Source organism: Acinonyx jubatus, chromosome A2 (assembly GCF_027475565.1).
Source record: "Acinonyx jubatus isolate Ajub_Pintada_27869175 chromosome A2, VMU_Ajub_asm_v1.0, whole genome shotgun sequence".
NCBI lineage: Eukaryota > Metazoa > Chordata > Mammalia > Carnivora > Felidae > Acinonyx > Acinonyx jubatus.
The window spans coordinates 151,000,121-151,524,609 of NC_069383.1; the positions used below are offsets into that span (position 1 = coordinate 151,000,121).

Sequence of the window (524,489 nt, forward strand, 5' to 3'; positions counted from 1 at the left end):
TGGGGAGAGTACCATACAAGCTGCCAGGAGGCTGGGCCCTGGCGCCTGCTCTGGAGTCTAGCTTCCTTCTGAAATACCCAGGAAGGTAATAAGGGGATCCCGCGCCCATCCGCGGCTCCTCCTTCAGCTCACACTCAGAGGTGGACTTTGAACCCCATTCCCCAGGCGTGGATGTCCCCCTCCTCTTCTCCCTGACCCTTCCCTTGGTGCCCATTTGCCCAATCTTGCCAGCCCCCCCCCCCCATTTCTCTGGTGCGGTTCTCTGTGCCTCCCCAGATCCCTTCCTTTGGCTGAGGGAGACTTCCAAGGGCAGGGGGTTCCCAGTCGGGATGGACCTGGTCTCCCCTTTTCTCTGTCTCCTACAGTTCTATTTACAGCTTTTTCCCCAGATGTTCTTGGCTCTTCTCCCTAAGATGATCCTACTTTCACCATCTCTTGGCTCACCTCCTCGTGTTCCCTGTACCTTCCGTCTTTCCCGCAACCTTCCGGCTCCTCCTAGCCGTGAACGAGCGGGTTTTGTGTGCCGGCCATTGGGCACAGCTTGTTGTCATCCTTGATGTGTTTAAAACTCACTCTGCAGGGCTGCGAAGGATAAATGGTTCTCCACTTTTGTCTGAATTGTTCAAGGCCACGGAGCAACTCGTTAGAATCGGAGCCACAGTCAGGAGATCCATCTACACCTCAGCTGCTGTATGGGTGAAACCTCTTTTCTTGTCGTCGTCTTGCCTACAGTTCTTTTTCTCTCCTAGGATGGTTGTGGCACCTTGGAGACAGACCCAGGAGCCAAAGTCATAGAACAGGCCAGGGTCTGGCCACCTGTGGACCTCCTGTCCATGCCCATAACCAAAGACCACCAGGAACAAAGTTGGATTTGCTGATTTGTTGCCGACGACGTACGGGTGTAGCCGAGGAGTCCTGGGGCGTCTCAGTACGAAGGTGTCACAAGGGACTTATAACAGAACTTGTGTTAAAAACCGTAGGGGGGGGTGGAGTTTCAAGGAAGCGGGGGTTCATTCTGGACTGCATGCTTTCAGGAAGCACGATCCATTCTGTGATTGAGCATCTCAATTTTCATAGAGAAGCTGAGACAAAGGCAGAGCTAAAACTGCGGTTGGTAACCAGACAGCCATCGCTGGGGGGCGGGGGATGTTGGGTGGTTTTTGTGGTTCGCACAGTGGCCTTCATTTTGTCTGTGCTTGGACACAAGCGTGGAATAGTCCTGTTTGGTCAGGCCTTGTCTGATGGTGGCTATCCAAGAGACTGGCTCTGTTCAGGCCTAGCTGTGAGCACCTGGCTGATCAGAGCTAGCTGCCAGGGACTACTTTTCTCTTTCTCACCGCGAAGGCAAAGCCTTGACCTTCAAGGGCCAGCCTTCTGTCCATCCTAGTCTCATATCTTCATGTTGGGGTAAGGATCATCACACTGGAAAAGGAAGAGGGATGGACAAGAACAGGGAGGGGGAGTTTCCTGGGGGTGGGGGTGAAATAGCAGCCTAGCTTAGGGTGTTCATGGCTCTGTGACTTGAACGGATCCAGGGTTCCCTTCCTCTATTGGAGGAAGCTCTGATAAAGAGGTGGGGGGAGGGCAGTAAATGGCCATTCTTAGTACAGATAATCCTCACTTAGAAACACGATCCATTCTCTTAGGAAACCTAGGTGGAGTGATCATACGTCCCAATTTTCTGGTACATTCCTGCTCTCAAGTGTTACAACTACTCGATTACTGTGGATATAGTTTTGCTACATATTTTATAGAATTCAGATTTTTTAGTGAAGGGAATCCATTACTTGTCTGACCCTATGAGGAGCAGACAGCAAAATGGAATTCGAAGTGCAAGAGATTTATTAGGGGGAACACCTGTGAGGGATCAAGGGTTTGAGGGAGCAGGAGCCGGCAGGGGGAGCCCTCTGCAGTTCGGCGCGGGGTGGGGGGGTGGGGGGGAGGGGACGCTTGTGCGGGCTGACCCGGGAGAGAGGGACTGGGTAGGGAGAACCACGGGCGCAGTGCACTTCTGAGAAAATCTTGGCCAAGCCGCTGGGGACTCCCTATGTTTACCTGCCTCATCAGAGGATTCCCCTTATTTAGCGGGACAGTGTGGCCTCGATGCCCCTGTCCTGCTCAGTCATTGGCCAGAGGCAGCGAGGGAAAGACTGGCCTCCTGTCCCTGGGGGGCAGCAGCCGAGGCTGGGGCTCTCTTGTAGACATCTGGGCCACCCCCCCCCCCCGGGAGGCCATACATTTCTTCAGTGGACAGTTCGCTTATTTTGAGCCATTGAACCAGTTTAAGTGCCCCCAGAAGCGGGCACCAGGATGGGATTAGACATGCAAGAGATTTATTGAGGGGAATGGCCGGCAGGATGAAGGGGGGAAAGAGAAGAGGGAAAAAAACCCACAAAACCCTACACAAATGTGATACAACCTGTGTACTACTGGTGAAGAAATAAATTCACAGAAGAGGGTTGTTTTTTAAGCCTCTGTTAAGTCACGTGTGCTGAACTTTGGCGTGGGAAATACGGTTTCTTCATAAGCCATGGAATCTGATCCCTCAAACAAGGTCTGCCTCAATTATTTTTTGCACGGCTCTTTTTTGTGAGGGCTTCTCAGGTATCTACGGCTCCCCAACTTCTCAGTGGGGGGCAAGGGGTGATTTTTGCCTTCCCCCAGGGGACATGTGGCAATGTCTGCAGACATTTGGGCTGTCACAGTGGAGTGGCTAGTGGGCAGATGTCAGGGAGCTGCTTAAACATCCTGCCGTGTGCACACAGCAGCGCCTGTATGGCAAAGGCTCATCTGGCCTCAAATGTCAGTACCGAAGGTGAAGAACTCTCCCTTGCCGATCCTCTCTACCCTCTCACAAAGAAACTAGCCACGTGGGCCTAGTGGGGAGACCCCCAGAGCCTGGGACCTCCTGGATAGAGATGCAGCCCGAATCAGCTCAGAGCAATGGAGCTGCAGGCAGCAAAAGACCTAACACAAGACCGTGCGAGAGAGACCCAGCATCCTGCAGAAGGCTAGACTGCTTTTCTATTTAAATAGCAACTTTTTGGGGCGCCTGGGTGGCGCAGTCGGTTAAGCGTCCGACTTCAGCCAGGTCACGATCTCGCGGTCCGTGAGTTCGAGCCCCGCGTCGGGCTCTGGGCTGATGGCTCAGAGCCTGGAGCCTGTTTCCGATTCTGTGTCTCCCTCTCTCTCTCTCTGCCCCTCCCCCATTCATGCTCTGTCTCTCTCTGTCCCAAAAATAAAAACGTTGAAGAAAAAAAAAAAATTAAAAAAAAAAAAAATAAAGCTGTTGGCTTGTTAAATAGCAACTTTTTGTTTAATGAATGCCGCAGACCCCCCCAATAGATTTCCAAAGCTGTAACTAAAACGCATGAAATGCCTTATGTAAGTTACAGCAACTCATGTCAGAGAGTAAAACGCTTGCAAACCTGATCCACCACCACCCCCCCCAGCACTATGCTTTATATGCAGTAACCTCTGAGAGCTGTACCCACGCCTGCCTGCCCTGACATTCTGTCAGTTGTATTTAGAAGGTAATTCGAAACTTTCCCAGCCTGTCTCGCTTAACATCTGCGTTTGGGGAACTCTCAACAGAAATGGTTCTTCTAAACACTGGCTGAAAAACACGGACTTTGCTTTTTCTCCTTCCCGTTGACCCTGAGTGTTTTCTGTTTTACGTCCCAGCCAATGTGACCAGCAGCCTCGAGGGAATTCCGGGACACATTGAAAAAAATGGAAACCTGGATTCCAGATCTGTTCACTTCGTCCTTACTGAGGTGGTAGCACTGAGCACCAGAGGTGCAGGTGACTTCCTCCTTGACTGCAGGGCATGGACATAAAAATAACAGCACATGTTCAATGTACTTACGCCCCTGTCCGGGCTCCACCCACCTCTCCCCTGTCCTGTGCCCCGGGAGTCTGACCAGACCGCATTGCCTAGACCCCATACTGTTAGCTGCTTTTCAGTGGGGTTCACCCAGTGAGCAAGAAGCACACTGTCAAGCTGGGAGGGTGGGCACAGGCAGGTGTTTGGCTAGTTCTCCCAGTCCCCCCTCTGTGCTCTGGGCTGCATTTCCTGGCTGTGGTTGTGTCCCCCTGCACAGAGCTCTCTTCCCATGTGCTCCTGCTCAGTGGTTCTCGGGAAGCACTATCTGGCCCCCAAGCCCCCGCTGCTGATCCTTCTGCCCCACAGGGTGCTTCCTGCTGTGGCCAGGGAGCTTACTTGCTGAGAATGCCCGTATCTCTGTAAATACAGGAGTCCTCGCGTCACCCAGTGGTCGTGGGACTGTAAAAATGCCCAAGCAAGCCGCAATTGTGCAAAACAACCTTTGTGATCAATGGAGTGAATTACGATCCACCTATCAAAAAGTTCGTGAACACATTAAAACCCTCTTGCTGCTGGTAAGAGAAAAGGCACAAATATTAAATACAACAGTTTGAATCACCCCCAGCACTGAGTATTTCCTCGGAAAAGTCTTGCCAGGAGGAATTTGAACAGTGCCTTGCATGTTTCTCCCCGCCGGCTAATCTTGCTATAGAGTGGGCATCTTTTCTGTGCCTCGGCAAATTGTCATACTGCTTTCTAAGTTTGGATCAGCTTCCAGCATTTATCTTACAATTTTTTTTTTAATTAAGTTTATTTTGAGAGAGAGAGGGGTGGGGAGGGGCAGAGAGAAAGGAAGACAAAATCCCAAGCAGGCTCCGCACTGTCAGCATGTAACCTGACCCAGGGCTCGACCTCATGAAACCGTGCCATCAAGAGAGTCAGACGCTTAACCAACTGAACCACCCAGGTGCCCCTATCTTTCTTACTGTTTAAAAAAAAATTTTTTTTAAATCAATTTTGAGAGACAGAGCGCAAGCAGGGGTGGAGCAGAGAGAGGGAGACACAGAAACTGAAGCAGGCTCCAGGCTCTGAGCTGTCGGTTCGAACTCAAACGGGTGAGATCATGACCTGAGTTGAAGTTGGACGTCCAACGGACTGAGCCACCCTGGCGTCCCCATCTTGCTTACTATTAAAGTCACAAAATACCTCCAAGCGTTCCCCTCACGTGAACTTTGCTGGCATCTCTTCTTCAGGGACATCATCAGTTCACTTTCTCACTTATGTGTTACAAGTTGACCTTCCCTAAGTTCCTCCAGCCCCATACGGAGTCTCCAAAGGCAGCGGGGTCACTCCTCCATCAGCTGTTTCTTCTCTAACCACGCCCCCTCCCCGGTCTATGTTCAGATTTCTCTGCTGCATTATTAGGGTTCATTGCTGGGCTGCATTTTCATCTTCATTGGCCAGTTCCCTGTTTCAGGTCTCCGTCTTTGTACAATGTCCCCTGGGTTCATCAGTGGGAGACAGGAGGCAACACGACTGAATACTTTGCTGTCTGTCTTGAAAGAGGTGACATGATTGGTCACCGATCACACAGCGTACCTGCTGTTCGCATAGTGATTTCCGGTCTGAAGAGCCAGCAGTCCAACTACACCTTACGTTGAAGCTTGAGACCATTGCTCAGAGGGAATAATACACCAGTGGAATGGAGATTGGAACCTTTTTGCTGTGGGACCGGCGTCATTTAAAATAATTGAAATGATCCATAATTGAAATTCATATCTGTCAGAACGGTGCAAAACGAGGGCCTCCCATAGGCCTTTCGTTACAATCCTTCTTACTGCCTGAATTGGATTCGGCTTCCTGCTGGGACCGTAAGTAATACAGTGTGCAACGAACTCTCCAGGGGAGTGAAAGAGAAAGCTTCACAGACAGAATGCAGCCAGGGTCAGCCAAGGTATGACCTGTGGCTTTTGACCCCAGACGGGCAATCACTGATTCTACCACCCAGGTAAGGGCAGGCAGGAAGCACCTGGGGGTCACACCTTTCTTGGTCTGGGCTCTTCAGGAAGACGGCTGCCCTGGGAGACCACTGACCCCAAACTGAGGCTGAGATGGCTGTGCTTAGGAACTAGGAATTTGTTGAAATTCCTAGGGCTTGACCCAGATGCCCAACTAAAAACAAGTCGGAAGACCCACAGCAGCAAGTTTGGGGGAACAAGATGAACAAATCATTTCTTCTTCAAAATCACTTAATTTGGCCTCCTAGTTTCTAGTTCCCTCCCACGGTCAGGCTTTGGGTCTGCAGTGGCTCCATACTACAACTCCAAACGGCTAGTTACCTACCATTTACCCCTTCTTCCTTAAAGACATTTGATTTTATTTGGAGAGTGAAGGTACCTACCTAAAGGGTTGTACTTTTCCTCTTTTCTTGCAGATAGGCATTTGACAAAGTTCTGGCCTATGCAACATAAGGAAAAGAGAAGACTCCTTAAAGGGAGCTGACTGGAACTCTCTTGCCCATTCTCCATTGTCTTTTACTCGATGCCTGGAATGTGGGTAATAATGGCTGGCACTCCAGCTGCCATCATGGACCATGAGGTGACCCCAAAGACAGAAAGTAGACACTACAATGGTTGAATGGGAAAAATAAAGGGAACCTTGAATACCCTGTGACCTTAGAGATGCCATATCAGCACTGGACGATCTGCCTCCAGATTTCTGTCTTAAGGCCCTGTTATTTGGGATTTTTCATTATATGCAACGAAGTCTAATTCCAACTGGATAACCATGTCTACTTTCTAGTGAAATTAACTTATACTAACTCCTTCAAGTTGAGCCTCTGCATCCTGTCAAAATCAATATAAAACAGTAACCAGACTTCTTTTGGCCAATCCTGATTAGCGTGCATTAGGCTTAGAATGGTAGGAAATTCAGACCGAGGCAGACCAAAGAGGAAGATGTTCTGGGGCTGTTGGGCTTTTTCCAAAATCCTAACCTAATAGGTAGCTGGCTTCCCAAAGTGAGCAGTTCTCAACCGCTATTGTTTGGAATTGCCTGGAAAGCTTCAAATACTCCAGTGCTTAGGGCCCACTCCCCGGAGATTTGGATTTAATTGGTCCGGCGTACAGCCTGGGCAGGTGGTTCTAATGTCTGGCCAGGGTTGAGAGCCACCGACCCGACCAATATTTCAAATTGTCCGTTTGTTTGGCATCCCCAAAGCTTCTTACACACCAGGCAACACAGCATGAGGAAGAGAATAAAGGCTGATTGCACAAGAGGCCTCAATATTAGTTCCAGGAGAATATTAGGACACTTCTTTCCAGGAGAAGGTGAAGTCCTAAACCCCAAATTCCTATCCTTGCTTACATACACCTTGGAAGATTCTCCAAAGTTTGTACCTCTGAGCCGGGGCCAGGACTAGTGAGGTGAGTAAAGCACCGTGTGAAGCAGTCACCCGGGGTACAAAATTTAAGGAAGCACCCAAAACAAAACAAAACAAAACACAAAAACAACCTTAGTAATCATGATAACTCATATTTCAACGTGATATTCAAAATGAGTGCCAAACAGTCCATAACACAACAGTCCAAAAACACAGAGTGCCAAAAATTAAAAACAAGAAAGGGGCGCCTGAGTGGCTCAGTCAGTTACACATCAGACTTCAGCTCAGGTCACCATCTCACCATGTGTGAGTTCGAGCCCCACGTGGCGCAGAGCCGGCCTCAGATCCTCTGTCCCCCTCTCTCTCTGCCCCTCCTCTGCTCGCTCGCTCTCTCTCAAAAACAAAGTAAACTTAAAAAAAACAAGATCCTGGGACAGGTGTACCCCAGTTTGCCATCCACTGGTCTCCGTGTTCCAAATGTAAGAGCATCTGTGGCCCTATTAGCAATGCATAACGATTCTCTTGGCCATACTGCCACCTGCTGCTGGAGGCGGGAAGTGCTGGCTGCCTGCCCAAGAGGCACCCGGGTGACACCTCTCCACTAGGACCCGTGCTCACACGCAGAGGCATGGTGCCCTCTTGCGGGCAGCCACCCGCGTCAGGAACTCTGAAAAAAACCCTGGTCACTTGCATCCTGCAGCTGAGTGGGGTAAAAAGAGCCCAAAACTCAGGGTTGCAAGGCCTAGATTTGTCTCAGCTTTGCATTTGAACAAATGGCATCAGCCTTCTGAGCCTGTCTCTACAACTGGATTGTATTACCTCTTCCCATAATTACTGAATTACACAAGAGGCTTTCCGTGTCAGTGCCCAGCAGATTGCCTGACATGAAGTACGCACACCGATCACTATAAGCTACCTCCCCCAGCCCACCCTCCTGCCATGCAGCAAATCAAACTGTTATCAATTCATTCCTGAAGGCAAGATACACTAAAAAACCGCCAGGGAGAAAAAGGTGGTGTGGACGTCCAGGCTGTGGAATGATACCAGGACTAATGGGACAAGGAAGACTTCCCCTAGGGAGGTGTCCCCTAGGGAGGTCACACCAGGAGCTGGCCAGTAGCCTTTGGGGGGGAGGGGGGGGTCACTGCACCACTTTTCTACTGTTTCATTTCCAGAAGGTTCCAGTACATGGAGCAAACAAACATCACAGCGGGGGTGGAAAGGCCAAGGCCTTTGGAATCAGCCCTGGGTTAAATCCTGGCTCTGCCGTTTACTCGCTGGGTGACCCCAAGGGAAGTCACTTAACTTCCCTGAGCTTCAGCTTCCTTTTCTACAAAATGGGGATAATAGCACATCCTGTCCTGGGGGGATAAGATTAAATAAAGCAACATACTTAAAATTCCTGTACTCGGGTGGGCTCAGCAAGTGGTGGGTGTCATTGCTAGCCTGGAGCTTCCTGGAAGGAGTGGGAAGGAGGAGATACACCAGTCAGGCAGTATTGGCAATTGTCAAATCAGCCCGCAGGGTGTGCTGGGGGAGGACAGGAATGCAAATTATCTTGCGGGGACCCTCCTCTCTCATCCCCCACCCCAACCCCTCAGCCCTCAGCAGGACTCAGATGTGGGGGCATCCCAGAAATGGATCCACAGCGGGAGGGATTGCAGGGGGTGGGGGCCTCCCCTTTTCTGGAGCTGGGGAGGGGATGCTGGATTCCAGCACATGGAAGTGGAGTTTCCAAAAGGAAGCCTGGACATCGGAATCAGGGCAGTAAGCTAGGCAGCAACATTGCGCCAGCGTCAATTTCCCGACTTTGATAACGGTGCTGTGCTTATGCAAGAAAATGCCCTTGTTCTCAGGAAGTAAATACCCGGAAGCATTTAGGGGTCAAGGGGAATCATGTCTGCACTTTACTGCCAAATGGTCCAGAAAAAATAAAAGGATAAAGCAAATATGGGGAAATGTTAATTTTTGGAAGATGTGGAGGAGGGGGACCTGGGAATTCTTGCAACTTTTCACTAAGTAGGAAATCAAACGAGAAAATGTTACGCAAAAGAAAAGAGGCAGTTGGGGGGGATCTAAGTCTCCCCTCATTTTCCATCCTCCTGCAGAGAAACCCTTGGTGGTGTGAACCGTGTGTGTCCAGCTCACCTTCCCTCTCCTCTCCTCTCCCCCTCTGCCCCTCCCCTCTCCCCTCCTCCTTTCTCCTCCCTTCTTTATACTTTCCCCTCCCCCTCCTCCACTTCGTCCCCTTCTCTCCCATCCATCCTCCCGCCTCTGCCTCTCCCCTCTCCCCTCCTCCCTTCTCCTCCCCTCCTTCTACTTTCCCCTCCCCCTCCTCTACTCCCCTCCCATCCTCCCTTCTTCCCCTCGTCCCTCCTCCTTCCTTCCCACCCTCCTCCTCCCCTCCCCCCACCTCTCCGGAGCTCCTAGCCCGGTGGGCCCAACACAGACACAGCCACTCCGGGTCCAGAGGCACCGACTTTATTTGCACCACCGACCGGGGATCCGGGCTGGGCGCCCCGGTCCCCGCACCCCCCCCTCCCTCGCCCGCCGTTGGCTACACGATGGCGAACTGGCAGATGTAGGGCAGCTTGTCCCGGCAGCGCTTGTCGAACCACTTGCCGTTGGCCGCGCCGGACAGGGCGGCGCAGTTCTCGACCTTACCGCCGTCGGGCTGCGCCGTGATCTCCGTCTCCCAGTTCTTGTAGGCGATGTGGCCGCCGGTCATGTCCACCCAGGTGCCCTCGGCCGCCATGTCGTTGAGGCCCAGCCAGATCTCGGCCTCGGCGCCCACGCTCTGGCGCAGGTACTCGTAGAGGGCGTCGTTCTCCGAGCCCGTCTGCGGGGTGCCCAGCGTGCCCCCGCGTGAGATGCAGTCCTCGCTCGCCTCGTGGAAGGTCTTCGCCTGGGTGAAGGCCAGGAAGCACTTCATGTGCACCTTGGTGCCCTTCAGGCAGACTGCAGGGGGCAGAGATGGCCATCACCCAAGGTCTGCAGGTCCCCGAGCCCAAGGCCGACCTCCAGGGCCAGGCCCACTCTCCTGAGGTTCCGGCCCGGCCACCCGCATGGCCCTGGAGAGCCCCCAGGCCAGAAGGGGTGCCGTGATGGACACCGATGCAGAGCCCTCGTCCCCATGCCAGAGGTGGTAAGGCTAGCCCTTCAGCTGCAGACAGCCCCTAGTTCAAGGCCAGGGCCCTTCCTGGGTGCCACCTCCAAGGCCTGGGGCACGCGGGAGTGTAAAGGCGGGGACATCTCTGCCCGAAGCGGGAGAATTCTGGAAGGCCCTGTCAGCTTGGGAGGCCGTGAACCTCCTAGGAATCAGCAGACGTGGGGTGGGGGCGGTGTTTGGACTGCCATATGTCAGAGACTTTGGGCCAGGAGGTCCCCACCACATCCTCACCTCAGGGGGCAAGTGGCACACGGGTTACACGGACTTTGTCCAAGCACAAAGCTTAGACATGAGAGAGAGAGAGACTTAGAGCCTGTTGTGCAATCTGCCCACGCACCTCCCACTGTACAGAGGAGGAATCGGACACCCAGAATGGCACTGTGCTCACTGGGAACATTCCCTCGGTGTTCCCGGATACTGCCACCAACAACGGCTGATCCAACCAACATCGGTTCCCAACTCCTCTCTCTCTTGTCTGCCTCGACTACGGAGGCTGGAAAAGCTTCCTTCTTGTAATGAAGCTACTGGTGGTCCTGCGATAGAGCTCTAAGCAGCAAGATGGGAATAGAAGACCTCCATTCTCCTGGGAAATGGCTGGTCCATTCTTTCTCCATCTTGCCTCAAAATGCACTCACGATGCCTGGAATTGGAGCAGCCATCTTGGGGCCGTGAGGCCAAGCTTCTGAACAAAAACTCAACAGCTACCCTCTTTCAGACTCCCTTTTTGTTTAATCTACTATGAGGTGTTTTATTACTGCAAGCCAAAACATGGTAGACCCTTCCCTTTCTAGAACTCCCTGACCCCAGCTGCTATGTTAAGCTGGTTGAAGAAAATCATTTCTCTTCAGAAATTTAGTGAGTGCTGAGGGCGGGGGTGGCTCAGTCGGTTGGACATCTGACCTTGGCTCAGGTCAGGATCTCACAGTTTGTGGGTTCGAGCCCCGCGTTGGGCTCTGTGCTGACACCTCAGAGCCTGGAGCCTGCTTCAGATTCTGTGTCTCCCTCTCTCCCTGTCCTTCCCCACCCCCTCTCAAAAATAAAGAAACATTAAAAAAAATTTTTTTTAGAAATTTGCTGAGTGCTGATACGTGGCAGGCGCTATGTTGGGCAAGTTGGTGGAAGAGATAAGGTCGTCAAATGCAAACATGGTCCCTGTGTCCCTGGGGCTTATCATCTAGCAAAGGAGGCAGACGTAAATCAACCAATGAATATATCATTACAAACTGCAGTAAATGTGATGAAGGAAAGAACATCATTTTGTGAGGATGATAACCGAGGAGACTGATTGAGACAAGGGACGAGAGAGTCCTGAGACAGTGATGCCAGAAGCACGTATTAGGTGGATCTTGGGAGAGCAATTCAAGCTGCCGGAACAGCATGGACAAAGGCCCTGTGGTAGAAGGAACAGAGCGTGGCACTTCAGAGGGCCAGAAGGATGGCCGGTGTGGAGGCTGAAAAGAAAGATCTTGGTGGGAGGAAGCGTGCGCAAACCACCCAGTGAGAAGGATCTGGAGGTCTCCGAGGACGCAGGAGGGGAGGGGAGATCCAAGGCTCAGGAGCTGGATGCACCTCGGTCACCCTAAGTGAGAGGGTGGCGGTGAGCACAGGGAGGTTGGCAGATTTCCTAAGAAGGGACGAAGGTGATTCCCAGATGAGAACCTGAGAGGCAGCGGAGCAGAGCTAAGAGCGAGACTCTGCTCCTTCTGACAGTTGGCAAGACACTCAGCTTCTTGGTGGAAAATGGAGGCGGGGTCCTAGTCATAAGCCCCGCTACGTGGCTTTTCTGTGGAGAAGGAGTTCACGTACAAAAAGCACTTGGCACAGTGCCAGGCACGCAGCAAACTCACGTTGTAAGCGTAATCTATTACCATTAGCCTGGTTCTCTGGGGCAAGGTCGCAAAGGAGTAGGCGAGTCTGAGCCGCTATGAAAGGAACGTGGTTGAGAGAGAGAGACTAGGTGGCCCAGGTAGAGCTGGGGCAGGTGGCGGAGCCCTGACCTCGCCCCCAGGCTCTGGGGCTGTGTGACGGGGTCCATCCTTGCTTGTGAGTGTGGGCAAGGAACAGGACCTGTATCTGCCTTGGTTTCCCCATATTCATTTTTTTTTTTTTAATTTACTTATTTGGAGAAAGAGAGAGAGAAAGAGAGAGCGCAGGACGAGCAGAGGGAGAGGATCCCAAGCAGCCTCCACACCGTCAGCACGAGGCGGGGCTTGAACCCATGAACCCGGAGGTCATGATCTGACTCGGAATCAAGAGTCAGCTGCTCAACCAACGGAGCCACCCGGCCGCCCCTAGGTTGCCTTAAAATGGCTGTGATAAACCCTGCCTCAGCATCATTACGATGATCAAGAGTGACAGCTTCAGCAAATTTGCTGACACGCAGGGGAGGCAAGCCAACTGCCCCTTAGGGCTGTGGGGGCTGGCTGAGGGGACGGTCCTCTGGGAGCTCTTTAGGAAGGCTGCTGGCTGGCTCCACAGTGCTCCTGGGGCCACGATTCCAGTGGGTGGCAATGCACTTCCTGGGGGAGAGTTTTTGTCCTTTGAGAACATTCCCGTTTGCACACACGTCCGGGGACCTGCCCAAGAGGAAGCGGGCCGAGGAGGGGGTTCCCTGAGCCCCTCGGTTCTTGGCCTACAGCCGGGGCCCCGGTACTGGCCGCAGGCACACTGCTGGCTGCCGTCTGAGCCCTCCTCTGGCCCACACCTGCCCGGAGAGGCTGTCGTCCACACTCACCTGTCTGCAGGGCCTGTTGTTCCTTCAGCAGGGCCACCTCCTGGGCCAGGTTGTCCAGCTGGCTCTTAAGCTCCTCAAACATCTTTGGGCTCACGACATCTAGGATGGAGACAATCACAGATGCGTGAGGAAGGCAGTTAAGGATGCGGGCCGGCAAGGACGGCGTGGGATAAACGCTACCTGTATCCACCACAAGGGGACAAAGGAAAGGACACCCCTAGACCTTGATATCTTGGACTACTTTCTCTCTGTCCCCGTTGGTGGTAGCCTAAGTCACTGTGATTTTCCATCTGCTGGGGGGAGGGGACCCATCCTTCACTTGCTCCTCCTTAAGTGAGACCTGTACATTTGTTTAGGAATATTGCTGGGGTTCAGATGGGGTCAGGGTTGGCAGGGGCTGGGGGTGCACGCCCAACGCTGCTCCCAGCTCCAGAGGAGAACAAAGCATAGGAAGCAGAGCCAGATGCCCTTGAGCCCTGCCAAGTTCACCCCCCTAGGCTGGAGCAACAGGACACGGCCCAGCAGGCCACACGCTCCAGCCTGGGGGCTGAGTGTGACAGCACAGGTGCGTGGGCTCTGAGGTCACAAGGCTGTGAGCGACCTGGGGCGAGTTGCTCAGTCTCTCCGAAGTCAGTTTCCTTATCTGCGAAATGGGATGCTAACGGCCCCCACCTCAGAAGACTCCGAAGAAGACTAGAGCCTAAGAGAAACAAAGGGTGTGAGCAGTGCTTGTCTCTTAAATCAACCCTACTGACCCGGGGTAATGCATCTCTCTTCTATCGCACTGCATCACAAACAGCAAACCGAAGCCAGGAGGAAGCAACTCGCCTAAGATCTCAGAGCCAGCAGCAGGAAGGGCTGGCCCGAACCCAGGTCCACCGGGCTCCAAGCTGGGCCTTCCCCACCCTTGTGACAGCACACGAGCAGGTTCCTGACCTGAGCCATCCTGAGCACAAAGGCCCGTTGGGAGCTGGTTATGCGTGGGCCGGCAGGGGCAGGTGGGAAGTATCTTCCTGTGTGTGTGTGTGTGTGTGTGTGTGTAGGATGAAGGCTCTGTGGGTGGACCCTGGTCTTACTGAAATCCCAGGGGCTTCAGGAAAGGCTGCAGGGCTTGGGGTAGAGGGTGGGGAAGCACTTCCGTGGTCCATTTAGCTGTGCCTGCATAAAGTCCAAGGTCACGAGCGATGAGGTCAGAGCCTTTGTCCACCCATAAGAGGCTTTTGCAGGGGAATCGCAGGAAACAAATGTGAGCAAGAAACATACTTGTATGTGCAGAATTTAGTGATGTAACTTATTAAATATGAGGAAAATAACGCCCAGATGAGCAAGGCAATAAAAGGGAGGGTTTGAGGCCGGCAGACTAGCCTGGTGGGGTTATGTGTACTTCCTGCTGGGCTTCGGCCGGTTCACTCGTTCCTGGGATCCTCAATCCTGGCGGCTCCTTGGAATCACTGGAGATTTGGGGAAGACACAGATGCCTCCCGCCTCCTCCCCTCCCCCCCTGCATCCAGCATTTCCAGGGGTGGGGCCCAGGCTCCTGGACTGTAATGTATTCCCCCGTCCCCAGATGGCGCTGGTGCCCGAGTGAGAACCACCAAGGTTTTTGCTCCGATTTGCACCTTAAGAGCAGGCTGGCGATCCTCTGTCAGGATGCTCAGCACGTGTCTTGGCCCCCGTGGAGAAGCATTCCGGAAGCATTTGCTGTGTATGTGGGCAATCAGTGGAAGGAAGAAAAACCAGGGTGAGTCAGAACACTGAAGCGGGGCTCAGGGAGAGGCCCGGGGCTGTGGTCACTGTCAGCTGTTCTGCAGGCCTCCAGGGTCCAGGGCCTCCAGGGGCCGCCACGGAGACCACCTGGGGCCAGGGTTCGAGTGCGACAGCTGGAGAGGGCCAAGGCATCATCTGGTCTGACCTCCTTTCTCAAATGACAGAACGCATGGTTCACGTGATTAAATAAATACTAAATCTTTGGTGGTTGAGAAATCAGCAACTCTTTCCACATGTAAAAATTCTATAATTTGCCTTTGGAACTGTGTGTCCTTTACAAAAGATCTCTACGTGGCAGTTTTAGCCAAGGCTCATGGACACAACCATGCAGGGTATTGACTCTTCTCTTTTTACTGACAATTTTGTAGCAGGTAATATCTGCATATAACTTTTTAAAAACCCAAACCGTTCAAAATGTCAGTCGCCTTTCCAGCTGAAACTGCTGTCAGCTACCCAGTTTTTCTTCCCAGAGGTAATCACTGTCACTAACTCTTGTGGAGCCTTCCAGAAAAATTCTACCCATATAAAAGTAAATGTGTACGTGTATATAAATCTGCTTTTCAAAATAAATGCCAGCAGGGTACCCATTCTGTTTTGAACTTTTAAAAAATGTCTATTTATTTTGTGAGGCAAAGAGAGAGTGCAGGGAGGGGCAGAGAGAGAGGGAAAGGGAAAATCCCAAGCAGGCTCTGCACTGTCAGCGCAGAGACTGACGCGGGGCTCGAACCCACAAACCGTGAAATCATGACCTGGGCTGAAGTCAAGAGTCAGATGCTTAGGGCGTCTGGATGACTCAGTTGGTTAAGTCTCCAACTTCAGCTCAGGTCATGGTCTCTGGTTCATGAGTTCAAACCCCGAGTTGGGCTCTGTGCTGACAGCTCGGAGCCTGGAGCCTGCTTCGGATCCTGTGTCTCTCCCTCTCTCTCTGCCCCTCCCCCACCCCCCGCTCGCTCTCTCTCTCTCTCTCTCTCTCTCTCTCAAATATAAATAAACGTAAAAAAAAGAGTCGAATGCTTCACCAACTGAGCCACAGCCCTGTGGGTCTCCACTGTCCCGAGGCACCTTTCCACACTCCACCAGTCCCTGGCCAATGGGCAGCTGTCGTTTACAGAGGAGGCTCAGAGAGGGGCCGGAATGTGGCCCACGCCCCCTTGCCTTGCCTTTTCCATGCTCTTGGCTCCAGCCTGTCTGTTTCTCTGCCTAAATCCACAATCTCATCCCCTGGAACTCTCTCTCTCAGAGCCTCTGAGCCCTATGGGGGTGACAGCTCGGTTCATTGCCATGGCATTTCACTAATGTTGTCTCAACACAGCCTGGGGTGACCTCACCACAGGCAGGGCTCCAAGGGCAGGCCATGCAGCAGCCAAGGCGACCCAAAGATACCCCAAACCCAGAGGCAACAGAAGGAACACGAACCCGTTTCTGGTGTCCTCGTTGGGGGTTGCACATTTTTATTTCCTCAAGGCTGTGAGATGCACTATCACACAGAGAATTAACTTGGTCCTTTTATTCCCCCCCTGCACCTAAAGTATATCCCACGCTCCAGGCACTGGGCTCAGCACTTGCATGTTTGGGATCATGAAATCCTAACCAGAAGCCTTTCAGCAAATGCCACGCTCCCCATCTTAGAGCTGAGTGACCGCAGTTTCGGAGATCACAAAGTAGAGCCCACTGGCACTGCCAGACCAAAGGTTTGATTTCTTCAACGAATTTGGGGCGGGGGTGGGGAGTGGGTGTCAGTTTAGGTGATCTGGAAGGTTCTTTCCCAATCTGAGAGTCAACGATGCTTACGATGCTGACAACCGCCCCCGGTATTGGAGAAGTCTCCCCGGGCTCCAAGCGTACCTCACTAAGGTTCCCGGGACTTATGAAGAAGGAAAATGAAGGTGGGGAGGAAAGCAGGAAGAGCAGAAAAGGACAGGGTGACCGGCTCCCTGGAAGATGGGGGAGGCGCCCTGTCCCCCTCCTTACCTTTCCTGACGTTTGCAGCCTTCTTGACCTTGGGGGTTGGCGGCTCGGTGGTGACCTGGGTCAGGAGGGAGAAGAGGCAGAGGAGCAGGTAGGCCCCCCACAGCTCCATGCTGCTGCACTGGCCTGGGTCGGAGAGCAGTGGCGGCCGCGGCCCAGCCTGCACGTCTTAAGGCAGCGGCCACAGGGACTTCTGTCCAGGAAACCCTCCCAGACTTGGCTGCGGGCGTGCCAAGAAAAAAAAAAAAAAGCCTGCAAAAAAGGAAGGCCTGGGAGAGCCACGCTGCCCAGGGAACACCCACCCGGCATCCTGGCCCCGCCTTCTAAAACAGAATCCCTATTTTCTAGGATTCTGAAAAAGACACGATACTTGTCAGAGCTCACATCTGCGGAGCAGTTACCTTGGGCAAGTGCAGGGTCGTGTGTTCCCCTGGCATTAGCTCATGGAGGGCTCGTACCGGCAACACGAGGGAGGTACTGTCATCTCCCCAGTTTCTAGTTGAGGAAACTGAGGCCCAGAGAGGTGAAGGAACCTGCCCCAGCTACGCGGGGGCAGTGCCGGTGTTTGAACCCAAATGGGGGGGGACTCCAAAACTTACCAGTTCTGGAGGCCTCTTTCCAGCGTGGCCTGGGGCTGAGTGCCTGATTGCGTAGAATGTTTGTTATGATCGAGGCGCCTGGACGGCTCAGTCAGTTAAGCATCCGACTCTTGGTGATGGCTCAGGTCACGATCTCGTGGTTCGTGGGACTAAGCCCCGCATCAGGCTCTGCACTGCTGGTGGGGGGCCTGCTTGAGATTCTTTCTCTCCCTCTGTCTCTGCCCCTACCCCACTCGTGTGTTCTCTCTCCCTCAAAATAAATAAATAAACTTAAAAAAAAAAAAAAGCGTTCAACTCTTGATTTCGGCTCAGGTCGTGAGTTCAAGCCCCAAGTCGGGCTCTGGGCTGACAGTGCAGAGCCTGCTTGGGATTCTCTCTCTCTCCCGCTTTCTCTGCCCTTCCCCACCCCCCTTGCAAAATAAAGAAATAAACTTTAAAAAAAAAAAAACAAACAAAAAAGAATGCTTGTTGTGATTATTTTGCAGTTCTGTCCCTAGACGCTTGGTGCGTTTTTGGTTAAGAATATAAGGAAGTCCTCTCCTTTCTTCACATTCTGTTTCTTGACCATCCCGTCCTGAAGCAGAGGTGGCCCCAAGGGGAGAGTGGAAGGTGTGGTGCCCCAGAGAGGGAGCGGGGAGAAAAGAATATCCTGGCCCTGCAGGGTGCAGAGGGGCATGGGGGATGGGAGCAGAGGCCCTGCATGGAGTCCAAGCCAGGGAAGGAGGGGATCCTGCACAGGAGGTGGGGGTGGCAGGGATTGAGAGGTAGGGTACATACAGGGGCACCCATCGAATAAGCACATCTATCAAAGACAACGGGGGGGCGCCTGGGTGGCGCAGTCGGTTAAGCGTCCGACTTCAGCCAGGTCACGATCTCGCGGTCCGTGAGTTCGAGCCCCGCGTCGGGCTCTGGGCTGATGGTTCAGAGCCTGGAGCCTGTTTCCGATTCTGTGTCTCCCTCTCTCTCTGCCCCTCCCCCGTTCATGCTCTGTCTCTCTCTGTCCCAAAAATAAATAAATGTTGAAAAAAAATTTTTTTTTTAAAAAGACAACGGGAACCAGGTTTCTCATGATCAGAGAAGTACAAATATGGAGACAGAGACAACGAGAATGAATTGTATGGTGTAGGATGAAAATCAAAGCTACGGATGTGTCAGGGTGGACTTCAACATATAAAGACGAACCCATACATTTAACAGAAGGGTTTTTTGTTTTTTTTTTAATGTTTATTTATTTTTGATGGAGGGAGAGAGAGAGAGAGACAGAGAGACAGAGCATGAGTGGGGGAGGGGCAGACAGAGAGGGAGACACAGAATCCGAAGCAGGCTCCAGTCTGAGCTGTCAACACAGAGCCCGACATGGGGCTCGGACCCACAAACTGCGAGATCATGACCTGAGCCAAAGTTGGCTGCAGAGCCTACTGGGCTACCCAGGCCCAGGTGCCCCACATTTTCTTAAGATACCTTTCCTTGTTGACGCTGAGGTCTTTAATCCATCTGGGTCTTTAACCAGTACGTTTAGACGGAAATGCGCACATCTGTTCCCTAGCCATCCCTGGAGGGCCGTGGAGCAGGGACCCCTCCTCCAAGGCCTCGAGCCCTCCTAGCCTCCAAGTACTGGCTTCGAAACACAGCCTCCCACGAAAAGCCACCAGAACACCTGGGAGACAGGCCTGATTCCAGGGCTGGGGCAGGGAAAGTCGAAAAGGAGCCCAGAACAACTTGTTTGGCCAGATAGCAGGAAAGTGCTTAAGGAATAATGGGAACGTGCCAGCAGCACAGGGAGCCAGCTCGGGGAAGCTTCCGGGGGGCCGAAAGTCAGCAAAAGAGCGATAGCAACACCACGGAGTAGGAGAGCTGAGCACGCACAGACGTAAATAAGCAAATGAATCCACTGCAAATCTGGTGAAGAACAGGCTCTATTCATAGACTCAAATTACTTGGCCATAAAATACTTACCACTTACCAAGAGAAAAAGAGAAGCTCACGGGGAAGGAGCCTGGCTGCCACCAACCTTCGTCAAGTGAGCAGAGTAAAAGCATCAGGGATCGAGGGACAGACGGAAAGCACGCAGACCCCCACCCCCACCCCCATGTCCAGGAGATTCCTGCCAAAGAAACATCACACGGACCCAGCTGAGCGGCCTTCTGCAAAACTGTGCTCTTTAAAACTGGCCAGACTGTGATTGAGGAACCGTATCGGACTGAAGGAGACTGAAGGCACGGAACAGCAGACGCAGCCTGGGATTCTGGCCCCTTCCGCTCGCAAGGGTGCCACTGAACCAGTCAGAGAAACCCGAGCGGCACGTGGCTGTGACGTGTCCCTGCTGCTGTCCCGAATTGGACGGTGCGCTGTGATTCCGTACGACGGATTCAGTGGCCTTGCCTGGAGGAGACACACACTGTCGGATGAAGCCAGTGATGGGGCGTCGGGCTGACAACTTACAAACGACTAAGGGGGCAAATGGTCTTCATGCTGGAATTGACGATTTTCTGTGAGCTTAAGATTGTTCAAAAAGAAAACACAGTACTATGTAATTTGGGCTTTTCTTCCAGGGAGCCTGCCTTAACCCCATCAGATTTTGGCAGGGACTTGTCTGCGGCAGGGCAGGGCTGGCCCCAGGCACTGTGGTGGCCCAGGGCGGGAGCCGGGGGCAGGCAGCAAGCACTGGGGGACCCTTTGGTGACACCGTGCTCCCCATCTCCTGTGCTCAGGGCGGGAGAGGATTTTAGAGGGGCAGCTGGGCCCTCGGGGAGACAAGTTGGGGCCACGGAGCACCCAGTCCAAAAGGGGGCCTTGCTTCCTGGAACTCTGGGTGGGTAGCACCTGGCAAAAGAAAACGACTGATCTTTTTTTCTCTTACTAACTCCTTTGCTGTCCTGGTTTTCTCACCTTGGTTCTTCGGCAGCAGGGAAATGGAAGGAGTTTGTTCCAAACACGGGGCAGCCAGAGGTACCACGTTCACCATGAGCTTGGCTGTAGAGGCCTTGCCCTAGGTATACTGGGGAGGAGGCCCCAGAAAAGCTCTGCCGTGGCAATTCAGAAAACTGGAGCCCCTTGCTCCGTGTCTTGTCACACAGGAGCCACACAGGAGCCACGCTATGCCAGGACACGGCTGGAACTGTTAGCGTCCCATTAGTCTCTGATTCCCTCCGTGATGTGCCTGGGCATCGGGGGTTCAATATGAGGGGCCCGCTGTGCCATTGGGACTGAGGGACTACGCTGGGGTCTCCCAGGGCACCTAATGGGGTGGGGCGCGGGGGTGGGAAGGAAGGCAGCCCCCAGCTGAGGGGGAGACCACAGAGGGAAGGGGAGGGGACAGGAGGAAGAAATGTGGACAGCGCTCTTGGCGGACAGAACCCTGCACATTCTCCATCCTGAACACTAATGGGGGTGGGGATGGGGAAGAAATAAAGCCACAGATGTAGACAGGGCAAACCTCAAAGCGCTGCTCGAGCCAACCTTAAACTTTGGACACAGACGGGGGCCCGGGGAGGTAGCAGGGACACATTCAGCCTCTGTCCAGCTTTAGCGCCCCCAAGCGAGGCTAATGGGGGAGTGCGACTCTTTCCTACGTAACCTGGCAGGTGAACTCTCTGTTCTCCAGGAAGGAGGCTTCCTTAGAGAGTTTTCTAGTAAGTGGTGAGCAGTGTCTGTTTTTTTTCACCCTGCAGCTTTTCGTCGGTGTGTGTGCATGTGTGTGTGCAATACACGGAGCCCCTCTGCAAGCAACTGGGAGTCAGTGTGCTGTTAAAATGACTTATGGAGGGGCGCCTGGGTGGCTCAGTCGGTTAAGCATCCAACTCTTGGTTTTGGCTCAGGTCACGATCTCACGGTTGGTGAGTTTGAGTCCCGCATCAGGCTCTGCCCTGACAGTGTGGAGCCTGCTGGGGATTCTCTCTCTCCCTCTCTCTCTGCCCCTCCCCTGCTCATTCTCTCTCTCTCTCTCTAAACTTTTAAAAACTTAAATCAAGTAAAATGACTTACATAACATCACGACAGGGAAGGTGTCTTTTGCCTTGGGGTCTCCCCAGGTGTAGGCTTGGCATGTCTCCCAAGGAGGTTCTACGCAGCCCTGGAGATACACCCACAGCCCTAAGAGAAGACAAGTTCATCGCACACTTAAAATTGTTTTTAATGTCTATTTATTTTTGAGAAAGAGAATGGGAGCCGGGTAGGGGCAGAGAGAGAGGGAGACACGGAATCCGAAACAGGCTCTAGGCTCTGAGCTGGTGGCACAGAGCCTGATGGCAGGGCTTGAACTCACAGACCGTGAGATCATGACGTGAGCTGAAATCAGGAGTCGGCTGCTCAACCGTCTGAGCCACCCAGGCACCCCACCAGAATGATGCTTTAAAAGGGAGTCCCGTCTTGTGAACAGCATTTGCTGTGCATGGTTGTGTGTGTTAGAAGGGCGATATCGTTAACGGCAAACATTTAAGATACATCACTATTTTTGTAAACCTGTTTTGGCATTTCATCATTTTTTAATTGCTTTGGTGGGCCTCAGAAAATACAAGCGGCCCACTGTCTCTCAGCCTCTGAGTTAAAAAGGTTGGAAGATGCAGTCTGGTATCTTAATGAGGGATGCCGCTTTCCATTGACCCTCTCAGACTCCCTGGACTCGCTTAAACCCCTCCTGGGACGGGCAGCTCACTACTCTGCAAAGCAGCTGGTCCATCATCAGAGTCTCGGCTTGTTGTGAAGTTCCCCTGCAGTGAGGCAGGGGGGCAATCCCGGAAGAGGCCAGCAAATTCTTAAAACTGGCCATTGTGACCCTTCTCGGTGTTTTTTTTTCCCTTTTGCTCCCATCTTCCTCTACAATATGGTTCCTGGACCTTTTTTAAACTTCTGGAAAATCACCTTTTGACAGGATTCTGCTTGTTACTTGTTTTCATTATGGTTCAGCTCCCAGAACAATACATGTTCTCGAGGGGCCTGCCTGTGGTCAGAATGGTCACTGTTCAAAAAGACACGGACTCATGGGCTCTCTGCAGCAACCGTGCCTCATTTGTTGCCAATGTCAAGCTCACAGCCATTAAAATATCCGGCTCCCCTTGTCCACTGCCCACTGTCCCTGGCCAGTGAGGCCCACCATTGTGGTCACCTGTGATGGACTCACGGACAGCCCTGGTGGAATTGATGGATTCGATTCTCCCAGAATGAAAGACCTCCTCTGCTGGCCCTGGCTGTGAGGCCTCGGCCAGCCAGAAGAGCAAGTCGGGGATGGTTTCAGCCAGGAGAGTCGTGCTAATGTTCATGAGTGACCGCCTCCCTCCCCTGGGACATGTCCATGCACTAACACACGGCCTTCAGGGTCTAATCTTTTCGTGCCAATTTCCCTGAACAAAGAATGATCTTGATAACAAAGCCCAGAGGCAGAAAAACCAGGAGAGCTCTAAAGGGCATATTTTTGTTTTTAAGTAAGGTTTTTTGGTTTTTGGTTTTTTTCCATCTCCAAAGCTGTTGGAAGTCTGAGTTATATAAAACGAACCCTGGCCACCCCACCCATGTCAGCCCAAACACCACGAAAACTTCTGGTCCAACATGGAGCCATCCCCCACCCCCTACCCTCGTCCTGCACAGCTGTTTCCTTTTAGTTTCCCTGGCCCTGTATCAACAGAAATGTGGCCCGCCTGTGGAGGCAGAGAACTTTCCAGACTCTCTTCAAAGGTAAGAGCATGAAGGGTACGCACCTCCAAAAATATCGCAAAGGCAGTCTCGGCCCTTCGTCAAAACCAAAGACAAATGGCGTATAACCTTGGCCTCCAGGACCCTCTCATCAGGACAGTCATTTGTTCCTTTTCAAACCTGGTTGGCCTGGTGCTGTCATGCATTCAACCAGTATTGCCAGGCCCTGAGGCACACAACACTGGGAGAGGCGATACACCACCTAGCCAAGTTCTTGGCTCTTAGGGGGCTCACGTTCCTTGGTTGTCTTGTCTCTAAGGTCAACAATGGCCCAATGAAGAGAGCACTGGCATCCTGGATTTCAAACCCAGCTCAGACATCTGGCACTTGCAACCTTTGGGGCAAGTTATTCAAGACCCAGATTCCTCGTCCATAAAATGGGACAATAATCTCTCTCCCACCTACACATGGGATCCTTGCAAGGACACACGCAGACCCCAGGTGTGAGGCAGGCTGGCGACTTGCAAAGGTGTGGGAAGAGGAGGACTGGTCTGAGAAGGCACATGGTCCTCAGGGCTCAATGGCATCTGTCCCTCCCTTTATTCTGTCCAGTCCAGGGGCAAGACAGTAAATCATCTGATCTGTAAATTTGCGAAGGATCAACTAGGCATGCTCAGCCCAGTTATAATCTTGGCTATGAAAGCATACACAAGAAGAAACAGAAAACCTGATTAGCTCTACAGGATACAACAGATTTCAATCTACCTTACTAAAAGTCCCTGCCTCCCCAGAGAGCCTAAGAATTCAACAAATGTAAACCTGGCTGTGTTATTAGGGATCATGAGGTTTCCAAATCATCACCCTAGCCCTGCATAATCTTGCCAGGTTTTGCTGGTTTCTCCCACCCGCCTCCCATTAGGATCCTTCTATGTGCACCAAATCTGATCCTTAATGCATGGGCAGAACCTGCAAATATCCCCAGGGAAGAAAATGGCTGATGATGGCCTGATCGCTTCTGATCTCTCCCTTCTCTGGAATTAAAAAAAAACCAAACAACTTTTGGTTTCATTGGTTTTCTCTATTGATTTCCTGTTTTCAATTCCACTGATTTCTGCTCTCATTCTTGTTATTTCTCTTCTTCTGCTTACTTTGGGCTTAATCTGCTTTTCTTTTTCTAAGATGGAAGCTTAGCTGACTGATTTTGGATCTTTCTTCTTTTCTAATAATATGCATTCAATTGCTATAACTTTCCCTCTAAGCCCTGCTTTAGCTGCATCCCACAAATTTTGATAAGTTGTGCTTACATCTTCATTTAGTTCAAAATATTTTTTAAATTTCACTTGAGATTTCTTCTTTGGCCCATGTGTTACTTACAAGTGTGTTGTTTAATCCCCGAGTATTTGGGGACTTCCCAGTTATCTTTCTGTAATTGATTTCTCGTTTAATTCCGTTGTGGTCTGACAGCAGAACGTTGTGTGACTTCTATGCTTTTACATTTGTTAAGGTGTGTGTTATGGCCCAGAATGTGGTCTATCTTGGCGAATGTTCCATGCAGGCTTGGGAAAAATGTATATTCAGCTGTTGATGAAGTAGTCTATACAGGTTCTTTATACCCAGTTGACTGAAGGATTTGTGGTTTGGTGTCTACATTAATTTGGGAGAAATTTTCGGTCATTACTGTCTCAAATATTTCTACTGTTCCTTTCCCTCTTTTTCTGGTATTTCCATCATGCCTATGTTACACCTTTTATCATTGTCCTACATCCCTTGATATTCCATTCTGTTTCTCAAGTATTTGTTCTCTTTGCTTTTCATTTTGGGAGGTTTCTATTGATATATCCTCAGGCTCACAGATTCTTTCCTCTACCATGTCCAGCCTGCAGATAAACCTGTAAGGCATTCTTCATTTCTGTTACAGCATTTTTATCCCTAGCAATTCTTTTTGGTTCCTTCTTAGGATTTCCAGCTCTGTGCTTACATTTCCCATCTGTTCTTGCATGCTGTCTACTTTATCCATTAGATCCCTTACATATTAATCATGGTTGTTTTAAATCCCCAGTCTGTTAATTCCAATATCCCTGCCAAGTCTGGTTCTGGTGCCTACTCTTTTTGTCCAAAGTGTGTTTTTTGCTTTTTAGCATGCCTCATACTTTTCACTTCATGGACAAACACAATGTCCTGGGTAAAAAGGAACTGCCAGAAATAGGCTGATGAGGGGAAGTGATCTGTGGTGTGACCAGGTCTCTTAGTGTGCCTCTCCTCCTGGACTGTGAACTTCACGCTGCTTCTCAGCTACCTGACTCCGACTAGCCCCCTCACACACATACACCCCTAGGTGAGACAGGATGGCTAGAGGGGGCTTGAGTGGGGTATTTCCCTTCGTTCAGGTCAGTTAGGCTCTGGTTAAGTAGTTTCTCCTGAGGGCAGGCCTTGTTAAGCACAGAATGTTCCGAGGTGCCTGGGTGGCTCAGTCGGTTGAGCGTCCAACTTCGGCTCAGGTCATGATCTCGTGGTTTGTGGGTCTGAGCCCTGTGTCTGGCTCTGTGCTGACAGCCTGGATCCTGTTTCGGATTCTGTGTCTCCCTCAATCTCTGCCCCTCCCCAGCTCACACTCTGTCTCTCTCTCTCAAAAATAAATAAACATTAAAAAAAAAAAAAAAAAAGAATGGAGTGCTCTGGTATATTTACAAATGGTCCTCCCCTCCCTCTCTCCCTTCCCACCTGCTAAAAGCAGGAGAAAATTTTTCTCTGAAATTCACTGTGAGAAGCAGGTTGAGCTCCTGGAGATAAAATTCACAAAAGTGGAGGGGGTAGGGAGGCTTGATGACTGGGTCCCTCTGGAGTTTTTAACTCTCAGAGCTGTCCACACTGAGCCTCCAGCAATCTACCAGTTATAATGCAGGTTTCCCTCCCCTGGGCCGGTTCCCTTATTGGTTTCCAGGAAGTTGTGGCTCTTTGTTGCTCTCTCCAATTTGGGGAGCAGTGGTTTGCCCTGTGACCTCACCGCTCTTACGCATCCAAGAAGAGTTGTTGCCTTTTCTATGTGTGTTCAGTTCTGGCATCTCCTCCTCATTTACTTCAGGTCCAAACTTCAGGGGGCTACCCCAGCAGGGAACTAGCAACAAGTCAGACCTCCTTACCAGGACATGAAATCTTCTTTTCAGCCATAGCCCTGGTCCAATACCCTCAAGACCCACTCCTATTCCCACCTCCCTGGTACATGCCAAGCCAGGTCTTGCAATTATTTTGGTGGTCACGTGTTTCTTCCAGGAGATGGCTGCTCTCCTTCAGCTAGGGGGCGGGGGCTTCTTCTGTCTGCCCAAAGCATTCAGGGAAATACTGGGGATGAAAATCCTGTCTTTATCCCAGGTCTCAGTCCCTTTCTCTCCTGACAAAAGCCCTGACTTTGGCCAAGGAGGCAGCCTGTCTCCTTCGCAGCTCTGCCAGTCATGCACAAGAACATCCTGGGTCTGAATGTCAATACCTTCTATGTAGAAGCTGCAGATCGGTCTCCTTAAACTATACTATGAACGTCCCGTGGTTTTTATGCCACACCACAAGTTGAGAGTTGGCCGACGAGCCTTTCATTCCTTTTTAAAAGGCTTTTCAGAGTTAATAGAAGCCAGTCAACTAAACAATCCTCATAATTACCACTGACTCCATGCTTCCATGTGGTAGAGCTTTCACATGACCCCACATGACCTCTCCTGGACCTCATCCCAACCCACCACAGGCAAGTTTTGGTAGTGATGACACTGATCACTGACCCACAGGGCCTTTGCTGCTATCTGCCAATGACTGGTTTCGTTTCCAAGACCCATTTGGAGGGTCTGCTTTTTTGAGGCCACGTCTAGTACCAAATGCTTAGTCTGGGTCACTCCCCAAGTCAGAGCCTGAGACAAGGACTCGTGTTTGGTAGTTTATTTGGGAAGTGATCCAACAGGGAGGGACTGGGGAGAATAAACAAGGAAGGAAAGGACTGACCACAGTCATGAGGTCATGAGGTCACGAGGCACGGTCCCACTGGCGTGTTTTGTCAAGAGTACCGAGTTAACTCTCAGAAGCGTCCACCCGAGGATCAGATGGAACAGCATGTCTCCATGGTTCCTGTCCCCGCGTGGTTGTGGGTTGCCTCAGGAAGGGTTAAGTCCCCAGCACTTTTGGGGTGCACATACTTCAAGGCTGAGCGGGCTAATATTCTAAACGGATGTATTTTGTAGGCTTAAATTTACATGCTTTGGGAGACCAAAAAAATCACAGAAACAAGACGACCAACTTAGGGGCTCAGGTCATGATCTCACGGCTTGTGAGTTCGAGCTCTGTGCTGACAGCCTAGAGCCCGGAGCCTGCTTCAGATTCTGTGTCTCCTTCTCTCTCGCCGCCCCCTTCCTCCACCACTTGCACTCTGTCAAAAATGTATAAACGTTAAAAATTTTTTTTAAAAGATCAACTTGAATATTCTAGAACACTGCATTCCCTGATGATTATTTAATGGCTGCTAAGGACAGCTCTCTTTCTGCTGGAGGAAACACTGAGTCTCTCCAGGACACTATTTTTCCAAGTCTTTGCCAGTCTCTGCCATCAGTTTTCTCCTCCTTTATTCTGAAAGCTGCAATAATCACATATTTCCAATATATGAACCTCCTGGACAGACCTTGCTCATTGGGTGTTCCATTTTGTGTGTATGTATACTTTTTAAAAATTTTGTTTTAAACTTATTTATTTTGAGAGAGACAGAGAGTATGTGAGTTGGGGGGAGGGCAGAGAGAGAGGGAGACAGAATCCCAAGCAGGCTCTGTGCAGGCAGCATGCAGAGCCCGACACAGGGCTCGAACCCACGAACTATGAGATCACGACCTGAGCTGAAATCATGAGTTGGACGCTTAACTGACTGAGCCACCCAGGCGCCCCTGTGATATGCACTTCTTACCAGGAGGGGTGGCCTTCAGGAAAGGTGGTGGCAGAGACAGATGGTAACATATTTCTCACCTCCATTTTCACCGCTCAGCCAGTCAGCCCAGTTGGGCAGTGGTCATACCCCCAGCCTGGCAAAGCCTCGTCCGTCTGAGGTCTTTAATCAGCAAGACTGAAGCTTCTAAACTTGATCCAAAGTCTGGCTGCCTCTTGACCACTGTCAATGTTCCATCACGGGCAGTCAGCCAGGAGCAGGGGCAGGAGGAGCAGGCTGATGTGTTGGGAGCACTGTCACAGTGCCTGGAGGAACAATCGCTGAAAAAGCATTTACAAAAAATGAAAACCCAGGTTGTGTTCTCGAGAGGGCGGCAGCCCCAAGTCTAGGCACTGTTTCTCTCTGCTGGACGGACCTGGCCATGCCGGAAGGTGCCATGCCAGGGCCTCTGGGACGAGTCTGCAACGGCTTCAGCTCACATTATGTTCCTTCCATGAGGCATTAAGTTCCTAACTCCTCACCCTATTTGTCTAGCCGAAATGCAGAGGGCAAATGCCATGGCTGAAATACTCGCCCTTGGTGAATCAGCTCCTTCCCCAGAGCTCTGTAAGACTGACCGGGGAGTTTCAGTTTGGAAAAAAACAGAGATTGCTCAACCTGTGAGCAGACTTAATTCTAACACACTGCGCTGTGAGTCAAATACAGGCTATGAGGAGCCTTCTGGGGCCATCAAGAATGGCCTTCCCTCTGTCCCCAGAGTGTGAAGACAGGCTGAGTAATCACATGACAACATCTCTGAAGCAGCCTTCTTCATGCTGATAAAGCAGGGAAATCTTATGAAACACCAGGGAGTGGTTACAAAATGCAGAGCAATTTCAAAACGAGTGATAAGAAAGCTGTGGCTGAGGGGCAAAGAGGCCACTAAGCACCCCGACCCTAGGGAGCTCGGCATGAATTTCTTGGGAGGGCAGGAAGCAAGAACTGGGCTTCCCCGGGACTGAGGAAGGTTCACCAGCCCGGCAGAAGCCACGGGTATGTATCTGGGGCATATGCCTCCCTTCTCTCCCTCAGAAGCACCACATCCACAAGAATGAACCGTGTGTGTGTTTTTCTTGTTTTGAAAGCCCTACAGGGGAAATATTTTTCACAAAATACATTATCATAAGCATTTCCTTTAAACCACTTTTCTGGCAGGCCCTTATTCTCGTGTTTGTGTTGTTGTTTTGAACTCCTGCAGCAGGAGATAAAGGAGTCTCCCTGGAGAGGCACGACCAGAGAATTCCCCCCTCGGACCGCAACCCTGGGCTCAGCTGCCATTGGCTAGACGAGGGCCAGACGTTCCGGGCGGTCACCGAACGGCACCTTGGCTTACAGTTGAAGAACTCTAGCCATACCAAACCGGACTAGAAAACAGACTTTAATTTTACACGTACGAATGTCAGCTCAGGTTTACAGCGGGTAAGAAAAATATATACAAACTGCGGCTTAAAAAAGGAAAAGGAAGAAACACGCAGCCCGTGTTTGCACTGACGTGAGTCATCCCAGGAATCCGACTTTCTGTCTCTTGGGCCCCAGGCTTTCCTCCTTGTGTAGAATGCTCTGCAGGGAGGCGTGCAGCACCTTGCCCACTCGCTTGCCAGTCTGCAGGGCAGAAGAGAGCACACACCCACTTGTGAGGCACACACACCCAGACCAGGAGAGCTTCCCTCGCTGCCTGCCAGCCGTCCAAACTATACCGGCTCCATCTGCCTTAAGGGACTTTTATTTAATTAAACAAGTCAATACAAAAACATCCCCCAAACAACAACAACAACAACAACAACAACAACAACAACAACAACAACAACAGAACAGTTACCTTCTGGAAAAATCTCATACTAAAAACAAAAACAAAGGAGAACACCTACCCCCAGGCCCAGGCGGCCAGCAGGAAGCAGCCAAGGCTGCCTCAGCCATTAGCTCCCGCTTAGCACTCCCGCTGCCATTACAACTAGCAGCAAAACCATCAAGCAGACCTGGTTTTGGTTACTGCCGAGTCCTGCTGCCCGGTGGGGAGAAGGCAGAGGGAGGCCACAGGGAACCGAGAGTGTGTCTAATGAAGGAACAGATGGCTCTGGGGACACGTTTGAACAAGCAGTTTCTCATTCACCTGCCACCAAATCTCTAAGCAGGACTGTTCAGAGGGGACCCAGCTGATACCTGGGTAGGGTCTCCGGTATCGCTGCCATGCAGAGATGCTAAAAGCATGGGATGTCAGGAGCAAGACGCATCAAAAGGTCAGACAACCCGCAGACTTCCTAATTAGCCCCCACACAGGAGACACGAGGGGGCCCCTCAAAAAGAACTCACTAACATACAAAAATCTTTCTTTATGAAACTGTTTTCTGTGTCTGAGCTCATGAATAAATTTTTTTAATGTTTATTTTTGAGGGGGAGACAGAGAGAGAGAGAGAGGGAGAGAGAGAGTGAGCAGGGGAGGCGCAGAGAGAGGGGGACAGAGGATCTAAAGTAGGCTCTGCACTGATAGCACAGAGCCCGACGCGGGGCTTGATCTCATGAACCAGGAGATCATGACCTGAGCTGAAGTCAGACGCTTAACCGACTGAGCCACCCAGGCGCCCTGCTCATGTGTATTTCAAGACTATGATGAACCAACCACAGGTCTCCACGTCGTCAAGTCTTCCACATTCCCATAGAAGGTTTCATTCAGTTGTGCTGCCGGTTCCACTCTCGGCAACGTCAGGGAGAAAGATACCCAGGCCTAGACCCTCGCCTCAACCCTCCCAGTTACGAGGAACTTCTCCCCTGGCCCCTAACTGGAACACAGGATGAGACTCCAAGTATTGCCGGAAATTCATGTGAAAAGGTCTCATTCCCAAAATGGGAAGTGTTCACTTGCATGAGATGCAAAGTCAGGGCTAAGGACCAAAGTGACCAGAAAGGTTTTTTACCGTAACATGAGAGAAGGAGAACATGTCAGAGTCGATCAGAGAGGGGTACTGATTACTCATGTGAATGAAGGTGAGGGACGGGGTAAGAGGGGACGGGACAGACAGGACACTAGGACTTGGGAGGTCTGAATGTGAATGGCAGAGGCCAACCCCCCACCGATGTTTTAAGCTTCACAACAGGCATTTCTGGATTGCTGCTTCCCTGGGTGAGGCCAGAGCAGTCAGACAGGACCACGGGGCTACGGTTCCCCCTGAGCTGGGTCTGCAGACCTCATCTGCCGAGCCCCGGAGGAGGATGTAGCTTGGCTCACCAGACAGAGCTCTGGCTCTCCTACCAGCCACGGCAGGCACAGCCTACCTGGTTTGTAGGGTCAAAAATAGCTCAGTGTGGCTGCAGGGGTGCCAGGGCAGCCCTACAAGTGCACAGTCTGGGTGTGAATCCTACTGCCGGCATGACGAGCTGGGAAACCCACAGGCAACTTACCTATCTGCTACATGTCTCAATGTCCACGTCTGCAAAACCAAGGATAACAACAATGGTTGCCCCACAGGAAGGCTAAGGACTAAATGACAATAGGTTGGGTGCCTAGGTGGCTCAGTCGGGAGGAGGCATCTTGACTTTGGCTCAGGTCATGAACTCGTGGTTTGTGAGCTGGAGCCCCACGTCGGGCTCGCTGCTCTCAGCCTGTCAGCACAGAGCCTGCTTCGGGTCCTCTGTCCCCCTCTCTGCTCCTCCCCCACCTGCGCTTTCCCAAAAGTAAATTAAAAATAAGTAAATAGATAAATGACATAATATGTTTAAAGCACTAAACACAGAGCACCTGACACATAGTGAGTGCCCGATAAATTGTCGTGATTCCTTACTGCTTTTCTTGTTTTACGTACCGGGATTCCCGTAAAATTCTCCTGGAAGAGGTGGGGGAGAAGAGCTCCTTCCAAGACAAGGTTTCAGAGCCACTTGTCTAGAGAGGCAGAACTTATAAAGTATTTGAAGGGTTTTTGTTTTAAAAAAAAAAAAAACTAACCAATTGACCAACCGGCCACGAAGAATCCCCCTGCCGTGCGCGGCGAGAGACACCTGAGCTCCGGGCAGACCCACGCCACGACACTGCCGCACCCCCACGCCCTTGGGGACCGTCATGGGGCCTCACAACACGGCCAGCGGCAGGCACCCTGACCACGTTACGCTCTCCCTGAGATGAGCTGCCTCCCAGCCCGGGGAGTCTGTCTTCACGCCTGAGTTCTCGACACCGTGCACACCGCTCATTTTTGCTTTCAAATAAGACAACAGAAAGAGAAAATGGACTTTAAGTGCTTAGAGCCTTCAGTGCAAAGTCAGTGTTTCCAGGCGTGAAGGAAGAGTGGGCGTGGCAACCTTGCCTGCTAGTCAGCCATGACCTCTGGGCGTTGAGTTGTGACGCAGTACCCAGAGCAAAAAACCTGGGTCTGGCCAACTCTGTTCCCGGCAAGTCAGTCAGTCAGTCGGTCAGTGTCAGAGTCCTCAAAGATTTCTGGAAAGTCAAGGCGGACGTGGGGGAAGGGGAGTCTGGGAAGACACAGGTGGTCCCTGCCACGGGGGCCTTTCAGGCCTGTAAGGGAGACACACGCATCACCCCAATGGTTGGTGCTGCCTGACAGCCTGAGACCCGTGGGGAGTGACCCACCCCGAGGCAGTTGGAAGGATTTCCTGTCTGTCTCCTTTTGAACACTTCTAGAGCCATGAAGACATGGGGAGACGGCATCCTTCAGCCCCCCGGCTCTACCTTTTCTCATTCCCTTCAAAGGACAGGAAGCAGTCAGGCGGGACCCCAGTTCCCTCATCAGATCGCAGAAGCCTGGGGTTTTAGTTACAAGCGATTCCACGTTATCAGTCCAACACACTCATTCGTTTCATCTAGAACCACGGAAATGTGAGATCAGAGAGGGAGAGGACAAGGAACGATCACTGACAGGTTCCTTACCTCCCAGTCCGGAGCCCCCCACGGCGACCACCCTTTGCCATGTCAGTAGAAACCAGCTCACACCAGCTGTTCTCCCAGCTCTAAGTCTGGGGTCAAGGGCGCAAAGGCAGAATTCCCCTGGTGTGACCAAGGGGGTAAGAAGCGGCAGCAAACACTCCCAGACAGTGCCTGCACCTGCTTCAGGGCCAAGCCTCACCTCCATCATCTCGAAGATGCTCTCTGGGTCCAGGCTGCCCTTCCCCACTTTCCTCATGCATGTCACGACTCCCTTGCTGGTCACGGACACCAGCAAGCTGGCCAAGGAGCAGGCCTCCTCCTGGAGAGTAGCATCCACTACATGCCGGTAGCCAATCTGCAAGGTCAGAGTGCACACGCGGGTAACACACATCCCAGATGCCCACCCTGGACAGCCTCGTGGAGGGAATATCTCCACCAGCAAAGAACCTGCACTGCCCGTTCCAGATCTTATTTTAGATTCTGCTCATATGGAAAATGCCTGAAACAATGTTCAGCAATTCTACCACGGGCCACTCTGCCAGCAGAACAACCAAAGCATAAAAAGGAAACGTGGGGTGGGAGTGGGGTTAGAGCCATAATTCAGAGACTATCCAAGTGAGGCCACCAAACGTCTCCAACAGAGGGGCCCAGGGAGAAACTGACATGTGAGGCCACACAGATGTTCCACTGAAGACAAAGATGAATCAAGGGGGTGCCAGCTAAGTCACATGCTCAAAAATGAGTCAAGTGCAGATGGCTTTGGCCAGTCCCCACATTTCACCAAAGCCCCAGGCTCGTGAAGTGACTTCAGTGGAATTAAACCTGACCCATACAGTCCTGTTTTTACATGAATCCTGTGCGGAATCAGGGACAATCTCAGCCAACGCAGGCCTGTCTGCACGGCCTTGGGCAGCGCCAGGTACACAGCAGCATCAGCCAGAGCTTGGGCTCCACGGGCCTCGGTGCTAACGTAAAAGCCACACTTGACACAACAGATGCCCAGATCCTGCTCCAACCCCTCATTTCACAGATATGGACACTACAGCCCACAGAGGGGGCAGTGTTCGCCCTTCAACCTCCCTGCTATTATTCTTCCAGCCTAGACCCCCCAGAATTGAGGGAATTAAGGGAAATGTGCACACAGGGTATTTCAGTGAGATGCCTGGTATGGAGGAGCTTAACAAACTCTGGCTACTATTACTATGAACCCCCTCGTGTCCCCCTGCGACTCCATCATGCCTTCCAATTAAAACAAATAAAATAAAAGGAAAAGCTGCTCATATAGTGGCTTCTAAAATAACCAAATTACTGGATTTGGATTAAAGCTATTTCTATATGATTTGTGAAGCTGTAACTTCTCAATCTACTAAGTAACCTTAATGGGTTGGGGTTGAAGGAGACTCACAAGGAAGTCAAAAGCCGTCAGATACAACCACATACCTTGCACAGGGTGACAATGCAGGGGACATTCTCCACACTTAGCCGGATGCAGTCATAAGGGTCATCCGAGAGTTCAATATCCTTGGACCCTTCTTCATCCTCTAGAACCCGAACTCTTGGTATCCTAGAAACAGAAGCCCAATCAAAATCCCCACTTACTGTGAGGAAGAGAGAGAACTTCTTTTTCTTGAGACTGACAACAGGGGTCAGAATTCCTGCGCCTCACAAGATGAAGTCACACTCTGCTTGTACTTTATCATCCTCGTCCCTACCATCCCTGCCAAGAGTGCACAGGCAACACTGGAGAGCAGTGGAGGAAGGAGGTCTTTTTAAAAATAACACTTGGTCAATCAGATATGCACATGGGGGGGAAAAAAAAGGAATCTTGATCCCCGCCTCATACCATATATAAAAATCCATACCAAATGGACTGTAGAGATAAAGGGGAAAGACAAAACAATAAAGCTTTTAGAAGAAAAACTAAAAACCTAAAACTAATCTTCATCATCTTGGCGTAGACAAAGATTTCTTAAACAGGACACAAAAAGGGCTTACCATAAAGGGAGAAAAAAAAAAACAAACAAAATCCGATAGATTCAATTGTGTTGAGAACTGTGAACTTCTGAAGAATCATAAAACCTAACACACAGATTTCTATATTGTGCTGTTTGTGAACAAGGCAAAGAATCTTAACCTAAGAGTGAATCCCTTCATGCTTAAATTACACAGGGTGTGAGGGACTTGTTAGGGAATGTGATGAGTTATTATGTGATCAGTTATATGAGATTCTTCTTGGTTTTTACCTTGTTACTTTCATGCAAAATTCATTTGTTACTCAGAAACTCTTCTTTGACATTGGAGGCCTTTGTATCCAAGATATTCTGAATATGTAAAATTATGTGTGTCAATGGAATACACTACAATAAAATAATACCATATATCTGGATAATCCTCTAGAGTTTATTGGAATCCTTCCACATTTATTATTTCATTGAAAACAAAAAAGCAATGAAATAGATAAGAGTTGGACATTTTAATTGCCTGTTACTCAGTTATGTTCTTCAAAGACAGAAAAAGACAAATGAAACCATGGTCAATGTTGTCCTCCCCCGCCCCCCCCCCCCCCCATCCTCAGAGTCTAACACACTAACTGCCACAAGGAGGGACTCATTTATTGCCTAAGATTTAATTACTTGTTCAAGGTCACAGGCACTAACAATTGTTGGAGCAAAGACTAAACGCAGGCCTTCGGGCCCCAACAGCAGTGTTTGCTCTGCACCACTGCTAACGTAACAGCATCTGCCTATATAAAGGCAGAGAAACTAGAAAACCAGAGAAGAATAATGTACATGTGTCTGTATTTTCTCTGAAACTGACCAACCTGTCCACTTTTAACATGTTGGCAAGTAAACAGATGACGAAGATAAAGCCTGGGTCACTAAGGACTTAGGCAAGTGCTGAGGAGTCCCTGCCCATAACTACCGTCAATGTGTCCATCTGCTCTATATTTAGAAACACATTTGTCCAAATTAACATATTTAGACCCATGGAAGTGAAGACCATGTTCTGAAAGGTATTAGGAAGTGCTACTAACGCTGATGAGAAAGCCTGGGGGCTAAGAGAGCATCAATAGCTAACATTTCATTATTCTGGAAAGAGCTACTTAAGCTACTAGAGACATTCCCAAAGGGGGGAATGTCTCCAGAGCTGTCTAAAGGGATAAACCCGACCTCTTGATTTCATTGGCCAGGGCCTCTGTACACAAGCTGCATTTATTGCTAATTTTTTATCTTGACTAAATGGATATTAGAAATGAAATGATCTTCCCACATCAGGCTGATGTTCTACTTTCAGAAGAGCATGCATAATCAGCACTAAGCAGAATGAGACATTTTCTCAATGGCCCTCTGTACAATGTTTCAAAATTAATTATTATGTGGATCCTGAGAAACTTAACTGAAGTCCATGGGGGAGGGGAAGGAAAAAAAAAAAGAGATTAGAGAGGGAGCGAGCCAAAGCATAAGAGACTCTTAAAAACTGAAAACAAACTGAGGGTTGATGGGGGGTGGGAGGGAGGGGAGGGTGGGTGATGGGTATTGAGGAGGGCACCTTTTGGGATGAGCACTGGGTGTTGTATGGAAACCAATTTGACAATAAATTTCATATTAAAAAAATTAAAAAAAATATATATATATATATATATATATATATATATGAACTTCTGTTTGTCAAAAGACAGCATTTAGAAGTTAAAAAGAGAATCCAGAATGGAGAAAAATATCTGCAAACATGTGTGTGTGTGCATGTGTACATATAAGCGGACATATTACGTAAAGAATTCCTACCAAACGTAAAAGACAACCTAACAGAAAAATAGGCAAAAACCCTGCAATGGGGACTTCATAAAAGAGGCCACTAAAGTAGTTGATAAACATACAAGATATTCAACTTAAATATTCATCAAGGAAATGCAAATTAAAACAATATGATACCAAGAGACACTCACTAGAATGACGGATATTAAAAAGACAAAAAAAAAAAAAAAAAAAAGCCCACAAGTTGGCAAAGATATGAAGCAACCCAGGACGCTTATACAACACTGGTGGGAGTATCATCCAGTAAAAGCACTTTAGAAAACTGTTTTGCAGTGTATCTACTAAAACCAAACACAGCCATGCCTTATGATCCAAAACTTTCACCCATACCCAACGGAAATGGGTAAATACGTGCAAGAAAAATACAAAAATGTTCGTGTTTGGAATAGCCAAAAAAACTGGAAACTGCCCAGATGCTCATCAACAGCAGAATGGATAAATCAACTATGGCACAGTCACACAATGGAACAGCAGGCCGCGTAGAGCAAACTACGACTCCGGGCCACAATAATACGAGTGTCTCAAAACATCGTGCTCAGTGAATGAAGCAGACACACAAAAACACCACACGGTATGATTTCATTTATATCAAGGACAAAACCATTCTATTGTTACAGGACAACGGTTCTCCTCAGTGGGTGTAGTGACTGCACAGGGGTGGAGGGTGAGAGGGCTTCTGGGGGCCTTAACACGTTTCTTAAGCTGGGTGCTGGAAAATACATTTAACCCACAGAGTTCATTCATCTCTGTCTGGGGTGGGGGAGCCAGGGAGGAAGAGGCGGTCCATTCAGCTACCGTGATAGAAACAGCGTTGGTGCTTTTCCCTGCTCCTCTAACAAAAGCCGTCGATGATTCCAGCCCTGTTGGCTATCCCTACACAAGACAACATCCACAGCAGATAAGCCGCGGCCAGGGAATGTCCACAGGAGCCAAGGAGTCCTGCTAGGGTCTGCCCTGGCTCAAAGTCTCCGTGTCAAGGGTACCCAGAGTGGAAGTACTAAGTAACATCCTATTTGAGCAAGTCAGGTAATCCATTTGAATTTGGGTCAGTTATGTTAACACACACACACACACACACACTCCTTCCTGACACTTTGGCCACAACATAGTTCAGCGGAAAGGCTACAGAAGAGCCTCTGTCCTTCTAAAGGACACGAACTGGACGTATGGTCTTTCCATGTATCAGGGGACCTGATGTCTCACATGGTCCACATCCCTTGCTATTTGCAGGGCTATTCTTGTTCTGGGGACAAGACTCCTGGCTACACCCAGGACAGGTGTCCTCCCCAACTTGAGCAGCTGGGTCTTACCATCCTGGGGCACAGCTTGCCCAACGCTTCCCCCCACAGCCAGACACCCTCGAGCCTTGTCTGGTTCTACTCTCTCTTTTTGCCCTGGTGCCTGTGGAAAACCAGCTGACAGATGGGGAGTGCTTTCCAAAGCTCCAGGTCCAACAGATGGCCACTTCCTTTCTTCTCCGATAGAGCACGAGCACAGGCTGACACAAATGCCCCTGGTACTCGGGCCCCACGGTGGCCACAAGTGCGTGGCCCGCCTCCTGACTGGTCTCAGCCAGGGGTCTAGAGGCACAGCTTGGGGTGGGGGTGGGGGGCTCCACAGCTTTCGTTCTTAGCAGGTACTCCATCCTGCAATGTCTCACCTGATTTTACTTAACTTTGTTTTTGTTTTCTTCTGAATTACCCAGGTAGTCTAAATCCACCATAGAAAACCTCTAAAATACAGATGAATGTTAAGTCGCCTATGATGGGAGCCCTAGAAAAGAATCACAATGACCATCCTGGGACATATCCAGACATATTAAATATACGAGTTACCAAAAGTAAAATTCAAACAAAACAAACAAGATGAGAGGTCTGTGTTTAATGACTGGCTTTCTGTATTAACAAACTTCTAAAGAGGCTGCTGTGCAGGATTTTGATCCCCTATGTTGGGACACTCCGGTTGTTCCCAACTTGTTACCATTACAAAGAGGCTGTGATGAACATTCTAGAATAACACCCTTGCCTACTTATCCAATTAACCCCTTAGATGATAACCCTAGAAGTCTCTAACCCTCATTTTCTAAACCCCACGGTCCTCCACTCCCTCAATGGCTCTCTCGTGGCATGAACGTCACCACCCATGCATTTATTTTTGAATGCTGCAAACCGTCCTCAAAGAAGCTGGCACGTAGAAAGGGAGAAGGCTACAGGATCAAACGGTTAGAGGGAATGCCAACTCCAAGAAGGCTGAGTGCCTCGTCCCTTGCTGCACATCTGGCCGGGGAGCCTAACCACAGTGGCGTAACCACTTCCTGCTCTTAAACCCAAATGCAGGCTGCCGCCCTGCGTTTAGAACATTCTTGTGTCCGATCGGGGAATATGTGAGCACCTACTCTGTGTCAGGCATTGCTAGTGGTGGCAGGGATGTAGCAGACTGCACAACAGGTGCAACCCATGCCCCCAAAGTTCTGTACCCAGTAACAGTATTTGGACAGTCGACCTCTGGGTGGTTTTCACTCCATTTGCTTCTCTGTGGTTTTCTAACATTTTTCTACATGGGACATGGTTACTTACGAAAATAATAACATAAAAAACAAATACAGAAATATATGCATATATTTAGTTTTATCTTGTGAAATCCGGAGCTTACCATTAAAGGCCACCATTTTTCATGCTAAACCCCTTGTCACCTTCCCCTGGAAGCTTTGGTAGAAGTGTCCTGAGTCTTCCATCACAAGTGTCGGCTGGGGTTCTCCGCAGGCCCACGGGGCTGTTTCCAGGAAGACTCACCTTGTATTGAAGAGAGCAGCCTTTACAGCAATGGAGATGGTATCGAACAAATTCCCGCCACATTCCAGCAGCTAAGGGAGGCAGGGAGTGAGGTGGGAAGAAAAAGCAGGGGTCATTTCTTACTCTAAGTATTATCCTAATTAAAGGACACTGGTTCCTAAGAAATACTGACTGAGCATTTACAAAATGAAGAAAAGAACAGGCGGTTGCTCTCCTGGCTGACACTCCAGGCGTCACCCTAATTGCAAGAAGCACCTGGAGGCCGTGCTGGCCTGGGCCCCACGGCTGAGGTCGCCGCTGGCATTGGCTGTGGGGCCACCACTCAGGCCCTGGCTTGCAGTGGATCTCCTCTAACTGGCCCCCCAGCCAGCTGGGTCTGCACTCAAGGAGGAAATGATCACCTGCATTTTGTCCCAAATGGCTCCTGATTGCGGAGCCTGGTGGCTACTTACCAAAGGCAAGTGGGTCCTAAGCCTGGGCCTTCCAAACCCGACTCAGAATCTGGCACATTTCCTTCACTCGCTGCATTTGTGCCCAGGGCAAATCTCTAACTTCCCTTTAAGCTCGAACCTCAAGTGCAGACAGCACCCTTCCCACGATGCTGCATAATTACTGCTTATTAAAATATGACCTCCCCTGACTCCCCACTCCACCCCGCCAGCCCGTACTACTGCCTGGCTTTGTCACAGCAGCCTACTTGCCTAGCATGCAACTAGCCCTTCTCTACGCTGGTTCAGACACACTGCCGCACAGCGGAGAGCTCCAGCTGGACTCCTGAGTCAGACTGTCTGCTAGGATCCCCATGCTCACCGGGCAGCCGGGAGCTACCTCAGCGCTCCGCGCCTCATGAAGGGCAAAAATCACAACTATGTCACAGAGTTGTCACCAAGGCGGAAGGAGCCGGGGCGCCTGGGTGGCTCAGTCGGTTAAGCAGCCGACTCTTGACTTCCGCTCAGGTCATGATCTCACGGTTCATGGGATCGAGTCCTGCGTGGGGCTCCGTGCTGGCCATGTGGAGCCTACTTGGGATTCTCTCTTTCTCTCTCTGCCCCTCCCCAGCTCACGCTCTCTCTCAAAGTGGGTGAACAAACTTAAAAAAAAAGAAAAATGCAAGGTGAGACCCTGGCATGTGTACTCTAGTCTCGAGGTGGCCCTGAGGATCAGCCTGGGCTGAAGGCCACCGTTTCACACGCCACTCTTCCACAGCATCTACTTTATGCAGAGAAAGTGCTCCAGGAGCCACAGGGCCCCCCAGTCGGGAAGGACCCTGGAGAGCCCATCACCCACCCTTACTTGGCAGGTGGGGACACAGAAGCCCTCTCACTCGTGCACAGTGGCCTGATACAGACTCTGATTTTCAACATTCTGGCTTATCGGCAAGAGATGAAATCAAGAGGGCCCCCCAAAGGGCAGGTACCAATCAGCCCGCCCTCCTCCATGGATGCGAGGGATGAGCCCGCTCCAGGCCTCAGGTCCGCCTGCCCAGGCTCCTCAGGCTGTGCCACACGATGGGGTAAGCCAGGTGGGGCGCTGCGAGGCTGACGCTCTTCTCCGCAGCTTGCTGGCCACATACCTTCCGGGATTCAGTTTCCCCGTCAGGAAAGCAAAGCCACGCTTCTCTACTGGGTGACCGTGAGGATTAAATGAGATCACATCTTTACCATTCCTGGCACATAACGGGCTCGAAGGCCCTACCTTCCTCTCTCGGAAGCCAAGCGGCTGCGGCCTAGCAAGAACCTTTCTGCCAAACACAGTGGTACAGCCAGGAGGCAGGGGAGAGTGGGCGCGATATGAAGACCCAAAGCGGCCCGACCCGGTGTCTGAACAGGCCCGGCAAGCTAGGAGAGAACGGGAGGTGTGGGACGTCTAGCGTTACAGAGAGCCTGGGCCGTGGTCCCGGCTCCAGGGCGAAAATCCCTCCTATAACAGAGGTGGGGAAGCAGCAGAAGTGGAGAAGAAGAGGACACACCTGGTCACAAACACACCTTCCCCTGTCAGGTGCACAGGTTCCAGAACACTTCTTTTAGGGGAAGAGCACAACTTATGCTGTTGGCCTTCGGGAATGAGGGGTTTCTTTTTGACGTCTTTTCTTTTTTTAATGTTTATTTATTCATTGTTTAGAGAGAGAGAGAGAGAGAGAGAGAGCGCATGGGAGGGGCAAAGAGAGAGGGAGACAGAATCGGAAGCAGGCTCCAGGCTCTGAGCTGTCAGCACAGAGCCCGACGCGGGGCTTGAACTCATAAAGAGTGAGATCGTGACCTGAGCTGAAATCAGACACTTAACTGTTTGAGCCAGAGGGGTTTCTTTTCACAAGGCAAACCTCCAAAACCGTAATACTGCTAGGACGCACAAGTATAAAACATGTCTCCCCACAAGACACCTGCTCCTCCTGGACTTCCCCTCAACCATCCTCTCAGACCCCCGGGCTCAGCACCTCCCGGCACCACACATAGCCAGCTGCCAGGTGCTGCGGTCGCTCCCCCGCTCCCCCTGCCTTGCCCAGGCCCAGTGCCATGGACCACGTGCCAGCCTCTCATCCCCACTCCCGGGGCTATCACAAGACAGCCTTGTGACGGTCTCCCCACCAAAGGTCGCCTGTATACTGTCAATGTGACAGAGTCCTGATAGTTCTCCCACTCGGAGTCACAAACCAGGCCACTGAAGGAGTGCGAAGCGGAAAGAAGAGGGAAGCGTCCAGGAAGTTACATTTCTAGTCTCATAAAATACCCCAATGGAGGTAAAAAGAATAATACTGGAAGTAGGTGGTTGGTCTGACTGTAATAGGTTCAAGTAAAGGCACCTACACTAAAAGCATAAAAACATGGAAAGTTGCCCAGCGAATATTTGGTTGAAAGATGGGCTCTGCCTGAGGACTATCCAGACGGGTTGGTAAAAATACATCGAGATTCACTCACTTTTGCAATTCCAGTGACAAGACTGGATTCCCACCATCTTGCTTCAAACATGGACTTGATGTATTCCGCGTATTTTTAGATGTAAAAGATAAAACAAAAACCCACGCGTGCCTCGCACGCACGAGGCACATTCCCATCAAGGCTGAAAGCAAACATTTGCTTTCACAGAAGTGGAAGCCTCCACAGATGCGAATTACATGAATGACAAAAACGGATCTACCTCAATAACAGAATTTCAAAAACTGCTTTCCTAATTCATTCAAAACTTTTCTGAGGATGACAACATTTCAAAAGATCATGTCTTATTTCCAAAATAAGACAGAGCCTGGAGAAAAAACAGGAGAGAAGAAATCCAAACGCGAGGAGTCTTAAAAGGAAAGGTCTGCAGGTGACGGGGACACAGTGTGCCACTGAGACACCTGCTAACCATATATTCCCCCCACCCCACCCCCACCCCTGCCCCGTGGAAGAGGGCGCTGGTTCTAAGCTGAGACAACATCCGATATTCATCCATCTTGCACAAGCCTTCACTCAGAGAACAGGTCTCTTGACTAAATCATAAAGTGGATCAGGACCCCTCACCGGGCCAGCCTCCTATAAAAATCACAAGCGCGGACAAATTCTGACGAGGAACAAAAGCAGGATCGCCAACGGACAGGTGCAATGCACCACAACACGCCTGCCTTTAGCTTCTTGGGGAGGAAGGAAAAGAGAGAATGTTCCTCAGACACAGGGTGGAACCTTACAGTTCGTACCATGGGGCTGCACCTCCCCAGGCAGCTATGAAGCCCGCCCCTTATCAGTGAGGACTGGAGGCTGCCGGCTCCCACCTCATCACATCCAGCACCTGCAAAAGTACTTGCTTAGTAGGAATCACACTAAAAGGTACATCCCGCTTATCGGACATGAGGAGAAGCAAACGGACTTGTCATTTCATTATTTTTACCCATTAGTGTCAGCGTCCAGAACACCCCTAACCTGCGGGACAATGGTAACCACTGTTACCTTTTGGCCAGTTGTGCTTCATCCATTATCAAATTAATTTAAAAGTATCCAGAAAGCCGCGCCCTGTTTCATGCAGGGCCAACATTTGGAGACAGCCAGGCTCTTCCTCATCAAGAAGTTCCCTCTCAGTCCACGGAATCTGCTTTATCTCTAGATTCATGAAAGAATCTGTTTGGTTGACGGCCTAGCCTTGTGACCTCAGTCTGAAGGGGAAGATGTAGCCACTCATCTCAAGGTTCATGAAATTTCACTAAAAGGAATAAACAGACCCAATGAGAGCCTGCCTTACACGAATAAGCACGTGGCACAATTAATCACACCGTCCAGGGGCCAAAACCAGGCGAGGAGCATTTGGGAAAACATCAGCAAGGAAATGGGAGATTGGCCTAGAGAGGCTCCTGTAGGAGTAGACTCGGGGGACAAGGCTGCAAGGTCTCAGGGTCCTCCCCTGGGAAGTGAGGAACACACCGAGGGTGGGTTCCATGGTACTTTCAAGGGAGGATGGCTTGGTGAGGTCAACAGCAGGCACAGGCATTAGAGACCCAGCTTTGAGTGCCAACACCACTACTCACGAGCTGAGACCTCTTGCGCTAGGTCACTCTGCCTCCCTGAACCTTCGTTCCCTCACCTGTAAATGGGGCAATAGCGCCCGCTCGCTAAAGAGTCGTAAGGGCTAAATGAAATGCATAGAAAGAGTTCATCCCCATTCCACGTAGAAGAGTACGCCAACTTGTCTAACTTCTGCCTATAACTTCTACCTGATAGCATCTAGAAAGCATCTCTTGTTTTTTATTTCTTCCCTGATGAGCTCGGTGGATAATTTTAGGTGCTACCATGATATGACTATGATTTCACTGTAGGATGGTATTATATATACAATACGTATGTTGTATTTAATTTACAAAACTCAATACAGGGGTGCCTGGGTAGCTCACTCGGTTAAGCGTCCGACTCTTGACCTCGGTTCAAGTCATGGTCTCATGGTTTGGGGGTTTGAGCCCCGTGTCAGGCTCTGTGCTGGCATCACGGAACCCGCTTGAGATTCTCTCTCCCTCTCTCTCTGTCCCTCCCCACTTGCATGCATGTGCACGCTCTCTCTCTCTCTCTCAAAATAAATTAATAAATAAATAATAAAGTTTTACAAAATGACAAAAATAAAACTTTACAGGACATCATTCTTTTTCCATCTAATCTCACCCTGGAAGTTGAAAGCATCCACCTGAAGAGGGCAAAAGCACCAGAAGGAAAGTAGGCCAACCAGTCTCCAGCAAAAGCAGAGAGTGTGGCCGTTGCAGCAACATGATACGTACCAGCACGTCCACATAGAGAATCCAGCAGTGCTCCCGGGGACTGATGCAGAGGGACTTCAGGTCAACGCTGCTCTTATTGTTAAATATCCGGTAGAGGGTGTTAGCAATCTCCGTGCCAAGGTCATCACCTCCCCGGCCTTCAAATTCAGGAGTCGCGTTGGCTGAACTACATAGAAGGGCAAGAGAAAAGCTGCGTGAGTCTTTTCAGAAACAAAGAGCAGAGGCACACGGCTTTGTTCCAGTTTCCTTATGGAATGTTGGACGGGCCAGCGGCTGTACAAGAAAAGTCACTGAAGTGAGGAGAGGGTGGCACCTGCCACTTTTCCAGCCTCCAGACACACGCAATGAGCCAGACTGGCACGGTGCCCTGGATCTGTCAGTGTGTGTGACAGGGGTCCCCCCCCCAACTTTAACAGAAGCCATCTTTATCCAAAGAGACACGAGAGAACAATAGTAAAGTGAACCTTGGCCAGTAATAATTAACTCTCTTATCTTGACAGTAGAATGCTCTTCTCGGACAGGCCCAGGAGGCCAGGAGGCCTAGAGTCAAGCAGTCTGGCCATGGAGGGGTCACATCACATACACCACCCCGAGTTTTCATCTAAAATGCACCACGAGGGGCGCCCGGGTGGCTCAGTCGGTTAAACGTCCAACTGCAGCTCAGGTCATGATCTCACAGCTCGTGGGTTCGAGCCCCGCGTCGGGCTCTGTGCTGACAGCTTGGAGCCTGGAGCCTGCTTTGGATTCTGTGTCTCCCTCTCTCTCTGCCCCTTCCCTGGTCCTGCTCTGACTTTCTCTCTCAAAAATAAACATTAAAGAAAATTTATTTTTCTGTTTTTTAAATGTACCACCAAACTCTCAAAACAAAAACCACAACGTTAAGTACCATGACCTTCCTTGAATGATTTAGAAGATATGTATGATGGCATGCCAATTATATCACAAACTAGATTATCACTGTACTGAAAAGCAGGAAAATGAAATGAGAAAGACTGCCAGCTGATTAAATATTAGAATAGCCCTTTTACTTTATTTGCTATTTTTCAAGAGAAAAAAACTTTTCCATTTTGGCCTCTTGAATCTTACGCCCAATTACCTCAAAAAAGAATAAAAAAGCATCAACATTTGTTGCCCTAAGCATTATTCAAAAGTATTTTGGGGGGCGCCTGGGTGGCTCAGTCGGTTAAGTATCTGACTTCAGCTTAGGTCATGATCTCATGGTTTATGAGTTTGAGCCCTGCGTCAGGCTCTGTGCTATCAGCACAAAGAGCCCTCTTGTTCTCTCTCTCAAAATAAATTAATAAACTTAAAAAAAAAAAAAGTATTTTGAGGGGGAAGGCACCTGGATGGCTCAGACAGTTAAGCATCTGGCTTTTGATTTTCGCTCAGGTCATGATCTCGTGGTTCATGGGATCAAGCCTCATGTCAGGCTCTGTGCTGACAGCTCAGAGCCTGCTTGAGGTCCTCTCTCTACCTCTCTCTTTGTTCCTTCCCCGCTTGCACAAGCATACATGCATTCTCTCTAAATAAACATTTTTTTAAGTTTTTTTTTTTAAGATTTTCTTTTTCAGCAATATCTACACCCAACACAGGGCTCGAACTCACAACACCGAGATCAAGAGTCTCATGCTCCACCAACTGAGCCAGCCAGGCACCCTATTATGCAAAAGTATTTAATGGGAAATTTTTGAGGGTTTTGGCTTAATAAAAAACAAACCCTCAATACATTATATACATCTGTGAGATAAGTAACCATTCCAATAATCATTTTGCTGTAATGAAGAGGGTCCAGAAAAGTAACAAACCAGCTGTTTCAGTCAGTACGGTCTCTACAAAATCATGTATTGAAACTTTCTGGTCCACGCACTCATCCATCTAGAAGGTACCAGCTCTATGCTAGCACTGGAGACGGAGAGACTGAGCAAGGTGGATGCAGGCCCTAAGCTGGCAATTTCACAAAGTCAGGGAGCTTCATGATAGGGAGCAAAGAGCAGGAGTAGGGCTGGGGAGGATGTCAACCAGTGCCGAGGACCTCAACCCAGAAGGTGAGCAAAAGTGGGTCAGGGTACAGACAGGCAGAGGGGTTCCAAGCAAAGCAAAACCCACATGAAGGCTCAGGGCTGTGCCTACCCCATCTGCACAATGCTAAAAATCTCACCTAATGTATTTAAACATCTCTTTTGTCTAGACCATTCTCATATAGGTGTAAGGACGACCCCTAAAACAATCAGAATGTATCACTATATAATAACTCTGTTTCTCTAAATATATAGTCTTCCCTTACCACTATGAGCCAGCAGAGCCCTAATTTAAAATCCCCAAGAGAAACTTCATTACTGCCACAGCAACCTTGCTATTCCCTCACGGCCTCTGCTGGACTCAGGCACTGAGCCACAAAAAGCAGCTCACTTAAGGTGAAATAATCAAGTTACCAAGGACCAACTTAGTAATTTTGCACAGCCAGCACACAAAAGCTGCTTCTAATTTACACACTCATCAATATCAAGATCTATCTTTTAAGTGTGTAAAAACACATCTCTATAGAGCTAAATAGACAAATCTAGTTAGGAGGTGCTTATGCTTAAAATGTGTCCCTTTCCCTGACTGCAGTGGGCACACCCTCCTGGGTATGACTAATTAATTACTTAGGGATTGATGCATTCCCTCTTCTACAGTCCCAAGGGCTGATTTACAAAACCTCCTGGGTCCAACTGGCTAAATTCATCTACCCGTAAGACCACGCCCCACTGTTTTTTTGTGGTTTTTTTGACATTAATTTAAAGTGGGAATTTTTCCTATTTTAAAAGTTGTTGTTTTTTTTTTTTTTTTTTTTTTTAACACATTGTACTTTCAGCATAGCTGGTAGTCAGGCAGAGAGGAAGGTTTAGAGGCTCATGAGACCATGAAAAGCTCCCGCATCTGGATGGTGCCAAGGCCCCCGGAGTGACTCTGGGGAGGAGGCTGGGAAAATGGAAGGGAATCGTCGGTGGCCGGGCGTTGGGGCACAGTAACTTCAGGTAACGCAAGAAGAAAAGCCAAAGACCCCATATTCTAACAAAGGATGAAGGGTAGGGCTGGGGAAGAGAACTGAGGGTCCCCCCTCATCACTAGGGGTGCTCCTAGCACAAGGACACTTCCTAGAAGAGGTGGACGGAGATGCCGGCCATGTCAGAGGACAAGAAACCGAATGCCCGCAGAGGCCAGCCAGGTGACTACGTGCATCTGAACAAAGAGCAACCGGAGATCGGTGATCCGTGAGGGAGGCTGACAAACTGTCCAGCCACTCCAAAGGCATTTTAACTCACCTCTGAAAACAAACTCCATTAGTGAAACAAAAACCTCACAAGTGGGGTCTGACCTACGGGAGAATGTGGTGAGACCTCAGATGGCCCAACCCTCTTGTTATACAAGGTGGAAAACTTTAACAGCTCTTTTGAATGTTTACCATGTGCTAGAAACCACTCTTAGCACGTTAGATGCGCCAGCTCAATCAATTCTCACAACAACCCTACTATTATTTACGACCCCATTTTAGAGAAAACAAAACAGAGTCCCAGAAAGGTTATATAATTTGTCCAAGCTCACACAACTAGGGACGGGCGAGCTAAGACTCCAAGCCAGGCAGCCCAGCCCTCATCTGCAAGGCTGCACCGGACTCTCCCTGAAGGTGGAATTCGGCATGCCTGGCTTGTGGCCTGACATGAGTCAAGCTAATGAATGGATGCTCTGGTCTTGAGATTTATTGTTAGACCACAAATACTGGAGTCAAGGAATGCAGACCAAAGGAGCCCTAAATAAAACGCTTCTCTATTAAGTGCAAAGTTTAAAAAGAGGGAAAGCACAACAGGCAGTAATCCTGGCTCCCTGCTCAGAGGTATCACAATACATTCTTTCAGCAGGGGAGTGTTTGCTCAGGGTTTGGGGCATAAAACCAAGTGCGTTCTCTGTTTACAACTGCCAAAACCAATTCAGATCCTTCCTAAGTATGACCCAGCCCCTCTTCCAGGGCAGTTGGGAAATTGCTTGCTGAGCCAATAAACTAATAAAAATCCTGGGAATGCTGCCCCACCCAGGTCTCCACCCATCCTGACTCATCACCTCTACTGTGCTCCTCCTGCCTGGCACATCCCTGATTTAACTGGGGTAGAGTGAGATCAAGGCCATGTCCACCTGAGACAGGATTTCAGACACTAGCCCATTGTTTCCCTTGTGATCCATCTAGCCTGCAAATCTATGGAGTCTTACAGCCAGGTCAGGCCAGGACCATGACAGAGGACAGTGATTTAGCAGGTTCGTGGGGCAGGGCTAGCTCTGGGCCTCACCCCTCCAGGAGTCAGTCAAGTGGTCCCGGCAGCAGGCCCCAATCCCTCCCATTCCCCTGTGTGCACATGTGCTCATTTCTGAACCTGCAGAAGCTTCCTTATGAGTGGGGATGGGAACAGTAACACATTTTGAACTGTTCATTGTAAGTTTCTGGGGAGAGTTATCAGTTCTTTCTGGAGACTTTCAGAGTACAGCTAGCTTCAAATGAGTTCTGCAGTTTGCCTGTCTGCTTTGTCCCCCGTCCATCAGGCACCAACAGGGACCCCCGCGAGCAGCACTAAGCACTGAGGAACAGAGATCAAGTGGCTCCTTCCACCAATTCAGGGCTTGAAGCTTCCGGTTCAATATTAGTGACAAATACGAGTAACCACATCGAAAAGTAAAGATCCCACCGGGAAGTGGCAAGTGTTGAGCACACCAAAATGTCTATGAATGAAACACGTTCTCCTCAGCTCCCTCAGTGAAAAACTGAAGCCGCTGGGAGAGGCTAAACCACGCTTCCTAACCCCCCATCAACATGTTGTCAGAGCAGAGACTAGATGGACCGCCACCTAGTGGTAGCCCAGACTGACACACCAGCTCACTCAATTCTTACCTTTCCTCCAGGTTTCTGATAGAAACCATCTTTTTCAAAGTTTCAAAGTTCTTACTTAAAACAGCCTGGTCTCGGGTTATGACTAACAAATCGAAGACAGGAGATGGGAGTTAGAAGGTCCCAGATTGCTCCCAGTTTTGATGTGTGTTGCCAGGCATCCCTGGGGCAGTGCTCAGGAACCCCAAGTCTTTACTACTCCACTGGGATGGGGATCAGGGCTGGTACAGCTGAGCAGCCCCCTCCCAAGGGAAACAACCCCTAGGCACAGGGGGAAATGATGGGGGTGGGAGGCCAGGTCTACCTCAGGTTCCATGTATTATTCCAAGCCAACAAAACCAAAGTAGGACGAGTTAGTGGAAAAGCAGTTAGCTCTCTAATCACCAGGAATTGAAATAATTATTAAACCCTGGAAGTTGCTGATGAGTCAAGCTGGGCTCAGACTGACAGCCCCACCCTGCCCCAATTACTGTCCTCCGGCTGGGTAACACTTCGGCTTCAGTCTGTGGATGGGCAGATGCCCTGGGCTCTCCTGCGGAAGGACTTCATGGGTAAAAGCCTTAGAGCTGGGCACATCTACATTCCTAGTCACTGGATGGGAATAAAGGGGTTTGTTTGTTTATGCAATTAAGAGTTACTCTTTAGGGCGCCTGGGTGGCGCAGTGGGTTAAGCGTCCGACTTCGGCTCAGGTCATGATCTTGCAGTTCATGGTTCGAGCCCCGTGTCGGGCTCTGTGCTGACAGCTTGGAGCCTGGAGCCTGCTTCGGATTCTGTCTCCCTCCCTCCCTGCCCCTGCCCGGATCGCACTCCATCTGTCTCTCTCTCAAAAAACAAACATTAAAAATAAAAAAAAGAGTTGCTCTTTGAAGATTCAGATGAGGCTTTGATAAAGGTGGCAGTCAGCAGTGCTTGGTGAATCAACATCTCCTTTCTCTGTAGGAATACGAGGTTTTGTGAATCTCTCATGGTGATTCTATCACAGTAACTGAGCCGCTTAAATAAGACACTAAAATGTGCCACTTGAGACTATCCATCTTGAAAGAGAATCAAGGAGGACTCCCTGGGAACTGGAGCTTCTGGGCCTGTTGAGGGTCTCCTGAGAGAAGAGAGGGGAGAGAAGAGAGGAACGGGCAGCCCAGCTCAGCTGGGAGGGGGAAGCTACTCCTGGGAGCCGGATCTTGGGAAGAGGCAGCTCTCTGCCTCCTCCCACCCTGGAGCCTCCCTTCCTTCACAGCTGGGACAAGAGCAGCAGGCTAACCTGGAGTCGTGTTCAGACACGGAGCCACAGTGAAATGTGTCCCCTATACCTAGCATCTGAAGGCAACACCTTCCCTTTGGTGTGGCTGGGCTGACTGCCTGTGGTCTGCCTAAGATGAAGGAGGTACAAGACAGTGAGGAGGAAGAAAAGAAAAGCAAATTCCAGTTCCCCACACATGGTGTCTGCCCCTCGGTGACCGTTCACTACACTGAATTAGGCAGGTCAAGGCCAGGAGAGACATTTTTCTTCCACCAACAGCAAAGGAATCAGCTGGAGGCCCGAACAGGGTCACCACCATCCACGTCAGCTTAAAGGATGAGCCAGTCCCACTGGACAACCCAGATCGGCGAGGGGAGGCGGGTCCAACCAGAAGAGGAGACGGCTGGCTGGGGGCGGGGGTGGGGGGGCGTCTCGCAGGGCAGGGTGCAGGAATGGGCTGGAAGGAATACTGGCCAGAAAGCTGAACTCGGATACGTTCTCGGAACTCTGAGCACCACACCCCCGGCAAGCTGGCTTCTGTAGGCTGCGCGAAGTAGAACAAGGCAAGACTCAGGGTCGTAGAGGCCCGAGCCAGCATTACTAGCTCTGTGACCCCGGGGGTTTGTTTACCTTCTCTCAACCAAGTTGGTTGTCTCTCTCATAGGAATGTCGTGAGGACAAACTTCTGAGTTTGGAAGAAGATCAGAAGAATATAACTCACCATGTAAATGGGGGTTGGCATCTATGCCAAAAAGGCGGACACAGCGGGCCCAAGGCTGCTATCTTTAGAAGGGCCTGCTTGAAAGGTGGGCCCTCGGCTGGCATCTGGGAACTTGACTCTCAGTGTTCCCAGTCAACAGTGAACTGTGGTCTGCTATGCCTAGACTATTTGTGCAAATAATATGATAAGGGGAGTATCTGCTTTCCTTCTGGGATTTGGAAATTTTGGTATGTGTTAAGCACAGGGTGCCCATGTGACCAGCCCCAGTGAAAATCTCGGGGGCCGAGTCTCTAATGGGCTTTCATGGGCAGAATCATCACACACATTGCCGCATTTCGTGGCTATAATAAATCTCAGCTGCGAGTACAACTATATGCTAAGTCCTGGGGGTCCTTCCAGCAAATCTCCAAATACGGGAGTGGTCTTGGGGACTCCCATACAGAACCAGTATTACATATCTGCACCCAGCATGAGCTAAGAGAGAGCCTCACCCACCTCGAGAAAGCCTGCCGTCACCATCTAGTTAGAAGCAACGTTCTAGACAGAAGAGGGACTGAGCTAGGATCCCAGGTTTAAAAAGCCCAAGGCCAGAGAAAGGGGAGGCAACAGGAGGGAGAAAGAACACTCACGGAAAGCCCACTGGGAGCCAGTCATGGTGCTGGCACTCACTCTGCCTTCCTTATTTCATTCCGTCATCCTCACAAGAGTATTAGTGCCCCGATTTTTTAGATAAAGAAACTTAGGCACAGAGAGACTAGGTAACTAGCCTGAGATCACACAGCTGGCCAGAGAAGGCTGGCTGCTGCAGAAACTGCGGAGTCCTCACTTTTCTAGCAGCCGCGCGGCCTGCCTAGCTGCCACTCCCTCTGTCTGTCAGGCTATTTGGCCAGCCCTCGTCCTTGCTCTGCCAAGCAAGTCATGAAAAGTTTTCTGCAAAACTAGAGCAGGAGGAGAAACAAGACATTTTAGACCAAATGACCCTTATGTATCTATGTTTGATATTCTTCAAAGCACTGTAATACCCACCATTTCACTGGACTCTCATAACAACCATGTGCTGGGCTGCCTGATGCCCTCCTTTCTCCAACAGGGACAAGGCCCAGTGCGGTGACTAGGACAAGGGCAGGACTCGAGCCAAGGCCTTCTTCCACACACCCCAGTGCCTGGCGCATAGGAGGGGTGCAGGAAATACCTGCTGGCTGCAGAGGTGATGACTGAATACAAAATCAAAGTGGGCTCAAAGGAAACCAGAGGTCCAGTCTCCAATCTACTTATTCACTTACTTACTTACTTATGTATTTGAGAGAAGGTGCACCTGCAAGTGGGGGAGTGACAGAGGGAGACAGAGAGAGAATCTTAAGCAGGTTCCACGATCAGGGTGGAGCCTGAGGCGGGGCTTGATCTCATCACCATGAGATCATGTCCTGAACTAAAATCAAGAGCTGGAAACTTAACCGACTGAGCCACCCAGGCACCCCTCTGAATCTTCTTTTAAATCGTTTTTCTTTAAAAACATATGCATGGTACTGACCAGTCAACGAAGAACTCCAAGTACCCTTCATTGGGTTTCTCCAGCTTCGGCGTCCCCATTTCGGCTTTCACTCCCACCAAGATGTCTGTGTGACCCTGCAGACACACGCAAGAAGGGTCCTCACTCAGGGCAGGTAGCCACATACCCAACCGCCTCCTTCCTCTCCCAGACTGTGCCCCCGGGGACTCTCAGGAACTTGTGAAGTGGCCCTTTGGAAAGGTAAAGGGTCCTTCAGATCTAGACAGATACCCGCCCAGAATTTGGCTTGGGTCTTGGGTCCACCCCAGAAATGTATGTGCTCCCAAAGCCCTGAGGGGTCTGCAGCTGGTCCCCTAGGACCTGCCCATCCTCCCCCCGGGCACGGACCGTGGCCACAGTACTCACCAGCTTGACCCTGGCAGACCCACTGGTGTTGGACACCACGTCGGTTTCCACTTCGACACATCGGTAGTCCTCACAGCCACGGCCGTCCACACGGAGGTCTTCCTAAGTGCAACGACCACAATCCTAACACAACCACAACCAAAGCACCAACAGACTCCCCAACTCATCCGTGCCATTTCCCTCCTAGAGAACTAGGCAGTACAACATCCCCTTCCCCCTTAGCGAATCATCCAAAACTCTCCCCTTTTGCTGGTAACAATATTCCTATCTTACATCTGAGGAAACAAAGACTCAGAGAAGTAAAGCGGCTTGACGGATGTGATGCAGCCATGATGCAGCCATGTGGCCGACGTCCCACAGCTGGTGAGAGCACACTGGGTTTCTACCCAGGTACGTCCCAGCGCAAAGTCCACACCACATCCCACTATACCAAACAGACACACGGAACAAACAAAATCATAACAAGAGGCGAAATAAGCTGCCTCTTTCCAAGTCTGCAAGTCCAAAACCGCACCAGGAGGTATTATGCACTGTCGGGGCCACAGAGTCCAACTCTCTCGGCCGCCGGCCTCCCGCACCCTAACCTGAACAAAATCTACTCTGTTAACGGCTAAAAAACCCAGCTATCATCTCTACCCTGGGCATTCTCTAGAACAGGGACGGCACACCTCGGCACGAGAGCCACCTGCTTCTGTAAAACGTCTCGCTGGAGCACGGCCAGGTCCGTTCGCTGAGGTTGTCCATGGCTGCTTCACACTCCAACGGCAGAGCTGCGCGGTTGTGACAGAGATCTTACGAGCCACATGCCCCAAATCTTCACCATCTAGCCCCTTACAGGAAAAGCTTGCCGACCTCTGCTGAGGGAGATGTGTTTCAGGGTGGCCCACGTCCTGCCTGCCCTTTATCCCTGTTTATTTACTCTTACCCACGTATCTCACAGGCACACACTTTATGCTGTGGTTGTGATCCAGTATGACCATTACTTATCCTGCTGCTCAACGTGTTCCAGATTTGGCCACTGGGAGTTCCTTTGGGTTGCTTCCTGCATTCTTTCAACACACTTGCGATCTTTCCCAAGCACACCTTTACTTCTGACAAGACAAGATGTTCCAGCCTCTTGTATTTTTCCCTGCCCTGGCCTTGGGGTCAGCCCTTTCTCTGAGGAGTCCTGGTTCCTTTTATTGAAGAATGGTGCTTTTAAAAACCAGGATCTGGGTGCTAAGCAAGTTCACTACTACTGGGGTGTCATTGCTTCCAGACCTTCTCAGCAGACAGAGCTCGATAACTATGTACGTACTTATACTCACCCACACAGCACTAACCCATACAGCTCTTCTATCCATGCAGCTCTTAAAAGGCCCTGATATGGGGCACTTGGGTGGCTCAGTCGGTTGGGCGTCCGACCTCGGCTCAAGTCATGATCCTGCGGTCTGTGAGTTCGAGTCCCGCATCGGGCTCTGTGCTGACAGCTCGGGGCCTGCAGCCTGCTTCGGATTCTGTGTCTCCCTCTCTCTCTGTGCCCCTTCCCCACTCATGCTCTGTCTATGTCTCTCTCTCAAAAATGAATAAATGTTAAAAAAAAAAAAAAAAAAGGCCCTGATAGCTGGTTCTAACTTTCCTTCGTGTCTTATTCAGAACTTCTTTCTCAGACAGGGAGACACCTGGCTCTCATTATCCACAAGGTATTTATTAAATCTTAGTATACTCATGAAGTACTTTCAGAATTGCTAACCCATACCCCTGCGAGCAACAAATTTACTAGTGGAGGACAGTACTTGCGTGGCGTTCTTTTTGTCTTTAGCCTTACAGTGAGTGCCCACCCCACATCCCATTTTCCATCGTCTCCCCCTCCTTGAGCGTGCCTGTTATTCCCTCCTACCCCTGTGAGGCTCATCGGTACCTGTTTGTGCTCGAGTCTGGGTGCCCCGCATCCTGGCTACTTTTAATTACTCGTTTACATTGTGGGTATGCAGACTAGCACCATGACTCTAGAAGTCAAAGCTATCAGAAAAGGTGTGCTCAGGGAAAGGTGGCTCTGCCCTCAGCCCTATTTTCACACCCCCATCTTTCTGCCTCGTTCCCACCCACCCCGGGCAGGTAACCAGGCTATTTACTATTTAACTGCTGGTTCATAGTTCCTGTATTTCCTTTGCACAAATGAGCAGATCCATGAATATATTTTATCCTTCTTTCTTAAATGAGGAGTGGTACACTACAGATACTTTTTTACACTTTGCTTCTTTTTCTTTCTTCTTTCTTTTTTTTTTTAACACTTAATACATATGTGGGCAATCACTATACATCAGCTCACGAAGACCTTCCTTATTCTTTGTAAACATTTTCTTTCTTTAAGATTTTAAGTAATCTCTACACCCAACACGGAGCTCGAACTCACGACCCTGAGATCAAGAGTTGGATGCTCTTGGGGCGCCTGGGTGGCTTGGTCGGTTAAGCATCCGACTTCGGCTCAGGTCATGATCTCCCGGTCCGTGAGTTCGAGCCCCGCGTCGGGCTCTGTGCTGACCGCTCAGAGCCTGGAACCTGTTTCGGATTCTGTGTCTCCCTCCCTCTCTGCCCCTCCCCTGCTCATGCTCTGTCTCTCTCTGTCTCAAAAATAAATAAAAACGTTAAAAAAAAAAAAAAAGAGTTGGATGCTCTTCTGACTGAGCCAGCCAGGCGCCCCCTTTGTAAACATCTTTTGAAAGCACTTTTTTTTTTCTTTCAGAAAAAGACTCATTAGCTTATGAGATTCTCAAAGGGGCTAATGCTCCTCAAAAAGTTTAAAAACACTGTTCTGAAGTATGTAACTGTCACAAACTTATCTTTAAACAGCCTGGCTAACTGCATATATGACTGACATTTTGATTCTGAGACACTGAAATCCAGCAAAGCCCAACCCCCACCATCTACCCTGTTCGTTTCTACTCTTTTCTTCCCCCAATTCCTGTTAATGAAGAGAAAATAAGCATCACAAGTCAGCTTGAAGTCCCTTTGCCGGCTCATCCACTCCCCAGGCCATTCCCTTGCTGGAGGCAACCCCCATCGTGAGTCTGGGGAGACCTGTACTTGAAAGCAACAGAATTTCAAGTCTAGGAAATGAGTTAGATAAAGTGACCCCTCTTCACTAAAGGATCCCAAAACTATGTAACTGTCTCTTAACAACCCCACAGCACACAGCAGCACAGGAAAGGCTTCCTAGGTCAGTCTCTGATGCTCCACCCCCCCCCCCCCCCCCCCCGCCGACCCCATGCCCTGCTAGGAAAGTGAAAACAGGGCCCAGAAACATCCTTTACAAAAGACTCCTTCTTGAGGTGCAAGTAAAGTGCAAGTGTGATCAATCACTACGAGTATTAGTCATGGGCTCCGGGCCTGGTCCTGCCGTGACTAGCTGCTTGACTTAGGACGAGATGCTCTAGACTAGTTCCCTCCTCTGTTAAAAGAATGGACATTGAATCAGAAGGCCTCAAAGGTGCTGCTCTAATTCTACAGACCTGTAAATTGAAACAGCCACAATCATTTGCAACAATGAACAGTAGCTACTACCTGAGTGCCTTTACCACATAGGAAGTGATGTGCCAGGAAATGCTACACAGTTGACACATTTAATTTTCAAAATAACCCTGTAAGAGAGCTTTTTTTCATTCCATTTTACAAATGAGGAAAGAGGCTGAAAGATGCTAAATGGCCGGCTCAAGGCCACAGCCGATAAGGAGCACCCGAACCCCGCGCCAGACCTCGGAACAAGTCCACGTGGCCTCCTGCGTTCTAAAGGGTCTCTCCACCGTGCAACAGGAGTGAGCACGGCCTCCCTGCGAGGATGCTGGCTATACCAGTTGGTCCTGTTGATGAAGAGGACTCTGCACGCAGGGAGGCCACAAGGTGACAGGTTTCCCCACCATGGCTTTAAAATACCACTTCTCTGGGGAGCGCCTGGGTGGCGGGGTTGGTTAAGCGTCTCACTTTGGCTCAGGCCATGACCTCATGGTTTGTGAGTTCAAGCCCCGCCTCAGGAGCCTGCCTTCTGTCTCTCTCTCTCTCTCTCTCAAAAATAAATAAAACATTAAAAAAATAAAATAAAATACCACTTCTCTGGAAAGACCTAGTCACAACCTTTTGTCGTGACATGCCCCTTGTTCCAGGATGGGACTGGGAGGGGGCCAGAAAACTGGGCCTCACCAGGTATTGCCTTTCCAACCTTTACATCACTCTCTGTCCCCTGGGGAAGGCTCTATGGGAAGGGCTCAGGTGACAAATAAGAGATAAAAAGCTACAAATTTTTCTGTGCAAGCATGCATAGAATTTTTTTTTTTTTTTTTTTTTTTTTGGATAGGAAAAGAGCACTGGGATGCCTGGGTGGCTCTGGTAGTTAGTTGAGCATCCAACTCTTGATTTCAGCTCAGGTCATGATCCCAGGATCATGGGATTGAACACCATGTCAAGCTCTGCACTAAGCATGGAGCCTGCTGAAGAGTCTCTCTCCCTCTGGGGCCCCTGGGTGGTTCAGTCGGTTAAGTAGCCAACTTGGTTTTGCTCGGCTCAGGATGCGATCTCTCGGTTCATGAATTTGAGCCTTGTGTTGGGCTGTGCTGACAGTGTGGAGCCTGCTTAAGATTCTGTGTCTCCCTCTCTCTCTGCTCCTCCCCTGCTCAAGCTTGGGTGCTCTCTCAAAATAAATAAACTAAAAAAAAACCAAAACCAAAAAACCTCTCCCTCTTCCCCTCCCCCACTCACCAGCATATAATAAAAATATATATATATAAAACAAAAACACAAAAAAAACACCTAAGAGAATAAGAGAAAAACAAACCAAAAAACCCAAACAAATTAGTCTATGAATCACTGCACCCACAACTTTTCTTTTTTTTTTTTAATCCAGCATTCCTCATAAAAGGCTTAAAAATCACCCAAACCTGCTTGGCCTGGCTCAGAGCCAGAGGCCCGACCAAAATATTTATTCTCTGGTAGTATTCAGAAGCAAAGGAACTAATCCCTGTGTGAACATTTAAACAGGGGCTGCCCTGAAGTGAAAGCTCATTCAAAAACTCAACAGAGACATCAACATGTGCAGGACGACACCACCAAGTGGGGCCCTGTCCTTCTCTGCCGAGGGGGCGGGGGTGGCTCCCGGGACTTTCCAGTTGTTAACTCGCAGTTGGGTGTGGCGTGGTGGGGTCCCCTCCAGCCTCTATTTAAACCTCTCCTGTCACATACCAGCTTTGCGACCTTACGCAAGTTAGTTCCTCAACAGCTTGGGGTCCGTCCGTCCAGAAAGGGGAACTGACCCCAACCTTACAGAATTAAGGAGAATCCAGAAGCCAGGAGTCATTTCAGGGGACCCTCAGCGCAGTGTAACACGCAGAATGCCCCCTCCACAGTTCCCTTCTCCTGTTCTGGGGCGCGTATCAGCTCACCGAATCCTCAAAAACAACCGTGGAGAGAGGTTACTGACGAGGTCCCTGAGGCACCAGTCTCGCTGTTTGTGACAGACTGGAAGGACAGGTGACTCCACCCAGAGCTGCTTTCCTCACACCCAGACAACCCAGTCCTATGGCTCCCTAACCGAAGCTGAAAGTGGGCTCTGCTAGCCTAATGTGCTTGGGGAGGTTTAGACTGTGTCCTCAGTGATGTTAACCCCCTCCACCTTGCTCTGACATGTCCAACACCTCGGACGTGCTAGCGAACGGTAGCTGGAATGCCACCCCTACTGGAACACGACCCCACTTAGAAGGACCACATCAGATCGAGCTCTGCAGGCCCCACTCAAGTCACCGCAGGCAAAATCAGATGTCGATCTTCATTCCCCCCCCAAGCCTATTTGAGTAGTCCTGCATTTCCTCGCAAGGGTGGGATTCTGTTCACCTTGTAAAGTGCCTGAGCGCGTACTTTCCGTGCCGTGGGCCTGCAAATGGAAAGGGCATGGGGCTCCAGATCAAGAGCCCTGAGGGCTGGCTCCAGTTCTGCATGGCCAGGTTGAGCAGCTGAGTACTGACTGCTCAATCTTACAGCTAAAGACCTGTCTCAGCCCTGCTCCCCCTTCTGTGCTGCTCCTCCAGCGACGCTTACGAAGAAAGCTAGAGCCACAAGAAAAGAAACTGAAACCATCAGCTGAGCTACACCTCCCTTCAACTGCCAAGAAAAATTCCATAACATGGCTTTGCCAAAGCCCCAAGGGGAATGCCTCCTGGTGGGGCTAATCCATTGCTAGGGTGGTCTAAACCTATGGAGTCCAGTTTAATGTCCAGGTCATGGCCAGAGCACCAGTAAACAGACCTCTGGAAAGCCTGTCGTGTCTACTGAGCCCACATGACCGAGTCACCATCCACCCCCAACAGCCCGAGCCAATGGCAGGTGCTCACAACCCAGAGAGCAACCAGCTCCTCTGGCATGAATCATATTCTCTCCTTGGAATGTGATCTCTGACCTGGGAAATACTCAAGAAGAAGGGAGTTAAAGAGGAGCGGACACGTCAGGTGTGGAGGGAGGCTGGAGAGGCCACACAGAAGAAAGGCAGGGGGCGGGGGTTGGGGGAGGGGTCAGATTATACCAAGATGAAGGGAAGCTAGACAGCAAATGGCTGCAGAGAAGGGATACACTTCAGGACAGAGAAGGGTAGGTGTCGCCAGAGACATAAAGACAGGCAGACAGTGCAGACCATGTGATCCACGCTGGAGCCCATGGGATGTGGTCCTTGGAGCTCCCTAGGGACTTCCTAGCCCTTGCCACAAATCCCCTCTTTTTTTTTTTTATTTTTTTTTATAATGTTTTTATTTTTATTTTTGAGAGACAGAGAGAGACAGAGTATGAGCAGGGGAGGGGCAGAGAGAGAAAGAAAGATACAGAATCTGAAGAGGCTCCAGGCTCTGAGCTGTCAGCACAGAGTCCAACACGGGCCTTGAACTCACAAGCCGTGAGATCATGACGTGAGCCGAAGTTGGACGCTTAACCGACTGAGCCACCCAGGTGCCCCAAATCCCCTTTCTCTTGAGATAATTCAATCATCTCTAGCCTTCCACACTGAAAGAGCTTAAATCTCAATAGCCACAGCCTGAACCCCTAATGGGGTCACTGTGAAGCCTGGGGCTACAGTGTGTATGGTTTGGGACAAAGTCATACTTCTGATGGAAAAAACAAACTTGAAAAGGAGCCAACGTTTCTTCAGGGTTGACCACACGCCAGGCGCTGTATATTTTGTCATCTCATCATTCCTCACAACCCCATTCGGCCCCCAGATGGACATGTTCTCATTTTACGTGTATGTGCAGGTGGGGAGGGGGGTTAGCTCCACTACTCAGATAAAATCTCTCTGGCTGTGAATGGCAGAGCTGGGAAAGGAGCCTGCAAACACAGTGGGCGACCACATGACCTCAGGCAGGCGGGAGCAGAGACTCCACGGCAGGCTCTCAGCTGGACCAGGCCAGTGGTCTGCCCAGGGGCCAATGTCTGCTGGCTGCATCAAAATCTCCCAACATTTTATGACAATGTCCATTCCCGAGCTCCAGCCCCAGAGGTTCTGATTCAGAAGGTCTGGGTAAAGCCTGGGAATCTGTACTTTGTGGCTGAGTAAAAGGTACTTCCAGGCGTCAGAATCACTGGGCTGTGACGGAGGTTAGCGATGTCTTCTCATGAAGAAAACACACCTCTAGCCAGTGAAGCAAACTCCAAAGGGGACAAATCCTAGATTCTGCAAATTCTGAAATCTGTCCCCCAGTTCCTGAATATTGTAAACAGGGAAAAAAACAGTTTGAGACACAAGTTAGTAACACAAAAGCTGTACAAGAAAAGGCAAATAGGTTTCTAACGGAACTTATAGCCAATATGGAAAAATACTGCCTGAAAAGATAATAATATATGTCATACACTTTTTAAAGTCTAGAAAAATGGTACAGGGGGGTGGGGGGTGAGTCAGAACTTTCCTTCCTCCTTCCTGTTTGCTCACATGCTTCCAGATGAAAAAAAAAAGAGAAGTAGAAATGGGGATTCTCTCTGGCCTTTGTTTTCAGATCCTTATTTAAGGAAGGGAAGACAATGGCTTTCACTGCAGGAGGAAAGCAGCATGAGGATCTGGTATGGGCTCTGCAATCAGACAGATCTGGATTTCTGTCCTCGCTCCACTACACACTTTCTGTGTCACCGTGAACAAGTGACTTAGCCTGTCTGAGCTCAGTTCTTCATCTACAACATAGAGATAATAATATTCACCTTCAAGCCTGTTTCAAAGATTCAGTGACATAAAAATCATAACATGTACCTAACAGGGGTGCCTGGGTGGCTCAGTCGGTGAAGCATCTGACTTCGGCTCAGGTCATGATCTCGCGGTTCCTGAGTTCGAGCCTCGTGTCGGGCTCTGTGCTGACAGCTCGGAGCCTGGAGCCTGTTTCGGATTCTGTGTCTCCCTCTCTCTCTGCCCCTCCCCTGCTTGCATCTGTGTGTGTGTGTGTGTGTGTGTGTGTGTGTGTGTGTGTGTGTGTGTGTCTCAAAAATAAAGATAACAAAAAATTATAATATGTACCTAACAAAAGTGGGACATCCCAGCCTTCAAGGGTGAGAGGCAACCTAACAGAAACCAGTCCAATCGTATGCTAAGAATATTGATGGATCAACCTTTCCATTTTTCCTGCCCCACTCCCTCAGATCCATTCTCCATCTTTCTCTGCTCTCATCTGTGCACCACGCTGACTCCTTCCAAACTGCATCACCTGGGCTCCCTTTACTGGCTTGTGGCTGGGTTTGGTCAATGAAAGGTCAAAAAGGAGAGGAGACAATGCTCCCCGCTCCCTATCCCCAGCACCCCTAATTGGTACCACATTTCTGACAGCACCTTCATCTACCCAAGCCTACAATTTCTGTTGAGCAGTCATTCCTCCACTGTTCTAATTATCACTAGCATCTGGTAACACAACTGCCTCCTTTGGCCCCCTTCAGCCCAGGGGTAACATCTACTCCCTGGTTGCTCATCTTTGGGCTCCCTGGTCTCTCTTATTGATCCTTAAAACCCCCCCATAGCATTATCAAGAGTGATATCGTGAAAGTCTCCTGAATTATCTGAATGAGGTTCCGTATTCTGCCAGGACCTAATGATTCATCTTGCTTGCTCTCAAACTGCTCTCTCTCAAGGGTGCCTCATCCTCCCAGTGGCCAGCTTGAGCCTGTCTATCCATTCCCTCAGGAAGGGACAGTTTCTTATAGAGAGGAACTGTAATCCCAGGAGCTAAGAGGTAACCGTATTCTTTCTAACACATGGCCTGAGAAACAGAAAGCCACTCTGAAGACAGGTAAGAACAAAGCAAAAGCATAAAAGCAGCAGAGCAAGGAAGAGCCTGAAGATGACTTTGAACTCCTGGAGAAACACTTGTAACCTTCTAATACATACTTTTTTTGCTTGGGCCAGTTAGTTGGTTACCATTACTAGCAACTGAGTCCTCAACACACATTGTCAGGTTAATTTCAACTGCTTCTAACCACCACCAAACCAGGATGAAATACCCCTAAGATAGTAAAGGAATCAAAGGCTGAAAAGAAAGGGATGACAGAGGGGCGCCTGGGTGGCTCCATCAGTTAAGCGTCCGACTTCAGCTCAGGTCACGATCTCGCGGTCCGTGAGTTCGAGCCCCACGTCGGGCTCTGAGCTGATGGCTCAGAGCCTGGAGCCTGCTTCAGATTCTGTGTCTCCCTCTCTCTCTGCCCCTCCCCCATTCATGCTCTGTCTCTCCGTCCCAAAAATAAATAAAAGTTAAAAAAAAACATTTAAGGGGCACCTGGGTGGCTCAGTTGGTTGAGCAGCCGACTTCGGCTCAGGTCACGATCTCGCAGTCCGTGAGTTCGAGCCCCGCATCGGGCTCTGTGCTGACAGCTCGGAGCCTGGAGCCTGTTTCGGATTCTGTGTCTCCCTCTCTCTGACCCTCCCCCGTTCATGCTGTCTCTCTCTGTCTCAAAAATAAATAAACGTTAAAAAAAAAAATTTAAAAAAAAATTTAAGAAAGGGATGAGAGAAACTGAAACTGACCATACTGAACCAAAGGTGAAAAATAAAAAAACGAGTAGATCTATAGGTAAGGGCAAGAACAGGATTCCAGCGAGGCACTACTGGCACTCAAAGACCAACACAGAAGTTGGTCAAAAGACAAAACAAAAGTTAAGGCGATTTAAAAAAAATTAATTCAGTCTTTCTTTTTTTAATGTTTATTTTTTATTTTTATTTTTTAATGTTTATTTTTGAGAGAGAGAGAGTCAGAGTGAGAGGAGAGGGGCAGACAGAGGGAGACACAGAATCAGAAGCAGGTTCGAGGCTATGAGATGTCAGTACAGAGCCCGAAGCAGGGTTCAAACCCAAGAACTGCAAGATCATGACCTGAGGCGAAGTCGGATGTTTAACTGACTAAGACACCCAGGTGCCCCAAAAGTTGAGGCGATTTTAGAACTGAGTCGGTGGAAGCTCAATCACCTGCCTTCTGACCTTTATTCAGATGGTATAAATTCAGTTTCCCTCCTCCATAAATACAGCAATTTTGTGGCCAACGTTAATAGTCCTTACGAAGAGATTTATTTAAAGTCAGTTACTCTGTATGGCTCTACCATACACAGAACAGACATTTAACAATTGTGGCCCTAATATGTTCATGGTACTGGTAAGACAGAGGTTTAATTTTAAAAATGAAAACAATGTCCAACTTACCTCCTTTTTAAGAAATACCCTACTCAACGTCACTGAGTATCTACTAAGTGCTGGACACTGGCGAGGTTTTAAAAGTACCATACAGACAAATCAACAGATTATTACCTCCCAAGATCTATGATGGAATGACTGAGCCTCTAAAACTCCTAGGATCAGGCTTCTAGCCACCTCTGCAACCTAATCTCCCACCACTACCCCCAGCCCACCCCTGTGGCTCCACACTTTCTCCACCTAAAAGCCTGTGGGTGGACTCAGCGTCCCTTCCTCCTGCAAGGCTCAAACCTACTTAATTAATTCTTAAGCGTACTAAGAGCTCAGTTCAAATACTATTTCCTTAGGGAAGCTTCCCCTGACTTCCCAGAGTAGATCAGGTCCCTGATTTTTTTTCCCTTCACAGCTATCAGTACAATTTTACATACAAACACACAAAGAGATCTATAATTTCTGTCTCTTCCTTCTAGCATGGGAGCTATATAAGGGCAGGCTCCTTCCTATCCCTTGAGTCTAGCTCAGTTCTAGGTTGAATGAATGAATACTGAGTCCTGAAAATACACAGGAGGGACACTTGACATAGATTAGGGGAACAATTCCACCTCCTTAGGGAAGCCCTCCGAACATCACAGACCAATATTGTATAGCTCCTTTAATCTCCACAAACTATACCACTCCCTTAGCAAACATCTTATATTCCATTGCCTTTACTTTATTCATCTTTGGAATAATAAAGGAATCAAAGGCTGATGGAAAGGGGACACCAGGAACTAAATTCGATCCTATTGGACCAAAAGTGAAAAGTAAAACACAAAATGATTAGGTCTCTATGGGCAAGAACAGGGCTGTGGTGAGGCTTTGCCCAGACATCTGGGGATGTGTTACAGATAAGATACATCTGGGGAGGTTACAGATAAGGTCACACTTGGCTTTCCCTGGTAGTTCATTAGGCCCAACATTCTCCAACTCTCGCTCTGGAGAGGTCAAGACCTGGGACCGAAGACTAAGCACAGAAGATCTGACTATAGTTACAGCTGCCTCTGGGAATCTCAGACCTCCACGGCAGAACTAAGGCCACCGGCTGTAAATCCGTTTTTTTTGTTTGTTTGTTTGTTTTTTTTTTTTTAAGTAGGCTTCACGCCCAGCGCAGAGCCCAACCCGGGTCTTAAATTCAGGACCCCGAGATCAAGATCCGGGCTGACATCAAGAGTCCGGTGTTTAACGAACTGAGCCTCCCAGGCTCCCCTCCGGTGGGCGATTTGTATTTTCAAAGCGCTTTCACTTCAGTGTCTTCTCTCCCTGTGCTTCCCAACCACGAGGTAAGGAACAGCGGGCCAGAAGCCCACCGCCAACCCCCATTTCCTAGTAGAGAAAAGCGAGGCTCAGCCCAGTGATGCGACGCGCGAGAGCTGAAGAGTCTGTCCCGGGGGTGATGCTCCCTCATTGAGAAAAGGCCTCAGGGACTGCCCACCCCTTCCCATCCAGGTTTGGAACCTTGTACAAGCGGAAGGCTGCAGGTACGCACACAGTCCTAAGTGGACGCTCGTCGTGGGGTCCTGAACACAACCGCATCGCGCGTTTCGGGCGGCACACGCCGGCCTCAGTGCTTTCTAACCACAAGGTAAACCCAGCCCGCCGCCTGGCCGCCGCCTCCCGAGCGAACCGAGGGCGCGCCGAGACGCGCAGGGCCAGGGGCACCCGGGGCCTGACGCCGCGGCGTAGCTACCTGAACGCCGTGCACGATATACACCTTCTCGGCCTCGCTCAGCGCCACGGACGCCATGCTGCCGAGCCGTCCCGTTCGCCACACGTCATCGGCTCGCGTCGCTCCCGCGCCGGCCGCGCCCCCCCCCCCCCAATGCGCTTGTGCGTCATCAGCCGGCGCGGCGGCCGCTCCTGCAGCCACCGCTGCTGCCGCCACCGCCGGCAGCTCGATGGGCTTCTCCTGCGCGCCGCCCCGTGTCTGGAAGAGTCCAGGAAGCCGCGGCGCCTCGTGCCGGGGAGCCATCGCTGCAGCCCGAGGCCGGGTCCCGGGTCGGGGGCTGCAGGGGGAGGCGACGGCGGCGGCGGTGGGAGCCCCACCGGGGGCCTGGGACTGGGGAACTGCCTCCGGCTTCACGGTCAGTGGGGAGGGGGAACTGGGGTTGAGTGAAAAAGGCTGGGGTGAGGCCAGAGGCGTGGGCCGGGGCGGGAGCTTAGGACTTGCAGTGGGAGAGGCGCGCGTCGCAGTTTGCTGGGAGCTGGAGTTGAAGTAGCAGGTCGTGCGTGCGCGCGTGTGTGCGTGTGCGTGTGTGTGTGAGAGAGAGAGCGAGAGGGAGAGAGAGAAGAGAGACCGACCCCGAGTGAGGGGAGGCGGACGTCGTGATTGTCCTGAGGGGCTGTCTCCTTGCTCTCCTCCTCTCTTCCCCCCGCCCTCCCTCCTGCGTTTCCCTAGTCCCTAGAATGTTTGAAAAGAAGAGACGATGAAGCCCTCTTTACTTCCTTCTCGGTGGGAAGGGTCCGAGCCAGAAGTGAGTGCCCATTAGTCCCGAGGCGTCCTACACCCCAAGGATTCCACCTCCCTGCCCGCTCTCTGGGGCTGACCAGACGCACACCCAGAACCTTGCGGGATCCCCCTTGTCCGGGGTGGTCGCTGGAGCATTCTCCCAGAGGAGGGGGCAGAGTCTTGGTAACCGGCGCTGGCGAAGGACACAGTGCCCAGCCATCTCCAGCGATGGCTGGAAGCTCGGCCTAAGGGAGTGATCGCTGGGAGCTGTGGACTGTTGCCCCCTCCCCCCTCCCCCCCCACCCCCCCGCCGAAAAAAAGTCAGACCTGGCGGTAGCGAAGTAAAAGTATGGGCCTTAGATATCCAGAAAGGATACCTGCAAGGTGAATATAGGGTCACTGAAGGAGCCCATTAAGGTGAGGCAGATAGGGTATGTACAGATTTTAAAAAGGTTATGTGGATAAATGGGGGAAAGTTAACCCAAAGTGATTGAAGCAAGGGGATCTGATGACTTTTCCAAATGTCCCTCTTCTAAGGAGCCTGCCTCCCTGTTCTCAAAAGCGAAAGTACAATAACCCTTGACAGCTTAATCATCTAAAGAATGTATTTCTCAGGTAGTAGCTTCAGTACTGTTTCACAGATTACTGAGAACTTACTATGGATGGCCTTTGTGCCAACCTTGGAACACTAAAACAAATAAAACACAACTTCTGCCCAGAGAAGCTCCCCAGGCAGAGGGAAAGGCTCTGGGTCAACCTAACCACAGGACGTGGTTAAGAGCTATGATGGTGGCACCAATGAGCACACTGGGGTTAGGGAGGTGGGTCAGAGGAGGGTACAGGGAAGAAGGACCTGCCCATACTCTTAAGTTCTAAACTGCTGAGTTCCAAAATAAATGATCACTTCTTAGTAGACTGGACATCAGTTCTTTCTTATGTCTCTACATAGTTCTCCGTAGGTGCACTTATAGGGAAGACATCTCACATGGTTGGACTTTGCCCTTCAGGGAAACTGGGAGAGGTGAAGCCGAAAGGGTTTTCTTCTGAATGAAAGCGCAGGTGCCCCACCTGTTGTGGCACATGGGGATCTTTTTGATGAGGTAACAAGGGACTGCTGATGTTAGAAATGATATTTTATTCTAGAAGATTGCTCAGAAAGTAGAGACCCTGGACATGGAATTTTAGTAGCTAGGATATCTAAGAGGATTGAAGGTTTAAAAGGTGGCAGCAAATGGACAGATCAGAAAAGACAGAAGGGGGGCTCAGTCGGGTAAGCGTCCAACTTAGACTCAGGTCATGGTCTTGCGGTTCGGGAGTTGGAGCTCTGCATTGGGCTCTGTGCTGACAGCTCAGAGCCTGGAGCCTGCTTCAGATTCTGTGTCTCCCTCGCTCTCTGCCCCTCCCCCGCTTGGGCTCTGTCTCTTGCTCTCAAAAATAAACATTAAAAAAAATTTTTTTTAAAAGAAGGAAGAGTCTGAGTTGGATACCATGGAATCATCTTTATATAGAAATCTTTCAACAGGTCTTTAAAAATATAGAACATATATTTGAACCACTCCCCTGACAATTGGCTAAAGTTTCCTTGCTGGAGAAGGGTTGGCATAATAATATTATTATGATATTAATATTATGAATGATGTCTGACACTTTAGGCTGACTAGGTCTGAAAGGTGTAAACAGTGGAATGTTTACTTTAAATTCTCTACTGAAACAACGGCACCTTCACTAATCATTCTATTCCAATGCTTCCAAAACATTTTTTTATCACATTGGTTGTGACAATGCATTACACATGTTTAAAACTCACAAACTCAGACTTCTTTTTTGATTTATTGGAGCAATCCAAAGAATGCACGTTAGCCAGAAAACGAAGAAGCCAAGGATAACGCCTTAGTCTGTAAAACCAACATGTTTTCCCATCACTGCCAGATTCCTTGGGGGGCATACTGTTTTGTAGGTCTGTCCATTCTGAATCTCTGTACTCCATTAATTTTATTTAACACTAACTTACATAGTGCCCGTTACGCGCCAAGCACTGTTTTTAACCGATTCGATCCTCGCATGAGCCCTATGAGGCAAGTATTATCCCAGTTTCACATATTGGGAAACTGAGGGGCAGAAGGGTCGATTGTCTTGATCAAGGTCGCAGGTCACATGACTAGAAAATGGCAGGGCCAGGATTTGAGACCAGGCAATCCAGCTCCCATCCTTGCATTCCTAACCATCCCTTTATGCAGTCTTCCCACCAGGCTCCCCTTTGTGTTCCTGGAGTATTTGGTGAAGGAGGCCTGTGTTTGTTATGGAATTGATAACTGCCCTAGAAGCTGTACTTTTTATTCCAAAAACAAAGGAGCTCTTCAAGCATAAGTTCACATCCCTTGAATCCTTTTTCTAAAGGAAATGTAGAAAACTGCATAGAACGTGGTGCTGAGGGGGGCACTCCGATGTCTGTTGCAGTCAACCCTTTTATTATTTTTTTAATGTTTATTTTAATTGTGAGAGAAAGAACGAGAGTGGGGGAGGGGCAGGGAGAGAGGGAGATACAGAATCCAAAGCAGGCTCCAGGCTCTGGGCTGTAGCACGGGGCCCAAGACAGGGCTCGAACCCACGAACTGCGAGCTCGTGACCTGAGCAGAAGTCGGCCGCTTAACCCACTGAGCCATTCAGGCGCCCCTCAGTCGATCCTTTTAGATAAGGGAAAAGGTTACATACAGGCCAAGTACAGCTTAACTCAGAGTAGCTGAGGAGAGCCCTCAACAACAGAGAAGGATGATGGATCTGGGACGGAGGATTGAGATAGGCATGGAGACCCAGATTCTAACCATGTGCCTTCCTCCCAGAATAGACATCCGGAAGCTCTTCAAACAGGAAGTGTTTGTTTGCAGGCCTGGGAGTGTCTAGTGTTCTTGTGGGCCCGAAGAGATGAGACACTGAACACACCTGCCTAAAAGGAGTTTAGGATTTACTCTAGCTGGGGAGCCCAGGCACTTGAACAAGCGCATGAACAAGACCATGAAACAAAGTGCTCAGTTGAGCCCGTGTAGTAATTAGACGTGAGGCCAACCTATAATAAGGCACTAATTGTGCAGGCCAGGCATCAAGGGGGAGAGGTAAAGGCCTGCCGCCAGCCACTCGCAAGCAACAATGACATTACAGAGGTGGAGTAAATCTGTCCCACCTAGCCTTGGTTAATTAAAGCAATAAAAGCCAGTTACAGAAGAGCTTGGGGCAATGCTGAGTCTGTGGGGTCAAAGTTGCAGAGAGCTCTTCAAAGCCCAGCAGGGGAACATCTTCTTTCCAGTCTTTAAGAGAGGTAGCCAAGTTCTAGGCTTTTCTTTACCTTTGCATTTTCACAATCAGCCCAGCACCCCAGAAAAGCAAAAGTGAGCGACCCTGTTTCCCTATAGAACTGTTTCCTTTAAACCCTCTGATTTGTCCTGCCTGTACCTCGTCTGAAAACACACTCGATGTAAATAACCTGTCAGGCCAGCAGGTCTTGCTCTTCTAGAAATTACAACTTGTAATTCCACTGGTAGAAAAATTGATAGGAATACATGGGTGACGCTTATTCTCATTAGAGGAAGGGTCTTCACGTGTGTTTCATTTTGAGAGGGCAGCGGGGCGCTTAAGTCCTTCATTAGGGCACGTGTGGGAAAAAAGGGGTCCCATATTCTGATTAGCCAATCTGGAAATACTTAAGCACACTTACACATGCTGATAGCCACAGAATCCAAACAGAAATGGTGGAGTGAGGTCTGGATATTGACCTGTTGGGGAAAAAAAGGAAGCAAATGCCATGCCTCCAGTTTCTTCCTGGTTTTGCATGTTTTCATCCTTTGCTTTCCTCTTTGAAAGCGGATTTCCAGAAACAACGGCTAGGTCATTCCTGGCTGTGAACTCTGAAGGTAAGAAGGCTCCAGTTCCGTGTCCCACCTAGTTCAGTTATTCTTCCAAGAAATGCAGGGAAATACCAAGAAAACTCCATCTTTTCTCTCCTCCAAACTGGAACCTTCCAGGGATGTAGAAACTTGACATTTGAACCCTGAATTTTCTGGGCCACCCGAGACATGAATTTCTCCTTGTCAGGGTCTGTGGGGATGGAATGCCTTTGGGTGGGATAGATACCTCACCTTAGAAAAATAAACCTAACGGGACAAAGGCAGTTCTGGCCACGGTTCTGTTGCAGTAAGTATTGGCTTTGCTATGTGTGTATTCCTAAACCAAGAAATAGACAATCTAGAAAGGCCAGATGATGAGGAAACTAATGATCTGTGGTGGAAAGACTACTGGGTGTCTACTCCAGTGATCTGGGCTTTGCTGCACATCATTTTTTCTGATTTTGAGTAAGTCAGTTAACCTCTCTAAGCCTCATTTTACCCTAAAATTTGTATCTTTACCAGATGGTAAATAAAGCTCAGAACCGATCATGGTTTTACATATACTTAAACAATGAAAAATGGTCATTAGATTTTAAGGTTTCTCTCTTAAACCTTAAATCAAGCATCCGATTCTTGAATTCGGTTCAGGTCATGATCCCAGGGTCATGGGGTCAAGCCCCACGTCAGGCTCTGAGTGTGGAGCCTGCTTAAGATTCTCCCTCCCCCTCCCCCCAATTTGCACATTCTCTCTCTAAAAAGAATAAAATAAAATCTATTACAAGATTTCTCTCTTTTACCACTTGGATGCATTTTGATAGTGCTTTTTCCACTCTGAAAAAAAAATTAAGTGAATTAACAAAAGGAAATGGTAATTACATGCCATACTTTAAAAAAAGAAATTTTTTTTTAATGTTTTATTTATTTCTGAGACAGAGAGAGACCGAGCATGAGCAGGGGAGGGGCAGAGAGAGAGGGAGACACAGAATCCGAAGCAGGATCCAGGCTCTGAGCCATCAGCCCAGAGCCCGACGCGGGGCTCGAACTCATAGACCGCGAGATCATGACCCGAGCCAAAGTCGGACACTCAACCGACTGAGCCACCCAGGTGCCCCCACATGCCATACTTGATTGAAAACCTGAACACGCTCAGGAAGATTGCTAACAGTTATTGGTGGATTTCTGTTTGAATATTAACAAACAACGAGGAAAGGAAGTTAAGGGATGCTTTTGGTAAAAATATAAACCCAAGAAATTCACAATGAAAATATTGAATTTGTTCACGAGAACAAAGGAATCAGAATCTCAACCCTGAAAGGGATCTTAGCAATCAGCTCAGTCTTCTCTCTTGTTTTGTAGAAGACGACACTGGGGCTCCTGGGTGGCTCAGTTATTTAAGCGTCTGACTTCGACTCAGGTCATGATCTCGTGGTTCGTGGGTTCGAGCCCCACATCGGGCTCTGTGCTAACAGCTCAGAGCCTGGAGCCGGCTTCAGATTCTGTGTCTCCCTCTCTTTCTGGCCCTCCCCCACTCATTCTCTCTCTCTCTCAAAAATAAACATTAAAAAATATATAATTATGGATGAAGACACTGAGGTCCAGGGAGGGGGCAACTGTCTTGCCGGAGATCATGAGATAGGAAGCTGTAGGAGTGGGAATAGAATTCTGGCGTCCTGACTCCAAGCCCAGTATTCATTTAGCAGTAGCATCCATCTGTCTCCAGAGCCCTCAAATAGGTGCCAGAGAGCCTGTTGCCTTGGTAGGCAGGGGCTACGGACTTGGACAGCCTTGTTCCTTGGTCCCGGGCTCCTCCAGGGCTCTGCTCTTGCATGGCACTTACTGATGTCTGGGATAAGTGGTATCGGACATCTGAAAGCTAAATGGCTGCCCTGCTTGTGGCCCAGTGCCATTGCAGTGACTGTTTTCTCTTTCTCTCTCGTAGCTCTTCTCCGATCCCTCCAAGGGCTTTGGCTTTTAGTCTTTCAAAAAGCCAAGCTCTTGCCTGGATGATGTCACAGTGGCTGCTTGTCCGCACATGGCACAGTGTGGGGACAGGTGCCGTTTTCAGCACCCTCAGGTGGGACCCTTTGCTGGTTGGTCTCTGCCTAGCATGGGGGGGGGGCTTTCTCCCCGAAAAAGCAGCGTGCTGGAACTTGGCCCCACAAGAAGCATTCCCCACCAGAAGCAGGTTTGAGGGACCCAATCTTAGGGTGACTCTCCTGGCTGAAGCTTCACATCCTTCCTGCTTCCTAGGTTAAGGCAGGATCAGCCTTCCAAATGTTCGCCGGTGCTCAGCCAGGGCCCCACCTGAGAGGACAGAATGCTTAAGTTCAGGCCTGGGGCCTGTGAACGCCCCCACACGTGGCCCAGCCGATACCGCCACCTCCTCATAACCGTGTATGGGCAGGACACCAAACAGTAAGTCCCCCAAGGTCACGGTGGAGGCCCCAGCACACCTCTCCCTTTGGTTTTCTAGTCATGGGGCAAAATGAATGGTTGTAGTGAGGCGTAAACAGCAGGCTCTGGAATGAGAGCAGGCTTGGGAGCGTACCCTGTCACCTGCTTCTCAGAAATAGGAACTCAGCGGGGTGCCTGGGCGGCTCAGTCGGTTGAGCGTCCAACTTCGGCTCAGGTCACGATCTCGCAGTGTGTGAGTTCGAGCCCCACGTCGGGCTCTGTGCTGACAGCTCGGAGCCTGGAGCCCGCTTCAGATTCTGTGTCTCCCCCTCTCTCTGCCCCTCCCCTGCTCATGCTCTGTCTCTGTCTCAAAAATAAATAAAAACATTTTTTAAAAAAATCTTGCTCAGTTGGTTGAGCATGACTTTGGCTCAGGTCATGATCTCACGGTTTGTGGGTTGGAGCTCCTTCATCGGGGTTCTCTGTCAGCACAGAGCCTGGAGCCTGCTTCAGATTCTGTGTCTCCCTCTCCCTCCGCCCCTCCCCCACTCATGCTCTCTCTCTCTCTCTCTCTCTCTCTCTCTCTCTCTCTCTCTCTCTATCTGTCAAAAATAAATAAACATTTCAAAAAAAACTAAAAAAAAAAAAAAGAAAAGAAATAGGAACTCAGGCAAATCTCTCCATGCCTCGGTTTCCGCATCTCAAAGGGGGATGGGAAAGCCAGGGTTTATATCGACAAGATAGAGTAGATGTGCAGATCAAACAGGATGAGACATGTCTAGCGCCCAGCCCGATGCCTGGCAGGTAGTAGACACCCAGGAAGAATCTGGGCCCCGCCCTTACATTCAGCGTGCCTACCGGGACAGAGGCCAGAAGGCAGTTCAGGGCCAGATGAGACCACTGCACCTGATTACTAAGGGTTCACATTCAGTGAGAGTAACACACTCCGACCGTGTTGAAGGTAGCTAGGTTGGTGATACATTGTTACCTTTGGAAAGAGTTTGCCGCTAAGTTGCAGATTTCTGGAAGGAGTTCTTTCAGGGAGATGGCAGCACAAGCCAGTGGTAGATGCCGTCCACTAGACCGAGAGGGGAAGTTAGCCCCCTCTCTAGATGTTGTTTTGGAAGTTGAACTCACTCCTGGAGCTTTATTTCTTTTTTTTTGTTTGTTTTGTTTTACATTTACTTATTTTTGAGAAACAGAGCGAGACAAAGCGTGAGCGGGGGAGGGGCAGAGAGAGGAGACAGAATCTGAAGCAGGCTCCAGGCTCTGAGCAAGCGGTCAGCACAGAGCCTGATGCGGGGCTCGAACCCACGAACGGTGAGATCACGACCTGAGCCAAAGTCAGACGCTCAACCGACTGAGCCACCCAGGTGCCTGTAGAGCTTCATTTCTTTACCCATCTATTGAGTGGGCTGGACCACGGAGCACCTCGGTGCCTTAGTCAGTTGAGCGTCTAACTCTTGATTTGAGCCCACGATTCGTGGGTTCAAGCCCTGTTTTGGGCTCTGTGCTGACAGTGTGGAGCCTGCTTGGGATTCTCTTTCTCTTTCTCTCTCTTTTTCTTTCTCTCTTCTTCTCACCCACCCCCCAAAAAACAGGCTGAACCAGAGTTTGGAAGAGGTCAGGTAATTCCTACAGTCTCTTTCTGAAAAGCTGTGTGTTAAAAAAATTTTTAATGAAATGGTTTATCTATGTCCTCCCTCCTCATAGGCATTTAGTTCATGTTGGTGCATGCCTGAAGACAGCACTGCATGTTTTGTCTAAAACTTATATTTTTGACAAAATCTCAAATGGGCTTCCATTTCCTCATCTATGGAACATGAGGAGTTTGACCAAAATCGAATAGATGGTCTTTAAGGTTCCTTCCAGCTCTAAAATTCTGGCCCAGACAGTGATATTTATTTATTTATTTATTTTATTATTTTATTTAAAAAATTTGTTTTAATGTTTATTTTTGAGAGAGAGAGAGAGAGAGACAGAGAACACGAGCAGGGGAGGGGCAGAGAGAGAGGAAGACACAGAATCCGAAGCAGGCTCCAGGCTCTGAGCTGTCAGCCCAGAGCCCGACGCGGGGCTGGAACGCACGAACCACGAGATCCTGACCTGAGCTGAAGTCGGACGCTTAACTGACTGAGCCACCCAGGCGCCCCTGATTTTTATTTTTTAATCAGTTAATCTTAAGCATGGTCTTGTTTAAAGTCTCGTGAATTTTCCACATTGTCATCACATATCACGAAGCATACCTAGAAAAGGAGAACGTAGAATGTGTTACCCAAACGAGTGTAGTTCCTACTGATCCCCAACGTTTGTGCCCCATGTTACGGCATCCTATATGCGGGTACGTGTTTCTTTAATAGATCTAGAAAGTCACGAGGTGGTGAACTAGTGGAAGGAGTGTTAGCCCCCATGAGCTGTCCAAATCCCAGACTCTGTTCTGAAACGAAGGCCTACTGTTAGAAGTCTGCGTGTGCACACAAGTGGGTTTTAAAAGAAGGTGTGGCCAGGGGTACCTGGGTGGCTCAGTCAGTCAAGCACGGACTTCGGCTCAGGTCACGATCTCACGGTTTGTGAGTTCAAGCCCCGCATCAGGCTCGCTGCTGTGAACACAGAGCCCACTTGGATCCTCTGTCTCCCTCTCTCTTTGCACCTCCCCTACTTGTCCTTTCATCATAAATTGATAAGGAAGGAAGGAAGGAAGGAAGGAAGGAAGGAAGGAAGGAAGGAAGGAAGGAAGGAAGGAAGGAAAGAAAGGCCAGTTATGAGGCAAGAAGGCAAATTTAGCTTACTGACCACTACCTGATTTTCTCCGTAAACTTTAATGTCGATAGGATTTGGCTTGGGGATGTGATGTTTTACCGTTTTGTTTTGTTTTCTTTAAGTGTTTTGTTGAAGGTTGAGTATGTCAGAAGACAAGAGGTGGGCAGAGCGTGACAGACCCTCCACGGAGGGAGGAAATCGTGTAGACCTAGAACAGGCCAGGTGTTTTCCCTGCCTGGACACCCTCCTTGGCTGGCAGCTTGTGATACAGATGAACCACCCTTTGAACCTTTGAACCACACCCTTGCCTTTTGGGGAAAGAAAAGTTTAGTGACTCATTTTGTTTTTGGTTTTGTTTTTAATGAAATGTATCAAACACACAGTGATTCGTGGCTCATTCTTTGTTTTTCTGAGAACCGTCTAAAAATGGGCATAAAATTGGGACTCCTGGCTGCCTCAGTCGGTAGAGCTTGCGACTTTTTATCTCAGGGTTGTAAGTTTGAGCCCCACACTGGGTTTAGGGCTTACTTAAAAATAAAATCTTTGAAGGAAAAATAAATGATAAAAAATGGGTATAAAATTTGCAACCCTTTTAGATCCTAGCACAAATTAAGAGAATTGTAGCTCCGATTAATTCGTCTTTTACTTTGCTTCAGGTTCCTTTCTAAAGCTTCTAGGATATAGATCATTTATTCATCTTTGAAATTGTAGGGCTGGCTTTTGAACGCTTTTAAGTCTGTCACTCGGAAATGTGAGAAATTCTAAAAGAGGCAGACACCATATTCTTGAGACAGTGGAATTTAAACCAGGAAGGTTATTGATATACCCGTTAAGATGAATTTCTTAACATTAAGATGAATTGAGAAAAATGGTAGAAATATCAGAAAAGATGCTACTTTCTTCCAGGGGGCCTTTTAAGGGATTGTAGGGGTAGACAGAGTTATTTAACTGCAGTAAAAGTTAGTTTAGTTGAGAGTGCAACATTTAGGGCAAGTTCAAGAGGATACAAGACAAGCCCCCCCCAACGGCAATTCAGCATAATACTAGATTTATTAACATGTTAACTATTCACCTGAAACAAATTTTGACCTAAGCTAAAAGCCTTCTAGTTAAGGGTTTCTACTACCTTGCTATGTTCATGACATCTGCTCAAGAGGGGATGAAATTGAGTTTCAACTATATAGTTCCCACTTGTAGGGATCCAGAAAGCTTAATCCTTAAAAAAAAAAAAAAATTGTTTTTTTGAGTATTTGGATGATCCTTTTCTCTATGTCAAGGGAAAAAGATTGCACCTGATTGGAGCTGATGAAGCCAGACTGCAGACAGATATTTCATACAAGCCATAATGGTTGGGTTTGTTTATGCTGCTTTAAATCTGTACAGTCCCAAAACCTTCTTCTATGCTGTGGGTGACTGCATGCGTGGATGTGAGAACGTGAGTGGGTGTGGTGTCTCAGGAAAGTAAAATTCACAAAGTACTTCGAGATGCTTCTAAGGATTTTAGATCTAGCTCCGCTGATCCATGACTCTTCAGTATAGGATCTTATGTCATGAAAGCCGGTGAAGTTGGCAATCTGAGAGGATCTGCCGTCCCTGGGATCCTTGTTGGATTGAGAACAGTTGAGTTTGGGGACTCTGATGCATCCATCACAGAACTTGGATGTCATGGCTTTGATCCTGGCGCATAAAGCCTGGGCTTTGGGTCAGTTGTCTTAGGGCAGGTGATGGATTTATAAGGATTTGCTCCTCCTTCAACAAACGATGATTAAGTCCAGGCACTAGATCCGGACTCTTCCCATCGCTGATGGTCAACCTGCCGATGGGCCACAGGGAGATGGGGCCTGTGAACTTGGCCTTAGCATCAGCCTCTCAAACCCCTTTGGTGTGGCTCCGCTGTGGATGGGCAGCACGGGAACTGAGTCATAAGTGGCATCCCGCAAAGCCAACGCCACACCCCAGTCCCTGGGGCTTGTAGGGCCCCGGGCTGCGTTTCACTAACCACATTTGTGTCTGCCTGTCTGTGTGAGTGGAAGGGCACACTTGTGGTCAGGGATAATGAAGCACGTGAGTTATTGATGGATCTGGAGGTAGTTCTCTGGACCAGATGCAGTGGCGTGTGTTTTTGTTTTTGTTTCAGGGAATTAACGCTAATTTCAGTCATTTCTTGCTTTTTGTTTCTGAACGTCTAAGAAGGAAGGCTAGAGGATTTCCTTAGATTTACCCCACACTGCCCCCGACAGAGCTCAGATGGTCATTCGGCCAGTGCATCTTCCTTCTCGCGTGGATCTTTAGCTCTAGGGAGCCTCAGAAGTCCTCTGCTTCTGTGAATCCACCTCGGACCTCCTTACCCCCAGGGCTTAGTCCCTCTGCCTTTCTGGGCCTCGCTGCACTCCTCTGCCAGGCGGAAGAATAATTACTTCGGGCCTGAATTACGTGTGGACAAGCCAACTCTTTTTAATGCTACAGAACCCTTGGCCAAAAAAACACAACACAATTACTATAATTAAAATTGCAAAATGATCACTGTTTTCAGTCTTTCTTCAGAACCAACATGGAAGAGGAACAGAAAACCTCCTTCCACCCAGCTGGAACTCTCACCTGTTGCCTGAGTGCCTCTCTGGGCTCTTTGGCCTCTGGTGGACTCTGAACCCTCTCATCTTTCTTGCCTGTCAGCAGTGCCCAAGTGGCCTTACTAATAGCGTGAATACCATCCTCAGAGCTTTCTCAGAGACTGGGGTGCCTCACCAGTACCCCCAGGGTGAAGTCCCAACTCATCATGAAGCTCAAGGCCTTGTAAAACAGCCTACAGAACATAACCCTGCCTTTAAAAAAAAAACTTTTTTTAACGTTTATTCATTTTTGAGACACAGAGAGACAGAGCGTGAACAGGGGAGGGTCAGAGAGAGAGGGAGACACAGAATCCGAAGCAGGCTCCAAGCTCAGCTGTCAGCACAGAGCCCGACGCGGGGCTCGAACTCACGGACCGCGAGATCATGCCCTGAGCCAAAGCCAGACGCTTAACCGACTGAGCCACCCAGGCACCCCAGCCCTGCCTTTAAAGCTTCATTTCCACCTAACACCCCCACCCCCTGTGCCCAACACAGCCCAGGTGTGTGCACACTCACACACAGCACCCTGGACATCCGGCTCCCCCGGGCTGCATCACCACTCCCCCTGCCTTTGGGCAGAACACTTCACCTGGCTCCGTGGCCTGCTCAGAGCCCCTCCCTTTAGATGTCCTGGCCGCGAGAAAGCCTATTTATCTCACTTCTGGGCTTTGTTTGCTTTGGGGTGGTGCTGTTTGCCTCTCCATTGTGCTGTTCATTAGAAACCTGCGTGTTAGGATCATTGTGGGGTGGGTCTGTGCAGTTTCTGTATCTATTCACTCAAGAAATATTGATTTGAGCATAAACTCATGAGATACCAGGCTCCAATGCTAAACGAAATGGGACCTGCAGGTTAATAGAACAGAGCAAATAAGACTGGTCTTAGCAGATGGGAGCTGGGAGAGAAGAATGGCAGGGCCCGAACAGGGCAGCACACACACATTATTGCCCTCACCATCCCTTGTGTGGGAACCCCCTGCATAGTTCCTTACATATAGTGGCTGCTCCATGAATATTTTTCTGAATTGAAACAAATTGAATTGAAGACAGAGTCAAGAGGGTAAACAGGGCAAAGGAATGAGATGAAAGGGGTGGAGAGGGAGAATGGAGGAGGCTGCCCCTCCGAGGGCATGAGCTGGCAGGCAGGATTGAAGCCTCCCCCCCACCAGCCTCCTTGCATGTGCGCCCCAGAGGCCTGAGCAAACACTTCGTGCGCGCCCCAGAGGCCCGAGCAAACAGTTCTGCCCAACCCTTGCAAGCAAGGACTCTCACATGGGGAGTAGGTTATGGGCAAAGAGCCACTTCTCACCCCCAAGGATTAGAGTTTCCCCAATTCAAACTAGAAAAGCAAAAGAGGTCAGTGTTTGGCTTTTCGAGTGTTGTCTTCAGAGGTAGAGTGAAGGGAAGGTGTGCAGTTTGCTCCAGGTGAGTTTTCTCCCGTGTTTCTCAGATTCTCAGTTGGCTAATTGAAGGAACAAATCCTTACTGGCACACTACTGCATTGCTCTTAAGGGGCCTGGGGGTTAGGTGCACTTTTTATAACAGTATGCCTTGATTGGTTTCGAGCAGGGTATTTTGAGACTCTAAAGTGTGGGTTAGAGTGTGAACTTCAGCCCAACACTTGGTGTGTCTAGCTCTGCCTGGTGTGCCCTTGGCCGAGTGCTTTCCCAGATCGCAGACTGTCCCTCACCAACGAGGGGCAACAGGACAACAGAGCTCCTCTATACACATCTGGTCCCGCATTGTTTAAGGATGGAACATTCCAGTTATGGCCCTCCACCTACTTCATAGTCCTACTTGCTGCACCCTCCACCATCTAGAATATGGCCATGCCCCTGAAAGTAAGGCACACGGGGCCTCCAGAGGTGGGCCTTTTACTCAAGGCATTTTACTCCAGCATTCGTGTAATGACACGCACAGTAAGTGGCCACTATGTGCCAGGCCCTGGGCTAATGAAAAGACATCCAGCCCACAGGAACTGTTTGGTGGGAGAACATAGCACCTTCCTAAAGTCCTATTACCTAAAAGGAGTACCCTTCTGTTACAAAGAGATCTAATCGTGGTTTAGTTGCATTTGTTTTTCAGCCTTCGGCCCGTCAGTGATCATAAATGGACAATTTGTCGGGAACCACTGTAGACACAGAAATGACAGTAGCCAGCAATGGAACAGGAAGACAACCATGCAAAGGAAACGTTGGAATTAAAATTATAGTAGTCTGAACAGGCCAGCTGGTGTGAGGCCGAGAGCCCGCAGTGAATCTCTGTAACCCCTGAGGACATCATTACCTAACACACTCCAGTAATTGATGCTCTGGGTGATGACCTTAAGTCACTCCAGAGAAATGGACGGTTATTGTACTTAAGACAGGGACAGCTGTCGGTAGCTTTTTTTTGTCCTTATCTTACTTGCATTTTTTATTTTTCGTTTCTATCTTAACCACCCTAATGGTTAAAACGTGGTTACCGGGAAATTTACTTCTGCGGAAAGGCCTATTCCTCAGCACAATCACACATACGAAACATCACCCCAGTTTACTCACGTTGCCATTTGTGTGGTCAAGAATGAGTAACTGTCAGAGGACAGGATACGGTCAACTAGTCCAAATATACTGTGAGCATAATTTCATCCCTGGAAATATCTGAACAGGAGCATCGTTCTAAAGTTTATTTGCAGTGATCGTGCATTTCAAAAATTCACACCTTGGGGCGCCTGGGTGGCTCAGTCGGTTAAGCGTCCGACTTCAGCTCGGGTCACGATCTCCCAGTTCATGAGTTTGAGCCCCGCGTCGGGCTCTGCTGACAGCTCAGAGTGTGGAGCCTGCTTCCGGTTCTGTGTCTCCCTCTCTCTCTCAAAAATGGATAAACATTTATTTATTTTTTTAAACGTTTATTTATTTTTGAGACAGAGAGAGACAGAGCATGAACCGGGGAGGGGCAGAGAGAGAGGGAGACACAGAATCGGAAGCAGGCTCCAGGCTCTGAGCCATCAGCCCAGAGCCCGACACGGGGCTCGAACTCACGGAGAACTCACGGACCGCGAGATCGTGACCTGAGCTGACGTCCGACGCTTGACCGACTGAGCCACCCAGGCACCCCAAAAATAGATAAACATTTAAAAAACACACACACGCCTTTCTGATCATCGAAGAGTTTGATGGAGCACACAAGTGAGCTGACGCTCAGGCTGCAGAGGACAGGAGGTTATGCTGCCACAGACGTTGGAGGGGTGGGGCGAGTTGTGACCGACCACCAGTGTCACACTGAGCTGCTCAGTGGGTGGCTAACAACGGCCTGAAACCGTAGGTCAGCAAACTTCTGCACAGAGCTAGAGAGTAAATACTCCAGGCTTGCCGGTCAGCCAGCCTCCCTCACAGCTGCTCAGCGGTGCCAACGCAAGGCAAAAGCAGACATAGTATGTGTCCAAATGGCATGGCTGTGGTTCAATACAACTTTATTGGTTTAGAGCCTGAGTACCCACAAATCTGTACGGCAGCAGGAAAAACCAAGGGAATAACATGGGCATTGTCAAAATGGGGAGCTTTGATCAGCTTTCGAATCGCTGTGGGATTTCATGGGATTTCAGCCTTCCACCTGTTGGCTTTGGGTCGAGCGGAGCTTGGAATTTTAGAATTTGCTGGGCCCAGGTCGAGTCCTAGACATCCCAGTCTACGAGCTCCTGCTGTCCTTCCATGTGGTGCTTCAGAAGGTATGCTTGCATCTTTAACGCCTTTGAGTTGTCACCGGCAACACTGATTGCCATTGTCTTGTGGACAGCACTGGCTTGCTTTGTTAGAAGATTCTGGTTGGTGGCCTTTTGGGAACTGCTGCTCTTACTCATACTTGGGACGGTCATTCCCTGTGTGTTGCGACTTCTCTTTCCTCAGCTCCCAGCATAGGGTACCCAGCATGTGATAGTCCCTCTTGAGTATTTGTTGAGTCGATGTTGCTTTGGACAAGTACACACTACACGTTTAGCTGCCTTTCGGGCACCAATTCGCCGCCGTGCTGGGAGGGGAGGCCCTGGCCTTGTTCTTTCATTATTAGTCTGTGCAACGTTTGACTCCAGAACGTCTGTCATTTTGAGTAGTAGTTACTGCTGTCCCCTCTCAGCTTTCTAGACACATCCGTACTCGTCATGATGGTAGCGTATTCAGTCCAGATGCTCTTTCTCTGTGGGGGAAGCAGGCAGCGGAGGCAGAAGGCAAAGGGTGAGGAAAAGCCGACACAACCATTGAAAGTTTGCACTTGCCCTTTAGAGCCACGGTCTTCAGAAAAACCCACGTCGCCAGTGCTGCTTTTGAACGATTTCCTCTGCTACGAAGGGAGTAGCGTTCTCAGAGGACCAAGATGTCCTTTGCTGTGCTGCGGACTGTGCTACGGCGGCTTCTCCGCGGCCCCGCCATCAGGGTCAGCCCCCCGCCGGCACAGTGTCTGACTGAGAAACCCATCTGGTGATGCAACAGGCCGCCACGTGTACGATAAAGAATCGGAGGAGGGAAATCTGTACTTGCTATGTTTTGTGGCGCGTGCCGTGGACAGATAGACTTCATTATCGATCCTTAGCTATTTCATTGCTGTCTCCAGAGACGCGAGCTGCAGCCGTTAGGAAAAAGGGGCGTGTTGCTCAGTGCTTGTTTAGGAAGGAATGGACGTCTTTCCTAGAGACAATACGTGCGTGGTGTGTGAGGGCTATTCCAGGCCACAGATTCATCACGGGCACCTCCTGCTCCATCGGCCCTCACACCAGCCCTTTGACGAGGAGGCTGGGATGAGGAGGCAGGTGAGGCGACCAAGGCTCATGGAGCCCCACAGCCAGGCGGTGCGGACACATTGTTGGACTCATTGTCCAACATTCTCCACTTGACCCCGTCACCCAAGAGGAGGGCAGAGCTAAGGGAGTCTCTTATTCCTGGAAAATCAACCATTTTGGCCCTAGGATTAAAAAGCCTGGTTTGTTTCGAGAACCTTCCCTATCTAGGTTTTGCCTTTACCATCAGCTAATGTAGTAGTAAGTTAGCATGTCTTTTTTTTAAATTTTTAATGTTTATTCATTTTTGAGAGAGAGAGAGAACGAGCGGGGGAGGGGCAGAGAGAGAGGGAGACGCAGAATCTGAAGCAGGCTCCAAGCTCCAAGCTATTATTAGCACAGAGCCCCATGTGGGGCTTGAACCCACGAACCATGAGATCATGACCTGAGCTGAAGTCAGATGCTCAACTGACTAAGCCACCCAGGTGCCCCCTCCCCCCCCCCCCCCCCCCCCCCCGTAAGTTAGACTGCAACTTAATGGTTGCAGCTTAAGCCTGGTTCTGGGGAAGCAGGTACTCTCGTTCTGCTCATCCCTGTTAACCGCAGACAGCCTCAACATCAGTCTCTGGGTTTGTCCTTGGTGTAGAGACAGCAGTGCTAACACTGAAGAGTTTTCCCAGAGTGCTTGGCACTCTGTGCCCCATCTTGCCTTTGAAGTCACAAGTGGAATATAATCTGTTGAGACACTGTCTTCCCAGCAGACCCCTAACAAATGAAGAGACCCACATTCTAGTCCCACTTCTGAGCTGGCGTCCTGTGTGTAGCTGTTGGTCTGGCTGACCTTGGGTGAGGCATTTGCCCTTCAAAGGCTCCCTTTTCATTATCTGTCATGCGAAGGCTTTGGGCAAGGTGGCCCTATTTTGCAAAGGCTAAGTTAACTCTCAGAAATAGGGAAGAGAGCTGAGAACTCACTTTTTTTTTTTTTTTTTTAAAGGAAACTCAGTGCCCAGTGTGGGGCCCAGACTCACAACCCCAAGATCAGGAGTCACATGCTCTAGCGGCCAGGTGCCCCAAGAACTCACATTTTATTTATTTAATTAATTATTTATTATTTTTTTAATGTTTATCTACTTTTTAGAGAGAGAGAGAAAGTGGGGGAGGGACAGAGGAGAGAGAGACATAGAATCCGAAGCAGGCTCCGGGTTCTGAGCCGTCAGCACAGAGCCTGACGCGGGGCTGGAACTCACGAATCGCGAGATCGTGAGCTGAGCCGAAGTTGGACGCTCAGTCAACTGAGCCATCCAGGAGCCCCAAGAACTCACATTTTAAATTTTTTTTTTTTTTAACATTTATTTATTTTTGAGACAGAGAGAGACAGAGCATGAACGGGGGAGGGGCAGAGAGAGAGGGAGACACAGAATCGGAAGTAGGCTCCAGGCTCTGAGCCATCAGCCCAGAGCCCGACGCGGGGCTCGAACTCACGGACCGCGAGATCGTGACCCGAGCCAAAGTCGGACGCTCAACCGACTGAGCCACCCAGGCGCCCCAAGAACTCACATTTTAAATGAACAGAAGGTTTAGGCGGCTTTCCTGCAGGAAGTTCGCACATCAACACTCATGGCTCACTTTGGAAAGATAATTTTGTCAGGTCTCCTTGATAACAAGACAACACCAAATTTCTGGGTTCTTTCTTCTCTTCCAGATGCCAGTATGGACAGAATAGCTTATGATGCTTATCCCCACCCACCACTTCCGAGACATTGAGCGGAAGCCAGAATACCTCCAGCCGGAGAAGTGTGTCCCACCTCCCCACCCCGGTCCTGTGGGAACCATGTGGTTTATCCGCGACGGCTGTGGCATTGCCTGTGCCATTGTCACCTGGTTTCTGGTCCTTTACGCGGAGTTTGTGGTCCTCTTTGTCATGCTGATTCCATCCCGAGACTATGTGTACAGCGTCATCAACGGAATCGTGTTCAACCTGCTGGCCTTCTTGGCCCTGGCTTCCCACTGCCGGGCCATGCTGACGGACCCCGTGAGTATGTCTGGGCTTGTTTTGACCAGCCCACACTCTGCTTCTCTGGTCCTGGCATGGCCGCAGCCTGCATGCTCCTTCCCCTGGACCTTGGGCGTGTGGAGATCAGGAGGGCCAGGGCTGGGGTGGGGAAGTGGACTCAGGGCCCCCGGAGGACGCCATCTGTGCCACAGCGTATCCGTCTTGGTCGAATGATTCTGTCCGTATACTGATGTAGACGTTAATGGAGGCTGCTCTGGGTGAGCTCCGGTCCAGGTGAAATCCAGCCTCTAGTTAGAAAGGCTCAGCCCGATAAGCATGGCGACTGGGGGCCGGTCATCAGAGTGGCAAGCATGCTCGGGGGCCGGGGGGAGTTTGGTCAGGCCGGGGCTTCCCGGTGAAGACAGGACTGCAGCTAGGTGCTCTCGAAATTAAAGCCATACCCAATTCCAGGAACCTGCACGGAAATGGCCTTCACTTTGTTTGGGCGAGGCTCGCCTTTTCCTGAAAAGCTGGACAAGCCTGTTTCAGGCCGCAGCAAGTGCCTCTTGGTGAATATCTGTGGGGAAAGCGGTGGTGTTCTGCCTGAGGACTTAGCGAAATATACCAGCTGTGCAAGTGGCCATTGAATGTCGTGTACCCTGGCATTAAATCCTCTGCTCCCCTTCATTATCTTGTGTAGGGAAAGGAGAGCGCGTGATTTGATAAAGACCTCCTGTGGCTTTGTTGTTTGAGTGCGTAGGACGAGTGTGTTTAAATTAGGAAAGGGAAGACACAGACTTTGTTTCTGTGAGCCCCGGGGAAAGCACACTAGAGACCCTGGGTCCCGGGCTGGTTCCCTTCTCAGAGGGCTCTGTTTCCTGCGGGTTCAGGTGGTGGGTGTTACCCCATCCGCCGGGGAGAGCAGCTTTCGCAGCTCAGTTCCGCGTCCAGATAGCACCTCTTCTCGCGCAGGACCATCTGCGGGGTCACCAGACAGTCGGCGCCTGAAGGAAACCAAGTTCAGATTTCCCCTGCTATCTGAGAGTAGAGAGTTCCCGGGAAACCTTTCATAAGCTAGAATCACATAAAGCGAAGAAGCAGTTGCCGTTTTGTAAGAGCAAGACACCCTCTTCAGATTTGTTTCGGTTGGCAAAAGCAGGTACTAAAGTAGGTCTCTTGGAAAAGCAAAGCGACGTAAGGAGAACGGTTTATAATTGAGGGGAAGCCTGCGCCCGGTTATGATCGGGGTGCCCTCTGTCTAGAGAAGACGGGTGAGGCCAGCCCTGTGCGACTGAGGCTGTGGCGGGGGAAAGCGCCAGTTGCCGTGGAAGAGCAAGGGCGGGGACGTTCACCAGTCTAGGCGGCGTTGGCTGCTCGGGTCACACCCAAGCCAGGTCTTGTGAGCGCTGTGTATGCTGTCGGGGGAGGTGACAGGCGGTAGGGAGGGAGGACACTGATGGTGTGCCAGGCAGAGTAACATGGACGAAGACAGGAATGCAGGCATGTGGCTCCTCGAGGCCCCCAGGAGCTGTTTGCGATGGTGGGAACTTGGGAGGGCGATAGGTTTGGGCTGGCGGTGTGGGCGGAGTGCCAAAGCAGTTGGGTGACGAGGGGCAGTCTAGAGCCCCTGAGGATTTTAAATAAAAGAGTGGCAGGGTGCCTGGGTGGCTTAGTCAGTTAAGCGTCGGACTTCAGCCCAGGTCACGATCTCATGGTTGTGAGTTCGAGCCCCGCATCGGGCTCTGTGCTGACAGCCCGGAGCCTGCTTCAGATTCTGTGTCTCCGTCTCTCTCTCAAAAATAAATGCACATTAAAAAAAAAAAAAAGTGGCAAGATGTAGGTGTCATTTTACAGGGATCACTCTGGCAGTGGTGAGGAAGAGCCCTGGGGGCACCGCGGGATGGGATCCAATCCCAATGCATGTGCATTGAGTGCCTCCTCTGTGAAAGGTCCTTTTTGAGCAATGGACACAGCTGTGAGCAAGTCAGACCAGACGCCCCTGCCCGCCTGAAGCTCGCGTCCCGGCACAGGGGTCAGGCAGTGAAGACATAGGAGAACGAGGGAATTTCAAACATCGATGAGTGTTTTAGAGACAATCGAAGGGTGTGACCGAGGTGATGTGGCAGTGACTTTTCTGCGGCGCAGGGGGCCTTCTTTACCTGAAGGGAGTCTGAGAAGACCTCAGAGCAGTGCCACCTGACTGAGACCACGAAGCTGTGAGTCAGGCAAACGAAGCTTTGAGGGCAGAGCCTTCCGGGAAGAGGAGAGAGCAGGTGCAAAGGCCCAGAGGTGGGTACGTGCTTGGGGTGTTTGAGGAACAGGACTAAGACCTGGGTGACCAAAGCATGGTGAGTCGGGGCAAGAGGAGCCAGAAGAGGCGGATGGAAGCCAGATTGGGCAGGACCCTGAGGGCCTCACGAAAGCTTTGGTCTTTACCCTAAATGCAGCAGGAAGCCATCAGAGAGGCATGATGTAACCTGATTTTTTTTTTTAATGTTTATTTAATTTTGAGAGACAGGGAAAGAGACAGAGTACGAGCAGGGGAGGGGCAGAGAGAGAGAGAGGGAGACACAGAATCCGAAGCGGGCTCCGGGCTGTCAGCACAGAGCCCAATGCGGGGCTCAAACCCATGAACTACGAGATCATGACCTGAGTCGAAGTTGGACAGTTAACTGACTGAGCCACCTAGGCGCCCCGGCATAACCTGATTTTTAAAACGACAGTGCCTTGTGCTTGTGATGGAGGTGGGGCAGAGACCCGGGAAGATCACCGGGATTGCAGTGGCCCACACAGGACGGGGTAGTGGCTCAGACCAAAATGGGAGCTGTGAATCTGGGCAGAAGCTATTAGATTTGGAGTATCTTTTAAGCCACTGATTCTCAAACCTGGCTACACATTGGACTACTTTAGGGAGCTTTGAAAGAGTACCGGTGCCCGGGCCCCACCCCCAGAGATTCTGCTCTGATTGGTTTGGGGCAGAGCCCTGGGTGTTGGGGTGCTTTAAAGCTCCCAGGTGTCCCTTGTGTTCAGCTAGGTCTGAGAAGCTCTGTGCAGAGGGGTTGATTGACCGAATGGAAAGGGACTGGACAGTGTGCTGTCCAGAGCCTTCGCCTGAGCAGCTCTAGGGGAGTATTGGTGCCATTGAGTAAATGGGAACATCTAGAAGAACAGATTTTGGAGAGAAATCAAAGCTTCTGTTCTGGCCAACTGTGTATTACACATAAGCAGAGATGCCAGGTAAGCAGTAGGTAGCCAGGTGGAGGGTCAGGATCAAACAGCAGGGTTGAGGTCATTGGTGTCTAGAAGGCATGTGAGTCAGGGAACTGGATGTCAGGAGGAGGGCAGCTGGAAGGCTTCTGCCCTGGCATTCACGCCTGTGTCCTTTCACCCCGTATTGACTTGCGTGGCCTCTCCAGGGATCTCCCCGGTCTAGCCCCTTGCACTTGGATGCAGGAGCGAATGGTTCTCATGGCTGCCGATCCCAGATGAATGAGAACCAAAGACTACTCCCCAAACACCAGTCTGCTGCTCATTCGGGTGTTTCGCTAGTGGCCCCAAAGAAAACTGGGCCCCAAAATGAAGCAACTCAAACGTGTCCTAAATACATGCCCCATCTCACCTGCCTTTCTCCTCCCAGCACATGACATGTTATGCAAAACCCGGTGTGTACAGAGAGAGTGGGAGGCCCTGGGGCCGAGTTGGGAGCCTAGATCTCACACTGAAAACAGATCAACCCAGGGCTCCTTGCTAACACTGCAGGGGGAGTCTGTTTTTAGAAAGGTGTCACTGAGGGGTCTAAGGAGTTCCCTAACAGGATTATAATGTTTTGTATCTCAGGAATTCGTGTTGTATACGGTCCTGCAGGAGAACCTATATGCAAAGGTTATAAACAACATCTAACAACGTATACATTGTTTCCCATTTGGCTTTGTTAGTATTGCCGGGTTATAATTAAAGACAAAAAGTCTCTCACAGTCTTCCGCAAACAGTTAACAGACCGCTTCCAGCTTTGAAATTCTTCCTGCAGTTGTAACAATTGCAGTTGAACAGTTGCAACCACCCCCAGCTTTCTGGACCATTTAGCAATCATTTCCTCCAACACAGTAGGAAATGGGTCCATGTAGAGCTTGAGCAGAAAAGGGAAGAGGGAAATGGCGCACAAAGGTGTGAATGGCCACCTTGGAGGTGAGGTTCCCATGGGAAATGGGGTAAAAAGGACAGGCCTGGAAGGAGAGAGAAAGAGGCCAAAGGGGCCTCACTTGGCAAGGGCGCTGGCCTAGAGGTCACAGGGTGTGGGCAGAGCACAAGTCAGATCGGTGTTTGGTATCTGGTGCCCTCTCCTTGCTCGCTCTAAGAGGATGTGATGTCATCCAGGAGCTTTTTGTGTTCCTGAAACACTTAAGAGGTCCAGAGAGGCTCTGAGTGCCTGGACTCAGAACCTCTTATCTTGGTGCTAGTCTCCCTCCCCGCCCCACCCCACCCTCCAATTTCATCACTTCTTCCTTTCCCTTTGCAAATCCATTTCAGTGCCTCATCCTGTGAGCTTCTTCAGGAATCCCGAGGGATTCCTCTTAACATTTAGATCTGGGACAATCTCTGTCTCCCGGAAGCTGCTTAAAGCTGGAAGGCGTAGCTTGTCTCTTTCTGTCCTGGCTGCCAGGAAGCTCAAAGCTAAGCGCTTCATAATCTCGCAATAATTGTGTAAACCCTTTGGTCATTTACTAACTAATCGTTTACTTACCTCATTATAAACCATCTCAAATCTGAGGGGTCCCTGGGTGGCTCAGTCGGTTAAGCATCTGACTTCAGGTCAGGTCATAATCTCGCAATTCATGAGTTCAAGCCGCTCGTCATTGGGTTCTCTGCTATCAGCACAGAGCCTGCTTGGGATCCCCTGTCTCCTTCCCTCTCTGCCCCTCTCCCCTCAAAAATAAATAAACATTAAAAAAAATTTATTTGATTTTAATTTTTTTTAATGTTTATTTTTGACACAGAGAGAGACAGAGCATGAGCGGGGAAGGGGCAGAGAGGGAGGGAGACACAGAATCCAAAGCAGGCTCCAGGCTCATGAGCTGTCAGCACAGAGCCCGACGCGGGGCTCGAACTCACGGACCGCGAGATCATGACCTGAGCCGAAGTCAGACACTCAACTGACTGAGCCACCCAGGCGCCCCTAAAAAAAAGTTTTTTTAATTATCTCAAATCTGAGATTTGACAAAGGAGGCCTATAAATCAATTTAACTACATTGTTAAGGAAAAGAAAATTCATCAGTCTGTCTGCCGCTGCCTCTCCCTCCCTTTGAATCCCGTCTTGTGAACACCTTGCTGTAGACAGACCTCGCGTGACTGTCCCAGACCACTGCAGGCCACTGATTTTGGTTCCAGCTGCCGAAACCCATCCATGGATATCAGGACTCACTCCATTGTGCAGTTCGTGTGTCCCCTCCTGGAGCCTCTCTCGGTGACATTATCGATCGCATGTTGCGTGTGGAGTCAGTTAGCAAGTACAGTAAAACCTTGTGTGCTAGCATAATTCATTCCGGGAACATGCTTGTAATCCAAAGCACTCGCATATGGAAGCGAGTTTCAAGAACTGTTGGCTCAGTTGTGATCATGCGACGTTCAGCATCACATACCACTCATATTGCAAGACATCGCTCATTTATCAAGTTAAAATTTATTAAAAATGTTTGCTCATCTTGCGGAACGCTCGCTGAAAAAGTTACTGGCCATCCGAGGTTTGATGTATTTACTGGGACCAGCAGCACGACGGCATGGTGGCAGGCCCACAGAAACAGAGAAGGAATAGCACTGGGCCCTCCCACCAGCATGCCGGGTGAGGGTGGAGGTACTGACCCATTCCCCAGGTCAGGGGACTTGCCAGATCAGGGGCTAATTCGAGCTGGCTGCTACATCCTCCCTCATGCCAGGCAACATCTCATAGCTGTCACGGAGCAACTTAGAAACACCCCCTGAAAAATCTTTCAGGCCCCAGAGAGAAGCAAGTGACCCATTTAGGGATTACCTACCTCCACCTTTCTGTGAAGGAGACAGGTGGCCTGTGACACAGGCCTGAGGCTGGTCACCATGTTCCTGGCAGAGCTGATGGAGAGAGAGTTTCTGCCTGGACAGCAGGTGTGCTCACATCTCCATCCCAGGGCCCCTGCAACACTTTAGGCAAGTTTCATCCTTGTTGCTTCAAATACATGAGGATATTGAGGCCTTAGATTTGTTGGTATTTCTTTGGAAGTTTCTTGTTGCTTTTTTTTTTTAATGTTTATTTATTTATTTTGAAAGAGAGAGCACAAATGGGGAGGGGCAGAGAGAGAGAGAGAGAGAGAGAGAGAGAGAATTCCAAGTAGGCTCCATGCTCTCGGCACAGAGCCCACCTCGGTGCTTGATCTCATGAACCACAAGATCATGACTTGAGCTGAAATCAAGAGGCGGCCACTTAACTGACGAAGCCCCCCAGTCACCCCTCTATTACTTTTCATCATGTCCTTTTTACGCCATTATGTTGTCCTAGATACTTACTGAAACGGGCCTGCTTCAGTTTTTGAGAGAGAGAAAACATATGCACACACGTGCACATGCACAGGGGGAAGGCAGAGAGACAGAGAGAGAGAGAGGGAGAATCCCAAGCAGGTTCCTTGCTGTCAGTGTAGAGCCTGATGCAGGGCTCGATCTCACGAACCGTGAGATCATGACCTGAGCATAAATCAAAGAGTTTGACCCTTAACCACCTGAGCCACCCAGGTGCCCTGATACAGGCCTGTTTCAGTCTTAATGGTAACATGCTGATACAGTTGTTGGCAGAATAATATTATGGCATCAGGGCAGTTTGAAAAAGCCTCTTCAGGGCTCTTAACAGCAATGTCCGATAAATACATACGTTGTCTTCTGATGGAGGTGAGGGCTCTAGACTTGGATTGCCTGGGTCTGAATCCTGGTTCTGCCATCTGTTAGCCATGTGACCTTGGGAAGTTGCTTCATTTCTTTGCTTTAGTTATCTCATCTGTAAAATGGGTAATAACAGTTTCTGCCTCACAGGTTTATTGGCGGAATTAACTGACAAAATACAGTAAAGCACGTGGAACGGTGTCTGGCATAGAGCACTCCATAAATGTCTGTTGTATCATCATTATCATTCAGCTTGGTTTGTTGAATACACGCTCCGTGGCAGGCCCTGGGCAATTCACCGGGGCTGCAAGTTGAAAGACATTGTCTCTATCCTCCAGGAATTTATAGCTGTGGAGGAGAGATCAGGGTGTACTTAAACGATTGGTGTTGAGACCAATAAATACAGGCTGGAACAGCACAAAAGCCAAGTGATGGCTTCTCTCTTGGGTGTGGCCTGGGGCCACGAGGAGGAAGGCAGAGGAGGTGATCCCTGAGTGGGTTTTGGTTCCGGTACAAGAGGCGAACAGGCGGGGCAGAGGTGCTGATGTGAGTCCCTGGGGGTACAAGGTGAAAGTCTCGGAGAGCATGGTGCCTTTGGGAAGCCGCAGGTGGTCCACAGCCGGGGGACTGCTGGGGCAGGGACAGGGGGAGACCCTGGGTCAGTGGTCTGAGGCTGCGTTGTGGTGGCCCTGCTCGAGCTCTGACCGGGAGCTCGGACTCTGGGCCGGGGGAAGGCTCTGCGAAGCCTGTGAAGGTGTCCAGGCAGGGAGAATAGTATGAGCAGATTCCCATTTTAGAAAGTTTACTCTGGGAAATAGGAGAATAGGCCGGGGTGGGAGGTGGCTCTAACATCTGGGGCGCGTGAGGATGGGCCGGAACAAAGGCCGTGACAGCGGCTTGGAGGGGAGGATATGGGATTCGAGGCACGGTTTGGGACAGGAGTAACCTGGTGGAGTAGGAGGGGTAAGGGATAAGCGAGGGTAGATAGAGGCGCCACGGACCAGGGAAGTAAGAATGGGAGGGGCGGTTTGGAGCGAAAGGAATGGATTCAGTTGTAGCATGTTGAATCTGGGGGGTTGGTTTTCCTCGGTTTTAATGTCTCTTGAACAACCAGGTGGAGATGTCTGCAGCTCGAAAAGAGGCCTGAGTTGGAGCCCACGATTGGGCATCACCACTGGGTGTGATGGGGGAGGACTGTCAGCAGGGGGCGGGGTGCAGAATGAGCAGGGGACGGGGCTGGTGGGGGATCCCTGAGGAACACCGGGGTCCAGCATGGGTAACAGCCCAAGGGAGAGCAAGAGGCAGGGGGACACCCAGAGGGAGCAGAGCAGCCTCAGGAGAGAGTGACAGAAGGAGGGACTGGTGGTCACAGGAGATCCAAGGGAGTTGAGGGCCTAGAACCGACCTTTGGGTTTGGCCGCAGGGAGTTGCTCAGTGACCTGGTGACAGGTGTTCCTGGTGTGAAGACGACAGGCACCAGAGAGCCGTGAACCAGAGTCAGGGAGAGATAGTAGAGACAGAAGTGCACACGACCTCAACAAGCTTAGCTGTGAGGGGTGGGAGGGCCCGGAGTGTGCGCACAACATGAGGGAGAAGCTTTGAGCTACAAGTCTGGGGCCCCTGAGGGCCAGGATTAGCCGGGACCCTCACCCTCCAAGCTGGTGGTTGATCCCAGCTGCCTCAGTTTTCTCTGAAATAGAAAAGGAAGTAGGTGGGGGTTGAGGAAGGTACTGGAAGTTTGGGCTAGCCCCTAAGGGGAATGATTGACAGAATCGTATCACACCTCCCTGCCCCAGATTTAAACGGATTCCACTACGGGACCAAACATATATTTGAGGAACGTCTGAGTATCATGGGCCTATAAATTCTTTAGTGTTTTTAGCTTGCCGTGTGCACAGAGAAAAGACTGGAAGGATATGCTCCCAAATGTTGATTATACAGATCTCTGGGCAATACAATCAAAGGGTGGGTTTTTCCCTTTTAATTTTCTCGTCTATTTTTTTTTAATCATGAAGAAGTATTACTGTGGAAATGAGGGGGGGACATCGGTACATTGTGGTCTGCCAGGCTGCAGTAGCCTGGGAGCCTCAAGACAGCCCTGTGAGATGCGTAAGGACGGGGGGGGGGGGGGGGGCGGTTCTCAGTAACGCAGGCGTCACAACATTGGCAGAAATGTCTCAGCATACCTACCGACTCCCTGCCGTCTGTCCAGAATGGTACAGAACGAAATTCCTTACCATGAACTAATCACAGGAAGTTCTGAAGTCTGTGGAGATAAGCACAGAAGAGAATATTAAGGAAGGAAGGAAGGAAGGAAGGAAGGAAGGAAGGAAGGAAGGAAGGAAGGAAGGAAGGAAGGAAGGAAAGGGAGGGAAGGAGGGAGGGAGGGAGGGAGGGAGGGAGGGAGGAAGGAAGGAAGGAAGGAAGGAAGGAAGGAAGGAAGGAAGGAAAGAAGGAAGGAAGAAAGGAAAGGGGAAGGGAAGGGAAGAAAGGAAAAGACGTTGGAGGCAAAGGCAGGAAAGCACCTGTGTCACAGGATCCTCTGTCTCAGGGACTGGCCCAGCTGGCCTCTGGGTCTGAAGGATGGACTTGCTGGGCAGATGGGGTCTTGCCTGGAAGGGAATGAGCCTTCTAGGGGATTTATGTAAAGAGAGTCCTGCTGGAGGGGACAGGCTTTTAAAAAAAGCTGAACTGTGGGGCACGTGGGTGGCAGTTGAGCATCTGACTGTGAGCTCAGGTCATGATCTCACAGTTCGTGAGTTCGAGCCCCGCGTCGGGCTCTGTGCTGACGGCTGGGAGCCCGGAGCCAGCTTCGGATTCTGTGTCCCCCTGTCTCTCTGCCCCTCCCCTACTCGCTCTCTGTCTCTCTGTCTCTCTCTGTCAAAAATTAATAAACGTTAAAATAAATAAATAAAAATTAAAAAAAATAAAAAGGCCGCGCTGTTACATGATGTGCCCTGGTCTGGAATAGCAGGCAATAATGAGAATACCAGAAGAGAGTTCCGATTGCCCTTTGCAGTTTAGGGTTTTCCTCTTGTAGGCCTTTACGTGGGGCCTCCTGAGGTTTACAGCAAATTCTGGGACCTTAAAAACTGGATGTGGGGGGAAAATAGCGACCTGAGCCTTCATTTAGGAAATCTCTGCCCCATTGATTTATCTCCTTGGGCAGACGGTGTTCCTTAGGGCTTTTCCTTTGTGCATGAGGAGTGACATCCAGTTGTGGTTTTGTGCCTTCAGGATTCATACAAGTTCACACGGTTGCCCAGACTCAATGACCTTTTGCATTAAAGAGTATTAATGTGGCCTTCTGGGCTTTTGTGGGGCCCTCTCTGCCTGGGCCAGAGCCCTTCCCAATCCCCTTTTATTTTTTTATTTTTTCAAAGGGTTAAGAACATTTTTTTAAGTTTGTTTATTTATTTTGAGAGAGAGAGAGACAGCATAAGTGGGAGAGGGGCAGAGAGAGGTGGGGAGAGAGAGAGAATCTCAAGCAGGCTCCAAGCTGTCAGTACAGAGCCTGACGCAGGGGTTTGAACCCACAAAGCCGCAAGATCGTGACCTGAGCCAAAACCAAGAGTCGGACGCTTTAACTGACTGAAGCTACCCAGGCACGCTCCTTCTGGATCCTCTTTCAAAGTCCAGTCATATGGGTGGTCGGGGTCCAGCTCTGCCCTTGTAAAGACTTCCAGACCCTAGTGCCTCAGGGCAGGGCCTCAGATAGCTCAAGATGAGATGGTCATAGCGTTTTGAATATAAAATTCAGTTAAGTTGGGCATATTCCTACTTTGGGTAGTTCCTTCCTGAGGTATATTTTTATGCTTGTATTTTTTTAAAAAAAAATTTTAGTGTTTATTTTTGAGAGAGAGAGAAAGAGAGCAGGGGAGGGGCAGAGAGAGAGGGAGACAGATGATCCGAAGCAGGCTCTGTGCTGAGATAAGAGAACCCGACTTGGGGCTCAAACTCGCTAACCATGAGATCGTACCTGAGCCGAAGTTGGACACTTACCCGACTGAGCCACCCAGGCGCCCCTTGCCTGTATTTTTAGAGTTTCTTTCTAATTGCAAAAACCACATGTTCCTATTAGAACATTTAAGAAATATGGTCAAGAAAATGCAAATAACCTGTGATCTATGTGAGATATCCATTAATAATTTGGCACATGTCTTTGTCTATATATATATATATGTCTATACATATATATATATATATATATATATATATATATATATATATATATGTATATATACACAGCTGACCCTTGAACAATGTGGTATGAACTGCACGGGTCCACTTACATACGAATTTTTGATAAGAACAGTCCAGTACTGGAAATGTGTTTTCTCTTCCTTATGATTTTCTTAACATTTTCTTTCCTCTAGCTTTATTTATATATAGTACTATATAGTACTATATACTACTAGTATATAGTAGTATATTATATTACTATATATAGTAATATATATATCCTACTATATAGTGTAGGATACAAATAATGTACAATATATGTGTGAGTTGACTACTCACGTTTTTGCTATTCTGGTCAACAGGAGGCTATTAGCAGTTTAAGTTTCAGGTGAGTCACAAGCTATATGTGGATTTTTGGCTGCACGGACCCCTCAGCCCTGCATTATTCAAGTGTCAACTGGGTATCAGATCTGTTCTGGAATGTCTTATATGCCATATACTCTTTGGAAGTCTATGTGTGCCTTTAGCTATCTGTCATAGATGTTCTCCATGCTAATAGCTGTACACTTTTATAGCATATTTAATGTCAAGAAGGACGTCCTAAATGGCATCATACATATCACAGAGTCCTCACCTATCAAAGTTTGTTTGCTTTTAAAGTTTCTTTTTTTTTTTTTAATGTTTTTATTCATTTTTGAGAGAGAGAGACAGAGCCCAGTGGGGAAGGGGCAGGGAGAGGGGCAGAGAATCTGAAGTAGGCTCCAGGCTCTGAGCTGTCAGCATAGGGCCTGACATGGGCCTCAAACTCACGAACCGTGAGATCATGACCTGAGCCAAAGTCGGACGCCCAACCGACTGAGCCACCCAGCGCCCCTGCTTTTAAAATTTCTATCATAGGCTTTTCTGGCATCTGACGACGTTTTGCAGACTAGGTGGGGTTTTTTCCTACTTTTTAAAAAAAAAATTGTAATGAAACATATGACACAGTTGAAAGGGCATGAAGGATAATACAATGATATGATAATATGATATCTCCACGCCCCCAGCCTCATACATAAAACATTACAAAGGCGGTTTAACCTCTTTGTTTCCCCCCCCACCCCCACTTTTCCTCTCCCAGCCTCCCCACCACCACGGAGGTGACTGTTACTCTGAATCACATGTAGTTTTCAGCATCTTGGTGCCCATTGTGCCTGTGTATCAGGATCCACATTTCTAGAAGTTTCTTCTCAGGACCTCATCTCTGTCCCACTCAAAGTCCTGAGCCTCCACCAATGAGAAGAGCATTCATGTGGATGAGCATGCCTTTGGCTTTTCTGGGCTCGTACTTGTCTGTTGCCCCATCGGCCTCAGGCAGACCAGTGGGGAAGCACAGCACCGTTCCTAGTGACATGTCGGCCACATGCTGCCCATCTCGAGTGTAAGCGGGTCCTTAACGAGACAGGAGAGCAGAGAAAGAGCTGGTGACGGAATGGTTAGCAGGGGAAAGTTGTGGGGGGGCGGCGCGCCAGCAAAGAGCCATATGAGGAGAGGGCGCATGCTGGCTGGAGACCCCAGAGAGGCACCCGAGGCCCTCTTTGAGATAACTTGCAAGTCTTCCCATAATTGAACTGTGGTCCTGAGTTTTTTCCTCCGCTGCCTGGGAGACACCCCTGCGCGTGCCCTCTGGCTCTGGTGCTTCTGCTCTATCCGTCATCCTCTGGACAGGCCACCTCTGGCCACTGCTTGGACTGCCTCCGTCCCCAGGTGCCCCTGTCCTGCTACGTCCACCAGGATCCTCCCGGCCTTCCCGCCTCCCCTAGCTCCTGATGCACCAGTGGCCGTGGCTTTGGCCGGGTGCTCAGCCTCCTTGCTGTGTCTGGGCATCTGGGCATCCGCCCCAGCAGCTGTTTGGGACCCAGGCCCCCATCACTTCCGTGCACTTTCCCACAATGCTCAGTGTGGCGTAGACTTTCAGGAGAGGGTCGGTACTTGATTTGTCTTTGCAGTTTCCATAGCTAGGTCTTTGTCCCCGTGAGTCATTTTTGTAGCAAAAGACAAAATGCCAGCTCCCTGGTCTGTACTGCTTCTTCAGTGGGTCTTCCTATCCCAGAATTTCTCCTTTGTGGGAAAGGTGCTGACACCCCGTCTTCCTCCCCTCTAACCCAGGAACCCCTCGCTTGGCCTGTTACAGTCCGTCAGTCCTGAAATCCCCACCTACCCACCTACCCACCCTAGCCGACCACAATGCCCCTCACCCGGGCCCCTTCGGGACTTGGGCGTGGCCCCCAGTTCTGTGGTCAGATGTTGTGTCAACTTCCCTGATGGTGGTGTCCCGTGGGCGCCCACTGATGAGCACGGCCTCCTGTCACCTAGACCTTAGGTGGGGGGTGTGGAGCAGTCCCATCCCAGAGCCATGACTCGACCCAGTGTCAGGCCCGGTTCCTGATAGGGAGCTGGGCCACGCTGCTGGAGCCCCCCAGGCTGGCACCCTGAGCCCCCTTCTTTCTTGTCCTGCTTGCTTTCATTGCTCCTTTCACCCCGTGCTAAAACTGATAGACCTTTTCCAAGCTAGAGGCTCTGGTGCTGAATGAGGTAGACCCGTCATGGAGCTCCTGGTCTAGCATAGTAATTCTCAGCCCTGCTGAGCGCTTTGTAAAAATGCGGGTGTCCACGCACCCTGACAGTTTTGTGTGGTAACCCCGCATTAGAGTCGAGGCATCCGGAGGTTGTTACAGGCGCAGTGTTGCGTCCAACACCTGGCCAAGAACACAGGCTACCTGCCTCGGTCCGTTTGGGCTGTTGTAACAAACTACCAGAGACGGGCTGGCTTATAAACAAGAGAAAGTTATAGTTCTCGCAGCTGTTTAGGCTGGGAAGTCCAAGATCACGGTGCTGGCAGATTCAGCCTCTGGGGGAGGGCCCACTTCCTGGTTCGCAGACGGCCATCTTCTCGCTGTGTCCTCACATGGCAGAAGGGGTGAGGGAGCTCTCAGCAGTCACTATAAGGGCGCTAAGGGCCAGGCACAAGGGCTCCACCCTAGTGACCTGACCACCTCCCCGAGGCCCCACCTCCCAATAGCACACACTGAGGGTTAGGAATTTGGGAGGCACATTCGGTCCCTTGTTGTGCCCTGTGCTGAGCACTCTCTCTCAAGCTGGCCCCCTGCCCGTCCGTCCAGCCTCCCCTCTGCCTACCCTGGATTCCACCGTGCCGATTTTCTCACCAGCCCCCAGACGGGCCGGGCTCACTCTCACCTTTTTGTCTTTACCTATGCCCCTCCTCTGGCCAGAATCCCTCTCCTCCCTCAGGACTACCTGGCATGTCTTAGGACCACCCTTAAGCCTCACCTCTTGAGAGGCGTCTGGGTGGCACAGTCCGTTAAGCATCCAACTTCGGCTCAGGTCATGATTTCACAGTTCGTGGGTTCGAGCCCTGTGTCAGGTTCTGTGCTGACAGCTCAGAGCCTGGAGCCTGCTTCGGATTCTGTGTCTGCCTCTCTCTCTGCCCCTCCCCCACTCGTGTTCTCGCTCTCTCTCTCTCTCTCTCTCTCTCAAAAGTAAACTTAAAAAAAAAACAAACCTCATCTCTTGAAACCTCTCTGGTTCCCTGGCTAGTTGGTACCTATTCCTCTGTGCTCTCTCAACACAACTGTCTTCTAGCATCATTAGCCTCCAAGAGACCAAGGGCCTACTGGGACAGAGACCTTGTTTGATACCTGAATCCATAGCAGTGAGCACTGGAGCACAGGCTGAGCACCGAGTAGGCCCCTGGCGAAGACTGGTCATTGAGACCCTGCGTAGGCCTGGACACCGCCCGCTTTCCTTCTGCTTGGACAGGCACACGGGCCCCAGTAGACGCTGGTGGCACTTTGGGTCTGCTGTTGGCTCCACGGGAGGTGTTCACAGCTAGAACAAAATGCAGAGCACTCACGAGCGTACGAAAGGATGGGATGGCAAACTGGGAGGGCACGTCGGGTCAGAAAGCAAGTCAGAGATCCGAAGGCCATGGTTCACAGTTGCTTTGGATTCACAAGAACCAAATGTAGATTACCAGTGCTTCCTAACAATAGTATTGGTAAGAGAATAAAATAAAACGATTCTAGTTTAAACAGTAGCCAGTGACATTCAGAGCTGCAGACCTTGATCTGGAAAAACTGAGCTGTGGGGTGTGAAGCCCGTTAGTAAAACTTCGCAAAGGCCCAAGGTGTTACTGGGAAATTTTAATGTAGACCAAACGGGAATGGGCGAGTCAAATCCTAACTGTAGTATTTACATAGGAAAGAACAGATTCAGTGAAAACCACGTCACTGAGATGAAAGCAGAAAGATCATTAGGAACAGCCTGTCTACTGGGGAAAATCATTTACTTTTCCATAGGAAAACTCATTGTCCATAAGTATCCATCGGTGTTGGCGTGATTCTGAACAGAGTCCACGTGTTGTTGGGATGATACTGTCCTGTCCGTGTGAGTGAGTGTGTGTGTGTGTGTGTGTGTGTGTGTGTGTGTGTGTGTGTGTGTGTGTTTAGCTGCTGCTTCCAGGTGACCATCTCCACTACGGGGCGTCAGAACCGATGGAATCCCTGGCCCAGCCCTGACCCCTTTCCTCTTTCTCACAGGGCGCGGTGCCCAAAGGAAACGCCACTAAAGAATTCATCGAAAGTTTACAGCTGAAGCCCGGGCAGGTGGTGTACAAGTGTCCCAAATGCTGCAGCATTAAGCCTGACCGAGCCCACCACTGCAGGTACGCGTGCGCCCCGACCCCCTCCTCCCGACCTGGGCTCGCTTCCTCCCCTCCCCCACCTCTCACCTGCTCTGGAGTAGCACCCCCCACCCCACCCCGCCACCTGCTTCTGGAGTGGGTGCCGTCAGCAACAAGACTTCTGGACGTCCCCTGCTCTGGGCAGGGAACGGCCACTGTGACTCTCCCTCCCCATCTCCGTGAGCTCACTAGATGGAAAAGGGCGTTTGGTTTGGGCTCAGGACACCTGTCCTAAGACTTGACTCTCCCACAGCTGATGAAGCACCCTGCCCTGACTGACAGTCAAGCGCCCTTGACTGTCTCCGCCCGTTTCCGGATCTGTACAATTGAGGGGGTTTCTCCTCTTCCTACCTCACGGCTTTATTAATTAAGGGCACAGGAGACAAAGCTTTAGAAAATCATTCTGTGAGTGTCTAATACTTGACACACTTAAGAGGTGGGCCCCATTCGCTTAAATTTTAGCGAAGGGGTTGTCCTTGAATGAAGGCTTCTCTTTAAAACAAAACTTCGGGCGCCTGGGTGGCTCAGTTGGTTGAGCGTCTGACTTCGGTTCAGGTCACGGTCTCACGGTTCATGAGTTCAAGCCCCACGTTGCAGAGCCTGCTTTGGATCCTCTGTCCCCCTCTCTGCCCTTCCCCAGCTTGTGCTCTCTCTCAAAAATAAATTAACTTGAAAAAAAAAAAAAAAAAGGAAAAAACTTCTAGGGGCTCCTGGGTGGTTTGGTTGGTTGTCTGCTCTCGATCTCAGGTCTTGATCTCGGGGTCGTGAGTTCGAGCCCCAAGTTGGAAGCCGCACTGAGCATGAAGCCTACTTGGGGAAAAAACAAAAACAAAGCAAAACAAAACAAACAAACACCACACAACAACCTTCTAGAGGTTGTGACAATTGTAGAATTCGGCCCCGAGAGCCATCTCCCCATCTCCTCTGTGGTGATTTTTCCCTTTGGTTTTCAGATTTCTTCATTGTTTTGAGTCTTCTCAACAAGAAGACATCTAGCTGAAAACTGCATTTTATCATTACAGGGGAACTTTAAATGATAAATTACAGAAATACAAACGTGTCATTTGGTCCCTTTTTCAGACTGGTGTGTGTTTGGGGCGGGAGGGTCGCACCGGGGTCGCACAGCTGGTGAGTACCAGAGAGAGGATTGGCTCTCAGTGTTTGTGGCTCTGGTTGGGGGGCTCTTTCCGCTAGAATTCCAGTTTGGGGGGGGGGGGGAATCATGTGACCTGATGTAATCGTACGGATGTTTCTCTGTCAGAGAGGTGGCGACCTCCCCAACAAGCTGGCACCTCTTGAGCATGAGGGCCAAGGAGCTTGGTCATTGCTGTCTCCTGTGGGGTGTTGGGCGGTTTGGAGAAGCTAAGTGTCTTTGCGCAGAGCCCAGCGTGGGCTGGTCACTTTACCTCTGAGATCTGTGACGGGGGCACCCGTCTAGCCTTTTCTGCCATCCGAGGCTTGGGAAGCCAGCTGTTTTCATCACCTGAACCAAAAGGCCCAGCTTGCTTGTGTGGTTCCTCAGGCCGTGACTCCAGGCGGCCCGGTGTGGTGGAACCGGCTCCGGCCTTGGCGTTGGAAGGCCAGCCGTGTCCCCGCCACACGTGTCCCCAGACCGTGGACCAGGCAGCACATCGCTCTGAGGCCGGCTCTGTCCCCTGTAAAGGGACTTGTTGCCCCCCGGCTTGTGGGGGTTGAGTCTGGATAACGGAGTCAGCTCTCTGTCCAAGCAGAAGCCGTTTATGGGTGGAGGCAGGTGCGGGCACTGGGGGTGCGCAGGGTTTCTAGAAACACGGAGCTGCGACCTTTGTAGAAAAGGACGTTCGGTGACCACAGTGGTTCTTTCTCTTTCCTCCCTGGGCCCTCGGCTGCCTCCCCTGCCTGGCATTTTCCTCACCGCCGCCTCCTCGCCTCTCTCGCCAGGATGATCCGAGGGAGGTATTCTTGAGTGCTAGTAAACAAATCAGCTTGAGCAAAACAAGAGCCGCTGACTCAGATGAACTCTGGTGAGGCTGTCTGTGTGTCCCCTGCTCCTGCGTCAGGAAGCGTGTGCGACGGCTGCTCGTCTGTGAGGGCCCGTGGTGGCCCGGGCCGTCTGGGGACCCGCGGTTTGGGATACGCACGGTCCCCAGCCCGCCAGACGCAGCCGGGTTTTGCCTGGGCCGGGAGGCCCGCTGCCTGGCTCAAGAGTTGCGGTCAGTCTCCCTGCTCAGGGGAAGGTGCGTGTCCACATCCGTGAGCGCGCACCCAGCTCTTTGGTTCCTGACCCCCCAACAGAGCCCGTGGAATTTAAAACTGGCCCCGTTCCCTGAGCTCTGGTGGGTACCACAGACGCTTCCTGACCCTGGACGTGTAGATGCTCCTTCCAGCCCAGTGGTGGGTGGGTGGGTCTTCTTTCCACGGAGGGGCACTCTGGAACCCCAGGCTGCTTTCATCCCAGCGCTGAGGACCACGGAGGCATGTGGAAACCCCATAGGGAGCCGTTCACACTAACGTGGACAGCCAGGGTGTTGGACTCATGCAATCGGTTCCTCTTGCACGAGGAGGCGGAGACCTGTGACCCTGGCAAAGCCTCACACCCCTCCACACACCCCTCGCCCCCACACGCACATAACATGCTGAGGCTGGGACGGTCACGGACTGCTCAGGGCCCCTGTCTCTCTCTCGTGGTTATTATGACTGCCGACAAAACTTACACAGCAGTAGTATTGTTTTAAAAGCATTTGACCTACATCATCGCTAACCTTGGGAGATTGGGTCGGGGCCAATCCTGCAGAGGGTGGTTCGGAGAAGCTGAGTTTCTCTGCCCGGAGCCCAGCACGGGGATCTGAGAGCAGCGTTCTGTCCGCTACGCTGGACTGCCCTACCCGAAGTTGTTGCGGAGCTGGGACCGGGATGCGGTAGATGCCTTTTTGCATCTTTGCTCCTGTCCTGCTGGGCGTCCCATTCTGATGTGGTGGGGCCACTTCCCAGGCTAGCTCTTTCCCATCTGTGACATCAGGACCTGCACTCAGCCGACCCTTGCTTGGTAAGCGCCTCTGCAGGGAGAGACACAGGCCCTCACGGACACAGCTGTGTCTCCATGGTGGGCCATCGCCCAGGCCAGGCAGGGGCCTCAGCCAGCTCCTCTGGGGCTGAATGCCAAGGGCCCTCGGACCTCACCAGAGAAGGAACACAGGCAAGAAGGAGCCTGAGGGCATGGGAGCCCGTGAGCTTATTGGGCTCCATCAGGCATTTGACGGAAGTGCTTCGGGGCGTGAAAAATGGCAGGGAACCTGGAGGAAGAGGGAAGGAGAGGCATCGCCATCTTCTGGAACATTGATTTAAAAACACGGAAGGGCTCAGGAAACCCCGAAGGCAGGAACGTCAAAAAATACCTCCATCGAAGACGTTTCGTCTCTCCAGTGACTGTTAGCGCAGGTTGAGGACCAGCTGCCAGGCCCTGGTGCCTGTGCCCCAGGAGCTCGCTCGCCCACAGCGTCTCGCACAGGGGGCACAAAATGGTGCCCAAGAAGAGTCCCAGGAGGGGGCTGGTGCGCTCAGTACGGAAAGAGCAGCGAGGAGCCCCAGAGAGAAGAGGTTCTGCCGGGTGGCAAGCCTGGGTAAAGGGCCCCCTGCCTGCCTTGTCTGGGGAGGGGACCCCGCAGAGCCCCCGGCCCACCCAGCCACGGGGAATGGGAAGAGGGCTGGCTCTGAGGCGACCGATACCCCAGCGAAGTGCCCAGGGTTGTGGGAGGCCGCATTTTTTTCTTCCTCCTGACAGATGGCACCTGAGGCGAAGCAGCTGGGCGGCCCCGGGCAGGCCTTGCCCTTGTTCTCCAGGCCCCAAGTGCAGAACCGTTCAGGCTGCTAGTTTTGAGAGCCGTGGGTGAGACGGCCCCTGATCAGGGCCATGTTCATGGATGGACTCCCCCCACCCACACGTGCCACCTCCTGGCCCCAGAGCCTGCCTCTGAACAACTGCGCCAGCCGGGGAAGAGGGACCACCTCGGCATTCCGTGTCTCCGCGGGCAGGAAGCTCGGAGCCTGGCACTCGGGGCCACCTTCTGTAGCCCAGCTGCTGTGCTCACTTGTCCTGCTCCCTGGAGGAGGAGGAGTGTTCTGGTGTGGCCTCCCAGGGACACATAACCCGTTGTGAAACTCACTTCTTGGGGCGCACGTGGGGTCTCTTGAGAAGCTGGGAGGAGAGCAAAGGACAGATGTGACAGCTCGTTGAAACCCTGGGCAGCTTTTGGAGGATGTCAGGCCACTTGACCCCTCCGTGCTGCTGAGCAAACACTGCCTCAGAGCACCTACCGGAAGCCCCTTGGAGAAGGTGGCGGTGGCACTGAGCCACCAGGCGCCCCTCTCCTCGGGAGTTTGGGCCCCAGATTGGAAGGGAGCTAAGACCCCAGGGCTGAGGAAGGACTTGCAAGGTGGCCCCATGAAGGGAACGTGGGGCCTGGTGGCTGCGGCCCAGGATGCAGGGAGCAGCTCATTCTTCACTGTCTACTTGTCTGTACTTTGAAACTTGTCTACTAGAGGAGGCGCCCGGGTGGCTCAGTCGGTTCAGTGTCCGACTTCGGCTCAGGTCATGATCTCACAGTTCGTGAGTTCGAACCCCGCATCAGGCTCTCTGCTGTCAGCGCAGAGCCTGCTTCGGATCCTCTGTCCCCCTCTCTTTCTGCCCCTCCCCCACTTGCACACACGTGCTCTCTCAAAAATAAACATTTTGAAAATTATTAAACTTGTATACTGGGAACAAGTGTTAGCTAGTGAAATATACATTATACATATTCACATGTATGTTTGTAATTGGAAACACATGCACACAGAGAGAGATGGGTTTATATCCCTGACTTTATATCCCTCCAGGTCCCTTTCGTGCCTCCTTCCTCTCTGCTCTCCAGGCTCCCAGGGAGATTCTGGAGCTGGGCCAGCATCTCTAAGATGTGCCCATTTCCCCTGTATTAGGGAGGACCTTCAAGGTTGTGGAGAAGAACAAGGGTGGAAACTGACCAGGCCCCCACAATCTGTTGTCACCTTTTCCTTACAACACTTACTTCCTGTGGATGGGGAAGCTGAGGCCCCCAAGCTTGGCCAGCCTGACCAGGGTAGCTCAGAAGCCCCAGGTCTGCCTTGCCACCAAAACTCACACTGTGCTTAGAAAAAGCCACACGTCCTCCTTGGGGTGCGGATGAGCCCGCAGCCCTGAGTTGGCCGTGGCTGTCCTTCAGAGTGGCCTGCACCTCCTGGCCTGGAGTGTGGGGAGCAGCTCACGTCCACACCCAGAAGAGCTCCTTCCCTGCTGTCCCTGCCCTGACTGTCGGCCAGCCAGAGCTCAGCAAGTGTGAGCTCCCCCCGTGTGACCCTGATGAGAGCCCTTCTGCCGGGCTCCACTTGCCACAGCCCACGGTGTGCTTGATGAAGAACCGGAGATAAAGTTAGTTGTGGAAACGAGTGGAAAGAAAAGCTGGGGTGAACTGAGGGGCTTTCAAAAGAGAAAAACCTCTAATCATCTTATTTCCGAGTTTACCTTTACAGTATTTCAAACTGTGTGGAATAATACTCTCAAGGAAATGTCAAGGAGCCTATGTTAATAAATTGAGGAAGGACCAATTTCTCAGTCCCAAAATGAGCCCAATCACAAGGTAGTAATTTGCAAATTAGAGAGAGAGAGTGTGCACACAAGCACAAGTGGGGGCGCAGAAGGAGCAGAGAGAGAGGAAGAGGGAGAATCCCAAGCAGGTTCCATGCCGTCAGCTCAGAGCCCAATGTGGGGCTCGATCTCAGGAGCCACGAGATCATGAGCTGAGCCGAAGTTGGATGCTTTAACCAATTGAGCCACCCAGGCACCCCAAATTAACAGGATTTCTGATCGACACTTAAGCTCAAATACATTCTGCTTTTTCAGCTAAGTGGATGCTGTCTTAGAGGTAAAAGGTTCTTGAAGGGGCCCTTCCTGCCGCCCTGAGACATCCTGCACTTGAGCCCACTCTGTGCCCTTCCGGCGCCCTCGTCGGGCCACCCTCCCTGCTAGCGCCCGGCCCTTGGGGTTTTGGTCTTTGGGGGGGAGTTAGGAGCGGCTTCTTTCTATACCCACCCCAGCCTGTCCATTTTCAAAACTGTTTCTTTGCTCTGTCCCTCTCAATAAACCAGATTCCCAGCCCAGTTACCGCCAGAGAGCAGCTTCCGGCTCAGATCCCCTCGGTTCCATCCTGTGTCTGCGTTAAACAAGAGAAGGGGCCTTGTTGACAAATGACTGTCCCGTTTGGAATGACGTCACCCTGGGGGTCCTGACCCCACCTTCCAGGCCCCTTGCAACACACCCAGCAAGCGGGACACGGGGCAGAGCCCCAGGAGGCCCCAGCCGCGGAGTAGAGCTGGGGGGTGGGTTCTCTGCTCCCCTCGGGTCCCCGCCACCGTGAGGACACCACTAAAGGTCTGCCTTGTGGGTCCTTTCAGTGTTTGTAAGCGGTGTATTCGGAAGATGGACCACCACTGTCCCTGGGTCAATAACTGCGTCGGCGAGAACAACCAGAAGTACTTTGTCCTGTTTACAGTAAGTCAGCTTCCGAATCCTGCCCCACCCTCCGCCGAGCGATGGAGCGCTTTGGGCCTCCGAAAATTCTCGGCACGCAACGATGGTTTTTGCTGCTGTTCCAAATACCGCGTGGCCATGTAGACCTGCGCCTTTCTGCCAAAGCACTCCTAGCTCAGCCACGGCCTGCTCGTAGGCCCTTCGCCTGAGCGTCTAGAACACGGGCTCAAGCGGGTTGGCTGTAAGCAAGGGCCTTGTTCCCGTCCCAAGCGTCCAGTCTGAGTAGCTAAACAAGGCAGTTCTGGTGATGACAACAAGCCCTCCCTCAGCTGCAGGTGGATAGAGGATAGCGTGAGGACTAGAGCACCTACTGGCAGTCAGCACCTTGACTTTCCGAGTGAAGGGAAGCCACGGGCCCGGAGCGCCCCCCGCCCACCCAGGGCCCTGGTCACGCCTGGTCACAGGCGCTCGTCCGTGCACTCCTGGTGAATAGCTGCTCGCCTCGGTCCCAGGCCTGGGGTGCCAGACCGGTAGGGCCATCAGCAGATGCCTCCCTGGCTCTCTCCTGGTCAACCCTCAGCCTGACTGAGTGTTCCGGAATGGGAGGTTCTGAGGGCCCCTGCCCCGGGAGCCTGCGCGGTCAGAAGGTTCTCACAACAATGGCGTTTGCCCTGCTTTCCTGTTTCAGATGTACATAGCTCTCATTTCCTTGCACGCCCTCATCATGGTGGGATTCCACTTTCTGCATTGCTTTGAAGAAGACTGGACAAGTGAGTATATGCCAGGGCCTCCCTCCCTGCCCCCGGGGGCAGTGTGTGACCCAGGCGGGGCGGGCTCTCGGTTTGTCTCGTGGTGCCAGGGGCCAACCCCATTTTATCAGATCAGCAGCAAGCCTACGGACTGCCCAGGGAAGGGACAGCAGAGGCCCGAACCTCTCTTCATGAAATAAAGCAGCCCCTTAAAAGTTCCACAGGTAAAGTAGTGAGGCGAACAGACCGCATAGCCCGAGCGCGCCTGGGGGAAATGCAGGCCCCCCCGCCCCCCAGAAGCACGTCCCAGGGCGTGGGAGCCCTGCCAGGGAGAGGACCTTTGCTTCTGTGTCTTTAAGAAGAGGCACTTTAATCAAAAGTCATTTCCTTCCGATCTCCTGGAAATCCGTCTTGAACTTTGGGGTTGTTTTGTTTTGTTTTGTTAGTGGTTGTCTTTTAACTGCATAATTCCCAATCTACGTAAAGATCGTAGAGCAAAGCTTCCCGCTTTAGAAGTACCCGTCTCACGGCGCAAACACCAAGGAAGGAGCTCCAACCAGACGACCGCATAAATCCTGAGGAAAAAGTAGATGCTGAAGGAAGTCAGTGCCGTTTTGTGATTTTTAAAGGAGAATAAAAAAATAAGAGATAAGGAAAAGAATTTTAAATAGGTGCTGGAGGAATTAAGAGAGGCCACGTGCTGGGCGAGATCTCGCATACACACGGTCCGTGAGAGCAGAAACATCAGACGGGTCCCCGTTCTCAAGAAGTTTCGCTCTTCCCGCGCGTACTGTCTTCTCGGCTATCTTGCTGGTCCTGTTCCGCAGAACCGGGGAGCCCGTGGGAAGCGGGGGGATCTTTAGCTCCCAGCCGGCTGCGAAGAGACTTTCCCTGCCTCTGCCCGTGGTTTGGCATCCGCCGCCTTCCGCCCTCTGTGGCCCTGCCCCCTGCCCTGTTTGGCCCAGCCCCGCCTAGGGGAAGAGACCCCGTGAGTCTCCGTCTGTGCGCTGCCGTGACCAAGTACCATGGACTGGGTGGCCTAAGCATTTATCTCTCGCCGTCTGGAGGCTGGGAAGTCCAGGATCAAGGTGCCGGCCGGTTCAGTTCCTGGTGCGGGCTGTCTACCTGGCTTGCAGACGGCCACCTTCTCCTGTGACCTCACACGGCAGAGAGAGGAAAGCAAGCTTTCTGGTGCCTCTTATACGGGCACTAACCCCACCGTGAGGGGCCCCTGCCGTCACAACCTTGTCTAACCCTCAATACCTCCCCAAGTCCCCATCTCCAAATAATATCACCTGGGGGGTGGGGCTTCCAAATACGAGTTTTGCAGGTGACACAATTCAGTCCATGTCCCCGTGTCCCCCAGTTTTCGTGACTACTGCATTTCTGGCGCCAGCCGGAGAGGGGTGGGTCAAGCTAGTAGATAGTGGGGAGAAGAGTAGGGGCATCCACAGCATCCTGCGTAGCTGGGCAGGGCACCAGCACGTTCCTCGGTGAGCATTCTGAATGTACACGTATCCTGCCAGGCCCTGGGGGTCCAGTCCAACTCCAGATGTGGCCTTGGCGACTTGACGGTGGAGTCTGACAAGGACGCTCTATCAACCCCATCGCTCCCCCTACCCCCCGCCGTCGGGCTAACAGACACAGGCAGTGATGAGAGTGACACTCGCCATCAATGAGGCAGAACATCTCTGTCTTCGGCTCGCAGCTGGTAGGGGCCATTTCATTAATGCCTGCCAAGAGCCAGCGTGAGCAGTGCCTTATTTCAGCGTCACCACAAGCCCGCAGGGCGGGAGAGATGCTCCCACTTAGCAGATGATGAAAGCTGGGGCTCACAGGGGTCGAGCAAGTCCCCAAGCTCACACAGCTAAGAAGAGGGCCGTGACTCCAGCGCCAGCCCGGAGCGGGCTCTTCCAGCCCCGCCTGGATGACTCCAGCGCCCCGAGTCCTCCCTGCATGTGCTCGATCGTCTGCAGTCAAGCTCCGTGACCAAAGAGGCTTGGGGCACCAGTTCCTGTGGCAGCTAAGGCCAGGAGGACTGTCCCCAAAGCGGAAGCCTGAGATTGGCCGTGCGTGACGGTCACCACCATCACTGCTCAGCCGTGGATGAGCGGCCTTGCATCCAGCTTGTGCAAGAAGGGAGTGTCCCCAGAAGGAGGGCATTTGAGTTGATGTTGAGAGAAGGGTCGAGCGGTAGTTCCGCGCGCCCTGGGTCTGGCTTCTGCCTCCCCCACTCCATTCGTAGTCCCCGGGGCCCACTCAGGAGGCCATGGATGGAGGACATGCCGTGGCCCTGGGCTCTGCCGCCAGCTCCAGCCCCAGGGCAGCCCAGGTGGCTAAGGAAGGAGCAAGGACCTCTGTCCGGGGAGCACCCGCCACGTGCTCACCCTGGGCCGGTGCCGAGCTGTGCAGATGCTCTCCCGTGCATTCCTGAGCGGACCGCCGAACCAGAGCTCAGAGAGCCCCGGCCTTGTGCCCACATTCTTTCGTTACCAGGCGCTGCTCCGAGGCTGGTTGTACCGCAGGGAGCCAGCGTCCCTTCCTCCTGGAGCCGGAGTTGTGCTGGGAAAGGCAGGCAGGAGGCAAGGGCGGGAAGAAACACGACCGCACGGTGTGCGGGACGGGAAAGGCGCAGAAGCCGGAACGGAGTCTCCGTGGCGGCATCTTAGTAGCAGCTCGTGGTCGGGAGTTTCTTCCAGGATCCTCACCCTGCTGCGTCTGCCTGACCGCAGAACCGTTGGCCTGCCCACCACCCGGCCTAGCACAGAGGCAATAAGGGAAACGTCTGGAGGCATTGTTACGTCCCGAGAGAAACGTGAGGAGATCAAGGCATTTGGAGGAGATGTTCCTCACCCCCACCACCCATACGGTGCCCATTCCCAGGTTTGACCTCCCTTGCCCCTCCGCACCTGCCTGTGAGGGAGGCGGCAGGGTGGCTCAGAGGGGCACCGAATCCCCAGATTCCCTGAGTTCCCAAAGCCCAGGGAAGCCCGACCCTGCCAGGACCCCTCCAGCCAGGGAAACAGGCCTGAGCACCGGGGCAACAAGAAACGCGCACCACGACCCGGGGTGACAGGCCCAGGCGGCTGTCAGCGGGGGCAGGAGTCCCACGGTAGTGAGCACTGTCAGCTGGGACCCCCACCACCCAGTGTCTCCCCCAGGCGCCCCCGCTGAGGGAGACCTCACCGTCTCCCATAACACCTCTGCTTTTGTCTCCATTTGCGGGGGGCGCGGGGCGGCTTCTGAGTTAGACTTGGTTCGGACAGAGGATTCTGCTGTTGAAGACAGAGCAGTGAAACCTTGCTGCTGTACCGAGGAGGGAGCGGAGGCCTGGACGGTCAGCCTGGGCTCGGAGAGAGGTTGGGAGAGTGAACGCGCCAGGCGGCCCTCCAGTTGGACTGACCGTCTCAGTGATGCGGACGCTCCCGAGAAGGACATTTCCCACGGGGCTTGTTTCACTCCCGGCTCGGGGCCAAGCCCAGCAGCCAGGCCGCCCCCTCGTAAAACCTCGAGTCCCAGAACCACTTGAGTGATCCTCCAGATGTGCCCCTTCCGGTCACCCAGAAGCAGACAGAGGGACCGGAACGTCCAGAAAATTCACAGCCAGACCAGAACCAGACTGAGGCCGCTCCACCTGTACAGCCCACGTTGTGCTGAGGAGAGGAGGGCCTCCCTGCCTTCATGCCTCAGCCCTGGGGGCCCTTCTGGGTCCTTCCACGTGCTTGGCACCAGGATACAGACACACTGGCTAGGAAAGAGAGTGAGCAAGGAACAGGGGTTAGGAGGGGCAGGATGGGCCCCGCCAGGCCAGGAGGACCCGAGTCCCGCCGGGCCGAGCAGTGTGAGCGGGCGGGGGGGGGGGGGGGGGGCAGCAGCCCCAAGTCCCACATGCCCCTTTTCTTCCAGAGTGCAGCTCCTTCTCGCCACCCACCACGGTGATCCTCCTCATCCTGCTGTGCTTCGAGGGCCTTCTCTTCCTCATTTTCACATCAGTGATGTTTGGGACCCAGGTGCACTCCATCTGTACAGACGAAACGGTAAGCGGGCGGCCTGCCCACCAGCTCCAGCCCTGGGCTCGGGGCATGGGAGGGGCGGGGGGGGGGGGGGGGCGCGGTGGGTGTGGTCGGCTTGCAGGCCAGACCCGGGAGCCCAATGGCCAGGGCCCAGGTGTGCAGGGTGTGCATGTGTGCACACACACACACACACACACACACAGATCCCTCCTTGGGGCCGGCATGGCAGGTTGCACCAGGAATGGGACCCAGCAGCCTTGGGAAGGGTGCTCGTTGGCAAAACCTTCCGTCCTCCCTTGATGGTTCTGTCTTACACACTGTGCTGTGTCAGGCACTCTGTTGGGCCCGGGGACATCCTTCCCACCCGACGGCCCTAGGCCTGCAGAGAGGATGATGGACAAAGGAAGGGTGCCTTAGCTGTCACGGGCAGGGTCAATTTCCCACAGGAGGTGACTTCACGAGCAGGTCCAGAGGGCGGAGTCAGGAATCAGCCTGCCTCAGACCCCGCCGAGCAGTGGACAGGGGCTCTCACCTGGCCTCTAGGTACCTCTGCCTGGCCCATCTCTGGCCCAGCTCGTCGTTTGCCTTCTCCCCACACCCCACCCCTACCTCCACCCTACCCACAGCCCCACCTCTGGGAACTTTCAGGCAGCTGGCTAGGCAGGACTGAGGCCCACTCACCCGGCGCCACGGACGACACCGCCTCCTGACTGTCCTAAGTGTCCAAAGCCTCAAGGTGGTCAATCCATTGCTGTGATGTGGGCATTTCTTCCTTTTTCGGCTTTGGGTTCCAGACGAGGGGCCCCAGGTCGTAGGTCCCTCCCGCCACTATTCCTGCCTTCCCAAGGTCCCCCCTCAGGTGGCAAGCCTTGGTCATCTACGGGCCCTCCGGGGCGGCTCTGCTGACTAGTCAGCCTCAGGTGGTGGCTCATAGGAAGACACACTCCCTGCCCCTGCTGCCTAGGCCCCTCCCTGCGGGTGTGGAAAATCAGGCTTTTACCCTCCCGGCAGCCAAGGCAACATCGTTTAGATCGTGGGGATCCCCGGCGGTGTAGAATGTGGGGGCCTGGGGGGCTCTCGGCAACTTTTTTATCCTTTATAAGAGATAGCGTCATTGTAAGAGTTTCTTTCAAAATAGTAGCCCATGGTATAGTTCCAGCTGTGTGTCCAAGCAGTAAATGCAGCCAACTTCTCTGCATAAGACCTGCAGGGACCCCAGAGGTGACCGGCCCGGCCCGCCCCCTGTTGGATGCTGCCAGGCCCCACAGGCCGTGGTGTGGGGGAGCCCGAAGGAAAGCTCACACAGCCCAGGCCCTAGTCGTTCTCCCCCTTCAGGGCCTTTCCTGAAGGGGATTGTGTTGGGAAGGAAAGGAGAAAAGAAGGAAGGGCCCCGCTTGGGAAGGGATGCCTTCCCCTCCACCTGCATCCACCCAGTCCCTGGCCATGAATAGAGGCTTCACTTAGGCTGGCCCCTCAGGCTCCTCCCTACTCCTCCTCACCAGAGACCACGGCAGCCAGCTGCTCCAGCCAGACGCGCTCGGCCAGGCTCCTGCCAGGCTGCTTCTCTCCAGTTCCGCCCTCAGGCCCTGCCTGCTCACCAGCTCCATGGGAAGGGGGGAGAAGGGAGGGAACTCTTCCTCCCCAGCCTACTCTCCCCGTGAGACTTTGGGGGGGGGGGGTAGCCCAGGCTCTGGACAACCACCAGATGGCCCCTGGCCCCACTTCTTCCCAAGGGAGCACTAGGAAGCCGTTTGCCGTGCCTGGGGCTGGCTGTCTGTCCAGGCAGCCCCTCTAACCTTTACTAATCCCTTTCCTTCCTCCTCTGTGGTGGCTTCTCCCCTCCCCCGCCACGGTCTCTTACTCCTGATGGACCTTCTCAGGTCTGCCTTGCCAGCGCCGCTAAGCAGGGTGGCTTCTTGACCTCCCAGACTGGCAAGACTCACAGCGCCAGAGTGGTCATTGATTTGTTTCTTTCTTTCTTCCTTTCTTTTTTTTTTTTTTTTTTTTTGTCTGCAAAGTGGTCATAGTGGCATCAAACTTGAACCTAGCCCAAATGAAAGGCCAGCAACGGCTCTCACGGTCGCGAGCCCCTGCCAGCTCTGAGGCTCGTGGCACCAAAGCCTCCTCCGTGTTCCCACGCACCGCCGGGCCCGGCACCAGGCCGGAAGCGCCCCTGCAGAACCTGGGCCACGTAGATGTGCGCCTTCCCTTAGCAAAACACACCGGGAGGGCACGACCAGAAATGCTGGCCTAGCGGCCTGTGGGCCTGAGCGTGAGTTTGCTCGGTTTCCCCTCCCTGCCTGGAGGGGCTTGTAGACTAGGTGCCCATGCCCCACCCCCCACAAAAAGCGTGATTTTTTGTTGTTGTTCCCTTTAACACTTTTTATGAGAGAAAGGGAAGAAAAGGGTAGCATGCAGATAGCTTTATGGCTTTCAAAGGAAGCATTTACTCCATTCACGTCAGGCTAATGGACGTCCCTCCCCAAAAACCACAGCAATAAAGTGCTTGACTGAAAGTATGATTGTTCTTGTTTTCAGGGAATAGAACAATTGAAAAAGGAAGAGAGAAGATGGGCTAAAAAAACAAAATGGATGAACATGAAAGCCGTTTTTGGCCACCCCTTCTCTCTAGGCTGGGCCAGCCCCTTTGCCACGCCAGACCAAGGGAAGGCAGACCCATACCAGTATGTGGTCTGAAGGACCCTGACCAGCATTGCCCCTCAGACACAAACCACATCACAGCACTACCGTCCCATCCGTCCTCATGAATGTTTAAATCGAAAAAACAAAACGACTATTCTAAAACTTTTTTTTTTTTTTTTACATCTCAAGTAAAATGGCTGAGCATTGCAGAGAAAAAAAAAAATGTCCCCATGCTTTATTTTTAAAAGATCATCCTTTCTATTTTTTGGTGACCGAAGCTGCTCTTTTTCCCCCCCCTTTTTTAAAATCACTTCTCTGGCCTCTGGTTTCCTCTCTGCTGTCTGTCTGGCATGACTAACGTGGAGGGTGCTGTCTCCGGGCCAAGCCCACCTCTACTAACTGAGTGAGACTTAACACCGGTACGCGGATGGACCAGCCCGGACGCCCAGTTGGGGATGCGTAGGAGAGGCAGGAAGGCCATGACCTCCCACTGCCCAGGAGGCGGTGGCAGGCACCCCGATGGGACTTAAAACCTCACCGAAGACACCAAAAGAGGGGCAGGATCAGGGCTGGAGCCCTAAGACGGGCCCTTGACACGGCGGCCTCATCCCCCACGTGGACACGGTTTGCCTCCTCGCACGCCATGGGATTGGGGTGCTTAGAGTGACTTTTGGGGGGAGGGTGGTGGGATCAAAGGGGTCTCATTTGTATTCTGAATCACCAATTATATTCCCGCTGATTATTTGGACGAATGTGAAGGAGAGAAGTTTTTCCAGTTCAAAATGCCTTACACAGTCAAAAGGAGAAAAAAAAAACACGCGATTTCAGGTTTCCTTTGTCTGATTACTCTTAGCACCCGCCCTCTCCCCTGTCCTAGCAAGGTGTCAGTTAAGCGGCAATAATGCTGAGTGACAGAGTGACACAGCATAGTCCCCAAGCGCCCAGCCCCGCCGTCAACCACCCCCCTCCCCCGAACCCATTTTGTAAATCGCTAAAGTGGACTCCCTTTCTGATATTTTAGACACATAAATGTACACGTACCCACGTCTTCTCTGTATTTTAACCTGGGAGGCTGTCGTCCTGGCCTGGGGCTGCCCACGATGCGGGGGCGACATTACAGCCCCCAGACTTTTGAAAGCTGGCAGACGGCCACCCCTGCTCCCCGGAATCATCAATCATCAATCGGCTGGCGCGGGGGACTGAGGAGCGTTTCCACCTGGAGGCACTTCCTGTGTGAAACCCCATTTAAAAGAGGAAGGCCTGAAGATAGCGGGGAGATGAGACGGGGACGGGGAGTGCCCGCCGCAAATGCAGAAATCACAGACATCTGAGCGCTGACCATCTGTGAATCCGTACACGTGGATTTGGTTTTTTGGTTTTTTTGTTTTTTTACGTGATCACCACAAAGCTCCTTTTTTAGCTTGTGCTTGGGGAGGGGCGGGGGTAAGGGTTATTAAGCCCAATCAGGATAGGGAGGAAATTCCTCTAGCCTATGTGATTTTCCATGAACAGTAAGTGGAGCGTGCTGCCTCTCTTCGATTCTGTCCGTGCTTCCACATGGAAACAAAAATGCAATAAAATTTTTCCAAAACCTGTTCTCCTTGAGCCGTGCTCTCTCACCTTGTTCCCTTCCGGGAGAGCCCTGGCGGGGCCTTCATTCCATTGCTCTTAAAGGATCTTTATCTCTGCTGCTCTTGAGCGAGGTTTCGGCCGTGTTGTTTTTAAAGGATGCTAGGCATCCCGCTCTTGACCAAGCCTGCCCCTGGGCCTTAGCTCTGGCTTTCGGCAGACTGAATCCCTCATATGCTCCTGGGCTACAGAAGTCTTCATGCAGACTTTGCTTAGTCCCACGCGTGGGGAAGAGGCGCGTCGGCCGCTGCCCACCCAGCAGAAAGCAGAGAGTCGGGCCAGGGGAAGTCGCTGAAAACCTCCACGGACAGTGCCAGTGCTTCGAGGAGTTCCTCATCCCCCGTCCCACGTGAGCCGCGACCCTTCCCCAAGCCAGTCAACTCTGCCTTGACTCTCCTATGCACTTGATGTTTGCTAGAAGTCAGGGCTGAGATCTGAAGCGGGTTGGGTTTTTATTTTAAGCAGTTTAAAAAAAAATTTTTTTTTTTTAATATTTATTTGAGAGAGAGAGGAGCATGAGTAGGGGAGGGGCAGAGTGCGACAGACACGGAATCCGGAGCAGGCTCCAGACTCTGAGCTGTCGGCACAGAGCCTGACGTGGAGCTCGAACCCACGGGCTGGGAGATCGTGACCTGAGCCGAAGTAGGATGCTTAACCAACTGAACCACCCAGGCGCCCTTGAAGTGGTTTTTTTTAATGCTCTGTTTAAATCTCATTTATAGCATTTGTTTCCTACAGGCTTTTTTCCCTTCCTTCCTTCCTTCCTAACAGTTCCCTGGAGTGTGTGAAGAAGTGTCTCTGACCTGCTCCCTCCCCTCAGGGATCCATCCCGTGGGAGGCATTGCTGCCTTTCTGGTCCTCCCTGCTGGGGGTATATTTTTTAAGTATTTGGTTGCCCTCCTAACACTCCATCTTCAAGGCTTTTTTTCTTTTTTAAGTGACCCAGGTTGGTTCTTTTCCCCATGGAATTTCTAAGGAATGCAGCAGATAGTGCTGAAAATGTATTGGTTTTTTTTTTTTTTGAGTCCTAAAAATAGAAATTCATCCTTTAAACCTGAGCCTAGTATGCATATCCTCCCCAGAGAAAAAGGCTGCTTTTGACAGCCTTTTCCCGTATGATTCTACCTCTGGGCTTTGACGAGCCCTTGGGCTGAAAGAAGGAATGTTCCCAGGCTCTTCAGCCAGAGGGATATGCTGCTCTCAGCAGATAGGAATATCCCAAGACTCCCGGTGGATTTCCTAGTTCACGTTCATGGAGATGGAAGACAGTTTTCCGGGAGTTATTAACTAGGGAACGAACGCGGCTGTCGTTGGGAGTAGAGTGACTGGTCCGCAGCGTGGTGTCCGCACAGGAAGAAGCGATCCCCGCCGAACTCTCGGCATTTCCAGACGGCTGAGGACACAGGATGTGTCTCCCCACAAAGGCGGCCCAGCTTTTGGCTCTGACGGCGCTGGACGGCACGCACTTGCGAAATGGGTCTGTAGCAGCCATGGTCTTTCGGAGTGGGGGCCCTGGAGAGTGGCCGGGAAAAACCAAGGAAGGTGAGGTGGCCGGCTGGATTGGGTGACTCCCTCCCACCTGTGACCTCAGGTTTGTGCCCATAGCAACCGGACTGACCATGCAGAAGGCCTGCGTCCGGGCAGATCTCTGCCTACGTGCCCGGGCTGGGTGACCTTGTGCCCACGAAGTGAGCTTGGGCAGCCGTGCGTGTGTCACATCCCCTGCTAGTCACACCGTCTCATCTCTGGAACACTTTATCTTGGAAGAACCAAAAGTCAGGCACCCGGAATCACCGGTTCTTGCTCATTCTGGCTCGGCCGCTGAGAAAGTTACGACCCCCCTTCCTGTTGCAGGGATCTTTCCGATGAGGGAAGTTAAGAAATGTTTATTAACCACCCGTGTGACCTGAGCATCCCACAGAAACCCCGGACTTCAGGAGCCCACCTTGGGCTCTCCCAGCCAGGCTGATGGGCTTTTAGCTTCTCTCATCTCACGGCTTGTGGTGCATCGGCCAGACGGGTGAGCCAGCCAGTGGAGCCAGGGGGTCTCAACATAGAGGGCTCCCTTAAATACCAAAGAAATGTGAAGAGAGGAAGATTTTGCCAGAATCCTTCTCAAGAATCTTCCTGCTGGCGGTGCCCCGAGGCAGTGCTGGTCTGGTCCCCAGACCAGCAGCATCCGCATCACCTAAGAACTTGTCAGAAATGCCCATGCTGAGGCCCCAGCCCAGACCCTACCCAGTCGGAAACTCTCGGGGCCGGGCCCAGCGATCTGGATTTCACAAGCCCTCCACGTGACTGGGACACACGCTCAAGACTGAGAGTCCACTTGGGGCGCGCGGGGGTCACCCCCGAGGTGGTCGGCCCCTGGTGCCTGCCGACGATACGGTCCCATGTGATGCTCGGTGGGCGTGCTGACCGGAAGCCCCACTCCCCTCATGACCCACAGCCTCCCCAACCAATGAATGCTGAGCAGACGGGAAAAGTCTCTCTTGGAAGGGGAGCCAGGCTAGTAGTCTGTCCAGCGGCCTTTCCACACATGTCATCTGTCTGACTGGGTTCTGCTCCAAGGGGTCCATAGGATAGAAGGACTTCACGGTGACACAGAAACAGGCCGCTGGCCACTGTACTCTCCCCAGCCCCAGACCTCATTGGTGACCAAGAAAGCCATTGGTGACCTGACCATCGTGGGTACTCTAGCAAATCCGAGTGGCCCCTGGGGGAAGGCACATGTTCTCCCAGGGATGTGAGGATGCCCCAGATTTCTGCTGCTGTAGTGTAGTCTGGTAACCACGTCCTTCCTGTGTGACTTTGGGCATTCACGCCTCCATCTCTTCTGTGAAACTGGGGAGCTTGTCCAAATCGCAAGGTTGCGGTGAGGATTACATGAGGGTCGTGAATGTCAGCGTGACGATGGCTTTCGTAGATGTTGGCTCCGTTAGACCTCTGCTGTTTCAAAGCGCGCTCACAACTGTTGGTGATCTGTGAGATGGGTTCATTGGGGCTTGCCACGGCAGTTTTTAAAAAAATAAACATAAAAATGCATTACAGTTGTAGAATACGTGTGGTTTCGTGAAACTTTGCGGGGGGCGGCACCGGGCCGCACAGAAAAGCATCACGTGTTGTGGGTCGCGGTCGAAAGATGTGAACCACAGATGCGGCGAGAGTGATCGGACCGTCTGACGAGGAGGGCGCGAGGCATGGGCAGCAGCGGCTCCGACTTTCTCCATCCGATGATGTGGGGAGCAGGGGGACAATGAGCTTTTGCTCTGTGGGCCTCAGTTGAGTCTACTTCCTCAGTTGAGTCTCTGCCTTCCTTGGGAGCCTTAGTCCTGGTACATTCAATGTGGGACCTCGGTGGGTTTGCTTGCAGATGACAGTTCACGTGTCTTCCTGGCCAAGGGGGCCCAAAAGCCCCCAGTCACACACTCCCTCCTAGACATGCTGGCTTTAGCCGTTGCCCCAGAACCAGGAATCGACCATTCTTGTCCGCTTGAGCCTGAAGTGGGTATTACTGTCGCCTCTGCGGACCTCCAGCTTAAGAACTCTGCCTTCGGGACGCCCCGAAACCCACACAAAACTCAAAATCGAGTCCTACCGGGAAAAAGAAACCCCATTGGCCCCTCCTGAGCCAGACCCTCGGGCCTCATTGTAGGCATCAGATTTGTTTGGAATATTTGCTTCCGTCCAGACTCAGGGCTGACACACCTGGATGTCGGGAACTTTATCTGGCGGACAGGCCGGGCGCTGGGTGGAATTTGTTTTACGAGCTTGGAGAAGAGATTGTTCGCCTGGGAACACACGGCTGGAACGGAACATAATAATCCCGCTGGGCTCTCTTGCTTCATTTTCCTCTGTGGCTTTGCTCTGCCTTTGCGGTCAGCATGGGGAGAGTGAGAATTTGTAGTAGGATTGAAAACGCGTTGGGCAGAAGGAAGACGCTGGTTCTCGCCACGGCTCTGACGACCAGGACAAGCTTCGGCCACTGTAAGGGCCTCTCAGAAACCTCTGGTTTTCCATCTGCCAAGTGTCAATACCAACGCCACGTCCCCTCAGGGCGGTTGTAAGGATCCACAGTCGCGGCTTGGAGTGAGCCCAGTCAGTGTGGATACGGTGCATCTGTCATTTCTGGGTGTCCCCTCTGTAGCCTGGCCTGCCTCATGATGATGCCTCAGCTTCCCTGACGTCATGCTTAAAATGCCTCTCTTGACCGGCTGCAAAGGATCGCAAAGTGGTGCAATCATTTGGTGACCCAAAGCAGGTCACCCTCGGTTGGCCATTGCTGCTTGTGCTGAATAAGGAGGCCTGGAGAGGGGCCAGTCCGTGAGCTGCACCACATCAGGTGCTCGTGACCGAAGGGAGGCCCCCTCAAAGGTTGTCAGCAGGGTCCGTGTCCTGAAATAGCTGTTCTGCTCTGATTGTAAAAGCAACACCTGCTCGTCGGTGAAACTTGGAACGTGTGGAGAGTCCACAGAAAGAAATACAAACCATCTCACATCCCGTCCCCACAGGTCCCATGATGTCCTGTGCAACTAACTTCTTTGTTCCCTTGTTAACCACGTGGACAGGACTGTCCAGTGCGACGTGAAGCTTTATTAGCCCCATTTTCCATGGCTGACTTAGCCATCGCTATTGGACGTGTTGGCTGTTTGCAGCTTTTCACGTTGTAACTCAGTACTCGAGACTGTTGCTCACGTCTGTGCGTCTCAGGTTTTTTAAACTTTTTATTGTGAAAGAATTTCAGACTTACAAAAAAAGGGGAAAACATAGCCCAAAGAGCTCCCCAGAACCCCTTCCGCCAGTTTTTCCAAATGTAAACATTTCATATAACCATGATACAAATGCAGGAACCTGGAAACGCATTGATATCATTAACTGATCTATATGCTTTATTCAGATTTCTCCAGGTGCCCCACTGAGACCCTTGTCTGTCCCAGGAGGCCACAGTTCATCCCTTGTCATGCTCTAGTCCAATCTGTGACATTCCTCAGGCTTTGTCTTTTGTGAACTTGACCCCCCTTTTTAATTTTAATTTTATTTTTATTAAAAAATATTTTTAATGTTTATTTTTGAGAGCGAGCGTGCATGCATGAGAGGGGGACAGAGGCTCCAAAGCGGGCTTCGTGCTGACAGCAGAGAGCTCAATGCAGGGCTCAGACTCACGAACCATGAGATCATGACATGACCTGAGCCAAAGTCAGACAACTGAACCACCCAGGCGCCCTGAACCCTTTTAAAAAAATGTTTATTTATTTGGAGGGGTGGCACAGAGAGAGAGAGAGAGAGAGAGAGAGAGGAAAGAATCCCAAGCAGCCTCCCTGCGGTCAGCACAAAGCTCCATCTCATGAACCGTAAGCCGAAATCAAGAGTCAGACCCTTGGCCGACTGAGCCACCCAGGCGCCCTGTGACCCCTTTTTGTCAATTGAGGTGAAATTCACATAACATAAAATCAACCAATTTCGTGTGTGCAATTCAGTGGCATTTGGCACAGACCTACTTCTGTACACAGTCACCACTCTTTCTGGTTCCAAAGCATTTCCATCAGACTTCGACCCTTTTGAAGGTTGGAGGTCACATATTTGGTAGAATAGCCTTCAGTTTGCATTTGTCTGATGTTTTCTTGCAATTAGGTCAAGCTTGTGCATTTCGGGCAGGGCAGGGCGACCGGGACGAGGTCCCGGGTGTGTCTCGTCCTGAGGCGTATGATGTTGACACATCTCAGTGATGTTAACTTCGATTTGGGTAAGGTGATACCCGCAAAACATTCCCTCACTGTAAAGTTACTGGTCCGCCCTTTGTAATTAGCAGCTTACGAGCAGATTCTTTAAACTACAGTTTTTCTCAAAAGCCAAGACACTGCAATCTGTGAGATGGGGTGGGAAGAAAGAGTGCTGGAGGAGAACTGGCCCGCAGGATGGGACAGAGCTCAGTCTATGCGTGCCTCAGTTTCTCTTTCCACATAACAGAAGGGATCATTCCGGTTATGTGAGGCTCTTGTGTGGAAAGGAGGAGGAAACCTAGAACGAGGTACTCAGGGATCATTCCGAGGTGGAATGAGTCGTGTGAATGAGCAGGGCCCGTGCCCGGCAAACCCGCAGCACATTCCCTGGGTTTCCGGAAGGGACGGAGAAGGCAGAGGCCCCAGTGCTAACGGTGGGACTAAAGGCCTTTGTGGAGGGTGCTGTGGCCTGAAGAGCTGGCCTGGCTGTGCCTTTAACTCCTGTGGGCTTTCCCCCTTACCCGACACCCTCTTTCTGTGGCCTGGCAGCTGAGTCGCCACCGACGCCCAGAGGCAGGTGAGTGGGCAGCTTGGGAGCAGCGGCAGGGCGTGTCTGCGCATGAGTGGGGCCCGACGCCGGCCCGGGCCTCCCCACGGCGGCCCCGCGTGCCCCCGGCTGCCCGCCGCATGTTGGCATTAGCTATGCACACTCCCGCTTCCTCAGCCCCAGCGTTGTGTGTACCTGTGCTCTGCCCTTTCCGCCTGCATCCCTTCTTCGTGCTAAGTCGGCTGCATCTGCTGGGGGGGTGGGGCGCGGCCCAGAATCCCCAGGGAGGAGTCGTCTTTCTAGGGCTCTCAGGGCAGATGCGACAGTCACTCCTTGGCCCTGGGCCCCTGGGCAGCCTGGACTGACTTAAGGAGGCTGGGCAGCCCCCCAGCACCTGTGGGAGGAAAGGACAGAGGCCTGGGGTGGGGGGGACATGGGCCAGCTCCCCAGGAAGGCCCTGCTTGCTGTGCCGCTCTCCACTGCTCTCCGCCCGCATCCCATCGGCCCCTAGGGCCCCACAGCCCTGACCTGGCCCCGGCAGTCCATGTCCCGCCGGCCCCCTCGCCCACGCCCTGGGCCTCCGTGCTCTGCCGTGCCCGGGCTGGGGGTGAGCTTGAGGGCGCAAGGCCCGCACCACGCTGACCCTCTTTGTCCCGTTGTCCCTCCAGGGCATCGAGCGCCTCAAACGAAAGCACCAGCCCAGGGAGCGCAGGGCCAGCTGGAAGTCGGTAAAGGAGACCTTTGGTGGGGACTTCTCCCCGAACTGGTTCAACCCCTTCTCCCGACCGTGCGACCCAGAGCCTCTCAGTGACAGGGACTGGGTGCGGCAGGTGGCCTCGCTGTCCGACATGGGCAACACGGAGACGACAGAGGAGCAGTCGGAGGAGAGGAAGGATGAGGACTCTGTGGAGGTGATAGATGAGTGAAGCTGCCGTGGAGGGAGGGCCGGACACTGAGAAGCCGCTGGCGACCCCGGCTGCAGGTGTCATGGCCACGGCGTGTCGTGATGCGCCACCCTGCACCCCTGCACCCCACCGCTCCCTGCGGACCCCTCGCTGTCATCGCCAGCCCCTGTGCCCCCTCCTATCTCCCCAGGCCGGGGGGCGGGGTGGCTGGGGGTCACGGGGGGACGAGAGACTCTCGGGGTCCAGCTAAGAAGAGTCTGCCCAGAGCGGGATTGTCTGTTCTTCCAGAGGGTCCTTTGTGACCGGCACGGCCCAGCCAGCAAAGGACGCTCTAAACTGGGCAGCCCAGGGGCAGGGAGGAACTTGCCTTTGGATTTTCCTGGGATGTCTGTCTCCTCTTGGGAAGGTTGGCGCCCCAGCTCCTGACTTTTGAGAACAAAGGCCATGATGTTGTGACGGGACAGGGCAGGGCTGGCCTCGGGGCCTGGGGTAGACACTGACACCAGGAGAGACCAGCCTCGAAAGTTTGCAGAGGCCCAGCTGCTCCCAGAAAGGCTTCCCTGAACCTGTCTACACAGAAGAAGGGCAGGGCTGCCACAGCAGCTGGCACGGGCCAAGGCTGGGTCTGAGGAGGGCCCCATGCCCCACACTGGGCTGCGCACACACACGTACGTGCGACACGTGCCCGGGGTTGGAAACGTGGGTTCTGACCGTAACTGTGTCGGGACAGTGGCACCAAAACTCAGCTCCCTTTCCATCCCAAAGATGCTAGAATCGTCACGGAGCCGGGCGGCTTGGAGCCATCCTGCCTTGTGGCTACAGGTCTGTCCATTCACAGACAGGGACGGGGGAGAGGACCTATTCAGAGCTGCTGGGGACTCTCTGACCGCCCCCGCTGAGAGCTTAATTAACTTTCCCTCTGGAGGGAGTCTAACAACCCAGTTGTGCAGAACTGACCAGAAATCTGGCCCCTGTGTTTTAGGCCAGGTCTCCTAAGATAGGGTCCAACTTGTCTCTCTGAAGGGTGGGTGGTGGCCAGGGCCTGCAGATGGATGGACCGGGAAGACCAGACAGACGCACAGATAGACTCACGAGCACACACACACACCGCACTTTGCCAGGATGAGCCTGGACCCCGGCCACTCCGTGTGAAGCCTGAAGTGTCCGTGGCCATCACTGAAGGCCATGGCAGGGGTCCTGAGGCTCTGAGACCCCATTCCAACAGGTGCCGAAGAGGCGTCTTCCACACAAAGTCCTACCGAAGGGTTCGGGTCTCAGTCTGGTGTTAAGAATGGATTCACCACCCCACCTCCCCTAAGTAAACCTTGGTTCTCTCTGGCCCGTCGTCCCAGGGTCAGCGGGCACCAGCATGGGAGGAGGGCTCAGGCACCGAGGCACAGCCTGCCCGTGCCAGGTCTCTGTCCGGGGCTCCAGGCAGAAGAGCAGGAGCCCCCCCGCCGCCCCCAGAGGGCCTATAGCCCCAGTTAAGTGGGGAAGAAGGTCAGAGTTTGGAGGCACAGCCCAGGTCGCTTAGGAAGGAAGCTTGTGGGAACCGTAGGAAAGAGGAGGGCCAGGCAGCGGCCTAGTTCTCAGGTAGCAACTGTGAAGGGCAGTGACTCTTGTCACAGAGAGACCCCCTGACTGCAGTTAATGACCCACCAGGCCCCAAGGCTAACTGCTCAGAGGGGCTGGTGTTCACATAGCCACCTGTCTTAATCTCAGCTCAGAGCCCTTGGAAGACGTCCCGTGAGGGGGGTGATGGCAGGGCTCTCGCAGTGACAGAGCAACCGGAAAGGCCCGGACCTCCCACACCCAGGCTGTAGCCCTATCCTCTTGGTCCACATCAGCTTTAATATTTATTAATGATGACGTCAGGAGCCCTGGTCAGCTCCGAAGGCCGTTACCTCGCACTCTGGGCAGGCCACGGCCACTTGCCACTTTGGGAGAGCCGTTCCAAGATCGCAAGAGGCCTGCCATTTGCTGTCCTAGCCCGGAAGGCAGGCAGACTGCATACCAAAGACTCCACACTGCGGCATCACCCCTGGAGGGCAGTTAGAATAAGGGAAGAGGGTTCCCCGGTTGCTGCTGGCAGGCCCGTGCTCAGAGGGGTGTTGAAGCGCCTGCTCGGGGCCATTGGCCTGAAAGCAGAGGCACCCGGCAACCCCAAAGCCAGTTCTGTCTCTGGCTGTGGGAGACATGTCACCTGCGGTCAGACTGGCCTCCTCAACACACGAGCTCCTCTCGTGCTGGCCCTCGGCCACGGCAGAGCCCGTTCTGGGGGCGCAGACACGTCCGACCCTGAGCTCCCCCCACACCACTGACAGGCGGCCTGCCCTCCGTGGCGGCTGTCGACAGCATAACGCTGTGCTTGCCTCAAACTAACGGGATCGTAACTTGTCCACACATGACGAGGACCACGGGGAGGGAGGCTGGGCGCAAGCTTCCACCTCGTGCTCTGGAATAAAAAGCTCTTTGCTCAACCTTGGTGGCTGGAGTCTCCTGTCTTCGGCAGAAGATCCCGGTCAAGATCTCTGGGCAGTGTCCTCCCTCTTAGGGTAGCTCGAGGGCACCTCTAAGGTGGTCCCTTTTCTCCATTCCCAGTGTGGGACACAAGTGAATGTCACACACAGGCACCAAGTGATGCACGGAGAGTTACTACTCAGATCTCTCTGGGTCATCTCCTGGGTGGCATTTCCAGCAGAAGGAAAACTTACCTTTCTTTCTTTTTTTTTTTTTTTTTATTATTTGTTTAATGTTTATTCATTTTTGAGAGAGAGACCAGGGGAGGAGCAGAGAGAGAGAGAGACAGGATCCGAAGTGAGTCCCGTACTGGCAGCAGAAAGCCTGATGTGGGGCTCGAACCATGAGATCATGACCTGAGCCAAAGTTGGACGCTCAACCAACTGAGCCACCCAGGCACCCAGGAAAAGTTACCTTTCATGCATTTATCGAACAACTACTGTATGCCACGGAGGTGGGCATTTGGGGCAAGAGTGCCGAAGGTTGAGGGGTTTTGACTTTAGAAGCCAGGCCACTGCCCCTGAATGTCATGCAGATTACACACTAAAAGACCCTCATTCAACACATGACTCTGCCAGAATGTGTCTGATAGGGTTACAGCCTCTGAGAGAGGGGCGGGGCGTCCTGAATAAGGCTCAATAAAGAAGCCCGACCAGGGAGACTGAGGGGCTCAGTCGATTGAGTGTCCGACTCAGCTCAGGTCATGATCTCACAGTTCGTGGGTTCGAGCCAGCGTCATGCTCTGTGCTGAGCCTGCTTGGGATTCTTTCTCTGCCCCTCCCCTGCTTGCTCTCTCTCTCAAATAAATAAGTATTAAAAAAGAGAAAAAAAGAAAGCCCAACCTCTCAAGAGGCCCTTGACCCAGGAAATTCAGAGGATCAGATGGCTCCCCAAGGGCCCACGTGATGCCCAGCACAAGATACTTTAAGAAACTTGTTGGCAGAAAGAAGAAAATGACCCAGGGGACCACACAGTCATCTTGAAGCAGTCTGAGTTTTAATTAAAAGCATATTGATCATCTGAGCAAGTCTCTGGAGGGCACAACACCAAGGAGCACCTTCGGTGAACGAAGAAGGGCTTTCAGTCCACATGAGGAGGTACCTCCTCCAGGGAAGACGAACCTGCCCCCACCCCAGAACAGACCCCTGCTCAAGGGAAGGGGGACCTGCTGGCCACGGGTGTCCCTCCCCTGCGCCTGCCCAAGGCTCCCAAGCTGGGCCGGCCCACGCCCTGCAAGAGCCCGTCTGCAGACCTGGGCGCCTCAGGGTGGGCTCCTGAACGGCCTCCTGGCCATGCTTCCAGACCCACTGGGGCACGGGTGGGCAAGGTGGGAGGCTTCAAGTGGGGTGCCCCTTGGGGGGTATCTGCTTTACCCCAAGGTCAGGAAAGGGCACCTTGTTTGTTTTTTAATGCTTATTTTGTTGAGAGAGAGAGAACGAGTTGGGGAAGAGCAGAAGGGGACAGAAGATCCCAAGAGGGCTCTGAGCTGTCAGCACAGAGCCCGATGCAGGGCTCAAACTCGAGAACCTTGAGATCAAGACCTGAGCCAAAATCAAGAGTCAGCCGCTTAACCGACTGAGCCACCCAGGGGCCCCCAAGGGGCACCTTGTTTAAAATGCTCTTCTCCCAGGCTACTCAAAGTTGGAATCCCCTTGACTGACCTGATCTTTCTGCGCCCTGAGGTGGAGGCCCCCAGGGTCCCAAAGGCAGCGTTAGTCCCGGGGAGCAGTGGATGGGGAGGACCCAGGGGTGCTGGAGTAAACGGTACTTGCTTGGCCGAGAGGGGCTGGAGCGTAGAAGATGGAACCGAAGCAGCAGATCCGGCAAATTCACAAGCCGGCCTGGGGCCCCCACCCGTGGCCGTTCCCACGTGAGGCCTTCCTGCAAAGGGGAGCACGTCCCTTCATTCAGTGCAGATTCCCAGCCTCCACCGCTGGGGGCAAGGGCGCCGGTCCAGGACGCTGCCTGTACGCGCACCTCCAGCTGATCTGCTTGTGAAAAATACTGCATTTCAGGAGCAGTGGACACCTGTGTACAGCTTGGATCAGTCTGAGAGCGGTTGGGGCCTCCACGAGTCTTGGGGGCGGGGAGGGTCTGGAGACTGGGTTTGTGCTGGAAAATTCCTGGGAGAGGGAGGAAAGGGAGGGAGGGGGCGGGCCCCTACCCGACAGCATCTCCAGTTTCTCTCATCTCGCTCCGGTGGGTGTCCACTCTGAGGTTCTTCTCACGTCATGGGCTGGATCATAGGTGGATTCAGTGAGTGCTGGGGTGGGGACCCCACGCTCTCAGCACAGAAATGCCAGGCGGGGTGAGCAGCAACTGGGGGTGCTGGGAGCCCCACTCCTGGGGCCTCTCCCCTCTCCCTCCTGGTATCCTGCTGACCTGTGCTCAGGGTCCCGGAGAACACCGGGTAAAGCCTAGGGCACCGCCCGCCCACAGGTACCAGCCAGGCGCCTCTGGTAGCTCCCGGACCAATTCCTGGCGAGCACGTCCATCTGACACACGCGTGAGGGGTGGGCATCAGCGTCCACCCCAGTGGCACAAGGGGTTGCCAGCCCAGCCTGGCACCCCCGCCCAGTGTGGCTCCCCAGAGCATCGCAGAACACATGGAGGGCATGGCCTGTCCAGACAGGCAGGGCGCCCAGGAGGGCCTGTGCACACACTCACCGTGTGACCTGGGACAGATGCTCACGTTCTGTGCCTCAGTTTCCTCCTCCGTGAAATGGTGATCGTTAAAATGTTTATACCCATTTGGGCATCTTCTATTTTGGAAATTAACCGGGAGTGGCCCGCATCTCTCCCAAACCCTGATGCGTCCCGGCTGGACATTCTTCCACTTTATGGAAACCAGAGAAAGGGCAAAGCCACTTGAGTTCCTCTTTTATTATTATTCTTTTACGTTTATTTTTGAGAGTGAGAGAGGCAGAGCATGAGTGGGGGAGGGGCAGAGAGAGAGAGGGAAATGCAGAATCGGAAGCAGGCTCCAGGCTCTGAGATGTCAGCACAGAGCCCAACGTGGGGCTCGAACCCACGAAGTGTGAGATCATGACCTGAGCCGAAGTCGGATGCTCAATCGAGAAAGCCACCCGGGTGCCCTGAGTTCCTCTTGGAAAAGCACTTACAACAGTGCTTGACGCATAGTAAGTGCTATATAAATGCAAAAATAAATGAGCAGAGGGCCCTAATGTAGACTTTTGATGTAATCTCTAAAAAAGGCTGTACAGGCAAGTGCAGGGCTAAAATGACACTTGTCACAAATCTCTGAACCCGTGGCCTGGGTTCGACCACACTCCTCCCCTTTCTGTCCAGAGCATGAAAGTTCTTTGCAAACTCCATCAGGCCTGGTGAAAACCACAGTCACGCTTCCCTCTGTCTCCTGAATATTAAAGACACCAGTTTATGGGGCGTCTGGGTGGCTCAGTCAGTTTAGTGTCCGACTCTTGGTTTCAGCTCAGGTCATGATCTCACAGCTTCGTGGGCTCGAGCCCTGAGTCGGGCTGTGCACTGCCAGCTCAGGGCCTGCTTGGGATCCTCTCTCTCTGCCCCTCCCTCATGCTGCGTCTGTTTCTCAAAGAAATAAACTTAAAAAAAAATTATGTATATATATAAAGATACCAGTTTGTTCAATTCGGGCTTTTACAATGTGCCACAGGTCCTGAAGCCTGTTTTGGAGGTCGTTTGGTTTTAATTTATAAGGAGCCTCAAAAGACAGTGCGGCCTGGGCCTCCAGTGTCCTGTCAGGCAGCCCGGCTGGACGACACGGTCCACCTCTCCTGATTCAGAGGGAGCGAGCGCCACCCCACGCCCGGGAGTGGTCAGAAGGGACACAAATACACGGGAGAGAGACGGACAGAGGGTCCGGCTGAAGAGGGACACACACATCATCTTAACTGAGGACCCAGGCACCTCTCTTCTCTGGCTGCAGGTGCCCTCCTGTCCCGCCTAGTGGCCCATCCCACCTGTCCCTGCCCTGTACCTCCAGGCCCCATGCTGATGACAGAGCAATTCAGGGAAAGGGAGGTGGAAGGTGAGGCTGAGCCCCAGTGATACTCACGCTTTCAGAAATCCCAATGGACGATTCTAGTTCCTGCAAAACAAAGCAAATCCCTCTTCCAGGTGTGCTGGGCAGCCTCCTGCCTGTGGAACGCCCCGGTGCCTCGCTTCTAAACAAAATGCAGGAAAAGTGGTGAATGTCACCTCTGAGGTTAGGTTACAAGGAGCCTTTGGCTTCCACCCTGGGTGCGCCTCGCTCTCGGCTCTGATGGGCCAATGCCCAGTGGGGACCTGTCCTGGGGAGAGGCCCACGGGGTGAGAGACCGAGGCCTGCCGCAGCGGCGTGCAGGCAGCCTGGGCCGGCTCCCCGCCCCCCCGCCCAAGAGGCCTGCAGGCCATGAGGAGCCTTGATGGAGTCCTGATGAGAAGCCACAGGGTTATGGTTTGAAAGCACTGCCCTCGCGGGTAATTTGTTGCGGGGCAGCGGGAAACTAACGCCCTAACTGCTGCATCCAGTTTCCCCCACCCGCAGTGGGAGCCCTAGTTAGACAGTCGCGACCAGAAGCCCCAGCTGGTGGCCGTGGCTCCACAGCCAACCCAGCAGGCCCGCTCGTGGTCACACATTTCTCACGGTGAAGGAGCAGTAGCAGTAACGGGGCACCTGACAGGGGAAAGTCGTCGGGCCCCCAGCAGAGGACCTCGGAGGTCAGCTGGGGTTCAGAGATTCCCAACCTCGTGACCTCATCTTCTGTCACCTAAACTTGGACGTGACTCTTGCGACACCTGGGCGTTCTGGTTGCTCCTGCTTGGCTCACAGCCTGCAGGGCTGGGCTTGGCGGACGTCCCGAGGGAGCACTGCGCCGGGAGTCAGTAGAACGGACTCAACCACCGCCTTGCTGGGCAGCCTTGGGCCACCGGCCCCATCTCTCTGGGCTGGTTTCCTCATCTCTGAAGCAAGCAGAGTGGGCTCAGCCCGCTGCTTCCCAAACCCCAACGCTGGTGAGCGCCACCCGGGAACAGGCCACCAACGGGCCCCGGCCGTGTCAAGCATTGTAGCGGGAACTTGTTATATGCGGCCGAACCTCCTAACAACCCCCCAAAATGAGACGACCGAGCCTCCAGTCGCCAGAATGTGCCAGCGCAGGAGGGGAAGGAACAGGCACGTCTTTCCGTGGACACGGAAAGACCCGGCGGTCAGGGCGGGTCAGCAGCCTCTAACTGGGATGAGCTGGCCGGCCGTGGGGAACGGGAGCCCCCACCGTTTACAGAGCACACGCTCACAGCCGCCTGGCAGAGGGAGCACTTCAGACTCACCCAGCGATGGACACTTGTCAGCCAGCCACCCACATGCAAGCACAACCACGTGGCTAGAGTCCCCACGGGCCCCTGGAGAGTGTTCTCAGTGTGGCCAGGGCTCCCCGGAGTCTAGAGGCCTGCAAGTCTTTGCACAATAATCCCAAGAGCTGCCTCTTTGTTGTCATCCCCTCAAGGGTACAGTGATGTGGCTCAGAGTCCACACTGCCATCGGCTTTAAGAAACTACCACTGGTGGTGCATGGGGACAGTATCAAAGAAGAACACCCGTTATGTGAAAAGGCTGTGGAAATATTCCTGCCTTTTTCATCTACGTATCTGAGTGAGGTCAGATTTTCTTCATAGATTTCAACCAGAAAAAAAATGCATCTCAAGAACTGAATGCAGGGGGCACCTGGGTGGCTCAGTCGGTTAAACATCCGACTCTTGGTTTCAGCTCAGGGCGTGCGTGACCCCACAGTTCGTGAGTTCGAGCCCTGAGTTGTGCTCTGTGCTGACGGTGCGGAGCCTGCTTGGGATTCTCTGTCTCCCTCTCTCTCTGCCCCTCACCCACTCTCTTCTCCCTCTCTCTCAAAAATAAATAAACATTTTAAAAAACACAACTGAATGCAAAAGCAATTGGGAAAATCCAGCTGAATTCTACTAAGCCAGATATTAACAAGATTTACATAAATGTAAAGCAATGCTACTCTCTTCTCTACATTTTAGGCTTCCAAAAAAATATAGCTGTTTTTCATAAAAATACGTTATTTATATAATGGGTGGAGGATTTATTATTCTTCTCTCAGAAGAAAATAAATATTTTTTAAACTTCTCAGTTTATGGAGCACCTGGGTGGCTCAGTCGGTTGAGCATCCAACTTCGGCTCAGGTCATGATCTCACAGCTTGTGAGTTCGAGCCCCACGTCGGACTCTGTGCTGACAGCCCAGAGCCTGGAGCCTGCTTCGGATTCTGTGTCTCCCTCTCTCTCTGCCCCTTCCCCACTCGCACTCTGTCTCCATCTCTTTCAAAAGTAAATAAACATTAAAAATAATTTAACTTCTCAATTTACATTTCTGAAATGGTAAAAATTTGCAGGTAGAAACGTCATAACCACAAGCTGACTGGGGTCTTCGATAATTTGTAAGTGTGTAAGGGGGACATGAAACCAAGCTGCCTGAGTACCGCTGCTCTGGGCAAACGGAGTTTTGTGAACCAGTGGACTTTGGTGACCAGCCCTCTTGTCTGCCCAGGACTGAGGGTTTCCTGGGACACAGCACGCTTAGTCCTAAAACCAGGAATGTCCGGGGGGAACTGGAATAATTTGCTCACCCAAACTGAAGCCCAGCCAGAAGGCAGGAGGGGACCTTCTGTGTAAACACCATTGGCAGCTGGGGAAGCTGAGGCTGGGAGAGGCGGGGCCACTGGGAGAGTCTGGGTTCTAAGCTCAGGTCAGACCTGAAAACCTGCCTTCAAGGGGCACCTGGGTGGCTCAGTCGGTTAAGCATCCAGCTCTTGATCTCAGCTCAGGTCTTGATCCTGAGTCCTGAGTTCAAGCCCCGAGTTGGGCTCTGTGCTGGGCACAGAGCCTACTTAACCTGCACTCAGAATAGACATCAGCAAATGTGTATTTCTTGACAGTTTTGACGGGTTGACCAGGAATAGCACTGTCACGACCGGAACAACACTATTGTGTGGTTCAGATGCCAGCTGGGGTAAAAAACCTAAAACCTGCCGAACAATTGGTGAACGGTGCAAGGCAGCATCAGTGAGGCACCGGCCCAATGCCCACCCCCAAGGCTCCTCACCTGCCTTCTGGTTCCTGGGGCCCCAAGATCTGCAGCCTTTCCCCCTCCCAGCTGCCTCCCCATCTGCCTCCCCTTCCGGGGAGGCCTCAAGGCCTCCTCTGCCCCGAATTCCCAGGTTTAATTTTCTGCTCAACGTGGATGACTCTCCTGTGCCCCCTGCTCTCCGTGTACTCCCTGATCCCCCTGAGGGAACCGGGCCTCCCTCTTGTGAAACACTTTGCCGGGGCCTCTGCCACAAGTGTCGTGTCACGTGTCCCCATCTGCTTTGCTGCTGCCTGCTTAGCTCTTGCCGGGCTCTGCCTCAGAGGGAAGGGCTCACTTGCCGTGGGCGATCTGGGGCAAGCGGCCTCACCTGTTTGTCCCACTGGGAAGAGGCAGGGGCCACTGCCAACTCTGCCAGCTATCGGAGATCCTGGGGTGTTTTAGAATGATTTTTTTAATGTTTTATTTATATTTGAGAGAGTGCAAGCAGGGGAGGGGCAGAGAGAAAGGGGGACAGAGGATTTGAAGCAGGCTCTGTGCTGGGAGCAGCGAGCCCAACGCAAGGGCTTGAACTCACGAGCCCTGAGATCATGACCTGAGCCGAAGTCGGTCACTTAACTGACTGAGCCACCCAGGCGCCCCTTGAATCTTCTTATTTAGGAATCAAAGAGATTCCAGACAGGATGGAAAGTGATCAATACCCACTGTAAAAACTAAGTCTCTCCCACCCCAGACCCTCAGACCCTCTCTCCAGAGGCCACCAGTATAAAGTATCTTTCCAGGGGTGCCTGGGTGGCTCAGTCAGCTAAGCGTCCGACCTCAGCTCAGGTCGTGATCTCACAGTCTGTGAGTTCGAGCCCTGCGTCGGTCTCTCTGCTGACAGCTCAGAGCCTGGAGCCTGTTTCAGGTTCTGTGTCTCCCTCTCTCTGACCCTCCCCTGTTCATGCTCTGTCTCTCTCTGTCTCAAAAAAATAAATAAACGTTAAAAAAAAAATTTTTTTTAATAAATAAATAAAGTATCTTTCCAGTTTCCTCTGCCATAGACATTTACTGACATAAGCGGGAGCTTTCTCAACATCCCATCCTGTACGAGCTCTCTTTTCCTTCCCCCGCTAAAACATACCTTGGAGTTGATTTCTTAACCATCCAAGTAGATGTCATTCTCTTCAGCGGCCACTACTGCCTCTGGGTGGGCCTTGAAGTTGTTCCAGACCTCATATGTCACTTCCTCGCACACGTCTTTGCACTTGCGGGTGACAACATCTGTGACATAAATCTTCCAAAGTCAACTGCTGGGTCACAGGATACATACACCTGGAATTTCAGTACATGCTGAAAGAGCCTTCCAGAGACTGTGCCAGTGGCTCCCATAAAAAGATGGGAAGATGCCTTTAAAAACCAACCAACCAACCAAACCCTGGCCACTCCCAAACTTTTCATTGTGGCCAGTCTGATAGATAGATGGATGGATGGATAGATAGATAGATAGATAGATAGATAAGCAATCTCAATGTTGTTTCAATTTTATTCCATTACCACCACCCGCCCCCCCTCCCCCCATCACAAGACTGAGTATCTTCTCATAGAATACTCTCGGCTACCTAATACTGTGCCCTTATCTTTTGGAGTGTGGGTCACGTTCCTATAGATCCACAGGAGCTCTTTTTAGACTTCAGAATATTCATTACCTTCTGACTCTGAGTTTTGCTACACATCCATTTTTTTTTTTTTAACTTTTATGGAGTCAGTTTATCTTTCCCTTTGTTTCTAGGTTTCCTGTTTCCTTGGAAACATCTTCGCGCCAAGATTACTTTTCACACACGCCTTCATTTTCCTCTCCTTTACAGTTTCATCTTTGACCCTTCTGGAATTTATGGCAGAATAAGGCATGAGGTAGGAACCCTGCTTTATTTTTCTCTAAATAGTAACCAGGTGTCTCAATGTCGTGAATGGCACGATCTCTTGTAGCAACATTTAACCATGCCTACCACCACTGCCCAGGTCCCTGGAATGATGTGACCTTCGAGAGGTGTTGGAAAAACAAATGCAGTGCTGCTCCTGTGAGCCCAGAGAGGCATTGCACGCCAGACCACTGCAAGGTGGGTGGTGAGGTTACTGGACCAAGCCCTGTGGAAAGGGAGCCTCACACAGCACAAACCCCCTCCCACCCACACCCCAACACTGGAGACCAGTCCTTCACAGGATAGATGTTTTGCAAGTATTTTCAGCCTCTGGCATGCCTTTCTCTTTTCTCCTCACTGTGGTCTTATTTGCATTTCCCTATTACCAGTGAGATTGACGCGTTGTGTCTGTTTATGAGCTGTTCAATCTTCGTCTTCTATGAATTATCAATTCATATGCCTTGCCCAGTTTTCTCTTGAGGTGTCCTGTCTTTTTCTTAATGACTTAAAGTTTGGGGAACTTTGAGAAAAGAACTTCTACGAGCCCCTTCCAACCACGTCCAGCCACCTACCTGGCTCTCTGCCCGCGGACGGCCATTCCTGACCTCTGCAGTGAGATGTCCGCATTCCTTGCTAAGCCAACCCTCACTTGTGCATCGGACCCCAGCTCACCAGCTCCAGCTTGGGCTCAGTGCTCTTTCTTTTTTTTTTTAATTTTAGGTTTCTTTTATTTATTTTGAGAGAGAGAGAGAGAGAAAGAGGGAGGGAGAGACAGTGTGAGTGGGGGAAGGGCAGAGAGAGAGAGAGAGAGAGACAGGGAGAATCCCAAGCAGGCTCCATGGTTAGTGCAGAGCCCAATGTGGGGCTCAAACTCATGAACCATGAGATCATGACCCCAGCTAAAATCAAGAGCTGGATGCTTAACCAAATGAGCCACCCAGGTGCCCCTAGGCTCACTGTTCTTTTTTTTTTTTTTTTCCAACGTTTATCTATTTATTTGGGACAGAGAGAGACAGAGCATGAACGGGGGAGGGGCAGAGAGAGAGGGAGACACAGAATCGGAAACAGGCTCCAGGCTCTGAGCCATCAGCCCAGAGCCCGACGCGGGGCTCGAACTCACGGACCGCGAGATCGTGACCTGGCTGAAGTCGGACGCTCAACCGACTGCGCCACCCAGGCGCCCCGGCTCACTGTTCTTTAAACAGCTCCCCTTCCTGGGGTGCCTGGGTGGCTCAGTCGGATGCGCATCTGACTTTGGCTCAGGTCATGATCTCACTGTGTGTGGGTTCAAACCCCACATCGAGCTCTGTGCTGACAGCTTGGAGCCCAGAGCCTGCTTCGGATTCTGTGTCTCCCTCTCGCTCTGCCCCTCCCCGACTCCAGCTCTGTCTCTGTCTCTCTCCACAATAAATACTAAAAAAAATTTTTTTAAACAGCTCCTTCCCTGCACCTTCAGTCTTCTCACTGATAGATCACTGCCATTAGCCTACCTAAATATGCTATTTCTCCTCTCACAACCAAAAATAAAACCAAACAACCCTCCCTCTCTTGTCCCCATCTTCCCTGCCATCTACTGCCCCTTTGTAGAAAAACTTGTTGAAAGAGCCTTCACCACTAGCTGTCTCTAATTCCTCCTCTTACCATTCCCTCTTTTCTCTGTTTTGCCCTGTTTTTTCAATTGCGGACAGATACACATTAACGTAACATTTGCCAGTTTTAAGTTACAATTCAGTGGCATTAGGTACATCCACAATGTTGTGCAACAATCACTACCATCCGTCTCCATAACTTTTTTGAACAGAAGCTCTGTCCTCATCAAACACTAACTCCCCACCCTCCCTCCTCCCAGTCCTTGAGCAGCCCCCTGTACTTCCTGCCTCTATGAATTTGCCTGTTCTAGATGCCTCACATAAGTGGGATCATACAATATTTGTCATTTTGCGTCTGGCTTATTTAACTTAGCAAAATGTTTCCGAGGTTCATCTTCGCTGTAGCCCCTGTGTTAAATCTTCATTCCTTTTTTTTTTTTTTCTTTTTAGTGTTTTTATTTATTTTTGAGGGAGACAGAGCATGAGCAGGGGAGGGGCAGAGAGAGGGGGGGGAGACACAGAATCGGAAGCAGGCTCCAGGCTCTGAGCTGTCAGCACAGAGCCCGAGGTAGGGCTTGAACCCACAAACCGCGAGATCGTGACCTGAGCAGAAGTTGGACGCTTAACTGACGGAGCCACCCAGGCGCCCCGATCTTTGTTCGTTTTTAAGGCTGAATAACCTGTTGTATGTATACACCGTATTTTGTTTGCCCATCCTTCTGCTGCTGGGACATTTGAATTGTTTCCACCTTCTGATTACTGTTAGTGTTGCTATGAACATTGGTATACAAGTAGCTGTTTGAGTCTCTGCTTTCAGTGCTTTGGGGTATCTCTCTAGACCTGGACTCACACAATTGTTCAGCTTTTTGGGGAACTGCCAATATGGTGGCTGTTACCATATTACATTCCCACCAACAACGCACAAGGGCTCCAATTTCTCCACTCTCACCAATGCTTGTCATTTTCTGTTTTGCTTGTTTCATTTTTGGTTTTGTGGTAGCCATCCTAATGGGCACGAGGTGGCATCTCACTGTGGTTTAGATTTGCAGTTCCCTAGTGACTCATGATGCTGAGCGTCTTTCACGGGCCTCTTGGCCATTTGTAGATCTCCTTTGGAGAAATGCCTGTTCAAGTCCTTCGCCTGGTGACAAGGAAGGGTCCACAAGTTCACTCTTTTGCACACAGAGATCCAGTTTTCCCAGCACCGGTTGTGGAAGAGGCTGCCTTTTCCCATTGAACGGTCTTGACATTCAATGTCAAGTCTTCTCAAATGGCTTATTTCTGGGTTCTCTATTCTGTATCCTTGGTTCCTGTCTGTATGCCAGTCACTATCCCGTTTTCATTATGCAGCTTTGCTGTAAGTTGTGGAATTAGGGATGTGTAAGTCCTCCAATCCTGCTGTCCTTTCTCAAGACTGTTTGGAGTCGGGGGTCTCTTGAGGGTTGATACGAATTTTAGGATGGGCTTTCCTATTCCTGCAAAACACCAAGCATGGAAGCGGGGCTGGACACGGTGGACTCGAGAACTGTTGAGATGCAAATATTTGGGGCAACTCAAACAGGGTAGGTGCAGGGGTACTAAGGAGGCACCGAGAGAGAACTGGAGAGGTGGGCTAATGCCAGATCCCACTCAGTAGGAGCCACAAAACAGTGTTAGGAAGCACATCTGTCACCTGTGCAATGAGCAATAGAGGAGGGCAGTGAGGGTGCTATGCGGGCAGGAAGGAGGGGACAGCCTCGTCCCCCGCCCACCACCAAGTCCCTCTCCACTGCAGGGAATGTCTGAAGAAGACGTGGAGGTGGTCAGCCACAGGAGAGCTGAAGGGGGCGCTAGGACACCAGGGGAGCCCCCCAGAGAACTGGAGGTGAGCATCGCACGTGAAGCTATGCACAAGAGAAGGTGAGGCAGCACACAGGCCGCGCTGAACTAGGAATTACACACTGTGTAAGAAACAAACAAGTCACAGGGATCTGGGAAAGAAAACCAAAGGACAGACGGGGCCTAAAGGGGAAATGAGGGTGTGGGAGCAGCATCTGGGCCAGTTTCCTTTCCCAACAAGTAAAATAAAACTAGGTCCCCAGAGGAAGGTCAAGTTTTCCTCCTTGTGTACCAAGAAAATGGACAGACCCTCCTGAACGTGAAGGGCACCAGCCTGGGTGACATCAGGAAGGAACCGTGTGCTCCAGCTCACAGACAGTAGAGCGCATGGGCCCCAGGCCCGGGGGGCGGGAGGCGGGGGCAGCTCTTAACTCCATTCCAAGAACTGCAGCTCACCTAGGCTGCTCCCTCGCACTCCAAAAAATTAGGAAAGGGGGGGGGGGGAAGGCAGGAAAGAATAAAGATTTCACACCTGCTCCCTTTGACTGACAAAAACAAGTGTTTATTAATCCAGTTTCCCTTCCCTTGCCGTACTGCAGAAGGGCCACACAGATGTCCTGATACATCGGCGTGAAGCCATCAGAAAGCTCCACCAGCAACGGATTCCAATGCGACGCGACAGGACTACGATTACAGCGTGGTCTCAAGTCCCTACACCAAGCAGACCAACCCCGGGGTCTCCAGCGTCTGCCAAGGGGCACTGGGTGGGCCCAGGAGCGTGAGAATCAAAAGCACTGTGCGGGTGTCATCAGGGCTCCGGGCAGAACACAACTGTGGATGTCCTTCCTGATCCAGAAGCTCCGGCTGGCCACACTCCAGGCTGCTAGGTCAGAGGCCTGCTTCCCTTGGGGGCGCCTTCCTCTGGCTGACGCTCAGATGGCTGCACGCCCAGATCACCCTGGGAAGTGGTCCCCCCACACGCCAGCCCGTTCCTCGGGCCGCCACGTTGTCTCTCCAGCCGGTCCGTCCAGTCAACTGAGGTCACTGTTGCTTGTGTGGAGGGGCCTTCCCGCTTGGTGGCAGCTTCCTGTGGATCAGGCTGAGTCCGCACAGGATGAGGAACACACCTCCCCACCACAAGACCTCCTGGCACTCTCCATACAACACAAAGCCCAGGAAGGCCTGTGGGACAGAGACCGCTGTGAGGCCAAGTAGACACGTGCCCGCAGGACTTGACCATGGCGGGCAGGCACAACCTCACTCCCCCCGTGCCTGACTTCCCTCCTGGGGCAGGAGGAAAGGTCTGGAGCTGGAGGTCTGGAGCCTGAAACCCAGCTGTCACTTTCCACAAGGCACTATCCATTTCTGGCTCGCCCGGAGAGGTGGGGGGAAGTGTACCTTCCTTGCAGCATTGGCCCCGAGCAAAGTGCGCAAGAAAGATTCGCAGAGGCCAGCAGCGAAGGCCCAGCACACAGCCGGTGCCTGGTGTTTGCTGATCCAAACAGGCCTGCCACGTCCTCCCTCCCTCGACGGCAGGACTGACTGGGCTCAGCCCCACCTGGTTGACATCAGGCTGTCGGAGGAAAGAGTGTCCACCCTCCACGTCTCACGCTCAAGTTTACAGACCCCTAGGAGACAGCTTGCACAGAGGTTACAGAGACATCAGCATGAGGGCTGCAGCCTGAAGGGGCAGCAGGCAGGTGGGCTTTTTTTTTTTTTTTTTTTTACACTTGGCCTTCACTCCCAGCTAACACTTGAGGATTCTACCAAGTTCGAGATCAGAGGAGCAGCCACCAGGGCTCAAGCCACAGCCCAATCTCTGCTTCAGCTCTTGTCTTTCCTCCTATCTGGGAGGGTGGGTTCCCCAACTCACCCAGGACCCTCCCAGAACCCAGGTTTGGGACAGGGGTACTGACTGTACCCTCAGGCTACTCACCGAGCTGAGGATGTTTGAAAAAGTCACCGTGACAGATGCAATGGCCGAAGACATGGAGAAACTGAGGCCCCGGCTAAAGAACGTCCACATGAGAGAATTGGTGGTGGCCATCACGATAATGCCTAAGATGCAGAAGACCATGTTCACCTGCGGGAGAGAGTGTCACTGCAGCCGCGCTCGGCCAAGGCAGACCCGCAGCCTTCCTCCCAGCATACCCAGGGCACTGATGGGCAGCTGGGCCCCTACTGAGATGCCACCAGGGCCTGGGTGGGCCGTTCCTGAGCTTTCCTGCATAAGACTTCACTTAACGCTGTGCTCAGCACACCCGTTTTATAGCTGAAATAAACCCCGAGGAGACTTCTTCAGCCATCTTGCCGGCCATGTGTCCTTGGGAAGAGTAAACTGCTAAGCCATAACCAGTAATTTCTCTGGAACACCAGTCACTTGTTGGTGCTAAAAGATCAGTGCGAGACAGCCAAGCAGTTATCGGTCAGTATGTCGTATGAGTAAACCAGGGGCAGAGTCCTCACTTCCTGGGATCAGGTAAAGCATGAATTAGCCCATGCAGGCTACAGGACACTCAGGCCAGTCCCGCTGGGCATCCTCGAGCTTTTTTTTCACTCTGTGCCAGGCCCTGTGCCAAGCATTTCAAGTGCATTCTCATTTAGTCCTTACCTTTACTTTACAGATAAAGAACCTAAGGCATTACATAACCTGCCTAAAGAGCCAAAGGCTGGTGGTAGTCACCAGGATTCAAATTCAGGCAGTGTGGCTCCATGCTCTTAATCAGGACACAGCCCTGCTGTGGGAAGGGAAGCCACCACCGACTTGACTACTGATCCCAGACATCACTGGGAGAATCCACGGCCTTTTTTTCTTTTCCTTTCCCTTTTTTTTTTTTTTTTTTTTAAAGGCGAGAACCTGGAGGAGAGGATCTTAAATTAAGCCTCCTACACAAAGAATATGCAAGACACCCTTGCTTGATTTTGAGTTAGAAACCTTCCTGCAAACAGAGCTGCTTCCTCTGGGGGTGGCCATCCAAATATCAGGCTCTTATTTCTTACAACAGTTTTCCAGCTGCTGAAAAAAGAGTGTCTTAAGGAAAGGGTGTCTTTGTATAATTTTCACAAAAGCACTCTTTGTGCCAGTGGCAGTCTGCTTATATAGTCACTAAGGCCTGGTGCACAACTAAAAAGACTAGAAAACCTCATGGTTCAGAGTCACTCATCTAACTTTGCATCACTTTGCAACAGAACACTAACTTCAAGCATAGTGGTTCCCACTGGATTGGCCCTAAACAGGCTTACCGGCCCCCTGATCCCCCCCCCCCCCCCCAAGAATCAGTCTGTAGGCTGTCCAGGTAAGGACCTAACCCTAGGTTGCAGATGCGATGAAACCCCTCCAGCAGCAGAGGAAAGCCTGTGACTTGGGATGGGAGGGGCAGAGATACACTTCAGTAGGCGTGGGGAGGCAGTTTAGGAGTTCTCGGCATCAGGGATGGGAATGTCCAAAATGTTTCTCTGTCCTCTCATGTCTAGGTGTCCCAAACTCCCAATTTTCCGGGCAGCAGGGTATATACTGGTCAAAACACCCGTTAATTACGGAGTAAAGATGGGCAACAGGCTTCTCACCTTGAGTTACGAGGAGAGAAACGTCCAGGCATAAGGGGCTTAAAATGAGAGGTAGAGAGTGGATGCAGGAAAGCGAACTAACCCAGTCGGAGGGCAGAGTTTAGGTCCCTGGTAGGGAAGAGGCTCCGGTCTCTTACCGCCTACACGGGACGTGGATTTGAGGTGATTTAGAATAGAAGGATGCTCCCCCCGCCCCAGCTGACTGCAGCGCTCGGCAGCTGACCCGGCGAACAGACCCCGCCCCCCCAGCGCCCCCCATCCGCCCGGACCCACCCGCCCGCCTGCCGCAGCGGCGCCCCGGGCTCGACCTCGCTGCCGAAGGCCAGCTTGGCGGAGGCGGCGGCCAGCGCCCCAAACGCGCCGGCGCACAGGCAGTTGAACACGCCCCAGAAGCGGCGCCGCATCGCGCCGGCCTGGAGGTGCGGGGGGAACTCCGCGGGGGCGTCGGGGTAGGAGGCTGGGCACACGGCGCCGCCTGGGGTATGTTGCCTCTCGGCCATGGTGCCCGCTGCCACCTCTCCCGGCTCCTGGGGCACCAGCCACCGGCAGGACCGAGCGCGCGCCGCCATTGGGCGGTGGCCTCACGTGACGCGACGCTCACGTGATCAGGGCAGCCAACTAGGGCGCGGGGAGGGTCCCAGAGGGGCAGGGCAGGGGCGGGGTCGGGGACCGGGGCGGGGCGGAGACTAGGGAGCCTGGGTGGGGTGGAGGGCAGCCAGCCTCTGGCGTTGAGTTTAGGTTAACCCGGGAGCTGTCCGGGCCTGGCGTCTGAAGCCCCGGCGGTATTGTGTGGTTGCCGTTATAGAATTAACTATCCATGACCCGGCAGTTTCAATCCTTGCCAGAGTGTTGCCCAGCTTCGGCTTTCCCTGGGAATTTGTTAAAAATGCCCAATCCAGGCCCCGCCCAACTGCCATTGAATCAGAATCTGCATTTCAACAGGAGCCCCAGGAGATTGACCTGCACCTTCCAGATTTGAGGCGCAAAGTGGAAAGACTCCTCAGCAGAGGGCGCTAGAGATCTCAACGACTCAGGAAGAAGGCGAGCTCGGGTTAGGGTTTTCTGACAAATCAAAAGGCGCAGATGGATTTTGAATATAGAGTAAATCATCCATATTCACTCCAGTCAGATAACCAGGATTAACATTACTTCTAATTTCCTATGCACTTAAATGTTTAAATATTATTAAAGTACTTTCTATGCATAGTTTTATATATAGCACATGTTAAAAATAGTTTATGTAATCTGTATGAGCCTTTTTTATTTAGTATGATTTCACACTGAACTGTTCAGTAGTATTTTTTTTCCATTCAGAAAGTTTTTCATGAAGTCCTTCCTTGCCCCCCTCTCTCACAGGGGGGTTTGTTTTGTGGCTCAAATTAAGGCAAAGATAATCCTGATAACTGCTATTTATAGGCTGAATTGTGTCCCCCTCCCCACCCCAAAAAGATACGTTTAAGTCTTAATCCTCCACACCTGTGAATGTGACCTTTGCTGGAAATGGAATCCATTGACGATGTAGACAAATTAAGAAGTCATTAGCATGAGCCCTAATTTCACTGGTGTCCTTATAAGAGACAGAGTCACAGGGAGAACACCATGTGATAAGGGAGGCAGATTGGAGTGATGCATCTACCAGCCAAGGAATGTCAGGGGCTGCTGTCAATACCGCGAGCTAAGAGAAAGGCATGGAACAGATGCTCCCTCAGAGAGAATGGCCTTGCCACACCTTGATTTCGGGACTTCTAGCCTCCAGAAATTATGAATCAATTTGTTTTCAGCCCCCCCCCCCTTTTGTGGTAATTTGTTCTAGCAGCCCCCAGACATTCCTATAGGTGAGTGAGTTGAGACCCAAGCCTCTTTAGTACCAGCTTCAATATTCCAACCCTTCTCCACCTTCAGGGCGTTCTCAGTTTCTACTCTCTACCTTACACAGAATTTTATTATTCAGATTTTATTTTTAAGTAATCTCTTCACCCAGCGTGGGGCTTGAACTCACCGCCCCAAGGCCAAGAGTTGCATCCTCCATCAGCCGAGCCCGCCAGGTGCCCCCTGCATGAATTTTAATTCCTTTTCTGTTTCTGGCTCTCAAGGATTTACTATTACTCCTTGAGAATTCAACTAGGCACTAATTTTTTTTTAATGTTTTTATTTATTTTTGAGACAGAGAGAGACAGAGCATGAGCAGGGGAGGGGCAAAGAGAGAGGGAGACACAGAATCCGAAGCAGGCTCCAGGCTCTGAGTTGTCAGCACAGAGCCCGACACGGGGCTCGAACCCACGGACTGTGAGATCATGACCTGAGCTGAAGTCGGACGCTTAACCACCCAGGCACCCCTAAGCATTAATTTTTTAAATTGTTTTTCCTTGGCTTTATTGAGGTATAATCTACAAACCATAAAATGAAACCATTTTGAATATAGTTTAATTTTTAATAAACTTACAGAGCCATGCAATCATCACAACAAACCAAATCATTTCCCCCCCTATCAAAAAGTTTCCTCCTGCCCATACGGTCACCCGCTCCCATCCCCAGCCAACAGCAACCGCGGGTTTGCCTTCTATCTCTATAATGTTGCCTTTTCTGGACCTTTCCCATAAATGGAATCATACAGTATTCGATCTTTTGGGTTTGTCTTCTTTCACTTTTTGAGGTTCCTTATGTTGTGGCATTTGTCAGTTTGCCTCTTTTTTATTGCTGAGTATCGTGTTCTATGTAACAAATGCTTAGTATCATTAGTCATTAGGAGAACGTTTACATGATGAGCCACTGCACCCCACCGGGATGGCTACAGTAAGAAACCTGACCAGAACAAGGGCTGAAGACATGGAGAAACTGAACGCCCTGCTGGTGGGAACATAGATGGTGCAACCAAATAGCACATCTGGAAAAGTAAACTGGCGTCTTAAAAAGCTAAACACAAACTTAGTGGCAATTCCACTCCTAGGTGTCTACTCAACAAATAGGAAACATAAGTCACCACCTAGACTTCTATACAAATATTTATAGCCGCATTATTCAGGGTAGCCCCAAACTGCCAACAGCTCAGATGTTCATCAAATGGTGAGTAAATACAATGTGGCCTATCCTTTCAATGAGATATTCACAACAAAAAGGAATGAAGTGCTAACACACAGAAGTTCCTGGGGGACAGCAGGCTTTGTCTGCTGTGTTCACAGACAACCAGTGCCAGGCAGAAGATGGACGCTCAGTAAGTACAAGTTGAACGAACAAGCCTTTAACTCAGCTTTCCTAAGTGAACAATGTAAATCACTTTACGAAACTGTGTTTAAGGGATTTTATTACATTTTGAAAACTGGCCATATTTACAGTCATAAAAAAAATGCTCATGAGAATAAAGTAGGAATACAAAATAACCTATATTAAACAAGTTTGCCTTTCATACATGCTACGCGAACATGAACCTCATGGCAAGTCCTGAAACCACCACATATTGTTAGAGCTTCTGCTACAGGCCTCCGAGGAGAGTATGATAGCATCTAAGGAAGAAATGACCTGGCCAACACCCACTGCAAACCTTAGCTACAGGTTTTTATTTTAAAAATGCAAAAGGTTTTCCCAGTATTTACAGTCGATTTAAAGCTCTGAAATGGGGTGGTAACTTCTAAGCCCACTGCCACAGGGTGTGTGTGGATGCAGAACTTGAATGTCAGCCCTGCTGCCCCACACTCAGGAATCATGCTCCTTAGTTCGGCTCTGTTAAATGCACAAGTGTAGGTCTTACTTTTGCAAGAAGAAAGGAAGTCTCCCAAGAGGTGATGCCTACGTAGTTGACCGAGATCCTTACGATTCATTTCTTTTCTTTTCTTTTAAAAATACATTTTCAGCACGCAACTTTTCGGTCTCCTAGGGAACATATTTTTTAAAAAAGGAAAAGAAAAAAAAAATTCAGGCTCTAAGGCTTACAGGAAGATATTCTTTGCACTCATTAAGTTTATATGTCAAATTAAGATGACAATTTTCAATTCGTAAACTACTAAATGTTAAACGAGAAGCTGATGTGTAAGAGTATGATAACGGATTGAATGATGCTTGGAAATGACAATGACTGATTTTTTTCTTTTTTTTAATTCTAAGTCCCCCCCCCAAAAAACAGTTAAGTGATTCAATGATTAAACTTTAATTACACACTCATTCTAAAACCTGACTGAGTTTCTTTAGAATAATTTCCAGAGCTTACCTCGGCGAGCCTGACATTCTCCTTCTTCAGCCGCACCACGTACTGAATCTTCTGATGGAGGTTCTGGTGACCTACCAGCTTTCCATTTTCCTCGGCAAGACTCTCCACCTGCTTCCTTAACATTTCCATCTCCTGCAGGCAGATCAATCCAGGGAGGGGGAAATGAACCGCTCTTAATTTTTCTCTTACAACAACATTATTTCATGCCTTCCAAGAGCACGGGGCGTTAGAGGGCCCGGGTTCCCAGGTTTCATGACCAGACATCTCCACGTGTGCTAGAGTGGCTCTGAACCACAGGACGTGTGGTCCTACACGTGCCCTAACTATATGCGAAAAACCAACGCACAAATGCACCTGGAATATTCTCTCCTTTTCTTCGTACAACTCTTCCAGCTTTGATCTCAGTTGTTCCTTTTCTTGGAATGCTTTGGATTCCAAAGTTCTGGTCCGTTCAACTTCCTCAGCCATTCTAAGGCAGTCCATTTCTTTGTTCTGAAGGGCACTCTGGACTTCCTCTAGGCTGTAGCAACAAATATCACTTTGTGGTATTCCAAAGGAACATAATTACAACAGTATTCAAATTAGACATTTTTCACCCAAGCCCAGAATTTTGATTTGAAAGCGTCACAAATTATTCAGCCCTCCCCTACTGACAGCCTAGGGAGAAAGCGAGGGCTGCAGATAGGCTTTGTTGTTACTTTACCAAAGACTTTCATTCTGGAAAACTCCTCAAACTATTTCTTAAATAATGAAAATTTAAAAGGTAAACTTTTGGATTCACCCATCTGGAGCACATGTAATTTAAGTATTATGACGGTCTGCATCATTTATTCAAGGCTCCATATATTAATCTTTTTTTTTTAATGTTTATGCATTTTTGAGAGACAGAGCACGAGCAGCGAAGGGGCAGAGAGACAGGGAGACACAGAATCTGAGCTGTCAGCACAGAGCCCAACACAGGGCTCGAACTCAAGAACTGGAGACCATGACCGAGCTGAAGTCGGACGCTTAACTGACTGAGCCACCTAGGTGCCCCTATCTTAATCATTTCTGATTCCAAAAACTGGTTCTCAGACCATGGGACCTTCGTCATTTCTTCAAGGATGTGCTATTTAGAATTTATACACTTTTGAAAAGGAACATGAGGAACAAAGTTATCATGGAGTTCTATAGAGTTTCACTGTTTTAATAAAATTGTGTGAATCCTAGAGGCTTCCCAAAAGAAACAAATACTTCTTATTGTATTTTTATGCAGATGGAATAGAAGGATTATTTAATGACATAATACTCAGAATTTAATATACCACTCAAGGCCAACTAATTTCAGGAGCAGTGTTTTCAGACTACACTCCATGAAACCTCAGAAGAATAGCAGGGGGCGGAGGGCACGGACCTTTCCCCCAGTTCACTTGGAGCTGTTCTCCATTTGTCTTGTGTATTTTGCTCCAGTTTGATGAAAAGGTTGTGAGGCATGGCAGACCCTGCTGCTTACCCAAGGGCCATTCCCTTACTTCCTTGCTTATAAGAACTCACTTTATGTGGGGAAAAAGGAAAAAAAAAAAAAAAAAAAAAAAGGAGAAGCACACCGAGTTCCCAAGGGTTGGTAAAAAAAAGTAGCTGGTCTAAACTAAGCATGGATCTCTCCACCCCACTGCCAGGTACTGGTTTCCTCAGCTTGCTGGAAGTGTTAATTCTGTCCATGAAGCACAGGCTGATTCTTGGGAGCTACTAGGAGCTTTTCCCCCGACAAAAGAAAGCCCTTTTGAACCCACCTCACCATAAGCCGGGATCCTCTTGTTGATGACATCTGGGGCTATGGCAGCCATCTCGTGGCAAAGAGGCCACAAGCAAGGGTGCCGAAAGCAGAAGAATGGTAAGGGTATGGGTCCCTGATGGCATCATTGAGTCAATGCGCCTCCAGACTGCTTGTGGTATGAAATTAAACATCTCGTGCCTACACCACTGTTAGCTGGGAATTGGTTTCCTTATAGCTTTTTAAAGGGGCCTCACAAACACAAATAGATAATAACATTATGGTAAAAATCACTGCTGTGGGTTGGGAGGGTTGGGACCGATAAAACCGGGTGTGCCATTTTCTAGTGCGTGCTTCTCTCGCACACAGTATCTTCTAGAGACAATGTAACACTCGAGACTCTTGGTCCCTAGATTATGAAATAAATCACGTGCCAACTTACACAGCTTTTATTCTTTTTGCTAGAAGGTCTAAAATGGGCATTATTTCTAAAATAGCCGCAATTCTACACACTATACAGCTGGATTCTCATAGATCCTGTAAGTGGTCAGTATTTCTATCCTAGCTCTACAACAAACTGTCTTGGAGCCAGTCCCTGAACTGTATGTATGATCCAAGTATGAAACGAGCTCTGTTCCACATCTACACTCTTTGATGCTACAAAACAGATGACTGGGTAACAAATCTTTCACAAGATAGCTAGTTTTTGTCAGCTGATCACTAAAAAGAATTTTTGATGACAGATTATATAATCTTTGATGTACTAACTTGGAGCTCAAATAATTAATTGTATGACAGGATTCTAACAAAATTTCTTCTGTTGTCATTTACTTACTATATGAATAAGATTTCTCAGCACATATAGTTGTAAAAACAGAAAGTAGGAATAGAATTGATACTGAATATGGTCTCATTCCAGAACTAAGTATAACAGAAAAATGAACTCATTGAAGCAAGAGCACTAAAATAAAATGCACTGGGATATGCATTTCCAGTGAAATTTTACCAGGTATACTAATTATTTATAAAAACTTATAATAAATCTAGGACACTGTGAGTAATAATTGTAATGAATACTCAATCCGGAAAAAAGACAGCACTAGAGCCATATGAATAAAAAAAAACACTTACAAATTATTTCCCACTTATATAAATATTTTTGTTGCCAAGGGTACAAAAAATTTTCCAAACAATATGTTAAATTAGGATATAATTCTGTGTAGGTATGGAACGGAAACTCAGTCTGAAAGGAAAAGGAACAATGGACAATTTTAAGTTTGGGGATTTATTCCCGTGTTGCTAAATGGATAGAAAGTAGCAAGTCAGTTGGATACTTTTAAAAGAACACCACCTGAGCTTTATTTCTATGGCCAGTTCAAGGTGAGACTTCTGATAGGACAATGGCTGGAACAAAAATGGAGACAGGTCAGAAGTGGGATTCGAGCCCACACCTCCAGGTGGAGACCAGAAGCGCTGACCAGGAGAAGCAGGAGCTTGAGGCTGGTGCCTTAGACCACTTGGCCATCCTCATGCCGAGATCTTTATTCCTAAATGGCACTATTTTCAGTATGAGGGAACTTCCATCCTTTCAATGAAAAATTTCAATGATTTCAATGAAATCAACTCAAAAATGTGCAAGAGGGTATATGGTGTTCCAAAAATCTCTTAAGAGGTATATACAACAAGTGAAAATGTTTGAGGACCTCTGTTCCAGATGAATATCTATCTATTCAGGGTACACTATCTTTCTAATGTTTTACCATTTTATTTAACACCAACGAGTATACTTATTTTGAACTTGACAGAAAATACAGTATATCTTGTTCATCAAAAAAATGAAGCAATTTATGGGGCCCCTGGGTGGCTCAGTCGGTTGAGCGTCCGACTCAGCTCATGTCATGATCTTGTAGTTCGTGAGTTCAAGCCCCACATCAGGCTCACTGCTGTCAGCCTGTCAGTGCAAAGCCCACTTTGGATCCTCTGTCCCCCTCTCTCTGCCCCTCCCTCGCTTGCACTCTCCCCTCACAAAATAAATAATTAAGAAAAAAAAAATGAGGCAGTTTATAAGATTACATAAATATGAAAACTGTATGAATAAACTAAAAATCCTGTTTACATGTAAAGAGACCCAAAGTCAAGACAAGAAGAAATCAAGAGTATTGATCTGTGGGTCTCAGGGGGCCTCAAGGTTTTATTTTTTAATTAAAAAAAAAATTTTTTTTAATGTTTATTCATTTTCGAGAGAGAGCAAGTGAGAGAGAGTAGGAGAGGGGCAGAGAGAGAGGGAGACACAGAATCCAAAGCAGGCTCCAGGCTCTGAGCTATCAGCCCCCCAACGTGGGGCTCAAACCCACGAACCACGAGATCATGACCTGAAGTCGGACATTTATTTATTTATTTAAAAAAAATTTTTTTTTTAATGTTTATTTATTTTTGAGACAGAGAGAGAGACAGAGCATGAACGGGGGAGGGTCAGAGAGGGAGACACAGAATTTGAAGCAGGCTCCAGGCTACGAGCTGTCACCACAGAGCCTAGTGCGGGGCTCGAACTCACGGACTGTGAGATCATGACCTGAGCCGAAGTCGGTAGCTTAACCAACTGAGCCACCCAGGCGCCCCGGGCCTCAAGGTTTTAAATCAGAGGAAACCAGATGGCGTGAAAGAGTAACCGGGTCAGTTATACTGTTCTCACCATCCACGAGGAGAAGATTCATCAACTCCTCAAGAGAAACTAAGCCTTTCGTGACACTTACTTCTTTAAGAATTTGTTTGGAATGGCTTCACGTGAGGAGCCCCATTAGCCAGTGGTGTTTAGGAAAACACCTGCTGTGTCGTGTCCACATACTACTGCAGAAGGCAAGAAGTCACCTACCTTGTGGATACAGGAAGTATTTCCTCCCTGAGAGAAGAAAGGGAAGACCAACAAGAACTTCAATTATGAACGAGTGCACTTACTCTGCTTTCATTTTCAGCATCTCTTCAACTAATTTATTCTGTAATAAGATAAAAAAAAAAAAGATGGCTTAAGTTTTTACTGTTGCTAAGAAAAAGACTGAAAGTAAGCAGTTCATCTCCCTCATGATAATGAAATTAAACCAACACCTTTTTCTAATATCCCAACTGCGCACCCATAAAGGGAGTACATGTCTCTAAGACTTCATGAACAGTGCCCTGGGAGGCCTCACAAAGATGCCCAAAACTTCCTTCTATTCTAAATGCAAAACTGTGTGCAGACAACCGAGCAGCAGACTAACTGTGGAAACGCATGAAGACAAATTCGCTCTCAATTATCAGTGATGTCTAAAAACTGATGGTAAGTATCAATTAACAGTGGGAATACACAAAAAACAAGTTTCAAAAGTAAAAATGGTTTCTAAAAAACATATAACCACAAATGCTAAGTATAAAAGCATTTCTTGGACAAGAAAAACAACTATTATGTAAAAAAAAAAAAAAAAAATTGTACCTTAGCAAGTCTTTCTTTGATCATTTCTTCTTGTTCATTCTTCAGTTGTTGATGACCTGGATTATTCTGTTGGCTGCATAGATGAGAAAGGGAGGAAGGGGAAACACTGTTAAGCATATTCGAGTAGCAATTTCATATCTATTGTATGCAGCAATGCCAAACTCTGCAACGAAAAGCTAACTCTGGTGATTAGGTCAAGTTAGCACAGTTCACAAATGTGACTGATATATGGGGATGAAATAAGGCACCTCCCATGAATTCAGGATGCCCCTCATAAAAAATGAGGTGAACAGAGCAGGGAATCTAATCAAGGCTTGACTGAAAGTAAAGTAGAAATTTAGCCAAGAATGGTATCTTATGAGGCTCAAATGTGAGCAAAAGGGGCTGAGAGATGGGTGGTCCAGAAGTCTGGTGATCAGCTGGGAGGGGGCATCTCTGGGTATGGGGAGGGTACCTTGGGCCGGCCTGGCACATGGAGCCCCAACACTCCATCTGCTTGGATTTCATGGTCAGCTGGCAATTTTCTGATGACACTCTGGCATCCCATGTATGCTGACACCAGGAAGGGGATTCCCTGAGCACCAGACAAAAATCTCTGGACGGAAAAGGAATGCTCCTCTATATAAAGAAAATTACATTCTGGACGATGCATCAGTATCATGTGAATTTGATTAATGTGAGTTCATTCCCTGTAAGCTTGACCAGGGCAGGATCATAAATTGAGTGTCTGTGGGCAGCTCCTGGACCAGGGGGACATCCCCCAAGGAGAAGCTGCCTGAATGCCACAGGCTCCTCTAGAAATATTTCTCACTGATGAGGAAAAGATCGTTTCTTGAAAGAAAGAGAAGCTCCAGTAGTTTCTTTCATTTAATGAATCTGGCAGCCTAGACAGAAATGGTAATGAGACCTCAGTGAGGAAAACGCCCGGAATCATTAGGGAAGTGTTTTCTATGCTCTACTCTAAAAGTGGGTAAACTTTTTCCTGTCCAGGGCCAGACAAAATGTTCTAGGCTTTGGGAGCTGTGGGGTCTCTGACACAACTATTCCACGTGGCTGCTGTAATGCAAAAGGAGCCACAGCAGTATTGAAATGAAACAGCGTGACTATGATCCAATAAAACTGTCTTTACCAAACGCGCTGTGGGCTGGATCCGACCCCAGAGTCAGTTTTCTCCCACTCTAATCTTTCAGGAAGGAGGTTCTGTATGGCTCCTCATAAGGGACATGTGGCTATGAAATAAAGTGTTTTTTTTTTTATTTTTTTTTAACATTTATTTACTTGAGAGACAGAGAGAGACAGAGCATGAGCATGTGAGGGGCAGAAATAGGAGGAGACACGGAATCTGAAGCAGGCTCCAGGCTCTGAGCTGTTAGCACAGAGCCCGACGTGGGGCTCGAACTCACAAACTGCGAGATCGTGACCTGAGCCGAAGTTGGACGCTTAACCGACTGAGCCACCCAGGCGCCCCGAAATAAAGTATTTTTTACCTGTGATTTTATAAATGGGCTAGGAACATTCTATCTTCCATGCTCAAACTAGCTCTTGATAAAAGACAATGTACCAAGTACAATATTCTTCTTTATTGGGGGCGGGGGGAGGGGTTGGCGGGGAGCATGTGGCCAGGCTGCGGACGACCTGCATTGGAATCACCTGGAAAGGGAAGTGAAATCCCCGGGAGGGGCGCTACTAAAATGAGCATGTCCGATGCTCACTGAAACCTGAAGCATTTAGGAAAGGACTGTCAGCACAGCCACCACTACCGTCTTCCGTATCTGTTGTCTTCGTTAGGTTTCGGACAGAGCATCTCAGGCCCACTTCCGGGCAGGGAAGGGGAACTGCAGGAAGGGAGAGTGTCTGCCCGAGACCTGCTGGCAGCAGCAGGAACAGCAGGCACCCCTAATCTGGGAAGCTGAATTCAGTAAGGGCCTTCATCCCAAATGGAGACCTCTCTCTGCTTCACTTCAACTTGCTATACGATTTTCCCGGTCACCCTCATCTCTAAGCCCTCACTCAGAAAAGTTCACAGAAGGGCAGGATCATAATTCCGCCTTGTATACCTAATATCTGCCATTTATTGACTGACTCCCTTCTGCCAACCACTGTAACCGGCACTTTATACACGTTATTTTTGGTGTTTAAAACACCTTGTGAGAGAGCTATCATTTTCCTCATTTGACGGCTAAGGAAACTAAGTCACCAGAAGTCAAAAACTGTGCCCAAAGTCACAGGACTTTCAAGTGTCAGCGATAGGACAAAGCCTAGCTGCCTGGGACATGCTGCCCTGTCACTAGCAAATACAACTAGAAAGTGCCTTGGCTAAACGCAAACCACCTGCACAGAGGTACCCAAACCCAAGGGAATGCTCCTCAGTAAAGCTCCTTCCTGCGCAGGAGCATTCCCTGGACCATGAGTCACGAAGCCAAAGAAACTGGTAGGAAATCCTCCCTTTTTCTGCTGGCCCTCTTGAACCTTCTCTGTTGCTTCCCCACCCCAACCCCCTTTTCTTAAAATAGAAGTAGACAGTTTGGTTCAAATTTTTCACAGGTTTCAAATTCCTTTCAATAGCTCTACAACAATGCGAAGGTTAACAGAGTAGGTGATACCATGAAGGCCTATTCTCCCACTCAAAAAAGCGACCCCCTCATCAGACCTGACTCCAAAGCAACTGACAGAGCACCCCCTGGACTGGGGGTGAACGCTGCGCATGCCGTGAAACCAATTTCAACCGCTTTTACCTAACTGTACACGGGCAGGCCAAGATTTAGCCCACAGAGTTCTGGTGGCTCTTTCTCACCTCTTGTGCTTTTCCCTTTCAAGATCATCCAGCTGACTTTGCAGGAGCCAGTTCCTTTCTCTTAGCTGCTCAGCTTCCAGGCGGAGGTTTTCCATTTCACACAACTGCTCCTAAGAAGACAGCAAATCATGTCTTTTTATTTTTAAATTTTTTTTTCCTCAACGTTTTTTTTTTTTTTAATTTATTTTTGGGACAGAGAGAGACAGAGCATGAACGGGGGAGGGGCAGAGAGAGAGGGAGACACAGAATCGGAAACAGGCTCCAGGCTCCGAGCCATCAGCCCAGAGCCCGACGCGGGGCTCGAACTCACGAACCGCGAGATCGTGACCTGGCTGAAGTCGGACGCTTAACCGACTGCGCCGCCCAGGCGCCCCAAATCATGTCTTTTTAGAAGACACATTGTAGTAGGTGTTATTCTGTTCCCTAAGGCCACAAATGAGACACATATTCATCTTTTTAGCCCCTTCCTATGCACAGAACACTGCACTGGGTGTCGCTGGATAACAAGTAGACTACGACAAGCTTTTGGGGATTTTCATACCCACAGGGTGTTAAACATACTCTCTTATCAATAGCACACAATTCATTAAAATGCCTTTATGAAAAATGATGGCCAAAAGTCCATACTTTGATAAACACTCTATTTGATTCTATTTAATAAATTCTAATTAAAAACAAAACTGATATAGGGAATAGAGTCAGTAATACTGTAAAAACGTTGTACGGTGACAGGTGGTAACTACACTTGCGGTGAGCACAGCATAATGGATGGAACCATGTTGTACACAGTGTGCAACTGATGTGCCACAGCCATCGCTCAAAATCCCCAAGTGAGCTCTAATTTGAAAATCACGGGCATAACCATGCAGAAGAAATAAATGCTTGTCTGCAAGGGGTGTCCTTTTCCATTTACTTCTCCTTGTCCATTGTCTGATTTCTTTTAAGCTGACCCAATTTCCTCTGAGTACTAAAATCATGCCAATCTGGGTAACAGCCACATTCCTCAGCAGATTGAGAGCTGCCCTAATTAAAAAGGCAAGGAGTGATCCCCTCCACGAGGAACGAAGCTTGAGAGACTATCTTTGTATACTTCACATCACTTGGTTACAGGAAGCTAATTCTGTTCCTGAACAAAACCTCGCTCCAGAGCCAGGGCCTCACAGCCTAAATGCGATCTTCTGTGAAGCATCCTATCTACTCCACCCACACCCGTCCACACCTCCACACCACACACCTCCCTCCCCTCGATACTCCTCGAAACACACCCTCCCTCACCATAACCCCAAGTCCCTGAGTAAAAAAAAAGTAAAACAGAAGTTTAAAGGAATGGCAAACAAGAGAAGATTATTAACTACCTGAGACAAAAGCGAATCTCTAGAATATACAGAGAATGCCTACAAATTGTTAAGGGAAAGTCCAATGATAGCAAGACGGGCGAAGGATATAGGTCAGAGAAACAAAAACGTGCTCCATCTTACTCTTTTTCCTTTTTAAGTTTTTTTTAATGTTTATTTATTTTTGAGACAGAGAGAGACAGAGCACAAACAGGGGAGGGTCAGAGAGAGAGAGAGAGAGAGAGAGAGAGAGAGAGACGCAGAGTCCAAAGCAGGCTCCAGGCTCCCAGCTGTGAGCACAGAGCCCGACGCACGGCTTGAACTCACGGACTGTGAGATCATGACCTGAGCTGAAGTCAGACGCTCAACCAACTGAGCCACCCAGGTGCCCCTCCATCTTATTCTTAATGAGAAAAATACAAATTTACAACTGTAGCAAGACAGCATATTTAGCTATGAAACTGGCAAGATGTAAGTCAGGCGGCACTGTGATCAGAGCAGCTGGCACAGCCTGTGTTTGACACCATCGTAGAAACAGGGAGATGACGGCTGCAGACTTGGTTATATGGAAATGGGGCTACCGTGAGAGCCTCCAGGGACCGTCAGCCAGGTAGTCTGCAGTCGGCGGGGAGAGGAAGGCTTTTCTGCCTGTCCTTTATTTAGTTCTGTGCCTGTTGAATTTTGTACCCTCAGTAACCATGAAAGATACTGTCTCTTTTGTTGATTTTGGATACTGTTTATTTTAAAAGATTTTTTTTGAAAAAGACGATCCAGTTACCTTCATTCTGAGGATTTCAGCATTTTTGACTTCTCGGTCTTCGTTTAGCTTTGTGACAAGGTGTTGCAAAGAAACCTTAGACGCTCTTCCGTCTTCTATCTCTTGTTCTTGGGTTTCTAGGAGTTTTGCCAAGTGTGTTTGAAAGTGAGGTGGTGTTCTAGGGCTCTAAAATAAAATTGAAGTCCATCCAAACACCTGATTAAGTGATATTTTATAAAGATTTCATTTCAAATGAAAACACTTAGCTATTCAGCCTGTCATTCTAATTCCTGTGCAGGTGAAACAAATAAAACACCAGTACCTTTTTATCAAGTAAAGAGCAGAAAAGGTACTGGCGAAAATCTCTTTCTATAAAAACACCAAGCTACAGTCTTAGTAATGTCCACACTTGCAATCCCCCACGAAACCGTTCCATGTCCCCAGAGCACAGGTACCTGGGGATGCTCAGCAGCAGAATCCATTACATGTTCAAGCTGTCTCATTTTGAAGTTATATTCATTCTTTTTCTGTTCTACTTCCTCTTTCTTCTGGTTTAGCTGAGAAAATCGAACCGATGAAGGTGGCAAGTTAGAACTAGGCACATGGTCCGGTTAGAACAGACAAATTTCCCAAGGTGTGAGGATACAGACTTTTCACATTATTTTCTCAGGCTTTCATTAAAGACTGCTTGAAAAGCAGTAAGGTGTTAAAACCAAGCCAAACCACAGCAATGCTCACAGTCCGTAGCTGTCGACCCTGCGGCTGCCGTTCACGTCCGTAAACGCTGGTTGCTGCTACAACCCTCCCCTCTCCCTCTCTCCCACAGACTTATTTACACTTTTTTTAAAAAACATTTTTAATGTTTACTTATTTTGAGAGGAAAAGACAGCATGAGCGGAGGAAGGGCAGAGAGAGAGGGAGAGGGAGAATCTGAAGCAGGCTCCACACTCAGCACGGAATCCGATGCGGAGCTCAATCTAACACTCGTGAGATCATGACCTGAACCAAAATCAAGAGTCGGACGCTTAACTGACAGAGCCACCCGGGTGCTCCTAAAAACAACTTTTTAAAGCTTCGCTGGTAATCAAAGGGTCGTTTGAGGAAAATAAAATGTAAAACAGCAGCCAAAAGGAGGATACAAGTCAGCCATAGCCTTGCCCCAGAGGTTAGAACTTGCTGGCACGTTGTCAGGGGGCCGAGGGTGGGCAGAGAGGCAGCCAAGCAAGTTGGAACACACGTGAGCAACCAAGTTGTTCAGAGCCCGCAGCGCAGCCTGACCACCTAAGTGCCCTGTTGGCCCACCTTGCTGTATACAGAGAGAATGAGCCGCGGCACTGGACCTCACCTCGTGCTGAAGTTCTTGGATCAGGGCCTCCTTCTTGGCCATCTCCTCCTGGGCAGACTGCAGCAGCTCTGAGTGCCTCTTCGAGGCCTCGGTGAGCTTGTTCAGTTGCTCGGTGGCATGAGCCAGGTCCTCGCAGAGCATATCCCTCTGTCGGGATGATCCCCGCAAAGAAAGATTGCTTTCATAATCGTATACCCCACTAAGGATTTGCAAATCACTAGTATGTGCAAATTGCAGAAGGTTAAAAAGTCTTAAATAAGAACTTTTAACTTTTTTTTTTTTGCTTATGTGCTAATCCAGTCCAAAGCAAACAAGCAGTTAATGTTATTTATTTATTTATTTATTTATTTATTTATAACATTTACTCATTTTTTGAGAGACAAAGAGAGACAGTACAAGAGGGAGAAGGACAGAGAGAAAGGGAGACACAGAATCCAAAGCAGGCTCCAGGCTCTGAGCTGTCAGCACAGAGCCCGACGTGGGGCTCGAACCCGTGAGCAGTGAGATCATGACCTGAGCCAAAGTCGGACGCTTACCTGACTGAGCCACCCAGTCACCCCATTTAAGAACAGGTCTAAAGAGAAACATTACACGAAATTCATACAGGTATCCCAATTGGGGTTTCAGTGCATTCCACCCCTTTCGTTTAACACTGAACATTTCCTCTGACCCCCCAGGATCTCAAAGCTGATCGATCACTCTTTCCGTATGAGGACTCCAGAAACAGGTCCCTAGCTTACCTGCTGTCTGACCAATTGACTCTAGTCCTTTATACATTAGAAGGTAAATAGCTATAAAGATGTGTACCCCTCAGCCAGTTGGGGAGGGGCTGGGCAGTCACCAGGTAGTGATACATTGTCATAGGCCATCAGAGATTCAGAGGAGTAGCTTGATGGAAAGTGGCAGAGAGAATTCGAAGTCCTGTGGGTTGCGTACATAATTCCTGTGTACACAGCATGTAATCCCTATCAAGTTAGAGCAGAATCTGCTTACTCTAACTTTCCAAATGTGCATGTATATACGTATGTATACATATTTATATCACTATAAATACGTTAACATGTATAATATTGCATATAACAGGTATATGTGATATATATTAACATGTGTATCACCTAAAAAATGTACATACATATATAAATGATATGATATAGAAGTATGTGGAAAATGTTTGTAATACGTCAGGCATACACGCACACACACACACATACTTGATGTATCACAAACACTTTTCCACATATTCATTCTTTTATCACATCATTTTTCATTGGGCGGGCTTGAGTTCATCTTAAGCATGCAACACAATTTAGCCCATCACTGAATACTTCGGCTGATTTGAATTTTTCACTATCATATGCATTATATTCTCGTACCTAGATTCTTTCTTTTTTATAATTATTTTTTAACATTTATTTATATTTGAGAGAGAGAGAGAGAGAGAGAGAGAGAGAGAGAGAGAGAGAGAGAGCGTGAGCAGGGGAGGAGCAGAGAGAGAGGGAGACACAGAATCCGAAGCAGGTTCCAGGCTCCGAGCTGTCAGCACAGAGCCTGGCATGGGGCTCGAACTCGTGAACCGTGAGATCACGACCTGAGCAGAAGCCAGATGCTTAACCAACTGAGCCACCCAGGCACCTCCCTACTGGATTATTTCTTTAGGCTAATTTCTAAAAAATGCAAACTCAAAGCATATGCAAAAAAATTAAGGCTGTGTATTACTAGACCACCTCCCCAAAGGCTGAACTTAAACTTCATCACAAGTGTCAGTAATCACCCTTCTCTGCATATCTTAATATTTACTAGCTGTAAGATCAAACGGTAGTTTTGTGCTTAATTTCGCATTTCTTTTAGCAAGGTTTCTAGGCCACTATCTTCTTCCTGGGGGAGCTGCTCATGCACCTTCCTGTATCCATTCACCACCAGGGTGTGTCTGTCCTTTCTTGAGTATTCTGACCTAAAAGCTCTTCTATGGATTGAGGCAAGGACCCCTTTGTCATTAGTTGTAAATACTTTAGCTGAGGAAGCCAGGTGATTAGTAAAAGGGGGAACGTGAAGTGACTGTGGGATGATTCCCCTCGAATCTAAGATACTTCAACATGCACTGTCACACATTTTTTAAGAGAAGAACAAGAAAGACACAGGAGACAAAGGGAGTAAGGAAGAGCCTGGAGGTGAATTGTACTGAGCTCCCATCATTAGCCACTCCCACTCAAACAGCCAGGCTTCCCTCCACGCTTGGGCAACAGGCAGTGTGGAACTGAAGATTTAGTCCCCATTTTAGACTTGTACAAGACCTTAGGGTGTGACTTTTGTGTGCTACTTTCCACTTTCTTTTTTTTTTAATGTTTATTTATTTATTTTGAGAGGAGTGGGGGGACGGACAGAGAGAGAGAAGGAGAGAGAGAATCTGAAGCAGGCTCTGCACTGTTAGCGTGGAGCCCAACGTGGGGCTCGATCTCACAAACTGTGAGATCATGACCTGAGTCAAGATCAAGAGTCAGATGCTTAACTGACTGAGCCACCCAGGCACCCCTAAATTTCTTTTTTTTTTTTTTTTTTATTGAAGTACAGTTGACACTGTGTACAAACTTTCCAACTCACCTCCTAAAAATACTGCCAGCTCCCACGGACTGAGCAACTCACAAGCTGCCAGTCAGTTCCTAAAGCCCTTTCCATGTGTCACCTCATTTCACCTCTTCTTAGGCACTAGGCGGCAGTGTTATCTCTGCTCCAGAGACGTGACGAATGAGGCAGAGACAAGTGTAACTTTCACAGCGTCACACAGCCAGGACTCAGACTCCACAGCAGCCAGCTCCGCAGCCTGTGCCCTAACAGCTTATTACTCTTGTCTTGTGCTCCTGCGGCCTGGACCGTCCTTGTCTATTTTCACCTCCTTGCACTGCAGGTGTGTTAGCTTCGAGTCCTTTCTGGCATATAGGAGGCTAGAAATACAGACTCCTGGGTAAATCTGCCTTGGAGATCTATCCCCACAGGTTCTAAAGCTCAAAACTAGCGCATCCACCGTGTGTTTCACCAACTTTCCCCAGGCCGCTATTTCTCCATCTCAGACGTACAAGGAACCGCCTTCGGTCACTGTGGCTAGAGCCACCCACTCTGCTTGCTGTTGCCACGGCACACGTCCTGCGGACCCCACAACTGCCTGCTGAACTTCTAAAGCACTGCTCAGTTCTAGCTTGCCAACATTCCCACCACCACCTCTGGGCTCTGGCCTTTTCGCCTTTGGCCTGGGCTTGAAGTCTATGCAGCCGACACTCTTGGAGACGCTCCGTGACACAGACTCCATCCGTCTCCACCTCAGCTCTCCCCCGACAGCCGGACAGGCCCCACCAACACCCACAGCCCCCTCCCTAGCGAAGCCTTGTACAAATACTATCTCCTTTGGGAAGTGCTCTGCGATTTTGGCACAGTCACTCCCCTCCTCCCTTTCCTGTGCTCCCAGATCCTTTGTTAGATCAAGATACGTTTAACTCTTAAAGTAGATAGCATATTTTGACGTAAGTAACAGTGTTTCAATCATTCTTCCAGGCAAGGACAAATGGTAGGTGGGTTCAATAAATATTTGTTGTTTCTTTCATGGATAGCATAGTTTAGCAAGAAAGCTTTACTTCTAAAGCAACCACAGAGTAGTATATATGGCGGGTTACCATTTGTGTGAGAAAAAGAGAACTAAATGTATATGGGATTTGCCTAAAATGTCTCTGGAAGTAGGGCATCTGGGTGGCTCAGTTGGTTAAGCGGCCAACTTCGGCTCAGGTCATGATCTCATGATTCACGGGTTCGAGCCCCACATCGGGTTCTCTGCTGTGAGCACAGAGCCTGCTTCAGATCCCTTGTCCCCCTACTTCTCCCTCCCCCATTCACACTTGCTGTCTCAAAAATAAACATTTATTAAAAAAAAAAAAATCTCTGGAAGGACACATGACAGAATATCTACTGCTTTATGTAATTTGAATTTTGAGCGATGTGACAGTACTGCTTGCTTGTTTATTTACTTACTTATTGAGAGAGAGAGAGAGAGAGAGAGAGAGCGCGCGAGCACATGTGGAAGGGAGGGACAGAGAAAGAGGGAGAGAGAATCTTAAGCAGGTTCCACGCCCAACGCAGAGCCTGACTCGCAGAGCCTGACTTGGGGCTCAATCTCACCACCCTGGGATCATGACCTGAGCCAAGATGGAGAGTTGGCCGCTCTACTGACTGAGCCGCCCAGGCGTCCCAGTACTGCTTCATTTAAAAATAGACACATTTACACCAACAACGAAAAATTAAAACCCACTTTAGCTAAAACCTACCTCACCTGGTTAACCTGTTAACCAGATCTTTCTTTGCTCCCTGCTGCTACCACTCCACCAAGTAAACGCAGTGGCCAATCTGCTCCCCTTTGGGAACAGGGTCAGTTACAGGAACTTACCAGTGTAAGGGTGAAATTGTAGTGTAGGGCTAAAGCTTAGCTTGAAAAATAACAGCTTTGTGTTGACACTGAAGGTTAAGAGATAACAGCCTTGCTTTGCTCTTGTAAACTATGCCTCATACTCTTGTAAATTAGGCTTCACCAATTAAGGAAACAAAAGTTCAAAGAAAACAGCATCAGAGGCAGGGTCAAGGAGATCCACTGGTTGCAACTTAGAGGCAGAAAGTCTAAAATAAACACCTCATTAGGCAACTGTTTCTAACTCATCTGGAAACTGTTTCTTTGTTCTGTTCCCAGGTGATGATAAAACGATGTGATCGGTTATAAAAACTCTGTACCCCAGCTGTTCGACGCCGCACTCTTATGAAGAGTGTTGGTCCCGGTTGGTCGGCCTTGCCTCTCATTGTAATAAACTTTGTTGTGACTGTCACTGGTGCCCGTAGCATTCTGTTTCAGGAGTCGTGTGGATGCAACACCAGGTGTTAGCACAAATGAATGCTATCAACTGGATAAAGTATAACAATTTTAGTGTTATCTATTACTGGCCTAACTACCCTATGGGAAAATGGCTCTAATTATGACTTGTCCCTTTAAAAAGCCCTCTATTTCTTCATTAATAACCTCCACACACACATACACATACAAACATTGACAAGGAAAAAGGCAAAAAAGAGTCAGGATGTGTTAACATGTACCTCTATGTCCTCAGAGAGTATTCTCAGTCTAAGGGCTTCTTTCAGGTCCAGAATCTCCACTTCCTGTTTCTTAATCAACACTTTGCTCTCTTCCTTGTCAGCCAAAGCAGAGTTGTGTTTGCACTGCAGAAAGAAAGTTGTAAGAGCTGTCTGCTTTCCTGTGCTTATTTTTTCACTAAAATAACAAGAAGGAGTCTGAGCTCCGAGGTGATGATGAGACTAACACAAATAGTTCAATAACTACTTATTGGACAAACGAAGGGAAGAATAAGTGCATGAATGGTAAAGAGAAGTCAAAAAGTCCCACAGGGAGCAGTGAAAAACCACTCAGGTTTTCTGAGTGTTTTTTGGTCATCTCTGCCCCTAACAATGGGGCTCAAACTCCCGACCCAGAGACCAAGAGTCGCACTCTTCACCGACTGAGCCAGCTGGGCGCCCCATATTCATTATTATCACACCTTTATCAAGAAACTGCCTTCAGCAACAAACGTGAGAACAGCAACCTCCCTCTGTAGCAGAGGAATGACCAACGTGGGCAAAAAACTTCACCTTGACCCGAGGTGAGGAGGAAGCACCAACATTCAACATAGATATGTGCGCGCATGAGGGGGAAAGTAGTTCCTCGTAGAAAATACTTACTTGAGGAAACCAGAAAGTCCAATAATGGAAAAACTCACTCGCTATACAAGGAATGTCTCTGAACTCAACCAAAATGTGTCATTGTTTTTCCTCAAAGCAACGAAGGAACACCACATACCCTTAACTATCACAGATTACAACCGGCCTGCTTCTGATCAGCAATTCCCAATCGGTGCACACAGAGCACTGAACCCAGGCCAGGACGATCAGAGCAGGGCGGCAGCGGGCACCGCCTCGCAAGGGTCAGCATATTAAAAGCTCTGTAAGTTCTGCGAATCCAGAAACCTGTTGAGGCTTTGACTAGGATTTCCAAACCGATTTGACCACAGCAATCCTTTTGTTCTGGTGTAGCATTTGTCAAACTCTTGAAGAATCTGGGAAGTGCTCAAATGTATCTTGTCGGTTACAGAACTTACACTGATGTCCTTCAGTTCTTGCTTCAGGGTGTCTATGGTTTCTGTTTTTTCACACACCGATGTTCTCAGCTCCTGGATCTGGCTCATGAGGTCAGCTACAACTTCCTGATGAGGAGAGAAACAATGTCTTCACACCCAATGACATTAAGGAGGAGACCATTACTGAGGTAAACAACAGTTTACCTCTCCGAAAGACAACAGGAGAAGTCCATTTTGTTTTAGCAAAATACGTCACATTATATTATTATCAGTTTGTATATTAATGGCCTTACTCTATTTTATTTAATCATTTGCTTTGGTTTTTCTGAATGAATTATAGGTAGGCATATAAGAAATTTATACCTAATTTTATACTTGGACATGCATATTTCATTTACTATCCTAATTAAAGACAACACACCAGAAATCTGACAGTTTGTATCATGGGACTCAGAGTCAACCAGAAAGGCTCACACTAACAGCAGCCTAGTAAAGAGAGGCAGGATGGGTTTTAGAAACAGTGCCACCAGCGGGCCACCTGGGTGGCTCAGTCGGTTAAGCATCCGTCTCTTGATTGCAGCTCATGTCATCATCTCATGGTTACTGGGATCAAGCATGCTTAAGATTCTCTCTCTCCCTCTCCCCCCACCCCAAAGTAAAAAAAACTATAAAAAAATAATAAAAATAGAAACAGTGCCATCAGAAGTAGAACAGTTTGCTCTTGAAGTTACATGGAGAATTAATAATAATAATAATGATAATAATAATAGAAGATCCCCTTCTCTGCCAACCTTGGAAGACAAACAAGGCCTAAGTGTCTACAGGAATGCCAGCTACCAGTCACCCTGCGGGCAGGGGACGGGAACATTAAAGCCTCACTTATGAAGAAAATAAAGGGGGATTCGGCTTCAACCTCTACCAACCTTGTCAGCATCTCTAGACTTTTCCAGAGAATGAATTACTTTTTCGGTAGCATATAAACTCTCTTCCAGTTTCTGTACTTTTGCCATCTATGGGGAAAAATAACTATTTTTAGAAAAAGAATTAAATTCCAAAGCCAACCACATACACATATAGGGGGGGAAAAAAAGAAGTTGAAATCTCCTTTTCATATTGTATGGTGCTCATCAGGTAACACTTGAAAAGGAGAAGCTGGGTTAAAAGGCATGGATTCTGTGGGTCTCCACCAGGGGGCCACCAACAAAGTATGATTATAGCCTTCCAGGAGTTAGAAAAACAAGAGTTCAAAAATAATACAACCAACCAAAAAGCCCATCTATTTTTACTACCTATTTTCGACACCTGAGAGCTGAAGCCTTGTTCATAATGCACCTCTCCAGACACCGGACCGGGAGTTACAGACCTCAAAGGCTAGAATTAAGGGCACAGATCACTCACCTGCTGCTCGCATTTGGCTATCTCTTTCTGTTTCTCCTGGTGCACAACCTCAAGAACTTCTAATATTTCTCTGAAAGAAAAGAATGATCTTTTTTACTCATGACTTCATCCAATGGAAACAGGAAGTGGGTGCATTTGTACAGAAGAGATTCCGTGAACGGCAACGGAACTTTGTTTGGCACACGCTTGGCATCAGGCATTGCGTTCCAGCAGGAGTCAAGATCTGAACCCGTTTCTTCAACAAACCAAAGAGAACCTATTTTGTGCTACGAGTTTCTCTTTCTTTGGAGCACTCAGGACTTGCTGACATAAGCATGTGTTTATTACCTATCTCTCTGTGCTAGAATGTGAAACTCATGGGGATGGGGATATCTTGTTCACTGTCTTACCTCTAAATAAATGTCCTGGCACTTACCAGAATAGTGCCTGGCTTGTTGGATATCACCTAGTGTTTGAACAACTAAATGGTTAACTGTTTCCCAGCTAAGATGTATGCCCACTAGATGTAGTTACTTCCGTATCCCCAGGCCTAGAAGAGAAGCCGAGTCGTACTAAAAACTCTACAGGTATCTGCTGAATAAACAAATACTTCCTCTTGCTACAGTAATGATCATCCTGCTGGCTGAGGCCAAGAGACTGACAGAGATCACCAAGGAAAAGAACTTGGAGAGACAGGCAAGAAGGACAATGGCATTCCGTATTAAAGGACCAAGAGAAAAACAGAGCAGCTAGAAAAAGAATAGTAGAGACAGAAATAAAAATCAGTCCCCACCTTCCAGTTATAAAAATACCGAGATTTATTTATAGAAGGACCAGAGTTCTGATCACCATCAACTGCTATTCATTTCAAAAGTAGCATAGCTACTTCCTGAATGCTTTTGAAAAATTAAGTTTCTCTACATAGCCTCTTATACAAAAGAATCGGATATTCATTTTGGAATGTTTTAAAAAAAATAACTGTACAGGGCATCAGCAATAAAAAAAACCCCAAACAACTCAAGATAAAGAATGTGATAGTAAATGATACTCTAGTCAACTAATGGAAAAGATAAATAGCACTCACTTAGAACTGTTTTCTTTATCTTCTTCAAATTGTAATAATAATTTGTTATTGCGTTCTTTTTCTGCCTCAAAAAGCTCCACCAAATTCTAAAAGACAATGTTATATTAGATTTTAAGAAATTGTTACTAGCAATGCACAGTCAACAAACACATCAAGTACCTTCTATGTTGGCAGGCACGAGGGGCCAGTACAGAAGTTAGGAAGAGGTCAATAAACAGGCCTTGCCCTGTGCTCCAGGGAACAATCACACATTCAGGACAAATTCATCAATAACCAATACCTTTCTTAACTTACATTCAGATCAGATTTCAGAGTTTCATTTTCATTTTTGCAGTTTTGGAGGTTTTTTGAAAGTTGGTCAATTTCAAACTTCATTACTTCTTGTAAGTTGTCATAGGAATCCTGTAGGCAGGCTTTGCTCTCAAGAAGCTTTTCCTTTTCTAATCTTTATCAGGAAAACATTTTTACAATGGTCAATATAAACATCAAATGTAGTTCTGCGAGTTCAATTACCAGCAGTTCCACTGCTCCTGTCTACAGACCGTGCCCAACTTACAGAAGCTTTGACTGACGTGACCGTGTGTGGGATGCCCACGATGCACAAACATGTAACACACAATGGACCACAGAGCAGTGTGACGGGGCCGGAGGAGACAGGGTGGGCATGTTAGCTTGAGCCATATACCTCCTCATTCTGCCTCCCATGGTCTCAACCAGACATGCTTAACTCGTGGGCAATTTTGAGTCGTGGATTCATTTTAGGGAGTTCCAGACCTAACCCTTCCTTACGTAAGCTAGGAAATGGCCGTTCACTTAGTTCTGTTGACACCTCACCTCTATTCATTCATCACATATCCTCTCAATTCTAGGAAGATTTTAAGATGGCAAACGTGGCTTTGGTTTGAGCAAGAGAGTAACTCCCTCAGAAAGAACCATTTCTTAATTCACGTGATTATTGTTTCCCGCTTCTCAGGTTCTCATCCTCTCGTTCTGCGCTGCACCTGCTGTGACAGGCCCAAACATCCAGGGCTCGGCCAAGAACTAGTGAACAATGAACCTGACTCTGCACCATCCAAAAGAGATGTCCCAGCTTGTAAACAGATTAGGCAGGGATTCATCTGCTTTACTTGCTGAAAGAAGAGCAGAAGTGGCACATTACAAAGTGGTACAGGGGTGTCTGGGTGGCTCAGTCGGTTAAGCATCCGACCCTTGATTTCGGCTCAGGTCATGGTCGGTTTGTGGGTTTGAACCCTGCATTGGGCTCTGTGCTGAGAGCGTGGAGCCTGCTTGGGATTCGCTCTCCCTCTCTGCCCTTCCCCTGCTCATGTGTGCTCTCTCTCAAAACAAATAAACTTACAAAAAAACCCAAAAAACAAAACCAAAGTGGTATAAATCAATTGCTAAAGAGAGGCATACAGACAATAGACCAGAGGAGAGATGTGTGTATTTATGATACAAACTGTGTATAGAAAGCAGCCAAATGATTCAGGGAACACACAGCAGTATTGGGCTATTTCACGCAGGGGCCTTCTCACCACCTGTGGGGCCATGGAGTATAAGCAGCCCAAAGAGTGATACACTCGGTTTGAGCAAGAGAGTTAAACCTGAGACACTGAGAAAAATTATATCAAATTTAAAAAGCAAAGAAGTACTCGCTATTTTTAGGACAGAATTTAAGTACATAGTCAAATATAGTGGATTCTTAATATTTTAGATCTGGTTCAAATGACTTATAAACATGAGGAAATTAAAATCCAACAAGATAAGTGGAGTGACCTTTCCAAAAAACTCACACAAAGTTCATTTATGACACAGCCAAGATCAGGGTCAGTGATTCAGATGTTAAAAACAAATGCCTGGTGGGGCGCCTGGGTGGCTCAGTCGGTTAAGCGTCCGACTTTGGCTCAGGTCATGATCTCACGGTTCATGGGTTCAAGTCCCGCATGGGGCTCTGTGCTGATGGCTCAGAGCCTGCAGCCTGCTTCGGATTCTGTGTCTCCTTCTCTCTCTGTTCCTCCCCTGCTCATGCTCGCTCTCTCGCTCTCTCTCTCGCAAAAATAAATAAAGATTAAAAAAAACAAAACAAAACAAAAAAAAACCCCACAAATGCCTGGTAAGAAAAAAACAACAGTGCACCAGGGATGACAAATGGCAACTCGATGCTGGGGAAACGGGCAGTGGAGGCTGACAGCGCCCGCCCAACTCACGGGAAAGGAGTCATCCAGGGGGCAGGCATGGGATTTCAAGGGATGCTGAAAGATGGATTTTTATAAGAAAGCTCTCAATCTTAAGAATGCAATGCGAAACTTTTTTTTTAAATGTTTATTTTTGAGAGAGACAGACAGACAGACAGACAGAGGCAGGCAGAGAGAGAGGGAAACACAGAATCCGAAGCAGGCTCCAGGCTCCGAGCTGTCAGCACAGAGCCCAAGGCGGGGCCCGAATTCACAAACCATGAGTTCATGACCCGAGCCCAAGTCAGATGCCCAACCAACTGAACCACCCAGGCGCCCCTATGCTAAACTTTTTAAAAACCACACTGGGAAGATCCAGCAAAAACATGTTTATGGATGAATCCGGTCTGCAGATCTCAAATTTTCTTCCTCTATTTTAATTCCTCGTGCGGAAAACACATAAAAACTGCAGATTTAAACCTTTGTAACGTGTATCATGCTCGCAGCATCACGTGCCAAATGTCCATTATTAAATTATTGCCACGGACCCATACGATGGCAACCAAACCACAAAATGATTTTATAAAAGGTTGAAATTGGCAAGGAAAAGAGTAGTAAAAACAAACCCCTTACATCTGTCATTCCTTTATTTCAAGATTACCAGCACTGACTCCTGCCAGCCTCTGACAAGTTACTGTGGACAACAGTGACAACTACTGATCTGTTCTACCTCGTACTGTCCCTTCTTCTAATAAGAGCATACCTCTCCCTCTGGAAAAGGTGCATCACCTGTGTTGGGCCTATATCACCTCAAACCCCTGGGAACTGACTGGTCCGCAGGTAAGCAGAGGACTCCAGCAAAACCAATTCAGATTTTCCCTGGGATTGATACATGCCTTCTGGGACAGAGGGTTTCATCACAGGGGTCATTATGCTAAGAGAATATGCAGCGGTCTGAGGCGATCTGTTCCCCGTCACAGAGAGGAAGGCTCTCAATAGTAGGACTGAGTAAGGGCAACATAATGAGGGAAGGAGAGCAGGAACTGAGAGAGACAGAGACAGAGAGACAGAGACAGAGAGAAATGTGCACTGACGGTATCTTTTGAGACTCGGTCTAGTTTGCCCCTGAAACCAAAATCATCTCTAGGCCTCCCCGTTATTGTGAGCCAGTAATTTACCTTTTTGTTTAACTAGCTTGAGTTGGGTTTATAGCACTTGCACGGCGAGCAGTCCTGGACTGCAGGCCCCAACCAGGCAACTGGACAGCATAACAGAACAACTCTACCTGACGCTATCCAGCTGGAGCTGTGTGTGCGCGTGTCGATCAGAGAGGCTACTCAGCTCTTTCTCCTGACTCTCTCTGAACGAACTATACTCCAGCCTCACGGAAGACAGCTCCTTGTCTGCAGAGTGAAGAACTACTCGCAGGTCATGCACCTCACTTTTCAAAACTAAAAAACAAAACAAAATACATTCTCAACAGGTTTCTTTACACACACACACACACACACACACACACACACACACACACACACACACATTTTTTTTTTTAACAAAGTAGACAAAGAGGTTGGATGGATATTTTCACACAAACAGCAAAAACAAGTTGGAGAGACCAATCTTAAGATGTTGAACAACCAAGTGGTAGGTACCTAGGAGCACAGAGATTTCTATTTTATTCCTCCTCGTTTATGATTTTTGGTATATTTCTACAAAAAAAGTAAAGGGTTAACATCTGTCCCTGATCTGCAGGTCACCTGACTGTTCCACTTTCTCCTGAGGCATGTGTATGGCAACTTTTAATATAAGGGAGAAAAAAATCAACAGATTTAACATATTTTAAGTGACCTAATCTTACTTATTGAAAACCCTTTGGTGATACACCAGAACATTCCAAAATGGGTTAAACACTGCTGGTGTTCTAAGAAAACTCCAATTGGAGGTGACATCAAGTAACTCTTTAGATCAAAGAAAACATAATGGCCGCCTTTTGTTTTAGCTTTATTACAAACTGCTGCAAACACTTTGATGAAAGGAGAAATAAGCTGCAAAAAATTGGGAATCAAATGATACTCCCACCTCTATGGACATATACAAATACATAGTTATTCTTTATTTTCTCACTGTCAAAATATTATTCATCTTATGATTTCAAGACACTTCATTTTCAAAGCAGTATTAAAAGGTTCAGCAACCAGTTCAATCACTTGTTTATGACCAGTCCTGAAGCAAAGCACCCTTTCTGATATGAGACTATTACTTACCACTGCCTTGCAGACCCAAGTCTGGTCATCTAATTAAAAACAAAACAAAACAACCAAAAACATAGGGGCAAGATTTACTCATAGAGGTCAAAAGATACTGAGTCATGGTATTCAGATTACAAAGCTCCCAGCCGTTCGAACTTACACTCATTCTTAGTTTGAGCGTCCCGAAGCTGCTTTTCAAGGACATTCAGTTGTGAGAGATGCTCTTGCTGCTGTCTGGTCCAATCAGTTCTTTCTGACGAGAAAAGCTTTGAGAAAAAGATAAATTCATTAGAAAAAGGAATACTGGCATGCTAAGATACTCTCCAAATCATTACCTTGTTTCTGTTTTTAAAATCTAGCTTCAGGTGTCTGACAGAAGAAAGTCGGCTGTTCCCACGAACTACAGTGAGGAAGACCAACAAAGAGGCAGGGCCACTGCAAGCACCTGGGCCATCTACCCTGCCTTGTTCCGAACCGAGAGCAAGGGCCCTATCTGCGCTGTCCACTAAGTGAGCTAGAATTCAGCCTAGGCGGTGTGTGTCATTATCAGAGCAGTGTGTGAAGTAACACAATAAAGAATACAACCCAAATGAGCCTTGACAAAGGCTTTGCAAAGTCCTGTTCTTCTTGTAACACTCTTCCTTTGAGGATCTGTTTCATACATCTTCTGAGGCCCTGCTCTTGGGTCTCACCTCCCGCGTTTGTACAGAATGATGTTCCAGTTTGTCAATGTGCTGCTGAAGCTTCAGGTTTTTATGCTCTTCCTCATCCAACTTGACTTGAAGGGCACTCATTTGTTCCTGCAACACAAAAACTTGAGTTGTCAAAAATTCTTTTCAGTGGAAATCGCAAACATTCCACTAAATAAAATAAAATAGAATAAAATTCAAAACCTCACATAGACAAAGATATCAAAGGCCAGTTTGGAGCCAGAAAACAATTTCCAAAGACTACACTAATGACTTCTCATGTTTCAGAATTACACTTGTGGTCCATCAAAGTGGATAATTTGAAACACAAAGGGGAAAAATGGTTCAATGGAATCAATCATAGAGCATCTTGAGACTTCTAAGAAGCTTTCCCAAGGTTGCATGGAGTGACTTTACAAGAATGGCCTCCATGCCTTGGAAAGGGCGAACTTTTGGAATTTGAGGGTAGTCTGGCTCACTCTAAGTATTGTCAAACAGCAGAAAAACTTTCTAAAAAAATAAATCACCAGAATTCTGAGACAAACACACTTCACATGTTCTTTCAAATACATCAAAAACTGTCTGCAATTTGATGTATAAGAAGATTCTTTCAATTATTTTAATGTTCTTTGCAGATACAGTACTGTGCTATATAAACCAGTTCTGGAACTTGAAGCTGGGGACAAGACTGGTCTCTTCATATAGGAGAGAGCCAAAACCTGAGGAGACTAGAGAGTGGGACTTGCTAAATACCGCAGAGCAAACAAAAAGAACGAGCAAAAGCAGGCTGATTTCTGCTTTCACACACCCGTGTTTAACAAGATACAATTTTAATACCACACAGATTTGAACACTACATATTAGAGTTGACATGATACAGGGAGTTTCTCAATGAATGTCTAGTTACTTGCTTTTTCTAAAACTAACCATTACCTGCACCATCCTAAGCTCTTCAGAAATGGCCTCAAAAGCCTGTTCATTCATCTCAGGTGGAACTGGCTCATTCAAGATATTATCATCTAATGTGCTGGGATTCTGAGCATGCACAGGGCCAGAGCTCCCTGCTTCGGGGCTTAGTTTTGGTACTGGTCGAGACCAAAGTTGATAAGCCTTGGTTGGTGTAGTTATAATCTGTGGCAAAAAGTGATTATGGACAACATTAGCACTCGTGAACAACACAGCCATAGCACTGAGTAATAACCATGTGAACAGAAAGGATAAAATTGAAATTCTAATCATCAAAAGAAGAGTATCCTTGAGAGGCAGCAGAGAAATGCCCAAGTAGAAACAAATCTATCAATTCAATGCGGTCTCAAGGAAAATTCTCTTAAGATTTTTAAAACTGAAACTAGATCAGCCAATTCCAAACTTCATACAAAGAGTAATTGTACAAGAAGAGACAAGTGAAAGGAGAACAAATTGGAAAGATTTCCCTGGCCCACATCAAATACACAGAAAAAGAGTGACTTATGTTGAAAGTTCAAATTAGTGAGAAAAACAAGGACTATTAAAAGTTAAATCCCTGGTGTGCCTGGGTGGCTCAGTCTGTTGGGCATCCGACTTCGGCTCAGGTCATGATCTCGAGGTTCGTGGGTTTGGGCCCCGCGTTGGGCTCTGCGCTTCGGATTCTGTGTTTCCCTCTCTTGGCCCCTCCCTGGCTCACTCTCTGTCTCTGTCTCTGTCTCTCTCTCTCTCTTTCAAAAATGAACATTGAAAAAAAAAAAAAGTTAAATCCCTAAGTCACACCATTCAAAAATAAAATAGCAGATGCATTAAACATCTCAGTGTAAAAATAAAATTATACTGATGATCTTGAGACTGTCTGGGCCTTTAAAAATACATAAAAGAGGCTCTCTGCTCCTCCCCGTTGGACAGACAGCCTCATCTTCCGCTGTAGCCAGCCATGTCCCCGAGATACCATGGTGAAGGTCAGGGTAACCGGATTCAGCCAAATTAGGCACTTGGTCATCAGCGATGCTTTTAACTCCTGGCTAAGTGGATATTGTTGCCATTAATGATCCCTTCATTGACCTTAATTACATGGTCTACACGTTCTAGTACGATTCCAACCAAGGCAAACTCCATAGTACAGTCAAGGCTGAGAACTGCAAACCTGTCATCAATGGAGAGCCCATCTCCATCTTCCAGAAGCCAGATCCCACCAACATCAAATGGAACGATGCCGGTGCTGAATATATTGTGGAGTCTGCTGGGGTCTTCATCACCATAGAGAAGGCTAGGGCTCATGTGAAGAGTGGGGCCAAGAGGGTCATCACCTCTGCCCCTTCTGCTGATGCCCCCATGTTTGTGATGGGCGTAAACCCTGAGACTTATGAGAGCTCCCTCAAGATTGTCAGCAATGCCTCCTGTACCGCCAACAGCTTGGCCCCTCTGGCCAAGGTCATCCATGAAAACTTTGGCATCATGGAGGAACTCATGACCACAGTCCATGCCATCACTGCCACCCAGAACATCAGCCCTGCTTCTACTGGTGCTGCCAAGGCTGCAAGCAAGGCCATCCCTGAGCTGAACACGAAGCTCACTGGCATGGCTCTCCATGTTCCCACTCCTAATGTGTCAGATCCATGGATCTGACCTGCTGCCTGGAGAACGCAGCCAAATACGATGACGTCAAGAAGGTGGTGAAGCAGACATCGGAGGGCCCCCTCAAGGGCATCCTGGGCTACAGGGAGGACCAGGTTTGTCCTCGACTTTAACAGTGACAACCACTCTTCCATCTTTGATGCTGGGGCTGGCATTGCCTCAATGACCATTCTGTTAAGCTCATTTCCTGGTATGACAATGAACTTTGCTACAGCAACCGGGTGGTAGACCTCATGGTCCACATGGCATTCAAGGAGTAAACATCTCCTGGACCACCAGCCCTGGGGAGAGCAAGGGGAAGACAGAGGCCCTCAGCTTCTGAGGAGTCCTTTCCCCAACTCATCCCCAACACACTGAGAATCTCCTGACCTCTACACAGTTTCCATCCCAGACCCCCTGAAAAATGAGAGGGGCTTGGGGAGCCCTACCTTCTCACATACCATCAATCAAGTATACTGTACCCAGAAAAAAAATACGTAAGTCACAAATATGAAAGATGAATAAACCTGGCTATATCAAAATTGAAAAAGTTCTTTTTAACAGAATCACATACAAAGATAAGAGACAAACAACCTGATGGCGAATACACTGGCAGTAGTACGTACGACACACAAAAGAGTAACACGTTAAAAACTACAAATAAGAAGGTAAAACAACTAACAGGAAAACAGACTTATTTTTCTTTTTCCTCCATGAAAAAGGACAGCGATCATAGATATGAGACTTTAACAGAAGTAAAAGAAATGAGAATTAAAACCTTCACAAGATAACATCCCTCACCCATCAGACTGTCACACATTAAAGAGTCAGACAATGCCAGTTCCAGGGGCTGGCGCTGGGCAGTGAGGGCTCCCAGACCTCCTGGAGAGCACATGGTGCAGACACCCAGTGGTCACTTGAATGGGAATGACCCCACTCCTGAGACATCAGAAGATGACCACTCTGTCCACAGACTCCACCCCCAAAGAACACCTACCCTGGCAAACACCTAAACAAGCCATGGGTTGTCCAAAACATGGCAGCCTAGATGTAAAATGAGGTAGAGCTCTACGTACTAGTTAATGTGGAATGACCCCAGCATAACCCAGAGTTAACAAAGTTCCACTGAAGAATAACATACAAAGGATGATTCCATTAAATTTTAAAAACAAAGCACAACAAAAAAACAATGTATGAAATAACTTGGTGTATTTTCCCAGTCCATGCATATTTACAATAGAAAACTGCCAAGTAAAAAGATTCCTAAACTGATAACAAATGACTCCCAGGGATGGGGGATAAAGGACTGGATTAGAAACCGACTGGCAATAGTGCTGAAAAAGAACTTGAACCGAAACTTACAGATGTATGTATATGTTTCTTCTAAACAAGAAGAACGTATTCATAAAGTACTCGTATAGTTGAAAACGAACAACAACGAAAGCTCTGAAGGGCCGGGCTACTCTTGGCAAAACGTTATCACTTTAGTCTTATGTGCGGAGCTATAAATGGAGGAAGTAGGACTAGCCTGCCATGCATGGCGCTTCAAGCTCTAGAATTCTACCAAGGTACAGGGCTACAAACACAGGATTATAAAACATTTGGCAATGTTGTACAAGTATTTTTTTAATGTTTATTTATTTATTTGATAGAGAGAGAGAGTGGGGAATGGGGAGAGAGAGAGGGGGATGGAGAATCCCAAGTAGGTTCCATAATGTCAGTGCAGAGCCCAACTCAGGGCTTAATCCCATCAACCTGAGCCGAAATCAAGAGTCAGACACTTAACTGACTGAGCCACCCAGGCACCCCAGGAATTTTTTTTTTTCTTAGTTTATTTTGAGAGAGAAAGAGAGAGCGTGTGCAAGTAGGGGAGGGGCAGAAAGAGAGAGAGAATCCCAAGCAGACTCCACACTGTCAGTGTAGAGCCTGATGTGAGGACTGAACCCACAAACTGTGATTATGACCTGAGCCATAACCAAGAGTCAGATGCTTAACCCAATGAGCCACCCAGGAGCCCCTCTGCAAATATTTTAAAATAATCTCCTACACAGAATTTAAAGGCCATCATTTTTAAAGACCAAAGAAAAACATTCTACCTTTATTTTTTAAAATAGCATTTTCCAGGTTAAATAAATCATGATACATCCATAGAACAGATTTATGTGCAGCTGTCAAAAAACAAAATAAAACAAAACAAAACAAAACAGAGAGAAAGTTCTTTTTAGTCATGGGACACACTCTAAGGAAAATCCAAAAAAAACCAGGTGTAGAATGATATGTATAATACATTACCATTTGTGTAAAATAAGAAAAAAGGAATAAGCAAGTGGGACATCAAAGTAAAAGGCTTTTGCACAGCAAAGGAAACCACCAACAAAACAAAAGGGCAACCTACTGAATGGCAGAAGATACTTGCAAATGACATTCAATAAGGGTTTAAGATCTAAAATATATAAAGAACTCATAAAACTCAAAACCAAAAAACCCCAAATAATCCAATTAAAAAAGGACAGAGGACCCAAATAGACATTTTTCCAAAGAAAACATCCAGATGGGCAGCATGCACATAAAAAAATGCTCAACATCACTCATCATCAGGGAAATACAGATCAAAACCACCATGAGCAATCAACACCTCACACCTGTCAGAATGGCTAGTATTAAAAGGACAAGAGAAAGGAAGTCCTCCTGCACTGTTGGTGGGAATGTAAATCGTGCAGCCACTGTGAAAAACAGTATGGAGGTTTCCCAAAAAGTTAAAATAGAACTACAATAGGTCCAGCAAAATTCTACTGCTGGGTATTTACCTAAAGAAAATGGAAACACTAATTTGAAAAAAAATATATGCACCCCTATGTTTTTCTGCAGCATTATTTCCAACAGCCAAGACATACAAGCAACCCAAGTGTCCATCAATAGATAAATGGATAAAGATGTCTCACACACACACACACACACACACACACACACACACACACACGAATATTACTCAGCCATAAAAAAGACTGAGATCTTGCCATTGGTGACAACATGGATGGACATAGAGGGTATCATGCTAAGTGAAATAAGTCAGAAAAAGACAAATACTATATGATTTCACTTAAATATGGAATCTAAAACAACAAAACAAGGGGTGCCTGCGTGGCTCAGTCAGTAGACTGTAAGACTCTTGATCTCAGGGTTGTGGGTTCAAGTCCCACAGTGGGTGTGGAGATTACTCAAAAATAAACATTAAAAAAATTTTTTTATAAATCTTTTTTTAATGTTTATTTATTTTTGAGAGACACAAACACACAGTGCGAGTTGGGGAGGGATAGAGAGAGAGGGAGACACAGAATCCGAAGCTGACTCCAGGCTCTGAAGTGTCAGCACAGAGATGTTTCAAACTCATGAGACATGCGATCATGACCTGAGCCGAAGTCAGACGCTTAACTGACTGGGCCACCCAGGGGCCCCTATTAAAAATTAATTAATTAAATACAAAACAAAACAAAGCAGAAATAGACTCATGGTGGTTGCCAGAGGAGAAGGGGTTGGGGAAGATAGGTGAGATGGCCTAAGGGGATTAAGAGTTACAAACTCCCAGTTGTAAAATAAATAAGCCAAAGGGATGTAATGTACAGCATAGGGATTACAGTCAATCATATTGTAATAACTCTGTATGGTGACAGATGGGGACTATACTTACTGGGTAAGCACTGCACAACGTATAGAATGGTCACATCACTATGTTGTACATCTGAAGCTACAACAATGATATTGTATGTAAACTAGAATTCAATTAAAATTGAAAAAAAGAAAAAATTAAAAATTAAAGGATGGAAACCAAAACCAAGACTGAGTAACAGTGACTACTTCCAAAAAGGGCCTTGGATGGTCGGCAGGAAGGACAGCAGGGAGAGACTTGTCACCATATATTCTTTGTACCTTTAACAATTCCAGTCATGTGAATTGCCTATTCAAATGAATGAATAAAATTTCTTTTAAAAGAAGTCTCCTATTAAGCGACACCAAAAATATCCCTTGTAAAATAACCAGTAGGGATAAACATCTATTTTTAAGATGTATGAGAAACATTTTTTTAGCCTGCAGAGAATTTGGTCCAAAAGCTCAATCACTGGCATCAGCATCATCACCTCTTTAACCTTTTGCTTCTCCTCCTCTCCGCATTCTTAGATGTTCATTTTTTTTTCTTTTATGAAGGCTATGGCTGTTTAGGGAAAGAAGCCCTCCTAGTATCATTAGTGTTACCTGGATCCTTCAGGGGTCTTTGTCTTTAAAATGTCTATTCTTCTACAACAGCTGTGGGTACACAGTACATTATAGCAACAGCTGCCGAGATCCACCAGGCGCCAGGCACTCTACTATCCCATTTGACGTTCTAAAAAACCTACAGTCAAATTAGTCTCACCCTTAATTTGGAGATCATAAATATGAGGCTTGGACATTAGGAAACCCTGGGGCGCCTGGGTGGCTCAGTTGGTTGAGCATCTGATGTCGGCTCAGTTCATGATCTCATGTCTCATGAGTTCGAGACACCTCTCTGCTGATAGCTCAGAGCCTGCTTCGGATTCTGTGTCTCCCTCTCTCTCTGCCCTCCGCCAACTTGTGCTCTCTCTGTCTCTCAAAATATAAATAAACATTAAAAGAAATATTTTTTTAAAGAAGTTAGGAAATCCTAAGTTTAGTGACAGATGAAAATTTGAACCCAGGTCTGATTTCAAATGCCACATTCTTTCCCACCCCACCCCACCCCGGGAGCCAGACATCAGAACACTAGGACCTGAGTCACCCTGGAGTTAACCGTCTGCAAGAGATTCTATCGTATCTGGCAACCATCAGTGCAGATTCTCTCCACTGTTAACAAAATGAGATCAAACTGACTTAGGATCAAAGAAGTGCTTCAGATCGCCTACCTTAAGCGTTTCGGCATGAATTTTATTCAGCTGAGAAACTTCTTGTCGCTTGCAGGCTTTTGTTGCTTCCAAAAGGTTTTCAAGATTAAGGTTTGCTTTTTGCAAAGACTGAAGCTCTGACTCCAATTCTAGCTGCTTTTTCCTAAGAGATATTTAAAAGTCAAGTATTTTAGGTAATAAGTAATGTTATACATTTGTAAAACACTTTACACTTAAAAAAAAATTTTTTTTAATCTTTATTTTTGAAAGAGAGACAGACAAACGGAAAGAAAGAGTGCAAGTGGGGGAGGAACAGAGAGGGAGACACAGAATCTGAAGCAGGCTCCAGGCTCCGAGCTGCCAGCACAGAGCCCAACACGGGGCCCGAACTCACGTTCGTGAGACCATGACCTGAGCCGAAGTCGGACGCTCAATCGACTGAGCCACCCAGGCGCCCGAACGCTTTACACTTTATACTCTCACATAACTTGATAGTTTTCTAACTCAGAGATATTCTCAGATTATTACCTTCATTTTCCAGTTGGGGAAAATACAGCATATCAGAATTAACTACAGTGTAAAGTATTTAACTAGTAAATGGTAGAGTTCCAATTCAAAAGCCCAAGTAGTCCATGACGATAGCACACATGATATATTTTTATTTTTATTTTTAAAAAAAAAATTTTTTTTTAATGTTTATTTTTATTTTTGAGAGACAGAGTGCAAGGAGGGGAGGAGAAGAGAGAGAGGGAGACACAGAATCCGAAGCAGGCTCCAGGTTCCGAACTGTCAGCCCAGAGCCCGACGCGGGACTCAAACCCATAAACCGCGAGATCATGACCTGAGCTGAAGTCGGATGCTCAACCTACTGAGCCACCCAGGCGCCCCTGATATATTATTTTTAAAATGAACGCTTCTTTTTTTTAGGACAGGATTAATCTTAGTTATAATATGAATGTGGTTCATCTTCGTTTTCTTTTACACAAAGAGCATAAAGAATATTAACAAACCTATAATTTCTAAAAATCCTGACTTCATTCATAAAAACACTGACTTAAATTTGGTAACCAGATACAGGTGTATCAGTGAAAACATCCGTATCATTTAGTTCATTAAATACATTAAAAGAGCTTTTTCTTCATGCCACAGGTTAGTTGCTAAATGCGAATTCATATTTAAAGTAAAATGCTCAAATTATCAATATTAAACACGAAAACAACTCAACACTAAAAGATACTGAAATAGGTAAGCACGAATGGGTACTTACACCTTACCTCGTTAGTTCTTTGAATTCTTCATATTCTTGCTTTGAATTATTCAGCTCTGCCTGAATTTGCAGGAGTTGTGTTTTCAACTTCTCAGTGTTCACTAAAGAACATGGCTCCTTTGGTGCTTTAGGAGAAAATCCCGGTTGACCTGGTAATAAGGAAACAACTCGGTCTTTGAAAGACAAGAATAACAGAGTACATTTTTTTTAAGTTCTCGGCCAGGTATTAATTTTGAAGCAAAGAAGGAAAAATGAGAGATGGGTTGGAAGGTGGACCCTAAAAAACAAGAGCCTGTATGTAGCTCAGCAAGAGACAAAGATACCACACAGGGTGTCAGAGAGTACTGGTTTTTGAGAGGTTGAGAAGCCACAGGATGTAGGGGTGTATTTAAGGCAACACGTTTTCCATCAGGGGAAAGAGCAAGCCATGAAGTATAACACACACACTGCTGGATGGTGAACCATCAACGGGTGAATACTGCAGAAATTCATGACAAAGGCTAATGTCACCAGTCAATAAATTATTCAGAAAAGGAACCAAATAGCAAAGGCAGCAAGTTGAAAGAGCTTGGTACCATCTAACAGGTGGAAAATATTTTCAGGGATTGTTTAGAAGACTAATTATGTTGAAGAGAGTTCCAATGAGTTCCACCGAGGGAAAACTTCATGTAAAAGTTATTTAGAGAATGATTCTTGTTTGGAAGATGGTGGGATCCAGAAATGACCATTAGTATCTTTCAAAGGTATGTAAGTCAAGGAATTATTTGAGGTCAAAATGGCGAAAAAACTAGAGAGCATTGTAGGGAAAAATAGCTGAAATAAAGAGCAAAAACCGTGACCTTAACTTCACGTCTAAAATCAGTCTCTCTACAAACCAAATACTGTGAATTTTATTCTTTTATTGAGTCATAACAGAATGGAAGAAGGCTTGCAAAATGAAAATTTAAAAAGGGCACAGGGGTGCCTGGGTGGCTCAGTGCTGACAGCTGAGAGCCTGCAGCCTGCTTCAGATTGTCTCTCCCTCTCTCTTGGCCCCTCCCTCACTCATGTTCTGTCTCTCTCAAAAATAAAAAATAAACATTAAAAAAAATTTTTGGGGGGGTGCGCCAGGATGGCTCAGTCAGTTGAGCGTCCGACTTCGGCTCAGGTCATGATCTCACCATCTGTGAGTTTGAGCCCCATGTCGGGCCCCATCTGTGCTGACAGCTCAGAGCCTGGAGCCTGCTTTGGATTCTGTGTCTCCCTCTCTCTCTCTCTGCCCCTTCCCAGCTCATTCTCTGTCTCAAAAACAAATAAACGTTAAAAAAAAAAATTTTTTTTTTTTTAATAAATGAACAGGCTTCGTCATGAGTGCTGATAACATTAGGGTTTTCTTAATTGCAACCTGGAATGACACAAAGGCTGCCACCGAATATGAGAAGAGCCCACAAAAATATTCACTCTAAGAATGGGGCAAATGCACTGGGGTACCTGGGTGGCTCAGTTGGTTAAGCGACTGACTCCTGATTTCAACTCAGGTCATGATCTCACAGTTTGTAAGTTTGAGATATGCATAGAGCTGTGTGCCAGCAACACGGAGACTGCTTGGGATTCTCTATCTCCCCCTTCCGTTTGCGTGCCCTCTCTCTCCAAATAAATAAAACTTAAAAAAAAAAAAAAAAAAAGTGGGGCAAACACAGACTTTGTTGCCAAATCCCACTAACTGAGCCACTTTTCACAGAATACAAATAGACGGGAATCGCCGAGGACTAACAGTGTATGCTGGTCAACATAACTGGCACCCATGTCTTCAGGCTGCAAGTGCCGTGCTGGGGATCAGGACCCTGACCTTCCATTGCCTCTCGCGCTGCACAGACCTTAGCTGGCCAGGTAAACGTCTCTACTCAACATTCATCCGTGTTGATTAGTTAAGCACTTTTAATTTCAAATACTTCTAACAGGTAAGTTTCATTTAATAAAAATTGTAAGTAATATCTGAATCTTTTATCAACAAAACAGAAATAAAAACTGTCTTTATCAACGCAACAGAACTATGTTTCATTGACATGTCAGTTAGCCTACATAACTCACTACATGTGATTTGTGAAAAAAAGCTTTAGGAAATGCCTTTTGATAACATAAAAGCATATGTATATGCACACCAGGTCTAGAGGCTAAAATGAAGACCCCCGCCTGTGAGGTAATATAAATGCCCTTTTCAAACAGCCTCCCAGCCCCTACAAGGCATGCAGACAACCATCATTTCTTACCCTTGTCCTTTTTCTCTGTGCCAGATAGTTCGGAGAAAGCTTTTTCTAGTACTGCAATGGTCTGGGCATCCATTTCTTGGGCTCTTTTCACCGGCTCTAACAATCTCAATCTTCTGTTCTCCTCCCTGAGGGAATGGTTTTCCATAGCATACTTTGCAACCCTGGGGTGGTGCTCTATCTGTGACACAGAAGAATGACAGACTTACGTATGGACAGACATTTCTCCTGAATGGCCAGTCTTGCCGCAAAGCCATCCGGAAACGTTAGGAATGCTGCGTGCACTGGGGGCGGTGGCCCGTGGCAAGGACTGCGGACAGCAACCGGCGTGTGTGATCACACTAAATATGTGCATCGCCTCCAGCGCCATTTTTCCACGCCTGGGTCGTGCTTTGAGATTTTCGTGCAGGCACGGGCTCATAAGGAGAGAAGTACAAAGGGTGCACACTGTGGCCGACTCCATGCAGTGGGGACTGGTGACATGAACACAGTGTAAAGAATAAAGAAAACTCTCTCTTGACCAGAATTCAATGCCCTCCAAGACACACTACAGGAAAAGAGCAGCAGTAAAGCGTGTCAGGTAAGTTGCCTTTTGTGTTAAAAAGGAACAACAGTAAAAATATCCACGTTAGTTTGAGTATGGGTTAAAAAAAGCCTCGGAAAGATACAAAAGCCAGAAACAGATTTTCTTCGTTTTTTTAATGATGTGCCTGTAGTAACCACCCATCCTCCCCAGGGAAAGGAAAACCGGCAACAAGAAGTCGGAAGGAACCCACTGTAAGGATAATCTGCCCATTGAGACAAGCACAGCTGCCCGCCTTGCCTGGAAGGAAGCGCTAACAGCAACTTTTCGAAGCTCCTCCCCTCCCCCTTCGGCCGGCCATCTTGGAAGATGGAGGCAGGGGAGGTGCAACCACACCTCAGCTGAATTCATTCAAAACACTTTCCACTGTATTAACTTAAGCGAATTTGGCGACAGACTTATATTTGCCTCAAACCTTCTTTCTTTTTAGAAATATTACAAATGTCATACACTCACTTGTTCCCGCAGGGTTTGGATCTCATCCCTTAATTCCGACAACAAGCGATCCTGCTCTGCAGGCAGAAAACTTCCCCGGGATTCCTTGTGGAGCTTCTCCAGGCGCATTATTTGATCCTCTCGGAATTTCACAATCATTTTATTAGACTGAATAAATTTTTCTTTTTTGAGGGTGAGGTCTTCTAATTGGGTAACTTTTTCTACCAGAGACTTAAGAAATTCATAATTTGGTTAAACATGAAAAGTAAATCAGCCTCCCTAAATTTCCACAAACCAAGCAACAAACGCTAACTTGACACTTAATCTCAAAGGCAAAATTAGATTTTCCATAGCTTTCCTTTGTTTTATTTAGTTGTGCCACTTTTTATTTCACTCAGAAAGGTACCACGTAGTGAAAGTCTAAAAAATCTGGAATCTGCTTTATACCAACTCAGTTTCCTACCTTCTTTTCCTGTTCGGATTTCTTAAAGAACAACATCGCCTCTTGGAAATACTTCATGTAATTAGTCTCATCTTTCTCTGTAATTGATCCAGTAAGAAAGAAAAGGAAACAGGAAAGAAATGTTTATCTCTCAACTTTTAGGACCAAGAATTGAGCTAAAATAGCCTCTGACTGACTGCTCTCAATGAATCTAAAAGAATCAGACTGTCATCACCAGATCACAGATTTCATATTAACCCAATCTAATTAGCGACTCTGAAGAAAAATAAGTTTCTCTTATCCTGTTTAGTAATCATAATACACATTACATATGACAGAGTCTTGAAAGTGGACCTAAATGAAATTTATTAATATCTCTTTTTAGCACTTGTAAGGGATGAATTGTTCAAAATTATTTCTACTCCCCCTTCCCCACCACATCCCACAGAACTCCGTACACATGGCATCTGTATCTGGTTACAAAGTACAGGCATTCTTTGTTTTATTGTGCTTTGTAGATGCTGCGTGTTTTACACACTGAAGGTCTGCACAAGCCTGCACTGAACACGCCTGCTGGCACCATTTTTCCGTCAGCAGTTGCTCACATCGTGTCTCTGTTCACATTCTGTTAATTCTTGCAATATTTCAAAAATTTTCATTACTATTACTATATTTGTTATGCTGATCTGTGATCAGTGATCTCTGAGGTAACTACTGTCATTATTTTGGGCACCACAAACCATGCCCATATAAGATAGCGAACTCAACAAATGTGGTTTCTGACTGCTTGACTATCTGGCTCCTGTCTCTTCCCATCTCCTCAGGCCTCCCTGTTCACAGAGACATAACAATATGGAAATCAGGCCCATTTAGTAACCCTACAATAGCTTCTAAGTGTTCAAGTAAAAAAAAAAAAAAAAAAAAAAAAAAAAAAAGTCGTATGTCTCACTTTAAATCAAAAGCTAGAAATGATTACACTTATTTAGGAAGGTGTGCCGGAAACCAAGACGGGCTGGCAGCTAGGCCTCTTGTACCAGTTAGCCAAGTTGTGAATGTGAAGGAAAAGTTCTTGAAGGAAATGAAAAGTGCTCCTCCAGTAAATACATGAATGATAAGAAAGCAAAACCGCGTTATTGCTGATGTGCAGAAACTTTTAATGGTCTACATAGAAGATCAAACCAGCCATAACATTCCCTTGAGCCAAAGCCTAGTCCAGAGCAAGGCCCTAACTCTCTTCAATTCTGTCAAGGCCGAGAGAGGCGAGGAAGCTACAGAAGAAAAGTTTGAAGGTAGCAGAGGTTGGGTCATGAGGTTTAAGGAAAGAAGCCATCTCCCTAACATAAAAGTAGAAGAAGCAAGTGTTGTAGAAGCTGCAGCAAGTGGTCCAGAAGATAATGAAGGTGGTTATACCAATAACAGGTTTTCAATGCGGATGAAACCACATTGAAGAGGATACCATCTAGGACTTTCATAGCTAGAGAGGAGAAGTCAATGCCTGGTTTAAAGCTTCAAGAGACAGGCTGACTGTCTTGTTAGGGGCCATGCAGCTGGTGACTACAAGCTGAAGCCAGTGCTCATTTATCCTTCTGAAAAATCCTAGGGCCCTTAAGAATTAGGATAAATAGGGGCACCTGGGTGCCTCAGTTAAGTGTCCAACTGTGGCTCAGGTATGATCTCTCTGTTCATGGGTTCGAGCCCTGCATCAAGCTCTGTGCTAACAGTGCAAGCCTGCTTGGGATTCTCTCTCTCTGCCCCTGTCTTACACACTCTCTCTCTCTCTCTAAGATAAATAAATAAACTTAAAAAGAAAAAAGAGTTAGGCTAAAAAAAAAAAAATCAACTTCTACTCAACAACAAAAAAGAATTATGCTAAATCTACTGGGCCTGTGCTCTGTAAACAAAACAGCACAGCCTGGATGACAGCACATCTGTTTGACATGGCTTACTGAATATTTTAAGGCCACTGTCGAGCCACAGTGCTCAGAAAAAGATTCCTTTCAGGATGGCTAAGCCAGTTGAGCGTCTAACTCTTGATTTCGGCTCAGGTCATGATCCCAGAGTCCTGGGATGGAGCCTTATGTTGGGCTCTGTGCTAAGCATGGAGGGAAGGGGAGGGAAGGAAGGGAAGGGAAGGGAGAAAAAGATTCATTTCAAAATATTACTGCTCATTGACGATGCACCTGGTCACCCAAGAGCTCTGATGGAAGATGTATAATGAGATGAAATGCTGTTTTCATGCTAACGCAACACCCATTCTGCAGTCCACAGATCAAGGAGTCATTCTGACTTTTAAGTCTTACTATTTAAGAAATACATTTCTAAGGATATAGCTGTTACTGATACTGATTCCTCTAATGTATCTGGGCAAAGTCAACTGAAAATCTTCTGGAATGGAAAGGATTCTCCATCCTAGATGCCATTAAGAACAATCCTGACTGATGTGAAGAGGTAAAAATACCAACATGATCAGAAGTTTGGAAGAAGTGGATTCCAGCCCTCATGGATGTCTTTGAGGGTTCAAGACTTCACTGGAGGCAGTAACTGCAGGTGTGGTGGGAACAGCAAGAGAACTAGAACCATAAGTGGAGCCTGAAGATGGACCACAGTGCTGCAATGTCATGATAAAATGTGAATGGAAGAGGAGTTGGTTCTTTTTTTTTTTTTTAAGTTTATTTATTTATTTATTTATTTAGTTAGTTAGTTAGTTAGAGACAGCGTGAGTGGGGTATGGGCAGAGAAAGAGGGAGAGAGAGAGAATCCAAAGCAGGCCCTGCACTGCCAGCGCAGAGCCCGGATGCAGGGCTCGGACCCGTGAAGCCGCTAGATTGTGACCAGAGCTGAAATGAAGAGTCAGACGCTTAACCGACTGAGCCACCCCGTCCCCACAAGGAGGAGTTGCTTCTAACGGACGAGCAAAGAACGTAGTTTCTTGAGCAGGAACCTACTCCTGGTGAAGATGCTGTGGAGATCGGTGAAATGGCAACAAAGGATTTGGAGTATCACATAAACTTCATTGACAAAAAGAGCAGCAGGGTTTGAGAGGACTGACTCTGATTTTGAAAGGAGTTCTACTGTGGGTAGAACATGCCATCAAACGGCATGGCACGATACAGAGAAATCATTCATGAATGGAAGAGCCAATAGATACAACAAACTTCACTACTGTCTTCTTTTTAAGTAAATGCCACAGCCACCTCAACCTCCAGCGACCACCATCCTGATCAGTCAACAGCTGTCAACATGGAGGCAAGACCCTCCACCGGCAAAAAAAAAAAAAAAAAGGCTCTCCACCATCACAATTCGCTGAAAGCTCAGATGATGGTTAGCATTTTTTAGCAATAAAGCATTTTTTAATCAAGTATGTACATTGTGTTTTTAGACGTAACGCTACTGCATACTTAATAGACTACAGAGTAGCGTAAACAGAACTTTTCCCCGGCACTGGGAAACCAAAAAATTTATTTGACAAGCACTGTTGCAGTATTTGCTAATTAATCGCAATGGTCCGGGACCAAACCTGCAGTATCTCCGAGACATGCCTGTCTCGTGTTCCTATGTAAGTCAAACAGACTTGTTCAAAAGTTTGGGTAGCTTTATTGTATTGTGCCTGTCATCACAGGGTTCTCCCACTAATATCCGCACACGGTCTTCCCCGGAATAAAGGACACTGTGTTCATCTTACCTTTGGTCAGAAAGCTCTCTGGTAGTAACTGCCCTGAAGTAAGCTGGGCCAGCTGTTCTTTGAGCCTCTTCACTTCAGCTTGGAGCTGGCTCACATTTCCTTGGGTGTCTTCATTTACTACTGCCTGTCCAAGAATTTTTTTAAAAAGTGTTAAAGGAATACTTTTGCGTCATCCAGTCTTGTGTTCATGTTTGTTTGTAGGATCTGGAGTGACAAACACCAAACAAAACTGTGCTTCGACAGTCACAAGGCCACTAGGATCACAGGGTGCTGGAGTGGGGAGGAGGCTTCCTCTCCCTGTGCCTTGTACCTTCGGGCTGGGGCTCTCCCCCTCACCACCCCTCTCATATGCTCCCCCTTAGGTATACTACCCTGTTGAGTTGGGTCACCCCGGGATCTGGGTATGTTTACCTAACACTGCCTGCTTCCTGGGACAATCCCACCCCCATGGAAAGTAGCAAACTCCTCTTCCCCTCAGGAAGGACTATCCCCTCCCCTCTGTCCTGGCGCACAGTAAGGATGTGATGAACTGCAGAGGTGGCTTGAGCTCCATCAGCCTGGCAGAAACCACTCTCTCCAAAGGAACCCACCCTATATTTCCTAATAGCCCTCCTGGAGGGAGGAGTTGGTCGGACAGCTCCATTTCTGTTTTACTACCACGCTAAATGTTATTTTAAAGAAACGTCTCTTGAGAAATTACCTTAAAGAAATTATTCTTTGAGACATCTTCTAAGAGGTTCAAAAGGCTCATAAAACCCACAGGGTGATAGTAAGAGCCAACAGTTGGCTACCAACCAGATCAAAGGGACCCAATTGTGAAATACCCAATATCCTAGAGAGGGAAAAAAAACTGACAGTCCCAAGGTCCCCGTGTACTTGTCTCAAGCCAGGTTTGCCCATTGGGAAGGATCTAAATAGCACATCCTTAAACAAGTCCCAGATATCCTAGCCACTTTCCACCGGGAGGCTGCAGAAGGGGACTTACCATTGATAATGACTAGCATAAGTCTCCTGGTTTTATTGTTTGATGTATTCAGAGGTCATTTCTAGTTGTTTCTGATGCTAATGGCCAGCCTCATTATAAGGCACTCCTGCATATTCTGACATCACTGTCACATCAGTGACATCATAACCCTAATTATCCCTGCAGCTCTCCCCTCTCTAAAAGCTTCTATTAAGTTCAAAGAGATAGGGTCAGGAAGCTCTAATGATTTTTCCTCCTCATATTACAAATACCCCACACAGGGTCATAATCCAATAAAATGAATGAGTAACTAGATTTATAGTCTTCTGGTTTACCCAGGAGAAGAGGTAACATGGACCTTTTCACTCTTACATGGTAAGATGATCAGAGAGTCTACTTGGGGGGTAGAAAGGACCAACTTCTCCTTTAAAAGAAAGAGGAAATTAATCTGCCAATTCATGATACTATGATTCTTTTGTCTAGAGCCAAAGGGGTCTCTAACGTTTCCAGAAGGAGTGGGGAATCCTTGGTGTTTTAACAGTCTGCACCAGAGGGTGGCAAAGCACTACTTGCTCGTGGGCCAAACACAGTCTGCTGCCTGTTTTTATAAGTGAAGCTGCACTGGATCACAGCCATGCCCTTATGTTTACATACTGCCTGTGGCTGCTTTCTCACTAACAAGGCAGAGCTAAGTAGCTGGGATACGGACTATCCAGCCAAAGAAGTCTAAAATATTTACCTTTACAGAAAAACTTTTCCGACCACTGGTGTACACAAATATCAAGGAAGCTTCTTACATATAAGAAAAATGGGGAATCCTTGCAGGTATAGACAACTTAAAAGACAAAGCTTGCCAATATCATCAAACTATTTTCATAGCAAAACCACACACGCGTACACACACCTCTGATTGCATTGGTTTAGGTAAATAAATTTAGTCTCCAACCCAACTGCAAAGGAAAAACTTTGCCTTTGTTTAGGAAAACACAAGTAAATTAATACTAACCATAAGACCTAATCTAGATCTCAACCTACATGAGCAATACAAAAGGCTAGGAAAGATGAAATAGAAATCTTGCTTAGAATCAATAGCCAAATTATGGAAAGAGCCCAAATGTCCATTGACTGATGAATGGAAAAAGAAGATGCGGTGTATATATACAATGCAATATTACTCAGCCATCAAAAAGAATGAAATCTTGCCATTTGCACCAATGTGGATGGAGCGAGAGCATATTATGCTAAGTAAAAGAAGTCAGAGAAAGACAAATACAATACGATTTCACTCATATGTGGAATTTAAGAAACAAAAACAGATGAACTTAGGGGAAGGAAAAAAAGAGAGGGGGGAAGCAAACCAAAGAGACTCTTAACTATACAGAACAAACGGAGGGTTGATAGAGGGAAGTGGGTGGGGGTTTGGCTAGATGGGTGATGGGTATTAAGGAGGGTACTTATTGTGATGAGCACTGGGTGTTGTATGTAAGTGATGAATCACTAAATTGTACTCCTGAAACCAATATTACATTCTCTCTCTATATATACTATATAATGTATATTTTATATTATAAAATATATACATTTTAGTTACATAGTGTATAAATACACTAACTAGAATTTAAATACAAATTTAAAACAAACAAAAAAAGAAGTCTTGCTTAGAGATAAACTTTCACAGAGAAATAAATAGAAACTAGTGTTAATATTAGGGCAATCACAAAAGTGAGATGCTACTAGCTTAAGTATTTTTCCAATTTATGGTACTCAGTATTTTACCTTATTTTCTTAATGGTTATTTATTTAGAGAGAGAGAGAGTGAGCAGGGGAGGAACAGAAACAGAGAGGGGGGGGAGAGAGGGGGAAAGAGAGAGAGAGAGAGAGAGAGAGAGAGAGAGAGAGAGAGAGAGAGAATCCCAAGAATCTCAACCTCACAAACCGTGAGATCATGACCTGAGCTGAAATCAAGAATTGGACACCCAACCAACTGAGCCACCCAGGTGCCCCTACCTTATTATTTTTTTTTCCAATATATGAAGTTTATTGTCAAATTGCTTTCCATACAACACCCAGTGCTCATCCCAAAAGGTGCCCATCACCCACCCCCCCCTCCCTCCCACCCCCCACCAACCCTCAGTTTGTTCTCAGTTTTTAACAGTCTCTTATGCTTTGGCTCTCTCCCACTATAACCTCCTTTTTTTTTTCTTTTCCCTTCCCCTCCCCCATGGGTTTCTGTTAAGTTTCTCAGGATCCACCTAAGAGTGAAAACATATGGTATCTGTCTTTCTCTGTATGGCTTATTTCACTTAGCGTAACACTCTCCAGTTCCATCCATGTTGCTACAAAGGGCCATATTTCATTCTTTCTCATTGCCACGTAATACTCCATTGCGTATATAAACCACAATTTCTTTATCCATTCATCAGTTGATGGACATTTAGGCTCTTTCCATAATTTGGCTATTGTTGAGAGTGCTGCTATAAACATTGGGGTCCAAGTGCCCCTATGCATCAGTACTCCTGTATCCCTGGGTAAATTCCTAGCAGTGCTACTGCTGGGTCATAGGGTAGGTCTATTTTTAATTTTTTGAGGAATCTCCACACTGTTTTCCAGAGTGCCCCTACCTTATTTTTAATCAGCTTGGCTCTCTGAGCAAAATTAAGCGTTGACAGGGTTTCCCCAAAACACCTGGATCCAGGATGAACATTTGCAATTATGGCTGTTCTGGCATTGCCTCCAAGGGAATCCTGTTTAATGATATGAATGGTACACATTTTCAGGAGAGAAACCACAGATTTTTTTAAGCAAAGAAAATAGATATTCTTACCACTAAGGCTGAGAGATTACCTATCAACCATAGTGAGAGTAACCAGAAAAGGGGTCCAGGAGGCCAATGATCTACTTTACCCGAAGTAGAAAGGTAAGTTTGGAGTCTCTGTAGCAAACATGCCTTTGTTTTCCATTACCCACATCGACAAGCGCAGTGATCACTTGGCCCAGGCAGCTCAACGATCGGTTTATGTTACCTGCCTCCTAAAGGGAAAAAGAACAAAAAGTTAGGTGCACTGGCATTTTGAATTAAAATATGGCTAGCAGTGCATTTTGAATGGAAAGTCAAGTCGTTGACAATGATATTAAGGATAACTGATTTTACAGCAAAAAGATGTGCTCAACTATCCCCTTTTCCTATTTGACACACATTGCAATTTTAGTGTTTAAAGACAAATACAGAAATTATATGTGAAGGAAAAAAAATATGTCACCTCGTGATTGTAATGTTTTAATTTGACCTATAGGTAGGGATGAAAATCTGGAAGGAACAGAACAAAAAGTTGGAGTAGTGTATTAATAGGCATATTTTTCAATTCTTTTGCGTTAAAATGTTTGCTACTGGGGCACCTGGGTGGCTCAGTTGGTTAAGCATCCAATTCTTGATTTTGGCTCAGGCCATGGTCTCATGGTTCACGAGATCAAATCCTGCATTGGGCTCTGTCCTGAAAGCACAGAGCCTGCTTGGGAGTCTCTATCTCCCTCTCTCTCTTTTCCTCTCTTGCTTGCACATGCTCTCTCTTGCAAAATAAATTAACTTCAAAAATATAAAATTTTAGGGGTGCCTAGGTGGCTCAGTTGGTTATGCGTCTGGCTTCGGCTCAGGTCATGATCTCGCAGTTCCTGAGTTCGAGCCCCGCTTTGGGGCGGTGTGCTGACAGCTCAGAGCCTGGAGCCTGCTTCAGATTCTGTGTCTCCATCTCTCTGCCCCTCCCCAACTCGAGCGCGCACGCGTGCATGCGTGCGTATGTGGGTGCACGTACGCGCTCTCTCTCTCTCAAAAATAAACATTAAAAAATTTTTTTCAATATAGAATTTTAAAATGTTTGCTACATTAAAATGGTGTGATAATAGCCCACTCCATGTCCCACAAAGTCACTGATGAACTTATACCAAGAGAATATTCAGTCTAAGTCTGTAAGGTATTAAACCTCTTTAAAAAGTGGTTTGGGGAGAAAAAAAATATGTTACACTAGATTCTCACTGTATTTAGTATACTTTAATAACTGGGTCCGCAGCGGTGGGAGTACAGAAAAAAGAGAGAAAGAGTACAAATTATCAAGCAAGATGTGCTGAGTTCACACGCCACACTGTCTGTTTCAGCAGTCAGTAAATCAGGAAGGTGCTGACAGCACTGTCTGTGGAGCTGGACTCCTTCTGCAGATCCACTACTAGCTGTGTGCCCCTGGACAATTTCTCTTCCGTTTCTCTAAAATAGAAGGGATAACAGATAACAGAAGGGACCACTTCCCAAAGATGCTGCAAAGGCTAAATAAGTTAATATACACAAAACACTTGAAACATGCCCAGCATGTGTCCTATTATAAACATATGCTTTCTCTTTGCTTCATGTCTCAATGGAAATATGAGCCTAAGATCTCCTGAAACTGCCCGACAGTTCAGGAGACTCCTATCTTTACTTTTAATGCAAAAGATAGACTGTTGGGGCACCTTCGTGGCTCAGTTGGTTAAGTGTCCAACTCTTGATTTTAGTTCAGGTCATGATCTCGCAGTTCGTGAGTTCGAGCCCCACACAGGGCTCTACACTGACAGCATGGAGCGTGCTTAGGATTCTCTCTTTTTCTTGCATCCATGCTCTCTCTCAAAATAAATAAAAATTTAAAAAAAAAGTAGACTGTCTTCCACCATTTCCAACTGGCCATCATACACCCTCAACTATAGTATCCACACGTTTTACTGACAATCCACACGTTTTACTGACAATGCAGATCACAATACATGTATACACATCAGCAATACATATTCAGAAAACCTGAGGTCCCACTGCCAATCCCTTAGCCTAGGACGAGGTCCTTGCCCTCCCCCTGAAATATTAGCCAGCACAGCTGCCCTCCTTGCTCTCTAGGCTCTCCCTGTGTGAACCTGGCAGTGGTGAGCCAGATGGCACACCTTTTATTAAACAGGCTTTTGAGGGGCGCCTGGGTGGCTCAGTCGGTTAAGCGTCCGACTTCAGCTCAGGTCGTGATCTCGCGGTCCGTGAGTTTAAGCCCCGCATCGGGCTCTGTGCTGACCGCTCAGAGCCTGGAGCCTGTTTCGGATTCTGTGTCTCCCTCTCTCTCTGACCCTCCCTCCCCCGTTCATGCTCTGTCTCTCTCTGTCTCAAAAATAAATAAATGTTAAAAAAAATTTAAAAAAAATAATTATAATAAAAATAAATAAATAAACAGGCTTTTGAAATCGCTCAAAACTTTTCAGTGTTTCCCAATGTTTGGAGAGTTGAGCACAAACCTGGCCTGGCACTCCTGGCCCTCAGTGGCCTGGGTCTGCTTGCACCTCAAAACCAACCCGTTCACTGATCCATGCTGAAGTGCTGAATGCCATACTCACTCTGCATCCACAATCACCCTTGAGATGTGCCCCAGCTGGGCATGTATTCCCTGTTCCTCTCTCCCAGTCCAAATCCTGCCCCCTTGGAGAATCCACTCAAGAACTACTTCTTTTCCATACTTCCCTCAAGCGGTCCAGTCCCTTCTTCCTCTGACCCCAGCTGATATTTGTACTAGCATCCCTTCTGGTATGAATTCAGATGCTCTGGCTACAGACTTGTCTTATCCTACGTATGTTTAATGTCCCTACACCACAACAAAAATTTCTGCACCTTGAGAATGAGAGCAATATCTCATTCCTTTGTAACCTTCACACACTTACCTTGGTATTGACTTTTAGTAATTAATTCACACACAAGTTGAGTTGAAGACCAGAATTCCATTCTTACCTTCAACCTCATCCCTTCTGCATGGGTGTCTTTTTGCCTTTCAGATCCTGCTAAGTCCACCAGATTGAGTAGAGAGGTCCGTATATTCACAGTCTCATTGCTTTTCTCCATTGACTCTATTGTAATTGTAAACACTGCATGAGACCGAGAAGATTCTCTGTTCATTGATGTTGATGCCACACGTCTGTTTCTCCACCCTCCAGACAGCACCTAGGGAACAGGGAAATACATTGTCACAACTTCCAAGTGACACAACAGCCACTATCCTCAGTATGAAATTTTGTAAAGGACAACGAGAAGAAATATTGGTCCATTGAGGAACACACTCAAGTTACTCTCCCCTTTCTGGTTCCCTCTCCATGTTACGGAAAGAGAACAAATAGGAAATCAGCAGGCTGAGGATCCAGAACTAGTTTTGCTGTTCTCGATTTGTATTAACTTAGTGCAAATCATAAAATCTCTCTCAACCCTTTTGCCTAGATAATGAGAAAGTTAGACAAAATAAATCTCAAAATTACCTTCAAGACCAACATTTTGTCGGCTCTTTTGGTCTATAAAGACCTCCCTGATCCCTAAAGGCAAAGAGGATGCATGAAAGTCCAAACTGCAGGCTTTGGAATCAGATAGACATGAAGTCAAGCCCTGGTTCCACTATTTACTAGGTGTAAGGTCTGGGCCAGCTGAACCTCTTCAAGGCTTAGTCCTGTATTTGTAAAATGGGAACATGGGCACCTACCCGACAAGGCAGAACATCACCAACGGAAATGAATGTGCACACTAATCACCTTGGGATCTTGATAAAATTCACATTCTGATCAGTAGGTGTGAAGGCAAGGCCTGACATTCTGCATTTGTAACAAGCAACCCAGGCAATGCTAACAGTCTGAGAGCTACGTTTTTGAGTAGCATGGAAATAATATGTATAGGATAAAATGGGCGAATTAGCATCTTACATCAAAATGTAGATTAAAAAATTTAAACGAAATAACAGACACAAAAGAAGTGAGCACAGTGCTTGGCACATACACTCAATAAATGGAGCTATTAGAATCCTATTAACCAGGCAAAGCACAAAATTGAAGCTATTGGTTTCTTTTACATTTTTTGGATAGTACTTTATGCTTATTTTTCATAACACTAAATAGTGTATATTAAATATTAGGTAAGTCATAATACATTCTTCATACAGCTAGAAAGAGAGAGACACAGACCCTCAAACATGGGACAAATTCTAAAATACTATTGTCTTAAACAAGCAAGGTACAAAGGCAGCACAATATACTATCATTTGTGCAACATATGGAGAAAAAGCAAACACAACTGTGTTTCTTTAAATCCTCATATAACGGACAACTGGCTGGTTTAGTCAGAAGAGCGTGCAAGTTTTGATCTTCGGGTCATGGGTTCAAGCCACACATTGGGTGTAGAGATTAAATTTAAAAAAAATTTTTTTAGTAAATAAATCCTTATATAAAAGCCAAATGCAAACAAAAATCAAAAACAAAACCAAAAACTACTTGGTGAATGTTCATGGACTGGAAGACTTAATAGTGTCAAGAGGTTACTTCTCCCAAATGTAATCAACAGATCCAACACAATCCCACTCAAAATCCTAGCAGCGTTTTGTGCACAAACTGACAAGTCAATTCTATAGGTATGAAATTGCAAAGGACCAAGAATAACCAAAATAATTGTTTAAAAAAAAAAAAAAAGCTGGAAGATTTACTCTACTTGATTTCAAGACTTAACTATTCAGCAATAAGAAGCTACCAGGATCAAGAAAGTTTTATACTGGCAAGAAGAGATACCTAAATCAATTAAACAATACAGGTATAAATCCATACACATATAAATCACTGATTTTCATCAAAGGTGCAAAGGCAATTCAACGGGAAAAAAAATTGTTTTCAGCAAAGAGTGCTACATAATGGATCAAAAATAAAAAGGCAACTCATAGAATATACAATACTAAGGGTGAACTCTAATGTAAATCATAGGCTTTGGGTGATGATGATCATGTCGATATAGGTTTATCAAATGTAAAAAATGTACCACTCTGGTGAGGAATGTTTATAATAGGGGAGGTTACTATGCATTTGTGGGGACAGAAGGGTATATGGGAAATCACTCTACCTTCCCCTTACTTTTGCTGTGAACCTAAAATGCTCTTCAAAACTGCAGTCTTGGGGCACCTGGGGGCACCTAAAATGCTCTTCAAAACTGCAGCATCTGATTCTTGGTTTTGGCTCAGGTCAGGATCTTGTGGTTCATGGGTTCGAGCCCCACATCGGGCTAGATGCTAACAGTGCAGAGCCTGCTTGGGATTCTCTCTCCCTCTCTTTGCCTCTCCCCTGCTTGTGGGCATGTTCTCAAAAGTAAATGGATAAACTGGGGGCCACCTGGGTGGCTCAGTCAGTTAAGCATCCAACTTCGGCTCAGGTCAATGATCTCATGGTTAGTGAGTTCGAGCCCCATGTCAGGCTCTGTGCTAACCGCTCAGAGCCCGGAGCCTGCTTCAGATTCTGTGTCTCCCTCCCTATCTGCCCCTCCTGCGCGCTTGCTTGCTCTTTCTCTCTCTCAAAAATAAATATATATAAATGGATAAACTTAAAATGATCAAGAGAAAAAAGAATGATTTTTTTTAAAAAGGAAAATACAGTTATGTGGTTTACAAGAAACACCTAAATCATTAACACAGAGAGATTGATGGCAAAACATATACCAGGCAAATTCTTTTTTTTTTTTTTTTTATTGTTTTTCCACTTTTGAGAGACAGAGACAGAGCAGAAGCAGGGGAGAGACAGAGAGAGGGAGACACAGAATCTGAAGCAGGCTCCAGACTCTGAGCTGTCAGCACAGAGCCCGACACAGGCTCAAACCCACAATCCGTGAGATCATGACCCGAGCTGAGGTTGGCCACTTAACCAACTGAGCCACCCCGGTGCCCCTATACCAAGAAAATTCTAATCAAAACAATGAGAGGTACCTGAATATCAGACAAAAGAGATATTAAAAGTGTTAATATGAAAATATAGGGATACAGGGTCAAAAAAATATAGATTTAAATAAAAGGAAGTTATACTAACTCTACTGCTTACATATGCATCTAATAAAACAGTCTCTTTATGTATATATATATATGAGATAAAAACATCAAGATGAAATCATTACAACCAACACCTTAGCTGGAGATTAATACATCTCCTTCAAGTACTGACAGATTATACAGAAAAAAATCTGAGTAAAAATACAGTATAAATCCTTGTATTCAAGGATATTCTTCTCATGAATACATTTATAAAATTGTCCACTGTATTAATTCATAAGTCGTTTCTCAATAAATCTCAAAGACCAAGCATCACAGAAGACTACCTTCTCTGATCACATTGCAATTAAGAATTAACATGAGAAATAAATTTTAAATTATCATAAATTTGGAATTTCAAATCACATTTCTTTTAAGTTTACTTATTTTGACAGACAGGGAGAGAAAGCACATTCCAAGCAGGCTCACCCTGTCAGCACAGAGCCCAACGTGGGGCTTGATCCCATGAACTGTGAGATCATGACATGAGCCAAAATCAAGAATCAGATGCTTAAGGAAGAGAGATAGGTGATTCCTGTCAGAGCTGCTGGGATTGAGAGTATTTGGGACCATGTCTGAGGGGAGAGACATCTTTGTAATGGGAATTCCCAAGTCTTGGAACAAATCCACATAGGTGTTTGGGTAGGAGATGTGTACCCTTGGGATACTGATGAAACCCAGTGTTTGATTATCTCTATCTAATGGCCTGTGTTTTAGCCTTTCTTCACCTCTCACCTGACTGGGTAATCTGAACCTCCCTCTCTCCCCCAATGAACTCTGACCTATAACCTCTGAGCATACCCCACAGGACTGGGCCCTCCTTAACCATCCATCTTGCTTCTAACCTATGTAAATTTCTGTAGTGGCTATCTTATGTGAGATACAATAAAAAAAATTATTGTATACAGTTTCTATTAAATGTTATGAAAATGTTAAAAAAAAAACAAAGAATGGGATGCTTAACTAAGCCACCCAGGTGTACCAAATTTTAATATCTTAATTGTCCTGTGGATCTAAGAATTGTTCCATTATAATTTCATTTTGACCCATGAATCACTGAGAAATGTGATCTGACGGGCACCTGGGTGGCTCAGTCGGTTAAGCATCCAACTCTTGATTTCAGCTCAAGTTGTGATCTCACAGTTCGTGAGACCAAACCCCATGTTGGCTCCGTGCTGGGCATGGGGCCTGCTTGGTATTTTCTCTCTCTCTCTCTCTCTCTCTCTCTCTCTCTCTCTCTCTCTCTCTCCCTCTCTCTGCCTCTATCCCTATCCGTCTCCCCAGATCGCATGCGCATGCGCTTTCTCTCTCAGAAAAAAAAGATATTAAAACTTGTGTGAAATTTAAGCAATAGAGAGTAAACTTAGAGCATTAAATACTTACATCACAAAAGAAAGGCCAGATAAGCTAAGCATCCAGCTTAAGAAGTTGGAACAAAAGCAGGATGAGAAAGAAAAAAACGCAAGCCATATAAGCAAAATCAACTATGCAAAAAGAAAACAAAATAGGGGGCACCTGGGTGGCTCAATCACTTATGCATCCAACTCTTGGTTTCTGCTCAGGTCGTGATCTCATGGTTTGTAAGTTTGAGCCCCACATCAGGCTCTGGGCTGGGAGCGTGGAGACTGCTTGGGATTCTCTCTTTCCCTCTCTGCCCCTCCCCTGCTTGTGCTCTCTTTCTCTCTCTCAAAATAAATAAATAAACATTTTAAAAAACTTTTAAAAAAAGAAAACAAAATTGTAGTTACAGCAAAGATTTTAAAGATGAGAATACTGGAAAAAAACTTTTTGTCAATATATTTAAAAACTGAGAGGAGACTGAAATTTTCTAGGAATAAAAAGCGTCCCTGAACTTCTGACCCAAGAAGAGGTAAAACTGAAAAGCTCTATTACAGAATTTTCATTGGTAGCTAAAAATCTTCTCTCAGAACATAAGGCCCAGATGATTTTGGGAAACAAATGATTTTTATGAACAAGTCTTTCCAATCATACAAACTTCCAAAAAAAGACAAAGGTGATAATAAAACAAACGAAAAAAAGTTAGGAAAATGGAAAATCACAGGTTGATCTCAATCTTTAACACTGAGGGAAAATCCTACACAAAATACTAACAAATGTAATCCAATATTCTATCATGTTAACATGTTAAATGTTAGCAAATGTTAACAAGATCATCTCAATAGAAGCAGGAAAAGCACCTAACAAATTTAACACACACTCTTCATCTCTGTAAGGCAGCAAGGTGGATTATAAAAGCGTTCTATAAAAATTAACTGCATTTCTATACACATGAAGCAAAATGCAATTTTTTTTTAAAAGTAGGCTTTACTCCCAGCATGGAGTCCAATGCAAGGCTTGAACTCACGATCCTGAGATCAAGATCTGAACAGAGATCAAGAGTCGAATGCTTAACTGACTGAGCCACCCAGGTGCCTTATAAAGTGCAATTTAAAAAACAGATTACCTTCTATAAGAGCAACAAAAAAATATAAGGTATATTGGAAAAAAGTTAATAATTAGCTTACATAATTATTTTTTAGGTGAAAAATATTATATTGCAAGACATTAAAGACCTAAATAAATGAAGAGATATATCATGTTCATGTATGGACTCAATATTGTAAAGATGCCAATCCCTCCAAACTGGTCTATAACTGCAATGCAATTACAATCAAAATTTTGGGGGGTATATATATATATGTACACACACAAACACACACACACTGGGTCACATGTAAAACCTATTTCTTACTATAAGAGTCACAGTGTAAAATGTTTGAATCATGGGGCACCTGGGTGGCTTCAGTCGGTTAAACGTCCGACTCTTGATTTTGGCTCAAGTCATGATATCAGGGTCGTGAGATTGAGCCCCGTGTCAGGCTCTGCACTGGGTGTAGAGCCTGCTTAAGAGTCTCTATCTGCCCCTCCCTCTGCCTCTTTCCCGCTGTACATGCTCTCCCTCTCTCAAAAAGTAATGAATAAACAAACAGAATCTTAAAAAAAAAAAAAAAAAAAAGTTTAAATCAGGAGGCTTGCTGAAGATGGAAGATTTTTTTTTTTTAATTTTTCTTTTTTAACGTTTTATTTATTTTTGAGACAGGGAGAGACAGAGCATGAACAGGGGAGGGTCAAAGAGAGGGAGACACAGAATCTGAAACAGGCTCCAGACTCTGAGCAGTCAGCACAGAGCCCGACGCGGGGCTCGAACTCACGGACCGCGAGATCATGACCTAAGCCGAAGTCGGCTGCCCAATCGACTGAGCCACCCAGGTGCCCCGTGATGGAAGATTATTGAACTATAACTTTTTTAATTTTGTTTATCGTTTATTCATTTTTGAGAGACAGAGAAAGACAGTGTGAGCAGGCAAGGGGCAGAGAGAGAGGGAGACACAGAACCCGAAGCAGGCTCCAGGCTCCCAGCTGTCAGCACAGAGCCCAACGTGGGGCTCAAACCCAAGAACCACAAGATCATGACCTGAACTGAAGCCGGACACTTAACCAACTGAGCCATTCAGGTGCCCCGAACTATGATTTTTATACACACACAGATATTCATACAATGGATTATATACAGCAGTGAAAATAAGTGAAATGCAACGTGGATAAATTTCGCAGACATCATTGATTTTAAAAAGCTACAGAAGGCTAAATATGCACAATTTATTAAAAGTCCAAAGTAGGCAAAACCAACCTTTTCAGAAATACACACATTTATGATTTAAAAGTACAAGGAAACAATCATGACATTCAGCATAGTGCTCATGTTTAGGGAGGAGCCAGGTACATGAGGCAGGAGAGGCATATAGGTTGACAGGATAGTGTTGGTGATATCTGGGTCTTGATGGTCTAAGGTCCTCCAAGTTCATTTTGACATTAAGCTTAGTAACTTATATGCATGTGCCAGTATTTTGCATGTATCAAATATTACACATAAAAATTTGTTTAAAATCAACTGGCCAGGTCAGACCCCATAAAAATGCGAGTATTTTGCAAATTCCCATCAAGAGGTTTGTTTGTCCTGAGGCGAGTGCTCAAAAGAGGTTGGCTTTTGACACCTAACAAGTAAACAAGGGTAGAAAATAAAGGGAAGAGAACAGCCAGCTGGTTTAAAAAGTAGCAATCCCAGAAGCTCCTCAAAAGCACAGCTTCTAGGAAGAATCACTAGAGATACAGACGTTAACAACGTCCCCCGGTGGCCTACAGGGCGCCTGACCAGAATGAACGGCACCTAAATAATGCAAAACCAAGAGGCTCAAAGTTCTATTTTAACTACAGGGGAGAGCTATATAAAACAGTCATATTATTTTTTCTCCTCATGAACCTTCTGTGTCATGCCTTTACAAAATTATTTTTAGTAGCTCAATTCTTGCTTTTTTTTTGAGATCAAGGTGCCTTCACAACACGTTACATTGCCTAAGGATCAAATTGCTGAAGGGAGCGTACCTGATAGGCTTCAGCCGCTGAGGTCACCACCTGTTCCACTGCACCAACAACGAAGACTCCCTTCTTGATATGCTCCCTTAAGTACAGTCCGGCTGATGCAGAGTCCAGTAGGTCATAGATCTGCTCGTTGTAGATCTCAATAAAGGAACACTTGCAAAGGAAACTCTTTCCAGCTCCAGCCTGGAAAGAGAAGCCTCACTGAGATACGTTCTTTGCATGAGTCCTCCCTCTCATGAGTGCTACCCTTTCACTTGCTTCACACGGCGTGCATTTCCTACCATGTTGTCCTTTACACGATACAAGATCCCTAAAAGCCAAGTAAAAGTCCAGATAACTAGTTTTGACACATCATTACATCTTAAGGCAGCATCAAACTGTGATCCCAGGAGGCCTAGGTCTCCAGAGGTGACTCATAAGCAAGACAAAGAGATGGGACTTAGGCGGTTCAGATGGGCAATTCCACCTTCTTAAACTGAGGTGAAACTGACATACACCATATTAGTTTCAGGTGTATAACATAATGATTCAATATTTATATATATTGAGAAATAATCACCACAGTAAGTCTGGTTAACATCCATCACCATACACAGTTACATATTTTTTTCCTTGTGATGAGAAGAACAATTCCATTTTTATCTGTCACATACTGGACTTGCTCATCAAGTTTTACCTGAAGCAAGTGTTATGTTCTTTAAAGACTGAAAATAATTTGTCTCAAAAGCCTCTCTATAGGATTTTTAGCCACAGAAACACATGGCGCTAAACCTACGTCACTGGCACCCAAGGTGCGTGTCTAACTGCAATTGTTAGGAACAGTTTCTGCACAGGGTAGTAATAATAAGTCAGTGTTATGTGTCAGTCTCCTTGGTACACACAGACTGGAACATGTAACACTAATGGCTCTTAAGCCTGGAATCTACCAAGCAAAAGAAGCACAATCATGAGAAAGGCCCAACTTGGCAGTCAATGGAACAGAGAAGCCCACATCACCAGGGTGATGGGGTCACACTGCATATGAAACCATCAAATGATCCTCAGGTGGTAGAAGGTGCTGCAAAGGAGGCAAGGATGGTTCCAGCACTCCTGGACATCCTGAGGAACTAGGGACACCTGCAGTCAAGTGTGAGCCTATGAGCAGTAGGTGATGGGGCTTAATGAATCTGTTTTCCTTAGTTAAAATTCTCTTTATACTTTCTCTCTTGCAAAATCTGAGAGCCTAAGAAGCACACATTCTTTTGTCTTTTAATCTGAGTTTATGGATGATAAAAATTTTAGAAACAAAAAATTTTTAGAAAATTAATAACTCAGGGGCGCCTGGGTGGCTCAGTCGGTTAAGCGGCTGACTTCAGCTCAGGTCACGATCTCGCAGTCCGTGAGTTCGAGCCCCGCGTCAGGCTCTGGGCTGATGGCTCGGAGCCTGGAGCCTGCTTCCGATTCTGTGTCTCCCTCTCTCTCTGCCCCTCCCCCGTTCATGCTCTGTCTCTCTCTGTCTCAAAACTAAAATAAAAAAAAAAAAACGTTAAAAAAAAAAAAGAAAATTAATAACTCAGAATCCTTCATTTTTTCTTAAGAACTGAGAGGTTGTTTTTTTTTTTTCATGCCACACCAGGCTATCCACATTGCAGAGTACCACTTAGGACTGACCCTCCATGTGTTATGAGCTAATTACTAGCAGCTAACTGCTCAAAACTAGGTATTTCATAGAACCACTTTATTTTCATAGCAAGTTTTACCTTCTCTTTTTCACGATCAATCAAGGAAAACAAATATTCAAAACTTCGTGGGATTACTCCTCTCAGGTTATGAGAAAAATGATCAGATTCAGATGGTCCTGAAGAAAAATGTATAAACACATATATATATATTCATTATCTTTATAACAAGAGTCCTTCAAAATGGCAATATTGAAAGGAAATTTATTCAGAAATAAGATGACATTGTACAATCAGTTTCTTATTTGTGCCCCTGAACAAGTTTTAGTCTGAGAGAAAAAACAGACCTTGCCCATCAACGGGACTGAAGGAAGGGCCCTCAATAGCCACTAATGCTGGCTACACCTGGAATATTATAAATGACCCTTGTAAACTGTGCCTAAAATAAATAAATAAGTAAATAAATCTCAGAACTGCGTAAAGTAAATAAACAAAGAGGACAAAGAATATGAGTATGCAGATAATTTCGTAACATTTTCCTGTTAAATAATATACAAAGATATTCAACATATTCTTTATGGTTACCTTCATCATCTCCTGCCTCATCTATGCCTTAGCTCCTCATCCTGCTTCTACTCACCCCCTCCCAGACTATTCCATTCAGCTGCCTGAGTAACCCTTTTAATTATGTATCATATCATGTAGTTCTTTAAAAAACAAAACAAAACAAAAAACCTCCAATGACTTCACATCGCACTCACAAAATACAAAATCCCAGCCAGGTCCCACATGAGCTGGCCTCAGAGTATAACTCCAACGTCCCTCCCTACAACCCCTTGGTCTGGAAAACTCCCCTCTAGCCCATGGGTCTTCTTGATGTTTGAACACTCTTGAGCAAGTTCCCAACTCAGAGCCTACAGCCTGGAAGATTCTTCTCCCAGAGAGTCTGTGGTTCCTTCTCATTTCACTCCGTAATTCTCTTTCTTACTATAACTCACAATTCAGTAACCATTAAAAAACAACAACCACCGAAATTCAACCACCAAAAAAAAAATTAAAAACTTTGGCAGAGGGAAAAACCTTAAATCAAAAGACAAATGAAAAAACTAAAGAAAAATCTGTTATGTTGTACACAAAGGGCTAACCTATTTTATAAAAATCCCCACAAATGAGTAGGAAAGGGATAAGCCAATTTTTTAAATGGGAAAAAAGCTTGAAGGGGCATTTTACGGAAAGGATATTCAAATGTCCAATAAACATATGAAAGATACTCAGTTGTCAACAGACATCAGGGAATTGCAAACAAAAACACAATGAGATAATACTACAAATACTCCAGAAAGGCTAAAACTTTAAAAACTGACAATACCAAGTATAGACAAGGACGTGGAGGCCCTAGAATTTCCATATCTATCAGGGCCATATAAATACTAAAGCTGATACACACGTAACTATGATCCAGCAATTCCACTCCTAGAAATGTACCCAACAGAAATGAACTTGAAAAGACACATACAAGATAAAGTGGCATAGCAGCATTATTCATATGGTCTAAAACTGGAGACAATCCAAATGTCTATCAACACTAAAATGGAAAATGTGGCATATTCATACAATAACACATTATACAGGAACGGGATACAGGAACGGGATACAGCAATGGAACAAACTAGCACTACATGCAACAACATGAGCGACTCTTAGAAACTTACTGCTGAGAGGAAGAAGCCAGACACAAAAGAGCGCATACAGTACTCTCATCTGTAGATGTTTAAAAACAAGCAAAACTAATGATGATAGAGGTCAGAGTTATAGATACTTCAGGGGAAGGGGGTAAAGTAGTGACTGATTAGGAGTCTTGGTCTGGGTGGTAATTTTACAGATTTATAAGTATATAAAAAGTCATTAAACCCAATTCAAAAACTGTTTATTAAGCACCTACTCTGTGCTAAGCACAGACGGAACACAGATGCAAACGTGGACTTTGTTATCATGGAACTCCCAATGTGACATAAGCCTGGGAAATATCTCTAATTTTATGAGGTCAACATAGTATATAGAAAGTATGACTTCCCCCAAAATGTACTTGGTGCCTAGGTGCTGTCATTGCAGAGTAGATTAAGCCAGCAAATAATAAATTTTAATTCACTTACCCATCATCGTAAATGTTTTCCCTGAGCCAGTCTGTCCACTGTAAAAACAAATGTTTTATATGTTATTTTTCCACACAAAACTTAAAAGACTACCCTCCTACTTTAATAAGGTCTACTAATAGATAAATTTTCTCCACAAACATCGGGTGACTGGGTGGCTCGGTTGATTGAGCGTCTGACTCTTGATTTCGGCTCAGGTCATGATCTCATGGTTTGCAGGATACAGCTCCGCATGGGGCTCTGCCCTGACATCGTGAAGACTGCTGGGATCCTTCTTCTCTGCCCCTCTCCCATGCATGTGCGTGCGTGCTCTCTCTCTCTCTCTCAAAATAAATAAATAAACATTAAAAAAATTTTCCCCGCAAAGATCTTATTTTCCTTCTTTTTTTAATTTTTTTTTTCAACGTTTATTTATTTTTGGGACAGAGAGAGGCAGAGCATGAACGGGGGAGGGGCAGAAAGAGAGGGAGACACAGAATCGGAAACAGGCTCCAGGCTCTGAGCCATCAGCGCAGAGCCCGACGCGGGGCTCGAACTCACGGATCGTGAGATCGTGACCTGAGCTGAAGTCGGACGCTCAACCAACTGCGCCACCCAGGCGCCCCTTTTTTTAAATTATATTAGGTAGAGACGCTTGGCTGGCTCAGTCAGTAGAGCATGCAACTCTTGATCTCAGGGTAGTTAAGTTTAAGCCCCACATTAGGTGCTGAGCTTACTTTTTAAAAAAATTATATTAGGTAAAAAGTGAATGATTCATTTTTTTTCTCTCCTATTCTACCACCAAGAGCTACACTGTTAATTTTCTGGTAATTCTTCAGGATTATACAAACATAGCCATCAGAGTTTTTGTTTAATTTTTTTTTTTTTTTAAGGGAGCTAGAATGCAGGAGCTGGGGACAGGGGCAGAGGGGGAGAGGGAGAGGGAGAGGGAGAGGGAGAGGGAGAGGGAGAGGAGAGGGAGAGAGGGGGGGAGAGAGAGAGAGGGGGGAGAGAGAGAGAGGGAGAGAGGGGGGGGAGAGAGAGGGCGGAGAGAGAGAGAGGGGAGGGGAGAGAGAGAGGGGGGAGAGAGAGAGAGAGAGAGAGAGAGAGAGAGAGAGAATCTCAAGCAGGCTCCATGCTCAGCAAGGTGCCCAACACAGGGCTCAAACCCATGACCCTGGGATCATGAGCTGAGCCAAAGTCAAGAGTCAGACACTTAACAGACTGAGCCACCTAGGCGCCCCTCATTTACTTTTTATTTACAAAACTGAAATACTGCTCTGTGATCTGTTTTGTCCTTTAATTTTATCTCAGATATTTTTCTATGTAGTAAATAGAGATCTACTTCATTATTTTTAATACCTACATTGTATTCCATGAATGTATCATTTATTTAACCAGAACCAACTGGAATTTTGTTTTCAACTTTTTCTGTTCTAACAATTTAGCAATTCCTTTCCTAAATTATGCCTTTAAAGATACTTAAATGTCTTCATTTAAAAACAAAGCAATTTCAAAAACCCTTATGGTACAGGCCTGATTTTTGTGCGTAGTGTCACGTCTCCTCCGTTACCCCAAGAAACAAGAGTAACAAAAACTAAAACTAAAAACGTTTATGTTAAAGATAGATGTCAATCAGGACGTCAAATGTCTTTAGTTTGGATTCACAGCCCAAATATTAAAGAAAAAATCTGAATCGGCTTTTTGGTTAAATGTCCCCAAAAGATTAAAAAAAAGAAATTAAAAAAAAGAAAAAACAGGGGACACCTGGGTGGCTCAGTCAGTTAAGCATCCAACTTTCACTCATTTCTCTCCAAGTGTTTCTCATTTCTACCTTCTTCTACCAAAAGAAATTTTGGTTAAATTATTAATGAATATGCCACAAATTAAACATAATTAGTAGAACTGTAAGGTATTTAAAGATAACAGTTCTAAAGATAACACAGTCTCTGGCAATTGTGGCTCTATTTCCAATTCATTTTTTAACTTTACCACTCAAAATACTCTGTGGGGAAAAAAAAATATTCTCTTAAGACAAATGAGAAAATAGGCCTCTGCCTTACTGCTCAAGAGAAAACACTCAGCTCTCCTGAACACAGCTGAAAAGTAAGCATGAAAAGCAAAGGCAAACTTTCAAGTTAGTATATATGTGCATATGAGCCTAAAGTTCATACTTCTTAATGTGTTTTTTATTTTCTTGTGTTTTGACACAATTATAAACCAAGGGCACATGCACAAAAAGCATTAGCTGCCCAAATATATTTAAAAAAAATTTTTAATGTTTATTTATTTTTGAGAAAGAGTGTGGGTAGGGCAGGGGCAGGGGCAGGAGCAGACAGAAAGGGAGACGCAGAATCTGAAGCAGGCTCCAGGCTCTCAGCTGTCAGCACAGAGCCCGACATGGGGCTCAAACCCACAAACCGCGAGACCATGACCTGAGCTGAAGTTGGACGCTCAACTGTATCAAATGTATCAAATGTATCAAATAATTCACTACATTCTATTAAAAAGCTCTAGTTCTAAATACAATTTGAAAGTCTACTGCTAAAAAAAATAATAATACACTACAAATATATGCCCATTAATCTATATATCCTATAAATCTGAAATGATACTAAAATTCACTTTGTACAAATGCCAAGGTGACAGTGCCTTCTGGACTCCATCTTACATTCCACATTAAATCTATAGCAATATTTTAAGGCTGCCAAAATTTAGAAAGTTGAGGATCATGACTCACTTTAAATATACATATAGAAAACAATTTGGCAAGTTTCTCATAAGGTTAATCATAGACTTGCCATATGACCCAGCAGTTGCATGCCTAGGTATTTACTCAAATGATTTGAAAACTTATGTTCACACAAAAACCAACATTCAAACGTTTGTAGCAATATATTCATAATCACTAAAAACTGGAAGCAACTAAGACATCCTTTCACAGGGAAATGGATAAACAAATGATGATAAATCCATACAGTTAAAAAAAAAACTACTGAGAAATAAAAAAAAGTTATTTATGCCTGCAACAACACAGGCAAATCCTATAGGCATTTTTAATAAAAGAAGGAAGCCAGATCCAAAAGGCTACATATTGTGTGGTTCCATTCATATGACACTCTGGAAAAGGCAGAACTATAGGAACAGAAAATGTATTCGTGTACCCTGGATGTCAGGGGTTGAGGGAAGGGGGAGTGGCTGACTACAAGGGGGACAAACAGGGGAAACTTTTAAGGTGAAGAAATGGTCCTTTTCAAAAAAAATGGGGGGGGGGGCACCTGGGTGGCTCAGTCAGTTGGGCATCCGACTTCAGCTCAGGTCATGATCTTGCAGTCCATGGGTTCAATCCCCACATCAAGCTCTGTGATGACAGCTCAGAGCCTGGAGCCTGCTTCTGATTCTGTATCTCCCTCTCTCTCCCTCTCTCTCTCTGTCCCTTCGCCACTCATGCTTTGTTACTCTCTGTCTCTCAAAAATGAATAAATGTTTAAAAAGAATTTTTTTTAATTTTTTTAATGTTTATTTTTGAGAGAGAGACAGACAGACAGAGAGTGAGCAGGGGAGGGGCAGAGAGAGAGGGAGACACAGAATCTGAAGCAGGCTGCAGGCTCTGAGCTGTCAGTACAGAGCCTGACACGAGGCTTGAACCCATGAACTATGAGATCACCACGAGATGATGACATGAGCTGAAGTCAGACGCTTAACCGACTGAGCCACCCAGACATCCCAGAAACAGTCATTTTCAGTGCCGGGGTAGTAAATACATGGCTCTCTACATTTATCAAAACACGATACAGCTGTATATCACAAAGGGTGAACTTTAAAGCATGCAAACTAAAAAACAAGCAAAACACATCAACTAGGATGTCAGCGGTCCCAGAATGGAATGCACATAACTACATCACAAGTGTGTGACATTACACCAAAGTCAGTGGGCAGCAAAGGAGCTGACCTAAGTAACTTTAGAAAAGGTTTTGACTGGAAATTATTAAGGCTTTAAAAAAAAAAAAAAAAGAGGGGTGCCTGAGTGGCTCAGTCGGTTAAGCATCCGACTCGTGGTTTTGGCTCAGATCATGATCTCGTAGTTCGTGAGTTCGAGCCCCACGTCAGGCTCCGCACTGACAGCACGGAGCCTGCCTGGGATTCTCTCTCTCCCTCTCTCTCTGCCCCTCCTCTGCTCTGTCTCTCAAAATAAATAAACTTAAAAAAAAAATTTTTTTTTAAAAAGAAAATGAACTGTACATAAACATTGTACTGTGTAAATTTGTTTCTCACAGGGATACAGAATAACAATTCTGAAAGTACTTTACATGTATACTGGGGCTGAACGAATCAGTAAAGGGATGATAGAAAGTGGCAGCCAGGTTTCTCAATGCCAGCAAGGGAAGTTACAGATAAACAAAGAAGGAAGGTTAGAATGAACCCATATGGATTCTAACCTCCTGGATTAGAGTCAGAGACATAAGCATGAACTCATGTTTAACTTAATATATATATATGCAAACGGATAGATACAGATACAATTACAGGTATGTCCACATACACGACTAAGTATGTATACATATATTACCTAGCTGTCTACTGAGAAGGCCTAGAAGCAATGACACTCCAGTAGCAACAAACACACCTAGTGCCCACATCCTGGTTTCTGAATACCATTCTCCAATAAAAGGAACCAGGGCTCCTTGTCGAAATGGCTGATTCTAGCCCTAGGACAGGGAAAATACAGATGAGCCAGGAACAGCTTGTATTGTCATAAAGGAAGTGCTCAAGCAAAAGGACACAGAAACCAGCCTCAAACAGCTCCCAATGGCCAATCTAGGACAACATGAGCAACAAGATAAAAATAAGGTATTGGATTATAACCCAAAGTATAATTTAAAAAATGGGGGAGAAGAGACAAATCTTCCTCAGAAAAGAATTTCAAATAATATAAATACTCTTTTCTCCACAAGGTAGCGTTTAATCCCCACCACCCTCATTATCCAGGTGAGTCCAGTCTAATTACATGAATTAGAGAACCTGTCCCAGCTGTAGTCAGAGGGACATGCAATTAAGGAAGCAGAGTTGGAAGGTTGCATGTTGCTGGCTTTGAAAATAAAGGGGCCTGGAGCCAAGTAATATGAGTGGCCTCTAAAAGCTGGAAGAGGCAAGGAAATGAATGGAATTCTCCCTAGAGCCTCCAGAAAGGAACACAGCCCTGGACACTTACTTATTTTAGCTTATTTATTTTAGTGAGACAGCAAGACTCATGTCAGACTTGGACTTACAGGACTGAAAGACAATACATTTGTGTTGTTTCAAGCCACTAAGTTTGTAGTAATTCACGGTGTGGCCATAAGAAATGAACAGAAGCGCTCACTACTGCACCCTTGTGTAAGGACAGAGTCGGCAACTTACTATGCAAAGATGGTGCCATTATACCCGCTCATGCAAGACTCCACAATGCCCTTGGCCACAGTCGAGAACACGGATTCCTACAAATGTAAGCACCAAATATGTTAACATTTCATAAAAATGAACCACATTCCTAAATTACATTCTAAAACATAACAATAAAAACAGTGTGCTTAGACTTTACAACACTTGTGATAAAATAAAAATTGTATCCAGTATTGAAAAAAAGCTAAAACATCTAAGATGATAAAACATTAAACATAATTACGTCTACTAACCCCCTATACAACGCTAGATTTAAAACATCTAGAATCCATACAGAATTTTGTCGGCACGTTACGTACAAATATTATATGGGTATTAGCATCTGATACATGGCCCTGTGTGTTCTTCAGTGCTTTTCCCACAAGTTTGTACTAAATAATCAATACCTGATTTTTTGCTTTCATTTTTACACACATAAGTAGATGCAATCTTATCAACAGTGCAAGAATTCTTAAACCTGCACTAATACAGTAGCCATGAGCCACATGTAACTACTGAGCACCTGAAACATGGCTACTCCAACTTGAGACTTATTATAAGTATAAAATATACACCAGGTTTAGAAGACTGAGCATGAATAAAAAGAATGGAAAATACCTCATTAATAATTTGCTTTATATTGAGAACATGTTGAAAAGATATTTTGGATATACTGGGTTAAATAAAATATAGGATTAAAATTAAGTCTGGGGCACCTGGGCGGCTCAGCCAGTTAAGCATCCAACTCCTAATTTCAGCTCAGGTCATGATCCCACAGTTGTGAGATCGAGCCCTGCATCAGGCTCCATGCTGGGCACAGAGCCTGCTTAAGATTCTCTCTCTCCTCCAGTCCCTCCAAAAGGAAGGAAGGAAGGAAGGAGGGAGGGAGGAAGGGAGAGAGGGAGGAAGGAAGGAAGGAAGGAAGGAAGGAAGGAAGAGTGAGTCTGCCTGTTTTTTTACTTTTTTTCAACATGACTACTAGAAAATTTAAAATTATATAGGTGAATAACTTTGTATTTCCATTGACCAGCCATGTCCTAGATGAAAAAAAATCCAAGGATCCAAATGTCTCACTAAAAACATCCATGTGTATAAAGGAATAATCAAGATCTGTGATGTCTAATACACTAGTCACTAGCCATATGTGGCTATTAAATTCAAATTAATTAAAATTAAATAAAACTTAAAAGTCAAGTCCTTAGACGCACTAGCCACATTTCAAGTGCTCAACAGCCACATGCACTAGCATATCTGAGAAAATAAATTTTTAAATTTTTTTTATTTTTTTAAGTTTATTTATTTATTTTGAGAGAGAGAGAGAAGGAGAGAGAGAGAATCCCAAGCAGGTTCTGCACTGTCAGCATGGGGCCCCATGAAGGGCTCGAACTCACCAACTGTGAGATCATGACCTGAACCCAAATCAAGAGCTAGATGCCTAATCCACTGAGCCACCAGGCGCCCCCTAAATTTTAAATTTTATTCAATCTTAATACATTCAAACTTAAATAGCCACATATGGCTAGGGGCTACTGTAATGGACAGTGCAGATATAGAACATTTCCCTCATTACGGAAAGTTCTAATGGATGGTGCTGACTAGATCTTAACTAAACTGTCCTGAATTAGAAAACCAGTTACTGACATCATAGTAATCTTAAACCTGTTACTCTCTGCTATGGACTGAACGTGTCTTCCCCAAAGTTCCCCAAAGTTCCTGGGTTGAAACCCTCATTCCCCATGGTATTTGGACTTGGGGCTTTGGGGAGGTAATCAGACCATGAGGGTGGAGCACTAGTGAGGCGAGTAGTACCCTTCTAAGAAGAGACACAAGAGAATTGCTTTTTCTCTCTCTCCACAGTGAAAAGGCAGCTGTCTAAAAGCCAGCAAGCAGGTCCTTACCAGACACTAGATCTCCTGGCCTGGATCTTAGAATTCCCATCCCCAGAACAGTGAGAAATAAATGTTTGCTGTTTAAGCCCCCCTGTTTTTGAGATTTCTGTTACAGCGGCCACAACTGAGATACTCTCCCTAAACTAGGAAGCTGAACCATACTTATTATCAATCACCCAACTGGCTCTGAAAAATACACCTCCACTAACCCCCATCACTGGATGGTGAGAGAAAAGTAAAGCAGGCTGATTATTCTGGTACAAAGTTTGATGAAGGAAAAAAAACCTAATAAAATTAAATTTAAAATATTTTAAAATCGATTACATCTAAAATATCTAATGTTTGAGCTTCCTTATCTGAGATCTATCAAACTAAAGAGACCAGAAATGAAATCCTCACAAATCATAGAATCTTATCCAAAAGGAAAGTGAAGTTTCCAAAATTATCATTACCTGAGTGGTGTGCATGTCTGCAACGTGATCAAATGTGAAGGTCTTGGGCTCAGGGTTGGAGTGCAGCCGGAGAGTGGTAGAGGAGAGCACAGACAAACATAAGTTTTGCTCTCCATCAGCTGATCCAGAACCTTCTGTAGGTGGACGAATTCGCACAAAAACTTTGATGGCATCACCTTCATTACTAAAGACAAGAAATGTACCAGCCTAAGTTTACTGGAGAAAACTAAAAAAGGATCTGAGTCCCATACTGCCTGTAATGTTTCCATACTGAGATTCCCCAACAAAGCCCCCAACCTATTCACTTACATTCACCTCTTCTAGAAGTGTCGCACGTGACTCACACCCTTTACTGATTTGCTTCACGATACTCATCATCACAAGCTTTTACGTGAAATCAACTCAAAGGAAGTTGATTCCACGGAGCTCTAAGCATTGCTTGTCTCTGATTTCCCTCTTAACAGCCATAATAAAATAGTCACCCCAAGGGAGAATTATGTTACTGATTCCATCTTTTAGCCTGGAAGGTAAGAGGATGGGGGGAGAGTTGGGGAAGAAGTGTGATGTTTCCAGCTTTCCAGGTAGCTAAGAACTGAGCTTTATGCTGAAACAAGTATCCCTTACTTTGTTAAATGTTCTAAGAATACTACATCCGCATGGGTGGGGTACCCGAGTGACTGATTGTTGATTTCGGCTCAGGTTATGATCTCACAGTTCGTGGGATGGAGCCCCACATCAGGCTCCTCACTGACAGCACAGAGCCTGCTTGGGATTCTCTCTCTCTCCCTCTCCCTCTCTCTCTCTCTTTCTCCCCTCCCCTTCTCACATGCTCCCCCCCCCACCTTCTCTCAAAAATAAAATAAACTTAAAAAAAATATATTACATCCCTAATTCTTTTGGTCTCAGTGACAAGATTTTTTTCTTACCTTGGTTGGTTAGACTGACAGTTTGTCACATTGCGTAACTCAGCTAGAAAAACAAACAAGAAGTTATTACAGGCATTTAAAATTGCAATATAGGGGCACCTGGGTGGCTCAGTTGTTTGGGTGATGGACTCTCGATTTTGGCTCAGGTCATGATCCCAGGGTCGTAGGATCGAGCCCTGCATGGGGCTTGGCACTGAGCATGGACCCTGGTTGGAATTCTCTCTCTCTGTTCACATTCCCTGCCCCCACTCACGTTCTCTCTCCCAAAATAAATAAATAGACTTTAAAAAATTGCAATGTAAAATCCCATCCTTTTAAAAAAATATTTATTTTGAGGGGGGTGCACATGAGTGGGGGAGGTGCAAAGAAAGAGGGAGAGAGAATCCCAAGCAGGCTCTGTGCTGTCAGCACAGGGCTCGAACTTACGAACCCCGAAATCATGACCTGAGCTGAAATCAAGAATTGGCCACTTAAAGGGCACGTGGGTAGCTCAGTTGGTTAAGCGTCCAACTTCGGCTCAGGTCATGATCTCTCGGTCTGTGCGTTTGAGCCCCTTATCGGGCTCTGCGCTGACAGCTCAGAGACTAGAGCTGCTTCAGATTCTGTGTCTCCCTCTCTCTCTTCCCCTCCCCCACTCACACTGTCTCTCTTTCTTTCTCTCTCAAAAATAAACATTAAAAATTAAAAAAAAAAAAAAAAAGAACTGGCTGCTTAACCAACTGAGCCACCCAGGTGCCCCTAAAAATCCAATTCTTATCTACCCTACTCTTCTATTGCTAACACTCCTCAGTCTCCTTGGCTCCTTGACCTTTTGACAGTGAGGCATTCTAGGGCTTAGGTCTCAATCTTCCTTCTCTTCAATCTTCCTTCTCTTCTTTCCACATCCACTCCATTGGTGAGGACATCCAGGCTCATGGTTCTAAATGCTAAGTATGTGTCGATGAGTCCCAAATGTAAACCTTCTCCCTGGACCACTCTTTTGAGCAACAGACTCTCACATCCAACTGCCAACCTGACATCTCCAGCTGGAGGACCAATTGGCAATGTCTCAAATTTAAAATGTCCAAAACTGAATTTCTGATCATCCCCACCCCTACCCCAAACATGCTTCTCCACCTTGATTAATGACAACTCCATCTTTCAGTTGCTCAGGCCGAAAACCCTGGAGTTATCCCTCACCCCTTTCTTTCTCACGCTTCATATCCAACCTGTTAGCCAATCTTTGGCTCTACCTTCAAAATTCATCAAGAATCCTACAACTTCTGGTTAAATCCACTGCTATGACCACCATGAAATCAAGCCAGCAACATCACCTATTTGAGCTATTACAACAGTGTCTCTGTTTGTCTTTCTCTCACTCTCTCATTCTCCCAATTGCCACCTATTTTCAACCTAGCAGGGAGAATTATTCTGCTAAAAAAGAAGCCAGAGATCAACTTCCAGCATGACTGCAAGAGGAACTATACTGACCCACTGTCCAGTGAAACTGGTAAGATAAAAAAATAAAAGCCACTTAAAGCCTCTAGAAACAGCCATAAAGGCAAACAGCAAATGAAAAAACATCTAGTCAACATCACTGGAAATTTCACAAGAGAAGTGAGCATCTATTGAACCAAGATGGCTCCCTCCCTCCCAGCTCAACAAGTTGGGAGTCTCCACTCCAGACTTTGCAGCTAAGAACACAGGGATCCTCCTCCCCCCACTCAGTTCCTACTTGGAGGGCTTTCTTCCCAGGAGCAGGTTACCAATTTCTCATCCAGCCTCCAGCCAGCTGCTAAGGCTAAATCCTAGGTAAGTATGACTGAGAGGTGGGGGTTCCCTTCTTCCACCCAGCCTCCACTTGTGGAACGAGGCTCTACCTTGGACATAGTGTGCTGAGAACACTGGGGCCCTGACGACCCTTATTCTGGCTGGTGAGACAGTGTTTCTCCACTAGGAGAGGCAAGTCAAGAGGACCCCAGGCTGCTGGGTGGGCCCGCACACACGCGCGCGCGCACACACACACACACACACACACACACACACACCCTCCCATTCCCAACAAACACTCAGCAACTAGACCAGAGGTGTCACTCTGAAAGAACACTGTTGTTGTTCTCACCCCCAGCTCCAGAGCCTAGGATGAGACATTTTGCCTCAGAGGAGAGACAGACCACAAAGAGATAGTTCCAAAGAAGCTGACTTCATTTCCAACAAAGCAAGGAGAAGTTCAAGCCCAATGGCACACTCAAGAACAGTGAAGGTTGTGGGGAGAAGCAATTAGGAGGAGATTCAATATTCAAACAAAACTTGCAGGCCTATTAATTTGCAGGTGAGAACTGGGACCTAAGACAGCTGGAAGCGGCTTTACCGGGATGAGAACAAATACCAAACACAGACCTCAGAAACTTTTCCTTCAAAAGGGCAAGAATCTAATTGGACTGATTTATAAGGCAATATTCCAGGCATTGTTGGAAAACAACAGGGCAATCAGCTGGTATTCCTGAAGTTTAAGAGCTACATGTGGTCAGGGAAAGAGAGAGAGATCCCCACCAAAACCACCAAAAGTCATCAGGGTGACTGTGGGCGTACCCAAAGCTGGACTTCTCTGAGGAGCAACATCAAAAGCTTAACGTTGGGAGGGAAACAAATGTCACTAAAGCAATCCAGCCAGTTATTAAACAAACAGGCAAATAACCACCCCCAGAGGGCGTGTATCCAAAGTTGCTATAAATTTATTATCTAAGATGTTAAGTATCCAAAAAAAAAAAAAAAAAAAAAATGACAAGGCATTCAAAGAAACAGGAAAGGATGACCCATAAACTATGAAAAACAAAAAAGAAAAAAAAAGCTGGCAAGAGAAATTGCCTATGACAGCATCTACATGTTGGGAGACCTCAAAGTCACCATTATAAACATGTTCACATTACTGAAGAAAATCATAATTAAAGGGTTAAAGGAATGATGACAATGCCCCATCAAATAGAGAATAGCAATAGAAATTATTCTGAAAAACTGAAACTCTGAAGTCCAAAAAGTACAATAACTGAAATAAAAACTCACTAGAGTTTTCTCTAGTGAGAAAATATAAGAAGAAGAAGAAAATATAAGAAGAAAAAATAAGCAAACTCAAAGACAGATCAACAGAGATTATACAAGCCAAAGAACAAACAGATGAAGGAAAGTGAAGCAAGCCTCAGAAAAATGTGGGACACCATTCAGCACACCAACATGGAGTACCAGAAGGAGAGAAAAGCTAAATAGCGGGGAAAATTTTTCAAAGTATTTTAAAGCCCAAGACTTCTCAAACTCATTGAAAAAACAACATATACCTCCAGGAGGTTCAATGAATTCCAAACAGGATAAACACAGTGATCCACAAACAGACACATTATCGTAAAAATGGTGAAGGCCAAAGAGAAGAAGAAAATCTTGAAAGCAGCAAGAGAAAAACAACTTGTTACTTACAAGCGAACCCAGTTACATTACCAGCTGACGTCTCAACATAACCGATGGAGGCCAGAAGGCATCTCAGAGAGAATTCGCTGCTAGCAGACCCATCTTTCAAGAGATGGTAAAGGCGGGGAGCCTGGGTGGCTCAGTTGGTTAAGTGTCCCACTCCTGGTTTCAGTTCACGTCATGATCTCACGGTTCTTGGGTCACAGTTCTAAATGCTAAGTGTATGTTGACGAGTCCCAAATTTAAACCTTCTCCCTGGACCACTCTCTTGAGCACCAGATTCTCACATCTAACTGCCTACCTGACATATCCACGTCAATATCAAAAAAAGGGGGGGTGAGAGGGAACAGAACTACATAGGAGTAAGGTTTATATCATTGGAATTAAGCTAGTATAAACCCAAAGCTAATTCTGATAAAATTTGCATGTTAGGAGCACCTGGGGGGCGCAGTCAGTTAAACATCCAACTCTTGATCCTCACTCAGTACTTGATCTCACGGTGGTGAGTTCAAGGCCTGCATTGGGCTCCACATTGGGCATGAAGCCTACCTTAAATTAATTAGAATGTTAGGATATGCATTTAAACTTTTAAAAAGCTTAAAAAAAAAAAAGCAGTAAAGGAAGAACAGAGGAACATAAAAGATGTGAGATGCGTAGAAAACAAGAAGTAAAATGGCAGATGTAAATCCAACTGTATCAATAACATGCCAATGGATTAAATAGCCCAGTTAAAAGGCAGAGACTGTCAGACTAATGAAAACATGCTCCAACTATATACTATCTACAGCAAACACACTTTAGATTCAAAGATAAAAATACACTGAAAGTAAAAGAATTAAAAACGGTATCTCACCTAAACCAAAATTGGACAAAACAACAACAAATGTTGAGAAAAAGACAAATGAGATAAAGAGGGACATTTTATAGGGGCAGCAGGGTGGCTCAGTTGGTTAAGCATCTGACTTTTCAGCTCAGGCCATGATCTCGCGGTTCGTGAGTTCCAGCCCCGCGTGGGGCTCTGTGCTGACATCTCAGAGCCTGCAGCCTGCTTCAGATTCTGTCTCCCTCTCTCTCTGCCCCTCCCTGCTCGCACTCTGTCTCTCTCTCAAAAACAAGACATTAAAAAAAAAAATTTTAAAGAGGGACATTTTATAATGATACAAAGGTCAATCCCTCAGGATAATACAAATACAAACATATATTCACCTAATATCAGATCACCAAAATACACAAAGTGAAAACTGACAGAAGAGTAGGGAGAAATAGAGAATTCAACAATAACAGCTGGAGATTTCAATACGCCACTCTGAATAATGAAGAAAAGAGTAGATGTTACTTAGGGCTGGGGGTAGGGGGATAAGGAGGTGGGAAGGGTGAGGACTGAAGGTATGAGATTTCTTTGAGGTGACCAAAATGTCCTAATGGACGATGCTGATAGTTCCACATCATCTGTGAATATACTAAAAACCGTTTTACACTTTATATGTGCGGATTGTATTGTATCTGACTTACAACTCAAACTGTTAAAAAAAAAAAAGTCAGACATCAGTACTAAATGCAATGAAGGATCTGGTTCTAGAGAAAAACTATGAAAGTAGATTATTGGACAATGGATAAAAGTAAGATATGGACTGTGGATTAGACAAGAGTGCTATATCAATGTAAACTTTCTTGATAACTGCAATGTGATTAGTCAACAGAATATACCTGTTTTTAGAAATCACTCACTGATAAGTATACATATTTGCTCACTGGTAAAGGTATATCATGTCCCCATTTTACTCTCAAATGGCTCATAAAAAATATGTATACACACACACACACACACACACACACACACAATTGGGAGGGTAAGAGAGGAGGGAGAAAGAATGATAAAGCAGATGTGGCAAAATGGAAAGTGGTCACTATGGGTAAAGAATATTATGCAAGATTTCTTTGTACTACTCTCACAATTTTTCCATAAATTGTAGCAAAATTAAAAGTTATTTTTTATTATTTTTTCTTTTTTTTTAAAGCTGCTATTCTTATGGATGTCTTTTTTTTTTTTTTAATGTTTATTTATTTTGAGAGAGAGACAGGATGAGTTGGGGAAGAGGAGAGAGAAAGGGAAACACAGAATACGAAGCACACTCCAGGTTCTGAGCTGTCGGCACAGAGCCTGACGGGGGGCTCGAACCCACAAACCATGAGATCATGACCTAAGCCGAAGTCAAACACCTAACTGACAGAGCCACCCAAGCGCCTCTAAAAGTTATTTTTTAGGGGCGCCTGGGTGTCTCCATCGGTTGAGCATCCCACGGGCTCAGGTCATGATCTCACATTTTGTGGGCTTGAGCCCCGTGTCGGGCTTTGTGTTGACAGCTCAGAGCCTGGAAGTTGCTTCAGATTCTGTGTCTCCCTCTCTCTCTGCCCCTCCTCCACTCTCTCTCTCTCTCCCTCAAAAATAAATACAACATTAAAAAAAAGTAAAAACAGGGGCGCCTGGGGGCTCAGTCGGTTAAGCGTCCGACTTCGGCTCAGGTCATGATCTCACAGTCCGTGAGTTCGAGCCCCGCGTCGGGCTCTGTGCTGACAGCTCAGAGCCTGGAGCCTGTTTCGGATTCTGTGTCTCCCTCTCTCTCTGACCCTCCCCCGTTCATGCTCTGTCTCTCTCTGTCTCAAAAATAAATAAACGTTAAGAAAAAAAATTAAAAACAAAAAAAGTAAAAACAAAAATACAAAACTCTGCAGTGGTTGTCCATCTCAGTCGGAGTAGGCAAAGTTCTTAAAACAGCCTACAGGACCGGACATGATCTAGGGCCCCTGCCTCCCCCGTCACCACCTCCACAACTCATTTCCTATTACACTCCTTGCTCCAGTACAACCAAACTAGATTTCTTGTTATTTCTAGAACATGCCACCCTTTGGGACCTTTACACGCATTGTACCTTCTGCCTGTAACATTTTGGGGGGGATTTACTCAAGTATTGTCTTCTCAAGTATTGACTTTGGGGATTTACTCAAGTATTTACTCAAGTATGGGTCAAGTATTCCATGACCTTGAATTATGGGAAATACAGCTTATCTCCATACACACCCACCCAATTATCTATCACTCTAACTCCCCTTCTTGGGCCTGTTTTCCCTCAAGAGACTTACAGTCATCAAAATATATATTAGTTTACTCTCTTTCTCTTCCAAATGAACTGTAAAGCATTATCTAGAGCATTGCCTGACACACTGTGAACACTCAATAAGCTTTGAATAAATAAATACTAGGACATTAGTTAAAAAAAAAAAAAAACCTTAATTTCTATTCTTCCTATTCTGCTTATTTCTATTCTTAATTTCATAGCACAGAAGCTCAAAGTAAATATTCACACAGAACAACTGTTCTGGAAACTACCCTTTGCAGCTATATCCCCTCAAGCAGATGAAGATCTGTGAAGTGGGAAATGCACCAGATTGCCCAGTTCCCCACCTGCCCTTCCTTCGCAGCTTCTCCAAGAGTTGGCAGCAAAGAAATAGTCCCTGTGTAGCTTTGGCAAAAGGAAAAGTGGTGGAGAGCACTGCCTGAGTTCCCCAAGTCCTGCTCCAGATCTCTGGACTGCTGGGAATGCAAGCAGCACTTGGGATGTCCTCAACCTTGACGTTGTTAAGAGACTTCAAGGAACAGAAGCGTTTCCCATGGAAATCACCATTTTCACACAAGAGAGCTGTGAATACCCTTGTTCCCATCACTTACAGATAGGTCAGAGTCCTTTCATAGACAGTGACACACAGATGTCACTTTCCATTATGTAAACAGATGCTCTAACTTTATCACAGATTATCAACTCTCTCGTGTGAGTCCAGATTTACAGAATACCATGGTTGTGCAGAACGCACACTGAACATTTCACTCCACAAATGAACCAATGTGCGCGCTGACATTCCCTGAATACTGAAAATGACAAGAGAAACATTTCAGATGGAAAAAGAGAGCACACTGTGATGACCTAAAAAGTTAACGAAAACAAATCCATCAGAAAACAATTACAACTGACAGCTGCAAGCGTTAATGTTGTTGGAAGTCTCACCAACGACCAGAAATTCAGTTTCTTCAATCTTCTAAATCGGCCTCTCCTCATTACCATTGATACCACTCACCAAGATCCATCGAATTAGCTCAAAATCTAATCCTTAAAGGATTAGGCAATGTAAGACATGGGGCACGTACACGAGAACGCCAAAGGACGAAGAAATTAGTGAAAACTGGAGGGTTTATCAAAATCGGCAGTGCTCCTCTCCAAAGGAAAAAGGAAGAAACGGAACGGGTCCCCTTGAGAAGAATATAGGAATTTGTGATAATAGAAAGACATCCTGTGCTTATCTGAAATTGTACAGCAGGCCCTCCAGAAGGCAAAGACGTGCTTGGAGCATGAAAAGTTCTCCCATTCAGGACAGTCAGTAACGTGGAAACACGCAGAAGGTGGTGAGAGCCTGGGCCGACCTCAGGCAAGGATACTTAGAGACAGCCCCGGTCGGGACACGGGAATAGGACAGCGACGAAACGACAGAACCGAGAACGGGAAGGAAGAACCAGCAGGTCGCTGGACGTCAAGCTCCTGGAGGGCTCTCCGGTTCCCTGCTCAGCCCAAGCGCCTAGAACTGTGCCTGGCTTGTGGCGTGGGCCCAATACACAGAGACAAGGGAAGATAGCTGTTCGAGCCGCGTTTTGACTGAGGGTCCGAGAGAGGTCCCAAACGCCCCGCGACGCTAGGTCCGCTTCTGCCCTTCACGCCCAGCCAGGAACCCTGCGGGCGGCTGGGGCTTGCCGTCCTGCACAGTTGCACTTGGGGGCGGAGACAGGGTCACGAAGCCGGAGCTCCTTACTTACTTTTGCAGCCGGGCGCCATGGCGCCCTCACGCCTCGATCCCAAGACCAATGCAGCGGATACCCCCACCTCCAGCCGCGCAGCGCGCCGGGATTCCGAACGCTCAAGATGGCCGCAAATTTGAATTTGGCGCTCCGGTCGGACGTTGACGCCAGCAAGGGGGCTGCCATGTTGCCCGGCCTCCGGTCAGGGGGCGGGGACTGCGTGACGTCACGAGCAGGCGCCCTAACCAATGTACACTCTGAAGCGGGCCCAGGGAACCTGTCTTTTCCCGGGACAGCCATGAGCAAGCGGAACCAGGTTTCGTACGTGCGGCCAGCCGAGCCGGCGTTCCTGGCCCGCTTCAAAGAGAGGGTCGGCTACAAAGAAGGGCCCACCGTGGAGACCAAGGTGAGCCCAGGGCAGTTGCGTTACCGGAGAAACGCTGCCCTCCCGCTACTTCCGGCTTCTGCCTGGACTTGAAGGCCTGTCTGGCAGTGACGGGTCCCTCCCCTCACCTGCGCCCAGCCCCTAATCTGGGTGGGCTTCAGTCCCCAGGCTGGTCCTCTTCAAACTACTACAGCCTCTTATACCCAGGAAGATACTTGTCGTTTTTCGTAGTGCTGTTGTATTCTTGAAAATGACTGGACCCAGGTAAAGCGCCTCGTCCTTGGTAGATGGTTAAGAAAGATCACTTTTCTCTCTCTTACTTGCTTATCCCAAAACCTGTAGTTAGCAGGATGGGTGGTAGCGTAGTCTCGTTTTCCAGATAAAGTTACTGAAGGCCGCTCGATCAAATGACCTGATGTCCTAGACCTGGAGTCTGGATCTTTGGAAGAATGCCCTGGATCTATTGTTATGCTTTATTGTTTAACAACCACACCTCCCTCCTCCTCCTCCCCACCAAAAGTATGTTTAAGAATATTTTGGATCTAAGTAGAAGAGGAGCTTTAGGTAAGAGCAGCCCCTCTATAGTTTTAAGGATAGGGATCAGTGGGAGTCAACTTCTGAGCCCTCCCAGGCTTCAGCCCTAACTGGTTCACGCTATCTCTTTCAGTAGGAAGAGACTATTATGCTTAGGGGATGTGTGGAGAAATAAAGAATTTACTTAGCATTCTGTGTCTAGCACTTTCGCTAATACCCGCCCCTAGAGTCACTTAGAGTTTAGTAAAGGAAACAAGATTGACTTGTGTGAAATTACTCAATCCAATGAGAATATGCTAAGTCCAGCCATTGTGAAAGAAAATGAAAGAACAAAGAGATGTATCTCCAAAATACCATATTCTTTTAAAACCTTCTTCGCTGCTTCGTCTCTGCCTTCACAGGTCACCACCTCTGTGAACCTCTTCCAAGCTCCTACAAATACTTTTCCTCTGTTCACTTTGTCCATACCTGTGATATTCATCTTTTTGCATTGCAACTACTTGCTTTCCTGTGATTGTCACCACTAAATCAAACTCTCTGAGTTAGTATCTTAATCTTTCTGTATTTTCCTAGCACCTGGCACAGTGCCATTCATGAATAGACCAAATAGTAGGTGACCAGTTCTATTGACTGTGCTTATCATCAGGCAAGGCTTCAAGAGGAAGGGATACTTAGATTGAATCTTGAGCATGGGTAGGTCAGCAGGTAGAGATGGAAGGAAGGGGGGATAAAGGTGTAAAGACGGTGAGTGAGCGGGGCATCTGGCTGTCTCAGTCAGTGGAGCATGCGACTCTTGATCTCAGGGTTGTAGGTTCGAGCCCCGTGTTGGGTGTAGAGATTACTTAAAAGTAAATCTTTAAAAAAAAAAAAAAAAAAGATGGTAAAGCATGGACTGTGTGATTGAGGAACCGGTTGGAGAGAAAGCCATATGGACTATTCATTTGGCAACAAGGAGCCATTTTGGGTTAGCGAGAATTTGATCAGGGAGTGACGGATCCCCAGGACCAAAAACGGTGATGATGACACAAAGGATGAGAGTTCAGAAAAGAGATATGGATTCATCAATGAGGAGACTATGAAACCTAATTTTATAGTTTGTTTGAAGTCCTTGTGATGATCATGTGTGTGTGGTTAACACCCTGAAGATTCTAGCTGGGAATGCTGTTTTAGGAGAACCTGGGGTGCGGGTGGTACTTTCCAACTCATATCAGTGACTTAAACTTATGCAAGAGACTTTTCCACAGACAAATACCCCTATGTTTCTGTGTTTGAGAAACCAACTGCACTCTTAATCAGGTTGGCAATATAATCATCAAACTAGTCATCTAGTCAATCTAGTAATCTAGTAATTCTAGTAATCTAGTTAACAAAAAGAAGAGTTTCATGGGAAATCATTATATAGTCAAGTTAAATTACCTTATTCACCTTCTTGAGAGTTAATTCAGGAGTGGCTTTGAACAACCACTGTTTCTTTAACCATTTCTCTATTTTCCAGCCAGTCATGTAAACAAAAAGAGAAGAGTCAGAATTAATGATTCTCAATCTAATAAACACCAGGAATTTTTTTAAAGATTTTATTTCTGAGTAACCTCTGCACCCATTGTGGGACTTGAACTCACAACCTCAAGATTAAGAGTCACATACTCCACCTGTTGAAGCAGCCAGGCACCCCAGGATTTATTTTATTTCACTGTCCCATTTCCTTGGTTAAAAATACTTACTGGGGCTCCTGGGTGGCTCAGTTGGTTAAGCATCTGACTTGGGCTCAGGTCATGATCTCACAGTTCATGAGTTTGAGCCCCACATCGGGCTCTGTGCTCAGAGCGTGGAGTCTGCTTCAGATTCTAGGTCTCCCTCTCTCTCTGCCCCTCCCCTGCTCGTGCTCCGTCTCTCTCTCTCTCTCAAAAATAAATAAACATTAAAAAACTTTAGTACTAATTACCCACTCGTTTGTGATCATTTATTGGAAACTTTCAGAAAAAAAAATAATGCAAAACTAATGAATAATCAGTGAACCAACATGGATATTATTAAAGAGAATGCACTTGTGAAGTGATCGAGCAGATTTGGGATGTAGACAAAATGAGCGAATTTGCCTGTAACTTGCCGGCCAGGGCTTTCAGGTTCATCATTTTTCATCCTATTAGTCATTCATGAATAGATCAACAAATACTTCTTGAGCCCCTGCTGTTTGCCAGGCTCTGAGCCTCTAGAGGCTTGGTGCCTCTAGTACCTCAAAGGAACTCACCTGGCAGAACCAGATAGAAAAATATTGGCAACTCAGTATGGTACATGCACCCTATGAGCTATGCACAGTGTGAGAAGGAAGACAAGGTGAGATCAGGAAAGTACTTCTAAAGAATCTAAGTCTAGAAGGCAGCTTGAGCAGGTATGCATCAGGGGCAGTGGGGCTTTCTAGGCACTAGGAACTGGTTCAGAGATAGGGGAGGCAAAGGAATTAATACGGACATGTGTCTGAAATCCTCCAACCCGGCTGGAGTCCAGAGGCCATGAGTGTGGTGTAGGAGAAAGCTGTGTTTCTAGGCCAGATGCCGTAGGGCTTCGTTGCCTTGTCTAGGAGACAAGGAAGGCTCTGTGAGAGGTGCAGTAACAAGTTATTTGAATAATGTGTGGTGCATGTACATACCTTTCAACCCAGCAACTCTACTTCCAGGAATTTATCTTACACAGGAGTTCACAAAATTGAACGAAAATAAGTGCCTAGTAGAAAAAGTAAATAAAAGTGTGTGCATAGTGGAAAAACTAGAAACAACCCAAATTTTTATGTACAGGGTACTGGTCAAATAAACCATGAGATGACCATATATGTAATTACATACTAGGCAGTGGTTTTTAAAATACAGAATTTCAGATTAACACATAATTCCAAGGTACTATACAAAGATTATTTTTGAGTAAAAAAGTTGGGGTGCAGGGTGCCTGAGCGGCTCAGTTGGTTAAGCATCCAACTCTTGGTTTCAGTTCAGGTTATGATCTCACGGTTCGTGAGTTCAAGCCCCGAGTCAGGCTCTGCACTGACAGTACAGAGCCGGCTTGGGATTCTCTCTCTCCCTCTCTGCCCCCTACCCCACATGTGCGCGTGCGTGAGCCCTCTCTCCTTCTCTCCCTCTCTCTCTCTCTCAAATAAACTTAAAAAAAAAAGAAGTTGGAGGAGTGGGGCTTTTATGGTAGCTGACATTTTTTGAAAACGAATCAACTGACCCAAGGTTACCACTTGTAATGTGTATAGTGAGTACATGTTTTCTGTTGGTATTCTCTGTACTTTTATGTTTGGGAAATTTCATAAAGAAAAGAAATCAAGTCCCATAGTATGTACAGTCTTCTTTTTGCATACAGAATGTTTTCCATACTTCCATATTTTTATACACTTAGGAAATGGCTGTAGGATTCCCACCTGACTGAAGCTGTCAGACGGGAGGAGAGATAATCAGAGGTGGAAGAACACCTTTTACTTGCTGCCTTCTGTACTTCAGCGTTGATTATTTTTTGTCTAACTTTGAGAAGAGATGGAAGTGAAAACAGTTGGTGAAGAGCAGACAGAATTGATGTGGTTCAGCACTGCCCTGAGTCGGCCGGGTGGGCAGTACTTGAAGCAGAGGCCCCCTGACACTGGGAACCGTGAGCTGGGGTCCTGCTGAGATGGAAATTAATCCCTGTGGGCAGGCACTTTAGGGTAACTGGCAGGTGGATCTCTTCCCTTGTGTGGCAGGGTTAGGCTCTTAAGAGTTACTTGGAAATTCACTGCCAAATACATTTTGTCAATAAAGTTACCCTTCTCCCTTAGTAATTACGGTGTCTCACGGAGACCATGGTTGTATTTGGTTCAAGGTCAGACGTCTACATGTGGTGTTTGTGTTTTCCCCTAGAGAATCCAGCTTCAGCTCCCAGATGAAGATGGTGATCACAGTGACAAAGAAGATGAACAGCCCCAAGTGGTGATTTTAAAAAAGGGAGACTTGTCAGCTGAAGAAGTCATGAAAATTAAAGCAGAAATAAAGGCTGCCAAAGCAGGTATGTCTAGAAGTAATCTGATTTTTTTTCTAACAATTTAAGGAGCCTGAAATACGAAACTATCTTATGTAATAGTATGGTATGTTTGAAGGAGACGGTCCTAGGTTCAAACTTCAGCTGTAACACTCACCAGATGTGTGATCATGAACAAGTTATTTCACCTCTCAGCCTCAGTTCCCTCATCAGTAAAATGGAGACAATAATGGTACCTACTTTATTGGGTTGTTACAAGGATAAAGTGCAAATTTAAATAAAAACATCCTGTTTAAAAAAAAAAGTGGTTAGGTTTACAAATTAGTCAACAGAGGTGTATTTATTTAATCAGTGCCTGAACTGCGGTATGCTACATGGTATGTTTTTCATTATTCCTAAATATTAATTACATTGCTTTAAGGAAAAATGCTAGAGTTCAAAACAATCACTTTTCAAAACACTTCAAAATACAGCCAGATTATAACTAATTGGGGACTGGCAATGTTATGGAATACTTCACAGGAAGTGAGTTTTTATTAAGTGACTGCCCATCTTGTGGGTATGTAGCTAGAAGCAGTGGAGAAAACCAGATCGAATGGACTCAGGACATCTTTAAATACCATCTGAGATTTTTCTTGCCATTTGACTCTCCAAAATAAAGGCAAAATGAGAGAAGAAAGTTCTTTAACTTTGTCTTTGCTGCAGATGAAGAACCGGCTATGGCTGATGGAAGAATCATGTATCGAAAACCAGTCAAGCGTTCCTCAGATGAAAAATATTCAGGTCTAACAGCAAGCTCAAAAAAGAAAAAGGCAAATGAAGGTCAAATAAATAAGCAGGACTCCGTTAAAAAGAACTCACAAAAGCAAATCAAGAACAGTTCCCTCCTTTCTTTTGACAATGAAGATGAAACTGAATAAGTGTAAATATTTTGGACTTGGTCTTCCTTTAGAGTATATGGGGTATTTTTTAAAATGGCATCTTTTTTCCTATTTAAAGATAATACAAGTTCATTACAGAAAATTTAGAAAATTCGGAAAAAATGTATGATAAAAACTTTGTTTATCAATACCCCTTTGACATGATGCAAACTCTGTAGATATTACCAACTATTAACATTTGGGAACTTCCATGTGTGGGGCATGTATGTATGTATGTAAATTATATTTTTTAAACAAAATTGGGATTATGTTGTGCATATTAATCTGTCCTGCTTGTTACATGTCGTTATGAGTGTTTTTCCCGATCAGTAAAATTCAAAAACTTAACATAATTGCTATTGAGAATTTTGTCATTTAATGATTTTGTCATTAAACGACAAAATCTTCAGTATCTTCATGAGCAGAAGGCCACTTCGGATGAGGAAGATGATAATGTGGCTAGTTAAGAATACTTCCCCAGCTCCTGCTAAAGGTAGCCGTATAACAGCCCCGGCAATTTTAGAGATAGAAGTGGGTCTTGTACAGTTGAGGACCTAATACAAGTGATCTTGATACAAGTGAGGATCTAATATATAACATGGTAACCATAGTTGATAACAGTATAAAAGCAGGGAGAGGCTCTTGGGTGGCTCATTCAGTTAAGTGTCCAACTTTGGCTCAGGTCATGATCTCACGGCTCATGAGTTTGAGCCCCGCCTCAGGCTCTTGGCTGTCAGCACAGAGCCTGCTTTGGATCCTCTGTCCCCGTCTCTCTCTGCTCCTCCCCAGCTCATGCTCTCTCTCACTCTCTCTCTCTCTCTCAAAAATAAACATTAAAGGGGCGCCTGGGGGGCTCAGTCGGTTAAGCTTCTGACTTCGGCACAGGTCACAATCTCACAGTTTGTGAGTTCGAGCCCTGCATCAGGCTCTGTGCTGACAGCTCGGAGCCTGGAGCCTGCCTCGGATTCTGTGTCTCCTTCTCTCTCTGCCCCTCCCCCACTTGTGCTCTGTCTCTGTCTCTCAAAAATAAATAAAGGTAAAAAAAAAAGTGTTAAAAAAGATAAAAAATAAACATTAAAAGAAGAGAGAGATGGAGCACCTGAGTGGCTCAGTCAGTTAAGCGTTTGACTTCGGCTAAGGTCATGAACTTGCAGTTCATGAGTTCGGATCCCACAGTGGACTCTGCTGACAGCTCAGAGCCTAGAGCCTGCTTCGAATTCTGTCTCCCTCGCTCTCTGCCCCTCCCTCGCTGGCATTCTGCCTCTCTCTCTCTCTCTCTCTCAAAAGTAAACATTAAAAAAAGAGAGAGAGATACAAGTGAAGTCTACTTAATAAAGCCTCCAGGTGTTTGATACAAAAAAGCAGATTTGGCAAGCATGAACCTTCCTCCTCGCTACATACCGTCAGGAGCACATACATGGAACGTAGCAAGAGCAGAGCCATTTTCTGGCCTAAGGAAGGCAGACCTTTGCTCTGGGTGGTACAGTGGAAAGACTGAAGGCACTTGGGTCTTGGCAGCATGCCTGGAGGAGCTGCTACAGCAGCCACGGACTGCCAGCCTCTGGACTCGTTAACACATGAGAAGAATAAACCGAAAGTTGTCGCTCAGTGGTACCTCCTGCTGACACCTGAGAACTCCACGCCTCCTGCCCTTCCTGTTCCCTTAAGAGGCCTCCTTTCCTGTTGTGCTCCGAGAATTCGTTACCTTTAAAAATAAAAGTTATTTTACGAGCAAAATGGATTTACTTGAAAATGGTAGACGGTTGCAATTCAGGACATGCAAGCTACTATAAAACCATAGGCAAGTCAGGAGAACAAAGGAGAGGACGGCTCTTTTACAGAGGAAAGGGGGAATTGGGAGGAGCTGCTATAAACAAAATTCCTTTAGCTACACTGGGTGTTTCAAGTGTAATGGCTTTTCATTGGCTGAGCTGTGACCGTCTCCTGGGCTGGGCTGTTCCCTGGGCGGGGATTAGTAGAGTAGGCTTCTTCCCTGTTAGGAATGCAAGGTGTGGCTCTTTTGGTTCTGCGAAGGTGCGAGGTGTGAGGTGTGGTATGTGTGAGCTCCCCCTTCTGGCCTCCCAACTCCCATTTTATTTATTTATTTTTTTTAATTTTTTTTTTTAATGTTTATTTATTATTGAGAGACAGAGAGACACAGAGCGTGAGCAGGGGAGGGGTAGAGAGAGGGGGAGACATGGAATTTGAAGTAGGCTCCAGGCTCTGAGCTGTCAGCACAGAGCCTGATGCGGGGCTCGAACTCACAAACTGCGAGATCAGGACCTGAGCCGAAGTCGGTCGCTCAACCAACTGAGCCACCCAGGCGCCCCCCAACTCCCATTTTAATTTTTTTTTTTTCTCCACGTTTTTATTTATTTTTGGGACAGAGACAGATCATGAACGGGGGAGGGGCAGAGAGAGAGGGAGACACAGAATCGGAAACAGGCTCCAGGCTCTGAGCCGTCAGCCCAGAGCCTGACGCGGGGCTCGAACTCCCGGACCGCGAGATCGTGACCTGGCTGAAGTCAGACGCTTAACCGCCTGCGCCACCCAGGCGCCCCCCAACTCCCATTTTAAATGAGGATTTCTTTATTCAGTTTCACAAATTCCAAGCAAGCACAGCCACATACTAATCAACATGCTATTTCCACCCCTCTTTATTTTCACAGAACTTCTCCTCACCACTCCCCAACCAAACAAAAGGCCCACCACATGAGTTTTTATTCAGTTAGAGTCAGCAAGGCTTTCCTTTTCATGGAAAAGGGAAGTCTAGAGTTTACAGTGACATAAGGTCCAATAGTGAGGGTAACAAAATCTAAAGAAGGCGCTTCAGGGGACCGAGAAATCCACTGCACAATGTCCACTCAAATACCAATAATTTCCTTTTTCTCTAAATCTGAATTTTCCCAAGGGTAAACTAGTCTTATATTGTATTCTCCTATTTAAATCTAGACATAGTTTAAATAACCTTCTGTAGATAAAGCATGAAATCATAGCCCAATTTCAAGAATGTTAAGGGGCACCCGACTGGCTCAGTCAGAAAAGCACGTGACTCTTGGTCTTGGGTTATGAGTTTGAACTCCATGTTGAGTATAGAGATTACTTTACAAAAAAAAAAAAAAATGAAATCAAGAATGCTCTTAAAAAATATACTGAGGGGTGCCTGGGTGGCTCAGTCGGTTCAGCATCTGACTTCAGCTCAGGTCATGTTCTCACAGTTTGTGAGTTCAAGCCCCAAGTGTGCTGACAGCTCAGAGCCTGGAGCCTGCTTTGGATTCTGTGCGTCCCTCTGCCCTTTCCCCACTCGCACATGCGCGCTCTCTCTCTCTCTCTCTTAAAAATAAACATTGAAAGAAAGTACATCAAGAACCAAAAAAAGTAATGGTGAACATTGCTTGTTTTCAGTAGCCAGATTTAAATATTTTTGGAACATCTATAACTCAAAACCAATTAATGGCAGTTATTTATTACATACAACTCATTTTATTCTCAAGATAACCCTAGTAGGGGCGCCTGGGTGGCTCAGTCGGTTAAGCAGCCGACTTCGGCTCAGGTCACGATCTCGCGGTCCATGAGTTCGAGCCCCGCGTCAGGCTCTGTGCTGACAGCTCAGAGCCTGGAGCCTGTTTCAGATTCTGTGTCTCCCTCTCTCTGAGCCTCCCCCGTTCATGCTGTGTCTCTCTCAGTCTCAAAAATAAATAAACGTTAAAAAAAAAAAGTCTTAAAGATAACCCTAGTAAATATCGTCATTATTCTTTTGAGGAGGATGGGGAAAGCAGGCTCGGAATCAGGTCGTACACCCATTATGTGGCAGAGAAGGCATCAAACTCAAGACTATCTAATTCTGATCTATTTTCTTAACTTTCAGGACACACTGCCTCTTGCTCAACATTCATCCCAGCTGAAGACTTAGTCTTCAATATCTACGAATTTGGCGGGGGGGGGGGGGGGTGGCATTTTCCTACAAATCTTTCCACATGGGTTACATCCCAAGTTTTATTCTCCAGCATGAAGCCTCTGGTGTCGAACAAGTGCTGAGCTGTGCCTGAAGGATTTCCCACATTCAACACACTCATAAGGTTTTTCTCCAGTATGGATTCTGTAATGTTCACTAAGGTGTGCTTGCTTGCGGAAAGTTTTTTCACACTCACTACACTTATAAAGTTTCTCTCCAGTGTGAGTTCTCTCATGTTCAACAAGGGAAGAGTTCTGAGTGAAGGCTTTGCCACATTCAGTACATGTGTAGGGCTTCTCTCCTGAATGAATTCTCTGATGCTGCATGAGGCATGCACTCTGATTAAAGGCTTTCCCACATTCATTACACTTATAAGGTTTAACTCCAGAGTGACTTCTCTGATGACGAGTAAGGCAAATGCTCTGACTGAAGGCTTTGCCACATTCAGTGCATTTATAAGGTTTCTCTCCAGTATGAATGCGCAGATGTTTGATAAGGGAAGGGCTCTGACAAAAAGCTTTGCCACATTCAGTGCATTTATAGGGTTTCTCTCCAGTATGAATTCTCAGATGCTGAACAAGGATTGCTTTTGTTTGAAAGGCTTTCTCACATTCATTACATTTATAAGGTTTCTCTCCTGTGTGAATTCTCAAATGTTGAGTAAGATTTGACTGTTTACGGAAACAAGTTCCACATTCACTACATACATAGGGCTTCTCTCCCGTGTGAATCCTCTGGTGCTGAGTAAGAGACGATCTCTGGGTAAAGAATTTCCCACATTCACTACACCTTGAAGGCTTCTTCTGCATGTTAAGTTTCTGATGGTTCATTTGCAGTGAAATTTGGCGGGCATTTGTGCTGCTTGTAACGCACTCAAGGAACGTCTGTCCAATAGGTGCAGTTTACAGGAAACTGTCTCTCAAGTTCGTGATACTTACAAGGTACTTTCTCAAAGATGACTATGGTTACGGTAACACTGTCCTGGGAATGTTCTGTGTGTATGTGTGCATGTACTGTACTCTCAGGCATTCCTGTAGGATGCCCCTCCTCTTCCTTGTCCGGCATGTATCGTCACCTTCTCCGATTGTAAACCCCTGATGACCAGGTTCCCTGACCCTCGACATCCTCGTCATCTTCCACAAGTCACTTAACACTGTTTGTTACATCAGGCTTGGTCTTCTTGCCTGAAAAAAAAAACCATGAAGGAAGATGTCCTCTGTGCAGAACAAGGGACCTGCATTGTAGAATCTTGATTTTATCCTCTTCTCAATAATATATACAGATCACAATAACCTGGGGAGAAGATTAGATAATAGAGAGAAGAGATTAAGTAGTGACATATCTTGGGAAATCTATACAATTCCCTATCGTGATTGATTCTGAAACACTCAAGTACTAAAAATTAATCCGGGTAATTTAAGATGATCCAGAGTGATAAATAGTAGAATGTGAAAAGGATAAGTATTCTAATCTTGGGTAAACCGTTAGGGAAAAGTACTACCTACCTATAGTCTCTACTCCTCAAAAAACAGATGAAAAGTAATTCCATTTCCTTAGGATACCTATAAGCAATGTCTTGCTCATGCTGCTTGAGAAAAGTACAAGTTTACATCATTGTCTAGTGACAATTAGAGTTTCTCTTTTAAGATTTCAAAGGTTATTCCAGGCTGTTACTTTTACCAGGTCCATCATCCCAATCCTTCCTATTCACTCACCTTGATAGGTGTCTCTTTGGACCTCTCTCTCCAAAACATTCGGCATCTGTAGCTCTCCCCTGTGTCTAACTGGAAGATCTTTAGGTTTAAAAACTAGAGCCTTACTTACTGAAAGCAAGTAAGATATCATTGTTTTGTTTAGAGAAAAATTAGGATAGGGGTGGTCCTTGGGGAAGAGATTCCCATTAGACGGTAACTTGACTATACCATCATGGTCCAGAACCCAGCCTCACCTGTGACACTTTTAAAGTGCTTCAGAATGTGATGTATACTAATCAAATTCACAAGATGATACAGAAAACAGAAAGTCACTTTGCTGATCTATAATGAGAAATTGATATGCTGCATGTCCAGCTAGTTGACACATTCTCTCCACTACAGAAAAACTGCATGGGAACCAAATCATTGTCATCAGGACACTCCTTAGAACTGGAGAAAGAGAAGTATTTAGATGATCTTAATGGCATCAGACTTTGAAATCCCGATGCTCTGAATAAGGGCACAGAATCTGAGAACAGATATTCATGTGCCACACATTAGCAACCTCCTCCCTGGATGGTGCTGAAGACACTGACACATTCTTCTCCTCTGAGGCCGCTTTTTATTTCAATTTTTAAATATAAGTTACATATGAATGTATCCTCACTTTAAAATACTCAAATAATATAAAAGTATGTAGGATAAATTAGTCCTTTTTTATCACCGCCCACCCTACCCAAACAAACCTAATCCCTTCCCAGAGATTATCAAGTTTGGAGTAGATTCATTCACTCTTTTTTCTATATATTTTTATACACATACCATTTGCTTCTTTCTGCATAAATAAAATTATTCTATAGGTTCTGCTGCTCTGCTATTTGATTTATTCATTTTTTTCCCAGTAAAGAATGTGTCTTCAGGATCATTTTTTCTTGGTCCATACGGACCTACTGGGGCTGAGAGTTGGGACACACTGGGATCTCTGCACAAATTGTGTAAAATCAGAGACTGATCTGATTGGGCATTACTGTACCACACTGGTGGTTAAATATATTGAATATTTTTCCTGACTGTATCATCTTTATCTTCTGTATAAACTTCCAGTATAGATATGCTGTATACAAAAATTAACCCCATATGGTTTCAATAGTGAAACATAAGACCCAAACTCTAACCACACTTTTCTTTCCTTTATTTTTATTGTCTCAAAAAGTTTTGTTTCGTTTTGTTTATTACAGATACAAACAATGTATGCTCATTCTAAAACAGTCCACAAAGGAAATTACTTGAAATCCCACCACCTAGTGAAAATACAGTTGGTTTTTTGATGACCTTTCTTCTAGGCATGTGCATGTGTACATATATTATGCATACATATTAAACTACACTGAATCCTTCAGACCATAGTCACAACCTATTCATAGAGTTCCCATAACCTACGAATCCAGTTCACACAGTGCTTTTCTTACTGAATTTAACAGATCCCAGGCTCCATCTTGCCTTCTGATGCACAAGAACAGAAGTTGCTATTACTTAGACTCTTGTGCCAAACAGAGTCGGGAGCCCATTCATATTCCCTGAGGAGACACTTAAATCGCCTTTGTGATGGGTCTTCCAGTAATATACTACCAGTTCTCTCACTGGTACGCCATTAAGGCATTATACCAAGCAGTTCAGTGAAGCTGCCCGATGTTCCACCAGATAACTGCAGAAGGGGTAGCTACTCTTACTACAGTTTAAGTACATGTGATATACAATTAGTACATTCTCTGATCTGTCCTGTAGCCAGTTACTTCATTGCCTGCTTCCATAATGGGCCGCACTCACCCTGATTGGAATAAGGTGGGCCCATTTCAGGGTGGTTCTGTGTTTTCAGTCTGCAGCGTTCAGGTGTGGTGGTCACTGGTGGGTCCCACTGTAGGTCTGCCACCACTTCTGAATGAGCACCCCCGTAACAACCCATCGTGGGCTCTTTAGATTTCACTTACCCAGAGATAAGCTGTTAGGAACACAAGCAACACTGGTTTGTCTCCTGGAACCTTCTCTTGAGGGAGGGCAGAAATCTAAGGCATGGAGGAAGGAGAAAAAAGCACCCAGAAATTGTCAGCTGCTGGATTCAGAGGAACTCAGGAATAGCCCATCCCTAACCAAATAACAATTTTAAGTCTGAATGAAGAATATCATTATTCTCCTGAAAAGAGTATTACCAATGACAAAAATCAGTAAGTGGGTAGTCTTCTGAGAGACCTGACAGTGCACAAAGAAAGGGGGCAGGTGCTCCTAAGGACTATCCTGGGGTAAACATTCCTCCACAGGAGATAAGGTTGGAACCGAAGCCCCCCCCCCCCCCACCTCTCCGCCCCCAGCCCAAACCTACTGGAAAAGCCGTTGACTTCAAAAGCCAAAAACTGGGGCTACAGTAGAGGACATTAGAACAAACACTGGCCTGATTCTCGTCTGGGGTCTGCCACTAACTTGTTCAATGACCTGAAGCTAGTCACTTGGTTTCATCTGTGATTTGTCTTCGTATCTGAAAGGAAAGTGGAAAACTAGTACAAACATTCAGTGAATCTTTGATTCTAAAAACAGATGGGAAAAGAGCAAAAACCTCAGGTCCAGTCCGTCTGTGGCTGAGGCTGCTTATTGAATTCATTTACTTGGAAAATACTGATTGAGCAGTTACTATGCATCAGTGAGATCAGCTCTTCTTGAGAAGAGGCTGAGTCAACAGCAAGGAAACTCCCCTACAGTTATCTTCCCACAATCCAAAGTAGAGGAATTTCAGGAAAATAAGACTGCATCTCTGTAAAGCAGAATCTCCAAGAAAGGACAGGGGAAGTCTTTTAGGGGAGTCTTATAGAAGATGTTCAGGACCCCTCTTCAGAGGAAAGGTTTTAAGAACTCCCTCTGAATGGAAAGGAAAGAACACTCTAGCAAAAGGCGCAGATCTGGTTACCAGTCTAATCGGTCCCAATCCACAAACCCCTTCTATTTGACACTGAACAAATGAATTCAAACTGCTACTCAACTTTAATATTCAGCTAAAATGTGAACTGTACACTTCTCGTTGGTGAAAAATTTTTGACTTGCAATGCCCTTTCTCCTCTAGATTCCCAAAGGATTTCACATGGCTCTATTGTAGCACTTTCCACTGGTTTGATGCTCTGATAAAATGTCTTCCTCCACTAAACTTGAAGTATGCCATTGGCTCCTCTGGGTTTGAATCCCTGTTCTACCATTTATTAGACAAGTGATCTTGGGTAAATTACTTATTTCTGAGATCTGTTTTCAAAGGTTACATGGCTGGCGTTGACAATAACTACTTAATAGGGTTGTGATGATGTATGAATTAGTCAATACATGGAAGTATTTAGGAAAATGCCTTCAACAAATAGGACCTGCTGCTAAACGTGTCTTCATATAGTACCTATTTTGTTGCTATTAGAGGATAAAAACTTAAAGGAAATTGCAAACTCTCACCTATACTCATTCAACCCACGCAACTCTGCCAACTGGAAAAGCAAGGAACAGCATTCGCTTCTGGAAACCAGAAAAGCGACGCACCCAGAAGTTCGCTTCCTCCCTCAAGTACATACAAATGGAACCCGGGTCTCCCGACTCCCAGACCAGGGCTCTCGAACAGCCTTCTCCTTTCCCTCTTCAGGGCAAGCTGGCCCCCCGCTGGCGGCGCCCGACCCCCGCTCCAAAGGTTCCCGCGCGCCGGGGAGGAAGAGGCGCTGCGGGGGGCCGGCCCCGGCTCGGAGGGTGGCGCCGCGACGAGATCACCGCAACCCGGCACAGCCGACTCAACTCCGCGGGTGCTGTCCGCGGCACCGCCCGCCACTCGTCTGGACACTCGGCGTCGGGACGCTCCCAGGCAGCCTGGACGCCGGGCGGGCGTGACGTCAGCATCCCGCGCCGGTCGGAACCACTGCGCTCTCCTCTCTAGGAAGGCGGGAGCGGCTTCCTCTCGCTGCTTCCTCCCCGGCTCAGAGCCAGGCTTCAGCCCGACTCGGGAGCCGCCGCTGCGGAAACAGCCCGCAAACCCACCGCACCAGGCTCCCTCCCACTGTAAGGACACCAAAAGGGTGAGAGGCTGGTGGCCGGCCAACGAGGCGCTCTTATTACTCATTCTGCAACCTGGCCATATTTATCTTCCTAAAAACTCTTCCACGTCACTGCCTTTTGGAGGTCTTCCCAAGGGTCTGGGAAGCGGGCTTCAGCCTTCCTTACATTCTCACCTGCCAGAAAATTGGCCTCCTCACAGGAGCCCCAAACACCCTCTGCTTCAGGATCTTTGTTCAACAGTTGGCCGAGAGAATAGGTCTGTTTTCAGCTTAAGTCCCGGATTCTCAGCGTGTAAACTTGGGCAAGTTACTTTATTTACCTCTCTGTCCCTGTTTCCTGACTTCTAAAATTGAATAGTGGTACCAAATTTCATAAGGTTATCACGAATATTAAATGGAGTCAATGTGTTACTACTAAGACCTCCTGGCACTTCAGAAGAGTTCGGTAAATGTGCATCCCATCGTGCTCCGCAAATCCCAGCAGCCCTCTTTGTTCAGCATTGGCTTCAAGGGACCTTCCCAGCCCTCAAGGCCCCGGTCCCCCCCGCTGCAAAACTTCAGGTCTTGCTAGGACTCCTTCAGTAAGTACTTGCACACACAGGCACCTCTTGACAGTGTATTCCTGGGATGAAGGGCAGCAGGGCACCTAATCCGCTTTCAGGCAGGATAATAGGGCACATGATCCACTTCCAGGCGTTTGATCTGCAAGCCCTGGAAAATAAGACTGTCTGCTCACCATATCCCTAGTGGTTAATCCATAGGGGGTTAAACACTTGAAAAAAATGAATGAGATGCAGCAGAGAAGTTATCTGCTCAAACTTCCAGCCTGGCTGTTTTACCAAAATGAAGTTCCCTTAGGAGGCTGAAATTAGGAGTGGAGATGCCCTGTACTAAGGTCATCGCTAACCATGTACAGCTAAAAGAGAACCCTTTGTAGAACTGTCAGCTGACACGCCAGGGAACAATAATGTTGCGCTCCCCTTACTTTTTACCAAGTGTCACATTCTCAGCACATGTTTGAAATCAGGTAGCAAGTTCTTCCCCTGCAAGCCCTAACATCCCACGGGCCAAAGAGCCTAGGCCAAACCATTTTTCCTTAACTTTTAGGCTTCAAAGAATCTAACTCAGCAGGCTCTGCTGTGTGGCAACTAACTAGAGTGGGGTACCCTAGGCAGAATATGAATCTGGGGCTTAACATAATTTGGGCTGAGCTTCTTCAAAGAGGTAGAAAATGGAAGGGGGTGAGGGGGGAAAGTGGACACCAAAACCATTCCACAAAACTAAAATGACCTTAGTCCTGTGGTGGCCAGTAGCTGAAGGAGAGTGAAACCAAAGCCACCTGAGGTCAAAGCTACACTTCTGCATTATGTAGGAATAAAGGCAAAATCAAAATGCAAAACCATTTTATTTCTCACACTCACACACAGGAAGGTCTGAGGGCAAAAAAGCTTTTTCATCTAAAAGGAGCTCTCAGGGGCACCCAGCTGTCTCAGTCAGTAGGGCATGTGACTCTTGATCTTGCGATTGTGAGTTCAAGCCCCATCTTGGGTACAGAGATTACTTAAAAAATAAAATCTTAAGGGACACCTAGGTGGCTCAGTCAGTGGAGCATCCGACTTCAGCTCAGGTCATGATCTCACGGTTTGTGGGTTCAAGCCCTACGTTAGACTGTGTGCTGGCAGTGCAGAGTCGGCTTGGGATCCTTTCTGTGTCCCTCTCCTTTGCTGCCCCTCCCCCACTTGTGCCATCTTTCAAAATAAAAAAATAATAAACTTTCAAAATAAATATAATCTTAAAACAAGCTCCTCCCATCCTCACAAGCAGGGCAAGAGTGGAGCCCTAAGTGGTCAACTCTATAATAAACAACTAAAGGGGCATCATGGAACAGAAGTATGACCAATAAAGAGAAATCTGAAGGAAAAGCAAGAAAAGATACAGGAATTTAAATTTCACATGACACTTTCTAGCGGTGTGACCTTGGGCAAGTCCAACCACCTGTTGTCTCTATTAGTTTTGAGGATCTGATGTGGCCTCATGCCATGTCCTTCTGAAATCACATACTACATTTCAGCACACTGAGAATAAGCAACATATTCCAGCTCTTTATCATCCTGAGCCAAGGAAAGCCATGAGCTCAGGAAGCGCTTCCATGGTTGGGACTGCTACTAAGCTCAATCGCTCTCCTGCCAGGCCAGCATCACTATTCAGCTCCTGCTTATTTCAGGGATATTCCAGCTGAAGTGGTTGTGCTTCTACAGCTGCATTTGCCTCTTCCGGTTGACCCTGACATCAATGTGACGTCTGAAAATACTCGGTTAAATTGTGATGGGACATTTAAATGGCTAATTTATAACAAGTGGAGTTTTGGGGGGTTTTGCTACAAAAGGTTACTTTCTCTTAAGAGACCCTCTGCTTAATACAACCACACCATCTGTATCTTGGGGAAAGGTTTGGAGTTCTCGCGCCTGGCAAATACTTCATGGACACGGTCCTATACTTACCACACCTCCTTTCTGCTGGTGACTGTGGACCTAAGTTATAGCCTGGCAGGGAGGCATGGAGAAATGTGTGACTCAACGTTTTAGTGTAGCTCAGCAAATATTTACTGAACACACTCTAAATTCCAGGGACTGTGGATACAAACCTGAATAAATATCACATGGTCCCAGCTTTGACGGAGCTGATAGTTCAGTGGGAAAAGATCTGTAAACAAGCCATTACAATGCAACATGATAAACAAAATGAAGATATAAAATACAAAAATAAAAAATATGCGAGGCCAGACACAGCTTCAAAGGAGATGTTGCATGAGCACGTTCACAAGTGACAAAGGGGAGCTTCCCAGGCAAGCAGAAGGAAGGATATTGAGGCAATAAAAACAGGATGTGCAAAAGGTGCCAAAGCTGAGTCCAGCAGTGATGGGGAATCACGGAATTTGCACAATGGAACAGCATGCAATGCAGGGAATGGCACCTGAGGATGATGATGTAGGCATGGGCCAACATAGGAGCCTTATGTGCCTTTTAAGGGGCTAGAATATTCTGAGGTAACAGCAGCACTGCTAGTTGTGTCTTTCAAAGACCATCAAGAAGAAATGTGAAAGACGGCCTAGTGGGGTAACTGGAAGACTGACTGGGAAAATAGGAAAATGGTCTAGGAAATAAACTGGGGAGTGGACTAAAGCAGTAGCAATGGAAATGGCTTTGAGATTTAGGAGATGTAAGCAGGATACAGTGGCTGCTTGGATACGAAGACTGAGTACAAGATTGACAGAGGGGGCATTTCCAGGATTTGGGGCCAAGCTAGAGTAAGTAGGCACATGGTTGGCCAGCGAATGAGAGAATTTTGCCAGGAGCAAATATTTGCAAGTGTGAGAATATGGGATAAGGAGAGCGGAAAGATGACAAGTTCCTTTCCTTCCTGTTTTCCCAGGAAGTGAAAATGGTACCAAAAAATGGTACCATTTTAAAAAAGAGTTGTGTCTATTCTCTTTTTAAAAACCTTTCGAACAAAAAGTTGGGAGATGTCTCATCCTTAGATTTCCCATTTCTTCCTTAAGAAAACTCTCCCAATTCTCTCTAATCTCAAGACTCTAAAGATAGTAGTGTATAAATATTCTAAACACCTACATAACCCAGGAAGTTGCTAAAGTTTCTGGTGGGCAAAGTTTGATTAAAATATATTAATTCAACAAATATTTATTACACATTTACTATGTGCCAGCAATGAATTCTTTAGCGTTATTTTCACTTAGTACAAATACATCAATATTTCCTTTCAATAATGTAATTTTTCATGAACATGAAGTTTTAACAGGGTTATTTTTGTCCATAAAGCATTGATTTACTCAATTATTAGTTGCCCTGTGGCAGGTTTTGAAAACATACTCTTCACAGCTAGAGAGGAAGAGTGATATTTCTGCCACGTTCCTATTCATGGTAATTAATAGCTCAAACCACTACTTACAAGACAGTTGCTCTGGAAAAAAATTAATACTGAGTTCTAAGTAACCAACCATTCCAGAATCAACTGACTTTGTTTTTAAGTCATTATTTTAAAACTGTATAAACTTCAGAGCATAGAAACTCTTCCAAATACCAGACAACGGCTATCCTCACCTCATCTCTCAGAGCTCAAGCTCTGGGTAGCAGTGAAGAACATGAAAGGGAGTAAGGAAATAAAGGGAAAAAAAACATGCCTTCTCTCTTAAAAGAATAAAATACCATCATAGTCAGTGGCTAACTGTGCTGTCTCAACATTCAAGGATTTGAAAAAGAGGTAATTCTCTCTAGAATACTTTCCAAATGTATCCCATGACAGTGTTTCCCTAATTACACCTAACCTGCAGGGAAGGGTAAAATATCCAAGAATAAGATAGTGCCAATAAAAATGGAAACATCTGAAACCTAACTAATCTGTTTATAGCTACCAATGGCATAATTAAATGAAACCTAGCCCTCCCTGCTACAATGACCAACATTCTCTTAAGGACTGGTCCGGGCAGCCCTGAATGCAGCCAACCTAAAAGGCTGTCTTTAGCACCAATGGTTTCCCCTCCCTAAACACCCATGAACAGTTGTTTGGACGTTGTCCCTCAGCACCAGCAGCCTAGCACATACTATGTCCCTCCTGGGTAAGTCAGTGTTCCTCTGGGACAAAGTTTGGACCTTCCTCTTCCTGGCCCTCTGAGCAGATCTGACTCCCTTTCCAAACTGGCATCACTCAAGAGAAGTTTCTCTTGACCTCCTACTTCCACTTTAGCCCCAAATTGCCTTCCATCTTGAAAGGATCAGGAACGATCTCCCTCACCCCAAGAAAAGCCTCCTTCACTAACATATCTGTAGACATAAGCCCAGTGCTTGCCACATACGCCCTTATTTGTTGAATGAATGAATAAGGGTTCTTTGTTTTCCCTTATTTCCGCCTCTCCTTCATGAGACCCCGTCTACAGATCGCATGTTGAAAGCAGCCTCAGATACCTGGAGGCTACTTAGCACTACCTCAGAACTCTTGCCACTTTCACACTGAATGTTTGGGAAAGCACCTCAGCCTACTGGCCAGAGAACACAGGTCACAAGCCGGGAAGGTGGGGCAGGGGTGCAGTAGGGGAAACACAAGTGCTAACTTAACAATGGCACCTCAAGGTATGAAAGTCACAAGGAGAAGTGGCAAGCAGCAAAGGTTCATCTGAAAAGCAGGGAACTTCCTTTCTACCCTGAATTCCCAGATGCCCAGCTGTAGGCTCTGCATTCTCCAAGCTCCCGCCTCCGTAACTGGAAATACTCTTCTGAGTGTAACAGTCGGTGCTCCCTCCAGGAAATGTACCTGCCCGCCCTGGCCCCAGCCAGATTCCTAGTCACTATTTCTAGAGAAGCTGTCATAACCTGAATGCCAGGGTTATTCACCATTGTGAAGTTTCTGATGTCTGAAAAGGACTGAACTATGTCTGAAGAATTTTCCACATTCAATGCATTCATAAGGCTTCTCACCAGTGTGAATTCTGTAATGTTCACTAAGGTGTGCATACTTGCGGAAAGTTTTCTCGCACTCGCTACATTTATAGAGCTTCTCACCAGTGTGTGTTCTGTGATGTTCAGTAAGAGATGAGCTATGAGCAAAGGCTTTCCCACATTCTTTACATTTATAGGGCTTCTCTCCAGTATGAATTCTCATATGCTGAGTGAGGCAGGTATTCTGATTAAAGCCCTTCCCACATTCATTGCACTTATAGGGTTTTTCTCCAGTGTGACTTCTCTGATGCCGAATGAGGCAAATGCTCTGAATGAAGGCTTTACCACATTCACTGCATTTGTAGGGTCTCTCCCCTGTATGAATTCTCTGATGTTTAGTGAGTGGGGTGCTCTGAGTAAATGCTTTGCCACATTCCTTACACTTATAAGGTTTTTCTCCAGTATGAATTCGCTGGTGTTTAATAAGGGATGGGCTCTGACAAAAGGCTTTGCCACATTCCTTACATTTATAGGGTTTCTCTCCAGTATGAATTCTCTGATGCTGAGAGAGGTTTGCCTTTGTTTGAAAAGTTTTCCCACATTCATCGCATTTATGGGGTTTTTCCCCAGTGTGAATTCTCTGGTGTTGTGTAAGATTTGAGTGTTTACGAAAAGAAGAGCCACATTCATTGCATAAATAAGGTTTCTCACCAGTGTGAATCCTCTGATGATGAATGAGGTGTGTGTTCTGATTGAATGCCTTCCCACATCGATTACATTTGTAAGGTTTCTCTCCAGTGTGAATTCGCTGATGTTCAGTGAGATGTGAATGATTGCGGAAGGAATTCCCACATTCATTACATTTATAAGGTTTCTCTCCAGTATGGATTCTCTGATGCTGAGTAAGAAACGACCGACACCGAAATGTTTTCCCACACTGCTCACATCCATATGGTTTTACTCCAGTGTGAATTCTTTGATGTTGAACAAGGAAGGAGCTACGACTAAAGGCTTTCCCACATTCCTCACATGCATAGGGCCTCTCTCCAGTATGAGTCCTCTGATGCTGGGTAAGGGATGAGCTCTGAGTAAAAGTTTTTCCACATTCATTACATTCCCAAGGCTTTTTCTGTGTAGAGAGGGTTGGACATTTACTCTGGTCTGAAATCTCATTGGTGTGTATGCTACTTGTCTCCCACTGATGTAGGCTCTCTTGTGTAGAAACCCTGAGATGTGTAACAAAGCTTGAAGTCAAAAGTAAGCTTCTCTCAAAATTATATTCTTGGCTAATCATTTCAGGAGATGCTTCCTTGTGGATAAAAGTTATTCCCCCAAAACCTCCTTCTTTGAAAAGACATGATCCAGGAACCTCTCCAGAAGGGTTTTCCTTCATGCTCTCACATGCATATTTTTCTCCAAATGTAGAATCCTGGTATGCATCGTCTTGTAATCTCTTTGCTACTATCCCTGGTGAATCAATTTCAGAGACATCCTGCTCTGGAACAGACTTGCTCATCAAATCTGAAAGAAGACATCAGAATGAATATCTCTCGTGCAGGCCAGAGGGGAAGCCCCTGAAGTTACAGGGGCCTAATTCTGACGTGACTCAATAATGGCATATAAGGGCCAATAAAAGCAAGTAGAGCAAGTAATTCAATTACAAGTGGTGGAAGAGATCTGTGTTAGGGTAAGGTGACCACCATTAATAAGGTACCCCACAGAAGAGGAAGTGAGAGAGCCAGAGACAGTAGAAATACAGGGAAAACGATGAAGATCAGGGCGTGGTTTGTATTCAGTGTGGACCATGGGCGAATGGACAAGCGAATGCTGGAAAGGAGACAAAATGAGTACTGGGGAAAGTTGGTCCCAGGAGACGCTCACCCACATCTTCCCCAATGTCCCCCCAACATCCCTAAAATACAGGGTAATCTTCCTTCCTGAGCTTCGGTCACTTTCTCTTGTACAATGTCCAAAGTCCCGCTGTCTGTCCCCCTGGTTTTCCCTTTTGCTCACTCACCTGGACAAACCTCTCTTCCGAGCTCTTGCTCTTCAGCTCCTTGCATATTCAACATCCACAAATCTTCTCTTTGCTTTGATAGGAAAACACTTCAGAGTTGGAAAACTGGGAGCCCTGCTCATAGGGGGAAAAAAGGTGGGGGAGGGGATATCACTGTCCCAGTAAACAGGAAAATGAGGAAGAATGGTTGCCTAGGAACACTACTAACTGACACAAAATGTCTAGATAGCAGAGTGACTGCATCAGCACAAATTGCAGTGGGCTTCCAGCCTTCCAGCTTCACAAATTCCATTGGTCAGCTGTATAAAAAGTGACGGCCAGACTGACACATTAGCAAACACTCAAGCGCTGGATGAATAAATCAGAATGATACCTATGAAGTGGATGGAAGTATTCACGTTAATTAGTGCCCTGTCTTTATATACAACAATCCATATAAAAAGTCAATATAATCAAAAGTTGCACAGGGAAATGACTCCACAGTAAAGCTAATGCTTTGAAGTCTGACCCACTCATCTCCACTATATGCTATGGAGCTGGACAGTAGTGAGGGAACTCTATTTGTACAACTTGAAAGTATACTGATTGCCCTTTCTTCTAGAGGTCAGATCAACTAAACAGTTTCTCTTCAGGCACAGCTCAACATGAAGAGTGTAGGCTGCAGTTTAAAAGGGAAAAAAATTCATTTAAATTGTGAAATAATTTTTCACTTAGAAAAAAAAATTGCAAAAATAGTACAGTTTCTCATGTTTGTAATATTTAATCACAACTGTTCATCCAAAAATGTCTCTCCATATAATCCTGAAGTGAAAAGAAGAATCTGCAGCATTATTTCAAGGAAAAAGGAAGACAGAGAGATGATTTTACCATAACCGAGTGCTCAAAACACATGTATGCATGGCACAAGTCTACTGAAATACATAAGGCTGGTACTGTGGTATTCTCATCCAAAGCCTGTGGCTCTGTGCTAAATTTTAAAGGTTTAAGAGGATTCTATCTGGGATTTCCTGATCCTATTCTATAAGAGGGGCATAGAAAGAACCCACAACACAATCCTATAGAGAACCATGAAGTAGAGTGGGGTTTCAGTACAATCAGAGGTAAACAGTGAAGAAAAAGTCAGACGTGCCCTGACCTGCCCAGAACTTACATTACAGCTGGACAAAGACGTTAAAGTGTAGTTACAATTATGGGAATTACAAAAGTAGAAATATGAGATGCTGGAATGTAGAGCAGAGGGGCCCTGATGTAGTCTGGGAAAGAAAGCCTCGCTGAAAAAGAGATAAAAAGGAATGAGACAGGTAAGGACAGAAGAGAATATACCAGAGATATGAAACGATACACAAAAGGAATCCTGCTCAGTACTTTGGAAAAATGAAAAAGAGATCCAGTAAGACAAATTATTAAGCACAAAAATAAGACATGAAGCCTGAGGCAAGAAAAAGCCAGATCAAATCCAACCCTGAAAAACATTTTAAGGAATTTATCTGAAAGTGAGTAGAAAGCCACAAAAGGAATATGAAAAGGTTTGGGGGCAAAAAGTAACATGAGTATATCTACTGTTTAAACAAAAAACATATCCTGGGGCACCTGGGTGGCTCAGACAGTTAAGTGTCTGACTTCAGCTCCAGTCACAATCTCAGAGTTCATGAGTTCGAGCTCCGCATTAGGCTCTGTACTGACAGACAGAGCCTGGAGCCTGCTTCGGACTCTGCGTCTCGCTCCTCTCTGCCCATTCCCACTTGCACTCTCTCTTTCTCTCTCAAAAATAAGTAAACACTGGGGCACCTGGGTGGCTCAGTTGGTTAAACATCTGACTTCAACTCAGGTCATGATCTCACAGTTCGTGGGTTCAAGCCCCACATCGGGCCCTGTGCTGACAGCTCAGAGCCTGGAGCCTGCTTCGAATTCTCTGTCTCCCTCTCTCTCTGCCCCTCCCCTGTTCATGCTCTCTCTCAAAAAATAAACATTAAAAAATTTTTTTTAATAAATAAACGTTTTAAAAAAAAAAAAACCCCACACATCCTTCTGCCCATAGCACAGAGGAAAACTGTGTATGAACGGTGGAAGGTGGAGAAGCAAGATGAAGGCTGGAAGCTTCCGTGGGAGGTTGTTTCAGCAGTCCAGTAAAGAGACTGGACCAACTAAAAGACAAAATCCACAGGATTGGATGAATATTTAGGAGAGGTGTAAGGGTGAGGGAGAAGTCAAGATAATTTGCCAGTTTAGGGCTTGAGTGATGACAGTGACCTTTAGAGAGAATGGGAACACTAGTCTGGAGAGAAAGAAGATACGTTTAGTTTTCAAATATCCAAGTAGAAACTAGACTTACATATCTGGAATACAGAAGTGTCATAAAGAGAGTAATTAACATCCTGGGAGTAACAGATAAAACCAACAAATGAGTGTGGCTAGGAAAACCTCAACAATGAGTTTACATATTTAAAAGGAAGTTTGGGGTGCCTGGGTGGCTCAGTCGGTTAAGTGTCCGACTTTGGCTCAGGTCATGATCTCATAGTTCGTGAGCTCAAGCCCTGCATCAGGCTCTGCGCTGACAGCTCAGAGCCTGGAGCCTGCCTCAGATTCTGTGTCTCCCTCTCTCTCTGCCCCTCCCCTGCTTGCATTCTGTCTCTCTCCCTGAAATAAACATTAAAAATTTTTTAAAATAAAATAAACATAAAAGGAAGTTTAACTCTGGCTTTTGATTTTAGAGATTCCTAATCCCCAAAGAGAAATAAATAAAAGAATTTAATATATGAGAAAATTGGCATTTCTAGTCATACAAAATTGATTACTTATGAATTATGTTGCAACTGTTGCTTACCTGGAAAAAAATACTTAGTAAGATTCCTACCTCACACCATATACCAAAATAAATCTAAACTGATTAAAGGGTTACATATAAAAAGTGAAACCACAAAATATTAAGAAATGACTGACTTTAGGATTAGAGAAGACTTTTCTAAGCATTATGCAAAAAAACACAAACCACAAAGGACAAAACTTGATAAATCTGGTCACAGAAAAGCAACAATCTCTATATCCAAAATACAAATAAAATCAAAAGACAAAATCTGGGAGAAGTACTTTTGATTTATACATCAAGGAGTAGATGGACCTAATGGATAAAAGACTTCTTATTAATGAGTAAGGAAAAAAGATGAACTCATAAAAAATATGGGAAGTATAACATAGAGCAAGAATTATAAAAGACAATAAATAAATAAATAAATAAATAAATAAATAAATAAATAAATAACAAAAGGCCAATAAACCTATCAAAACAAAATTCCATCTTGGTGGTAATCAAAGAAATTGAAAAGAATAAAGAATCTATTTTTAGGTCAAATTGGAAATTTTCTTTTTAGTGCTAAAAGTCAAGACTGGCAGGGGCATCTGGGTGGCTCAGTTGGCTAAGCATCCCACTTTGGCTCAGATCGTGATCTCATGGGTCGTGAGTTTGAGCCCCGGGTAGGGTTCTGTGCTGACAGCTCAGGGCCTGGAGCCTGCTTCAGAATCTGTGACTCCCTCTCTCTCTCTGCCCCTCCCCCACTCACGCTCTGTCTCTACGTCTCCCAAAAAATAATAAATGTTTAAAAAAAAAAAAGACTGGCAAAGGTATGGGGAAAGAGCTTCTCATATACAGCAATGGGAACGTAAACTAGTACCATTCTCCTAGAGATACTTTGGCAATATACATCAGGTCTTAAAGTTGTAGGCTAAGTTGCAGTTGGAATACAGGATCACCATTTTGTGGGTATAGGAACTCAGATAAGAATATTCACTATCTGGGGCGCCTGGGTGGCTTAGTCAGTTGAGCGTCCGACTTCGGCTCAGGTCATGATCTTGCAGCTCATGAGACTGAGCCCCACGTCAGGCTCTGTGCTGATAGCTCAGAGCCTGGAGCCTGCTTCAGATTCTGTGTCTCCCTCTCTCTCTGCCCTACCCCACTTGCATTTTGTCTCTGTCTCTCTCAAAAATAAATAAACATTAGGGGCGCCTGGGTGGCTCAGTCGGTTAAGCGTCTGACTTCGGCTCAGGTCATGATCTCGCGGTCCATGGGTTTGAGCCCGCGTCGGGCTCTGTGCTGACAGCTCAGAGCCTGGAGCCTGTTTCAAATTCTGTGTCTTCCTCTTTCTCTGACCCTGCCCTGTTCATGCTCTCTCTCTGTCTAAAAAATAAATAAATGTTAAAATAAACAAACAAATAAATAAACATACATTTAAAAAAATTTTTTTTAAATAAAGAATACTCACTAAGTATATACAATGTATCTCAGAAGGTCCTTAAAGTCATCAGTATGCCTATAAAATGCCTATATTCTTCAAACAGTAGAATAGTAATTCTACTAATAGAACTCTGTCAGGGCGCCTCTCCGTGGCTCAGTCTGTTAAGCGTCCCACTTTGGCTCAAGTCATGAACTCGCAGTTTGTGAGTTTGATGCCCGCCTCCAGCTCTGTTCTGACAGCCCAAAGCCTGGAGCCTGGAGTCTCCTCTGTTCCTCCCCTGCTTGCACTCCTTCTCTCTCTCAAAAATAAACAAAGATTAAAAAAAGAAAAAGAACTTTCTCAGAAAGAAGGAACTTCTCAAAGAAGAAAAAGCTGTATTCTTTTGTTACCCGTAAAAAAAAAAAAGGGGGGTGCCTGGGTGGCTCAGTTGGTTGAGCGTCAGGCTTCAGCTCAGGTCATGATGTCGAGGTCTGTGGGTTCAAGCCCCACGTCAGGCTCTGGGCTGTCAGTTCAGAGCCTGGAGCCTGTTTCGGATTCTGTGTGTCCCCCTTCTCTGTCTCTGTCCCTCCCCCATTCATGCTCTGTCTCTCTCTGTCTCAGAAATAAATAAACATTAAAAAAAAAAATACCCTGCAATGTTATTGGAAAACACAATCTTTCTACTAACGGACACTGATGCTTAGCAAATCATGGTACTTCCAAGTGGTGGCAATTATATAGACATTAAAACAATTAAAAATGAAAATATGTGATCATTTGGAAAAATATGCTCTATATAAATGAAAAACATGCAGGATATAAAATTTTAAAGTACATAATACTATCATGCATATATGTTAAAATGTGCATATGAATAAAGTCAAGGAGGAAAATTAATCATCAATCACTATGGTAATATGGTATATTATGAATGATTTTCCCTTCTACTTCCCAAATTTCCCCTATTATCTACATCTTCCTTTCTTTTTTAAAAACTAACTTAAATCTCTAAGAATATATATCAAATTGTTAACCATGATCATCTCTGAAGAATACGATTATGGTAAACTTTTGTCTTAAGGCCTATCTTTGTGTAATGTTTTAAAGTTTTCCTGTAGGAATAAACAGCTTCAATAATCAGAGAAAAAAGGGAAAAAATATAATCAGCGATAGACACAGAAATTTAAGTACAAAGATCACACTGTTAATATAATTGTAAAACAACAGGCAAATAAACATTGATGGCATATCGATATGATAGATTTTATAACTCTTAAAAGTCCTATTTTCAAAGAATATTCATGAGAAAACATAGTATGTTGAAATAGGAGAATACAAAACCAAAAATCGGAAACACAAGAAACAAACGTTGAAGACAATGTGGAGAAAAAGAAACCCTCGTGCACTGTTGGTGGGAATGGAAACGGGTGCAGCCACTGTGGGAACAGAATGGAGGTTCCTCAGAAAGTTAAAAATAGAACTACTCTATGATCCAGTAATTATACTACTAGGTATTTACCCAAAAAACACAAAAACACTAATTCAAAGTGATACATGCACCCCTATGTTTATTGCAGCATTATTTACAATAGCCAAATAATGGAAGCCGCTTAAGTGTCCATCAGTAGATGAATGGATAAAGATGTATATATACACAATGGAATATTACTCAGCCATAAAAAAATAAAATCTTGCCATCTGCAACAACATAGAGCTAGACAGTATGTTAAGTTTAATAAGTCAGAGAAAAACAAATAGCGTATGATTTCACTCATGTGGAATTTAAGAACCAAAACAAACGAGGGACACCTGGGTGGCTCAGTCGGTTGGGCATCCCACTCTTGATTTCGGATCAGGTCATGATCTCACAGTTCGTGGGATCAACCCCACATCGGGCTCTGCACTGACAGTACAGAGCCTGCTTTAGAGTCTCTCTTTCTCTCTCTACCCCTCTCCTTCCCTCCCTCAAAAATAAATAAATAAACATTTTTTAAAAATGAGCAAAGAAAAAAGAGAGAGCTAAACCAAGAAAAAGACTCTTAACCACAGAGAACAAACTGATGGTTCCCAGAGGGCTGATGGGAGGGGGATGGGTGAAATAGGTGATAGGGATTAAAGAGTACATTTATCAGGATGCCTGGGTGGCTCAGTCAGTTAATCGTCCAACTTTGGCTCAGATCATGATCTCATGGTTTGTGGGTTTGAGATCCGCATCAGGCTCTGGGCTGACAGCTCAGAGCCTGGAGCCTGCTTTGGATTCATTCTCTCTCTCTCTCTCTCTCTCTCTCTCTCTCTCTCTCTCTCTCTCTGCCCCTCCCTGACTCATGCTCTCCCACTATCTCAACAATGAATATATTTTTTAAAAAAGGTACACTTATCACGATGAGCACTGAGTAATGTATGGAATTGTTCAATCACTCTATTGAACACCGAAATAGAATACTCTGTGTTAACAATACCGAAATTAATATTTAAAACTTTTTAAAAAGGGGAACACCCGGGCGGCTTCTTCGGTTAAGCGTCCAACTTCAGTTCAGGTCACGATCTCACAGTTTGTGAGTTCGCGCCCCACATCAGGCTCTGTGCTGACAGCTCAGAGCCTGGAGCCTGCTTCAGATTCTGTGTCTCCCTTGTTCTCTGCCCCTCCCCCACTCGTGCTCTGTCTCTCAAAACATTTAAAAAAAATTTTTTTAACTTTTAAAAAAGGAACAAGAGAAAACTACATAAATTTTATTTTAGAAAAATTATCTAAATGCCTGCTTGATTTTGTTGTATTCGCTCTGCTGGTCTCTTAGGTGTCATGAAGTCAAGGGGTTGTTTGTCTTGTTCACTACAAAATTCCTAAATTCTTATTACAATATCTGGTTCTCAATGGTTACAGAGGAAGATTGGTTCTCAGTGGTTATTGTTCTGAAATGGGGTGAGGGCAGAGAAGCAGAATCTGGCAACTTCATAAACTTTTGTGTATGGGAACTGGAGAACCTTTCAGTGAATGAATCTGCAAAGAAATACAGCATATAATTCTCAGGACTCCTGCCTTCACTCATGAATGAAATTGATAACCTCAATCTAAAACTTCAAAGGTACACCTTTTAACTCTGCTACAGTAATGGCTCAAGGACATATTAACAGCTCTCAAAAACCTGGACCTCACTGACTAATTGGAACCATCAGTCTTGATATATAGATGTAATGGTTGTTAATATAAGAGCTACACTCTGGAAGAAAAGACCTTAAAAAGATCATTTTGGGGGGCACCTGGGTGGCTCAGTCGGTTAAACATCTGACTTCAGCTCAGGTCATAATCTCACAGTCTGTGAGTTCGGGCCCTGAGTTGGGTTCTGTGCTGACAGCTCAGAGCCTGGAGCCTACTTCAGATTCTGTGTCTCCCTCTCTCTCTGCCCCTCCCCCACTCGTGCTTTGTTTCTCTCTCAAAATTAAATAAACATTTTTTAAAAATTTAAAAAACCCAGAATGCAAAACATTAAAATAAAAAATATGCATACATATACCAGCACTAAGTAAACATCCAATAAACAGAAACTATTATTAATACACAGATATATACAAAATACAAAGAACAGAAGAAAATCCACCAAAATGTTAACACACTGATCCCTAGGTCATTTAATGTGTTACTTTCCTTTGTCCTTTATACTCTTCTATATATTTCACTTTCCCTACAACAAGCATGAATTATTTTGACGGTGAGAGAAACAATCACATAAAACAAAAATGACAGTTCTTGCTCACAGGTTTCACAACCAAAAAAACCAGAAACCAAAACAACATCATCAAAATGCCAGACCAAATGGGTATGGTATTGGCCTCTTGTTCAGAGAAAGATTAAAGTGAACTGAACTGGGAATCAGAAACTGCTGTCACAGCCCATGTGAATGGGCCTAAAGGACGAGCTATTTATCTGACAAAACTGACAAAACAGATAATATCCATGAATCCATTCAGCTTTAACATTCTGTGAATCCTTAACTAAATGAGTTAGTTCATATAAAACATTTATAAAGATGTCTTCCGCATGGCAGGCATTCCACAGGGGTCAGGCATTATCATGTTTGATACTAAAATCTACAGAGAAGAAAAGACCTCTTGGTGTCAACCCTCTCCTCCAAGCGTGGGTCATCTGAGCTGTCAGCAGTTCATGTCAAACCGCAAATATTTTCTGTAAAGGGCTAGAAAACTAAATATTTTAGGCTTCATGGGCTATATGGTCGGTCTCTGTCATAGCTATTCAACTTTGCCTTTGTAGCTTAAAAACAGAACTAGACAATATATAAACAAATGAACTCGGCTGTGTTTCAGAAGACTTTTTTTTTTTTTTTTTTTTTTTACAGAAACAGGTGACAGACCAAATTTGGCCTGTGGGCCATAGTCTACTAACCCCTTGCCTACAAATTCCCCAGAAAGGAATGTACAGGTGTCTCCACCAATGCCTAGTGTAGAATAATCTGACTGTCAATGATTTTAAGATGATAAAAGGATCTGAATCCAGGTTTTGGGGAAGAGACAGGTATTGTGGTGAAGGGTAAAAAGGAAAGAAACTTTTAATAGCTTAATCCTGTTCAAAGTAATACAGGATTAAGTATTTGCTTACCCTATAAGCTCTCTCCTCGCTGCCACCTCCTTACCTCTCACTAATTAGCCAGAAAGGATTATGGGCAAGCCAGGCGGGGTTTTTGATGAATTTGAAGCGACAGTTCCGTCAATAAGGCCCCATTTAACTGTACTCTCTGAAGCCCTTCTTGGATTTGTCGGTTGGCCAAAAGTAACCTACTCATGCAGGCTGCAGCAGCACAGTCAATCTCTCTTCTGCACCTTGGGTCACTTAGTAGCAATGTGTCCTTAGTCATCTAGTCTTTCCCTATCTCAACATGCTTATTGAGAACTACAGATAATACACTGCGGTTTAGGTCAAATAAATTAGCACAACTGTTTCGAACAGTGCCTGATACATGTTAAGTGTTAATAAGTGTAGTTTAAAATATCATCACAAAAATCCGCTCACATCTCTATCTTCCAGCGCTAGACTGGCTGCATCTTCGCAGTCGGCAGGCTCCAACGTCACTCATTCTGTAGCCCCGCCCCTGAGTTCTGGATCATGTTCGGCAAGTAACGGAGAGTAAAATTTTGTAGCCAGACACTGACGTTTCCATATGTGCTATCGCATACATGCTGTCAACTGACTACTGGAAAGTCCAACTTTATAGATCAAGAAACAGCCTCTGTAGCCTCAAAAATTATGACTCAGAGACTCGAGACTAGCCACCTGGTGCGCTTTACACTACCGCCTTTTCCTATTACGACGGTCCCTAAAAATGTTTCTGAGCTGCAGGATTCATGGCGGGGGGGGTGGGAGTAGCTGGTACTCAGCCGGAGAACTCTGAGCCCCGGGACTTCGTTTCCGAACACGGCTCCTAGCTCTTGATCACCTATCTACCCATCACTCAGTCATCACTCATTCGTTCATTCCCTCCACCATGTTCTTAGACTTCTGCTCCGTGCAGGGCCCGGTGCCGAGGCCGCTGGGAGTTCCGGGCCGCACGCGCAGGCAGCAACCTGGGGGGAGATGGGGGTCGGGACAGGCTTTCTACAGAAGCCTCGACCCGCCGCCCCAGCCGAGGGCGCCCGGAGCCGCTCCTTTCCCCTCCCGAAGGCCCCGCCCGCTCACCGTGAGGTCCGGGGGCTCCCCGCGGGGCGGCAACTACTGTCCCACAGGTGCGCGCCAGCCCAGGGAGCAGGTTTACCCGCCAGGCCGGAAAAGCAGTGGCGCGGCCGGTAGTGCGTCTCCAGCGGTTCCTCGCCCCTTGTCGGGCGCATCCTTCCGCTGCCTCTCTAGGAAGCGGGAGGAGCATCTCGATGGCGTGCTCGAAGGCCGCGATTCGGGCCTGGTTTCCCGACAAAACACAGCCGAGTCCCTGATGTCCCGTTAAAGACTACCTCTGCCCGGAACACAGTGACCACTTCATCCCTCAGGCCGACTGTAGATGGGGTCGTGAGGGTTGGAAAGAGTGCTGGGTAGGAGTCGGAAGGGGCCGTCTCAGCAAGGCGCTAGTCTATTCATCTGCTAAAAACAGCCCCTGATTAAGAACCTCGAATGATCCATTAGTTAGAATAATAGATTCCCAATCTAGGCCCCCACACACTGACCTCACCCAGCAATATCTCTTATTCTGTTATCATTCACATTCTCTTTTCTATCATAAATGACTTCCCATTGGCACCCTGAAATCTCCGGTCTGTTCCTGACACTGGATCTCTTTTCCAGGATTTGCCCCTCTGGGATAGTCTCCCTCCCTTCTACTTACTCTCTGCTACCTCCCCCATTCAATTTGTACTGGTTCTTCAAGACCCAGTTCAAATCTTTACTTGACCTTCACTAGTGTTTACACTCCATTATCACCCCATGAGTAATTCCAGCTCTAGCTGGCTTCCTAAATACACACACTGGTCCACTTTCACACGTTATTAGGGAGATAAACACAGGTAACATTCCCCTCACAGGCAACTATGAAGAACCCAATTCATCTTCTGTACAACTCTACCCAGTTAATGTGGAGCTATTACTTACCATCATATCACAGTGTTTAGCAGTATCTGGCAGAGAAGGTATTCAATAAATATGTGTTGAATCCATTAATCAAATATAAAAGTAAAGTTCAGATTAATTGCATTTTGAGAAATTGAGAAAAATGTGAATATCATAGCTTAAATCCAGAAAACAAGTTTTTGAACATCCAAAAGGATCATCTAGCTGGCATATTCCCATCTATTCACCTCAGTCTATCCAAACTGTGGTCCCCTTCAGTAGGATGTAAGCTTTGTGAACACGGGAACCTTTTCTCTCTTACTCTGTCTAACCACATCTAGAACAGTGGCTGACACAGACTTGGCACTCAGTAGATATTTGGTGAATGACTGACTAAGCCACCAGAATCAGATTTCTTTCTTGAGCTGAGGAACTCCCCCTTCATTACTGATACTGATCCACCTGGAGTCTCATCTCTAAACATAAAATAGATCACTCAAAATCATGTCATTTTTGAGGAGCACCAACACAAGAGTTTCAAGTTCAGCATCACCAGAGTTATAGGAGATAGGATAGATGGTTATAGTTTATGTTCCCATAAGTTTCATGAAGTAGTTACTCCACGTAGATGTATATTTCTTATATCTGAGAGATAAAACTCATGGAAAATCAACTTTCTTCCTCCAGATTACCTACGGCACATATTCTAAATAGGTTAATGTTACTTCCCCTGGGGAAATTAGAAACTCCTGGTAAATCATATTTAACCACCCTTCAATAGGGACTACATGAAGAATATGCCATAAAGATGTCTTGTTTTTCTATGCAAGATGCAACCACTGTTACCATTCACAGTTGCTTACACAATGTCTCTATCTCCCTTTCTCTCTAACACTCTGTGCCCAATTTACCATCAAGAAAAACAGGCTAAGAGAGTCTGATGCAACCAATATCACACAGACTGTAAGTTAAAGAATCGGCTTAGAAGGCTAGAACTTCAGGCTCCAAACCCAGTGCCCTTTGAAGGTCACGGCAGACAATCCCCTCCCCTTTCCGTGATTTAAGTTGCCCCCGTCTAGATCGTCTCCTTTTTCTTTACATTGCTTTAAAGGGGCCAAAACTATATACATAAACTTTAGATCCAATGATCACCGTTTTAGCAAAGATATCATGACAAACACTACATGGTGCCCATAAAGTATCCATTGTCATCATTTTCCTTACTAACTAAACCAAATTTTTATTCAGGGTAGCACTGTGTCCAGAATTCTCAACTTGCTTCTCAGCTAGAGCTGGCCGTATGACACAGTTCTGGTATAAGAGATAAACTATAGAGGGCTTATGAGTGGAGCTTCCAGAACACTGCTGTTTTCCTAATTGAAAAGAACAGACTTGGTTGGAAAATGTTTTGTGTCCTTGGCACTTCTCCCTTCGTGGGACACAATTATGAGGCTGATGATGCAGCAGCCATCTTGTAACCATGAGGTGCGAGCATGAAGATGGTAACCACGTTATAAGAATGGCACGACTAAAGGAAAGAAGAGGCTTGGTTTTTGAGTCTCCTGGACGCCTTGTTAAGTGATAAAAAATAACCTCTTTTGGACCATCCACCCTAGTTGGGTTTTTTAATATGGAGCCAAATGCTTTCCCAAATGATTCACTTCTGCAAGGAGAATATATTAAAAAGTATAGTCTACACACCTAAAAGTTTTGTCTCTAGGAAAGATAAAATTACAACTAATTCAGCTTTTTCAGTCCAACCAGGTTGCAGGAAACACAGAGTCCACAGAGGTGAGTTTCCTTTCTCTGTGAGATACAGTTACTGAAAACTCGGGGCTTTTGTTTGTTTTTCACCAAAGCAAGTTAAATGAACACACTATTTAGAAATGTATATTGGGGCACCTGGGTGGCTCAGTCGGTTAAGTGTCCGACTTAGGCTCAGGCCATGATCTCATGGTTCGTGAGTTCAAGCCCCACAAGGGGCTCTGTGCTGACAGCTCAGAGCCTGGATTTTGCTTCAGATTCTGTGTCTCCTTCTCTTTCTGCCCCTCCCCTGCTCACACTCTGTCTCTTTCTCTCAAAAATAAATAAACATTGAAAAAAAATTTTAAGAAATATATATTAATAGAAATATATGTTAATATATATACATACACATATACATACATACATATACACATATGTAAATTTCATCTAAGTGAGATACCCTTGCTAGTAACTCAGGTCTCCTTCTCAAGAGGACAACACAGTCAGTGCTAGATTTTTGAGACACTAAGTATTAAAAGATATGGTGAGACACCCCCAACTTCAATACACAATTAAAAAGTAATAACCAGGGGCGCCTGGGTGGCTCAGTCGGTTAAGCGTCCGACTCTGGCTCAGGTCATGATCTCGCGGTCTGTGAGTTCGAGCCCCGCGTCGGGCTCTGTGCTGACAGCTCAGAGCCTAGAGCCTGGAGCCTGTTTCGAAATTCTGTGTCTCCCTCCCTCTCTGCCCCTCCCCCGTTCATGCTCTCTCTCTGTCTCAAAAATAAATAAACGTAAAAAAAATAAAAATAAAAAAAGAAAAGTAATAACCATGGTGGGGGGAGGTGGAATTAGAGCAAGACGGTCAAAGAAAGAATTACACATCCACAAAGATCTATGTTACATGAGAAAGTAGTGCACCTAACTTTATTCCCCTCAGCAGGTTATATAAAGAAAACAGAGCACAACATGGTAAGTTTATCTCTGAAAAATAAATAGCTGTTAACACACCTTTCTTCCCACATCAGGGGGCATGTAGCACCCGATGCACAATACAATTATTGCTTCTCTCCATTAAGTATAACTGCTGATCACTCAGCTTCCCCCCCACCAACAAAGTTGTATGAAATGTACAACACAGATGTGCATGTTGGGTGGTAGCTGATTGCATGAAACACACAGCACAGCATTTCGCATTGCTTCTCTCATAGAAAGGTTGGGAATCTATGGCTCACAGGCCAGATCTAGCCCACTGTTCATTTTTTTTTTTTTTACATTTATTTATTTTTGAGACAGAGAGAGACAGAGCATGAACGGGGGAGGGTCAGAGAGAGAAGGAGACACAGAATCCGAAACAGGCTCCAGGCTCTGAGCTGTCAGCCCAGAGCCCGATGCGGGGCTGGAACTCAGGGACCGCGAGATCATGACCTGAGCCGAAGTCGGACGCCCAACCGACTGAGCCACGCAGGCACCCCCACTGTTCATTTTTAAAGTGGTTTTATTCAAACAGGTCAGGCCCGTTCATTTACTTTTTGTCTGTGGATGCTTTTACACTACAAGGGCAGAGTCGAGAAATTGTGACAAAGACCATATGGCTCATAAAAACCTAAAACATTCACTATCTGATCCTTACAGAAAAAGTTTGTTGACCACCCCCCCCCCACCCCGTTCTAGTGAAATCCATGCTTTGGTTCCTCGTCTGCTTTCTCAGGAGACTCCATGATATTTTCACTGCTTAGAGATATATGTTGCCTCCTAAGAGACATCCATTTAATGGTAGCTTAGTTTTCCTTCTTATACAGAGAGGCAACATAAAGCTCGATGTAGAGGGGCACCTGGGTGGCTCAGTCCCTTAACTGACAGACTTCAGCTCAGGTCATGATCTCACAGTTTGTGAGTTCAAGGCCTCCATCGGGCTCTGTGCTGACAGCTTGGAGCCCGGAGCCTGGAGTCTGCCTTGGATTCTCTGTCTCCCTTGCTTTCTCTGCCCCTCCCCTCCTTGTGCTCTCTCTCTCTCTCTCAGAAATAAACATTTAAAAACAAACAAACAAACAAACAACAACAAAAAACACCGTGCCTAGTATACTACCACTGTACTGTTTTTGAGAGAGAGAGAGAGAGAGAGGATCTCAAACAGGCTCTACGCTCAGCACGGAGCCCAACACGGGGCTCAATTCCATGATCCTGGAATCATGATCTAATCGGAAATCAAGACTCCAATGCTCAATCAACTGAGCCACCCAGGTGCCACTACCGTATATAGTTTCATTTTTGTATTTTTTTAATGTTTATTTATTTCTTTTGAGAGAGAAAGAGAGAGAAGGAGGGAGGGGCAGAGAAAGAGAGAGAGGGAGAGAGAGAATCCCAAGCAGCCTCCCCACTGCCGTGCAGAGCCTAACTCAGGGCTCAGTCTCACAAATCGTGAAATCATGACCTGAGCCGAAATCAAGAGTCAGATGCTTAACCCATTAAGCCACCCAGGAGCTGTACTTTTAAATGGGAGAGGGGTGAAGGAGAAATATATATATCCTATATGCATGCGTGTATGTGAAATATATATATCCTATATGCATGTGTGTATGTGTGTGCGCGTGTATTTACTTGCATATATGTAAACACCCACAGGGGCTAACTATGAAGGTTAGGGGTCCTGGGCAAAAAGGGAGGTAGTAGGAGGCCCATCAGGATGTCGTTTTATATTTTTAGGTTCTTGAAACGTGCATATACATTATAACCTCTTCAGAAATTTCAAGAAATTAAATTTATTATTTTTAAAGCTTCAAAGATTAAAATGCATAGTGCTATTTGTGCTGACTGAATGAATTTGCCTTCCTTGGACAGGCCCCCCCTGAATTTCAGGGCTCCTGAGAGGTTTGTCCCCAGGCCTGAAGGCGGTTCCCGCCTCCCCATCTCTGGTAGCATTGGAGTCTGATTTGCAGCCCCGAAGGCTAAGCCTTTGTGGCCCTGGGAAGTTTCTATTAAACAGGAAAGGATTTCAATGAAGGGAGGTTTTTTGTTGTTTTTCTTATTTTTAAACAAAATGTATTTCTCTGCAGGCTACATTCTGGTGTTATAGTACTCCTACATCAGAATGGCCAGTTTGAGTCCTCTGCAAAGGGAAGATGGTCTACACTCCAGAGTGTGCTGGTTAATTCCCACCCCTCCCAGAAATAGACATCAATTTCAAGTGAAATTACTCCAGGCAAAAAAAAAAAAAAAAAAAAAAATCTTTTTAGGGGTCAATACATTCCCCAAAAAAAAAAAAAAAAATTCTCCAGCCTGTTAAAATCCAAGTTTTGAGTTGCAATATCTATTCTAGAAGCAGATTTCTTTTCTTTTATACAAACATGTAACACGGGAGCAGGGAAGCCCTGCTACGTGAAGCAATGAATTCCTTCCACCATTTCTCTGTAGAATCATTTTACTATGACACTGGTTTGATCATTTCTTTCGTGTTCATCCCTCACTCCCTCCATGGCTTCTGGGTGTTGTTAGTCCTGGAACAAAATCTGCTTTGCCCCCTGTTCATATGAAGCAGATGAAAGTGAAGCTACTCCAGGGCCCCTGGGGAAACATATTTTGAAAACATCTGCCCTACACCATGGAGACGATTCAGTGGCAACGGTCCTAAGAGTCGTCAGTAACTGAACACAGAAAGCATGTTTCCATCATGTGTCGTTGCCCCCAAATCCTCAAAAGGTGGCGGACCTGAAGCAGCCTCATGTAGGTTGTCTCCACTTATTTCCAGAGCCTTTCTAAACAGATGTCTGACTGTATCGTTTGCACCCACTGTGGTGTTCCCTTTTTTTTTTTTCATTTTTTTAATGTTTATTTATTTTTGAAAGAGAGAGAAAGAGAGAGCACGCACGAACAGGGGAGGGACAGAGAGAGAGAGAGGGAGACACAGATTCCGAAGCAGGTTCCAAGCTCTGAGCTGTCAGCGCAGAGCCCGATGTGGGGCTCGAACTCACAGACCGTGAGATCATGACCTGAGCCAAAGTCATGACTCAACCGAGCCACCCAGGGGCTCCCCCACCCCCACACTGTGATGTTTCTAACGATGCCTCAGGCTCGGGCTCCCTCATTTAGAACGTCTTAGGGCAATGTATTCACTTGAATTGTCGCCCAAACCTTGAGACTTGAGGGGACACTGTGCTGAGGTCAGCAGCACTGACTATGCAGTCTTTGAGAGCAGTAGCTGGAACTAGACTTCATAGCAGCTAAACATAAAACCTACAACCCCGCCTCTTCCCTGCTCTTACACACACACACACACACACACACACACACCCTCCACGCCTCCCCAATAGGCACCCCTCCAAAACAACAAAGGACCCATTGCGTCAGTATTTGGGATGAGGGAGACTTTTTTTTTTTAATATAATTTATTGTCAAATTGGCTAACATACACTGTGTACAATGTGCTCTTGGTTTTGGGGGTAGATTCCCGTGATTCGTTGCTTACACACAGCACCCAGTGCTCATCCCAACAAGTGCCCTCCTCAATGCCCATCTCCCATTTTCCCCTCTCCCCCACCCCCTCCATCAACCCTCAGTTTGTTCCCTGTATTTGAGAGTCTCTTAGGGTTTGCCTCCCTCCCGCTCTGTTAGAAACTATTTTTTCCCCTTCGCTTTCCCTCTGGTCTTCTGTTAAGTTTCTCAAGTTCCACGTTATGAGTGAAAACGTGTGCCATCTGTCTTTCTCTGACTGACTTATTTCACTCAGCAAAATACCCTCCAGTTGCATCCACATTGTTGCAAATGGCAGGATTTCATTCTTTCTCATGGCAGGATGAGGGAGACTCTTCAAATGCTGTTATGATGTTCAGAGAAAAGCTGACCAGATTGCTCTAGCTTTCAAATTGCTGAATTGCAGACAGCATCCAGACTATTTTCAGTACCGAGCGTATACTATGGAATCAGAAGACTATGCCCATCTTTACAGAGCACACTTCCAAGCTGCTACTTCACCCCCTCCGCAGACCATCCCAACACCCCCTCCGCCAGGCAGCTTCTGGAAGTACCATGTGTGACTCAGTCAGAGGACACCCCCCCCCCAGTCATGAACACATTCCTGCATTTCCTTCAATATATGGTGGGGGGGTGGGGGTTGTCTTCTGGTCTGGTGCTGTGCTCTGTGGCACCCCATGCCAATGGGCCAGAGGCTGCAGGAGCCCCAGAGAGTGGTGCTGCCCGAGGACCTGCAGGGAGGAAAGCAAACTCAGACCCAGGATGCCCATGCCTCTGAAAACTCTCAACTTCCTGTCAAGTGGCCGACTGGCCGGAGTTCTCGGGGATGATGCCTTGCAGGTGGCCCAGTACTGGCGTCTGACGGGCAGGGCGGGCACTCAGTGATGACAGCAGCTAAATCAGCCTTCCCAAGTCGTCAGTCCATGCTGACAAGCTCCATCTCTATGACGGTGGCCACTTTTATTTATTTATTTATTTGGCCACACTAATTCATGTGTCAGTTGTGCCGGTCCCGGGGTGATCAACAACCGAGGCTGGCCAACGTCAGCTGTCTTCATCGGTTAGCCCTTCCATGATGGATGCTGTCTGGCGGGCACTAACATGATACAGCAATCCGCATAGTCTCCCAGTCACCCATCCACTTCGCATCTCCTCATCCCCAACCTTCCAGGCCCCTCACCGGCCAGCCAGGCCATTCCCCTGTGCTGTAGGTCAATGTGAATTCTAACCCTCGTCCACTGTGCCTTCTCCGCCAGGTGGATGACCGGGCATATCCCCCACCTGAGAATCTTTTCCTCCACCACTGTCATCTTGGGCCCCTGCTGGATGAGGCTCCAGGGAAGTTGCTGTCTGCATTTTGGCTCCAGAACCCCAGAGGCCTTCATTATGGCCCTTGCTCTGGCAAGTGCCACAAGCTCCATACGGCACCTTGTCCCACTGCCTCCACTGTCGGCCATTCTGGCATGTCAATTCACTTAGCCTGGGTCATAACCTTCTCCATGCTTCTAGGAGCAATGCAGGTATTGAGGTCGCACCATCTCCCAGGGCACTTGCCAGGGCGTTACATCTTGGATTTCAGGAGAGCTCCCCATCTTTGTGGTCTGGCCATGGGGTCAAGCATCCTGAGAACTCACTCCCACATGTCTTCTCCCAGTTGGTCATGCAGGTCTTCTGGGGGAGTTATAGCCTGGGGGCTAGTAGAGAAGACAGGTACGGGTTGTTGTTGTTTTTAATTTTTTTAATGTTTATTTATTTTTGAGAGAGAGAGACAGCGTGAGCAGGAGACGGCAGAGACAGAGGGAGACAGAATCCGAAGCAGGTTCCAGGCTCTGAGGTGTCGGCGTAGAGGCCGACGTGGGGCTCAAACTCACAAGCCGTGAGCTCATGACCCCAGCCGACGTCAGATGCTTAACCGACTGAGCCACTCAGGCGCCCCCAAGGTACAGGTCTTAAGGAAAGTGACCTTGTCTTGTAGACAGAGCTGTTTGCATGGTCTCCAAGCAAGATGATAACAAACGCTGCTTTTCTTTTTTCCTTTTTTCTTCTTTTCTTTTTTTTTTTAGTATCCACTGAATTTACTCAGCATAACCACAGAAGTATTGGCTTCATGCAGTCACACACCAACAAAAACACAAGACAGCACTATTATCCACATTTTGTCCAAGTGTATTTCTTTTGAGGCTCATTTATATATTCTCATATGCCACAGACCATCACTTAAATAATGGATGTTTTTAATGCTAATTGCTTTCTTGACTTACTCAATATCTTCTGCAGATATCTTCATGATTCCCACACACAGAAAATGCTGATTTCCTTCCGCCATGATTGCAACGATCGTACGTACTGCAACAGGGTAAAGCTTGGCTCCAGGAGACGTTAAGCCTGGACACATAATGCTTGCTCGACTGAGTACAAATGTGATGGCTCCTTTATCAACTTGCTGGGGCACCAGGATAAAAGGATATTTGTGGAGTAACCTTAGGGTTGGATAAAAAGGTCCTTCCCTTTGTCTAAAAATTAGTAAGTTTTACTGCAAGGGTTTCTCTAAATCCATTTACTGCAAGGATTTCTCTAGGTTCATGGCACCGCACTATTCTGACAAGATCTTTCTTAGGCATTATATGATTAAGCCATGGTTCTATACCTGGAAATTGTCCTATCAACTGGTTCTTAAAACCCTTAATAATTGAGGTTTTCAACTGGATGCAGTTGGACACATTTTCTTTTTCATCACATTTCTTGAACACGTTCCTAGGTGAAGAGAGCGACGATGGGGAAGAGCCCAGAATGGGAAAAATTGAGTTAGGTAGGGTCGGGCAGATCCCCTTACTCCGGGGAAAGCCGTCAGTGACAATAGGTGCTGTTGTCGTTATCCGGAAAGGGAGACAGCCAGCCGCACTTTACGGCTCTAACAAATACTGACTACTTCCGCACCTCTGAATTGGGTGGCTCTTTTGCTGGGTCGTTTGGGGCTACCAATTTCTTCCCAGAGCCGGTAGCTCAGAGGGCGAGGCTTGAGGAAAAAGAAGGGCTAGATCAATGGTTCTAGTTGTAGGAAGAGAATGGAAAGATAGCGCTGGTTCTTAACAAGGACGGATGGGCCGTTTCTGCAGGCTCAGAGGAGTCTGGATGACAGTTACCAGCATCTGGGGCGCCTGGGTGGCTCAGTCGGTTGAGCGTCCGGCTTCGGCTCAGGTCGTGATCTCACCGTCTGTGTGAGTTCGAGTCCCGCGTCGGGCTGTGTGCTGACAGCTCAGAGCCTGGAGCCTGTTTCGGATTCTGTGTCTCCCCCGCACTCAAGAATAAAATTTAAAAACATTAAAATAAAATTTAATTTAAAAAATAAAATATTTTCTCACCAATAGATATCTCAGGGACTGAGAAGGTTTTTTGTTTAATTATTTATTTCTTTTGTTTAATTTTTTTAGTGTTTATTTTTTTAATTTAATTTTTATTTATTTCTGAGAGAGAGAGAGAGCATGAGTGGGGGGAGGGCACAGAAAGAAGGAGGCGCAAAATCCAAAGCAGGTTCCAGGCTCTGAGCTGTCAACACAGAGCCGATGCAGGGCTTGAACTCATGAACCGTGAGATCATGACCTGAGCCAAAGTCAGACGCTTAACCGACTGAGCCACCCAGGCACCCTTAATTTTTTAATGTTTATTTTGAGAGGGAGAAAGAGAGGGAGAGAGCACGAGCAGGGAAGGGGCAGAGAGAGAGAAGGAGAGAGAGAATCCCAAGCAGGCTGTGCGCTATCAGCCCAGAGCCCAACATGGGGCTCGATCTCACAAACTGCGAGATCATGACCTGAGCCAAAATCAAGAGTCAGTCGCTCAACTGACTGAGTCACCCAGGTGCCCCTTTATAAAATCTTTTGGTAGGCTGATTTAGTTTGTGGCATCGCTGGCAAGAAGCCTAGGAAAACTAAAGGAATCAGAAAAGCCCAGAATTTTGGAGATCTTTGAGGGCAACCCATGCTTATGATGTAAGTGGAGAGAATTGCATGGAGGGCATCAACTAGGTGTGCTCCCACCACTCTTCTAGGTCCCCTGCTACTTGGTAAAGAGTGAATGAGGGTTTCCCAGGTGTCCAAGCAAAGCAGGAGCCCAGAAAGCCGGGGGCCAGCCCTCGTAGCCAACTACCTCTCTTCTTTGGCACATCACAGAGGCCCCAACCCACCGAAACATTATTTCTTTGCTTCCATTAGTAGGAACAAATGTCATAACTTCTCCAAAGGAAAGAAAGTATGTGTGCTGAAAGAGAATTGTCATCTACCAAATAGGGACACACATCCCAAAGCGACATAGAGAGACACAGAAATACACGGATAGGCCCCAGTTTTAGACTATAATGAATGTAAAATTAAGGAACATACAATTTTTAGACAGCATGAATGAGCAGGGGGCAGAGAGAGAAAGAGAGAGAGAGAATCCAATGAGGTTCAGAGAGAGAGGGAGAGAGAGCTCAGAGCTGGGAGCGGGGCTCGAACTCACGAACCATGAGATCATGACCTGAGCTGAGGTTGGATGCTTAACCGACTGAGCCACCCAGGCGCCCCATGGGAAAATATAAATTAATGTCAAGACTCTTTAGTCCTTATCTTTTAGGCTTTAAAAAAAAAACACATTTCATTTATTCTTGAGAGAAAGCATGAGCAGGGAAGGGGCAGAGAGAGAGGGGGACAGAGGATCCAAAGCGGGCTTTACACTGACAGCAGTGAGTAGGATGTGGGGCTCAAACTCCGGAACCATGAGATCATGACCTGAGCCAAAGTTGGAGGCTCAACTGACTGAACCGCCCAGGCTCCCCCCATCCTTAGCTTTTATTCTTACAAGTGTCCGCAATAAACAGTTTACCAGTCAATCTTAGTCTATTTGGAACTAAAACCATAACATTGGCTTTTAATTTAAATACTGCAGTTTTCTACCTTGCCAAAACAGTAACTTTTAAACCTGTGTTTAAATCACCCAATGGCTTTTTAAAAGTTTATTTATGTATTTATTTGGAGAGAGGGAGGGAGGGAGAAAGAAAGAGCAAGGGAGTGGCAGAGAGAGAGGAAGAGAAAGAGAACCCCAGGCAGGCTCCATACTGTCAGCATGGAGCCCAGCTCGGGGCTAGAACTCACAAACCGTGAGATGACCTGAGCCGAAACCAAGAGTCAGATGCTTAACCGACTGAGCCATCCTGACAGCCCTCATCCAATGGCTTTTTACCCAAAGCAGACATTTGTCTGCATCTTCAGAGACACTCTCAGAATATTCCCCAGAGGGGCAGCACGGTTTGAGAACCACTTCTCCATGCCAGAGCTTAGCCAACGTTCATGCCGATCTGATTTTAGCAGGTAAAGGGGCTGAAGAAGACAAGCACACAGAGCTATGGAGTGTGGAGGGCACTTTACTCCCGGGTGCAAGGTCATGTGCAGACTGTGTGACGGTGGGCAAGTCACCTGGCCTCTCTGGGCTGAGTCTCCTCGGGTCTAAAGTTGAATGGGTGCATTCACTGTCAGAGATCTGCTCCACCGCCAAGTTCTGGGCTTTTACCCTAAGGCCTGAAGGCCTCAGGTGATTGCGGTTACCTGCTCCAAGTCGCTCCCTCCAAAGCAGGGTTCAGCTGGCTTGTCCTCGAGGCCATTTGAAAACTCTCTGCTCTTTTCTGGGGGTACAAACCTGGGGTTAATGTGGCAGAAGAGTCTCAGAAGTCCAAGTGGACTTTAGAACAAGAAGGGCATGGACTGGAGAAAATTGCCTATGGGAAGAGAGGTCAGTAACGATATCAGAGACGCCACTAGATGGGCTCAATCAATGAGTGGGATTTGGGAGAGAAGATAAGACTGAGCTTTCTGAGGGGGGTGACAGACTGAGTTGATAGAGCCCTTGTCCCTGGGATGTCTCTCTCTTCAACTCATCTGTAGTTCTACTTCTATTCATGAAACATCTTGTGATATGCATGTCAATAGGGCCTTTCTCTTTCTCCCAAATTAAAAACTTGTTTCCAGTAGATAGAAAGGTGTCTCCACTTGGACTGAGACTTCTAAATGCATCTGAAAGTTGCCCGAGGCTCTGAGCTCCGGTCATCACCCCATGTCTCTGTGATCATTGCACTGGGTAAGGGACCGATGGGAAAATCAGTTCCTTTCCAACATTTGTACTAACGTGTCCCAGTCTCCAAGAAGGCTATGCCTGCAAAGAGGGAACATGAGAGGTTACAATTCTCTAACTAGACCATGGCCTTGATATAGAAGTGACTGACTCCTGGGGCGCCTGTGTGGCTCTGTCAGTTGAGCATCCGACTCTCGATTTCGGCTCCCATCATGATCTCACGGTTAGTGAGATCAAGCCCTGGCTCAGGCTCTGTGCCGATAGGGAGGAACCTGCTTGGGATTCCCTCTCTCCCACGCTCTCTCCTTCTCTCTCAAAATAAATAAGTAAACTTTCGGGGCGCCTGGGTGGCTCAGTCGGTTAAGCGTCCGACTTCAGCTCACGATCTCGCGGTCCGTGAGTTCGAGCCCCACATCGGGCTCTGGGCTGATGGCTCAGAGACTGGAGCCTGTTTCCGATTCTGTGTCTCCCTCTCTCTCTGCCCCTCCCCCGTTCATGCTCTGTCTCTCTCTGTCACAAAAATAAAAATAAAACGTTAAAAAAGTTTTTTTTTAATAAATAAGTAAACTTTAAGAAAAAAAAAGCAACTGACTCCTTAACTACATCTGTGACTGAAGTGAGCCAGGCCATGTTTTGGACACAGGTGGGAAAGATGAGCAAAAGCAGATGCTCAAGGTCTAGTTGGGGAGGCAGGTGTGTCAGCAGGTGAGTTCAGTCAGTCTAGGGTCGTAGCGCTGACATGAAGTCTGTGCAGAATTGAGGGAGCAGGAGAAAGAGAGGCACGTCTGTAGGATTGGGCTTGAAGGGACAGCAAAGAGTCAGTTTTGCCTTTTTTTTTCCCCTCTAATTTTAATTCTGTTTTCTTAGAATACAATTGAACATTTGGTAAAACTCTAAAAAACAGAAACAAAATACTTCCTTTTATCCTTGTTCCAAACCACCCATTGTTGCCCCCTTGTAAATAATCTTTGTTCTGAAACCGGAAGTGATCTATACGATGTATTGTTTCCTCAACTTCGGAAGTGCATTGAAGAGGAATATAGTAGGCAGAGCAAAATTTAGAAAACTGTGGCCAGTGTTGAAGGAATGGCGAGACCGGAATTCGTTGCAAGCCTTCGGCTACTCCACGAGCAGAGAATTGGGATGAAGTTATAGGAAGTTTTATATGAAGTTATAATAACAACGAAAGCTGGGAGGTCCCAGGGAAAATTGGAGGGAAAGAGAGCTCATCCTACAGGAAGGGCCAGGCTAGGACTGTCCTTCTGTACAGCAGTCCCAGGAGCCTCTGGTGTGTGAAGTTACACCCATCTGTCCGCATATCTGTAATGGTTGCCTGATCTGTGCTGAGATGATACAGGCCACACCTGCTGGCCCCGAGTTCCACATAAAGCCTGTTTGGTCATTCAGAATGCTGGACATTGCATCAAGATTCTCTGACATTTTAAAGAATAATGTCCCTGTCGCTTCGATTTGTTGGTTTCTTACTTTGTAAGAAGGCACTTCAACTAATAGCTTATTTAATCACTTACCACTCCCAAAAGGTTATTAAACCATTTCAACTCGAGAATTGTGAGGTTCCTAATGAAAGCAAGGAATGGCACTGGGAAGGATGATATCAGGATTTCTTTATTTAAAACAATTTTTTTAATTAATTAATTATTATTTTTTTTTTTTGAGAGACATAGAGACACAGAGCACAAGTTGGGGAGGGGCAGAGAGAGAAGGAGACACAGAATCTGAAGCAGGCTCCAGGATCTGAGCTGTCAGCACAGAGCCTGACACGGGGCTTGAACTCACAAACTGTGAGATCATGACCTGAGCCAAAGTCGGACGCTTAACCGACTGAGCCACCCAGGCGCCCCTCTTGATTTTTTTTTTAATGTTTATTTTTATTTTTGAGAGAGAGAAAGAGAAAGAAAACAGAGGAGGGGCAGAGACAGGACACAGGATCTGAAACAGGCTCTGCAGTGGCAGCAGTGAATCCGATGTGGGGCATGAACTCAGGAACCATGAGACCATGACCTGAGCCGAAGTCGGACGCTCAACTGACTGAGCCACCAAGGTGCCCCGAGGATTTCTTTTTATACTTATCTGAAAAGGTTGTCATCATGTGCCTTAGTAACAGTACAATCCTACCCAGTGATCCCATTATCCCTGGTCCTTGGCCATCCCGGCCCGTGTTACCAGGTGGTAACCCACAACCTGTGCTCATAAGAACAGAAAGAAATCAACTATGAGCTGTCACCAGATGGCAGGCCCTGCTGCAGTCACAGGATGGGCCCAAATCCAGAGCAGATCCTACCAGATGCTGATCAAAGAAATACTATCGGGGCGCCTGGGTGGCTCAGTCGATTAAGCGTCCGACTTCAGCTCAGGTCACGATCTCACGGTCTGTGAGTTCGAGCCCCGCATCGGGCTCTGGGCTGATGGCCCGGAGCCTGGTTCCGATTCTGTGTCTCCCTCTCTCTCTGCTCCTCCCCCATTCATGCTCTGTCTCTCTCTGTCTCAAAAATAAATAAACGTTAAAAAAAATTTAAAAAAAAAAAGAAATACTATCATACAAGCCTGAAGGAACACCTTGCCCTTTGAGCATTAAGAAATCTGAAAGCAAGCATGAACATAAACGAATACAATTTTAAATTTTGTATTTTTTATGGTGAATAGTCATCATCTTCCCCAACGGCCTCTGAAGCCAATAGTCCTGATTAACTTTTTTAATGTTTGCTTATTTATTTTGAGAGAGAGAGAAAACAAGTGGGGAAGGGGCAGAGAAAGGGGGAACAGAGGATCCAAAGCAGGTTCTGTGCTAACAGCACAGGGGGCTCCAACTCATGAATCGCGAGATCATGATCTGAGCCCAAGTCGGATGCTCAACCAACTGAGCCATCCAGGCACCCCAGTCCTGATTATTATTAAAAAATCACAAAGTTCTGGGGGCGCCCGAGTGGCTCTGTTGGTTAAGCGTCAGACTCCTTTTTTCTTTTTTTAATAACTATTTATTTTTGAGAGAGAGAGAGAGAGACACAGAGTGCAAACAGGGGAGGGGCAGAGAGAGAGGAAGACACAGCATCTGAAGCAGGCTCCACGCAGGGCTCAAACCCATGAACTGTGAGATCATGACCTGAGCTGAAGTTAGACGCTTAACCGACTGAGCCACTCAGGTGCCCCTAGCGTCAGACTCTTGATTTTGGCTCAGGTCAAGATGTCATGGTTGGTGAGATCCCTGCTTGGGATTCTTTCTCCCTCCCCCAACAAACAAACAAATCAACAAATCATTTTTTTAATCACAAAGTTGGATCAATGTTCTCCTTTTCAAAAACCATGTTCATATTCTCTCTGTGAAACAGAGCTATCTGCAAAGTCTTGAACCACAACATAACTTTGGCTAAGCAAAGCAGCATCTGAAAAGATATTTTTATTTTTTTTAATTTTTAAGTAATCTGTACAAACAACCCCAAGATCAACAGTCGTGTGCTCCACGGACTGAGCCAGCCAGGCATCCCCAGAAAGATAATTCTTAAACGGGAAGAGTTGGGAATGTTTACATTTATTTTTTATTTACCCATGATAAGCAGTTATTTCCGCCGTTCTAATGAAGCTTAAACCTTAGATTTAATATATAAAAATTAGGAGATTGAGATTAAATTCCTGATGCCCTATTGTAAATTCAATAAAGGTTAACATAAAACGATGCACAAAACAAACTTCAGTTGTTCCTGCCCTTATTTTTGGAAGATCATTTGAGATTAAAAGAACAAAACAAAACCCCACAGTGCATAAGAACAGTGTCCCCCTTCTTTAATAACACTATTTTCAAAGTCTCTGTTAACTGAAACACTACAGAATAACACACCAGATTTTTAAAAATCCGAAATCTGTTTTTATTTTATTTTATTTTTTTAAGTAATCTCTACCTCCAACATGGGGCTCAAACCCACAACCCTGAGATCAAGGGTTGCACTCCCCGCTGTCTGAGCCAGCCAGGCATCCCCTCCAAGCTTCTTATTGAAGGGAGTCAAAGTTCTAAACTAGTAGATGTGAAAAATTAAGTTGTGTTTAAAAAAGGAAAACCCTCAAGACTTAAACCTTAGACATAGTGAACGTTAAGAATGCGTGCTTGTGGCGGCGCCTGGGTGGCTCAATCAGTTGAGTGTCCAACTCTTGATCTCGGCACAGGTAGTGATCCCAAGGTTGTGGGATTGAGCCCTGCCTCGGGCTCCGTGTTGAGTGTGGAGCCTGCTTAAGACTCTCTCTCTCTCTCTCTCTCTCTCTCTCTCTCTCTCTCTCTCTCCCTCCCTCTGCCCCTCTCCCCTCCTCCCATACTCTCTCTAAAATTAAGGGGCGCCTGGGTGGCTCAGTCGGTTAAGCGTCCGACTTTGGCTCAGGTCATGATCTCGTGGTCCGCGGGTTCCAGCCCCGTGTCAAGCTCTGTGCTGACAGCTCAGAGCCTGGAGCCTGTTTCAGATTCTTTGTCTCCCTCTTTCTCTGACCCTCCCCTGTTCATGCTCCCTCTCTGTCTCAAAAATAAATAAATGTTAATAAAAATAAAAATAAAAAAATAAAATTAAAAAGAAGAAGGGGGAGGAAGAGGAGGAGGGGAAGAGGAGGAGGAGGAAGGAGAGGGGGAGAAGGAGGTAAATAGGTAAATAGGATTCTGTTCAATGTATATTCTTTTCAATATGGGATTTGAGTTTCCTGATATTTAAATATAATGTGCATATTTCATTTATATAGTACTTCCCCGAAAGAAAAAAAAAGTACCACTTTATACAATACGTGGCCTATTGCTAATGCCCAGTGATTCACAGACTGTTGAAGCTGAACAAATCTTAGGATTTGAATTCAAAGATGGTCACTTTTTTTTTTCCACACCCCATTTCAAAATGAAATATTCTGCAGAACTCCAATATTTAAAATAGATCATAATTTGTTCCATAGAATATCGTTATTTTCTTAAGTGATATAACTGCACAAAATATCTGGGGGAACAGGACAAGAAAACGAGCAGTTTGTTTTCAACAAATATATTTAAGCTCTCCTTTTTCTTTTCATAAGGACAAGTACTTGGCAATAGAATTTTTCAGCAACGAAGTTACTTTTTTTAGTTTATTTATTTTGGGGAGGGGAGGGACAGAGAGAGAGGGAGAGAGAAAATCCCAGGCAGGCTCTGCACTGTCAGCACAGAGCCCAACGTGGGGCTGGAACCCACCACCTGTGAGATCATGACCTGACCTGAAATCAAGAGTCTGGTACTTAACCGACTGAGCCACCCAGGTGCCCCAATAAATTAAAAAAAAAAAAAAAAAAAAGCCTGTCAGTGTCCACTGTATTAGCAAAGTATATTTCAAGATAAATGAGGGGCACCCAGGTGGCTCAGTCGGTTAGGTGTCTGACTTCAGCTCAGGTCATGATCTCAGGGTTCGTGGGTTCGAGCCCCGCGTCAGGCTCTGTGCTGACAGCTCAGAGCCTGGAGCCTGCTTCTGATTCTGTGTCTCCTTCTCTCTCTGCTCCTCCCCAACTAGTACTCTGTCTCTGTCTCTCAAAAAATAAAAAATGATTAAAAAAAATTAAAATCACAAAATAGATGAAAAGGATAAGGTCAATGAGACCAAAGATGGAATGCCCAGTTTGTAAGCGGCCCCAGGTGTATGAGAATGAAAGAAGCTACAAATAACTAGGATTCTTCACAGCTCCATTGGAGAAGACAGACGTGACAACTACAAGTAGGTAGCTATTGTATTTTTTATTGTACATAGTGACTTATGTAGTGAGGGTGGGATCCCTAAAAACACTGCAAGATACAGAAACAACCAAATGGCTCCTACGAAACAATTACTGCAGCACATTGGAACGGGAATGGAGTAAGCAAAATGTCAGACCCACAAAATCTAAGCAGAAGACCCTGAACCTCAAGGAGCACCCAACGTCCAGCACGTCCTGGGAGTTGTAGGCCTTCTTCAGCCCAGCAAGCAGCCTCAGTCTCCTCTTGGGGAAGAGAGGCCCCGCCTTCCGCCCCGCCCCCCGGAGTACTAACGGCCGTCCCGCCTCGCTCAAGGGAGCGTCGGTCTCCCGAGAGCCCCGCCCCCCAGAGACCCAGCGCAGCCCGGCGGGCCCGGGACAGCCTGACTCGAGATGTGATCGTGATAGAGCATCTTCACGAATTTCCAATGGCGCGATTTGTTGTGGCCAAAGCTGGATTTCTCGCAGGCCAGCAAGTGCCACACCTCCGGAAGCCTGAGGCGAGCTGGCCAGGGGTACAACCTGGCCTCCAGGAACCCAGCGCGTCCTGCCCTTCCCGCTGCCTCGCTCCGCCCCCATTCGCCACGCCCCCACTCGCCACGCCCCTCAGACTTGCGCAGTGCCGCCGATAGGGGTGGGACTAGCGGCTAGCTCAGGCCTGGCGGTTGGGGAGGCGGTTTAGAACACATGCGGAAGCTCCTAAGCCGGTATTTGAAACGGAAACTCATCGGTTAAAATAGAAATACCGGTACCTGGAAACCTGGAACTTGTCTTTTCGAAGCCACCTTTCCCGTCATCACCTCTGCCTCTCCGGGTTCCCATAATCGTCCTTATGGACCTTTGGTCGTGTGGTTGCCTGCAGAACGCCTCCTGGACCCCCGGCTGGTTGAACTCCCAATACCTTGTCAGGCCTCTTAGAGGGACTGTCCAGTGCAGTACTGTGAAAAAAACCATCACAGTGGAGACGCCCATTGCTGCACACACATAGGCACCTCCGGCGCGCAGGTCAGTGACCTCCTAACCCCCTTGGGGGACCACGCCCAAGCCACTTCCTTGACTCCCAAGTGGGAGTCCCAAGTGGCTGATTATTTTATTTCGGACCTCTTGGCCTAATTCACACCGGCCAGCTGGACCAGAAGCTCCGTTCATCCTTCCCAAAACGTCAGGGAGGTTTGTGGAGGGGCTTCTTTGGAACCCCTTATAAATACCTTTTTTTTTTTTTTTAAGTTTATATACGTATTTTGAAAGAGAGTGAGCATGAGCAAGGGAGGGGCGGAGAGAGAGAGAATCCCAAGCAGGCTCCGGGCACTCGGCGCAGAACTAGACGCAAACCTGAGATCGTGACCTGAGCTGAAATCCAGAGCCCCACACCTGAGGGACTGAGCCACCCAGGCACCCCTCTTTTTTTTTTTTTTTTTATATTTATTTGAGACCACGCCTAGCAGAGGGGCGGGGGGGGGGATGGGGGGAGAGAATCCTAAGCAGGCTCCATGCTGTCAGTGCAAAGCTGCAGATTCCTGCTCAATCTCAGGAATCGTGAGATCAGGACCTGAGTCAGTGGCTTAACGGACTGAGCCACCCAGGGGCCCCTAAATATCCCTTTTTAAATATCCTTTCAGAATACAGAATAATTAAAACAATCTGTCGCTGTTGGGAGTTGTAGTGATAATTTTCTTATGTCATTTTTCTATTTAGTTTTTCTGGTTAGCTCCAATTACGAGGTCACGACACACATCTCCAGCTAATTTATGCACAGCTCCAATTCTGTGCAGGGAGGATGCAAAACGGCAAACTATCCATGGTAGGACTTTCTGGAGCATCAATTCTACAAGATTTGGAAGAAATGAAGTCATTTCCAAGGTAAGTAATTGAAAACTTAAAACTAAGACAAGGCTGGAAAGTCCTATGCCATTAGCGATGGTCCATAATCTATGCCTGAAATGTCAGACTTTCTCTAAGAAGAGACCCTAAGGATAACTTATTTCCCATTAGTTTAAACAGAAAAAATTATAAGGCATAGCAAGTCCCATCAAAAAACCCGACCAATTTTGTGGCATCTGGCTGGCTCAGTCGCTAGAGCCCCTCGATCTCGGGCTCAGGAGTTAGAGCCCCACGTTGGGAGTAGAGTTGACTTAAAAATTAAATTAAAAAAATAATCATTGGCATACAGGTGCTTTGTGTGCACTAGCAGTGGCTACTTGTAGACCAATAACATCAGATGTTGTACATCTTGCCAACACTCCAAAGTGTGATTGGCCTGCAGGTTGTATTTGGAAGCAACGTGGAACTTTTCCTCAAGCCGTTTAAAATGTATTTTGGGGGGGGGGGGCGCCTGGGTGGCTCAGTCGGTTGAACGTCCGACTTCGGCTCAGGTCATGATCTCATGGTTTGTGAGTTCGAACCCTGCGTCCGGCTCTGTGCTGACAGCTCAGGGCCTGGAGGCTGCTTTGGATTCTGCGTCTCCCTCTCTCTCTGCCCCTCCCCTGCTCACACTCTGTCTCTCTCTAAAAAATAAAGATTTAAAAATTAATAAAATGTATTTTTTTAAAGACTCAATATAAACTTTATATACATATCAGCTAAAAATGTTGAGAGGGAAATAACTTCTATGCTATGTATTGAAAATGAAAACATTCTTCCAGGAAAACATTAATTGGGGGATATATTCTGTGGGTATGCCTGTATTATGAACTAGATGGCAAAAATCCCATTTATTTTTTAAATATATTTTTTAAAGTTTATTTATTTTGAGAGAGAGAGTGCACGCAAGTGGGGCAGGGGGATAGAGGATCTGAAGAGTGCTCTGTGCTGAAAGCAGAGAGCCCGATGTGGGCTCAAACCCGTGAACCGTGAAATCGTGACCTGAGCTGAAGTCAGATGCTTAACCGACTAAGCCACCCAGGTGCCCCCAAAGCCCATTGATTTTAAAGACTTTAAAGATGAAAGCTATAACTTCAAGTAAACTTGGCGCTGAGAAGTCCTTTCAGCTTATGACCCCAGAGTTCTGCAGTCCTGTGTCAGTAATGATCCCTTGCCAACATCGGCATACAAAGGTGCCCTAATGTTGTGCATTAACACAGACCTCCTTTGACCCCAGAGTCCTCTCCATTTCCCATTTTCCTCTGCTCCTTTCAAGTATCTCTCCTCTCCTCTCCTGAACCCATTCCATTCCAGCTTTCCTCCACACCATTTTGCTTTCATGGTGTCACCAATGTTTTCCATTTTGCTAAATTCAAGATTCAGTTTTTGTTCTCTCAGTCTTATAGCTGCATTTGAAACACGATTGAGCACTTCTTTCCTCTGGATTCTCAAGCCTCCCCCCCACCCCCGATTCCCTCCCATCTTACTCTATCTTCCTTTTATTCCTCCTCCTCCTCCTTCAGATCTCTAGGACCCTCAGCCCCCTTCTCTTTCTTGTGGGCCCTCTCTTCTCAGAGCAAACCTACAGAGGCTCCCAGCTTTGAATACCATCTATCTGCTGAGAACCCCTAGGCCTGGGTCTTCTTTTCTGAGGGGAGCACTCAGGAGCCATCATTGACTCCCTTTCCCTTCCCACCCCACCACATGCAGTCCTCCAATAAGTCCTCTTGACATGCATCCTGATTGCAGCCTCTTCTCATTGCATCCATTTCTACAACCAGTTTCAGCCACTGTCCTCTCTTACTGATCTTCTGCAAACACTGCCTTCCAAACTAGCTTCCTGCTTCCCTCTATACTCTCCTGCAGTCCATTCTTCAGTCAGCATCCACGGTGCTCCATAAAAACACATGAAGGGGCGCCTGGGTGGCTCAGTCAGTTAAGCGTCCAACTCCGGCTCAGGTCATGATCTCGCGGTTCGTGAGTTTGAGCCCGCCGTCAGGCTCTGTGCTGACAGCTCAGAGCCTGGAGCCTGCTTTGGATTCTGTGTCTCCCTCTCTCTGCTCTGCCCCTGCTCATGCTCTCTCTCTCTTTCTCTCTCTCTCTCTGGATTCTGTGTCTCCCTCTTTCTGTTCCGCCCCTGCTCATGCTCGCTCGCTCTCTCTCTCTCAGAAATAAAGAAACATTAAAAAAAAATTTTTTTTTTTTAAACATGAAAAAAACAGGGGTGCCTGGGTGGCTCAGTCGGTTAAGCAGCTGACTCTTGATTTTGGTTCAGGTCATGATCTCATGGTTTGTTGAATTGAGACCCACATCAAGCTGTGTGCTGACAGCATGGAGCCTGCTTGGGATTCTCTCTCTCCCTCCCTCTCCGCCTCTCCCATGTGCAAGCTTGCTCTTTCTCTCTCTCTCTCTCTCTCTCAAAATTAAATAAACAAACTTAAAAAAAAAAGAGAAAACCATGATATATGTTAACCCCAACCCCCACCCCCCACAGACACCCCACTCCCCCTCCACTCCCTCCTATCCCCATTTAACCCTCTCACTGGCTTCTCACTGCAATAAAATAAAAGCTTAGGTAACCAGATAACCTGACCCCTGCCTACCTTTTTGACCTCATCTCTCCTTGCTTGTTCATACTACTGTGTATCAGATTTTCTGGTATCTAGAGCTGAAAGCAATCTTAACTGAGAAACAGTAAATCATAGAATCTATTGAGCATGGGAGGCTTGGAAAGAAATGTATTAAGAGAGAATGGAGGGCCCAAAATGGTTTTAAAAAAACACAAAAGCATACAAAACAATGAAAACATAACTGATCTGTATGTATATACCCAAAAGAATGTCTCAACAAAGTGAATGTTTAGAAACCAAGCCAGCGTCAAAGAAATGGAAATACCTTTGATTATATTTTAAAAACAAAAAAATATAAAGTAAATATAAAAGGACAAATACTGAACACATTATATTTCTGGCCCATAATGCAATACAATTAGAAGTAACAGAAATAGGGAATTTAAAGATGCTCAGCTTGGAGCTCCTGGGTGGCTCAGTTGGTTGAGCATCTGACCCTTGGTGTTGGCTCAGGTCATGTTCTCACAGTACATGGGATTGAGCCCTGCATTGGACTCCCCACTGACAGCATGGAGCCTGCTTGGGGTTCTCTCTCTCCGCCCCCCTCTCTCTCTGCTCCTCCACCACTCATGCACATGTTCTCAAATAAATACACATTAAAAAACAAAATTAAAATGCTCAATTCTTTGAAAATGTTAAGATATTCTTTTAAATAAATTAATGCCTGGGTCAAGGTGCAAATCCCAAGCACAACTGCAGTGCCTATAAATATATGTGCTTGTAAATACACCATACCCAGATATATGCAGGGTGATAAGAGAGCTCTCTGACTCAGAAGCTTCTGTTGTAGCCAGGTCATGTTAAGCTCTGCCACAGAGTCCTTTAACATCACCTTATTACAAAAGGGAGCAACAGTGAAGGCAGTACTAGGAACTAAAACTATTACAGATGCCTAATAAGTAGGACTGTGTTCTACTGGGCCTGACCTTGACCTCAGGATCCTTTCCAGCCAGGGCTCCAGGCCACACCACTAACGGATCTGTGTTACATACAAGCTCAAAACTGCCCTCCCAACAGCAGGCAGCCTGGAAACCGGCATGTGCAGCTGCAGTAGAAAAAAATGATGGCCCTCATGTGAGGACTCAGGATCCCAAAAGTTCTGGTCAGGCCTCAGCTTCAAATCTGCCTCACCCACAAAACACTCCCGACCCTCACCTTGGCTATACATAGCAGTCTCTTCTGAAATTTCCCTGTAATTCCTTTTTTCATAACTCCCTTGCAGGCAAAATCTGCCTCACCCACAAAACACTCCCGACCCTCACCTTGGCTATACATAGCAGTCTCTTCTGAAATTTCCCTGCAATTCCTTTTTTTCGTAACTCCCTTGCAGGCAAAAGAGGAGAAACACTACTTGGGGAGCACTGTTATGTGCCAGGACTATGATCATCAAGAAGGCGGAGGCCACAGGATTGCACCTCAACCCCGGGGACCTGCCAAAGAACTGCCACCAAATTTTCAATCGAGGACCCTTGCAGAACTCTTCAGTGACCTCACCGAGCGGTGTGCCTCTGGAAAAAACTCAACACTCACCCTAAATGAGATGTCTCTTCCCCATGCCTGGGAGGATAGGGGATAGATCCTCTAGGGGCGGATGCCTGGGCACAGATGTGACCCAGCAGCTCTGGAGCGAGTGGGTGTACTCAGGCGAGTTCTAGTTAATTTGTACATGAATAAAAAGCACTGGGATAGGGAAAAGGGCTCTTGAGTCCAGTAAGTGAATTTTATTTATTTTTTTATTTTTTTAACGTTTATTTTTGAGACAGAGAGAGAGCATGAACGGGGGAGGGTCAGAGAGAGAGAGGGAGACACAGAATCTGAAACAGGCTCCAGGTTCTGAGCTGTCAGCACAGAGCCCGACGCGGGGCTTGAACTCACGAACCGCGAGATCGTGACCTGAGCCGACGTCAGACGCTTAACTGACTGAGCCACCCAGACACCCCAGTAAGTGAATTTTAAATATACAGGAGTTCATCCGCAAGACCTCAGTCTACATTTGTTCTCTAGCTAGTAAGATTTTGACAGGAGGCAGGAGAAGAGCGGGAAGGCCACCCTGCTGGGCACCACCGTAGATGCGTTTAGATCTGGATCAGGCTCCCACACCAGGGGGCCCACCTGTGTGCTAACCGGCCTACAAGGCACTGTCCCTCGGGCTGAACAGGGCTCCATACAACCTCAATGTTGCCAGCACTCTGGACAACTTCATTTTTCTTTCATATTTTTGAGGTAGAACCTCAAAATACCGTGTCCTGCATATGCAGAGGACTTAGGGGCCCGCAAACAAGTGAATTCACAAGAAGCTCCGAAGATTACCACACAAGTGTTTGGTGTCGTCTTGTGTATTACTGAATTGTCCATTAATCAAGAGACTCGGTGTAACAACCTCAACAGGATGTCAAAAGCAGGACTGCAGAAGCCCCAGGCTTGAGCCAAGGGAGGCCGTAGACCCAAGATTCAAAGCACATGCTCCGGACACCAGCTCTGCGATTGTACAAACTGCTTAACCCCATTCAACATTCATTTCCTAGTCTGGTAAATGGGCACTTTTACCTAAAAGGCATTGAAATAGTGTAGAAGGTCTGGGGCCACTAGTAAATGCTACTGGTATTTGTTGGTGTTAATATTACTATTATCAAACCTGCTGAAGGAAGTGACAATCCAGTGTTTTCTGAGACAAACATGAATGAGAACCAGTCGTGTCAATAATCACCTCCCACAATCCAGCATTAAGAGCAACTCCGGGGCGCCTGGGTGGCTCAGTCGGTTAAGGATCTGACTTCGGCTCAAGTCATGATCTCATGGTTCATGGGTTCGAACGCTGCATCGGGCCCTGTGCTGACAGCTCAGAGCCTGGAGCCTGCTTTGGATTCTGTGTCTCCCTCACTCTCTGCCCCTCCCTCGCTCGCTCACTCTCTCGTTCACTCTCTCTCAAAAATAAACATTAAACAAAATTTAAAAGCAACTCAGAAAATAGATGTCAATGCAGCCAATTAAGCCGACTGTGCTCTTTCCCCATGGGAGCCCAGTGTGCAATGGCTGCAAACAGTAGCCTCCTTGGTAGTGTATGCAGCCTGTTGATTGTACAGGTTGCCCTAAGGGACCTTGGAGACAGCCCTTTCCAGTGGACATTGAGGTGTGGCCTCATGCCACAGTCTAGGCTCCAGTCTAGGTTCCAGACAGGTATGTGGGGTGTATTTGGAAAGCCCCAGGGCACAGTGGCCAGGGTCCACATTGGCCAAGTGATCATGTCCATTCACACCAAGCTGCAGAATAAGGAGCATGTGATTGAGGCCCTACGTAGGGCCAAGTTCAAGTTCCCTGGCCGCCCGAAAATCCACATTTCCAAGAAGTGGGACTTTAACGCGGATAAATTTGAAGACATGGTGGCTGAAAAGCTGCTCACCCCAGATGGCTGTGGGGTCAAATATATCCCTTATCATGGTCCCTTGGACAAATGGAGGGCTCTGTGCTCATGAGAACCTCAGCACTGCCCCTTTTCTATTCATGCCCACCAATAAGTCCTACTTCCCGTCTTAAAAAAAAGAAAATAGATGTTAAATCCCTTCCCATTAAATGTGTTTTTTTTATTGTGTTTATTTCTACAGAAGCATCTCCCATCCCTGATAAACACAGAAGACGAGAGAAAAGAGTAGGAGGGAAGAAGTACCCCAGGATGACAGTCCAGTCTCTGAAGATTCACCCAGGTTGGGACAGAGGACCTGCCCGAAGCCAGGACGAGCCTCTCCTCTTATCTCCCCGGTGGCACCCAGCCATCCTTTAAGCTCACCATTATTTTTTGATTCAGTGCTTTTGAATGCTGTGGAAGCACAGGTACTCCCTTGATTTGAATCCCATGCAGACCACCTTGGCAGTCTGCACCTGCCATCCTTCCCTGCCTGTGGTCCTCGGTGTCCCCACGTACAAGCCGTAAGCTCCTTGCACCACTCCCATCTCCACGGCTGTCGGTGTCAGCCGTGGCCCACCTCCCACACCTGCTGCTGGGCTCTGTGGAGCTCAGGATCTTCTTGCTGCCCATATAAAAACAGTCTTTGGTTTTGTCCCTTCTTTGGCTATCCACCATGTGAGCTTTCATTGGCTTCATTGTGGTTTAAGGGCCACATCGGTTCTTTCCAGGTAGCCTGAAACACGGTATCTGCCTGAGTAAGAAGTTGAAGAAGCTCCCAGCAGCCCAGTCAGCCGTGGGGGTTGCCAGAGGGAGAGGCTGGGGTCCTATCACCGGGCCACCCAGCATGGAGGGAGTTGCCAGTTGTAGGACAAACCCTGGGGGCAGCTGGTTCCGTGTGGGGCATCACCACTGCTGCTGATGCTGTGGGTGGAGGGGAGGCCCCAGGGTCACACTAGGGACTGTGCTGGGGAAAGGGATGGTCCTTGTGTCTTGGTGCGGGACTGGCAGGCACTTTGGATGGGCTGCTGGCCTTCCACTGACTCCCGGTGCTCCCCAGTCCGCTGACTTTCTGAGTTACAGAACACAGCAGAGGTGGGCAGGCCCACCGAAACCAGGCTCCTCCGGGTTGGCAGAGACCCTGGACTGAAGCCTGTGGGAGCGGGAAGGACAGCAACTATTGGCAGGATCAGCTGAAGGCAGAGGCTTCGCAGCAATGGTCCACCCTCCACCTTGGGGCTCTTGCAGCCTAGGATCAGGTAGTTGGCCATCACTTCCTCTTAATTCTGGCCCATCAGCAGGTCCTGCATCTGGTCCCACTCATAGCCCACAGATAATGTCACCTCAGTTCTGCCAGGGATCCTGGTAGTCAGGGAGTGGCTCGCTGTAAGGCTTTAGTAGTTCTGCTTCACGGGCCATGGTCATCCATGGGTCCTTCATGGTTTCCTCTAAAGTGCTTCTCTCACTGGGACTGAGGGGCAGGAATCTCTCTAGTAGGTCTCCCACGCTCCACAGACGTGGAAAGGGGAACGTGGCATATCCTGCTCAGCACCCACTCCCACAGCTCCCTGAAGTCCTGCCAAGGCAGGGACCTGCTGGTCACTGGACAGTCATTGTATAGAGGATGGCTCCAGGCTCCACCCATCTCCTACGAGACTGTTGTACTCTTGGTGTAAGGGGGACTACCACAGAAGGGAGTCAGCTTATGGCCGGCGGTGAACTCATTGCTGAATCCAGAGTATGCAACCTTGATGTTCGGGTCAGATTCCAAAAGCAGGCTCTCTGGCTTTAGGTCCCTGTGGATGACACCTTCCTGGTGGTGGTACTACACAGTGGACGCTATCTGGCAGAATCTGCCTCGGGGCTCCCCCTTTCTCATGCAGGCATGGCGCATTCAAACACCTGTCCTTCGCTAGTGGACTCCGTGACCGTGACCGGGTCGCCTGCTTCCATGGTGCCAGCGACCTCAAGTAGTTTCATGACTCAGGGGTTGTGATTCAGGGCCTTCATGCTCTGGACTTCAAGGAATAGTCTCTGGAGGCTGGAGGAGCCCTGCTGACTCTTGTTAATGACCTTCATGGACGCCTCTGTCCCACTCGGGCTGTGCCAGACCAACCCCACCTGGGCAAAGCTGCCCTGGCCAACAGTCCTGAGGAGCCGGTGGTGGTTACTGTGGCTCTCCCGGTCACAGGATGGCCACAAGGCCCCGCAGCTCAGTGACTCACTGCTAGGAATGCTAACTAAAAGTGCCCACTAACAGTACTAACAAACTAAATAAAGATGGGAAAGAAAAGAAAAAAATGAGAAAAGAGAGGGAAAAAGCAAAACTGTGGCCAAAAGTCCCTCAGGTCCCCAGACACCAGCTTCCTGGCCTAAAAAAACCAAAACATGTAGGCCTGGCCAAGGGCTAATACAGAGAGGTGCTTAGGATTTTCTCTCGATGGCTCTTCTTGAGATCAGTGCAAGAAATGTACCTGTAAGGCTGGGGATAATTCACAGTGGTTTTCCCACTTGGTTCTCAGGAACCTTTACTCTTAAAAGCGCTGGGGAGGGATGCCCCCAGAGGCTTTTTTGTTTACGTGTCTTATAGTGATTGATACATACCTTACTAGAAATTAAAACCTGAAGGATGCTTCAGTAGCCTTTTCATGTCTAGTTTGGGAATCTGTAATAATTTTTGATGTTTAAAGAAAGCCATGATATCTATACTTAGAATAATTCAATTCCTTTTTCTTTAAACTCTGGATGATCGGTCTCAAAATGATACCACAATTTAACTGGCTTCACAATAGCCAATGACAAAGACTCTCCCTGACTAAACTTGAGTCGTTCTCCTCTAGGTCTGGACCTTGCAGCCTGCCCTTGTCTGGCCTGCATCACCCAGTTGTAGCAAGAACCTTGCCAAGTCAGTTTAAAGAGAACTCCCCACCCTCAATAGCTCATAACATTCTTCACACACACACCTCACCTTTGGTGTCTGTGAAATAATAGAAAATATATATTGGTTTCTGTCCCTGGTTCTTGGCACAGGCTCCTGAAAGCCTTCTAATTTCCTAAGTGTTAAGACACTAGGAGCATCTCGTTTTCTAATATTTGGTCTTTAACCCCAGTTCCTGATTCAGGGCTCCTAAATTCCTTGGAATATCCTGGGTGGTAGGAATGTCTTGTTCTAATGAGGCAACTCTGGATGGGCTCCTGGATGACTCCTGGAGGGGAGTCTTTCTGACTGTTAGCAAAAGGCCAAGCCATGATTAGAAGCTTGGAATTTTCAGCTCCATACCCCCTCCCCAATCCTCCAGAAAGGGGAAAGGGGCTGGAAGTGGAGTTAATGATCTGTCATGCCTACGTGAGGAAGCCTCCATAAAAATCCCAACAGTATGGGGTTCAGAGAGTTTCCATATGGGTGAACACATCCACACTGGGAGCGTGAGGTACCCCAACTCCATGGGGACAGAAGTTCCTGTGCTCGGGACCCTCCCAGACCTCACTCCATGTATCTCTTCATCTAACTGATCATGTATCCTTTATCACATCCTTTAATAAATGTAAGCGGAAGTGACTGGGTTTTCCTTTGTATGGCATCTGACCACCCTGGCCTGCCCACAGCAAGAATCCTGTTAGATCTGTTTAACTAGAATCCTGCCATCCCTGAGGTTTCCTTAGTAGTTTTCCATCTACTGACCCCAACCCTGCTCCTTGGCTATAAACCCCCACTTTGTGCTCTACTGGGGATGGGTTCCAGTTCTATACTGAGGCCTCTTTTTCCCCCTATTGCGGTAATTCCTGAATAAAACTTGCTTTTACTGCTTTAACTACTACTGTCCCGCTCTGGGTTTGTTTGTTTGTTTGTTTGTTTGTTTGTTTTTTTAAACGTTTTATTTATTTTTGAGACAGGGAGAGACAGAGCATGAACGGGGGAGGGTCAGAGAGAGAGGGAGACACAGAATCTGAAACAGGCTCCAGGTTCTGAGCAGTCAGCACAGAGCCTGACACGGGGCTCGAACTCATGAACTGTGAGATCACGACCTGAGCTGAAGTCGGAGGTTTAACCGACTGAGCCACCCAGGCGCCCCAGTTTGTTTGTTTTTCTTAACACAGTAGGGAAATATTCTGTTGCATAAGACACAACAAGGTACATTATTGACTTCTTTTCTAAGAGAGGAAGAGTACACACACAAGCAGAAAAGGGGCAGAGAGAGAATCCCAAACAGTCTCTATGCCATGAGTACAGAACTGACGCGGGAAGCTTGATCTCATGAACCCTGAGATCATGACCTGAGCCGAGTTCAAGCTGCTTAACTGACTGAGCCACCCAGGCTCCCCTGTTATTAACTTCTACAACGCTGAAGGGAAGTTAGCTTTCATCATATTTTTATTTCTTAGTTACAAATTTTGCCCAGAGTCTGGAGTAGATTTCTCCCTTCCATAAGCCAGAGAACTTGCTCTGTCCATGGCAGTATCCTTAAATGTAAATATTGAGGGGAGCCTGGGTGGCTCGGTCAGTTAAGCATCTGACTTTGGCTCAGGCCATGATCTCTCAGTTCATGGGATCAAGCCCTGCTTTGGGCCCTGCGCTGACCCCCAGGAGCTTGCTTGGGATTTTCCCTCTCCCTCTCTCTCTCTGCGCCCCGCCCCCCACTCAGGCTCTCTCTCAAAATAAATTAACTTTTCAAAAATGTAAAATAAAATATTATTTGAAAGACAGAGCGCAGAGGAATCATTGAAAATATTGACGTGAACAAGTTATTAATTTAATATGTTCATTGAAAACTATTTAAAAATCTATGACTCAAGGAACTTCAGTTAGGTAGAATGAATCAATATTGTTAACCTTTATGGGTGTTTGTCAGTAAATATTAACTGATCCTCCCAATGGGCCAGGCATTGTGCTAAGTATCAGAACACAGAAGCATGGAGTCTATCAAATGTGACACGGTACTGTGTATTAACTTAAGAAATAAATGTGTAAATTAAACTAAGAAATGCCTGGAGTATTGTTTTGCCGCCCATCCAGTATATATGTGCACACAGGCCAATATCCCTGATGAATATAGATGCAACATTTCTCCGTATATTAGCAAACCAAATTCAACAGGACATTAAAGGATCATATGCCATAACCAAATGGGATTTTTCCCTGGGATGCAAAGATGATTCAACACACACAAATCAATAAATATGATATAGCACATTAAAAGGATGAAAGACAAAAATTGTGTGATTATCTCAACAGATGCAGAAAAAGCATTTGATAAAACTCAACATTTTTTCATGATAGAAAACATTCAAGTTGGATATAGAAGGAATACACCTCAACATAATAGAGGCTGTATATGAGAAACATACTGCCAACATCATACTCATTAGTGAAAGGTTAAAAGCAGGAATGAGGGGCACCTGGGCTCAGTTGGCTCAGGTCATGGTCTCACAGTTCATGAGTTCAAGCCTTGCATTGGGCTCTGTGCTGTCAGCACGGAGCCCACTTTGGATCCTCTGTCTCCCTCCCTCTCTGCCTCTCTCTCAAAAATAAGCATAAATTTAAAAAATAAAATCAGGAACAAGACAAGAGTGCCCACTCTCACCACTCCTTTTCAACATAATTCTGGAAGTCCCACCCAGCTAAGCCAGAAAAAGAAACAAAAGACAGCCAAATCAGAAAGAAGTAAAATCATCTGTTGATAATATGATCTTGTATATAGAAAATCCTAAAGACTATCAAAAAACTGTTAGAACTAAAACATTCAGAAAAGTTTTTTTTTAATATTTATTTTTGAGAGAGAGCATGAGCAGCCAGGTGGCAGATGGAGAGAGAGAGATGTAAAAAAATTTTTTTTAATTGCTATTCTTAAAATAACCAGAAAGAAAGATTTCCTGTATCAGGCTGGAAAGATAGATAATGTCATCCCAACTTATGTTTGCTTAAGACTTTAAAAAAATGTTTATTTTGAAAGACAGTGCATGCAAGCAGGGAGGGACAGACAGAGAGAGAGAATCCCAAGCAGGCTCTGCGCTGCCAGCACAGACCCCAGTGTGGGGCTCCAACTCACCAATCGTGAGATCATGACCTGAGCCAAAACCAAGAGTCAGACGCTTAACCGACTAAGCCACCCAGAAAGTTTTAAAATACAAAATGAGCATGCTAAATTCAGTTGCATTTCTACACACCAACAGTGAACTAGCTGAAAAAGACAATAATCCCATTTACAACAGCATCAAAGATACCAAAGTGCCTAGATATGAATGTAACTAAAGAAGTAAAAGCTCTGCCTAGAGCTTTAGATATTGGTTAATATCCAACATATCAAAATTAGATTTTGATGAAAGAAATTAAAGTCACAAATAAATGGAAATAGAGCCCATGTTCATGGATCAGAAAACTTAATGTTAAAATGTCTATACTACACAAAGCCATGTAGGGATTTGATGCAATATCTATCAAAATTCCAATGCCATTTTTCACAGAAATAGAAAAAAAAATCTTAAAATTTGTGTGGAACTACAAAAGTCCCTAGATAGCCAAAGCAATCCTAAAAAAGGACTAAGCAGAGGCATCATGCTTCCTGATCTAAAACTATACTACAAAGTGACAGTAATCAAAATGGTATGGTAACTACCATAAAAACAGGCACATAGACCAATGAATCAGAAACAAGAGCCCAGAAATAAATCCCCGCATATACAGTAAGCTAATGTTTGTCAAGGCAGCCAAGAATAATCAAGAGGGAAAGGATAGTTTCTTCAGTAAATGGTGCTGGGACAACTGGCTATCTACAGGGAAAAGAATGAAATTGGACCTCTATCTTACACCACTCACAAAAATTAACTCAAAATGGATTACGGACTTAACAAGACCCAAAACCATAAAGATTCCAAAAGAACACCTAGGGAATAATTTCCTCCACTTTGGTCTCAGCCATAATTTTTTGGATATGCCACCGAAAGCACAATCAATAAAAGCAAAAATGAACAAGGGGGACTATATCAAACCAAAATGCTCTGCACAGCAAAAGAGATGACAAAATGAAGAGGCAACCCATGGAACGGGAGAAAATATTTGCAAATCATCTATATGGCAAGGGGTTAATATCCAACATATGTAAATTTAAAAACGGGCAGAGGACTTGAATGGACATTTTCCCAAAGAAGAAATAGAGATGGCCAATTGATGCTCAACATCACTAATCATCAGGGAAATGCAAATTGAAACCGATCTGATATATCACCTCACACCTGTTAATGTAACTATCATAATAAAGACATGTGATAACAAATGTTGGCAAGGGCGTGGGGAAAGTAGAACGCTTGTGCACTGTAGGTGGGAATGTCAACTGATACAGCCACTATGGAAAATTGTATGAAGGCTCCTCAAAAACACTGAAAATGGAACTACCAGCAATCCCATTTCTGGGCATATGTCTGAAGGAAATGAAATCGTTAGCTCAAAGAGATAGTTACACACCCATGTTCATGACAGCATTATTCATAATAGCCAAGACATGGAAACAACCTAAGTGTCCACCAACATATGAATGGATAAAGAAAATATTATATATAAAGCTAAATGTGGGATTATATATATATAATATTCTATATATGTATAGATTAATATTAACTATATTAATATATAATATTAATACAATTAATATTAATATAATATTATATAACTATATTATAGTTATATAATATAATATATAATATATTATATTATATATTAATATAATATAATATTAATATAACTATATTGACATATAACTATTAATATAACTATATTGTAGTTATATTATAATATTATATATTAATATAATATAATATTAATATAACTATGTTAACATATAATATTCTAATATATGTATTAGAATACTAGTCACAAAGAAGGAAATCCTGCCTTTTGTAGAAACATGGTTGGACCTGTGGACCTTGAGGGCATTATGCTAACTGAAATAAGTCAGACAGATAAAGACAAATACTGTATGATCTCACTTACGTGTGGAACCTAAAGACATGGAACTCGAGAGAATGGTGGTTGCCAGGGGCTGAGTAGTGGGAGAAATGGAGAGATGTCGGTTAGAATATAAACTTCAGGTTATAAGATGTAAATTCTGAGTATCTAGTATACATTATGGTGACTATAATTAACAATATTGTATACTTGAAAGTGGCTATGAAAGTAGAGCTCTAATGTTCTCACTGTAACAACAACAAAAAATGGTGAAGGGCGCCTGGGTGGCTAGTCAGTTAGGTGTCCGACTTTGACTTGGGTCATGATCTCACGGTTTGTGAGTTGACCCCACATTGGGCTCTGTGCTGGCAGTATGGAGCCCGCTTGGGATTCTCTCTCTCTCTCAAAATAAATAAACTTAAAAAATGGTGAGGTAAAGGGTTAAAAGGGTGTCGACTGTATTGTGGTAGGCATGTTGCAATATATACATACACCAAATCATCACATTGTACACCTTAAATTTACCCAATGATATGTGTCAATTACATCTCAATAAAGTCGAGAATTAATTAGAAGTCACCATGTAGCCATCAATGAGCAAACAGTCTGCACAGAGATGTTTATAGCAGCTTTACTCATAATTCAAAACTTGGAAATCCCAAGATGTATGTGAATGGATAAACAAACTGATAATGGAATATTATGCAGCATTAAAAAGAAGTGAGATATAAAGCCATAAAAAGATACGGAGGAACCATAAATTCATATTACTAAGTGGAAAAAGCCAATCAGAAAAGGGGACACACTGTATGATTCCAATGATACATTACGGAAAAGGTAAAACTATGGAAGACACTAAAGATCAGTGGTTCCCAGGAGGTGAGAGAAGGAGAGAGGAGGAGACAGAGCACAGTGGACTTGCAGGGCAGTAAAACTGCTCTGTATGAAATTGTAATGATGGACACATTCATTCTGTATATGTCCAAACCCATAAAATGTACAGGACCAGGAGTGAACCCAAAGATGAACTACAGGCACTGGGATTATTGGTAACAATGTATCACTCTGGTGAGGGATGTTGCTAATCAGGGTGCTATTTTTCTGAGGTGGCAGAGGATATATAGGAAATCATGTACCCTTCTCTCAATTTTGCTTGAACCTAAAACCGCTCTAATAAACGCATGGGTGGCTCAGTCAGTTAAGCATCTGACTCTTGACTTTGGCTCAGATCATGGTCTCATAGTTCATGGGTTCGAGCCCCACTTTGGGCTCTGTGCTGGCAGTGTGGATCTTGCTCGGGATTCTCCTCTCTCTCTCTCTCCCTCTCTCTCTCACACACTCTCTCTCTCAAAATAAAAGAAATAGGGGCGCCTGGGTGGCTCAGTTGGTTGAGCGTCTGACTTCGGCCCAGGTCATGGTCTCACAGTTTGTGGGTTCGAGCCCCGCGTCGGGCTCTGTGCTGACAGCTCAGAGCCTGGAGCCTGCTTCAGATTCTGTGACGCCCTGTCTCTCTGCCCCTTCCCCACTCATGCTCTGTCTCTCTCTGTCTCTCAAAAATGAATAAACGTTAAAAAATTTAAAAAAAATTTGGGGCGCCTGGATAGCGCAGTCGGTTAAGCGTCCGACTTCAGCCAGGTCACGATCTCGCGGTCCGTGAGTTCGAGCCCCGCATCAGGCTCTGGGCTGATGGCTCAGAGCCTGGAGCCTGTTTCCGATTCTGTGTCTCCCTCTCTCTCTGCCCCTCCCCCGTTCATGCTCTGTCTCTCTCTGTCCCCAAAAAAATAAACGTTGAAAAAAAATTTAAAAAAATAAAAGAAATAAACTTTGAAAAAAAGGTGTTTTTTTTTTAGTTGACCGTCATAATATCAGTTTCAAAATAGACAAAAGAAAAATGTCCTCTAATTTAGAAATGCATTGAAGATTAGAGTGGAGAAAACAATTCTAGTAAAGCAGACACTTAGGTACTGTCTCTCTAAAACTCTCCGATGATCTTTGAAGAAGCCATAGGAGCCCAGACAGGTATGAAGTGACTGCTCCTAAAACCTCATACAGCAAAAAAAAAAAAAAAAAAAAAAACTCATTTTTTTAAACATTTATTCATTTTTGAGAGAAAGACACGGGGGAGGGGTAGAGAGAAAGAGGGAGACACAAATTCTGAAGCAGGGTTCAGGCTCTGAGCTGTCAGCACAGAGCCTGATGTGGTGCTGGAACCCATGAGCTGTGAGATCGTGACCTGAGCTGAAGTTGGACGCTTAACCAACTGAGCCACCCAGGTGCCCCTAAAAAAGACTCACTTTTTTGCGACAAGGACTGATTCAGAATTCAAAATGTATTCAGAAATGGGCAGTCAAGGGGCACCTGGGTGGCTTAGTCAGTTGAGCTTCCAACTCTTGACTTCAGCTTAGGTCATGATCCCAGGCTCATGGGGTAGAGCCCCACGTTGGGCTCTGTGTTGAGCATGGAGCCTGCTTAAGATTTTCTCTTTCTCTCTCTCTCTCTCTCTCTCTCTCCCTCTGCCCCTCCCCCACTCACGGTCTCTCCCTCTCTCTCTCTCTCTCTCTCAAATTTTTTTCTAAAATTTAAACATTTTTTTAAATTAAAAAAATTAAATCAACAAATTTAACAGGATATTCTCAGTTTCTTTCTGAATAAAGTAGCTATTTGGAGTCTAGCTTTGATATCACAATTTCAAATTACCTATGTGCTTAATATCATTGTCCCTGAGAAAGGGAGGTTTAACTTACGATGACATCCAATGTGCTCTAGAGTGTTCAAAAATAATGAACATTTTGGACACAGATAGCAATGTATTATGAATTTATAGATGCAAAGACCTGATTGACGAATAGGGTCTTCAGAACAAACAAACGCACCCTATTTTCAAGATCTAGAAACTATCCAAGTCAAAAACCTAACAAGTAAAATCCATTCTGCAAGGCTTTAGTCGAGACAATATTCAGCTTCATGTTATCACATTAGAATGCCACCAAGAATCTGAGTAATCCGTGGGCTTGATAAAAGCAGGGAAGCAAATCAGTGATATCACCTTTGACTGCATTCGTTTTATCACTATATAAAACAAAAAGCTGTCCTAAGGGTTGCAGTCCACTCAGATAAGTATTATTGGAAAAGAAAACTGAAAGAGTAAAGATATTCTACTGCGTAATGGGACAGAAAGAAACGTCATCATTACTTTCATTAAATATACAATGTTAACTAAAGGGGCACCCGGGTAGCTCAGTCAATTTATCATCAAATTTCGGCTCAGGTCATGATTTACAATTGGTGAGTTGGAGCCCTGCATCTGGCTCTGAGCTAACAGCGCAGCACCTGCTTGGGATCCTCTCTCCCTCTCTCTCTGCCCTTCCCCTGCTCACTCACGCTCTCTCAAAAATTAAAAAAAATTAAAAAAAAAGAATATTAACGAAGTCCTACTGCATTTATTATGTTCTCTTTTTACAAAGTCTTACTACCCTAAGAATATGCAACAATATAACCTACAAATATAAATATCCTATAAAGAGTTTAAAAAGCAGTTCGAATAAATTTTTATGTGAGAGGAAAGAAACATAAAAGCGTTGTTATACATTTTTCTCAAACATATTGTTTGAGAAACAATGTTTTCTATTTGTAGTACTACCAAATACTACTAATTGCCGCTGTTAATTAGCCCTATTGTGGTTTTGCTCAAGCAATAGTAGCAGGAGAGTAAACATTACACAACATACGTAATCTCAAATAAACAATTTTTAGTATATTTATGTTAAAGTAGTAACGTGTGTGTAATCATCATTTCATGATCGCTCTGGTGAGCTGTGGCTGTGTTCTGTATGCCTGTCAGCACCTGCCCTCCCCCGGGACCCCCAGGGAGGGACCTCCCCCGCGCCGAGACCAACCAAGGATCCCGGTCCTTAACAAGCCCCAACCCCGTGACAAACCCCGCCCCTTCGGCGGATCCTGGCCTCGCCCCCAGAATGCCTGCGTTTCAGTAATTGGCCCCGCCTCCGCAGTGCCCAGGCTCCGCCCCTGATACGCAAACAGGCCATTGCTCGGTAGCCTAGGACAAGGGCTCCCCAGTTCCGGTTTAGTGGTCATGGTGGGGCCCAGCCCGCCTAGCCTCGTCTTTTCCGGTCTCAGTCCGGCGTGGCAGGGCGGCGGGGGCAGCCTTAGCCCTTTCAAGACTTTCTCTGTCATGGCCGCGCCCTACCTCTCTTTCCGGCCTCAGCCTGTCATGGCAGCGCCCTGAGTAACAACTTCCGGACGCAGCTTCTGCAATTGTCCGGCTCTCCCTAGCCCCAGCTGCCATGGCGGCACCCAAGGTTCACCGGAAGTAAGCCGTCGGAAGTGAGGCGGTGCCTCTGCCCGGAAGCGAGTGCGGCGCTGGGAAAGATGGCGGCGGCGGCTGCGGTGGGCAACGCGGTGCCTTGCGGGGCCAGGCCTTGCGGGGCCCGGCCCGGCGGGCAGCCCAAGCCCGGGCCGCAGCCGCGCACCCTCCTCGCCGCCGGGCCGGCGCTCATAGCGAGCGGTGACGAGCTGGTTGCTGCCGTGTGGCCGTACCGGCGGCTGGCACTGCTGCGGCGCCTCACGGTGCTGCCGTTCGCGGGTCTGCTCTACCCGGCCTGGCTGGGCGCCGCGGCCGCCGGCTGCTGGGGCTGGGGCAGCAGCTGGGTGCAGATACCCGAAGCCGCACTGCTTGTGCTCGCCAGCATCTGCCTCGCGCACGCGCTCACCGTCCTCTCGGGGCATTGGTCCGTGCACGCGCACTGCGCGCTCACCTGCACCCCGGTAAGTGCTCGGGCACGAGCCTGACCCTCGACTCGGTCGAACCTTGCGGCGGGTCGCAGTCACGACGTTTGTGTAGGTCCCCACTGCATCCCGGGCTTCCCATTTGCTGGGCCTCAGCGTTGCCCTCTGAGTGTCCAAACCCTGGCCCTACTACTGACTTGCTGTGCGACCCTGACGCAGGTTATTTCCTTTTTCTGGAATCCCTCCTTAGTGTGGTCATTTAGGCTCGGGAAGCTAATATCTATAAAAAGCTCAGCGTAGGATCCGACATATGTTCTTCTTTGTTATGGCTTGTTAATGCTAGCGACCATAATAGCAAGTACTAGGTTGCTTCTAGAAACGGTCCTACTTTCTTCCCCTGTGTCTCTGTCTACTACTTTGGTTTTCAGAGTGTGAGGCTAGACCTGCCGGGTGAGTTTACTTGTCTGTGGAGGTTTGAGAGCTCTGTTGTCAGGTGTTTACAGGCCCTCACATACTAGGACCAAAATTAGGTTGAAATGCACTTTGGTCATAGCAAGCATTTAAGAGGAGCAGGAGCAGTTTGTGAGCAAGTGACTTCAAGTGCTTTTTGCTTTTTGTCTCTTTATGCCTGCCTGCAAGCTGAGTGTGGTGACAGTGAGGACTTCTTTCAGAACACACTTTTAGAAGCACAGTAGCACTTCTGACCCTTAACTGCGAGGATCTGGATAGGGAGAGCTGCCCTGGGTCAGCAGTTACTATCAGTGACTGCACCACCGCTCTCTGGGCCTGCCTTGGATGACAGTGGCATGTTTGGAGCCATGGGCACTGAGGTCCAGCCAGTCTCCCCTTTGATCCCAGGCATGTGTCTGCTGGAAAGAGAGGGAAAGGGAGCAGCATTAAGGGCGGCAGAAAGAGAAGTCCACTCTCTTTGACTGCAAACATGGGCTGGGTCCTCTTTCTCTTCTGAGAGAATAAAGTCTCTTGTTTCCCCAACAAGCCTTATCCCAGGGGAGGGGCTCAAACTTACGGGCTTGGTGGCTTCAGGTCAGTACAACGAAAGATTCCAATGAGGGACCAAAAAATGGAGGGAAATTGGAGAGAGTGTGACGTCTCTCCCCAAACGTCCAGCTGCCTTTTGGCCTGCAGGTAAAAAACGTGACTGTTCACTTCCTCTCCAGGGATGAAGGACAAGGAGCTGAGTGACTGTGGGGTTAGGACAGGCAGACCCAGGATCAGAGATCTCAGACGGGTGCTTCTCTCTGGGTTTCAGTTCACCCTTGTGTAAAGCGAGAACTGTAACACCCACCTCCCGTTCCACAGTGAGAAGAGCCTGAAATGACTGCAGCCTTCCTGGCGTGGGGCCGGCCCCACGTAGCACTTTGCACTTTTTTTCCGCGGCATTCCCATCCCCAAGTTCATCGCTTAATGTTTTGTCTTTGTCGTTCTTTTCCGCTTGCTTCCATGCCGGTGAATGCCCCGAGGGTCAGGGCCTTTCTACTGAGGGTCACCCTTTGGCGCCTCCCCGCACAAACACACACGTCCCAGGGGCTGAGTGGGCTGGCCCAGCAGCTGCGAGCTGGCTGCAGCATGGGCTTGAGGGAGCACTAACTGACCTCCAGCCAGTGCCTCCATGTCATAGGTGCTGAGGGGCCTGCAGCGAACAAATAGACGAAAGCCTTTGCCTTCATGGCGTTAGCGAGAGAGGTAGAGCTCGTACTCAGCCATCAGTGCTCAAAAGGAAAAAGCGGGACGAGGAAAGGAGTGTTGTGAGGGCCCTTTACGTGGAGCCTCCTCCAGGGGAGGGCTCCTAAGAAGGTGACATTTGAGCAAGGGCCTGAAGCTGAGTGTGTGACCGCATGTTCCAGGCAGAGAAAACGGCTTGTGCAGAGGCCCTTAGCTGAGGCAAGGACGAGTCTTGCCTCGTCGTCCCTGGTCACTTCAGGACACGTGATGAACGGTTAAAGGAGGGGAGGCAGAGCAGCAGCAGGCCAGCGGGCTGGGACAGGGCTCGGCCCATGTGCATTGAGGGCACATCTCATGCGGGGGGGGGGGGGGGGGGCCCTTCTTCCTGTTTGAGTTCAGCAGCGCCCCAGGCATCAGGTGCTGTCCATCACTCCTGATTTTATGACACGAGACCAGCAGTGTGGTCAGGTAGTGTCTATGTCTCAGTGACAGATGGGGAAGCGGCCGGGCCAGCCTCCGGAGCCCAGTGGCGTGTTCTGCGCCCAGACCTGCGGTGCGTGCAGCCTCCCTGGTGGGGGCCGTGCAGCTGGGGGGTGGGAAGGGCTCAGCAGCAGCACTTTGTCTCTCACAGGAGTACGACACCAGCAAAGCAACCTTCGTGAAGGTGGTGCCGACTCCCAACAATGGCTCCACTGAGCTTGTGGCCCTCCACCGGGATGAGGTAGGGACCTGCTGCTGGGCCGCCCAGCCCAGGGTTTGGGTCGGGGTGGGGGGCGGGGGTGGACTCCCAGGCACTGGCAGGCACGCCCAGGTTAGGGGCTTCTGCCACGGAGATGCCTCTGCTCCCACAGGGCGAAGATGGGCAAGAGGTGCTGTCCTTCGAATTCCAGAAGATCAAGTACTCCTACGATGCCCTGGAGAAGAAGCGCTTCCTCCCTGTGGCCTTTCCTGTGGGAAATGCCTTCTCATATTACCAGAGCAACAGAGGCTTCCAGGAGGACTCTGAGATCCGCGCGGCCGAGAAAAAGTTTGGGAGCAATAAGTGAGTCCCAGGGTGCCCCCGTGTTCTGACAGGGCTGGAGCTCTGCCCACGGTCACAGCAGGGATGCTTGGCCGCGCCAGTGGCCCCTTTCCCATTTCCGCCGTGCCACGCTCCCGCGTCAGGGTGCCTAGGAAGTGGGGTGGAGGAGGTCACCCTTTAAACAATACATCCCAGGGGCGCCTGGGTGGCTCAGTCAGTTGAGCTTCCAACTTCGGCTCGGGTCATGATCTCACGGTTTGTGGGTTCGAGCCCCGTGTCGGGCCCTGTGCTGACAGCTCGGAGCCTGGAGTCTGCTTCCAATTCTGTGTCTCCCTCACTCTCCGCCCCACCCCTGCTTGTGCTCTGTCTCTCTCTGTCTTTCAAAAATGAATAAACGTTAAAAAAAATAAATACATAAACAATACATCCCAGGTGAAGATGGCGGGCACCTTTTGAGAAATGTGCTGTAGTCTTGTCTCCCCTGAACTGGCCTGCTGACAGGGACCCTGGAGGGCCCTCCAGCGGGAGTGCATGCAGCTCTTCATGGGAGCCTGGCCTGAGGCCCCGGAGTTGGCTGTTCATCCTCGTTTTGTAATTACTATAGTTTTTCTCTGGCTTATTTATTTATTTATTTTTAGTCTTGTCGTTTTATTTTTTTTTAAAAGTTTAGTCATTTTTGACAGAGAGAGAGATAGAGCATGAGTGGGGGGGTGGGGGGTGCATAGAGAGGGAGACACAGAATCCAAAGCAGGCTCCAGGCTCCAAGCTGTCAGCACAGAGCCCGATGCAGGCCTCGAACTCACGGACCGTGAGAGCACAACCTGAGCCGAAGTCGGATGCTCAAGTGACTGAGCCACCCAGGCGCCCCTGTTGTTTTGGAGTTTATTTATTTTGAGAGAGAACACGCACGTGCACTCACAAGTAGGGGAAGGGCAGGGAGAGAGAGCGAGAGAATCGATGCAGGGTTCGAACTCAGAAACCTCAAGTTCATGACCTGAGCCAAAGTCAGATGCTTAACCCACTGAGCCACCCAGGTGTCCTATTTCTCTTTGTTTTTAAGTTTTTTTCCTGAGTGTAAGTTGTTATCTTTGTCCTCGTATTTTTCCCAGCGCTTCAGGAAGAGTGGTAAAAGGAATTGTTAGTGATCACCCTGGCTCTCTTTTGTGCCAGGCAGGATGCCAGCTGCCTTGTACGTATGTGCTTTCTCTTCAGTCACTGAAACCACCAGTGCCGACACGCTACTGGGAGGGGGCAGAGCTGGACTTCAGAGCCCCTGTCCCTGCCACCATGATAATCATCCTCGACCTGAAAATCCTTAGACCCTTTGGGGAATTCTTCCCTGACTTCATTGCTTTTTAAAAATTACAGATGGTGGCAGCAGGGGCGGGGTGGGTTGGGGGGGTTGGCACCTGGGTGGCTCAATTGGTTAAGCATCTGACTCTTGATTTTGGCTCAGGTCATGATCTCAGGGTTTGTGAGATCGATCCCCCCCAAATCGATCCCGCGCTGTCAGCACAGAGCCTGCTTAGGATTCTCTCTCTCCCTCTCTCTGCCCCTCCCCTGTGCTTACACACGTGCAGGTGCACACAGTCTCACTTTCAGAATAAGCAAACGTTAAAAATACAAATGTGTTATTTCAAATAGCAACGTAGTGGGAAGGTTTATAAGAAATTTTTTACTTATTTCACTGTTTAAGGTCAGCCTTGATGGTGGCATGGGATGTCCCCTTGCACACCTTCCTGCCTCATGCAAAGTCACCTGACAATGCGGAATGGGCCCCGGTTGTTATTGTTTGTTTTTATCACAGTGGATTCTTTTTCTCGAATCTCACCTCTAGTACTCATCTCTAAGGGCAGGGCGAGGAGGACCCAGGCTGACCTGGCTCGTTCCCTGGCCCGGCTGGGCTATCACACACAATGCCGCAGAACACACCCTTAGGCCCCACTCCTCAAATTCTGGGGCTTTCGTTGAGGGAGTTTGGGGGAAATTTCAGCTCCAGACCTCCCCTCTCGAAATCAGGGTGGGGCTCAGCCCCCAGGGGACCCCACAATACCCCACAGCCAGGCCTCTTCTGCACAGCTTCAGGGCCCCCATCGCACAGTCAGGTACTCCTTCTCCGCCTGCTTGTCACCCAGTCTGATGACTGGTTCTGTCTTGCACTAACCCTGCTCGAGTGCGTGGCTACCTGAACAACCTGTCGCTGATTCAGAAGCTTCACCTGGGTTCTGTGGAGCAGAGGGCTGGCAGCAGTTAGCATGCTAGTCACAGTCGAGTGGACTGTCCCTCCTGGCTCCTTGTTTCCCGAGGGGCTCCCGAGGCCTCACGCTGTGAGCAAGATGTGGGGTCTGGTCTCTTGCAGGGCCGAGATGGTGGTGCCTGACTTCTCAGAGCTGTTCAAGGAGAGAGCCACGGCACCCTTCTTTGTGTTCCAGGTAAACAGCAGCTTGGGCTCTCCCCCCACCCCGTTCCTTGGGCCTTCCACAGCCAGAGCAGTCTCCTTTCTCCACACCTGAAAATCTGTCTGTCTGCACGGGCCTGGGCCGTGGGTAGAACAGCCCGTGGCGTGCCTTCCCAGCCTCCTCAGGTGTCCATCTTCGTGTGCTCCCGTGGATGGACGGGCGGGGGTGTGGACACACAGGCTGTGTCCTGCAGGTTTTTTGCGTGGGGCTCTGGTGTCTGGATGAGTACTGGTACTACAGCGTCTTCACACTTTCCATGTTGGTGGCCTTTGAGGCCTCCCTGGTGCAGCAGCAGATGAGGAACATGTCAGAGATCCGGAAGATGGGCAACAAGCCTCACATGATCCAGGTGTGGCCAACAGGGAGACTTGCTGGGGGGGGGGGGGTGCGGGGGCACCTGCCAGTCTCAGGGTGGGCGTGGAGTGAGGGCGGGGTGAGGTCGGCTCTCGGCGTGCACCTGCATCATGCCCCCTCTCAAGAGGCAGAGCTGAGTGCACCTCCCTTCCACCCAGGTCTACCGCAGCCGGAAGTGGAGGCCCATCGCCAGCGATGAGATCGTTCCCGGAGACATTGTGTCAATCGGTGAGGCACAGTTCTGTTCCGTCCTGGCGGGAGCCCTTCTCTCGGCTTCCGTCCAACCCTCCCGCCCCTTCCCGCAGGCCGCTCCCCACAGGAGAACTTAGTGCCCTGTGACGTGCTGCTGCTGCGCGGCCGCTGCATCGTGGACGAGGCCATGCTCACAGGGGAGTCGGTGCCACAGATGAAGGTGCTGGGTGGGGAGTAGGGGTCGTGCTCGGTGTACTCACGTGCCTCACTGTCTCATTCGTGGAGCAGGGAGAGGGCTGGTCGCTAGGCCGGGATCCTGCCTAGGCACGGCTGGAGGAGGCCAGAGGAGGTGCGGTGCCTAGATGGAGCTGCCGGCTCTCCTGGGGGGGTCTGCACCCTGAACGAAGGGGAGCTGGGTGGTGAAGAGAGAGGCCAAGGTCGTTGGGGGTTGTCCAGGCCAGGGACCGGGGATGTCGGACTAGGGTGGGCCAAGAGAAACCAGGAGAGCGTGAACCCCGAGTGAGGCCAGTTGGGGGATCCCGAGGAGTGGATGCGCACACGCAGGTGGGGAGAAGACGAGGTCAGGCTGGGAACCCTGTGAGGGTCAGAGTGGCCCAACCCAGCCCCAGGGGCCCCCTCTTGAGAGACTGGGGATGGAGAAGGAGGCCGAGGTGAGAGCGCCCTCACCATCCTCTCTTTTCTCCTCAGGAGCCCATTGAAGATCTCAGCCCTGACCGGGTGCTGGACCTCCAGGCCGACTCCCGGCTCCACGTCATCTTTGGGGGCACCAAGGTGGTACAGCACATCCCCCCACAGAAGGCCACCACGGGCCTGAAGCGTAGGTGCCTTGGGGAGATCCGGGGGTGTTCTGGCCCCACCGTCCCCACCCCCTCAACACCTGCTTGGCTGTGCGGGAGTCGGGACGAACAGATACAAGTGATGCTCGTTCTGTTTGTCTCTGCAGCAGTTGACAATGGGTGCGTGGCCTACGTCCTTAGGACCGGATTCAACACGTCCCAGGTATGGCCCCTTGTCTGGCTCTGGGGTGGGTGGGCCCCAGGGCAGGAGGCAGACAGTTGAGACAGTGGCTCTTATGGACCCCAGAAGATCCCCGCCACAGGCTTACTCTGACAGAGGGTACTGGTTCGGGGCAGGGTGCAGAGGCAAACCCTAGACTGAGCCCGCTGTCCTCAGCTGAGCTTCTGGTGGGGAGCACAGACAGAGAACGGGCTGTTGCCACACACGTTGGGATGGTGTACAGAGTCATGCTCATAAACTCTTCACTAAAATGGCATGAGGGCTGCCTGGTAGAGGTGATGGCCAGACCTCCCTCTGGAAAACCCGGTCCCCCATCTAAACCACTTCTTTCCCTAACCCCCAGCTTTTGGCCACTGGTCTCTATAACCCTTAGCTGAGTTGCAGCCTCCCACATACCTGTGTGGTCCCTGTGTCACGGCTGCAGGACTCACTGGTGGGCCCAGGGCAGGCCCTCCCCATCAGCAGAGGGATACTCTGACTCTCTGTGCTGTCAGATGCTGGAGGCCACCCCTACCCCACACCCCCACCCCCCCATGCCAGGAAAGGCCTCTAACCCCCTGTCCTTCTAGGGCAAGCTGCTTCGAACCATCCTCTTTGGAGTCAAGAGGGTGACTGCAAACAACCTGGAGACCTTTATCTTCATCCTCTTCCTCCTGGTCTTTGCCATCGCAGCAGCTGCCTACGTGTGGATTGAAGGTATGCACTGTGGCCCCTCACCTGTCTGCTGGGACCTGTCCCCATGGCCCCCAGGCTGGCAGGCCCTGTCTCCGCAGGCACCAAGGACCCCAGCCGGAACCGCTACAAGCTGTTTCTGGAATGCACGCTGATCCTCACCTCAGTCGTGCCCCCTGAGCTGCCCATCGAGTTGTCTCTGGCTGTCAACACCTCCCTCATTGCCCTGGCCAAGCTCTGTGAGTGCCTGGGACAGGGTTGAGTGCCTAGCGGGCCGGGGCCTGGCAGAGCCCCTGACCCTGGCTCCTCCCCTTCCCAGACATGTATTGCACGGAGCCCTTCCGGATCCCGTTTGCCGGCAAGGTAGAGGTGTGCTGCTTCGACAAGACAGGGACCTTGACTAGCGACAGCCTAGTCGTTCGTGGGGTGGCCGGGCTCAGGTGAGCATGGGGGGCCTGGGCCTCTCCCCCAGCAGGTGGCTTTCTGGGAGCTCAAGGGACAGACGGCACCCACCCAGACCCACCCACGACAGTGGACCACTGAAGTTTGATCAGACGGCAGAGGGGGGTGTTCCCTGTGTACTCTTCAATGTGACAGCAGTGTGGAGGCTCAGCTCCCACCCCAAGCAGCCATACGATCCCTAGAGCCGTCTCTGAGATGGGCACAGTTGGCACAAAGACCAAGACCATGCGTCTCAGCCCCTGTAGTGACTGGCACAGAGTGGAGGCCCATCCCTCATCCTGGCTAGCAAGTCCCAAGAGTCCCTCCACTCCATAACAAGCGGTTTCCTCTCTTTGCAGAGACGGGAAGGAGGTCACTCCTGTGTCTAACATCCCTGTAGAGACACACCGTGCCCTGGCCTCATGCCACTCCCTCATGCAGCTGGATGATGGCACCCTTGTGGGTGATCCACTTGAGAAGGCTATGCTGACAGCTGTGGACTGGACGCTGACCAAAGGTGAGGGGCTAGAGCTTTGGGCCCAGTTCTCACACCCCTGGGTGGACGGGCTGCACCCCTCGGAGACACCTGTGTGTCCACCTCGGGCAGGCAGGCCTATAACCGTGATGTTCCCCTAGGTGGGTGGGCACAGGCTCACCTCTGACCTGAGACAGTCCATGCCCGTGGGAGTAGAGCCTGCCCCACCCTGTCAGAAGTCACAGGCAGGGTCCTCTGAGCACAGGTCTCTCAGCCTTGACCCTACCTGGAGTGAGGAGCCTCCCCCCAGCCCCCACCTGCAGGCCCTGGGTCTGGGGGTGGGGGGAAGAGAGGGGTGGAAGGGGGAGGCGGGGGCTTGGCTGCCTCTTTGGAGCGAAGGCCCTCAGGATTCGTACTTATTTGTTTCCAGATGAGAAAGTATTCCCCCGAAGTATTAAAACTCAGGGGCTGAAAATTCACCAGCGCTTTCATTTTGCCAGTGCCCTAAAGCGAATGTCCGTGCTCGCCTCCTATGAGAAGCTAGGCTCCACTGATCTCTGCTACATTGCGGCTGTGAAGGGGGCCCCCGAAACCCTGCACTCCATGGTGAGCCAGCCCCGGCCCAGGGGGAAGGGGGGCGCGGGGCGGTCGGTGACATCCCCCCGCGTTCCCTGCAGTTCGCCCAGTGCCCACCTGACTACCACCACATCCACACGGAGATTTCCCGGGAAGGAGCCCGAGTCTTGGCGCTGGGGTACAAGGAGCTGGGGCATCTCACCCACCAGCAGGTAAGGGCCCAGGCTCTCCACCTGCTGGCCCCTTGTCCTCACCGCCTTCTGTTCCCGTCAGCGCCACTATGAGCAGGCATGGTTCCTTCTTCCTCTTCCCATGTCTCTACCTTTGGAGGCCCTGCGTGGCACTCGGTCCTTGGTCCCTTCTTCCCCACTGTGTGCCCTGTCCCTTATGGGAACCCATCCCATCTTGGCCCCTGAGGCCACTTCTGCCGAGCACAACCAAGGCCCGCCTCCATCCAGCTTCCTACCCCTACACTCTTGGGTCCTCACACCTCCCCAGGGATCACCAGGAAGCACCTCGGACTCCTGTCTCCATCCCAGTTCTGCCCCTACCCTGTCCAACCACCCTGTCACCGTGTGGTCTTGGGGCGCCTCCAGCTCTCGTTCACGCCCTACATCGTCACATCGGTCATCGGCTTTCTTCTTCCCCTCCACCGTCAGTCCTCCTCCTTTATCTGCTTCCACCTGGGCCCTCATCCAGTCCACTTAACACCTGGCAGCTGAGAGATTCTTCCAGAGTGCGCACCAGATTGTGGGCTTACGTTCAGAGCCGCCCTGCTTGATGCCACTCCCTGAGTCTGTCTGTCTCGTTCCCCTGCTGTCCTTTCTCATGGCAGTTAGTGCTCTGGTTTCTGTGATTTTATTTCACATCGCTTCTGGTAGTAGGCAAGCTCTGTGAGGGCAGGAGGTTTGGGTTTCTGATAGGAGGAACAGGGTGAGTGTGTGCTCAGTGATTAACAAAGGAGTGTCTGACTTTGTTGTCTGGGAGGCTGAGTCACAGGGGCTCCGTGCCCTGCTGTTGCCCACGTAGGGAGGAAAGGCCCCACGGTGGGGAAACCACACAGCACTGCTGAGCCCCTGTGGGTCGCCCTCCCCACTTCTCAGCTTCTGACCCTCACATGTTCCTCCTGTAAAGATGGGGCCTTCCCTGAGCTCCCTTACCAGCTCAGAAGTGATGGGGGGATGGGTTGTAAGGCACCCCTGTGTCCCCGCACAGGCCCGGGAAGTCAAACGGGAGGCCTTGGAGTGTAACCTCAAGTTCGTGGGCTTCATTGTGGTCTCCTGCCCGCTGAAGGCCGATTCCAAGGCTGTGATCCGTGAGATCCAGAATGCGTCCCACCGGGTATGGCTGCCACACCCCTCCCCATTGGGCCCCAAGGGTGGCCTGACGGGTGGGTGGGTCTTTGTTCCTTCCGGAGAGGGGGATGTGACAGTAGAGGACAGTTCTCCCCTCAGTGGGGCAGGTTTGAGCGGGTATCCAGGTTTCAATAGCAAGGACGTCTTTCTTGGATTTCAGCTGAGCTCCGTCACAGCTCTGGTGCTAATGCTTTTCCAGGCTTGAGGATGCCTGGGGACCCGGCCTGTGCCCACCCATCTCAGGTTGCTTCCTTGGCCCTCAGCATCCTTGGGATGCAAGGGCAGTTCCCCCACTCCACCCCATCCTAGACAGGAAGAGCTGGAGCTGGGACAGGGGATACAGAGGCACTTCCCAGACAGACCGCATCCATCTGTCCTGTGGTTTCTGTTTTCTAGTTTGGGACTCAGGATGCAGTTTAGAATGTGGGAGGTGAGTGAGCAGTCACAGAGGTGGTGACATGAGCGGCACCCACCTGGCTCTCAGCAATCACAGCCCGTCTTCCCATCACTGGGCCCTAAGTGCAAAGGCTGGAGCATCTGTTCCCCTCTGCCTGGGGCAGGTACCAAGCCAAGGGGGTCCACACTAGTAGCTGGTTCTTAGTTTGTATTACAGAAAAGGCTTGAGTGTTTTCAGAAAGACATGCACACGTGAATTATTTGCATAAAACGCCACCAAGTTGGGGTGGATTGTGGCCCCTGGAACCCATTCTGCATTAGGAGACCAAGACCTCATTCTGTGGCCTTCTCTAGAGGGGACTCGATCACCAGGTCTCCAGGCTGGAGTTTGACCTGCTGAGCCCTGCCCCATTGAGCCCTCTTCTCTTGCCAGGTGGTCATGATCACAGGTGACAACCCGCTCACTGCCTGCCACGTGGCTCAGGAGCTGCACTTCATTGAAAAGGCACAAACGCTGATCCTGCAGCCTCCCACAGAGAAAGGTGAGGCGCCGTGGAGCCCTGGGCTCTGGGGGACCCTGAGTCCAAGAACAGCTCCTGTCTGGTGGCCCACCTGGATTTCAGGCCTGAGGAACATAGCCTTGCCTCGTCGGCATGCTCAGGCCCCCTGGCCAGGGAGTTCCACACCTGTGTGTCCAGCAGCGTGCGAGCAGCTACTGGTTCCAGGATCAGCGATGACTTACAGTCAGGGTGGTTGGTTGTCGTCAGCCAGTCTGTGTTTTCTGTCCTCACACCTGCCTTGGGGCCGGCAGGCTGTCATACCCTGGTGAGGGTTCTCGTAAGCACGGGGATGCTGACATGACCAAACCCCAGGCAGAGGGCGCGGTGCACATTACCACCCTTGTCATCTCCGCACCCCATAGGAGGAAACTGACAAGGTCAGCTGTTAGGGCCCCCACTTTGTAGACAAGGAAAGAGAAGTAAACTCATCGACCTCAGTCGCTCAGTGGTACTTGGAGGATTTGCTCCCAGGTGTCCTGACTCCAGAGCTCATGGCCTCTGGTCATTTCTGAGTAACCAAATTGGCTGCAAGTGGTGCCCAAAGGTAGAGTCCATTGAGGGGCACATCCAGCCCCAGCACCTCCGGCTGGTGGGGTGTGGGGTCTGTTAGATTGTTAGATGCCAAGGGATGGCGTCTGGCTGGGGAATGACATGCATTGGAATGTCACCAGGCTGCAGATCAGAGGAGGTTGCAGCTTTGGGAACTGTGCTGGATTCTAGAATCTCCCAGCCCTTCCAGTCAATGCGTTAGTGCCAGATCTCTGTCGTCTCTGTCCCAGCCCCAGGCACTATGGTCTTCCAGAGCCCAGGGATTGTAGGCAGGTGGCCCAGAGGTGGCTGTCGGGACTGTTGATTGGCAGATGAAGCTGCTCTAACAAAACGGCCACAACAAAAGGCACGTGGAGGCTGGTTTCCTTCCTAGCCAGGACAGCCCAGGATGAGCCATACAGTGCCAGAAGGCCTCCTTCAGCCGTCCTTGTCACTCAGCATCCACGTCTAGGCCAGCCATCTAGAAAGAGGAAGTGGTTGGTAAGCAGTGTCTGGCCCGAGGAAGTGACTCAGGGTGTCCAGGCCCTAGGAGAGGAAGATTTCAGGCAGGCCCCAGGGGTAGGGGTGCCTTGCTCCTGAGGTCAGGCTGTCTAGATTTGAATCTGACTGTCATGTGGTCTCAGGCCAGTGGCCTAGGCTCTGGGTTCTTGAATCCTTTGTATGGGAGGGTTCTGTGAACAATCTGTGGGGTTCCTGGGCTGCAGGTGTGGACCTGGTTGGTAGGGATAAAGAGGGGTGAGGGCAAGAACATGCTTCAGGGAGATGAGACTAGGACCGTATATGTGAGGTCCATGTGAGGGGGATTTGCTGAGCGGCTGAACCCCTCTCCCTGACCCTGGGCTCTGGCCCTGCAGGTCGACCCTGTGTGTGGCGCTCTATCGATGGCAGTGTCATACTGCCCCTGGCTAGGGGCTCCCCAAAGGCACTGGCCCTGGAGCACGCCCTGTGCCTCACGGGTGACGGCCTGGCCCACTTGCAGTCCGAGGACCCCCAGCAGCTGCTTCACCTCATTCCCCATGTGCAGGTGTTCGCCCGCGTGGCCCCCAAACAGAAGGTGTGTACAGAGGAGGCAGAGGGGCAGGTGGGGCCCTGGGGGCGGCACAGAGCCCTCACTCCACCCATCTCTGCCCACGTAGGAGTTTGTCATCACCAGCCTGAAGGAGCTGGGCTACGTGACCCTCATGTGTGGCGACGGCACCAATGACGTTGGTGCCCTGAAGCATGCTGACGTGGGTGAGTCCCTCAAGCTGATGGACTGTCGCTTCCATCGCTGTTCTGCCAGCACGGGCTTAGGCTTAGCTTCAGAGACACGTCGCTGAGCCAGGGGCCAGTGGGATTGGGGATCTGGGACCTGCAGGCCTGGAAGGGACACAGGTGTCTGAGGAAGAGTGAGGTGAGGGCATCAGGGCCTCTGGGAGGCTCCATGTGGCAGACACAGCTCGGTTTGCTGAGGCCCCCCGGCCCCACGCAGGGACCACGTGGGCACTGAGGGCCAGAGGCCAGTGAGAGATGGGACAAGTGGCGATGCACAAATGGAAGCTGAGGCAATTGCCAAGCGTTCATAGGCTTGGATTCCTGTGAACAGAATGTAGTCATCGGGCTGATGTTTAAAAACTGATCTGGCGTACTTGTAGCTCTTTCGAGATTCTTAACTGATTTATTAATCAACTGTGGTGTTTATCACCTATTACGTCTTAGAATTACGATCCTTGGCAATAGACTTAGGGAGTCTGTTCGTTTTGTCTCCTTTGTGTTTTGTGTATTTGGGTTTTGCTTCCTAAATGTGGAAAGTAAGATAGATGCTCTCTGAGACACTCCCTGGGGAGATGGGCTAAGATGAGGAAGTTGGGGCTCCTGTGAGCAGACTCTGCACTCTGTACTCCTCACGGGGCCTGAGTGGCAGGCTCCTTCTGGCTCCAGACATACAATCACATGCCTCTCCCCCAGGTGTGGCACTCCTGGCCAACGCCCCCGAGCGAGTTGTTGAACGGCGACGACGACCTCGAGACAGCCCCATCCTGAGCAACAGTGGAGTCCGGGCCACTTCCAGGGCGGCCAAGCAGAGGTCGGGGCTCCCACCTCCCGAGGAGCAGCTGGCCTCCCAGCGGGTGAGTCTCAGGAGGGGGGCACCAGCATCCCCTGGTGGCCATGTCTCACCCGTGTCGCCCACCACACAGGACCGCCTGAGCCAGGTGCTGCGGGAACTGGAGGACGAGAGCACACCCATCGTGAAGCTGGGGGACGCCAGCATCGCTGCACCCTTCACCTCCAAGCTGTCTTCTATCCAGTGCAGTGAGTCCCATCCCCAGCCCCTCCCTCGTGCCCACCCCAGACCTATCCTGATTGGCACCCACGCCCACACCTTCCTCCCCCACCCCCCGCAGTCTGCCATGTGATCAAGCAAGGCCGCTGCACGCTGGTGACCACGCTGCAGATGTTCAAGATCTTGGCCCTCAATGCCCTCATCTTGGCCTATAGCCAGAGTGTTCTCTACCTGGAGGGCGTCAAGTTCAGTGACTTCCAGGCCACGCTGCAGGGGCTGCTGCTGGCCGGCTGCTTCCTCTTCATCTCCCGCTCCAAGGTGGGCTGAGACACAGGCAAAGCAGGGGTTCCCTCCCCAGCCCACGAGTCCCTTTGCCTCTTTGGGCTAGCTAGGATGGGCTGTTAAAGACACCACCACGTGTCATCCATTTGTCCTCACAGCAGCTCTCAGGGTGGGAACTGTCATCCCCACATCACAGATGAGAATCAGGGGACAGGGCTGGTACATGCTGAGACTCCCCAGAGTGGCACAACTCGGTTCCCAGCACTGTCTGCCAGCTGGGGTCTCAGGTGGGCCACATAGAGCCCACAGACAAGGAGAGGACAGATGGGGAAAATAATTATTAAGACCACTCAAAGTGTGCGGTGTCGTGAAAAATACAAAGTGACTCACAGTGCACAGCCTCGTGGTCATTCAGGGGAGCCCGTAGGGTTCCCTACAGAATGAGGGAACCGGCCAGGAAGTAGACAGAAAGGTCATAGATTGGCATGGGCTGATGCAAAAGAGGCCCTGGAAGCTGGAGAGGGTGGGAGGTGGGTGTTGTCAACCATGCACACCCAGTGGGCCCCAAAGAGGGCTTTGGTTTATTGTAGAACAAGGGGAAAGAGGATGGACTTTAAGTGCCCATTGACTGCTGTGTGGAGTGTAGGCATTGGCTGAGGGTGTGATGGCATCTAGACTGAGGTGCTGGGGGACAAGCAGGACTCCAGGGACTGGTACTGACTTATAACCTCCAGGATTTGGTGACTGCTCTCTGCATGAGCCCTGCTAGGAGGCAGGGTGGGAGAGTAGGCCCAGGGTGAGCCTGGACCTTGACCCCCCACCCTGCTGCTGCAGCCCCTCAAGACTCTCTCCCGAGAGCGGCCCCTGCCCAACATCTTCAACCTATACACTGTCCTCACGGTCGTGCTCCAGTTCTGTGTGCACTTCCTGAGTCTCGTCTACCTGTACAGCGAAGCCCAGGCCCGGAGCCCTGAGAAGTGAGTGCTGTCCCAGCATGGGGGTTGGGGAGGGGCGGAAGGCAGTGTCCCTGCGGTGGAGGGTGCACGAGGATGCACACGCAGGCATTGCCCTGTGGTGACCACAGCCAGGCAGTGGAGTCAGCCAGGGACAGCCCTGGCTCTGTGCAGGGATGGTGAGAGTCCTAGGATGGCCCTGTCCCCCATGTGTTGCTGCAGGCAGGAGCAGTTTGTGGACCTGTACAAGGAATTTGAGCCGAGCCTGGTCAACAGCACCGTGTACATCATGGCTATGGCCATGCAGATGGCCACCTTTGCCATCAACTACAAAGTGAGGTCCAGCCCATGCCTGAGTTCACCCTGCCCACTTTCTAGGCCCCCACAGCACTTGACTGTCCATCCATCTGTCCCCACAGGGCCCACCGTTCATGGAGAGCCTACCAGAGAACAGGCCCCTGGTGTGGAGCCTGGCTGTGTCACTCCTGGCCATCGTGGGCCTGCTCCTTGGCTCCTCACCTGACTTCAACAGTCAGTTTGGCCTCGTGGACATCCCCGTGGAGGTGAGTGGCCCCGTGGACGTGGCCCCACGACTCAGCCTGGGACCCCGACTGTGGGTTTCCAGCTCACCAGTGCTCCCTGCCCCGCAGTTCAAGCTGGTCATCGCCCAGGTCCTGCTCCTGGACTTCTGCCTGGCGCTCCTGGCCGACCGTGTCCTGCAGTTTTTCCTGGGGACCCCGAAGCTGAAAGTGCCTTCCTGAGATGGCGGTGCCGGCACCTGCTGCCCATGTTGGTGCCGCCGGGCGGAAGCCCCAAGAGGGAACACTGCCCCCGTGGCCACCAGGACTGATCTGAGCTGGGACACCCCCTATCCCCCACAGCCATCTGAGGGCCTGGCTGGCAGAACCAGCCCTGGGCTGGCACCTTTGGTAAATAAAGCCGCATCCATGATTTTAAGAAGCCCTGCCTCCACCTCTGTCTGCACCACAGAAGGGGTCGTTGTGGGGCTGGGCAGTCACTGAGCAGGGTCCCAGCACCCTCCTCAGGAGCCGTGAGATTATTAACGACAGTCTCTGTAATACATTGAGCACTTAGAAGGGCCAAGCTCCAAGTCCAGAGAGTTGTGCATATTTTCCTAATATGACAAGCACCTCCATATTTCCGTGGTCTCTCAGCTTCATGTTTTGGTCCCTCAGGCACTAGGGGGGAGTTTGGGGATCAATGGCATTTTCTGTTTTTCAGTAATATGTAAAAAACAGCATGCCTTTCTCTCATGATGTCTTAGATGGGAGGAAGTTCAATCCGAATCATTGCAAATAGTAGCTCGGGTCACACTCATTGCAGTCCTATGCCACACAAGTGCCATCACCATCTCACGTAACAGCCAGCTTTGCATCTGGCTCTGCCCTTGTACTGACACTATCCTTCCTTTCAAAGGGCACTCATTGCAACTCAGGAATTGTGGAGTAGGCAGCACGAGAGCAGAGTCATGGTCAGTGGGAAATTTCCTACCTTCACAACAGCCAAAAACTCGAGAAAGCAAAAGTCATAAACATGATGTCTTTGTTTCCAGCTAGAAAATCCACTGAGTGCAGGGTATGGGTGCATTTTTATAACTTTGACAAGCTGCACATGGGGACCTACAGCCAGGGGACCCAGTCCCAGGCTTCTTGGATAACAACCTCTGCCTCCCTGCTGCTTATCAGTGACCCTAACCCTAACCCTAACCCTTTACCATCTTCACCCCTTTGCCGCCCTCAGCGAAGGACGCACAGCCCAAGGAAAGCCCTGGGATCCAAAGCAGGGAAACCGTGGGGACCGGTTGTGAATGCCTGTGAGCATCACACGGGCCCTGAGCACAGATGAAGGTGTATGCAAGTGTAGGGGTGCCAGACCACACCAGGAAAGGGGGCTACTGTGATCATTTGGAGTCCCTGAGACAATTTGAGGCCACCCGATGGTGACTGGTCTTGGGATTTGTTCGTTGGGAATGATTCTTGGGGTGCTTAGGGTGGGGGTCTATGATCACCATGCCTGAGGGAGGTGCTAGGGGTGCTTCTGGCTGCACTGTAATCGACTTCAAGAGTCTGATGCAGCTTTCAAGGTGACTCCAGGTGCCCCAGACCAGAGGTCTCCAGCCCCTCCAGCATTGGGAGACCGGATCCCGCTGGAATAGGATCCCGCTGGAATAGGTCCTCTCCACCAGGGGGCTCCAAGGCTCTGCGGAGCCTGGATGGGTTCAGGGGTCCAAGGCCCCTGGGCAGGGAAGTCACTGAGTCGTGGAGTGTGGAAGATTCAGGGGCAGGAGCCCGGGACCAGAGAGTGTGCTGGAGCTTTGGCGCCTTGCAAAGATCAGGCGAGGAGAACCCTGGCCAGGATGGAATCATGGGGTGCCCAGCCCTGGCCCCACACATCTTCCGCATCTCGGGCAGGGGGCGCAGGGGACGCGGTACACACTTCAGGGCCTCGGGGGCGTGGCCGAGCGGTTGAGGTGTAGTCGTGGGCGGAGCCTCTGATGAGCAGGGGCGTGTTCGCTCGCGGGCGTAGCCTCCGCTGGGCGGGGCTACGCAGAACCGCGGCGGTGGCGGCGGCGGCCGGGGCAGGAAACAGGGGCTGAGCCCCGCCAGCGCGAGATCCCATCCCAGACCCGGTCCCTGCCGAGCAATCCTCTGGTCTTGTCATGGACGCAGCAGAGCCGGGTAGGCGGTCCGGGGTATGGGATCCGAGAGAGACCTCCCCCAACTGTACCCCACCTCCTAAACTGAGGCGCTTCGCCTGTCCTTTTCCGTCCAGAGACCCGGGAAAGGAGTCAGGAATGGGAAGGACACGGGAATCCTCTATTGTGGGGACCCCCAAGCCTAGAGGGGCCCAGAACACCATTCCCTGACCCCCTCCCCCTTTGGAGTCTTCACCCCGGATGCCTGGGGGAGGGAGCCCAGGAAGGGGAAGTGGCCGCTTCTGCTTCTGATATTTGTGATGGGGGGCAGGGGGAGGGCGACGCAGCAGGATCCCTACTGAGGAGGGGCCATTGCTGATCTGGGCCCCTTAGAAGGGGGACTGTGGCAGAAATGTGGCAAGGTCCGACTTGTATTTCCGGCTCTCTTTGTGTCTCTGCTGTGCACGTTGAGTGTCACACGGTCTTTATGTTCCTCTGGTTTCAGTCTGCCTGTATGTGTTTGTGCCACAGGCTCTGTGCCGGCCTCTCCCACGTGTATTTCCATCTGTCTGGCCTGAGGTCCATGTGGTTCCATTGTCAAGCTGGCTCTCTCCCCAGGGACAGTGCTGCTGCATCTGGGGCATCTGTTTTGCCGCTTTGCTTCTGGGCCCATGTGTGTGTGGGTGTCTGTTCCTCTGAGCAGCTGCCCCTGTGTTGGGTTGTGCCTGATCCATCTGCCTGCCCTGAGCTGGCTTCACCCCAGGCCACACTGCCTCCATCCTGACTCTGACACCCACCCCCATCCCCCCCCTCCCCAAGGATCAGAACACTCTCTTTCTGTCTCCTCCCCTTCCTCCCCCCACCCCTTCAAAACAACCGGCTAAGGGCCTACCCTAGGTGTAAGTGCTGTGAGTGGAGGGAGGCCTCCATTGGCCCATGTGTGACACTCCCCTCCCCCAGGGCTACCCCCAGCTCCAGAGAACAGGAAGAGGTACAGTGACATCTTCCGGAGCCTGGACAACCTCGAGATCTCACTGGGGAACGTGTGAGTCTGAGCCTGGGCCACCCCCAAATCCCTAATCGTTTAGGTGCCTCACTAGGAACCTACAACGTCTGGATCCACTTACCTAATAACCTGAGAAGTCTTAAATGGGTCCCTCCAAAACACCTGAAAAATCCCAAAATCCAACCCCCCAGATCCACTGGAAATCCACAAAATGGTCCTAGGACCCCTCCCCATGTATTCTTCTTGTAACCCCTTAAAACATTTGAGATCCTTATAATCCCGCCCTATGAGCCCCAGATTTACCTGGGACCTTTCAAACTCTCTCAAGTCCCATGACAAAAAGTCACCTAATTTCCCCCAAAACCACTCAGACCTCCCACGTACAAGAGATGTCACAGAGGTAATGTCCAGGACCATCATTCAAACTGCCTTGGGGGCCCCCAGCACCCCTAGGCAGGACAGACTGGGTGGAGGGTGGCATCTTGACACCCTTACCTCCCAGGACCCTTGAGATGCTGCCTGGAGACCCCGTGCTTTCAGGAGACCCAGAGTCTGACAAGACCCCCACAGCCACTGAGGTGAAGGGCGGGACCAATGAGGCAGGGAGGAGGGGGCCTCCAGGAGGAGGGGCTCTAGGGGGTTGAGGCCGCTACCCTGCTTGCTCCTGAATGCTGTCTCCCTACCTCTCAGACCAGTGAAACCAGCCTTTGGAGTGGCCTCTCCCTGGAGGGTCCGGCACCCCTTACAGGTAGGGGGCTTTGAGGCCAGGGGAGTGGGGGCAGAAAGGACTCCTTCCCTCAGCAAGTCGTCACCGACTGCCTGTTCCACGTGCCAGGGAAACAACAGTACGCGACAGAGCTGAGCCCCTGCCCTCAGGGATCCCTCAGTCTGGGTGGAGAGTCAGTATAAAATTGCAACCTGGACAAGATCATAAAAGGGTGTTTGGGGAAAGCCACAGGGTATAGAATAGTGGTCACTGGTCTGGCCTTGGGGCTCAGGGAAAGCTTCCACAGCAGCCTCAGGGGTCGGGGGTCAGAGGTCAGAGGTCCACCCTCCTGCCCCAGGGGAAGAATTGGACCTGCGGCTCATTCGGACCAAGGGGGGTGTGGATGCAGCTCTGGAGTATGCCAAGACCTGGAGCCGCTATGCCAAGGAGCTGCTGGCCTGGACCGAGAAGAGAGCCAGCCTTGGTGAGGGTCCCTTCTACCCTGCCCCAGACCCCAGGCAGTGCCCGCACCCTGCCCAACTCAGACTCCGGCTGTCTCCCCCTGCAGAGCTAGAGTTTACCAAAAGCATCATGAAGATCGCCGAGGCTGGCAAGGTGGCAATCCACCAGCAGGTAGCTGTGACCAGATCCCCCCGCCCCGATCCCCTAGATCCTCGGTGTCCCCCAACACCTACTCTCCCACCCCAGAGCCATATGCCACTGCAGTACATCTATACCCTGTTTCTGGAACATGACCTCAGCCTGGGAGCCCTGGCCATGGAAACAGTGGCCCAGCAGAAAAGAAATTTCTCCCAGGTGAGGGGGCCCGGCCGCACGCCTTAGTCCATCCCCACCTCCCCAGGAGGAAGGCAAGGTTACCATCCAGGCTATTTTGCTGATGAGGAAGCTCAGGCCCAGGGATGCTGAGGAACTTGCCCAAGGTCACCCAGCAGAGATTCAAACCAGGCTTCCTGTACAATTGCAAAACTGTGCTTTTGCTCGTTTGCAGGGCTTGGGGGGAAAAGTGCCGAGTGTTCACAGGCAGAGAGCTTTGGCATCTCTGGGGCCAGGCTTTAGCAAGGATGAGGTGGGGACACTGCAGGGAGAGGGGGTGGGGAGCGTGCAGACCCAGAAAAGGGTCCAGAGGATGAAAGGCACGCGGTAGCGGGAAGCAGAAAGACTGGGTGGCCCTGAGGCAGCACCCCCATCTGTCCCCCTCGCCAGCCCCTGGCAGCCAAACGAACTGAGATCGAGAAGTGGCGGAAGGAGTTTAAGGAGCAGTGGCTGAAAGAGCAGAAGCGGATGGTGAGGCCTGGCAGGGTGGGTACCAGCGTGTGGCTGGTGGGTGAGAGGAAGCTGTGCTGATCTATCCCCTTCTGTCCCTGTCCCCGCCCCCCACGACCCCAGAATGAGGCGGTGCAGGCACTGCGGAGGGCCCAGCAACAGTACCTGCAGCGCAGCGAGGACCTGTGGGTTCGCTCCCAGGCGTCCCCTGAGGACCCGGTACCCCAGGCCTCGCCAGGACCCAGCAAACAGCAGGAGCGGCGGCGGCGATCACGAGAGGAGGCTCAGGCCAAGGTGGGGACCTGGCCCCGTGCCGCACCCCCCCCAGCACTTCGGTGCGCCCCACCCCACACTCCATCCCACCGGTGCCCCGGCCTCGGTTTCCCCAGGCACAGGAGGCCTTGGCGCTGTACCAGGCCTGTGTCCGCGAGGCCAACGCACGGCAGCAGGACCTGGAGGCCGCCAAGCAGCGGATCGTGTCGCATGTGCGCAAGCTGGTGCTGCAGGGGGATGAAGTGCTGAGGCGGGTGAGGCCTTTTCCCACTGCCGCCCCCCAGCTGAGGGCCCCCTGCCCCTAACCCTTCTCCAGGGCGCCAGAACTCCTCCCTAGACAGCCAGTTTCCACCCTCAGTCCATGAGGGCACCTCGGCCTCTCGAGTCCTGCCCTTACCCCACTCCATCCAGGCCAGGCTCTGATCACACCCTCCTCCCTAAGCTGCCCCCAAACCCTGACCATGCTGGTGTCTCTAAAGTTCAGGCTCTGCTCCTCTCTCACTGTAGTCTGCTCCCCACAGGTGACCCTGGGACTGTTAGGGCTTCGAGGGGCGCAAGCAGAGCGTGGTCCCCGTGCCTTCTCTGCCCTGGCTGAGTGCTGTGAGCCCTTTGAGCCTGGCCAGCGCTACCAGGAGTACGTGAGGGCGCTGCGGCCCGAGGCCCCACCACCCCCGCCGCCTGCCTTCTCCTTCCAGGAGTTCGTGCCCACTGCACACAGGTGGGCCCCCTGGGAGCAGGGTCAGGAATGAGATCCAGAGACACAGTTTCAGGCTGTTGGAGCCACCAGGCTGAGTACTCAGGGTCAGGAAACTCAATGAGGTTTTGAGTTCTTGGATTAATACCGAGGCTCTTATTTTGGGGGAGGGGTCCCAGTTCTGGGAGAGTCCGAACTTCGGGGTCACTGTACTGGGTGCTCACTGGTGTCAAGGCTTGCAGCAGACCCAAGTGCTTGGATTTGGGTCCTAAATGCAATGCCTAGGTGATCTCATCCCAGGGCAGTTTCCTGGTTATCAGAGCCCTCATGCTTCTCCTTTCAGCTCCCCTCTGGACACAAGAAAGAAGCTCTCTGGCCCCCTACCCCCACGGCTGGATGAGAGCGCGGCTGAGGCAGGCCCTTGGGATGATGTAGGCACAGGCTGCCAGGGTGAGTTCAGTGAGGGGTGGGCAGGAGTGGTGCCGGGGCAAGGGTCCATCCTAATTGACCTGTTCCCTTCTAGGGACTCCAGGCCCCACTCCAAGCAGCGACGTGGACAGCGTGGGTGGTAGCAGTGAGTCTCGGTCCCTGGACTCTCCCACTTCCAGCCCAGGTGGGGCCAGGACCTGACCGTAACCCATTCCCTACGTCTAACCGCCTTCCAGACCCTGGCCAGGCTCTGACCCTCAGTCTCTAACCTATCACTTGACCTCTGACCTACCTGCACTCCTGACCTATTTCCTATATCCTCTGATTTATTCTCTTGAGCTAATTTCTGAACCGACCCCCAGATCGCTGACCCATTTCTGCAACCCCTAACCTCTGCCTTGAACTCCCTCCGGATCTCTAACCGTTCCCCCAAGGGCATCTGTGGGTGGTTCTGGAAAGCCTAAAAACCAGGCATATCTCCTTAGCCCTGGCGCTTCCTAATGACCCCTGTGACCCCCGACCTCTGTGACCCTATGACTCCAGGCCCTGGCACAAGGCGGTTGGTGAAGGTGTCATCCACAGGCACCGAGTCCTCAGATGACTTTGAGGAGCGAGACCCTGGTGAGGCTGGAAGCAGGTGGGGCATGGCAGGGGGTGGACCAGGCACCCCTGACCCTGTATCCCCACAGACCTGGGAGATGGGCTGGAGAACGGCTCAGGAAGCCCCTTCAGGAAGTGGACACTATCTGGCGCAGCCCAGACCCACCGACTACGGCGGCTACGGGGCCCAGCCAAGTGCCGCGAGTGTGAAGCCTTCATGGTCAGCGGGATTGAGTGTGAGGAGGTGCGGCCTGGGCCCATTAGCCAGTGACCTGCTATGACCCCAGTGACCTCCCTGACCCCAGGCACCTGACCTGAAATCCCTATGACCTTTCTGCCCTTGGGACCTGCCCTGATCTAAAGATGTCCTATGAGCCCCCTGCCCCCTGAGGATCCCTACGACCTTCTCTTCCCCTGCTGACCTCTGATGACCTCCTTGACCCTATAACCTTCCCTTCAGTGCTTTCTGACCTGCCACAAGCGGTGCCTGGAGACTCTACTGATCCTCTGTGGACATAAGCGACTCCCCGCCCGGACTGCCCTCTTTGGGGTTGACTTCCTGCAGCTGCCCAGGGACTTCCCGGAGGAGGTGCCCTTTGTGATCACCAGGTGCACGGCCGAGATAGAACAGCGTGCCCTGGGTGTGCAGGTGCCGCCTTGACTCTTGACCATCCCCAATAGTGACCTGGTCCTCTTGATGGCTGTATCGTAAGCCAGATGTCCATTTCCTGCCTTGCCCTGCAGGGCATTTATCGGATCAGCGGGTCCCGGGTCCGCGTGGAGCGGCTATGCCAGGCTTTCGAGAATGGCCGAGGGTTGGTGGACATGTCAGGAAACTCCCCTCACGATGTCTCGAGTGTCCTCAAGCGATTCCTCCAGGAGGTGGGTACTCAGTGGCTCAGGGGTAGGGGCCGGGCGGGCTCAGGCTGAGGACCCTCTGCAGCCCACCCACACCCATGTCCCTCCCACCATTCCACCCTCAGCTCACTGACCCCGTGGTCCCCTTCCACCTCTACGACGCCTTCATCTCTCTGGCTAAGACCCTGCATGCAGACCCTGGGCACGACCCTGGGACCCCCAGCCCCAGCCCTGAGGTTATCTGCTCGCTGAAGACCCTCTTGGTGCAGCTGCCTGACTCTAACTACAGCACCCTGCGGCACCTGGTGGCCCATCTGTTCAGGTGTGCACTGTCCCTGACCTTGAAATGTGATTTCTGACCTAAGGCACGGATCTGTGACCCTGTCCCTGGACATATGACTACTCATCTCTGGGACTGACCCCTGCCACTGACTTCTGACCTTTGCATGTGTTTTCTGAGCTCTGAATCTTAATAGATGATTCCAGACTTTGGGTGCTGACCCCTGATCTCCATTGCCAGGCATGTAGCTGCTGGTCTCAATGACCGGGACCACTTACCCAGGACTTGGGCAAGTGGCCGCTAGCCTGGCCTACAGCTCCTCCCTGATGACCAATGACCACGCATGCCATGCCCTGACCCTTTTCCTCATACTGTCCCCAGGGTGGCTGCACAGTTTGAGGAAAACAAGATGTCTGCCAACAACCTGGGCATTGTGTTTGGGCCAACGCTGCTGCGGCCACCAGACGGTCCAGGGGCAGCTGGTGCTGGCCCTGTCACCTGCCTGCTAGACTCTGGGCACCAGGCTCAGCTCATTGAGTTCCTCATTGTTAACTACGAGCAAATCTTTGGGATGGACGACCTCCCCGTGGCCACTGAGCCTCCACCCCAAGACCCCAGTCCAGCTCCTGGGGCTCTCACAATCAACCCCCAGCCACCACCCTCATACCCTGCCTCAGATCCCCTGCCCTCAGTCCTAACCTCGGACCCCAACCCAGACCCTGATCCCCACAGTACCTTGGAGAAGCATCCTGAAGCTACGCCTCCTGAGGTAGGAACCCACTGGGCCCACAGACGGGTAGGCCGCCTCTGCATTTAAGCGTCTCACTCTCCTGTCTCCCTTCCTTCCTTTGCCTTTAAAATTTCCTCTTTCATCCCCTTTGTCCCTTCCTTATTTACCTTGTGCTCATTCTGGAAGGAAAAGAGAAGAATGGAACGGGGTGGGGGGGGTAATAAGGGAGGAACAACAAGGTATAGCTCTGCAGTTACTAACAAGGGTGATCATTTACTCCTTCAACGGAACATTTATTGAACACCTAGTGTGTACCGAGCATTGTTGTAGCAGGCATTACACATACATCAGTGAGTAAATTATTGAGAGACCCCATCCTTTTGGTGACTGCACTCTAGTGGGGACAAGACCAACAATAAAAAAAAAAAAAAAAATAGGATAGATACAAAGTCAGTTTATAGGACATTACGAGGTGACAAGTACTATGGAGAAAAGAAAGGGTAGCATAAGGTAAGGGACACTGGGGGCACCAAGGAGAGGTGGAGGGCAGCTTGTAGCAGTAAATAGGATTCTGTGGGCTGGTCCCATGGAGAAGGTGGATTCGAGCAAGGACTGGAACAATGTGGGAACAATCTGGGGAACGGTGTTCCAAAGAGAGCAGCCGGTGCAAAGGCCCCAAGGTAAGAACATTCCTGGTGTGTTTAGGGCACAGCCCCAAGCCATAATGAATTACTGAGGAGAAGGTGCTAGAAAGTGAAGCCAAAGAGGGGTCTTAATGCCTTTAATGCCCTTAATGCCACACAGACCGTGCACCTACTATGCATGGGCACTGCATAAGCGTCCTATCCTCACCACGGCTGTGAGAGGTAGACACTGTTAGTGAAAACCATTTACAGATGAGACTCCTACAGGGGGCTTCCCTGTCCCTCAGGTCCTGATACACATATCATTCCTTAGAACATGGACCCCCCCCCCCCCCCCGACAAGCAGCCCAGAACTGGCGAAGGAGCAGTCAGTGAGTTCTGGGTCTCTGAGAAATGGAATGGTTCAGAAAGTGCTTGGGACATGTGGAAAGAACTCCAGCAGCTATTAGCATTTAACTAAAGGATGAACTGAAGGATACACAGATCAACTAAAAAGCAGGTGCAAGGTTGCAGAGAAGGAGGGAGACAGGTAGTTCCCCTGGTCCTAATGTGGACGTGGCTGAGTCACTCCCTGGGCTGGCCCTCTGCTGAGCAAGGGCATTCCTGCCTTCATGGAGCCCACAGTCGAAATTAATAACATTGCTCTGCACGAGGGGACAAGCAGTACACTGTTAAGGGCATCGTCTCCCCAGATACCCAAACTGCCAAAGATCTTTTGCATGTGGAACAAACCCTCAGGTTTCCCAAGAGTCTCAAAGAACTGGAATTTTATTGTTGGGGTTTTGGTCTTCGGTTTGTTCCTGTAGATTCCAGTTCCACAGAGTGACGACAGAGAAGTGGCTGATGACACCAAAGAGGAAGGAGAGGAAGGTGAGTAAGTAGGGGGGAGCCCAGGAGTTATAGGGATATCCTTGCTTGGGGTGGTTTAGCTGACAGATGACTCCCAGGAGATACCCTGAGGACTTAGGGATGCTCAGCACTGACCACCCCAACCCACAGTGTCCAGCCAAGGTCCAGAGGACTCACTCCTGGGAACACAATCCCGTGGTCACTTCAGCCGCCAGCCAGTGAAATATCCCCGGGGCGGCGTTCGGCCAGTCACCCACCAGCTGTCCAGCTTGGCCCTGGTGGCTTCCAAATTGTGTGAGGAGACCCTTGTGACATCAGTGCCCCGAGGAAGCTTGCGGAGGAGGGGACCTGGCCCTACCGCCTCCTCCCCTGAGGGCAGCCCTCTGCGCCGCACCCCGCTGCCCAAGCATTTTGAGATCACCCAAGAGACAGCCCGGCTACTCTCCAAGCTACACAGCGAGGCTGTGCCCAAGGCCACCTGCTGCCCAGACTCCCAACCTGAGGAAGTCGAGGACCATCTCTGACCATCCCAGCATTCTGACCAAGGGGGAAAGGACTCAGAAGGTGTTTGTTCAGCTGGGGTGTCTGGAGAGTTCCTGTAAGGAAAGACTACATGGCCTCAGGTACTAAAACCCTTTTGGAGGCAATATATCAGGATCCCTCAACTGGACACCGGTCACTGCCAAGCATCAGGGCCACTCAGGTTCAGAGAGGTTAGTCAGGGTCAATGCTCAGGGTCAATATAGGTCATGGGATTCTTGACATCCACTCTAGTCTCTGACCCCTAGGACAGGGGTGCCTTTTGCTACTTTGGTTGTGGCCACTCCCCTACCTCTGCCTGTCTTCTTAGCTGACCTCAGGTGACCAGCACTTGGGAGTGGGCAGCCCAAACTCAACATCCAGGTGGTACCTGGGGTGTGATGGCCTCAGAATAAACTGTGTCCTTTATACCCTTGAATGTCTTTCTTTGCCAGGGGAGGGTGATGGGAGAGAGGGGTGAGGGTAGCATCCTTTGGCCCCATTTACCCACCAGAGACACCAAGGCCCCCTTTCATCCCCAAACATGCTTGAGCACCTACAGGCAGTACGGGCTGAACCCGGGCACCAGGCTGAGTCACACCGGCCCGGCCCTCCCGGAGCTCCACGTCCCCGATCCGGTCCTGCATAATCAAACAAATATAACAAAGTGCAGATAACTGGGACAATGGGGCTGTGTGTTCTGGGCTGTGGGAGCCCAGGGCCGCCACAAGCCGGGGCCGGGCAGCGGGCAGCGCTGCCGGGGGTGGAGGGCGTGGGGGCGGGATTTTCGAGAAACTTGAGTGCTCCCGGAGGGTCACCTGGGGCCGGAGAGGTCCGAGGGGCACCGGAGGCCGCTGCGCGCGGTAGCTGAGCGCTCAAGAAACGGAGGCGGGGCGGGGGTCCCGGCTGTAGGAGCCCAGTCGGATCAGGGCGTGGCTTGGAACTCAGCGACGGATTGGACGCCAGGGAGCGGGCGGGGTGGCCGGGCGGGGGCGCGGACCCTGAGACCACCCGGAGCTGCGCCCAGGCTGCGCGAGGTCACTGCGGTAATTCTCGGGACTTGAGTGACTCAGCCCCCGGAAGGCTCGAAACTGCGTGCGTGTGGGGTGCGCGAGGACGGGGGCGGGGGTCCCGCGCCGGAAGTGGAGAGGGGCGACCGAGAGGCCGTGAGGCCTGGAGGAAATGAGGGGGCGGAGGGGGGGGCTGAGGTTCCGGGAGACCTTGTCCGTACCGCAGCCGCCGGGCTCCCCCAGGTGGCAGAGACGGGGCGGGGCTCCCCCAGGTGGCGAGGGCGGGGCGCTGCGCCAAGGCAGGGGCGGGACCCCGCCTCCCGTGCTCTTTTGGCTGCCGGCGCCCAGCGCACTCGGACGCTCCTCGGCTCCCCGCCGCGGTCACCAGGCTATGGGGCTGGGGCCCGCCCCGACCCCCGGGGAGGCCGCCCCTACTGCGGCGTGACGGGCGTCCCAGGTGAGGCGGGTACTGACGGTGGTAGGTGGGCGCGGGTCCCAGGTAGGGCGCGGCACGTGCCTGCGGGGCCCGGGCCCGCCCCTTGCCCCCCTCCTCTCCTGTTCCCCAGCTCCTCCTCTAGCCTGGGGGCGCCGGGAGGCCCGGCCGGCTGCAGCCTCCCTGACCGCCCCCTTTGTCCGCGAGGGTGCCAGGGTCCGCCGACCCACTCAGAAAGGCCCGATGCCCCGCCCGCTTCAGGAGCGCTCGCGCCCAAAGCCCGCCGCCCAACTTCTGGGGCTGCCTTGCTGTCCAACTCTGATAGACCTGGTCACCTCCACGCTCTCGCACGGACAGCAGTGACCCCACCCTGCGCACACACGTCCCCTGGGCTCTGCTCCCTTCGATGATCCCAGCACCAAACAGACCCTCCCTCACTTAACTTTCACAGCTCACGCCCCCTTTGTTCCTCCCTCCCCCCATCCCTAGTACAGGTTGGCCGCGCTTGGGCAGATGATTTCTTGTTGGTTTTTTGTTTGGCTTATTTTGCTTCTTTATTTGATTTTTTTTTTATTTAAAAAATTTTTTTTAATGTTTGTTTTGGGAGAGAGAGAGCATCAGTAGGGGAGGGGCAGAGAGAGAGAGAGAGACAGACAGACAGACAGACTCTGAAGCAGGCTCCAGGCTCTGAGCTGTCAGCACAGAGCCCTACTCGGGGCTAGAACCCACAAACCACAAGATCATGACCTGAGCCAAAAGCAGGCGTTTAACCGACTGGGCCACTCAGACGCCCCTTATTTTTCTCCTTTAGACTAAAAAAGAAAAAAAAGCCAGTCATTTGATTTGGGAGATATCTTTGTAAGCGTCTTAGTAGTCAATAAGCAACCGCTGCCCATCCCCCCGCACTCCCACCCTGTAGCTTGCTTTCCCAGGTTACCCTGGTCTCCACCACGGCCACTTTACCCTGAGGCATCTGACTTTGAGACCCTTGCCCTTCCTGTCCTGACCCTCCCCTCTGGCCGCTGCTCCTTCCTGTATCCTTCCAACAAATGCCACCTGCGCTGACCTCTCCCTCTGTGCCCCCAGATGGTCAGCATGGGCCAGTGCTACTACAATGAGACCATCGGCTTCTTCTACAACAACAGTGGCAAGGAGCTCAGCTCCCACTGGCGGCCCAAGGATGTAGTTGTGGTGGCTCTGGGGCTGACCGTCAGCGTGCTGGTGCTGCTGACCAACCTGCTGGTGATCGCGGCCATCGCCTCCAACCGCCGCTTCCACCAGCCCATTTACTACCTGCTGGGCAACCTGGCTGCAGCTGACCTCTTTGCCGGTGTGGCCTACCTCTTCCTCATGTTCCACACGGGCCCTCGCACTGCGCGGCTCTCGGTGGAGGGCTGGTTTGTGCGGCAGGGCCTGCTGGACACGAGCCTGACGGCGTCAGTGGCCACGCTGCTGGCCATCGCTGTGGAGCGGCACCGCAGTGTGATGGCCGTGCAGCTGCACAGCCGCCTGCCCCATGGCCGAGTCGTCATGCTCATCGTGGGGGTGTGGGTGGCCGCGCTGGGCCTGGGGCTGCTGCCCGCCCACTTCTGGCACTGCCTCTGTGCCCTGGACCGCTGCTCACGCATGGCCCCCCTGCTCAGCCGTTCCTACCTGGCCGTCTGGGCCCTGTCCAGCCTGCTTGTCTTCCTGCTCATGGTGGCTGTCTACACCCGAATTTTCTTCTATGTGAGGCGGAGGGTGCAGCGCATGGCAGAGCATGTCAGCTGCCACCCTCGCTACCGAGAGACCACACTCAGCCTGGTCAAGACCGTTGTCATCATTCTGGGTGAGTGAGTGCCCTCAGCTGGCCCAGGGTTGCAGGACCCCTGCTTCCCCCACCCAACTCCCACGAGACAGGGGAGGGGAGGATTTGGGTGGGGAATGTTCTCCAAGGAGGTGACACCTGAGCAGAGACCTGAAAGCTGGGGAAGGGAAGAGTTCCAGGCAGAGGGGACAGAAGGTGAGAGCCCCGCAGGACTGGGCCAGTGTCTCCAAAGAGGAGGCCGGCGTGGCTGGAGAGAAGCAAGAGAGAAGGTCAGCATCGCCTCGAAGGGCACAGGCAAGAGTCAGATTTTGTTCTGAGTTCTGGGGGGAAGAAGCCCTTAAGAGTTCTTAGCAGGGAGGAACGAGATCAGTCTGGCTGTTGAGTAGTCTGAGTGGGGGAGGCGGCAAGGTGTATCCCAGGAGGATACACCCCCATACCCCAAGATCGAAGAGTGCCTCTTCCCTACGATCCCCTCCCTCCCCGCCCCAAGTAACTGGCCTGTCCCACAGTGACCTCCTTTTCCCCACAGAACCAGCCTCCATGTAGAAATGCCCAGCACCCTATCTACCGTGTACCGGTTAGGAAAGGTATCCCTCTGGCAGACAGATCAGAGAACCGTGTCCGGCCGCTCTTGCCCTGCAACAGTGGCTGTTGTCTGGGCTCCAGAGACCCCTCCAGCCCTGAGCTCTAAGCTGTGGGTGCCAGGCCCCCTGCTAGCCGGCTCTGCTTACCTCAGGCTCCATCCTGCAGGGGCGTTCGTGGTCTGCTGGACGCCGGGCCAGGTGGTGCTGCTTCTGGACGGTCTGGACTGCAAGTCCTGCAATGTTCTGGCTGTGGAGAAGTATTTCCTACTCTTGGCTGAGGCCAACTCACTGGTCAATGCCGTGGTGTACTCGTGCCGAGATGCTGAGATGCGCCGCACCTTCCGCCGACTCCTCTGCTGTCTGTGCCTTCGCCGGTCCACGCACGAATCTGCCCGCTACGCACCCTCCACCCGAACGGGTGCCAGCACTCGCATCATGCTTCCTGAGAATGGCCATCCCCTGATGGACTCCACCCTTTAGCCAACCTGGGACTTCACTGGGGTGCTGCAGTTGCCAGATCGTAGCCCCTGACCACTCGTGGACGCACCTGGCTCTACCCAATCTGCAGGACAGACTTAAAGGCAGACCCCCAGTCTGCCGTGGCACAACTCCACTGCCAGTCTTCCCCAGGCACACAGCTCTGCCTGCTCCGGGGGCCTGGGGGTGTGGGGTCACCTCTAAATGCGCAGGAGCAAAGTCAGATGGGGTTCAGGAATCTGCTAATTAATCATCTCAGGTTTTGGGGGTTTTAACTGACATTTTCTATTTTTACCACACATCCCTGGTAAACCCTGTGGACTGCTTCCTTGTCTGTGGTGATGTGGGTGTCAAAGATGGGAGAGATGAGGCCACCCCGCCCAGTGAGACAGGGTGACACGGACCGTGGATGCACCATCTGCCTGAAGCTGATTCTTTAGGGGCGCAGACTGAGGGGTGCTGAGTGTGATCTGGGAAAAGGTTTGTGGCCCCTTGCAGCCTCTGGGGTCTTGTCTGTCCGTTATTAGAATCGAGGGGGTCTGTGGGGGAGAGCATGATATAAGGAGTAAGTCTTTCCACTGAGGTCTCCAGAGCATTTTCTATCATCAACTCAGAGAGTCCCGTCTGTCCCTGTGTCCCAGAATTGTCCGCCTCAGCTCAGGCTAGGCTGGGATCTCCTCAGCCCTGTTCTCTTTCATCTTTGATCTCTGCACGGCTGTTACTCTCTCTTTTTTAAGTAATCTCTACATCCAACATGGGGCTCAAACTCACAACCCCAAGATCAGGAACTGCATGTTCTACCGACTGAGCCAGCCAGGTGCCCCGCTCCATTTCTCTTGTTGGAGGTCTTACACACATTCTCTTTGCCTCGGTCTCCTCTGCCTGTTCCCCTGCCTCGAACTCACCCTCTTTCTCCTGCCTGCCCTTTCGTCTGAGTCCAGGTCATTAATAGTCAGGTGTGTCCATCCCCTTCCCTGCCCCCCGACCAAGGGGAGTAGGGCCCATGGAGCAGGATGCAGGATTTTAGAGTTGCCATTTCCCAGGCTCCTCTGATGTGCCTGGCACTCTGATAAGCACTGTAGTTGCGTTATTTAATCATCACTTGCATCTTGTGGTGCAGGTATGACACTTACTTTCACAGGACAGGAGCTCAGAGGGGTTGCCATCTGGCCTGCGGTTGCACAGCTTCAAAAGACACAGAGATGAATCAAGGGACTAGAGAGGCACCTGGGGAGAGGGCTTTGGATTCCCCACAGAGTCAAGAGTTGGTCACAACCTCAGCTTGGTTTTCCTCCTCTCACCCCACAGCCCCCCAAGGCTCAGACATGCCATGATGAGTCCCCTCTCAGGTGCTCATAAAGGCACCCTGCTAGGTACAGTGTAGACCAGAATCTGGATTCTCTGCTTCCGCTTAAGGGGGGGCAGGGGGATACAAGGTTATAGCCTCTTAAGGTTCACATGCTAAATAAAAGCCTCCCATTGGAGGCCAAATTCTTAAATCACTAAAGCACGCATTGTTGAAGAACGAAAAACATCTAGGTCCCTTCTTCACTGAATGGGGCTGGGTTTCCCTTTGGGAAAACTCCCCCTGCCCTAAGACAGCTCTGTGGGGCGGCAAGAATGAACCGGGATGCTGGAGACTTCAGGATCCGAGGTGGGCAGCATGTCTTCTAGGGCCTGAGGCCTGAAATCTCCAGAGATGATGACCCTCCCACCATATGCCTGGGCACAGGCCCGTGAAAGGCAGCCCTTGCCTCTGCGGGACTCCAGGCCCATTGGACAGACACGTCACTTTAGGTGCCAAAGCCACTTCGTATGGGGTGGGGACCCCAAATGGCCTCCCAAAGGCAGTTTTAAGTTTCACTTGCTCTGAGCTGGCCGCTCGCGCACTAGTATCCTCCGGGCTCTAACCCACACTCCTCTGGTCTCCTTTGGCATCTTGTCCCATCGATTTTTCCCTCTTCTGTAGGTGTCTCCGCCATGCAAGTTTTGGTCCCTAAAGCTTTCAACCCTCCGTCCCCACTGTTCTCTGAAAGACACTGAAATCACACACAACTTTGAGGTTTCACGTACAGGGCTGCTGAACTTTTGTACGGGGCAACTGACAACAGTCATGGTCGCCACAACTTCTAGTACTTCCTCTTACTGGGACCGAGTGGCAGGTTTCCTTGATTGGGGAGCTTCCAAAGGGGTTCTTCACATCCCGCATCACTCATTTCCATTCCCTGCCGTCCTCTTCGGAGTCCTCCAATCCAGTCACACCAGATAGGGTGACTGTGTTTCCTCTCCAGCGGCAATGAGAAGATGGGCCTTGGCCTGAGGGGTTTCCAGAGGGACTGAGGACCCTTGAGGAGCCTGCGTCTTGAATCTGTCCTCAGAGAAAACGGGCTCCAGCGGGTCCTGTGACTTTGGAGAAGGGATTCGTGTCCAGTCCGTTCCTTTTCTCTCACACGATGAGCCTTCTCTGACGCTGTGAGGTCTGGTGGTTTGAAACAAAAGACCTGTGGACATCCACTCTTACTTGGGGTGGGTTCACCTCAGAGCAGACCCTCAGGAAGCATCCTTCAGTAGCTCAGTGACCGCGTGCTAGGGTTTTGAAGGCCCATTCCGGAGTAGATGGAGAGAGTGAATCAGCGGGCGATCACTCGTCAGCCAGACCTGGAAAAGAGCATTGATTTCTGCAGGCGAGAAAATCACTCACTTCAAACCCTCCAGCCACCATCACCACACACAACTGCACCCCGCGTGGAAAGCTCTAGAGGGAAGCGCCGGGAGGCCAGGAGCCCTAGTGCCCATCTGACGGGGCCGAGACTGAGGGGACCATTAGGGGACTGGGTGTTAGGGCTTCTGGAGATGAATGGTGAGTGTTGGCGAGGATCTGAGAATCATAGGGATTTCTGAGAAAGGAAGGGGTGGCCTGAAGAGTGGGGTACTCTGAGGAGGGCGGGGGGTGTCTGGGACACGGGGGCCACTGAGGAAGAGTGGGGACCGTTGAGGAGTGGAGGCTCTCAGGAGGAATGGGGGCTCTGAGGAGGGGTGGGGGCTCTGGCGGGGAGTACAGGGCGTGAGGAGGTAGCGGGGATGGTCTCTGAGGAGACTTGAGGGTCTCTTGAGGAAAAATGCTGGAGTTCTCTGAGGGAGGTGCGGGGGCTCTGAGGAGACATGAGGGGCCCCAAGAAAGATTAAGGTCTCTAAGCAGGAGTCGTTCTGAGCAGGTGAGGGAGGTGGACATGGGGGGGGGGGGCGGGGAGCCTCTGAAGCAGTAGAGCAGAGCGAAGCAGTGGTCGCCCTTCCTCCGCCAGGAGGAGAGTGAGGATGGGAAGAGCCGTTGCCTCGGCAACTCCCCACCTAGTCCCGGGCCGTTGCAAGGGGCAGTTAGGGGCGTGTCTGTGGGCGGGGCGCGGCGGCCTGGCTGGCGGCGGTTGGCTGGCGGCGGCGGCGAGGGGTGGGGCTTGGGCGCGCGCGCCCGGGGCGCGCGGGTGGCGGTGGTTGGCTGCGGCGCTTTTGTGAGCCGGCCCGCTCCTCCTCGGCGCCTCCCCGGTCCCGCCGCCCATGGACTCCCCGCCGCGCCCGCAGCGCCCCGCGCCGCCTCTCCCGGCCCTGCGCCGCCCGCCGCCCGGGCCCCCACCAGGCCCCGACACAGGCGAGGTCCTGCAGCAGATCATGGCCATCACCGACCAGAGCCTGGAGGAGGCGCAGGCCAGGTGCTGCGCGGGCTCGACGGGGGCCTGGGCCGCCCAAAGTCGCGGGAGTGAAGGGGGCGGGCCGCGGGGCCAGGGCCAAGTTGACAGGGGGCCTGAGGAGTGAGGACGGTGCACAGTGAGAGCTTGGGGTGCATCTCTGGGCGGGGAGCTGGGAGGGGAGATGTGGGGGCTCAGGGAGGACTGAAAGGAGGGGGGGGGTTCTGAGGCCTAAGGGATTTATGAGGTTAAAATGCGACGGACTGAAAGGCTTACGGGGTTAAGCAGCAGGTGATGGGTTTTAGGAGCTTGTCCTGGGGCGAGAGGGATGGGTTTAAGGGGAGTCTGTGGATGGGGAGGTATATGGTGAAAAGCAGTTTTGGGGTTTATGGAATGTAAAGGGTTAAGAGGGGAGCTGGGGGGTGTAAGGGCCGAGAGATGGACAGCTAAATGGATGCATTCGTGGGGTTTACGAGGTGGGAAGTTGTGAAGGCAGATAACGGAGAGTGGGTTGTGGGCAGTGGGACTCAGGTTGCAAGTAATGGGGGTGACTTGGTGCGGGAACCATCCGGAAAAAAAGGATGGTGGGGGAGCTGGGTGGAGGGATGGCGGTCCCCCGTTTTATTAAAGCAGCAAAGTTTTATTAGACACTTAACTATGTGTGGGACACCCAGCTGGGTGCTGACGTAGCCCTTGCTCTCAAGCTCATAGTTTGAGGAAGAGAAAGTGAGTAGCAAAAACTAAGTCCACCTTGTGAGAGGAAGTCTAAGAAAAGGGACGGCATCCTGTGCAAAGTCAGGTGTAGAGGACACAGCACTTTCAGAGAGCTCCAGGTGAGAAAGAGCTGGAAGAAAATGCAGCCAGAGACTGAAAGTCCTGGGTTCAGTTCGGAGAGAGGTTGGAGCCAGATCGCACGCGGCCTACACGTCTCAGGAAGGAGTTTGGATTTTCTTTCAGTTGCAGTGGGAAAAATCACAGCGGGTTTAAGACCACCTGCCCTACTTCCCTCCACCCACCGCTTGTCAGCCAGTGAGGAGTGGTAACATCTGCTTCACAAGGCAGCCCGTTGTGTTTGGGGCCTTCTCAAGTTATTAGAAAATAGGAAAGACTGAAGTCCTTTTGGAGGATGAGGCCTCGTTGAATGGGGCCTATTCTTTGGGGTGAAGGGTGGTCCCTGAGGATGGGTCCAGGGTCTGGTGGTATGGACTGTGTATACAGTCAGTAGAGCCGCGTAGTGAGGAGGGGTTATGCCAAAGCCAAGTGAACAGCAGCCACGGGAAGGAGGAGGCGAAGAAAAGGTGGATCTGGCATGCATTGTTCGTCAGACTTTGTCTCCTTTGCTTCTTGTGGATCGTCCACGCTCTGCAGGTTCATAGCCTCTATCTGGAAAGTTAAGAGTGTTCTCCCCCACCTCCCTATGTTCATTCTACTTTGGGGGGCATTGTGCTAGGTGCTGGCGAAACCAAGATGGCTAAGACTTTCTCTGCCCCATCAGAGCTCATTGAAAAGTAGGGTGTGTGGGAGACTAATTATAAATCGTTGTCGTAATGGGTATGCACTGAATAGAGGTGATCCCCGACACCTGGAAAAAAAGAGCTGGGCCAGGAGAGGGTGCCCTTGTGTGATCCCCTGTCTGCTAGGCTAGTCTGAGGGCAGAGGCTTTGTCATATTTTCCTGTGTATTCCCAGGACTGTGCACAATGAGCATATAGTAAAGTTTGTGGCACTTAAGAGTCTGGAAAGCTCAGGAGGGGGAAATGGGCTCTTCACACCCAAGGAACCACAGAGGCAGTGCTTTGGGTGTTTGTGGAGCTCCCTGAGTTCCTTCTCTTCTAGGTAGGGAGCTGCTTAAGGAGTGAACTCTGCTCAGGTGTGGCCTTCCTCAAGCATCTGTCACCCTATCACAGCCCCATGGCTGCTGGGTTTTTTTTTTTTTTTTTCTTATAGCAATCCAGACTTCCCCTAGATAGGCTTTAGAATGGCGTGCAATCAGCCGCCTCTTCCTTGCTATTCTTTTTTTTTCCTTTTAAGTTTATTTATTTTGAGAGAGAGCGCAAGTGGGAGAGGGGCAGAGAGAGAGAGAGAGACAGAGAATCCCAAGCAGGCTCTGCACTCTCAGCACTCATGAAACTCAGCACTCATGAAACCATGAGGTCATGACCTGAACCCAAACCAAGAGTCTGACACTTAAACAACTGAGTGACCCAGGCACCCCTCTTGCTTGGGATCCTTTTTTTTTTTTTTAAATGCTTTTTAAATTTATAGATTTGTTTTTGAGAGAGAGAGAGACAGACATGAGTCGGGGAGGAGCAGAGAAAGAGAGGGAGACACAGAATCTGAAGGAGGCTCCAGGCTCTGAGCGGTCAGCACAGAGCCGGACGCGGGGCTTGAAGCCATGAACTGGGAGATTATGACCTGAGCTGAAGTCAGATGCTTTACTGACTGAGCCACCCAGGCACCCCATTCCTTGTTAATCTTGAAGGCAGCTTTTTTTTTTTCTTTTAAGACTAGCAAATTGAATAGTGAGGCATTATACATGCAAGGCAACTTGATTGTTGCATAAGTGGTTCCTGGTTTCTTTTTGAGGTAAAAAGGCCCCTGGGGCTTTTCTTTTGAGACTTGGTAGCTTCTGATATGCCCCCGTTTCTTTGGATGTAGCCTTTACCTGAACTCACCCAAGTCATTTAAAAGTCACTCAACTCCATACAGTCTTCAGTCCGCAAGTGCAACGTTAGTTCTACTCTGGAGCAAACAACTTGGGTGGGTCTTTTCCTCATAGTAAACTCTGCAGCCTGGTAGATGACCAACTCAAGAGGGGAAACAGATCTTGTCTGTCCTGATCAGGCAACTGGGTGAGGCTTTTGCAAGTCTTTCTGACCCTGCCCTCTCTCAGTACCCCTGCTGACCCCTTCATAGGCCCTGGAGTCAGTTTAGCTCAACTGTCTAGCAAGAAAGAATTTTTCATCTCAGATGTGAGGCCCTTTCAAACTATCTGGTCACCACAAATGTGTTTTGTTTTTGTTTTAATTTTTTTTTTTTAACATTTATTCATTTTTGAGACAGACCGAGTGTGAGCAAGGGAGGGGCAAAGAGAGAGGGAGACACAGAATCCGAAGGAGGCTCCAGGCTCCGAGCCGTCAGCCCAGAGCCCGATGTGGGGCTCGAACCCACGAGCCGCGAGATCGTGACCTAAGCTGAAATCAGATGCTTAATCGACTGAGCCACGCAGGTGCCCCACAGGTGTGTTTAAAGAGGGAAAGCAGGGGCGCCTGGGTGGCTCAGTCGGTTGAGCATCCGACTTCAGCTCAGGTCACGATCTCGCGGTCCGGGAGTTCGAGCCCCGCGTCGGGCTCTGGGCTGATGGCTCAGAGCCTGGAGCCTGCTTCCGATTCTATGTCTCCCTCTCTCTCTGCCCCTCCCCCGTTCATGCTCTGTCTCTCTCTGTCTCAAAAATAAATAAATGTTAAAAAAAAAAAAGAGGGAAAGCACACCTACTCTCCTTAAACCTTCATTATTCAAAGGCAGCTGCAAGTGCTTGTGCGTTGTTCATTTTGTCATTGTAGCTGAGTAGTCTTAGAATAGTGAACTGTGTATTGTTCTTCCTCTGGGCTACACAGATAGTGGAGTGTGGGGACTTTGGAATATACTGTCTTAGTTTAGATTCAGCCTGAGTCAACTGGGTACTTTCTACTACATGAGGGATAACCAGTCTTCTTGAATGATCTTCTGACCTTCAGCTATATTCTAAGCTCTTCCTCGAGAAGGGGCAGTTCTGCATTTTCTCATTTGGAACTGTTTACTGATGATGTCCTCCTTTCTTTCTTTCTTTCTTGTTAAGATTTTGTTTTTATTTAAAAATTTTTTTTAAGTTTATTCATCTTTGAGAGAGACAGAGCGTGAACAGGGGAGGGGCAGAGAGAGAGAGGGAGACACGGAATCCGAAGCAGGATCCCTAGCAGACTGAGCTGTCAGCACAGAGCCCAACGCCGGGCTTGAAGTCACGAGTCGTGAGATCATGACCCGAGCCGAAGTTGGACGCTTAAGTGACTGAGCCACCCGGGCGCCCCTTAAGATTTTATTTTTAAGTAATCTCTATACCCACCTTGGGACTTGAACTCACAACTCTGAGATCAAGAGTCACATGCTCTACCGACTGAGCCAGCCAGGTGCCCCCTTTTTTGTATGAAACCAGTAAGGTAGAAAATTTTATCTCATTTGCCAAGGTTTGTCTGAGTATTTTGTCTTTTTTTTTTTTTAAGTTTATTTATTTATTTTGAGAAAGAGAGCATGAGCAGGGAGAGGGGCACAGAGAGAGAGAGAATCCCAAGCAGACTCTGCACCGTCAGCACGGAGCCCGAAATGAGGCTCTCTCCCACGAATTGTGGGATCATGACCTGAGCGGAAATTGAGTCAGACGCTTAACCTACTGAGCCACCCAGGCACTCTGACTATTTTGCTCTATCATGCATAGCCTTGTTTTTTTATAATAATAAATTTTACAACATTTTACAGTTTCTACATAGGCTATTTCATTTGCTTCTATGACTACCTTTATGAGGGGTTTATGAGGGTTATTATGAGGGCTCTTTTGTCAAGACTGTCAGGCTCCAAAATTCTTCCCTCCTCCCAGGGTCTTTACCCAGTGTTTGAGTCATAAAAATCTGTTGCAAGCTCTGGGCCCTCTCCCACTCCCCACCCCCACCGGTTTGTTCAGGTACCATACCCTCGGGGATCCTCAGGACTCAGAGCCAGGAAGCTGCCTCTTATCAAAGGCTGATCGACTCCTTTTTTATCTAGTAGTGAGATTTCTAAGAAATTAGTTTGAAAACTAGAGCTGAGGGGTTAATTTTGGAAACCTGATGGAGAAAGGAAGCAGAATGGTCACAGTGTCATCTGGAGATTCATTCTCCAGGAGCACCTGGGTGGCTCAGACAGTTAAGCATCCAACTCTTGATTTCAGCTCAGGTCATGATCTCACAGTTCATGGGTTCGAGCCCCGCATCAGGCTCTGTGCTGACAGTGCAGAACCTGCTTGGGATTCTCTCTCTCTCTCCCTCTCTTGTTTCTCCCCCACTTGTGCTCTCTCTCTCTCTCTCTCAAAGTAAAAAAAAAAAAAAAAAAAAAAAAAAAAAAAAATGTTACTGGAAATTCATGCTCCATACCTGATGTTCTGGGAGAGGCAGCTGAAGAGGACTGGCCTTCAAGTCATTCTGCATGAATTGTGTTATGTGTTGCTGGATTGGCGGGTTTGGCTGCAGTGGTCACTTCTTGACCCTTTGCTTGTAGGTACACACTGACTCCCCAGATAGCTGTACCAGTCAATGTGGTAGTCACTCACTATGTGTCTTTTATTTTTATTTTTTATTAAAAAACTTTTTTAAATGTTTATTTTTGAGAGAGAGCAACGGGGACAGAGGGCGAGCAGGCGAGGGGCAGAGAGAAAGAGAGAAACAGACACAGAATCTGAAGCAGGCTCCAGGCTCTGAGCTGTCAGCCCAGAGCCCTACGCGGGGCTCGACCCCACAAACCATGAGATCATGACCTGAGTCAAAGTCGGGTGCTCAGACGCTCAACCGACTGAGCCACCCAGGCGCCCCTCTATGTGTCTTTTTATATTAAAATGAATTACAATTAAATAAAATTAAACAGTCTCTCAGTCGCACTAGCTACATTTCAAGTGCTCAGTAGCTACATGTAACGAGTGGCTACCATATTAGGACAGAGAGAAAACATTTCCAAAATTGCAGAAAATACTGAATAGTGGTGCTTTAGAGTAGTTCTTCCCAGGCTGGACATGGATAAAGTTTCTATGGGAATCTTATTGCAGTGGAAGTTCTAATGTAGCAGGTCCCAATGGACCCCAAGAGTCCACATTTCTAACAAGCTCCCAAGGGTGCCAGTGCATTGGATCCCAAAGCACACTTGGAGAGGTCGGGCTCTCAAGAGTGGAGATAATAGTGTCCCATTTATTCCTATTTTCATGAATCAGTTTACATAGTAGTTGGTTAATCTGACAAATGAATTTATTTTGGAGCCTAAGGTGTGTTGGTGGGCATAATGGATTTTAAATTAATCACAAGGGTCACATATTAGCATTGTTTTGCCTACTTAATATGGAAAGAACATTCAAAGTGAACAAATAAAATTCAGGAAATAGTTGATTTTTTTTTTTTCTTCTTCTTAATGAAAATCTTGGCTTGGGGCCATAACACCCTGTTGTTTCAGGGTCTGTTTACATTTTCAACCTAAGGAAATCAGGTTGTGGAAGTACCAGGGTTGTTTCTGTATTTCCTTTATAGTGTCTATAAAACCACAGCCCAGGGGTGCCTGGGTGGCTCAGTTGGTTAAGTGTCCAACTTTGGCTCAGGTCATGATCTCACGGTTTGTGAGTTTGAGCCCTGCATCGGGCTCTGTGCTGACAGCTCAGAGCTTGGAGCCTGCTTCAGATTCTGTGTCCCCCTCTCTCCCTCTCTGTCCCTCTCCATCTCACTCTTCTGTCTCTCAAAAATAAACACTAAAAAAATTAAAAACAAAAAACCACAGCCCAGATTTGTGTTTGTAGAACTGGAGTGTAATAGCAAGTGACTGCTGGGGGATGGGAATAGGTTCTTAGGGCAAAAACCCTTTATATATAGTGAATAAAGATATGATGGAGAATGGTCACTGTTGTATTTGTTTAGAAGCAGGCAATTTGGTATATGGGGTGATGTATTTGAAACTATAAAGATCACATTTAGAAGTTGGCTTTTGGGCAACATAACAGGTACTACTCCAATTAAAGACCTTCATAATTTTTCTTAGGAAGAGATTTCTCTGAATTTTTTTCTTTTTTAAAGTTTATTTTGAGACAGAGAGAATGGGTGGGGGAGGGGCGGAGAGAGGTGGGGGACAGAGGATCCCTAGCAGACTCTGCTGTCAGCACAGAGCCCAATGTGAGGCTCAAACTCACAAACCATGAGATCAAGACCTGAACCGAAGTTGGACGCTTAACCGACTGAGCCACCCAGGCACCCCTCTCTGAATTTTTTCTTTTATTTAGTTTTTATGTTTTTAATGTTTGTTTATTTTTTAGGAAGAGAGAGAGAGAGACAGAGACAGCGCGCCATCGGAGGAGGGGCAGAGAGAGAGGGAGACACAGAATCTGAAGCAGGCTCCAGGCTCTGATCTATCAGCACAGAACTCCATATGGGGCTCGAACTCACTAACCATGAGATTGGGACCTGAGCTGAAGTCATATGCCTACTGACTGAGCCACCAGGCGCCCATCTTTTTTTTTTTTTTTTAATATTTATTTATTTTTTGAGACAGAGGGCAAGTGGGGGAGGGGCAGAAAGAGAGGGAGAGACAGAGACAGGGCGAGTCGGGGAGAGGCAGAAAGAGAGGGAGACACAGAATCTGAAGCGGGCTCCAGGCTCTGAGCTGTCAGCAGGAAACCTGACACAGGGCTCAAACCCACAAACCATGAGATCATGACCTGAACCGAAGTCAGGTGCTTAACCAACTAAGCCATCCAGGTGCCCTGAATTTTTTAATTTGACTTTTACATATACGACATGCTAGATATTTTCTACTAGTAGAAATTTGTACGACTTTCTTAATCCCTCCAGTATTTCTGCAGATTGGCATTGCCTATAATATGGACTAAATTTTAGTTGTTAAATAAAAAGAGATGATCTATGGGGCGCCTTGGTGGCTCAGTCGGTTAGGCGTCCAACTTCAGCTCAGGTCACGATCTCGCGGTCCGTGGGTTCAAGCCCCGTGTCCGGCTCTGGGCTGATGGCTCAGAGCCTGGAGCCTGCTTCCGATTCTCTGTCTCCCTTTCTCTCTGCCCCTCCCCCATTCATGCTCTGTTTCTCTCTGTCTCAAAAATAAATAAAAAAACGTTAAAAAAAAAAAGATCTAATTTTGACTATCTTTAGAACTTACACAAGTGGCAAAGCATAAACTGTCAACTGAATGGTGTGCCCCTTTTCTAAAGATCTATGTCCCTGTATTTAGTATTCTAGTTCTGGAATGCATGTCAGTGAGCATTTGGTTTTCAGCATGCCTGTTCAAAGCATGTGGGGAGTCAGAGGAGGAATTTATGGTTTGGAATTTCCCAAAGCTAGATAGTATTAGCCAGATGGGATCTACTTGTCCAAACCTGGGAAGTAGAATTTCAGAGTTGAAGTTTTTCTTTTCATCAATCTTAAGAAGGTTCATTAGATCCCACCCACTTAGTGACAGCACTCCCTTCTTAGCCTGCCTGTAGGTTTTAGCTTTGCTCTTAGGATTAACATGCTTAGCTTGGCTTGGTCTAGTGCCAAAGGAAAGTCTTGCTGTCTTTGGAGTACTTTCCCTAAGAGTTGAATTTTGTTGGTTTTAAAACAATTTCCTAAAAGCTATCTAAAATCTAAGGTCACAGCAAAATCCCTTTTGAAGTGGTTTTATTAAGTAAAGCAACATGCAGAATATTTTAGAAAAGTTTCACAGGGGCACCCGGGTGGATCAGTTGGTTAAGCGTCTAATTTTGGCTGGGGTCATGATCTCATGGTTCATGAGTTCAAGCCCTGCGTCAGGCTCTGGGCTGACACCTCAGAGCCTGGAGCCTACTTGAGATTCTGTGTCTCCCTCTCTCTCTGCCTCTCCCCCACTCATGTTCTCCCTCTCTCTCTCTCTCTCTCTCTCTCTCTCCCCCTCAAAAATAAATAAAGGTTAAAATTTTAAAAAACTAAATAAAGGGAATGGAGCAGGGGAGGAGTAAGGAATCCAGGATGGGACAGGCCACCCATCAGAGTCTTGCACATAAAAGAGGAGTAGGACTTCCCCAAGTACAGAGGAGGGAGAGGGTCAAAGAGAAGCTGGTGAAGAGCCTTGAATGCCTTGCTAAGGGGCTAGAATTGATTAAAGCAGGCAGTGAGAAGTCACACCACCTTTTTGAGCAGGGGAGAGACCAGAAGTTGTGGTTTTGAGTAAGAAATTTAGCAGTAGTATTGATTGTAACCAGTCCAGGGACAAATTAAGAAATAAGGACATTATGGGGCGCCTGGGTGGCTCAGTCGGTTGGGCATCCGACTTCAGCTCAGGTCGCGATCTCGCGGTCCGTGAGTTTGAGCCCCGCGTCGGGCTCTGGGCTGATGGCTCAGAGCCTGGAGCCTGCTTCCGATTCTGTGTCTCCCTCTCTCTCTGCTCCTCCCCCGTTCATGCTCTGTCTTTCTCTCTGTCTCAAAAATAAACGTTAAAAAAAAAAACATTTTAAAAAAGAAATAAGGACATTATAACGAGCTTTTCACAGACTTAAATTTATTCATTTTAAAGATCATTCCTTTATTCAAGTTCTGCAGATTGTTTTCTTGTGTCATGTGAAAGAATTCCCCCCCCCTTTTTTTAGTGCCCAAACTAGCTCCTGATCCAAGGTTTCATTTGCTAAATTACTGTAATAATTTCCATGGTTGACCTTGGATATCCATATATAATCTCAACCCCAACTCATCTAACCATTTTTGGTTTTTTGCTTTTGTGTTTGCTTTTAGAGTGACCTTTACCAGTGGTTGATGGCTTCCGTTAATGGATTGATTTTTCCCAATATCACTGTTACAGAGAACCTTATTTTGAAATGCTGGCCTCTGAGTCCTGGGCTGCTGTTCCTTCCTGGAACTTGGGACCCTCTGTGAATTTCTAGGCTTTCCATCGAAGTTCTATTACTTAAGAATTCATGTCTTCTAATTTTTTAAAAAAAATTTTAATGTTTATTTATTTTTGAGAGAGAGAGCATGTGAGCGGGAGAGTGGCAGAGAGAGAGGAAGACACAGAATCCGAAGCGGGCTTCAGGCTCTGAGCTGTCAGCACAGAGCCCTATGTGGGGCTCGAACTCACAAACTATGAGATCATGACTTGAGCCAAAGTTGGATGCTGAACCAACTGAGCCACCCATGTACCCCATCATGTCTTCTAATTTTTGTTCTGTACCTAGGTCTGTCTCTGGGAGGTACATAATATTGTTGACTGTTTTTGTCAGCTGAACAAATCTTTCTAGAAATGAGAATAATTAAGGAGATCCGATTCCATCTTTGGTTAAGGCATTAGAATCATTATTGCTCTTAGGGAAGATTTTTCAAGAAGTATCCTGTTCTATGAAGAAGAATATATCTCAGTATATCTTTAAATCTCAGTAAATCTTTAAATTCCCTGGTAATTTAAAATGATACCTTGTTAAGGAAAGTAGATTGTTCCATAATTTGGAAAAGTAAAAGTAAGTTCCAGCTAAAATTAGGAGCTATAATATACTGGTAGTAGAAGCCAGAATGTGGCTTATGTTCTTTTCATTTCCATGTTCCTTTCTACTGATATAGTGACCAGCATATAGTTGTTCCAAAGTAAAAGTCCTATAAATATTGAATAAATGAGGTTAGGGAGGATAAACCTCTGTGCTTTCATTTTCTGGAGTGATTCTTATATGACTCAGTTTTGCTATAGATTTCTTAGCATTGGTTTTAAAAGGATATTCACAGTGTTGCTTTGTTTTAATTTACTTTAGTTTAGAAAGAGCCTCAAAAGTATCTTTACTTATTTTTTTAACATTTATTCTTTTTTTTTTTTTTTTTTGAGAGAGAGAGACAGGGTGGGGGTGGGGCAGAGAGAGAGGGAGGCACAGAATCTGAAGCAGGGTCCAGGCTGTCAGCACAGAGCCTGATGCAGGGCTTGATCCCACAAACCATGAGATCATGACCTGAGTCGAAGTCAGATGCTTAACTGACTGAGCCACCCAGGCGCCCCCCTAGTGGTATTTTTTAAAGAATTTTTGAAGTTTATTTATTTATTTTGAGAGAGAGAAGGGAAGTGAGTCAGGGAGGAGCAGAGAGAGAGAGAGGGAGATAGAGAGTCTCAAGCAGGCTCTGTGCTGTCAGCACAGACCCCAATGCGAGGCTTGAACTCATGAACTGTGAGATCATGACCTGAGCTGAAGTCAGATGCTTAACCAACTGAGCCACCCAGGTGCCTCCCCTCTTTTTTTTTTAAGAATTTTTTAAAAGTAAGCCTAGCGGTTTGAAACAACATAACATTTGCGATCTCAGTTTCCATGGGTCAGGAATCTGGGCACAGCTGAGCTGGGACCTCTGCTCAGGGTCTCCCAAGGCTATAGTCAAGATGCTGGCTGGGCTGTGGTCCTATCTGGAGCTTAGGGTTCTCTTCCATCTTGTGGGATTGTTGGCAGAATTCAGTTCCTTGCGGTTATGGGACTGAGGTTCCTGTTCTCTTGCTAGCTGACAGCCGGGGCTACCTGTAGTTCTGCCACCAGCTCTCACCACATGGCAGCTGGCTTCAGGGCCCACAGGTGATGCTGTCTAGTCTGCTTAGATGGAGCTGTAGATAGTGTAATATAAGTGTGGGAAAGACTGTCTCATCATCTTTGCCACTTTGCAAGTCACAGGTTCTGCCCGAACAAGGAAAGAGGATTATACTCATTGGGAGTCACCTTCAGAATGTCCATCACATAAGTTCATCCCCTTTGGTAATTCTGTGAATGTGCTGGACTGTCCCCACTTTATTTACATCGTCATTGATGGTTTGCTGTCAGCTGCTTGATCACCTCTAGGCCAAGATCATGCCCAAAGCTTAGACATTTGTTTACTTTTCATAATAAACCACCAAAACTCCTGTGAAATTACTTTGTGTGCATTATAAGGTACTTTAGGGGTGCCTGCCTGGGTGGCTCAGTCAGTTGAGCCGTCTGACTTTGGCTCAGGTCGTGATCTTGTGGTTCATGAGTTCAAGCCCCACGTTGGGGGTACACCTCAGAGCCTGGAGCCTGCTTCAGATTCTGTGTGTCTCTTTCTCTGCCCCTGCCCCGCCCCCTCAAAAATAAACATTAAAATTTTTTTTAAGTTACTTTATACCTGTATCTGCAATATGATGTTTTATTAAGCAGAAAACTGAGCTGGGGATAAACATTCCTGAAGTTCCCTTTAGGAAGCAGAACGGCTGACTTCATTTTCTTTCCTCGCATTTTTAGAATTACATTTACAGAAGATAACAAGCTCTAGCTGGAATCCATTTCATTAATGGTACTACTGCTTCCATAGAAGGAAAACATTCCAGGCTGAATATCCTGTGTGATCAGTTACCGTGCACTGCATAAGAAAGACTAATATTTGGGTTTAGATTTGCAGAAGATCAAATCTCAACCCCCACAAACATTTTCGTATTTGAGGTTCGGAGACGGGGACCTGATTCCTGCACCCCAACTCTAGCCTGTTGAAAGGCATCCCACGGGGAGGGGGGGTGCATGCTGAATTTGGAAGGCACCTAGAAACAAGGAGGCTCCCGTAGACTGACGATGTAGGGAGCTGTGGCAGATGTCTGGCCTTCCTCGTAGCGTTCATCATATTTGACTTCAGTCATGAAGTTACCAATTTTCAGGTACACTATCCAGCCTTGGCAGTGTCTTTTAATAATGGGTACTTAGATGATAGCATTACGAGATTTAAAGTCACAATAACAGCAAATGTTAAAATAGATGGCATGGTTCTTCCTCAGAGTTCGCAGACGTTTTGACACATGGACACACCATTACAATTACAATTATGCTCACTCTCTTGTGTTATCACGTTCTCCCTCTAGACTGGCTGTTTGGTGTCTAAGCATGTGCAAGTGTCTCCTGTCTTTAACAACAAAGAACAACAACCAAAAACGTCCCTTGACTGTCCCCCGCATCTTGATTTGTAGCTGGGATTTGTTTTATTTTTTTATTATTGTTTTGAATGTTTTATCCATTTATGAGACAGAGACGGAGCATGAGCAGGGGAGGTGCAGAGAGAGAGAGGGAGACACAGAAGCCAAAGCAGGCTCCGGGCTCCGAGCTGTCAGCACAGAGCCCGACGCGGGGCTTGAACTCACAGACCGTGAGATCATGACCTGAGCCCAAGTCGGACGCTCAACCGACTGAGCCACCCAGGCACCCCAGGGATTTGTTTTAATTAGTCAAGGTAAGATGGCAGACATAGAGACAACTTTGAAAGAAGTTTATTACTTACAGTTCCCCAGGGGAGGAGGCAGGGCCATACTGAGAAGCACCCAAGTCCGTCAGGAGAAAGAAGGAGTGCAGGGAAAGCATGGCTCAGAATCTTTAGTGTGATTTCCAAGGGAAGGAATGGGCAAACCAGGGCAGGTGAGTTTGAGCAAGTTTAAGATTGGGCAGTGTAAATACTTGTGGCAGGCTCTGGGCAATAGCAGCGGTCGCTAATTGTTAGCTGGCCATCTGGAAATTTAGGGCAGGAGGAGTGTTGGCCGGTGCTGAGAGGTAGATAAAGAAGGTGGTTACGCATATGGGTTTAGGATTTGGATTTGCAGGAAAGGCGAGCTCTCAGGCAAGCTGTTTGGTATATCTGGAATTAGCTAGTGCTGGGAGGGACAGTTTCTCCCGGCCCCAGGATGTCAAAGCATCATAAAATACAGAAGAAAAACAAAACATACTGCACACCTTTTCTTTAAACACCTCCTGCATTTCTTTACTCTCTTTTATTTGAGGTTGCTGCTTCTACTTCCTCTTCTCCACCCATTCTCTCCCAACCTTCTCCCTCTGCTGAGTCATCGATGACCTCCTTGTGGCTAAATCCAAGGTCTCTTCTGGATTCTTCTATTGCTTTGCCTCTAAGAAGTATTTCTCACAGATTGCTCTCTTCTCCTGGAAAGTGTTTTTCTTGGTTCCTCCTCACTGGCAATTCGGTCCCCGTCTTTTCTGCAGGCTTTTCTCTGCTTGACTTCTAGAAGTCCACAGGCCTGGGTCTGGGGCATGGACTCCTTTCTCTCTACCCCTTATGATGCTTTCCTCAAATCTTGTGGCTTAAGGTGCCACCTCTATGCCCAGGACTCCCCATCTTTATATTAGCTCCAACCTTGAGGCCATGTCCATGTGCCTGGCTGCCTGTCTGATACCTCCTCTTGGGTAGCTCCTAGCAATCTCAAGTGTAACCCGATCAAAGCACAGCTCTGCTTTCCAGACCCTTCTTCCCTAAACCTGCTGTCTTCCAGTCCCCCCTGTGGTAGTTAATGGTGTCTCCTTTCATGCAAAAACTAGTAGTAGTCATCCTTGAATCTCCTCTTTCCCCCAGTCCCACACCAGTTTATCAGGAGGTCCTGTTGATTTCATTGCTGTAGTCAGAGACCTGCCTATTTTTTTTAAAGTAGTCTCCATGCCCAACATGGGGCTCAAACTCAGGACGCCGAGATCGAGTTGCATGCTTCACTGACTGAGCCAGCCAGGCAGCCCAAGATCTATCTGCTTTTTATGTCTAGTACCATAACTAAACTAAGCCAGCAGTATTTCTGGACTATTCCAGCTGTAGTAGCCTTCAGACTAGCGTTCCACCCCTTGCCTTCCATTCTGGTCTCAGAGCAGCCGCGGTGATCTTTTAAAAATGCAGTTCACTTGAAGATAGGCAATAGATCGATGGAATAGAGTTGAAAATGCAGAAATAAACCCATATATATATATATAACCAATTGATTTTCTACAAGGGTGCTAAGACCGTTGAGTGGGGAAGAAATGGTGTCTTCAACAAATGGTCTGGATAAGTGGATCTGCACATGGAAAAGAATTCATTTGATGGGGTCAGTCATAAGCATCTGACTTCGGATCAGGCCGTGATTTCATGGTTTGTGGGTTTGAGCCCCCTACTGGGGTCTGCTCTGACAGCTCCAAGTCTGCTTCAGATTCTCTATCTCCCTCTCTCTCAGCTCCTCTCTCTCTCCCAAAAGTAAACAAATAAACAAACAAAAAAATAGGAAAGCATTTGAACCCTTACCTAACACCGTATACAAAAATGAAATGGATCAAATACCTAAGTGTAAGAGCTAACCCTGTAAAACTCTTAGAAGAAAACATAGGCATAAATCTTCATAACCTTGAATTAAGTAACGGTTTTTTAGATATGCCTAAAGCACAAGCAACAAAAGAATAGATAAGTTGGATTTCACTAAATGAAAAACTTTTGTGCTTCAAATGACACTATCAAGAAAGTAAAAAGACAACTCACAGAATGCGAGAAAAAACTTGCAAATCATATATTAAGAGTCTAGTATCCAGAAAATATAAAGAACTCTTACAACTCAACAATAAAAAAGACATCACCCGATTAAAGAATGAGCAAAGAATTCGAATAGACATTTCCCCAAAAAAGAATGGCCGATGAACACCTGAAAAGATGCTCGATGTCATTAGTCTTTAGAGAAATATAAATCAAAACATTCCAAAAAAATATAATGAGATACTGCCTCACACCCACTGGTGTGGCTATAGTAAAAAAAGACAATAATGAGTTTGGGTGAGGTTGCGGAGAAATTAGAATCTTTTTTTTTTAATTTTTTTTTCAACGTTTATTTTTGGGACAGAGAGAGACAGAGCATGAACGGGGAGGGGCAGAGAGAGAGGGAGACACAGAATCGGAAACAGGCTCCGGGCTGAGCCATCAGCCCAGAGCCTGACGCGGGGCTCGAACTCCCGGACCGCGAGATCGTGACCTGGCTGAAGTCGGACGCTTAACCGACTGCGCCACCCAGGCGCCCCAAGAGCTATTAGAATCTTAATTGCTGATGAGAATGGAAAATGGTGCAGCCACTTTATAAAATTTTGGCATTTCCTTGCGGCGCCTGAGTAGATGTGTTGGTTAAGTGTCCGGCTCTTTTTTTTTTTTTAACGTTTGCTTATTTTTGAGAGAGAACACGCGAGAGTGGGGGGAGCAGAGAGAAAGGGGGACAGAGGATCCAAAGTGGGCTCTGTGCTGGCAGCAGGAGCCTGACATGGGCCTTGAACTGTGAGATCAGGACCTGAGCTGAAGTCAGATGCTTAACCGCCTGAGCCACCCAGGCGCCCCTAAGTGTCCAACTCTTGATTTTGGCTCATGGTTCGTGATTGAGCCCTGCATCAGACCCTGCACTTGACAGCACAGAGTCTGCTTGAGATTCTCTTTCTCCCCTTCTCTCTGGCCCTCCCCTGCTCTCTCTCTCAAAAATAAATAAATAAACATTAAAAAAAAAGCTTGGCATTTCTTCAAAAGGTTAAACAGCTACCATACGACTCCGCAATTCTCCCTAGACACACGCTCACATAAAGACGTATGCGTGAATGTTCATAGCATAATTATTCATAATAGCCAAAAGTGGAAACAACCCAAGAGTGCATCAATTGATAAATGGACAAACAAAAGTTATTCATACAATGGAATATTATTTGGCCTTGAAAAGGGATGCAGCAGTGATACACAAAAACTTGGAAGAACCATGAAAACATGCTATGGGAAAGGCGCGTAAGGTCCCCTACTCTGTGATTCCATTTATATGAAATGTCCAGGAGACATTGGTCCAGAGACAAACCTATAGACACCAAAAGATTGGTGGTTGCTGGGTGGGAGGAGAGGAGAATGGGGAATGACTGCCAATGGGAACAGGATTTCTTCAGGGGGGTGGTGACAGTGTTGTGGCAATAGACAGTGGCGACGGTTAAACATTGTGAATTTCCGAAGAGCCACTGAATTGTATTTATTTTTTTAAATGTTTGTTTGTTTTTGAGAGAGACAGAGACTGAGTGTGAGCCGGGGAGGGGCAGAGAGAGGAGGAGACACAGAATCCGAAGCAGGCTCCAGACTCTGAGCTGTCAGCACAGAGCCCGACGCGGGGCTCGAACTCACGGACCGCGAGATCGTGACCTGAGCTGAAGTCAGACGCCTAACTGACTGAGCCACTCAGGCACCCCAAAACTTTTTTTTTAATGTTTATTTTTGAAAGGGGAGAGAGAGAGAGAGAGAGAGAGAGAGAGAGAGAGAGAGAGAGGGAGACACAGAATCCGAAGCAGGCTCCAGGCTCCGAGCTGTCAGCACAGAGCCCGACGCGGGGCTCGAACTCATGAACAGTGAGATCATGACCTGAGCTGAAGTCGGACACCTAACGGACGGAGCCACTCAGGCACCCCAAAACTTTTTTTTTAATGTTTATTTTTGAAAGGAGAGAGAGAGAGAGGGAGACACAGAATCCGAAGCAGGCTCCAGGATCCGAGCTGGCAGCACAGAACCCGACGCGGGGCTCGAACTCACAAGCTGTGAGATCATGACCCGAGCTGAAGTCGGGCCGCCTTCCTTCTGGAGGCCACAGGGGAGGAGTCCGTTTCCTTGCCTTTTCCAGCTTGTCGAAGCCACTTGCATTTCTTGGCTTGCAGTTTTCTTCCTCTGTCTTCGGAGCCAACAGCATAGTGTCTCTGACTCCGTGTCACTGTATCTCTCTCTGAACACAGCTAGAAGAGGTTGTCCACTTTTGAGGACTTGTATGATTAGATTGGGCCCATCTGCGTAATCCAGGCTAATCTCCCCCATCTCAAGGTCCTTAACCTTAATCACAGCCACAGAGTTCTTGTTCCAGTGCAACATATTCTGAGGATTAGCACATGGACATCTTTGGGAGCCATCCTTCTGCCAACCACCATTCCCATCACCAGGAACAAAAGCCAGAGTTGTTCCCCTGACTGACAAGGCTCTTCTAGGTGACTCCCCCTTGCCTAACTTCACCTCCCGGCTCTCTCCCTCACCCCTTACTCCACAGCATCCTGGTCTCTGAAAAAGCCAAGCGTGTTCTCACTTAGCCTTTGCACTGGCTGGGTCCTCAATCTAAATTATTACTCTCTTCAGCCTCTCGTTTCCTGCCTGACTTCTTGTCATTGTGATCTCAGTATTGAGGTCACATCAGAGACATGCAAACTCCAGTAAGCCTTCTACCCATCACTCTAGTCTGTTGCCACAATGCACCTGCTGTGGCTCGTGGTTATCTCGTTTGTGTGTGCGTTTGGTGTCTCTCACTGTCTCCCTCTTAACTGCCACGCGGGTAGGAACCTCATCTGTCTGTGTCTGTGACACTGGAATGGTGTATGGCACATAGAGGCTGCTCAGTAAACACCTACTAAGTTAACATCTCAGGACACTGGGGTAGGATGGCTGGCATTTCTGCTTATGCATCAAAGTGCCAGGGCAGGGCAATAGTGTGAACACAGCTTTGAAATCACTGGATCTTGAAAGTTCGTGGGGTTGTTGGTTTTTGGTTTTTTTTTTTTTTTTTTTTTTATGTTTATTTTGAGAGAGAGAGAGCACAAGCAGGGGAGAGGGGCAGAGAGATAGGGAGAGACAGAGAATCCCAAGCAGGCTCTGTGCACCACGCTGAGCCTGACATGGGGCTCGATCCCATAACAGTGAGATCATGACCTGAGCCGAAATCAAGAGTCGGATGCTTAATCTACCGAGCCACCCACGTGCCCCCAAAGTTCGTAGTCCTTGACAAGTTATTTGCATTATTTAAATTTGCATTGTTTAAAATTTTTCATGGAGGAGCACCTGAGTGGCTCAGGCAGTTGAGTGTCCGACTTCGGCTCAGGTCACAATCTTGAGTTTGAGTTCAAGCTCCACGTCAGGCTCACTGCTGCCAGCACAGAGCCTGCTTCAGGTCCTCTGTCCCCTCTGTCTCTGTCCCTTCCTCACTTGTGCTCTCTCTCTCAAAAATAAATAAACATTAAAAAAAAAAACACATGTAAAGGAAATGTTTTGAATATTTGTGTATTGCTCCATTTGAATTTTACAAAATGAAAGTCATAGGAAATGCTTTTGTACTGTCACTTCGTAAGAGCAATTTTCAACAGAACCGGCAGGGTCAATATGAAAGATCTTTACTTTCCTGAACAGGATGACTCTTCTCTCTCTCACACTCTCTTCTGTTGTTTCCCTTTCAGAAAGCATGCCCTGAATTGCCATCGGATGAAGCCTGCTCTCTTCAATGTGCTCTGTGAGATCAAGGAAAAGACAGGTAGGCCATTGAGAAGACTTTTTTTTTTTTTTTTTTTGTGGATCCAGGACCATGACAATCATGCACCCTCTGATCTGGTCCTGACGCGGCCTGACGCATGTCATGGGCCATCTTGCCTGTCACGTCTCTCTCTGGCAGTAGACGGTCCAGATGCGTCCTTTCTGTCTCGTCAGTGCCCTGCTTTCTGATGTATCCGTGTATCGCATGGATTAATTTTGCAGTTTGTAACTGGAGAAATACTGTTGCCAGTGAGTAACAAGCAGCTGCATTGTTCTTAAGGAAGACCTAAGAGGCACTGTGGCATTCCATTGTTTTGGAAAAGGAAAAGGTGAGGGGCACCTGGGTGGCTCAGTCTGTTAAACACCCAACTCTTGATTTCAGCTCAGGCCATGATCTCACGGTTTGTGGGTTTGAGCCCTTGGTCGGGCTCTGTGCTGACAGTGCAGAGCCTGCTTGGGATCCTCCGTCTCCCGTTCTATCTGCCCCTCCGCTACTCACTCTCAAATAAAAAAAGTTTTTTTAAAGAAAAGATGATAGATTTAGAAAAGTAGAATACTAATGAGATTATTTGTTTTTGTTTTTTAATGTTTATTATTTTTTGAGAGAGAGACAGAGACAGAGAGCAAGCAGGGGAGGGACAGAGAGAGAGGGAGACACAGAGTTGGACGCAGGCTCCAGGCTCTGAGCTGTCAGCACAGAGCCCAACGCGGGGCTTGAACTCACAGACTGTGAGACCATGACCTGAGCTGAAGCCAGCTGCCCAACTGCCTGAGCCACCCAGGCGCCCCTGATTTTAGTTGTTTTAAGTATTCAAAGTAATCCCCATGGAAGTCTTCTGCCACTGCCAATCCTTTTGTTAAAAAAAAAAAGAAACATTTTATTTTGAATTAATTTTAGATTTGCGGAAAAGTTGAAAAATGGCAAGAGAGTTCTCCTATACCCTTCTCCCAGCCTCCTCTAATGTCAACACCTTGAGGACCGTAGCACAGTGATCAAAACCAGGACATTAACCTTGGTACAGTGTTCTTGCACTGACCAACAGACTGTATTCGGATTTCCCCAGTCTTTGCCCTGATGCCTTTTCTCTGGTCCACCCTCCCACATTGCATTTAGTCATCCTGTCTCCTTAGTCTCCTTTGATCTGTGATGGTTCCTCAGTCTTTATCATCTACAACCTTCACACTCTGGTTGAGAACTGCTCAGTCATTTGGTGGGACTGACATTGGTGGGGAACCCTATTAGTTCAAAGAAATACTTCATGGGGCACCTGGGTGGTTCAATCAGTTAGGCATCCGACTTCAGCTCAGGTCATGATCTCGCGGTTCATGAGTTCAAGCCCTGCATCAGGTTCTGTGCTGACAGCTCAGAGCCTGGAACCTGCCTCAGATTCTATGTCTCCCTCTCTCTCTGCCCCTCCCCTGCTCATGCTCTGTCTCTGTCTCTGTCTCTCTCTAATATAATTAAACATTAAAAAAAATTAGGGGCACCTGGGTGGCTTAGTTGGTTAAGCGTCCAACTTCAGCTCAGGTCATGATCTCACGGTTTGTGAGTTCGAGCCTCGCATCAGGCTTTGTGCTGACAGCTCAGAGCCTGGACCTTGCTTCAGATTCTGTGTGTCCCTCTCACTCTGACCCACCCTACTGTGCTCTATCTCTCTGTCTCTCAAAAATGAATAAACATTAAAAAAAAAATTTGAATAGGGATGCCTGGGTGGCTCAGTCGGTTAAGCGTCTGACTTCCTTCATGATCTCACAGTTCGTGGGTTTGAGCCCTGCGTCAGGCTCTGTGCTGACAGCTCGGAGCCTGGAGCCTGCTTCAGGTTCTGTGTTTCCCTCTCTCTCTGCCCCTTACGGGCCCATACTCTGTCTGTCTCTCCTTCAAAAATTAATGGACATTAAAATTTTTTTAATTAAACAAAACAAAACAAAGAAATATTTCATGATGGATCTTCATGGTATTGCTACCAACCCAGGTAATAGTCAACGGTTTCTCTGTTGTCTTTACCACCACTTTCCTTTTTCATAAAAGCCAGCCTGTGCTATGTTTCATCCCTGATTCCTTTACCTTTGAGTGCACTTTGTAACCCAGAAGCTATTATTCTGCTTGGTTTACAAAGCCCTTGTACTTTGAGTGGCCTCCATTTGTTCTCATAGGTTGCTTGTGTGTGTTTAACTTTTTATTTTAAAATAATCACAGATTTACAGAAATGTTCCAAGAACAGTGCAAATATATTTTCTTCCTGCACTGTTGCGGAATAAGTGGCTGCCATGATGCCCTGTGACCCCTGCACACTTACCTGAGTGTGTTTCCAATGAATAAGACATTCTCCTGTTTCCCCCCGGGACATCCCTTAGAGTCAGGGAATGACATTGATAACGCCACAGAATCCTCAGACCTTATTTAAGCTTTTCAGTTGTCCCAATAATGCCCTTTATAGAAAAGGATGCAGGCCAGGATCTCATGTTACATATCATGTCACTTTGGTCTTTTTCCATTTGTAACAAGCCTGTTTTTCCTTGGCTTTCATGACCTTGACCGTCTAGAAGATCACAGGCAGACCCCTACATTTGGGTTGATCTGATGTTTCCTCACAATTAGATTTTTGCTCCCGGTGTCCTGAGTACTTTTACTTATTGTTTTTTAGGTTTTATTTTTGAGACAGCACAAGTGGGGGAGGGGGAGAGAGAGGGGGGGACAGAGGATCCCAAGCAGGCTCTGCGCTGACAGCAGCAAGCCCAACGTGGGGCTTCAACTCATGAACTGTGAGATCATGACCTGAGCCCAAGTCGGAGACTTAACCGACCGAGCCACCCAGGCGCCCCGGTACTTTTACATATTCAATCAGTTGTTCCTTGCCCCCCATGTATACCCAATCCTCCTCCCAAACATGGACCCCTTCTCACCCCTCAGTCCCCACCATAAAAACAATTTTTAAAAGTAATTCCATCAACCGTGATGTCAGCAAGCTTTAGTTCTTGATGATGTTTATTCTGTCTGTGGGGTGCTGGAACTGAACAGGAAACCAGTTCTTGGGAGGTGTGCAGTCTGGGCACATCTTTTTTGCTCCGTCTGATTCTGTATGTGTGGACATGAGGGCAGCTGTCCGTCACCTTCAAACTCTGCAGTTTCAAGAGAAAAAAAAAGGACTGATACCTACTGCCACCAGGACAAGCTGAGGTGTCCGTTTTAAACCATGCTATCACCTGTCCCATCCTTCCAGTCTGCAGAGGTCATGCTTGGGGCTTTTGACTTACCCTAGGCTGAGTCCCAAGGAGGCCATGGGGCTCAGAGCGTAAGCCACACACATCAGATCTGGGCATTCTTCAGAAAATCAGGCTTCCTTTCCACCAACTGGCTCAAACATTGGGGTGCATAATGCATCTTGGGACATGGTTGCACGTGAATGGGGCAGCCCTGCTCAACCTGGGAAAGTGCAAGCTATCTGCAGTTGCCACGAGCCGGGCTCCACATGGTCTGGCTGAATTGTCAAGTTCAGTGTGGCCAAATCTCTCTTCTCATGATTAGGAAGTGCAGCCATGGGATCACTGTGTGCGCCCAACATGTGAGTGGCAGGAAAGTAAACAAGATCTCAGTTCTGCTTCAGCTTCTCCCAACCTTGAGACAGGAACGACCCAGTATTAGCCCAAAGAAAACTGTTCAGTGTCCTGATGCCGCACACTGGCACCAGTGGGTCACCACGTTATTGGTGATCCTGAGAGCCAGGCCTTCTGGTACTCCTCCTGCAGGGACAGAGCATGACTGTTTCTTGGTTTAACCCACATTCCTCACATTCCCCTCTGGCTGAAGTCTGCAAGAGGCCTTTAGGGTAAAGACAAAAACTGTGCAGAGCATTTGTTTATTTACTTATTTTTTATTAATATATTTTTAATGTTTATTTATTATTGAGAGAGAGGGAGAAAGAGCATGAGCAGGAGAGGGTCAGAGAGAGAGGGAGACACAGAATCTGAAGCAGGCTCCAGGCCTGAGCTGCCAGCACAGAGCCTGACACGGGGCTCGAACTCACGACCTGTGAGATCATGACCTGAGCGGAACTCAGACGCTTGACTGACTGAGCTACCCAGGCGCCACTTGTGCAGAGCGTTTAAAGCCCGGTAGGCATTGATGGAGTATGAGTTGCAGTCAGTCAGCTCTGAGCTTCCTGGCATTATCTCCTGAACCTTCTAGCAGCTCAGAGCAGACGCTGACTCTCCTCTTGTTTTATAGATGATCAGAGTGAACCTCTGGAGAGAACAGGTCGCACCCCAGTAACCCACAGCCGGGCTGTGTGCCACCCTTCCACACCCTGTCCTGGCTCAGAAAGGGAACCCGTCCTGTGCCTCACAGCCTGCACCCACCAGTTCCAAGTGCCGTCTGTGCGTCGCTGGTCTCACTGCGTCCATGATGGCTCTGGGGCTTTGCCATCTGTCTCCTCCAGTGAGCACGGGGCCTAGGATGCGCTGTGTTCTAGGACTGTCCTTAGGTTTTTGTTGAATGGAGAACTGTTCCTGGTGACTGATACCTATGAATTGAAATCTTTTTCATCCTGTTCATTTTATGAGGTTCGGGAAGATTGAGTGCCTGGGGCCTGACTTCGTATCATCCTGAAGAGAAAGCCATCCTCTGTGTAAACCCTGTGTTGGCAGACATTCCTGGAAGCACTGCCTCACTTCCTCACTGCCTCCCACTGTCTCCTCTGGCCTGTGGGAGGGACGTTGGCACATCTTCCAGGTCAGGGGTGTCTGGGTGTCCCTCCCTGCAGAGGCCTCTGAACACCAGCAACACCCCAGGAGTGTGCCCTCCTTCCCGAATCCTTCCCTTGAGACAGCCGTTGTTCTCGGTGTCGAGAGGAGCTGTCCTAAGAGAACAAAATAAACCGTATTTAGAGAATTTTGAATTCAGCTGAGAGGACCAAATACTAGCCCAGTCCCTTTCCTGAAACCCTTGGGGCTAGATGCTTTACAGAATTCAGAGTTGTTTGGATTTTAGGCACCGTTGTGTTGATGACTTCTGGGGCAGAGCCTGCATTCCAAAGGTGACATTTAGCACCAGACAGGAACATTCTTACACCCTGGTTGGGTCAGGCTTTGCCTCCAAGTGAACTCGAGTGCCAACTTCTATAAAAGCATTTGGATCTTGGATGGCGGATGGGCGGGCAACTTAGACCCCGTGTGCATAGGAAGTGCCCTGAAAAGCCACCTGGAATGCTGGGCGGTTCACTCAGAGGGGCCTGTTTTATCTTCTCAGTGCTGTCACTGTCCCCTGTGCTGGTCTCAAGCACATGTCTATACCTTGGTCAGTTCTTACTGTCTGCTGAGGAATGAGAAGTCCCAGAGACCCGGCTCGGCCAGACTTGCTTTGGGCCAAGGAACCCTCTCTGTGCTGCGAGAGCACACACAGCTGCCTTTCAGAGCAGTAAATGGAAATAACACATAACATAAGGGAACTCGCTGTTATTTCCTGACCACTGTTCATTGGCCTGGCTAGGAGCTGTCAGGCTCAAGTAACCCAGCAGGTTTTATTTTGTTTATTGTTTTTTTTTTTAATGTTTATTTATTTTTGAGCGAGAGAAAGTGGGGCAGGGGCAGAGAGATGGGGACAGAGGATCCAAAGCAGGCTCTGCGTTGACAGCAGCAAGCCCAACGCAGGGCTCGAACTCACAAATGAACTCGCGAACCGTGAGATCATGACCTGAGCCGAAGTTGGATACTCAACCGACTGAGCCACCCAGGCGCCCCCAACCCAGGAGGTTTTTTTTTACCTTTGTTCCCCTTCATCATCACCTAGTCAGGTCTGTTGCAATTGTGCAAATTCATGATCTGTAAGTCCAGCCTTATGGTTGGGTTTATCCCAACAATAATTATTCTTTAGGCCATTATCAATTACGCTCTAGTGTGACTTCATCTGGAACTCCAATCCCTTTTCTGATTGGCTGTACCCGAGGCTGAGTCTCATGTACGTTTCCTTATAGCTGTGGTAAGAGTGGATCTCCTAGAGCTGGGGAGTTATTTGGAGTGTCCTTTTCTGGTCCCCCAGTTTCAGGGTGACTTGTGAATCAAGCCTCTGATTTCTTTTTTGAATTTTTAAAGCTTATTTATTTATTTTGAGAGACAGAGGTAGTGCAAGCAGGGGGAGGGCAGAGGGAGAGGGAGAGAGAAAATCCCAAGCAGGCTCTGCACGGTCAGCACAGAGCTGGATGTGGGGCTCGAACTCATGAACCGTGAAATCAAGACCTGAGCCGAAACCAAGAGTCAGATGCTTCACCCACTGAGCCACCCAGGCGCCCCACCTCTGATATTTTTTTTAAAGTAAGCTCTATGCCCAACATGGGGCTTAAACTCACAACTGCATGTTCTACCAACTGAGCCAGCCAGGCGCCCCTGGCCTCTGATTCTAATCAGCCTGTCTCTCGGGTGCTGCTATAGACCAGAGCTGTGGTCCTTCCCATGCACCAGCCTCTTACAGCAGGGAGCTATATACATTTGAATTAATTCAAATTAAATATAATTAAAGAAGGCATTCCTCAGCCATACTGGCCACATTTCAAGTGCTCAGTAGCCACATGTGGCTGGTGGCTCTCATTAGACAGCATAAGTCTAAAATAGTGGAAAGTTCTATTGGACAGATAGGTGACTAGTATATACAAATATATAAATATACACATCAAGGGTTACGAAAAAAAAAAAAAAAACAGTGTCCATGATGACAATGTGGACGAACCTTGGAAACTTTATGCTCAGTGAGAGAAGCCAGACACAAAGACCATATATTGTATGATTCCATGTATATGAAATATCCAGAATAGGCAGAAAGAGATTAGCAGCTGCCAGGAGCTAAGGGGCAGGGGAGCAGGGAATGACAATGACTGCTAATGAGGGCAGAGTTTCTTTTTGAAGTGATGAAGATGTTAGGTAGTGGTGATGGCTACACAACCTTATGAAATGTACTGAAAAGCACTAAATTATTCACTTATTTTATTTTTTTAAGTAGGCTTTATGCCCAGTGGAGAATCCAATGCAGGGCTTGAACTCACAACTCTGAGATCAAGACCTGAACTGAGATCAAGAGTCAGATGCTTAACTGACGGAACCACCTGGGCGTCCCAGACTTGTTCACTTTATTTATTTATTTATTTTTGTTAAAGTTTATTTATTTATTTTGAGAGACAGAGACAGAGACAGAGAGAGAGAGAGCGATCAGGGGAGGGGCTGAGAGAAAGGAGATAAAGAATCCCAAGCAGGATCTGCACTGTCAATGCAAATGCGGGGCTCGAACTCACGAACCGTGAGATCGTGACCTGAGCTGAAACCAAGAGTCAGATGCTTAACCGACTGAGCCACCCAGGCGCCCCAAATTGCTCACTTTAATTGGGTGGGCGCCTGGGTGGCTCAGTCGGTTGGGCGACCGACTTCGGCTCAGGTCATGATCTCGCGGTCGTGAGTTCGAGCCCCGCATCGGGCTCTGTGCTGACGGCTCAGAGCCTGCAGCCTGTTTCAGATTCTGTGTCTCCCTCTCTCTCTGACCCTCCCCTGTTCATGCTCTGTCTCTCTCTGTCTCAAAAATAAATAAACGTTAAAAAAAATAATAATAATTGGGTGGGTGCAGTTGGTTAAGCATCCGACTTCGGTTCAGGTCATGATCTCACAGGTCCCGCGCTGGGCTCTGTGCTGACAGTGTAGCGCCTGGAGCCTGCTTAGGATTCTGTGTCTCCCTCCCCTCTCTGCCCCTCCCTTGCTCATGCTCTCTCTCTCTCTCTCTCTCTCTCTCTCTCTCTCAAAATAAATAAATATTAAAAAAAAAATTTTTTTTATGGGTGGATCGTATGTCACATGAATTCCATCTCTGTAAAGCTGTTATAAAAACAGCTTGGGGCACCTGTTTGGCTCAGTCAGTGGAATATGTAACTCTTGATCTCGGGGTTGTAGGTTTGAGCCCCACAGTGGGTGTGGAAATTATTTTAAAATAATAAAAATCTTTAAAAAACAAACAACCAGCTCAGGAACTAAAGCGTTTTGATTGCTGGTGCACCTACAATAAAGAATGAGCCAGGAGCTTTAAAACCTTATGTAAAGACACAGATTCTTGTGAAACAGCACTTACTTACAGAATCTCTTACCCTGTTCAGGTGTTTTCTTAGGGTGTGGCCATTGACTAAAATGATCTTGTGGTTTTGTTTCTGGTTTGTTTCCTGTTCCTGACTTGGAATGCCAGCCCCTAAAAGCACAGGCGTGCCCACAGTGCAGCCCAGTCCTGTCAGGGTCTTGGCTCAGAGTAGCTATCAGTAGACGTGGTGATGGCATGAGAATGACCAATCTTTTTTGACAGAAAATACTCCTTTATAAATACTTAGAACTTGCTTAACATCAGTTCCTGGGATAATTCCCTTTAGGGTAATTAGGGCATTGGCTGGTCTGAAAACCTGATTCCAGTCTGGAAAATTGGGTAGGACTTGGTTGATGTGCGGCTGGTCACCTCCCTATACAGGACACGGCAAAATAAAGGTCACAGCTTGGGTGACGGTAGCCCAGCTTTGGAATTTTCTAGGCCTTTCCCAATGGCTCACATTGTTCAGTTAGGGTTGGAGCATTTCTTTGGATGGGAAATGAAATCATTGGGGTGCCTTGGTAGCTCAGTCGGTTGAGCATCCGACTCTTGATTTTGGCTCAGATCATGATCCCAGGGTTGTGGGATTAGGCCCCATGTCAGGCTGTGCTGAGCGTGGACCCTGCCTAAGATTCTCATTCTCTCTCTCTCCCTCTACCCCTCCCCTCCCCCACTCGCACACTCTCTCTCCTTAGAATAAAATAATAGGGGCACCTGGGTGGATCAGTCCATTAAGTGTCCGACTCTTGATTCTGGCTCAGGTCATGATCTCATAGTTTGTGACATCGAGCCTCGCATAGGGTTCTGTGCTCACAGTACTGAGATGGCTTGGGATTCTCTTTCTCCCTCTCTCTCTGCCCCTCCCCCCCTCATGTTTCTTCTCTCTTTCTCGCTCTTTCTCAAAATAAACTTAAAAAAATAATAAAATGATAAAAAGATGAAATTGTTTAATGTAGACAGAAATCATCAGTAAGTGTTTTTTTAGCTGTTGCTGTTAAATGTTCTCAAAGCCTTGTCATTATAGGAGAGCATGGACCAATTTTCTACACCTTTTACCTGGCCGCGTTGTATATTACAGCATTTTGCTGTCTTTTCCTTTTGCCTGTTGCCACATGCAACGAAGACAAACCTAAATAAGCTGCATATCATTTTTACTTCATATAGTAGTTTATTACAGGACTGCAGAGTTTTAATAAATGCATAAATATAGTGAAATGAAAATTAATTTGCATATTTGGTTGAGGTTTAAGCACTTAGGTTGCGATGTATTTAAAAAAAATTTTTTTAACGTTTATTTATTTTTGAGACAGAGACAGAGCATGAGCAGGGGAGGGGCAGAGAGAGGGAGACACAGAACCCGAAGCAGGCTCCAGGCTCTGAGCTGTCAGCACAGAGCCCGACTCGGGGCTCGAACTCACGGACCGTGAGATCATGACCAGAGCCAAAGTCAGATGCCCAACCGACTGAGCCACCCAGGTGCCCTGGTTGTGATGTATGTTAATTAAAGATTCATTAGAAACGGTGGGAATTTGCATAACGTTGTACTTCCTCAATTTGGTAACTATCTAGTGTGCGTGGCAGTCATGATTTCAGATGAGTGTTTGTTAAAGGGATATTCTCCATAAGGTCCTATAAGACTGAGAAAGTTCAGGGACTTACAACGAGGATTTATCTCGAGTGCTGCTTAAATGAGCTGCCCTAGGATACATCGCCTGACAAGTAAATGCAGGCAGGTCTCAACACCAACAGGCTGTGTTTGAAAGTGTCCTCACTTAGAGTGAAGAACTCAGGGCCATTATCCCCAGGAAATAAGAATATAAAAGGGCCCTTGGAAGAGTAGTGTGAGGGGCAAACTGTGCCAGATGGTTAGAATGCCATTGTTCAATGAAGAACCAACCTGGAGTTTGGTTTGGGGTGGGATGGAGGATGAAAAGGGCATTGTTGGTAAGTCCCTGGGCCACTGCAGGGACACAGGGACAACCTTCAGCCTTTGAATTGGTCACATCCTTACCTTGCCTATCTGTCCCTCCCAGACTCCTGGTCTCATCCTCTCCACCGGCACCTGAGGACAGTGCCGAGGAGAGGCCTCCTTGCCCGTGTCTGACTTGAAGGAGTGCTTCTAAGGGGTCCCCAGTAAGTCCGAGTGTGCTTTGTGGTCTGACGAGATGCTTGTTAGCAGCTTAAGGAGGGTTCTTTCTATTCATGGTTTGCTAAGGTTGCTTTTTTTTAAAGATTTTATTTTGGGGATGCCTGGGTGACTCAATTGGTTGAATGTCTGACTCTTGATTTCAGCTCAGGTCATGATCCCAGGGTCATGGGATCAAGCCCCATGTCGGGCTCTGCGCTGGGCATGGAGCCTGCTTGGGGTTCTCTCTCCCTCTCTCCCTCTCTCTCTCTCTCTTTCTCTCTCTCCCTCTCTCTCTCTTTCTCTCTCTCTCTCTCTCCTTCTGCTCCTCTACCCCGCTCTCTCTCCCTCTCTCTCTCAAAAAAAAAAAAAAGAAATAATAATAATAATAAAGGGTTTATTTTTAAGCAATCTCTCTACCCAATGTGGGGCTCAAACTTACAACACTGAGATCAAGAGTCACATGCTCCGCCAGCTGAGCCAAAACGAGGCCACCCCAGTTTGCCAAGGGTTTTTATCATTAGTAAGTATTGTTTTAGTTGATTTTTTTTTTCTTTTTGTATCTTTTGAGTTATTTTCCTCCTTTAGGTTGCTGTGATGATTTACATTGGTAGATTTTCGTTTACACGGATTATTTACACGGACACAGTTTGAAAGCACCCAGATGCAGAGGTAAAGTTTCTTGGCTCTGATTCGTATATTTATGCATGTACATGGACATGGATGCTGCTGGCTTCAGGTTGCTGGTCATTTAGTCAGACATCTGGCTGTCTGTACATGAATGAGGCTGGGTTGTGACTTCCTTATGAGCTCCTGTCTTGAGGTCTCCATACAGTGAGTGTGGCTTCTCCTGGGTCTCTTCTCTGAAGCAGTTTGTTGAAGGAAAGGGGGTCTGTCTTCCTGGAGAGACTGGTAGCCATAAAATGGCCTGGTAGCCTGGGGGGAGAGATTTCTTCGCACAAGTTCCTATTTCTGGAACGTGATTCTGTGAAGCCAGGCATGTTCCAAGGAGCAGACGGGACAGTGATGGCCTTTAGTGAGCTGGGTAGTTTCACACAACGATAATAGAGGCAGACGTACAGCTTCAGGGCTGTGGCCTCTACACCTCGACCGGGTGGGCCTCTACCTGCCTGATGGCACACCTTCCCTTCCTTGCTGGGAAGGGGTCTGAGAGGGCAGGCAGAGCTTGGTGTTCCTGGCCAGGCTGGAGCTGAGTGGGTGAGGGGAGCAAGCAGCAACGGAGAAGGTCAGGAGCTTCTCAGGGCCGGATTCGGAAGGGTGTGGGGGGCTCGGGTTCTCTAAGAGTCAGGCCACCTCCTGCTCTCGCCCGCTCGCCTTCCTTCAGTGTGTGGGTGTGTTCTCAAGATTCTGGGGCTCAAGACCGTAACCCTGACGTCCCAACACCAGGCTTGGGCTTTCTTTCATCAAAAGGCTCCTCAGAAAGCCGTTCGGTTGCCGCCTCTCTCTCGGCTTTGGTGCATCTTTCAGTTGCACATTGTCAGCTTCAGCCGGCCAGCTGGCGGGCGGTGGAGACCCCACTGTGTGGGAGTGGGGGGAAGGCTTCTGAGGGTCTAGGGCCCTTCCCATTGAGGGCAGCAGGGAGGAAGCCCGCATCCTGGCAGGCTCCAGGCCAGGCCTGTCCTGTGTCACCCCATCCCATCGGGTGCTCAGGGAGAGCTGTGGCCATTTACTCATTTATACGTTTACAGGGTGACACAGTGACAGCCATGCGGTCAGGCCAGTTAGGGGCATCGGCGGCCTCTGGGGCTCAGCTTATGGGTTAGACTGCCTCCCACAGGGGTATGGGTCACCGGAGACGGCTCTGCCCAGACTCCCACCCTGGCACGGGACGAAGCTGCAACACGGTTTTGCTGCCACGCCAGAGCACTCCTGAATGGGCAAAGGGCTGGGCGAGCAGTATGGGGGCGTCAGGGGGAAGGAGGCTTCCCCTCTGAGCCTTCCGTCTCCCCCAGCAGCCATATGTTTGTTCCATTAAGGAGAGAAAAATAAAAACAACTTGGGATCACATTCCTGTCTTAGTCTGCTTGGGGTGGCTTAAACAACAGGCATTTATTTTCTCACAATTCTGGAGTCTGGAAGTCCAAGGTCAAGGTGCCAGCTGATTTGGTTCCTAGTGAGGGCCACTTCCAGGCCTGCAGACAGCCGCCTTCTTGCCTGTTCCTCAGACTGAGGTTGGGGGAATGGGAGGGCTCTCTTCCTCTTCTCAGAAGGCCACAGGCCTAGGATGAGAGCATCCTCATTACACTCTGACAACCTCATTCAATTTCTTTTTTTTAAGTTCTATTTATTTATTTATTTATTTATTTATTTATTTATTTATTTATTTAGAGAGTGAGAGTGAGAAAGAGAGAGAGCGCAGGCAGAGAGACAGAGAGATAGAATCCCAAGCAGGCTCTGCAGTGCAGGCCTCACGAACCCTGAGGTCATGACTTGAGTTGGATGCTTCGCCGACTGAGCCACCCAGACACCCCCCACCCCCCAACCTCGTTCAATCTTAATTACCTCCTCACAGGTCTTGTCTCCAAATACAGTCACACTGGAGTTAGGGCTTCAACATGTGAACTAGGGCTTAAACACAATTCAGTCCATAGCAGTTCCATATTATTGCTTTAAAAAACAAACATGATGTGTTGATACTCACAGTTTTCATTGTTTGATTCGCTAGGGTTTTTATCACCTTCGGGAAGTTGGGAACAGAGGGAAACCTGGCAATTGGCTGGGGGCGGGGGCAGGTGTTGAGGGGCTTTATTTTAGGTCCTACCTCCTCTTCTAAGTTCCTCTGACAGACAGTGTCCCTGAGCTAAGCTCCTGGTCCCCAAGGCCTCCCAGGCACCAGTGGAGGGCCCTTGAGGGAGCTGAGAAGTAGTCTGAGATGCTCTGGAACAGGCTACGGGAATGATCTTGCTGTAATTGACGGTAATGAGTAACTAATGACCCTAATTAGGCCCGTTGCGGTGCCCTGGGAGGACAGACGCTTCGTGCTGAGGGAGAGACAGGGCTGCACTGGAGGGGCAGCTGACGAAGGGCACAGGGCACTTTGCAAGCAGGTAAAGTGACAGCCAGACACATGTACTCTGCACAGCCATGTCCGCAGCTATAATTGGCAGTGGTGACCAAAGCGCGGGGTAACTTTTTTTTTTTTTTTTTGGTTTTGCTTTTACTCATTTGCAAAAATGATCGGCCTTAAAGAAATAAAGCTTGTAGTGTGTGATTGCTTACCAAAACAGCACCTCAAGGCGTATGCATGGTTAATACCACAAGGCCTGAGGTGTGACAGGCATGTTGTCTCCTTATTCATGGACATCTAGGTGCTTTCAGTTTTTCAAAAGTATAATATTCACCATTTGTACTTTTGTAGGTAGAGTATACACCTGTAGGTGTCAGTGTTCCTGTAGGACACGTTCTCAGAATAGTAATTTGGAGATCAAAGGATATGTCCTTTTTCTTTTTTTTTTTTTTTTTAATTTTTTTTAACATTTATTTTTGACAGAGAGAGAGAGAGCGTGAACAGGGGAGGGCAGAGAGAGAGAGAGAGAGAGAGAGAGAGAGAGAGAGAGAGGGAGAGAGAGAGAAAGACACAGAATCCAAAGCAGGCTCCAGGCTCTGAGCTGTCAGCACAGAGCCCGACACGGGGCTCAAACCCACAAACCGTGAGATCATGACCTGAGCCAAAGTCAGATGCTTAACCGACTGAGCCACCCAGGCGCCCCATCTATAGGTATGTATTGATGCAGTCGTTTTTGGAGCTGAGTTTTGAAATGCTGGTTAACATTGAAAAAGCACATTGAAAAGCGCCTGGGTGGCTCAGTCGGTTAAGCATCTGACTTCGGCTCAGGTCATGATCTCACGGTTTGTGGGTTTGAGCCCCGCGTCGGGCTCTGTGCTGACAGCTCAGAGCCTGGAGCCTGCTTCATGTTCTGTGTCTCCCTCTCTCTCTGCCCCTCCACCCCCTTCAAAAAAATAAACAAACATTAAAAATACATACCTATAGATAGATGTGAGAAAAGGCTTGGGTATTCTCTGTAATTTGATAATTTTCATTTGAGAACAGCAAGCACCATGTTTTTGGTGTATTTTCAAAAATCTTCAGCACCTGGTGTGGTACCCAGCTTGTGATGGGCTCTTAGATGCTTGCTGTTGGGTAGATAAAAGAACATGAGAAAGATTGCCACACTCCCTGGATCAGCCCAGAGTCACACATACACGTGTGTGCACACGCACACGTTTACCCTCACGTGCGCCCACACCTCTGCGTGCACACACACGCCTTCACTAAACCTCATGCTCCAACCCTGTCCGCTCTTTTCCCTAATTCAGTTGAAGTCATAATGGAAGAGGTGGAGATAGCCTCTCCACCATGGACGCCAGGACCCCTGGGGAAGGATCGGGCCTTGTGTGTTCCTCTTGGCCCACTCCCGATCCCCTACCTGGGCCACGGGCACTCAGGGAGGAGCTGCGAAATAAACACGAGACAGGAGCGGTGTCCGCCGTGCTGACAAAGGGTGGTGTGCAGGGCCCAGCAGAGGAAAAGTTCACAAAGGTGAGTCTGGAGAGACGTCAGGCAAGTCCATGAGTGCCTGGTGTCAGATTCCAGATTTTACCTGTGGATGCCAGGGAGTTGTTGAGGTCTTCGAACCAAAGACTGGCACGATGAACACCGTGTTTGAAGGTGGTCAGCTTGCAGGTGTGCACGATGGATGGGACAGAGAGAGGGATTTTCTCGGCAGATCATGGAGGGCAGGGGAGGGGTCAGCACAGCAGGGCCCAGGAATGGCATTAAGGGAGGGGATGGGTGGTGAGTTGATTGAGGAGGTGGAGTCCATAGGATTTGAAAAGGAGCAGGAGGGCCTCCATTATCTACTCTGGGCAAGGAGAGTTGAGGCGGGGAGGGGGGCAGGGCCTGTACAAAGACCAGGCAGTGCAGGTTAACTCTGCAAGAACCAGATGGTGGGTGTGTGCAGCCCTGTGAGCCCTGTCCTGGTTGAGCCCAGGAACTAAAATTCACCTCTGGTGCCTCTTGAACATCAAGTAAGATTATGAGAGAATTGGGTCTCCACTTCTCTAGTGGGGAACCGATGAAGGTGTCACTTTCCCCTCCGTGCTTTCAGAAAGCCCCCCACTGTAACCCAGTGGGACTGAGTAGATGGCAAGCGTCCCCACACATGAGGGACATTCCTACAAGGATATCTTCTGAGCTCTTTATGTTTTCACAAGTAAATTTTAGGCAGAAAAGGTTAATCCTTTATGCAGGGAACAGGAGAGGGACAGTGATATGTAAATAAATATCTATGACAGGGCTTGACTTCTTTCTTATTTGAGGGCTTAAGTCAGTAGTTAATAGTATTAAAAGAGCCAGTTCCCAAGAAAACACTTTAATTTTTTTTTAACATTTATTTATTTTTGAGACAGAAAGAGTGTGAGAGAGGGAGGGGCAGAGAGAGGGAGACACAGAATCTGAAGCAGGCTCCAGGCTCTGAGCTGTCAGCGCAGAGCCTGACGCGGGATTCAAACCCACGAAGTAGGACCCTTAACCAAATGAGCCGCCTAGGCGCCCCCCCCCCCCCCACTAAGAAAACCCTTTAAACTTTGTTTTTCTGGAAAGTCAGAACTAGATGGACATCATCGCTTTCTTCCCCATTCCCTGCCTCCCTCCCCTCAAGGACGCCCCCCCACCCGACCTCTGCAACGATCACCCACCTATTTCTCTGTAGCCACGGACACTTGTGCCGTCACTAAAGAAGCAAACAAAACTCAGGTCCTGCAAGCCCACCCTCCTCGGATCTGAGCCTGGATCTACAGCCCCTGCAGCAGCCTTCTCCCCCCCCCCCCCCGCCCCCTCCTTCACTGCCTGCCTCCCATGGTCCCCTGGAGCTTTCTAGTTGGGTTCTCCCCTGCCATACCCCACAGCTGCTTTTGCAGAGAGCAACAGCGGTCTAATGACTACGCCCACATTTCACCCCCATGACTACTTCTCTTTTTTCCTCGACCTACCTGGTAATTCTTTCCATCTCCTCCTTTTCCTGTCCCTTATGTTGGTTTTCCAGCACTCAGGGGGCGTGGCCTACCTCTCATAAGTACAGGTGCAGGCACAGGTGGATACGAACACCCCACATGCCGATGACACATGAATACCTGTCTCCCACCCAGACTGGCCAGCTCAATCCCAACTCCCAGTAAGCAGCGACTTCACATCTGTGCTTGGCTAGGTCAGGGACCCAGGCTGGGTCAGGCTTTCCACCTGCCACTCTGCATACTGTGCTTGGGAGAATGTGGTGCCATCTATCGTGCTGCCCACATGATTTGGGAGTTGCCCTGGCCTCTTTCTCTCACAGCCACGTCCAGTGGGCAGGGATCCTGGGGACTCTCCCTCTGGCTGCCCTGCGGCTGCTCTGTGTCCACCTGGATGGGGACAGCTCTCCCCACTGCCTCCCCTGCCTGTCTGGCCCTGCCCTCCAGCAGGCCACTCTCTCAGCCCAGCTGGAACAGCTTTTTCAAGCTTCAGAGCCAAATGTCTTGTTTCTCTGCTTAAACTAAGTGGAGGGGGCACCTGGGTGGCTCAGTCAGTTGAGCGCCCAACTCTTGATTTCGGCTCAGGTCATGATCCCAGGGTCATGGGATCGAGTCCTGCATTGGGCACTGCCCTGAGCGTGGAGTCTGCTTAAGATTGTCTCTCTCTCCCCAGCTTGTGCTCTCTCCGTCTCAAAAAAATTCTCTAAGTGGATTAACTCATCTTTGCTGGCACCCTCTGGATCAAGCTTTTCCTCTCTGACTTTATAGTAGCAGTTCCCCTCCCAACACACACCAACACAGCCCTGCGCTCACGCTAGGCCCCCACTCCCATTTGTGTCCATGCGAATGAATCGTCCATGTCCTGGCGTGAGCATCTGGAAGTGTGCCCTCCTCTCCCTTCTGCAGGCACGGTTCAGGGCTTCAGCCTTCTCCAGGGCCATGTGCCACCCCAGACCTGCCCTGTCCAGGCCTTCGTGTGGACCCAGCCATGGACTCTGAGCTCTGCCCACATGGCTGCACTGAGCTGTGTCCTGTCTGCACTCCCTGGACTGCCCTCCTGTGTGGCACCTGGGCCACTATCAAAGGGGGTGACTCGGTGCGTGTTACCGGATAAAAGGAAGCCTTCCTTTCCCCTCAGGAGTTCTGTGTTCAGACATGGAGTGTTCAGATATGACCCCAGTGCTGATAATCTGTTGTGGTTGTTTTCACTCCGACGGCAGATGCTGATTTAGTCCCATCTTTCTTATCTAGGGTTAAGCATCCATGGCATTCAAGAAGAATGTCCCCCCAATGCTCAGCTCATGCGGCTGGATAACATGCTGCTGGCCGAGGGCGTATCCAGGCCGGAGAGGCGAGGAAGAGGAGGCCCGGTAGCAGCGGCCAACACAGCAACACCAGGTGGCTGTTCAAATGACAATAGCCTTGAACACTCTGACTACAGGGCCAAGCTGTTCCAGATCCGACAGATTTACCACTCTGAGCTAGAGAAATATGAACAGGTGATCTTTCTGCATGGAAGAGTTTCTATCATGTGAATGCGCATTTGTCAGAGCAAAACATGGAACACTAACCCCCTTTCTTTTGTGGCACAGACCGGGGAGTACACGCACTTGGTCTCACGGCAAAGGTGGCCAATTTTGCTGGAAACCCTTTGCATTCACTTCTCAGTAGCCAGCCTGTGCGGAGGCCGCGGGGGGTGGCAGGTGGCTGGTCCCGCGTGGAGCCCCGAGCCAGCCCGCTGGGTGGTCACAAGCTGGCATGTGCATCCCCACCCTAGGCCTGCCGCGAGTTCACCACGCACGTCACCAACCTTCTCCGGGAGCAGAGCAGGATGAGGCCCGTCTCGCCTAAGGAGATCGAGCGCATGGTCAGTGTCATCCACGGCAAGTTCAGTGCCATCCAGATGCAGCTGAAGCAGAGCACCTGCGAGGCCGTGATGACCCTGCGTTCACGGTTCCTTGATGCCAGGTCAGGCCCTGAGCACTGCCCGCAACCCCAGGGTCAGCTCTTAAGAAGAAGAAACGGCTGCTGGCTTGGGTTTAAGTTCTGGGGGCCTCCGGGCCTGTCCAGGGGCTCCACCCATGGCTGTGGGCATAGCCCTCACACAGCCTCTTGGGAGGCAATTCAGAAGTGTTGACTGCTGCTGTTATAACCGCTAGAAAATCACAGATGGGCGTGAGGGGACATCACTAGAGGCCAGTGTGTACACACTGGCTGAGGCTGTCCATCTTTGCAGGCGTAAGCGGCGGAATTTCAGCAAGCGGGCCACGGAAGTGCTGAATGAGTATTTTTATTCCCATTTGAACAACCCTTATCCCAGTGAAGAAGCCAAAGAAAGGCTGGCCAGGAAGGGCGGCATCACAGTCTCCCAGGTGACGGTCCTCTCCTGCCATGCCTCCCTGAACATAGAAGGGGGAGAAGGTCACGTCCAGTGAGGAGGACACCCAGGGAAGTTCATCAACTGTGTGGAGCACACAGGTGGCGCGTGAGGTCCCTGACACAAGACCAGTGGAGTGTAGAGGGTGGCCCTCTGTGAATTGCAGTCCTAAGCGTCTAATATCATGCTTGTATGGCAGGGATGTCCTGTGTTGCGTGAGAGAGGTGAGGGTGTAAGCGGAGGCGAAGAAAAAGAGCTTGGAGCAAAATTAGGACTTAATTTAGACAGACCAGCTCTCGTGCCAAAGTACCCATTCAGCTATACTGGGAGAGGTTTGAATGCACGGGTGCTTGATTGTTTCTCCGGTATTCCAGACTGTGTGGCCAGGTTTGTAGGACATCTGGCAACATCTGGCTCCACATGGGGAGTGGGGGTACAGATCAGAGCTGGGACCTGGACGACCTTGGGAGACCTTGGGAGTCTGGACTGCCAGTGTTCTCGGTGGAATTGGGGACAAGGGAGGTGGCGCTGAGACAAGAGCCCAAGAAACATCTCAGGAGGTTTACAGCGGGAATGGTGAGTACAGGCAGCTGACGGTGCGAGGCCAGGGCAGGCCACACCGCAGGGCAGCACCCGGGCCTGCGGCCCCAGGGTGACTGGCACTAATTCTAGCTCATTGCGCATCACCTTCCGCTCGGAGGCGGCCCCTCCTCCAGCTTTTGAAGGGCAGTTGGATGGCCTGACTTTCCAGCCCAGCCCGGCTGCCTTCAGAACCTGTGCCCTTAGCCAGAAGCCTCTGCCCTGGCCTGGGCCAAGTCTAGCTGCGACTTCATGACAAGCGCACGCAGGAGCCCCACAGGGTTACATACGCAGCAGGACTTTGCTGACACATCTGACTGCATTCACTGGGGAACTGCTCTGCGTCCTCGGCACCAAGGCCAGAGCTGAGGTCAGGTGCACTTGCGAAGCGCAGCGGCCACCTCGTGCAGTTGTCTGGAGGACACCCAGACTCGTTTCAGAGCCCGGCGCCTACGGAAAGCAGATGGGTCTCGGGTCTAGACTTCGTCTAAGGAGAGGGTCCGTTGGAAACAAAAGCTTGAAAAGCTCTGGCCACCTTCCGGTGACTCCCACTGACTGAGCAGTGGAATTCTGTGCTGGGAGCCACTCCTCACTGTGGCGGGTCCCCCGTGACCCGGGACGGCCTGAAGTGGAGGACGGTCAGCAGAAGGGGGATTCTGAATTTGGGGTGCAGATGTGCAAGCTGCGAGGTTCTCATGAGGAGAGGGTAAGGGGGGCACCATTAGCGCAAGTGTCCCAAGTGAGGCCGCAGATGTTCTCAAGATAGAATCAGCTGCAGCTGCAGGCTGAGGAGGCTGGAGGGGGTGAGGGGCCATGGATGAGCCTCAGATGGGGTGCTGAGGGGAACCTGGGCAGCAACTGTAGCTGGCTTGGCCGACAGGGCCAGAGGGACCGGGTAGGGGTGGCCAGTGGCTCCCAGCTGCGCTGTTCAAGAGGATAGCCGAGAGCCTGTGCTGTGCCCACACGTGCTTGAGGTGCCCATGTTGGGGTGCAGACCCTGGCCCGGGACCAGCTCTTTCCCCAGCCACCGGGACTCCTATCTGCCCAGGACAGGGCCAGCCTCCCTGCCTCACCCACGCACGAAGTTTGCTCTGCCAGTTAAATTCACATGGAAAACTGCTTGCTACCATTCCTCTGCATACTTAGTTCCACAAAGACGTTCCAGCACATTCCGTGTAGGTAAGTGGGAAGCAAGTGCTGCTCTGGCCACCCTCACACCCAGGGGCAGAAGGGAAGAGACACTGTTTGAGGGACAGGAGCACACACAGAGCTTTTTCTTTTCATGGTTAACGCAGAAGATAATGTAGGGACATTAAAGGAATACATTTTTAGAAAAGAAAAGGTCATCGAAACCCTGCCACCATAACTCAACTGTTTATGACTGTTGGTTAAACCACATATATTTCACGGCAGGGCCCCAGGCCTTACTGTGGGATATTAAAGTGTTTCTAGTTGTGTATGTCTCTGTGGAAGGCGCTGGCCCTGGGGTCTCACTGATTCTGCCCCCAGGGGAAATTTCCATTGTCACAACCCTTGGGTGGGGTTGGATGGAGGCCAAGGATGCTGGTCAGTGCCCTCCTGCGCTCAGGACAGCCCGCCGCAGAGAACGACCCCGGAGGAGAAGCCCTGGCCTAGTCCTGGTACAGGTTTGGAGGCCTCTGGCCTCCTTGGCCCGCTTGGCCCTGGGCCAGCTCCTGCACCCGCCGGGCCTGCCTGCTTGTAGGATGGCTGTGACGGCGGCTGTCCCCAGCTGCTCTGAGGACAGGGGCAAGGCGCAAGTGAAAAGGCACTGAGCTCAGTGCTCGACTCATCCCCACTGCCCTGTCTGTCCGTCCGTGTCATCCTTTGATAAGTTGTGGATCCAGTGTGTTCTTTCCTTAGACCGAATTCCCAGGGATGTGGTTAGTGGGTCCCTGGGGATATGTGTCTCCCTGACTCTCACTTTCCCTAAAGAGGAATCCAGAATTCAGTCTGTTCCTGCCCCTGCAGGGAGCGGATGCTCGTCTCTCCACGTGTCCGACGCGCCTGTGTCCTTCCAGCCACTTCCCGTCCCTGGCTCTCAGGCCTTCCTCTGCCACAGGGCAGGCTGGCTCCGAGGTGGCCCCCACACCCGCTGCGGCCACTGCCCTGGGTCCATGGTTCAGTCAGCACCAGCTTCTCAATCCCGGCCTCTCACCTGGCCCCAGGGGCCTGTGTTGCCACTCTGAGATGTTCCTCCTGGACAGTGGGAGCACGGGCACCTCAGAGTGCCCACCATCTGTTCACATTATCTCATTACTGGTCAGCTTTCCCAGTGACTTCTTTCTCTGTGTGTCCGCAGGTCTCTAACTGGTTTGGCAACAAAAGAATTCGGTATAAAAAGAACATGGGGAAGTTTCAAGAAGAAGCTACCATTTATATGACTAAAATGGCAGTCGGGGGCCTGGGGAGCCAGGCTAGCTGCCCATCGACACCCAGCTCCGGTGAGTGAGGCCACCCAGCCCAGGCACTGTCCTTCATGCATGGCCATGCCCACTGAGCTGCAGGGGAAGGGGCGAGGGGGCCAGGGGAGCCAGATGCTGGGAGCTGTGCCCACCACCCCTTCCTGGTTGAGGGGCTGGTAGATCCCACCTGAGGAGTCTCTGTCACTTCTGGGGCTGGAACATCTGTCCCAACACCTCCCACCCCTTCCAGGTTCCTCTGGTCCCTTCCCGCTGACCAGTGCCGGGGATGCACTTGTCACCCTGCAGACACTGGCCTCTCTCCGCCCCGCCCCTGCGGGAGGCAGCTTACGGTCTCAGGTGAGTTTCAGGGCACAATTCGAGGATGCCCTTGGGGTGTCCAGCTCAGTATTGGGACAGATATGCAGAGCCCAGGTGGGTGGTGGGTCCTTGGAGTGGGTCATCTTGCCAGCCACGTCTCGGCCTCCACAACCCTCCCTCAGAGGTCCCAGCAATGAGTAGGGGCCCACTGGGTACGTGGTTCATCGTCCTGATGGCTGCAGTTGGACAGAGCTGCCTCAGGGGCACGGCCCTGTGGGGCCCACTTTGTAAAAACCTGTGTGCTTCACTCCCAGTCCCAGGACTCGGTAGTTCACAGTAGCTGCTGGGTGGTGGGCCCGAGGCAAGGGCTGGGGCTGGTGGGATGGAGCCCTCCCTCCCAGTGGACATCTGTACCCCAAGGGGGTAAGAGGGGACAGGCAGACAAGGCCCTGACCATTGGAACATGAAGGCTCTCTAGGCTCAGACCCTCTGCCATGTCAGTGCCTTGGCCTTGCCATAGCCAGGCTACCCCCTCCCCAGGGCCCAGCTGGGCCAGAGTGAAAATCTGTTTTGGTGACTGGAAAGAAAACGAGCCAGGAATCATGGGCACCTCAGATGTGCTCTCTGGAACCTTCTCAGGATGTTGGGCAGTGTGTTGGACCAGCCAGGACTGGGGGGCCCCATCCGTCTCATGGCCCCTGGTGCCTCTCCTGCATCCTGCTGTCTGTCACAAGGGCCTGGCCCACATACAGGGTCACCCTAAAGAGGATGTGTGGCATCGGGCAGGGCCTTCGCCCACGATTTTCTTCACACAAATGTACCCTACTGTGCCAGGTGACCCTCCACTGATTTATCCCCAGCCAGCCCTGTGTTGGTGCAGGGAGTGGATGCCCCCTGGAGCCATTTGGCAGGACCTGATGCTGGGTGCTGCGTGTCCCATCACCATGGCAACCCCACAGCCCATAATGAGCACCTGGGCTGAACAGGGAGCTCTGGCGCCACCAGGTGGCCGAGCCTCATCTTGCTCTGTGCGTTCCTTGGGGCTCAGTGACTCAAGCATAGTGGGTGTGAGTTTGAGAGTGAATTGGGAGTGAGTGTCCCCCAGAGGGGAGCTGATAGATGAGGTCTGCCCTTACCCCTAGAACCATCCCCAGGAGATCTGGAGCTGCCTAAGTCCTGATGTGGCTTCCCTGTAGGCCTCACACAGCAAGTGGGAATGTCCTCGGTCTGGTGTGGACACCCTTGTGCTGGGCAGGCACAGATGCTCTTCCAAGAGAGCAGGTCAAGGGCTGAGGCCACCCCAGCTGGAAGCCATCACCTCTGCCCTGTGCACTCAAGGAACGTCTGGGCTGCCAGTCCCACACCTGGGCACTCACCTGTCACCTCTCAGTCCTGTGGTTGGACCCCTCCCTTCCACCACCCATGGCCTTCTTCCTGGAGCACAGGCCTATGGGTGTCCTTCTGAGGGCAGAGTGTCCCCCAAGGCCAGACTTCGTGCCCGCTGCTCTCAGACTGATAGCGGAGCACCCCCATGTCCCAGGATGAGGCAGCGCCCTCAGGAAGCCCACAGTCTGTCGATCGCTCACCTGACACTGGCCTGGGGATACATGCCAAGCAAGCAGACCAGGCGAGGTGGGGCAAGGAGCAGGGTCATGGCCTGGTGGGGTCAGATGAGGAAGAGGGTACAGGCAGGAGGCCTCAGCCTGTAAGGAAAATGCTAGAGAGAGGAAGGTGGAGAGGAGCTTGTGTGGTCTCTGGAGGGACCTAGAATTCAGGGTCACATGGAGGGTGTGACATCACACCTGGGAGCCGGGAGAGGGAATGGCCCTGCTCTCGTGCGCTGCAAACAGGACTCGCCATGGAGCAGGCCACCCGCGAAGAGCCATTTTCGGTGGTGTTTTCCTTACGGTGGGTGGAGGGTCCTGTGGACAAACATCCTGAGGCTGTCCCTGTGCCACAGACAAAGCCCCAGGCCTGGTAGCCATGGCTGTCACCCTGCTGGCTGCCGAGCCAGACCAGCGTCCAGCCAGGGTTCCAAGCCCCTTCCCACTCATTGCGTCTGGCCGTGATGTTTTAGGGACTGTCATCAGCTCCGGGCCTGACAGGGTCTGCGTCCCCCTCAGAAAGTATAGAAGCCTTGGCTGTGCCACGATGCCATATCAGTCCCTGACCAGAGCCCCGTAGGTGGCCAGTGGAGGCCACTTCCTGCCGAGGAAGCAGGTCCACATCAGGGGTCAGGTGGCGAGGCCACCTGTAACTCAAGAGGGACCCCTGGGTCTGCCCCCTGTCTCCTGGCTCCTCTCCTCGGTTCTCGGGGACGTGGGGTGGGACGGGCTGTCGGTATCATGGGCGGCCTTCTGACGCTCAGTCTCTGTCTTCTCAGGCCAGGGGCAGCCGGCTGGGAGCCGCCCCCCCGGTGTTGACCGCTTCCCCCTCCGGAGACCCCGGGAGCATCAACTCAGATGCATCTAATTAAGTTTGGGGGACAAGCAGGACAGCAGACTGCGTGACCCGCCACAGTTTGCTGGCACTTGACCTTTTACTGCACGTGCAGCCCATTATACCTCAGAAAACCCAGAACCGTTGGGTTGCTGCTGTCCGTTGCTTGCCGGCTGGGATTCGAAATGGTCTGAGATGCTCTCATTTTCTCAATTCAGTTTGGGGTTTTTTTTCATAGTAATTTTATGATAAGACTGTGCATTGTTTCTTCTAGGACTTGTCACAATCCTCCCATTACAATTTTTGACTTCTTTTCACGTTGATGTTGTTCACACAAGGTTTGTTTCCGGCCACGGCGGTAGCTGGGCGGTGTCCGAGCCGTGAGTCTGTCCGCTCGTTTGTCCCTCCGTGTGCCGACTGGCCCGGACGCCGCCTTCCCCACTCGCTTCTGCTGTATCATTTCATTATGCTTTTGTTTAAGTCTGTTGTGAGCTCAGAATTTTACTGGGAATTGGTTTTGTATTTTTCTCTGTTAATATAAGTTCTTCCATTCTCAGTTGACGTGTCACTAAAGACAATAAATTTCCCAAGTGCTTTCCTGCATCTGTGCTCATGAAGTGCTGAGGGCCCGAGACCTTCCCTGATTCCTGAGAGTCCTTCTTGGTCCCCTCACCCCTCTCCTCTTCTGCCTCCTCGTCCCTCTCCGCCAGTGAGTGTGAGGGTCACAAGGAGCTCGGCCCAGCCACAGGTTTGTCACCACACCGTGTCCACACTCCCTCTCTGTTGCTATTGAAGAGCCGGGAAGTGACTCTGTCGTGCGGGCGGTAAAAGAGGGCCTGCGTAGAAAGCATCACAACCCACCTGGGCCGGGCCCCTTCTCCGTAGGTGACCACTGCTGGGCAGGGCTCAGTGTATCCCGCCAAGATGGCCTGTGATATATCCCAGCGTGCGTGTCCCCACCCTGCACACGCTGTTCTCCACACGGTGCAGCTTGGGGCAGCCACCGCCTCTGTGTCTGACCAGGATTTTCCTCCAGCGAACGAAGTACCATGGCAGGAGCCCCTCGGCCTCAGCGCTGAACATGTAGTTGGGGCCCACGTCAGTGGCTGTGCGCCCACGATGCCACTCGGCTCGGGGCCTCTGTGGGGCTGCTCTGGGAACATGCCCCAGCCAGGCGTTTGCACAGTCGCTGGCGTGGCTGCCCTTCCTCTTCCCTCACTGCCTTGCAAGCCTTCAGGGCGGCCGAGGGGCAGCCATCAGGGGCCTCCCGGTGCAGCAGTGGTTTCCCCCTTGCCCTCCCAGCAATACTTCACCACGTCCCTGCCAGCCAGCAGGAGCTATTTGGGTGCTGGGCAGCCCCAAAACTACAGCTGGCCGGTGGGGGAGGGGTGTCTCAGTCGGTCCAGGCAGTTGTGGGACAGGAGGGACATCTGAGGTGAGGCGTGGTTCCCTTGCCAGCCCTTTGGCCTTGGCTGGGTCTGTTCAGGTGCCAGCTGGGGACCCGCCCTGCACTGCGGGCTCCTTGCAATGCTCAGTGTGGGTTTTTTATTGTTTGCAACCGAAGGTGGCAGCTGACTCCCTCCCCCTGCCCTAAGTGCCTGTCCCCAGGTCTAACGAGCCTGCTTCCTGGTTCCCTGCAGCCCAAGACTCACTGACAGACCCAGGCCCTGGTCTAGTGAAATTATATTCTAGAGAAAAAGAAGAATAAACATGAGTAGAAGTCGGTGGTGCATTTAGGGCTGGCCTCTGGGAAAAGGTGCCTTCACCCCCCCCCCCGCCATTTTAAAAATTTATTTGTTTTGTGAGAGAGACAGAGAGTGGGGGAGGGTGAGAGAGAGAGAGAGAGAGAGAGAGAGAGAGAATGAGAGAATCCCAAGCAGGTTCTGCACTGTCAACACAGAGCCCGAAGCAGGGGCTCGATCTCACCAACCATGAGATCGTGACCTGAACTGAAATCAAGAATTGGACACTTAACTGACTGAGCCACCCAGGCTCCCCTTTCTCCTTTATACAAATTGTGTAAGGGGCGCGCCTGGGTGACTCAGTCGGTTGAGCCTCCAATTTCGGTTTAGGTCATGATTTCACAGTTTGTGGGTTCGAGCCCCACATTGGGCTTTGCACTGACAGCGTAGAGGCTCCTTCAGATTTTCTGTCTCCCTCTCTCTCTGTTCCTCTCTGGCTTGTTGTCTCTCTCTCTCTCTCTCTCTCTCTCTCTCTCTCAAAAATAAAAATAAACATTTAAAAAATTGTGATAAATATATATAGCAAAATATGCCATTTTAGTCATTTCAAGTGAATAATTTCAGTGGCATTGATTACATTCACAGTGTGATTGTGAAATCACCACCTCTATCTAGTTCCAGAACACTTCCTTCACCCCAAAGGATACCCCATCCCCACCAGCAGTCACTCCGCATCCCCTCCCCCAGCCCCTGGCAAGCACCGATCTGCCTTCTCTCCCTTCTGTGACTACGGACTTGCCTGTTCTGGACATTTCATATACTTGGAATCGCACTCTGTGGCCTTTTGTGACTGGCTTCTTTCACTCAGCATGTTTTTGAGGTTCATCGTGTTGCAGCGTGAGTTAGGGCTTCATTCCTTTTTATGACAATATCTCATTGGAGAAGGTGGATTTATATATATATATATATATATATATGTATATGTTATATATATTATATATGTTATATATTATGTATGCTATATATTATATATAACATATATAAGACATATATATTATATATATAATATATATATATATATCAAACAAATTAAAAACCCTCCTAAAGACCCAGCTCCAGGCCTGCAGCCCAGAGAACCACAGTCCGAATTCACACCATGGCCACAAGAGGGCGCGCGTGAGCGGGAGGCCAAGCCGTAGGAGGGCTCCTGCATCAGGCTGGGAACCGCAAGTCGCTGCTTTGTCTATGTCTCTCGGGAACCCCCGGTCACCGCTGTCTTCCTCGCCCACACCTTCCACCTCTACCTCACACCTCTCTGTTGCCCAGACGACCTGTCCCGGAGTATCCCACCCTCTCTCACCCTCAAGATTTCCCTGGTGTAGCTGTCCCAGTTACCCTCCCACGTGGAGGGGACCCTGGCCAACTCTTTTCTGGGAATCTACCCCCCCCCCCCCCCCAGCTGACTGTGCTCCAGTCTCGGGTTCTTTCTTGAACCAGTCGGTGGCCTCATCGCTCCACTGAACCCACGCTGCTCTGTCTGGCAGTCACTTCTCGATGCTAATGCAGCTTCATTTCCTTCCTGCTCCTGAAACCTAGTCTTCTGTCTTCCATGACATCCTCTCTTGCTTGGTTTCTGTTCCATATTCTGGCTTCTCCGGACTTCCAAATTTCTCTCTCCTGAACACAACTAATACATCCAGCTGTGTGACAGACACCCCAACCCTGACGGCCCAGAGCTGAACTACCTTCCCTCCATGGCATCCTAGTCTCCCTGCGGCTCGGTCCACCCCACTCCCACTCAACAGCAAGTCAGGTGTGTACCCCCCCAACCCCGCCTGAATTTGCCCACCCACCACCTGGGTGATCACAGGGCTTGGAGGTGCATGATCAGGGTTTTCATCTGAGGGGACCCATCAGGAGAGGGAACTGGAGGCCACAGCAGAGAGAGGAGATGGGGGCGGGGGCGGGGAGGGGGGGGAGCGCGGTGTGAGAGGTCCAGCGGTCCCTCCACCTACCATCAGGGGTCGCCGTGGCCCGCAGACCCTGCCAGAGAGCAGAGAGCTGGGGGTCTGGACGCCTGCCTCTACCAAGGACATAAGACCCCCTCACCTTGTGGCTGTGCTGTCCAAGGGCTGATCCACGTAAAGGGCCTGGCTCAGGGCAAGAAACGGGACCTCATTCGTCACTATTACTATCATTATTATTCAACTTGTCTCTTGCAATGCGTCTTTTTGAAGTGGGAATAGAAAGTAAAGCTCAGTAGGAATCGTGTGAGACAGCACTGAGACGATGTGCACGTAGGGGGCGCTCTCAGAAGGTGTGGGCTATCCTGTACCCCTTCTGCCGAAGGGAACACTGAGACAGGAAGACAGGAGGCCGGTCGTCTGAGCAAGATCGGCCTGGCTGTGACTGCCAGAATAAACTGACAGACTCCCCAGTCCCTCTGCCCGTTCTCCACGGGGACGCCAGAGGGCGATCTTACAACGTAAATCAGATCCAGGCCTATTTACTTAGCTAACCTGGTTTCCCTTCTCTTCCCTCTCTCGGAATCCAATTCCCCCTCCTGTGTCTCCTCCAAGCCCAACAAAGTCGATCTCGTCTCCCTCCTCGCCAACCTCATTACCCGTCCTATAAAGCATTCCCACCCCAGGGCCTTTGCACTGAGTGTCTGCCTGACTGCCCTCTCTTCCCGTCTTTGACTAGAGCTAACAGCTCTACCGCTCCGGCTGCTCCCATCCCACTCCCTTCCAAACACCTCTTCCCAGGCCCTGACCTCTCAGAGTCCCTGACACCAGTATCCTGGGACTTCAGTCTAGCGAGGGGTGGCTAAGATGCTGGGGGCGTTGTCATGTCTCCTGCCCTGCACCTCATTCTCTTCTGGGGTAGAGGTAGGGCGATTCCCGCAGTTGCGGGGGCGGGGGCAACTGCCCTGAAATCCTGGGGAAGGGAATGGACTGTGTGTGCCTAGAGACAAGGCTGCCCCTCTCTGTCCTCAAGCTCACGACTGCCTGGTTGATGGGGAAGCCCTGGGGAGGGCTGAAGCGTGAGGAGAGCTGGGGTCTGTGTGTGGGGAAGGTTTCCGACTTCAATCACCCCACGTTGGTCGTGGGTCGAAGTTTCCCGCAGCTTCTGGTTTAATTTCATGATCTCTCCTGGGGCGGGTAGGGTTAGGGAATCTGGCAGGCAACTGGTCTCTGTCCAACTAGACCCCGCCCCTCATCGACCCACCTCCTCTCAGGGACCTCGGCTCGGCTCGAGTATTCAAGACCCCTAGTCTGGTCCCTCCCCTCGTCTGGCCCCTCTCCTTGTGCGGTCCCGCCCCAGCCCTGGGTTCATCTTCTATTGGGGGTGTTGGGCCCGCCCCCGGATCCTGGCCCCGCCTCTTATCGCCCTGAAGCTTTTCCCCTCGCGAGAGCTGCTCCTGGCCTCGGGCCTTCTCCACCTCCCGGGAAGCCGTCAGCGTCGTCTGGGACAGAGGGGAGGGTCAGAGACTGGGGTTCTGGTGGCTGCTGCCCTGGGTCCCTCCCCCAGGCCCTGGGCTCAGAGGGGCCCAGGTCCAAACCGCTTTCAGGTTTCCCTCCCACCTTACCCGCACCCCAGTCTCCTGCCTCCAAGAATGGCCACAGCCTCCCACCCTTCGCAAAAGATGTGATCGTTGAAATAGGGGGGTTGAGACACACACCCCCCCCCCCACGGGAGTTTGGAGACTCCCCATGACCAAGCCCTAGTTGAAATTTCCAGATCCCCTGGACCAGTCCACGGGAAGACTTAGAGGGCTCCTAGAATCCAGGTTGCAGAGGTATATCCAGGAGCAAGTTAAGTGCACTGTGGCAGTTTCAAGGTCCCCGCGTGCAGTTTCAAGATAGGAAGTCCAGTGCCTGATGAGGGCCCATATCCAATCGTTAGTAAAGATTTCTGTTCCCCTAAGACTCCAGGAGGTGTTTCAAGACCCTCCACACCAGAACCCTGGAGGAAGGGCCGGGAGGCCCTCAGACACTGGTGGGGAAATTGAGGCCCTGATTTAGGTGCTTTGGGGAGTTTTAACATCCCCCACTCAATATCACTGCAAAGCTCAGGGGTGGGGGGGGGTGGCAGTAGCCTAGGGAGGGGAGCCCAGAACACCTCAACTCAAACCCTGCCCCCTCCTGCATGTTACTGAGGGTGAGAATGCAGTTAGTGAGTACCTACTGCATGCCAGCTTGTGTTCACTAAGACCCGAAGAAGCAGAGGCGATTGTTGGGCCTACTGTTCTTCAGCTGAAACTGAGGCTGTGAAGTTGACAGGGGTCGGGGCCTAGGTTTGACCCAAGAAGCCAGGCTTTGTGTTCAGGTGTCTCTGTGGTGACCCCACAAGGGTTCATCCAGAGCCCCCAGCCCCACTGAGAGGGACCATGGGAGTCATGGAGGGTGTGTGAGTAAGGGAGTGACTGGAGCTTCTGGAAAGCTGGAGACACTTAGGCCCACCTGCTCCCCCTATGGCCTCAAGGGGATGCCTCAGCCCAAAAGATGAGGTTGCCCAGGCTGCTCTCTTGGTTCCAGTAGGAAACAGGCTTCCACGTCCAGTATCTGCCCCTGTGACCCCAGGATACCAAGTTAACTGGCTGAGCCTCAGTTTCCCCATCTGTCAACTGAGGCAATAACAGAAACAGCCTCACTGGGAGGGATCAGAGAAGAGATGTAAGTAAAGTGCTTTAGCAGTAGGTGCCTAATGGATGTGTGGGCCACCTGCCCGGCCCGTGTGGCTCAGGACAGGTGGATGGGCAAATAGCACCGAAACATGGCCACAAGGTGAATAACACATTTTGGGAAGAGACACTCAGGTCCCCTTGGGCCACACTGAACCCAAAGGGCCTGGGGGTCATCCAGAGGCCCGGGAGGGGTTGGACGCACAGAGGGGTATAGGTGCGGGGTGCTCGGGCTGCCTGACCTCCCCTCTGTGTGGTCAAGGGAGCCAGAGCTTCCTGTGAGAAATCTGCCCAATTACAGGCTCTTGGCTGCAGGGAATAATAGCCGTAAAGGGGTGCACTCCCCATCGTCAGGGTCATGCAAGCAGACAAGGGGTCTCCAACAGCAGCTGGACCAGGAGGCCACCCCAAGAGACCTGATTCTTCAAGGACACCCTAGGAGGCAGGTCACAGCCTGACGACACGAGACAGAAGGTAGCACCACCCAGCAGCTAGATTGCTCAGATGACAGGTTCCAAAGAGCTCGAAAACGAGCATTCCTCGGCTCTGGGCACTGGGCAGGCCACTCCTGCTTGGTGAAACGTAAGCTGGGCCTGGCCCCGTGGACTGCGTGTTTTTCCAGTGGCTTCTTCAGCCACAGCCTGACCACAACCTAGATTCCGTTGGGTCGGCCATTTCCAAGTGTTTGTGTTCAGCCGGGCCAGACGGCAGACGGGGGCCAAGGCCAGGGGCCCAGGCCTCCCAAAAGGGAGGAGGAGCACCCTCGGGCCTCTGCCTGGACATCCCTCCGCCTAGAAGCCCCCCATTAAAGCCACTCAGCAGCCAAATGACAAGAAGCTTATGTGTAAAAGCTCCCTGGCCAGGTGCAAACACATGACCCTTGGCAAAGCTGACTTATTTGAGCCTCACTGTTCTGTCCTTCAGACTTTCGGGTTGGCTTGGGACCAGGTCAGCAGGCAGTTTCAAATAGGAGGCCAGGGTAATGTACATATGCCTTACCTCCCTACAGCACCCTGGGCAAAGTACTCGCCTTTCTCAGCCTTGGTTTCCTGAGCTTTAAAATGGGGATAATAATGGAACCCTCGAAGGGTTATTAACAGGATGCAAACCAATGCAGAGCAGGTGCTTCACAAACCAGAGGTCTCGTCTGTTCCTCCTGGCTGGATCTGGCTCTCCTTCCCCCATCTGATTAAAGAGCTCCCTGAGGGCAAAGGCCGGGTCCTCAAGAAGTGGTCGTGAGTCGGCGTCTGTCCGACCGTGTCATTCCCCTGCTTAAAACCCTCACGGACAAAAAAAGTAAACTCTAAAACCAGTCTTCATCTGATTTGGGTTTGGCAAACTCCTATTCACCCTTCAAAGCCCATGTTAAATGCTCGTTTCCCCAGAAAACCTTCCCTGGGTGCTCCTCTCGGTTTTCCCAACCCCTGGCCCCAAAGGCTGGGATATCTGCACCTGTCTTAGCCTTGCTCTTTAGAATGGGGCTCTGTGAGGGCCAGTCCAGGGGCTGAGTCTATGAATGATCAAGTGTATTTGTAGCCACAGGTCTGCATGTAGACATCACATGGGAACATATGAGCACATCTGTGTGTGTGTGCGTGTGTGTGTGTGTGTGTGTGTGTGTGTGTGTGTCCCTGCGCTGGGCCCCAGGATAAGCCGCCAGGCCAACTTCCCCCAGACCATCTGAGACATCCACGTCTTTACAAGGCTGGGAGAGTGGGCTGAGCAGGGCCCCTTTACAAGGGAGCCTCGCTCGGCTGGGAACTCATGGCTCCGCCAACGTTCAACCGGAAAAAACCGGAGGTATGAGCAGCCGGCCTCAGCTCCCACCACGCTGGCACCGGGTCTTGAGCTGCACCATTAACACTCAAGCTCCATCTGGGGCAAAAGGGGAGGCTGGGATCTGGGGAAGGGCTGAGTGCTGAGTGGGAGCTCCCCTCCCACACCTTGATGGAGGCCCCACCAGGCAGCCTTCGAGGACATACCTGAGGTTCGGCAGCACCCCGCCTCCCAGCCCCCAGGGCTGAGTCAGCAGGAAGGGATTCGGGACTTCCCAGGAAAGGCCGCTGGGACCTTGAGGCCCCCTCCCCAGCTCCCAGCCCCCCGCCCATGCCCTCCCCAGGGTTCCAAAAGGGTAGGAGGTGCCACACGTGTCCGGCTGTGGCCCAGTGTGCTTGGAGGGACTGAATCGTGGGAGGCCCGATCAGTCCTGACTCGGGCAGTTCCAGCCATCTGGGGGTCAGAACATCCCCAAGTGCAGGGAGACTGTGGCTGTGTCCATGCTACATGACGCACAGGTGCGCTTGGCTGCACGCACACGGGCCTGCGTGTCAGACGTGTGTCCCCCCCGGGGTGGCTGGTAAGGGTGCACGTCCAGCGTATTCCCCACATCCGGCAAGTCGGATGGGGGGGTTGGTGACCGCATGTGGGGGCTATAATGGAGAGTGACAGCATCACCCAAATGGGTGATGAAAAGGTGTCCCCAGTGGTGTGGGAGGGCATGTCTGGGGAGGACAGGGACGGGGTGTGACGAGCACAGTGTGACCTTGGGACGGATGATGAGGGAGACTGGCTCCACTCTGCGTGGCTCCATGTGGTGGTTGTGACCCTGGGTAGGACAGTGTGTGTGGTCCCGCATATACACCAACATGTCGGTGCCTGGTCCTTCCCTCATCTTTGGGGTTTCCTCCCTCCTGCCTGCTCAGACCCCCCACCCCAGGCCCTGGGAGAGGGGTCGGGCAGCAGGACGTCAGCATTCACCTGGACTGCTCTCTCTCTGCTGGCACCCGGCCTCTGTTTCCACCACTCCCCCCAGCCGACGGAGGCCAGGTCTCCCCGCCAGGCTGGCTCCAGTCTTTGGGGTCTGAGACTGGGACATACCCAACTCCGAGGGCTGATGAGAGAGACAGACGGGGCCGGGGAAGTGGTGGGTGGCCACGCCAGGTCCACGAGGCCCCGATGGAGGCGCCAGCAATGTTCAGCCAGGACAGGAGGCAGCCGAGGGGGAGGGGGCGCTGGACTGCAGGGTTTGGACCCCACAAGGGCTGCCACGTGGGAAGAAGCAGACCACAGTTCCATGAAAGAAACACTTTCCCACAAGCTGAATCCCGCACCAGTTCCAGAGGAGTCTTTGTCATGAGCAAGTGTGCACACTTCCACCGCTCCAGCACCTTCTTTGGCTCCCGGTCACCTGCTAGAGATAGCTCAGGCTTCTGACTCGGCGTTCAAGGCTCCGTTCGTCTCCCTTGCATGCTTCGCTTGTGCTCCCTTCTGCCCTCCGTGCCCACCTGAGGTTTCCCTCCTCCAGCCTTCCCAGACACATTTCTAGCTGCCAGGAATGCCCTTCCTGCCTTGCCTGCTGGGCAAACTCCTACGCCATCCTTCAGGGCCCAGCACCTATGTCCCCTTCTCTGGGAAACATTGCCCTTCCCCCACCCCCAGCCCACAGTGTCCCTGTTTGCTTTGTGACCCTGGGCCAATTTCAGCTGTGAAATGGGGGTTGTATGAAAATTACCCTCCCTACAAGTCTATTTTGACCTCCAAGACAATAAGTGTACATTAAAAGCCCTTAAAGTGAGGGGTGTCTGGGTGGCTCAGTCAGTTAAGCATCTGACTCTCGATTTCAGCTCAAATCATGCTCTCACAGTTCGTGGGACTGACCGCTGACAGCGTGGAGCCTGTTGGGATTGTCTCTCTCTCTCTCTCTCTCCCTCTCTCTGCCCCTCCCCTGCTCATATGCTCTCTCTCTCTCTCTCTCAAAATAACTAAATAAACATTAAAAAGATAATAAATGCCCTTAAAGTGAGTTAGTTCTTGGGGGAGCAGGGAGGCCTTGCATCCAGTCAGTGCTTAATGTGTGTTCATGATCGTCTTCCTCCTCTTCGATTCTGCGGTTTTAAGCCTCTCTTGTTTTAAGCATTGTTCCAAGATTCTTCTCCCACTCACAGTGCTAGGAATTTTAAGAACCCCTGGTTCTAAAATTATAAGAGTCTGAAATGCCGTGGGCGGGACCAAGGGCCTCCTTGTGCCCTGAGCTGACCCCAGGGTGGCTGGAGCCAGGGTCTCTGGGTGGGTGGGGGGGGGGCTCATGCCCCCCACTTACCCAGACTTGAGGGCGTGTGGTCTGGCAGCCCCAGTTTGGGGGGAGAGCAATGGATTTACCAGGAGGCGGATGGCCAAGGTTCCAGAACGGGGGGGTTGGCGGGGGGTGAGGCTGAACTCCCCCTCTGCTCAAACAGGGTCACAAGGCAGCAGCAAGGGGCACGGGGCTGTCAGCTCAGGGCGATGGCTTCTTTGGGAGACTCAGTTTCCTCATCTGGAAACTGGAGTCAGGCGCTGTCCTCTTAAACAGTGTCGGCAGGGATGGGCAGGAGCTGAGGCTACAGTCCCTGCCCGGTGCCAAGCACTCACTTCGGCTGTGCCCTCCACCTGGAACGTCCTCCCTGATCCGCTTCCCTCTGGGAGCCCCTCTCAGTCCTGGCCTGGCCCCGCATCTGGGGAGGGGCTTCAAGAGGACGCCCATCCACCCCTGCCCCACCCCAGGGAAGGGAGGCCAGCTGCCCGCCCCAAACCCAGCTGCCCCAGGCCTGGCAGCAGCCACAGCCCCGACACTTTCTCAATGAAAGGTATTTGGCCACGGAGACTGACACCTCATCACCCTCAGCCTGGAAGCCAGCTTTACCCGCCGGCCGCGGTGGGGGGGCCCCCATGGCTCTTCCTGTTCCCCAGGACCCCACGGGGCAGCCCAGAGCCCAGGTTCCCTTGGGCGAGGAACTCCCCCTCCGAGCCTCCCTGTCAGCTAGGGGTGTAGACACAGTGTGTTGTGGATCAACGCACATGCTCCCTGGCTCCCAAGGCATCTCAAAGCATCTCTCCACTCCTGTGCATTTTGGCCTATCCAGGTAGAGGCTGGGGCGCCGCCCCCCCCCCCCCCCCCCCCGCCCCGGGGCCGCCCAAACCTGGACTCCAGCAGAGTTCTGAGGCCCACCCTCAGAGACTGGGGCTGAGGCCTCTGGGCTTGTCAGATTCTCCCTGACCCCCTAGGCCCCCTAGCCTACCCCTGGCCAAGGGAAGAGGTTCCCATGAAGGGAATGGCCTGAGCAAAGGCATGAGGGCTGGAGAGGTTGAGAGCTGTCAGACTGAGCTGGACGGGAGTCAGCGGACCATGTGGGCCCAGTGCTGACCCCACGGGTGTGCTGGGGTCTGTGTGTGAACCTACCTCCCTACCAAGGCCGGATCAGCTCCGCGTTGGCACAGAGCTGAAGCCTCCAAATGCTGCACAGGCACGTGGTGGCGTGGACGGGAAGGGTGGAGGCAGCAGTGGGTGGGCGGACAGGCGGGTGGTAGAAAGGTAAGTGAGTGGGTGGGTGGGTGTGCAGAGGGCCCTGGGTTAAGGGAACACCCCGCACCCCCACTCCCCGCTGTCACCCCATCCCTGGGGTGAGGGACACAATGCCTCCCATCCCAGGTCCCCAGCAATGCCGCTTTGATGCCTTCCTGGGGCCAAGGGAGTCCCAAGCATGTGCCGGAGGGGGCTGTTGAGCCATCCAAGGAGCCCCTGCTCCTGCGGGGATTCACTCCAAGGCCCCGGGCAGCCCTTTGCCTCTCCCTGTGGGGGCCCAGTTTCCTCTGTCTGGAAAGCGGGGGCGTGGCCAGGAGGACTCGCGCACGCGAGCACACAGAGCCACGCACACAGAGCGCCAGCAAGGGATGTTCTGCCGCCTCCAGACTGAGTCCTGGTGAAGTAGAGGGCCCAGGGCCATGGCCTCGGGCAGCCCGGTCACCATGTGGCCAAGGTGTGGCCAGGCCTCAGCCGGGTGGGGCCTAAGGAGGGGCAGCATGACCCTGGCTGAGGAAGTCCAGAGCAGGCTCGATTCCTGCCGCCTGGGGCATGGGCCCCTGCCAGGGCCCCTCCCTGCCCAGTGCGGCCCTCGGGCACACGGCCAGGCTCAGAGGAAAAGGCCAGGGCGGCAGCTGCTACCGTGTTCAGCGGTCAGGGCAGCACAGGCTCGGGCTGCCCACGGGTCAGGTCTGCACACACGTGTGACAGACACACTTCTGTGTGACTCTGCCAGGACCCACACACCAGCCCGAGGCACGCCCGGCACCTCGTGGAGGCCTCTGAGCTGCTTGCACACCCATGTCCGTGTCTGCTCCAGGCCTCTTTCCACCTGCCAAGGTCTGGGTCCAGCAGCCGCAGCCTCCATTTTCAGTCCCCAAGACTGACACCATGAGTGGGAAATGAAGCATCTTTAATTGGTTCCTTGCCCCAACCCCCCGCCCCGGGGGGGGGGGGGGATCTCCAAGCACCAAACATGTGAGAACTGTGCCCTTCAGCCTCAGAACCAAGAAGCCCTTGCCTGACTTTCACTGGGCCTGGACCCCCACTCTTAACCCCTGCGACCAGCCCCGTAGGCTTTGTTTCAATAAATAACCCCTAGAACAAAGCTTGGGGCAGGGGATCCAATAAAGCACCCAGCTCGGCAACAGGCAGAGGGGGCTTCAGGCAGAAGGCGGGAAATCTCAAGGGGCAGAATATCTGAAATCAGGGTCAAAACACACATAAAATCAGAGCCAGCGCTCGAGCTGGGAATGACTCCTCCCAGGCCTCCGTCGGCTGCCCGATGGTCTCCCAGGATGCTGGCTCCTGCTGTCAGGAAGAACTCCATTTTGCCTCACACAGCGACAGTCCCCTGCCTGGCAGTCCCACAACCCGACACTCCTAGTTCCTATCTTGACTCTGAACTCTGGGCAGGGGAGGGAGAGGGGGGCCCAGAAACCTAGGGAGGGAGCATCTGGGGAAGGGGGCTGAGACTTCCGAGGTACAGAGGAGTCCGGAGCAAGGCAGAGGAGTAAGGCCACGAGCCCAGGTCACTGGCGGGCCCTGCCCCGGCGGGTACGGAGGGGACCTGCGGCTTGAGCCTGTGCCCGGGTCACCTCACCCATCTCCCTGCGGATGTCACCAAGCGCTGTTGCCGGGGACTCCAGCAGCCTCTGGAAGAGGCTAGGCCGGCCGGCTGGTGGCTCCCGACACTGGAAGGTGACAGCTGTGCCAGCATCGGCCTTCATTTCCCTAGAGAAGCCGTCAGAGGAGCCATCGAAGCAGCGGCCGATGGCGATCTCCTTGGCCAGCCTCGGGCTCTGGTCGGTGACCGTGTAGACACCGTAGTTGTGGCCCAGAGGGTCGAGCGGGGCCAGCATGGCGAAGGCAGCCGGGTCGTCAGCTGGGGCGGGTGGGGGGTGCCGGGCCAAGTAATCCCGCAGGAGTCCGTTGACCGCCACTCGGCGGCAGCTGCCCTGGGGCGTGATGGTCACCAGCGTCCGGTCCACCTGACGTTGATCAAATAGCATCCCGCTGCACTTGAACTCCACACAGGCCGCGGACGTGCCGCGGTGCTCGGGGTCTCGGACGCTCCGGGCATCCCGAAGCCCGTAGAGCTGGCCCTGGGTGCGCGGGTGGCTGCCCCCAGCGTTGTGGGAGCGGACCATGTACTCCTGGGGGCCCTGGATCTTCACCTTGAGGAAGCAGGCCCGGAACTCCTGGGGGTTGGGCCACCAGGCCAGGAGGTCCCCAGTCCAGGAGGCCGGCACGCCCTCGCGGAACGGGACCACGTTGTACTCGTACTTGTCCGCCTCCACGCGCGCGAAGCGGAAGTGGCTGGCGGTCACCGGGGCCTCCTGGCATTCTCGCAGGCTGCGCCACGGGTACACCGGGCCGTTGGCCTCGGCTGGGTCGCCGGGCCTGGGTTTAGCGAGGTTGATGCGGAAGCCGTTGCGTTTGAGGGCTGGGTCGTCGTGGTCGGTGCGGCGGTAGCCTAGCTTGTCCAGGTAGGGCTGCGCCACGCCCACGGTGGCCGCGTCCGGGCGGGGCCGGGAGGGCGCGGGCTCCAGCTCCTCCCCGCCCAGGGTGGCCGTGACCAGGGCAGTGTAGGCGTCCGGCCGGTCCGTGTCGCAGAAGGCGGGGAGGCAGGCGCCGTTGGGGCCGGTGACCGCGCTGTCGAAGCGGCCCCAGGCACGGGGGTTGGCCGCGAAGCCGGGGGCAGGCTCCAGGTTGACCAGCGTGACCACCACACCCTCCACCTGCTCGTTGGGCGTGAACTTGTCGTTGGCATAGGCGCGCACCTTCACGAAGCAGCGGCGGCGCTCGGGCACGTCCAGGTTGAACAGACGCCGCTCGCGGATCTCCACGTTGCCCACTAGGAAGACCCTCTCCTCCCTGCGGACCCGAGGGGCTGCTGACCCCTCTCGCTGGAAGCTGCTCTCCTCCTCCCACAAGCCTGTGTCAGGGTTCAGTGACCACAGCTTCAGGGCCTCCACGTGGCCCGCCATGTGGATCTGGCCGGCATTGACGCGCACGGCCACCGGCCCTGCCTGCAGCTGCTCCGCCGAGCCCGCGGCGCGGAGGTCCACCGCGAACATGCCATAGGTGCGCAGCGGGGCCAGCTCGCCGTCACTGTCCACAAAGCGCAGGTCGCTGGGGGCGGCAGCCGCCGAGGTGAGATCTCGGGGGTCCACGAAAGTCACCCGGGCCTCCACGGCCCCCGTGTAGGGTGCACCATCGGCTCTGCGGAAGGCTCCGGGCGGGAGGACCAGCTCGCCCAACGGGTCCTCCTCTTCCAGCTCCCCAAGAGGGATCGTGTTGCTCTGGCTGGCATCTAAGATGACAGGGGCTTTCTTCCGCATGGCTTTGACATCGTGGTATACGCCACCACCTCGAGGGGCAAAAGGCAGAACTCTGACAGTGTCCATGAACTCCCCACTGGGGTCCACGAAAGTTACCACCAGCCGCTGGGTGGAGGGCGGCACCTCGATGGTGAAGTCGCCCTGATAAGATGTGAATCCAATGGGCTCCCGGCCTAGCAGGATCTGGGCAAAACGCAGGGGTTCCCCTGAGTCGGTAGCCACCACGCGTCCCCGAACCAGCCCCCGAGGGGGCAGACATTTCTGACAGCCACACTCAGCCACCACTTTGACGGGGAGGACATAGTTGGAGCAGTGGATCTCCTTGCTCTCCAGGCGGCGAACGGAGCAGCAGCGGGACCCTGAGTCCCCACACCGGGAGCTGGAGCCTGCAGGGCTGGGGCAGAGGGTGTCAGAGCAGAGACCCACGTCCAAGTAGGCGGGGCCACTGCCAGGCTGGCCACAATCATCTGGGAGCTTGATCAGATGCTCTTGGGGCTGGGGATTGCAGGCTGGCTGGCCCGGGGCTGCAGAGCAAGAAATCAGAGCAGATCAGAGTAAGGGGGAGGGCTCCATTGAAGCCAAGGTTGGGGCCTGGATTGGGATCAGGGGCTCAACCCAGGGGCTCAGTGGGGGCCCGGGATCAGACTCAGCAGGGTCAGAGAGCAGTCTGCAGCTGGGGCGCCATTTGGGGTTGCTTTCGCTGGTGATGGGCCTCGGCTAAGTTTCAGGGCATGCTCAGGGTTGGGGGGCTGAGGGTGCTCACCCAGCACGGTGAGCCGGGCGCTGCCCGAGCGCACGGTGCCCGCATCGTTCCACGCTTTGCAGTGATAGGTGCCTGCCTGGTCTGGGCGCAGCCCCCGCAGCTCCAGATGGGCCCCATACCTGTGTTCTCGCCGGTCCAGCAGGGTCCCGTTGTGGAACCTGGGTGGCAGGTGGGCAACACCAGGGGGCCCTCAGCACAGGGAAGGGGCTGCATCCGTTCCCCATCCCCCATGCAGCCCAGCAAGGTTGTAGAGCATCTTTCTCCCAGTCTCTGAGGCACCACATGTCGTGGAAAATCCAATCAAACCGCAAAGCTGGGTGCAAGGCCCTTGGGCATGGAGCAGGGCACTCACCAGGAGTATTTCTTGGGCATGGGGGTGCCTGAGGCTTTGCAGCAGAAGGTTACGTTCTGGCCAGCCTCTCGCACTCGGGACTCGGGGTGCTTCACCAGGTAGGGTTTCTCTGGGGGCAAAGGTGGCAAAGGTCCTGCCCCATCCCAGCTTCTCCCAACAAACCTTCCCAAGGGCAGGGCCCCATCCTTGCCCTTCCAGGGATGCCCTGTTTCACCTATGGCTCTTCTGATGACCTCTCCATTCAAGTTCACCCCATGGCTGCTCAAGATGGTGCCGCCCCATCTTAATGCTGCCCCCCTGCAAGTCCCTGTCTCATCTCGCGCCTTCTCCAACTTCTCCCAGTGTATTTGTTCCTCCCATGGCACCATATTTAGTGTTATGCTCTCTCCAATGGCTGTGTCACATCTTATTTCTTCCCCAGTGACCTCATTCTGCACCACATCCTCCCAAGTGTCACCCAGAATTTCCTTCTTAGCTTCTCAGCCTCCTCACCCTCCTTGCCCTGGGGCACTTACCCAACTTATTAAGGACAACAGTGACCACAGCAGAGATAGAGCCATTGGCCTGGGCCTGGCCCAGGCCTGCAGAGAAGCCATCCATTTGGGCACTGATGTTGGCCCGGCTGCTGGCACACACTCCAGGAATCCGGAAGGTCCCATGGGCATCGGTGATGGCCACAGTGCCAGGCCAGTCTCTCAAGGAGACCCTGGCTCCTGGCAGTGGACGCCCAGATGGGGTGACCACCGAGCCCAGGAGGATGTGGTCAGGACAGTTGCAGGTCTTGGAGCTGCAACCTGGGGGACAAAGGCAGGCAGAGGAACAGAGGAGCCTCTTCACTCCCTCCTTCCACTCAATCACTCAGCAAAGATGCCTAGACACCCCCCCCCCACCTTGTGCCCCTCAGAGGCCTCAGCATGGCCCTGCTTGGAAGAGCCTCTTGTGTGAGTGGGGACATGGGGTTGAGCAGTCAGAACTGGGGCAGACCTGTGGTCCAGAGGGGTGAGGAAAATGCCCTGGTGGAGGGGACAGGAGAGGTGACTCTCACAGGACAGAGAGGCTCCTTTTAGCATGAGAGAAAATGTCCAGCAGGGGCTGGGGGCCCAGCTAGGGGTTGGGTCTTGGGCTCAGAACATCTCCCTCCCCTCCCCTCCCAATCCCGCGGTTTCTCCATAAGATGGAAAATTCCACTGAAAACGTCAGGGCAGAGGCGTCAGGAGGGCAGAGCCAGGCGGGGTAGGGTGGGGACCCCACTACCCCATTGGCCACCGTGCTCCCCCACCCTGCCATGGGCTCTGCGGGCGCAGTCTCCAGACCATGTTTGTGGAGCCCAGGCGGATCGGAATTTCCAGTCGCCTCCTGGCTGGCCTGGTGTCTGGCCCTGGGAGGGCTTGGGCATGGTGTCTGCCAGGGTGTGAGCGCGTGTCCGCGTGGGCGTGGGGCACGGGAGAGGGGGGCTGTGAATGCCACGCGTGTGTGCCCCAAGCACATGAGCTGGCTTCAGTGTGTCCGTGTCCACCAGGACATCCACACGCTTGGTGGCGCGCCCAAAGCAATGCCCACTCGGATCTGCCCGTGCCTGGACATGACCTTCTTGGCGTTCACCCATCCAGATACACACATTCACCAATGCTCCTCCGCGTGGGGCGGAGGGACGGGGGCGCAGAAGGGAAGGAAGGGCCAGTCTCCATGTGTTCCAAGTTCTGGCCCCCGAGGACCCGCCTCTTCCATTCCAGCCGCATCCCATCAGGCTCATTCCCAACCCGCCTCTCCCCACTAGGTACCCTCCTCAGCAGGCCGCCTCCCTCCAAGTCCAGGCCCCGCCTCTAACTCAACACTCTCCTCCAGGCCCCATCCCTCCTACCTGGACAAGGAGGGCGTACACACTTCTGCGCCTCCAGGGGGCGCCCCGGACACGCATCCCCAGACGGGCTTGGGCAGCGGCGGCGACGCAGGCGACGGCCTGGCCCGCAGCTCCCTGAACAGGGACCCCACGGGCCCCACGCGCCCCACGTGGCCTCTGCGGTAAGGGCGGAGAGGAGGGAAGGTGAGACGGTGGCCCACGCCGGGGACTGCGCCTCCTGGAAATCTAGTAACAATGTAGGACTGGAGGACGCCCCCCGCTAAGTGCGTCCGAGGATGGGTACCCCAAGAGAGAGGTTCTGCCCATTGCTCTCATCAGTTGTCCCCCAGGCGCACCTGTCGAACGTGCAGTTGAGGTAACACCCCATTTGCCCCAACCCCAGATAAGCTCCCCGAGGTTAGCCGTGCTGTTCTCCCTGCGTCCCTCATACGTTTGGGGTCAAAACACACCCCCAAAGAATGGAGCTGTTACAGATGAGCAACTGAGGGCAGCAGGAGGGAGATGAGCTCCTGAGGGGTCTTTCTTGTTACCTCCCTGGGCCCCTATTCCCAGGCCCTCCTTTCCAAAGCCCCGCCCCTATATGATCCAGCCCACTCCTTGGGCCCTGCTAAAGGACCCCAGCTCTTTCTAACCACGCCTACATCCACACGGCCCTGCCCCCCTCCCCCAGTACCACCCATTCAAGCTCCACCCACCTATGACCCATGTCTGCCAATCCCCACTCTCTTCTCTGCATGACTAATATAGATCCCGCCCTCTCCCCAGCCCCGCCCATCCCCACACAGTCCCCGCCCCTCCCTGGGCCCCGCCCTCACCAAGCGGGCAGCGGAAGCGCACGTGGTAGTTGGAGCAGCGGCGGCCGCGGGGCTGCTCGCGGTTGAGGCACCAAAAACCTCGCGTGGGGTTCAAGTGCACACGCTCGCCTACAGTGGACGGCAGGGCCCAGTCCGTGGTGCGCGCCTCCAGCGCCAGCGGCCGCGGGCACACGCGCGCTGGCCCGTAATAGAAGCGGATGGCAGCCAGGCTCTCGAAGTCTCCGTCGCCGCCGGGGTGGTCCACGTTGAACCAGGACGTCCACTGGCTGGCCTCTGTGGGCACCGCACGCTCTGGGACCCGGGCCACAGCCTGTCGGGCCTCATCAGTGCATGCAGGGGCCCAGGAAGCGGCCTGCCCACCCCCATCTCCGAGGTAACTGTTTACCTGCTAAGACAGTCACCCCACCCCCAATGAGCACGGGCTAACCCAGCCCGCCCTTGACCCGCCGAGATCCAGGGTCCTCTAGGGCACAAGGAGCTATAAAGGGATTACGGGAGGTTGGCCTCCCCTAGCACCAGCCCCCGTTCTGCTGCCCAATACTTGAGCTGGCCCATTAGTTCAGGTTGACATTTTGCCACGCTGACATCTTGACACTGTCTCAGCAGCCCCCAACCTTAAAATTAAGCCTGTCCCCCACCTCAGAATTCAGAACCCCTGAGGTGTGAGGAGACACAAAGGTAGCAGGAGGAGACCCGATGGAGAACAACCCTAGCTGTGGCTTTCCATTGCCTGGCTGCTCCTGGTTAGAGCCAGCTGGGCCCTTGCTCACTGCCTGGATGAACCCACCAGGCAACCTGTTTCAGAGAAGCCACAGGTGGGGACGGTCTGGCCTCCCAGAAGTCAGCTTCTGCTTCCATCAACTCCCGCCCCCACCGCCCCCCACCCCACCTGCGCAGGGGGCGGTGTGTGTGTGTGTGTGTGTGTGTGTGTGTGCTCACTCCTTTCCTGACTTTCCCAGCTAGGAAACCAGAGACCCAGGTTCCAGAACTACAGGTCTGGAATCTACTAGAAGCACCCTGCACGAGGCTTCCAGTAGCAGGGAGGAAGCACCCACTCCCACCCTACATTGGTTTCCTCCTTGACAAAACAGGCCCTGGACTCTCACCCCTCTGCTCCTAAAACTTAGACTTCTTGGGGCACCTGTGCCAAGGGCTGCCATGTCCAGGGACCAGGAAGTTACTGGCCTTTCACCCCTTGTGCCCCCTCCTTACATGACCACACCAACCAGAGCTCACATAGTGAGTCCACAGCAGAGCCAGGACTTGGACCCAGGATGACTCACCTTCCCAATCCTCCAGGGCTGGTGAGGGCTGTCCGGGGCGCAGAGATGGGCCTTCAAAGCCCCAGGCAGTTGCTGTGGGCTCCTCAGGGCGGGTAGTGACTGTGGAAGGGATGAGGAATGGAGGGAAGGAAACATGCTGATGGGGACCTCTGTGGGCTGCTTGTATACAAGGTGCTGTCATGATCATCCCCATTTCACGGGGCGGGGTTGGGGGTAGTGAGTGAGGGTCTCAGAAGCCAGAACCATCTCTCTGGCTGACCCCAAGGAATGCAGGAACCCCCCCCCCCCGCCGCCTCCAGGAAACCTCCCTATGGCCGCTACCCCCAATCTCCTGCAGCCCCATCCCTCCTCTGCCCTGGCCAGGATGCCATAGTCTGGGGAAGTCTGTGTGTCTGGTCTGACCCAGTTCTCCCCCTCAGTGTGCTCAGCGACCATGAGTTTAGTTGGCTCTGCCTCTGCCCTCAGGTGGAGCTGCGTTCTTCATCCATTTGCGGGGTTGGAGGTCTCTCCCTCAGTGTACCTTCCATCCCTTCACTTGGGGCCCAAGCTGCCATTGGGAGGTCTTTGGAATCTAGCCTGGCTTCTCTGACTTTGAGTTATCTAAGATAGCCAGGCTGAGCGGTGACCTCAGACAAGTCCCTTCCCTGTCTGTGTCTCAGTCTCCTCATCTGAGAAATGGATCCAGTGCCCTGTTCCACTGAGTGCTCCCGAGACGGGAAGTTTTCTGAATGGTGTGTTTGTGGAAGAGGAGGAGTTGTGTGAGAGGGGACCGCTCTGACCCCTGAATCCTGGGCCAAGACACAATGCTTCAGAGTCCAAATGCTGGGGGTGAGACTGGCCCCCCGCTGTCCCCAGGAACCTAAAGGAGTCTAAAGTTCATATGGATACTCCGAGTTCCCCTACCTCTGTTGAGGAGGCAAGAGAACAGAGAAGTTTCCTCCCTTCCCTCCCCCGGGCCCGTTGTTGGTCCCAAGAATCCATACCCCCGACGCCCCTTCACTCCACTCCCGGGCTGACGAAGGGGGACCCAGGTCTGAGGAAGCCAGAGGGTCCCTTGGTTCCCTCTCCCGGAGCGGCTGCGTGCCAGGCCTAGGGGTCTGAGCTGGGGTCATGGGGCGCCTCACCTCGAGCCCCCGCCAGGTGCGCGGCGGCGACAAAGAGGCAGAGTAGTGGCGGCAATGACGCCATGGCCGGGTCCGAGAGTCCGAGGGAGGGTCCGGGCTCCGCGGCGCGCTCGGATCCGACTCCCGCGGGTCTGGCGGCCGCTGGGGCTGAGGGTGGGGGCGGGAGGTGACCGCAGGCCACGCCCCGTGCAGGCCACGCCCCGTGCAAGCATCGCTCCCTGGCCCTGGGTGACTTCGGTGAGCTAGCAACCTCTCCGGTCGCCCCCTTCGGTGCGTCCGGCTGTGCCTCCGCCCTCAGGCTGGCCTGCGTCCTCCCCACCCCACCCCCCACCCCCCGTCGCCAGCTGGAAGTCCCTCCCTCAACCCACTCTCCATTCTCCACCTTGGGTCCCAAGCTGCCTGCGGGACGTGCCTCTTGGAATGGAGCCTGAGGCTGCCCAAACACTCACGCTTCAGGCAGCCGTTTAGGCGGCGAGGAATCCTCCATCGAGTCTAACTTCAATCCTGTTGGCGTTAGGCCACCCCAAGCAGGCTGGAAGTCCCACCCCGAATCTACCTTCTTCTCTTCTGGTTCTAGTTTTCCCGGCCAGCGGGAAGTCCCGCTCTACGACTACCCTCCGTGCCTCCAGCCTTGGGCTCCGGGGGGCGGTGGCAAGTCCCTCCCCGAGTCTGCCCACCCCCGCAGCGGAGCCGGCGCACAGAGGAGGCGGAGGCGAGGTGGTGGGGGGACGTCTGTTTATTGGCGGGGGTCCAAGCCGCGGGGACGCGGGTGGCGGTCAGAGCGCCGCGACGCAGTCGGTGCCCGTGTATCCTGGCAGGCGTAGCGCGAACTTTCGGCGCACGTCGTCGGGCACGAATCTGCCGGCCACGAAGTGGTGGCGGCCGGAGAAGCGGCCGGCGCAGCGCTTGGGCGCAGCGAGCGATACCAGCACGTCCGGTCGGAGCCCGTCCTCGGCGTCGCCGCCGCCGGTCTCGGCGTCCCAGCCTGAGGGAGGGAGGGAGGGAGGGAGGGTGGGGGAATCGGGAGCTGGGAGGGGTGCTTGCTTTCAGGCGAGAGAGTCTTGCCTCCTCTCCACCCGTTTCCCCTTCCCCATCAGACTCAGCCTCTGCTCTCTGACGCGTGAGGCTTGGTCAGACCTGCCTCCCCATAGTACTGAGCCTCCGCCCTCAGACCAGTGTCTCCCCTTCCTTGGAGATGTCTCCCTCCTCCTATGACCAGGGCGTCGGCCCTCATCTTTTCTGCCCCTGCTGCCATCATGCAACCAACCTTTCTTCTCCATCTGACTCAGCCTCTGCCTTCAGACTACATCGTTTCCACCTGCTGCCCTTTCCCAGTCAGACCCATGCCTCTGCCTTTGGACCCAGCGTCTGTCCCAATTCCTCCCTCCCGATTGATCTTGACCTTCCCCACTTCGAATAGAGCCTCTTTCCACCCAGGCTTCCTAGCCAGCCTTCCTCCTCTGACCAGATCCCCACTCTCCACTCAGGGCAGACTGGCCTTCATCCTCAGGCAAGCCTCCCCCCCACCCAAGACCTGTCTCCTTACTCCTGGTCCTTGCCTCTGACAGGATGTGGCCCCCTCCCCACCCAACCCCGACGTCCATCCTCCTCCCTCTGACCTGACATCTCTGTCTTCACCCTCACACTAGATCTTGCCTTTTGAATGGGCAGGACCCCGCCCCCTCCCTCACTGTGCCCTAGCCTCTGCCAGCTCTCAAATGAGCCTCTACCTTCAGACTAGGGGCCTTGGCTTCTCCCCTGCTTCTGACCAGAGTCTGGAGCCACTAACTAAAAGCCTTCTCCGTCTGACTTTAATCCTTCCTTCTGTGACCCTAGTCTCTACCTTCAGACCAGACAGCTCCCCTCTTCATAGCTAACCCCTTGCTCTGTGGCACCCTGCTGGGGGTGGCCCTGAGGTCTTGAAAGCTGGGGGACATCCCCCTGAGTATGGCCACCCCTGTGGAGGGTCCGGCTGGCCAGCAGTTGTTTGTTCCGTCTGCCCGTCGCCTAATGGCTCCAACAGGCGTGGGGCGGCGGCCAGGACGGGCGAGGCCTTTGCCGAGTGAGCTCACGTCTGCCCAGGCAACTGGGCCAGGGTGGGCAGCGGGCATGCTGGGCCGGGTGTGGAGGGGTTGGGACATGGGATCACCTGGGCAGCAGCCTCTGTCTTCCCCATCTTAGGGATGGACGTGAACCTCACCCAGAGTGCATGAGCCATCCACGCTGGGGAAACTGAGGCTCAGAGAAGGCAGACAGGCTGGGCCCATCAGAAACTGGGGTGCAGAGGGCCCCCCTCCCAAGGCCCCAACATGCCCCCTCCCCGCCTGCCTGGCATGCCTGAAGGAATGTCCAGGCTCACAAGGGGGATGGACAGCAGCTTGAGTGTGGCCAGCGCACGAGTGCAGGGGCCTCCGATCTCTCCCGGCTCCACACCAGGGCCCAGCACGGCATCCACCACCAGCCCATAGGCATCATTGATGAGCTGGACCTGAGAGGGCGGGCATGGTTAGAAGGTGGCCTTTGGGCACTGCCTCCCCCTTCCCCCCTCAGTTGCCACCAAGCGCTGACCTCTGTGGGCAAATAGGACAGGAACGGGATGTCCATTTTCTCGCACTGGGTAGTCAGGTCCTGGTGCAGCAGGTCTAGTGAGCGTGTAGGGTAGAAGATGGTCGGTTCATACTCCTGGTGGGGAGGGGCAGAAAGGAGTCGGCCCTGAGGGCCCTTCCAGGCTTCCTACTGGGCCTTACTTAGCCCCCAGATCTGGATATGAGGCCAGAGACCCTGCCTGGGGCAAGCACTGGGCATATTCTGTCCCTCCTGGGACACTATCAAGAGGAGGAAGCAATTTCTGCGGGGACAGGGTTGAGGGGGTGACCCTAGGAGGCCAAGGGGGTCCTTGCTACTCACAAACACCCGCAGGTGCCGGGCACAGACCAGCCCCACCGCCCCGTTCTGCTCCGGGCCACACACGACCAGCACTGTCCTCTGCTTCCGGGAGAGAGTTGGCAAGGGGAACACCTGGCAGGGGGCACAGCAAAGGCAAAGGCATCATGCTTGGAATTCCTCCTTATTCGGGTGGGGAAACTGAGGCTCGGAGTAGCAAAGGAACGGGCATGGGCCTGGAGGCAATAGAACAGGAGGAAAGACATTCTGGGCAAGGGGCCTCAGTTTCCTCCTTGGAGATGCAGAGTCCTTGCTTCAGACTCTGCCAAGCTGGAGCAGGAAAACGTGCCTTCTGCCACCACCCGGCGCCCAGAGTGTGGTTTGTTTATTCTCGGCCTGAGTTGCAGACATTCTTCCACCTTTTTCCACCGCAGTGGCTGCCCCTCCCCCGCCCACGTTTCCAGGCCTCAGCCCTCCCAGAGGCCCCAAAGTTGGTGGGGGGGGGGGGGGGGGACAGAGGGAGGGTATTTTTTCCAACCTGAGATGCCCTGTCTCTCTCCATCTGCCTCTGTCTTCATCTATCTTTCTCTCTGTATCTCTCTGTGTCTGTCCCCATCTGTCTCTCTGTGCCTTCATCTCTGTCTCCTAGACTCTGTGTCTCTATCTCTGTCTCCTAGATTCTGTGTCTCTGTGGGCCTGTGCATCAGTCTCTTTAACACAGGAGTTAAGAGCACTGATGTTCAAGTCACAGCCCTGCCCTGACTCTCTGCATGGCCTCTGCCCCCATCTCCTCCCCCAGCCTCACTTGGCCTCTATCGATTGGGAGTGACAGTGGCACTGACATGGGGCCTCTCGGGGACAGGGCACCCCAGGGGGCCTGGCTGTACCCTGACCTCCAACCACACAGAGAGCCAGGTATACCTTTTTTGTCTCCTCCCCAAGGTCTTGGTGAGGTCCTGAGCCACTTGTGACCACACTAAGCCAGGTGCGGAGCCCTGAGACCGGAGACTGAGGGAGGCAACAGTGACTCCAGCTTGACTGGGACCAAGGGCCCTCTGGACAGACTTGGGGCTTTCGGGGCAAAAACTGGACGGCGACTGGTCAGCAAGGGCCAGGCAGGAGTTTACTACACTGGGTTTACTTTTACTTTTGGGGTTTCACCATTTCCTTCTCCTTCGGGACCTTCACTCGGGATGTTTCATTTGAAATAGAAATGTTAAAAAAAAACCAACTGAGCCTACATGAAGAAAGCGATTGTGTTCAACAAATGTCTGCAGTGGTGACAAGAAGAGGAAGACAGGGAGGCAGAGAAGGGTTACATGTGGGAGCCCTGACACCATCAGGCACTTCTCTAAGGCATTCGTGTTTATTAGCTGGTGTCAGTTTATTGCTCTTTCTTTGGAGGGGGAAACAGGCCCGCGGTTTGGCAACATGACCAAAAGCACGGAATAGCGGCATCTTTGTTGCTTATCACTCTCGTATCCCTTGCGGGCACCTCGAGGCTGGGACTCTGCTAACTCCTCCCTAGGACCTACACTATGCAGGCCACCCCTGCCTCTGGGCCTCAGTTTCCTCATCTGCAGCATGGGGGGGGGGGGTACTCAGCCTCCAGGAACCGATGTCTCCTTTACGGAGATCCAATTGATGGCAGAGGCAGGTGGTCACATCTGTACCTCAAGGACCTCAGGACCATCCTGCAGCAGCTTTAGTCTCTGCTCCCCGGACTCCAAGTCTCTGGGGACTTCTCTATCTGCCCTGACCCTCACTGACACCTGGGGTCTTGGGTCCCTGCCTGGTCTAGACCAGTGATGATCCTCTCTGGGCCTCAGTTACCCCACCTGAGTGATGGGCTGGAGTGGCTCCACACAAAAAGGGGTTTCTTGAGTCCTGGATCAGCCTGACCACAGGGCTCATGCAGCTAGGCCTCCTCTGCTCTGGTAGGCTGGCCATCTGGTTGGGGTCAAGGTCAAAGATCAGGGGTTAGATACCTTGGTCACAGCCACAGCACTAGCATGGCCACACAACTCCACCAGCTGCTGCCGCCCAAAGCGATAATCTTCCAGCAGCTCCCGCTCCAGGGCTGCCGCCTCTGCAGTGCTGGGGGACAGAGTGGGGAGAGATGCTCAAAGACACACAGAAAGACAGAGAGAGAGACTCAGATGGAACCGGTAATCTTCCACTAATATCTCCAGCTAGGCCCTAATGCCCTCCCCCCCCCCCGCCCCCCCCCCCCCCCCCCCCCCGCCCTCAGTTTCCCCACCAGACGTGCTGGCGGTTGACTGGCACAGCGGAAGGTTTAAGCTGAAGCCCAAGGCACGGGCGCCCTCTGGTGGTCGAGGGAGGCGTGGCGGCGCGTGTTAGTTCTATTGCCCCAAAGCGTGGGAGACTGGAGCCGGGCCCAGATGCGCCCGCCCCCACCGCGGAAAGAACCCAGAAGGAGGAATGGAGCGTGAGAGACTTTGATGGGGGCGAGGGGCCAGTTGCATGCAGTGGAAACCTCTGAGCAAGCTCCAGAACACTGGAGGGGGCAGACTGGCCTGGGGAGGGGGGTGGTGCCTGAGGGAGGCGGATTTTGAAGGCTGCAGAGGGGTTCACTTAGGGAGGTGGATGGGGAGCCCGGGGCTATGGGGCCTTATTGGTGACCCTGCAATAATTGTGGCCAGAGAATTGGGGCTTACCCATCTGGGGTGAAGGTCTGCCATCAACTCACCGAGTGACTGGGCTCTGTCACATCTGAGTTTTGCTTCCTCTTTTGCAAAAGTAAAGGCAGGGAAGATAGACTAGATAATTTTCAAGGTCCATTTCAAAATGCAAACATGGGGCCCGCTATTTAAGATTTGAGAATTTTCAGATAATGACAACAGCATGAAACTAAGCGTTGGGTCCTATTAAGAGCAGGGACCAAGCTGGCCCTGGCTTAGGGACCTTCCAAGGAGCACCTACCCCCACCTCAGCAGACCCTAGAGAGCCTAGTAGTGGTAGTAGGACCAGGCCCAGAAGAATCAGAACATTCAAGCACTCTGAGAAGCCAAGTGACTTGCCCAGGGTCACCCAGGAAACAAGGGGGAAAAACCGAGACTTCTGCCCTTGGTGTCTGTCTCCAGAGCCATGGATAGGGTGTGAGCAAAGAGGCAGGGGCAGACCTACAGACAGCAGAGTTTTCTTAGGATGAATCTTTAGGGTCCTTCCTTCAGTTCTGTGAGGAGACCACAATCTTTTGGCCAATTTTTGCAGTGTGGTCAGGCTGGGCAGGAGGGGCATAAGTAAGGACTGCTGTGGGATGGGGAATCAGGGAGGACTTCTGGAGGAGCTGGCCTGGAGCACTATGGGAGGTAATCCACGTGGTAAGAACAGCGAGGGTGGGAATGAGCTTGGCAGATTCTAGGGACGGAAGTGAGGCCAGTGTGGCTAGAGCAGAGCAAGCAAAACAGAAACTGGGTCAGAAAGGCACTTCGGGGGTCCACGTAGATGGGGGAGATGGATGGAGGCTTAGGGCAGGGAGTCTACATGCCCTGAATCATCCCAACAACCAGAGCCAGATTCAACCCCACCTGACTTCAAATAAGGTTGAAAGACCAGTTGAGGAAAAGGAGCTCACGGTGGGACAAATGAGGAGCACCCCTCTGGGCAGGCCACCTAGGTCCCAGGAAGGAACATGGGAGAAGGTGTTTGGGAATGTGGTTCATTCCTCCACCTTCAACTTGTGACGGGTCTGGCTGTTGCCCCCACAGGAGGGCAGAGAGGAGTGTGGGAGGACCACCCATTCCTCCTTTTCTTCCTCTGCCCCAAAGTTTTGGCCTCAGGCCACCACTTGGAACATTATCTCCCTGCCTAACTGGTCATTAGAGTGATAATGGGGACTCCATGGGCAGAGGATGGTTCAGGCTAAGAGCCTGGGAGTGGCGACCACGGTGGCAGCTCTGGGTCGGGTCTGAGTGGGAATTAGGGCTGGTGGGGGAGGGAAACAGGGCAGAGCCATGTGGTACTGGGCAGGGCAGGGGGCTCAGCTATGAGGGTGCCTCTTGCTGCTCCCAACATCAGCTCCCAGATGAGAGGAGCTGTGAGGACCAGGATTCCCCCACAGGCAGGAAGGCTGAAGTGGCCTGCTTTCAAAGGAACTGGGCCTGACACTCCCAAAATACTTCCAGGAGCAGGCCCTTACGAAGGTGAAGCCAAGGCCAGGGCACCCGTGCCAGACCCTCCCTGCTCTCTTGGCTCCCTCTGCTTCTCCACCTTCAGGCCTCTGCCCACCAGCCCACCATCTTTGCTCATCTGGCTGCCTACAGCAGTTTCATGGCCCCCAAACTCAACACAAGAGCCACGGGGCTCTGAAACTTGAATGCCAGATGACATCACCACTTGTCTCAAACCTACTTATGGCTCCCCAATATTCAGAGAATATTCAAATTCCTCACCACACCTACACGCCCATTATGTCTCTTACCTCATTGTTTCCTCTCCACTTGCCATGTTCCACTCCTACCCGCCCCACAGCGCCCCATCACCCCTCAGCTGGCATCTGAGACCCCACACAATCCCCTCCCCCCCATGCCAGATGAAATCGCAGATCCAGCTTCCTTCTGCCTAGGATATGCTGGGTCTACAGGCTCAATCTGGACATCAATCAGTCACTGGACAGTATCTGCCCTGAGGGCCTGAATGGACAGTGGGCAGAGAAGGACAGATTTGTCAGTCAAATCTGGTGTCCATTGAGGTCCACAGCCCTGCTTGAAGTCCCAGGGCACAAGGACTTAAAGGAGGACGTAAGATGAGGACTCAGGACGAGGTGGGAGACACAGCCACAGCTGCCTATTTCAGACCCCAAATCCAATCAAACTACCAGCAAGTGGTCCATGTGTTCAAAAATCCCCTTAGCCCTGGCTCAGGCGGTGGCTTCCTTCCCCAGCCCTCAGTTTCCTTCTCTGGACAAGAAGATAGTCTCAGGTGGACCACCAAGAGGGGTGTGAGTGAGGAGCTAACAGCTCAGCTCTTCCCAGGGAAGACGGGGAGATGAGGGTGGGAGAGCCAGGGTCCCTGGGTGAGATGGAAAGGGGAGGTGGGCCTTGATTGGGTTGAAGGGTGATGGGAGAGCTACTAGCGGTGTTCTGAATAATTCAGAAGGGCGGGCTGAGGAGGATGCAGTTTCCCTGGCAACTCGGCTAGGAGACGTTGGCAGCAGCAGGCTTCAGGCTTCGTCTTTCCAGCGAAATGCGGGGTGGGCCCTGGATCCCCCCAGGCCCCATCCCGGCCATGCCCTTCCTCTGATCTATCCTGCCCATGATGCCCCCCTCCCAGCCATGCCCTTGCCTCGGGGCCGCATCCTTGCCACGGTCTTTGACGTCCCCATCCCTGGCTGACCTGAGGAAACGCCGCTCCTCGGGCGCCTCCACTGGGTCCGGGCGGGCTGCGCTGCTCATGGCCAAGGTAAGCCGGGACGCGCAGCCTGGCTGCCACCGCCACAGCCTTTTAAGAGCATCCCAGGGCAGATGGGGGCGTCCTCGGTCCTCCTCCCTTCCCGCCCACCCTGTGTATCCGCCAATCAGGCGATACCGCGAAGGCGCTGCGCGCAGGGATTGGCTAGCGGGTGCAGACAGATTTAACCCTTTGGTGCCAGGAGCGGAGCTGCCTCGGGGATGGAGAATAGTAGAGACGTGGGTATCAGCAGGGCAAGGCACGGACGGGTAGCGACGGACCTGCTACCCCTGTAATGGGGTCTTGGCCTGGGGGCAAGGGGACCTACCTCTGACACCCCTCCACCCCACGCTCCACTCTTCAGATCCCCCATTTACTGATGAGCCCAGGGTGCAGGATGGGGAGCCCCGGCCTGGAGGGGTGGGCTGCTGACAACGAGGACTTCAATAGAGACAGGAAAATCCAGGCATATTCTTGAGCCAAGGCTGATGGATCCAGGGGCAGTCTCTGGGTGGGTTTTGAAACCACCCTACCTGGCATCTTCTGCAGAGACCCCAGGTCTAGACCCTATATCCCCAGGCCGTGTGCAACCCAATGGTGTCCCACGAGCCTTCCCTCAGTCGCTGGGACACAGGCAAACAGGTCTCCAGAGCATTTATTCTTTCCAGGGGGGAGGGTGCAGGGGTCCAGTAGTCAGAGGGGTGCAGGCCCCTATGTGTACCACGTGAAGCCGTAGGCAGCGTTGAGAATCTCCTCGTTCGTGCGCAGCCCGTAGAGCTCGCCCATTATGGGGTTCACCCAGCGCGTTGTGTGGAACACAGACTCACCCACCTGTGGGAACAGTGGGGTATGGGTGGGGGTGCAGCTACCCCTTCAGGCCCACACTGCCTACTGCTGCCTTCCCCTCCTCACGCCTGGCACCCACTACCCCTCTCGGCTCCGGGTTTTCCCTGGGAGGCTGTGTTCCTGCAGGGGGCCTGGACCCCCACCCTCCCTACCCAGGGCCCACCTTCCAGTCAGGCACGTCCTTCATGATGATGGCCTCCTCCTCCAGGTTCTCCCGAAGCATCTGCAGAACCCTGTGGGGATGGAATGGGCGGTAGGGGACAGGCCTGAGCACCGAGAGACTCCCGAAAAGACGTGCCAGATCCTTCCCTGTTCCACCCCAACCACCTCCTGCCACTCCCAACCCTGCTTGTCCTTTCCTTCCCCTACAAACATTTACGGTCCTCCTGCTGCAGCCTCAATGTCCCCTCCTCCAGGGAGCCTTCCTGTTCTAGCCCTTGGGTCTCCCCAACATATGCCAGGACACAGCTGTCGGCCCCCAAATGCATTTTTGTCATGTCCTGCACTGCAGGCTGGGACACTCAGGCCTGTGACCTTCCAACCCTGGTCCCAGCAGCCCCACCTCCGATCCTTCTCTGCCTGCAACAGTGGCATCAATGCAATGCGGGCCTCGAAGTCCTCAATCTGCAGGCGCCTGTGAAACCCAAAAACCAACAGTCAGATCAGATGAGGCTGGAGTTCGGGGTAGATGATGTGGCCTCAGACTCAGGCTGATGCGTGGGGAGGGGAGCCGGCAGAGAGGCAAGTGAGTGGGGCAGGCTTGGGGAGTAAGCTCTACCCACAAGAAGATGAGAAGGCGGGGTGTGGGCATGTGGGCTGGCACAGGCACTGGTCTACAAGACTGATGGCTTCGCACTTTCTTTTCAGTTAAAAACTTTAGTTTTTAATCCTAAAAATAGCCCTGGCCTGATGATTGTGGTGAACTGGGGACAGGGGATGGGACCTTCATCACAGGGCTCTGGGCCCTACAAAACCATATCCCCTTCTTGTCAAAATAACCCTGGGGTGTGAGCCCGGGGCAGGCAGTTCTGTGTGTTCCAAGCCACCAGCCCCATCTATACTGAGGGCGCGGCACCCAGTGATGTGGCCCCTGGCCCTGTCCCCTCATCGCCAGAAATCTCACAGCCTCACAGGGAAGGGTCTGGATGAAGTTCAGCCCCCACTCCAGCCCTCACACCTCCTCCCATCTTTCTAAACTCAGAGGAGCATCCCCACCCCAGGCTGCTGGCCCCACCACAGCCCCACACTATTGTCACCGTGTCCATACTCCTGTGCGTGGTGCATATGGGGCAGCTGGACCCGGTTTGAGCTCACTCAACAATGTTGAGCACCTGACACAAGCTGGCCTTCTCCACCACCACCCTTGGGGATTCCCAGACTTGTGGGGGGCAAGTGAGCTCAAAGGGGGTGCTAAGGACACATATCACAGGGTGTGGCAGGGCAAAGGGGCCCAGCCAGTAAGGGGCCAATCAGAAGGGGTCACCTGGCAGGGCATCCTGACAGCTTAGAGGCAGCGAGAGTCTGAATGGAGGCCACTATCTGCCTCGGTCCCTCAGGCCCCATGTGGCTGGCAGGGTCATTGTGTTGCATGGCCTGTTTCTAAGCCCTTACTGTCCTCTTTGCCTGGTTAACACTGACAAAAAAACCACTAAACGAGCATGTCCTGAGCCTGCCCTCCACCTCCACCTGATGGGTTGTCCTAATCCCAACCCTCGAGTCCCTAGCAGCGGAGGCCAAGAGATACCTGGTGAAGAGCTCCTTTCTTGCCATTTCTTTCTGGAAGGCCCATACTTCCTGAGCCTTGAGGGGCTGATGAAGGTCCCCGAGGGACACCAAGACCACAGGTGCACTCCACGGTCCCCAGCCTGGGGCCTACCTGCGCTCTCGGTTCCACTTCATCATGCTCCAGTACCCAAACAGCAAGGTCCCGATGCCCACAGCAAACATGCTGTAGCCTGTGGGGAAAGGGGGCACCAGCTCAGCGCCTACCCTCGGGAAAGGCCACCCCTTGTAGTTCCTTCTCATGAAGCACAATCTGCTTGCTGTGCACGGACACCGGAAATATGGATGCGAGAGAAGGTAAAAGTCTTAGTGACCCCCTCCTAGAGATGGCCAGTACTGTCTCTAGTGCGTATTTCTTCAGATTCTTTTTTTGTCTCTGTGGAATGTCCACCAGCCCTCTCCCCTGGACCCGTCCTTCCCAACTGCAGACGACTCTCAATTCCGTGCACCTGCCTTGCAGGCAGGGACACCAGGCTGCCTCGGCTTTCCTCTGACAAGTGCGGCAGCTGCGGCTGACACACCTCCGCCCCCCCATCCCCCCATCCCCGTTTCTGGAAGGTACAGGCTGAGCAGGGCTTGCAGGAGGGCCCGAAGGCCTTGCTGTGTATGATCGGGTGGCCCCAGCCCCACAATCTTGTTTGGTTCCCAGTCAGCAGGTGCTTCCACGGGGAAGGGTAGTATCTACAGCTGGGCCCAGCTCCATGGTGGCTCCGGCTGCCTGGGCCACTTCTCTGAGTGCTGCCCACAAGGAGCTGGGAGGGGCTGCCAGAGGCAAGCAGTGCCCTGCAGGGGCGGCCCAGCCCCCCATCCCCACCCCGGACTCCCGGGGGTGCTGCTGCTTCCTGGCCCAGCAGGGTCAAGCCCCCTGCCTGGACACCAGGGGACAGAGGCTGCCATGAATATTTACTGGCACCAGCAGGCACCTGTGCTATAATTCTGACTGACAGGCTGTGGGCCTGCTGGGGTCTTCAGGGAGGCCCAAGCTGCCTGGGGCCTGGCTGGGACTGGCTCACCCCATACCCTCTCATCTTCTGAGTTGTGATCTCTTCCCTGGACGGGCCTCGTGGCTGCTGGGAAGAACTGACAAGCTCAGGCAGGTCAAGTTCCAGTTAACAGCCACTAAATGACCAGCAAATAGTGGGTAAGGCCACTCCCTAGAACCTGTGGGGGTGCACAGTGGGGACTCTGGGAGTCGCAGCCCTGCTCCGTGTCTGCAAGGGGCCTCTGTTGTCCTGGTCTTCGTCCTTCTTCTTCAGCTCAGCTCCAGCACAGGGCTTTTCTGGCACCTCTGCTGGACCCAGAGGTTCATGAGGAACTGGTTAGATTTTTTAGCCCCTCAGTCAAACCTGTTAAAAATATGAGCTAAGATACTTCCATGTTACTGAAGGTGGGACAACGAGGGCACCCTGGTTCCTGTGCACAGAGGCAGAACCTTTCTCGAGGCTCGAGTGCCTGGGACCAGCTTCCAGTGCACCTGTGGCTCTTACACATGGCTGACCACCTGTGCTGGGCAGGAGCGTTTTAGAAGAGCTGCCTCTTTCTTTTCAGTAGCTGCAGAGGAGCCCAGGGGCCTCTTCTTTCGACCCAGGGGATAAGCCTGGGCTGTCCTCACGGAAACCTCTTGCCTTCACACCAAGCACCCGTGTGGGCCCCTGAGTAAAATAAATTCCAATAAGGGGGCCTTTACAATGGTGCAGCCCTTTCTTGCTGACAGTGGCGAGGCCGAGACCCCAATCCCTCAGTATGGGTCTGTGCCTCAGGAGCTGCCCGTCTGGTGGTGGAGGCTGACGAAGGGCATGCCCAGAAGGGGGTGCAGGCCATGAGTAAAGAAGACCTGAATAAATAAACATCCTGTGTTCACGTACTGGAACTTAACACTGTTCAGACGGCAGCCCTCCCCAAACTAAGGTACCGATTCAGCGCGGTACCCAACCTTCGGAATCCCAACCTTCCCCCTTTACCAGCCCCACAGGAACTGAAGAGCAGATTGTGAAATTCGTGGGATCAGATTAACCAAACAATTCTGAAACAGAACAAAGGGGGAGGACTTGCACTTTACAGTTTCAAAACTTAACACCCAGCTGTGTGTACAAGATAAAATAGCGTGGCACGGCACCAGGGTAGACATGTACATCGATGGAACAGAGCTGACTGGGAGTCCAGAAATAAACCCTCACATTCACGGTCAATTGATTTTGGACAAGGGTGCCAAGACAATTCAACGGGGAAAGAATAGTCTTTCAGCAAATTGGATAAGTGGACAACCACACACAAAAGAATAAAGTGTACTTTTTCCTTCCCCCATGCACAAAAATTAACTCAAAATGGATCAAAGACCTTAATTTGAGAGCTAAAACTATAAAACTCTTAGAAAACAGATGAGTCAGTCTCTGAGACCTTGCATGAGATAATGGCTTCTTAGCTTTGGCACCAGAAGCACAAGTGGCAAAAAGAAAAAAAAAAAAATAGATGAACTAGACTTCATGGAGATGAAAAACTTCTGTGCCACAAACGATACTGTCAACAAGCTGAATGGAAGAAAGTCCTTGAAAATCTTGTATCTGATAAGGGAATGATATCCAAAATGTATAAAGAACTCTGCAAACTCAGTAATAAGATGAACCCAATCAAAAAAATGTACAGGGGCACCTGGGTAACTCAGTCAGTTGATCCTCTGACTCTTGATTTTAGCTTAGGTCATGATCTCATGGCTCATAGGTTCAAGCCCCTCATCGGGCTCTGCACTAACAGTGAGGAGCCTGTTTGAGATTCTCTCTCTCTCCTTCTGCCCCCTCTCCAGCTCTCTCTCCAAGAAAAAAAAAAAAAGTACAAAGGACTTGAAGACATTTCTCCTGGAAGTTATACAAATGGCCAATAAACACATGAAAAGATGCCCTACATAATTAGTCACCAGGGAAATGCAAATCAAAACCAAAGTGAGATGCCACCTCACACCACCAGAATGGCTAGAATTTTAAAAAGAAAAAAGAAAAAAAAAAAAAAGGAAAATAATTAGTGTTATCCAAATATGGAGAAACTGGAACTCAATACACTGCAGGTAGAAACGTAAAAACAGAAGAGCTAATTTTGGAAAACAGTGTGGCAGTTCTTCAAAATGTTAAATGTGGAGTTACCATCTGACCCAGCTAGGCCACTCCTAGATGAAATTTCACTTAAGAAAAATGAAACATATCCACACAGAAGCTTGTACAGGAATGCTCACAGCAGCCAAAATGTGGCAACAACTCAAATGTCCATCAAGTGGTAAATGGATACACAAACTGTGGTCCACTCACACAAGAATATTATTTAACCATAAAAAAAAAAAAAAAAGAAAGAAAGAAACTGCCACACGCTACAATATTCACATTAAAAACATTATGCGCGCCTGGGAAGCTCAGTCGGTTAAGCATCTGACTCTTGACTTCAGCTCAGGTCACGGTCTCTCAGTTAGTGGGATTGAGCCCCAAGTCAGGCTCTGTGCTGAGGGCCCTCAGCACAGAGCCTACTTGGGACTCTCTCTCTCTCCCCATGTCTCACTGCCCGCCCCCACCCCCCCCACCCCACTCACATATTCTCTCTTTCAAAATAAAAACATTAAAAAATAAAAACATCCTGAGAGTGAAAGCAACCAGACACCAAAGGCCACATAGAGTAGGACCCATTTATACGAAATATCTAGAACAGGCAAATCCATACCAGACAGAAAGCAGACTGGTGGTTGCCAGCAGCTGGGGGAGGGAGGATGGGGAGTGACTGTTCATGGGGTTTCCTTTTGGAGTAATGCAAGTGTTATAAACTTAGATCCGGGGGATGGTTACGCAACTCTGGATAGACTAAAATCAACAATTTGTACACAAGAAATAGGTGAATGGTCTGGTCTGGTTTGTGAATTTCAATAAAAATGTTAAAGACACAAAGGAAAAAAAAAAGGCCCACCTATTGGGCACAGAAAGGAGCGGAGAGAAGAGAGCTGAGTGGAAAAGATGGAGGTAGCAGTCACTTTGGGAACAGCATAAATTAAAGAAGGCCTGAGCCAGCTTGGCATGTTCTAGGACACTAGTGGAGAGTGATGTAGGCAGAGAGAAGGGGAGTGGGTGCCAGGCTTGGGTGCCTTACGGGAGCAAGGGAGGGTAGGGCTAATGAGAACAAGGCTCAAAAGCAAGGCTGGAGGAGGGGCACAGGAAAGATGATTAGGGTGGGGCGCAGGATGGATAGCAGGGCCTTTGCACTTGCTGTTCCCTCCACCCTGGGGATTGTTCAGAGAGGTCCTTCCAGCCCACCCTGGATAAAGCAGGCCTTGGTTATCTGGGGCCTCACCAAAATGAGAAGTTCCGGTGTGATTATTTTAATCTCCTCTGCTAGGCTGTGAGCTCTTCCAGACAGGGCTCAGTGCCACGTGCGCATTCAACAAGCAATTACTGAAAGCACGTACATACACAAAGACCACGCCGCTAGAAGGGGTCTCTTCCTCACCCCTCTGCAGCCAGGAAAGACTGGGATGGGTTTGTATGTAGTACAATGCAAGTTGGTGTGAAGGGGTGCAACTAGGAGGCCTAACCCTAGATAATGGTATAGAAGCACTACTGTGTCATGAACTGGAAGAGGACTGGAATGAAGGGCACATTTGTGACTTAAAAATAAAAGAGGGGCACCTGGGTGGCTCAGTTGGTTGAGCATTGGGGTCTTGATTTCAGCTCAGGTCATAATCTCACAGTTTGTGGGTTCAAGCCCCTCATCGGGCTCTGCCCCCCCCCCCCCAAATAAATAAATAAACTTTAAAAGACAGAAAAAGAGAGAAAGAGAGAGAGATGCTGACTAGGAGTCCAGGGAGGACCAAGGGCTGGGACCCTTCTGCAGCCTGGTCTGGGTACAGGTCACACAGGTGCACATGCATAAACAGACTTCATGCCACACACCTGAGGGATACACTGGTCTGGGTGTTAAGTTATACTTTGAGAAAAGAAATGAAGACATTCACATCACATTGTATTTGTTCAATCTATTCTACGATGAGTCAAGTGCCAATGTGATGCCAATCTAGCCTGTAACCTGTTTTTTCAATGACCCTCGGGCTAAGAACACTTTTAGGTTTGTAAACAGTTGTTAAAAAAAAAAAAAAAAAAGCAGCGGCAGTGGATAGAGAGCATCTGGCTAGCAAAGCATAATTTTTTAAAAATTGTTAATGTTTATTTATTTTTTTAAAGGATCAATTTACTAGCAAGTTAACTGAATCACATCTTTTTTATTTTTTAAATTTTTTAGGGGCTCCTGGGTGGCTCAGTTGGTTAAGCGTCTGACTTCAGCTCAGGTCATGATCTCACAAATTGTGGGTTCGAGCCCCACGTTGGGCTCTGTTCTGACGGCTGGGAGCCTGGAGCCTGCTTCAGATTCTGTGTCTCCCTCTCTCTCTCTCCCCCTCCCCCGCTCGTGCTCTCTCTCTCTCTCAATAATAAATAAACATTAAAAATATTTTTTTTAATTTTTAACATTTGTTTATTTATTTATTAGAGAGAGAGAGAGAGAGAGAGAGAGAGAGAGAGACAGACAGACAGACAGAATGTGAGCAGGAGAGGAGCAGAGAGAGGAGGAGACACAGAATCCGAAGCAGGCTCCAGCCTCTGAGCTGTCAGCACAGCGACCAACGCTGGGCTCGAACTCAGGAACCGTGAGATCGTGACCTGAGCCAAAGCCAGATGCTTAACCCACTGAGCCACCCAGGCACCCCAATGTTTATTTATTTTTGAGAGACAGAGCATGAGCAGGGGAAGGGCTGAGGGTCTGAGAGAAAGGGAGACACACAATCCAAAGCAGGCTCCAGGCTCTGAGCTCTCAGCACAGAGCCGGATAGGAAGCTCAAACTCGCAAATTTCAAGATCGTGACCTGAGTCGAAGTCGGACACTTATCGACTGCGCCACCCAGGCACCCACAAAGCATAAAATATTTATTGGGCCTTTATAGAAAAAGTATGCCAACCTCTATGCCGGGACACAAAAAAGCCAAGAGCTTGGGAAGAGCTTGAGTTTTCACCTGATACTAACTTTCTCACTGGCTGAATTACCTTTTTTTTTTTTTTTAAACCATGCCCATATATATATTTTTTAATTGAGGCATATTTGCGTAACATTAAATGTAAAGTTCCTCGAGTTATGGGAAATGTATTTACCCTTGTTTAAAAGTTTGTATTTCTCTGTTAACCCTGGGTGCAAAGCATGTGACCCTTCTACTTTTTTTTTTTTTTTTACATTTTTCTGTGTTGAACCCAATAACACAATTTTAAAATGTTACTAAAACATCTAAAAAATTTAAGAATACGTATTCCTGGGACATCCACAGGTAGGGACTACCAGAGAGGAACATCTTCTAAATTCCCTCAATGTTCCCGTTTCCGCACCAGTTTTACTCTGGATGGCCCTGAGTGCAAGTAGCAGCCTCTTACTACAGAAGCGATAGGGGATCCTCGGGTTCCACCTCCCTTCGCGGCGCCCTGAAGTCCCAACCCTGACACCCCGGCGCAGTGCGACACTGACCCGACAGTCCCCGACGTGGAAGGTTCCGCTTGTAGTCGATGGGGCCATAGCCCCCCGGCGGGGGCATGTCCTGCTTCACCTTCGACGCTGCCATGTTCGCAGGACCCGTGCTTCCGACCGCGGGCGGAAGTTACGTCCGGCGGCCGCCGCCATGATGAGTGTGGCGGAACGTACCGCGCATGTCTTAGGCAGGACTAGGGCACGTAGTACGCTAGGGTAGCGGTCCTACAGCGAAGTAGAGCTCCGGGACTAGGTTCAGGGATCGTCTGGGCAACCAGGCTGCAGCCGAGGACTCTATTTCTTCTCTCAGACGGAGCTTAGCCCAGTCGGTGTAGACGCCTGGAGCTCGTCCGGTTGCCTGGGCCCTTGCCCTAAAGGACCTCCCTCCCCTACACCTTCCCTCTGGTGCGATGCTCGGACCATTCAGAGCCAGGTCACCGAATTAAGCCCCCTCTCGTTTTCTCCCCGTCGCGGGGCACTGCGGGCAGCCCAGAGCTTCACATGGCTAGGGCTGGGTACACGAAGTTGGGGGACGACTGTTGTTCGTATTTGACTCATGAGGAGCCTCCCCAGTGCCAGGCACAGATTCTGCTTCCCGGTCGTGGTCGAGACCCCTTGCCAATAGCCTCTAATGGGAACTGGGGCATTCAGAGCAATTATGAGTCACAAAGCCTGATGGCCTTGGGGGACCCTGCAGGGCGGGGTCCGAGGGGCCCTTACCCCGAGGCGGGGTGACGCCCACAGTCACTTCACAAGGCAGAAACTGTTACCTGGGCAATAAAAGGCTCCGCAGGGGCAGGGACCCGAGAGTGGGCACATGGGGGTGCGGGTGTGCAGGTGCCAAGCGCCATGGGTTAGGCCCGAGATTGGAGTCCGGCCGCCCTCCGAAAGCAGCCGCCTCTTGCTCCCCGCGCGCCCCAGGCGCCACCATGTCGGGCGACAAACTTCTGAGCGAACTCGGCTATAAGCTGGGACGCACGATAGGCGAGGGCAGTTACTCCAAGGTGAAGGTGGCCACGTCCAAGAAGTACAAGGGCACGGTGGCCATCAAGGTGGTGGACCGGCGGCGCGCGCCACCTGACTTTGTCAACAAATTCCTGCCCCGCGAACTGTCCATCCTGCGGGGCGTGCGGCACCCGCACATCGTGCATGTCTTCGAGTTCATCGAGGTGTGCAATGGGAAGCTGTACATAGTGATGGAGGCGGCTGCCACCGACCTGCTGCAGGCAGTGCAGCGCAACGGGCGCATCCCCGGGGGTCAGGCGCGCGACCTCTTCGCGCAGATCGCCGGAGCTGTGCGCTACCTGCATGACCACCACCTGGTGCACCGTGACCTCAAGTGCGAAAACGTGTTGCTGAGCCCCGACGAGCGCCGAGTGAAGCTCACTGACTTTGGCTTTGGTCGCCAGGCACATGGCTATCCTGACCTGAGCACCACCTACTGCGGCTCGGCTGCCTACGCGTCGCCTGAGGTACTCTTGGGCATCCCATACGACCCCAAGAAGTACGACGTGTGGAGCCTGGGCGTCGTGCTCTACGTCATGGTCACCGGGTGCATGCCCTTCGACGACTCGGACATCGCTGGCTTGCCCAGGCGCCAGAAGCGCGGCGTACTCTACCCCGACGGCCTCGAGGTGTCCGAGCGCTGCAAGGCCCTGATCGCTGAATTGCTGCAGTTCAGCCCGTCCTCCAGGCCCTCAGCGGGCCAGGTAGCGCGCAACGGCTGGCTGCGTGCTGGGGACTCTGGCTAGAAGCCGGGGTTCCCGCCATTTACGCCGCCCTGAGCACTGCGCAAGCGCAGCGCACGCGTGCGAGGCGTGCTTCCGTACTCCCGCGAAGCCGACACGCGCCACTGCGCACGCGCACACCCCCTTTCCCCCTGTTCCCTCCCCCCGCCGCTTCCCCCCCCCCCCCCCCCCGCCGCTTTTCCTTTCTCTGGATGGTTGGGGCTGCAGTCGCCCCTGTTTAGAATCTAGCTTCTCTCCCTATGATCCCAAGAGCAAGAGGGCGCAAGCGCTTCCTCTCTTTCCTAAGAGAAGTCCCCGGGAGGGGAAGGGACGAGAGGAATCGGAAGCATTGCGCTAGCGCGGAATGAGCGATGGCTGCAGGCAGGCCGTGGCTACTTGGAGGAGCTGCCAGCGAGTGGACGCGTGTGAAGGGCGCCCTCCTCGAGACAGCCGCGAATGCGTGTGAGGGACGGCAAGCTCCCGGCGCTGCCTCCTTGGAACTTGCAATAAAGTCGCTCTTTCTCGCACCTGCCTCTGGCAATGGCCCCCTTTTACCGAGTGGGGGAGGGGGGGGAGGGTGTTTCATCCCGCAGGGGAAGGCAGGCGTGGAGCCCCATTGTAGAAAAGGCTTGTTGAGGTTCTTGTCCTAGGTCTCAAAAGGGAATTGGGAAGATTCAAACCAGACTTTTGGGCTCTCCAACCTCAGCCGACTCGAAAGGGCTTTGGGGCCATCCCAGGTGTCGTGATGGCAATGGAATTGCTGGGCTGGGGAGCAAGGATCCTAGCACCCTGCCCGTGTTTAAGGATGGAACCGCGTGGGGGTGGGGGCCTCCTGCTTTAACATAAATTGAGCGTTTACAGATGAGGAAATTGAGGCCCATACAGATGTCATTTGCCCAGGAACACAGCTGGAATTTGAAACCAGAAAAGGCTGGAGTGGAGTTGGGGAGGTGGTGGAAACTCTCCTTAGTAAAAGTCCTTCCTTGGTAAAGAAGTTGTCTGGGGCAGGGGGAGGGGAGAGTCAAGGGTAAAGCATGAGACTGCTGGGCAAGCTGGTTACTTCAGTCCTTTCTTTATTCATACATTTATTGAATGCCTACTGTGTGCCAAGCTCTGGGACTCAGCAAAGAGGCTTGGATCCATCCCTGCCCTCAGCTAGGAGGCAAGTAAAAAGTCAAGTAAAAAATGAATGGCATGTAAAGAATTGTAACTTGTGCTAAAAGCTGGGTGAGGGGAAGGACGAGTTACCAAGGAAGGACTGAAGCAGACATTTGAGCTGAACCCTGAAGGAATCAGTCACTGGAAATAGAAGGAAAGTGTTCCAAGTGTTCCCAAGATATGTTGGAGCTGGTGTGTTTGGGTAATGCCAGGAAGGTCTATGGCTGGAATAGAGAGGGAGGAAGAAGAGGTGGAGAGGTGTGTATCTGGACAGGGGACTCCACAGGGCCTGGGGGAGATTGGGGACTTTTGTTGCAATGAGATTACTGAGTTTAGTGACAGCAGCTGTCTCTCATTTGCGGTGTGTGGAGATGTCTCCCTAAGCCCTAATCCTGCTCCCCTCCATCGGAGCTCCACGCATTTCCCAAGGAGGCCGATCATCTTGTGGGTCTGCCCATGCCCTGCTCCTGCTCACTCACCCTTCGTGGCTCTCAGGTGCCCTGGGCGTTAACTACCAGCTCTTCCCTAACCCCCTTAAAGAGACAGCTGAAGCAATTGAGGCTAAGAGAGGGGAAAGTGCCTTGCCTCTAGTCTTGGCTGGTTCACATCTGAGCTGAGAGAAAACCCACCCCCTCTGGTTTGCGCTAGAAAAGCGTCTCTTCTGGTCTGGACGATACCTTGGAAAATGGAAGTGGGAACAACCTCCAGGTTGTTGGGAAGGGCTGTGGGTTATTGAAGGATGGCATCCTGAGCCTTCTTAAGGGTCCCACCACTCTCAGAATGAAACCCACTTCTTCATCCTTTTGCCCCGTGGTCCAGCCACACTGCCTTCCTTGTCCTTGACTTTCCAGGTTTGGTCTCACCTCTGAGCCTTTGCATTGGCTGTTGCCATTCCCTACCACTTTTCCCTCTGTCTTCATTCCAGACTTGGCCTAACAAGTCACTTCTTCCCTGACACCCCATTCTTTCCCTCCTTGCCCTTGTCACAAGGTGGGGTTCTAGTGCCTGGGGTATGGCATGTGCCTTAATCTGTGTGAGCAATGGGGCCTGGGGCTCCTCCTACCCCATAGCCACAGACCTGTGTGGCTCAGTTCAGAGGGGACAAGGCCTCAGGGACCAGGGCAATTGTCCCATTTGTTGGCTGGAGAAGCTGCTTGAGACTCACCTCTGAACAATTGAGGAGCCTGTGCTTGCCTCAGTGAAAACTCACTTGAGGGCTGAATTTTGAGCCCCCGAGAAAATGCCCCATAAATGTGCTTCTTGCAGCCAGTGTTGGGGCATGGGGCACCAGTCAGGATGTCACAGGTGGACTGGGACAGGTTTGGGCTTAATTTCTCTAATGTCAATGTTAGCAGTTCTGTGTCTTACCCATATGAAGCCTAGCCAGTTGTGGTGGTTGGAGAGGACAATCAACACCCCCAGGCCAGAGGCAGGAAGGTCTTAACAACAACAACAACAACAACAACAACAAAAGACAAACTGCAAAAAATAAAAGCAGCTAGGAAAACAGGCTTATATTTTATGTACATTAGAATTTACCAGTGATCACAAGTCTCACTTTATGCGTAACTTTTGAAACTGTGTCAATATCTGGTAACAAATATTGATGAACACCTGAAATTGTTCATTTCAGAGCTGGCAGGGCAGCTCTGTCTGTGCTAGAACTCACATCTTTAATAATGTCCTGCAGCAAAGACACCCAATGTAGATGCCAAGCTTGAAAATTTCAGAAAAACCTACCACTCCAGGGTGGAGGCTGGAAGGGGCTAAGAACCAGTGGATGGGCAAAACTCACTGGACCCTCACCCTGCTCCCTCAGCTCTGTGGGTAAGTAGGCCACAAAGCCACAGGTTCTGGTGAAGATGGGAAGCCCAGAGGCAAAGCCACAGTGCCCAGTTTGGGGAGATACTCCACCCACTTTTGGAAATGAAGTCTGAAAGAAGCCCAAGAATCAGGTGTCTCACTGTTTCCCCATTAACAAGGGATCACCCTACTACACCTTCCCCAGTCTCCAAGCTGCCCCAAAGCTGGGACAAAAATAATGCAGGGAAACCAGGACTGGGGGGACAAAAGAAAAATACAGCCAACTCATTGTCCATTTCTTTATTTTCCTTCAGATTCTAAGACTTCCTCATGACACAATGTATAGCCATTGATTCCAGCCTCTGTTCATTGGAACTTCTATTCCGGTTTGGTGGTCAACTTTTTACATTTATTATCAAAGATTTAGAGTCACAATAAATACAAGTGACAACCTCTCCACCCACCCCCCAAAACCCCACTTTCCAAATACCCTGCACTAGTGTAACTGTCTATTACACTTTCATTGTTAAGTATTATAAAACTTCAGCTGTCCTTTAAAAAAAAAAGCTCAGTCCGAATTTTTTAGGCAACCATCATGTGCAGCATAGCTCAGCATCAAATAAAAACCCTATGGTGGAGCAGCAACAACTGTCTTTTTCATGATCTACACCCCTGTGACGAGAATGTTTAAATTATATAGAAAATCCCTCCCCATGACTGTCCACAGGAAAATGACATGTAGGACACAGGAGCCGCAACACAGCAGGGCTGTACTCAGTTGCCTTTCATTCCCTCTGCGCTGGGGCCAAGCCTTGCTTCATGAAGGTCTCAGGGTACAGACAGGACCAGAGGCTACCCCTGGAAGGAGGGCAACTGTCGGCCTTGTCAAAGGTGTGGGTCCCAACATCACGGTTGGGATACTAGGAACCAGGGCCCCATGACATGGGCAGGATGGCCAGAGCAATGGGTGGCTCCAAGTGGACACACAGGTATCTATGTGCACATGCATGTATACACATATGGCCATTTCAAATATGCAAACCTTCATCCTTCCAGAGGTGGCCAGCATCTTGAACAGTTTCCCAGTTGCCATTGGGAGTTCATGTCACAGATAACTCGGGACCTTTATCGTTTGGGACGGAGGGCTCCCAAATTCTCACTGCTCCTAGGAACCAGGTCCTCTTGGTCTGAGGCCCCAGGGGCCAGGGAGAGACCAGAACCCCAGCACTGTGGCCAATTTTGAGGGATGAGCTTTGCTGCTGGGAAAACACCCTTAACATTAATATCCTTTCTGAGTATGTCCAAACCCCACATGCAGAGAGATTTAATATGCCTTTCCTGTAACATCGTAAGTCTCATCAAAGAACTTATTTGGGTCTTATCAGAGAAGTTATACCACAAAGGGAGAAACTAAAAAAAAGGGGGGGGGGGAGTAGGAGTTTTGATACAGTAGAAATGAACAAAAGATTAAGGCATCTCACGTTCTTGTCCCCTTTAAAAAAAAGTTACATGTCACAGTAAGTGGCCCCTGATGGGATTATTCCCAGGGACCCTGGGCTGGAGGAGGCAGAGCCAGGGCTTGTAGCCCTATCCTCCACCAGTGGTGGTCGGATTTGTACTGAATTCATGAGGCTCCCTTAATAGCTCAGAGGCTGGTAGAAGTCCAGCCAGGCAAGGTGAGCAGAGGTGGTTCCTGAGCACAGTGATGAGCGAGGTTCTAATGGGCTGGGGTTGAGGCCCAACCTGTGCAGCACAGCTCAACTCAGGCCCTTGAGTCACAGACCCATTCAACTCCAGCTGGGGTGTGACAATCCTGGCACACCCCTCCAGTGCAGAGGTGACTCTCGCCTGGATGCCTGATCCCAAGTTACTGCATAGAACTGAGGTCTGTTTGCCCACGTAAGAGGCCAGACCAGGTGCTCCTTCTTGAAGGATTTGGAAAACCTGGCCCATGTCATTGAACAGAGAGGGCTAACAGCTCAGGGTAGTATAAGACAAGTATTTATTTGCCAGGCACACAGAAAAATGTGAGGAATAGAAATGCTTGCATACTCTTAATTTTTTGGTGTAAAAACACCTCCCCCCCCCAATGTCAATATCCCTCCTATCCCCCAAATCCCTGGATCTTGGAATGAAAGCCACTCTTCCCCACCCTCCCCTCCTTCAGCCCATGTAAGTTATGCACTCAAAACAAAAATCAATGAGCAATATAGGGTTTTACACAACAAAAAATTAGAATGTTGCAAAACTAAGTCTTCTACCGCAGGTCAAAATGTTGCTAAACATGGATATTCACACAACATGAGGGGGTTAAATGAGCCTTTATTAGAATGTTGTAGCAGTGTGTTTTGAAGGCGGCGGCCCTACAAAATAAGGATTTTAAATTAAGTCCCTAACTGCATGGATAGGAAAACTAGGGCTGGGGCTGAAGTGGGGAGCAGTGTACCCCATCTCCACATCGACACACGTGTGTGCATGCACACAGGACACCCTTGCACCTGCACAGAGACAGCCCCGTGCACAGCACACTTACGACGGCTTCTGTCTATCCTCATGGAACTGATTTTTAAAGAGTGGGAGAAACCAAAATGAAACTAAGAGCAGACCTGATCCTTTGAAAGACATTTCTGTAGACTCGAAAGAGGGATTAAAAAAAAAAAAAAAGTCTGAAGGCGAACCCTGGCAGCATGGCCCTGCTTTAAGGAAAGGTTCTAAACTAGACCCAAACAGAAACCCTGACATCTTGGAGGGGCAGGGGCACCTCCCCACCAGACACACCTGACAGGAGCATAGGCCAGGGTACCTTAGGATGTTGTCCATCAAAATAAGTAGGAAAAGAAAAATTTAATAAAATAAAACCACAACAACAACAAAAAACACAATAGCCTGCCCCTCTAATTTCCCACTCAGGCTCCAGATGTTGCTGCCAATTCTCTCCTCCCTCCACTGGCGGTACGCGGCTTCCGGGATTCCAGGCTCTCTGTCTGGGTCAGGGTTGCATTTGTTCTTCTGCTAAGTGTGGGAGGTCCGGGGTCTCCGGGATGAGCAGCAGCAGAGGCCTTCTGCTAGACTGAGAGCTGGGCAGTCAGTGGCCCACCCTCTGGGGTGTGGGGGCCGTGCTCGGCAGGGACCCCTGGGTCTGCACGGTTTACTTTAAACTCCATCATCATGAGGTGATTAAAAAAAAAAAAAATCTGTCAACCTAGAGATTGCCATGAAGGAAGGCAGTCAAAGACTTGGAGGGCTAAGATGGGGAGAAGCAAAAACAAAACAGAACGCTCCGCTCGACTTCAGAAGCCCCGGGCGCCGGTCTCGCCGAGCGTGTCACAGTGTCCAGGGTGAGCCGTCCATGCACCCTGCTGGGCTTGGGGGGATTGGGGGGAGAGGGGGGCTGAAAGGAAGGGCCGGAAGCAGAACCAGCCCCCGAGGTCCACTTTTCTGCTGGTGTTGGGCAAACTAAAGGCAAAGAAAGGAAAAAAGCCCAAGGGAAAGGTCCCCCAGTGATATTCCTCGTCCACCTGTGAAGCAGCCCCTCAGCTGCGACGAGATTTTGCAGCCAAGAATGGAGCCCTTGCTTCTGCAGCATGGCCGGCGCTCGCTCACTCATTCTCTCGGGGAGCATGATGTCTTCCCGAGTGGAGGGTGGCAGGGCCAGGTGGGAGGGAGGAGGGAGCCTGTTCTCCACCGGGCCCGGCTCGCACTATTTCCACGTGGCTGACTGGGGGATGGAGCGTGGCGGGATCATGTCCAGGAGGTACTCCCGCTGGCGGTCCACAGCTGAGGAGGTCTTGTGCACTGCCAAGCTCGGGCTGACAAACGCAAGGGCCCCACCTGCAAAAGAACAGAGTGACAGTTTTAATGGTGTGGTAATAATCTCATGACATTAAAGGGAACACGGAATGGTGAAAAGAGCAGGATACCTCTGTAGGGCACTCAGTTACACACAAGTGACACACCAGTGGAGACGCAGAATAGGGGAAAAGCCCCGAAATACAGCATTTGTTCTCTTGGGGTAGAAACACCGTTATATTTGTTTTGTATTCTCGAAATTTCCACAATGAACAAGCATCTCTTTTACAACTGAAAAATGAAGAAATGACCCCCAATCTCCCAACACAAATAGGTTTTTGGCTGGCCTGGGGGTAAAGACTGCCCCATTCCATTCCCCCTATCACTGTGTTACCCCAAGAGTGCTTTTGGTGGAGGTTAATGTACTTTGTGGAACAAGTGTTTTGAGGTCAAATGCAATTGGGAAACCTCTATACATTCTAAAGAGAAACATGACTGAGTCCTGCCAAGAAACCAAGGGTTAACTAGGAATGCTGGGAGAACTCTTTTGGGAAATGCTGTTTTTAAAAGTATTACACACTTACCTCTAGTCCTACTGCTGAACACAGCAACTATTTATTCCTTCATATTCCCTTTCAAATATTACCTTAAATATGCAGTTTTACATGGCTCCTACCACTGTGTACACATGCACACACCTGCATTGGACTTTTCCCACTGATTTCATATACTTTCAAAATTTTCCACAAAAGGAATTTCCAAACTGCTCTGAGTTCTTAGCTGCATCTTAAACATGACACACAAAAATATCTCTGCCCGCTTTATGTTTACAAATGCTCTCTCTCTGCTCTACAGAATAGGTTCTTCGGCAATCAGACCAATGTCCTCCCTTTCCTGAGCTACATCCTGTGGAAGTCTGATATTTGGCTGTATTTCTAACTCTATGGTCAGCTGCATGCACAGCAGACTCCGGTGTTTTGTTTGCAGACAGCCTGGCTTTCCCAGTTCTGCCTAGGGAGACAGATCTCATGATGGTGCCTCCTCTTTTGACAGGGACGCAGCGAGCTCAGGTGGGGGGCAGGGCACTCACTCCCACAGTGAAAGCACTCACCTGTCTCTCTCAGCCCTCTGTGTCTTTTTCACTTTCCTGTTTTTAATGGAAATATTTAACTGCCACCTTAATGACAGCACATAAATAAAAAATGGGGCAAGTGGTGTGGGGGATGACCCAAGGATGATGGGGGCTGTGGCAGACTAGGGAATGCTCACCTAAGTGTATCCCTCCTCCCTTGAGTTGTTTCTCAAATGTGGTCTCCTCAAGAGTCCTCTGATGCCCACCGTGGTCTTGCCCCTGCTCCAGGGATTTCCCTCCTCCTCCCCCAATGTTTTTGGGGTTTTTTTTGAGTTTTTTCTTTCTTTCTTTTTTTTTTTTTTTTGGAGTTTTTAATTTATTTTAGAGAGCGACAGACAGAACATGAGCAGGGGAGGGGCAGAGAGAGGGGGAGGCACAGAATCCAAAGCAGGCCTCCAGGCTCCGAGCTGTCAGCACAGAACCTGGTGCAGGGTTCGAACCCATGAACCGTGAGATCATGACCTATGCCGAAGTCAACACTTAACTGACTGAGCCCACCAAGGCGCCCTACCACATTCTCATTCTAGCTTGCAACTTTGCACCACCTGACCTGTCCAAGCCAGAGGGTGGGAAGAGTGAACCACAGAGCAGGGAATGAAGAATGCTGCCTGGCTCAACAATAAATTAATTACTGCACCAGAGAAGGTAAAACATAACAGCAAAAGCAGGCATTCCCTACGGCAGGAAGGTGGGGGAGTGGGGAGGAGGCACGGCGCCCAGAGTTGGCAAGATTGAGTGTTTGTGCTGACAGATGCCCACTGGCTGGATGGTGTGTGCGTGTGTGTGTGAGACACACTACCTAAACTGGGTCTGCTCCACGTTTTGGGTCAAGAGCTAGAGTCTGGGTATAGAGTGAGCAAACAAGGGCAATTAGTTATCTACCCAGGGCTACCAGCTGTTCAGGGCATCTTATTTAGTGAACAGAGATTAAGATGAAGAGTCAGAAGCAGGTGTTCTCAGGGGACAGGTCTGGGGTCTCAGGGCTCTTTCTATCATTTCTGTTCACCTGTATGTGTGCATGTTTTTCTTTTCTTTTCTTTTTGAGGTTTATTTCCTTTGAGAGAGGCGAGCACAAGCTGGGGAAGGGGAGAGACAGAGGGAGAGAGAGGATCCTGAGCAGTCTCGGAACTGCCAGCATGGAGCCTAAAGCAGGGCTTGAATGCACGAACTGTGAGATCATGACTTGAGCCAAGATCAAGAATTGGATGCTTAACCAACTGAGCCACCCAGGTGCCCCTGTGGACCTCATCATGACAAGGTCCCCACTCTAAGCCCTGTGGGGGCCACCCACCTGTACTCAGGGGTGCCTTCTTCCAGTTGGTGGTGGCATTGCCCTTGCCGGTGCTCACAGCTCTCTCGGAATGTCTGCCGGTCCTGCTGACAAGGGCTGTGGCCGAGGCTGCATTCTGCAGTTTGGGTGACTGGCTGAATGTGTGCAGGACACCTCGGGGCGTTGTGGCTGAGCCCCGGGACAGCTGGCTGGAGGCCTACAGCAGAGAGAAGGTATGATGGCTCATGTGGGGAAGGGGATGACAGAGGGCAAGACGCTCAGCGCAGCCTCTCCGTGCTCTGGCCGACCTCTTCCCACCCACACAGGGTCCCTAAAGTCCAAAATCAGGAGACCAGGTAAGTTACACCGGGGGAGAGGGGAAGGAGGCAGGGAGAGACAGACAGACGCAGGCAGCGTGACAGTCGGCGACTGACGTGGTCACGGTCTGGGGCGTGAGGGCTGGTTGGTGGCGCGGTGCAGGGGCTCCCGGCACCGCAGTTCTGACCTGTAGCACAGCCCCGTTACTCCAGTCGCGGGCCTCTCCTGAGCGGAACGCCAACTTACGCCGGGGTTTTATGACCTACACAAACGGGGGGGAGGGGGGGGGTTGAAACCGAGGTCAGCACCATCCACAGGCCGGCCTAGGGTGACCTAGAGTGACCAAAGGGCAGCAGCTGTGGCCGCATGAGGCCCAGTCCCCATGGGACAGGCTGTTTCCCGAGGGCAGCACAGCCACCCACTACACAGGGATCTTGAGAAGATGTATTTATTAGTGAATTACAAATGACTTCCAAGGACACAAAAAGTTGCCAACGGGGTGCTTTGGGTCTATAAGGGGTGGGAAAGCAAAGCATTAAAAAAAAAAAAGCAGCCAAAAAACTTGATTTCAAACTTGCTTCGCTCCTTAATTTAGCTAGAACATTTCTTCCAAATGCCCCTTTTGCATCTCAATGTGGCTTTCAGAAAAGTCGTTTTAGACAAGAAGTACTTGTCAGCTGGAACACTGCAAGTGAAAGCTACAAAATCTAAAGAAACTGCAAATTAGTATTTTCACCACCAAAGGCCACCATTAAATGCAATTTAGACACACAGTTAACAACCAGGCAGATGACTGCCCAGTGTGAGACAGAATGTCGGAACATCTTGCTTGCTAGCAACAACTCCCAGCCAAGGGAACAAGGCCCCTCTCCTAGAGGCAAGGCCGCCCAGCCCATGATCCCAGGCCTCAGGGCCGCAGCTCTGGCTCCCTAAGGACTCTCACCTGCTTTAGTGCGGGGTGTGGGGCAGTGGCAGGCTCAGCCTTGGCCTGTGCGGGGGCGGCACCCTGCTGTAGGAGGCGCTGCTCGATCTCCTGCTCCTGCTGCAGTGCCTTCACAAAGGCAGCCTTCAGCCGGCTCGTGTGCTCTACCTTGAGTGCCTTCTTCTGGTTGGATGCCATGCAGTTCTCACACATAATGGCACCACCTTTCTCCTCCCGCCAGCGGCACGTGAAGTCCGTCTTGCACTGCGCACACATGTAGGGCTCCCGGGACAGAACAACAGCGGCTGACATCCTGCCTGCTGCAGGGAGAGACAGGTGGGTTCACGTCAGAGGAACAGGATGCCAGAGTCAGAGCCCCTACCATCCCAGGGCAGAATGAGGACACATGACAGATCTAGAGCAGTGCCCTGGGCTGCATGGCCCAGCTGGCATCAGGAACCAAAATCCCAAGTCGACAATGTCTGTTTGGCACACACATACCGGGTTGCTGTGTGTGGACACTAGGTCAGCCCTGGGGAAGGTTTGCCAATAGAAGGGAATTTGAGAAGCTTTGGAAAATGCCATGGACCAGGTACACTGGGTATCAATTCTCAAGAACATCAATGCTCTCAGATTGGCTCCTCCCAGTTGCCTTTCCCACCCTCAGTGCAACATTAAATTTCAGGGATGGAGGTTTTTCCAACCCTCCCACACCTCATCAGTGAAAAGGAAATGGTAACCCTCTCCAGGTCCCACCTCGCTGTGATGGGCAAGTCAAATAAGGACCAATCATCCAGCAAGTACTCATGCTGACAAGTATCCTACCCAGTGTCTTGTGCATATACAAAGGTGTTCAATTCTCACAATAACCTCCTAACAGGGCACCCTAGTCCACTAAAGGTTTTTCTGAGGAGAAAACCGAGGCTGAGGAGATGAAGTGACTTGCAGAGTCACACACCAGTCAGCAGCAGGGCCAGGACTCATACCTGCTGCCCAGCTGAGAGCACACAACTGCTCTGGGTCCTTGGCCCCCTTTTCTGAGATGGGAATGTGGCATCCCCTCGGTTGGCCATAGGAAGGGTGACTGGGGAAAGCCAGGTAAAGTGCATGCTCAGGCATGAAATCAAAATTATTTTTGCCATCCAAAGTGAAGGGGTACTTTTGGCATTTTACAACTATCTTTTTGTGTCTAGTACTCAAGGGCTTAACTTCCTTTTAACATCAGAGACCATGCTGCTGAGAGACCCTTGGCCTGCCCAAACTGCCCCAAATGCTGAGGGGCTGTGCAGGATCAGACTGGGGAAGCCCCTCACCCCACAGAGCAGATGAGATGTCACCAGATCCAGCCACCCAGGGTCTACTTCAGGCCCCCAGCCCCAGGCCCTCACCTGCAGCTAACATGCTCTGGTGAAAAGAGCACATCCCCTTCCAAACATCCAAGCCTGGAGGACAAGGTACCTTCTCCTAGGCAGCTGTGGTGGGCATGAATGGCACCAGAGTGGAGACGCCGGTATGAGGCTGCACACAGCCAACCAGACGGAGGCTCTGTGAGGTATCAGGAGACACCTCAAATAGGGCTCAGAGCTTCCTCCCACACTTAGGACCAGTTTGGGGCAATACAAGAGGGATACTGAATCCTGATGAGAGAACAGGTAGAGAAAAGGCTGATCTGGGAGAGGAGGTCCCCAGGGCAGATGGCTGCAGATGGACGGGCATTGTGTCCTGACTTGGGTCTGCCACCCACCCATCCTGCACTGGCCTCGCAGCAGCTCTTTTGCCAATAACACTCCATCATAAAGACATCAAAGGGATCCAAACACATCCAAGCCATATGACAGCTCATACCTTTCCCTGCTGAGCCTGGCTCTGGGGCCCCTTGACAAGTAGAGTCTACCACCCCCATTTTACAGAAGCCAATGTTGGTTGGGCCTTTGTGGTCTCCTACTCTCAACCTGACTCATGGTCAATCCTTGATATGGCCCTGTGGTTGGGGACTGTTTTAAGAGCAATGGGGTTGGGTAGGTGGGTGGGGTGTAGTAAGGAGGCTACAAGTAAATCTGAGGTGGCCGGCTGGGTGTTCTCTGCCCTGGGTCTGGTCCTGCCTACATATGGAGGACTCTGCCTCTCAAAGGCACTGAATACAACACCTGAGGAGGAAATTCTGTGATATGCTGACTAATGAGGGAGAAGAAAGCACTCCCACCAACACCCTGACAGCAAGCAGGCACTACGGGGGTCACAGCTCCCTGTTATACACACCTGCCTCCCTCCCTCTCTGCAGAAGCAAGCAGGCAGAAGGTGCTTTTCCTCTGTACGGGCCCCAATTACGGTCGCCCCAGAGTCTGTGCCCTGGGAGCAGTCGGCATGTACTAAGGGACAATTCAAGGTATGTGGTCTAAAGCCTACTGAGCCCTCCCTTGCCCTGGACTGGTTATGGCTCCACCTTCTCCTCAGCTCTGAGCATTTGCTGAGATCACATAGGGAGAGGATTCAGGCTGGCTGCCCAAATAAAGTCACCACAAATCAATCTCAGAACAAGAACATCTTCACATCAGCATCTGGTAGAGGCCTCCCAAGGGCCAATATCTGGTTTCCCACCTCCATTTCCAGTGTTACTTTTGATCACTAACTGATATATGCCCTTTTATCCCTAAAACCTAACATGCAAGTGGTGCTTTCCAAACTGTTTCCAAGGAGGATGTTCAAGGGAATCTGGCCCAGACATAGGTGTCCCTCTCCCACCTTGGGGGCTCAGAGCACTCAAGGCTCTGGAAAGTTCTAGCCTGAGAGCCCTATCTGGAAGCAAAGCCTGTCAACTTCCTGCAGACATTTCTCCTCACCCTCTTCTGCCTGCCCCAACGTCACAGAGCTGTTGGGGAATGATTCTCACCCCCCTCAGACCATGTGTGCAGGGCCTCAGGCTTCCTCAGGGCCCAGCTCTCAGAGGCAGCCTCAACAAGAGAAGAAAGGTGACTGTCATGTGTTTAAGAAGTTATCTAAGGTGACAAATGGTGGCTTCATTTATTGTGGTGAACACTGATTAATGCATAAAACTATTAAATCACTATAATGTACCCTGAAACTAATGTAACATTGTATGTCAAGTATACTTCAAAAATAAGTATTTTTAAAAATGCAAGAACTAAAACAAGCAAAAAAGTAATCTAAGCCTCGCAGCAAGCAGAACTGATATTCTAACACGTGCTGTGCATTCAAAACAACCTACGTAAGAGAAACTTCAGTGGCAAGAGATGAAAATGGCCCCAAAGCCCACTCACCTTGCGTCTCCAGCAGGTTCTGCACCACTTCCTCCAGGCCGACCAAGTAGATGAATTCGTTATTGGCAGCGCTGGGCAGGAAGTTCATCTCTGGGGCAGGGGGCTTGGGAGGGGGGATTTCAAGCAGCGTCTTCTCTAGCTGTTTGCGCAGCGCAAGCTTGGCAGCTGCCTGACGACTGGCTGGAGAATCCGCAGAGGTGACCACAGAGGCCACGCTGGTGGGGGTGGAGTTCGCCTGAGCAGAGGTGACTGTTGTCCCTTTCAGCGATGCTGGGGAAGGCTTTTGGGAGATAACAACCTGGTCAGTGTGCTGGGGGTGCCTGACCCCTCTTTAAGACAATAACTCTGAGCTTCCTGACATCAGCAAGCAACAGGCAAAGTAGCGTTAAACTCATCACTCTATGAGATTGACCAATCCTGTAAACATACTTGAGGTTTAGCTGATATCCAATAAACTACATGCATTTAAAGTCTGTAATTTGCTGTGTTTTGCCATGAGGACACCCATGAAACCAAAACCATGACTAGGGCAGTGGGCACTCCCACTCAGGCAACACAGTCACTGTCCTGTCACTATGGCCTAGCGGCCCTCCTCCCAGCACAGGGCTAGGTGACCTCCTTCATTACAGCAGTACGGCAGTGGATCACTAGAACACTGGTGGCATTTCCTTCATGAGCATCTTTGTGTGTGCTTATCTGGAGACTAATGTTTTACTCAGCTCATGTATCCTCACTGGGGTTTCAGGGGAGACCGGCTTCTGGACCAATCCCTGCCCCTTCCCCCTCTTGATCTTTGGTGCTCCTGCACTACTTTTCTTGCCTTCATCTGGATCCCAGTGGCCAATGCTCCGTTTTCTCCTTGCTCTAGTTCACCCAGCCCCCAACCTTGTCGAGCGCTTTCCTCAAAACTGAGTTGACCTCATTAGTGCCCTTCTGGAAATCTAAGGAAAGCAGCATACACCACCCCCAGGAAAATAGACATACCCAACAACTTGCACACAACACATCACAGGACCCAGGGAGCCTACGATGCTATCCCAGGACCACTCTCACAGAGTTGAGCAAGCCTCCCAACAGAGAGGAAGCCAGCCATCATAGCACACTGGCCTGGCCTGACTTCAGAGAAGGCAGGGATGCTGCCCAGAGCTCTGTTGGCCGGGGTCTTATTTGAGGGAGGCAGACAAAGATGCACCACACCATAGGAGGAAGAGAAGCTAACACACCCATCAGCAAAAGCCGCTGTAGACCCAGTAATTTATCTGTCAATAAAGCTCTTGCTTCCAGCCTGCCCACCCACCCTGATCCCATCTTCTTGGCTCTGCTGGGTGGAAACAGACCCACCCCATCTCAGAGGCTCTGTACAAGAGGTGAACGGACTCACGGCTAAGAATAGATGTGCCGGTGCTGTGAGGACATTTGTAGACATGCTCCCCTCATGTGCTCATGCTGACAGGGAGGAGGGTGGGGAAGGCTATGGTGCCCCGCATCTATCTCCAGGCCTATCAGATTCTTCACCTGGCCTCATCCATCCCCCAAAACATGCTGAGTCCCACACGCAACCTGAATCTTCCCCCCACCACTCAGCTCTGCACCTCTCCCCCTCTCAATAGCTACCCACCTCTGCTAGACCACAGTTCTGAACACAGGACTCCTGCTCGTGACTTTCATACTGTGACAGGTCCCAAGGAGCTCTAGTCTAAACCTCCATGGGGTATACAAGGCCTTGCCTGGTTCTGAGTGGGCAGGCCACACCATACCACTCCAGTGACAAGACTATGCCCCAGGACTGTGGGCCCTTGATGTGTTGGGTCTGTAGGGCATGTGCCCCACCCTGACTCAGCATAGCCCTCACCTGTGGGATGTTGACGAGCAGACTGGTGTTGGGGACATTGGCGACACGGATGAGGCCCTGCTGGATGATCCTCTGTCCCTGAATTTGCACACTGGGCACAGAGGCCCGAGGGGCCAGGAGGAGCGGTGGCGGCCCCGTGCTGGAATGTTGTCTGATGTTGTGGATTTGCTGTGGGGTGGGATAGGGGATAAGATGGTAAGAGGGACGATGGAGGGAGGGAAGATTTGGGCCCCAGAGCCCCCAACCTGATGACTGGGAAGGGTTGTTCTTGTGAGGTGGTTGGTTGTTTGGAGCTGCTTGGACACTCTTGCATCCTAAAAGCACGCCCTGCTCACCTGAGCCCCCCTGACGAGTGGGGGCATGACGACCTGTGAGCTCGCCTGTGGCCCCAGCTTGGAGGACACCTGCTGTCCGCCGCGGACCAGGGGTGGTGGGATGACACTGCCAGGCATTCTTGTCGAAGAGGTCTGTCAACGACACCGAATCCCAGGTTTTACATGGCTTTTTTTTTTTTTTTAAACAAACAGGTTTGCTGTTTTGTAAAAGTACACACTTGTTTTAAAAGGCAGGGGGGAAGCACTAAAATGTCTATTCTAGGCACAAGAAAACAAGGAACATGGACTCTGACAAGAGCTGTGCAGACTGGGCTCACTCAAAAGTGAATTGCACCAACAAGGTAGCATATTTTCACACACAGCAGGTGTCCAGCCAACCCAGGCTGGGTGTCACTTGCATGCTGGTCTGAGCTGGGGGCTCAGGCCTGTTTGAGGGAAGGTGGGCCCCTGTCTAGACCTGGATCTCATGTCTGAGAGTAGGAGCTCTACCCATCTCATCCTATGGACAGAGGAGGTCCTGCTGCATCCCACAACCACCCTTGGGAGTGTCAAAATGAAAGGAGCCTGCTCTGCCTAAATCTTGGTTCTTCTCCAGTTTTGCTAGGAGTCCTCCTAGCAGTGACTATTCATGATGTCAACAGTGGCCTAAGTTTGGGCCTCACTCAAATCTAATCAGAAGGAATGGGCAGCCTTTCACAGGAACTGGATCAGGACTGCCCAGGATCACAGAGGGAACACTGACCTGAAGGGATGGCTTGCCAGAAGGAATGTTCTGGGTGCCCCGCACAAGCGGGGGAGGGGTGGTCACGGCACTCCCAGCAGAGCCTGTGGGCTGCAAGAGAGCAGGACATGTGAGAGATGAGGGAGTCGTCAGTCCTGCTCCCCTCACACATAATCCAGACAGAGGAAAATTGGTTTTCTTCCTCTTCCAAAAGCATCAGTCTCTCAAACGTTCTGCTTCCAGTCTGTTTACGTCTGTAGCAGGAACTGACATGTCTGAAATGGGCAGGGGAGAGATGTTCCAGCCCCCCTCACCCCTGGGGACGCTTGGCATCTTTTGTGGTTCAAGAGCAGGTTCTGCCTTCCTGGGGATATAAGGGCTGGCAGTGGTGACTGAGCCAAAGGGCCCCAGGCCTGGATAGACTAATCCCAACCTTGGTGAGAAAACACTGAGTCCAGGCACTTCTTAAAGTAACATATTCCACTAGAGAAGGGACAGTGACAGACTTGGTTCACTTCATCGAGTCTTAAACAGCTGACAAGAAAACAAGTAATAAGCAGGGCTCTGTCCACTGGGAGATTAACAGATGTCAGGCCACGTCCACTAATTGACTATGTACAAGTGGGAGCTCAACCAAAGCCTTAAGTCAGACCAATGAGTATCCTCCTGTCCTGTTCCCTTAAGAAGACATATGTTCCACATACTGTCAGCTCATAACGCCCAAGACACATTTACTTTCTAGCTTACTGATAAAGTGGTTGAAGTAAATAGAAGGGTAGCTTAAAAAAAACCCAAGAATACAAACTTGACCTTGGCCTACACAGTAAGCTGCATTAAGAAGCAGCATAAGGATGGGGAACCTGGGTGGCTCAGTCAGTTAAACGTCCGACTTCAGCTCGGGTCATGATCTCCCAAGTTTGTGAGTTCAAGCCCCATGTCGGGCTCTGTGCTGACAGCTCAGAAACTGGAGCCTGCTTCCAATTCTGTGTCTCTGTCTCTCTCTGCCCCTCCCTGACTCACGCTGTATCTCTCTCTGCTTCAAAAATTAATAAACATTAAAAAAAATTTTTTAAGAGGCAGCATAAGGAGCCTCAGACCCCAGGGGAGATAGCAAGAGCAGAAGCCCTAGGACCGAAACTCTGGGGCCTGGGCAGCACTTGGCATGCCCCTGTAGCATTAGGGAATCTGTCCACAAAACCATGGTAGCCACTGATGCCCAGCATGGCCATCCACAGGGCAGCAGGCCTCTCTGTAAATGGGCTTGTGACAGTTCTCAATCCAGAAATGTTCTTCTAACAACTTCAAAGACATCTGTTTTCTTAAGGCTTATAATCTATAAGGAGTAAGTTTTACATACTCAGATTGAGAATATTCTAGACCAAAATGCACTCTAATATCCTTTTACTCTGACATCGTTTTCGCTAAATCCAAAATTCAAACTTGAGACTGCAAATTTCCACTTCAGATCTTGACCCTCACACCCCTGAGGAAACCTGTTCACCCATGACCAGCCGCTCCAGCTCCTGGTACTGAGGTGGGCCAAGGTAATGATTGTGAACTTCTGCCCCCTGTTCTAAATGGCTCTTGTTGGCCTTGAGGAGAGAACAGATGCACACACACCTTCTGGGTGGTGGTTTCCTTTTGTATTTGACTCTGCCGCAACTTTTTTAATAAAACAAGTTTTGCTTCTTCTAATCTTAACTCTTCTTTCAGTTGCTTAATCATCCTTTCTCGTTCTTCAGGACTGCTTTTCTGTAAGGGCAAGAGAACAAGGGTTGAGGGGGAGGGCCACAGCCAGGGAGCACAAGCCCCATGTCACCAGGTCCGTTTCAGGGTGTTGTCAGGCAGGGTCATCCCCCAATACAGGGACAAGCTCACCATGAGGGCCTCAGTACTGGTCTCCTTCAAGGCCTCCTTCGTCAGCCCGTTCACCCTTGGGCTTGCAGGCTGCTCATTGTCGGAGAGCACGATCACATCAGGAGAGGGGGCTCTCCTCTCAGACTTCATGTCACTGTGAAGCAGGGATAGCAGGTTGTTACCAGATTGCCTGGACACTGCCAGACACCGTTCCCCAGAGCCCAGAACCTATACACCACAGATGCACAAATTTAGTCACAGCATAGAGGTGGAGAGCATGGCTGTCCTGCTCACCTTCCCAAGTCTCTTCTCCTTGGGTGTCCTCCCTACCGTACACCCAAAGTGACTTCTCTCACTGCACCCACCATAAGGCACCCAAGCCCACAGCTAGGCCTCTAGCTAGGACCATTCTTGGTTGCCCACCTCTGTGTACCCAGAGCCAAGGACAAGCTGGTGTGTTCAAGGGTGATACGGCCATTTTGGAAAACACCAAAGCTTCCTTCTCTACCATGTGGTTCAGTGTTGGATAAAAACACTCAGCCCTTGATCCTGGGGCTGAGGCAGGGTCTTGGCCTATTGTTGGGGCTCCTGTGTGTTGGTGTGACAGTGTCTAAGCCTCTACTGTGTCGCAGAGTCCACACACAAGGTCCCAGAGACAGTGCTTGCCCCCCACCAAGCATCTCCGTTTTGGCCAAATGTGAACTTTCCCTTAAAACCTGGCCTCCACTTGTGATGAAAAGGATCTGATCCTTCCTTTCGTCAGTGGGAAAACCAGTGGAGGACCAAACACACCCACTAGGTGGCACTGTGACCCAGAGAACAAACTGATGAAGTTAATTGGGAAGAAGAGCTCTAAATTGTCCCACTCCTCCTACCAGACCCCCAAGGAGAGACAGAGTTATAGAAGGAGAATTAGTACTTTAATAGCCCAATGAGCTGCCTTTTTCATTCCTGGAATGAGCTGTCTTTAGGGATGGACGGGCTCAGAGGACCAAATCCCGAGGGTTCATGTCTACCTCTGGACCCTTATCCCCATCCCCTAGAGTTCTCCCCCTGTTCCTCCTAAAGGGTCACATGGTGGTTACACCTCAATACTCCTAACCTTGATCGGATTTAACCAGTGTAGCTGTTGACTGAACTCTCACAAGAGATCAGGGGAGTGGACTAAAAGGTGCTATTTCAAGGTATACAGTCTCCTCATTGGGGTTATCAACCCACACTCTCAAGTCCAGAAACTGGTTGGCTGTTTATAAAGTAACTCAGAACATCACATTGGACCTCACCAAACCAAAGACCAATGCAATTTGGGAACCACCACTCATCTGTGTGTCTGCGGACTCCCCAATCTGCCCAAGATCAACTCTCAAGGTGACCTCGGGACTCCAATTCCATTTTCTCTGGATGCATCCACAGATATTGAGGGGCAGTGCAAGGCCCTAGCATAGGAGCTGTGGCCACTGGTCCCAGCTCAGGTGGGCTCCCAGGTGCCTTTGTGCAGACAGAGCAGCAACCCAGACAGAACCATGTTCAGAGTTGCAGACTGCAGGCACTTCTTCCAGAGCAAGAGTGCACAGAGATCATGGCAATCACTTTTTATCATCTTATTGCGGGCATGCAGTTTTCTAAAGGTGAGAGGTCCAATAAAACTCAAATTTGCCTAAGGGAAGAGGGCAGGGTGAGGGACCAAGACCATCTGGAGGCTGAAGCTCCCTGAGATGGCCACTCTGACCACAGCACTCCCAGGTCTCATACTGGCCTGAGACTAATCAATAACTCATCCAAGAGATGACGTCACCCCACCCCCATCAATGATCACTCAGCATCCCAGCAGCCAGCAGGGAGTGAACTTCCTGTATGCTAATCATCCACCAAAAAGTCATGTGACAAAGGCATTTCCCTCCTTGGTCATGTGACCCTTTTAGCTGTGCCTTCCAACATGAAAACCATGGCAACAGCCAGTTCTAACCGGTTCGTGACACGCAGCCTTCATTTTGAGAAGTGAGGTAGGGTTCAGGTGCTGTCAGAAAATGGAGGCAACCCAGCTCACCCCGGGGCTGCCCAGCTGCAGGAATTTCATATGTGGCACCAGCCCACAGGGAGCTGTTGGTGTATTACAGGGATCAGGGTTACCTCTTCCAAACACAGAGAGGCCACCAGCCCCTCTAGTTTCCAACATGGAAAACTTTGCTGAACTCAATTTTTAAAGTAAAGGTGTTTCAAAAGTCTCAGTACTTTATCAGAGTGTGCTTTTAATTCAGGAAAAAGAACACCCCTTTGACACAGGCTGAAAATTACTATGGGCATTCTTTAAAAAAAAAAAAATTGTTTTAAATTACAAAAACATTTAGGCAGAAGAACAAAAGCAGAGGAAATCTAGCCCAACATTGCCAGGGAAATGGCATTGTGGCCAGGTACGCTGTTCTACTGCTTTTAGTCCATGGTAGCCGCCTGAGCACGAAATTTATTTGGGAGCCATATGATTTCTGGGCAAATCTAATAAGCCCATTCTGCCCATCTTGGGAGTCATGATCAAAAGAGATTTTATGTGACCTATGAAAATCCCTGAAAGCAGACCAGGCTATTATCAGCAAAAACAGTCTCACCACCTTCTCATCTAGATGTCAGCCCTGGCTAAAGAAACACAAAAGTTCTGTTACTTACTTGAATCTTCCATCAAGTTTCCTAGAGAGAAGGCAAGGATTATAATCTTATCTCAAGACAGATCCCATGTCCTCAGCACCAGGGTACCATCCCAGTAGTCAGTACAAGGTTAATATTTAGTGTCCCCCTTAGCCTGTGCCAGGGGAAGCAGTCTCATCAAGAGAACACAGAAACTGTGCTTGGCAGCTCTGACCTTTGTTATTCTCTGAACAGGCATGCCTGATGTAGGGTCTGACTGTGGGAAAGGGGACACTTCATTCATTCATCCACTCGTATTTACTGAAAACCCACCTAAGAAAGCAGATGCTATGCCAAGCAATGAGGATAAATCCCCAGATAAAAGGTAGTTTTATCCTCAGGATCCACCAGGAGGAACAGAACCCCCAGGAGGAGGAAGGGCAAGCAGGGCCCAAGAAATGGACAACCACTTGCCTAGGCTCACTGAACAGCAGGGACAGCTTCACTGGAGCTCAAAGAAATACAGTATCTTGTTACCCCAAAGACCTGCTCCATCACAGCCTACATTTCACAAGATCCCCAAGATTCTTGCACACACTAGAGAAGCTGGGGAGGACTGTAAACAAAACAAGGCCTCAGGACAACAAACTCCTCCTCAGTGCCCACTTGAAGAGACAGGTATAGTCAGCTACAACCATCCCCTACCAGAACTCTCCCCTACTCTCCTCATCTTTTGGGCCTGGCTAGGTGGGGAAAGGCAGGTAACTATTAACTGTGTTTAAGAGCTGGGTAGGGGGCTTTGCTAGACCTAGCACCAGCCTCACTCACTCTTGCAAATATTCACTTTGGCTCCACCTGACCCTCCTTCAGTTGTGTTCCTCCACTGGAGCCCATTCACACCTCCCAGGCCAAACCTATCCACTGCCTTTTCCAGCTCCCAGCCCCTATAAACCCCAGCTCCTACTCACAGATACATGGTGCTGTGGGTTCTTCCTGCCTTCACGATCAGTCCCTTCATGGAATGTCCCTCCACCAAACTCCTGAGGCCCCCTTGTGAGCCTCAATGCACACTTCAACACACATTTCAAACCATGTACCCTCTGAAAGGTCCCTGGCTGGCCCAATCCTCCAACATGCCAGCCCTGGGAGCATGATCAGCACTCCCCTAGTCCACTCATGCATGCCTGGGGAAGCCTTAGCTATGCTTGGTACTATTCATCCTGGGGGCGGAGCCCAGGACAGAATTCTGGGGTTCCACTGAAAGGCAGCACAGGCCTGAGCAGAGGCTTCCTTGCTGGTAGCCAGCTTACTCACCCTCACTCCAGCAAATTAGTCCAAGGAAAGTGACTTCACCTTTCTACTAGGTCAACTCACCATCCTACAGCCTCCCAGGGTGACAATGTTACTGTCTGACAAGCAGGTTCCCCCACTGCTAGCTGGGACTGGAAGCCATCATAGGCACAGCAGCCATGGCCCCCCAGCCCCACTTGGAGCCTGTCTCCATGAGGCCGAGGCACTTCAGCTCCCAATGAGGACCAAGATATTCCCAGGGTGACACAACACGCAAAGGGCAAGAGTGAGGGAGGGGTCCAGCCCTGATGTGACACCATGGCCCCAGCAAAGGGGGTGATGCCCCCTACCTCCACAGAGCCAGAGGGGCAGGAACCTCTCTCTCTAGTGCCACACTGGCTGGGAGTTGGGGACAGGCAACAGGGCCTCCTCCAAAGCCTGTGGCTGCACTCATGAAAGCTCACCATAAATAGGCACTATGAACCAAGCCTGCACACTGGGGACTTCCCCCACAAAGCCACCCGAGTTTCACTTGGTTCTACCTCTTGTAAGTGAAGACCCGGGGCAGGACATTTCCCTCCCTGTGCCTCCTAAAAGGACCAGGACAGGAAATTCCTGCTCTGCTGACCCTCAGGATTGCTGGTGAGGTGTGATCTCATTGCCGAGGCTCGGACACCCTATGAACCCATCAGGGAGGTTCAGGCTCCAATCTTTCCTAAACAGTAAGGAGCTGCTTGCCATGAATGCAAGCTTGGCACACAGCAGACAACTAGCCATTGAGGGTTAACACTCAAATATTCTCAAACCCAGAAAGGGCAGCAATGTGTCTGTTCTGTGAACTGCTCTGTCACAGCAGCTGGTGCAGGGTCTGGCACAGTAGGTGCTCAGGCAACGCGGCTGGTGGGCATGCCCACCTTACTCTTCCTTAGCACCTGGTTCCAGGATGAAGTCTGTGAGCTCATGAGGAATCCAGTGATGCCTGTAGACTGACTGATGTGGGCGGCTCTTTCCACATGCACAGATGCCACGTTGCTAAAGGATGTGCAAATTCACTTAAAAGGATTTCTGAATTCTGTGTCATTATGTCTTTTCAAGCAATAGGTCTTGGAAGTCCAACTCCTAACTTGTGAGTCAGGACTTTGGTGACTGTTAAGAAGGAGCCTTACCACTCACAGTCAACAAAACCATGTACAGAAGACCACACCTCTCCATGCTCACACACCCTTCCAGTCCTATCTCTAGGATCTGGGCTGGTTTTGTGGCTCACTCTCTGACCTACAGGAATGCAGACGAAACAATGCTACAAGCTTTTGTGGCAAGGACACAGAAGCCTTGCAGTTTCCGCTTAGCCCCTCAGAATGCATGCTCCAGTAGGATCTGACCGTACTGAGGATGCCAACCTAGCTGTATGGATGGAGGGTCAACAGACACACAGAGATGGGCCCAGCTATCCTAATGAGTGACAATGCCACTGGGGACATCCAGTCTGGTTGACACAGGACTGCAAGGAGGAGAGCCCAAGAAGCAGTACCTAGCTAGGACCAACCAACAAGCAGACATGACAAGACAATGCTACACTAATGCATCTATACCTTAAACAATTAAGCTAACGGGGCTGATAGCCCAGCTCTGCCCTCCCCAGGGAACCAGCCCACACTATTATAACTCCATATTCTTTCTCAGACTGTCCCCAACAAGGAGACCCATTCTAGAAATTACCCTGGGACAAAGCAGGGAGAAAGAAGGTGGAAAAGAAAAGGTTTACCTAAGCAGTCACCCCTGCTGAACTTTAAAGCACTCCCAAAAGTTGGGGGCGGGGGGCAGTTCTCTGAACATGGAAGACCATGGCAGATGCAGACTTGAGATGATATGGAAGCACAGCTCCAGAAAGACCTAAGACACCAGAGTGGCTCAAAAAAGGAAATCAACAGAGTGTCCCATAGGAGAGGAGAGGGCCATCTGTGGGTCTGGGAGCCACCATAGCTTAAGCACTGCATTGAGTGGTGTGAATCAAAGCCAGAAAGCAATTCCACATGCTTAATCTAATGAGTATCCCCTTTCCAGAAACACTTCTAGAAAAATCCTACAAGAGAAAGATGGTTACCACAAGTTCCCAGGTTAGTCCTACCACCTCAAAACATTTCACTGGCAGATCCTGCACATGCCTCTGGGATCTTTCATGGCCATCTGGACATGGGACTGCTCATTAGGACCCCACAACACCCCACCCTGCTTTCCCAAGGGGCACAGTTCACTAAGGGACACTTGATGCGATTAAAGAGGGAACTCTGTTGCACACAGATACGGGCTGTGCCCCAAAGCTAAGGACTTGCCTGCCCAAGGGATGGTAGGCGCTGACGGGTGCCTGGTCCCCTCCCCAGACCCTCAGGGCCCTGGAGCCCACCTGCTTCCTGCCTGCCCTGGCCCCTCTTCAACTCCCTGGACTCCCTTTTTGGCATCCATTACCATTTCTTCCAGCCCTGTAACCTGACACTCTGTTGGCTGGGATGTCAAGAGAAAAGCCCAGAGTCTGCTTTATAGGGGCTGGGAAGTCAGAACATATTTTGCTTCTTGGCCACAGAGGCCATGGAGGTGAGCAGCTGGGGATGAGAGTTTTGAAATCCAGCCATCATTCTTCCTGGAGATTTCAGGTCCAGTTATCACTCTGGGAATCCATTATGGTGCACCCTGCAACAGCTACAGCTGAGCATCTTAGGAGAAAGAGAAGGAGCTCCTGGAATCGGGCTCTGGCCCTGCAAGCCCAACCCCCCTCCAGGACCCCCAGCACAGAGGAGAGCAGTCCCAAGGTGCATGGCCAGAGCAGAGGAGTGTTGTGCTGTTATGTTAGCAAGGCCAGGAAGCATTCAGCCTGTCCTGCTGGGGCTCCTTCTAGGAACATACGAGCCCCCGAAGTCACAGCCTGGCCAGAGAGGCCCAGATGACTTCACTATAACTGGAGTTAGCAATAGGGGCCAGTTTTAGGGGCATGGAGAGTCACTAAGGGCTATAGACACAGGGCAAGGATGGGTTAAAGAAAGCACTCCTTGGGGAGAGAAGCTAATAGTGGCTCCACATAAAGACCCCAACACCAAATGGCAATGGGGCAGCCTGGAGGGTTGGCATCCACCCAAGGAGGTCACTGCAGCCTAACTCTGCCAGCAGCCACATGTCTAGCCAGGATCTGACACCACTAGAAGTCTAAATCCAATTCAGTATGCTCTGCTCAGAAATTTGGGAAGGGGCACTTCTTACAAATGACCACAGTCATAGAACTGAAAGGCTGACCTATGTTAGGTTTGGAAAATCACCCAGGACATTTGCTGACCCTCTACGATGGCCATCTCCGTGCCAACCACCAAGATGTAATCTTGTAATCTGTGTACTCCTCTCAACTGACTGTCACCCCATTCAGGCAAGTCTGAAAGGTGTGACTTCTTGAGGTCACACACCTATGGTGGCAGATAACCTGGGACCACACTAGGCCCAGGTTTCTGTGGACCCTTGGTAATCCTGCCCAATTCTGGGACACCGAAGGCTGTGCATTGCACAGGGACCGAGGCCCCCACCACGGATCAGAACAGTTGCATGCCCGTGGCCTAAAGGGCTCAATGACACCCCAGAAAAAGAAGCAGTCACAGCATGGGAGAGGATGGGTTTCACATGACTGTCAACTCTGACACCTCTAACTCAGATTATCAAATATCATTTTTGGACTAGTTTAAAGAAAAAAATGTTTTTATTTATACTTAGGATCCTGGACAAGCCAGCAGCATCCACATGCCGAGTCTCTGAGGTGAGAAAGAGAGAACAGTGTGACAACATGGATGTGGCCCTCAGACTGACTGGGCTACAACTCTTGCCTGCCTAGGAAATGAGCCGGGGGGGGGGGGGGGGGGGAGGTGGATGCAGCACTCAGGTATCCAGACTCCCCAAGGGCCCAGGGCCTGGGAGAATGAGGAAAAAGGAACAGGGGACCCTAGACGCCACAGCACCAACATTGGCATTCCCTCCTTCCTCCAGTCACTGGACCCACATGCCAGACCAACCTTCCTCCAGGTACAAACACAAAGAGAACCTAGGAGCACTCTGCAGCATGGAGGGAATCCCTACATCACAAAAACCCAAACACATCTCCTGGCATGCCAGCTCCTTCACCACCTCACAGCAAGAGAAAACTCACCTGTGTGCAGATGAAAACCACCCATGAGAAATAAACATTGCTTTCCAGCTTGGAGCAACTACAAATTTTTGTGATAAATGCAAAGTGCTTGCTTTTGCCTGAAAGTTTATTGCCCCCTTAAAAAATCTGTGTTTCAAACAGCTGGATCCTCCCCCACCTTTCCCTGGCAAATCTCAACTTGTTCTCTCAGCACAGCTCTGGTGCTTCCCACACCCCACCAGATCTGCTCCAGCTGCTGTAAGTGCAGCAGGACCATGGGAGGCTGGGCTTACCTCTGCAGCTATGGGGGCTCCACTCAATCACCAAACCTCAATGACCCTCAGTTCCTTCATCTGCAGAATGGGATTCTGTTGACCTCCAGGGAATGTTGTAAAATGTAAAAGGCACAAAAAGTGCACCTAGTCCACAAATGACAGCCCCACTTCTCTTCCCCATCCTTGCTGAACGTTGACGTGGACAGACAGAACAGCTCCCATCACCTTTGCAGCTATAATTTAGCTCTGAATTGACTCATCAGGTCACCTGCCTGCAGTCAGAAGTCCCTGGGAACAAGGTTGCACACTGAGGGCTTCTCTTCCTTCTACTGTCTGACTCCAGCAGACCATTAACCACTGCTGCCTGAGATGTGAGCACACTGCTCTGGTGGATGTCCTGGTCTCTGCCCATGTCAGATGACCTATCCCCAGCCCACCTAAGCAACTCTGCATTGAACTGGGCTCTGCCAGGTCGTTTTCATTGTAACACTGAGACAACTGCCTTTTTCACCAAATTAGGACAGTAGAGCCAAATTGCCAGGATTCAGTGACACCATACTGTAGGCAAAGCCCTGAATGAAGTACAAGCTATTGACTTTATTTAACTTCAACCCTGGAGTATGTACCTTTTCAATTTTTTTTTTTTTTTTTTTTTGAGAGAGCATGAGTGAGTGAGAGGCAGAGGGAGGGAGAAGGGAGCGAGCGAGCACGGGGTGTGAAGCCCAGAGTGGGGCTCGAGCTCACCCGAAGTGGGACTTGAGCTCACCCCAGGTGGGGCTCAAACTCATGAACCGTGAGATCATGACCTGAGCCGAAGTCGGACACTTAATCGACCGAGCCACCCAGGTGCCCAAGTACGTACCTTTTTAATACTCTGTGTCAAGATAAAGCACTCCTGCTGTGTACCAAATGACAGCAATCCAGAAGAAAAGCATGTGTATGAGCACTCACAATGCATGAAGGAAAGACTGACAGACACATTGTGGTTATTTAGACTTCTGAGTGTTTGGCAGACATTTCCCCCAAAATGGTTAAAGCAAAGCCTGTTTCTTCTAGGAAACAACCGACAGCATTTGTTGCCAATGATAAAAGTCCAAGCTTCCAACAAACAAAATGTAGAATTTTGGAAAATTTGTGTTTGCTTCCATGAGCCCAAGAAGTCAGATATTAGCTAATCTGATTTTGTGATATTGAATAATGCAATGTATATTTCAAAGGTCTCTATAACTCTGTAAACTACTATTTTCTAATGTTTCATGGTATTACAAACTCAAACATGAGTAAAAGATCACTCAGGGGGAGAAGTCACAAATCACCAAGGCAGAAGAATCCCGAATAATTTGTGCAGCTGCTCTGCTCTTCGGGAGGTGTGTGTATGTGTGACTCTTCACCCCTCAGGTGTGAGCTGCACCTGGTGACTTCTTTCCAAGGAGTCCAACATAGAAAGAGAGAAGAGAGTAACTTTACAGTGGAGATACCTGACAGATGCCATGTCAACCAGGTGATTAAGGTCAACATCACAGTGAAAAGTCAAGATGATGGCATGTGCTGTAGAGACAATATGGTAAGAAGAATACTGCACCTCTGTGGTCCTCTCCAAACCCATCAACCCAGGCCAACAATGAAAAAACACCAGACATATCACAACTAAAGGATTTCCCACAACACACCTGACCAGTCCTCTTCAAAACTGTTGAGGTCATCAAAAATAAGAAAGTCTGAGAAACTCTCAGCCCAGATGAGTCTAAGGAGACATGATGACCAAATCCAGGACACAATTAATAAATATTTTCAAATTTCCAACACAGCAAATGGCCAAGAGATATTTTTCACATAACCAAGATGGAAAGGGGATGGCACCAATGCTTTCAGCAAGGCATTGCCAAGGTTTCCCATGGCAAGGGCTAGTGTGAGCAAAGGCTCCTGAGTGGAGTCCTCCTGACACATCATGGCCCATATGGCTGTCACTTGCTGCCAAAGTTGTGTTCTGAAAAGTGAGACACGCTAAAAATTTCACAGAGCTCACCCAACAGATTCGCCATAATTTCCCTATAAAATCTATTCAATTATAAGCCAACAAAATTTGGCCCTGTTTATGGCCTTAAAAGCAGCAACTGTAGGAGCGCCTGGCTGGTTTAGTAGGTGGAGCATGCGATTCTTGGTCTTGGGATTATGAGTTCTAGACCCACACTGACTTTTGAGATTGCTCAAAAATAAAATCTTAAAAAAAAAAAAAAAAAAGGTGGGGGGTAGTGGTAACTGTACAGGCTCTGCAGTTACCCAATCCACAGTGAACTTGGCACCATCTAGGGCAGCCTAGACACCCTGCATATGCAGATGGGGAGGCCAAGCCCAGACTTCCCTCGGAGGTCAGTCAGGTGCCCCAGGCTCCTAATGCCAGGACACTAGGGGTGGTGTCCATTCTCATACCCCATTCCCTTCCTACCTCCATTCTCCAGGTAAAGGCATTTCCCTCCCTCCCTCCTCCAGACATGTTTACCTCCACCATCACAATCAGGTGTCCCACAAGCTTCTGGGCTATACCCAGGCCCAGAGCACATCAACTCTCTCCCCTCCAGAAGGTGTGTCCCATGGCTCATCGTTCCCACCAGACAACCTGGCCCTGCTCCCACTGCCACTGTGGGCCTTCTCAGGCCCTCTCACCAAACCCAGTGCCTCCAAGGACTTGGAGCCCCTAAGCACCCCAATTTCTGGTGTGTGAGCTCCATAAAATGTGCTACCCAGACCACTCTTTCCCACACTGCCCACGGACACTGCAAGTCCTCTTGAAGGAGGGAACAGTGGATACCTGGACTTGTTCCCTTTAGAGAGTGTGGCTGTGTTAAAGTTGCTTCTGAATGCTATCAAGGCCCTGCACTAGGGAACTCTGCATGTCACCAGGTCTTAGTCCCACTAAGATCCAAATAAAGCTTTTCAATGTGGTTATTTACATCAGGACTATTTTTATGATTTAAGCTCTAAAAATAAGCAGTCTTATGGCTAGGGACCCAAGGAAAGGGATTAGTAACGTCTGGTATGTCTCCCCTCTCCACCCAACAGACACTCCCTACCTCCTCTCCCATCCCACCCCAGGCAGGCCCCTCTCACCAACATCTAGGCTGCTTTGGCCACTTCAGTGTCTCTGAAGGCAACTGACCTTGCCTAGCCACTGTGTCACCACCTTTTTCCCCACAGAGGTCTGTGACCGTTCACCTGCCTTCCTTTCCCTCATTATTGGACAACTGTAAGTCCCAAGACGTCTTCCTATCAGCACTGTGACACACCTTACTAGACCACACTGGGAACTTCCGAAGCTTAAGAACGACCAGCCTCACATCAGAGAAGACAATGAGCTTCACCAGGGTAGAGTGAATGGTCCCGGGCCACATGGGGATGTGAATGGAATGAAGCTGCTGGACGCCAATTCTTTTTCCACCACCTGCTACTCCCCTTGGGCTCACAAATTATAATTCACATGCTCATCTCTTTGACAGAAAGAAAACCACCCTGGAAATGTCTTACCACTGGGTCAGCTCTCCTTTTCTTCCAGGCGCTTTCTGCTGAGAAAAGTCTTCTCAAGGTGGCCTCCTGGTTGCCCCACCTGGAGTCATACAGGCCCTTGGGAGGTCCCAGGCATTTACCCCTGTTTTTTACCTATTCTACACAGGGCCCTCTTCATCCCACTGTTTCACCAGGCTAGGTGGCTGCGAGGGACAGGACAGGATCCCTCAGGCCAGTGTGCTTGCCACCCCCACCATCCAGGTTTGTTATGGTTTTGGTACAAACAGTTCTCAATACAGCACAGAATTGGCTGCAAGATACAAAATAAAGCACATGAAAGCAGTTTTAAGTGGCATAGTGGAGGGCTGGTAAGAGCCCTCATATATCTGCGCAGGTAAAACATTTAAATGACCTGCTACAGCAGCTAAGGCACCAGTTAAAGGATGAGGAATCTGTCAGGTGACAAAGCACTAGCAGGAATATGTGCTGAAGAGGTATCAGAAACTTCAACTGCAGAATTAAACCAAATAATTTCAAAATAAAATGACCTGCTTAATCTATAATTCTGCTTAACTTAACTCACATGTCTGAAGAGCCCCTGATTGCTAAAGGAGGAGTCTTGACAGGCGTTTACCTCACTGACTGTACACAGTGGCCTTCTGGTTCCTGTCAGGACCATCACATCCCTAAGAAGGCAGGCACCATCCAGTGAGAAAGGGACAGCCCTTCATGACTAGAGGAAGGTATTGTAAAGGCAAGGGGCAGGTGGCTCCTTACCTCTTATCAGGCTGGCTTACATTAGGCCCCATGTGAACTAAGTCTCTTTGGGAGTTAGAAAGAGGACATCCAGAGTCTGTCACTCTGATACCCCAGCATTACCTAATGATTTTTAGAAGTACAGGTGAACCCCTCAAATTTCAATAATTTCAAACCTAGGATAAGATATAGTCCAGAATAAAGGCATGTGGACAAAAAGACAGAACTGGGATGAAGAGCCTGGAGGGAAGGGATAAGGCAGAGAATGAGGAGATAAGAGAGGCCACAGCCTAGGCAGGGAAGGAAGCACAGAATCAGAACCAGATTTCCAAAGGAATATACCTCTCAGTTCCCATGCGCTAACCAAGCTAAGAAAAGCAAGCAGGCTATGGAGAGTTCTAGTCTGAGTTGATGGAGCTGCTCCTTGAGACTGCCCAGCCCCTCCTAGAAGTCACCTAGCAGTAGAGAATTAGAAAGTAAAAGGCAGCAGCCAGCCCACAACAGGTGCTGGGGCTGGGCTGGACTCCAGAGAACCTTCCAGAAGAGTGCAGGAGGCCCCAGACTCAGGGGAAGTGATGGTCACACAGTAGATAGGCTTCTGGCTGAGAGACTTCCAAAGCTTTCACACAAAAGGGGAGGGGGAGGGAGAGATGGTCATTCCCTATGAGGAAGACTGTCAGAGAGTCAAGAGTGAGGGTTACAACCACACCTGCCCAGGCAGTGCAAAAACCCAAGCCATCACACCCACAGCTGTGTTACATCCACCCAATTCCCTCAAGGATGCACATTCCAGCAGACAGCTGGCCAGACCAGGCACAGCTATGATGGGGCACGGTCCTGAAAAGAGAATAGATGGGGGCTCGGGTCAGTACATAGCTGGTGAGAACTGCCTTTCTATCCTCATACAGCCCATGTGGCAATGACCACCCTTTTATCATCACGGGGTAAAGGTGAAAGTCACACAAGAAGGCTAGGACCTGGACCCAGACCTCTTTGTAGACCCCATGGCTAAAACTGTGAAGAATGACAATACCAAATTGAGTATGAAGCAGCTGAATCCCCATACCTGTGAGAGCAAAACAGCCCAGGTATTTTTGGGGAAAGGCCTAGTAGGTTTTTTTTTTTCTTTTTTTAATAACAATTCAACATGCACCTATTCTGTGACCCTGCAATTCATCCCCTACGTATTTACCAAGAAAGAGAAATGAGAATTGATGCCCATGTGCAGCCCTATAGGAATAATCATAGCAGTTGTACTCACACCAGCCCCAAACTGCAGACTGCCAGGTGTCTATGGACAGGTGAGTGGATACATTGTGCATACCCACATAGGAGTCATTCAGGAAAATACTGGTACAACAGGGATGAATCCCAAAGCACATGGAATGAGGGAAGTCAGGCCCCACTGAGCACACGCATGATTCCATTTCTAGAATCCATTTTTGAGAAGAGGCAAGATTAGTCTAGGGTGAGAGAGTACACCCAGTCAAGGATGACAGGAAATGTATAAATGGCCCCTTCTTATGGTGATGACTAGGTTCTGTATCCTGATAAGGCTTTGGACTACACAGGTGAAAAACACACCAGGAGAGGCTCACTGCGCTTTACCTCCTTGCAAGGCAGGCAACCCAAGTGTTTACTTTATCTTTCCTCTCCCAAGAGGCTGCTTGTAAAGAACATCCACCCAAACAACAAGAACTCTACCTATGACCTAGAATGTCATCTTGGAAAAGTTAAGGAATACACACCTTTTCCTGCAGGCCCCATTTCTATATAGAACAGAAGAAGACTGTCCACATAATCCCATGTTATAGACAACACGCAGCTGTGGCTGCACTATCATGTTACTTTCAGATTCATTTTCGCTTTGGAAGAGACATCAGACGTTAATGTGAGTGTAGATGATTGTGCCCTCACACAACACACCACTGCAGGACACCCAAGCCCTGTTTCAATACCAAATGATGAGTAGTGACATCCCTAGGCACAAAAGAGGTGACTAGTTTATTTACAGATGTGTCACCTCCTTGGTGAATGCCAAAGTCTCTAAAGAAAGATGGAGCAGGGATTCTGTCATCAAGAACACCAGCTTTAACAAAAGAGCCCTGCTTTGCAGGCTTGGTAAAACAGAGAGTACTTTTATGCATTTTTAGTATGCTCAAGTTCACGAGTGTCTGACAAGGGAGTGTGGAAAGCCAGAAAAACAAAAGTCAGGGACAGCTCTAACACCTCAGGTGCTACTGCCAGTCCCCAACAGGCCAAGAGCCCCTCAGTGCCAGATAGGAGCCCCTTCTACCCACAGCACAGGGCAAGCCCTTGGTTTGAATGAAGCCCCTGTGGGTGAGATGCATGATGCAAAGAGGGATGAGAAGAGAGGAGGGAGACATGCAGTTACCCAAAGGCCACACACCCCAAGAGAACCCGACAGGAAGTCATCAGTACATCTGCCCCACATCCACTGAGGCCCATGTAGCAGGCTACTGAGAAGTGGAAGTTGGCCTACTAGTCTGCCACTACCCCGCCCCCCCACCCACCCCCGTGGGACCCAGGGAGCCCCAACGAGGTAAAATGAAGAAGTATAGATGATCTGCTTCAATGCCCATTGACTTCCATCCCCAATGAGCCATACCCCTTAACTTCTAGTCTTTCTCCCCAAGACCTCTGTACATTCTTTCATATTACAGCACACCAGAAAGTAGCTGTAGTCAGATCTTGTCCTATCATTTCTACCTCCAGGGACCACCACGGTGCCTATCACAGTAAGCCTGGTCCTGGCGTGTTAACAATCCAGGGAGGGCTGATGTCTCAGAAAAAGGCATATATAAACACGTTTTCAGTAAAGCATGGGGGTGGCCATTCATGGAGTTCCCACCCCACAAAGGCCCAGAGCAACAAGACACCTAGTCCTTACCTTTCAGGTGCAGGACATCTAGAGAAGAGGCTCATGTTTTATTGAGTTAAATGCTCTTCCACCCAAAACGAGGGGGAAAAAAAGTTGTTCTCATCTATGCATGGCCCAGATTATTTCTAAAGATCAACAATTTGTGACAGAAAGAGATTCTCTATAGCAAAGTACAGGAGTAGAATCTACTTATCACAGAAACAAAACAAAGAACTCAACATAGCTTCCACTGCCTGCCCCAGCTCTAGCCTCCTCCAATAGTCCTGACTTGGGGTGAGGGGGGGAGGGGGGAGGGTAGGCATGTGCCCATGACCTTTGGGCTGGTCTCACAAGGCCAGCAGGCTCAACTTCCACCTCTGTGGATTTCTGTTTTCTTGTAAGCACATTTATGGATGCCAGAACAGAAACCAAACTATTTTAACCTCATTAGTTTTTTTAAACATCCATATTGAGATCTAATTTACATACCACAAACTTCATTCACTGTAGGAGTACAATTCAATGATTTTTAATAAACTTATTGTGCAACCATTACCACAATCCAATTTTGGAATACTTCCACCACCCCCAAAAGTTCCCTTTTGCCTGTGAGATGTTAATCACTGCACCCACCCCTGCCCTCAGGCAACCACTGATCAGTCTCTACAGTAAGTTTGCTTTGGACATTCCCTGTAGATGAAATTATACAACAAGCAGTCTCTGGATCTGTTGTCTTCCCACCAGCATAGGGAGTGTGAGGTTTATCCACACTGCAGCATAAATCCGTAGTTTACTTTTTTATTGCTAAATAGTAATCCGCTGCATGGATATAACATTTTATTTAATCTTGGCTATATGGACTGTTTCCACTTTTTGGTTATTATGAATCATGCTGCTATGAACATCCATGTACCTGTCTTTGTGTGGACACATGTTTTCCTTTCTCTTGAGTACCGTCCTTGGATAGAATACTGGGTCATGTTGAATGTTCATGTCTAACTTTATAATAAACTGCCAACTGTTATGCATTTTACATTCTCACCAGCAAAGTATGAGAGTTCCACTTTCTCCACATCCTCACCAACACTTGTTACTGTCTCTTAAAAAAACAAACAAAAAAACCCACAACCATCCTTGAGACTTGTTTTATGGCCCAGCATCTGATCTCCCCTGGAGAATGATCCATGAGAATGTAAAAAGATATATTCTGTTTTCTGTAGTCACCAGGTCTTCTATAGATTCCTGTTAGACCAAATGAGTCAACAATGCTCTTTGAGTCTTCTAGAATCTTACCAATTTTCTGTTTAGCTGTTCTACCAATTATTGAGTGGAGTACTTAATTCTCTATAACTGATGAATTGTCTATTTCTACTCTCAATCCTAGCAATTTATTCCTAAGGTATTTGGGGGTTGTTGTTAGGTGCATATACATTTATAACTGTTATGTCTCCCTGACATATTGTTATAAAATGCTGCCCTTTGGCTACAGTAATATTTTTTGTCTTAAAGTCGATTTTATCTGACATCGATAGTCACTCTAGCTTTCCTATGGTTACTTATGGTATAGCTTTTCCCATCACTTTACCAAAGGATTTTAAGCATCCTTAAATCTAAGGGGTGTCTCTTACAGATAACATATAATTAAGCTGGATCTTGCTTTTTCATCTAGTCTGAAAACCTCTGCCTTTATAATTGGGGTGTTTAAACCACCTTTTTTTTTTTTTTTTTTTTTTTTGAGAGAGAGAGCGAGAGCGAGCAAGTGCATGTGAGAGCACAGGAGGGGCAGTGGGAGACAGAGAATGTTACGTAGGCTCCACATCCAGCACGGAGCCTAACACAGATGATGCAGGGCTCCCTCTCACAGCTGTGAGACCATGACCTGAGCCGAAATCAAGAGTCAGACACTTAACCAACTGAGCCACCCAGTACCCCTAGACTACTCACATTTAACACAATAATTGATATGATTGGGTTTACAGGTGTCATATTGCTATTTGTATTCTACACCCATTCTTACTTTTATGTTCCTCTGTTCCTTGCTGATGATCTCCTTTGGTGTTAAACATTTTTTAGTGTACCGTTATATTCTTTTGTTGATTTTTTAAATCATATTTTAAAGCTATTTTGTTAATCATTGCTCTAGATATTATAATAATTTTATTAATTTACCACAACACACTTCAGATTAATATTAACTCGACTCTGGTAAAATGTAGATACTTAACCCCAACAGAGCTCCATTTCATTCCTCCTGTTTTATACTATCATTGTCTGACAGATCTATAAACATATAAACACAAGAGATTTTTGTATACCTTGGTCAATTTCCAGAGAGCTGAAATGGTTATTTTTGTCTATGCTGACCAGTGTTAGTTACAGTTAATGCTTTACATGATATGTGTTATAAGAAGAAATGAGAATAAAGTATTTTATATTAGACCATGTATTTACCATCTCCAATGTTCTTTATTTCTTCCTGGGAACTTAAGTTACCAACATGTCATTTTCTTTCAGTCTGAAGAACTGGCTGGTCTGACCGTGACAGATTCTCTTGGTCTTTATCTGAAAATGTCTTTTTTGCCTTCGTTTCTGAAGGAGTTTTGCTGGACACAGAATTCCAGGTTGACAGTTTTTGTCTTTGAGTACTCTGAATGTCACTCAACTCCTTTTTCGTTTCCATGGTCTTGGATGAGAAGCTGGCTGTTAATCATATTAATGCTCCCGTGTATGTGAGGGGTCCTTTTCCTCTTGCCACTTTCAAGATTTTCTTTTTCTCTGACTTATTAACAATTTGACTATGATGTGTCTAGTTATAGATCGCTTTGTATTTAAGCTCCCTGAGGTCTGTTGAGCTTCTCCTCACATGTTTTTGATCATTATTTCTTCAAGTAGTTTTTCTGTCTTGCTCCAACTATGACTGCAGCCTGGGGCTAATACAGCAATCATCCTTCCCCATTTGCCCATCTCCAAGACTGTCACTTCAACCAACAAGGCCATGGACCCAGGGTTGCTATCCACCACTCTCTTAAATTGAATGAGTCCCTTCTCACCCCTACAGAAAAGAGGTTGGTCTTCACAGCCTAGGCAGAACTTCCCTACCAATAGAACTGGGGAGATGGTATGGAAGGAGTCCCAGGCTAAATGCTCCAGATTCTCACTATTCTTACCTGAAGTTTGGCAGTTTCTTAAGCACAAACACTTCTCAGATTGCTGTATGCCTCTGGTCAATTTCTAGAGTGCTCAAACGATGGGCTTTTTTTGGGCCAATTCTGTCCTGTTTTATGGGTTTTTTTGGGGGGACTGGAGGGGGGGAGGAAATTATTCCCCAGCTTTGATTTATTTTGAAAATAAAACATACACAAATTGGGGGAGCTTGGGTGTCTCAGCTAGTTAAGCGTCCGACTTCGGCTCAGGTCATGATCTCGTGGTTTTTGAGTTCAAGCCCCGCATGAGGCTCTGTGCTGACAGCTCAGGCCTGTGCTGACAGGCCTGGAGCCTGCTTCAGATTCTGTGCCTCCTTCTCTCTCTGCTCTTCCCCTGTTCATGCTCTGTCTCTCTCTCAAAAATAAATAAATACTAAAAAAAAAATTTTTTTAATACACAAATTGAGGGGCATCTGGGTGGCTCAGTTGGTTAAAACCTCTGACTTAGGCTCAGGTCATGATCTCACAGTTCGTGGCTTCGAGCCCTGTCTCGGGCTCTGTGCTGACAGCTGGAGCCTGGAGCTTGCTTCAGATTCTGCTTCTTTTTCTCTGCCCCTCCCCTGCTCGTACTCTGTCTCTCAAAAATAAATAAACATTAAAAAAAATTTTTTGAAGCACTATCAACAATTGCCAAAGTATGGAAAAAGCCCAAATGTCCATCGATGGATGAATGGATAAAGAAGATGCGGTATATATTATACACACACACACACACACACACACACACACACACACACACACACACACACTGGAGTATTACTCGCCAATCAAAAAGAATGAACTCTTGCCATTTGCAACTACGCAATCAAAAAGAATGAACTCTTGCCATTTGCAACTACGTGGATGGAACTGGAGGGTTATTATGCTAAGTGATATTAGTCAGATAAAGACAAATATCATATGACTTCACTCATATGAGGATTTTAAGACATAGAACAGATAAACATAAGGGAAGGGAAGCAAAAATAATATAAAAACAGGGAGGGGGACAAAACATAAGAGACCCTTAAATATGGAGATCAGAGGGTTACTGGAGGGGTTGTGAGAGGGGGGAATGGGCTACATGGGTAAGGGGTAATAAGGAATCTACTCCTGAAAACACTGTTGCACTATATGCTAATTTGGATGTAAATTTAAAAAATAAAATTAATTTTAAAAATTTAATATACACAAATTGGGAGCCTAAGTCAGAAAAACTGTCAGAGATAGAGAGGGGAACTGTAGAGAGGGAAAGAACGGACTTTACCCCTTTGTCTGCCTATGTATGCTACATATCACTCCAATGTAGTAAAAAAAGGTTTTATCTTGGTGATTTCAATTCACCAGCCACTCACTGCCTTAAAGAAAAAGAAAATTATCTCTCCTAGAAGCCACCAAAAACTCCCTCCAGCCTTCAACAGCCCAATTTGAGTCATAAGACAGCATGAAAGAAAATGAGGCAGTTTTGAAACAGAGCCAAACAAATTCTAGACACAGAATACTATACAATAGTGAAAATGAATTAACTACTGCTCAATTCAACAACATGGGTACATCTCACAAACATTATATTGAATGAAAGCAAGCAAAGGGTACAGACTGCACAATTCCATTTATTTAAAGTACAAAAACAGAAAATTATCTATGCTGTTAGAAGAAACTGGTTACCCTCAGAGGGTAGTGATAAGTGGGCTAAAGGGGGCCTCAAGGTTGTTTCTTGATTCTAGTTTACAAGGATGTATTCAGCTTGTGAAAATTGGCACCCATCTGTACTTTTCAGTATGTGTACTACATCTCAATTAAAAAACAAAAATGAAATTCTCTCAGCACAACAATCTAAAATTGGCACGTTAGAGGCATCTGGGTGGCTCAGTCAGTTAAACATCAGACTCAGTTTTAGCTCAGGTCTTGATCTCACAGTTCATGCGTTTGAGCCCTACAGTGGGCTCTGCACTGAACCTGCTTGGGATTCTCTATCTCCCTCTCTCTGCCTCTCCCATGCAGGCATGCATCCTCTCTCTTTTCAAAAATAAATAAATATTTAACGTTTATTTATTTTTTATTGTTAAATGTTTATAAACAATAAACATTTAATGTTTATTTATTTTTGAGAAGAGAGAGACAGAGCATGAGTGGGGGAGGAGAGAGAAAGAGGGAGACACAGAATTTGAAACAAGCTCCAGGCTCTGAGCTGTCAGCACAGAGCCCGAAGCAGGGCTTGAACTCACAGACCACGAGATCATGACCTGAGCTGAAGTCGGACGCTTAACAAACTGAGCCACCCAGGTGCCCCAACGAACAAACATTTAAAATAAATGAGTAAAAATAAAACTGGCATGTTAATCTTACACGATTCAGTGAACCTGAAGCCAAAGAGCTTCAGCTAACCTAAACTATGGCCAGATACAGCCGTGCCGTGCCACCTTTTGATCTGGCCAGTGAGGGATCTCACACTAACCTGGGAACCAAGAACAACCACATTGTGCTATAGGAAGGTCCTTAAAGGGATGTTCTTGAGCCACATGCTCTCAACAAGGATCCAAAGACTGCCTGTTTCTAACAGAAACTGGGGCCATACACTCCAGAACAGATTACAGTTTGGAAAGGCTTTGGGGTACTTGTTCCTGTAATTTTTGTCAAAATGCACAAGTGTACTTCTCCAATGAATTAAACAGAACATTCTACGTGGGAACTTGGGGAGATACTAGCTCTATATATGGACATCTTATTTTGAGCAAAGACTGAAGGGCAGTTGTTACCAACACTTGCTCTCCACCCTAGGACCAATTCTGGGTACATGTCTGTCACCCATCAACCTATTAGCCAGAGATTATCACCCATTTTACTATTGAAGAAACAAAGACTAAGATCATGTGCTCAAGATCAGCCAGGGAGTATGATGTGACCCCAACTATGCCTGTTGGCCACCAAGGCCAAACTCTGTCCACATTCTCATACTGCTTTATAAGTGTCTTGAGGTGTTTCTAGTCCTGGAGTACTGATCACCAATGCCCTGTGTGCCTAAGTTAATCTCTGATCCCTGCTCCCTTGCATCCTTTATGTGTTGTAACGATATCATTCTCCAACAACTTCAGAAAACATGGTCTAAGTAACCTTGGGTTGGAAGCCAATGGGCATAGTGGGAAAAGTCTGGAAGCAAGAGGCCCAGAGGCCAAATGTAGCCCCAGGCTGTATCAACAGAAAGATCTGGTAACCTCTCCCTCACAATCCACTGGGCTGCCCTGCAGGGCAGCAAGGTGATAACATGAGAAAATGCACACCAGGAGCCCAGGATCACGAGAAATATCCAGCAGATGGAGTGCCTGGGTGGCTCAGTTGGTTAAGGGTCTCACTTTGGCTCAGGTCATGATCTCACAGTCCGGTCCATCGGGGGTTCAAGCCCTACTTCCGGCTCTGTGCTGACAGCTCAAGCCTGGAGCCTGCTTCAGATTCTGTGTCTCCCTCTCTCTCTGTCCTTCCCCGACTCATGCTTTCTCTCTCTCTCAAAAATAAACATTAAAAAAATTAAAGAAAGAAACAAACATCCAGCAGATCTTCACAAACAGCAGGAGGCTCTTTCTCCTCCTCAGCTACCTGATATAGTACCTGAGACACTACTGAGGACCAAGTCAGAGGGAGAGAAAGGAGAACCAGACTTACAATTTTATTTCTGGAACTTTAAAAGAGGCCTCTGGGACAGGAACAGCAAAAAGCACAGCCAGACAGAAAAAGGCCTTTTTGGGTAGTAGAAACACAGAGCACACACCCCCTCAAACTAAGATGCTTCCCCAGTAGAAGGGGTTGGATTTTCCCATTTATCTCAAAGAGGTAAAAATTGTAAAGCTGAGAAATACCAGGCCAGATAATCTCTGAAGTTCTTAGGATTCCAAAAGTCTGAGCTCCAAAATGAATTTAACATGAAGACTACAGGGTGGAGTCCCTGTGTGGGGTTAGTCAACACTCATGAGAAGGCAAAACGTTCCCAGCTTCCCTAGCTCTGCACCTGCCACCCTCACCCCCACTCTGGGCAAACAGACATGGAAGGGAGTCTGCAGGGGAGGATTAGGGGGTTGGTGAGGGGTGGCCAGGAGACTGTGGCCATACCAACACACCCACTGTGGCGTATCTGGCTCATAGGACATCTAAGCGTAAACATGCTAGAGAGAATGGTTCCCACCAGAGCTCCAAGGGGAGCGGTGACAGCAGAAGTTAGGCCCAGATTTCTCTTTACAGAAAGAAAAGAATGTTTCTGAGTGAAGAAATGAGGGAGGTAGGGAAAGGGGGTAAAGTGAGTCTTAATTCTTTCAAGTTTTTTCCTTAAGAACCTCATAAAACTGAGGATCTGAATACTCTTGAAGTAATCAGTACTGACTAACGAAAAATCAACAGACCACACCACAGACTTGAATAGTGACCTCCACCTTCACAACGTGCTGCCTAAGAGGAGTGGTGGCGCATGTGAGAAGCATCTCTGAGCTGGACTCCAGACTCTGCCCCCAGCCTAGTTACCCAGATCCAGTATAGAATCCCTGGCCTCCAGAACCCCAGATCTGTAAAGCAGGGACATATACTGAAATGAAAAACTCCCAACTTTTTCCACAAGCCAAAAGCACCAGCTGAAGAAACAAATGGTATCAGTTTAATGAAGACTCACTGCCTTGCAGGGCAGCCAATGGAGGATACTGCCCCTTCCTCCTGTGAGACCCACACCCCTTGCCATTGATGTCCAGGCCCCAGTGAGGAGATCCCTTGTCCAGGACAGCACAGCAATGCCAGGACTAGAACCCATAACTCACCAAGGGCTGCTTCCTCAGGCCCATCTCCCCACCGCCTTCTCACACCCACAAGACCTGGTTCCAGGTCCCTCCTGCTCACCTGTATGAGGTACGCATGTCCACGGGCCCGTCGCCCGCCTGCCCTTCACATCTGCCCATGGCTGTCACCTCTGCCCCCCTCAGCAACCCTTGGGCTGGGCCTGCTCCTGGCTCAGGCGTCACTCTCATGTCTCCGTCAGTGTTTAAATCTGAAGACAACAATCCTCTCTCCATTTTTATTTTCTTGCTTTCCACATCATCCTCTGCTGGGTCCCGTTCAAGCGCTCGTTTCTGACTCCGTGTTCGGCATGCTTCTTCAGTCATTCTGAACTTTGGAAGGAGAAAACATGACATTTAAACTTGGCACAACCAAGTTGCTACCTTCTTAGAAACTTCAGTGTGTCAGCTTGAAGAGTTTTCCTTGCCCCATGATGATAGTAGAAGTCGGTACAACAAATGCAGGCCTCACAAAGTGTGCCCAGGACCTTTCTTAACTGACATGGGAAGGCTGGGCAAGATCCATGGAGCATCTGGGGAGCTGAGACCTGCAGGGACCTGGACAGGAACAATGGAAAGTGGCTGATTATTAGAAGGAAGAGGAATTCTCTGTGCTCCAAATTCAAAAGCAAAGAGAGGAAAACTGTTCTAGATCTGAACTTCCTGCCTATGGAAGTACCTGCCCTAGGTTGGAGATTTCTGGAATCCGGGAAGGGGAGACACCGCTGTACCAGAAGCAGGGTCACTGCCCAGGTCCAGAACTGCACTGCACTGACTCGGGTTGACCATTCTCCCCTTTAGTGAGGGGCGGCCTCCTTACTCCCTGCTCACCTCAGGGGAGTGAGAAGTGGGGGTCACCTTTAACCCTTTGACTGCCAGCAAGGTAAACTTTGAGTGGGGTGAGAGCTGGCCCATCACCATGCCAGCACCCTGTACCTGCAGCACACACATATCTTGATTTAAAGAAAGAAAAGAAGAAAAAAACAGCTGAGTCAGTTTTTGATCCCATGACATCACTGGGCTCCACATGACCCTTCCCAGGATTCAGTCTGAGAGACAAAGCACTTTCCAGAAAACCAGTCTGAACCGGTTCCAGACAACAAGCTGAAGTGTTGTTAACCCTCACAGAGACAGGACGGAGGACAGCGCAATGATGTCTGTCTGCAGGGAGGCTGCTGGCATTCCACAACAGAGTCTGGGACACAGGCGCTCGCTCTTAAAGGAGCCACTCCAGCCCCGATGTCCCAACAAGGCAGGACTCAGGAAATAAGACTGCAAGAGTCAGGGTCTAAAAAAGCCAAGCCAGAGTTCATGAGGGACAAAAAAGAATTTAGCTGCCAGGCTCTAGGAGGATTCCCAAAATGCCAGTTCTACACAGGATGGTAGGTACCTATGTCTACCAACACAGGGTCTACAGAGGAACACACTACAAGCCCCTTGAGAATCTCAATTCATACCTGTGGTGTGCCTACACTGAAGGCCTCCTGGCTCTGTGTCCACACAGGCAGGGCATCTGGCACCCCAGTTTCCTCACCACGAATACCCTGAGAAGCCTGTCCTGGAGCCCACCTTCTGGGAGACTAGGGGCAACACAGAGCAATGAAGGGGCAACATCATCATACATGGGATGCATTCCTAAGATGACTCACTCACAACCTTGTTAAGGAGCCGATTTCTCAAATGAGCAACAGTGCAGGACCATGTCCTAGTGGCCTCTTCGGTGGACTTAAGAGTTAAAGGAAAGAAATTGACTGCTGTTTCATGCTCCTGGCTCAGGAGGCAGAGCAGGCCACATGCACACGTTTCGGGCCACTGTGGCCTGGCCAGGGCACTCAAATATCTACTCCTACAGGCAGTCCAAAAGGGTCAAAATGAGCAAGTCTCCCAGTGGTCATATTACCCCCAGAATGCTCTCCACCCATGTTGACAGAAGGTGGGGCTGGAGAACTCTGAAGCCCAAGGGCATGGGCTACTGACAAGACTTCCATCTGCCCCCAACCCCTCCTGGCATACTAGCCTGTGCCTGCTGCCCACCCTGTACCAACTGCTCAGTCCTAGTCACCCCCCAAACATCCCCCCATCTCCTCCTCCCACACTCTGTATGGATATGGTCTCCTAACTGCCCCAGAGAAAAGCAAAGGATACCCCATGTCCCTCTTAGCCTAAAGCTCTATGGCTTCTGTCCTTCTTTGGTATGTCTTGACAACAAACCCTGTCAGCCTGCTCAGTGAATCTATCAGTCCTCTCTGTGAAATTGCAGATAAGTCACTGCCCTGAGATGAGTGTCAGTCAACCTCCCCTCCCTCACTGTGGGAGGCATGGGTCATCTTTCCTTTGAGGGCTGCCTAAAAGAGAAGCTCCTTAAACATTTGGGGAATTGGACAAGAGTAACAATTTCAGTAGCTGCCTTGGACAGCAGGTAGCTGTGTTCCCAGGGCAAGAGAGGAGCCTGTCAGGATCAAAAAGGAGAAGAGACAAGACCAGGAAAGAGGCAAAAAGGCATGCCCACTAGAGTCAGAAGAAATTCTGTCCCTAAGGGAGAAGTTCCCAGTCTGGGCTGGTACAGACCAGGGAAGAATGGGACTGAGGTGGAGGAGGAGGATGCCCCCACCTCAATCCTGTACTTAAACTCCTCCATGCTTCCCCACTCTGCCTCTGTTCCAGCCTGGCACACCCACCTAGTGCAGTCTCTGGCCTTATAAGCTCAGGCTCCAATCCAGGAAAGTCATCCAAACCCAGACCCTGCATGAAGTCCTTCCTCTCAAATACCCACACAGATTGGGCGGGTGGGGACCAACAACCAGTTCACTGTGTGCCAGGTCACCAGACTGACAAAGTAGTACCCAAGTGACCTCACTTCATTGTCACTAATATAAAATAAGCAAGCATAAAGGGCCAGAGCAGAGCCTCATACCCACACAGGGCTGCTCCTCTTCTAGCTCCAGTGACCACTCTGGGCCACAGGGCCCCAACAACACCCTAGTTCAGGTAGCTGATCAGGGTCCCCAGCAGAGGGCCCGGAATACAGCCTGTTTATGTTCTGTGTGCAGTGTCAAGCAAGGTAGCTCACTCTAAAGCCGAGGGACTGGAAATCTGCCAACCCTGGACCCAGAACCAATGGCCAGCCTGGCAGCACATGCATGCCCTGCCCTCTGGCTCCAGCAGGGCATTCTCGGGAGGGGTGGCCAGCTGCATCCCTCCCCCACCACAGAAAGGAACAGCACAGCTGGAGGGGGCAGGGCTGACTATGGCAGAGGGTGCGTCCAGCTCTGCACCACCTGCCCCGTGCCCCCCTCCATCTTGGGTAGGGCCTACTCCACAGCAAGATGGTTGCCTTAGAGGCCACAGGAAGCATTTGCTCCTGGGGAGTACAGGTGCTAATAAAGAATGCTCCTCCCTCCTCTCAGCAGGAAGGACCAGTGCCCTAGCACATTAGGGCTAGTGTCCATCACCCTGCAGGCACAAACCCAAGATCAATGACAAAGCTATAGGGAAGAAACCAGCCTTGAGGAATGAAGCATGACCTACAATTTCTGCAAAAAAGCAGTGAGGAGTTACCTCAGAATACTTTCTAAAGAGCAGGTAAAGGGGCGCCTCGGTGGCTTAGTCAGTTGAGCATCTGACTTCAGCTCAGATCATGATCTCACGGTTTTTGAGTTTGAACCCCACATTGGGCTTGCTGCTGTCAGTGCAGAGCCCACTTAGGATCCTCTGCCCCCCCTCTCGCTGCCCCTCCCCCACTTATGCACCCACACTTTCTCTCAAAAATAAACAAACATTAAAAATAAAAAAGAACAGGTAAAGAGGCTGGATTATTGTGATGGAAAGTTAGGATCTGCTTCAAAACCCCTAGCCAGTGAGGGTTCTACCACAGGCCCATTCAGGAACTGCCAGCCCACAAAGAGCAACCCCCTCTTACTTAAGGGGGATCCTGTCCTGGCTGTTGCCTGAAGACAGGGGCAGATCCTGACAACAGCAGCCCATTGTAAAGATGAGGCTCCCAGGACTGCAAGGCTGCCTGAGGCACAGGCTGCTACCCAGGAAGCAGGGCTGGAACCCAGATGGCCTCAGTCCTTTCTTCTCACTCTCACAAACACAATTAAGTCACGCAGAGCCTGCTCTAATGCATCCTCAGACAGGGCTGGGCGGGCAGAGAGGTGGCAGGAAGCAACCCAGGTCTTCCTTGCCCCAAGAAGGGAGGTTCCAGTCACTCTAGCGGCTACATAGGCACAGCACAGAATGACCGACCTCAGGTCGAAGAGGCAACCAAATAACAGGTGGAATGTGGACAAGGGGCTTTGGGTCAATGCAAATTGTAAATGCCTCTACCAAAAGATACTTTATTTTTTAGTAAAATCCCACTGTCTAACTGATCTGAGAACCTCAGGTGGAAAACCTCTTCTAAAGCAACTCCAAAGAGGTGAATGATGCAGGAACCAGAATTTTTAAACAAGACTCAGGAAACCAACAGAAAGCACCTGGCACAAGTTGAGCACATAATGCCAGTAAACATATTTTTTATCATAAAAAAAGTTAACTTAAAAAAAAAGTAAACAAACACAAGTCATGGAGCCATAACTCTGAAGCATTATCATTATCTGTACCAGGAAATGCTATTTATATTACTCTGTTACTAACATACCAGCAGGAATACTATCAATAACACTCCTGTTTCAGGCATGAGAAAAGTGGACTTGGGGTGCTCTTTCCAGAGCACAGAAGAGTGAGCATGAGGAGGTGGAAGAAAAGAGGGTACTAAGTGTGGACTGTCCTCAGGGGGAACGTGGAGGGGTGGGGATGAGGGGAGATCCAATTTGTTCTAAAGGATCATCTGGTTGATATGGGTATAGACTGGAGTAGGAGATGGCAGGGAGAGCAGTTTGGGGGAGACTTCTGTATCTTGTGGCTCAGGATGGGAAAGAGACTGAGAAGTGGGGAGATATGACCAAACCCTAAGTATACTTTAGACAACACAACATACCAACAGCTGGACAGGAGGCAAGAAAAGATTGCTTTGTTTTATTTTTGCCTGAGCAACTGGATGGAATTGGTTTTCTGAAATGAGGTAAGAGCAGATCTGGGAGAAGAAGGTTGGAAGCAGGGAAATTTGGACATGGTGAGTAGGAGTCTACCAGACCCACACAGAGAGGCCGAGGAGTGTCTACTGACAGGTGGAAGCCTGCACATGGGGCAGCCACTGTTTTCGGCAGCACAGAGCACCCCTCCCTGCCAGGAAAGAAGGGCCAGTGAAGCATCCAATGCCAAGTTGGGTGACGATGAGGTCCAGACACTGGTTTCACTTGGCACTGGCCAACCTCCACACTGCGACACACAGGCCCTGCCAGGTGTGCAGTTCCAGCAGGCCTGCAGCCAGGCACCCACCACCAGAGTGCCCCTCAGCAGATGCACAGTGCAGGTGGATCTTTGTGCCCTGGTGGTCCTGAGGCTGGGGCTATCTATGATGCCCTTCTGCATGATTTCTCTCTTGTCTCCTGCCTGGACCCAGGAATCCCATTGACCCTCCCAGACACAACAGCCTGCAGAAGCTGCAGAAGAGAAGTCCCAGACCTGTACACCCTTCTGCTCACCGTCTGGAGGCTCCCTACATTCTTGAGAGTCAAAGCCAGGTACCTGGGGAGGGGACGGGGAGAGAACTACTAAGCTATACTTTGGTGTCAGCAGCCTCTGGTTGACAGGCACTTATCTTCTCTTCCAGAACAGAGAGTTCACTCTGCTCAAGTCCTGAGCCACTTCCTGATGCCTCTCTCTGAACGATAGTAGCAGGGATGCAGTGGCTGTGTTCTGGAAGGAACGCGCAATAAAAATGCCAGCTCTCAGGTTTTAAACATCAAACCCTGTTAAGGCTGAGTACAAGGGATGCAACTTAACCTGGGGAATAGAAGGACGATCCCAACAGCCAGCCTCTACTACCAGACACAGGAGAGAACAGAGGCCAAATCTCAGGCAACAATGGGCTGAGAGAACTTGTTAGTCTTTCAGCCTCAGTTTCCCTACCCACACCTCATAGACATGCTATGTGAAGAAAGAGTGATATTAGAAATAATTTGAATGAGGGTCGCCTGGGTGGCTCAGTCATCTGCGCATCCGACTCTTGATTTCAGCTCAAGTCATGATTCCAGGGTCGTGGGATCAAGCCTCCATGCAGAGCATGGAGCCTGCTCGAGAGTCTCTCCCTCTCTGCCCCTCTCCCCCACTCACACGCACTCTAAAATTATAAATTAAAAAATTTTTTTTTAAAAATGACTTGAATGAGGGGTGCCTGGGAGGCTCAGTTGGTTAAACATCCAACTTCGGCTCAGGTCATGATCTCACGGTTTGTGAGTTTGAGCCCTGCATCGGGTTCTGTGCTAACAGCTTAGAGCCTGGAGCCTGCTTTGGATTCTGTGTCTTCCCCTCTTTCTGCCCCTCTCATGCTCATGCTCTGTTCTCTCTCTGTCTCTCAATAAATGTTAAAAAAAAAAAATGACCTGAATGAGAAAATCAATGTGTAGAACAGTATAATACCATTCACATGGCTTAAAAATGCTTATAATCTTCAGAAAAAACTACTGAAAAAGCTTAATAAAATTAAAAGTGAAAGAAATTAGGCTAAAAGCCACAGCACTCATTTCTGAAGAATTCAGAAACTTTCACTTTCTGTATTAAATTATTTCTCCTAACAGTGACTTTCTATCAGTCTTGTATTCAAAGAACACAAAGATAAAAAGGAGAGCTAGCTAGATAAAATAACACTCCCACATGCAGATGCTGAAAACTTTTTAAAAGGATAAGTGTATAGGGATGAGACAAGGGGAGAGGGCCCTTTGGAGGGAAATGCTCCCAGGCCAGAGGGAGAGTGCTTTATAATGTAGGAAAATCAGGAGGCTGGCTCCTCCAACAGGCAGAACCAAGAACATAAGACAAATATGCAACCTTCAGTGGACTGAGAGGTGCCACTGCTGTGACTTTCCCACTCATTATTAGCAAGTGTCTCAGCAGCTTAAAAGTCCATCCCCTGTGTTACTTACTAAAGCAAATCTCAAGCTCTACACAGTAAACTCAAACCCCTCAGCTCATCCCCGCAACCCACCTTCTACCTGGGCCATCAGTTGTACGGAATGGCTGCCAGGCCACAGCATCAGTGTGGGCTCGTTCTGAGGGAGCCCATGTCTCACACAGTTCCACAACAACAATCCCCATACTATTCAGCAGCTTCATCTCTTCTCCCAGCTTGTTGCTAGACTCCTCCATGGCAGCAGCTTTTTTCTTTCCATTCACCTCCATATTCAGTGTGGAGCAAAACAATATGGGTTCGGTACGTGCTACTGAGTTAAACCTACATTTCTGTAGATTATCCTCATGAAACATACGATTCCTGGGGTTTGCCTTATAGGTCAAAATGAAGCAAACAAGTACTTTCATTAAAAACTCTGCCATTTGGACTTTCTGAAAGGCGAATATATAGAGTCCCACAGACTGAGTCTGAGACAAGGAACAGGAATCTGGGGAGATGGTCCAGGCATGGGTATAGACATAAAGAGCCAAGCCACTGAGCAGGGATGGTCTCAGACAGAGGAAGGAGCCACCCTGAGTTCTGTGCTACAGGTTTGTTCAAAAGAAGAACTAAGTCTTACTTACTCACTGACTGAAGCTGGGTTCTTAACCCTTAGTGGTCTGAAAACCTAAGATACTCCAAAAATATAGGCACTTTCTCTCTCATACACCATTAGGAAGGCACTTGGTTTACCTGCCTGGCCAGGAGCTCCATGGGCCCTCAAAGACCTGGACTAAAAAGATGCTAGGGAGACCCCCTCCTGCAACAGTCCAGTGACCAGGGCAGTACACAACATCCCAAAACTTAATCATGAGATTAAAAAAAAAAAAAAGACAAAAACCTGATTTTTAAATGGTAGCAAGTTAAACAGTTAAAAAATACACAAATTCTACCTGAAGCCTAACCCCTCACCTGAGGGAAGACCTGGCATTTGCTGTGGCTGTTTTCTGAGTTACTGTGACATGCTGGAATGAGGCTGTCTGACCCCAGGAGAAAATGGTATGGCCTGGAGAGGGCTTGGTGCATATCTGAGGTGTGTGCATTTTAATTTTATGTATGGTCAGGTGCTCTTTTACTGAGAGCAATCTTCTGGATTTATCTAGTGAAGGAGTTGGCAAACTTTTTCTTAAAGGGACACAATAAATATATTCAGCTCTGCAGGTCTTTCTGTCTCTGTCCTGATTACTCAGCTCTGCAGTTTTAACAATATGTCCTCAAATGGGTATAGCTCTGTCCCATTCAAACTTTATTTACCAAAACAGACCACCAGCCTGTGGGACATAGCTTCCCAACCCATAACCTAGCACTTTCCTGGACAAAATTTCACACAACCACATACAACGTGTATGTATCATGCTCCAATTGTGCCCTAATACATCAATAGTGTTGAAACAAATCTGCTTTTCCAAAATGAGCATTATCACAGAACTGACTGCAAAGAAAAACAGGTTTCAAAAAACAACTTGGACATGTAAATTCAATCTGAGCCCAGGACTCAAGGTTAACCCTTTTTAAAAGTCAGAAGAAATTTAGTTTCGAAAAGTGCAGAGGGAAGAGCACTCACTGAAGGGTCAGTCTGTCTCACTACGTGGGTCAATTTTATTCCATCCTAAAAGCCCTACACACTCTCAAGATAAATAGGTCCCTCGTATAAGGAAATTATGTGCTATAAACTCGATTACTGCAGTGAATCAAACTTTAACCCAGTTACACAAACAAGCAGTTCCTCAGCACTCATGCCTGAGCATCAGACCAAAGCTCTAAGGAAGAGCACAGGGAGATGTGAATAACCTTGATGAGCACAGGGCTGGGAGGGGGTGGGGTGAGCCCTTCTTGAAATAGGGTTGTTTGGGACGCCAGTATGGCTCAGTAGGTTGAGCATCCAACTCTTGATTTCAGCTCAGGTTATAACCTCATAGTTCGTGGGTTCCAGCCCCGAGTCAGGTTCTATGCTGAAAGCACAGAGCCTGCTTGGGATTCTCTCGCTCACTTGCTGCCACTCCCATGCTGGTGTTCTCTCTCCCCGCCTCTCAAAATAAATAAATAAACTAAAAAAAAAAAGAAAAAGAAAGAAAGCAAGAAAGCAAGAATAGGGATATTTGAGCTGGGATACAAAGTATGACCTGAGGGGCACCTGGGTGGCTCAGTTGGTTAAGACCTGACTTGATCTTGGCTCAGGTCGTGATCTCAGTTCCTGAGTTCCAGCCTCGCACTGGGCTCTACACTGACAGCTCAGAGCCTGCTTTGGATTCTCCCCAACCCCTCTCTGCCCCTCCCCCACTCATTCTCCCCCCCCCCCCACCCCCGTCAAAATGAATAAACTTAACAATAACAACAACAACAAACCGTGTGACTTGAGCACACTGGGGCTGGTTTGCTAGAGACTTGGGGGTCCCTGGGAATGTTGTGCAGTAGGAAGGGAGGTGCAGGGCCCAACTTCTCCAGGTAAGCAGGACTTCACCCTTGAGGACTGGGAAGAAAGGGGTCATCTGTGCCAGGGCAACTCTTGAGAAGGGGATGGGGGAACAAACAGGGGTATGATGCAGGTCCATACCACAATACCTCCAACTGTCCCACTCTAGGGAAGGTCCTGGGCAGAAGGCTGCACTGTCACAGCATCCTGTCCCACTGAGATCTCTTAACAACGACAATCCTCACTTGGTGCATTCTGCCTGTGGCTGCAGCTCCATAGCCTACTCCAGCCCGGGGACAGCAAGAGAGCCCCAGGAACCTTCCTGGGACCTTTCAGGGGCTCAGCCTCCATCTGGTCACTGCCTTGGTCCTTCAATTCTTCTGACCTTTATATGGACACTGGGCCTGACTAGTGGGCATATCACTTCACCCCCCAACCTGGTGGTGCCCTGTCAATCCTACACTGGGGCTGTCTGGACCTGGGGTCTCAATGCAGGTTTTCCTAGCCTTCTGCTTCGTGTTAAGAGAAACCAACACAACTCACCAGGTGGACAATCACTTTATTAAAATGAGACACGTGACCAACAAATTCTTCTATCCTACTGAAGGGACTCACTCACTCTTTTAAAGGCTTCTCACAAGGTAGACAATCTTACTGTCAGCCTCCAATGGCCATGGCGCCTGGGCTCCAGTTTCTGGGGAAGCTGAGGCAGTGAGAAGAGAGGGAAAGGGACAAGGAACACACAGCACCCCAGACTTGGGATCATTTGACCCCACTCAATGCATACCCTATTGGTAGAAGAAGCACATGGGAAACTGGGGCATTGACAAGACAGCTCCCCATATCCCAAGGCTGCAGTGCCCCAGGCTAGTTGCACACCACACAACCTTGCACCACAAATATACATATATGTACACCCACATTCATGCATACTCAGACACAAGTGCCCACACATGCACACCACATGCACTCACACACGTGCAGTTTTCCTCTCCTCTTCCCACTTCCAAATCTTGCCCAATTGTGTCAGAAAAGGTCTTCCTCTGTTCAATTCTGAGCAAAAGATCAGCAGTTCTTATGTGTGATCAGTATTCATTCCACTCCTGATCCACCTGTCCCGAAAAGGAAAACCCTAAAGTACAAAAATTAGATTAGAATCATCAACTTCTAAAACCCATGAAAAAACCCAGAGCCCTGAGGGACCTCAGGTGGATCCCCATGCACCTCAACCACTTCAGCCCACACCTTCCCAAGCCCTATCCAAGACAAACAATTTCACACCTGGCTGGAGCAGCAGAGTTTTCAAATCACTAGCACTGAAACCATGCTCATTGCTACTACTTTGTGCACACAGTAATTTAAGCTTCCAGAGAAGGCAAAGAACCAACTGCTGCTTACAGTTGTTTACCTGAGTAATGCCTTAACCCAGAAGGGAATTTCTGCAGCACAGGAGGCTGGTCAGTTACTAACCACCTAGGACACCCCATCTTCTAGTTCACAGCCTGTGTGGCCCAGCAGGATGCGGATGCTGTCAGACTCCTAACAAATACTGCTAATGCAGCAGACAGTGACCTCTCCAAGGGACCAGTGACCCAGGGGGTGCCTCATATGTAGAGAGCAGAAGAGTAGCTCAGGGTCCCCACCTTCATGGGAGCATAAACCCAGTAAGGGCTGTGAGATGCATGTGCTCATCACCATGTTATTACAAGTCTACACCAGAAAGTAGTTCACCCTGCTAGTCCAAAAGAGGAGGGGGAAAAATATAGAAATGCTTCATTTGAGCTGGGCCCCAAGGGCAGAATCTGGACTTACAGAGATTGAGGAGGGAGGAAAAAATGCCAGAAAAGATGAAGTGACAGAAATACATAAACACATGAAAATCCATCTCCAAGAAAAGTAAATGAAACCAAATAAAAGGAGATCCAAACTTTAAACAAGGATTTTTTACATGAGAGGAGATCGTGTAGAAGAAAAAAACATCCCTGTTGGAAAGACCACTTATATTCAGTGTGAAAAGGCTCAAGTGATGACAGGGCCTCCCATGGACTTCCTTGGGCACCAGATGCCCTCCAGGACTCCAGGGACTGGGGGTAGGGTGGAGGTCAGGACCAGCCATCAGCCTGTGAGAGTGAGAAGGGCTGGAACCAGCAATTGGGTCCTAAAGGATGGGTGTGGAGGGAAGCACTGAGAGCTGTGAAATGGCACAGAGTACACTCCAGACACATACACACAACTTAAATGAATGCCTCCAGTCACTCCATCAAACAAATCAATCTGAGCACCAGCACTACCTTCAGAGGACCTCCCTGTTCCCAGTCCCTATAAGTGCTCTCCACTTAACCCTTCCAGGAAAAGACACCATTTGTAAATGTAGCACTCAGCATGGACCAGGAGCCAAAAGGGAAGGTTAAGTTCAGGAGCATCTCAGCCTCCTAACAGGGAACTTTAAACATCTCAGGCATGCCCACACACCACACTCCATCTGAATGCTAATGACCCATTCAAATATAAGCCTGTTACCACCAACAGGGTGGAGGAGTCATGCAAGGTAAAGTCAGACCAAGACCAAGAAGTCCATCCTATCTGGTCACCTTCAGTCCTTGGTTCAAGAACCAAAAAGAGAAACAGGCTGTTAAGTGAAAAGAATAAAAAGAATCAGCACCACATTTACAAATAAGCACACATTTACAATCTTGATTGTTTGTTTTTAAAGATTTTATTTTTCTTTTTTGTTTTGTTTTTTTGAGAGAGAGAGAGAGAGAGAGAGAGAGAGAGAGAGAATATATATGCACACAAGCAAACAGGGGAAGGACAGAGAGAGAGACGCAGAATCTGAAGACAGGCTCCAGGCTCTGAGCTAGCTGTTAGCACAGAGCCTGACACGGGGGCTTGAACTCCCAAACTGTGAGATCATGACCTGAGCAGAAAGAAGTTGGATGCTTAACCAACTGAGCCACCCAGGCGCCCCAAGATTTTATCTTTAAGTAATCTCTACACCCAACACGGAGCTCGAACTCACAACCCTGAGATCAAGAGTGGCATGCTCACTGACTGATCCAGCCAGGAGCCCCTACAATATTGATGTTTTTTAAAGTGGAGGACTTGTAATTGAGGTCTCTGAATTAATGTTTTGGGATATATTTAACAAAGTTAACCTGGAGAGCAGAAACCAACATACTTAAGTGGTGGCCATCAACATTTTAAAGACAAAACCTTAATGGTCTTCAGATTCCTAAACACAAATCACAGACTGCCCAGTAAAAGAACACAGCACCGGTAGTATCTCACTCCAGCATTGTGTGTGGGAACAAAGCAGGTTTTGGGACAAGTCGTCTCCAGAAAATAGACAGTCACGAGGCCGGCCTGCTGACAGTTCTCTGGGCTGTTCAAACTCACCCCAGGGATGTACAGGGCCAGGCCTGGGACATTAGGTCCCCAGGCCTCAACCTCCATCCCTAGAGTCATGGGAGAATGGGGGGGCACAGGGAATGGGTACTAGAGAAAGCACAGATCCTATCCTGGGAAGATAATGTAGGGAATATATTTTTATCTTCTCTCAGACACAGCTGATCTCCTGCAAACTTCTGAAAATAGGGAACAATGTAGACCACACAGATCCCACTCAACTCCGCCTGCACTCCGGCCCCATGCCTTGGCTTCTAAGCACCTTTTCCCAAAGACATGAGATCAAAAGCCCATCTTCATCTCCAAGTCATAGCACACAGTAGGAGAAGGTGCACTTATACTGATCACAAGTTAAGAGTGGGGAAAGACTGGTAACAAGTGTCTTTAAAACTATCAGTAGCTCCCCTAGGCTCACACTGGAGATAAGGACTTGGCTTTTGTGTTTGCTCTCTCAAAAGTGCCCAGTGAGCACCCAACACCAACCACCTGGAAGTGGACCGACATGAGCATCTGAACTGCCAGCAGCCAGGGCCACTGGGCCAAAGCCCAACCCTGCAGCCAGAGAGGAACAGATGCTGTTGGAGAAGCACATAACACAGAAACAAAGGTACTGCCTGTGAAGGGGAATCTGAGCAATATTAAATGTCCACAGGGAAATAGCAACCAGGAGTCCCCCTGGTGCGGGATGTCACTGTGAGGGCGAGCTGGCTACATTTGCCTCCCACGGGAAAGGAACAGCCTCTGTTCCTTCCCAGCTGCCTCCATGGCCTACAAAGGGTTACACCTGCCATTTCCATGCCATCTGCAATGTGCCCATCGGGTGTCACATCACAAAATTGGAAGTCTTAACCCTTCCAGTGCCAACTCCCTCAGGGCCTGGCCAAGACACAGCTCTAACCACCAGCTCCATTGAGGCCCATGGCTGGAAATGGCAGGGAGGTTTTGCACAGACAATTGCAGGAAGGGCCAGAAAAGCTACCTCCATTCCTAGGAGTAGAAAGTAGGGGAACCAAGGGTGCTTCTTTTGTCATTTTCATCAGGGGGCCCAGCAATGTGGGAAAGCCTGGAGGCTCTTCCTGGGCTTCCTTTGTCAAGCTCCTCCCCTGCACATATTCTGTGGTGTCAGAGCACACTGGCAGCTGCCCCAGGAGGATCAGAGCCAGCAGGGAAACTTACTTCTAAGACTAATGTAAGTTTCTGGTCTCAATAAAGTCCATGGGACTAAGAAACAGTTCCTACCAGCAAAAAGTCCTCTTAGCACTTTCTGTACAGCTGTAAGAGCTGAACCAGAAATCCCACATTTAGCTTCTACCCTGTAAGTGGAAATCTTCCTCTTGGGCAGGGAGCTGTTCAGATACCTACAATAAGCTCTGGGAAACAGCAGAACTGGACTTGAACGTATCATATTAGTGGCCCTTCTGTAAAAGATACTGTTCAAGATAAAAACAAGGCCCTCACCACATCCTTGAGGTCTGGTCAGCCTCTCTGACCTCATCTGCCATCTGTGCCCCACCAACCCTGGACCCCATTCTCTTACGTCACACTGACAGTCTGGCTGCTCCTCTGACGGTTAGCTCACTCCCACCCCAGGGCCTTTGCACATCCTGCTTTCTCTGCCTTGGAGTCTCCTCCCTCCAGGTCTCTGAACTACCCTCTTTTATAGGTCTCACCTGAGAAACCAAAATGGCACGTAGCTCCCTTGGTGGACCTCTAACCTCTTTTCCACTTCATTACCACTTAACATTCTATTTATTTGTCTATGTGCCCTCCTAACCCCATCTCCCATAAGAACATGGAACACCTCTTTGTTCACTGCTACCATCCTAGGGCCCAGGATAGAATAAGGGCTCAATACATAGGTGTTTAACACACAAGAAAAAGCATTTTCAGAATTCCCAGGTATCATTTTCCCTTCCTAAAAAAAACCAAAATGTCTTCAGGCCAATTAAAAAAATAAGGATCAAAAACAAAACCCTTACCTCATAACAAAAATTAACTCAAAATAGGTCAGAGACCTATTAAAAACTAAACTTATAAAAACTCTTAGAGAAAAGCTGAAGGGTAAATTATGACCTTGGATTCAGCAACAGATTATTAAATGTGACACCAAAAGCACAATGAAAGAAAAAAAAAAAGAAATTGGACTTCAACAAAATTAAAATCTAATGTGCAAAGGACACTAATAAGAGAATGAGGGGTGCCTGGCTGGTTCAGTCAATACAGCAGGCGACTCTCGATCTTAGGGCTGTAAGTTCAAGCCCCATATTTGGTGTAGAAATTACTTAAGATAAAATCTTAAAGGGACCCCTGGGTGGCTCAGTCAGTTAAGGGTCTGACTTTGGCTTAGGTCATGATCTCGCAGTACACAAGTTCGAGCCCCAGATCGTGCTCTGTGCTAAGAGCTCGGAGCCTGAATCCTGCTTCAGATTCTTTGTCTCTCTCTCTCTTAAAAATAAATAAACATTTATTTATTTATTTATTTTTTCAATGTTTATTTATTTTTGGGACAGAGAGAGACAGAGCATGAACGGGGGAGGGGCAGAGAGAGAGGGAGACACAGAATCGGAAACAGGCTCCAGGCTCTGAGCCATCAGGCCAGAGCCCGACGCGGGGCTCGAACTCGCGGACTGCGAGATCGTGACCTGGCTGAAGTCGGACGCTTAACCGACTGCGCCACCCAGGCGCCCCTAAATAAACATTTAAAAAATTAAATAAAAAAAATAAAATCTTTAAAAAAGTGAAAAAACAACCCATGAAATAGGAGAAAATATGTGCAAATTATTTATCTGATAAGGGTGTAGTGGCCAAAATATACGAAGAACTCATAATTAAACAACAAATCCAATTAAAAAACAGGCAAAGGACTTAAATAGACATTTCTCCAAAGAAGATATTCAAATGGCCAATAAACACATGAAAAGATGTTCAACATCATTTATCATCAGATAAACGCAAATCAAAATCACCAGATACTACCTCAAACCCACTAGGATGGTTGTTAACAAAAAAAGAAAAAAAAAAGAAAAAAGAAAAAAGAAAAAACAAGCGTTGCCAATGATGTGGAGAAACTGGAACCCTCATACACTGCTGACAGGACTATAAAATGGCGTGGTGACATGGTTAACAGTCTGGCAGTCTCTCAAAAAGTTAAATACAGCATTACATATGACCCAACAATTCTGCTAGGTACACAAGCTAAGAGATGTGAAAACATATTCACACAAAAATCTATACACAAATGTTAAAAGCAGCACTATTTACAATAGCCAACAAGTAGAAACAACCCAAATGTCCATCAACAGATGAACAAATGAACAAAATGTGATATATCCATACAATGAAGTATTATTCACTCATAAAAAGGAATGAAGTTCTGATTCATGTCACAATGTGGATGAACAGTGAAAATACTACGTTGAGCAACAGAAGCCAGATTAAAAAAAAGGCCACATAGTATATGATTCCATTTATATGAAATGCCTAGAACAGGCAAATCCATGGAAACAGAAAGTAGACTAGTGGTTCCTAGGGCCCTGAAGGACACAGAGATGAAAGAGGGGATAGTGACTGCTAACGGGTACAGGCTTCTTTTGGGGATAAAAACGTTCTGGTATTTGATAGTATTTGATAGAGGTGATGGGTGTACAATATCATGGATGCATTAAATGCCAATGAATTACACACTTTAAAATGGTTAAATTGGGGGAGTTTTTTAGGTTCTGTGAGTCAACCATCCAGTTCTCACAGAGTCTGAGGCCACAACAAGCCCAACCCACAGGTGGGAACTAAGAACCACCTCCAAGCAAAGGAAAGCTGATGCCTGGTTGTGTGGCCATGTGGTACACACAAGAACCAATCTAGCAATGGGGAACCAAGGCAGAAAGAGGGTAAGGCCTCAGACAACTGGGGTCACACAAACCACCACCATCAGAATACAATTTAAGTCAGGCTCATCGTAGGCTACATACTGTCTAAAACCAAAACAACACATGCTACGGTTTTACATTAACACATTACTGGGAATGTGCCACCCACCTCAGTCTCACAGGTGTTTTATTCATCTGTCCAAATACCGGCTTAGTTTCTACCAAGAACAAGGGGCTGACTGGGCCCCTGGGACACCCCAGGGCCTCCTCCCTGGAAACCCTGGGAAGATATGCAAGGAGGCAGGTGCATGGGCAGTGGACATCAGGCGGAGAGACACACAGTGAGGTCCCTATCACTCTGAGAGTTGCAGTGATCCCTAGATCACACATGGAATCAAACCATCTACTTTATCCACTGGCTATAGCTGCTATGGACAAATGACACCAAGAGGGAAGTGAGACTGGTCTCTAATCAAAATTATATTATGTCAGAAAACAAAGTATGGGATATCACAGAGTCAGTACTGAAGTGAAGAAGCACATGCAGGGGGGTAAGGTGAGCTCCAAGCACTGGGCAGGGAAGCCAGGGGCTCAGAGATAGGAAGGTGCCATCAGCATCGCAGTGCATCAGGTAGAAACCAGAATGCCTGGTTCACCTCAGTTTTCCTCACCTGTGAAATGGGAAATGCTCTGACGGCTCCGTGAAGGGTAGCTGTGAGTATTATTATTGAAAATAAGACTGCTGGAAACGGAAGTTGTTCCACCTGACAGGCCACCAGCCACAGCCCCTTAGCAATTCCAGAATCTCTGCTGAAAGTATTCTGCTTAAATTTAACCACAGTGGCCGCCACCCTTTTGTAACAGAGGACTCCCCTGCCCTGGGTGATGTACGTGATAAAGCTCCCTGAGGAATATATATGCCTGGGTCAAGCCCATTTTTCAAATATTTGATTACGGAAAATTGCAGAAGTAGCAATGCCCTCAGAAGTAGCACAAACAACAGGATTCACAGCGCACATGCACCACCCAGGCTGCAGGTCTTCCATACACTGCTCCTTTCCCCCACACCCCACTAGCTCCTGTGAAGCAAATCCTACACAACATTCATTTATGAATGCACTGGTCAGTATTTGTATCTACAAACCACTACAATTCCGTGACCTGACCTCCAACAATTTAACAAGCATTTCTTAGTCTTTGTCAGAGTCACACTTGGTTGAAATCTATAGGTCCTCCCAAAACCTTTCCTTTCAATCATTTATTTATCTTATTTCCCCACAGTCAGGTTTGCTGGTGGCATCCCCGTGGCATAATGCAACATGCCCCTGGTTTACTATAAACTAGATTCTGCGGTCAAAACAAGCACACATCCTTCCAGTAGCACATGTACCCTTCTTGGGTGCAAGGCGGCCACTGAGGATCACTGTCTGGACTCACCATTTCATTAGGTGTCTGAAAACCTATAAACTTCTAATTCCATCATTTCATTTTAATTAGCCAGAATATGTCAATAGCAGCACTGTCCACTAGCCACATGTGGCTATTTAAATAGACTAAAATTAAATAAAATTAAAAGTTGACTTCTTCAAACTATTCCAGGTGCGTTGGACAGTGAGGGTACAGAGAGTTCCAGGAAGTTTTGTAGGGCAGCACTGATCTTGTTCTCACCCACTATTTTGTTGCTCGAGAGTTCAGTCCATCAAAAAGAGGATAAATGCTTGTTTCTCTCCCTTTATTTACCAATTTTCAAAATGAGTTGGTTCCCTAGCACCCCCCAAAGAGGACCAGCAAGATTCTTCCTTTCCTTTGAGTACCAATATAAATGAACCTGTTGATTTTTAACACATTTGACACTCCAAATTGGGAATCTGTTCTTATTCATACTCCCCCTGTCTCACCCTTAGTAGTCTTACACATGTTCCCAATGCAGATTTAGAATTAAAACATTTTAACTTAAGTGCCTTGATTTTATACTTGCATTTTTCTTTGGTGCTGAAAATTCTGGTTCTTAAAGACATTAATTACTACTTATTTGTTATCTGCTATAATACAGTTGTCCCCACTTATCCACGGTTTTGCTTTCCACGGTTTCAGGTACCTGTGGTCAATCACAGCCCAGGAGCAGATGATTCTCTGACATATCATAAGGTCAATAGTAGCCTAATGCTATGTCACAATGCCTGCATCATTCACCTCACTTCGTCTCATAACACAGGCATTTTATCATCTCACATCATTACAAGGGTGAGTACAGTACTAAGATTTTTGAGAGAGAGGCCAAATTCACACAACTTTTACTATAGCATAGCTATGATTGTTCTACTATTAGTTAGTTATTGTTGTTAATCTCTTATTGTGCCTAACTTATAAACTAAACTTTATCATAGGTCTGCATGTATATAGGAACAAATCACAGTATATATAGGGTTTGATACTATCTGCGGTTTCAGGCATCCCACAGTGGTCTTGGAAAGTGTTCTGGTGGGTAAGGGGGTAAGGGGGCACTACTGAAACAGTAGTGAGTATTGGTATTATTAACCTAAAACCAAAAATAATTCTTAAAGATAGTTACTGATTTTTTAAAAAAAGTTTTTGCCCTTACAGCATATCTCACTAAAACATTTATAGTCTACTATGTTTAAAAGTTGAGCAAAGGAAATCCTGAAACATTAGTTAAGTCACAACTTGAATCACAACTGACATACACCTAGATTCATATTAATTTCCTTTTGCTTTTTAGGGTTTGCTTCTCTCCACCCGCCTCACAACTTGCCATACTTTTGTTTCATAATTATGTAAAACACCCATCTGGTGCTACACAGAAAAGAAAACCAGAGACATCTCCTGGTAACCCTGTCCTCTCTCATCCCTCCTCCTAAAAATAACCATATTGTTCATTTATGGTTTGTATTTCCATTTTTAAAAATAAAATAGAAGCAAATACACATACATCCATGTCCCTCCACCTTTCCTTGGAGAGGTAAGCATACTGTATCTCTTTATCCTCCACCTTGCTTCTTCCACTTCTCATTTCACCCTAGAAATCCCATCACCGTGACATAAGGACGTCCCTTCTTCCTTTGCTCAGGGGGCTTGATGCCATCCCCACCCAGGAGATCCATCCCCATAAGTCTCCAGCCCCAACTGACAAACATCTAAGTCATTTCCAGCTTTGTTACTTCAGAATGTTAGAATGAACATCCTTGTCACAATTCTTATGTTTGACAGTGTATCTTTGTGATACATTTTTCTAGAAGCGGAATTTCTGAAGCAAAGGGTAAACAAATCTCTCTCTGAAGAGCTGTGAGCCTCCAAAAGCAATATATGGCAGTGCTTGATTCCCATCAATAGACTGGTATCCACCTCTGGGGACAAAAGGTCAGAAATGTTGTCTTGAAACTCCAATGAGCATTATTCTTAGTATCAGAAAGACTTGAGCATCTTCTATACCTTTGGTAAGAGCTATCTGCACTCACTTTTTCTGTGAACTGTTTTTCTCTAAGTCACACCCATTTTTAATCCTTAACACCCAACATAAGGCAAAGTCATTCAGCACATGAGCAGTGTGTACCTGCTGAATAAACAGGACCCCTGACAGGCAAAAATTGAGGGGCAGATGCCACATCCATTAGCCCAAGCAGGCAGTCTGACCCAAAGTGTGCACACCTACAACTGTGTACAGTGTGGGGCACTGTGTGGGGGCTGTGTGCATATGTCAGGCTCACCAGGAGCCAACCCTCCTCCTGTCTTGCTCCTCTTCTATGCTTACTAAGTCCTGGGTGGCAGAAATGGGGAGACCCGAGGTGACCACAGGCCACGGTTCAACTGAAAGGGGGTGCTGGGCTGGTGTTAAACAGAGAAAACAGAAGGGGTGCCTAGGTGGCTCAGTCAGTTGAGCGTCTGACTTCGGCTTCGGTCATGATCTCATGGTTCGTGGGTTCCAGTCCCCCCCGTCAGGCTCTGTGCTGACAGCTCAGAGCCTGGAGCCTGCTTCAGATTCTGTGTCTCCTTCTCTCACTGCCCCTTGCCTGCTCATGCTCTGTATCTCTCTCTCAAAATAAATAATAAAAACAATTTAAAAAATTAAAAAAAGAAAATACAAAATCAATTTGTTGAAATGACTTACACCCCACAACAAAGAGTACACAAGCTGACATATTTATAAATCCTTAAAAAATAATTACTCAAGGGTATTTTTTTGCCCGTTTGACATTAGCCATCACATGCCATGACTATTCACAGACTGTCCTTTCCCATCAAACCCCTTCATGCAATGGCTGTCTTCCCTCCTGGACAGGGAAGGAGGAGGTCTGTTTTTTTCTTTTTCTTTCCTTCTCTCTACCATCTTTTCTTTCTCTTTCCTTCTTTTCTTTCCCTCTCTTTCTTTTCTTTCTTTCTTTCATCATTCATTCATTCTGCAAGTACTTACTGCTCTGACCATGGTTTTTTTTTTTTTAACTATTTTTTTTTTATTTTTTAAATTTTTTTAACGGTTTATTTATTTTTGAGACAGAGAGAGACAGAGCATGAACGGGGGAGGGGCAGAGAGAGAGGGAGACACAGAATCGGAAGCAGGCTCCAGGCTCTGAGCCATCAGCCCAGAGCCCAACGCGGGGCTTGAACTCACAGACCGCGAGATCGTGACCTGAGCTGAAGTCGGACACTTAACCGACTGAGCCACCCAGGCGCCCCTATTTTTTAAATGTTTTATTTTTGAGAGAGAGAATATGAGCGAGGGAGGGGCAGAAAGAGAGGGAGACAGAAGATCAGAAGCCAGCTTTAAGCTGACAGCAGTGAGCCCAATGTGGGATTTGAACTCAAGAACCATGAGAGTATAACCTGAGCTGAAGTAAGATACTCAACCAACTGAGCCACCCAGGATCCCCTGACCATGTACTTTTGAGTTAACAAAGGACTAGGCAGAAGCAGGAGTACCTAGCCTAGGACCTCAGAGAACCCTAAGCTAGCCTACTGCCTTCAGACAACAACCGGGACTGCAGGACAAGGGCAGTCACTCACCACACTGGGCTGAGCTTCAGGTGAGACCTTTTCCAGATGTAAAGTTCCATGATTTTTAAATGCTAATGTCTAAAGATAGCCTGATGACAGTCAAGTGCCAGACCCATCCTCTAAGGATGCCCCACTATGCTACCAACACCAGGTAAGAAGCCATTAGGACCAGGTATCAAGCATCATCAACACTGGTGATCCTCAGCTAGCTCTAGGAAACCAGCATAGACTTTAGGTCACTTCTTGTCTCCAGAGGGCTCTGAGGGTCTCAGGTAGAGCTAGGGCAGGGGGCGTGTAAAATGGTAGAGCTGCCATGACAACAGTCTGGCAAGTCCTCAAAATGTTCACCAGTTACCATATGATCCAGCAATTCCACTCCTAGGTATATACCCAAAGGAACCAAAAACATATCCACACAAATTGTGTTCACAAATGTTCACAGCAGCACTATTTGCAAATGCCAAAAGGTGGAAACCACCCAAATTTATCCTGATGAATAAATAAGTGGTCCATCCATGCGATGGAATTACTCAGCCATAAAAGCATATGAAGCACTGAATCATGCTACAATGTAGATGAACCTCAAAAACATTACTCTGAGAAAAGCCAGACACACACGTTATATAGTCTATGACTCTGTTGATATAAAATGTCCAGAACAGGCAAATGTATAGAAACAGAAAGCAGATAGATTAGTGGGAGACGGAGGAATAAGGAGATAAGGAATGACAGCTAATGAGGATGGAGTTTCTTTTGGGGGTGATAAGTGTTCTGGAACTAGACAGAGATGATGGTTGCACAACTCTTGAATATACCAAATAAATAAACAAACACTGAATTTTAAATCATAAATCGGTGAACTGTATGGTAAGCAAATTATATCCCGATTGTAAAAAAACAAACAAACAAAACTAAAGCACTGCTAAAGCTTTTGTTAGAACATTCTGGAAATGTTTTCCTGCTAACAGGAATACTTGACCATACTCTTTTTTTTTTTTTTTTTTTTTTTTTGCTATATGCAAGTAAGAGCTGAAACCTCACAAAACCAACCCCAGCTCTCGTCCTGAAGCAGGCAAATCCAGGCAGCCGGTTCTCACCCCATACAGCTATGCTGTTAGAGAGACATGCACCCCTCAGCAAATCACCTGCTGGTTAGCCTGTAAAAGCAGCTGACCAACTCAGGAGGTCCTCCAAGCTGTCTTAGAGTTCTAAGACAATTCCCAGTTCTACCTTCTTCTCTAGGTAGGTAGTTCTGGGCCAAAACATGGCTGGCCAGACTCTGATGGTAACAAGATAAAAATTCCACCCAGGTCTTAGGCTCTGCCCTGCTGGGTCCTTTCAGCCCTTTGAGAATCCTAAAGCAAGGGGTGAAGCCGGCTCAGTTTCCTCACAGGTGTGAGTTGGGGTAAGGGCAACCAGTTCCAAGCACCAGTGCAGGGCCCTGCACTACCGACAGTGGTGAGGGAAAAATTCTACTCATTTTGGTTAGTGTTGGGAAATCACAAAAGTGGCCAGAGGGCAAAGGCCACCTGGCTAGGATTAATTATCCTCTTCCTGATCTTCCCAGGAAGGTTTATCCCATTTAGGCCTGGGCTTTTCAAGTGAGTGAACCCTGAGATAGGAGGGGTGAGCAAACAGCCTCCCTGGAAGCAACAGGCAGGGCCTGGGTGATCCTGTGGTGACAGCCCAGTACACAATTCTGGAGGAACTTGACTCTCTATTTCCTCTAGGAGGTAGCTGTAAGCTTCTGAAGCAGTGCTCAGTTTCAAATGTCCAAGGAGCTAAATGAGGTTCACTGGACAAGTCAGAGCCTTCATTCCAGACACCAGACCTCAACCACTCACCTGGCTTCTGGGCATGGGATGCTGATCCTACCAGCTGGCCATGGCGGCAGCTACGTCAAAAGGCAACTTGTGTCAACGTGCTGACCAACCTAAAAAAAGGACAGAAAAAGAAATACTGAGTTTCCAAGGAAAGTTTCTGGAATGTATGGGCAATTTTCAATGTCTCTGACCCCTGGAATTAGTAAAAATTTAGATTAAAGTAAAATTTAGATTTCAGAGCTCTGCCTCTACTACCTTCCACAGGGAGGCAGGCTGAGGAAATAAATTTCCATCACTCTCTGACCTATGACCTGATGCAGTGCTAACCAATAAACACTAGCATCCCAGACACTGACTTCAGCAATATGGACACAGATATGAGGTGGTAACATGCAGCCACACACCAACATACTGAACACACAGAAAATGGCTCAACATTTCAGTTATGACAGTAATAACATTAATAGCAGAAACAGTAATACTTAGAATTTAACAGGTGCTTAGTAGCAAATTCCAGTTACTATGCTAAAACTCTGTATCTCTTTGAATCCCCAGGACAACCTTGGGGTTACATGATCATCCCCATTTTCAGATAAGTGATCTAATGTGTCTAATATTCAGGAATTTGCCCAGGGTCACCCAGGTCTCCCTCTACAGACATGACTTCTTTGCTCCCCGGTCCACACACCAGGGAAACCACTCACCATTCCAGGCAGTGCAGGGTTTGCCCTCAAGAAGCTGAGGGTGCAATGTGCCTGGGGCCCAGGCAGACTTTACCTCCATAGGGCAACTCGAAGTTTTACCCCAGGGATCATCTCCACAGGGATTACAAAACTGCCCAGGGAGGAAGGAAGTACCTGTTTTACAGACAGGAAAATTAAGGAACAAGAATGTTCAGAACTCCCCCAAGGTCACAGAGACAGTGTGGCTCCAGGACTTCCCCCTCCTTTATGACATCAGACACGCAGGGCTCCAGGTGCAGAGGCTAAACCTAGAGAACCAGCCAAATCCCAGACTCCTAGGCAGTGCTATCAGTTGTAGCTTGCCGAATATTGTCAGTATCACCTCTGTTGTCATTCTTTGAGCCCACATGACTACCAGGAGGCCTGGCTCTAATATGAAACCTTTATTTTTAAACTGGGTTCACAACAATTCACAGTTCATGGATAGCGAGAAACACTCCCATGGGAGAACTTGCAAAATAAGCAAATATCAATGAACTCTATGCAAAGACCTTAGGGCACCAAGGAGCACACATGGCATCCTCCTCAGTGAGGCCCAGGGCCAGATGTAGCCACCACGAGGGCTAGTTCCTGGGGAGGGGAGCGCTTTCTGCCACTCCTTTTTGGCCCCATTCAGGCCAAACAACACAGTGGACACCATTAATCCTAGTTCTTTCATATCTCTTGAACCATGGCCTCACTCTGCCATGGAGGGGGAAGCCCAGAAGGAGAGGCTTTCTGAGCACCTACCCTCTTCAGAAACAAAGTCAATACACACAAGTCAGCAGTATTTCCACACAGATTTTTAAAAATCCATTTACAATAGCACATATATGAAATACTTAAGGATAAATTTAATTTTTAAAAAGATGTTCAGGGTGCCTGGGTGGCTCAGTTGGTTGAGTGTCCGACTTTGGCTCAGGTCATGGTATCACAATTAGTGAGTTCAAGCCCTGTGTCAGGCTCTGTACTGACAGTTCAGAGTCTGGAACCTGCTTCGGATTCTGTGTCTCCCTCTCTCTCTGCCCCTCCCCCACTCGTGCCCTGTCTCCCTCCCTCCCTCTCTCTCAAAATAAGCATTAAAAAAAATATATGTTCAAGACATATCAAATAGAACCACAATAACACATCACTGAGAGAAATAAAAGAAAACATAAAGGAAGATATGCCTTGTCCATGGATCAGAAGATATCAATTATCTCCCAAACTGATCCACAGATTCAATGCAGATCCAATCAAAAACTCCCAACATGTTTCTTTCTTTTGGTAGAAAAAACAATCTGATTCTAAAATTTATATGGAAATGCAAAGGAACTAGAATAGTGAAAACTGAAAAAGGCAAACAAATTTGGAGGACTTATCCCACCTGATTTCAAGATTTATCATAAAACTACAATAACCAAGACAGTGTGATAAAGACAGACAAGAGATGGAATAGAATACACCCATGCACCTGTGTACAACTGATTTTTGACAAAGATCCAGTATCCTACTCTGCAAGACTGCAAGACCACAAGACACACTGGACAAAATTTTCCTGGAGGGTTAACCCAGCAAGGAAGAAGGCCTTCTTAATATGTTATCACAACACACACAATGCGTGGATGGAATGCAATGTGCAAGAAATTTTAAGGTAAACTCAGACTTTCATACTCAAACATGGCTTTTCCCCATCTCAGCTCATGACAGATCCAGTCTTTCGGCTGCTCAGGTTAAAACCTTGGGCTGCCCTCTTGATAAGACTACCCCACCTTCCAGTCCATCAGGAAATCCTTTTGTTTCTGCCATTAAACACATTTGGAGTCCAACAGCTTCTCACACCTCCAGTGGACACCATGTTTGCCCAGAGTGAAGCCCTACTGTCTCCTGGCCTGAGGCATGCCTCCTGCTATCCTACCCTAGCCATGCTGGCTTCCCGGCCACGCCTCCAACACACCAGGAACTCTCCCTCCCTTTTTATGTTTTAAACAAAATTCCAGATACTTTATCATTTTAACAATCACTTCTCCAACTGGCATCCCAAATTGAAAATGATCTTTGAAAACATAACTACCATATAATAATCCCTAAATGTCAGCAAAAGTCCAGTTCATATTCAGCTTCACACAATTTCTCAGAAATGTCTGTATATGGCCTCTTACAACAGTAGCTGTTCGAGTTTTTAATACTATACCTGCTCCCTCAGCCTCAATCACTCTCACGCCCAGATGGCAGACCCTTCCATGTCCTCCCCCATGTTACCGCTCAAAATGTCTCCTTTGCAGAGGTCCACCCTGCTCCTTCTCTCCCACAGGCCTGACCTCTCTGCATATTCCATATAATGTGGTACTGTATGGACTTTCTCACCCAATAAGAACATAAATGCCACAAGTAAAGGGGTGTCTTGTCTGCCTGATGTGATTGTATTTCAAACACCTAGAACAGTGTCGGACACACACCAGTGCTTGATAAATATTTATGTAATGAATGAGCTGGGATGATTTAACACTGAAGGAGAAGGAACCTATCTGAGAAGCCCACACAGCAGCAGCCCCTCCATACAATTAGTGCAAAATTCACAAAGGAGCTGAAACCAAGCAGAGATCACTTAGCACCATCAGAACTAGGGACATTTCTCTAAAATAAACTGTAGTTGCTTTTTACTGATATATCATGTGGACTATTTTGCCATCTACCCGCACTGGCTGGATTTAGAGAGCTTTTACTGTTTTTATTTCCAACCCATACATTTAAAATAGTATCAAGTAACCCTTAAGTACACAATTACCAACTCATAAGAGACTCTTCCACTCCCTTGATAAATGATTATGGCTTGGCTTTGACCCCACACCTGGGTACTGTGGCACGCGCGCACACACACACACACACACACACACACTGCAACCCACCCAAACACAATGATTTCCTAGTCTAAAGGAGATCATACTTGGTAAGAAGGCAGTCATAGTAATTTACATGAAATCAAGTCACTGCACTTTGGGCAACAGAAGTCCTTTGTTGACATTTCATCCTCTCTAGCTTAGACAAGTGAGATTGGCTCCCTTTAAACTTGAGGGGAGGAGCACTGGGCAAAACCTGGCTGCTATCTGGGGAACTCCAGTTCTGAGGATACACTCAGGTTGCAGCACCCATGGTCAGCACAGGGATGAGTCTCTGGGGCCATAGGCATCTGACGGGGAAGCCTAAGCTCTCCAAGGCACCCCTGGAGGGCCCCATCATCTGAGGCCCTGCTCTATAGAAGCTGCACACCTCTGGTCTTCTTCTACCACCATCTGCACTCACCAAACAACTGTGCTGTGTAAAAATTTTTCAACTGTGTCTATAACTAAACATTTACCACCCTGGCTCTAATCCAGTCCTGGAAACATGACATAAGGCCAAAAAACTCCAAGAAGAAACCCAACAATATCCCTCACCTTCTCCCACCTCTAAGTCCACTAAGTCTACTAGCTCCATGAAAACTGAGTGCCCCTGAAGAATTACCTAGACCCTGTCTGGCAAAGGTCTTAGTGACTGCACCACCAAATTGTCAAGGAGGGGACTCCCTGGCCAGCCCTATCAGAAAGGGAGAAACTGAGGCAGCACAGTAGTAAAGCATCTCAAGGAAGCCTGGAGGTCACACCCTGTGCTGGCTGGTTCCATGTGCTGGCTGGCTGGAGAATGATTAACTTGGGCCGAAGATTCCATTTTCTAATCCAGGGTCGGCAAACTTCCCTAAGTTGTCCTGGTGAACGGTATTCCTGGAACACAGCCACACCCACCGGAATATGCACTGTGTACAGCTGCTTCCACCCATAAGGCAGAACTGAGTAATAGAAACAGAGACAGTACAGCCCCAGAGGCTGAAAACATGGACTACCTGGTTCTTGAAAGCAGGAGGAAACTGCAGCCCTGGCAGGCTGTGCTGAGTATCAAAGGGACAGAGGTGACCCAGACACAGTGGCACAACCACGACAAAAAGTCAGGGCACAGGCACACCAAGGAGATGCTCCAGCTCTGTATCAGCCCCAGGGCACAAAGCAGTACCTACTCTCTCCAAAGCATGGAGCCTCATTAACCCTATGTCCCCATGGACTAGGGGCGGGAGCGGGGAGAATGACTTGGCATACTAGCGAGGCAAAGAACCAGCCCCATGAGGGCCAAGGAGCCAACGGTAAGGCCAGCTACACAGGCCCATCCTTGGCAACCAGAACTGGCCTCTCTCCGCTGTCAAGGGGAGAAGGCATCCACTGGGGTAACAGCCAGTTTGTGCCCTCCAAGCCCCTGATCTATCCCTGCCCTCCTTCCCTTGGCCACGGTAACCATGGCCTCACTGAGGGATAATGGGTCATCCAACTCCTCACACTGTGCCAGTGCACAGTGCAGCCTTTCCTAAGGCCCTCAATACCCCCCAATGCTTGTAACATCTTACCGTGACCTTTGAGGCCCTTCCTGCTTTAGGCCGAAGTGACTCTATGAAGTCATCTGGCATGCATGTATATATGTGTACACACACACACCACATTCTTGGCTCTGACCACACTGGCCTTGTCTCAATTCTTCATACCACCACATCTTGCCTCCACCACTGGGCCTTTACACATAGTGTTCCCACCACCGGGAAACCCCTTCCCTCCTCCCACTCATCCTTCAAAACTCAAGCACCTGTTACTCAAGCATGCTCTCCCTAATCAGTCCCTCCCCATTCCCCCTTCTATTACTGAGGACCACAGCCCCACCACTTGGCACAGCTGATCTTGACATTTGACATACAGCATCCCATTAGGTTCTCTTCCCCAAACACTCTTGAGAAAGGCTCTTATTCACCTCTTTATCCAATTCCTAATGAAGCACACGGGAGGAAATAGCATCCTCCATGAGTTATAAATACTCAAAACATCATAGACTAGAGGCAAAAACATAGCAACATAAATATAAACCCTACCCTTAATTAGAATAGCAAGTCAACACCAGGAAGAAGCAACATGGAGATAGGCAAGGCCACAGCACCACACTTCCCCTCTGGGAAGCTCTCCCCACCTCCCTTACACTACTATTTGGAGAAAGGCAAAGAGCCTGAAGAAAGGCACTCAGAGGTTCCAGAGGCCTCTACGGCCTTATATCTGGGAAGGCCTCCTCTGCCACTGCTGAGAAGTATGAGTTACCCCAGCATCTATGCACCCACATCTTGTACTCCCCTTCTCCTTTCCTAGCCTATCCTAAAACAGCCAGCACAGTCCTTCCAACAGATCTTCCTCTCCAAGGCTTGGCTCCAACATACCCCTTTACCCTGGGCACTCCAGGAATCCCTCCCTTTCACACCACCAAAACCATCCTGAATGTTATAGCACATCCTCCTGATGAATCATGACTAGCTGCAGGAGCCCACCTGACCCTTGGGCAGACCATGCTGAGGACCAAATGACAGGCCCTGGCACTAGGCAGGCTCTCAGAAGTAACTAGTTCTCACTTTGACTAGTATGATTAATGTTGTCCCTCAAAATATTTCAACTCCTATCTAGAGTTTCCACACTCACCCCCCAGCAGCTGCCCTGGCAAGTCCACAAAGATCATCAAAACTTTAAGGGTGCCTGGGTGGCTCAGTTAAGCATCTGACTTCACCTCAGGTCATGATCTCAAGGTTAGTCAGTTCGAGCCCCGCACTGGGCTCTCTGCTGTCAGTGCAGAGCCCACTTCAAATCCTCTGTCCCCCTCTTTCTCTGCCCCTCCCCAGCTTGCACGTGCTCTCTCTCAAAAATAAACAAACACTGAAAGGTTCAAAACTTTAGGGGCGCCTGGGTGGCTCAGTCGGTTGAGCGTCCGACTTCAGCTCAGGTCACGATCTCACAGCTCATGGGGTCGAGCCCCGCATTAGGCTCTGTGCTGACAGCTCAGAGCCTGGAGCCTGCTTCAGATTCTGTGTCTCCCTCTCTCTCTGCCCCTCCCCAGCTCATGCTGTCTCTCCTCTCTCTCAAAAATAAAGATTAAAAAAAATTTTTTTAAAGGTTCAAAACTCCCATATTTTAAATGCTCAGGAATCAGAGGCACCTGGCTGGCTCCGTCAGAAGAGCAGGCAACTCTTTATCTTGGGGTCCTGAATCTGAGCCCCAAGTTGGGTACAGAGATGACATAAATAAATAAACTTAAAAAATAAAAATAAAAAGCTCAGGAATCAAATGTCTCCATCTATCTATCTAGACAGGTCTGAAACTTTGGGAAGTATCTTGTTAGTGTTTATCACTGAGGCTGCTTGAAAGGACATCTTGAAGAAAATGTCACAAGAACAAAAGAGATAACTTCTTTGTTAACAATGAGGACCTAAGCATTGGTGTCTCCCATTCTGTGTACATGCACCAATATGTGCTATATTAAGGAAATTCTCTGAAAAATAGCCATAGGAAAACAAGGAATACCTTCTATCTCTAAGCCAAGCACTGGAGCAGAAAAGACCTCAGATTGTTTCTGGACTCTGTTCTCTTAAGTCCCCTGCAGACTCCAAGAGTCCTGTGTTACCCCAGACAGCTGGAGAAAGTGCATCCAGGCCCCATCCCTATGGGGACCAAAGAACACCTACAGAATCTCTGCTCCAGCACTCCCAAGATGATGCTACAATGGGCCTTCTAGAACCACACATCTATTTTTTTTTTTCTTTAACCTCATAACATCCAGCACAAGCTAGACCATCAAAATATGAGTGCCTTTGTTCCTTTCTCCCTAAGCTAACTCTTGGGAGGGTAAAACACATGCTCATAAGGATGCAGGATATTTCTGAATTCAGAAAGGTTTCATTTTTCCTTACTGTACTAAAATATAGGTAACATCAAATATACCATCTTAACCATTAAATGTACAGTTCAGTGGTGTTAAGTCCATTCACACTGTTGGGCAACTATCACCAGCACCATCCATTTCCAGAACTCTGTCACCTTGCAAAACTGAATTTCTGTCACCAGTTAAACACTAACTCCCCATTACCACCACACCAGCCCCTAGCATCCACCATTCTACTCTTCTAGCTCCATGAATTTGACTGCTCTAGTGACCTCATATAAGTGGACTCATACGGTATTTGTCTTTTTGTGTCTGGCTTATTTCATTCAGCACAATGTCTCTTAAAGTAAAACCACACAGATTATTCTAACCCTTTGGGGCCAATGTGTGTACAGAAAAAAGCCCAAGGGCCTGGTATACCTATAGCCAAAAATGACTCTAACACCCTGATTCCCAGACTAGGCATGTACCTGACATCCTCCACTATCAATCCTGCCTTCCACTCGCTAAACTATACAAAATGGCACTGGAAAAACTTAGAATGGTAAGGTTAGAGCAGTGGTAAACATTATGCCTCAGATGGACTTTAAGTATGCTTAGGTCACCTCAGCTCTGACTTCCCAATGTACCCCATCTCCCTGAGATACAGCTTTCCCAGCCCCATCTCATAGCTATGAACCAAGACAATCAAGAAATGCCTCGTGAGTGAATGGTAAAAATGACTAGCTCGTCTTGGATATAAGCATTCCTTAAAATGGAAGCCAGAAGACATCGCAGCCCAACTCAAACATATTCCCTGGAGCACCTGGGCTAGATGTGGGAACACTTACACAGGCCACCAGGGGTGCAAGCTCCTGACACAAAAAACTCTACACAAGAGAGACCCACACAACTAGCCCAAAGAGCTTAACCACCAATCATCGTCACCAAAAAGGAAAACACTGTATCCCCCCTCAAGTTCTGAGCACCAAGCTCCCCTATCTTGTGGGGCAGAGCCAGGCCCAGGGGATTCACCACTGACATCTAACATCCTGTGTGGCTCAGTAGTTGAGTGTCCAACTTTGGCTCAGGTCACAATCTCACGGTTCTTGAGTCTGAGCCCCGCATCAGACTCGCTGCTATCAGCACAAAGCCCACTGCAAATCCTCTGTTCCCTCTCTCTGCCCCTACCCCTGCTTGTGCACTCTCAAAAATATTTAAAACAAAAAACAAACAAAAAAAACCAACCCAGTAACCTCAAGTAACCCCAACATGAGGTATCCAACTCGCAAAGAGGGAGGGCATTTCATTGCCTATCATTTCAAATAGGAATACCCGGAGCACCCCAATTATCTCTTGGTCAACTGCTCCAGAATGAATTAAGACTAAGAGCAAAAAATTACTGTCTGGGGTTCCCCACCTAGTACCTCTGCCTAGGGCAAGCAGGCAGTCAGTCTCCTTTGAAAACACATATATCCCTGTGTGACCTATGACTAAAACATGCAAAGAATCCTCTTGAAATGACAAAGAGTGGTCCTGAGTCTCCAGGATCAGTCAAGACAGAAACATTTGGGAGTGAGGATCACAAAAAGCCCCACCTGCAGAAGACATCAGCTCCATCTATGAGGTGGCCAACAGAAAGTTCTAATGGCAGCCAGCCTTGTTCCCAAGAATGTACCATCCAGGCTGCCTCCATGTCTTACACACCAGCATCTCAATCAGCTGTATTAACTTTATAGCTGGCTAAAGGGTTATGTTTATTTTCACGTCAAGAAATAAAACCTCCAACTATTCTGCTATTCTATTATTTTTTATTTATTTTGAGAGAGAGAGAGAGAAGGAGGGAGGAAGGAAGGGAGGGGGAGAGGGAACATGGGGGAGGGGCAGAGAGAGAGAGAATCCTAAACAGACTGTAAGCACAGACACAGGGCTCAATCTCACAAACCCTGACATCATGACCTGAGCCGAAATCAAGAATCAGACACTTAACCAAATGAGCCACCCAGGCATCCCCCAGCTATTCTATTCTAATGGCAAGTTTTCTTGAGTTTGTTTTTGATTTTTTTAAATGTTTCTTTATTTTTAGAGAGAGAGACAGAGAGAGACAGAGAGAGAAAGAGCATGAGCAGGGGAGGGGCAGAGAGAGAGGGAGACACAGAATCCAAAGCAGGCTCCAGGGTCTGAGCTGTCAGCACAGAGCCTGACATGGGGCTTGAACCCACAAACCAAACCATGAGATGATGACCTGAGCTGAAGTCAATTAATTACCAGACTGAGCCACCCAAGCAGCCCTCTTGAGTTTGTTTTTAAAGAAGCAACACCTTACTTATCACAAAGGCAACCTCCCGGAAGAATCCTTCCACCAATGGACAAAGTTATCTTCCACCACCACTAAGGCATCCTGGGCCCTAGCTATAGCTACAGGTACCATGTGCTCCCTCATCCAGGTCTGGGTGGCCTGGAGCCTACATGCGCCAAGCTAGCAGGAGCAAAGCCACCAGCTGAGCACCTTCTCCAAGCTGTGAGGACAGCCCCTAAGTCAACAGCCCACTCACTCTCTCATTTGGTGATCCTAACACAGGCACCAACCCTGATCTGCATATTCACGAGCAGCGCAAGACCAGCAAATTAAACCAAGTCTCTCTAAGGAACAGCATAAAGGCTATCTCTCCTGAGTTAACATCCCCAACAAACCATCTTCCAATAGGCGGTCCTGATGAATAAGCCGCTACACTAGTACATCTGAAAACTAATACGACATTATGTGCCAACCTTTTTCAAATTTAAGGGGAGGCGGGGTAGGAAGGGCAGCCAGACTGGCACAATCGCCTAATCTTCTGCAAGTACTCCCCAAAAGCTTAAGAACCGTATCTTATTTTTCAGAATATTGTTCTTTGGAAGGGTGAAGGGAATACTTTTGTTTTTCAAGAGCAGGATTCTGAAGATGGCTCCATTGTATAAAAATGAAAACCTGAGCCTAGAAGAAAAGAATTTCATAATCCTGAAATCCAAACAAAATCTACCCACAGTAGTCATGTAACTTTTCTTTGAAAGGTCTAAGACAAGACGAACTATTTTGGTCAGTTACCAGAAGCTGGTAAGATAGCAGAAATCTCACTAAAGAAATGTAAGTGGGGGAGGATCTCCAGTTTTCATCTCTAAACCCCACCCCACTTCCAGCCACCTTCTCACTGTTGAGGAAAGTATCCACCAGCCATCCTACTACATCTGGATGGATTTGGAACCTCAGGTGGCCTTTGCCACCTTGATTCCCAAGAAGGGTACCATCTTCCAGGTTGGCAATGGGAGACCAGGAAGGAGTGATTCAGGTCTATTTAAGCTAGTAGTTTCCAGAACACTAAAGGGTCTACCTAGATCCAAATCCAGAGGGGCTAGTGAGTACCCAGGCAGGCAGCAGAGTTAGTGTCGTCCACCCACAAACCTTCCAGATCCCCCGAGCCGAGATTCAGGCAGGAGAGTAGACTTGATAGAATTCTAGAAATCCAGTCTGACACTAGGTCTTCAAATACAAAACAAACTGCAACCATCTGACCAACCAAGCTTCCCTAAGTAGCAGAATTGTTTCTTTGACCATCAAGGCCCAGGTCAAATAGTCAATACCATCTGGTAACTTCTCAGAAGTGGCTGGAACTGTCCACCAACCACACCATGGCATTGATAGCCCTGACTGAAGCCACACAGCTAGCCCAGAAGTCCTGAGGCCTTGCCACAAGGTCCAGGCCAATGAAATGATCCTTGGCCCCAGATGCTTCATCACTGCTACACACTCTGACGATGTACCACAGCAATCACAAAAATCACAAGACTGACTAAAACGCTGCAAAGTGAGAAGGGATAAACTATAACGACGGCAACATCTATCAGTAAAAAGTGGCTTACACTACACACACCAATTAAGAACAAATTGGGCGGGGGGGGCGGCGCCTGGGTGACTCAGTCGGTTGAGCGTCCGACTTCGGCTCAGGTCATGATCTCACAGTTGATGAGTTCGAGCCCCAGGTCAGGCTCCGTGATGACAGCTCAGAGTCTGAAGCCTGCTTTGGACTCTGTGTGTGTCTCTCTCTCTGCCCTTCCCCTGCTCATACTCTGTCTCTGTCTCAAAAATAAAATAAACATTAAAAAAATTAAAAAAAAAAAATTGGGAAATGATGTCAACAGATGCTACACCTTCCTGAAAATGTATCCAACAAAAGTATAAGAGGATGTCAGGAACAAAGGGGATCCCCAAGGAGGATGTTCACAGAACCATCAACTGTCCTCACCGTCACCAGCCCTAAGGGTAAACTGAGGCTAAGATGGAGGTGAGGATGGGCTACACCTGGCTTCTCTCAATCATCAGAGCTCACCAGTGGACTGCATGGACACTTCCCATCACTTATCCTCACAGAAGGGTCGTGAGAATGAGGAAGAGAAGGGACGAAGTGGACACAGGACCCCACTTGCTAGTTCTCCTGACATGACTGGCATCTAAAGGAGAAGGAAGGAAACTGCACTGAAGATCAGACACCTGGAGAACCCTGCTCCAAGAGGAGCAAAGCAGCCAAGGCCAAACTGCCCCCACAAAAGCACAGTTCTTAATCTTAAGAATAGTTAAGGGCCTACCTCCCAAGGTGCAATGGTGAGGAGACCAGAGTCTTACAATTTACTTGCTGCTTCTGTCTCCAGTCAGAGTATTCCTTGCTGGTAAGAAGTTTTAGTACTAAAACTCTGAGGCATTAAGAGGTACAATGCAAATGTCACATGAAATCTCTGCCTTAAAAGGCATAAAGAAATCTGCAAACACCACACAGGCTCAAATTGTGCCCTCACTGGGACATTGCCTACACCTGAGACTAACCCCAGAGTAAGCTGGAGGCCCCACAAAAGGCAGAACTCTGCCACACAAAGTCCATGTCCAACATGGACTGGTGTGTCTTTCTTCCATTTGCACATGCCAGAGTAACCGCACATGTCAGGCTCTATTCCAGCAAGCAGGGCCAGCAGACACAAACATATGCATGTATATGGCCACTCTAAACACACATGTACAAGTACACATGCACATATGCGTACATACACCCAGGATCAGCACATGTGTACACAAAGGACCAATACACTTAGGCCACCATACTGGGCCAACACACTTTGTCCTCCAGGCAAAGGCATCAACTGTTGAAAACATAGACCACACATCCCCAAGAAATACTGTCCTAAGCTGGGCCAGGTCCAAAGTGACCTACAACGTCCACCTCACTCCAGTGTCTCTGAAGCACAGTCTTGCCAAGACAATCCAACCCCCAAGCAAGACATTCCCTGGTAAGTCAGGGTCCCAGGCCATCAGCCTCCCTGTAAAGAATGTTGCAAGGCCAGCAAAGGTACAAAGGGGCAGGTCTACAAGGGTGGTGGTATTCACTTACCTAAGTCTTTACTGTGTCAGCCTTGCAGTGGACCCTCCTGCCTCCACCAAGGCCCACTCTACTGCCCTGCTCTGCCTCCAGCTGCTTCACACAGACCCAGGTACTATCAAACCATTCAGCACCAAGATCCAGCCTGAGACCCAGGCCCTGCAGATCTGTCCCCAAGACCACAGTGACTCTACTGTCCCCATGGTCCAGGCCTCCTCCTGAGGTTTAGGCAGGTGAGGGCCTAACTCTTCATTGAGAAAGTGACCATTAGGCACACAGAATCAAAGTGCTACAGAAAAGCCCACTGACAACAACTTCTGAGACACGGAGAGAATCACCTTTAACATACTGACAAGAGATTTTATTACTAAAGGAGAAAAGAAAAGTATAATAGTGGCTAACGGGGCACCTGGGTGGCTCAGTCGGTTGAGTGTCCGACTTCAGCTCAGGTCATGATCTCACGGTCCATGAGTTCGAGCCCCACATCAGGCTCTGTGCTGTCAGTTCAGAGCCTGGAGCCTGCTTCGGATTCTGTGTCTCCCTCTCTCTCTGCCCCTCCCCCACTCATGCTTGGTCTCTCAAAAAATGAATAAATGTTAAAAAAAATTTTTAAAAATAAAAGTGGCTAACAATTATTGAATTCTTGGGGCACAGTCGGTTAAGTGTCCGACTTTGGCTCAGGTCATAATCTCACAGTCTGTGAGTTCGAGCCCCGCATCGGGCTCTGCACTGACATTGCAGGGTCTGGAGCCTGCTTCAGATTCTGTCTCCCTCTCTCTCTGCCCCTCCTCTGCTCACACTCTCTCAAAAATAAATAAACATTAAAAAAAATTAAAAAAAACAATTATTGAATTCTTTATTTGATGCAGAGTGCCAGCACTTTACATGCCTGATTTCATTTAATCCTCATAACATCAGAATGAGGTCCTGCCAATGCTACCCACTTCACATGGGGTACTGCCAATGTTACTCACGCTTTACACAGGGTATTGCCATTACTACCCCTCCTTCACATGAGGTAATACCATTGATGTTCACACTTCACACAGGGTACTGCCACTGATGCCCATACTTGACAGGTGAGAAAACTTGGGCTGAGAGAGAAGTCAAGGTGATTGGCCAGGGTCAGAGGGCTAAGAAGTCAAAGATCCAAACCCAGGTCAGCCATCTCTAAGGCCCAGGCTCAAATATGAACCACTTTACTATCAGGGACAGTCTGACTTTGAAACCATCCTGGGGCTGGATCCTTCCCAAGGCTCTGGGAAAACTTCCTAGAGCAAAGATCAGCACACCCACAATTCCTCCTCTAAGAGCACACTAACTTAACCCTTTACTAAACTGCTGGAAACCTCATGGAGGAGTGAGCCTCAACTGTGCAAGCTGTATCCTGTGGACCGTGCAACAAATTCACTGACTCATGTGCATCCTCCATTTTTGTAAAAGGCACAAAACCCCTCAGAGGTTGACAAAGCACATAATTTCTGAGCCTCTACCTACCAAAGTACAAGCCAAAAGAAGGGGCTTAAAGGAATTGATCAACACTGCCAGCCTGGGTCACAAACCAGGACCAAATTCCATCTTCATTTCCAGTAAGATGTACACACACACCAACCACACTCTAGCACACTATGGGAAACCAGGGTCCCTTAGCAGGAAGATGTGTGCAGATTTCTCTCCTTTCCGTAAAAACAGCACAGGACTCACAAGTGTGAAGCAGTAAACAGAGCAAACAGACTAGTGGGAAGAAGATTGGTCCCGTGGCCACTGACACAACAGAGTGAGAGGACATAGGGCTCAGGGACAGCCCAGGCCCTATAGAGAGGGCTTCCCAGGGTGGGCAGGGGCCAAGACACATGCCAGCCCTCCCAGCTCTGTACATATGGCACCAGGCTGCTGCCCTCACTTAACTCATCTGATTCTCACTCCCATCCTCAACCCCCAAATCAGGACACCGACAGTATCTTGTTCATCGCCAACCAGGTGCCACTCTGGAACCCAAGTCATTCTTTTCCAAGTGCCAAATCCCCAAGGCCCCTTTCCTTCCTGCAACTACAAGCCCCCTCCCCCCCAATACTAGTGTTGTCACTCTGTGGGACGCCCACCTGTCTTCTCTCCTGGACTCTGCCAAAAGAGCCATGATTTGAAAACATTTCAGCAATGCGTGAAACAAGGAAACTTTCTCAAACCAGGAAGCAGCAGCTGTTGGAATAATTCATGTGAATGTTTCAGAGAAGCATCAATTGCTCTGGGTCTTTCTGGAAAAGTGTTGAAGACCTCAAGTTGGAAAATCCTCAGAATCTAGAAAATGCAGGTTACCAACCAGTTCCTAGGCCACTGGAATCACATCAAGCCTCTTCCTGGTCCCTCTAATTGCTACAAGTTCTTAGATTACAGGCTGTGTCCCTCTAATTTTCATCCATCTGTCACTACTTCACAAACTTTTCCTACAATGTACAAGATGGCCCCTCTTATATTTTATTCCTTCACCTATTATTTATTGCACTTTCTTCTAACACAAAGCACTATCAGTTGGGAAAGAGGAGACATAAGAACAGATCGAGTTCTGTACCTTCCCCCACCAACAGAGGTGGCCACCAACCTACCAGATTCACAGACATGCTCCTTGAGGGTTCTAGAGGTCACACAGGGCCTTCATGCTTCAACACTATATCCTCCCATCCTGGCCATGTAAAACAAAGAGGAGCCATCCAGTACCATGGGCCAAGCTGTCTAATACCCAGCTTCTCCCAGGCAGTAGCTACTACCACAGATCACCTTCTCCAGGACCCAGCTCACCTCACCTTTGCTCAAACTCAGCATCCTTAAAACCAAAGACCCACAATCTTGGGCCCCATGTCACCTTCCAGTCTTCATGCTGCTGCTACCTCTTGGACAGGCTCCTACCCACTCTTCCCTCTCTCTCAGGGTTCCCTATCCTATCTCGCTTCTGTGGCCATAAGACCCTAGAGGGCAGGAAAAGACCATCACCAGACCCCAGGGGCATAGCACAGACTGAGCAGGGGAAGGAACCCCAGTTGTTAAATGGACAGATGACTTGTTCTCAGCCCCTGGTATCCAGCTAATCCCCACCCAATCTCCTTGCACAGTGTCTCTGGCACCTGTCCCTGTTTTTTATTCCCCACCAGGCAAATCCAAGACTGTATTAGCATGAGCTAATGCCTCCCTTTTTTCAACCTCCCTTTTTCCTGACTTCTCTGCTCAATTCAAGTGAACATTCTCCTCCTCACAAATCTGAGAGCTCTCGATGCTTTTCAGATGAAGTGTAAACAGTCTTCCATTTAAGGTCACCAATAATAATTGGAACAACCTGCATTTCTTTTTTTTTTTTTTTTTTTAAACCTTACTTCCCACTTTGACTTTCTATAAACCCTGACGTCCGGGAGGGTTATCTGCCAACTCCATTCGTCCTTGATGCTCCAATGCAAGGGAACACTCCCTGTAAATGGTCTAGTCCAACATCACCAACCTTCTTCACAAGAGCTGTAGACCTCCTGAGACCAAGAAAACCATCGCTTCTCAGAATAATATGATGAAGGATGGAGGGAGATAAATCAGATGTCCCATCTTTTTCACATCATGGCATATAACAACAATTACATTGGCACAGCGCACTGGAGTAAAATAAGGGCTACTCACAGCCTGGGGCTAGGGCCACCTGGCTGCAAGGACATCTCTGTATCCCTGTCACCCATCCCAGCCAGCCTACTCAGAAGCTCTTCTTAGATAATCCTACAGTCAGCAACACATCTCCTGCTCTGTTCATTCCACTATGTGGTGATAAGAAGCCTGTACTTCATTTCACTCCATGGGGCACCTTCCAGAGCAGTTTAGGCTCTCAAATGTTGATGGTTAACTTTTTAAAGTAACTTTTTAAAAAAAAGGCCAACAGTGGCTCATAGACTCAGAAGGCTGGTTAAACAGACCAAAGTTAGCCTAATTGTTCCAAGCAATTTAAGTTTCCTTTTTCCCTTAAGCAATAAACCAAGGCAACAGAGTAGACAAGCTCTCCCACCATCTTAACCTTCACAAAAGATAGGTGCATGCCTGAAATGCTCATCCAATGCTAAGCCCCTTCCCCAGGTGGTGACCTGTCCACTCTCACTGCCTTTTTTTGGCAGGGTCACCTGACCTTACCTCTAAAAAAGCAAAAACAAAAACAAAAACCCCAACCATACCCTCTGAGGGGTGAGTATGTGCCCACTGGCACCATAAGTAGAAAAGGCCTCTGTCAGATGACTCACAGGGCGTCCTGGAATCCCTCATGGCCACCACCCCCAATCTTCTCTCTTCCAAACAAAACATGTTCAATCTCTCTAACCAGTTCTGTGATACAGTTTAAAGACCATTCCAGCACAGGTTGTGCTGTTCTAGAATCATCTAGCACCCTTAGCTGGGTATTAAGCCCCTACCCCCCCTAGCACAGCCAACCACTAAATGTCAGCATCTGACATTTAGCCGATTCCACCTTATTTCCATGGTTGCTTTTTTTGATCTTGAAATGGTCATCCACATATCACCTGAAGAATTTCTGCAGGAAGTGCCATTACTTTTTTTTTTTTTTAATAGACCAGGAGAAATAGTTTTATGCTCTTAAAATTGGAAGTCTTCATACACTCAATTCCAGAACAGGAAACACTGCTTCAGTTTTTTTGGTTTTGTTTTTTTAAAGGCAGCCCTAAGATTCCAAAAGCAGCCCTGAGATCTTCCTCTCTATGTCCTGTCCCATCCTCACACTGTAGACACCATGATGACCTCAGGGCTCAAAAAACAAGGCCCTTTGGGAATTAAGTTGTGTACCTGTATTGATGAGCACCGGGTGATGTATGGAATTGAATTACTATATTATACACCTAAAACCAGTATAACATTGTATTAACTATAATTAAAATAAAAACTTAAAAAAAAAAAAAGATGAGGCCATGAGGAAGGAAACCTGCCAAATGACCTCCTGATTAGGGAGGAGGAACAAAGGAGAAAACAAAACTGAGCAAACCATAAAGAAATAAGGATGACATAGGGTGCCTAGCTGACTTGGTCGGTAGAGCGTGCAACTTTTGATTTCAGGGTTGTAAGTTCGAGCCCCATGTTGGGTGTAGAGATCACTTAAAAATAAAATCTTTCAGGGGCACCTGGGTGGCTCAGTCAGTTAAGTGTCTGCCTTCCACTTGGGTCATGATCTCACCGTTTGTGAGTTCGAGCCCTGCACTGGGCTCTGTGCTGAAAGCTCGGAGCCTGGAGCCTGTTCAGATTCTGTGTCTCCATCTGTCTCTGCTCCTTCCCCACTCATTCGTGTGTGTGCTCTCTCTTTCTCAAAACTAAATAAACATTAAAAAAAAATTAATAAAAAATAAATAATAAAATCTTTCAAAAGGAAAGAAAAAAGAAATAAGGATGACAGAAATCAGATCAAGGAACCTGCAGTAGAGAACAGAGAGCTACATTCTCCTCCCTTTTGCAAATTAAACCCGGGGCAGGTCACTCCCCTCAGGCCTCAGTTTCCAGTTTCTAACATCAAGAGCTGCCCTACCCATCTTGAAGTCTGTGCTGTGTTCAGTAAAACTAAAATGGCACACAGAAGCAACATAGTCCCAGGTGAATCCTAAACTTGTCTGGGGCCCAAGGACCAAACATAGTTATATTTCTAATGCTCTGCCTGACAAATATAAATTGACTATAAGGCTGCAATTACATTTCCATCCAGACTTACTATGTAAAATCTTTCCCTAAGAAAACTTCAAAAGCAGACCAGACATAACTCCTACACTACTGACAGCTGAGGTTCCCACCTCCTCAGACCTCAGCAGAGACAAAAGCCTCAACAATAGAAACTAAAGTTTGGGAAGGGGAAGCAAGAGACAGATGACCCACATACAAACTACTGAGAAGGTCAATTAATCAAACAAAAATGTTAAGGAAAACACTAATCAAACCCTGGAAATCTCCCAGGGTTCCAATGCATATTAGAGAATCCCAAGGAGGGCACAGATTCAGAATCCTCTGAAAAAAACCACTGCCATTGAAGGGGTAGGTATGAACCCTTTACATGCACAGAAATAACACATGAGACAACAAAAAATGAAGTTCAGGCATTCTGTCAACGATACAGAAGTCCTGGGGCACGCGGGTAGCTCAGTCGGATAAGCCTCCAACTCCTGATTTCAGCTCCGGTCATGATCTCACAGTTCATGACAGAGCCCGAGTAGGGCTCTGTACTGACAGTGTGGAGCCTGCTTGGGGATTCTCTCTCTCCCCCGCCCCTTCTCTGCTCCTCCCTGCTCTTGCTCTCTCTCAAAATAAATGAATTAAAAAAAAAAAAAAGGATACATAAATCCTGAGAATATCACAGGTCCGGAGTAACTTGACCAATTCAATTAATGCCTTTGAACCAAGATTTCAGTTTGCTACACTCCTACTTTCCCCAAACCACTGAGCAACTGGAAAAAATAGGTTTCCTCTGTGGATGCAAATAAGGTTGTAGTGGCAAAGTTTTCAGAACTTGCTGAGTAAGCTTGTCCAAAACACACAAGAAAACTCTCTTATCAATGCCACAAAAATCCACCAGCTACAAACTCAAGTGAAGAGAATACTGGCCTGAAACCTGCTCACCTCCAAGGTCATGTTGAGCTACTGTCTCTAAAGTAAGAATGAGGTGAGTACAGTTTAACAGCCACTGACTCAGAGGCTAATCGCACAGAACAACCAGGATTAGAGTACATGTTATGCTGGGATTATATGCAGGTTTAAGGCCACAGGGTTTTTTGTTTTTGTTTTTTCCCTTTTCTTTTCCCACTTCCCTTCCAAATAATTTGGCCACCTTTTTAGGTGAGAGAGAGCTAGCTCCCTACAATGAGCTCTGAAGACCACTAAATTATGGTGGGATTTTGTTATAAACAAAATACAGCTCCTTAATCTGAGTGTTTCATTGTTTGTGATAATTTGAGATGTGAGACCTTATAGAGATCATCATGTAGTTGTCATCTGAGGGGAGGATTTTGTCTCAGAGGTGAATGGAGGAGCAGACACTGGGCTACCTCTTACTTGTGAACGTTTCCCACTTGTCCTTAGAGCCATCCTATGAGATCAAAGGTATGTTCCCTGTCTATAGATGGAAAAGCTGAGGCCAGCCAGGTAGCCAGGCAACCCGCCCAAAGCTGAAAAGCAGTAGACTGTCGTCAGTGATGATACCAGATCTGTCCATTCCCAAGCCAGTTTGAGAACTGTAAGTTTGGAAGAAGACTAGGATTCAGGTCTGGGCTCTCCAATTTGCCACTGCATGTACTTCAAGGAGACCCACTTCCCATCCCTGACCAGAATCTACTCAGGGATAAAGCCAGAAGTGCAAGAGCCGTGTCTTGGTTCTTAAAGGCAAGGCCCCCCATGACAGATAGGCCTGGCAAACAACTTCCCACCTCTCAGATACAGGGACTGTTCCTGAAAATCAGAACATGGGATTTAGCAAAGTCAGGAAAGGTGCTATCTCCTTTACCCTAGTAGGCCTCCACCAAACTAGCTATTCTGTATCTCTAGGGAGGTGCTGAGGCTAGTGGAAAAAACAAGCAAAATCTGAAATCAGAAAAGCTGATGCTCACTCCCGGTTGTGAAATAATCAGCAAGGTGGCCCTTAGAAAGCATCACCCTCAAGGCCCCTAGGTGGCTCAGTCGATTAAGCATCCAACTTCAGCTCAGGTCACAATCTCACGGTTCCTGAGTTCAAGTTCCATGTGGGGCTCTGTGCTGACAGCTCAGAGCCTGGAACCTGCTTCAGATTCTGTCTCCCTCTCTCTCTGCTTCTCCCCCACTCATACTTGGTCTCTGTCTCTCAAAAATAAATCTTAAAAATAAAGAAAAAAATCACCCTCTATAGGGGACTTCACCTTCTTCCATCTGGAATATGGGGATAGCCTATGGCTCCAAGGGGAACAGAGCAGACAGTGACAGGCTTTGTCCCTGAAAGTTGTGAAGGTGCAAAGCAGCACCTTTGTGCTCTGCCTTGTCCATTCTAATTGTTAACAATACTCACTAAACCACACATGCATCAGGCCTTGTGCTAAGCCACTTGCATTTCTTATATCATTCCCAACTCAGTTGTTCAAGGTAGACATGACCTCCTTTTTAGAAGGGGAAATGGGGCGCCTGGGTGGCTCGCTAAGTTGGTTAAGTGTCCAACTCTTCATTTCGGCTCAGGTCATGATCTCAGTTTCATGACTTCTAGCCCCATGTCTGGCTCTGCACACTGACCTTGAAGAGCCTGATATTGGGATTCTCCCTCTCCTTGCTCTCTGACCCTCCTCCGCTCATGCTCTGTATCTCTCAAAATAAGCAAATAAATAAAAACTAGAAAGAAAGGAAGGAAGGAAGGAAGGAAGGAAGGAAGGAAGGAAGGAAGGAAGGAAGGAGGGAAGGAAGGAAGGGGAAACAGAGGGCAAGGTTCAGCAAAGTGACATCACTAGGAAGTGGCAAGTGAAGCTTACACCCAACCTGTTTGAGGCAAAGCCAGGGCTGGTCCATGACACTACTGCAGGGACCTGCTGCCTAAGAATAGGCACACTAAGAAGTCTCACTTCTCACCCAGCAAACAGCAAGCAGCCCCGAATGAGGAGCTGGTTGGCCACTACAGTATGGCAGTATTTTTTAAAGTGTGCTCAAAGGCAGGGGCGCCTGGGTGGCTCAGTCAGTTAAATGTCTGACTTTAGCTCAGGTCATGATCTCACAGTTCATGAGTTCAAGCCCCACGTTGGACCCTGTGCTAACAGCTCAGAGTCTGGAGCCTGCTTCAGATTCTGTGTCTCCCTCTCTCCCTGCCCCTCCCCTGCTCTCTCTCTCAAAAATACACATTAAAAAAAAAAAAAAAAAAAAAAGATTCAGCAGCTCTTCCTGCCCACAGGTCCTGTCCCTGTGCTTTAATAAAATCACCCTTTTGCACCAAAAAAACCCCTATATATATATTCTTCAACCTTCAACAAGTAGAGACTTTCTCACTGCCTCTACCCTCTCCCTAACCACTGCCACTGCCCCCCACCCCCAGCTGCAGCTTTTAAGGCCAAGCAGCCTCAAAGGCCTACCATCTCAAACCTACCCCAAAACACCTGAAAGCCCACTTTCAGGTACTGTCCATATCCTGTCAGCACATTCTATCTCAGATGTTGAAGGTCTCTCTGATTCTCAGACAGACACTGTCTTCAGTCCTTTCATATAAGGAACCAAGAAACAAGGCAGAAAGACCCCTGACAAACTTGCCTGGGAAATAGAGTTACCTTTCTGAAGATCAAGACAAAGTGGGTGCAGGGCACTGAGAAGCTCCACAGGCCCTTTTCCCTGACACCCTAGAGGGTTCCAGAGGATTCCCAGTCACTTCCTAAGGCTACCTGCAGGTATTCAATTAGAGTAAGTTCCTTTGTCTTCTAAAAGAATAACCTACATTTTCATCAGACAAAAAGAGGTCACAAATACAGCCTAGAAAACGAGAGGAGGGGCAATAAGCCCATGGTATGACATTCCTCTTGACTAAAAAGTCCTGGATCAACGTTTACCAGCATCTACAAGTATGCAGTATCTGTCCCCAGCTGGTACTTTTGTTTCTAAGAACACAGACTCACTACTTCTACTTTGCTGCCACCACTTCTGGTCCCCTGTCTCTTATCTCAACCTTCTTAACACGTGGCCTTCCTACTTCAATGCAAAGATACTAGTACATCACTGGAATAGCAACCTGAAGCCAGACTGACTCATCTTCTTAAAACAGCTCACAAAACTCAAGAGCATCCATTCTAACAACCAATCACACTAAGCAGGCAGCACAGTTCTGTGAGCCTCAAACTATGACATTGCCAACTTGTTCTTCTGGTTTTGCCACACTTCCAACCCAACAACTGTTACAAGGAAATCCCAGAGATGCTCTATTACCCCAAGACGACTACTCATAAAGACCTCACCTAATCACCTGTTTCATAATCTTTCCAGTTTTCTACAATGAGCATAAATTAACTCAACTATCAGGGGGAAAAAAGTCTAGGGAAAATAGCCTTGTTCATTCCATGTAATGGCACACATATATCACAAGTCCAAGCAAGTAGTTCTCCAGACAAGCATTTGAACTGCCCATGCTTTTAGAGGTTAGCACACCAACAGTCCGTAATTGAACTCCGTTACATTTTGGTTTCTGTTGAGAATTGACATGTCCAAGGCTCCGAGGGTTATTCTTAATTTTCCCCCATGAGAACAAACATCAGAAAATGCCAATATCTGGGGGGCCTAGCTGCTCAATTGATAGAACATGTTACTCTTGGCCTCAGGGTTCTGAGTTCGAGCCCCATGTTATGGGTAGAGGTTACTTAAATAAAATAGGGGTGTCTGGGTGGCTCAGTCAGTTAAGCATCTAACTCTTGATTTTAGCTCAGGTCATGATCTCACATCATGGTTGTGAGATCAAACCCTGCATCCAGCTCTGTGATAACAGGGAGGAACCTGCTTGGGATTCTCTCTCTCTGCCCCTCCCCTCTTCATGTGCTTGAGCTCTCACACTCACACACTCTCTCTCAAAATAAACATTTAAGATTTTTTTAATGTTTACTTATTTTTGAGAGAGAGAGAGAGAGAGAGAGAGTGCAAACACAGGCATGAGTGGGAGAGAGGCAAAGAGAGAAGGGAGACACAAAAACTGAAGCAGGCTGCAGGCTCTGAGCTGTCAGCACAGAGCCCATTGCAGGGCTCAAACCCATGAACTGCGAGATCATGACCCAAGCCAAAGTCAGACACTTAACCAACTGAGCCACTCAGGTGCCCCTAACCACGTAAAAATAAATAAAATAAATAGCTCTTTAAAAAAAAAAAGAAAGAAAGAAAGAAAATGCTAGCATTTCAGAATGGCTTTGCTGCTTTCCCACCCATCAGAAGCATCCTTCAGTGGTCTGCTGTCTAAAGCCGAAGGAAGTCCTAGCTGTGAACCTCATCACACCAGTCCCTGCCTTGTCCTCTCTGAAAGGGGTCCCACTGCTCTCAAGGTAAATCCCAGACCCTCTTATGTCTCCATATCTCTCTGTTCCAACCACCCCAATCCTCCTTCAGTCTCACTCTACAAGAAATGCCATTCTTTTTCTCTTTACCTACTTAGCTCCCACTCATCCTCCAATCCCAGTTGGAGAAAGGCCCCCTTGAGTCTTGTTCACCAGGTCATGGTATCCTTTTCTCCTTGGCCCTTATATAAATTTCCCCATGTTTATGAGATTAATTATGATTTCTCTCTCACTAATCTCATGGTAAACTCCACTGAGCAGGGATTCCTAGCACAGTGCCCGAGGCACAGTGTGCACTCCGATATTTATTGAATAAATCAATCCAGAAATCATTCCTTGCCATGCCAGAAATTCACAAAATAAATGATGCAAAACAAGTGAGAGCTACTAGAGAACTGAAAATTGGAGCCTTTAAAATGTGTTTTATTACTCAAATAAAAAAATATTTCTTGGAGTGCCTGGCTGGTTCAATCAGTTGAGCACACAACTCTCGATCTCAGGGTCACGAGTTTGAGTCCCATGTTGGGCATAAAGATTACTTAAGAATAATGATTTTAAAAATATTTAATGCTTCTAATTTTTAAAATAATCACAAAGTACAGAGATACCAAAAAGGTTAAGGAGGAAAAACCCACTCCTAACCCTAATCCAGAGATTTTGTTGTTGACATTCTGATACAAATCCTTCCAGGATTTTTTCTACCAAAAGTAGCATTATTTCTTTCCTCACTACCAAAATATACAATTAGAGGATCTGCCAAATGATACTGCATTAATAGAGATGACTTGACATTAAAAAAAAAAAAAAAAGTGATGTCATCTGAATAGAAATAGCAATGCATCCAAATCAGTAATACAGGACCTATCCCAATTTCTACATCACATCCCAGATGAGAGGCAATCCTCTGTAAAAATCAGCTTCAGAATTTGTGGGGAGGAATAAGGGATGAAAAATCAAGAATGGGGGACTACATGAGGAAAGAATCTTGCAAAATGCTCTCAAAACCTCCGTTGTAAACTATTTTTTCTAGAAATGGACCAACTTTTCTGAGTTGGAAGCTGAAGAAGCAAATGCAAAGGGGCAACTCTATGGCCTGGCTCCTTCAAGGCCAGCTGGTAACTCTGCTCTCTGAGGACAATGCAGAGCTACAATGGTGTCCCCAAGTCACAGGTCATCCCCCAACTCCCAGTAGAAGTGGACTGGAGCCTGGACAAGTAAATGGCTTCTTGTTTTAGGAGTGCCCAGGAAATGTTCACACAGTGGGTTGCAAACAGGAGCATTCCTGGACTCTGGTGCCCAAAACATCAGGCTCAGTCAAGCCCAGCTCTGCCCCTCCACCACTCAGCAGCCTCGGACAAGCAGCCTGGCCTCCAAGAGCTTCAGTTCCCTCACCCATGATGTAAGGATTATATCCTCCACCCCACTGGAGTGTTATGGGCATGGAAGATGTCTGTGCACAACAGGCACTCAAATCTGGGGATTGGTATGGTCTATCAGCCCTCCTCCACAGCTTGCTGTCAGGTGTAACATGCTACTAATCTTAGCATCCTTATCTGGTGCCAGCAAACATTATTTCACCTAATCTAACTTAAAAGAAAACTTGTAACCACTACCAGAAAGAAAAAGAACATCAAAGGACAGTCAGTACAAGTCTGAAGCAATTACACAGAAGGCTGTCTATCCCTCAGTTTCTGTGCTACCACAGCCAGAAGGTGTCACTGTACGAAATGGACACACAGAACCAGTGACTTAACAAGCACTGTGTACTCAAGAAAACTGAAAGAAGTAAAAGGGTGAGGAAGAGAGAAAAAATTAAAGGCCCAAGTGACTCACCCGGACTTTGATCTAAAGAATCCAAAGCTCTCAAGATAAGGATGAACTACACAGCTAAAGACGCTGGGTCAGATACACAAAATTAAACAGCCCCTGCAAAGTTCCCAAGGCAGGGCAGAAACGCGCACCCAAGGTTGATATTCAGTTCCTAAGGGAGGGATCCCCATTCATTTCTGGGTCCCAAAGTGTGCACACACACCAGTGTCAATCACGTTCCAGGCTGGGGCCCTGCCCATAAGCCTCTCCTTGTTGAAGTGATCAATTCCGATTCTTGGCAATAATCCCTTTAAAAGGCCAGCTGCTGCTGTCTAGTCACCGATGCCGACCCATTCCAGGTGGGAAAAAAAGAAATCAATACAGCCACCGCCTAAATAGGGAGGCAAATTTAAAGTGTAGGTCCCTGTGACGGGCTCGAGCCCAGATGGGGAGGAAGGGTCCCCCGAACCCTGGGGTCAGGCAGTAAGGGCGCGAGCGGGTAGAGGGACGGCCCTGCAGGCGTGGGCGCGCGGGGACTCTTATTCTGACACGGGATCCTCCGCCGCCGCCGTCGCCGCCGCCGCGGGGTTCAGAGCAGCGGCCAGGCCCGCCCGGGACCCCCGCCCCCCGGCCTGGGACCCCCCGCCCCGCGCGTCCACGTGCCGTCCGCCCGCCGCCCCCTCCCCCGCCGGTCCCAGGCGCTCGCAAGCGACCCCTGGAGGCCCAGCCCCTCCTCCAGCCCCGGAGGAAGCGCAGAAGGAAGGGGGGCGACGCCGAGACTTTCCGGGACCCCCACCCGGCCCGGCCCCCACGTGCCTGGGCGGCGTCGGAGCGCGGAACTTTCCAGGGTAGCGCTAGGAAGACGCTCCCAGAATACAAGGAGTAGATACAACTCACTCGCTCGCGCTCACTTTTCTATGCTCACGCGGGGTCCCTCAGAGCCCAGTGACCCCCTACCCTGCCCGACCCTCGCCGCCTCCGCCGCTTCGGGCTCCACCTCACGACCCCAGCCCCGACCCCAGCCCCGACCCCAGCCCCCGGCCCCTGCTCCCCGCCAAGTTTGGTCCAGAACTTACCGGGCCGCGGGCCGGCCGGGCCCTAGGGCAGCGCGCAGGTTCGCGACGCCGTGGGGCCGGGGTCGCCTGCGGGTCCGGGCGGCCGAGGGGCCGGGGGCGCCGGGCCGCGCGCGCTTGCTCCGCCTGTGGGGCCGCCCGGGCCCGCGGCGCTCGCTCCGCCGGTCCGCCCGCCCGCCCGCGCCGCCGGCCAGATAATGCGCCCCTCGGCCGCACACATGGAGCCCGGCGCCGGCGTCACCGCCCGGGACATGCGCACCAGGTCAGCGCGCCCGGCCCGCGGCCCCCAAAACACCGGGGAGCTCTTAAAGGCGACGCCGCCCGCCCGCGCCTGGCTGGGCGGGGACAGATGGTCGGTGGGCGTGGCCTTATTGTAGGGGCGGGGCAATGATGAGGGGAGGGCGGGGCAAAGCAGGCCGGCACCGCCCCGGAAACACAGCCTCTGCCGACCGCGCTCCACGCGCCTCCCTACTTTGCCAGTTGGTTTCCCACGCGGGCTCCCCGCCCCCCCCCCGCGCCGAGTCCCAGAGCCTTCCGCAGGGCCGAGGGGTCGTCGCCAGCTCACCGGCAGCAGAGCCGGGCGGACCGCGCCCAGGGCTGACTCACATCGCGCTCACTGCTGACCTCGCTCAGGCTGAGCTACAAGACCTGGAGCAACTCAGCTGCTTCCGAAAACGGAGGTTAGAGTGCCACCCCCGCGGGGGTCGTCGGCTAAACCATCACTTCTGTGAAGTGAAGAGAGTTCTAAGTAAGCTCCAGACCCACCCACTTCAAGACACTTGAGGATGCCGGCTCTCCGTCTCCAGTTACCTCCCAATCGGCACCACCCCTACCCCGTGCCTCTGGGAGAAGGTGAACCCCCCCCCCCAACACACACACCAAGACAGCAAATCTGCACCCTTCTTTTCTCTGTGACATAGAGGAAACACGGGAAACACAGTTTAACCTGAGAGAGAGAATGATGGGCTTTGGATATATTAAACTATATATAGGGAAACACAATTTCAATAGAAACACAAAATATCTAATATACAAGAAGGCTCCCAATATTAAGACTGTTTTGAAGAATCAACAGAAAAGGCCCTTTTCATGTTCTTTTTCCAGAGTTAAAACTATTCGTGATAAGACACCTAGACTCCTGAATAGTGGCTTTTAATTTGTTTTATAACACATCTTAATACATATTCATACTACTGAAACAAGTTTTACCAAGTATACTTTCACTACTTGCAGTGTATTCTGATATTAACTATTCTATTTCATTTTTTAAGAGATTCAATGTAATTTCAACCCACCATTCGTCTTGCCTCCAAACCTGAAAAACAATGTAGAACAAGTTTTACAAATTGTTTTTCTGCTATATGCTACCCACAATAAGAAGTTCAAAAAAAAGCCCATTTTAATTGTGTTGAGTTTCACGCATAACTGGCAACTTTTTGTCCTTGATTCCACCCCCACTCCACTCCCCAAATCTTCCAACTGCTTAATGCAACATCTGGCACAACCTCCCCTGGGCCAAAAGCAAGCATTCCTCAAGCTAAAAATGATACAAAATACAAACTGTTGACCCCAAACGCCTTCCCTGACCCAATTTTGTCAGCAATTTGTTTTGCTACAAAGAATTTCAATTGTTCAAATTCAAAAATAGTCTTATTCTCAAACAGGTGACTTGGTATAGGAATGCAGGAACTCCCTGATCCCAGTGCAAGAATAGGTTAAAAGCAAATATCCAAATTCTCACTGTAATTCAGCAGCTGTATATTTTGAGAACTGCTTTACTGTAGGACCATTAATCAGATGATGTATATTAAAGCAATACAAGCAAAATATTACCTCACAGCTCCTCACCTGGGTCTTGATTAATGCCAACTTAATTAACTACAGACACAGCAAAGTATGGTCAGGTGGGAGACCCAAGACTTGAGATAGATGTAGAGATTCCAGTGTCTGAGCTGGCAAGCCCTGTGTGAGTCACCAAGGTGACAACCACCCTATTTTAAAGAGAGAGGCATCAGCTGCGACATATTAATGACACACCCCTGTGGGCTGAGGTGTGCACTAGTGACAGGTGGGCTGCTCCAGAGGGCAGTGCCAACATCTCCAGCTGGGAAAGCAGGGGTGGGGGTAGGGTGAAGTAGTTAAAGCGTTTATTTTTGTGATAGAAAGAGAGGGGCCAGGTGTGTAGATGGAAAAAGCGACAGTAAATCCAGACCTGTTTAGAGTCCTCGAAGCTCAGGCAGGCAGCTCAGGCTGTTCAGACTAAAGACCTTGCTACCTCAATGCCTAGTGCTGGACTAAACGGCAAATAGTTCAGCTGGGTGATTATGAAATATGATGCAATCGCCTTTAGATTCCATTCTAATGCTGAAGAAACTAATTAAAAGACATATAGGGCTAGAACCATGTTTTTCTCAGTTTCCCCTTGGCCATAAAAACAAGGCAGTCAATTAATACTGACAGATACCAGTTAATATAATACTTTTAAAAACACTTCTGTTCTAAAATAAAAAAACTTCTGTTATTTAAACAGAATTTTCTTACAAATTCATTTTAAATTTAATATCCTTCAAAGATCAGATCCTTACTAATAACAGCCAGGCTTCCTTCTGCCCTAACCACTGCAAAAATATTCTAATTATCTTTCTAATGTACTGTTAGATAAACTTCTACTAAATACCATCTGAGCCTATTCCTGCACAAAAGAGAGACTGAAGAAAAGAAATTTGGGCCAAATTCCATATTCCTGTCCTCTTTCATGGCAGAAAATTGGTCAAAGGCACCACAGTAGCATGAAACCGAAAAGGAGTAGCATCGCCTACTGAATGTTTAAGGTACTGTATTTTTTTGTTTTTAATTGGGAGACTTCTTTAAAGTTTCTGGTGGAGGGGCGCCTGGGTGGCTCAGTAGGTTAAGCGTCAGACTCTTGATTTCGGCTTAAGTCATGATCTAACTGTTCATGAGTTCCAGCCCTGTCGGGCTCTGCACTGATAGTGCGGAGCCTGCTTGGGATTCTCTCTGCCCTCCCCCACCTCAAAATAAATAAATAAACATTAAAAAAAAAAGTTTCTGGGTGGACAAAATTCAAGATATCTTATGTGATAAACACTGATGGAGAAAAACTAAGAGACCACTCACCCCAAAGGTTTTGCAAGCACCATCCCCAGAAGTTCACAGGCTGGCGGCACAGAAAGAAGATTTCAATGCAAAAAATGCATTCATAGGAAAGACAGGAATCACAGAGGAAGGGGCTACTGCCTGCCTGGGGAGGAATCAGGGAAATCTTTCTGGATGTGACATGTGGGCCAGTTCTTAACAGATGGGACATCCCAGGCATCCAGAAGAGCAGAGGCAGAGGCCAGAGCTGGCCACACCTGGAGTGTGGGGCTTTGGAGACAGAAAGGGCTGAAAAGGGATGGATTCATTATCCTTTAAACTTTCTAGATGCCTGTCTCAAAACACAGAATGTATTGTCACTTAATTACTTAAATTTGCAGGCTAAGCAGACCTAGTTCTGTAGGCTTTAACCAATTTTGAGATTACTGCTATCAGTGACCCTAGGCTCCCACTTGTTTTCTGAGAAGTTCTCTAAAGAATAAACAGGTTGTTTATTCAAAAGTGTACCAAATCTCTTTTAAAGTATTTTATGAAAAGATCACTGACCGCTTTCCACACTTTGCATTTTTATATCTCAAGTCTAAAACTGTTTTCACTGAGTTTAGGGACAATCATAAGCACAATCTCTCAGGATTGTTTTATAGTTTCTTATTTCACCCTAAATTCACATTCACTTGGTGAGACTAGAATGCAATTTGTTGTGAAAGGGAAGGAACATTTCTATGTTAATGTGATTTCCTTAGTACTTTGATAGTTTTGGTACTTTTTTCAAGGACCAGAAAACAGTTAAAGGAACTATTACATGATGCTTTATGAAAAACAAGACACTCCCAGTGCATTATAACTGCTATAACAGGGGCGCCTGTGTGGCTCAGTCGGTTAAGTGTCTGACTTCGGCTCAGGTCATGACCTCACAGTCCCGTCCGTGGGTTCGAGCCCCGCATCTGGCTCTGTGCCGACAGCTCAGAGCCTGGAGCCTGCTTCAGATTCTGTGTCTCCCTCTCTCTCTGCCATTCCCCTGGCTTGCTCTCTCTCTCTCTCTTTCTCTCAAAAATAAATAAGCATTAAAAAATTTAAGTAACTGATACAACAAATGTCATTTTTTTTACTTTTATTTTTAAGTTTATTTATTTTGAAAGAGAGCGAGCGAGCATGTACGCACAAGCACGAGCGGGTGAGGGGCAGAGAGAGAGAATCCCAAGCAGGCTTGCACTGTCAGAGCAGAGGCCAGCGAGGCAGAGTCAGATCCGGGGCTCAAACTCATGAACAGTGAGATAGAGACCTGAGCCGAAATTAAGAATTGGATGCTTAACTGACTGAGCCACCCAGGTGCCCCACAAATGTCCTTTTTTAAATCACAGCATTCTTACGCTAGATTAGGAGTTTGTGGGAGACATATCTGCACCTGTTTGCCTCATCCCTGTCATATATATGCTGAAAAGCTCTCTAAAACACAGCTCTCTAGAGACGGGCCACTTTGTCAGCATGTGTTTGTTTTGTTTTGAATGTCGTTTCTAACCGTTTCTAACCACAATTCCGTATACTTAGTGGCTGGGCAACATGGAGTTCAGGCTCCATCTGTACTTAGTCTCTGTGTGGCCATGAGGAAGTCCCAACACTACAGAGTTCTGCTTACAAATGCTCCCCTGAAGGGTTAAAAACAAACTGCTAGATGTATTACTGTGAACCCCGAAGTATATCTCCCACTCTGTCTTCACCTGCGTGTGTCACCAGTTGGCAAGGATTATCTCTTTTGTGTCTATACGTGGCTTACAAAAAAAAAATGCCCACCTATTTTAGCAATTTTAAGTCTTTGAAAAGTGAGTAAGTGAACTATGTTTTCTATGAATTAAAGAATTAAAAGGAAAAACATCTGGGGCGCCTGGGTGGTTCAGTAGGTTAAGCTTCTGACTTTGGCTCAGGTCATGATCTCACAATTCGTGAGTTCAAGTCCCGCACTGGGCTCTGTGCTTTCAGAGCCTGAAGCCTGCTTTGGATTCTGTGTCTCCCTCTCTCTCTGCCTCTCCCTCGCTGTCTCTCTCTCAAAAATAAAGTTAAAAAAATTTTTTAAGGAAAAATCAAAAAGCTACCAGAAAAAAGAAAAAAAAAAGTTTATGTTAGTCTTAGGTCTAGAGATGAACCTATTCAAACGTATTTAGCAAAGAAAGAGTGTTAGTCATATGTCTGTTAATAAACATCCCATCCATGATTTAGACATGAAAAAAAATATTTTAACACTTGGTATCCAATTCATACCCCATTCCCTGATTGTTAAATAGCAGATCTTCCAACCTGACATAGGAAGGAGGTAAAACATTTTTCCCAAAAGTTTTCCTGACAGGATGGGTATCCCCCACCCTTTCCTACCCTGGTGTCTAGCATTTCCTATTAAAAATACAGAGGAGCAGGGGGCGGTGCCTGGGTGGCTCAGTTGGTTAAGCGTCCGTCGGCTCAGGTCATGATCTCATGGTTTGGTTTGTGGGTTCGAGCCCCTTGTCAGGCTCTGTGCTGACAGCTCAGAGCCTGGAGCCTGCTTCGGATTCTGTGTCTCCCTCTCTCTCTGCCCCTCCCCCACTCACACTCTGTCTCTTTTTCTCTCTCTCTAAGATAAATAAACATTAAAAAATATATATACAGGGGATGGGTCTTTCTGGTTTTCTCCTTCACAGCTTGATAACAAAACACCCATGCCTTTTTGCATGCTGACTTGATCAGGCCTACATTTTACCAACTCCTTGTTTAACAGAAGAATAAGATATTTATTTCAAATTTAAGTCAAAAGTCAACCTTCAATAGAGATACATTGAGAGATTAAATATAAACCTTGAAAGTTTCAGGGTGCCTGGGTGGTTCAGTTGGTTAAGCATCCAACTCTTTTTTTTTTTTTTTAAGGTTTATTTATTCTTGAGAGAGAAAGAGAGAGAGACAGAGTGCGAGTAGGGGAGAGGCAAAGAGAGAGGGAGACACAGAATCTGAAGCAGGTTCTAGGCTCTGAGCTGTCAGCATAGAGCCTGATGTAGGGCTCAAACTCAGACTGCAAGATCATGACCTGAGCCGAAGTCAGTCATTTAACTGACTGAGCCACCCAAGAACCCCTATCATCTGACTCTTGATTTTAGCTCAGGTCATGATCTCACAGTTCAGTTCATGAGATCGAGCCCCACATCCCCACACGGGCCTCTGGGCTGACAACACGGAGCCTGCTTGAGATCCTCTCTCTCCCTCTCTCTCTGTCCCTCCCCCATCAGTATACATGGGTACACGTGCCCTCTCTCTCCCACTCTCTCAAAGTAAATAAATAAACTTAAAAAAAAAAAAACTTGAGGAGAGCCTGGGTGGCTCAGTGGGTTGAGCGTCTGACTTCAGCTCAGGTCATTATCTTGTGGTTCGCAAGTTCAAGCCCCAGAGCGGGCTCTGTGCTGACAACTCAGAGCCTGGAGCCTGCTTCAGATTCTGTGTCTCCTCTCTCTGCCAGTTCCTCACTCGTACTCTGTCTCTCTCAAAAATAAATATTAAAAAAAAAATTTTAAATAAATAAATCAGTAACTTGAAAGTTTCCTAAGTATAAAACCTAAACCTTGAAAATGCCATGCAAGTTAAAAATTTGTTTTGCTGTGTTAAGAATTTTAGACCAGCTTAAATGATAACAATTCTCAAAAAAAATAAATAAATAAAATAATAATAATAATAATTCAGAAGCAGCCCCCAAATCTGTTTTCTTGAAGCTCTTTAGGAGATTAAACTTCATGTAGACTACATACCAGTACAAAGAGAGTCCAGATGGTCTGATTTCACTGGACATCATTGATTTCTGATTGAAAACGTTTATTAAGAATTCAATTTAAATATTATTTTAATCTGAGTTCAATTTTGAATTGAACTTTCCTACTATGGACATTTTATAAAACTTTCTACACCTTTAAAGGTAAACTTTAGACTTTTCTTGCCAAAGGTGCTCAGTTCAAACTCTTGACTTTCCAATGTTCATAACCTCCTCAGGTCAAGAGAACTCACCTTGTTTTTTTGTGTTTTTTTACCTCCAGGTCCCTGCCCATGCCTATGCTGTTCTTCTCCCCAGAATGCCTAGCCACCTAACAAGTAGCTCTATCACCCTTCCTTTACCCACCCTCCAGTTTGAGCCCTTTTCCCAGTCACCCTATCCATGCTTCAGGAGGCACCGAAAGTCTATATAGTAAGTACACCAAAGTGATACACAGCAGCACAAAGCCATAGTGAACTGAGAGAACTCACTGGGAAAAAAATCAACCAATCTGGGAACCTCTAGATACCGGTCCTCAGCTGCACCCAGCTTGTGGCCCCAACATGGACTGATTTACTCTCAGACAGTATTAACTGGCATAAGTAGTTAGTTATCCAAACTTGAGTGCCAACTTTAAGAGGGCCATTCAGCTTTGATATGATTCCATAACAACTACCTTTATCGGGCGCCTACAACAATCTGGCCACCTGCTTCATGCTTACCATCCCTACCCCATAAATGAGGAAACTGAGACTCAAAGAAGTTAGGCCACTTGGAGTTAAACCACTTCCCTGAGGTCGCAGAGCCAGCAAGTGTCAGAATCTGGATACAAACCCAAGTCTTTCTGGCTCTAAAGTTCCTACTGCACAGAGGGTACTTTTACAAAGTAATAAAGACAAATAATAGTAAACCATTCTTCAAGAACACACTCTTGCAGAAGGACGTTGCTAATGTCTGCTTCCTTGAGTTCTATACACATCTCCAGAGCAGCCCTCTACAGGCAAGCTCCTGCAGGGAACACTGTGATAATGCAACAGAAAACCATCCTGTTGGCTACCCTGCCAGATAGTCCTAAGTTTGTAGGTACATTAGCTGAGCCCCAAAACTGCCAAGTGCAAGTCCACTGGTGGATCGCAGCTCTAACAAAGCAGCTTACCAAGAAAAAAAAAAGTGAGAATTTGAATGTATTTTCTATACTCAAGTTGGGGCCCAAGAACTCTGCTGGAGGGCAAGGGAACAGGAAGTGAGGAGGGAGCAAGCATCCACTTCCCAAGGGCAGCAAAGCCCAGAGGTGGGAGCCTGGTCACATGCAGTTGCATTACTTGTCCACGCCCACTTCCGGCCAGAGCCTGCCTCTTCACCTCTAAGTCAGTACTTTGAAGGAAAGCAAAACACTACCAGAAACTCTCCTTATAATCTCTCTCTCCTCTTGAAGCATGTGTCTTGAATGAATTTCCACCCCTGCTCTCCGGCTCCACCCCTCACAAATACACTTAAGAAAAGCATCTGTCACATAATTGACCTATGTGGCTTAACATCAAGTCTGACATCATGGAAAGGTTAAGGTTAGTGCTTCTCCAACCCCAGTATAAGAGGGAACCCTAGGGCAGAGGGAACTGTGCACCAACAACCTACTAATGCACAACAAAGTAGTCTATCTATTTGAAAGCTCACTACTCTTTCCCATACCATAAACAACAGCCAAGCACTCTGCTTGTCTGAATTTTCTTCTAAGATTTCAAACAAGGTGAGAGGGCTTTTAGAGCTGTTTATCTCTGTGCATAACATGCACTGCCATGAAGAAATGCCACAGGATTCCAAAAACACACTGCCACTGACTTCAAGAAAAGCGAAGCTGAAAATGCTCCTGCCAGTGACCATCCCAGATTCTCTTTTTTCTCAGATTATAGTCACAGTCATCCTGAATCAACTAGTGCCAACAGCCAACAATCACCCAGGAAAATGCCATGATTTTTGCCTCCTTTAAGATGGAGGAAACAGAAGCAGAGTCCAGTGAGTAAGTTAGAGTAGTAGTGAGGTTTCACTTCTAAACCTCCAAGAAACTCCACCCCAAACTCCCAACATCCAGGGATATTCCCAAAGAAGCTCTGCAATAGTCTTTCATTTGATTGTTTTCTTCTCTGTGACTGGGATTAAGTTCCTTGAGAGCTGACTTCATCTATCCTACTCACTGTTAGGCTGCCAGCACCCAGCATGGTAAACCTGGTGCAACGTCGTCACACAAACATTTACTGCTGGATTATTTGCTGATATAGGAAGTTACATGAGCCAGAATATTTAACACTATTTTTCAATCCAATTTAAGTTGCGTTAAAAAAAAAAAAAAAAAATGCCCTGGGGCCCTAGGTGGCTCAGTGGGTTCGTGATCTTGCAGTCCATGGGTTCGGGCCCCGCGTCAGCCTCTGTGCAGACAGCTCGGAGCCTGGAGCCTGCTTCTGATTCTGTGTCTCCCTCTCTCTCTGCCCCTCCCCCACTCATGCTCTGTCTCTCAAAAGTGAATAAATGTTAAAAAAAAATTTTTTTTAATGCCCTACCTTATGTCCACACAAGAAAAGTCTTGTTTAGTTGAGTGCTCAAACTGTCCCTTATAGGCCGGTTTGAAGAGATAAATTATTATTCTAACAATGCACCACAATAAACAAAAGCAGCCGGGCTACAGACAGGAAAAAGCCAAATTTAATACTAGAAATTAAAAATAACACCTTCCATGCATTTGCATGGAACAACTTCATACAGTAGTTATTTCCCAATTCCAGAAGAGGTCAGTCTCTTTCTTATCATTAAGATCCTACAGGGATTTAATGCCCCCAGTGCTGTCTCCAACAGGAAGGAAACCCTGACTTCCCTAGCTATTTCAGTAATATAAATCAACAGTTTATCGTCCAGAGTTAGAAGCTGGGCAGTGTTGGGACCCATATGCCTTTTAGAGCTCCCCACCAACAGATAACCATGTTACATTACATCTAATAAATGTACCTAGATCAATATCATTTCTAACTATCCAAGGGTTTTTACTGCTATAAGGATCTTTCAAATTAAAAAAAAAAAAAAAAGTTTAAAAAACTTCCTGTTAGATAAGAGACTTGGTGGTGACGCCACCATCCACCAGAGTGAAGTCTGTGACACAAAAAGACACAGAACAATTTCAAAAGGGATAGTGAGCCCTTTAGAGTTATTTACTTTATTTTTTATATCTTAAAAATAATAAAGCTTTGTTCTTTTTTCTTTAATGGAATAACTGTCTTTAAAAGAATTAAGAGGGGGCACCTGCACCTGCGTGGCTCAGTCAGTTAGTTCGGCTCAGGTCATGATCTCATGGTTTGTGAGTTTGAGCCCCAAACTGGGCTCTCTGCTATCAGCAATGAGGAGCTGGCTTTGGATCATCTGTCCCCTTCTCTCTCTGCCCCTTCCCCCCTTGCACTCTCTCTCGCAAAAATAAAACATTTTTTAAAAAAATTTTTTAAAAAGAGAGAAATTTAAGATTGGTGGATTCTTTGCCTCAATAGCGAGGGAGGCAGAGGGAGGGAGAGAAGAAAGTAAAGAGGGGAAGAGGGAGGGAGAGGGAGTAATTTCAAAGGCAGGTAGGGAATCCTTCAAACCTGGGAGTAGCCCAGTGGAGGCCTAGCTCAGATTTTCACCCATTATTTCACCCATATTTGTGTGCCATCTGTCCCCACACTAGTAAGTGAAAAAGGCTAGGCCCAACTCTCTGGCCATGATTTCAGGGCTTTCAGTAATTGCTAAGAAAGAATCCTCCCCCACCCCCCAAAAAAAGTGTCCTGCCCACCCCAGCCCCTACCTCCACCCCCACCCTAAGTTACCATCTTCCACAGCTCTCTAGATCCTGGGAGCTCGAGGTGAACTCTGATCTCCTCATGGGCACTAAGCCACACACTGGCCCTCTCAATGTACTATTATTATGGGACAGCAAATGCCTTTGTACATCACTTTTCCAGTCTTTTGTCCCCAAATCTGATCCATTACCCTAAAAGAACATTCTTCTTTCAAGGTTCTATTGTGTAAGAAGAGATCACTCACCAGGTAACTGCTGTATATTGCTCACTCAAGCAGTCCCAAAATATGAATATGATCCTTTAGGTTTATAGTTCACCTATTTTTTTCTTCCCACAACTCTTAAAGTTCATTATAGTCTTCTACTTTGCCGACAGTCTAATTATAGTACATCTCCCTACTTGCCCTCCATTTACAAATTACCCCATTTTACAGAAGCAGAAGACAAGGCCAAATGCCTTCTACACAGCAAATGCCTGCTACGCAGCAAGTCCATCTCATAGCTGCTATCTGAACACAGAAAAATGCTACAAGACGCAGGGTGATAGTGGGTTTTGCAAGAAACATACCACATTTCTTTCTCTACGGGCATATTTAGCCTTGGCAGAATGTCAAAAGCTTCCTGGTCTGGAACCCTGATCTCATAAGCACAACAGACAACCTTTATTGCACACCAATCATGTGCTAGGTGCTATGCTGACTGCCTCCCCTTCATTCATTCATTCATTCACTCATTCATTCATATGTCTATACTGACTGCCTCCCCTCAGATTCATTCATTCGTATGTCTAGGAAGCACTTCCCATCTGTGGACATCTTCACACACATTCATAGAGATGTGGCCCTCAAATATTTAGTAACGTGCTGATTTTGCATTTTAACTTGTGCAAGGCCACACAACTAGGAAGGACAAACCAAAACCTGAATCAGGTCCTTCTGGCTTCAAAGCTCCCCCTTCTCTTTCCAACACCCCATCCTGTTGGTCCTATGGGTTTCATTTAAAATAAATATGTGCCAGCTCTTCTCTGCCCTGTCTCAGGAAACCCTAACCCCCAAGCTCCCCACCATCCGTACCCTTCCCCTCAGGGCAGTGCGTGCAACTGACCAGGAAGAGGCAGTAAGAGAGCAACCAGGTCTGCAGCACCTTCCTGCCTGGACTTGACTACCCCAGGAGCAGAGGCCCAGGAAACTCTCCAAGCACTTCTCCACAGAAGAAAATAGCTCGAGTTGAAACTTGTGTCCACATGGTCCCCCGACGAATTTAGAACTCAAATTATAGCCTCGGCAGGAATCTTCACAAAGGACTCAAATTAAGCAAGACCCAGATGGAAACGAACAGGAGAAAGACAGCTTTAAGTCACACTGTAAAGTGAACTACAGTTCTAGCAGAGTCAGAGAGAAGAACTTGTTGAAACGCTAAACCAAACAGTTCAGCCTACATTTCAGAACTCCACTTCAAGAACATTCTCCCCCATGTTTTTAGCCTGAGACTTGTGCATGGACACGAAGTGGTTACAAGTTACTCAGGTTTCAAACTGAGTTCATTCCTGTCCTTTGGACCATCTCTCAATGCCAGCATTCATCTACTTGGGCTCCAGAGAGCTCTGCGTTTGGCAAAGCAGATAAAATTAGCTACTGGAGTGAATTTGGAATCCAGGGTGGGCCATTAAAAAAAGTACACATGAGATTTGTAAAAGCCATGTAAAAACTTCCTTTGGGCCAGGCTGAAGTTACCTAAAACTTAGAGAAATACTGTCCTTTGCCTCCCTTCCACCCTTCCTGGATCTAAGGTGACCCATTTCCTGCTTCTTGCCCTGCCTTTCAAACCAGAGTGGCCCACAAACCAGGGATCCTCTAGAGATCAAGGGGTGAATCAGAAGGCCCAAGGAGAGAGAAAACACAGCAGGAAGACCTGAAGGACTGTTTTTGCTTCTCCTTTTTTGTTTGGGGGCGGGAGTGGGGGGTGTGGGGAGGAGGGGGGAGTTATACTATGCAGAGGGAGGATTGAGGGATGGGACAGGAAATGGGTCAGTCTCACAGCCTGACAGTGTGATAATGGGGGAAAAGGGGAGGACAACGCTCCAACCCTGTCCCTCCAGCCTTCCCATGGGCCTCACAACACTGTGGTGGCCCAAGGCTCAAAATTAGAGCGAACCAAGGTGGTCACCTGGCAAGCGGCTCCTGCTCCCCCTCAAATCTAGCAGGTCTCAGAAGGACAAGAGAAAACAACGCTTTTTGACTCTGTCTCCCAAATTCCTTTCCAGCCACAAAATTCTCCAGGTCCCTGGAAGCTGAGGTAAAAGTTCAAAGAACTCCTCCTCCAATCTGGCAAGAAAGAAGACAAGAGGGGGCACATTTCTGGTCTCTCCTTCCAGAAAGGAGGAAGAGGGTGCCATAAACAAACAGGGGAGGCTTGGAGTTGGGGGATCCAAGGAAAATGAAGGAGGAGTTTCTCCCTCAGAGAATCAGGAGGGAAACCTCAGGAAAGGGGGAAATGTCCTCTGGCAAGTGGGAGGGGAAGGCCTCAGAATGCGGGGGCACCCATTCAGAGAAGTGAAAAACTCCATGGTGTTTCCCACCAGCAGAAGTGATCTTGGAAAAGTGGAGGCACACTTAAGGGACATGAGGATCCCCTAGGAATGGGGATACTAGGGGCAGAACCTCTGGAGGAGCCAGAGACCCTCAGAAAATTGTGGCTTCCATAGATTAATGGAGAACCCAAAAGAACACATTTTGGAAGAGGGGGGAACTCTTCCTCAGACAACTAAGGCTCCAGTCTGATGAATGGGCATCTCGGGGTAGTGGGGACCCCTCGGGAAAGAGGAGGCACTCACCAAAAAGGAGGGGGTCGCATCAAGAATGGGAACAGTTCAGAAAAGTGGGGACCACCTCCAAGAAGGATTGTGACAGCAGCAACAGCAGCACCTCAGGCGGGGGAGGGACGCTTGGGAAAGGGATGTCACCCGCTGAAGTGGGGACCGAGAGCAGGGAGAGCGTCTCAGAAAGGCGGGGGGGGGGGGGGGGGGGAAGGGGACCCGTAGAAAGCGGGAGGCACCTTAGAAAAGCAAGGGCAAAAGGGGAACACGTCAGAGAAGAGGGACAACAGCTCAGAGAAGCAGGGGCCTCCTCACAGAACATGGGAGGGGGGAGGGGCGGGGGGGTGGTCCCTGGAAAGGCAGGGAGGTCTGGGTCCCCCAGAGAAGTGGGAGTTCCCCTAGAATCAAGTCGTCTCCTGAGAGAAGCAAGGGTCCCCAGGGAATCAGGGGGCCCCGCAGAGACAGAACATCGCGTCGTCTCCTCAGAGAAGTTGCGGGGGGGGAGGGGGGTTCTCAGAGGGGCGAGGGTCCCTCAGTGAAGCTGGCGGTTCCTCAAAGACATGGGGGAAGGAAGGCTCCCCCGCAGAGGCAGGGGGTCCCTCAGAAAAGTGGAACGTCCATCCGGGAAGAAGCGCTCCCCTCAGAAAAGTGGGGGTCCCTCAGAGGACTTGGCATTTCTCCGAGGGGTGGAGTATCTCAGAGAGGTGGAGCCCCTCAGAAAACGGGGGGTCACTCAGAGAGATGGGGGTCCCTCAGAGAAGGGGGTCTCCCCTCAGAGAGGCGGGGTTCCCCTCAGACAAGGGGGTCCGCGCACCGGAGGCGGTCCCCTCAGAGAAGCGGAAGCCCCAGAGAAGCCCGGGGCACCGGAAGCCGGGGACCCGCCACCAGCGGCGCCGGCCCCTCACTCACCGAAGTTGCTCGGCGCCTCCGCGGGTGGCTGCTGGGCCCCGGGCGGCCTCGGGAGGCGGGGTCCGGTCCGGTCCGCTCAGGTCCCGCGGCGACGGCTCCCTCAGGTGGCGCCCGCGGCGGCGGCGGCGACAGGACGACAGACGGCCGACCGACCGACTGCGCGGGCGGCGCGGAGCGCGCTCGGGTGGCGGGGGTGCGCGTGCGCGCGCCGGGGCGCTGACCCCGGGCGGGAGGAGCCGCCGCGCCGCGCTCGGAGCCGCCGCTCGGTCTCGCCGCTCCTTCTCACACTGAAATTGCCCGCTTCGCAGCCCGGCTTCCCCGGTTGCTAGGCAGATTTCGCCTCGCACACTTCCGGGTTGAGGCGCGTCTCGTCGAGTGGCGGCGCCGCAGGCCAATGAGGTCCGGCCGAGGCTCTCGGGGTCCGCGCCCCACCGTGGGCGTGGCCAGCCTCACGACGGACAGTGCCGGACAGCCAATGAGTGCGCGAGCCGGCTGGCCCTCGGGATCGCGCCGGCGGCCTGGGCGGGCCCGAGGGGGTGGGACGGCGTGACTGACAGGCAACCTGCCAATGGGAGAGTGGAGCGGGCCTCAGGGCCAGTCGCTGTTTTTCGGGGGCGGGGCTTCGGCTTCGGGGCGGGAACGCCAAGAGGGGCGGGGACTTGGGGACGCGTCAATTCTTGGCCGGCTCGCTCGGACCCCGGAGGGCGTTTCGGCTGGGCCGCCCGGCGGCCGACAACTGGCTGGGCAGGGGGTTCCCCGCAGTGCTCAGCAGGGGCGCCCCACCCACAATGCACCGGAGAGGGCCTGGGCAGGGCGGGTGTGGGGCGGTTACGCCGGGCGGTGGGCGGGGCCGCGTGAGGCGCGCTCGGAGGAGACTGGACAACCAGTGGCTCGGCCTTGTTCCCGAGGGGATTCTTTCCCCCTCTGCGCTCTTTTCTGACAAGAGTTGTGGGTTCGACTTCTTCTGAGACGAATCCTGGAAATTCTTGTCCTTGGCCCCCGTTCTGAAGAGAATCTTCAGAATTCGTTTGCTAGCCCCCATTCTGAGGAGAATCCAGGAATCTTGCTCCTGGCCCCTCTTCTAAAGAGAATCTTGGAGGTTCTTGCTCTGGCCCTCTTCTGAGAAAAGTTTTGGCGATTTTTGCCTTGCCGACTTTTCTGCGAATTGCCAGGATGAGGATGACTTTGTAGATTCGCGACCCCCAGCTCTGTTTTCTCAGAAAATGTGTCGAGGTTTGGGCCCTTGACCCTTTGACTGAAGGGAATTTGGGGCACTCGGCCCACTGCCTTTCTTGGACAGTATTTGGGGGGCATACTCTGCCTCTTTTCTGAGCACTACTCGGGGCCACTGCCCTCTCCCTCCCTGACCCTCATCTCTGAAGATAACTTGGGAAATTCCTACCTTGTATGTCCACACACAGTCCACCCCCACCCCTCCACCCCCCTACGCACGCATCAGAGGAGAAATTTGCAACTTCAAGCACCTCTTTCTCCAGAGCGGAATTGCAGGAGATTTTTGCCCCCCTCATCCCTTTCACTAAAGAAATGTCAGGCAGTTGTGCTCCCTAAGGTTTTTCTAAGCAGTGTCCTTGTTGCAGTAACCGTTCCCCTTTTCCTGAGAAATGTGACCATCAGACTCTTCTTTCCTAGAAAATTTTGGGGAATTAAATACTTCCTTTTTGGAAAAGCTACCCATTTAGCCCTCTTTTCTCTCTCTCCCTCTTTGAGAATATTTTTCTGTGCTGCTCTTTTACTCTTTCCCAAGGGTCAAATTTGTGGCCATTCCTGATTCTGTCCCCTGTTGAGCTCTTTGGGCCGTTTCCTTCTCTGCTGGGTGGGGCCCTTCCAGGAAGCATTCCTGCTTCCCACCCACCCCCCAGACAAAATTTATCAGTCACTCAAACTGCAGTGTTTGCACCCCTGCTGTAGCCTGTACCATGGCCCACCAGGCATCTTCCCGCTGTTAATCTGAACTCACTCGTTGGCTGATTTCCCCCTCAAAGGACCTATCTTTAGGGAACCTGGCTGGCTCGGTTGGTAGAGCATGCCAATCTTGATCTCACGGTATTGAGTTCAAACCCACGTTGGGTATAGAGATCACTTAAAAATAAAATCTTTTAAAGAACTCAGCTTTGGGGCACCTGGCTGGCTCAGTCAGGAAAGCATGCAACTCTTGATCTCGGCGTCATGAGTTTGACGTCCCACTGTGGGTGTGGAGATTACTTACTTGTAAATAAACAACAACAACAAAAAAAAGAACCCAGCTTTGCTCTTAGTAGACAACCAAAATGACCATTGAATCAAAGGGGTGAAGAAGGCAGCAATGAGAAAGACCCACAAACACTGTGAGGAGTCAACATGGCAAACTCTGATCTCCCCCACTTTGTGCACACAAATGCGCAAGGTACCGAGATACCTGAATTATATATAGGATGGAACTTGTGAGCCAAGATGAATGCAGTAAAGGGAAACAAGCCTGTCAGGCAAGACAGAATGTTGTACTAAAGATGTATCAAGATGTAGGAATGTGATTAAATGAGATAATGATGTAAAACTGTTTGTAAACCATGAAGCAGCAGTGGAAAGGATTATTGTGTGGACTGACATTCCTGAAAGAAAAGTAAAGGATAAATTCTGAGAGTCACAGGAATGGGTCCTGTGGAGCCTGATTCCCTGACTGAGCTCAGCCTGGACCCAAGTGGCAAGGGTGACAGAGTCCTTGGCTAGGGAAGGAAGTCACTGGAAACAAGATAATGTGTTCCCAGATCCCCTTTGTTTGCACCTCTGTTGTAACAGTTCCCATATTCTGCAAGTGTCTGAGGCAGTCTGGGTGGACAATAAACACTCAGAACTTGGTGGCCAGCAGAGCTGCTGTTGAACCCCCAGGAGCTAGGCCAGTTACTTTCCTCAGCCATATCAGAAATGAGAGCGCCAGTCTCTAAAGGTCACCCTGAGGAGTGTGAGCTCAAAATGCCTTGTACCGTGCGTGGTGCCCAGTAGGACTCAGGAGCTTTTCCTTTCATTCCAGCCACTAAGCAAGATGCTTCCTGAGAGCGGGGTTGCAGACTTATTCCTTTAAGTAACCCCTCAGTGTTATTATAGTTACTGAATTGAACTGGGATCAAAGAGCAGTTCAGCCTAGAAGGTAACTGTGACTTGTTCACCTCCCACTGCTACTTTATGGCTGGATCCTAAACGTGCATCGCCTTAATCTCACTTTGGGCCTATGTGCGGGAAAGGGGAGAAGGGGGACCTATGAGTCCTTATGTCAAGCAGAGACATGTTGAGAACCAAAAACTTCCTGAGCCTTACTTCTCTCTTAGGCAAGCTGTGAGAAGGTTCTGGATACAGGTCTAGTAAGAGCAAAGGGCAAGTGAGGGACCATAATCAGGGTCAAGGCCACCGAAATTAACTTTGTCAAAGGGAGATTGCAAATGAAGTAAGGTTATTTCAGGGAAATCTGGTGTGATTTCCAGACCAATCCTTAGAAATGTTGGGGCGCCTGGGTGGCGCAGTCCATTAAGCGGCCGACTTCAGCCAGGTCACAATCTCGCGGTCCGTGAGTTCGAGCCCCGCGTCAGGCTCTGGGCTGATGGCTCAGAGCCTGGAGCCTGTTTCCGATTCTGTGTCTCCCTCTCTCTCTGCCCCTCCCCCGTTCATGCTCTGTCTCTCTCTGTCCCAAAAATAAATAAACGTTGAAAAAAAAATTAAAAAAAAAAAAAGAAATGTCAGGACCTAGGGGTGCCTGAGGGGCTCAGTCGGTTAAGCGTCCACCTTCGGCTCGGGTCATGATCTCGTAATCCGTGAGCTCAAGCCCCACATCAGGCTCTGTGCTGACAGCTCGGAGCCTGGAGCCTGCTTTGGATTCTGTGTCTCCCTTTCTCTCTGCCCCTCCCCCACTCATTCTCTCTGTCTCTCTCTCTCAAAAATAATAAATAAACATTAAAAAAATTTTTTTTAAATGTCAGGGCCTATAATTATGTTTCACCTTTTTATTTTAAGAATGTACAGAATTTCTTTACTCTCTGGAAAAAGGCATTGCCTAGAGGCAGAGATGTTGGATTAAGGGATGTCCGTGAAGTCTGGAATCCTAAACGTAAAATGAAAACCTCATTTGGCTGGAAAATTGTATCCTGGAAGAGCCCAAGGCAAATGGACATTGATCAGAGGGAGCGAAATGCCCCACCAAAATGGATGACGTGAGCACAGCTTCTGGCATAAAAAATGGAGAGAACATGTGATCCATACCAAGGATGGCTTTCCTTTCCACAGTGGTAACAGCGATTACATCTCTCTGCCTTGGATTGCATCTCTCTGCATCAAGGCGTGTCCCTTCCTAGGTCTGGGAAATCATGTGGGCAAACTGGCTAAGTGACATTCACATCCAAATAGGGAAACAG

General features: G+C 48.9%; 16 protein-coding genes, 3 long non-coding RNA genes, 1 other non-coding gene and 1 pseudogene across 66 annotated transcripts in view; 11 read left to right on the forward strand and 10 right to left on the reverse strand.

Moving 5' to 3' along the window:
* Nucleotides 1–2,465, forward strand: part of LOC113593534 (uncharacterized) — a 3,228-nt gene extending 763 nt beyond the window's left edge. The window contains exons 2-3 of the long non-coding RNA XR_003413738.2: nt 1–85; nt 581–2,465. The exon at nt 1–85 is cut by the window's left edge and continues 44 nt beyond it. This is a non-coding gene — a long non-coding RNA (uncharacterized LOC113593534). The remainder of the gene's footprint in view (nt 86–580) is intronic.
* Nucleotides 2,466–9,673: 7,208 nt separating this feature from the next.
* On the reverse strand, nt 9,674–17,065 carry CLEC3B (C-type lectin domain family 3 member B). The gene is made up of 3 exons (XM_015065539.3): nt 16,850–17,065; nt 13,112–13,210; nt 9,674–10,166 (listed from the first exon to the last, which is right to left on the reverse strand). The coding sequence occupies exons 1-3, from the start codon at nt 16,956–16,958 to the stop codon at nt 9,766–9,768; spliced, it is 609 nt and encodes a 202-aa protein (XP_014921025.2). The 5' UTR covers nt 16,959–17,065; the 3' UTR covers nt 9,674–9,765.
* A 12,315-nt stretch (nt 17,066–29,380) lies between these two features.
* Nucleotides 29,381–66,263, reverse strand: EXOSC7 (exosome component 7). Its single transcript, XM_027038513.2, has 8 exons — nt 65,907–66,263; nt 53,518–53,619; nt 53,134–53,228; nt 44,729–44,894; nt 39,499–39,569; nt 34,332–34,455; nt 33,091–33,246; nt 29,381–29,623 (listed from the first exon to the last, which is right to left on the reverse strand). Exons 1-8 carry the CDS (start codon nt 66,186–66,188, stop codon nt 29,519–29,521), a joined length of 1,101 nt encoding a protein of 366 aa, XP_026894314.2. The 5' UTR covers nt 66,189–66,263; the 3' UTR covers nt 29,381–29,518.
* ZDHHC3 (zinc finger DHHC-type palmitoyltransferase 3) lies at nt 66,160–126,067 on the forward strand. 5 transcript variants are annotated; one of them, XM_027038507.2, is made up of 8 exons: nt 66,160–66,300; nt 84,753–85,082; nt 100,724–100,848; nt 107,308–107,404; nt 108,072–108,153; nt 108,264–108,356; nt 112,039–112,169; nt 123,353–126,067. In XM_027038507.2, exons 2-8 carry the CDS (start codon nt 84,777–84,779, stop codon nt 123,608–123,610), a joined length of 1,092 nt encoding a protein of 363 aa, XP_026894308.1. In that variant the 5' UTR covers nt 66,160–66,300; nt 84,753–84,776; the 3' UTR covers nt 123,611–126,067. The 5 variants fall into 5 exon arrangements, with proteins under 5 accessions (XP_026894308.1, XP_026894309.1, XP_053075527.1 ...); XM_027038508.2 differs by lacking the exon at nt 66,160–66,300 and adding an exon at nt 72,051–72,958; XM_053219554.1 differs by lacking the exons at nt 66,160–66,300; nt 123,353–126,067 and adding exons at nt 72,087–72,958; nt 114,684–116,385.
* A 231-nt stretch (nt 126,068–126,298) lies between these two features.
* On the reverse strand, nt 126,299–142,640 carry TMEM42 (transmembrane protein 42). 4 transcript variants are annotated; one of them, XR_008297181.1, is made up of 4 exons: nt 142,369–142,640; nt 140,430–140,576; nt 134,309–134,448; nt 126,299–130,272 (listed from the first exon to the last, which is right to left on the reverse strand). XR_008297181.1 is itself a non-coding variant. In XM_027038504.2 (3 exons), the coding sequence occupies exons 1-3, from the start codon at nt 142,627–142,629 to the stop codon at nt 139,535–139,537; spliced, it is 549 nt and encodes a 182-aa protein (XP_026894305.1). In that variant the 5' UTR covers nt 142,630–142,640; the 3' UTR covers nt 139,030–139,534. The 4 variants fall into 4 exon arrangements, 1 of the variants encoding a protein (XP_026894305.1); XR_008297180.1 differs by having other exon boundaries at nt 126,299–130,196; nt 134,309–134,499; XR_008297179.1 differs by having other exon boundaries at nt 134,309–134,499.
* Nucleotides 142,641–145,344: 2,704 nt separating this feature from the next.
* On the reverse strand, nt 145,345–222,734 carry KIF15 (kinesin family member 15). Of its 5 annotated transcripts, none has more exons than XM_015065546.3 (35): nt 222,620–222,734; nt 214,321–214,363; nt 213,395–213,578; nt 211,033–211,109; nt 205,654–205,691; nt 203,582–203,679; nt 201,846–202,025; nt 194,318–194,527; nt 191,440–191,565; nt 191,157–191,279; nt 187,572–187,695; nt 183,911–183,987; nt 183,469–183,678; nt 182,433–182,610; nt 180,191–180,332; nt 178,938–179,079; nt 172,372–172,569; nt 171,442–171,549; nt 170,910–171,015; nt 169,786–169,951; nt 166,621–166,771; nt 166,327–166,412; nt 165,264–165,333; nt 164,789–164,875; nt 163,887–163,991; nt 162,832–162,954; nt 157,711–157,857; nt 156,821–156,922; nt 156,387–156,551; nt 154,275–154,384; nt 151,481–151,553; nt 150,970–151,007; nt 146,616–146,781; nt 146,262–146,393; nt 145,345–145,927 (listed from the first exon to the last, which is right to left on the reverse strand). In XM_015065546.3, the coding sequence occupies exons 1-35, from the start codon at nt 222,636–222,638 to the stop codon at nt 145,865–145,867; spliced, it is 4,167 nt and encodes a 1,388-aa protein (XP_014921032.2). In that variant the 5' UTR covers nt 222,639–222,734; the 3' UTR covers nt 145,345–145,864. The 5 variants fall into 5 exon arrangements, 3 of the variants coding, with proteins under 3 accessions (XP_014921032.2, XP_053075525.1, XP_026894301.1); XM_053219550.1 differs by having other exon boundaries at nt 180,191–180,322; nt 182,432–182,610; XR_008297178.1 differs by lacking the exons at nt 145,345–145,927; nt 150,970–151,007 and adding an exon at nt 150,887–150,913.
* Nucleotides 222,735–222,821: 87 nt separating this feature from the next.
* KIAA1143 (KIAA1143 ortholog) lies at nt 222,822–228,705 on the forward strand. Of its 2 annotated transcripts, none has more exons than XM_027038503.2 (3): nt 222,822–223,007; nt 227,408–227,552; nt 228,187–228,447. In XM_027038503.2, exons 1-3 carry the CDS (start codon nt 222,900–222,902, stop codon nt 228,312–228,314), a joined length of 381 nt encoding a protein of 126 aa, XP_026894304.1. In that variant the 5' UTR covers nt 222,822–222,899; the 3' UTR covers nt 228,315–228,447. The 2 variants fall into 2 exon arrangements, with proteins under 2 accessions (XP_026894304.1, XP_014921035.1); XM_015065549.3 differs by having other exon boundaries at nt 222,825–223,007; nt 228,231–228,705.
* Nucleotides 228,706–232,338: 3,633 nt separating this feature from the next.
* Nucleotides 232,339–255,643, reverse strand: LOC106969059 (zinc finger protein 501). Of its 16 annotated transcripts, none has more exons than XM_053219557.1 (5): nt 255,523–255,643; nt 245,629–245,742; nt 244,323–245,132; nt 236,083–236,157; nt 233,154–233,584 (listed from the first exon to the last, which is right to left on the reverse strand). In XM_053219557.1, the coding sequence occupies exons 2-5, from the start codon at nt 245,681–245,683 to the stop codon at nt 233,544–233,546; spliced, it is 981 nt and encodes a 326-aa protein (XP_053075532.1). In that variant the 5' UTR covers nt 245,684–245,742; nt 255,523–255,643; the 3' UTR covers nt 233,154–233,543. The 16 variants fall into 16 exon arrangements, with proteins under 16 accessions (XP_053075534.1, XP_053075541.1, XP_053075536.1 ...); XM_015065548.3 differs by having other exon boundaries at nt 233,154–233,693; XM_053219559.1 differs by lacking the exons at nt 244,323–245,132; nt 245,629–245,742; nt 255,523–255,643 and adding exons at nt 236,472–236,624; nt 237,575–239,329 and having other exon boundaries at nt 232,339–233,693.
* A 6,902-nt stretch (nt 255,644–262,545) lies between these two features.
* Nucleotides 262,546–270,113, reverse strand: LOC106969120 (malignant T-cell-amplified sequence 1-like; annotated as a pseudogene).
* Nucleotides 270,114–275,037: 4,924 nt separating this feature from the next.
* LOC113593530 (uncharacterized) lies at nt 275,038–287,283 on the forward strand. 2 transcript variants are annotated; one of them, XR_008297185.1, is made up of 6 exons: nt 275,038–275,438; nt 276,129–276,293; nt 280,254–280,571; nt 280,683–281,452; nt 282,526–286,167; nt 286,399–287,283. It is a non-coding gene; the product is annotated as an uncharacterized LOC113593530 (long non-coding RNA). The 2 variants fall into 2 exon arrangements; XR_008297186.1 differs by lacking the exons at nt 280,683–281,452; nt 282,526–286,167; nt 286,399–287,283 and adding an exon at nt 286,218–286,257 and having other exon boundaries at nt 275,045–275,438.
* On the forward strand, nt 281,901–282,034 carry LOC113593621 (small nucleolar RNA SNORA70). The gene has a single exon (XR_003413899.1). It is a non-coding gene; the product is annotated as a small nucleolar RNA SNORA70 (small nucleolar RNA).
* Nucleotides 287,284–294,613: 7,330 nt separating the features above from the next.
* Nucleotides 294,614–311,237, forward strand: ATP13A1 (ATPase 13A1). Its single transcript, XM_015065624.3, has 26 exons — nt 294,614–295,047; nt 297,323–297,412; nt 297,543–297,733; nt 300,072–300,144; nt 300,365–300,520; nt 300,684–300,753; nt 300,831–300,937; nt 301,426–301,555; nt 301,682–301,737; nt 302,325–302,451; nt 302,529–302,666; nt 302,747–302,867; nt 303,228–303,385; nt 303,774–303,949; nt 304,021–304,131; nt 305,135–305,260; nt 306,104–306,212; nt 307,634–307,833; nt 307,916–308,012; nt 308,727–308,887; nt 308,957–309,071; nt 309,164–309,360; nt 310,159–310,301; nt 310,500–310,611; nt 310,697–310,840; nt 310,928–311,237. The coding sequence occupies exons 1-26, from the start codon at nt 294,652–294,654 to the stop codon at nt 311,036–311,038; spliced, it is 3,615 nt and encodes a 1,204-aa protein (XP_014921110.2). The 5' UTR covers nt 294,614–294,651; the 3' UTR covers nt 311,039–311,237.
* A 1,577-nt stretch (nt 311,238–312,814) lies between these two features.
* Nucleotides 312,815–322,236, forward strand: GMIP (GEM interacting protein). Of its 4 annotated transcripts, none has more exons than XM_027038490.2 (21): nt 312,815–312,976; nt 313,894–313,978; nt 314,442–314,517; nt 314,630–314,687; nt 315,004–315,129; nt 315,214–315,278; nt 315,354–315,461; nt 315,870–315,950; nt 316,053–316,223; nt 316,319–316,456; nt 316,724–316,920; nt 317,240–317,346; nt 317,420–317,509; nt 317,869–317,946; nt 318,015–318,169; nt 318,386–318,574; nt 318,670–318,807; nt 318,909–319,105; nt 319,445–319,832; nt 321,244–321,307; nt 321,437–322,236. In XM_027038490.2, the coding sequence occupies exons 1-21, from the start codon at nt 312,958–312,960 to the stop codon at nt 321,808–321,810; spliced, it is 2,904 nt and encodes a 967-aa protein (XP_026894291.1). In that variant the 5' UTR covers nt 312,815–312,957; the 3' UTR covers nt 321,811–322,236. The 4 variants fall into 4 exon arrangements, with proteins under 4 accessions (XP_026894291.1, XP_053075544.1, XP_053075545.1 ...); XM_053219569.1 differs by having other exon boundaries at nt 317,429–317,509; XM_053219570.1 differs by lacking the exon at nt 318,909–319,105 and having other exon boundaries at nt 318,386–318,534.
* An 895-nt stretch (nt 322,237–323,131) lies between these two features.
* Nucleotides 323,132–326,264, forward strand: LPAR2 (lysophosphatidic acid receptor 2). Its single transcript, XM_027038495.2, has 3 exons — nt 323,132–323,272; nt 324,335–325,076; nt 325,806–326,264. Exons 2-3 carry the CDS (start codon nt 324,335–324,337, stop codon nt 326,117–326,119), a joined length of 1,056 nt encoding a protein of 351 aa, XP_026894296.1. The 5' UTR covers nt 323,132–323,272; the 3' UTR covers nt 326,120–326,264.
* A 2,029-nt stretch (nt 326,265–328,293) lies between these two features.
* On the forward strand, nt 328,294–373,605 carry PBX4 (PBX homeobox 4). 3 transcript variants are annotated; one of them, XM_027038488.2, is made up of 9 exons: nt 329,697–329,820; nt 330,501–330,629; nt 348,538–348,611; nt 366,118–366,365; nt 366,644–366,834; nt 367,103–367,238; nt 370,143–370,284; nt 370,496–370,602; nt 372,947–373,605. In XM_027038488.2, exons 3-9 carry the CDS (start codon nt 348,563–348,565, stop codon nt 373,037–373,039), a joined length of 966 nt encoding a protein of 321 aa, XP_026894289.2. In that variant the 5' UTR covers nt 329,697–329,820; nt 330,501–330,629; nt 348,538–348,562; the 3' UTR covers nt 373,040–373,605. The 3 variants fall into 3 exon arrangements, with proteins under 3 accessions (XP_053075547.1, XP_026894286.2, XP_026894289.2); XM_053219572.1 differs by lacking the exons at nt 329,697–329,820; nt 330,501–330,629 and adding an exon at nt 328,294–328,976; XM_027038485.2 differs by lacking the exon at nt 330,501–330,629 and having other exon boundaries at nt 329,581–329,820.
* An 11,994-nt stretch (nt 373,606–385,599) lies between these two features.
* CILP2 (cartilage intermediate layer protein 2) lies at nt 385,600–394,843 on the reverse strand. Of its 2 annotated transcripts, none has more exons than XM_027038481.2 (9): nt 394,695–394,843; nt 394,246–394,392; nt 393,122–393,220; nt 391,839–392,111; nt 391,024–391,179; nt 389,678–389,956; nt 389,163–389,271; nt 388,811–388,968; nt 385,600–388,571 (listed from the first exon to the last, which is right to left on the reverse strand). In XM_027038481.2, exons 2-9 carry the CDS (start codon nt 394,307–394,309, stop codon nt 386,236–386,238), a joined length of 3,474 nt encoding a protein of 1,157 aa, XP_026894282.1. In that variant the 5' UTR covers nt 394,310–394,392; nt 394,695–394,843; the 3' UTR covers nt 385,600–386,235. The 2 variants fall into 2 exon arrangements, with proteins under 2 accessions (XP_026894282.1, XP_026894280.1); XM_027038479.2 differs by having other exon boundaries at nt 394,628–394,842.
* A 103-nt stretch (nt 394,844–394,946) lies between these two features.
* Nucleotides 394,947–403,191, reverse strand: YJEFN3 (YjeF N-terminal domain containing 3). 4 transcript variants are annotated; one of them, XM_027038482.2, is made up of 6 exons: nt 402,487–403,191; nt 399,117–399,225; nt 397,153–397,263; nt 396,814–396,927; nt 396,605–396,733; nt 394,948–395,230 (listed from the first exon to the last, which is right to left on the reverse strand). In XM_027038482.2, the coding sequence occupies exons 1-6, from the start codon at nt 402,543–402,545 to the stop codon at nt 394,982–394,984; spliced, it is 771 nt and encodes a 256-aa protein (XP_026894283.1). In that variant the 5' UTR covers nt 402,546–403,191; the 3' UTR covers nt 394,948–394,981. The 4 variants fall into 4 exon arrangements, with proteins under 4 accessions (XP_026894285.1, XP_026894283.1, XP_053075552.1 ...); XM_027038483.2 differs by having other exon boundaries at nt 394,949–395,230; nt 396,583–396,733; nt 402,487–403,178; XM_027038484.2 differs by lacking the exon at nt 396,814–396,927 and having other exon boundaries at nt 394,947–395,230; nt 402,487–403,036.
* On the reverse strand, nt 403,178–411,858 carry NDUFA13 (NADH:ubiquinone oxidoreductase subunit A13). The gene is made up of 5 exons (XM_015065553.3): nt 411,700–411,858; nt 405,263–405,341; nt 403,949–404,020; nt 403,550–403,619; nt 403,178–403,371 (listed from the first exon to the last, which is right to left on the reverse strand). Exons 1-5 carry the CDS (start codon nt 411,791–411,793, stop codon nt 403,252–403,254), a joined length of 435 nt encoding a protein of 144 aa, XP_014921039.1. The 5' UTR covers nt 411,794–411,858; the 3' UTR covers nt 403,178–403,251.
* A 124-nt stretch (nt 411,859–411,982) lies between these two features.
* Nucleotides 411,983–413,573, forward strand: TSSK6 (testis specific serine kinase 6). The gene has a single exon (XM_015065552.3). The coding sequence runs from the start codon at nt 412,629–412,631 to the stop codon at nt 413,448–413,450; it is 822 nt and encodes a 273-aa protein (XP_014921038.2). The 5' UTR covers nt 411,983–412,628; the 3' UTR covers nt 413,451–413,573.
* Nucleotides 413,574–416,672: 3,099 nt separating this feature from the next.
* GATAD2A (GATA zinc finger domain containing 2A) lies at nt 416,673–520,400 on the reverse strand. 6 transcript variants are annotated; one of them, XM_027038475.2, is made up of 13 exons: nt 520,090–520,400; nt 478,928–479,016; nt 455,400–455,668; nt 431,883–432,015; nt 431,625–431,756; nt 430,026–430,115; nt 429,284–429,415; nt 428,949–429,116; nt 427,097–427,376; nt 423,840–424,138; nt 423,084–423,158; nt 422,600–422,795; nt 416,673–420,218 (listed from the first exon to the last, which is right to left on the reverse strand). In XM_027038475.2, the coding sequence occupies exons 2-13, from the start codon at nt 478,940–478,942 to the stop codon at nt 420,088–420,090; spliced, it is 1,920 nt and encodes a 639-aa protein (XP_026894276.1). In that variant the 5' UTR covers nt 478,943–479,016; nt 520,090–520,400; the 3' UTR covers nt 416,673–420,087. The 6 variants fall into 6 exon arrangements, with proteins under 6 accessions (XP_026894276.1, XP_026894278.1, XP_026894275.1 ...); XM_027038477.2 differs by lacking the exon at nt 520,090–520,400 and adding an exon at nt 505,681–505,966 and having other exon boundaries at nt 455,400–455,663; XM_027038474.2 differs by lacking the exon at nt 520,090–520,400 and adding an exon at nt 505,681–505,965.
* On the forward strand, nt 506,013–519,128 carry LOC106969180 (uncharacterized). 5 transcript variants are annotated; one of them, XR_008297190.1, is made up of 4 exons: nt 506,013–506,357; nt 508,336–508,508; nt 512,835–512,983; nt 517,451–518,320. It is a non-coding gene; the product is annotated as an uncharacterized LOC106969180 (long non-coding RNA). The 5 variants fall into 5 exon arrangements; XR_008297189.1 differs by lacking the exon at nt 512,835–512,983 and having other exon boundaries at nt 506,168–506,425; XR_008297188.1 differs by lacking the exons at nt 512,835–512,983; nt 517,451–518,320 and adding an exon at nt 518,629–519,128 and having other exon boundaries at nt 506,170–506,357.
* Nucleotides 520,401–524,489: the final 4,089 nt, after the last annotated feature.

Excerpts from the sequence above, each read along its gene's own strand:
- CLEC3B (XM_015065539.3), bottom strand. The coding sequence starts at position 16,958 with ATGGAGCTGTGGGGGGCCTACCTGCTCCTCTGCCTCTTCTCCCTCCTG. Across the intron at positions 13,211-16,849 it reads GGCTGCAAACGTCAGGAAAG|ATGTCGTGAGCCCAAAGATG; the intron begins GTAAGGAGGGGG and ends TCTCCATCCTAG. Across the intron at positions 10,167-13,111 it reads ACAACAGGCCCTGCAGACAG|TCTGCCTGAAGGGCACCAAG; the intron begins GTGAGTGTGGAC and ends TGCCCCCTGCAG.
- EXOSC7 (XM_027038513.2), bottom strand. The coding sequence starts at position 66,188 with ATGGCTCCCCGGCACGAGGCGCCGCGGCTTCCTGGACTCTTCCAGACA. Across the intron at positions 53,620-65,906 it reads ATATCGTGCACGGCGTTCAG|GAAGACCTCCGTGTGGACGG; the intron begins GTAGCTACGCCG and ends CGTTGCACTTAG. Across the intron at positions 44,895-53,133 it reads TTGGAGTTCTTCGTTGACTG|TTCAGCCAACGCGACTCCTG; the intron begins GTCAGTACCATG and ends CCTTCTATGTAG.
- ZDHHC3 (XM_027038507.2), top strand. The coding sequence starts at position 84,777 with ATGATGCTTATCCCCACCCACCACTTCCGAGACATTGAGCGGAAGCCA. Across the intron at positions 100,849-107,307 it reads GACCGAGCCCACCACTGCAG|TGTTTGTAAGCGGTGTATTC; the intron begins GTACGCGTGCGC and ends GGGTCCTTTCAG. Across the intron at positions 108,357-112,038 it reads GCCCCTTAAAAGTTCCACAG|AGTGCAGCTCCTTCTCGCCA; the intron begins GTAAAGTAGTGA and ends CTTTTCTTCCAG.
- TMEM42 (XM_027038504.2), bottom strand. The coding sequence starts at position 142,629 with ATGGCGGCGCGCGCTCGGTCCTGCCGGTGGCTGGTGCCCCAGGAGCCG. Across the intron at positions 140,577-142,368 it reads AGCTGGCCTTCGGCAGCGAG|GTGAACATGGTCTTCTGCAT; the intron begins GTCGAGCCCGGG and ends TCTCTCCCGCAG. Across the intron at positions 139,676-140,429 it reads TTTCAAACATCCTCAGCTCG|GCCTTCCTGGGCTTTGTGTT; the intron begins GTGAGTAGCCTG and ends TCTGTCCCACAG.
- KIF15 (XM_015065546.3), bottom strand. Across the intron at positions 183,679-183,910 it reads AATCCGAACAGGAAAAGAAG|TCTCTGGTAGAAAAAGTTAC; the intron begins GTAGGAAACTGA and ends GAATTTCTTAAG. Across the intron at positions 156,552-156,820 it reads CTGCTGCTGAGCATCCCCAG|AGCCCTAGAACACCACCTCA; the intron begins GTACCTGTGCTC and ends ATTTTATTTTAG.
- KIAA1143 (XM_015065549.3), top strand. The coding sequence starts at position 222,900 with ATGAGCAAGCGGAACCAGGTTTCGTACGTGCGGCCAGCCGAGCCGGCG. Across the intron at positions 223,008-227,407 it reads GGCCCACCGTGGAGACCAAG|AGAATCCAGCTTCAGCTCCC; the intron begins GTGAGCCCAGGG and ends GTTTTCCCCTAG. Across the intron at positions 227,553-228,230 it reads AATAAAGGCTGCCAAAGCAG|ATGAAGAACCGGCTATGGCT; the intron begins GTATGTCTAGAA and ends TCTTTGCTGCAG.
- LOC106969059 (XM_053219556.1), bottom strand. The coding sequence starts at position 245,683 with ATGTTGAATATGCAAGGAGCTGAAGAGCAAGAGCTCGGAAGAGAGGTT. Across the intron at positions 245,133-245,628 it reads CGGAAGAGAGGTTTGTCCAG|ATTTGATGAGCAAGTCTGTT; the intron begins GTGAGTGAGCAA and ends GTCTTCTTTCAG.
- ATP13A1 (XM_015065624.3), top strand. The coding sequence starts at position 294,652 with ATGGCGGCGGCGGCTGCGGTGGGCAACGCGGTGCCTTGCGGGGCCAGG. Across the intron at positions 307,834-307,915 it reads GCGTGGCCCCCAAACAGAAG|GAGTTTGTCATCACCAGCCT; the intron begins GTGTGTACAGAG and ends CTGCCCACGTAG. Across the intron at positions 309,072-309,163 it reads GCTGTCTTCTATCCAGTGCA|TCTGCCATGTGATCAAGCAA; the intron begins GTGAGTCCCATC and ends CACCCCCCGCAG.
- GMIP (XM_027038490.2), top strand. Across the intron at positions 315,279-315,353 it reads AGGTGGCAATCCACCAGCAG|AGCCATATGCCACTGCAGTA; the intron begins GTAGCTGTGACC and ends CTCCCACCCCAG. Across the intron at positions 318,575-318,669 it reads AGCGTGCCCTGGGTGTGCAG|GGCATTTATCGGATCAGCGG; the intron begins GTGCCGCCTTGA and ends CTTGCCCTGCAG.
- LPAR2 (XM_027038495.2), top strand. The coding sequence starts at position 324,335 with ATGGTCAGCATGGGCCAGTGCTACTACAATGAGACCATCGGCTTCTTC. Across the intron at positions 325,077-325,805 it reads GACCGTTGTCATCATTCTGG|GGGCGTTCGTGGTCTGCTGG; the intron begins GTGAGTGAGTGC and ends TCCATCCTGCAG.
- PBX4 (XM_027038485.2), top strand. The coding sequence starts at position 329,669 with ATGGACTCCCCGCCGCGCCCGCAGCGCCCCGCGCCGCCTCTCCCGGCC. Across the intron at positions 366,835-367,102 it reads TCACGGTTCCTTGATGCCAG|GCGTAAGCGGCGGAATTTCA; the intron begins GTCAGGCCCTGA and ends CCATCTTTGCAG. Across the intron at positions 370,603-372,946 it reads GAGGCAGCTTACGGTCTCAG|GCCAGGGGCAGCCGGCTGGG; the intron begins GTGAGTTTCAGG and ends CTGTCTTCTCAG.
- CILP2 (XM_027038481.2), bottom strand. The coding sequence starts at position 394,309 with ATGGCGTCATTGCCGCCACTACTCTGCCTCTTTGTCGCCGCCGCGCAC. Across the intron at positions 392,112-393,121 it reads AGCCCTGGAGGATTGGGAAG|AGGCCAGCCAGTGGACGTCC; the intron begins GTGAGTCATCCT and ends CGGTGCCCACAG. Across the intron at positions 389,272-389,677 it reads TGTTGTCCTTAATAAGTTGG|AGAAACCCTACCTGGTGAAG; the intron begins GTAAGTGCCCCA and ends CTTTGCCCCCAG.
- YJEFN3 (XM_027038482.2), bottom strand. The coding sequence starts at position 402,545 with ATGAGCAGCGCAGCCCGCCCGGACCCAGTGGAGGCGCCCGAGGAGCGG. Across the intron at positions 397,264-399,116 it reads GTGCTGTGGCTGTGACCAAG|GTGTTCCCCTTGCCAACTCT; the intron begins GTATCTAACCCC and ends GCCCCCTGCCAG. Across the intron at positions 396,928-397,152 it reads CCCGGCACCTGCGGGTGTTT|GAGTATGAACCGACCATCTT; the intron begins GTGAGTAGCAAG and ends CCTCCCCACCAG.
- NDUFA13 (XM_015065553.3), bottom strand. The coding sequence starts at position 411,793 with ATGGCAGCGTCGAAGGTGAAGCAGGACATGCCCCCGCCGGGGGGCTAT. Across the intron at positions 405,342-411,699 it reads TCCACGTCGGGGACTGTCGG|GCTACAGCATGTTTGCTGTG; the intron begins GTCAGTGTCGCA and ends CTTTCCCCACAG. Across the intron at positions 403,620-403,948 it reads CAGGCAGAGAAGGATCGGAG|GGTTCTGCAGATGCTTCGGG; the intron begins GTGGGGCTGCTG and ends CCATCCCCACAG.
- TSSK6 (XM_015065552.3), top strand. The coding sequence starts at position 412,629 with ATGTCGGGCGACAAACTTCTGAGCGAACTCGGCTATAAGCTGGGACGC.
- GATAD2A (XM_027038475.2), bottom strand. Across the intron at positions 429,416-430,025 it reads CTGGCAAGCCATCCCTTCAG|ACCTCTTCGACAAGAATGCC; the intron begins GTCAGTGTTCCC and ends TGTCGTTGACAG. Across the intron at positions 422,796-423,083 it reads GTAACGGGGCTGTGCTACAG|GCCTCCAGCCAGCTGTCCCG; the intron begins GTCAGAACTGCG and ends TCTCTGCTGTAG.